The sequence below is a fragment of the Sarcophilus harrisii genome, chromosome 1 (assembly GCF_902635505.1).
Source record: "Sarcophilus harrisii chromosome 1, mSarHar1.11, whole genome shotgun sequence".
NCBI classification, from domain to species: domain Eukaryota; kingdom Metazoa; phylum Chordata; class Mammalia; order Dasyuromorphia; family Dasyuridae; genus Sarcophilus; species Sarcophilus harrisii.
This window is the reverse complement of record NC_045426.1, coordinates 652,041,829-652,618,544: the sequence shown is the minus strand read 5'-3', so window position 1 is coordinate 652,618,544 and position 576,716 is coordinate 652,041,829. Positions and strand designations below refer to the sequence as shown.

The 576,716-nt window shown below is 40.9% G+C and overlaps 11 protein-coding genes, 4 long non-coding RNA genes and 4 pseudogenes across 37 annotated transcripts in view; 11 read left to right on the top strand and 8 right to left on the bottom strand.

Moving 5' to 3' along the window:
* CATSPERD (cation channel sperm associated auxiliary subunit delta) overlaps positions 1 to 42,464 on the top strand; it is a 110,358-nt gene extending 67,894 nt beyond the window's left edge. For both annotated transcript variants that reach the window (XM_031947786.1, XM_031947785.1), the window contains 11 exons: positions 5,248 to 5,424; positions 20,442 to 20,555; positions 21,888 to 21,977; positions 23,309 to 23,367; positions 26,614 to 26,692; positions 30,092 to 30,144; positions 31,493 to 31,567; positions 37,692 to 37,826; positions 40,075 to 40,258; positions 41,376 to 41,533; positions 42,159 to 42,464. In XM_031947786.1, the coding sequence (XP_031803646.1) occupies positions 5,248 to 5,424; positions 20,442 to 20,555; positions 21,888 to 21,977; positions 23,309 to 23,367; positions 26,614 to 26,692; positions 30,092 to 30,144; positions 31,493 to 31,567; positions 37,692 to 37,826; positions 40,075 to 40,258; positions 41,376 to 41,533; positions 42,159 to 42,405 (1,371 nt within the window). In that variant the 3' untranslated portion in view covers positions 42,406 to 42,464. The remainder of the gene's footprint in view (positions 1 to 5,247; positions 5,425 to 20,441; positions 20,556 to 21,887; positions 21,978 to 23,308; positions 23,368 to 26,613; positions 26,693 to 30,091; positions 30,145 to 31,492; positions 31,568 to 37,691; positions 37,827 to 40,074; positions 40,259 to 41,375; positions 41,534 to 42,158) is intronic.
* A 5,215-nt stretch (positions 42,465 to 47,679) lies between these two features.
* Positions 47,680 to 52,110, top strand: LOC111719171 (annotated as a pseudogene).
* A 1,667-nt stretch (positions 52,111 to 53,777) lies between these two features.
* PRR22 (proline rich 22) lies at positions 53,778 to 56,341 on the bottom strand. The gene is made up of 3 exons (XM_012542039.3): positions 56,109 to 56,341; positions 55,619 to 55,681; positions 53,778 to 55,105 (listed from the first exon to the last, which is right to left on the bottom strand). Exons 1-3 carry the CDS (start codon positions 56,230 to 56,232, stop codon positions 53,886 to 53,888), a joined length of 1,407 nt encoding a protein of 468 aa, XP_012397493.1. The 5' UTR covers positions 56,233 to 56,341; the 3' UTR covers positions 53,778 to 53,885.
* Positions 56,342 to 56,366: 25 nt separating this feature from the next.
* On the top strand, positions 56,367 to 61,466 carry LOC116420775. The gene is made up of 2 exons (XR_004231211.1): positions 56,367 to 56,543; positions 60,914 to 61,466. It is a non-coding gene; the product is annotated as an uncharacterized LOC116420775 (long non-coding RNA).
* Positions 58,293 to 73,881, bottom strand: DUS3L (dihydrouridine synthase 3 like). The gene is made up of 13 exons (XM_003760610.4): positions 73,626 to 73,881; positions 71,960 to 72,269; positions 70,474 to 71,067; positions 69,149 to 69,190; positions 67,323 to 67,475; positions 66,416 to 66,532; positions 65,324 to 65,389; positions 65,131 to 65,241; positions 64,190 to 64,286; positions 60,968 to 61,043; positions 59,354 to 59,542; positions 59,084 to 59,212; positions 58,293 to 58,464 (listed from the first exon to the last, which is right to left on the bottom strand). The coding sequence occupies exons 1-13, from the start codon at positions 73,706 to 73,708 to the stop codon at positions 58,392 to 58,394; spliced, it is 2,040 nt and encodes a 679-aa protein (XP_003760658.1). The 5' UTR covers positions 73,709 to 73,881; the 3' UTR covers positions 58,293 to 58,391.
* Positions 73,882 to 116,518: 42,637 nt separating this feature from the next.
* Positions 116,519 to 135,636, bottom strand: LOC116420777 (collagen alpha-1(I) chain-like). Its single transcript, XM_031947846.1, has 9 exons — positions 135,576 to 135,636; positions 135,373 to 135,428; positions 133,880 to 133,978; positions 133,620 to 133,715; positions 119,231 to 119,333; positions 118,935 to 119,046; positions 118,060 to 118,624; positions 117,738 to 117,967; positions 116,519 to 117,650 (listed from the first exon to the last, which is right to left on the bottom strand). Exons 1-9 carry the CDS (start codon positions 135,634 to 135,636, stop codon positions 116,519 to 116,521), a joined length of 2,454 nt encoding a protein of 817 aa, XP_031803706.1.
* Positions 117,602 to 151,430, top strand: NRTN (neurturin). The gene is made up of 3 exons (XM_031947784.1): positions 117,602 to 117,678; positions 143,660 to 143,858; positions 150,619 to 151,430. Exons 2-3 carry the CDS (start codon positions 143,687 to 143,689, stop codon positions 151,065 to 151,067), a joined length of 621 nt encoding a protein of 206 aa, XP_031803644.1. The 5' UTR covers positions 117,602 to 117,678; positions 143,660 to 143,686; the 3' UTR covers positions 151,068 to 151,430.
* A 3,752-nt stretch (positions 151,431 to 155,182) lies between these two features.
* On the bottom strand, positions 155,183 to 158,993 carry FUT6 (fucosyltransferase 6). The gene has a single exon (XM_031947783.1). It carries the CDS (start codon positions 158,984 to 158,986, stop codon positions 157,898 to 157,900), a length of 1,089 nt encoding a protein of 362 aa, XP_031803643.1. The 5' UTR covers positions 158,987 to 158,993; the 3' UTR covers positions 155,183 to 157,897.
* Positions 158,994 to 186,671: 27,678 nt separating this feature from the next.
* LOC111719177 lies at positions 186,672 to 186,776 on the bottom strand (annotated as a pseudogene).
* Positions 186,777 to 231,298: 44,522 nt separating this feature from the next.
* NDUFA11 (NADH:ubiquinone oxidoreductase subunit A11) lies at positions 231,299 to 244,335 on the bottom strand. Its single transcript, XM_003760622.2, has 4 exons — positions 244,121 to 244,335; positions 235,072 to 235,164; positions 231,862 to 231,984; positions 231,299 to 231,539 (listed from the first exon to the last, which is right to left on the bottom strand). The coding sequence occupies exons 1-4, from the start codon at positions 244,215 to 244,217 to the stop codon at positions 231,427 to 231,429; spliced, it is 426 nt and encodes a 141-aa protein (XP_003760670.1). The 5' UTR covers positions 244,218 to 244,335; the 3' UTR covers positions 231,299 to 231,426.
* A 381-nt stretch (positions 244,336 to 244,716) lies between these two features.
* VMAC (vimentin type intermediate filament associated coiled-coil protein) lies at positions 244,717 to 251,399 on the top strand. Its single transcript, XM_003760632.4, has 2 exons — positions 244,717 to 244,958; positions 249,603 to 251,399. The coding sequence occupies exons 1-2, from the start codon at positions 244,768 to 244,770 to the stop codon at positions 249,964 to 249,966; spliced, it is 555 nt and encodes a 184-aa protein (XP_003760680.1). The 5' UTR covers positions 244,717 to 244,767; the 3' UTR covers positions 249,967 to 251,399.
* Positions 251,400 to 253,086: 1,687 nt separating this feature from the next.
* CAPS (calcyphosine) lies at positions 253,087 to 256,368 on the top strand. Of its 2 annotated transcripts, none has more exons than XM_012542052.3 (5): positions 253,087 to 253,318; positions 253,876 to 253,965; positions 254,058 to 254,235; positions 255,421 to 255,627; positions 256,180 to 256,368. In XM_012542052.3, exons 2-5 carry the CDS (start codon positions 253,886 to 253,888, stop codon positions 256,279 to 256,281), a joined length of 567 nt encoding a protein of 188 aa, XP_012397506.1. In that variant the 5' UTR covers positions 253,087 to 253,318; positions 253,876 to 253,885; the 3' UTR covers positions 256,282 to 256,368. The 2 variants fall into 2 exon arrangements, with proteins under 2 accessions (XP_012397506.1, XP_003760671.1); XM_003760623.4 differs by lacking the exon at positions 253,087 to 253,318 and adding an exon at positions 253,617 to 253,675.
* On the bottom strand, positions 255,824 to 333,136 carry RANBP3 (RAN binding protein 3). Of its 17 annotated transcripts, none has more exons than XM_023496722.2 (19): positions 332,853 to 333,136; positions 314,536 to 314,591; positions 308,260 to 308,463; positions 304,563 to 304,730; positions 294,453 to 294,489; positions 294,230 to 294,316; positions 289,972 to 290,043; positions 288,250 to 288,315; positions 284,680 to 284,772; positions 279,674 to 279,786; positions 277,702 to 277,821; positions 276,125 to 276,228; positions 268,209 to 268,287; positions 266,710 to 266,812; positions 265,626 to 265,750; positions 265,179 to 265,299; positions 264,695 to 264,837; positions 263,129 to 263,309; positions 255,824 to 256,225 (listed from the first exon to the last, which is right to left on the bottom strand). In XM_023496722.2, exons 1-19 carry the CDS (start codon positions 332,872 to 332,874, stop codon positions 256,206 to 256,208), a joined length of 1,914 nt encoding a protein of 637 aa, XP_023352490.1. In that variant the 5' UTR covers positions 332,875 to 333,136; the 3' UTR covers positions 255,824 to 256,205. The 17 variants fall into 17 exon arrangements, with proteins under 17 accessions (XP_023352490.1, XP_023352489.1, XP_012397494.1 ...); XM_023496721.2 differs by lacking the exon at positions 255,824 to 256,225 and adding an exon at positions 260,522 to 261,286 and having other exon boundaries at positions 265,626 to 265,735; positions 332,853 to 333,135; XM_012542040.3 differs by lacking the exon at positions 255,824 to 256,225 and adding an exon at positions 260,522 to 261,286 and having other exon boundaries at positions 332,853 to 333,134.
* Positions 333,137 to 333,151: 15 nt separating this feature from the next.
* Positions 333,152 to 392,425, top strand: LOC111719174. Its single transcript, XR_004231210.1, has 3 exons — positions 333,152 to 333,447; positions 360,510 to 360,659; positions 392,345 to 392,425. It is a non-coding gene; the product is annotated as an uncharacterized LOC111719174 (long non-coding RNA).
* RFX2 (regulatory factor X2) lies at positions 352,648 to 498,775 on the bottom strand. 4 transcript variants are annotated; one of them, XM_031947773.1, is made up of 17 exons: positions 498,702 to 498,775; positions 429,804 to 429,916; positions 414,853 to 414,932; positions 413,762 to 414,026; positions 400,779 to 400,853; positions 392,319 to 392,500; positions 390,285 to 390,404; positions 379,368 to 379,483; positions 377,555 to 377,673; positions 375,499 to 375,611; positions 374,322 to 374,476; positions 372,357 to 372,454; positions 368,645 to 368,794; positions 364,450 to 364,658; positions 357,571 to 357,724; positions 356,600 to 356,642; positions 352,648 to 354,998 (listed from the first exon to the last, which is right to left on the bottom strand). In XM_031947773.1, the coding sequence occupies exons 2-17, from the start codon at positions 429,906 to 429,908 to the stop codon at positions 354,889 to 354,891; spliced, it is 2,094 nt and encodes a 697-aa protein (XP_031803633.1). In that variant the 5' UTR covers positions 429,909 to 429,916; positions 498,702 to 498,775; the 3' UTR covers positions 352,648 to 354,888. The 4 variants fall into 4 exon arrangements, with proteins under 4 accessions (XP_031803633.1, XP_031803635.1, XP_031803634.1 ...); XM_031947775.1 differs by having other exon boundaries at positions 413,936 to 414,026; XM_031947774.1 differs by lacking the exon at positions 400,779 to 400,853.
* LOC116420774 lies at positions 498,752 to 522,836 on the top strand. Of its 2 annotated transcripts, none has more exons than XR_004231209.1 (3): positions 498,752 to 498,815; positions 509,701 to 509,815; positions 522,278 to 522,836. It is a non-coding gene; the product is annotated as an uncharacterized LOC116420774 (long non-coding RNA). The 2 variants fall into 2 exon arrangements; XR_004231208.1 differs by lacking the exon at positions 498,752 to 498,815 and adding an exon at positions 499,089 to 499,321.
* A 5,894-nt stretch (positions 522,837 to 528,730) lies between these two features.
* On the top strand, positions 528,731 to 529,303 carry LOC111719175 (annotated as a pseudogene).
* On the top strand, positions 529,295 to 530,019 carry LOC116419013 (annotated as a pseudogene).
* A 16,799-nt stretch (positions 530,020 to 546,818) lies between these two features.
* Positions 546,819 to 553,750, top strand: LOC116420773. The gene is made up of 3 exons (XR_004231207.1): positions 546,819 to 546,924; positions 551,388 to 551,895; positions 553,110 to 553,750. It is a non-coding gene; the product is annotated as an uncharacterized LOC116420773 (long non-coding RNA).
* The last annotated feature ends 22,966 nt before the right edge of the window (positions 553,751 to 576,716 follow it).

Below are 576,716 nucleotides of genomic sequence, written 5' to 3'. Positions count from 1 at the left end.
TCTCTGGATGTAGATGACTCTATCACAAGTCTATTGGAACTGCTGTGAATTACCTCATTGCTGAGGAGAGCCAGTCTACTCACTTCCCTTACCATCAGTTCAATAAGTCTTTCCAGACTTTTTTGAAATCAACCTGCTTGTCATTTTTTAGATAACTTTATATTTTCAAAATATATGCAAAGATAGTTTTCCCTCATTTCTTATAGAACAATAATATTCCATTATATTCATATACCATAACTTATTCAATCTTTTTCTAAATGAGGGGCATCCACTTAATTTCCAGTTCCTCTCCACTACAAAAAGGGCTGCTACAGACATTTGCACCTGTGGGTCCTTTCCCTTTTTTCAGTGACCTCTTTGGTTTAGAGACCCAGTAGGGACACTGCTGGACAAAAAGGTATACACAGTTTTATAGCCCTTTGGGCATAGTTCTAAATTGCTCTCCAGAATGGTTGAGTCAGTTCACAACTCCACCAGCAATGTATTAGTATCCCAGTTTTCCCACATCCCCTCCAACATTTATCATTATTTAAAAGTTATCTTTTTTTTATAATAACTTTTTGACAGAACCCATGCCAGAGTAATTTTTTTTACAACATTATCCCTTGCACTCACTTCTGTTCCGATTTTTCCCTGCCACCCTCCACCCCCTCCCCTAGATGGCAAGCAGTCCTATATATGTTGAATATGTCGCAGTATATTCTAGATACAATATATGTTGTGCAGAACCAAACAGTTCTCTTGTTGCACAGGGAGAATTTGATTCAGAAGGCAAAAATAACCTGGGAAGAAAAACAAAAATGCAAACAGTTTACTTTCATTTCCCAGTGTTCTTTCTTTGGGTGTAGCTGCTTCTGTGCATCATTGATCAATTGAAACTGAATTAGGTCTCTTTGTCAAGGAAATCTACTTCCATCAGAATACATCCTCATACAGTATCATTGTTGACGTATATAATGATCTCTTGGTTCTGCTTATTTCACTTAGCATCAGTTCATGTAATTCTCTCCAAGCTTCTCTGTATTCATCCTGCTGGTCATTTCTTACAGAACAATAATATTCCATAAAGTTCATATACCACAATTTACCCAACCATTCTCCAATTGATGGGCATCCATTCATTTTCCAGCTTCTAGCCACTACAAACAGGGCTGCCACAAACATTTTGGCACATACAGGTCCCTTTCCTTCTTTACTGTCTTTTTGGGGTATAAGCCCAGTAGTAACACTGCTGAATCAAAGGCTATGAACAGTTTGATAACTTTTGGGGCATAATTCCAGATTGCTCTCCAGAATGGTTGGATTCGTTCACAACTCCACCAACAAAGCATCAGTGTCCCAGTTTTCCCGCATCCCCTCCAACATTCATCATTATTTTTTCCTGTCATCTTAGCCAATCTGACAGGTGTGTAGTAGTATCTCAGAGTTGTCTTAATTTGCATTTCTCTGATTAATAGTGATTTGGAACACTCTTTCATATGAGTGGTAATAGTTTCAGTTTCATCATCTGAAAATTGTTCACATCCTTTGACCATTTGTCAATTGGAGAATGGCTTGATTTCTTATAAATTAGAGCCAATTCTCTATATACTTTGGAAATGAGGCCTTTATCAGAACCTTTAATTGTGAAGATGTTTTCCCAGTTTAGCAACCCATATTTCTTATCTGAAAAACAGGTCACATACTGATCAATTAAGTACTATTTCTGTATTCTTTTGATTTATACTGACACTTGGGGGCGCAGGAGAGTGTGAGTCTTATTCTGATTTCAGGAAATTACACTGGTTTATTCTTCCTTCCCAGCTCAGAAAGCCCTTAATCTTTCCTCCAATTAGAAATCAGATTATTTAATTTTGTATCCTAGTTAATATTATATTGTTTTCTTTTAATACATAAAATGTCTTCCCATGTTTTTGGAGTTCAACCCTAACATGAGGAAGTCTAGACCTGATTTGTTATGCGAGTGGCATGCATTGCTTAAATATACTCAAATATGTTCAAAAGCTTGAATCTTTTTCACCTGTCCCGATAACCTTCATATCCCAGTGACTCTGAACTCCTATAGATCATCATCCAGACACCATTCCTCCCTACCATTTTCACATCCTCCACCAATACTCAATTCTCTCAGACTAAAGTTTCGTTTTAACTCCTCACCCTTTCACTGAGCCCTCTGGAAAGCCTGTCCTAGTTCTTTCATCTTAAATATATTCCTTTTCCACTCCTCCCATCTACTAGCTCTTATCGAAGCCTGACTTTTCTCCTGGTGACTCAGCCTCCTTGGCCACCCTGTCCATGCTGCACTTTCCCTCATTCTCTTCAGGTCGTTGGTCAAGGCAGTTGCAAGACTCCTTTTTTCCCATTGCTACTTCTAGATTCCCTCCTTTCCTCCTTCATTCAATAACCTCAATTCCTTTGAGATTCATGCTCTTCATATTTTATTCCCAATCAAGATCTTAGTAACCCTAGATCATTTCTCTTCCTTTCTCATTGAGTTTGACAACTGGTTTACAAATTTTCTCTCTTCCAACTTTTGCCCTCATACTAGACTTCAACATAATATATTGGTTCACTTTCAAATACTCTTAACTATTCAGTTTTCAATCTACTTTCCTCATAAGCTATTCCTCCAACCCATCTTAACCACAAACTAACCCTCAGTCTTGACTAAACCCTCAATCTTGCCATCATTTACAAATATACCACCCTTATGTTCAAGAAATCTGAAATTCTCTATCTTCTTTATGTAACTGTGCTGTTCATCTTCACCATGACCTGCAATCCCTTCATCCCTCAATTCTCCTCTACACTAGTCTCTCTCTCCTCTTCTGCCTGCCTTGACTTCTTGGTAAATTAATTCAATTCCATGCTATCCTCCTCTTTTCAATCTCTAACCCCTTTATCATACTGCCAATTATGTCCAGTCAAGTCTCATCCTTGGATCATCCCCACTGTTTATGGTCTCTGCTCCTCCTCATTTTCTCCACTGACAACCTGGCATTATATTTTATGGAGAAAAAAAAATTTTTTGAGACTATTTGCTGCAACTTTTTCTTTCTTCTTCTTCATCACCTATCACTCAAGTACCTTCTGCCACTTTCTCCTCCACTCCAGTTTCACATGATGAAGTAGTCTTACTCCTTATCATGGCTAATCTCCTATGTACCCAAGTGATCCTATTCAATTCTATCTCTTCCAACAGATTACTCCTTTAATCCCCCTTTCAATTATTTTCCATTTTTCTCTCTTTACTGGCTTATTTACTACTATCTACAAACATATCTGCATCTCCCCCATCCTCAAAAAAAAACCCTCACTTGATCCCTCCATCTCTACTAATCATTGTCTTCTTTCTCTTTTTTTCTCTATTTCTCTTAGTGCCTTTTGCACTAAACTCAACAAGGTCATCTGCAATAGGTACCTTTTCTCTTTTTTCCCTTTTCACTGTCATCTTAATCCCTCACAATCTGGCTTCCTATGTTATTGTTCCACCAAAACTTTCTCCAGTTAGCAGTGATCTGTTAATTACCAAGTCCAGTGGCAGCCCTCATTGTCTTTAATCGCTCTGCAAAGTTTGGTGTTATTTAGGTCACATTTTCTCCTCCTTGATACTTTGCTTTCTGGGTTTTTGGGACCCCACCTCCTACCTATCTGACAATTCCTCTGCCTCTTGGCAAATCCACCTCCAAATCCCACCCTTCTTTTAGGCATCCCTCAGGGTTATGTCCTGGATCATCTTTTCTTTTCCTTCTAAACTACTTCACTTAGTTGATCTCATCAGCTTCCATGGATTCAATTATCATCTTTATACTGATAATTCTCAGTATGCCCTAATCTCTCTGCTGACCTCCCATTTCACATCTCCAACTGCCTTTCAGGAATCTTTTGGATGTCACGAAGACATCTTGCACTCAATATGTCTGAAACAGAGCTCCTTCCCTTCCCCCTGAATCCTCCCACTCTCCTACCTTTCCTATTACTGTAAAGGACACCACCACAATCCCAGTCCCTTAAGCCCACAACCTGGAAGTCATCTTGGGTTCCTCACTATTTCTCATCCCTCATATCCTACCTATTGCAAAGGCCTGTCCACCTCACCTTTGCAACATCTCTCTTATGTGCCCCCTGCTTCCCACTGACACTGCTATCCCTGTAGTGCAGACAGTTTCTCCCCACCTCACATCTGGACACTTAGTTTACTGGTGTATCAGCCTACCTCAAGTCTCTCCCCACTCTGGTCCAACTCTCTTCAGCCACTAAAATGATTTTATTAAAACAAGGTCTGATCAACTCCATTGGCTTCCTCTTGCCTCCTGGAGCAAATACAAAATGCTATTTGGTATTCAAAACCCTTCATAACCCAGCTCATTCCCCTCCTCTTATAGTTTATTTCTTGATCCATACTCTGATCTGGTAATATTATTAGCTTTCTGGCTATTGTTCCATGAACAACACTCCATCTCTCAGTTTGGGACATTATTCTTTCTGGCTCATGCTTAAAATGCTCTCCTCCTTCCTGGCTTCCTTTACTTCCCAACTAAAATGTCTACAGGAAACCTTATCCCGATTTTCCTATTTATTTTATATGTCGCTTACCCTGTATATGTTTGTTTGCATGTTGTCTTTCCCTATCGACTGTAAGCTGCTTGAGGTCAGGGACTACCTCCAGCACTTAGCACAGTGCCTGACACATGGTGGGTACTTAATGTTTGTTATTTTTAACAAATATTTATTGGATTGATGAATTAATTATAGAGTTATAATGATAATGATAAAATTCTCATATGGAATATAATAATAAAAGTGAATAAGAGAGATAATAACTTTTGTGAAAACTCAGATAAAAGTTATCACTTTCTTTTTTCTCCCTATATGGCGAACCCTTAGGGGTTTAAACTTTCCAGAAACAAAAGAGAACAAAGACTTAGCCTTTCAAATAGACCATTCCCTTTCCCTAAATTACTGTTGTAAATTAGTCACCTTGGGAAGCTGGGGCTTAGTTTGCAGAAAGTTTTAGAATTTATTCCCAAAGCATTCTCACCCACAGTGAATGAAATACTTAATCTTATGGCATTTGGATTTTTAAAGCATTAGCTGAGAATTGTATTCAATTGAAAAAGAATCAATTTATTAATGACATTTCTAAGTCCTATTATATCATTTAACCCTCACCTCCAACCTGACATCTTAATTTTCAAATGTGAAATGGAATTCATTTAATCTTAGCAACTGTTTTCCCCTTAGATTGAAGATGATGGCATTGGGCTCCAAAATGCAGCAATAATGTTTGAAAGTGTTGGAAATATTCTTATAGTAGTTCCAGAACACTTCCAACAATCCCCAGCCTTTGATTTCACTATATGTCCAGTGAATGTCCAGCATTTGCTCATGGATCTTGAGATTGGCTTAAAAACTTGCAAGGTATGGAATAATGTAGTTTGTATTGTTTTAAAAGATGTATCCTTAGGTTCTTTATTCCTGATATGGCTGATATAGATACTAAATTAATGTGGCTGATTTAGCCAAATGTTGTTATTTAGGTACTAGAATATGTGCTTTAGGAGAAGCACCAAAAATTGGGGCTTGGTCATGTGAAGAATTCACAATGGCTATTCTCTCTGGCAAAAGGTAGGTTTATTTAGAAGAGGAGATTATAAACAAAAGAAGTGCAATAGACATCAAGTTATGGTAAATATGAAATAGAATTGAAAGAGCATAGAAAGCAGTTTTAACAATTAATGGTAAAAAGGGGAAATTCATTCCTTAGTGGAACTTGCCATTTACCAGGAGAAAGGAAATGCCCTATGAGGTTGGAGCGTGCCCTTAGCTGGCAGGCTAAATCCTGAAAGGGACTTAGCATCCCAAAAAAATTAGTTATAAAAAAGAGAAATGAGGTCAGGAACCTTGTGGGATTAGGAGAAAGACCACATGGCATAGGGGAGGTGGGAAGGGGAAAGACACTGAGACATAGGGGAGAAAACTGACCCAAAGAAGGGCAGTAGTAGTCATGGGCCATAAGTTGATTTATTGGGAAAATACAGCTTCAGGGACTTGACATAACTTGGATTTCTAACTGGATTCCCTCCATAAGGTGGTTCCCACTGAGAACTAAACTGATCTCAAGTATCAGAGCCTTCTTCCTGCCTGCCCCAGGAAATGGTTTTTTATCAATTCTTCAGTTTCTCTCTGCCTACCACACCCACTGTACAGGACCTCACCATTCCTATTTATCAACAATGATTTTATCTCTTTTTATCACGTGTGAATTCAAATTGGCCATTGGGAAATGTAAGTTTGTCCCTAATATGATGAAAAATGACATAAGGCAACATATGTTACATTCCATAAACTCTCAGATGGTTTCTTAATAGAGAGACTATTGAGGTTGGAAAAGAACCCCAAAAGGTTGGAGGTCACAGATAGGTGGAGCAAGATGTCTCAAAAATTTTGCAGGCTTGAACCCATGTCCAAGTCAAGGGGCAAAATTTGTTGTAATTGTAATGCCAATTGAAGTGGACTAAAGTCCAAAAGATTTAGCAAAGAAATAGAAGCAAGGAGACTTATTTATCTAGTTGTCCATTGTTACTGATATATTAATATTACGGCCTAGAGGTAGAATCAAGGAATGGTCTCAAGAATTTGGTTGTCACTGACCAACAGACATTAATGTTTGTAGGACTATTCTAAGGCCAGAAGATTTGAAATCATTGAAAGACACTGTTAGAACAATAGTCTCAGGATCACTAATATATCTTCCCTAAGGTCTAAAGGAAGAAATATTATTTTCCTAGGCCAGAGAACTTTTATAATCATTGACAGAACAATAACATTCTTAGATCAGAGGGCCTCAGGATCAGATTCCAAAGCCAGAAGATTTAGAATCACTGACATTGTTAGATCAGAAGTCCTCTAAAGCCAGGGGACCTTAAAATTATTGTTGTTTCCCCTAGAAGCTATATCACATCAGGGCTAGTAGAATTTATTTTTTTAAAAATGTAATAGATTTTATTTTCTCCAATTACATTTAATAAAATTTTTAGTTGGGAATTTTGCTCCCTTCCTCCCATCTCTTCTTCCTAAGATGGTATTTTGATAAAGGTTATAAAGATGCAATCATATAAAACCTATTTTCATATTAGTCATGTTGTGAAAGAAGAGACAGTTTATAAAATAACTATAGTTTGCAAAAGAAAAAAAAAAACACAAAACAAAGAAAGTAAAAATAGTATGTATTATCCTGCATTCAGACTCATTTATTTCTTTCAGTTCTTTCTTGGGAAATGGATAGTATTTTCCATCATTAGTCTATTTAGTATTGGATCACTGTATTGCTGAGAATTAAGTTAGTCGAACAATGTTCCTGTTACTGGGTAGGGTGATAACTTGGCCCTGTGTGGTTCAGACAGCATTTAATAAAAAAAAGCTGGAGAAGTATCTAGGAGCAAAGGGAAGTTTATTATATGTTCTAGAGAATCGGGCGTCCCACCCATCGAGCAGACAATCGAAGGGAGGAAGCAACGTAGGGAGCAGGGTCAACACTTTTTATCCCTAACGCAAATACCCCCTCCCACCACTGACCCTCATCCTTATTGGCTGAGGATCTTGCATTCTAAACTCGGGAATTACCCAAGAAATTGAACTTGACCAATAAGTACATAGTTGCCCATAACAAGGGGACTTCAGTATGCCCTTAGGGGATAGCAGGGAGGGGACTTAAGTATGCCCTTGACTTTAAGCATCAAGTCCTTCAGGCCTACTCCAACTCTGAAATAGATGAAGCCTTACTCAATTGTCACAACTGTCTTGAAAGATCTCACCTCATCTCGTTCAGCCCTACTTATTGAACTTTACATTAATTCACATGTTTTTCATGAAAGCTGCCTGTAAGAAACAAAATATCTTACTAAGAACCCCACTGACTCGCTGATGAATAAAAGAAAGATTTATTTTACATTCTTGCAAGAATGGGGGCTTAGGTTAGTAGATACACCTTTAAAATTCCAAAGGCAGCATTTTATTTCCTATCCTGAAGTGCAAATTCCTCCCCTCCCCAGATTTCCTATAAATCGGATGTTATAGAAATTACAGGACATGAATCTCCATCCCTCATTACATAGTCAGTCCCTGCCCCAAAGGAGCTTCCATTCTAGAAGGGAAAGAGGAGAACTGGGGCAAAGAACAAAAGATCCGCTTCCCTAGATTACAAAAGCCAATTCCTGCCCCTAAAGAGGTTACATTTTTTGGGTGGGGAGATAATCCTCACCCTTGATTATTTTTTTATGTCCTTGTGGATTTCAGTTTTTTAATTTTTTTCATTCCTCCAATTTAATTTTCATAACTGTGGAAACCAAATAAATGTCCATCCATTTCTCACAATTTCCCCTTTACTTTTTTATTAATTTGTTTTTCACATCCTTTTCTAACTCCTCAAATTTGGCAACTATTTTTTCACACCCCACTTCATAAAAGTCTATTAACCCCTGCACAGATCTCCTTCCACAGGATGGATAATTAATCTCTGAATTCTCTGCTAATTCTTCTGACGGCAGTACTAAGAGTGAAATTCTTCAGTTACTATCCTTGACTTGTTTCTTCAAATGCCAGGGTAAAAGGAATAGCCAAATGGGTCAGTGCACGGGTACCCACTCAGTTCCCAGACAAAGCAGGTTTGAGAGTGCTGCTTCCTTAAAGGGCAAGACCCCCTTCCCAACTAACTAATCAGAGACATCTTCAGGTCCAAAGAGGAAGCATTGATTTAATCCCTGCAGGGAGAGACCCAGACACACCTGGGGGCCATCCCAACTCCACCATGTGCTTCTGGAACCTGGCCAGCTTCTGGCTTGTCCAGGACTTAAAAGCAAAAGACCTGAGCCTTCTCATTGGATAGACTAAAAGGATGTAACCATCTTGACCAATGGTCACCAATGTTGGCTGCCTCCCACAGGTCACATCACTTCCTGCAACTTCCTGCAGCCCAGGGGTTCAAAGTTCATCCACCAGCTCCCACTATTTGTCTTGGAAACCCAGTCCTCAACAGAACAGATTGGCTCCTGGCAGCCACAGGACTCCAGCACTGTGGAGGCCCAAGGCCTTGGTGCCGTTGTCCCATCATTCCCACCTCAAGCAGTCCAGACCCAGGGAACAACGGTCTCATCTTCTGGAGATGCTTCAGGCTGACAAGAGGCATGGAGCCGGCCCTGCTCAAAGGGTCCAGGCTGAGGAGGGGAGACCAGTGAGTTGTAGGTAGCAGCAGCAGCAGCAGCGCTCTGGGCTGAGTGTCAGAATCAGGGATCAGATGATTTCAGGTTGACCAAGAGGTTGCAATTTCATGGCTCAGAGTCTGGAAGAAGTAACTCTCACAAATATATTAAAATGCATGGACTAAATATGAGTAAAAGAGAAAGAACAAACAAAGAGTTAATAAAGAGGTTCCTAGGAACAGTAACCAGGAACCCCGTCCAGAAGAAGGGTGGGGGGGAGATGAGGCTATCAAAAATGCCTCTGATGCAAACAGCTTTCCTAGGATAGATACCAGCCATGTTACTCCCAAATCCTTGCTTTTGTTTCCTCTAAGGAGTAGGTGCAATGGGCAGAACATGTGCCCTTCAGTCACTATGATCTCTCCCAGCAAAAACCCTAGAGCCTTACAGGAAGATTTTTACCCAATTAGTACAGGTGTAAACAAAACTGAAAGCAGCTTGAAGTGAGTATAGATCTTTGATAAGTAAATCAGGGATCTAGAATTGAGATTCCAGAGATTCCAAATATCTAGCTCCACCTTCCATCAGGCTAAAAGGTTCTAGGCAGATTAGTTTGACTTTCAGGGTCCTCAAAAAAAGGATGCCTAATCAGTGCCTGATAAGATTGTCTGCTTTCTCTCAATGAACAAAAGGGAAAGTGGGAATGGCCCCAAATTCTTGGGTGAAGTAGGCCTTTAGATAAAGAAACTCTAGCCCCAGGAAGCAAAAGAGTTAAAAGATATACTAGCAGCAACCAGAAGGTCCTCCAGGGCTGGGCTGCAAATTAAAATATCTAGATACTTGTATTGTGTTTTATAACTTCCACTGACCACCTGCTCTGATTACAGACATTTGCTATAAGAGGAAAAATCAGGGACTTGATTTCCTTAAAGCAGTTTTACTTCAGGCAACTGTCCTAATTTTTAATTTTCCACCTTAAGCAAGACTCTGGAATAATCAGGTGGGTTCTCATTTAAAAGAACACCACTGGAACATTGAGTCAGAAGGATCCTACCTTCAGCAGAGGCCAAGGTTGTGCTTCTAATTCGTTCTCAGATACTAACTTCCACCTATAATAACTTCTTCTGAGTAGCTTAAGGCATATTCCTTTCAGATGATGGAGCACTGGATTGATAACCTATCCAGACAGTCATACCTGAATTTAAAACTCCAAATAAATATCAGCTGTAGTCCCAAAAGATTTAATTCACTACAGCAATTATCAAAGCTTCAGATGAATCTAGTTCTCAAGGACCACAGTAAGAGATTCATCCTAGAAAGTTTACAGCTTATACAGCTTATCTTTAATATATAAGTGGATGGTTCTAAGTTCAACATAACACAGATCACTTTGCTTTTAAAATACCCAATGCATAGAAAAATTCTAAATTGCATAAATTCCATAAAAGAAACATTTTCAAAGGGACAAAGGCAAAAACTATTATTCTCAGTCTCTTTAAATAATGGTACAACTTTAAGATGACCTAATACAATTAAAACTCACACAGAATATCCTATTTCTACATAAAAGAACCTTTTAGATTTAACATAATAGCCTTCATTCTTTTTTTTTTCTTTTTTTTAATAGCTTTTTATTTACAAATTATATGTATGAGTAGTTTTACAGCATTGACAAATGCCAAACCTTTTGTTCCAATTTTTCCCCTTCTTCCTCCTACCCCCTCCCCCAGATGGCAGGATGACCAGTAGATGTTAAATATATTAAAGTATAAATTAGATACACAACAAGTATACATGACCAAACCATTATTTTGCTGTACAAAAAGAATCGGACTCTGAAATATTGTACAATTAGCCTGTGAAGGAAATCCAAAATGCAGGCAGGCAAAAATATAGGGATTGGGAATTCAATGTAGTGGTTCTTAGTCATCTCCCAGAGTTCTTTCGCTGGGTGTAGCTGGTTCAGTTCAATACTGCTCCATTGGAACTGATTTGGTTCCTCTCATTGCTGAGGATGGCCAGGGTCCATCGGAATTGATCATCATATATACTCTTCATTCTTAAAAAAAAAAAAAAAAAAATTAAACTTTTGGAAATAACCCTATAAAATTATCATATAAGATTAAAATTCTGCTCTAGGTTTTTTTTTTTTTAAATCATATTCTTTAAACAAGAAGAATAAACATTAAATAATTTGCTGAAGACAAATGGGATACCTTAGTAGAAATAAATTGCTTTCAGAAAATTTACAGTTCCAACAAATTTCTTAGAGCAGCTATAGACTTGAAAAATAAAAAGAAAACATTCAATTATTAACACTATGTAAATGTAGGCTATTCCTTTAAGCAGTATAAGCTGAACCAGCAAGGAGCTGAACCACACTTGATGGGATTGTCACCTGACAAGGCCCTTTCCATGTGGCTACCCTTCCCCCACTCCATATGGCATTTCTCCCAACTCCACCAAGCTTCCCAAACCATACTTCTCACAGCTAACCTTTTTAGGGTGCCAAATCCCCCAGAATCCAATCTGCCAGCTAAAGACAACCCCCAACCTCATGGAGTATCTCCTTTCCCATGGAAAATTCACTAGGGGTTTGTGCCTTTTTGTCCCCTATTTCTGGCAAACCATTTTCCTCTCTCTTTCTTCTTCCTCCTCTACACCAGCTCTTTCCGTCCCATCTCTTAATCTCATCCCGATGCCTACATGGTCAAACCTCCAAAATACTTCCACACACTCCCAAACCAATAACTCTTCTAACTAGATGCTCCATTTAAACTATTAATTGCTTTTGCAAATCAATCTATTTTGTCCCTTTAAATCACTTTAAAAAAAAAAAAAAACTTTAAAATTTAAGATTCACAATTAAATAACTTTGAACCAAATTTCATAAAATTTATACATATCTAGCAGAGCTGACAGAGTTTAAAGGCATAACTCATAGCTTACAAATTACCCAATACTTCTAGAAAGCAACATACCGTCTTAAGTAGGTAGATACAACCATGACCTCCCGTAAGGTAAGCTATTGGCATTTTGTTTTAATAACCTATATTTTAACTTAAAATTCAATCAAATAAAGCTTTAAATTCCCAATAATATAAAACTGCTTTTGTATCATTTTTAAAATAATGAATTTTACTAAAGAGCATAGGTTATCTCCCTCTGGCCCCATGTGGCCCTGCTGCAGACAGGGAACAAGGAAGGAAAAGAAAGAAACTACTATCTTCACTCTCCGTACAATGCTCCCCCAATTTAATTGAATTGCTTTGGAATTTTGAAATGATCAATTGCCAAATTCCCAACCATTATTCCCAATGGACTTCTGCTAAAACTCCAACTTTGGCCAGAGTTGGCGCCTACAGGCTCTCTTTCTCTTTTTTCTGCCTAACAAATTCTAGCTCACAGAACAAACATGACAAAGACATTCTGCACAATGTGCATTCTGCACAAAGACAAACCCAGACAAAAATTACATGGAAGAGACCATTCTTCACAGAGAAGGAAGCTGAGAGTGTGATCTCAAGGTTGATTGGAGAACCCAACCTGGCACCTACCTTGAATCAGGATCCCAACCATCTCTCTGGGAAGCCACAGATCCCGGACGAGACCTCCAAAACTGTGTGGGACAGGTCAGGTGCAAGACCCTCTTTCCCCATTTAATTAATCAGACACATCATCAGGTACAAAGAGAAATCATTTATTTAATCCCTGCAGGGAGAAGCCCAAACATACCTGGGAGCCATCCCAACTCTACCATGTGTTCCTGGAACCTGGGCAGCTTCTGCCTTGTCCAGGACTTAAAAGCAAAAGACCCAAGGCTTCTCATTGGATAGACTAAAAGGATGTAACCACCATCTTTGACAATGGTCAACAAACAGTAAACACCATATTGACAGTTCCTCAGTTCCTTCTGAAGCCACACTAGCTCTCAGGTAGCTGACCTTTTTCTAGGTATAGGGTCAGCCTAATAAGGATTCTGGCAAGAATCTTCCAGTAATGACTGAGAGACACCCCCCCCCAAACTATGATTGTCACAGGACAATCTATTCCCTATATGTTCATAAAGATAGATCATGGAGGCATCCTTGAATTCCTGAGACATAGCTTCTTCTTGTCTTATAATCTGGAAATTTTCAGTCGGCTTCTGTCTAAGCAAAGGTATCTGGTAAATCTCAGCTGGAATAGAATACACACCCGCATGAAAGTAGCCTAACAGTATTCAAAACCCCCTTTTCCATTGGAACTTCAGTCAGGGAGTGATTGATTTCAACTTGAGGTAAATGGTCAAGAGCTTCAGCATTGATTAATGATGGTCTGTTGAGAATTATGGAAGTGTTCAGCCCATCTCTCCAGGATCATGTCCTTATCACTAATACATGTGGTCCCATCAGCACTGAGTAATTGAGATGCATCACAGGTCTTTAGCCCATAAATAGCTTTCAATGCATCATAAAAACACTTTGGATTGTTATTATCAACATAAAACTGAATTTCATCTGCCTTTTTACTGAGTCAAGAATCCTGCATCTTAATAAGTTTCTATTGTACTTTATTTTTGATGGAATTGAATGCTACCTAGATATGGATGAATTATTCTACTGGCACAGCCTGTGGAGTTCTTATTTTTCATTTAGCAGCTTCTGAATTTCCCCACCATTTTCATCAAACCAGTTTTGATGTTTGTGAGTGTTATGACCCAGATGAGCAAATGCAGTGCTATATACCAAATCTCTGAAAGCTGTCCACTTTTTCTCTGCTCCATTGTTGCCAAATATGTGTTGGCTCAACTTACTCTCCAAGCTGGCAACAAACTCTAATTTGTTGATATTAATTCTAGTAGTCTTTTTGCTTTGGGGCCGCCTCTTTGTTGACTGTGAATATTGAGCTTTGAGAGGATAAGTCAATGATCAGTCCAGCAACTCTGTCTCTTCTTCTTACAATCACAGTCCATTAAATGCCAGTGTTTCTGTCGGGGTGCATCGATAGAATAGACTGTTGGTGATAAGGTCAGAGATGCACAAGTTCAATAATAAATGACCATTGTTGTTGCTGTTTCCAATTCCATTCCTCCCAAGAACTCCTTGCTATGTCTGCTACTCTGAGCCTACTCTAGCATCAACTTCATCCAGAATTATAAGCTTGTTCTCTTTTGGCACATTGATGATGAGGGTTTTTGGGGCTTCATAAAATTTTTCTTTGTCCTCATTGGATTTATTGTGGTGGGAGCATAGGTACTAATAATGGTGATAATACATTTTCTTGTTAAGTGGCAATCACATTATCATGAGCCTGTCATTCACTCCCTTTGGAAGACAAGTGAGTTTGTTTACTAGATCCATTTTGATTGCAAAACCTACAAATTCTCCTTTCACTGCAGCCATTCCAGAAGTGTGTATCCTCCACCTCCTTCAGTAAGCTGGCCTTCATTTGCCAGCCTTGTTTCACTCAGGGCTGCTATTTGGATTTGATACCTGGTGAATTCTCTCACAACAAAAGCTGTTGTTCTTTTAGGTCTCCTAGCTTTTGTGTTGTCTATAAGTGTCTGCACATTCCACATACCAGTGGTGAGAGGAATCAGTTTTTCAGAAGCTTTTGTACATTTTTTAGTGTCTTAACCATAGAATAGGATCCCTGCTTGCTGCAGTAACCAGGCCAGCGTTGGGTAAGCAGGCATTTTAGGACATTTTTTCTAGCCCCTTTCTAGCTCACTTGGAGATGAGCAGTGCGATTCTTAAAGGGCTGCCCAGATACCCAGGAGAAAGCAGGGAGAGTGGGGAGAGGGTGCTGTTGAATCTCACTGCTGCTTCCAGTGAGGAGATAACCTTATGACTGTGATCATACCTCCCAGGGCATCCACACCTGCTGCTTCATCACTCTCCCATCGCCACAGGGCTTTGAGGTGGGTAGAAATGGTAAATTGGTAATGGTGTTATCTTTTGATTCCTGCATAAAATAGATTTAAGTGAGGTAGAGTTGCATGAAGTCTAAAGCCACCACTATCCAGAGGCAGAACAGAGTCAAGACTAGTAAAGATGGTTCCAGATGCAGTGGATGACCTTGAAGTCTTCAGTGTCTACCCAAGCTCCAAGTGCTCCACAACACCTGCTTCACCTGCCTTCATGCCCATTGGAACAAATTGTTCTCATCTGCCCATTCCACCAGGAGAAGGCTTTACATGTTTGAAGTAGACACTCCCCTAACTCACTGTAGGCTTTGAGACTCCTTGTTATCCTCAGCCTGGTTGAACCCATCTGCCAAAACAGTCTACCAGGTATGTGGCTGCTGTGCATGCTTCCAGCTACTTGGAGCCACAGGTGAGAGTAAGGTGGACAAAAAGATGGAAAGCCCCTGTAAAGGATTTGGCAGCCTTCACACCAGCGGTACTAGTCTTCCCTGCACACACCCTACACTCCTTAGGCACTTAGCACAATGCCTACCACATAGTAGATACTTAATAAATACTTATTTAGTGACTGAGTGACTGAATATTAGGAAGAAATTTTTTAATTGTTCAACAGTGGAACTATTGAAACAATGGAATACACTTGAAATGTAATGATTTTTCCATTATTGTAAGTGTTCAAGCATCATCTTTAGGAAAGAAAGAGGAGATTCTTATCTTTGTAGAGATGGACTAAATGATCTTTAAAGTTCCTTCTTGCTCTAAAATTTACCATTCTACTATTATCTTATATCACTGATTTATTTCTGTTAATGTAGAGGGGAGAATAACCCTAATGTAATGGCTTACTCAGTTGACTTTAGGTATCTGGCTTATACTTTAAGAAAAGAGAAAATACAAGGTAAATTTACATTTTTAAGGGGAGATAGGTGGTGTAGTAGATAATAGCATTGGGCCTGGAATCAGAAATCTTCTCCCTGAGTTCAAATCTGGCCTCAGACACTTACTAGCTGTGTGACTCTAAGCAAGTCACTTAACACTGTTTACCTCATTTCCTCATCTGCAAAATGAGTTGGTGAAGGAAATGGCAAACCACTCCAGTATCTTTGCCAATAAAACTCCAAGAATTAGACAAAACTGAAATTTCTGAAGAAAAACAAATGTACACTTATATTTACATAAATTTAAAATGTAAATTGACTTACCCTCCATCTCATCCCAGAGTCTGTAGTACATTAGAACTTCTAGTGTACATCTGCACTAGAAAATCACCAATCAATTAATTAGCAACTATTCACATTTCTAGGTACTGGGGATACAGACAACAAAGGAAAACCATTGCTGCCTTTAAGTAGCTTACAGTCTAATGTAGTAGGGGAGAAAAAATTACATATATAAACATATAAGGACAGACAAAATTAAATATAAGGTTTCCTTCAGAAAGAAAGGGATGGACACTAACAGCTAAGAGTGAATGGAAAAGAAAGGCCTCATGTAGGAGATAGCATCTGAGATAAACCTTGAAAAAAATATGGCATCTCAGAGGCACAAGGTCAGGAGGTAGAGATGATAAAGATGAGTGGAGTATATGAAGAATTGCAAGGTGGTCAATAGAGCTGTATAATAAGTAATACGCAGTGGAAGATGGGGAAGTGACAGCAAATAATGCTTAATAATCTGGAAAGTTATATTGGGGCCAGGTTAGGGAGGGCTTGAAATGCTTGATGCTAGAGTTTAAATTTAATTCTAGAGATTATAAGGAGTTTATTAAGTAAAGTGACAAAATCAGATGTGTATTTTAAGAAACTCCCTGGGACAGAGATGTGCAGTAGGAATAGCAGTGGGGAGAGATGGGAGGCAAGGAGATCAACTAGGTGATGAGGTATTGAATAAGGGAATAGGGGAGAAAATTCCTTATTAAATTCCTTATTACTATATAGAATTCCACCATTCACACCCTGCACACAACCTAGAAGCCATTTTAGATTTTTTAGTCTCTCTTACTTTCTCTCTTCATCTCCTCACCCCGTCCAATACTCAATCTATTGATAAATTCTGTAACTATCACCTTTTCTCCTCTGACACTGCCTTCCCTCTAGAACAGGCCTGGGTTATATTTGGTGGTTCTTTCTGTCTCAAGTCTATTCCTCTCCTACCCAATTCTAATCTATCCTCTATTCAACCACTAAAGCAACTAACCTAAAGCACAGGTCTGACCATGTCAGCCCTTTACTCACTAAACTTTAGAGGTTCCCTGTTATCTCCAGAACTAAATATAAAATGGTTCTATTTGGCATCCAAAGCCCTTTGTAATATAGTCTCCTACTTTTTCCATTCTTCTTATACCCTACTCTCCAATATTACTCTTTGATCCATTGGCAATGGCTCCTGGCTGCTCCACAAATGTTACATTCTATGACACTTCTGAACTTGAAGCATTATCTCTGCCCCATGTCTGGAATATTATGCCTCCTCTGTTCTGATTACTGTTCTTGACTTCCTTTAAGACTCAAATAAAATTCCACCTTCTACAGGAAGCTTCCTCTTAAGTCCTCTTAATTCCAATGCCTTTCCTCTATTAATTATATTCTATTTATCCTGTATATACTTTGCTTTATGTTTGTTTGCATATTGTTTCCCCATTAGACTGGGAACTCCACGAGGGTAGGAACTATCTTTTGCCTCTTTGTATCCCAAGCATTTAGCACATAGTAGTCACTTAATAAATGCTTATTGACTGACTGGTACCCTCAATAGAAATAGAGAAGTTAAGAGTGATGGGTTTTAGGGCAAAAGATAATGAGTTCTTTGGGGGGGCATGTTGAGTTTGAGATGCCTAAGGGGCATCTAGTTTGAAAAATCCAATAAGCATTTTGTGATAGGTTGCTGACCTTGAGTCTAGGGCTGACTATACAGAGCTGAGAGTAGTCTCTGTAGAAATGATAATTCCAACCTTAAGAGTTGATGAAGTCACCATGAGAGAGAATGTAAAGAAAGATTAAAAGGTGGCTCAGGACAGACACTTAGGGTCAATCCACATTTAGAAGGTGGAAAATGCATAATGATGAAGCAAAAGAAATTGAGAGGAAACAGAACAAATAGAGAAGAGTATCATGGAAGTCCTAAGGAAAAGGAAGAATGACAACTGGGAAACAACTGTAAGATTTGGTGGTTAGTCAAACAGTCAACAAGCATGCATTTATGAAATTCATTTCATTTCCACCTACTCTGATAAGTATGAAGAATGCAAAGGGAAAATCAGTGTTTTTGAGACATTCTGGTTGGGGGGAAAATATATCAATAAGGCATGTAGAGAGAGTAGAAAGTAATATGAAAAAGGAGACATTAACAGCAAGGGGTAGGAGAAGAGGGGACCTAAAAAGGCTGCCTACAGAAAGTAGGTTTTGATCTGAATTTGGAAGAAAGCCAGGGAAACTAAAAGGTAAAAGTGAAAGGGATAGGTCATTCCAGGAATGGGAACAAACTATTCAAAGACACAGAGATGGCAGTGGAGTCTTGTGTTTGAGAAAATGCAAGTAGGTCAATGTGTAGTTGAATAGAGATAAAATATAAGATTAGAAGTGTAGCAAGGGGCCAGATATGAAAGGCTTTTAAATGTCAAACAGAAGAATTTCCATCTGATCCTGGACATTGTAGGGAACCATTGGAGCTCACTGTCAAATGCCTTTGGCAGATAAGCGAAGGAGGCTATTGCAATAATCCAGGCAAGAGACGAGGAAGGCCCAGACTAGGTTTGTAGAGAGAAGGGGATTCTCCTAAAGAGGTAAGGTCAAAACGGATTGCCCAGAGTTGAAAAATGAAAATAGGAAAAGGAAATACTGAAAATGGGAGTAAACAGCTTTTCCTCCCTAAGTATTTGATTGTGAAAGGGAGGAAAGATGCAGGATGCTGGCTTAGTGAGGGAGGGGAGGGCAGATAGTAGTAGGGCATGATAAAACTTTTTGTTTTTTTAAAAAAGATGAGGGACACTTGAGCCAGGGAAAAAAACTATAGATTAAAGAGAATAGGGCAATGATGTCACAGTATGGATCAAAGTAAAAGAAGTGCTTTACCATCAGAAACTAGAGTTAAAGAGATATGGAGGAATGATGTCAAAGGACTTTGAGAGATGTAGAGAATGGGAAAGGAGGATGGTCTCCATTTGGTGGCCAGTTTCACCTTTTGTAATGATAATCCCTGTTGTATAGTCATATCCTATGCTAAAAACTTTTTGGAACGAGTGAGATATAGAGAACTACTATATGTTGAGCTTTTTGCTAAAGCCCATCTCCTCCCTGTTGAAGGGATGGTCATGAGAAGGGAGAGATACTATCTTCTTGTTTGCTTATGTGCTATTTCATCTTTGAATAAAAAAAAAGCTCCTCTTAGGCCCTTACACAGGGGATGCAAATACAAGTAAAAAAAAAATATCTCTGCTTTCAAGGAGTTTGTTTTAATGGACAAAGGTAATAGTAAAAGGAGAGAGAGAATGGAGGAGGGTAAGGAAAGACTTCTGGGGTATAGGTAGAAAGTAGGAGTGCGTTGTAGAACCAATATGAAATGAAAACTTCAGGAAATTGTGGTCCAGACCAGAGCTCACCAATCAGAAGAGAGGGCCTCAGAGTAGCAGCATCTCCAGGCTCAGAAGAAAGTAGGGAGGAGATGGAAAAGTCTAGAGTGGGAGGAGTGAAGCTGAGTACTTTGATTTTTTATCACTAAAGTCCCTGTGCTTGCCCTTGGGAATTCAGGGATGAAATAGGTCATCATCCTGAGCTTCAAGGAGCTCACAACCTACTAAGGAGGTTCTGATATGCATTAATAAACACAATATGGCGGCAAGGTGATACAGCAGATAAGTATAAGTATATATGGAATCAGGAATTGGAATCGGGAATACCCGAATTCAAATCCTGCATCAGATACTTAAACTAGGTGTGTGATGCTAGTGGACTTCACTTAATCTCTTTAATCTTACAAAAGGTGAATAATAACAATTACTGGCCCCCCAGATTATGGTGAGAATCAAATGGAAAGTATTTTGTAATCTTCAAAGAGCTATTGAAACATTAGTTATAATTATTAGATATTATTACATAGTAGGGAGAATGGGCTAATTATGAGTGTAAATTGCAATGTAAAAGAGAGATCCAGATAATATGGATCCCATCTGTGCCTTTTCATCTAAAGGAGCAAGGGCAAGCTTCATGGGGTGGGGGGAGAGGGAGGAAGGTGGCGTATGAACTGATTTTGAAAGAAGAAAAGGATTTCATTCATTATACTTTTTTACTTACCAAATCTTTCCTTTTTGGTCTTATGATTACATTTCTAAATAGGCAGAAATTTTGCGTGGAAATTTTAATAAAAAACTGTTTGTCCTAGACATGAATGAAACCTTGAAATTGTCTGCTACATTGGTGCCCCAACCATCCCAATCACCAGTTCCAGTGGTGAGTATGCAAATGTTTCCCTTTCCTCAGCCCAGCCTTTTCAATGGATCTGCCTGCTCCTTCTCCGGAGCAGCATTTGAGCTCCCTGGCATGCCTACTAAAGGATTTCCTAGGACGAGGGCTCCAAAACAATTCATTTTCCAACCCTTGAAAAAGTTACTGCCTTGTAACTATGCCTTATTGCCCCCAGGTGATCAGGCCTGGAATTGCACTGGACAGGATGGTTCCAGACAGGCATTAATTAGCACACTAGGAAGTCTTGTTTTTGCTTCCCCAAAAGACAACAAACATAAATTGCTACTTTTATTATATCAGAAAGCTTCTAATCTCTTGTTCCTCAACCATCCCCCTTAGCCACCTCTTCCTCTTCCTCCTCCTCCTCCTTTCCTTTTCCTCTTCTTCCTCCTCCTCCTCTTCTTTCTCTCTCAGTCTCTCTGTCTCTGTCTCTCTTTCTCTGTCTGTCTCTGTGTCTCTTTCTGTATCTCTGTCTCTCTCTCTCTCTCTGTCTCTGTTTCTCTGTCTGTCTGTCTCTCTCTCTATCTCTCTGTCTCTGTCTCTCTTTCTGTCTCTCTGTCTCTGCCTCTCTTTCTCTGTCTCTCTGATTCTCTTTCTCTCTCTGTCTATCTCTGTGTCTCTCTGTGTGAATCTGTCTCTATGTGTCTACGTGTCTCTGTCTCTCTGTGTCTCTGACTCTCTCTTTGTGTCTCTGTCTCTCTCTGTCTCTCTATCTCTATTTCTCTGTCTCTCTCTGTCTCTGTCTCTGTTTCTCTTTCTCTGTTTCTCTGTGTCTCTATCTCTCTGTCTCTCTGTGTCTCTGTCTCTCTCTCTCTGGGTCTCTTTCTCTGTCTCTCTCTATCTCTATCTCTCTGTGTGTCTCTGTCTCTGTCTTTCTGTGTCTCTGTCTCTCTCTGACTCTCTCTTTGTGTGTCTGTCTCTGTTTCTCTGTCTCTCTCTCTCTCCTCCCTTCTCTCCCCCCTTCCCCACTGGCATGCTTTAACAGTCTCTCTGCCAACCTGGACTCGGCCTCGGCCCCCATGCCCCTTTTCCCAGCCCATGCTCAGGCCTTGCTCCTGCTGGCCAGACTGAGCCCCTGCCAACCTGGGTCCCTACCAGTGCTTTTCTTCTCTGGCCAAGGCTCAGGAAAACATACCTTGCTTTCAGAAGTCCTTGGGACTTTTGCTTCCTTCTTCTCCAATGGGATGCGTACATAGCCCCAGGAAGTAAGGGAGAGAGACGGGATGAAGGGAGCTCTTAGGCCTTGGTGAGGTGATGTTCCTTAGACCAGTTTGTTTCACAAAGTGTGTTATTTTGTTTTCTTCTCTTTTTCCAAAGATAACTGTCAGTAATCCTCACTCTCTTGGGTTCAAAGTAAAAATGTACGAAGATGGCTATACCTATGATGGAAACACAATATTTACTCTAGTAAGCTGAATTCCCACAATGGTACTATATAAACCCAGCTATAGTTAGAAAATGGGTAGTGAGGTGGTACCTTAGGTGGGGCACTGGACTTGGAGTCAGGAGTTCAAATCCAGCCTCAAACACTTAACTGGCTGTGTGACTCTGGCAAATCACTTCACCCTGTTTGCCTCAGATTGGGGATGAAAAAGGCAAACCATTCTGCCAAGAAAACCCCAATTAGGGTCACGAAGAGTCAGACATGACTGAAATGATTGTCACAATTAGAAGTCACCCCTAAAAATTATGTTTAATGGAACCCTCAGATCCAGGTTGTTTGCCAAAGCCTATGGATAAATTTACCTTGGCAGCATCTCTCATATGTGCCCCCTCTCTTATCTGACAGCGTCAGAGGGTACCGCAACATTGGTTTTGTCTGCCTCGTGTCTCTCGATCCTCATTCAGCCACTAAAGTGATTTTCTGAAAATGCAGGTCCAGTCTCATCATCCCCACCCCATTCAGTAAGCTCTGTAGGTCCCTAGTCCCTCTAGGAGAAATACAATATTCTCTGCTGGACAATCACAGCCCTTCCAAACCTGTCCCTTCCTACTTTTCTAGTCTTCTTAAATCTTTCTCCACCACATACATCTACATGTTCTTTGATCCAGGGACACTGGCCTCCCAGCTATTCCACAAACAAGGGACTCCATCTCTTGACATTTTTTCTGGCCATCTCCCATCCACAGAATAACCTTTTCTCCTCCCCTCTCACTACTGACCTCCCCTCGGTTTCCTTTAAATCACAATTAAAATCACATCTTCTACAGGAAGATTTCCCCAGTCCCTTTTAATTTCAGTGTTTCCTCTCTATTAATCACTTCCTATTTTACCTGTATGCAGCTTGCATGTTATATATATGCAAATAAAATTTTTTGCATGTTAGCCCAGAACCTTCATTGGTTTATAAACTCCTTAAGTCCCCAGTGCTTAGAGCAGTGCTTGACACATTTGTTGTTCAGTCATTTTCAGTCATTTCTGACTCTGTACATGGCATTTGTACATGTACATTTGTTGATTGCTTGTCTGTAATTCTGTACTGCATAATATATAAAGGGTGTGTAACACTTTCTAATTAGAATATTCTCTCTTTCTCTCCCTCCCTCCCTTCTTCCCTTTCTCTTTCTTTCTCTCTCTGTCTCTCTCTTCTCTCTCTCTCTCTCTCTTCTTTTCTCTCTCTCTCTCTCTCTTCTTTTCTCCCTCTCCATCCCTCCCTCCCTCTCTCTTTTCATCTTTCTCTCTTTTCTTATATCTCTCCCTCTCCTCCTTCCCCCGTTTCCCTTCCTCTCTTCCACAGAACATTTTCCTGATGCAGCAGCATGTCTCAGGCCGGGCTCATGGGAGCTTCGTTTCCAAGTATGCTCTCTCTTCAAATCCTTTTGTTTTTGTAGAATTGGGATCGGGCTTGTGGTGTCATTGCTGAAGAGGGACTCACTTGACAGTAGCCCCCTGATTGGCAACTTAGTCTTAGACAGATGCTAAGGGACTGAAAGGCTCAGCAATTGCCCACAGCCTCACAGACAATATTTGTCAGAGATCTCAGTTCTTAAATACCCCCTTTTTCATCCCCCTCCAAAAGGGTTGTGAGTGAGGACTTGAGTTCCTCTTCTGACAGTATCTGGAACACCTGGGTCTAGACACTTGGTATTATCCTTAACTTTTGCTCTCATTCACTGCACATATTCAAATCTTCTTTAGGATAAACATTTCCAGTTCCTTCAACTTGGCTCCTTAAATTCAATCAGTCAATAAGCATTTATTAAAAGTTTTTAGTATGTATTAAGCACTGGGGATCCAAATAAGTTGAGGGATCCAGTTCTTGCCCTTACAGCGCATATATTTTCGATACTTAAAAGATATTTACGGAGAATATGAAAATAACCTGAGAGGGCAAGTCACCAGCATTTGGCGGACTGGAAAAGGAGGTCTGCTGAAGGCAGAACTTGGGCTGAGCCTTGGAGAAAACCATGGAAGTCCAGAATTGGAGTGAGAAGAGAGGATGGAGCATTTCTGCATGGAGGGATAGCCAGTGCAGAGGTTTGGGTGCTGTGTTTAAGGAACTGCAGGATCTTGAGACTATTAAAAAATCCTATCTTGCTCTGAGGCTCATTGACTCATTGATGTCTTTAGAAGGTAATGCCTAGAATTAGATGTGGTACTCCAGGGATGGAATTGAGAATCATGGAAGTCTTTGACTTGCCAGGACCTTTGAGTCAGTGCTGCTCCTGAATATTCCTGCTGCTTCTTAGGTTGGAAGACCTTCTTTGGGTCCAGGTGTTCCAAGGAGCAGGGACTTCTCAGACTGAAATATCATTCCACCCTTGTGGCTGTATGTCTCTGAAAGATTACTCTGTCCCTTCAGCTTCTTCCTTTGACTGGTCATTTCCTCCTAGAAGTTCCATCTTAGGGAAAGTGCCCTGGCCAGTCTCTTCATTCCTTTTTTTTTTTTCCTGAGACAATTGGGGCTAAGTGACTTACCCAGGGTCACACAGCCAGGAAGTGTTAAGTGTCTGAGACCAGATTTGAACTCAGGTCCTCCTGATTTCAAGGCTGGTGTTCTATCCACTGTATCACCTAGTTGCCGCTCTCTTCATTCCTTTTTAAGTTCCTCTCTTGACTCTGAGATCTTTCACCACCATTTCTCCACTCAATATTTTCTCTCTCCTCTTCTGTCAATTGCCTCCCATTTTTCAGCTTCCTTATATGTGTGTCTTCATCCATTAGAATGTAATTTTTTGAGACCAAGTATTCCGAGTGCTTAGCACCTAGCAGTGCTTAATAAATGCTTGTTGATTTGTTGACCCCCATGAGATATGTCACACAGCTGCAATGAAACCAGGGTACTTATATACACTTAGTTAGGCAGTTAGGGGGATCTGATCAAGGTGATCAAGACTGATTACTCATCTATCAAATGAAAGGGTTGGGTTAAATGACATACCATCTGAGGTCTCTTCTACTTCTGTAGCCTTGGTCTTTTAAAGTAGAGAGACTAAAAACAACAACAAAAAGTAGAAAGACTAGAGGAATGTGTTTCCATATCTAGACAAGAAAAAAAAAGTGTTCTTTTAAAAATGGAAAGGGAGTTTTTATATGAATCTAAGGTAGAGGGGAATCCTGAGTAAGATGGACAGATGAAAGATCACATTGAGGAAAACAGAAAGATTGAGCAATTTGAGCCAAGAAACAAAAATAAGCCTCATCTTGAAGAAGAAACAAAACCCAAAGATGGACCAGTTATTTAGATTTTAAAGGATGATGATATAGATCCAAAGCTTTGGCCAGTCAGGAGACTGTGAATCAGAAGGAGAGCAGATAAGAGAGAGGGCTTGAGTGGACAAAGGCAGCACTTGGTCCAGCTGACTTCCTTGAGAGTCTATCCAAGACATGACAGAAAATATCCCAAACAGATTGACTAAACCTTCCCACTCATCCATCCCCACTTCTGGTGATCCTGTTGGGTACCAAAGGTTCTGCCAAAGGAACTAAGAAAACATGGCCAAAGACATTAGTCCTACACAGAAAAATGAAGGCCTTGGGTGATGTTTTCAGCACTACTAACCGTGGAAAGCAAGGGGTTCAAAAGTGAAAAACATACTTGGTAAATGAGCAACTGATAAGGAAGTGACCAAGAATGGTATTTGACTCATTTACTCCTTTGAAAAATAAGATGAAAAAGCCTTTTATTTTCTTCCAATTCCAAATCTATAATGTTCTGATATATTAAAAAATAAATGTAATTTAAGGGAAGAATGCTAGCAGGATATTTTAGTAAAAGCTTCCTGGAAAAAGAGATATTTAAGATGAGTCTTGAAATGGGATGTAATATGCTAAATGTCTAGTGAGTTTATTAATTCTAAACTTTTGCCAAGACTAACTTTGCTCATTTCAAAGCATGGTAAGGGGAGACAGCCTTGCAAAAGTATAGAGGGAAGATATGTTGCTTGGGGGAAAGCAAACAAGTTCATTTGACACAGAATATTCCTTCACCTCTTCCATACTATGATTCTGCAAATATAATTTACACAGTCAAGCGTGCAGGAAAACTAAACAGGACTTTAGAAACTTTGCCAGCTAATTCATAGCCAAGCAGTAACCTTCATTCCAATACCTCTAACCAGTAGTCTTGTAGTTTTTTCTTTTTTTTTTTTTTTTTTTTTTTTTAAATGAAAGATGGGAGGAATAAGAGAAATTAGGCAGTACCTTAGTATTTCAGGTAGCATAAAACTCACCAAGGATAAAACCATCTTGGGGGGGAAAGGAGGCATATTTCTATGATCCTCTTTTAAAGAAGACAGAAAATCTGGGTCCTAAGCTAGCTCCTGCCTTCAACTAACTGTAACTGGACAAGTCATCTCTGTTCTCTGGACTATGAAATACAAAGGTGCTCTCTGATGTTGAATTTGCAGAGACAATATGATTTCCCTTAGTATCCTAGTCCCACATTCCCCAATCTCTCTACTCCTACTCTTCCCTCTCACACACACTTTGGAATATAATGATTTATCAATGTCTTTTGTAAAATGTGGTACAGCAAAGTAAATCAAACATGCTCTCTGGTTTTGTTCACTTTATTAGCTAAAGCTTTCTTTCCCATTGTAGCATAAAGACTGCCACTTTATCCACTATTACTCTGGATTTAATTGACAGAGGAATGTCCTGTATTGACTTACAACCTCAGGTATGTATTGGCAGACTTCATTCCTCATTTGTATTAAGGATTAAAATCAGAAGAGAAATGGACATTTTCTCTTGGAAAACCAATGAATCAGGACACCTAATGTACAGTGGCACAGTGATAGTGCACCAGCTCAGGAGTCAGGAGGACTTGGGTTCAAATGTGAACTTAGATGCTTACTAGCTAGCTCGTGATCCTAAGGCAAGTTACTTAAATAAAATTGTCAAAGAGACAGACAAACAGACAGACACAGAGACAGAGAGAATAGACAGATAAATTAACAGATAATAGAATATTTTAAGTACTTATGTCAGACACTGTGCCAAATGTTAGGGATACAAATACAAGTAAAAAGACAGTCCCTGGCCTCAAGGAGCTTACATTCTGATGAAGACCACTGTAGAAAGGAAGCTAACAAGGGGTGAGAAAAGTGCCTTCACATTTGGGAAGTCAAGAACTGAAGTGAGCATGATAAATTGCTCAAATGGAATTCTATAAAGAAACTGAACTAAGTGGAGGAGGGAGTCATACTGTAATGCTAGACTGGGGTCTCTGGGGAAGAGGGTTAGAGAAAAGCTATTTTAACAGTCCAGAGGACAGTGGAGAGGGGACAGAATCAGACGGCTCAGCTCAGTAGAGAGAATAATGAGGTGTGTTCTCCTTTCGAATGAAATGAGGACAAATAGGATTCATCTCACCTAGAGGAAGGATGAACATTTGTGCCTCAGACTGCTGTCAGTGGAGAGTTATACATGTCTCTGGCCCCTGTTGGAACGAATTTAAATTGGTAGCAAAATTGGTTTTGGTGAAAATTTAGACATTTAGAAGCCATTCAATTAAATTCACCAGACATTCAGTAAGTATTTATTGTTGTATGTTATTTCATAGGTCAGGGAGAAGGTACTATATTGAGGTACAAAAGCTATCAATAATACTGAAGCACTTAAAGGTTTACAGAATATTTTACATATGTCATCTTATTTGATCTTTATAGTAGTAGGTACTATTTACAGATGAGGAATTGAGGCTGAGAGAGTTGAAATCACTTGACCAGCAAGGATCACACAAATCAATCCTTAGAATTTCAAATATAAAAGCATTTTTCTTTTTCTCTTTCTCTCTGAAGCAGAATTCAAATTCAGGTCTTCCTGTCTCTAAATTCAATGCTAAAATAAAAAGAGAGCTCTTTTCCACTTTCTGGACAATTATAGTGTCCACAATTATGCACTACACATTAGTGTGTGGTTTCTTGATCAAGTTACAACCTTCAGGTTCTGAGTGCTGGAGTGTCTATCATCTGTGTCCCAGAAGTGATAATATGGTAAATCTTAAAAACCCTATATCAAGCATGATTTATTATTATTACTTTGCCTTCTTTTATGGTGTTCAAATAGTAAGGAGCTGAAGACAGATCACTATTATGCTTTTATATTTGAAATTCTACAGATTGATTATAACACAGATGGATAAATTGGCTGGTCTTAATATTTGAATAAAAATATCAGGACTAAATTAAATGTTAGTATAGATCATTCTTTACATTCTCTGGAAGCATGTTTGGGCCAAGTCCTGTTGCAGGAAAGACAAGAGAGATGACCTGGCTCTCCCTAGCCTGTTTTTACATGGCTCTAATTTCCTCCATTAGCTCTCCTTATTTTGAAAGCTTCTCATTCCATGTGGGGTAGGGAGATTGAATGCCCAGGATAGTTCTTAAATTTTATGGATTTTTTATCACAAATATCTATATGGATTAGTATTAAAACCTTAATGTGTTAAATTTATATAATTGTGGACAACAATTCCATTTATTATAATATTCCTAGTACAGCTTATTCATTGAATTCTTCAGAATATTTTATGGTTTGCATTTGCAATATGAAGGATTGTCATTTGTTCATTTAGAAAGGCTAATGAACTTTTGGTGTATTACATATATCTAACCACCTGATCACGTCTTTCTATGAATCAATGGATGCTAAATGACTAAAAATCATAACACATTCATATATAGTCCAGTTTTCCACCCCTTCATTTGCATTGATCCATAAATCTGGATCCCTTAAGAGTAACTTTTCTGTCATTTCTGATACCAGTAACATGATCCTTAAATGCTGTCACATATCTCTCTATACCTAGGAACACAGAGCTAGAAAATATCTAATCCAGCCCCCTCATTTTACAGATGAGAAAATAAGACATAGGGAGGTTAAAATCACACAGTTACCAAGAAGGCTTTTGACTACAAGTCATCTGCCTATAGAGCTAATATTTTTGCTGAGCTATGCATTGTCCATTACAGATTTACAAGACTTGGTCATTTGTTTTACTGTTTTTTGTTTTATCATACTGTTAGTTGAGTTCATGTGGATGTTGATTTTCATTTCATTTTTAGCCATTTTATAGATTCACTCCAAAGATAAACAAAAATTTTTTTAAAGAAATTAAATTATTTTTCAATTAACAAAAATTCATTTTCATTATCTATCCTGCCTACTATGAATAAAGGGAGAGAGGAAGAGGGAGACAGAGAGAGTCAGGGACAGGGACAGGGACAGAAAGAGAAATAGGTAGAGACAGAGACAGACAGAGAAACCCTTATAGCAAATATTGTCAAGCAAAATTAATTGCAGCTTCAGTCATGTCAAAAAATCTCAATCTGAATTCTGATCAGGTCCGTCACTTCCCTATCTCAAGCAAATAGATAGTATGTTTTATTGTGGCTCCTCTGGGATAATATGAAAGACTACTTTCAGCTACATTTGACTAATCTTATGGGTTCTACCCATTTTGTGAAGTGAAGTCTGGTTCCAAAAATATTTCCACAAGTTTTATACCTGTATATCATGTCCCCTGAAAATCTCAGTCCTCTTCCTCTTTTTCACTGAAGAATTATTCTCTTTATCATTTTATTATCATCATCACCTCCATAATAATTTGTTGTATTAGGGACTAAGGAATTCATCAGTGTAGATATAACCTTGACCCAGAGTCAACTTTTAAAATCTTGAAAAAGTTGAATTCCTTGGCCATGGGTCCAAACCAAATATGTATCTAAAGTAGGGCCTGGAATTTATTTTTCCCCATTCCAAGGCTGGTTTTCTATTCTCTTGCATCATCCTGCCTCCAAGTATGATGATAATTATGAATATTCCAATAATAGGGTGAAGCCTGTTGATAAAGTGGTCATCAATTAAAACCATGGCAATCCTCTTTGTCAGGCAACATTTAGAACTGCCTTTCAGAACTCTATAAGCTTAATGGAACCATTTAAAAACCATTGCTTTTGGCAGAAGACGACAGAATTTGGTAATCTTTTCCATCTTTTCCATCTTCCAAAAGAGCTAGCTTGGGATAGTTCCATCCAGGAGTGTGTTAATAACTTCATCTTTCTTTTGTCTATAGATAGGTCTCATTTCCATTGGTTGTAACTGGAACAAAAGAATCATCATTCGTAGGTAGGTTTGTATTTCGTGTTATTATGTGATTGTTCTTCCATTAACTTTTAACTAACTTCACAGAGTAGTAGAATTTAATTGTTGAAAAGAACTGCAAAGGCATTTTTGGCTCTGTAACTCTTGCAGCTTACTAGAAATGCTTGTTAATTGAGTTAAATCAGAACAAAAATTCCCCCTCAAACATTTCCCACCAAAGATCCTCCAGTCTGTGCTGGAAGACCTCCAGAGAAGAAAAGCTTCCTTTCCTTTCCCAAAACTATCTCTTTTAAAAGTAACTCATTCTACATGTGGATAGTCTCATCCTGAAGAAATATTCCCAGCCCTCCATTCACTTTACCCATCATTTCCATATCTGCCTTCTTCAGCCAAACATATCAAATTTAATTGCTTTCTTCTGTGACAGGAGTTTCAGAAACTTGATGACACTCTTATAGCAACATCTCTGTAACAGGATAACTGTGAGGATAAAATGAGCTCTTATTTGTGGAGTGCTTTGTAAACCTTAAAAACCATTGTGTAAAATATATTATTGTTGTCCTTATCAGTTTTTTTTAAAAGGGGAGAGTGAAGTTAATGAATTGCAAACCCAATACACATTAATTGAGCTAAATCCTCTTTTCTTCAAACTTATCCAGAGTTACTTCAATCCAAGTCAGAACCTAAGTCCTTTCACACTCTCTTGCCTTCTTCTGTCAACTCTACATTTCTCACCCCCTTATTACTGTTTCTTGAGTCTAGCACTCAACTATACTCCATCCAGCAAGGGAAGGATCACATCACCTCCATTGCTTGGTTGCCCTGCTTCAGTTTTGGTTGCCCTATCACACTATTGATGTGAGATTTTTTTTCAAATACTTTACTAAAATTTAGGTGAACCATATCAACTTCATATTCCCAGGGCCGTGTTCCTGGTGATACTCCCAGGACCACAACCCTGGTGAACCACGTCTCAGCCTCCAACTGTTTTCACAAGTTGTACCCATAGTTGTGACTATCCCTGCCTGTGAACACCACATGTACTGCCTAGTGATCTCTCTGTTTAGCAAACCTTTCTGGAGGGGTCGGTCCTCAGCAGCACTCTCTCTGCTGGGCTAGGTTCTCCAGGTCCCCGTGGCTCTTTTCTGCCATCCACTGGCCCTCTATTGGATAGTAACTGCTGTGGGGGAGTCTTCCCTCCAGGTTAGGAAGAACTCTTAATCATTAACTTTGTGAGCAGCCAGAAGAAGCTCTCAGGATCACAAGGACATATATTAGAATGGATCTATATTTTCATAAAGGTTATATTAATCACCTTTGAGACCTCTTCCAACTCTGAAATGTTGTGTTTCTCCCACTTCAATCTCCACAGGGATCTAACTGCATGTATGAAAAATTTCCTGAATCCTGAAGAGCTAGAGAATAATTATACCTATATCCTTGAAAAGTAAGTAGAAGGCTATTCAGATTAACCTTATTTGCTTTCTGTTGTTTTTCTTTATTATCCTCATATATCCAGGACTCCATGATCTAACTTTATCAGAAGCTTGAGGCTTCTTCCTGAGATAGTGTCTATTTCTAAATCAACCAGAATTTATTAAGGGCCTGCTGTATGCCAGATACAGAAAGAAATCCTACTTATGGAGTCTTTGTCTTATAGGTTAGAATTCTGACAAAGAATTAGTTGTCCACTCCCAGAAATTCCTTGACTATTAGGGTATTAGAGTATAGAAGAACTAAGATGTCAGAAAACTTGCTATTAACATAGGCAGCTAGATTTTAAGCCTGGAGTCAGGAAGACTTGAATTAAAATCCTACTTCAGATATTTATTAAATATGTGACCCTGAGCACCCTCCACTTCTTTCTGCTTCAGTTTCCTCATCTGTAAAATGGAGATAATAGCACCAAACTCAAAGCATTTGTATGAGGTTCAAGTGAGATAAATATGCATAAGGCTCTTAGGACAATGCCTGACAGTTGGTGCCTGATAAAGGCTAACTGTTGTTGCTACTAATTTGGATAAGTAATTTCAACTTCTCCCAGCCCCATGAGATACTGATCTCTCAAGTTCCTTCCCAGTTTAATATTTTGCGTTTCCATTATAATAAATTCCTAAGGGATCTCCCAGACTCACTCTCCCCAGCTCCCAGATTAATCTCTTTGAAACACAGCTTTTATTATGTCATTCTTTTGTTCCAAGTCATAAATGATTCTCTACTGCCTTCAAAATAAAGTCCAAATCCTGTCATTCCTAGCTTGTTACAACAGCCTAGTTTCATCCCAACCTAATCTTCCAGTCTTCTCTAATATGGCTTCTGTGCTCCACCCACACTGATCTACTTGGAATCTATCAAAGGATTCCTGATTTCCTGCTTCCATATTTTTTGCTCACACTGTTTTCTATCCCCTCAACCTCTCAAACTCTTTCCCCACTTACATGAATCTTTCAGATAGTCCAGTCCCCTTTCTTTCAAGGAGGAATTCAGAATTGAGTAGATGGGGGTTTCCCCTCTCCCCAACAACCCTTCTCATAAAGCTCTCTCCTGTAATCAAGTCACAGGCATTAAATGCTTCCTATATACTAATCCCTCTGTCAAGTACTGGAGATAAAAAGAAAGGTGCTCTCAAAGATCTCCTGATCTAATGCTCTAAGCAACTTGGAAACTGTTATATGCAGATAGATATAGCCTCTAGGAGATTAGAGGGAAGAAAGAAGAAAGAAGAGAAGGGATTTAGCTGAGGGAGTTAATTGGGGCCTGCATTGATTTGTATTCTGCATTGATATTGGATTCTTATATGGTTGTTCTTTCTTGATGTATTTATTTACCATTTCTCCAGAAGAAACAGGAAACCAGGGGTAGGATAGTGGGGGGGAAGGGGAGAGGGGAATCAAGAAACTGGGGCTTTGGTCCTAAATCTACCAGTGACCAGCTTTGCGCCATTGGGTAAATCATCTAACCGCTTTTAATCTCACCTTCCTCTTGTGAGAGATGTAGAAGACCTTTACCCAAAATGCCTACTCAGAGATCACTCAGTAGAAGGCAGAAAAGTTGTTTATTGAAAACCTCCGGAGGACGAGCTGTCCCATCGCAAGATAAGAAAGAGAAAGCTTGTGGTGGGAGGGCTAAAGAAGTAGTAAAGATACATAGCTTTTATACAAGAAATTACATCACAAGTAAGAGAGCATTGAGAAGGGGAGGGAGAGGGATCTTCTTGGTTGTTGCTATTTGGGGAGATTGGAATGGAAGGTTTCTGTTTCCCTGAAATCTCCTGATTTCAAGGAAACAGAAAGTCAGGCCTTCAGGCTTAATCAAGCAGATAGTGGTTCAGCTAATAGACTAAATATCGATAAATGTCAAATACCAATAAATGTCATCAGCTCAGGTTAATTAAATATGTTTCTAGCTGGCCAAGGCTCAAGTAAACATGAGCCTGCACATATTATACAGGTCATAGGGGAAACACAGAAATAATAAAATACAGAAAAAGAATTCTTACATTCCTGTGAGTTCTTCACCTTATCTATTCCCCACACTCATTTGTAAAATGAAAATACCTACCATTGTATTGCCTACCTCCCAGAAGTATTATTTGAAGATTAAAGTGAGGGCATTGAGGAGATTAGGATAGGAATTGGTTAAGTGTGGGAATTGAGTGAACCACATTGACTTCATTTTGTGACTTAATTCTGGAGCAAGTTCAGTGCCCTTTCTAATCAATTATGGGACTAGTCCAACTTCTATCTTGTGAGAAAACTTTATTCAATTGTGGGAATTGGAAGAAAACCTTATTGCATTGTTTGAATATAGCCCTATGTGATTGGGAAGCTGGACCACCTCTACCTATTTAGAGACCTAGATTATGCTGACTAGAAACTCAGTCAAATGCAAAAATTGATAAAAAGAATTTTCTTACAATTGTACATCTCAGGTAAGCCATATGTCTTATCTGAAAACTGGGCCCATATCAATCATTTATGGTTTTCATGTTACCTTGATTTCATAACTTGGGAAGAATGGGACACCTCTTTTCTTGAATAAGGGAATTGCACCTGTGTGGTATGAACCCATCAATAAATTTCAGAGATCTCTCAAGGTGTAAAGAAAAAGTTTTATTCGTTTCTCAGGAGGAGCAGGTGTCACTTTCACCATATAAGGGGTGAAAGTGAGGTCCCAAGCATAAGTATCATAAGCAATATATATGTTTCCTAATGCAGTATTAACCATCCCTCCTTGAAGGCTCATCTCGTTGGATGAGAATGTGGCCTTCTAAGCACAAAAGCTATTTTTTTAAAAAACTATATTAGAAAGCATCAATCATTAAAACAATCTAATTCTGGCTGGGAAAACAGGTGCTAGATCAGTGGGAAACAGGGAAACAACACATAAATTCAAATTTAAACAAATACATGTCTTTTGTTGACCCTGAGATATTTGTTCTCAGTGTACAGGCTGGGTAACTAAGGGCTAGATCAGCCTGATCTATATATATTCCCAAAATTGTTCTGTCCACCCAAATCCACCCAAGGAATTGTTGTCAGAAGGAAAGGCAGGAGAAAATGGGAACTTGATCTATAGCTTGGTTAATTTATAGTTTTATTTTGAAGAAATATCAAACTTTTCCCACTCACACCTGTATGCTTCTTTCTCCCAACATGGAAAGTGATAGTCTTTTATTCAATTAGAAATTAGATTACTTAATATTGTATTACTCCTTTTAATTAATTGTCCTTATTTGTTTCATTAGTTTTAATGTCTAAAAGTCTGTCTTCCTTAGCATTCAGGGGCTTGCTCCAAACTGAGGAAGGGGACTGGTCCTGGTTTGTGGGGCAGTTCCTATGTATTGCTTTGTAAATTGATGTGTCATTTCATCTTTCATCTACCAAAAAAGGAAATGAGATATATAAAGTCCTGGGAAAACCTGAAAGTGATAGGTTTGTGGCAGTCAGAAAGTTGTTAAAATCCCCTTATGGACGGTGTACAGTTTTTTCATGAAAGAATTCATGAAACCCAAAATATTAATTGGAAAAAATGTAAGTTTATTGTTGACAGGAAGCCAGTTCTGCTAAGAGACTGACTTCTTTAGTGGCAAAGTGCTATTAGGGAAATGGAGGCCGACACTGAGAAGAGAATACCTTCTCAGCAGGCAGGATCCTAGAAGCAGAGCAAGCGCTCAGGATCTTCTGCAAGGAGTGAGTTTAGAAACTGCCCTTTAAAAGGAGTCTTAAGGCTTCGGGTTGAAAAGGAAGCCAAAGTTTCCAGGCCTAGATACTTATTGGTATCCAGCCCAGATCTCCATTTGGAATTAACAACACTTCAAAGGGGAGCTTTTTGACCAAGATTTCTAATTGAACCAAAGGCTCTGACATCCCCAAAAGGGAACTTATCTGGGGGGATATGCCTTCCCCAGGAGGGGCTGAGACTCCAAAAGGGATCACATCTCAAAAGGGAACACAATTTCACAGTGATAATCTTACAGGGAACACAGTTTCAGTAAAGGGAACAGTTTCCCCTCCCCCTTCAGAATCACCATGTAAATTCTTTCCTAGTGTTTTTATTCTGCCTCACCACCATTGTAAGCCCTTGGAGCACAAGGACCTCATATTTCAGGAAACTTTTAATTGGCGGTGCCCTGCCCCAGATTGTGGGTCATAAAGGCATGTCCAAGAGGGCCAGGAGAACTTGTCCAATTAACTCATGTCTCTTCAGTGCATCCCAGGGACAATCTCAAGATAGAAAACTCTCCCTAGAGCTACATCTCTTGGAAGAGGAGAGGAAGCATTTTGTGTGCTGGATTCCACATGACCTGACCACTTATGTTTTACATCTCACTAGTTCTTCTTTAAAATGGTTTTTTTGTTTGTTTGTTTTTTTGTTTTTTTGCCACAAAGATTGGTGCTGAAAGACCTCTAGCAGTAAATGAAAACACTTGTTCCAGAGGCATTGGGATGTTGCCTTTCAGTCCTGCCAGGATCTAGGGCTTCTTGAGTTTATTTTTAAAAGCCTTACCTGAAAAGGGCCTCAGATTAATTTTTTGGGTGATTAATATTAAGGTTTTTCTAGATCACCATAGAGCAGGGGTCCTCAAACTTTTTAAATAGGGGGCCAGTTCACTGTCCCTCAGACTGTTGGAGAGCCAGACTATAGTAAAAACAAAAACTTTGTTTTGTGGGCCTTTAAATAAAGAAACTTCATAGCCCTGGATGAGGGGGATAAACGTCCTCAGCTGCCACATCTGGCCGTAGGGCCATAATTTGAGGACCCCTAACTCTATGGCATAGAGTTAACCAGGAACCTGATGAGTTCTCCCAAAGTCCTCTGCTACATATCTTTCCTTGCTGTTGAGAACAGATACTTTTTACCTTTCTTTGTATCCCCCGCCCTTAAACATAGGGCCTAGCATATAGAAGATAGTATAAATGAATGAATCAACCAAATGAATGGCTTGTCTATCCTTCCTATGAAACCATTCAGAAAAACTAACCAAAGTAACAAGTCCAACATCATAACAATGTTCTACTCCCTAAAAAAGGGAATGGAGAAGGGAGAAGGGAGAGAGGTATGTGTCTTCTTCAGGACCAGATGGAATCATTATAATTACCCAGCATTCAGTTTCCAATTTTTTGTTATTATCTTTGCCATTTTCACTGTTGTCATTGTGAAAGTTGTTTTCCTGGTTCTGTTTACATCACTTTGCAGCCGTTTGTTTATGTCCTCTCATGCTCTGTATTTAGCATGTTCCTCTATATTCATCAATCTAATCTCTGGTATAAAAGAAAAGGAAGGAAAGGGGAAAGAAAGAATAAAAAAGGGTTTAGACATCACTTACTCTCCTCAATACTATGTTCCCACTCTTGCCTTAACAAATGTACAGCCAACGAGCATTCCTGGATTTAAGCAGTTCTTTATACATAATAACATATATATAACACCCTGTTGGCTAATGCCCTAAAAGATAGCCTCGTGCCTCAAAGAAGGTGTGTGTGCAGAGTATGATGTGATTGTGAATTCCATCGGTATAATTATATATTTAGATAGCTCCACTCCAGGCATGTATCTTTTTTCCCCCAATTTATTTATTTTTAATTTTTTTTTCAATTTTGATTTCCAAATTTGTTCCCTTCCTCTACTCCTTCCCCTCCCCACTGAGATGTCAAGTTCTATGATGTCAATTATAAATATTTCCATATTAGTCATGTCACACACACACACACACACAAAAAAAAAAAAAGGAGCAAGAAAAACAAAGTGAAAAAATTCATTTTGTATTGAGAGTTTATCAGTTTTCTCTGGGGAGGTGGATAACATTTTTCATCACAAGTCAGAATTGTCTTAGATGATTGTATTGATCAAAGTAGTGAAGTCTTTAATAGTTGATTATCTTTACAACAAGACATTGAAATGTGCAAATTTAGAAAAATCTCCTTCTCAAATGGTCATGTGAACTTTTTGTGTCCAACCCGTGGAAGAGTCTTCCTAGATCATATTGGTATGACTAGCCTCTCAAAATAACAATAGAGCAATTCATTACACACTACCGACAAAGTATTATTCTTGTTTTCCTCGTATAGGACATCATATGATGGTAGCTTTCATTCCCGAAAACAGCCAGATAATAAGGACCTTATTGTGGATTATGATTATGAGAGACTGGGATGTCCACTCCTGGTATATTATAACAGTCCATGGAAACCAGTGATTGAACTGTAAGATATTATTACATCATTTTATAATAAGCCACACTCATATTCCCTTCCCCATTTTGCTTTTGTGGTGTTCTTTAGTCTGTTAGAGATCCTTATCAGGAAATAGATAATTGGGAGCTAGTTTAGAAACTCAGGCTTATGAAAATATCATAGGATTTAATTCATAATAGGGGAATAAGAGTCTCAGAATGTCACCTAGGAAGAATGAGCAGGAAGAATTATATCAGGCTACTCTGTAAAGGACATTTATCTTCCTCTCCTCTATAATCAGGACAACTCACTATCTAAAAAATCTTGTTTCATGTTTGTGCTCAAAAGAAGCAAAATGTGAAATAGCTAATTAACAGAATTATTAAACTGTACTATGTCTTAACGAAACTTACTACTGGCTTCTCAACAGATTATGATCTGACCATAATATAAATTGAGTTTCTAAATTGTTTAAATAAGTCTGTTAATGCACAGAGGGATTTTTTTTTTTTTGTTTTGTTTATCATTGCTTTAAGTATACAAATAAGATGGAATTTCTGCCCCTTTCCCCCACCTACTTCCCCCCCCCAAAAAAAAAAAAAACATAGAAAAGCAAACCTAGAGGCAACAGGCAATAGTGAGTGAGATCTTGCCTTACTAGTTGTGTGATTCTGGACAAGCCTTTCAATTTTTAAGTGCTCTAGACCAGTCTTTTAGGACAGGTTCTAGGCTCCATGAACTTGTTTTTAAAAAAATATTTTGATAACTATATATAAACAGGGGCAACTACAGTACAGTGGGTAGAATATGGGACCTAAAGTGAGATGTCCTTTCTGAGTTCAAGTCAGGCCTATGTGCCTTGGACAAGTCACTTAACTCTGTGTGCCTCAGTCTCCTCATTTGTAAAATGAACTGGAGAAGAAAATGACAACTCCAGTATCTTTCCAAGAAAACCCCAAATAGGGTAAAAAAAGGTCAGACACAGCTGAAAACACTGAAAAATGATGATTTCAAGAGAATTACTTTTCCTTGTAATCTCATGCATTTTATTTTATGTATTTAATAACATTTTTCTGGGGAGGAGTCAATAGACTTCACCAGGATGCCATGATTCATGATCCCCTAAAAAGTTAGACCCCTGCTTTCAAAGTATGTTTTGTAGAAAAGATGATGACCTACATTGATAGAGATAATTTCTTCACTTGAATGCCAATGAAATCACAAATGCAATCCTTTGTCCCTATCCTTCCTGTAAAATGGAATTCCTCATATTAAGGAGCTAATACTTTGAGCAGAAGGAAAGTGATTCTTTTCATTTTCAAGTAGGACTTTAAACCTAAATGGAGTACCCAAGATATCAAAGAACATAATTGTGAATCACAGCAGCTAAGTAAGATATGTTAGAATTGGGAAAAAAGGGGAACCAGGTCAAAGAAGGAAGATCAAGCCCTCACTTAGAATCCCTTCAACTATTTAAATAATTGAGTTCTTCCAATCCTCAACAGTACCACTTTAGGATCTGGGAATTCCTTAAGCAATAATGGCCAGGGGCATAGGGACTGATCTTCACCTCCCATTCTCAATAATGGGTGAAAGGAGGAAATCTTATTGTCTAAAGGATTGATTAGTTGAAAATCGAACAATTATGGACCTATTTCTTTGCAGTAGTGGGAAGTCCACAAGATGGAACATTACACATATTTTCAGACTTTTTCCGATGTACTGATGGTTTTGCTAATTTTTTTTCTCTTCTTCCTTTGTCCTTTTTCTTTGAAACAAATATTCTTTGCTATATAGGATCGCTCTCTGAGATGGGGGAGAGCAAAGATGCTGAGAGAAATTTGAATGCAAAAATCTTAAGTTATCACTAAAAATTATATCTTAAAAGTATTATGGAAATCCCCTTTGGCATTCAAAAAAAGCTACCGGTGTCGTCTTCTTGTTGTTGTTAATACCATCTGATTTGGAACCAACATTAATTTCACCTTTTTGTCCTTTCCCCACAAATTCATTGTTTGGTCTAATTGGTACCAGAAAGAAATTAATGGAGAAAAAAAGAAAAACAATTCCTTCGGGAATGGCTAAAAGAAAAATTCTAATTGACTTATTAGACTTTTTAGAATTTGACCCTGGTCACTAGTTGTAATTTCACCAGAATTTCTTCTTTGAAGCCACAGACTCACATTTTGGGATTATATCCCAATTCCTGCACCTAACACTGCATTTACAATATTCCACTAATGTACACACATTTTTTCTTTGTGTATATATGACACAGGTGGAAAGAATCAGATTTTGTGGAAGTTGTTAAAACAGAATTTATTCTAATAGAACGAAATGGATTATTTACTTACAACTATTCCCTGACCGTTGGCAAGGCTTTGTGCAAATCACAAGCTCAGAGTTGGTCTTCTATGATAGATGCTTCTTCTACAAAAGATTTGAATGCATGGAATAGAGAGGTAATGTTTATCCTAACTGCTTTAAAAAGAAAGTGGGAAAGGGTAATCAAGGGTCTTTTAAATGGGATAGTAAAAACTTCAGGCAGCAAGGTGATGCAGTAGATAGAGTCAGGAAGACCTAAGTTCAAATGTGGCCTCGGACATTTACTAGTTATGTGATCCTGGGCAAGTCACTTAATCCTGTTTGTCCCAGTTTCCTCATTTGTAAAATGAGCTAGAGAAATACCTTTGCCAAAAAAACTCTAAATGGGATCACTGTCCCATATATGGAAAAAAAAAAAAACAACCAGCTAAACAATGTTAAAAGCTTATTCATTCAAAAAAATATTTGACTTGCACTCATTTTGCATGCTTCTTTTCCAGAGCTCAATTACTACTTGATGAGATAAAGAACACAGAATGTATTTATATCTCTATTACCTCGACATTTAAAGGATATTGGACTTTGAGCCAGGAGAAGCAGGTTCTAGTCTTGGCTGTACCCTCAATTAGTTCTGGGATTTCCCTTCTCTGGCTCATAGTCTCATCAGTAAAATAAGGAAATTAAACTGGGCAGGGAGAGGTTTCCACAGGATAGGAAGTCATGGTACAAATGAAGAGTAGGGTTTTAAAAGGTAAGGCAAGTGAAGTGAAAAGTCAATAAATGGTGGTCAGCTAAGGAAATTTCCTAATTCTTGAACATGCTGGTATGTTTGTGGATGATGCTAATATCTAAGGTACTTTTTTGAGTCCTACTACAAAGTACAACTTTGGTGGAGTTGTGACTCATGAGAAATGAGTAAGTTAAGAAAGAAGACGCCTGCCGAAGGCATTTGAGGGAGAGTCTACATATATGTATCCCCTAATATGAGGGCAGTAGTTTCAGAGAAGGAAAAAATTAGGAGTCTTTTTTTTTTTTTTTGAGGAAAGGAGGAAAGTTACCTGAGGGTCTGTTAGACAACAGCTACCAGGGCGGGAACTTCAAAGGTGGAGAGCTTATGGAATGGTAAAGATAGGGAGGGAACCATTTTGGTAGCAGGGGAAACAAGGAATATTCCAACTCTCCAGCCTCAACAAGTGAGCCTAGGAGAATGATGGGTCTCTTAACCTAATTCAAGACTTTTCTCGTCTTTCTTAGAATTATGTCAACTGCCATGAACACAATGAAAATGTTCCATTGCTATCGCCTCAAGCTGAATACCAGATTCTTGGGGGCTCGTCATCTAATAGTATTATTTTTAATCAAAGAAATGGGATTTATATTTTTCTCCTGCGTATTGTGGATCCCTATTATAGGTCAGCTAAAGTGCAAAAGAGTTCTTTGGGGAAATTCCTTTTTCTAGAGGAACAGTGTTAGGATTGTATTGTGATGTCCAGTCATCCCCTTCATTCTTCACGTGGAGTGTTAGGTTAAAAACCATAAGCTTTCCAGGCTGGAAACACCCCTAATATTGGGGTGGCAAGCAGTGGGAACCTTATCCACATCATCTCATTTCTCCTCTCTCTCTGTCTCTCTGTCTCTCTCTCTCTTCCTCCCTCCCTCCCTCCCTCCCTCCTCTCCCCCTTGGGGTAATGGAGGAGTCCAGCTTGAAAATTTTCCCTTCTTTACATCTTCCCTTAATTCTGCAGTTAATTGTAGTCTGAGATCATGGGTGGGGGTGAGGATGCCATTTAGGAAAGAAACAAGGGTTATGATTCTCTTAATTCTTATAGCATCTTGAACCTTTCCTTTCTAGAGTTATCCCTGCTGACTTGGGTTTCCTGACAATAGGAAAAGTTGTGATACATCCATTATTCCATTATTCCCATCCCATATCACTCTCCCATCTTAGAAAGGGAGAAAAAAAATTTTCAAATAGGGTCTTAGAGATCAAACTGTGAATCTTTTGGGCTCACCAACACTCTTCCTTTTCTCTTGCAGCTACTGTGATTTGACTACTGTCTTCAGTGTATATGTCTATGGTGCTTTCCCAAAACGGACTTTACCCGAATATGTAGTTGCCCTGTTGATAATATGTTTCATGGTCTTTTTACTCTGGTTTGGATATGTCATTCCAAAACTGACAAAATCAAATTATGGAAACAGAGTTAAATTATTTTGCCAGAATTTATGCCCCAAGAGTAAGAAAAAAGCAGTGAAATTTCATATAGATAAGTTAAAGAAATAAGGCATTCAAATACATGATTGTTATTTTTATTAAAATATTATAGGGAAATGTTATTACAATAAAATAAATTTGACTTTTCTTAAATTTTCTCTTGATTCCAGTTTACAAATAACCTTTTCTCTCCCTCCCACCTCCTTTCCCCAGTGAGAGGGAAAAAACAAGAAAAACAAAACCTCTGCTAGAAAGATGTAGAATCAAGAGAAATTTTTAAATCCCTACAACCATGTCCTAAAACATATGACTCATTGTACCCATTTAATCATCTCTTTGTCAAGTGGTGGATAGAGTTCTAAATCATTAATCTTCTGGAATCATGGTCAGTCTCTGTAAGGATCATAGTCTTTCAAAACTGTTCATTTTTGCAATATTATAGCATAGATTATATCATAAATTGTTCCCCTAGTTCTACTCATTTCATTAGCATTAGTTCAAAGCAAGGTTCAAATGACATTGCTTCCTCCACCTATTCCTTATTTGAATAGACTTCTAATTGTATCCCGATTTTGTGACCTAAGTTCCCTCCATATTTCTCCTGCTTTCTTTCTGTCTTCTCCCCTTTCTACTAACATAAATAGGCAGTTTTAAGAGCTAATAAAGCAAAGTTGCCAAGAGTCACATGGAAAAAAATACCCTTAAATTACTAATAATTAGAGAAATGCATATTAAAACAACTCAGGAACTTCTCTACCTGCATCAGTTTGGCTAAAATAACAAAAAGGAAAATGAGAAATGCTGGAGAACACTAACACACTGATGGTGGAGCTGTGAACTAGTCCAATCATTTTGAAATATAGTTTGGAACTATTCCCAAAAAGCTATTAAACTGCATGTGTCCTTTGACCTAGCTATGTCTATACCTCAAAGAGATCAAAGAAAGAGAAAAAGCACCCATGTGTACAAAAATAGTTTTATCATCAGCCCTTCTTTGTATTGGCTAAAAATTGAAAACTCGTGGGACTTCAGAATAGGGAACACAAAACTGAAAAACTTCTGCAGAGGTAACATTAATGCATCGAGGATAAGAGAGCAGTAGTTGACTGAGGGGGATGGGAGGGGGAATCATCAAATTTCTCTGATAAAAGTTTGGTATCCAAGATACATGTACAAACATATATTTATAAATGCATAAACATCTACATGTACACACATGGTTACCTGCAAATACACGTGTAAGACTAAAACTCATTCCTCAACAGATGAATAGTCAAAAGATATGAACAATTTTCAAAAGAGGAATGGATAAGTGTTCATAATCACATAAAACAATGTTCCAAATCACTAATAAGAGAAATGCACACCAAAACAATCCTGATGTTTTATATCACAACTTGCAAATGGACAAAAATAAGAAAAAAATCCCCACAATGTTGGAGAGGTCATAGAAGGATAAGCGCACTAATACATATGAAATGATGCAACCATTTTGAAAAGCAGAGATCTTATTTTTATAATATTAGAAGAGAAATATATACCTCTATATGGCTATGTGGCTATGGCTAGGAGATAAATCCTCAACCAAATAAGAGAAACAATTCTTAAGATAAAAACATAACGTTGATTACTTGAAACTGAAAAGTTTCATCAGAAATCAAATTAATGCATCCAGGATAAGGGAAGTGATTGAATGGGGGAAAAAAATCTATCACATTTCTTGATAGTGACCATACTCCAAGTGACATACAATCCAAGACAAATAAATCAACAAATATAAAATATTCCCCAATAGATATGGTTAAAAGGATATGAACAAACAGTTCTCAGAAGAATTATGAAGTATTTACAATCATATGAAACAATGTTCTAAATTACTAATAAGAAAAATAAAAAATAAAACAACCCCAAAGCTTTTTTTCCACTTCCTGCAAATTGGCAAAAATGAACAAAAACAGTGTTAGGGGAATTATGGAAGGATAAACACACTAATTGCTGACAGAGCTATGAAATGGTGTCATCATTTTGGAAAACAATTTGGAATTATGTAAATAAGCTAAAATATCCATACCTTTTAAACTGGAGTATCCAGGAAATCATCAATGAAATTAAAAAAAAAAAAGTGTCTGTCTCATTCTCTCTCTCTCTCTCTCTCTATATATATATATATATACACACATATGTATATGTATATATACACATATAAAAAGTCCATATATATAAAAATAATTTTAGCAGCACTTTATATAATAGTTAAGAACTGGAAACAAAATAGATTTCTATTAATTGGGAATTAGCTTAATCAAATTGTGGTACGTGAATGTCATGGAATAATTACTGTGAGATAAATAATGTGTGTGATGAATACAGAGAAGTCCCTGTTCTCTCAGTGCTCTAGGAAACTCTATGTAGACTATAAGTTAAAATGTCATCTTGTTTGGGAGATCTCTATAGAAATGAAATGAGTTCCTATCCCTATCCTTAACAAAGGTTATTAGTCAGAGCATGGGGAAGGTGTGGGTGTGTATGTATATATATTTATATACATATATATATATATTTGGAAATAAAGTTTATATATTTATCAATTTGAAAAGTTCAATGCTTTGTATTTATCTGGGCAGTTAAGTGATACAGTAAACAGAGTGCAGGGACTAAAGTCAGGAAGACTTATCATGAATTCAAACCCTGCACAAGTCACTTAATTCTGTTTGATTTCTTCATCTGTAAAATGATCCGGAGAAGGAAATGGCAAACCATTCCAGAATCTTTGCCAAAAAATTTACTTATTTTTTTCTATATTGTATCTTCACTTCCTCCTCCAGGAAAATTCAGCTTTTTGGTTTCTGGAGCTATTTTTTACTTTATTTTATTTTGATTTTGTGAATTCCTTAAGAGCAGAGACTTTTACTTTTCTTTGTGACCCTAGAACTTAACACTGTACCTGGCACATAGTAGCTGGGTAATGTTTATTGACTATTGATAATAATCACAAAAAAGAAACTGAGAGGGGAGAGGAGAAAGGTTATAGTTTGAGAGATGATTTCATCCTACAGAATGATGAGTTTTTGGAGATGCTGAAATTTAGACCGTCGAGTTTTGTTTTGGTTTTTGGTTTTGGAATGTGGTGACAAAACCATTGAAAAAGTAGGGAACAGCAAGATAGGTGAACATAATCTCACTGGGATGTGATAAATATGGAGAAACATGGGAAGACAAATGAGTTGATGCAGAATGAAGTAAACAGTTACAACAAAATAACCTGTGTGATGATCTCAACCATGTAAACACCAAGAACGATGTATGATTTTAATGACTGAGTTTGGTCCCAGAAAAGAACTAAGAAAAATACACCTTCCTTCCTTCCTTTGCCTAAGTGAGGGAATATGGCGAGTGCAATCATACATATGGTGGGTGAGTTGGTTTTATTTAACTCCTTTTTGTTGTCTCTGTTTTAAGGGATCTCGTTTGGGAAGAAACAAGAGGGAGAGATATATTTGGAGATGGAGGTGTTAGAAAAATAAAAAGTATCAAGAAAAATACAAGAATAAAGAAACCAAGCATTAAGTGCTAGGGCAACTGTAGTGTCTCCAGCATTCAAATCGTCCTCAGATTCTGGGCAAGTCAATGAATCCTGTCGGTCTCAGTTCCTTCTCTAGAAAACAAACTGGAGTAAGAAATGACAAGCCACTCCAATAGATTTGCCAAGAAAACACTTGATAGGGTCACAACAAATTAGACATAACTGAAATGACTGAACAACAACTAGAGATATATTGATAAAAAATATATATACAACCCCCTCCCAAAAAAAATTCAAACAATATTAACAAAAACCAAAAACAGCCTATATTCTCAAGGAGCTAGTATTCTACTGGGAAAATAACAACCTTGACATTCTTGATTCCACATTCAGTAGAATTCCTTGAATGGAGAGACTGTTTGCTTTCTGTCTTTACAGTACCTGGTATGAAATATTTTTTGAATATTGAATTTGTCGTCCATTAAAACCCCTTGATCTTTTCCAGAAAAATTATTTTCTAGGATCACGTTGCCCATCTTGTCCCTATGAAATTGATAAATTTATCTGATAGATTTGCTTCCCCATCCCCATTTTAGAGATTGGTAAACTACCAGGTGACTTTTCTCAGCTCCACACAGCGAAACATTCTCGGAGCCCTCTGGGGTGGGCAACGTGAAGAACCTTTTTGCAGGAGTTTGGGATAAGCTGAAAGATTCCCTGGAGATCCATGGAGATTCCATGGATCTGAGAACAAGAACAAAGTCGAGCTCCCAGGTCCTGTCACCCTCTCTCTACCTGGTGGGAAGTTCTTGAAAGGCCATCCGGAAAAAGTCTCCCTGAGCAATTCCTGGGTTCCCACCGCCTCCTTAAAATGAGCCAGATCATACAAGAAAACCAAGCCCCTCCATCCATGTCTTGAAAAGATGAGAATTCGGACCCAGGCACAGAGAAAGGGAGGTTCTGGTTCTGGTTCTGGTTCTGGCCTGATCCTGCCTTAGAATCAGTCTTCCAGTCTCTACAATGGAAGAACCTGGATTTATGTTAATCGCACACTCCTTTTGAGTTTCTATATTTGGGCTGTCCCGGTGAGATTCGGTCTGGATTTGGAGGTGGGCAGTCGCCCTCTGCTCTGTGTCCCCTTCCCCTCCCCACCACTGGCCGGGCCTGCCTGGCTGAGGAAACTGTTGGAAGAGGAAGAGGAGGAAAATGCCAGCTTCCCCCCCTTCCCCAGCTATACCTCCCCCATGAGCCACAGCCCCGGGGTGGGGGGAGCAGTGAGATGGGGCAGCCAGGGAGCTACCGCTGTGCCCCGGGGATTATTACAGAACGTCAGAAAAGGGTCTCGGAAACCGGCCGGTTGGAAACTAAATGAGAAAAGGAAAACCCATGGACGGGAAGGTCTTGGGGTAACACTGAAGTACAGCTCTCCGGGCTCCCGTGCTGGGCTCTCTGGGCTCTCTCCCATCTGTTCCTTCTCCAGGTCCCCTCCCAGGCGGAGCAGCAGGGCCTCTTCAGGGCCCAGTTATGTCCCTCCCGATGCCTCAAAGGCTGTGGCCCTGGGGCCCAGAGCACTCACTGGGGCCCCCACAGAACCCCGGGCCCGGGGACAGGGAGTTAGTCCTGAGGAGAGGACTGCAGGGGACAGTGTCCCTCCCCCCCCACCGTCCCCCTCCCCCTGCCCACCCTGGCTCCTCTCCCCCTGCCTCCCTTCTCTCTGCCCATGTTTCCACCTCTCCAAGAACTGTAAGCTGGCAGACTTCCTGGTGGCAAAGGCCCCGGTCTGGCCCGCTGGGTGCCCTGAGCCCCGGCTGGTTGGGAACATGGCAGCCCGAGTGGAATCCCACTTCTCCCGTGAGAATCACTTCTCCCATGACAATCTGGCTCAGAATGCCTTCCTCCTGAAGCACGTGCAGCAAAACAAGCGGCCTTGGTCAGCATCAAGCTGCTCACTTCCTTCAAAAGGTCCCTCTTTCTTCCTCCCCATTATTTCCCCTGGGCCGGGCTGGTGGCCTCTGGGGTAACTGTTCCTTAGGTAAGTGCCCCTGCACACTCGCTCTCTGCTAAGGGCCGGGGAGACCAAAACACTGCAAGGCTCTGCCCGCAAGGAGCCTCCATAGTATCAAGGGGGAACCCCCCCCCAATAAGTAAATATAAACTCTGTGTGAGTAATTGGAGATAGGAAGGGACTGACAAAATGGGGAGAGAAAAGGAGAATTAAAATTGGCTTTAGGAACCTTGAGTTGACCTTTAAAGAATTAAGGATTCTAATAATTTGAGGGGAAAGCAAGAGATGCAGTCTTGTTATGGGGGGCACAGCAAGCTGGCAGACAGGAGGAGGAGCAGTGATGGTCTAAAGTCTAAGCAGAGGAGCTGGGATCTTAGCTAGGGGCAAAGGTTAAGTGCTTCTTGTTGGCTTTGGGAATGTGGCAGCCGGTTAGGGCTTCTGCCCCTTCCCCAGCCCTCCATGCTCTGGTTCTGCTCATTCCCACGCAGGGGTTCCCACCTGAGTTCAGCCCTTCCACCTCAGTTTCCCTGATTAGGCCCTGAATCAATTACAGCCTCACTCCTTTGTTCCTCGACACTAGGCCTGGAAATCCTGAAATACCACTGAGGCACCTTCTCTCCAAAGCTTGCTGGCATAATTCCCCCTCCCTTTGAGCATTGCCCCTCGCCTCGCCGAATCCTGCCCGCCACCTTCTTCTCTTGACCCTCATCCTGTCAGAACAAAGTTATGATCCTTTCCTGGAACTAGGGCTTGTCCCCACCCAGTATTCTGGCCCCCTTTGGCTGCCTTTGTTTCCCGGAGCTATAAAAGTCTCTGCATTAGTTGCTGGTTGCTGAATGCTCTGAGTCGAGTCCCATGCAGGCGGCTAGTCTAAGTTCTCCACAATTAAAATATTAAAAAACAATCTCTGTCTTGCCTCAGTTTCTCCACATTACAACGGGGGCCCCCCTCCATCATAGTGTGCTTAGGTGCCAGGGAAGGGCTGGGGGGAGGGGTTGGAATGGCTTCGAGAGCCTTTTATTTTAACTTCAAAGCACCTGCTAGTGGAAAGTGCCCCACCAGTCTGGGAAGCGCCCTGCCAGTCTGGAAAGTGTCCCACCAGTCTGGGAATCGCCCTGACAGTCTGGGAAGTGCCCTGCCCTGGAGGAGGATAGGGAAAAGGGCCTTCTCTTTCCCTTGGTCCCATCTCGGGGTCTCAGCCTGGGTTTGGGCCTGTGGGCCTGGGTCTTTGTCCTGTGCTTCCCCAGGTAAAGTACCCATAGATACCTGACCCATGATGCCCTTCACCCCTCTGCCCTACTGGAGGTGAATGAGGAGGGCACCAAAGTGTGTTGAAGAATCCCCATCCCCGACTGGCTCTTTCAAGCTACTTCTGGTGTGGGAGAAGCCAGAAAAAACATCTCCAAGGGGTCTAATGTGCCAGGACCCTCCCTGACGGCGGCTCTGCCTACAGGCTTCCTGGCAGCTGTTCCCAATCTCTTTGCCCTGTGGGGCCCTCCCCTCCATCCTGGTCCTGCAGGCAGGCAAGAAGCTCCCGCCACATGTGCTGGCCCACAGAACCCACTGTCCTGAGCTGTTCCATGATTCCTGGCCCAGTTTGAGAGTACGGAGGCTGCTGGCTGGGCCTTCCCCACTTTGCAGGAGGACCCAGGTGGTGAGCCATCACTGGAATAGTTCTGGGGTGGGGGAGGCAGCATCCCTCCTGCCCCCGGTGCCAGCCCAGAGGCTGAGGGGCCCAGACTGTATTGTTCACCTCCCCACCTGCTGGACCCCTTACCCACTATGGCACCCTCCCGGAGCTTCCTTGGAGCCCCAGCCTGTTCTGCCCCTGCCAAGGTTCAGTGTGAGCTGGTTACCTCATGGCTAATGGTACAAGAGGCTTTCACCAGTGCCCTGGATGTGGGCTCGTAGCCCTGAGCTCCCAAAGCAGACCCGTGAGTTCATGGACAAGGAACATGGGGGAAAGGAGTGTTAGTGGTAGGGAAAGGGCTGTGCAACTTGCTCATTTTTGTGACTCTCCGATAAATGTCTCAGTTTCTGACTCGGGCCCTGTCCCTGTATTTAGGGAGCTGGATGTGCTTGCACCTCTCTGTGCTCCCATCAGAACCCTGCCTTGGGCTCGGTATCTTTGACTAGGAGGGGAAGGAGGATGAAAGCTAGAACCAGTAGCTGATTCCTCTCTTCTCTGTCAGATCCAGAATCATGGCTTTGGGGAAATGATCTGGAGGGCTAAAAATCCAGCATACTTGGGATCAGTCCCAGTGCTCCAATAAAACTAAGGGAGCTCCATCTGGGATTACACATCCTTCCCTTTCCCTAGGGTTCCCATCACCTGCTCTTGAGAGCTGGTTCTGTTTCTGAGTATTTACAGGAGCAGGGATTTCTCTTCTCCCTTCTTGGAACTTGCTGGAATTTAATAATTGCTTGTTGACTTAAAACTACGCCAGGAAGGATGCCTCCAAGTAGAACCTCCCTTGGTTCCTTTCCCCTGCTAGCTCTCCTATTCTTAGTCCTATTTCATTTCTCTCCAGCTTCTCCCTTCTAGCGCCTTCAGTTAAAATTACCTTTAACTAAAGCATTGAGTTACCACTTTCATTTTTGTTATTCTTTCTGGTTCTGATGGTTTCTTTCATCTTTCTTCCTTCCATCAGATTAAGAAAACTAAGCATCGTCCCTTCAAAAACTTTCCACTTTACCCCACTGCCCCCACTTTGAGATTCACTTCATCTGTTGGTATGATACACACCTGGATCAAAGATCAGTACCTCCCTCGTCATCTTTTCAACCCCAACCCTGTTCTCGTCCTTCGTGATCTTGGTCTCATCATTTCTGATGCCCTGGCGTTCCAGTTCATGGACCCCCACTCCCACAGCCACACTCTGAGGTGGTCCCGTTTTAGATCTATCATTCTACTGCTCCTGTTCCCTCACTCCTCCTTAAACCTTTGTTTTCCAGAGCAAAGCTCTTGAGAAGAGAGAAGAATTAGGAACAAGGATTACAGAGAGGCAGATTTAGGTTCAATAGCAGGAAAATTTCCTAAGGCACAGTCATCTAAATATGGAATGAACCCTCCCAGTAGAAAACAAGCTATCCCTTAAGTAACAAGAGCAGATGACCGCTTTCAGGGAATATTGAGGGGGATTCTTGGTTAGGTGTGGATTGCACTAGAGGAACCCTAGCACTTCCGTCCCTCCAAGATAACTCAATAGTTAGCTAGTATCCACTGGTTTCTTATTCTGGCCATAGCCAGCTAATCTTTAGTGCTATGACATCTGTCTTCTCCCATCTTGTGCTACAGTCGGGACATCACAGAATTGGGCTTATTGGAACCCACTATAAATTCACATTATCTAAGTGGGCTCACTCGGTGCACATCATCAATTCATTCAACAAGAATTATCTTGATAGAACAGTTCCTATCCCAATAGTTCTCTCACTTGAAGCCTTGTAATTCCACCTTAATTTCTTCTCTGGCTGAAATTTTGAGATCCCAAGTTCCCTTCTCTTCCCTCTCCTTCAAAATCTCCTTGGAAGTAGAGGTGGTCCTTTGCGTCAAAGTTAGCCCTCCATTTATGTACTTAGAATTCATCCTTTCCTAACTCTGAGGTCACTCCATCAATTTTACTCTCCATCTTGATACTTCCCTCCATTTTCCTTGCCTACAAATAAGCCCAGTTTCCCACCACCACCATAAAATACCTTTGATTTTTGCCATCTCATCAAAATTTAAAAAACAAAACAAAACCTAATACTCTGCCTCTACTTCATTCCCTTCAATTCCTTGTAATATAGTTTATGGCCCCACTATTCTCAATCTTTTCTCAGATCTCTTAGTTTCTAAATCTAATGGCCTTTTCTCAGACTTCATTTTCCTTGACACCTTACACTTTCAACACTTGTCCCTCCGTCATCCTAGCCTCCATTTTCATGTTTGACTCTTCCTTCTAAGACTTCCACTACCACATCTTCAGCATGGCTATCTCCCAATTGTCTCTTTCCCTAATCTCTGTCACTCTAACTCTGTCTCCCCCACCCTCCATCTGTTTATCTGTATCTCTCTCCACCTCCCTCCCTTCTTCTGTCTTTCTCTGTCTCTATGTATCTCTGCCTGTCTCTCTTTCCTCTGTGTGTGTGTGTGTTTCTTTGTCTCTCTCCCCTCTCTCCCTCTTTCCCTCTTTTTCCTTCTCCTCAGAAACTCTGGACCGCTGTGATTGCTTTCTATTCTCCTTCCCTGCAGAGCCTCTAGAAGCATTGTTCCCAGAGCTGTCAAATAATTCCCTTGCCAAGAGCTGTAAATCCCACTCGATGGGCTCTCTTGTTTCCCCCCCTTCTCACTCCATGGCAGCAAGCCCCGCTCACACCGTCTCTCCCTGGGCTGATCAGCCTCCTAACTGGCGTCTCAGACTCTGGTCTCTCCCCCTTCAATGGCTCCTTCCCTTGGCTGCCAAAGTGACATCCCTCATGCAAAGGGCCCAGCCAGCTCCCAGCTAAATAAATTCCAGGAGCCCTGTTATCTCCGAGATCAAACAAACTTCTCACTTTGGCCTTTGAAACTCTTCACAACTGGCTCCAATCAACTTTTCTAAGCTTATTATAAATCCCCTTTTATACACCACAGCCAGCCAAGTTGTAAGCACGTGTCTCTCGCCACCCACCGTCTTTGGGTAGGCCGGCCCCCAAGGCTGGACCTTAACTCGTCTCCCAGACCCCTCCACGTTTCCTTAAAAGCTCAGTTGGAGGCTTTTCCTCATTCCTCAGCCCTCATGAAACCGCCTTGGGTTTGGGGGTTTTTATACCTCCTCATACATTCACGCCTCAGTTCTCCCAATACAACACTCTTGAGGGTAAGGAGGGGGGACTCGCGTGCCCAGGGCCTGGCACAGAGGGCATTTAATGCTGGTCACTTAAGATTTTTCACTTCCTTCTCAACAATCATCAATGGCTCCTTTCCTCTAAGAACAGAACTCTTCAGCCTTGCACTTGAGGCACTTGGCGATCAGTGCCAACCCCCTTTTAGAGCCACTTTGTGGCACTTTCCACTCGGTTTGGCCACTGATTATTCCTAGAACTCTGGGCAGGCTCCCACTGCTGTCCACGGTGTTCCTCTGTCAGGAACGCCCCCCCTCCCTTCTCACCCCATCCTTTTCCTGACTTCGAGGCCCCCCCCCCAGCTTCCTTCCCCTTCCCAGAGGGCCTTGTCTGGCTGGCCCCATCACCTTGAGGACCCCTTGAGGGCCAGGGCCATGGGCAGGGACTTGCCCACAAGCACCGCCTTTGCCAGTCTGCCGACTCCTGCCCCTGCCCGCTTGCTCTGTGCTGACCTCCCGCGTGTGTTCTTTCTGCCCAGGGGAACCTAAGGTTCTCAGGATCAGGGATTCCTGCCTTTCTTGCCCAGCTGGTCCCCATCGCCCAGCCCGGTGTCTGGCACAGATTAGGTGCTTAATGCTGGTTGAATTGAATCCATCTTTAAAACAAAGGGGGTCGGTGTAGACAGTAGTGTCAGTAGGTGACATTCTATGATATAAGATGTTCTCTTCTCCAAAGGCTTAGAGCATTCTCAGTTTATAGGAAGTTCTTTCCCTTTCTGTTAGGGGCATTCCACGGGGGGGGGGGGGGGGGGGGGGGGGGGGGGGGGGGGGGGGGGGGGGGGGGCCGCCAGGCAGAGCCCGGGAGTTAGAGACACCAGTTCTAGCTCCAGCCCACTGTATCACCCTGCGCCAGTCTGGGCCCCTTCCCTAGTCTGCAACATGATGGAGGGTTTGGGGTTAGAGCATCTTTGAGGTCCTTTCCATCTCAGGGATTCTGTGAGCCGGTCCGTCCCTGCCCCAGGACTCATGGGGCTCTGGTCCCTCCTGCCCCCGGGAGCCCCCATCCTCAGGTCTTGTGTATGGGCCAGGGAGGATGGGCCAGAGCTATATCAGATACACTTTAATAGAATTTTGGGGACGGACTGGCCGTCCACATGCACTAGGCTCCCCCCACCCCCCGGGTCCCCTCTACTTCCTTAGCCCAAGGGGCTTGTCAAGGGTCTGGCCTGGGCCCCAGGCCCTTCTGTCCCCCCTCAACTGGGCCCGTGGCCAGCTTGGACTTGACTCCAGGCTTTGCCTTCTTGGAGGAAGCGCCCGATTTCTTCTTTCCCGGGGGGTCAAGCCGTGGAGTCGGGGGGGTTCCCCCACCTGGACAAGGTTTGGGGGCCGGTGGGACAACAGCCAAGTCCCACTTGATCTCCTCATCCAAGGCTTTGAAGTTGTAGAAATAGTCCATGTTAGAGACGGTGTCGAGGATCTCCGGAACGCTGTAGTCAAAGGACAGCAGCTCGTCGGGAAGGTTGAGGGAGCGGATGTCGGAGGATGAATCGTCGCAGGCCCCCGCCGGGGGTGGAGGGCCGGGGCCCTCCCGGAGCAGGCCCAGGCCCCCCAGGCCCTCCCGAGGAGACCCCTCGGGCTCCGTGTTGGCGGGCGAGCAATCGAATAGCTTCATGGCATCCTCCAGGAGCACCTTCTCGGGCAGCACGAAGGGCTTGGGCGCCTCCAGGGACTTGTTTTCCTCCAGCAGGGGGGACTCCTCGGGGTCCTGGGGGAGCTGGGCTGGCACTGACTCCATGGCTGCGGGGGGAGGCTGCTCCCCGGGGCAGCAAGGAGTGGGTGGGAAGATAAGGCTGGCCACAGCCCCTCCTCCACCACCCTCCTTCAGCTCCTTGGGCTTGTCGGCGTAGGCTGGGAAGCCCAGGGGCTCGGGGCCTTGCAGCTGGCTCAGGCGGCCCTTGAGGTGACCGTAGGCCCCGGGCTGAAGCAGTGGTTCACCGGGCAACGTGATGAGCAGCTGAGGAAGCTTGTTCTCCTTGGCAGCGGAGGCCCCCAGTCCGTCCTTCTGTAGGTGAGGGGGCAGCTCCAGGAAAGAAGGGGGCACCTCATTCAGCGGCCCCGCCACGAAGCCCAAGGGCTCAGGGGCTGGGGCCGGGGCGGGCCCCTCGGGCGAGAAGTAGGGCACCAGGTACTGGGGCGTGCCGGGCACAGACTGGTAGTGGGGGTATGGCGTGGGCTGCACCGGCGCCTTGAGGTAGCGCTGAGGGTCCAGGAGGTAGCTGCCCGGGGACCCAGCCCCGTTGCCCCCGCCGCCCGCCGCACTGCCCCCGCCCGCAGCCAGCTTGTACAGGGACGACTGGCCGAAGTCTGTGGTGGCCCACTCGATTCGGTAGATGCGAGGGTCAAAGAAACAGCCGCAGGGCGCCATCTGGAAACCTGGGGCCGCAGGACACAGGGTTGTGGGCAGGGAGACCCCCACTCCAGCTCTCAGGAGTCTCCCTCACCTCTTCTAACATCCCCGAGGCAGGGCTCCCACCGGGGATCTCCTCTGCCCCCCGGGTCCCCTGGGGCTAGGGCCCAGGCCGGCTGTCCCATGGGCAAGGGGAGGCAAAGGCCCCCACCAGCCGCAGCTGTGGGTGGTCCCTCAGGCCTCCCCTGAGCTCAGGCTCAGCCCCGTGGGGTGGGAGTCACGGACCGCTCCCTCCCTAGCACGGCTGGGCCCCCAAGAGGAAGCCGGGCCCGGTCTCTCCCCTGCCGGGGGCCACCCAAGCCCCCTCGGCCTCCCAGGAGGAGCCAGGACAGCAGCACCTGCCATTGGCAGCGAGGCTCACTGGCCTTCGAGTGGCTGGGACAAGGCCGACGGTGACCACACGTGGGGGGAAGCAAACAGGGGCAGGAGCCCTAGCCTCGACTCCCTCCAAGCCACCGGACCCCGGGAACAGAAGGTACCTGCCGGCGGAGACGGGAACACTTCTTTCTCTTGATTTTGGGGATGGTATAGGTTGGATGATCCTGAGAGGCGAGAGCAGGAGGGGGAAGCATCAGGAATAGCTCCAGTCCCTGGCACTTTCCTTCAGCAGAGGCTGGTAATCATTTCCTGGGGGTCCCACCAAGGACGGGTCCAGGCCTGAGTCTCCAAGGGCCACCCGGAGCCCTCATGCCCTGGTGCTTATCTGGGACCAGGGTCCCCGGCAGCAACAGGGAGCAGGAAGGAAAGAGCAGCACGATCCGGGATTCTCCCCATCCTGGAATCCAAATTCCAGGACCCCGGCTGGGGAGGATCTGCTCTCCCTCTCCATTCCCTCTGGGGTTCTCTCAGGTCCCCAGTCAACTCCGGGGTCCGCCTCAGCTCGAAGCGTCTGCGAGCCCGCCGGGCCCCTGCTTGTGGCCGGGCTTGCTGGACGCGGATGATTGATGGGGATGGGAAAAGGGCTCTTACCGACAGAAGGGAGGGGCTCAGGGAAGGCCTGGACAGGCCGGCTAGCTGGGCTCTCTGGCTTGTCTAGGGGCCGGGGGCTGTAGGTCTCATGGGCTGCTGCGTAGAAGGCTTTTGAGTGCTGCATGACTGAGGTGCCTCCTGGGCAGGAGGCCGAGCCCTCGCCCAGCCCGCGGGCGAGGTGGGTGGGGAGAATGGGATCGGAGTGTTACAGGGGGCAGGCAGGTTCTGTTTGCATGGTTACTCCAGAGGGGGTTCCGGGAGGCGCCTGGGAGTTCCGAGAGGCTCAGTCTGGCCCTGGGGAGGGGGGAGTGGAGGTCTTGGATCGGTCCCAGCCCGCGGCCCGGCCATCTCTTCACGGCGGCTGGAGCCAAGAGGTGCCTTCCCTTAAGCATAGGGGAGAGCCCTGAGATCAGCTGAGGGGGACTGAGGAAAAAGGTAGTCGTCCCTGTTCCCGAGGCGGAGAGGGAAGGTAGGGGAGGCTCGGGGGACAGCCCGCCCCGCGTCTGGGAAGAGCGGGGATGATGAGAAAGGGGATGACAAGAAAGGGGAAGAGTGGAGCTGGGAGAGGGCGACAGCCGTGTGTCCCCTGTGGGAGACTAGGAACAAGTGCGGAAAGGAGACTTGGGACTGGGCTCCATCAGTGTCATCTGAGTCTCAGGCTCCTCATATGTAAAGTGGGGCAGTCTTATCTTCATTTTATAGATATGGAAACTAAAAGAATTTATTAACTTGTCCCTGGTCACTCAATTAGTAAGAGTTGGAGGCAAGATCTGAATCCCAGACTCCCGGACTCCAAGTCCAGCCAAGTTAGGGAGAGGAAATAGAGAGGAAAAGATAACTGAGGGAGTTTATAACAAAAGGGGCCTCCAATGTCCTGGGCTCTCCTGGGACCCAGGGCCTGGCAGGCAGGCAGACACTGACTGTGCATCTGACTCGGGCACAGCCTCCTTATGTACGGATGTTAGTGAAAAAATGACAGCATTTCGGGGCTTCTCTGGTCCGACCCTCACCCAGGCAGAAATCACCCAGTCTGACAGAGAGGTCACCGTCTCCAAATCGGCTCCCCCTTTGAAACAGCGGGGACGGTTGGGTTTTTCTAAAATCCAGCCAGTCCCTCTGACCCGGAGCTAGCTGAGTGGCCAGGCAGGTGAGGGGAAGAGGATGGCGGGGGCGGGAGTGGGGAGCGCCCTCGGACCCAGGGCAAATCCACGACGGCCGCAGGCGGCCGATTCTGATCCTCACTTTGCCGTGGGGCTTAACGGGGTCACTTCCAGAAGTCACAGACTTCATCTGTCAAATGGAAAAACCCATCTTTACCTGCTGAGGCCCAAATGAGAACATCTGAGGGCTTTGGGAAGGGAAAAGGCCTCCACAACACTGGGAAGGATGCGACCTGCTCTCCAGCCCAGAGTCCCAGAATGTCAGGGTCGGGAGGGCCCCGAGAGGCCCTATGGGCCAGCTCTCCCTTTTGTAGATGGGGAAAAATAAGGCCCATGGGACAAATGTCACTCCCTAAGCACGGGGCTAGTAAAGGACTAGCTGGGGTTCAAAACCAGAACATCCAGGAAACTTAAATCCAGCACACGACTATCTTCCTTCACACTGGAGGCCCCATGAGGCTCAGCAACTCTCAGACCCACCGTAACACCCCCAACCCTCCCCTGCCATGCCCAGTGCGACAGTGCCAGTGAGCGCGCCTGTCTCGGGGCTCTCTATCCCACTGTCGCCCACCGGCTGCCAGGATGATCCTCCCAAACTGAAGGGCTTCCATGAGCCCTGCCCCCATCAAGGAGCCCCAGTTACTCCTTAAGGCTCCAGGATCAAACACTCCTCTGCCTGGCATTCAAAGCCCTCCAGGATTGGGCCCCTCCCCCCTTTCCAGGCTCCTTACATTTTGGCCCCCTCCCCCTCTCCAGGAAGCCTGGGAAGGCTTGGGCCTTCTCCCTGGTGTTTACATGTGCAAACCTCCCCCTTCCCTTGAGATCTCTAGGGCACGGGCGGTCCTGGTCCTTCCTGGTAGCCAGGGCCCGGTAACCAGCAAGCACTCTGACCCAGTGCCTCTGTCCCGCGCCTCCCGCAACGAGAGGACGGGGGCTAGCTGCGCGACAGCCAGAGAAGCCGGGGCGAGAAGGGGGGAGCCGGCTCCTGGTTACCCAGGGGGCTCAGGCAGACACAAGTACGCGCTTTACAAAAGGTGACAGTTTATTTCTCAAGGGCTGCTGCGCCCTGGCGGGCAAGGTGGGGGCAGGCACGGGGCCGCCACTCTGGCTCCACTGCAGACCGCTACCTGTAGGAGTTGGCTTTGTGCTTGGGCAGGAAGGTGAAGGCCGGGGGGACGGGCCCCAGGAGCATCTCACTGCAAAGAAGCCAGGCAAGAGGATGAGAGGCTCTGGCCGCTGCCGGACCCCCCCAGCCTCGGCCCAGGGGCCCCCAGCACCCGCACGGGCTGGACTTCAGATATCGCTTCATCCATTCCCCTGCCTTGCAGGGAAGGAAACTGCATCCCAGAGAAGCACGGAGGGACAGAGACAGGGCCAGGGCTCGCCTCCGATCCTGGGCTACTGGAGCTGGGCGAAAGGCCAGAGCTCGCCAGACCCTTCCCCAGCTGGGATGAGGAGGCCGTCTGGGTTCTCTCACAGAGCTTATCCTCAAGGGATGCCCACCCGAAGGGACAGCCAGGCACTCAATGGACAGTTTCAATCGGTAATGAGAGCCCAGCTCAGGCATCCACAACAGACGAGGTGGGAAGCTGCTCTTCCTCAGCGAGCTTCGGGGTCCTTCTCTACGAGATGGGGTGATGGGCCCTGCCTGAGATCTGAGGGCTCATGGGCAAAACGGCAGTTCTCGGGGGCATGGGCCCCCGACTGACCACAGAGAAGAGATTTCCTTCCCTCCTTTCTCCTGGAGGCTCCAGAGAGCCACAAGCAGAACGGGGCTGAGGGGCTGAAGGGCATGGAGCAGCCTCGGGGACAAACCTGATGGAGATCCAGTCGTCCACATTCTGGCTGGCCATCAGGGTCTCCAGGTGATCCCGCCCCAAGTAATAGGGAGGTCGCTCATTGATTTTCTGAGGCAGGTGTTCCAGCAAGCCCACCGGGATGTACCTGTCCGTGCCAGAAACAAAACGCAGAGGAGGCTGGGGGGGGAAAGCCCTGCTCAGCACACCACGGGACGGGTGGGGAAGAGGGTCAGAACTTAAGGGAGGGGAACCTCAGTGCTGCCCTGCCCCGCCCCCGGATGTGTACCTGCACAAGAAGGACAGCCACTCAAGAAGGAACTTGCGGGTTTTCTCCACCCCCTGTGTGTCGGAGCCCCAGTGCTCCAGGCCATAGTTCGTGAAGTCCCGTAAGATGTCCAGTCGCTCCCCAGAGGAGATGTCCCAGTGCCGCTGCTCCTTGATCTCAGTGAAGAGCCACGGTTTGATGAGAGCACCTCTGCAGGGCACATGCAAGCACGTCAATCAGCAATCCGGCCATCACCAAGTGTTTCCCAGCGCCCGGCCGGGAGGGCCGGGTCCTGAGCTGGATACGGACCAATGAAGCCGGTCCTGCCCTCCAGCACACACCTGGTAGGGGCCGGTGGCCAGAGAAGGGATCTTTGGCCTAGATACTCACATAGAGCAGGAATTAAGCCCCAGAGCCAGAGGCTAGGCTCTTTGTGGAAGCGATGGAGAGTCAGCTCAGCCCTGGCTTCCAGACCAGCTGCCCGTTCTCTACAACAAAATGCCTGACATCTCACAGATCTGTGGCTAGGAAGTTTCACAGCACTCTTAACTATCTCACAGGATAAGGAACATTACAATCATTATCCCTATTTTACAGAGAGGGGCACCAAGGCAAAGTGATTTGTTTGGGGTCAGCTAGGAGGTAATCAGGGTGGAAAAGAAGCCCGGATGACTCTCTTTGCCCTGCACCATGCTGCTTCTCCCAAGCCACTAATGACAAAATTAGACCTTCACCTTAAAATGGCAGCCACCTAAAAGCACCCAAAAGGAGAACAAATCACTGGACTCCTAAACCATAAACTAGACTTTCAGCCCAAATACTACAGTGTCAGAAACTCCAAAGCAGCAACCTAGAATCCAGAACAGAGACTCTGGCCTGGCCACCAAAGCCAAGGGCCAGCTGCCAATCTCTGAGCTGCTCCGGCTTTCTGGGGAAGCACACAAGGTCCAATTCTGCTCCCAGGAGCCCCCAGCAGAATGCCCAGTTCTGGAAAAGTGAGCTCCCGGGCTGCTCAGCCTGACTTCTGGGAAGCAGCGTTTTCATCAAGGGGTCCCCCCTTCAGCAGCAAGACCCTCAGAGATCCTGCCATTCTGCCAGGACCTCAGCACATCCCCCACAAATGACCTCTGATGCAGGGTAGCTACCATATCCTAGGCAGCCCCTAACCATGGATAGCTCCCCCTCCAAGGATGTCCCCTTAAGCCAAAATCTGCCTGCCCCAATGATGCAGACATTTCGGGGCTTAGGAGACATCTTCAGTTGTTGGGGTCTGGTGAGGTGCTTTTCTGAGCCTGGCTGGCCCAAACCTGAAGCCTGAAAAGCCAGGTAAGAAAGGCTCACGCTCCTTTGGCCCAGCGCCCCTTCACATTAAGGTCACAGAGGATGGAGGGCCAAGGGTGGTCTGGTCAAACATGGGCAAGAGAGCAGAGGCCCACGAAGGTGCCAGGAAACACTCGTCTGGCCCATGGGTACCAGCTGGGGGAGCTCAAGGCCTGTGCTGCAGGCTCTGGGGCGGCAGCCAGAAGGTGCCAGCACTGAGACACTGAACCCTTTTTCTAACTCTTTTCCCCTTGCTCCCAGGAGCTTCCACCAGGCACAGAACAAGTTTCAGAAGCAAAGATCCCACTTACTTACCGAGCAATCATAACGCCAGAAACTCCCGTCTCCAAGGCACGGTTGGCGTCTTCATAAGACAAAATGTCCCCATTTCCTGTAGTGGAGAAAACGCGGGACTAAGCACTGAGTGCCCTGAGACCCTCCGATCAGAGGCCCTAAGCCTGCTCCTGCAGCCTGAGCACCGCAGCCCAGCTCCTGGGAGCCCGAGCACGGCATGGGGCCCTGCCAAGGGTGCTGGAGCCATCCACTTCGGGGCTGGCCAGGAAGCCGAGCATGCCTCTGAAACCTTGAGCCCTTCTCCTTGAATTAAAGATGTTGTGGGGCTCTCTGCCTCCCGACGTGACCTTTGTTCAGAGGGAAAATGCTCCTTGCTGCCCTCTGCCCTGAGCCGCCTGCTTCTCCTAGACATGAAGTGTCTTCTGCAGGCTCATGAGCTGCTTCTGCGGGGCAGCCTTCCAAGGCGGTATAGAGGCTCTTAATCTGGGGCAGGCTGAGGAAGATGGATGGGAAAAATGATGCCCTTATTAAAAACTAGTTTCCTCTGCAATCCTACATGTTACTTTGCACACTTACTGTTACTGAACGGGGGTCTATGGGTTGTAGCAGACACTAGGGGAGTCCATAACCCAGAGGTTAGATCCTTGGTATGGAACCGTCTTGGGGTAGGCACTCTATGGTAGGGGCAGGCTAGAAGGTCTAACGGAAGGATCATTGAACATGAGTCAGAAAAGGCTTGTCATTTACTAACTGCTCAGCCTTGAGAAAATCAATCCACCTCTCTGGACCTCTTTCCTCATCTGCAAAATGAAAGGGTTGGACTAATCATCTCTAAGGTCTTCTAGGTCCAAAAGGGAAAGAGGTCAGTATTCTCCTTGAGGGCAGCTGGGTGGTTCTGTGGAGAGAGCACCAGCCCTGAAGTCAGGAGGACCCGAGTTCAAATCTGGCCTCAGACACTTAACACTTCCTGGCTGTGTGACCCTGGGCAAGTCACTTAACTCCAATTGCCGCAGGGGGAAAAAAAGAGACCATCCTTGTATCGCTTGCTCTGTGCTCCATGTGAGCACTTGCCATTTGGGGTTCTCACTAACAGACTTTTAAGCAAGCATGTGTCTGGCATTCAGACACGTAGCCGGCCCAGAGCAGCTGCACTCCGGAGTCTGAATGCTCGGCAATCCAGCTGGAGAAAGGACCCCCATGTCCGGAGCCTGTCCTGCCCGGTGAGCCCTCCTGAGACAGTGCAGACGGAGGCGGTTCTGTTTGCCCGGCGTGGCACTGGCAGACTGCCGGGAAGCTGCGGGCACACAACGGCTTTGCAGACCTTCGGGTGGTGGTCGGCCCAGTCCCTCTCCTCTCCGGCTTTTCCTTTGAGCCTCCCAAATGCCAAGCTTGCTCTGGCAAGGAGTGCGCCGACCCCTCCGCCGAGGTGAGCGTCCCCGGTCTCCATCTGCTGTACAGTCCTGCACAGGGCAGGCGGCGGTGCTGAGTGTTGGGCAGCACAAGTGGCAGAGAATCCGTCCCTGCTCGGCCACGTTGAATTATCACCTGCAACAAACCGCCTGCACCCGCTCTCCCTCCACTTGTGCCCTGGCTCAGAGTCTTCTTGAGGTACGTGATTTGCTCCCACGGCAGGGCAGCGGCCCACAACGGTTTCTGCCCTCCTGGAGGGCATCCTGAACACGCTGCCAGAAACATGCTCAAAAGCACAAGGAGACACACCCAGCGCGCTTCCCTCCACTGGTGACTGGGAAAGCCCAGGAGACCAGCACATGGCTGGGAAAACGGGCTTGTTGGGGAGAGCCCCGGCCCCGAAGTCAGGAGGACCCAAGTTCAGATCCAGCCTCAGACATTTACGTCTATCTGTGTGACCCCGGGCAAGTCACTTACCCCCAACTGCCTCAGAGGGGAAAAAAAAGAAAGGCAAGAAAGAAAACGGGCTTGTTTGCTCACCTGCACGGCAGACAAACTTCCAGCCCAGCTCCAGCTTCCTCCAAGGGCTCAAAGAAAACACCCAGAGCTGGGAAAGCACTCAGAGCTCATGGAGAGATGAGGAGATGAAACCTCGGCCTTCTGGCTTTAAGAGTTCTGATCCATTCTGTCCAAGGCCACTGAGAGGTAACTCGCCTCTTCTGATAGTCTTGGGCCTTATGCACTTACACTATAATCCTATAAGAGTTCATAGCTCATACTTGGTGTTTTTTTGGGAAATGTCTGATATCTTTTTTCCAATTAAATGTAAAAACAATGTTCAACTTTTTTTTAATATTGAGTTACAAATTTCTCCCTTTTCACTTCCTTGAGAAGGCAAGCACAGTCACACAAAAACATATCTCCATACCATTACACAACACTTTAAGGTTTACAAGGGGCTTTACCCCATTATTCCTCACTACCCAGTGAATTAAATGGTGTTACTACTGTCCCCTTTTCACAGATGAGAAAACTGAAGAGAGAGATCAATTGACCCGCCCAGGGTCACACAGCTAAGTATCCGAGGCAGGATTTGAACTCATTTTTTGGCTCTCTCCTCTGTGCCTCTCCTGTGGGGAGTGGAGATCCACGCACAGAAGCTCCTGAGATTGCAGGTGGTGGTAGGTGGTCAGGACTGAAGTCTGAGCCATTTGTACAAGAGAAGGGGGAGAGAGGAGGAGGAGGAGGAGGAGGAAGAGGCCCGGGATCTGGAAGGAGACACTGGCATGCAGGGCATTTGGACTTGGGGACCTGGGTTCAAATCCCATTCTACTAGCCATGTAACCACTGGCAAGCCAGTTTTGTATCTCCAGCACTTAACAAAGCACCTGGAAGACAGCAGGTGCTTAATAAATGCCCACCGAAAGATATGATGATCAATTCTGATGGACGTGGCTCTTTTCAACGAGATGATTCAGCCCAGTTCCAATGGCCTTGTGATAGAGAGAGCCATCTGCACTCAGAGAGAAAACTGTGGGGACTGAGGGTGGATCACATCATAGTATTTTTACTTCTTTTTGTTTGCTTGCATTTAATTTTCTCATTTTTTCCCTTTTTGATCTCATTTTTCTTGTGCAGCAGATAATTGTATAAAAAGAAAGCATCTATTGGATTTAACATATTTTTACCATGTTTAACAGAAAATTTCTTTAAATGCCTGCTGACTTGACTTGCCCCAGCTGAAAAATGGAGAGTTTGAACTAGTCTTCCAGTGATTTAAAGTCCTACCAGCCTCGGAGAGCCAAGGACAGGTCGGATCCAGGGCGTACGTACCAAACAGGGGCATGGGGCTGGCCACGTTGACGCAATGCTGAATGTATGTCCAGTCGGCACCCTTGGTGTAGCGCTGCTCCCGGGAGCGGCCATGGAGCTAAGCACAAGAGGGAAGGGAGAGGAGGAAGAGACCGTCAGCAATCTCCTGTGGCCAACAGAAAAGGAGGAGGGGGAGCACCACGGGGGCTCTGCACAGCAGGCCAGAGTGGAGGGGCCTCCCAGGTGGGCAAACAGCCTCGAGAGCAGGGGGAAGCTTCAGGGAGACGTGCGGAGCATTCGGGGGTCAGTCTCCTGGAATTCCTTGGCCCTCGACTCCTGATCTGACATCGATCTCTCAGAAGCTGGGAGCTCTTTGTACAGTGGAGCAAACCAAGGGCAGAGGCCCAGGGCCCTGACCCAAAGGCAGCTTGGGGGTCTAAGGTCGGGCAGGAGTGGCAGGGACTCCCAAGAGCTGCCCGCCTTGTGCCCCCGCCCGCCTCCCCAACACCTGACGCTTCCCTGCGCGGAGACCCTGGGGTGAGGGGCCCAGCAGGCGGCATCTGATGGTGAGGAGCTCCAAGCCATGAAAGAAGCCTGGATTTGGGGCCCTGTCCCCCACCCTCCAGGACCTGCCTCGCCAGCTGCTTCCTCAGGGCGCCAAGGGAGATGCTCTCAGAGGTGCTGTCCAGCTCCAAGTTCAGGGCTGCTTTTAGCCCCTCCCTGCACCCTGGCCCACTCCATCTCCTCTTCCACCCCACCCCACTTCAAGGAAGGGATCCACGCCCTTGTCATGGGTCTGTACCTCAGCTGAGAGAGGCCCTGGGGCATGAGACAAAGGGGGAAAGCGCCTACTCCTCCTGGGAGCTGGGAGTCATTCCGGCCTGTCCCACCGGGCCCAGTGCATGCCCACCTGCCCCTGCCCGCCCCGCTGCACCCTGCCCGCCCCAGAGTCCCCCCCTCACCGTCGTGAGCGCCACTCCCCACTCCCGAAGTTCAGGTAAGAGCCGGTGGGCCAAGTTGACCTTCTCTTGTACTCCGGTCCTGATCTTCACGGTCAGAGGCACATCCAGCACCTGGAGGAGAGCAGAGCAAACTGTGGCCAGGCTACCCAGGCCACACTCCCAGGGTCTGGCCCGAGAAAGTGGCCGCACTTACCTGGTCCATCCCCCGGACTATCTGCTCAAACTTGTTGAAGCGGCTCATTAAGGCACAGCCCCCGCCCTGTGGAGGAAGCGCAGGGAATGCTGGGCCAGCCCCGGACCCCCGGGCCCCACCTCATTCTGGGCATGTCTTTGGGTGAGGGGCAGCGTGAGCGCCAGCGTGCGGATCCGTGCCCAAGAACGTCACAAGGCCGACAGACAGGCCGAGGCCAAGATGACCGAGCCCTGTCAGGCCCCCGGCTGAGGGAGAGACGAGGCAAAGGCACCTCTGGGAAGCCCATTTTGGCACCCATGTGGAGCATGGGGGGGAGGGAGCTGGGCCAGGACCAGCCAGGGATCAGGGGAGGAGTCTGAGGGAGGGGGCCGTGAGCTGACTGAGGGAGGACAGAAGCTGGAGGACTGAGCCGACGTGCAGGAGGGGGGAGCACCACACCAGTTCTGAATGGGGCTGTGGGTGCCCAGGACGGCACCAGGGGAGGCCCAAAGAGGGAAGACTGGGTAGAAAAGACAAAACAGTGAGGTCCGTGTCTCGCTCCTCCTGTGTGACTCCCAGGGAAGCAGGAGGGGAGACGTGGAGGCCCAGGCCTTTACATCACTCTGAGGGCCCACCTCCTGCTCGGGGGTAACAAGCGGGGGGCCTGCCGAGCAGGGCACGGAGGCCAGGAGGAGTGGGGGCTGGCAGGGAAAGGGCAGGGGCGGTGTTCTGGAGACATCCATCCCAGGGGCGGGGGGTGACCTGGGACCCGTCTTCCCACCTTCTGGGGGGCTGATCACTCACCCCGGGGGCTTCTGTGCCTTGTGCCAAAGGTGCAGGCCCCAGCAATAACAGGACCTTCACCTCTCCCCTCACTGAAGGGGGCGGCTGGGAGGAGGCAAGGACAGAAGGGGAGGGGGCAGCTGGCCTGGGTGACTCAAAGGGCCCTTCTCTCTCTACACTTCAGTGACGCCTCCATTTACCCCACTCATCCGAGGCTGTCACTGGCCAGGGATAAGCAGAGGCTATGGGGGAGAGCTTGGCCGGGACACCCCCAGTGCGGTGGGAAAGGGCCCAGAGCTGTGGGAGCCTCCGCGGCTGAGGGTGCCCTACCTTCTTGTACACAAGGTCGATGGGGCAGCCGACGTTGATGTCCACAAAGTCGACCTCCACGGTCCGGTTCAGCAGCTCGGCACACTTGGTCATGGTGTCCGGAAAGGCTCCCTCCAGCTGTGGGAGAGAGGCCGGGGCAGTTCCCTCCCATCACACCCCCTGACCCGCAGGCCCCACTTTCGCCCTGGCCAGGAAGGAGCCAGACCTCAGAGTCCCACAGCAGAGAGTCCTCGGGGGAGCAGCCCCGGGCCTGAGGTCAGTGGGCTTGAGTTCCGGCTCCCCCAATCCTGTGCCGCCTCTGCACAGAGCGAGCAGGCCTAAATGCAGCGGCCCTGGGAAAGCTCTTCTGGAAAGGACCCTCTCCTACAGCTGCCTAGCTGGGGTCCCGTCGGGCCCAGGGAACACAAGAGCCAGTGTCCTGCCCAGCACGCCAGGCAGACCTGTGTAGCAGGACCAGCTGCCCAGCACTGTCGGGCCCCCATGTCCTCAGGGAATCCTGTCCCAGAGGCTCCAGGGCACACAGGGCCACAGCTGGGCACCTGACTGGGCCCTCACCCTGCTGCCTGACAGTGGTGAGAAACGGACCCAGAGTGTTTATGAACAGTGGCTTTGGGTACGTTTAAGCACTTCAGTCATGTCCTGCTGCCCAACCCTGCAGAGACCCCGGAGCCGTTTGCCTTTCCTGCTCCAGCTTATTTTACCAAAGAGACTTGCCCAGGGTCACACGGCGGGTAAATGCTCAAGGCCAGATCTGAACTTGGGAAGGAGAATCATGGCCCCAAACCTAACAATCCAGCACTGGGTTAGTGGCAGCAGGGCTCCGGTCCGTCCCAGCCCCCGCAGGCTCACCGAGTCTAGAGCGGGACAGGCCCCTCGAGCGCCCTCGGGAGGGAGGGCGGGCACTGACCTGGACGCCAAAGAGGTCCTCCGTGTGGTGCCGCTTGAGCAGGGCCCACTCGGATGACTGGCCCTGGAGCAGGTTGGTGCACACGGCCATCTCCCCGCAGGTCACGTCGGCTCCAAATCGCTTGCAGATCCTTCGGAAGGGCAGGTTCCCGCACTGAAACCCCCAACACAGAAACCCCGTGGCTGCATCAGAGCCAGGCTGCCGGAGCTCCCCCAGCAGAGCCCAGGCCCCCGCCCCTTCTCCCTCATGGAACAGCAGAGGGCAGGTGGTCACTCAGCACTTGCCGAAGTCGGCCCTGCTCTCAGGCCCCCCAGGTATAAAAAGCAGTCTGGAGAACACGGGAGAGCCGAGGAGAACCTCAGAACGAAGGCGTCTAAGGAGAGCTCCACGGGGAACTGCGGCTCTAAGCATTCCCCAAAAGGCCAGTCCTTCTCCCAGGGGAAGGGGCCTGCCCCACAGACAGCAGGAGCCCCCTCTGTGGGGGTTTGGTCCCCTCCTCTGCCCAATGTGGAGGCCAGGCCACGCTAGTAAGAACCCCGAGCCGCAACGTGACAGCCCCTCTGTGGGTGCCAGGGACAGGTCGGAGGAACTCAGTGCAGGATGAAGCACTCAGAGAAAGATGAACTCGGAGAGAGGAAAAACCACCACCTAACGCTCTAGAGGTGACAGAGCCCCCTCCTGGTAGAGGAGACTAGGACAAATACATCTCCTTGAAACAAAGAAGTATTTAGACTTGAAAAGGAGCAGTAAATGAACTAGGATGCAAAGACAAGTGGAGTTGTTAAAACAGATTTTAAAGCAAATAAATCGTTTAATTCTAAGATATAATGTGCAGGGGAAGGAAGGACTCAGAGGAGCCTGGCAAAGAACCAACTTGAGAAACCCCAAGGAGCGTTCCTTACCGAGCAGCTGTGGGCAGAGAGGGGGGACAAGCTCTCCCACCCTCACTCCCTGCCTGTCTGCAGACCCACTGGTAACCATCTCCTGAGCCAGGGCCCGCCAGCCTTGGCCCAACGGCTCAATGAAATAAATCCAGCTTGCTTAGGCTGACAGGTTCCCAGAACAAGCAGCCCCTATATGGCATTACCCTAGAAGAGGGGCACAGAAACCCAAACAAATAAGCAAGGAGGAGCAACAACTGCCAGCAGGATAGTCGGGAGCAGAAAGAACAAGGGATTCTAAGGACCCACGTAGAAATGAAGTCTGGATGGAGCAGAGGGAGCCTGACTTTCACATCGCTTCGGGACCAAAGCATTAACTTGTGCCTTAACTACAGCTCTCCCACCATGCCAGGGGAAGGCTCCTACCCTGGCACACGGACACACACGCCACTCCTTTAAAATGGTTCAAGAATCCTCAGGAAAAGCAGCTCACTCCTCACCCTGCCAGGGCTATCCCCATTTCATAAATGGGTAAACTAAGGCCTGGGGGAGAGACTGAGGGCCTTTTCTTCCAAAGGGATCCTGGGTTGTGGTTGTGTCTGGGGATGATTCTAAAGTTATACTGAGACCAGGAATCAAAGAAAGGAACAAAAGGCATAAATTACACCAACCCAGAGCAGACAAACTGGTTTCCTAAAGAAGCATCGCAGAAAAATGGTAAAAGCAACAGTGGCTGAAGGAAAAGCCTCAGCTTCTCCGGTTCCCCCTCTGGGGCCCCCCCGACCTGGGCTGTAGCATGAGGGGGCTCACAGCACACTCCTGGAGTTTCCAGGAGCCCCACTGCCCTTCTGAACCAGGGTTTGTGCCTCTATAAAAATGGGCTTTGGACAGATGGTCTCGGAGGGGCCCTCTGATACGAGAGAGCCAGAGGGGACAGGGACTTACCGTGGTGAGCGGGGCCAGATAGAGCTTGTGCTGGATGTTTAGCTAGAAAAGGAGAGGAATCACCAATGTGAGCAACCACGGCCGAGAACTTGCCAGGAGAAGGGCCAGCCTGTCCTGAGCCACAGGCACTGCCCCCCTCCCACCGGCCCCCTCCATGGGGGCCGAGGAAAGCTTCATGTTCACCACCCCCAGTGCGCTGGAGCGTCCTGGGGAAAAGGAGACGCGCGAGGGTCTGGAGGCCGGCCCCAGCCTTCCAGGACGCCACCTTCTCCCCCGCCTTTGCCCTCCCCGAAAGCTCCATTCTTCAAACTCGGTTAAAGGCCAACACATCCTCTGGATACCTTTCTGACCATGCCAGCACACGCCGAGCCCCCCAAGCCTCTACTGACAAGCACCCTCAGGACCTCTCATGCACAAGCATTGCTACTTAACCCTTTAACTGCTGTTCCACTTTAGCTGGGCCTCCACTCAAGCAGTGGGAGCTGGAGCTAAAACACATTTGGGAAACTGTGCCTGACTTTCAACAATTCCAGCTGCACGCTGTTGTTTAATTCTATTCTTTTAATATTAATTTTTTAAAATTCAATTTTATTTTTAGGTCCAAATTCTCTCCTTTCTCCTTCCCTACCTTGACCTGCTTTCTCAAATAAGCAAGAAAAACAAAGCCCATCACAAACACACCCAATTAAAACAAACAGGACTACATTGTTCAGAGCCCCAAACTACCATCTTCTACCTGCTCCCTGCTGCCTCCTTAGCAAGAGGCTTCCTCCCGAGCCCTCTGCAGCTCCCCAGGAATACGTGGGGCGGAGGCAGCTGCACCACAACCTCTCCCGGCTCCCTCTGTCCCTCTGTAGAGCCAAGGCTTGAAGGTCCCACCCAGCTTGAGAGCCACAGTCCCCGGCTGAGAATCCCGGACACCACTTTCCCAAACCTCTCCCAACATGACCAGCGATCCAAGAGGGGCGAGACAAGGAGGGGGAACCTGGCTCTAAATCCACCCTCTCCCCACCAGATCATGCAAACTCGGCTTTCTCAGGGTGTGTGGCTTGCCTTCCCTAGGGCTGTCAGTTTTCCATGGAGCAGGGAATGTCTTCCTTTGGGTACTAGCTAGTGCAGGGCCGAGCCCCCAGGGGGGGTCAGCTCAGACTTGCCAAACGGAAGATACAAAATCCATTTTAAGTTACACTGGCCTTTTTGGTGACTACAGTCTCAAGGCACAGCTGGCTCCCATCGCAGGAACAAGGTTTTCTAGGTGGGAAGTGAGGCCCAGGCGGCCAAAGAAGAAGAGACTGAGAAGAAAACCTGGCCCCCGTCATACATACCCTTTTCTTCTCACAGGGCCGGAGTCTGATAAGGTCCTCGTCAGTCAGGTGCCCTGAGGAACAGACGGCACTTCTCTGGGGGGTGGCTCCTTGTTCTGGGGTCCCTGAGGCAGTTTCTGACTGTGGTAACCCTGATTCAACACTTGCTAGAGACTCATGGGCTTCACCACTGGTAGAATTGGGGGCCATGTGTCCCAGGGAGTCGAGGGAGGCCTCTGGTCCGGCGGCAGGCACCGGAGTCTGGCCCTTCCCAGTCCCTACCCTTCCTGACTTAGACAGCTGCTTCAGGTACTTCTCTGAGAGATCAAACTGGACTTTCTTCTTTCGAAGCTGATGCTGGAGGTCTTTGCTGAGACCATTGCTTGTGAGTTTCTGGCCCTCCCATTGTTTCACCAGCTCCTCCTTCACCAGGTTCTGGTGCTGGGGACCCAGGTGGGCCCCGGCAAAACGGCACGTCACACCATAGATGCATTTCCCAAAGGTCTCAAACAGGACACACTTGTCCCCAAGGTCTGGGAGTTTGGAGGCCAAGTAAGTGTCCACGTCATGCAGAAAGCGGCAGCGCTCGCCAAAGAAGCATTTTTCAGCTGACTCCTTGACAGAGGAGATAGAGGGGGTAAACTATGGTTATAAATGGCCGCATGAGCAGCCACTGCGTCAGCTCGTTTTGAGAGGATCCTATGGGGGAAGGAAGAAGGGAGTACTGGGAAGTGACAGAAGCGTAAAAAGCCATCAATAAAACGTTATTCTTTGTTCATGAAGCTCTAAAAAGAAGCATGAGAGAAGGGGGGGGGGGGGGGGGGAGAGAGAGAGAGAGAGAGAGAGAGAGAGAGAGAGAGGCTTTTCAGAAGCAGGAGTTTTGTCAGGCAGTCTGCTGGGTGCCCAGGGGTATGTGCTCTTGCCTAACCCTCTCTGACCTTGGGCCCACTCCAGAAAGCAGCAGGACACCTGGCTGTAGGTTGGCCATAAAGCAAAACACAGGGTCCACAGCTCCAGACACCAGACCTTTCTCTACAATGAACTCCCTTCGCAACTTGAATGGGTTTCTTCACTGGTCTAGCGTTCAAGATTCCTCATTTAGTGATAATCTATCTCTAGTCCAGTCTGCCTCCCCGGGGTGTGGGGGGCTCAGAGCAAGGGAACAATGGTGTTGGCATTTAAGGGACTTTCCAAATGGACTTAACACCTGCTACCTCACTTTAAGGCTGGGATGTGACTATAGGACATCTAATCAAATTCAAGGCCTGTAAGGAACTAAATACAATAGAGTTTCATGAGCTCTGAGGCCAGGACACTAGACAAGGACATTCCTGGAAAAATCACTGACACTCCAATCGTGCTACTCTACCCCACACTCCCCAGCAATACCCACGGAAGGGGACGAAGCTCTAGGCAAAGCCCGAGGCCTGGACTGATGGAGACCTTAGACCAGAGGCTGCAAACCAAGGATTCTGCTCCCCATCCACAGCAGCTGAGGTGGGCTCACCTGGATCAGGGATGGACATAACCTCTGGTCATCATAGCGAGTTGGTTTCATGTGGGGTCTGCTCTTGTTCTGGCCCCGGGCCTTCCTCTTCTGCTGGGTCTCCCCCTCTCCCTCTCCTGGAGACTGCCTTTCCAGACCCTCCGCTTTTCCATCATCAAGCTTGAGTCTCTTGGCTCCAGGCTCAGATGAGTCACAAACAGATGATTCGGTCTCGGCTCTGTCGCCGTCTGGCTCTCCCACAGCTTGGTCACCTGAGCTTTTCCCTCTGCTTTCGAGGAATGTATGGAACTGTTCCTTTGTAGCGAGGTATCTACAGTGGGGGAAATGTGGTCTTGTTAGCCGAACCAGAATCTCGGAGGCAGAAAAGCCTTCAAAGAGTATCTAGTTAATTCTGGACCTGGACAGGAATAATACCTCTCACAACATTCCCTAACTACTCAGACTCCAATTAAAGATCCCCTGTGTGGGCAAATCCACTCCCTCCTATTAAGTGCAAAGCATGGAACTTCTGCTTCAAGAGAATCTTTTAGGTCCTAGGATTTAGAGAAATCATCGGGATGTATCCCCTCCTTTTAGAAGCAGAAAGAGAAGCACAGAGAAGATTTCTTGCTCACAGGCCATAAGTAGCAAACTAGGATGAGCTGCGTGTGTTCTGATTCTAGGGTCGGAGCACTTTTTGCTGCACAGGGCTGCAGACATAAGGTCTCACAAAAAATGGTTCTTTTAGAAGTTTAACTTCTAATTTTTAAAACTGTTTTCACATAGCATTCTAGGCCCTTCAACTTGTGATCCTACTCCTCTGACTACAATGGCCTGTGTAACTGGCCCTATAAAGCGGCAGCTAGGCCCACCCACAGGAATCGACGTTCCAGGTGGGGTCTGGCTCATAAATTACAGAAAGTCTATTACTTTTTTCAAGCAGTCAACTCAAATGGCCAGATCCTTTCTTCATAAGGTGCTGAGCCAGGCAACGAGGACGTCCTAAATGAGCTCTCCAAGCCCTCCTGGTCCCGCGGTTGCAGACTCGTGCTGCCAGCAATTTCAGAAGAGCCGATGCTTCTTCCACTTTGGTGTATGCTTGGCTTTATGAACGTAAATGCAAGGCTTAATGTGTCTTCTCAAATTCACCTCTTACCTGGCATTTATATGCATGTATATGCAGGGTCCAGTCATTAAAAAAGTAAAATAAAATACAACGTCTCTGTCCCATCCCAGGAAAGGAGACATTAACTTATAGGTAGGAAGCATCTATAGATGCAGGATCCAGTCATTAAAAAAAAATAATAAATTCAATGTCTCCATACCATCCCAGGAAAGGAAATTATACAGAGTAAGCTTTGATTTGTATTGGGATTAACCAGGGAAAAAAGGGATTATGCGTTCTACATTGGGCAGACTACAAATCCCAGCATGCAGCAGTACCTGTCAAGGCACCACGTGCCACTCTGGCTGCCAGACACTCAGCCCGGCGTACAATAGCGGTCCCTGGGGCACTCCAAATCCCGGCATGCATCTCGGCCCGCCAAAAGCTAAATCCCAGAATGCAGCGTCCTTTAAGTCAGTCACTAAACTCCGGCATGCAACGCGGCCCCGGCCAGAGACCAAGTCTCTTGCACGGCGTAACTCTGCTCAAGCCCTCACGTTTCCCCTCAGCTTTGTTACTCACTGAGGTTTGATGGGGGCCACGCCTCTCTCGGAAGGGCCGGTTCCCACAACACCGCTTCTTTGATCGAGTGTCTCCTCCGCCATTGCCGGGCCACGGACCCAGGCGAGAAAGATTTTCCCTTGCGGCGCCTGCGTAGAAAGGAGCTGGCACACGTGCGTTGAAGCGCTTGGTCTGCGTGGGCGTCCTGCGTCCTACGGGGGTTTGTGTGCGTGCCCGTACGTTCTCTCTGCCGGGATTTCCTATACGCCTGCAACCTCAGCCCTTTCCCTTTGGCTGAAGGCGCCTGCGCAATGTCTCCCGGCACCGCCTCCCTCCCCTGATTGGCTTTTTTTTAGGGAAGGGGCGGAGCTACGGAGAAGACGGAACTCAGGTGTAGTGACGCGAATGATGCGATTTCTCTGGTAGTCTTGTAAGGGCTCTCAAGAGGCGGTAACATTCTCCATTCTCCTTTCTCTGGGAGGGGGGCTCTAAAAATAGACTGAAAGCGTCACCACCCCCGAGGGCGGAGCCAAGATGGCGGAGAGGACGCACGTTTCATTCTGAGCTTCTGTCCTCACTACTAATTACCAGATTCAGCCTCTGAAATGGTGCTTAACTGGTAAAATCCCCGAACATTGGGAGCACAACAGATTGCCAGCGGGAGATAATCTGGAAGATCGCCAGAAAAGGTTTGTCCTGAGAGGGCGGGAGGCAGAACAGAGCCCACTGAGCGGACCAGGGGCAGGGGTGCCTCCCCATGGGGAGAACTTGCAGGGAGGACTCTACCACTGCTGGCTGCCCTGCTGGGTTGCAAAGTAGTAAATCAGCAGAGAAGTTACACAAACGCCAAAGGTAGAGGGAACCCCCCAGAACACCAGAATCGGGACCTGGCTGCAGGCACCCAGCAAAAGAAGTGACTCAGCACAGACTCCGGCGCAGCTGTGCAGCCCATTCTGCAGCTTTTCCCCAGAGCAGTCTGCACACCAGGGGGGCTCTGCTCAGGGCAGCCACACTTCCGCACACCACGGGGCTCTGACCAGCCACACTTCTGGAAAAGGTTGTGGGGGCTAGGGCTCTACCCAGGGCAGTGTAACTTCCACCGCTTCTCCCAGTGCAGTGACACTTCCGCCGCAGGGCTCTTCACAGGTTACTTCCGCAGCTCAGCTGTTCTTTGCAACCCATTTGCAGGACAGCTACTGTCCATCTATCTATCCCTGTTCTGTAGAGGAAGCTGGTAACCTCCTTGCCCTGAAAGCAGACCCTGAGGACTTTTCTTAAAAATGAGTAAAAAGAAACAAGCAAACTCTATTGATAGCTTCAATCCAGAAAAAGAGCAGGTTTCCAACCCTGAAGAGACTAATAGCAGACAGTCTCCAGATAAAACCCCAAAGGAAGTTTTAACCTGGTCCCCATCAGACAAGGCTCTTCTAGAAGATAGGATAAAAGATTTTAAAAAAGAGCTAGAAGAAAAATGGAGAAAGGAAAGAGAAGATCTGCTATGTGAATTGGAAATGGTAAAGAACACCCAGGAAGTGCATGAAAACAAAATTTGTGAATTGGAAAAGGCATATAACTCCTTTGAAAGTAGGATTTGTGAATTGGGGAAAAACAAAAAATACAAAAAAAAAAAAAAAATTAGGAAAATGGAAAAAAGTTCCATAAAGTAAAACAACTCATTTAAAAACTCAATTGGACATATACAAAAAGAAGTAAAAAAAAAGCTAATGACGAAAAGAACTCATTAAAAATCAGATTTGAACAAATAGAAATGACTGATTCATTGAGACATCAAGAGTCAGTCAAGCAAAACAGAAAAAATGTTAAATATCTACGTGGGAAAATAACAGATCTGGAAAATAGAACTAGGAGAGATAATCTGAGGATTATTGGACTTACTAAAAATTATGATGAAAAAAAGAGCCTGGACACTATTTTCCAGGAAATTATCAAAGAGAACTGCCTAGATGTTATAGAAACAGAGGATAAAATAGACATTGGAAGAATTCATCGAACACCTTCTGAAAGAGACCCTAAAGTAAAAACTCCAAGGAATATTGTGGCTAAATTTCAGAACTATCAGACTAAGGAAAAAATATTACAAGCAGCCCGAAAAAAATATAAAAAAAAAAATTCAAATCCCAAGGAGCCACATAAGGATCACTCAGAATCTAGCTGCTTCCACATTAAGTGATCGAAGGGCCTGGAATCTGATATTCTGAAAGGCAACAAAATTTGGAATGCAGCCAAGAATAAACTACCCAGCTAAGCTGAGCATTTTCTTCCAGAGAAGAAGATGGACATTCAATGAAACTGGTGAATTCCATTTATTCCTAATGAAAAAACCAGAACTAAACAAAAAATTTGACCTCCAAATATAGGACTTAAGAGAAGAATAAAAGATAAAAAGAACTCTTAAGAAGTGTATTTCTCTTATGGGCATACATAAAGAGTGCGTGTATAATTTGATTTTACTATTACGGTACAGAAAAAAGGGAAGTAGAAGTGGAAAGGGGATAGTATCAGGAAAAGGGGAAATAAAAAGAGAGAAATTGCATCCCACAAAGAGGCAAGGGAAACCTATCATATCTGAGAGAATTTAGGGAGGGGGAGGAACATTGTGTGAATCTTACTCTCAACAGATTTGCTTCAAAGAGAAAATATTAGACATATTTGGTTTACAGAGAAACTTCTCTCACCTCATTAAAAAGAGGAAGAGGAAAAGGAAAAGAGTAATAAGGGAAAGATATGAGAAAGGAGAAGGGACTCAAAGGAGGTGGGAGGGATTCTAAAGAGGGAGAGCTGCGTGAGGCAAATGGTGTCCATAAGTTTAATACTGGGGAGGGGGGTAAGGAGGAAAAGAAAAAGAAAAGCATAATTTGGGGATAATAAGATGGGAGGAAACACAGAATTAGTAGTTTTAACCATAAATGTGAATGGGATAAACTCTCCCATAAAGTGGAGGCAGATAGCAGACTGGATCAATAGCCAGACTCCTACAATATGTTGTTTACAGGAAACACATTTAAAGCAGGGTGATACATAGAGTAAAGGTAAAAGGCTGGAGCAGAATCTATTATGCTTCAAGTGAAGTCAAAAAAGCTGGGGTAGCCATCCTGATCTCAGATCAAGCAAAAGCAAAAATTGATCTAATCAAAAGAGATAAGGAAGGAAACTATCTCTTGCTAAAGGGAAACATAGACAATGAAGCAATATCAACAGTAAATATATATGCAGCAAGTAGTATAGCATCTAACTTCCTAAAGGAGAAGTTAAGAGAGTTTCAAGAAGAATTAGACAGCAAAATATAATAGTGGGAGATCTCAGCCTTACACTCTCAGAGTTAGATAAATCAAACCACAAAACAAATAAGAAAGAAGTTAAAGAGGTAAATAGAATATTAGAAAAGTTAGGTATGATAGATCTTTGGGGAAAACTGAATGGAGACAGAAAGCAATACACTTTCTTCTTAGCAGGTCATGGAACCTATACAAAAACTGACCAAAAATTAGGACATAAAGACCTCAAAATTAAATGGAGAAAGGCAGAACTAGTAAATGCATTCTTTTCAGATCATGATGCAATAAAAATTACAACAAAAAGCTAGGGGTAAATAGACCAAAAAGTAATTAGAAACTAAATAATTTCATCCTAAAGAATGAATGGGTGAAACAGCAAATCATAGATACAATTAATAATTTTACCCAAGAGAATGACAACAATGAGACAACATGCCATAATTTGTGGGATGCAGCCAAAGCAGTAATAAAGGGAAATTTTATATCTTTAGAAACTTACTTGAATAAAATGGAGAAAGAGAAAATCAATGAATTGGGCTTGCAATTTAAAAAGCTAGAAAAAGAGCAAATTAAAAACCCCCAATCAAATGCTAAACTTGAAATTCTAAAATTAAAAGGAGAAATTGATAAAATTGAAATTAAAAAAACTATTGAATTAATAAATAAAACTAAGAGTTGGTTTTTATGAAAAAACCAACAAAATAGATAAACCTTTGGTATATCTGATTAGAAAAAGGAAAGGAAAATCAAATTGTTAGTCTTAAAAATGAAAAGGGAGAACTTTCCACTAATGAGGAGGAAATTAGAGCAATAATTAGGAGTTACTTTGCCCAACTTTATGCCAATAAATTTGGTAACCTAAGTGAAATGGATAACTATTTTCAAAAATACAGGCTTCCCAGATTAACAGAGGAGAAAGTAAATTGTTTAAATAGTCCCATTTCAGAAAAAGAAATAGACACAAGCTATTAAACAACTCCCTAAGAAAAAATCCCCAGGACCAGATGTGTTTACATGTGAATTCTACTAAACATTTAAAGAACAATTAACTCCAATGTTATATAAACTTTGAAAAAATAGGGAATGAAAGATTCCTACCAAATTCCTTTTATGACACAGACATGGTACTGATACTTAAACCAGGTAGGTTAAAAACAGAAAAAAAATTATTAACCAATCTCCCTAATGAATATTGATGCTAAAATTTTAAATAAAATATTAGCAAAAAGATTACAGAAAATCATCCCTAGGATAATATACCATGACCAAGTAGGATTTATACCAGGAATGCAGGGCTGGTTTAATATTAGGAAAACTATTAACATAATTGACTCAATAACCAAATTAACAAAAACCATATGATCATCTCAATAGATGCAGAAAAAGCATTTGATAAAATCCAACATCCATTCCTATTAACACTTGAGAGTATAGGAATAAATGGACTTTTCCTTAAAATAGTCAGTAGCATCTATTTAAAACCATCAGTAAGCATTATATGTAATGGGGATAGATTGGAACCATTCCCAATAAGATCAGGAGTGAAACAAGATTGCCCACTATCACCATTACTATTCAATATTGTATTAGAAATGCTAGCTTTGGCAATAAGAGTTGAGGAAGAGATTAAAGGAATTAGACTAGGTAATGAGGAAACCAAATTATCAGTCTTTGCAGATGAAATGATGGTATACTTAGAGAACCCCAGAGATTCTACTAAAAAACTATTAGAAATAATCCACAACTTTAGCAAAGTTGCAGGATACAAAATAAACCCACATAAATCATCAGCATTCTTATATATCGCTAACAAAATCCAACAGTTAGAGATACAAAGAGAAATTCCATTTAAAATAACTGCCAATAGTATAAAATATTTGGGAATCTATCTGCCAAGGGAAAGTCAAGAACTATATGAGCAAAACTATAAAACACTTTCCACACAAATAAAGTCAGATCTAACCAATTGGAAAAATATTAAGTGCCCTTGGATAGGTCAAGCGAATATAATAAAGATGACAATACTACCTAAACTAATCTATTTATTTAGTGCTATATTGTGATGTTCTCTAAAATATATTGTTCTCTGGGAGCAGGTTTCTTGGGGGGCTTCTGAAGGCAACCTTAGTTTCCGTTCAGAGTAATAATCACCTCAAACGCAGCCAGGAGTTAAAGTCCAAATCCTTTATTTTCTCTTTCCTTCACTTGGAGCTCGGTTAGCTTTCTGGAGGTCTTCCAGATCTTGGTTTCAGTGTTCTCCACAGGATAACCTGCCACCTCTTCTCTATCTTCATTCTGCCCAACTGAATCCTGGCTTCTCAATCTCCCAGAGTGCTGTTTGGCCCTGAGAGCTTCTTGCTTATATGCTGCACACTGAGTATACTCCAATCATTATATCACTAGGAAACCATTATTTGTTGTAGGATTAAATCAATGCTAAATTAGATTTAACCATTGTCTCTTCAATTCCGCTGACTTTACACCTTGTAAGAATTCTAACACTATACCAATCAGACTTCCAAAAAACTATTGTAATGACTTAGAAAAAAATAACAAAATTCATCTGTAAGAACAAAAGATCAAAACTTTCAAGGGAACTAATGAAAGAAAAATCAAATGAAGGTGGCCTAGCTATGCCAGATCTAAAACTATATTATAAAGCAGCAGTCATCAAAACCATTTGGTATTGGCTAAGAAATAGACTAGTTGATCAGTGGCATAGGTTAGGTTCACAGGACAAAATAGTCAATAACTATTAAAGTTTATTATTTATTAAAGATTATTAAAATCTAGTGTTTGACAAACCCAAAAACCCCAGCTTTTGGAATAAGAATTCACTGTTTGACAAAAACTGCTGGGACAATTGGAAATTAGTATGGCAGAAACTAGGCATTAACCCACACTTAACACTGTTCACCAAGGTAAGGTCAAAATAGGTACATGAGCTAGGCATAAAGAATGAGATTATAAATAAATTACAGGAACATAGAATAGTTTCCCTCTCAGACTGTGGAGGAGGAAGGAATTTGTGACCAAAGAAGAACTAGAGATCACTATTGATGACAAAATAGAAAATTTTTATTATATCAAATTAAAAAGCTTTTGTACAAACAAAATTAATGCAGATAAGATTAGAAGAGAAACAATAAACTGGGAAAACATTTTTACAATAAAAGGTTCTGATAAAGAACTCATTTCCAAAATATAGAGAGAATTGACTGTAAGAAATCAAGCCATTCTCCAATTGATAAATGGTCAAAGGATATGAACAGACAATTTTCAGATCAAGAAATTGAAACTATTTCTAGCCATATGAAAAGATGCTCCAAGTCATTATTAGAGAAATGCACATTAAGACAACTCTGAGATACCAACCCACACCTCTTAGATTGGCTAGGATGACAGGAAAAGATACTGCTGAATGTTGGAGGGGATGTGGGAAAAACTAGGACATTGATACATTGTTGGTGGAATTGTGAATACATCCAAGCCATTTTGGAGAGCAATTTGGAACTAGGCTCAAAAAGTTATCACACTGTGCATACCCTTTGACCCAGCAGTATTACTACTACGCTTATATCCCAAAGAGATCTTAAAAAAGGGAAAGGGACCTGTATGTGGAAGAATGTTTGTGGCAGGTCTCTTTGTAGTAGCTAGAAACTGGAAACTGAGTGGATACCCATCAATTGGAGAATGGCCGAACAAATTGTGGTATATGAATGTTATGGAATATTATTTTTCTGTAAGAAATGACCAGCAGGAAGATTTCAGAAAGGCCTGGAGAGACTTACATGAACTGATGCTGACTGAAATGATTAGGACCAGGAGATCATTATATACTTCAACAACAATACTATGATGATCAATTCTGATAAATGTGGCTTTCTTCAACAATGAGAGTTCCATTCGTTCATTAATGAATAGAACCAGCTACACTCAGTGGAAGAACTCTGGGAAATGAGTGTGAACCACTACATAGCATTTCTAATCCCTCTGTTTTTGTCCGCTTGCATTTTTAATTTCCTTCACAGGTTAAGTATACATTATTTTAAAATCCAATTCTTTTTATACAGCAAAATAACTATGGACATGTACATATATTGTATTTAACATATACTTTAACATATTTAGCATGTATTGATCTACCTGCTGTGAAGAGCAAGTTAGCACCCTGGATACCTTAGAATCAGCTGGAATCAGGATAAGCAAAAGTCATTGGTCTTTATTCTTGGTCTTTAGGGGTTGAAGGGGAATGGACACAGGAATCTCCACGACCTCTCCTCTTCCTTTCCCACCCAAAAGTAACTCTGGCTTGTCTTACAGCTCAAGGGGAGGGGGGGGAGGGTAAGGAGGGAAAGAGGGGAAAAGTTGGAACAGAAGGTTTTGCAAGGGTCAGTGCTGAAAAATTACCCATGCATATATCTTGTAAATAGAAAGCTATAATGAAAAAAAGAAATTGAAATCATTTCTAGTCATATGAAAAAGTGTTTTAAATCACTATTGATCAGAGAAATGCAAATTAAGACAACTCTGAGATGTGCTGAGATTGGCTAAGATGATAAGAAAAGATAATGATGAATGGGGGGGGGATGTGGGAAAACTGGGACAGTAATACATTGTTGGTGAAGTTGTGAATTGATTCAATCATTCTGGAGAGCAATTTGGAACTATGTTCAAAGTGTGGGGGGGGGGGGAAGGGAAGGAAAAATCAGAGCACAATATTTTGAAAGGGTGAATGTTGAAAATTATCCACACATATTTTTTGAAAATAAAAAGTTTTAATAAAAATTAAAAAAAAAAAAAGAATCATCACCCCCACATATAGTCCGAAGCCCTCAGCCCTAACTTACTATTATCCCTTGTCCTAACACTGCCCACCCCCTCCATGATCGTCCCAAACTCTGGTATCCTAAGGACCCCTCTAGCTGTGACTGTGACCTAAGCCCCTTCCCCCGATTCTGATGTCCTGTGCCCTAAAGCCCCCTCCCAGCTCTGATATTCTGTCTTAAGGGTCTCCCTCCCCACCCCATCCCCAACCAAGTCTGTCATATTTGCAAAGTGCCTGGCACATGCTTATTACCTTGTCTTTTCTAAACCCACTCTCATCTCTGACCCCGTCCTGAGCCCCACCCCCAACTCTGAATTTCTGAAGCACCCTAACCCTACCCAGTATTCTGTTCCCTGAGGGCTACCCCAGCCTACCCTGACATTCCGAATCCTAAATTCCATCTCGGATGCCGTATTTCGTCCTAAATTCCTTCCTATTTCTAATACTCTAAGCTCCAAGCATCCTTTTTCCAGTCACCCAACTTTAATATTCAGGAGTCTGTGATTCTGCTGGAGTCTGTGATTCTGCTTTTAAGTAGGAAGAGTTTGGGGAGTAGATCACAAACTAGCCATAAAGGCATGCTATGTAGAAATGATGGAGGACTTCAATTATTCGCATACTGAATAGAGTTCCACCAAGATAAAGTGAAATGAGCTTTCATCCAGAATGAAGTCCAAGGTTAGCAGTTGGGAGAGAACGGGGGCCCTGGGGATGGGGTCAGAGAGTGAAATGAAGTTGATACAGGCAGCATTGTGAGACCACCACAACAACGTAAACTGAAAGAACAACAGAAACACAAAAATCCAAACACCATATCTCCACCAAGCTTGACTAAAGAAAATATAAGAACATTTTTCTGCTTCCCCTTGCAAAGGTGGGGAATTATGGGTATGCGGCATTGCAAATAGTGTCAGTCTTGAGCATGGTAGTTTCATGGAGCTGTTGTTTTCTGTTTTGGTCTTTTTTAAAGAGAATATTTATGGATAAGAGGGATATATCTGGGAAATGATGGTTATACAAAAATATCAAAAAAGTTTCAAAATAGAGTGGTTTAACTGAAAGAATATTAAACTTAGGTTCTAGTTCTGGCTCTAATCATTCAACCTTATTAAATATCCATTTTCCCCATCTGTGAAATGGGTCCATCAGCCAAGATAATCCATGAAGTTTTGTCTAAATTTATATATGGGGGAGTTCATCTGCCCTATAGATAAAATCATAAAAGGATGATTCCTTCTATGTGAAAACCATCCATGTCACATTGTATCTTTCTGAAATTTGAAGAAGTTTTCATTTGTAAAATGAGCATAGTCACAGCACCGACCTCCCAGGGCTTTATGAGACTCAAAGGAGATCATCTTTGTAAAAAATGCATAGCATGGTGTCTGGCACACTTTGGGCATTATATAAATATTCTCTTTTCCCTTTCCCTTCTCTCTGATGAAAATAGAAAATTGGAAATGACTGGTAAAATATAGGCCACATTTCTGGTGGCCTTAAAAAAATTACGACACAAGGGCAGAGCCAAGATGGCAGAATAAGCAGGAAGCAGTAAAAGAAGCAACTCCTACTCCTACCCGTTACTTTTCCGAAACCTAGGGAAAATTCATCACACTGAGTCCTGATGAGGAAATCTAAGGAAAAAATATCATTGAGTTGGCATAAGAAAACAGAGGGCCCTAGGGACGCAATGCCTATTGGAGGATTGTATTTTTTTTTTAATAATAGTTTTTAATTTTCAAAATACACACAGATAGTTTTCAAAATTCACCCTTGCAAAACCTTGTGTTCTACATTTTTCTCCCTCCTTCCCCTTCTCCCCTTTCTCTTAGACAATAAGTAATCCAATTCAGATTAAACATGTGCAATTCTTCTAAACATATTTCTACATTTACCATGCTGCACAAGAAAAAATAGATCAAAAAAGGGGGAAAATGAGAAAAAAAATAAGTAAGCAAACAACAAAAAAGCTGAAAATAACATGTTGTGATCCCCATTTAGTCCCCATAGTCTTCTTTCTGGATCATATATTTTGGAACTGGCCTGAATCACTTCATTATTGAAAAGAGCCAAGTCCATCACAGTTGATCATCACATGATCTTTTTTTCCCCCATTTTTAGAGACTTTTTATTTTTTTTATTAAAGCTTTTTATTTTCAAAACATATGCACAGATAATTTTTCAACATTGACTCTTGCATAGCCTTGTGTTTCAGATTTTCCCCTCCTTACCCTAACCCGTTCTCCTAGATGACAAGCAATCCAATATATATTATACCTATTAAAATATGTTAAATCTAATATGGATCATTCTTGTTGTACATAATGTTCTCTTGGTTCTACCTGCTTTACTTAGCATCAGTTCATGTAAGTCTCTCCAGACCTTTCTGAAATCATCTTGCTGATCGTATCTTATAAAACAATAATATTCCATTACATTCATAGATCATAACCTGTTCAGCTATTCCCCAACTGAAGTTTCTAGATTCTTGCCACTACATAAAGGGCTGCTACAAACATTTTTGCACATGTGGGTCCCTTTCCCTTTTTTATGATCTCTTTAGAATGCAGACCCAGTAGAGATAATGCTGGATCAAAGGGTGTGCACAGTTTGATGGTCCTTTGGGCATAGTTTCAAATTGCTCTCCAGAATGGTTCACAACTCCACCAACAATGTATTAGTATCCCAGTTTTCCCACATCCCTTCTAGTATATCATTATCTTTTCTTATCTTCTTAACCAATCTGAGAATTGATGAAGTGGCACCTCAGAATTGTCTTAATTTGCATTTCTCTAATTAATAGTGATTTAAAGCATTTTTTCACATACTAGAAATGGCTTTAATTTCTTCCAAAAATTATCTGTTCATATTCTTTGACCATTTATCATTTGGAAAATAATGTGCCCCAGTTTTAAGGGGTAATGTTTTGTAGCTACTGTCCTTACTTTGACTTCAATTAATTGTATTATGTGGGAAATGGACAACAGTATATAAAACAATTTTATAGAACATTAATGAATATAAACTAATTTATTCAATAAGGAGATAAAGAGCCTAGAAAATTCTTTAGTTAGCAAACATTGGACTTATTTGTCAAATGGAGAGAGATAACTACAAAAGCAAAACAAATTTTGAGATATAAATTCATAATCTTACAAGGAAGGACAATGTATAATAATGATCACCATCATTTAAAAAAACAGAGAGAAATAGGGAAGGATAAAATCAGTTTAAAGAAAGTTTGACAAGACATCCCAAGGGCAGTAAATAAAAAAAATGTAAAAAGGACAATAAGTAGAAGAATATTGGAAAAGACGTATAACTGTTATTATTATTATTATTTTTCTCCATCAAGAACAATGGAATAGTGTATTTGGAGCATAATCCTAGACTATAAGGATGTAGAAGCAGGAGCATAATGGTAAATGTTTAGCAACAGGCTCTCCCAAAAATATGTACAATATGCTTTTATTTTTATTTATTTTTGGTAAGACAATTGGGGTTAAGTAAGTTACCTAGGATCACATATCTATTAAGTGTCTGAAACTGGATTTGAACTCAGATCCTCCTAACTCCAGGGCCAGTGATCTAACATGCCATCTAGCTTACAACATTCTTTTAAATTTGATCTGCATTATTAACATTTTCCCCATCACTTAAGTCTAGACAATCAACAAAACAATAAAACAAAGCCTTATATGTAGCATTTGTCTATTTCCAAGTTTTATATGCTCATGCTGAAATTTTTATCACTTTGTATAAGTCCATAGGGCTTCTCATGTTTCTCCAAACGGCATTCTCCAAATGGGCATCATTTCTTTCAGTACAGTAATGTCCCTGTATTTATATACTACAACTTGTTTAGCTTTTAGTCTCTCATTGGGCTTTTATAAAACAGTTGAATCTCATCACTTATAGTAGTTATGTTCTATAAAGTTGCCTGAACACTCATTAGTGAATACCAAATCATTGCTCCTACAGGTTCCTCCAAGTCTCTAGTCACAACATTTACTTTAACACTTTCCAGAGCAGCCCCATGTACAAACCAGTGAGTTCCCTTTTCCTTTTTCTGGATGTACGGTATTGTTGATTCATTAGCATCCAACTCAGCCAACAGCACTATAACTCATGCTGGAACAAAGATATCTAGCAAACATTTTCTAGGCACCTCGCAGCCTCCTTATGCTAAGGAACACCAAACAGCACTTAGCACTAGGTTTGGGGCCATTTTAAACAGCAAAATCACCCACAAAAAAGTGCAAAAATGTAACAATGAATAGACCAAAAAGAACACTTGTTTACTACATGAGCTAAAACAATAAGGCAAGAGTCACCTTGTTCGATGTCAGCTGGGAACATACTTCTTGAGTGACTCAAATTTTCTTGCTGCTCTGTCTACAAATGTGGGGTGAGTATTGACTACAGAGTTATAAATAAATGTTAGCAAATAGAATTCTCAAATACAAAATCTGCAAATCGTGAGGACTGATTATATTTTGTTTCCAGTTCTTTGTAACTACAAATATTTTATGTAGGGCCTTTCTTTTTATTTGAATGTAAACTTCTGGTAAGTAGGGATTGTTCTTGTATCTCTGCTGCTTAGCATAGTGACTGGCACATAGAAAGCACTTATCTAAATGCTTTTTGATTAATTGACCTCTTTGGGGTATATATAATAAGCAGTAGGCTTTCTGGTTCAAATGGCATGGACATTTTTCATCACCTTCTTAGAATAATTTCAAATTGCTTTGCAGAATGGCCGAACTATTCCACAACTCCATCCCCCAATTGGATGACTATTCCTAGAGTCTCCATTTAAGGAAGAGCAGCGATTTCTTTATTTCTCAGCAAGTTGCAATCTGAACTCCTTCTTTATGTTCCCATATTTTGTACTCTTCCCCCCTTAGCTTTTCAACTTATTTTATGTATTGTCTCTCCTTAGAATGTAAGCTCCTTGAGGGTTGGAACCGTCTTTTCTATTTGCTTGTATTTGTATTTCCAGCATTTAGCACAGTGCTAACACATAATAAGTGCTTAATAAATGCTTATTGACTGATTGACTAAAGAGTGTTTGTCTCAGTTGCCCCCTGCATCTAGTCCTGGCCTTAGCCACTCTTCAATTCACTTCCTGGTCATCTCCCTCAATGCCATACTGGCACATGTGTTCTTGTCCACTCCCCTTTTTCAGTTCTGGAATCATAATCAAGTCAACTCGTCTCTCCTAGAAACTGTGTAAATCTTCAGGCAGGCTTTTTTCATATTCTGTTCCATCCTGGAATTCCAGGAGAAATCTCTAAACAGAATTTAGATAGACTTATTTCTTTTTTGTTGTTGAGTTGTTTTAGTCAGATCTGATCCTCTGTGACCTCCTTTGGTGTTTGCTTGGCAAAGATACTGGCATAATTCATTGTTTCCTTCTCCAACTCATTTTACAGATAGGAAACTGAGGCAAACAGGGTTGAGTGATTTGCTCAAGGTCACACAGCTAGTAAATGTCTGAGGCCAAATTTGAACTCAATTCTTCTGACTCCAGGGACTGCATCACCAAATTGCCAAACTTATTTCTAGCATCTCACAAAAAAGCAAATATCCCTTTTCAGAAATGATATTCAGCATACAAAATGGGTAATTGGAATAAGATAACTACCTCATTTGCTACAACATAATTGTTGTACATAAGACATAAAAGGTATATAAATATCAATATATATGTATGTGTGTGTGTATATATTATTTGTTTGTTTGTTTGTTTTTGCTGAGGCAATTGAGTGATTTGCCCAGCATCTGGGCAGTGTTAAGTGTCTGAGATCCTGACTTCAGAGCTGGTGCTCTATCCACTGCACCAACTAGCCACCCCTCAATCTATATTTAAAACCCAATAATGGCTACATTTATGTCAGGCTTCATGGTTTGCACAGCACTATGAGAAAAAGAGAGTAGGATGGGAGAGAAAGACAGAGACAGAGAAGGAGAGAGAGAGGGAGAGAGAAGAGACAGAGAGATAAAAAGAAACAGAGACAGAGAGACAGAGGAGAGAGAGGGAGAGAGAGAGACTCTGCAAGCCCTCTTGTAGCCCACTGAATGGGCAGCTCCTCCTGGCTCAGTCTCTGATTTTTTTTGATAAAACTTTGTATGACCCCAGTGCCTGGAAACTAATTAGGAATTGTTGTGTCATATAAGTATATATCCCAAAGAAAGGGATCACAACACATACCTAATTCTGTGAGATGTACTCTAATCCATCACAAACATAATTACAATAATCCATAATAACAAAAATGGTTAGAGTTTGCACGGATGTGTTGATTTTTTTTTAGCTACAAAGATTTTTGCACCTGTGGGTCCTTTTCTCTTTTTTTATGATCTCTTTGGGATACAGACCCAATAGTGATGCTGCTAGATCAAAGGATATACATAGTCTGATAGCCCTTTGGGCAGAGTTCCAAATTTCTCTCCAGAATGGTTGGATCAGGTCACAGTTCCACCAACAATGTATCAGTGTCACAGTTTTCCCACATCCCTTCAAACATTCCTTGCTACTTTCCTGTCATCTTATCCAATCTGAGAGGTATGTAGTAGTACCCCAGAGTTGTTTTAATTTGCATTTCTCTAATCAATAGTGATTTGGATCATTTTTTCACATGACTAGAAATGGTTTTAGTTTCTTAGTCTGAAAACTGTCTGTTCATATCCTTTGACCATTTATCATCTGTAAAATGGCTTGTATTCTTATAAATTTGAGTCAATTCTCTCTATATTTTAGAAATGAATCCTTTATCAGAACCCTTGGATGCAATTTTTTTTCTCAGTTTTCTGTTTTACTTCTAATCTTACCTGTATTGGTTTTGTTTGTACAAAAACTTTTAAATTTAATATAATCAAAATTATCCATTTTGCATTTCATAATGTTCTCTAGTTCTCCTTTGGCTATAAATTCCTTTCTTCTCCACAGATCTGAGAAATAGATTATCCCTTGTTTGAGAACACATTATTAGAAAAATGGTTAATAAATATATAGAAGAGAAAGCAGTAATCAGAAGTCAGTATATCTTCTGCCAGAAGAAGTCATACCAGAATAACCATTTCCTTTTTCAACAGAGTTACTAAACTATTGAAAAGGCATGCAACATAATGGATAAAAATGCAGAACTTGGAGCAAGACATAGATTTGAATTCTTCCTCAAACGCTTATTAACAATGTGACTGGACATGTCACTAAGATATCAATTACAGGTGAGTAGCAAATCTGTATTGGAGAAAGTCTCCAAATTGAGTGTTTCCCACATCAGTGAAATTACAGGTTGGGAACCAAAACAACTGAACTGGCAATGTACATTGCCTGGTTATGGCTGAGCTTTCAAAGATGAGGTTTTAGTAAATATGTTGATTAATAACAATTAGAATAAAGCACAAAGTGCTAGATCCAGCTTTCACCCGTATTCTCTACCCATTTACATCACTCCGACCACACTTTAAGCTTGTGTGTGCTCTTCTTAGGGATGCTGTATGATTTTAAGGGAAAGTGCACCTAAGTTTTAAGGAGTGCATTTTACATAAACATTGTCCTCGCTTTTCTTTTTGAGTAAATGGTTTTGTTAAAATTGAGTCAGCCAGCTAGTGTATAATGGGAACACACTGGTAGGGACTTAGAAGTGAGTGTTAGAAGTATTCACAGTGGTCACCCTTAAAATTCTGAAAGGGATAGCAGCCATTTCGATGAGGGCCCAGATTCTGAGTGCAGGAGAGGGAGATAGAAGAAGTGCAAGGAATAGAGCATCTGCTCACTAAGAATCACAGAAATCCAAAGAGCACTCTCCTATGAAGACACATATAGGGAATACTGTAAGTGCTTGATAAATGTTTATTGACTTGACTTGGTATTAATTATTTAATCTCCACTGCATACTACTGCGCTGTTGAAATTCTTGACAAAGATAATGCCATGATTTTTTTTTTTTTTTAGTTTAGTCTATTAAGGGGGAAGGGAGGAAAGTATGCATTTATATGCTGCTTACTATGTGTCAAGTACTTTACAGATATTATATCATTTAATTCTCATAGCGTCCATATGAGGTAGGTGCTATTATTATTTTCATTTTATAGCTGAGGAAATTGAGGCAAACAGACTTGCCCAGGATCACACAACTAGTAACTAATCTGATACCATATTTGAGCTGAGGTCTTTCGGACTTCAGGCCTAGAGCTCTATCCACTGAGCAACTCAGTAGGAAGAAGGAAGAGGGGGAGGAGGAAGAAGAGGAAGAAGAGAAGAAGAGGAGGAGGAAAATGAGGAAGAGGAGGAGGAAGAGGAGGAGTGTCTTCCTGGCTCCAAGCCCAGTCTCTATTTCCTGCTCCATGATGTACAAGAGTGCCCAATAAAATCCTCCAAAAATTTGAATTTAGATTATATATAATGTCTAATTTTGGTTCCCAAGAACTGATGGTGAAATATTCTTCATCGCTCTCAAAAGCAATGTGGTTAAGCAAGCATGCAGGTTATTGCATTTATAGTCACATTTCTTTTATCAATGTCCTATTGTTCTTTAAGAAAATTATATGGGGATAGAAGGAGAGGAGAGTATAGAGTGGAGATTGTTAGGAACTAATGGGTAAAGAATAAAAAACATGAATAAGAACTTTTAAAAAAGATAATTCAGTAGCATCTAGTGGGATGTGAATGTGGCTTCATGCCATATCACCTTAGGATTTGATTACTCCCAAATTTCAAGCATGTTTCTGTCTTGGAATATTGATAAGCTCAGTTCAAATCCCATTTTCTGTGTGAAGGCTTTCTTGATAGTCCTTCCTTTCTCTACCCCATTGATTTTAGTTATTTTCTATGTAGTTACATTTCAGTTTTTCCCATCACAGTTTCAATCTATCACAAGTTGGCATAAGAAATTAAATGGGAATTTGGGGGGAGTTTTGCAGAAATCACAGATGAAATGCAATGGCCAGAGGAAAATACAGAAAAATTTAGAAACTCAGAAATGCATAAAGTTTTATATATATATATATATATATATATATATATATATATATATACATACATATATATATTATTGTATAATAGCAATGTATTTTATCTTTTAATACCATAATAATTCAGATTCCTTTCTTACAAAGAAAGATGGATTTTCCAGATCATGGCAACACCACACCCTAACCCTTGTGATGTAGAGTCTTAATATAAGGTCTTGATGTCTCAGACTTTCATTTTTATATGTGTATCCTCAGCACTTAGCATAGTGCTTGGCACTGTGATGAATAAATGTGTTGTTGTTTTTTTTAATTTCCTGGTTCATGGTTCCAGAACTGAGAACTGGAGACAGAAGGAAAGGGTGCCCACATGGGTTGGATGACATCTGAGGAGACAAAGGTAGCGATGGCCAGAGAACTGGAAACAAAGAAAAAAGGCTTTTCCTAAAATAGTAGTTGGGGAGAGGCAGTCATTGATCAGGAGAGTCAGAAACTCCAGGGTGGAAGCTTCTCCAGATGAGAAAGGTGGCCAGTGAGGAGGATTGATTGGAGGACAGGTGAGAAAGAAGAGAGGATGATGCAGGAAGATCAATTAGGAGGCTATTGGAACAGTCCGGGCCTGAATTGGCATAGTGGCTGTGTGAGTGAAGGGAATGGGATGGATATTGTGAGCATAGAAGCAATAAGGTAGCAACTGAGTGGGTGTTAGGGACAATGAGGGAAAGAGAAGAGTTATTGGAAACATGGTAGTATCCTCAATTAAAATTGTGGTACAATGGAAAGGACACTGAACTCTGAGTCTGCTGCTGACACTGAACTGAGCTAGAATCTTCACTCTGTCACTTCCTACCTGTGTGAGCAAATCATTTAACTCTAGACCTCCAATTCCTTATCAAATGAGTTGGGAATGGCATCTGCTCTTCTAGCTCTAAATAAATGATCTTATGAAATGACTAAGTCTGGGCAAGAGTGATATATTAGGAGGAAGAATAATGAATTTGAGCTGTACTAGATCTAGAACTATTTTATAAGTCAACAGTCATCAAAACCATTTGGTACTTGTAAAGAAATAGAGCAGTGAATCACTGGTATAGGTTAGGTTCACAAGATACAGTAGTCAATGATATAATCATTAGTGTTTGATAAACCCAAAGACTCCAGCTTCTGGGATAAGAACTCATTATTTGATAAAAATTGCTGGGAAAATTGGAAAGTAGTCTGGCAAAAACTAGATCAATATCTAACACCCTGTACCAAGATAAGGTCGAAATGGGCTCATGATTTAGATATAAAGGGTCATACTATAAGCAAATCAGGAGAACAAGGGATAGTCTACTTCTCAGATCTGTGGAGAAAGAAGGAATTTATGGCCAAAGAAGAACTCGAGTACATTATGAAATGCAAAATGGATAGTTTTGATTATATTAAATTAAAAAGTTTCTGTACAACAAAACCAACACAGGCAATATTAGAAAGGAAGCAAAAAATTGGGAAAAAAATTTTTACATCCAAGATATCTAATAAATGTCTTATTTCTAAAAAATATAAAAAATCGACACAAATGTATAAGAATACAAGCTATTCTCCAATTGATAAATGGTCAAAGGATATGAATAGACACTTTTCAGAAGAAATTAAAGCCATTTCTAGTTATATGAAAAAATGATCTAAATGACTATTAATTAGAGAAAATGCAAATTAAGTCCTCTGAGATAGTTTCACACCTCTCAGATTGGTCACAAGAAAAGATAATGATGATTGTTGGAGGGGATGCGGGGACTGGGACACTGATACATTGCGGGTGGAGCTGGGAACCATTCTGTAGAGCAATTTGGAATTATGCCCAAATGGGGTTTCAAACTGTGCATATCTTCTGATCCAGCAGTGTCTCTACTCACGCTCTTTCTACTCTCCTGTCGGGCAAATGGAGCTCCCGCTGTAGACTCCTCTGAGCCCGAAGGAGGCGCCCCTCTGGGAAACCCTACGTGACTGGAGGTGAATAATGTGAGGGCACCCCCTGGAAAACTCTCAGCCTTTCCCTAATCTCCCCTAGATTTAGTTGTGGTCTCGCCTGTGACGCCGCCGAGGTGGGAAACAGGCTACTTTGTATAACTTAGAATCTCAGCCATCCGCCTTGGTCATATGACAAAGAAGGGCTTGAGTTAGCATTCACATCCGGGCCCTAGCCCAGGCTCGCGTTCTTTCCCACCGCCCCACGCGGCTTTCTGCGAGTTTAATCTCCCCGCCAAAAAAGAAGTCCGTCAATCCGCGTCATGTAATGACCATGTGTAATCATAATGGGCTACGCCGGGGCTTGGCGTTTCACACGTTAGCCGGCTGGCTGAAGTTTAAGGTGCGCTTGGGGACTTTCTGCGCTAAGTGCTTCCCTGCGGTAGAGGAAATAAGAGCCGTCCCGCTCCTCATCTCCTTATTTCATGGAGAACCTTTCTCTTCCCGACTTTGGGGAGAACTGGGCGCGCGCTGAATCTAAGCTTGGGTTCACTCTCCTCGGGCCTGCCCCACCCCCACGTCTCGCGGCGTTTCTCCAGTTTTCCCGAACCTTCGCAAAAACGCGGCGCCCAGAGAGCGCCCCCGGCTCGAGCGCGCAGTTCCCCGAGGGCAGAGGAGCGCGTGCTGAGATCCGTCCCGGGAGGGGGGGAGGGGGGAGCGCCGGGCGGCCTCGCAGCGGAGCACCTCCCGCCCGCCAGCGGGCCTCCAGCCGGAGCCGAGCAGCGCCGTCCCAGAGGGCCGGGGAGTGCGTGGGGCGGCGCCCGCCCAGGAGAGCGCCGCCCGCTGCGGCCACCCCCCTGCCCGCCCGGGGAGTCCCCACTGACAGCCTCGTTTGGGGGAGCCCTGGCTGGGGAAGAGCTGGTCTGCCCTCGTGTGGACAGATCCGGTGGGGCGCCTCGGGCCCAGACCAGCTTTTCCAGAAAAGGAGGAGAGAAGAGAGGCGCGGGGACCCCCATTTCGCAGAGAAGGAAACTGAGGCACAGAGGGAACGCTTTTCACAAGAGTCCAGAGCTGAGCGGGGGTCTGAAGGAATTTCAGAGCCCGTCTTGTCCCATATACATATAGATATTTCATACACAGGGTCCCGCAGCCGGGGAGTGTTGGGTGTCTGAGGCCGCATTTGAACTCGCGTCCTCCTGACTTCAGGGCTCTGCCCACGGCGCCGCCAGCTGCCCCCAACCCATGTCTGACCCGTGATCCTCCAGGAGCTCTAGTCCTCAACTAGCCCGGAAGACGGGGTAAAAACCCAGTCACTCAGACAGCCAAGTTCTACTTGGGGCTAGCTCCAGTTTTTTAGGCTCCACATCAAGTCCGAGGGTCCGCCCTTGAAACTTGGGCCCGGGGCCCTGAATTCTGCGCCCACCCCCCAGCTTCCTCCTCCAGGCCCGTCCCCCTGCTTCCCCAGCCAGGATGGGCACACCACGGCTCATCAAAGCCGCCGCTGCCGCCGCCTCCCTGTTCCCCCGCTTCCCTCCGATACGGCTTTCTTGTTGTTGTGTTTCGCTGGGACTTACCTAAAGTCCCTTCTTAAAGAAACGTGTGTGTGATCCCAAGGCACAGACCGCAGCCATGCAGAGAAGTAGGTAGAATGCCGGGCAGAAAGCTGCTCTAGGAGTCCAGAAGCCTTGAATTCAAACCCAGCCGTAGGCTCCTACTGACCGTGGGACCCCCCCAGCCTCAGTTTCCTCATCTGTAAAATGAGACTGATAACAGTACCAACTTCCCGTTGTTGTGAGGACCGAATGGCACGACGGTTGTGAAGCACTTTGTAAACCTTAACGGGAGCTAGGCCCATGATTATCAAGGCACTTTCTTGATATGAATCGATAGTACCACCTGGCATCTGGAAAAGCGAATGGAATCTTGGACCACATTAAAAGAGGCCCACTGGGAGGATGGAGGGGAAGAAGGAAAGAATAGCTTTATTATACATTTAAAAGGAATAACAAGTCATACATAACGGATTTGCAATTTCATGCGCAATCATCTTTTCATTATGTTATGTTACAGAGATGCTTGTTTTGTTCAACAAGTTAAAAATGGCATAAATGTGGGGGCAATAGAGGAAGAGAAGTGTCTGGAATACATAGGCAGAAATGGAAGGGACCAGTCATATAGCAAGAGGAAGAGTAGCGAGTTGCCCCAATGGTACCCCCAAAACATTCAACTGAAGGTCTCCAGCATTAGAAAATATGGACAAATGAGGATGGGGGCAAGGTGAGGATGGGGGGAAGGTGTGGGTGGTTTGGATTCTGAACCACTGGAGGGAGGGCCTCCATCCATGAGGTCATTATTTTTTTTTTTATATATAGTAACTTTTTATTGACAGAATCCATGTCAGGGTAATTTTTTTTTTACAACATTATCCCTTGCACTCACTTCTGTTCCGATTTTTCCCTCCCACCCTCCACCCCCTCCCCTAGATGGCAAGCAGTTCTATATATGTTGAATATGTTGTAGTATATACTAAATACAATGTATATGTGCAGATCCAAACAGTTCTCTTGTTGCACAGGGAGAATTGGATTCAGAAGGTAAAAATAACCTGGGAAGAAAAACAAAAATGCAAACAGTTTACATTCATTTCCCAGTGTTTTCTTTCTTTGGGTGTAGCTGCTTCTGTCCATCATTGATCAATTGAAACTGAATTAGGTCTCTTTGTCAAAGAAATCCGCTTCCATCAGATTACATCTTCATACAGTATCGTTGTTGACGTATATAACGATCTCTTGGTTCTGCTCATTTCACTCAGCATCAGTCATGAGGTCATTATTGAAGTGAGAGTATCCACCACTTGGGAGTTAGAGTCCCACCGGATTTGGCCCTGAGCACGTATGGAGAATCACGTTCAGTTTTATGTGACATGTTTTAGAAAGGACATTGACAGGCTATTAAGTATCCAGTTTGTAGATGATGTTGAGACCATGCCATACAAGGACAGGTGCACCTGGGACTGTTTAGTCTAGAGAAGAAAAGATTTAGGGGGGAGTTGTGGCTGTTGTTCAGTTGTTTCCCAGTTGTGTCCGACTCTTCATGACTTCACTGGGGGTTTTCTTGACAAAGATACTGCAGGGGTTTGCCATTTCCTTCTCCAGTTCATTTTACAAATGAGGAAACTGAGGCAAGCAGGGTTACATGGCTTGCCCGGGGTCACATGTCTGAGGCGATTTGACCTCCCCTCTCCCTGATTCCGGGCCCAGCACTCTGTCCACCCTGCCTTTAGCTGCCTATTTGAAGGGGTCCTCTGTAGAAGAAGAAAAGACTTATTTTCCTTGGCCCAAAAAATCAGAACTAGGAACAATGGGTGGAACAAAGCTAGGGACAAGTAAATCTGTGTTGGACATGTTTTTTCAAAATATTACAAGAAAGCCAACCCTTCCTGACATGACTATCCAGAAATTGAATGTACTGCCTCAGTGGTAATAGGTCTTCAAGGACTGCATGACCACGTGTCAGGGATGTTTTAGAGAGGATTAGGGGTCTGAGTTGGATTATACAGCCTCTGAGGTCCCTAAGATCCTCTAAGAAATAGGAATAGGCTCAGCTCACATTACAGGTAGTCCAGGCCTCTCTCCAAATGGGGGCTCCTAGAAGCTATCCCAGATTGAAGACACCCTTTGGGTCAGCACCCTTTCAAAGCTGTTGCTTTTGAGCCCTCCCTGATACTATTTTTATTGCCTCAACTAGAAAAGTGATCTCCACATTTTGATTACTCACTCCTAACAGTAAAATGTGGTTGAGTGCATATCCCCAAAATAGTTATTAAATTATAAATTGTATATGCTTTTGCTCTGATTTTTCTCTCCCTACATGATTCATAAAGCAATGTGTATTAAAAATAAATAAACTTACTCCAATAAAAAATTATATATGCTACTGTATTGATATATTATTATAAACCTTCCAAAAATACACAAAAATAAAATTTTTAAAGGATGAGATAAAAATGAGATAATGTTTTTAAAATAATTTGGCATTTTGTTCCATCTTATAAAAAATCTTTTAAGCTGGGTCAGGCAACTTAAGAAGTAGGCACTGCTGCAATGGTTGAGGATGGGGAGTAAGGAGGGATATTTAGGGCTGAGGTCACTTAGGGTTAGGGCAATATGGAGATGAATTGAGATGGATTGCCTGACTGTCTGGGGAGCAGTGAATGGCTGTCACCATCTGCACTGGGCGTGGTGAGGAGAAGGAAAGCATCAGAGACAAGGGTGGCAGCAAGCAGGAAGAATAGTTCTGTTCCTCCCCTTAATTAGAATATTTCCTCAATGGATCATCATAAGCCTCGGGGGTCTGTGCCCAGCTTTGAAGAACACTGAATGAGGGAGGACACCAATTCCAAACAACAAAAAAACAAACTTGATGATAAACAAAATAAATCATAAGAAAAAATCTGTATCCCCGATATACACCCACCCTCCCCCATCCATCCCCCCAGCCTCACATGCACAGCATTCCATCTTCCCACAGATGTCCGTTCCATGAGCAGAGAAAACACACAGAAAGAACACATGTGGCCAAGTCAGCACTCCTAAGGCAGTGTCCCCTTTGCCTCCAGTGCAGATGTTGGCTTCTCCCCTAAGGGACTGATATCATCAGCTGCTTTCTCCACAGCTGCAAACTTCTGGGGTCCTCCACCGGGTCTCTGCTGCTGTTGCTGCACATGCTAGCATCCACACTCTGAGTTTCTCCATGCTGAATCTCAGCTGTGTCACAATTCCCGGCCACCCTGCCTGCCCCTTACCACCCATCCATCTAGGACAGCCCAAACCTTCTCGATGTGTTGTCTCCCTGTTCTGTTAGAATGTGAGTTCCTGAAAAGCAGACGGTCTGAGCTCTCATTTCTTGTATCCCTAGCACTTAGCACATATAGTGAGCTTTAATAAATGCTTTTTTATTCATTTGCTCATTCACTCATTCTTTTATTTACTCGTTCATTCATTTATTCATGTATGTGACCTTTCCCCTGTTAAGGAGACTCTGTTCTTTAAAGTTCTAATCCCAGTTCTTTGTAATTCAGATCAACAGTCAATCAATCAGCTGTAAAAGGCTCTAGTCATGTTGTGCTTATTTTAAAATGATTTTTGTCTGTTTCAGCTAATATCCCTTGAATTTACTCTGATTTAAGTTGAAAAGGCCTCTTTCAATCCCCATCATGCTCAAACCCGAGCAAGACTAAGTGAAGCTGGGTTAAAATTAGATACTCAGACACGCCATAGCTATGGGACCCTTAAGCTCTTCCATATCTCTGATTTCCTCATCCAAAGAGGAAGGCATAGGACTCCGCTTCCAAGATTCCTCCTGCCTTGAAATCTGTGATCCTTTAGAGTCAGTAGAGACTCAAGTTCAAAGTTACCAGCTATATAAATACTAGTTATTATTATCATCATATTTATGCAGATGATTTCTATGGCTAGCCTTTATCTCTCCTTTGAACTTCCATCCCAGAACACCGATGGCTCATTGGACATTTCACGCTGGATGTCTCCTAAAAAAAATCATGGTGAAATTCAACATATCTAACGTTGAATTCATTATTTCTCCCAAAGCCTCCCCTCTTCTGCACTTCCCATTTCCAAAGTCTCAAGTCTGTCCTACGGGCATTCTGCTGAAATCCTGACGCTCCTCCCTCCATGCAGCTGAGCTCTCGCTGTTCCTACCTCCAGGAAAGTTCTCATTTCCTTCTCTCCACTCATCACTTCTTGCCTAGATTATTGCAACAGCTTCCTAATTGATCTCCCTGCCTTGGGTCTCTCAGCACACCCCTCCATCCCGCCCACGCTGCCAAAGCGATTTTCCTTAAACTCACCTCTCACCACATGACTCCCTGAGTCTTCCTACCTCAGGGTAGAAACTCCTGGGTTTAGCTGTTCAAGCCCTGCACAACCTGGCCCCCACCTGGCTCCAGCTCCGCTGGACATTCCTCCCCTTCCCCTGTCTGCATCCCCTGCCCGGGATGCCCTCTTTTCTTACCTCCTCCTCTTCAAAGTTCCTCTAGAGAGCAGCCTTCTGCTGGAAGTCATTCTGCACTCTTCCCCCACCCTAATTACTTTGTATTTGTATGCGTGTGTATAAATAGCATTCATTAACTTTATGCTGTCGATATTGTTCCATGTATATCTTTTTTTTATTATAGCTTTTTATTTACAAGATATATGCATGGGTTATTTTTCAGCACTGACAATTACAAAACCTTTTGTTCCAACTTTTCCCTTCCTTTCCCCGACCCCCCTCCCCCAGATGGCAGGTTGACCAATATATGTTAAATATGTTAAAGTATAAATTAAATACAATATAAGTATACATGTCCTAACAGTTATTTTGCTGTACAAAAAGAATCAGACTCTGAAATAGTGTACAATTAGCCTGTGAAGGAAATCCAAAATGCAGGCGGGCAAAAATAGAGGGATTGGGAATTCAATGTAATGGTTTTTAGTCATCTCCCAGAGTTCTTTTGCTGGGCATAGCTGGTTCAGTTCATTACTGCTCCATTGGAACTGATTTGGTTTATCTCATTGCTGATGATGGCCAGGTCCATCAGAATTGATCATCATATAGTATTGTTGAAGTATACAATGATCTCCTGGTCCTGCTCATTTCACTCAGCATCAGTTCGTGTAAGTCTCTCCAGGCCTTTCTGAAATCATCCTGTTGGTCATTTCTTACAGAACAATAATATTCCACCACATTCATACTGTGAGGGACGTAGAAGACCTTTCTTCCCCTTTTCTCTCTCTATTCCACCCAATACCACGTATGTTTTTCTGTCATTTCTTCATTAGAACGTGAGCTCTTTCTGAAGAAGGGATGTTTCATTCTCTGCACTGGTATCCCCAGAGCCTGTGCACAAGTACTTGGAGGGGTTAATTTGTTTTTGAGGCAATTGGGGTTAAGTGACTTGTCCAGGATCACGGATCTTGTAAGTACCTGAAGCTGAATTTGAACTCAGTTTTCTCCTGACTCTCCTGAGAGTAAGTGTTTAAGGAAAATTGTTGATTGATTAGTTGATGCTTGTGTGATTTTGGACAAGTCACTCCTTCCTTGGACCTGTAGCTGTTATAAACTTATCCTAACTAAGCAAAGCTACAATCTTCCCCACGGGATTCCAGGGGTACCCTGAGGGACACTGAGCTGTCCTTCTAACACTACCAACTTTCTGGTATATTCTTCCCATTGTCAACTACCATTTATTTATTAGGGTCCCAGGATCAGGAGGTGAGGGAAGGCAATGAATGGATCCGATATTTACTAAGAGCGTTATCTCACACAAGCCATTTAACCTTGTTTGCTTTAATGCCCTGGAGAAGGAAATGGCAAAAACACTGGTACTTCTGCCAAGAAAACCCCCGGAAATTGTGGCCCCCAGGTTCATGAAGAGTCGGGCTGACTGAACATGCAGAAGCAGCTGGAACCCTAGGCCCCGAAGCATTTCGGCCCTGGCTGAGAAAGGTCTGGATCCCAGTCCCAGATCCCAGCCCACAACCTGCACCCCGACAAGTCACCGGGTGTGGGGTCTTGGAAAAGTCCCTCCTGGAAGTTGCTTTCTCGGTCGGTGAGCCCTGGGGTCCCCAAGTGGGAGGAGCCTGTGACTGATCACTCAGGAGCTGGGTGCTCCCACAGGAAATGTTGTGGTGGCCCCTATGGGCACCGGGGGAAGGGGAAGCCTCTGGGGCTGGTGTGGGCCGGGCAGGCTGCCCTGGAAGGCTCCCGCAGGGAGACCACAGACCGAGCCTGCGGCCCCCAGCAGGGGTGTATGGGGCTCTTGGCCCTGGTCCTGCTGCAGATGCCTTTGATCTGCCAGCATCCTTCCTAGGAGAGGCAGGAAGCGGCTCCTTAAGCCAGATTGGCAGCTGGGATTCGAGGGGCCCTTGGCTCAGCCCCTACCCAGGAGAGGCTGCGGGGACAAGGACCAGGCCGGCAGGCCCACTGTCAGGGCTTCCTGGGGGACAATAGGGCTCAGGTGTGGGGAGAACCTTCCATAACGTTTAGCCTTTTCTCATTTTACAGAAACTCCACTTTCATTACTGGAAAGTAGCAGAGAAAGCCCTCTGGGCCCAGGCCTGGTCTGCTCCTACACGCCCCGTTCTAACCAGAGAGAGGCTGACTCCCAGCCTCCAGGGCAGAGGCCCAGAACCCGGTGCTTGGGGCTCCATCCCCAACCTCCCACCAGGCAAGGGCAGGGAAGATCATCCCAACCTCGGCCACAGCCATCCTCCGGTCTCTGGCCCTTCCGCACTGCTTTCTCCTGTCTCTGAACCTCTCGCTTTATCTCCCCTGGTCTCCAGGCCTTTGTATGGGTCGGTGCTTCGGTCTCTGGGTCTGAGGCTGTCTCTGCAGCCCCTCCAGGGGTCCTGACTGCCATTGGAGGGTCTCTCTCTGACTTTATTGATCCCTCGTCTGCTCCTACTTCTGTGACCTCTTCTCTGTCACCGAGTCCCTCTGGGTCTCTGCCCAGCCCCCATGCTGGAGAAGAGCCAGGGCTGGGCCCAGGGGAAGAGTGTGTGTGAGTGAGTGTGTATGTGTGTGTGTGTGTGTGTGTGTGAGTGTGAGTGTGTGTATATGTATGTGTGTGAGTGTGTGTCTCGGGAGGGCTGCAGGTGCAGGACAGCTTCAGGAGGCAGGAGCCCAGGAAAGGGGGGGAGAGGAGGGGAAGGGGGAGGGGAGAGTACAGGGACCGAGCCAGAGCCTGAGCTGGGAGCTGGCCCCACTCTCCATTTCACCTTTATCTTCTTCCCCAGCTGCCTCTTATCTCCCGACTTGGGCAGCAGCACGAGGACCGGATTAAGGCAGCGCCAAAGCGAGCTAGGAGGTGGGGGTGGGGGTGTTGGGCAGGGATGTTGGCCCAGCGAGGGGGTGGGGCAGTGATTGGGGAAACAAGAATGGAGAATCACTTAGGGGGGCAGGGAATAGGATAAGGGACGGGATCTCTGGAGAGATGATGCCCTGGAGGAGGGGAGGGTTAGGAACTGTGGGAATGGGGGCTTTAAGGACAGTCTTCAGATCAGAAGGTGGATGAGTCAGCTCGGTCCAAGCCCTTGTTTCCCCTTCCCTTTCTCCCTCCTGACCTCCCTTCTCCCAGTAACACTGAGCTTTCAGCATTGGGGGCATCCCCTAACCCCCTCCTCATCACCCCCCCCTTATTCATCAGGAACCCTAAATGCTGTCAGAGCTCTCCCCCTCCTAACCCTTCTGCCCCCACCAGAGGCACGTCTGAAGGAACTTCCTCCCCCATCACCATCTCTCAGAAATCGGGGATGTTCTGCTCTGTGCCAAATGCTCCACCTCTGCGCCAAAAGCTGCCCATTCACACCAGAAAGGCCCCTCTCTTCTTCCTGGTCACTGCCTCAGGCCATACATAACACGCTTCCCTGACTGCCCAGGATAAAGATCGTCAACCATAGTCAAGTCAGCTCCTCCTTGTTCCTGGGGGGCTCTATCAGGTTACTCCACTGTGGCCCAGCTCTGGTAACTCTCCAGACCAAAGCGCCCTCCTGGCTGGCCACTTACTCATGGGTCTCCTGCCACGTTAGGCTGGAAAAGGCACAAACCACCCGGTGGCTCTGGCAAGAAAACTGTTCAGGGCCAGCAAGGCAGGCAGGGCTGAAGGCCTGAACAACTTCTGCAAGAAGGGAAGTTTCTTGAGGGCAGGGATTGTCTTACTTTTATTCCTTGTATTTAGCCCAGTCCTAGGCACATAGTAAACCCCTTAAACACACTTTTCCCAAGCATCTTATCACTTACCAGCTAAACGGCTAGGTAACTCAGTGGGCAATCTTTTCACTTACCAGCTAAACAGCTAAGTAACCCAGTAGGCAATCTTATACCAGCTAAACGGCTAGGTAACCCAGGCGGCAATCTTATCACTTACCAACCAAACAGCTAAGTAACCCAGTAGGCAATCTTAATATTTACCAACTAAATATAAACAGCTAAGTAACTCAGTGGGCAATCTTAGTATTTGCCAGCCAAACAGCTAAGTAACCCAGTGGGCAATCTTTTCACTTACCAGCTAAATGGCTAGGTAACTCAGGCGGCAATCTTATCACTTACCAACTAAACAGCTAAGTAACCCAGTGGGCAATCTTAGTATTTACCAGCTAAACAGCTAAGTAACCCAGTGGGCAATCTTTTCACTTACCAGCTAAACGGCTAGGTAACTCAGGCGGCAATCTTATCACTTACCAACTAAACAGCTAAGTAACCCAGTAGGCAATCTTATACCAGCTAAACGGCTAGGTAACTCAGTGGGCAATCTTATCACTTACCAGCTAAACAGCTAAGTAACCAGTGGCAATCTTTTACCAGCTAAATGGCTAGGTAACTCAGGCGGCAATCTTATCACTTACCAACTAAACAGCTTAGTAACCCAGTAGGCAATCTTATACCAGCTAAACAGCTAAGTAACCCAGTGGGCAATCTTAGTATTTACCAGCTAAACAGCTAAGTAACCCAGTGGGCAATCTTTTCACTTACCAGCTAAATGGCTAGGTAACTCAGGCGGCAATCTTATCACTTACCAACTAAACAGCTTAGTAACCCAGTAGGCAATCTTATACCAGCTAAACAGCTAAGTAACCCAGTGGGCAATCTTAGTATTTACCAGCTAAACAGCTAAGTAACCCAGTGGGCAATCTTTTCACTTACTAGCTAAACGGCTAGGTAACTCAGGCGTCAATCTTATCACTTACCAACTAAACAGCTAAGTAATCCAGTGGGCAATCTTATACCAGCTAAACGGCTAGGTAACTCAGTGGGCAATCTTATCACTTACCAACCAAACAGCTAAGTAACCCAGTAGGCAATCTTAATATTTACCAACTAAACAGCTAAGTAACTCAGTGGGCAATCTTATACCAGCTAAACAGCTAAGTAACTCAGTGGGCAATCTTAGTATTTAACAGCTAAACAGCTAAGTAACTCAGTGGGTAATCTTAGTATTTACCAGCTAAACAGCTAAGTAACCCAGTGGGCAATCTTAGTATTTACCAGCTAAACAGCTAAGTAACTCAGTGGGCAATCTTATACCAGCTAAACAGCTAAGTAACTCAGTGGGCAATCTTAGTATTTAACAGCTAAACAGCTAAGTAACTCAGTGGGTAATCTTAGTATTTACCAACTAAACAGCTAAGTAACCCAGTAGGCAATCTTAGTATTTACCAGCTAAACAGCTAAGTAACTCAGTGGGCAATCTTATCACTTACCAGCTAAACAGCTAAGTAACCCAGTGGGCAATCTTATCACTTACCAGCTAAACAGCTAAGTAACCCAGTGGGCAATCTTATCACTTACCAGCTAAACAGCTAAGTAACCCAGTGGGCAATCTTATCACTTACCAGCTAAACAGCTAAGTAACCCAGTGGGCAATCTTAGTATTTACCAGCTAAACAGCTAAGTAACCCAGTGGGCAATCTTATCACTTACCAGCTAAACAGCTAGGTAACTCAGGCGGCAATCTTATCACTTACCAACTAAACAGCTAAGTAACCCAGTGGGCAATCTTATACCAGCTAAACAGCTAAGTAACCCAGTGGGCAATCTTATCACTTACCAACTAAACAGCTAAGTAACCCAGTGGGCAATCTTAGTATTTACCAACTAAACAGCTAAGTAACCCAGTGGGCAATCTTATACCAGCTAAACAGCTAAGTAACTCAGTGGGCAATCTTAGTATTTACCAGCTAAACAGCTAAGTAACCCAGTGGGCAATCTTAGTATTTACCAGCTAAACAGCTAAGTAACTCAGTGGGCAATCTTATCACTTACCAACTAAACAGCTAAGTAACCCAGTGGGCAATCTTATCACTTACCAGCTAAACAGATAGGTAACCCAGTGGGCAATCTTAGTATTTACCAGCTAAACAGCTAAGTAACCCAGCGGGCAATCTTATCACTTACCAACTAAACAGCTAAGTAACCCAGTGGGCAATCTTATCACTTACCAGCTAAACAGATAGGTAACCCAGTGGGCAATCTTAGTATTTACCAGCTAAACAGCTAAGTAACCCAGCGGGCAATCTTATCACTTACCAACTAAACAGCTAAGTAACTCAGTGGGCAATCTTATCACTTACCAATTAAACAGCTAAGTAATCCAGTGGGCAATCTTATATCAGCTAAACAGCTAGGTAACTCAGTGGGCAATCTTAGTATTTACCAGCTAAACAGCTATGTAACCCAGTGGGCAATCTTAATATTTACCAGCTAAACGGCTAAGTAACTCAGTGGATGCAGTACCGAGTCCAGTGTTGGGAAGAAGTTCAAATATGGTCTGTTATTTTAGTAAGCTGTGTGATCTCTCCGTGTCTGTGTCAGTGTCTCTAAAAGTGACTGATTATCTGGTCTCTATGTTCTAATCTTTGTCCTCTGGCTCTTCTCTGCCCTTGAACATTTCTCTCTGTTCCTGAAGCCGCCAGGTGGTCCAGTGGATAGACTGGTACACTTGGAATTAGAAAAATCTCAGTTCCAATCATGTCTCATTAGATCTGTCTTATTAGATCTGTCTGTGTCTGGGAAGCAATTCAGCCTCTTTGTGCTCATGTGTAAAATGGGATAATAACAGCACTTATCTCACGGGGTTGTGGTGAGGGTCAAATTAAATAATGCAGGTACAGGAAGATTATTGCCCAAATCTTCTGACACTGTGCAAATGCTAGCTAGCTCTGTGTGTGTGTGTGTGTGTGTGTGTGTGTGTGTGTGTGTCCTTTGTGAGCAAATTGAGGCAGCTTTTCATCTGCTCTGAATCTATGACTCTAACTCTTGGCTTGTTGTCTCTGTGGTGATCTCTGAATTATTTTCCTAGAGTGAGGGGCTTGGAGGCAGGAAGCACAGATGAATTCTTTCTCAGCTCTCACCCCTCTGAGACCTAAAGCCACCCTAGAGCCTTGGCAGTGGTCAAAAAGCCTGAAGGTTATTTGCAATTGAAATAAAAGTCTCACATGTGAAGTCAAATGGGCTGAATCCTCCATCTTCCCCAACTCCTGCCAGCCTGCCACCACCACCTCACCCCATCCCTCCTGTAACCCTGGTTTCCAGGGTCCTGATTAATCTCTCCTGTGCACACACACGCGTGCACACACACACACACACACACACACACAGAATCAGCCTCACTTTTCCTGCTGCACTCATGAATGATGGCTTTTCCAAATGGCACCACATTTTGTCCTGAGGGGGCTAATGGAGCTGCTTCCTGGCTCCAGGAATTCTAAGTCATCTTGCCCAGGTCATGGCGTCCCCCTAGGCTCCAGATCCTAGGCTCTGCCTTTCCCACAAGTTAGCATCTGGACCCCAGTCTCTGACTTGACCCTTCCCTTCCCTTCTCTTCCCCAATGGGCCCAGTCTGGTCTGCTTTTCCAATTCACTCCCCAGGAAACTTTATAGCTTCTTCCTCCCCTCTGCCCCCTCCTCCCACTCTTCCCCTCCTCTCCAAATCCTCCCTGGCCCTCAACACCCATCTCCAGACCCACCTGAGGGGTCAGGGGATCACAGGATTTAGAGATGAGAGGGGACTTAGAGACCAGCTGGTCCAGAGGTTCATTCCCTTTTTGTGTGTCTTGGACCCCTTCTCAGAATAAGTTTGGTGCCTGTATTCATTATTGAAATAAAAATATAATGTTTTTGCCTGTTCCAGAAATCAATTTATAAACCACCCTTTAATTCATCCAATCCCCTCATTTTATAGATAGGCAAACTGAGTCCCAGAAAGAGAAGTCATTTGCTCGAGGTCACACAGTCAGTAAGTTCCCCTTATTTTCATTGTACTTTAAGGTTTATAAGTTTTCCTCATAGTAAGTGTTTAATAAACTCTAGCTGTTGACTCTCAACACCCTGAGAAGTAATTAGTTCAGGCCTTACACCCTGTTTCCCAGATAAAGAGACTGAGGGGCCACTTATTCAGGCACACAGGAAGACTCTGAAAGGGGATCCATGAGCCCGGACTCCAGGCCCTTCACCATACCACCGTCCATCGGCCTTCTCAGTCACCCCTATGGCTCTGACTGAATAACCCCCCCCAGCCCCATCTCTGACTCTGTCTTCTCTGTTAATGGTTCTAGGATGAGTCTTGTTTCCTCAACAATCAGAATCATCCATGTTGTGAATAAGAGTCTGGGGTCCTGGGAGAGGACGGGGGTCCTGAGTCCTGAGCAGCCGTGTGCCAGGGGACGGAAAAGGAGAAAGCGTGGGGTCACAGTAGACCCTGCTCCTGCCTCAGAGAGTTCCAGAGATGGAGATTCATAGGCTGGCCTGCTCATTCCCTTCTGGGGGTTACGGCTGGGGTCAGTGGCAGCACTTCATCCCCCTCCCTTTTCTCCCCATGGTCCCCGGCCCCCCACTGGGCTAGGTCCCCAGGGGGGTAATGGGAGCTGGGCTCCACAGCCTGGCCTGGCCCTGATCCTCCACTAAGATGGAAATTTCTCCCTCCGCCAGAGGAGTCTTGGCCAGCAGCCGCCTCAACCTAGAAGGACCTCCCAGCCTCCCCCATCCCTTACTCGGCTCCTTCGGGTGGGTAGTGGGAACAAGGCTCCACGTGGTCTGAACTGAGCAAAGGAGTCTTCGCTATCCAGGGTCCCTCCCTGCCCTTCTCCTCCCATTGTCCCCATCCTGTCCCAGCCCTAAACTCAGCCCTCAGGGGGAGTGCTAACATGCAAGCGATTATTACCTTTTTCACAGATGGGAAAACTGAGGCTGGGAGAGGTTGTCCAAGCTGGTGTGGCAAGAAAGCTCCTGTTTCTTTTTGTTCTAATGCTAAATCCCAGAGCCCTGGGATTTCAGCTAGGAGGGGATATGTGGTATAGGGGCTAGAAGACCAAGCTCTGAGTTGGGAAGACCCGGCTTAAGTCAGGTCCTCCACTTAAAATCCTGTTGTTTCAGGCTTCCAAAACTATGACAGACATGTTATTGATTTGCAGAAGTGGAAGGAGTGTCTGTACCAGAAGTTCACTAAGCAGATAAAATCCCAAGCCTTTTCAACCCCCCACACCCAGCCCCCAGTCCCCACCAAATGCTTCTAGGATGCTACAAGTCTAGAGTTTTGAGATGCTGGTGTTTTAGGTCTGAGACATTTCAAGGGTTTAAGAGTTTAGGATTTCCCTGTGCAACAAGAGAACTGTTCGGTTCTGCACACATATATTGTATCTAGGATATACTGTAACCTATTTAACATGTATAGGACTGCTTGCCATCTGGGGGAGAGGGTGGAGGGTGGGAGGGAAGAATCAGAACAGAAGTGAGTGCAAGGGATAATGTTGTAAAAAAATTACCCTGGCATGGGTTCTGTCAATAAAAAGTTATTATATTAAAAAAAAAAAAAAAAAAGAGTTTAGGATTCTAGGTTCTCCTCTATCCCCCCTCCCCACCCTCCAGCTATATACCCCCATTCTGAGAACAAAAATCATTCCTAGGGTCCCCCTTGAAATGTCACCAGCCCCACAAGGTAAAGTGTCCCAAGGAAATGTCTGTCCTATAAATATACCCCAGTGCACTAGGAGAGGAGGAGAGGAAGAATAAATTATCCGCAGGCAATCTGTTGCTTGCTGTGTGATGCTGGGAAAGACATGGTTCTCTCTGGGCCTGGGATTAGTCCTAGTACTTATCCCTCAGCATTGAGGGGCCCATTGCCTTAAGAAACAGCCTGAGATTTAAAATCAGGAGAAGGCCTGGCTCCAAATCGTATTCTGGCTCCTGAGGGGAGCATAATTGGGTGGTTGGAGAGGGATAGCTGGGTAGGGGGGGAAGCAGGTGAGAAGGAAGGTTGGTTTGTCCTTAAGGGACTAGGATGTGGAGAGGGGGGAAGGGGAGATGTTCAAACTTGAAAATAAAGAAAATCCATAAATCTATTGAGTCCCTAATTAGACATACACACTGCCTCCCTCCCTCTCTTCTTCCCTCCTTCTCTCTGTCTCTGTCTCTGTCTCTCTTTCTCTCTCTCTCTCTCTCTCTCTCTCTTTCTCTCTCTCTCTCCCTCTCTCCTTCCCTCCTTCTCTGTCTCTCTCTGTCTGTCTCTCTCTTTCTCTTTCTCTTTCTCTCCCTGCTCTGCCAAGGGTTGGGAACAGAAAGATTAAGCTTCATACTCCACATATGGAAGAAAGGGTGATCCTGGGACTGGGACTTTGGCTAGAGTTTAGCCCAAGGGGTCTGCCCTATGATATGGACACTTTCATCACCACACCCTGAACTCTCAGCCTGTTGCAGGGTAGTTGGTCCAGTACCTGAGAGATTTGTGATAAGGCACTAAACTCCCTAAATTTTACAGATGGGGAAACAGCTTTCCTGAAGTCTCATGGGTAAAGTTTCCCACACTCTCTCTGGAAAGGACGGAGGAAGAAGATGAAGGAAGAAGATGAAGGCATTTCTGGTTTGTTGGAAGTAGCCAGGAAGTCGGAGGCCCTGGATTCTAATTCCAGATCCGCCATTTCCTTCTCGCTGTGACCCTGGACAAGCCACCCAGCATCCCTCAGGGTTCCCGTTTGTAACCCAATAACATCTTCTAGCTCTGGATCTGAGAGCCTATGAAAAGCCTCTGTAAGCAGAGAACAGACAACCTCATCGGAGACAGGAAAGAGCCAGAGGGAAGCCCGAGAGCCTGGTTCCAGGCCCAGGCCTAGAATTTAAATGTATTCGCTGAGTCACCTTAAGCAACCGCTTCCCTTTTTCTAAGCCTCAGTTTCTCTTTCTGTAAAACGGAGATAGAAATCCTTGCACTACCCACCTCTTCTGCTGGTGTGAAAAACCCTGGAAGGGTTCTGGAAACGGGAGTTATTATTATCTGGCTGTTTCCCATTATTCATCTCTGTTATTGTTAATGGGAGTCTCTCTCCCCCTCCAGGCCCCAAGCCTCGCACCTCTCCCGGAGCTACTGAGTCGGAGCCGCTCTGACTGTCTCTCCCTTCTCTGCCCGCCCCCCGCAGTCCCCGGGCTGGAGAGGTTTAAAAATAAAACATGTAAATACATTTCTTTAATACAATCAGCCCGGGCTAATGTATCCCCCTCAGGAGTTTGCCCCTCCTTCTCTGGGCTGGGCTGAGAGGCGCCTTCTGGGGATGGGGGCAGGGAGGATGAAGGTCACGGTCCGGTCCGTCCCTTTCCCTCCCACCTTCCCTACCCTGTCCTTCCCTCCTGTCCCAGCCTCCCCGTCCCCCGCTGGACCTTGGCCAGCCCGAGGCGCTCCGACCTAGCTCCTGGACCCGCAGGGTCCTGCATTTCCCCATCTGTGGAACGAGGGCATTGGACTAGAGCCTCCCTGAAGCCCCATTCGGCTCTGAAGCCCATTCAAAGAAATGAGTTTTCCGGCTGCTTTTTCCACATTGATGTGAATTTTCAGGGCCGCTCCCCGGCCCGCGCCCCCCCCCCCCCCCCCCCCGAAGCCTCCCTGGTTACAGAACCACAGTTAAGCCAAACAAACGTGCTCATTGGCCACGTCATGGCTCACCTGCATGTCCATCATCTCCTGGCTGACAGGAGGGGGTATGTTCCGGGCTCTTGGGCTTCCCCTGGAGATGGCCCGTGGTGAGGGGCAGGGGAACTGGGCCTGGAGGATGCAGAACAGAAACGCTTCTGGAGCGGCTCTGGGCAGCTAACTTTGCTCTGCTCTCCTCGGTTTTCTCCTCTGTAACACAGGGATCATAACGACGCCTTCTTCCATCAAGGTTGTCGTGAGAATACATGAGATCATATTTGTAAAGCTCTTAGACTGGTATGTAGTGGGAGCTTAATAAATGCTTATTCCCTTCTTCCCTTTCCTCGCATTAACTGCGTTGTAGGAACCAAAGGGAAGCCCAGGGCCTCCATGGGAAAGCAGAAAGAGCTACTACCCCAGCCCCTCTCCACCCCCCTCCCGCTCCCACCTCCATACCAGGTGTCTGGCAATGTGGAAAATGACCTCATTTCTCTCATTTCTTACCTAGCCAAGTCAACCTGAGGCCTGTTAAAGGCCAAGGTCTCCCTCTGCATCCAGAGCCACCTCCGGTCGTCCCCATCTGTGTCTGGCTCCGGGGGGGGGGGGGGGGGGGGGCAGTGAGGCAGGTGACCCTCCCTCATTAAATACAACTCACTTGCATGTCCCAGCATCATCCCCCCGACGTCAATGAAGGGCAAACAAAAACATGTAGTGGGTGCCCGTAAATGCTTACGGATTGATCCATCAGCTGATTGATACCTGATCTCTGACCCTCTCTGAATTCAGGATCCCTTAGGGTGTCTAATCTGCACCAGGAAAAGGGATCTCAGCTCAGCAGGTAGAGAGACACCTGCAAGGTACCTGAGGGCGATGGAAAGAGGGAGAGGTGAAAAGATGGAGGGGGGGCTTCATTTTGGGAGGGAGGCTGGAACCCTCCCATCTGCCCCTTTCCCATGGGACTGCAGGAGAGGGTGTAGGCAGGGAAGGAGAAGGAGAAGGAGGAGGAGGATACAACTCATGTGTGACTGTGTGTGAGGGTGTTTGATCTCCTGCCTGCCCCCCCTTCCTCTCCCGGCTCGGCCCCAGTTCCCAGGCCATCCCAGAGGAAGAAATAGAGACTTTCAAGTCCCTGTTGCCAGGGGCAACTGTTTTATTAGAATCCACATGTTGGCCACATGTATCCCACTCCACATCTGTCTGGGAGGCAGGCAGCCTCGGGGCTCTGAGCCCCAGCCACCCCCTCCCCACAGCCTTGTCACTGCCAGACTCTGGGGACCCCAAGGGGAAAGGGAGGACCAGGGAGGGAGGGAGAAAGCCCAGGCTCATGGTGCCGCCTGGAAAGCCCTGGATTTGTAGCCACAGATTTATGTCATGTTCTTAAAAGTCTAGCTCTGCTACTTACTATCCAGTGATCTCAGGCAATCATTTCCTCTGTGAGTCTCAATTTCCTTAGTTGTAAAACGAGGGGAATTGGATCAGATAATCTTAAGGTCCTTCTCCCTCTCAGTTCAATGATCTAGTGAGTTTATAATTGATGGGGGGGGAGGGTTATGAGAAAGAAGAAAGGGGAGAAAGAAGGGAAAGAAGTGGAGCAGAGGAAGAGGAGGGGAGAGGAGCCCAAAAGGAGGAGGGGAAAAGGGGAGCAGAGGAAGAGGAGGGAAAAGGAGCAGGGCAAAAGGAGGAGGGGAAAAGGGGAGCAGAGGAAGAGGAGGGAAAAGGAGCAGGGCAAAAGGAGGAGGGGGAAAGGGGAAAAGAGGAAGAGGAGCAGGGCAAAAGGAGGAGGGAGAAAGGGGAGCAGAGTGAGGAGGGGAGAGGAGCAGGGCAAAAGGAGGAGTGAAAAGGGAGAAGGGGGAAAGGGAGCAAAGGAAGAGGAGAAGGAAAGAGAAAGAGGAAGAAGATGGTGGTATTAATGGTGACAGATTAGGGATGATTGATGATGGCTTGAGACAGAGTTGGCAAGACAGCTTTTCCCTCTGGGGTGAGGGTGATATTGCATATGAATTTGAGTGTACAAGTATGTCTATCTGAGAGGAGGTCAGGGCTCACCAACCCTTCCTACTCCCTTCCTTGGTTGGTGGCCCAGCCTGAGGAGACCCCTTTGAAGTCTTCCCTCCCCAATTCTGGAAACCAACCTCCCACCTTCCCTCCTGCCACCCCAGGTGGTATGCGTAGGCCTCTGTCTTTCTGAGGAAGAGGGGAGTGTTAATGTGCAAAGAGCTGGTTGTTTTTTGCATGCACATGTAAGTGTGTGAATGTATTTATGTGGGAAGAGAGGGAGAGAAAGACAGATAAGAGACAGATACACAGATAGAGACAGAAAAACAGACAGAGACAGAGAAAGAGAGGGGGAGGGAAGGAGAGAGGGAGAAGAGAGAAAAAAAGAGATAGAAACAGAAAGAGAGAGAGAGAGAGAGAGAGAGAGAGAGAGAGAGAGAGAGAGAGAGAGAGAGAGAGAACCAATGTGTTTTCTTGCCTATATAAGTCTTTTCTTCTGGGTGAGGTTTGAGGGAGCACACACTCATCATTCCTACTGCACTGCGGCCTTGCCTCACCACAAGTGGGGCAGGGAGCACCGGCACCGTTGCCCCCATTGCCCACAGAGGCTCCCTCTAAGAGAAGCGCCTTGGGCAGGGTCACAGCTGACAGGACCCCTCTGACACTCAGACTCTGACAGTCCTGTGGCTCTTGAGCCACCGCACAAGCAGCACCTTCCTTAGCAGGGCCAAGTGGGTGGGAAGCAGGGCCTGTGGGCTTGTGTGCCTGTATGCCTGAGAGCCAGTTTGGATGTCAGACGGAAGGGCTGGGACAGGGCCTGGAAGGGTGTGGAGCCAGGGCCTGGACCAGCCCTTCTGCCTGACCCTCACTGACCCCCCCCCCCCCCGACCCTGGCCAACCTCCCAGGGCCGGGAGGGGAAGGTGGCAGGAAGGGCCCCTTGTCCAGGCCTGGCCCCTGGCCTCCAGCTCCCCCAGTCTGTGACATCTGTGTCTGTGTGGAGCGGGATCCGCGTGCCGGCTCCTGAGTGGGGACGTCTGTGCCACTGAGTGCTGTGGGGGGCACACAAAGGGGTGACTGCTCCCGTGTCCCTGTGAGCGTGTCTCTACGTGTTCTGTGCCCCGTGTCACAGTGTGTGTGTGCGCCCCCCAACAGAGCCTTTTTCATCTTCCCTGACATCTCCCCTCCTCTTGGATGACAATGAGAGTGAGTGGGAGGATCTGGGAAGGGGGGGGAGCAGGGGCAGCAATTACTCTGTCAGTGATGGGAGGAGGGCGGGCGGGAGCCATGTCAGGTTTCCTCTGACTCTGTTCCCCCAGATCCCCCTGAAACTTAACCCGTCCTGAAGATGCCATGGATTCCATGCCCAGACAGACAGGGGCGCACTTACTCACCCAAGGACCCCCGTGGACATACTGCCCTGACACATTCTCCTGCACAATCACCCTCACACCTAGTTACACCTACTTGAGAAGCGCCCACACGTCCCCCTCAGAGCTAGAGGGGCCCAGGAGGCTTCCCGGGTGAGAGGTGACCCATGGGGGGCTCCTGCCACAACCTGAGAAGCCCTGGCCCTCCCCGCTAGGGGAGACACCCAGTCTCCTTCCCTCTCAGCCTGTAGCTTCTGGTTCAGCCTTCTGAGGCTGAGGGGGCCACATCCAATCCCTCCCCCCAGGAGGGCTCTCTCAGGCGGCCATGACAGTCCCCCCCATCTTCTCCCACTGAAACATTCCCTTTCCCTGTATCCGACTGTCTCCTGTTTCTGGTTTGCTCCCTGTTTAGCTTCCTAGAGTGTGGACAGACAGAGTCCTCTCGATGTGGTCAGAGCTGGGCAAAAGGCACCGGGCTGTCCAGGAGCTAGTCCAGGGCTTCCTTCAAGACAGTCTTTGAGGGGATTTTCTGGCTGCCACATCACACACAAGGATATTTCTTTACCAGACTCGGTTGCCAAGGAGCCTTCAGCCTGCCACTTAGGTCCGAGGAGAACAGGAAGGTTTACATTTCAAAAGCCCAGAGAAAAGGAGGATCTCAGGTACTGGTGAGGGGAAAACTCCAACTTTACCTTAGCCTAGGGCAGGCTGAGGCTGCAAGTCCTGAGTAGGAAGGAGAAATGAAGGAAACAAGCTTTTGTTAAGGGCTTATTATGTGCCAGGAGTACGTGCTGAGTGCTTTATCTCATCCCTTCACAACAGCCTAGGGGTGGTAGGAGTTATTATTTTCTGCATTTTACATATAGGGAAACTGAGGCAGACAGAGGTTACCTGAGGCTTTGGGAGCAGCTAGATGTCGCTGTGAGTCATGTCAGACCTGAATTGGGGGAGATTCATCGTTCATCTGGCTTCAGACCCTTACTAGCTGTGTGACCCTGGGCAAGCCACTTAACCCTGTTTGCCTCAGTTTACTCATCTGTAAAATAAACTGGAGAAGGAATGACCAAGAACACTCCAAATAGGGGTCACAAGGAATCAGCCTCAACTTAAAACGATGGAATAAGCACAATGATTGGAACTGACCTTCCTGACTGCAAGCCCAGTGTTCTGTCCAGGTTCCCCCTAGCTTGCCTGGGTTTGAGCCACTTCCCACATCCGAAGGATTGGACAATGCTAATCCCTATTGTAACATCATCCAATTCCCAGCACTGATCCCGGGCTGTCTAGATTGTTACTTCAGAATATTCCCTCCTTCATGAACAGGCTTCTTTTCCTGCTTCCTTCCAATCCCTGTCCTGGACCGACCGACTGAGTTCCAGAGATTGGAGATGGGGAGGAAGGATTGTTACAAACTTGCAGGTTGCTTGGGTATGATGACATAGAGAGCTCTGGGAGTGGCAAGACTAGTGTTCAAATCCAGGTTGTTACAAACTTACTGACATTGATTATATCACTTTTCTTTCATGGGCTCACTTTTCCTCTCTGAAAAATGGGTCTGCATGACATAGTGAATGAATCAGGAAGCTTTCTCTCTTGACTCATGCTGACAGCGCCATCACAAGCAAGCCCTTTTACTTCTCTGCCTCCTGGCCAGATTTCTGAAACCAGGGCTCAAGCACACTGACAAAAATCTCAGATCGAGACCTTTTAAAACGGAGGCAATAACTCCCACCGTCCAGGACTAGGCTAAGGGGAACAGGATTGACTTATTGACTTGATGGTAGAATGATGATGTTCATGGAGATAGTGAACTAGGAAATAATGTCCTCCTCCTAGTCTGTTTCCTTCTTTTAATAATAACTCACATTTCTATAGCATCTTAAGACTTACAAAGGGTTTTTTTCACCGTCTTGTGGGGGTGGGGAGCACCCTGTTTTATAGATTGAAACTGAGAGTCAGGGAAGGAGATTTTACCTTGAAAACTAGAAGACTGGAGATCATTCAGTCCTCATTTTATAGAAGCTGAGACTCAGGTAGAGAAAAGGTCTCTCTCTCTCTCTCTCTCTCTCTCTCTCTCTCTCTCTCTCTCTTCTAATCAAGTTTAATTATTAAGAGACTAACTCAGATCCCTCCTGACTCCAGGCCCTCTAACCACTGCACCACCAGCTTCTCAGAAAGGTTTCTTTCAAGGTCAGCAGCTAGAATTAGATTGGGCTCTTCAGGCCTGGAGCCCCCTGGGGAAGGTGAAGTCTCTCTCCTAATTTCGCTTGAGAATAATTTTCCTCTTCATGGCCTCGCTCTGGGTATTCTGCAGGTATTCTGTGATTTCCATTACCCAGGGCTACCAAAGAGGATCAGTGACAGCAAAGATGGCGTGTCCCCCTCCCCCCCCCCAGATCCAGGGGGAGCCTTCTGGCCCTGGCTTTAGGGCCTTCTGGCCCTGGCCCAGCCCCGCTTTGCGCCCAGGCTGCATAAAGTCTCGGATTTGGGAGCTGGGTTCTCAACGCCTTCTCTGCCTAGAGTTCAGTGCGCCTAAAATACAAGGGACAGGCCTCAAGGCAGCGGGGCAGCCGGCCGGGCGGAAGAAGTCATCCCTGGAGAAATCGGGCCACCGGGCCCCGGAGAAGCCAGGCAGCCAGGGCCCCGGAGAAGCCGGGCCGCCGGGTCCCGGGAGAAGCCAGCCCCGGAGAAGCCGGGCCGCCGGGCAGCCAGGGCCCCGGAGAAGCCAGCCCAGGAGAAGCCGGGCCGCCAGGGCCCCGGAGAAGCCGGGCCACCTGGCCCTGGGAGAAGCCAGCCCCGGAGAAGCCGGGCCGCCGGGCAGCCAGGGCCCCGGAGAAGCCAGCCCGGGAGAAGCCGGGCAGCCAGGGCCCCGGAGAAGCCGGGCCACCTGGCCCTGGGAGAAGCCGGGCCGCTAGCCCCGGACAGCCTGGCGGGCCCAGGGAATACAGATTGACCTTAGTGTCCCAATGACTGCAACAGTGGCTCCTGCCAGGTTCCTGGGGATGGGGGGGGGAGGGGGTGGCCAGAGACAAGTGTTTCTGTGTCACCTGGTGATGTGCCCAGAGGAAGAGGGAGGGAGGGAGGGAGGGGCAGGGCCGCTGGGGAATGAGGTGTAGCCGGGAGAGTCCTCGCTGAGTCCCGCTGGTGTTGTCTGCGGGCCCCCTCCCAGGCGCGCGCGCGCACAGGCCCCCCCTACACCCAGTCGTGTCCGCCCCACCAGCTGGAGATCCTGGAGGACCAGCCGGGGTTGGGGCCCGTGGGGGCGCCGTCCAGGCTGTGCCCTGGGAAGGACGGGGCGCTCTCCCTGGCTCCGGACCGCCTGGGACCCCGCCAGCAGAGTGGGCGAGGGGCGCCCTCCCAGAGCTGCTTGGGGGTGGAGGGCGGGGCGCTGTCCGGCCCGGGCGGGGGATGGGACCGGGCGGGAGCTGGCGGCTCGGACCTTGGCAAGGGGCGGCGTGCCGGCTCCTTTCCCTCCCCAGACCCCCGAGTCACCTGCTCCCCAGGCTGCCAGCGGCCTCAGCCCGGCCGCGCCTCTGGCCCCTGAAGGCAGACGGTCGGGGGCGGGCAGAAGGAAGGCGGAGCGGGGCGAGGCGGGGCCGCGGGAAACCCGACCCTCCCGGCCCCCAGCAGCCCGGGCCGCCCCCTGCTCCGCCCCCCGCGCGCTCGGAGCCTCCTGCGGCGGAGCCCTGCCGCCCCGGGGGAGCCGCAGAGCCGGGAGAGCGGGAGGGTGGGCGAGTCGGGCTACTGGGATCCCGAGTCGGAGCCGGCTGGCGGGGCAAGCCCTCGGCACCGAGCCCACGGGCCGCCGCCGCCGGGACCCAACACAGTCCCCCGGTCGCCCTCGGGATCCCCAGCCCAAGCCCCTGCCCCGCCGTCGGGGAGCGGGCTCCTCCAGCTGCCCCGCTAGCAGAGCGCTCGGAGATCGCCCGCCGTCCAGGACTTCTGAGGCCCCAGCCGTGTCCGCCGCCGCCCCCCGGGCCCGGGATGACCGGGGCTCGGGGCTGAGGCCGGCGCCGGCGCCGGGACTGGACGGGGCGGCCCCCCGGCCCCATGGGCCAGCCGGCCCAGCCCCCCCGCGGCCGCCCCCTTCGGGCTGGGCCGGCTGGGATGGAGCCACGGCGCTGCCCAGGGGTCCCCGGGGCTCGGCCGGGCTCGGGAGGCCGGGGCCGGCGCCTCTGAGGGACAGCGCGGCCCGGGAGCCAGGTAAGGACGCGCCCTCTCCGCCGGTCCTCCCGCGGCCCTGGGGGACTGAGAGCCCTCACGGGCAGAGCTGGTCTGGGCCGCCGTCCCTGGGAAGCGACCCATCCGCCAGGTCCCGCCGGGGAGGGATGACCAGGAGGGGCAAGCAGGAGGGGGAGGATTCCCCGAGGATGGGGGCTGTGGGACACTGGGGGTGAGGTCCCCGTGTGGCCAGAGGGACTTCCGCGGGTGGGAACGGGGGGACCGGCGGGAGGGGGCTGGGAATGTGGGGAAGCCCGTGGGCTGAGGAGGACTGACGGGAAGGTCAGGGCGGGAAGGGGCATTTCGGGGTCTGGATTAGTGGGAGGGGGTCCCGGGGAGAGGCTCAGCGCGCTAGGAGGGGGCCTGTTTGCGCGGTGAGGGGATGTGAAAGGTTAGCGGGGCGCCCCGGCGGAGGGGGGCTTCCCGGGTCTCAGCTCCCCGAGGGGCGAGGGTCCCCGTCCTCCTCCGCCCCTCATTTTCACCAGCACCTCCCGTCCTTGCTGAGCGGCGAACGCGCCGAGTTCCCGGGGCTTCCCCTCCCGGCTTAGCCCGGGCCCCTCCGCCTCCACCTTGCCCACCCTCACTGCCGCCAGCCCGCCCCGCCCCCACCTCCTGGTCCCTGGGTCGCCCCTCCCCGGGTGAGAAGGGCTTGAGCCGGGGCCCCTTTGGGGGGGGGGGGGGCGGCCGCCCGTTCCCCTTCCCAGCGCGGCGGCGGCGAAGTAAACATCTGTCAGCCGCCCGCTCCCCGCCACCGGCCTGCTCACCCGGGGACACGGTGTCCTCCCCCAGGGCGAGGCCCTCCCCCTCTCGGGGCGCTGCCGCCGGAGGCCACAGGGGGGCACCAGCGAGCAGGAGAAGCCAACTCCGGTGGGTCTGGGGGCGGCGGGGGTGCGGAGGGGCCCGGAGTCGGCCCGGAGGGGGGCCGTCCCTGGGAACGGAGGGGAGCCCGGGGGGGAGTGCGGGGCCGTCTTTCCGAGTCCCCGGGACCTCCCTTTTAGGGACTGTTTAGGCTTCCCGAGTCCTCGAGACCCCCCCCTCCCAGCCGGTTGTGTGACACCGGGGGAAACTGAGGCCCTGAGGGGGGAGACTTCTCCAACGGAGCTGGGGAAGTGAGGGAGAACTCTCCGGGGGGAGCCGGGATTATAGAAGGGGCCCCACAGTTTCCCTTAACAATCCTGTTTTCGGCTAAGGAGGAGTAAGGCAGAACGTCCCAAAGAGGGGGAAACCCAGGGATGCACCGGTGAGGGGACATGCCCCTGCTCGGCGTGTTCCGGAGGGAGCAGCGAGCGCGAACCTCGGGCTCAGAATCCCGGGCCAGTCCGCACGCTCCGGCCGGGTCTGTGTGCAAGGCTGGGGAGAGAGCCGGGGCGCAGCCGGTGGTCCTGCCCCCTCCCGCCTTTTCCCTGGTCTCGGGGCCCTCCTAAGCCGCATTGTGGTACCCTGCCTCTCACGTGTCCCCGCGGGGAGCTGGGGTATAACAAGAGAAACGGCGGAGAAACCTGGCCTTCAGTCCCAGACTCTGCCTGGCGCTTACCTCTCCCCACTGTCTTCCCCTGAGAGTCCCCTCGGCACAGACGCCAGGTCTGGAGGGGCTGGCACACGAAGTCTCCGAGCCGGGCAGGCTGCAGGGAGCGGGCCTTTATGCGACAGATGAAGTTAGAAAAATACCCAGATCTCGACTTCTGGAAACTGCGCCTTTTCCACCCGTTCTGCCCCTTCCCTAGGACAGATTTGGAGGGGCCTCAAACCCCAAACCCACTCCTCATTCCCAAATAAAATAGCTATTCTGCAAGCAATGTAGATGTATATACACATACATATATTTATTTATGTCTGTGTGCACACACTAAATATATACATATAGTCTTACCTACTCCTCTTCACAACAAGCCTGTGAATTAGATGATGAGATTATCCCCATTTTGTAGATGAGAAAATTGAGGGTCAGAGAGCTTAATTCTGGCCCCAAGTGACCCTATCCAGTAAGAGTCTATGGAAGGGTTGGAACTCAGGTTCTGGTGACCCGGGGCCCAGTACTGCCTCCCTTATGCCATATAGTCATCCGCTCTCTACAAAATAGCTTAGAAATGGGCTTTCCGGCCTCCAGTGAGGGGCAGCCCACCAGCTCTTGAGGAAATGTATCCCTCTCTTAGCGAGTTCTGATTAGTCAAAAGTCTTTCCTGTGTAGTCACTTCCTAACAAAAACCCAACAGAGGAGAAAACCGTGACTCCCAGAGGAGAAAAGTCGTGTTGAAAGTCACAGGAAGCAAAATGCAGAACTAGGGATTCGAACACAAGTCTTTGGGCTTGAAAACCAAAGCTCTTTCTCTACAGGGCAAGTCTCTGATTCCACCCTGCGACCTCTGGCTGTGAATCCCGGACTCACAGAGGGGCGGCTGGAGACACGCTCGCCCTTTGCCGCTGCAAGGCTGAGAGTCCGGGATTCTAGGCCAGACTCAGAGACACTTCGTTTCTGTATCTGTATCTTTAGCCCTTGGCACCATCCTTGGCACATAATGAGTGCTTAGTAAATGCTTGTGGCTTAAAGTCTCAGTATCTTCCTCTGTAAAATGGGCATTTGAGGTGCCTTCCGCCTCAAAAGTGCTCTGTAAAGTTTAATAGGCTTTATATAGAGCCGGGAGAGGTCTTAGAATTAATAGCATTTAGAGAAACTGGAGCCCAATGGGGAAAGTTCCCTGCTCGAGGTCACACAGCTAGCAGAGAGAAGAGCAGACATTATATAATGCAAGTCACTGGGACTAGTGGGAGGCCTTGGGAGCTGGTGTTGGAAAGTCTGAGAACAATGGTGGGGGGAGGCACAACAAGCTAGCGGTTGTGTTGGGGAGGAGCCCCGAGGAGGAAGAGTAGTGTAGTCATGGACGGGGTCGCCCTCTGCAAACTCCAAGGTGTTTTTGCGGCCATGGTGGCCACGTTTATTATTCCTGTGGGACCGAGGCCATCGGAGAGGGCTTCCTGGGATACGTGGGTCTTGGAGGATGGGGGAGATTCAGACAGTGGGAGGGGACAGGTCTGAGAGCGACGTTAGGAGGAGAGCTGATGGGAGGAAGCAGGGTCTGGAAGTGGGAGACCCCATGGGATCGGGAGCCCGAGGGGAGAGTAAAGGTTGTGTGATCCAGCCCCCTTGTTTTACTGGGAGGAAAAAGACCCAGAGAGTGCAAGATGCCTGATCACAGTCACACAGGCAGCACCAGTAAGTACCCAGTTAGGATTTGAACCCAGTCCTCTGACCAAGGTTCTTTCACTCCACAAACTGTCCTGAGGTCGCTGCCATCTTTGGAGTAAAAGACCTAGATGCTCTTTCTCGTGGGCTGCAGAACCCCCTGGTTCTGGGGGACTGAGAGACGAGATGAGGTGGGGTACAGGACTAGAGAGTTCCTCTAGGGCCAAGATCAGGGGAGAGCTTCCTCCTACTCACTGCTCCTGGGCCTCCTGCAATACAGCCTAATCCCAGAGAGCCAGCTGCTCCTGGGGGAGGTGGGGAGGAGGTCATTCCGTGTCACTAAGGGAGGCAAAGGATAGGGCCTGTAGGGTCTTTGAGGAGTTGGATTCTGGGTTCCTCAGAGGGACAGGGCCACAGAACGCCAGAGCTGGGAGGGAGCTTGGAATATAGTGTCAGAGCTGGGAGGGACTTTAGAACTGATAATGTCCTAACTGAAGAGACCTTAGAATATAGAATTGGGACAGGGACCATGGAACGTGAAACATCAGAACTAAAGAGGTCTTGGGACAGGGAGTATGAGAGCTGAAGAGATGTTGGAGTGTTAGAACCGAAGGGACATTGGAGCCTGGAACGTTAGTGCTCGGAGGGACTTTAGAACGTGAAATGTCAGAGCTGAGAGTGACCTTAGAACCCAGGATCAGAGCTAGGAGGGCCCTTAGAACCCAGGAGGTCAGAGCTGGGAGGGCCCTTAGAACCTGGGAGGTCAGAGCTGGGAGGGTCCTTAGAACCCAGGATGTCAGAGCTGGGAGGGCCCTTAGAACCCAGGAGGTCAGAGCTGGGAGGGCCCTTAGAACCTGGGAGGTCAGAGCTGGGAGGGTCCTTAGAACCCAGGAGATCAGAACTGGGAGGGCCCTTAGAACCCAGGAGATCAGAACTGGGAGGGCCCTTAGAACCTGGGAGGTCAGAGCTGGGAGGGTCCTTAGAACCCAGGATGTCAGAGCTGGGAGGGCCCTTAGAGAGCATCTTCCAGATGAGGGCGCAGAGAGGGGCAGTCCCTTCCTGGCCTGAGGTCACACAGCCTGTGAGTGGGCGCTTGGGCCTTGGAGTCAGGTCTTCCTGCCTTCTCACAGCTGGGGGTCCCAACTGTCGTGGGCTCAGGGCCCAATAAAAGTCAGCTTTAAGCACAGAATCTTGGTCTTGAGACTTGACCTCTGGACTATCCCCTGCATGAAGGCTCGGGGGAAGATGGGACTCCCGAAGGCTTCAGAGGGCCACAGATGTGGGTTCTTTGAGTGGCAGGTGCAGGAGGTAGAAGCTGCGGCGGGGTCCACGGTAAAAAGCTCTAGGGGCCAGGAGCATTGGGTCCTTGTTTCAGCTCCACCACGGATTCCTTGTGTCAGTTTAAGGGAATCTCTTCCCCCCCGGGCCTCAGTTTCTCTGTCTGAGAAATGGAGGAGTTGGACTAGAAAGTAGGGAAGCTCCTTTCCCCCTTTGGCATCTTAAGAACCCCAAGCCCCCTTCCCCGACTCAGATTTCTAGGAAATCCTCATCGGATTTAGAACTGGAAGGAACCCCATGACCCTGAAACCCCACCCCCCTGAAACCCCCCCCCCCCCCCCCTTTTACGAGGGCAGTGTCCAGGTTGGGAAGTGACTTGACTCAGGCAGCAGGTCTCCCAGTTCCAGGTCGGATACCCCTCCCACTGGCTTGGTCTGACTGTCCGCCGGAGGAGCGACTCCCTGGAGCCCTGTTGTGAGGGGAGAGGGGCCGGGATCCCGCTTCCCCACCCTGGCCCTCGGGATCCTGCCCAACCGGGCCTGGGCCAGGCGGCTCAGCAGTGCCAGCCCCAATTAGGCTGATCCTGTCACCTCCCCTCCCCCGCCCCAGATGCTGCCCTGGGCGGGTGCCAGGCCCAGGCAGTGTGGTCAAGGTGGGAACTTTATGGGGAGGCCCCGAGGAAATAAGTGGGGATCCAGCCTAACTCCTCCCCTCCCCCCACACGTCTTACCCCATGCCAGGGACCCACTAGGTTTTTTCCACTCCCCATCAGTCTACCTAACTCCTTCCACTCCCACCCCCTCAGATTCCACCCTCTCCAACCCCATTGTGTTTGTGTCGGTTGGGACTGAGACAGTGACTGTTGGGGATCCTCAGCGCAGGCACTCAGTTCTCAGAGCAGAGCCGGCCCTTAGAGACCTTCTAGAGCAACTCGCCCATTTTACAGATGAGGAAACTGAGGCTGAGAAAAAGGGAAGGGTCCCGTAGTCACATCTCCTCTGACTTCCAATCCAGGCTCTTTCCCGTGAGGGAAGGCTGGAGAGCTGCCAAGGGACTTTAGAGGCTACCGAATCCACCCTTCTTCCTCGTTGTTCAGAAGGGGAAACTGAGGCTCTCAGATAATCACCTGACTCGGTGACAAAACTTGGACAAGAGCCCAAGTTTGAGGCTCTCTCATCACTTCTGGTATTTGGGAACGCTGGTCTCACAATCACAAGAACTGGATTCCCTTCCCAGCCCTCCTCTTTCTAACCCTGGACAAAAATAATTTTCCTTTTCTGGGTATTTTTTTTCTTCATCTTTTAAAGAAAAGAGTAGGATTAAATGATTTCTAAGACACTTTCCTCTCTAAATCTCAAGAATCAGCGGCCTCCTCAGTCCCATTTGTGATCATGGAGAAATCACCCTCTGTCTGACTCTAACTCCCTCCCACCCCACAATACCTAACACTAGGAATGGCAGTCCCAAGTTATCCCACCCGAGGGGCTCCTGACCCCACTATTGAGTGCCAAAGAATACACTTCTAAGAGTAGTGAGCGCCTGTCACTGGTAACATCCTTGTTGGTTTAAGACAGATGCCCTCAGACGTCTCTGACATCTCAGTAACTCTGATTACTGTCCTAACTCCCAGTGCCCAGCTCACAGCGAGACTCTGACGTCTGAATTCCAATAAAGGAAAGAAATTCAAGTCTACAGATCAATACTAAACTTGCCCCCCTTTGTGCCTAGCCAAGCGTTGATCAGTTCCCTGAGAGATGGAGGAGGAGCCGAGGAGCTTCCAGCCGAAGGCAAAGAGAGAAGGAATAGGGAACAAATGAGAATAAAAAAGGAGGGAAACACGTGAGTTTGAGCAAATCCTGAGATTTATGATTTAGACTAGAAGGAAGGATTCTGAGAGCCTCCAGGAGAAGGTGGGCTTTGAGCATGTCTGCCTTGGAACGGCCCTAGAAGCTTTGCCAAAGAGAAACATGCTTTATGTCTCATCTGGTCCAACTATCTTATCTTATCCATGGGGAGCGAAAAGCCATGTTGCTGATTAAGACTGAATGGGCTTAGAAAGATAGGGAAGAGCTGGCCGGGAGGGGGAAGGCAGACCAGGAGGACCACTCTGGAGCTAAGTTTTCTGGCTGAAGCTGGAGGGGAGGGGCAGGAGAAAAAATGATGGGGAAGGGCAGGCGGAATAGGAGATGGCAGCAAGGGCTAGACTCAGGCTCTAAAATATCAGACTGAGTTTGGACTTGACCAGGTTGGCAACTGGGAGTCACTGAACTTTCTTGAACAGGGGAGGGGACTGAATCAGATTTGGGTTCCGAGTATAGAAGGGAGAGATGGATGGTGGGAAAAGAAGGTAAGATGCTGGCTCTCTTGGGGTGGTGGGCTGGCACCTTTCGGGGCAGCATAGATCAAGTCATTTCCCCGGGGTCTCGGTTTCCTGATGTGTACAAGGAGGAATTTAAGAGAGATGCCTTCTAAAGTTTGTGGAAGTCCCAGATTCTCTGGTTCTGTGGTTCCCTCTCTCCACCTTTTCTCACCACCCATAATCTCCCATCCTCCTCCCCCACCCCAGTTCATACAGACTGTCAGGTTTTGTCCCCAGCTTCATCTGAGGTAAGCCAGATCTCTGCCGTCTGGCCAGATCCCCCTCCTCCCCTGCAGAGTGGCCCCCATGTGCCCAGCCCCAACAGACAGAGCATCGGAAACAGCTGGCTGTCCAGATGTTGTTGGTTTTCTCCCCGAGTACTTGCATGTTGCTTGCCTAGGTTACCCCTTTCCTTCCTCGCTTCCCTTCTGCCCACCCCCAGCTGGCTCGGAGATCCCTGCCCAAGCGAGTTCCCTCTGAGGGGCTGAGGGAAGGGGGCAGGGGACTCCAGGGCTCAGGAGAAAGGGAGGGCGAAGGACCATGGCAGGGATGAAGAGCAGAGAGGCCTTTTTTGTGGGCTAAGAAATTTGTTTCTGGTTGGTGAGACTCAGAGCAGCCGAGGGTCCCCCGCTAGTGAGACTGAGCAGATGTATCGGGTGGGAGGGACCCGAAAGCCCTGGTTCAAGGTGGACAAATCTCTCTGGATCTTTTCTCAGCCAGATCGGGATAATCCTCCTGGCAATACCTGGCTCTGAAGCTTTTTATGAGGCTGAAATGAGATAACAGAGGCAAGGGCTCGGAAAACCCAGCAGAAATATGGGCTCGTGACCCTGCTCCTTCAGGAGTCTGGGAGCTGGGAAAGGCAGACTCTTGAGATGCGAGGGCCAGAGGCTTTGGGGAATGCCCCGGGCCCTTGTACCATGGCCCTGACAGGGGTTTGTCCAGCCTTCGATGGAACAGGCCGGACTCGGGCAGCTCACTCCACTTTGGGAGAACTCGGACGCTTGGAAGTTTTTCCTTACATGGAGCCTGAACGGACTTCTTGGCCACTCCCCTTATTCCCTCCATCAGGCAGACCACAGCCCCTTCGTGACTTTTGCCTCTTGTCTGTGTCTATTGCTTTTATTATTTTTGGACAGGGACCTGGGATTTCATTGCTCAAAGAGGGGAGGGGGGCAGCTCCTCTGCGGATTTGGGTCAGCACCTCTCCACAAGCATCTTAGTTGTCCCAGGGACGTAGGGAGGTTGCTAAATGACTTGTCCAAGATCACCCAGCAGGCAAATGTCCGGGGCAGCACCCGAACCTCGAGGCTGGTGGTCTGCTTTCTACCATGTCTCGTTACCCTTTATACGTCATGGAACTTGGCAGTTCTGACTTGCCTCCCCCCGCCCCAAACAACTTATTTCTTCAAGCCTCTCTTTGCCTCCCTATAAAATGAGGATGCAAAGGTGACCCATGTCTCTAGGTGGGGACTTAGACCCTGGGGACTGAAGTTTTAGTTCATCCATTAACAAGGTGAGAACTCCTCCTGCCCCCCCAAATCTGGAGTCAATAGCAGGGCCAACACTGGGCCCAAAGACCTGGAGGGAGCTCCGGAGACCAAGGAGTGAAGGTTTTCATTTTTCAGACTGGAGAAGTTGGGTCTCGTAGGGACAGGATGCTCCAGAACCCTGTGGTGCCCTACAGGATCACTCCTTCTGGAGCTATTTTGTCCTTATCCGTCCAAATAAGGGACAATAATGGGACCTTTCCTCAAACCCTCCCGGCTGGAAATCTCATTATCCACTAGTCCCAGGTGGAACTCACCCCCAGCAGCGTAGACGGTGTGTGGAGTCATTTGATTTGGAATCCAAGGAGCAAGGACCAGTTCTCGGCTTTGTGTAACTTTGGGCTAGCTAACTTCCTTCCCATGGGCCCTTAAGGACGGGACAAGGAGAAGAACTGATTTCTCAATACAATGAGTCAATGGCTGAGCTGAGACTCAGACCCAGGCAGGAGTTTGCTGATAAATATTTAACAACAGGCTTTCAAAAAAAAAAAAGTATCCCTCTCTCTTTGAAGTTTAATCTACATGAATGTTTTCCTATCTTATTCTTTATCTTATCTCTATTAGTAAATATAGACAATCAACAAAAACAAATCACGCCCTGATTTATAGGAATTGATGGTTTCCCAAGTTGTCAGTGCCCAGACTGAAACTTTAATCATCGGCTCTCAAAAGCTAGTAGGAGTCGGTTTCAGGATGGCCCTGAGCCCGGGACGCCTACCTGCCAGACTGGGGTTATCTCCCATTCTGATGGACTATCGCTTATGGCAGAACATCTCTGGAGCCCGTATGCTCAGAAAGCAAGATCACAGCCCCGGTGAGCTGGAAGGGGGTCTGGGCAAGGAGAAAAGGAACGCCGAGTCTGGGGGCTTTTGTTCAGCTGTTTTCGGTCCTGTTCTACTACGGGGCCTGCAGAATATGCTGTTGAGGAGGTAGTGGGGGCTCCGAAGCAATGGTGAGAATGCTTTAAAATCAGCGAGGCAGGAGACATGAGCCTCGGACCCGGGTCCGTGGCTTCCTCATAAAATGTAGATGCTGGACGAGAAGATACAGTCTAAAGGCTGGCCCTGAATGACAGGTCACCTTGTTCTTGGAACCATTTCCCAGAAAAAACTAAAAAAGGAAGAGGCTAACCAAGAAGGGGCAGCACGGGGCCCCTTGAAATCAGAAAAATCTGGTTCTACATACTGCCCAGCACGTCTTTTACTCTCTGAGCTCAACTTTTCCCTGTGTAAAATGGGCACAATAACCATACCCGCTCCCTTCACCCACCTCTCAGGTAGTTCATGGATGCCATTCTGTAAGGGAAGGGGATGCTCCACAGCCAATAAAAAGCATCAAAGAGCAAAACCAGGCCGTTAGGGACCCCCAGTTCCGTCTGGAAGGCTAGAAGCCCTCAGCAGGGGGAGAGGTCCGCCTGGCCAGGGGAGCCTCCCTGGGGAAGGGAGATAGAGCAGCGGGGCCTTGAGGAATGATCCCCGGAGGCTCTCCTGGGGCTCTGAAGGAGCGAGGCTGGGACGAGAGCCAGGCCATGAGGATGCTGGAGCCAGGAGGCCCAGGTGCCAACCCAGGCTATATATATATAACGGGAGGTAGCCACTGAGAGGGCTTTCAGCTGCTGTGCCATGGTGTTATGGCCCAGGCTCCTCCTGTTCGGCCCCCCTAAGTCAGCCCCCTGCGGGCAGGGCACACATTGGCCCCCCCTCCCCTTCCCTGGCTGGCAAAGCCCAAGCCGGGCACACAGAGGCCTTGGGGACAGATGTGCACAGAGGCGTTAAGGGCACAGGGCCCTGGGACCGGCCGCTCCTGGGGGTGCCCCGCTGTTCCAGCATAGTTGACTCCCCTGCTTTGAAGGCAAGAAAGTAAGCGCGGGGCAGGAACGCACTTGGCTGAAACTGGCTGGGATGGCTCCGTGTGGGAGCGGCGCTTCCTGGCGGTCCCGGGCTCAGCCCTGGGGTGGGGCTGCCAGAGCACTGCCCCCAACTGCCGCCCGTCTCACCCAGGCGCTCCCGGCCAAACCGCGGCAGCCCTGGCCCTTTGGGTACGGCAGGTGCCCACTGACAGCCTTTCCGGGCAGGGCTGGGGGAGTGCCATCTCATGGCCGCCGTTCCTCAGGCCGGCTGCAGGAGGCCGGAGTGAGTCCCCCAGACTCAGAGCCTCCCCTCCCTCACTGAGGGGCTGGGGGTTGCCAGGGGAGGGGGCGCTGGCTCTGGGGCCCCGACTTCTCCCAGGCTGCCGGGGCTGTTTTTGGTATTTGTTGGGCACCTTTCCATGGGGCTAATGAGGCCCGCAGGTGCTGGCAAGGGAGGTAATTAGCAGTTTCTGGCGGCCCCTGCCCGCCTGCTCGCAGCCTGCCTGACTCACAGAGGGGACTCCCACAGGCTCGTTCCCCTCGTTCTGGGGATGGAGTCAGCACCCAACAGAGCCCCGCTTCCCTCCTCTCCCGCCAGTCAGTCAGTCAGTCAGCGCGCATGCACTAAGCGCCTACTATGTGCCAGCCTGTCCTAGGGACACAAACACTTCCCTTCCATCAAGGGAAACAACCCTGCCCATGGAAGCCGTTGCGGCACACTGACAAATGAAGTAATTGGAGGAGCAGCTGGAGAGGGCTGAGCTTCCCTGGCGGTTCTAGGATTTTTAAGAGGAAAGGTGAAGAAGGAAGGTGTTCTAGGCAGAGGACCGTGCAAAGGCACGGAGGTCAGAGACCAGGAGGTGGAGACCAGCAGAAGGCCCGGTGGCCAGAGCAGGGTCTGTGCAAAAGACTGGGCCAGGTGTGAAGGGAGGGAGTTTGCTGCTGGCACCCGAGGCCATCTAGGAAGCACTGGAGTTTATTGGGGGTGGGGGGGGGGGGGGGCCTAGTCACACATGCTCAGGGAAAATGACTTTGATAGCTGGGAAGAGGATGGACTTGGGAAGGGAAAGAGAGCTTGGAGGCAGCTCAGCCAGCTAAGGCTGGTGTAGGGCCTGGCTGTGAGGTGAAGGGTGAGAGAGAGGAAGGAAAAGGGAGGAGGGAAGGAAGGAGAGAGGAAAGAAGGGAAGGAAGGAAAGAGAGAGGGGGGAGAGATGAAGGAAGGAAGAAGAGAGGAGGAGAAGGGAGAAAGCAAAAGGGAGAGATGAAGGAAAGATGGAAGGAAGGAAAGAGGGAGAGGAGGGAGAAAGCAAAAAGGAGAGATAAAGGAAAGAAGGAAAGGAAGGAGGGAAGAAGAAAGGAAAGAAGGGAAGGAAGGAGGGAGAAAGGGAAAGGGAGAGGTATAGGAAGGAAGAAGGAAAGGAGGGAACAAATGGAGGAAAGAGGAGAAATGGAGGAAGGAAGGAAAGAGAAAAGGAGAAAGGAAGGGAGAGAAGGAAACAAGGAAGGGAGGGAGAAAAGCTGCATTAAGTACTTATTTCTGTTGAGTATTATGCTAAACATACTATGGAAAGTGCTTTGCAAATATATGAAAACTAGGTGAGGGAGGCAGACTTGTGCATGGTCACAAAGCTAGTAGATGTCTATGATGCAATTTGAACAAGGTCTTCCTGATTCCAGGCCCAGTAAAAATATATATATATATATATATATATTTTTACATATATAATATATATATATATATATATATATATATATATCTATAGCTGTTTAAAAAGGGAAGGATGCTGAAAAAATGACAAGCAGTTGGTTGGATCTCTGGGGTGAAGAGGCAAGGATTACTCTAAGACTGAGAACTTGGACGACTAGAGGCCCTCTGCAGAAATAGTTCAATCAGCAAGGAGGGTGGGCTTGATAATGCATTTGTTTTGGACATACTGAGTATGAGGTGTCCAAAGGACGTCCAGTGGGACACGTACCAAGAGAAAAAAGAAAGCTGGGACAGAGCCTGAGGGTAGAGTCCCCCATCCTGAGCCAAGCCTGGTATTTATCAATGTCCCAGCTCACTTTGTGGTGGGGCAGAAGGGTTTGACTTGCCCAGAAAGTCTGCTCACAAAGGGGATGGGGTGATTCTGGGCTGAAAGTCAAGAGAACTGGATTCCAGTCCAAGGGATCATGGGATTTTCAAGCAGGAAAAGACCATAAAGGTTACTTAGTCTCACCTCCCCCCCCCTTAATTTTTCACATGGGGAAACTGAGATCCAGAGAGGGTAACTCACTCCCAAAGAGCCAAGATTTACCTTCATCCAGCGCCCTCCTAGTAAACTTCCAGTCCCGACACCTTCTGTAAAACGGTTTTCCTCTCTGTGAAAAGAAAAATCTTGACTGAATAATCTTTCCGGCTCCATGCGCTGCTGCAGCAGCCAGGAGCGTCTTTCTGGTATTTCTCCCAGATCATATCTTAAAAATGTAGTTCAGCCCTATATACAGGCTGTCCCAAAAGTCTGAATACGAGTTTCAGCTAGTAAAACTTAAAACCGCAATTAGATTTTGGGGACGTCCTGTACTTTAAACAGGCCGTTGCTTGGTTCCCCGGGGTCTCCATTGTTTATAACAGTGTCTTGGACCCTAGAAAGGGGCTGAAGGGCCAGAGGGAAATGGGTATCAAAAACCAAGGGCATAACCTGAGGCCCATCCTCTGAGACTCTGGGCCAGCTGGGTCCCAAGGACTCGTGGTTCCTCTGATTCTAAGAAACCATTCCCATAAATCCCTCCAACTTCTCTGCGTCTTCCCTTTCCACAGGGGCCATCTCTTTCCCTTCCCATTCACCTGTCACTGAACCCCCGCCTCGTCCCAGAATCCTTCCCAGATTCTCGCAGAACCAGACCTGTGTCTGTGCCCCTGCCAATCTCTGCTGGGAGTCCCCGTACATAAATGTACATTGGGGCACGGTGCTGTAAGGGGCCGTATGTCCCTGTGCCTTAGGAGTAGTAACAGGATGTATGAGGCAGTTAACCGGCCCAGCCCAGAGCCAAGAAGATCGGAGTGAGTTCAAATGTAGCCTCGGAAACTTCTTGTCTCAGTTTCTTCTTCATCTGCAAAATAGGGACACTGATAGTACCTGTGTCCTAGGGCTCTTGTGAGGGTCAAATGAGATAATATTTGTTTTAGTTTATTTATTTTTAATACATATTATTTTATGAATTATGTTAGGAGAGAAAAATCAGAGCAAATGGGAAAATTATGGGAGAGATAAAAAAAAGAAAAAAGAAGTGAACATAGCATGTATTGATATACATTCAGTCTTCTTAGTTCTTTCTCTGGTTTAAGATGACATTTTCTGTCCAAAATCTATGGGATTCCTTTGGATCCTGAACCACTGAGAAGAACCAAATCTTTCATAATTGATCATCTCATATTCTTGCTGTTATTGTGCATAATGTATTCCTGGTTCTGTGAGTGCTTAGCGCGGTGTCTGGCACATAGTAGGTGCTTGTTGCTGTTGTTGCTCAGTCCCATCCGACCCCTTGACTCCATTGGGGGTTTTCTTGTCAAAGATACTGGGGATCCTTGGGGGATTCACCATTTCCTTCTCTAGCTCATTTTACAGATGAGGAAACCGAGACAAACAGTGACCGGTCCACACAGCTAGTCAGGGTCTGAGGCTGGATTTTTCTGACACCAGAGTCGGCTCTCTATCCGCAGCATTACCTAAATGCTTCTACCCATCTAAGTGGTATTTGATGGTTTCTTAAGTGCTTTATATTTATCATTCCATTTGAGTCTCCCCATGGCCTGAGAGAAAGGTAATAACAATGATAATTGACATTTATAGAGTGTGTTAAAGTTTCGTGAAGTGTTCTGTATACATTACCTCGGTCAGAGCTTTGCAACAACTCTGTGAGGGAAGAAACTACAGGTGTCTGTATGCCCGTTTCACAGGTAGTAAAACTAAAGCTTTGATGGGTAGTGATTTGCCCAGAGTTACACAGCACGTATGGTCTTTCTGACTCCATGTCCAACCCTCTATCCATTGCTCTATTACTTTGGAAACTGATAATTCTTTCCACCAATGAGATGATTCAGGACAACAGATTTGTGATAGAGAAAGCCATCTGCATCCAGAGAGAGGACTACAGGGGCTAAATGTGGATCACAATGTAGTATTTTCACTTTTGTTGCTGCGGTTGTTTGCATGCTTGTTTTTTTTTTTTCCTTTTTGATCTGATTTTTCTTGATAAAGGTGGAAATATGTTTAGAAGAATTGCACCTTTGACCTATATGGATTATTTGCTGTCTATGAGAGGGGCAAGAGAGGGAGGGAGGGAGAAAAATTATAAGGTCTTGCAAGGGTGAATGTTGAAAACTATCTTTGGATGTATTTTGAAAAATAAAAAATCAATTATTATATAAAAAACAGATAAAGAAGTTGAGTCTTGGAGAAATCATACATATCTTGGGTTCTCAGACAGTAAGTAGCTGAGCTGGAATTCAGATCTTAGGGAGTAGCTCACATTAGGCTCACCCAAATTCTTAGGCTACATTTGCTTCTTATATAATTACGGGACATTTGCACGCACTTCCGTGTGCCCATGTCTGCATACCCATGTACAAATCTGTTCACACCCACGGAAGTTTATATATATATTATTTTTATATATATATATATTATATTTTTATATATATATATATTTAGTTGCACAAATATATATATATATATATAGTTTTTATATATATTATATTTATATTTATGTTTATATATATATATGTGGCCACTTATCCAGGAGCAGGCTGATGCCAAAAGTACCAGACAGATATGATTTTGACTTAGAGCTGTGAGGGTCCCCACACATCCCAGTCCAGCCCCAGCCCCTCCTTTTGCATGCCAGAAAGGGGAAGGGGTCTTTGCAGGTTACGTAACTGGTAAGTAGCCCAGCCACAGGATCCAGACTCAGGTCTTTTGACTCTCGCCCACTGCTTGTTTTGTGCTTAGAGGAAATAAGGATGGGGACCCCATGCCCCTGAAGTGGGGGCCCTAAAAGGTCGGGATAGTGGGGACAGCCCTGGGCGGGGAGCCAGGCGACTCAGGACCAGGACCCAGCTCAGCCTCTGACCATAAGGGCCTCAGTTTTACTCTAGGGCAAAATTGGGTGGACGTCTCTCAGGGTCCGGTTGGCTCTGATTTTCTAGGATTCCGGAGGACACCTTTGGGACTTCCCCACGTGTCCTTGTCTTGCCTTGACAGCAGGGTCCAGTCCCTCTCCCAGGATCCCTTCCCTAGTGGGAGAGGGTAGGGAGAAGAGGCAGGAATCCTAAGCCCAAGGCAGCAGCCACTTCCTCTAAGTCCAATGCAACTTAGGGTTCACAGGGCCCCTAAAAGAGGGAGGGGCGTAGAGGGGGAGAGACTGAGCTTGGACGAGGAGGAGGGGCTCGCCTGCGGTCACACAGGCAGGCTTTGACTCTATCCCACACCGGCTCCTTGGGATGGGGGAGAGGGAAGGCAGCCCTCGCCCCGAATTCCTGCTTTATAGCCTGAGCCCAGCCTTCCAAACGGCTGCTCTCACAATGGGCGGGCAGGCAGGGAGGCTGTGCCAGGGAGAAACCTGTTGGGTGACCCCCCGAGGAGAAAGGCCCCATTGTTACCAGAGCCTTATCAGGGCCTGGCGCTCCTACCCCCTCCCAACAATTCCTTCCCCTTACCCCCAGACCTGAGGCCGAAAGCTGGTTCCTGGTGGGGGACGGGCATTCCAGGCCCGGGCCGGGGGTCCCAGGCTCTCAGCCTCTCCAGCCCCACTCCGGGGCCTCTGGGTGCAGTGGGGGATGGGAACAGTGGCAGCTTCCCCTCGCCCCCCCTTCTGCTCCTCCATCTCTTCTCCTCCTCAGAGACTATCCATCACGCAGACAGAGGCAGGGGTTAGAAGGCTGGAGGTCAGGGAGTCACGTCTCTGGTGGGGATCGCCTCTCCCACCTGCACGCCCAACTCGCCCGCTTCTTCCTCTTCCTCACCATCATCCTTATAGACCAACCAGCCCACCATGGGCAGGGGCACCCTCTGTGCTGGAGTGTGCTGTTAATTCCAGAAGGAGAGGGGACACTGGCTGCCCGGGATCAGGGAATCCGAGGTGACCAGGGAGGGAGCATTCCCAGGCCTCCTCTCCGGACCAGGACAGCGTCCTTGGGCCGATGCTGCCGGAACACAGGTGTGTCTCACCTGGAGAGCAGCGCCCGCCAAAGATAACAGCACAGGTACAAGCCGCGAGCTCGGGCCCAAGGAGCCGGGCCAATGTCCGGTTCCCCCTCCCCGACTCCCAGCCAGTCCCTAACTCCTCCCTGCTCCCCATCCCGTGGGAACAGCCCGTTCCCGCTCAGAGCCAGGCAGAGTACCAGCCCAGGTAGAGCTTCCCTTTCCCAAACCAGGAATGGCTGGCTGCCGCCGAACTTCCTTGCTGGGGAGAGTCCAGCTCTTACTAGAGCACGTCCTGAAGAGATGGACTTCCAGGGCCTCGGCTCCTTCTCCCGGGCCAGCCCCAGGGGCTTCTCTGAGTCTCCTCCTTGTACCTCCTTTTAGTTTTTAGCTCCAGGCCCGGCCTGCTCATCCCTCGGGCAGCTTCTTTCTTCCCAAGTCCTGTGTTATCGCCTCTTGCACCCTGTGCCTCGGGCCTTTCTTTGGCTGCCAGATCTAGCTATAAACACATACATGTGTGTTTATATACATATACACACACAAACACATAAATAGACACACAAATACGTTATTGAGACTGGGACATGGCAGTTTTGTCTGACTCCGAACTCATTTGGGATTTATCTGGCAAAAATTTTGGAGTGATTTGTTATTATTTTTTTCACTTCATTTTACAGTTTAGGAAACAGATTCTGGGCAAGTTCCTTACCTGGGCCTGCCTCAGTTTCCACAACTGTAAAATGGGGATAATAATAATAGCACCTCTCTCTCATTTATTGTGAGGGTCAAATGAGATCACATTTGTAATTATACCAAGCACAATGCCTGTTACATAGGAAGTGCTGAACTATACAAATATTGTTAGAATTATTAGGAAGAGTAATGATTTACTTCTATAACTGAATCTTATAATCAGTTCTCAAGAAGCAAGATATTATGTGGTCATTCTGTCTTCTGTCCTTCAATAATAGAGTTGAAAGGAACCTTTAATGATCACTGAGTACTATTCTTTTAGTTTCCAGATAGAGAAACTCCGGGTGCCATTGGGAATAAGCATTCTTTAATGCTCTGATCTGACTCTGAATCCAGTGTTTTTCTTATATTTTCTATTACATACTCAGTCCAACCCTCATTAAACAGAATTATTATCTCTCACTTGCACATCACCTTCATTTCCAAATATATACACCACCAGCAGCTCTGTCAGCACACAGAGAGCCGTCTCCTCTAACAGAGAATTAAAAATGAGGGGAGAAAAGCAGGTCAGCCAAACTAACCAGTGTGTCAGCAGCTTCTCTGGCTGATGGCACGGGCTGCACCTCTAGTTCCCCATCTGTGTAAAAGAAAAACAAAAGCAAAAAGAAAAAAAACCCCACAAACTACCAATCGATCCCTTTATTTTATATAGATGGGAAAACTAAAATCCAGAGAGCCAGAGAAAGATTCCAAGTCAGGTCCAGATCCCAACTTTGCAACTTACTGCTTGTACCAGCTTCCTCATCTGCACAATGAGGAGTTGAAGTCTTCTCCAGCTTGCCCATGGTTCTAGGGAAAGGATTCGCCCAGTGCCGTGTCCTCAAGGGCAGATCTCCTGCCTCTGGGCTCCCTCTTTCTACTGCATCTCAGTGGATTATTTTCTACCCAAGTTTTAATCTTAGGAAGAAGCTGGCTGAGCACGGGGAGCTGGAGAAGGAGGGGAGGGATAGTGCCAGACATTCTTCAGATCTCAGACACTTAGGGCTTTGAATCTGAAATCATGTGGCCCCGGGCTCTTGGGACCTTAGAGCTAGAAAGGACTTCAGAGGTTCTTCAGGCTAACATCTTTCTCTTCCTTGTTCTGGTGCAGGAGAATATCCTCTCCAGAAGTTCTTAACCTATGTGTATGTTTGTATTCTGGACCCTTGTGGTAGTCAGTCTGATGATTTCTGGACCCCTTTTTCAAAACAGTGTTTTTAAATGCATAAAATAAAAGCCATTAGATTAAAAAAGAAACAGTATATTGAAATGCAGTTATCACAGTATTAAGATTAATACAGGTTAGGAAACCTGATGCGGTTATCTCCGAGGTGGTCATCCACTAAGCTTGAAGACCTCCAAGGACGGGGAGTTGAGGCTGCTCATTTTCTCTGATGGGTAAGAAGCCTTTCCTTGCCCTGAGCCCAAATTTGCCTCCCCTGGGCCTCTCTGTCGGGAAGGGGGTCGCTATCATGGTGCAGTAGAGAGTCTACTGGGTTCTGAGTTGGAAGAATTAGATTTGAGTCCCAGCTGTGTGGTCTTGGGCAAGTTGTTCCATCTCCATTTTTCCATCTGTAAAATGGGAAGGAAGCAAGATGATCTCTCTAAGGACCTGTCCAGGTCTGACATTCTATTTTCTATGTCCTCAGATCCCTTTCTTCATCTCTGAAATTCTGTGTTCTGAGTTCCCTTCCATTTCTGGCATTTTTCCATTGTAGAATTCTTCCCATGTCAAATGTTCTTTGTCCTAGGAGATGCTGTCTAATATTAGCCTTGGTCCTGGCTGATAGGGCACAGGACAAATTTGCTCCTTTAGCTGAACAAACAATGGATTAGGACAGCAGTTATAGCTAAGCCTTCTACTTGCTCCCCAGATCCCTCTTCTTTCCTGGCCTCAAGAAGGGATTCCCTCCTTCCCTTTTTCCCTTCCAGCAGGGAAGTTTTCTTTTCTATTTTTTTGTAAGTTAAATATGTACAATTCGTTTAAACATATTTCCATATTTGTCATGTTGTGCAAGAAAAATCAGACCAAAAGGGAAAAAAACTATGACAAAACAAATAAACAAAAAGTGAAATACATTCAATTCATATTCAGCCTCTGTAGTTCTCCCTCTGGATGTGATTAGAATTTTCCATCCCTAGTCTATTGGAAATGTCTGTTGAACAGACATTGTTGAACAGAACCAATCCAGCACAGTTGATCCTCACATAATCTTGCTGCTCTGTACAATATTTCCTTGGTTCTGCTCACTTCACTCAGCATCAGTTCATGTAAGTCTCTCCAGGCCTTTCTAAAATCAGCCTGCTCATCATTTCTTATAGAACAACAATATTCCATACCATTCATATATCATAACTTCCTCAGCTGTTCCCCACTTGATGGGCATCCACTCAGTTCCCAGTTTCTAGCCACTACAAAAAGAGCCGCCACAAATATTTTTGCACATGTGGATCCTTTTCCCTCTTTTATGATCACTTTCTAGTATCAAAAGGTATACGCTTCTATAGTCCTTTGGGCATAGTTCCAAATTGCTCTCCAGATTGGTTGAATCATTTCCCAATTCCACCAGTAATGCATCAGTGTCCCAGTTTTTCAGGGGACGGTTTCCAAAACCACTTGAGAATTCGTGACAATGGGAAGATTTAGTTTAGATGAGCCCAAAGTCTGGGATGTCACAATGGAAAGACAAACAAAACACTGGACACAAACCTGGGTCCAAATTCAGCCTCGGAAACTTAGGAGTCTTTGCTGGTCTGAGCTTTAGTTTTCCCAACGATCATAGTGGTTTTTGTCATTGTGACACTTACAGGAGTATTATGAAAAAATTCCTGTGTAAACCTAGGCTATAAAAATATGGCTGCCCTCCTTTGCCTAGCCCTGGGAGACCTGGTCTCCCAGATGCTCCCTTCCCAGACCTTTGGGCACTATCTGAGACAAAGCCCTGGGAAGGGGCTGTAAGACTGAGGAGCCAGGCAGGGACCTTCTCCCTCTTCCCATCCACTTTTTTCTTCACACAACTCATCTGGTCCCCCCAGGTCCCGGCTCTGTGGAGATGATGAGAAGAAAGGAGAAAAATATAGCAGGAAAAAAATTATTTCTTAACCCAACCTTTCAAATACTGGAATTCAAGCAGTCTTCTAGAAGACAGACCCCTGTTCTTACTTGTTCAGTCAAGCATTTACTAAACGCCTACTCTGTGTCAGACATAATCCTAGGCTCTAGGGACGTAAAGACAAAAATGAAACAATTTTTGTTCTAAAAAGGCTTGCCTTCTATTAGGGGAGATGACAAGTACTATTGCCTATCAACGTATCTGCATAATCAATATAAGCTGATAATAACTAGCTAATAGAATTGTAAGGTTTGCAAAGAGCTTTACAAATATTGGGGGCAGATGAAGTGCTGGGTCTAGAGTCGAGAAGACTTATCTTTTTGAGTTCAAATTTACCCTCAGACACTTATTAGCTGTGTGAGCCCGGGCCAGTCACTTCACCCTAATTGTTTTTAAAAAAAATATCAAGAACAATAGTCAAGTTGTAAACCGAGCTGACTATATAAGCTACATAAAGAATTATCCTTTTTTCCTTTTCTCTCTAGGCCAACTATCTTTAGTGTCGGTAATGAATTGTCATGTGATCTGATCTCTAGCCCCTCCATCTTCCTCCAATTTGTCAGCATCCTACCTAAAATATGGCTCCCAGGAGGGAGGATGATCATCTCCTTGTCCCTGGCTACCAGGGTTCTCAAAGCAACCCAGATCTCATTCGCCCAAAGCAACGGCCCTTAAAGGAAATTCATCGTGAAGTCGTATTTCTAGACCTTGTGGTCTCCTCAGACCCCTGATTCAGTTCAGATTCCTACTATGGTGTGGTCGTGAGGCAGATATAATTTTCCTTACGCAAAGACCTGACGGGGTGACTCCCCTCCTCCATAAACTCCAGTGGCCGGCTCTTGCCCTAGGATCAATGAAAAACTCCCTCATTTAGCTTTGAAAGCTATTCAAAACCTGGACCCAATGGTTCTTTCTAGCCTTATTGGATGTCCCTGCACCATCCTGCCTGGTGTGATGCTGCTGAGATCTCTCTGATCCTCCTGGCAACAGTCTCCCATCTCTGTGCCTTAGTTCCCCTCGCCCTTCGTGGATCCCTCCTTTCCCCCAAACACTTCCTTCTACATGGAGACTTTGCTGGGCCCCTCAACTGCTAGTGACCTCCTCAAACTACCTTGTCTTTAGGGCCTTTAGTTTATTTGTATTTATTCTCTTTATTATTTATGTACATATGTGTATAGAATATATACATGTAATCTATATGGGTATATATAGTACACACAGCACATATATAAATATACACATATACACATAAACTGGGGAGAGAAGTTTGCATATACATTATGTATATATTTACATATGTAATATCTATAATACACACAATTTGTAGCTGGATGAAGTTCCTTGAAAATAGGGATTGTTTCATTCTTTGTAGCTCCAAGGGAATAAGCATTTTAATAGTGCCTGCTATGTGCCAGGTGCTGGGCTAAGTGCTTTTACAAATATCATCTCATTTAGTCCTCATAATAATCCAGTTGAGTGGGAATTATTATTATCCCCATTTTACAGCTGGGGAAACCGAGGTAAAGAGAAATTAGATGATTTGTCTCAGGGTCATACAACTAGTAAGTGACTGAGATGAGGTTTAAACTGAGCTGTCCCTGACTCCAAGTCCAGAGTTCTACCTTCTGTGCCACATAGTAGGTGCTTAATAAATGTTTGTTGATTGATTGATATGGGGAAGAAATGAGGTTAGAGTAAAGAGGGAGCTTTATGGATGATGTGAGAACAGCAAGATAACAGGGATGTGGAGAACAAAGGGCAGGGAAGGGGATAAATTGCTTCCACCTTGGAGTTCAGCACCGGCCCCGGCTCTGCCATCAGTAGCACTGGGGAAGCCTGGAAGGGATGTATCGAGTGGCTAAGTGTTGTTTCTGACAGCTTTGGCTTTCCCCAGGCAACGGGCTCCTGCTTTGTTCCATGTTTGTGGCTACCACACAAAGGGCCACTATACATATTTCATTATATATGGATATTTTTTTTTGGGGGGGGTCAATGACCTCCTTAAGTGCATATGCTTAGCAGTGGATTCTCAGGGTCAAAAGGTATGGGTATTTTATGTATTTATAATGTTAAACTTAATTTATTATGATTGTTATTTTTTTTTTCCTGAGGCAATTGGGGTTAAGTGACTTGCCCAGGGTCACGCAGGTAGGAAGTGTTAAGTGTCTGAGGCCAGATTTGAATTCAGGTCCTCCTGACTTTAGGGCACCACCTGGCTGCCCCGAGGTATGGATATTTTAGTGGCTTTATTTGCATCATTTCAAATAGTTCTCCCACAGATACACCAGTCCCCAGTGGAATTTGCATTCTAACCCTAGGCCACAATATTACAGAGGGCCAGGGCCAGAGAAGGCAGTTTTGATGGGGAGAGTTTCAGGGGGGGCCAGTGGGTCCCTCACACTTTCCTTGGCGTGACGGGGCATGATGTTGTGCTGTCCCTCCCAGAGCGTGGGGGTGGTGGGGGGCGTTGGGAGGATGGCTGTACACGGGACACAAGGCCGTCGGGCAAGGTGGGCGCCCTTATAGGATGGGGAGCGTTCTTGGTCTGGGGCTGGCAGAATTGAATCTGGTTCATTTACACCCATTCACCTGTCAAGACAGCTCAACTCCAATGGGGGGTTTGATGGGGGTAAGGGGGGGTTGAGAAAGGAGGCCGCCCCCGACGTCCCCCTGGTCCCCGAGAGAACTACCTACAATAAAGGGAGCCTGGGCTCTTTTGGGATACCCTTCAAGCTCTTGCCCTTAGTGCTGCTGCGTCTGCCTGTCGGCGCTGATGGGGGTGGGGGCAGAGGAGGTAAGCTCGGCCTTTCCCTGGAGCCGGTGGCCCCTCGCATTGGCCTGGGCCCAGGAGAGGGGACAGGACTCCTTACCCCTGCTCCAGAGAGAGGCAACCTGGCCTGGCCCCTTGGAGCTCGGGGAGTGGAGAGCATCCCCCACTCAGAGTCCCAACGCCCGAATTCAAATTCTGGTCCTGCTGCTGACTGGTTATGTGACACTGGCAAGTCTGTAAAATGTCTGTAAAATGAAAGGGTTTGCCCCCTCTAGGACCAGAGGCTGCACAGGATAGATAGAACCCTGGATCCCAAGGTAGGAAGCTCAATTTCAAATCCCCCCTCAGACACTCACCGGCTCAGTGCCCCAGGCAAGTCGTGGAGCTCTGCCTGCCTCAGTTTCCTCCCTGTAAAATGGGGATATTGCCCACCTTGCAGAGTTGTTGGGAGGATCAGATGAAAGAATATTGGTAAAGCTTAAACCGGTGCCTGGCAGAGCGCGGGCGTTATGTAAATGCTCCTTCCCCTTCCCCTCCTTAGTTGGGGTGTTGTCCGGGTCTGTTTCTTCCTCAGGACTAGAGCAGGGCTCCTTAATCACTTTGTGGGACGTCTGAGGGAGCCCGTGGCATGTATCCCTTCCCAGAAGAACTGTTCTTCGCCTCCATTCATAAAAAGAAACGCTAAATGTCTGTTAGAAGGTGTTTTTTAAAAAGCTGCCGTCTCCCCCATCCTCCAAGTTTCTGGGCTCCCAGAAATCCGGCCATAGAGCTCTGGGGCACTCTGGGCCTCGGGCTACAGCCCCGGCCTTGAAGGATGGTTTCCTCTCTGAGATTCTCCGGAGGGTCCTGGGGCAGCCTGGACCAAGCACGACAGGAGGGGTCTCCGTGCACGAGGCCAGCCCCCAGGCTGACCCCGCTCTGGCCCCCGCACTGTCTGCCCACCCCGCACTGGCTGGGGCCGCTGGACACCCCAGCCTGGCCCTGCGATGCTCCGTACTAGGGCCTGGGCCCGGGCCTGGCAGGCCCCGACTTCCTGTTCTGGAGAAAGTATTCGGAGCTGGGGCCCAGTGTAAATGTTTACCCGGCAGCCTGGGAATGTAAACGGAGCCCCAGCCGTCCCATCAAGCTTTCCGCTGCTGGCTCCGCCCTGGCCCCGCTTTCCTCTCCCCCCACCCCGCAGCTCAGCGCCCCCACTCCCAGCCCGGGGCCTCCCTCAGCCCTCTCCCCCAGAAGGTGGCCCGAGGGTCCTGGGACTCGGAACGGACTTAATGGCTAGTTCTACCAAAGGGGGAAACTGAGGCAGTTCCAACCTGCTCCCCCTGAGATTGGCAGCTCCTATTCCTCTAGGACTCGGCTGAGGATCGGAGATGAAGGGAAGGGAAGTGGCCGCGCCAGGTATGGAGCGGGCTCCCCGGCTGCTCCCTCGGCTTCGGAGCGAGTCCCTGGGGGGCTCTAGGACGCAGAGGGAGCCTGCTCTGACTTGGGCTGGAGCTTGAAGGCCAGGCCGGCTGTCAAGCGAGCCGGGAGCCCGGGATTTATGGCTGGAGGAGACTTTAGGTATCCTCTCGCCCCTCCTCCCTCCACCCCTCTTTTTATAGTCAACCATCCCAAGTGCCTGCCAATATCCACTGCTCCCGTGGCCTCCAGAAGGCCTTTGTTCTATAATCTTCCCTAAGTGGCTTGAGAATGGCCTTTTAACTTGGGAGGGAGCCTCTCAAGTCCAAGTCCTCTTGGAAGGATTAGGATCCCAGGCTTTGGAGCTGGAAGGAATCTCTGCAAGCATCCAGCCCAATCCCTGCTTCTATACGTGGGGGTGGGGGGGAGTGGAGACCCCGAGATGGGCTGCCTTCCTCGGGGTCCCCGGGATGTCCCACATGCCACGTGGGGCTCTCACACCCCGAAGGTCGCTAAGGGGAGGCTGCCCCCTCCCCGGCCGGGGCTCTGCCATTTCTCCACGCTGATTCGGGTGCCAAGAGTCCCCCCTGCCTGCCCCCTGTCCCCCACCCCAGACTGCAGGCATTTTTCCATGGAGCCTTGGTGAGCAAGTCCGAACAGGGCTGTGTGTTAGGGCAATTCCTGATCCCAGATCTGGCAAGGACCCGGGCCCGGGGCCAGGGGGGCCCCGTCCCAGCGCCAGGGATACCATCCGGCTCTCATCTCTCTCTCCTGGGAGCTGTCGGTCCTCTGGTCCCCGGAGCTGGCCCCCACCTCAGATCTGCTCTGAGACTCCTCTCTGCTTTGGGCCTCGGTTTCTCCATCTGAGGGGGGTGGACGGGCGAGTTCCCTTCTCATGCCTGTGAGCACTCTGCTTCCCCGGAGCTTCTCACCCAGGTTTTTGTCCTGCCTCTCTAAGTCCCTGAAGCCCGGAGTATCAGGTCTGGACTCCTCGATCTTGAACTCAAAGCCCTTCTCCTGAGTCCAGTTCAGGACTACCGGATGGGAAGGATCTCGGTGTATTTCCCAGCCCTCCAGGTTACAGATGAGGAAAGGGTTCCGAGGAGGGAAGGGCCTTGAGAGGCAGTGGCAGGGCCAAGGCAGAAGCCAGGCCGCCAGCCCAAGGCCCGGGCCTTCTCTACCCCTGCCCTCAGCCCGGGCCAGACCACGGCCACCTCCCAGTCTCGCTAAGGCTGCACCCCCAGCCTCACCGGGGGGACTGGGCCGTCTCCCCTTCCTCTTCCCTGCTGCTTCAAGGACTGGCTTACATCCCCCACCCCTCCCCCTGCCCAGTCCCTCCCTGATCATCCGAGCCTCTGGAGAGCTCCCCATGCTCCTGGCTCTCCTGCACTTAGCGGGGCTCTGAGGGCCGCCTGGGCCAAGACCGGCCTCAGACTTCCCAGGGTCTTGGGCTTTCTGGACTCGGGCTTCCCAGTCTCAGGCTTCTGGGACTCAGACTTCCCAGGGTCTCAGGCTTCCCCCACTAAGTGCTGCTGCCCACATGTCTTGCAGGAGGCCAATGTCCCGCGGCGACTGACAATGAAGCTATGGAAGGTGGCGGCCCTGATCTCGGTGCTCTGCAGCTCCATGCTCTCGGTCTGGGTGTTCAGGGAGCTGGCCGGCAGGGACCGAAGACTTGGACCTGGTGCTCGAGCCTCGCTGCGCAGGTCTCCTCGGGCCTTGGACCCCCGCTGGGCCCTCATCTCACAGTGTAAGGCTCTTCCCCTCTGGACCTGGTCCCAGCCCTCTCTCCCCTTCTCTCTCTGTCTCCCCCTCAGTTCTTCTGTCTCTTGTTCTGTCTCTGCAATCTCTCCCTTCACTCTTTCTCTCCCTGTGGCTCTTTGTCTCTCTCTCTCTGCAGTCTCTCCTCTCACTGTCTCTCTCTCTCTCCCCCTTTACTTTCTCTCTCTCCCTTTATGTCTCCTCTTTAGTCCCACAGGCACTCATCTCTTTTTCTCATGTGTCCCCCTCCTATTCCCTGCCCCCCAATCACCCAAACTGAAGCAAACAGCCCTTTACTGATCTCCCGAGCCCGGGGCCGGGAGCCTTGCAAGGATGACCAGGTGGCCGGTGGCCCCTCTCTGGGATCCCATCCCTCTGGGTTGGCGGCCCTGGCGCTGACTTCATGCGTGTCTGGGAGCCCCCCGGCCTGGGGCCCGCCCACCCTGACCCCCCCCCTTAGTCCCACTGCCGCCTAGAGCCTGTCTGCCTGCCTTAGGTCAGAGACAGCTGCCTTGAGTGTGGATGAGCTGTGACTAGATACGATCTTAAAGGTCCCTTCCAAACCCCAACCTCGAGGTTCTAACGGGCTTCCCGGCGTCTCCCTGGGGCTGGCAGAGGCCCCCATGGGGCTGGGAGGCAGCGTGGGCACTCAGGCCTGGCGGGAGCCTCACACTGTAGCCGGGCAGAGGAACGGTCCAACCCTCGCCCTCCCTCTGCCCTCCTGCCCCGGCACTTGACAAATCCAAGTCTCTGCTGTGTGAGCTCTACGCAAACTGCGCCAAGACCACATTGGCTGCTAAGCGAAAGCGAAAAATAAGCCAAAGCCCAAGATTCATGCACCCCCCTTTCCCCGGTCCCAGGAGCTGGCCTGTCCCCAAGGCCTTTCCCTCCACCTCCCCGGCACCACCACCCCGAGTCCTGACCCAATGTCAATAAACTCGCCCCCTCCCCCTGGAGCCCCTGCCCCACCCCCTCCCGGCGCCAAGCTCCGTTCCCCATAGTCCGTGGCCCCATGCCCGGTCCCTGAGCCCAAACCAGGGGAATAAAAGCATCCTGCACACTCCCACACAGAGATCCTCCCAGAGACAGGCAGCGACGCTCTCGGGGAGAATAGGAAGGTCTCAGAGCCACAGATCTCTGGCTAGGTGAGCAGCCGAACGGTCCCACGGAGGGATGGAGACGGACACACAGACAGACCCAAGACAGACACACAGAACGACCCGAGACGGACACACAGACCGACCCGAGACAGACACACAGACAGACCCGAGACAGACACACAGACCAACCCGAGACAGACACACAGACCGGAGACGGACGCACAGATAGACCCGAGACGGACGCACAGACAGACCCAAGACAGACACACAGACAGATCTGAGACAGACGGGGCTCTGCCCTCCCCGGGGTCTCCATCACACGTCTGTGCCCCCCAAGTAGCAGTCACCCCTGGGTGCCAGGAACGGGGCTGGGGCCGAAGGGAAGGAAGAGCTTACGCTCTAACCGGGCAGTAATGGGCGGGGGTGGGGTGGGGTGGGGAGGTAAGTCAATACTGGGGACAGACAGTCCCACGGGGGGCCCTCAGAGGCCTGGGGGAGGCGAGCGTCCGACTGGGTCCTGCAGGGAGCTCGGACCCCCTCAGTGCCGGGGCCTCCTCGGGGGTGTGACCTCCAGCGTGCTCCCAGCCCCGGGGCTTAGGAAGCCGACTCCTAGCCTTGGAGACCCGGAGCATGGGAAGGGCCAGGGCCGCCGGGCGTGGCCCTGCCGCTTTCTCTGTGCCCGAGGCCTTCCTGGCAGGGGGTCTGGGAAGCTTCTGGACCCCTAAAGCGCAAGGGGCTGCAAAGGGAGCCAACGGGGCTCCCTTTATTTTTTAAAAATATCTTTTATATTTTTTTAAAAAAGACACTGGGATCCAGTTAAAAAGCCCCGATCTAAGCCTGATCCCAAAGGGACCCTAGAGGCTGGGCAGGGAGGGAGTGGCCCAAGCAAGATTCGAATCTGGGCCTCTGGGCTGACTTTCTGTCCAAGGCCAACCCCCTCGGGAGGACACCGCTGGCCTGTGGCCGTTCTGGGCTCCGGACCTTGAGAAGGGGAAGGCTCCAGGTTCTGGGAGGGAACGGGGCCCCAGATACCCCAGGCTCCGGGGGTCGGCCCTCCGGGGGCCACTTCGCAAACCAGGAGGCACGGTTTCCACGCCGCGCCACGGGTGGGCGGGGGGTGCAGGGACGCACATGTGTGCTGGGACAGGCGTGTCTGCAGAGTGCATGCTCGGGAGCTTGGGGTGCAGGTGCCGTCAGTGAGCAGGACACACGCGTGTGCATCCCGGCAGGCGAGCTGCATCGAGCACACGCGTGTGCTCCCCGTGAGCACTCGCCGGGCCGGTGTAGGCGAGTGTCCGTGCTCCCGGAGGACACAACAGTGCTCCTTGTACGTGGGTGCGGTGCCATCTGCTTTGCCCGCGCTGCCCCGAGCTGCCCTTTCACATGAAACAATCAAGCTTTATTATTGCATTCACAATTGACAAACAGGAGGGAGCCGCACAGGCAGCCGCACTTCCTTCCCCGCCGCAGGCAGGAGCTTGGAAAAGCCTTCACGGGCTGCGGCTCACACAGGAACAACTTTTACTCGGCGGGCAGGGGGCCAAGGGCCGGAGGGGCCCCGGGCGGAGCCTTGGAGAGCTGCCCCAGAGACCAGGCGGGGCCCAGGGCCTGCTCCAAGCCCCATGAGGCCTCCGACTCCCTCCCCGCCCAGGACCCCCCAGCCCTTCCCCCACCCCGGGGCCCAGCCCTGTGCAGGCCAGGAAGGTGGGGACAGGCTCCCAGGACTTAAGACACAAGGCCTGCTTGGATGGCTACAGCCTGGAATGGGGGAGCCCCAGAGGCCCCCTTTCCTGCCGCAGCCACACGTCCGCTCACACATTAGGCAGTGACAGGTGTGTTTATAAACGAACAGCCGCAAATGCAGAATTCCTCCGAGAGGCCCCGGCCAGCTCCCCTGGGCCCCACGGCAGGACATGCAAGAGGAGGGAGTGGGTGCCCCCTCTGCCCCTGCCCTCGCCCCCCTAGGACAGCCAGGTACCCCCTCTGTCCTCCCCACACTGCTTCCCCTGGGGAATTAGAGAGATGTTGGCAGAGAATCTCCCAAGAGCTGAGGAGGAAGCCATTCCAGTCACGCCCCTGTCTCAGAAAGAGCTGGCATTTCCTCCCCTTGGCCAGGACACTTAGCAGTCGGCCTCCTTCCTCCCTTCTCTCCCCTGCCTCTGTTTCCTCCTAGGGAATATTTAGGGTCCTGCTCCCTGACCGGAGGCTCATTGAAGCTGCCATATGTACCAGCAGAGAGTCCCTTGTAGAGTTAAGAGGAAGGAAGAAGGGGGAAGAGAGGGAGAATAGGAAGACGTGGCGGGTTAGATGTAATGTTGGTTGAGACCACTCCCCTCTTTTAGCTTCAGTTTAAGCATCTATCAAAAGAGGACATTGAACTAGCAGCCCCAGTGGTTCCCTCTGCTCCAGGAGTCTGTGCCTATTCTGTGCTCTAAGCTTCCGGAGGTTGGCTCAATGGCTAGAACACCAGGCTTGGCGTCAAAAAGTCCACATCCACAGTGGATGGTCCCACAGTAGGAGCCCGGGCAGGACATTTAACTGAGCCTCATTTCCTCAGCTTTAAAGTGGCTATAACATTATCTGTAGCCTCATGGAGGGGGGTAAAGGGGAGAGGGACCAAGAGACTCAGGTGAGAGAGTGCCTATGAAGCATTCTGCATACCCAAATTACTATATAAATGTCAACTATCTTTCCAGCGTCTTGCATTTAACAAATATCTGGATTAAATTGGTTTTCCCTCTCGGGGACTCCGTTTCTGAGGGAAAGTTGAATTAGACTGAATTAGACATTCTGAGCTTCTTGATGCCTGAGGGGTCCGGACTAAGTACCCCATCTTGCATTAGATCCTGCCCAGGATGCCAGCCTCCATTCAGAGCCTCTGTGGGCCTTTTCTCTGTGCTTTTCCCTACCCCAGCCGTGGACCTGACAGGGTCCGGCTGCCCCAAAGACTCTCCCATCCCAGAGCAGACACCTGGGGTCCCCACTGGATTTTCTATTCCTCCCTTTGAAGTCCAGGTGTGGCCCCTGCTGCCTCTGGCGGGAGGAGAGTCTCCCTAATCCTGGGATTTCCTCTCTGAACCACAAAGGACGAACAGGGCTGTGTTCCAGCTCCTGTCCTTGTGCTCCGCTGGTAAATTTTAATTGTCTGGGATCCCTGGGTGGAAAAAGCAGGCTTGGGCAGGGCAGAATGGGAGCTCGAAGCCTGGGTGGCCCTCTGTGTGGTGAGGACTTCAGTGCAGAAACCTCCAGATACCCAGGAGGAGTAACTTACAGAGGAACCGTAACTTGTGTATCCTTAGGAAATTTGGGAAGTGAGGGGCTTGCCCTTGAGGGCTTCTAAGTTTCCTAAGGTCTCACCAATCACATCACTCCCTTAGGTCTCATTGGTGCTGAAAAGGAACTTTGATTCCATCTAGTCCAACTCTTTCATTTTACAGGTGGGGAAACTGAGGCACAGAGGATTTGCCCAGTGTCGTAAGGCCAGTCGATGGCAGGACTAGAACTAGAATCCAGCACTTAGAACTAGAACTCTTCCCATTACAGAGAAGGTTAGGGCTGCAGGGAGTCTCTGGGTTCATCTGTTCTGCCCTCCCCTACCTCCTCCCTCCTGGACTTACAGGGAAGGAAAGGGACTGCGCTTTCTGGGCCCTGGTGCAGGACTCGGCAGTGGCTAAGGGTCCCAAGGACCAGTAAGTGAGCACAGTTGTGGAACGGGGGGTGGGGGGGGTCATTATGGAGGGGGGGAGAAGAAAGGGGGGGTGCTGGCTCCTGACTGGCTGAGGTCAGTGTGTCCATGCAGCCCAGCCCTTTTCCAGCTGCCCCCGAAATCTCACCCTTGCTGAGCCATTGGGCAGTGGTTCTGCTGCCCAGTCTCTGGAAACAGGTTGCACGGGAGGAGAAACGCAGCTGATGGAGGGTCAGATGCGAACCAGCTGGGTCCCACAGATGCGAGGGCTCCAGGCCCAGAGGACATTCCTCAGGGATAGAAGTTCTGGAAATAAGGCATGTCTGGGACAGACAGCTGGCAGAGTCGGCTCCCTACGGGGCGGCAACCCCCACTGGGTCTGCCACGGCCGGTGGCCACCGTCTGGGCTTGGTCCTGGCTAGACGGGGCGCTCTACTAGGATCAGACTCAACAAGGCAGTGGAGCGAAAGAGGCCTTGGACTTGCCCCCGGACAGCCAGGGTTTGAAGGCTTTGCTAATCCGTGTCATGTTGGGAAATCCTCTTCCCAACCTCAAACCTCAGTTTCCTCATCTGTAAATGAGAGGGTGGCACTGGACAGTCTTTGTGACCCGCAAGAGGCGATGTATTAATTACCTTGGGCAAATCCAGGCTTTGCATTTACCCAAAGGACCTGGCTTCTAGTTCCTGCTCCAATCCTAGAGCTGTGACCTCGGGCAAATGTCTGGACCGCTCCAAACCTCAACATTTCCTTGTCTGTAAAATGAAGAAGGGGATAAGAGTAAATAATCAGCAAGGCTTCTTCAATTCCAAATCTGGTATTGCCCCAAAACATGTTTTTCTGTAGCATCTATGCACTATCCCAAAAAATGAGATCCAGAGAGGGAGAGGGAGGGAGGGAGGGAGGAAGGGAGAAAAGGGGGAAAAAAGGAAAAAGGGAAGGAGGAATGAAGGAAAAAGGAAGAAGGAAGGAAGGAAGAACAAAGGGAAAGGAGGGAGGGAGGAAAAAAGGAAGGTAGAATGAAGGATGGAAGAAAGGAGGGAGGAAAGATGGATGGAGGGAAGAAGGAAAAAAGGAGGAATGAAGGATGGAAGGGGGAAGAGATGCAGGAAGGAAGGAAATGAAGGAGGGAGAGATGGAGAGAGGAAAGAAGGGAAGGATGAAGGAAAGAAGGGAAAGGAGAAAGAAAAAAAGGGATGATGGGAGGAAGGAAGGAAGGAAGAAGGGAAAGAAGGAAACATTAAGTACCTACCATGTGCTAAGCACTGTGCTAAGTCCTTTACAAATAATATCTCATTTAATCCGCACAACCTTGGAGGTAGGTTCCCATTATTATTATTCCCATTTCATAGTTGAGAAAAGTGAGAGAGGCAAGGTGACTTGCCGGTCACACAGCCACTAATAAGCATCCCTCCAAACCTAGTCTCTCAACTCTATCTCCAGCAATTTTTAAAATTATTATTTTTTATTCATTTTTGCTTTATGAATCATGTTGGGAGAGAAAAATCAGAGCAAAAGGGAAAAACCATGAGAGAGATTAAAACAAGACAAAAAACAAACCCCAGAAAAAAGAAGTGGGCTCGGCGCGTGTGGCTTTCCATTGGGTCTCCTCGGTTCCCTTCTGGCTGCAGATGGCCCTTCCTGTCCGGGTTATCGGGCCGGGATGGCCGAACCCCTGGGAAGAGCCTTTCCCGGCCGCTTGTCGCTGGTACTGTGCGCTGTGTATTCCTGGTGCTGCTCGTTCTGCTGGGCTCAGTTCATGTCCATCCTTCCAGCCTTTCTGAGATGGGCTTGTTCACCATTTTTATGGAACAATGGCTCCCCTGGCTGTGCGGTCCCTTAGCCCCGCTGCCTGGGGGGACGCGCGTTAGCTCCGGCCAGGCCCGGCGCTCCTTCCCGGTCCTTGGCCTCGCGCTTTGCCTTCCCCGCGCCCGCACTAACTAACCCGTCTCCGTCTCCCCGCAGACCGAGCCCTGTTTGAGAGCTACACGGAGGGGGAGCTCCGGGAGCTGATCGCGGCGCTGGTGGAGCGCTCGGGCCCGGCGGGGCACTCGGGCGGGCACGCGCTGCCCTTTCCGGGCCCGGCGGGGGCCCGGCGCAAGCGGGCCCGGCTCCGCCACCAGCCGTGCGGCCTGCGGGAGCTGGAGGTCAGCGTCAGCGAGCTGGGCCTGGGCTACGTGTCGGACGAGACTATCCTTTTCCGCTACTGCAGCGGCACCTGCGAGGCGGCCGCCAGGATCTACGACCTGGGGCTGCGCCGCCTGCGGCAGCAGCGCCGCGTGCGCAAGGAGAAGGTCCGGGCCCGGCCCTGCTGCCGTCCCCTGGCCTACGAGGAGGAGGTCTCGTTCCTGGACTCCCGGAACCGCTACCACACGGTCAGCGAGCTCTCGGCCAAGGAGTGCGGCTGCGTGTGAGAGCCCCGGCCTGCCTTGTCTACCTCACCGGGGGCCCCCAGGGGACCTCCCTCCCTTGCCGGCCAAGCCTGCCGAAGAAGCCGTCGCTCCGCACCCAGGCCAGGGGAAGCGCCTCAGGCAGCCGGACCAGACCCTCCGGGCCCGGGGTCAGGGCGAGGCGGAAGGGCTCCGGGCCCCTGAGACAAACAGAACGAGGACGCCCGGCTCCCCATCCCAGGAGCCAAAGGACTCTGGCAATGCGCGGCGGCCCCTCCGGGCCTGATTGTATATACTTCACTGAGTAACGGACTGACCTTGTACAGGAAATTATATTCTATATATGTGAATCTCGCAATATCTATATCTCTATAAAATATCAGTGGCTACTTCTGTCCGTCTCCTTCTGGCCTCCGGAGCGCATTATACGGCTCAGGGAGACCCGCTGTTGCACAGGAGGGGAAGGTGGGCTTCCTGTTGGGTCCGGCTGGGCAGGTGGCTGTGAAACTCCGCGGGCTGCCCCAAGGACCCCAGTCTGAGCCCTCCGTCCCTTCCCCGCCGGGCTCCGTTCTTTTAAGAATTTCCCTTTCCCTTCCCGAAGCCTGGAAGCAGGGTGGCCAGGATGGAGTTTCTATGGATATAATGAGGGAATGGGATGGAAGGAGTAAGATTTCCGCTGAGTTCATAAGGAAGTGTTGTGGGTTAGGGTTAGTTTTCCTTAGTGATAAGGAGGCAGAATACTTAAGATAGAAATATCTTAGAATAGATATAGAAAGGAAGGGGGAAGTTGGAATAGGGTCCATCAGAGTGAGGAAGGGGGACGGTGGGAGTAATTTCCACTAGGTAGATAAGCGGGAGCAGTGATGGAGTTAGAGTTTCCAGTAGGGAAGTAGGAAGGGCAGGCTAAAGTTTTCATTGGGATAATAAGGTAGTGGGATGATTTCCGACCAGGTTCCTCTCCCTTCACCCACTAACTATCCACATCCTAACCAGGCTCTGGGACAAGTCCAGACCAGGGAGGCAATGACACAGCCGCTCCCAATGAGTGGTTTGGGTTGGTTAATTTGTTTCTCAGAGTCCCAGGTTACCCTGGGGCTGGAGCTGGTTCAGTGGTTTGGAGTCACCCACTCTCCCTTTGGGGCTGCCCCCCCACATTCACCTTCTGCCCCTGAACTCTCTCTGTGCCCCGAGGCCGAGGCCCCAGGGAGGGGGTACTGAGGTCCGTGTGCTCCAGCCAGAGACAAGTGCTTAGGGCGCCTGGGAGCCAAGACTCCCCTGTCATAGGAGCATGGGACTCAAAGTTGTAGGCAGCCTTCCCGCCCGTCCATCCGGTCCAGCTGCCCCTGAAGCCCAGGGAGGACCAGACGTTTGCTGCAGATCTGGGGACTGGGATGAGAACATATAGAAGCACGGGACAGTTTCCTGGCCCAGACTCTGGCACTGTCAGCCCCGTCTTGGAGCTGAAGCCTCGAGCCGGGATCCCACCTTGGGTCTCCCCAATTCCAGGTCCCAGTGGGGCGCCCGCTCTCCTGCCTCAGTGCCCAGGGAAGGTGTTGGCCAGTTGAGTCTGAGGGAGGGGCTGGGTGCCAGAGGGCGAGGATGATTTGCCCAGTTTGCACAGGCCACTGAGGGCTTTCGTTTCCCAACTTCCAGACATTTCAGTAGCACCCTGCCCCACCCTAGCACTTTCCTCCCCTCCTCTCAGCCCCCAAAGAAATTCCAAATCATCCATCTCCTTTCTTGGGATAAAAATACCTCCTTTCTCCCTGCAGGGCCTGGGGGAGATTGGGCCCCAGAGTGCCCGCCCCAGTGTGGGCCAAAGCTGGTGGTGGCGCCTGGCTGAATGGAGACCCATCCCCCGCTGGGCCCAGGCCCTGGGGCTGAGCAAGGGAGTGGAGGGGACAGGACATTTATGAGTGTTCCCAGATAGAAGGGCCCAGGTTTTATTTCTGTGCTGTTGTTGCCCCAATTCCTGACAGTCCAGGCCCCCGGGGGGTATCAGATTTCTGGACTGTTGGCAAAACCCAATCCATCTTCCCATGGCACAGGAGACGGGCCTGATCCCACGGCCCAGAGCCTGGAGTAGGAGGGAGACAGGGCCCCTGGGAGATGGGGGAGGGGGGAGACGTGCAGCCTAAGAAAGCAGGGCCCCTGGGCCCGGCAGCTGGGGACCCAACAGACCTAGAGCAAGCCTGTGCCTGGGTTGGGAGACTGCCCCCTTGGGGGGGGTGCAAGCCTCCCCTGCACTGGCATTTTCTGCCTCTGTAAAAGCTCACTTAGCTTGGAAGGGTGCTGGAGTCAGACCAGGAGAAAGGGGTTACCTGTGGGACACCGGGCCTGGCCTCCCTGGGGTCTCAGGAGTCGGGCCAGACGTCTCCCAAGCTTTCCAGCTCTCAGGCTGCAGACCCGGATCCCCCTCCTGACACCAGCTGGTGCTCTTGGGAATCTCTGCTTCCTCCTCTGTGAATTGGAGGGCCAGTCTAGATGGCCCCGACCCCTTTCTGCTCAATCTTGAGATTGTTTTTAGGTGCACTGACAGAAGCATGGCATCCAGAAGTACAGAGCCACTGAATGCAGTCCTGGCCCGGCCAAAGACTCTTTTCTTCAGTGGGGGTTGACTTTGTGATCCCAGCCCTGACATTGTGTTCTAGGGGCCCTCCCAGCCTTGACCTCCCAGGTTCTAAGGACCCTCCCAGTCCTGACATCCTGTGTTCTAAGGACCCTCCCAGCCCTGCCCTCCCAGGTTCTAAGGACCCTCCCAGCTCTGACCTCCTGGGTTCTAAGGACCCTCCCAGTTCTGACATCCTGGGTTCTAAGGGCCCTCCCAGCTCTGACCTCCTGGGTTCTAAGGGCCCTCCCAGCTCTGACATCCCGGGTTCTAAGGACCCTCCCAGCTCTGACATCCTGTGTTCTAAGGACTCTCCCAGCCCTGACAGCCAAAGTTCCATGTCCTGAGGTCCTTCGTGACTTTGTCATTCTATGTTCCAAAGGCCCTCCTAGCTCTAGCATTCTGTGTTCTAAGGGCCCTCCAAGTTCTGATATTCTGTGTTCTACTTCCAAATATCCCTTCCAATTCTGACATTCTATGACTTGTTGAACTCCTCCTGTGGGAAAAGAGGGGAAAGTCAGGGTGAACATTGCTGGCAAGGGCCAGGGAGGCAACTTCTTGGAGAGACAGTGGGAGACCCAGCCCTCAGACAGGCCCACCAGGGTGGTCTGCTGTGGGAAGCCCTCCCTGTGAGCTTGGCTGGGAAGGTCCCATTCCCACCGGTCCTCAAGCCTGAGGTCTGAATCTGCAGGGGTTGTGGTCAACCTGTGGTTTAAAACTGGGGTTCTCAGGAACCTCCTTTTGCTGATTCTGCAGAGGTCTCAGCCACTGGGGGGAGAGGAGAAGGTTCTGGGGTGAGCCCGGGAGCCCAGGCCCTGTTAGAAAAGCCCAAAGTGGGGAGTCGGATGTGTGTAGGGGTGAACAAGAGGTCCCACCATTCTGAGCCCCAGCCCACATGGCAGTCAAGGGGAAACTGTGGCCCTGGGCCAGAGCATCTCCAGAACACGGGCTGAGGGAAAGGTTTCCCTGCAGGCCCTCCCATATCCTGACTTCAGCAGGCCTAGAGGCCCCCGGATGTATGGGTGGTGAAGATGCTAGTTCATCTAACAAACCCCTGTCTCCACCCCACTCCCCCATCCCAGGCTCCTGAGAAAGCCAGAGAGGAAAGACAAAGAGAAATAGATGAAACACCCCAAGAAATGCATAAAGAAACAGATGTATTCAGTCAACAAACATTTAACAAGTCATGCTTAGACATGGATGTAGCAACACAGACATAATATATACACGTAAAGACTTACACAAATACACAGACACACCCAGAAATGCAGAAAGACATACAGACACAGACAGACAGAGATGGAGATAGAGCTATTCTTTGGTGCTCTCTGAACCTGCTCCCTAGAACTCGATCCTGGTCCCTAGAACTCGGCCCTGGTCTGCTTCCCTTCTTTCCCACTCCTGCTCCCCTCATCCCTGCTGGGGTTCCCATGTCACCCCTTTATGGGCTCTGAAGCATGACAGCAGTCTGAGCCCCAAAAGGAGCTGTTTTGAAGTGCCCATCTCCTTCCTGCTTCCAGAACACCCAAGGTTGGTCTGGAAGTCATTACCAACTTCCAGAACACCAAGAAAGGTGCCTCCCTCACCCCCTGAGCCTAGAAGTGGGCTCCCTGCTCTGCACGGACTCTTATAGTCCCCGTCTCTGTCCTATTGCTCTTTTCTCCCATGAGGTCAAATTCTAGTCGGAATTTTTCTCTCCTAGTACAACTTCAAACAGTTTGAAGCCAGGAAATGCTCATTTGTGAGCATTAGAAATGCTCAGAGGTAAGGACTGCTCTCCCCATTCCCCATCTCCTGCCTGGAGGTCTTCAGGAAGATAAAATGGCTGTTACGGGGGTGGGGGGGATGCCTTTTGGGGTATGGGGTAGACTAGATTATTTATGAATTCTCTTCCCATATTACTATTTCATGATTGACAATAATGGCTTCTGGTAGTCTTTTCTCCCAGCCAAAGGGATTTCTCCCGATACTCAGTCAAGAGATTTGGGGGACACACATTTAGAAACAGGCAGACTGGGAATAAGGAGGTTCCCTCCTCATCTTATTCAATAACCCTTTATTTAACATCTATGTGGCAGGCACTGAACCCAGACAGCCTGATTCCGGCTTAGTAAAGCAGAGAACTGAATTTGCAGTCACAGGACATGGGTTTGAATTACTTTTCTGGAACTTAGTACCTTGTCACCTTAAGCAAGTGATTTCCTCTCTCTAGGCCACAGGATCCCCTCCTGTCAAAAGATAGAGGTAGACTAGAGAATCCCCAGCATCTATGGTTTTTTCCGGGGAGTTTTCCCTGACTACAGAGGAAGGAAACTTCAGGCTCACACTTGGATCTCAGTGGGACCAATGTAAACATGGTCTTAGTTTCCTAGTTTGTAAAGTGTGGATCCCACAAGGTTAGGGGATTAATCAAGGGCCAATTCAAATCAAAAAGGATAATTAAGTGCCTACTATGGACTTTGGCACTGTGCTAGTCACTGAGGATGCAAAAGAAGGCAAAACTAATGCTGCTAATGGAGGAAACAACATGCAAACAACATGTGCAAATAAACCAGAAGCAGTCGCAAAGAGAAGAAGACTGGGAAAGACTGCTTCTAGAAGGTAGGACTTTAATAGAGGTTTGAGGAAGCCAGGAGGTAGAGATGAAGAGGGAGAATTCCAGGCATGAGAGACAGCCAGTCAATGAAAATGTTGGCAATTGGGAGAGAGACCCATGTCCCTGGGTAGGGAGTAAAGCATGAATGGACTGGAAAGTAGGAAAGTGGAAAGGGATGAGAAAGCTGAAGAGAAGGTTCTCTCGTTGGTCCTGGAGGAACAGGGAGCCATTAGAGCTTATCTAAGAGGGGAAGGACATGATCAGGCTTTTAAGAACACCGAGGCTGAGTGGAGGATAAGTTGGAGGGAGGAGAGACTAGAGGCAGAGAGATCCACCTGAAGGCTCTTGTAATGCCGGCCTCCCAAGGACCACTTGTCCTTAAGGCCCAACCTGCACTCCCCCAGTCGCTCACCACCCCCCATATCCAAGTGTTTGCCATTCTCCCGCACCTCTCGAATCCGCCCCTTCCCTTCCCGGACACTGGGGCTGGCTCTGGCTGGCTGTGGGCACTCAGCAACCTCCAGGATCAAATACAAAAGGCTGTCTGACATTCCCAGTCCTCCCTAACCTAGGCCCTCTTCTTACACCTCTTCATCTATTTTTGAGCCAGGACACTGATCTCCTGGGTTCCATAAACAAGATACTGCATCACTCAGCTCAGGCTCTTCCCCAAGCCAGGAATACTCTTCCTCCTCTTCTCTGCCTCTTGGCTTCCCTGGGGGGTCCATCTTCAATCTCTCTTAAGCCTAGTGCCTTTTCTTATCAATGATTTCCTATCAATCCTGTGTATAGTTTGTTTCTATCTATACATCTGCTTGTTAGCACTGGCACATAGTGAGTGCTTAAAAAAATGTTGATTGATTGATTGTTATCTCCCTTATTTGACTGGGAACTCCTTAAGGGCAAAGCCATCTTTTGCCCTTCTTTGTAACCCCAGCATTTAGCACAGAGACTGCCATACAGTAGAGATTCAGCAAATACGTACTTGACTAAATGATCCAATAAGGAGAGGAGAAAGACCTAGCCTGTGAACCTGGAAGGCTGGGGAAGCTGTTGGTACCCTCAAAAGCAATAGGGAAATTAGGAAGAGAGAAGAGTTTTGGGGAAAAGAAAATGAGTTCAGTTCTGGCCATGTTGAACTTGAGACGCCTACAATCTATTCAGTTCAAGATAACCAACTGACATTTGGAGATGTCTTGCTGTTCCTGTGTACAATGTATTCCTGGTTCTGCTTGTTTCGCTGGAACTCCCTTGGGATCACTGGTGGCCAAGGTCACTTGTGAGAAACAGCAAAGGTCACTTTTGATGTTTCTGAGAGTCACGGAGAGGAGAATTTCAAGTCTTGAGTGTAGGATATAGCCGCAGATCACGAGAGGCAAATGTCACCAAAGGTCATCAGTGGAAGATGTCATAGATGGAAAGATCCCTTTGGGAGACGCCTCTGAAGGTCGCGAGTGGGAGACATTACTGTGGTGGTCACCAGTGGGAATGTGACCCAACCTCGCCACTAGAAGGACATTACTAAAGGATGTCATCACTCGAAATATCCAGCGGGAGAAGAGGCCTCTAGGAAGGCAGTGTGCCATCCCGCCTCTTTTGAACATCAGCTCACTCACGCCACTAGAAGACTCTGGATAGGAGGGGTGCCCCTCAGGAGAACCACTTGGACAGTGCTGGCAGGGTCCGGTACGTGGGGGGCTCCAGGAGGATCCGGCATGCCTTGCAGAATTCCTGGAACCAGCCAGGCCTTGTTACCACCTCCAGGTGCTTCCGCCACTGGAAGTATGACAAGTAGTGCTTCTCATCTGCATCCAGCTTCATGAGGTAGGTGGCCAGTTCCCAGGGGCTCTTGAAGTCACTCACATGGATAAAGGCATCGGGCGGCAGGAAGCGCTCGTAGTTGTGCCTCGGTGGGCCGTACACTACGGGGACGGCCCAGGACTTCAGGGCATTCTGCCAAAGCTTCTCTGTGATGTAGTCCTGGTGCTGAGAGTTCTCAAAGGCCAGGTAGAACTTGTACGTGGAGAGAACTCTCTGCTGATTTTTGACTGGTAACGGCAGGTGATTTCTCCCATAGACATCCACAGGCAGATAAGGCTGTAGCCTCCGGAAGTACTTTACCCGTGTGGAGTCTTCATTCCAGTTACTCACCACCCAGGCCACCAGCTTGGTTTTGGGAAAGGGAGGTTGAGTTAAGGAGCCATTCTCCTGTTCCTGCCGTGGTCTGAGCCAGCCATAAGGGGTGAAGATGTCCGAGTCAGTGCGATAGGTCATGGTCAGGTTGAAGAGGCCATCCATAGCGGCTAGGTTATCCAAGTGGCTGGGTGACTCCAGGCTGAGCCAGACCCATCGCTGGCCAGTGGGCCGGGGCTCGGGGGGCAGTTGCTTGGAGGGCATGAGACTCACTTCCCGGTGGTGGATGATGACCGCATGCGCCCGCTCATACCAAGTGCGGTTCAGTGTGATTTGGCAGTTTGCCTCCCTGACCCAGGGGCCCAAGCAACGGAGTCCTTGAAGGGAGTAGAGGTCATTAAAAGGCCATGTCCACAGCAGGATGATGAACACGGGGGTGACGGGTGGTGCAACCTGCTTAGGGGGGCAATAGTTCTGCATGGACTGAGGGAGCAGGTACCAATAAGAAAGGAGGCTCAGGGTAAACAACAGTTGCAAAAGCAGGAACAGGAATAGCTGGAAATAGAAGTATTTTTTCTTGAAAGATGAGGTGGTCTCGGCCTTCATGGAGCAGCTAGTACTGGAAAAACGTGGGGAAGGATGGGGCTGTTAAGCCAGTCAGTGACTGAGTAAGCGCCCATGCTCCCCTTTTCTCCCCTTTTCCCTTATTCTCTTATTTCAAATTTCCTGCCAGTTCCCTCTTCCTCCAACTTCTACCTCCCATCTCTCACTATCCATCGTCTCACAAAATCTTAGACTTGTAACAGACGCTGAGGCCATGCAGCCCAATGCCTTCCCAACTGAGAATACCGTGTGTATCGGTTCAGAAAAAAATAACCATTCAGCCCTGACTTGAGATTTCCAGTGATTGGGAAATTCATCATCTCCCAAGGCCGTCCATCCACTTTTGCATAGCTCTAACTTTGTACTTCTTTTTCTTAAGCCTAGATCTGCTTCTAGGTCCCTTCCAGCCTTTGCTCCAAGTTGTCCCCTCTGAAAAAATCCAGCCCCTCCCAAAGGATAGCTCTTCACATGCTTGAAGACAGATGACTCTGCGCATTCCCAGGCTCCTCCAGCCCACGCACAGGCGGCAGGTATCCTCCTCCGGCTGGCGGACGCTGCTAGCCACGCCATGCCAGGACTTACTTACCTTCTTGCTACCCAGGTGGTCCGAGCAAATGACTCACACGGGAAGGATGCGCACCACTGTAGGTGCAGAGCCTGGATCCGGCTGTTTGCCGTCTCCAGAACGGGAAAGAGGGAAACTCAAAACTTTTTTTAAAAATGGTTAAAAAGCCGTTGTTTTAAGCAATTGGGGAAAAAATAATTGGTATATATAGAAGTGACCTGACAACTCTGAGGCATAACTACACACTTCTCCGGTCGGCTAAGATGGCAGGAGGAGATGATTGGAACCGTTGGAGGGGATGCGGGGAAGCTGGGCCGCCCGTCCAACCGTTCTGGAGAGTGACTCGGGGCTGCGCTCAAAGGTGTGAGCCAGCTTCCGACCCCACCACTGGGCCTGTGCGCCACAGAAACCACAAAACAGGGAAGCGAGCCTCCGTGCGCACATGTTCGGGCGGCCCTCTTTGTGGCGGCAGGAACAGGGACCCGAGCCCGGCGCCGCGGAGGCCGCTGGGGGAATCGCCGCACGTGAGTGGGATGGGACAGTGTCGTGTCAGAAGCGACCAGCAGGAGGACTTCAGAGAGGCCTGGGGGGGAGACCGACAGGAACCGCCGCTGGGGGAACCGAGCAGGGCCAGCGGTCGCCGGACGCGGCAACAAGCCCACACCAGGACCAGCCCTCGCGGCCGCGGCCCCCTTCCACAAGCGGCGGCTCCAGGCACTGCCCACGGACTCGGGGCGGAGCCCTCTGCGGCTTTTCCGTGCTTCCTCCTTTTCCCGTTTTTCTGCGGCTTTCCTCGGGCAGCGCCGTGAATGCGGACACACGCGCAGAAGAACGGTGCGCGGGGGCGTTTGTGCACAAGGGGTTCGGGCAGGGACCCTGTCTATCATAGTCCCGCCATCATAGACCCCCCCTCCCCCACCCAAAGCCGGGGGTCCCCTCGGGGCTGCTGAAGGGTTGCCCCTCCCCCGGCCAACAAAGCCGGCCCCCGGCCCACGCCTCTCCCCGCCCCCCCAAAAAGCACCTACTTCTGAGGAGAACGCATCCCCACGTGCGCCTCCCCCCAGAGAGAGCGTCGAGGACCCACAGGGCTGAGAGGAAGGCCTTCCTTCCCAGACAGGAAGCAGGGCCCGGCCCCGCCCCGCCCTCAGTCCCGCCCCGCCCCGCCCTCCGCCCTCCCTCTGATTGGCCGGCCCGGCTCAGCCTGCGCGGCACGGGGAGGGGCGGGGAAGAAATCCCCATCTTTGGCTCGTCCTCCCCTCTAGCCTTAGTCCCCAGGATCCCTGAGGAACTTTCCTGAAAATTCGAAGGTTCTGAGGTTCCGAGAGCCCAAAGCATCTGAGATTAAAGCTCTAAGGGGCTAAGGTTTCAAGTCTGAGAGTCTGAGGTTCTCAGTCTAAAGTTCTAAGGGTCTAAAGTTCTGAGAGTCTAAAGTTCTAAGAAGTCCCAAAGGTTCTAATGTCTAAAGTTCTAAATTAAGTTCTAAAGGGTTAAAGTTCTAAGGGTCTAAAGGTTCTAAAGGTTAAAGTTTCTAAGGGTCTAAAGTTCTAAAGGGTTCTAAGGGCCTAAAGTTCAAGGGTCCAAGTTCAGGTGTAAGGTTCTGAGAGTCTAAAGTTCTAAGTGTCTAAAGTTCTGAGTGTAAGGTTCTAAGAGTCTAAAGTTCCTAAGAGTCCCAAAGTTCAAATTATCCTAAAGTTCCAAAGTGTAAGGTTCTAAGGTCCCTAAAGTTCTAAGGTCCCAAAAGTTCTAAGGGTCTAAAGGTTCAGTGTAAGGTTCCAAAGGAGTCTAAGGTTCTAAGTGTCTAAATTTCTAGTGTAAGGTTCTAAGGGGTCTAAAGTTTCTAAGGGTCTAAAGGTTCTGGGGTCTAAAGTTCTAAAGGGTCCTAAAGTTCTAGTGTAAGGTTCTGGAAGTCTAAAGTTCTAAGTGTCTAAAGGTTCTAGTGTAAGGTTCTGAGAGTCTAAAGTTCTAAGAGTCTAAAGTTCTAAATTTAAAAGTTCCAAAGGTGTAAGGTTCTAAAAGGGTCCCAAAAGTTCTAAGGGTCTAAAGTTCTAAGGGTCTAAAGTTCTGAGTGTAAAGTTCTAAGAGTCTAAAGTTCTAAGTGTCTAAAGTTCTGAGTGTAAGGTTCTAAGGGTCTAAAGTTCTAAGTGTAAGATTCTAAGGGTCTAAAGTTCTGAGTATAAAGTTCTAAGGGTCTAAAGTTCTAAGGGTCTAAAAGTTCGGTTTAAGGTTCTAAGGGTCTAAAGTTCTAAGTGTCTAAAGTTCTGAGTGTAAGGTTCTAAGGGTCTAAAGTTCTAAGGGTCTAAAGTTCTAAGGGTCTAAAGTTCTGAGTGTAAGGTTCTGAGAGTCTAAAGTTCTAAGTGTCTAAAGTTCTGAGTGTAAGGTTCTAAGGGTCTAAAGTTCTAAGTGTAAGATTCTAAGGGTCTAAAGTTCTGAGTATAAAGTTCTAAGGGTCTAAAGTTCTAAGGGTCTAAAGTTCTGAGTGTAAGGTTCTAAGAGTCTAAAGTTCTAAGTGTAAGATTCTAAGGGTCTAAAGTTCTAAGTATAAAGTTCTAAGGGTCTAAAGTTCTAAGGGTCTAAAGTTCTAAGGGTCTAAAGTTCTGAGTGTAAAGTTCTAAGAGTCTAAAGTTCTAAGTGTCTAAAGTTCTGAGTGTAAGGTTCTAAGGGTCTAAAGTTCTAAGGGTCTAAAGTTCTAAGGGTCTAAAGTTCTAAGGGTCTAAAGTTCTGAGTGTAAGGTTCTGAGAGTCTAAAGTTCTAAGTGTCTAAAGTTCTGAGTGTAAGGTTCTGAGAGTCTAAAGTTCTAAGAGTCTAAAGTTCTAAGTGTCTAAAGTTCTGAGTGTAAGGTTCTAAGGGTCTAAAGTTCTAAGGGTCTAAAGTTCTAAGGGTCTAAAGTTCTGAGTGTAAGGTTCTGAGAGTCTAAAGTTCTAAGTGTCTAAAGTTCCTGATAAGGTTCTAAGGTCTAAAAGTTCTAATGTAAGATTCTAATGGGTCTAAAGTTCTGAAGTATAAAGCTTCTAAGGGTCTAAAGTTCTAAGGGTCTAAAGTGTCTGAAGTGTAAGGTATCTAAGGGTCTAAAAGTTCCAACTAAATAGTAGATTGCCTAAGAGGTCTAAGTTCTAGTATAAAGTTCTAAGGGTCTAAAGTTCTAAGGGTCTAAAGTTCTAGTGTAACGTTCATAAGGGTCCTAAAAGTTCAATTAAGATTCTAAGGGTCTAAAGCTTCATAGAGTATAGAAGTTCTAAGCGCCTAAGAGTTCCTAAGTGATCTAAAGTTCTAGTAATAGGTTCTGAGAGTCAAGTTCTAAGTGGTCTAAAGTAATCTAATGGCTAAGATTCTACAGGCTAAAGTTCTGAGTATAAGGTTCTAAGGGTCTAAAGTTCTAAGTGTCTAAAGTTCTGAGTGTAAGGTTCTGAGAGTCTAAAGTTCTAAGTGTCTAAAGTTCTGAGTGTAAGGTTCTAAGGGTCTAAAGTTCTAAGTGTAAGATTCTAAGGGTCTAAAGTTCTGAGTGTAAGGTTCTGAGAGTCTAAAGTTCTAAGTGTCTAAAATTCTGAGTGTAAGGTTCTAAGGGTCTAAATTTCTGAGTGTAAGGTTCTGAGAGTCTAAAGTTCTAAGTGTCTAAAGTTCTGAGTGTAAGGTTCTAAGGGTCTAAAGTTCTAAGTGTAAGGTTCTAAGGGTCTAAAGTTCTAAGTGTCTAAAGTTCTGAGTGTAAGGTTCTGAGAGTCTAAAGTTCTAAGTGTCTAAAGTTCTAAGTGTAAGGTTCTAAGGGTCTAAAGTTCTAAGTGTAAGGTTCTAAGAGTCTAAAGTTCTAAGTGTAAAGTTCTGAGAATTTAAAGTTCTGAGTAAAGTTCTGAGAATCTAAAGTTCTGAGTAAAGTTCTAAGAGTCTAAAGTTCTAAGTGTAAGGTCCTAACAGTCTAAAATTCTAAGAATCTAAAGTTCTGAGAATCTAAAGTTGTAAGAGTGTAAAGTTCTGAGAGTGTAAAGTTCTAAGTGTAAGGTTCTAAGAGTCTAAAATTCTAAGACTGTTAAGTTCTGAGAGTCTAAACTTGAGTCTAAAGATCTGATCGATCTAAGAGTCTCTGATCGTTTAAGTAAAATCCTGCTTATCTCTAAGTCTGAAGTTCTAAGAGCCTGTGAAAGTCTAAGGATCTAAAGTTTTGAGCCTATGAAAGTCTAAAGTCTGAGCATCCATGATAATGAGTCTAAAACTGTACATGTATAATATTCAATCGGTCAGTCATTGAACAGTCATTAAGACCTGCTTTGTGCTAAGCAGGGCATCTAGGTGGCACAATAGATAAAGTGCTAAATCTGGAGTCAAGAAAACTAGTGTTCCAAACCCAAACTCACTAGCTGTGCGACCCTGAGCAAGTCACTTAACTCTCTTTGCCTCAGTTTCCTATCTGTAAAATGAGCTGAAGGCTCACTTTTGCCAAGAAACCGTCAAATGTGGGTCACAAAAAAATCAGATACATCTGAAAACAACAAATGTGCCAGACACTGTGCCATCCATTAGGGACGTAAAGGAAGGCAAAGACTGCCCCTGCTCTCAAGGAGCTCCTAGGCTGATGGAAGAGCCAACATGCAAACAATTATGCAAGTGGTCAGCCAGTCAGTAAACATTTATTAGGCACCTACTATGTGCCAGGTACAGTTTTCTGTCCTGAGAATAGTAAGAAAAGCAAAAAATACTGTCTGCTGTCAAAAACTTTATTGGGAGGAGGGTGATGATAGATAGATAGATAGATAGATGATAGATAGATAGATAGAAGAATTGATGGATGATGGACAGATGGATGGATAGATGATAAATAGATAGAAAATAATGACAGCAAACATTTTTACAAAGATTTACTGTGTGCCAGCCACTGTGCTAAGCACTCTACTAACATCAAATTTTTTACAAAATTTAATTTGAGGTTTTTTGGTTATATTTTACATTTTACCCTTCCACCTTTCCTCCCTCACTCCCTTGCACTAGAGAAGGCACCAATAAATATAGATATAGATGTATATATAGATGTAAAACCATAATATGCACACTTCTATTTATCAGTTTTTTATGAGATGTTATATAGGCCCTTTGTAATCAGTCTGAATATTTATAATACTCAGAATAGCTTTTAGACTCATATATTTTCATGGATGCTTAGAACTTTAGACTCTCATAGACATTCAACACTTTAGAATCTTAAGACTCTTATAGACTCTTTTCTTGGTTCTAAGATCTCATTTGATACTGATAATGACCATGAGAGGCAGATGCCATTAATATCATATTTTACAGATGAGGAAACTGAGGCAAATAGAGGGGTTTTTTTTGTTTGTTTGTTTGTTTGTTTTTTTTAAAGCAACTTGCCCAAAGACATCTAGCTAGTAAGTATCAATCTGGATTTGAACTCAGATCTTCCTAGTTGCAAGTTTAGAGCTCTATTCTAGATGGGGGGGGAGGGTAGGGAGGAGATGAAAATCACATAGCTAGTAAAAGTTTGCAGCTGGATTTTAATTCAAATTCAGGACCTGAGACTCATAACCCTATCCCTATGCCATCTAATCTGAAAGGTTCTTTAGACCTAAGATTCTAAGATTCTAGAATCATAGATCCTTCGGGATTAAATTTGAAACCCACGATTTACTTTCTGCCTAGAAAGATGATGAATTCCAAATGTAGTAAGAGACATGTATGCATTTATTTTTATATATTTTTAATTTTTAATAGTATTTTATTTTTTCTAATTACATGTAAAGACAATGTTTAACATTCATTTAAAATTTTTTTGAGTTCCAAATTTTTTCCTTCCCCCCTCCCTGAAAAAATAAGTTTAAATAGGTTATATATGTGCAATCATGTCAACCATATTTCTAGATTACTAAGAGTTCTATAACTTTAGAATTGATTGCATGACATGGGAGACACTGGCATAAGACTGCCCAGCCTGGTGTGCCTTCCTCAGAGAAGGTGCTATGTTCTATGAGCAAAGCAGAATTGAAATAACTCAAAAAAAACATGAGATGTACAAAGTTAGAGAATCCATCCCAAACGTTCACATGTACTTTAGTGCAGAACCTGTAGTAGAGCATTCCACACTCATTTTGGTCTGATCAGCCACAGTCAGACACATTGTAACTTGATTCCAACATAGTGATGTCATTTCCATATTAGTCTTATTGTGAAAGAAGAAACAAACCAAAAGGGAAAAAAAAATGATAAAAAAAAAAATAAAGTGAAAATAGTATGTTTCAATCTGCATTCAAATTCCATCAACTCTTTTTTTGGATGTGGATAAGCATTTTCCATCTTGAGTCCTTTGGAATTGTTTCAGGTCATTGTATTGCTGAGAAAAGCTGAGTTTTTATAGTTGATCATCATTCAATATTGTTGTTACTGTATACAGTTTTCCTGGTTCTACTCACTTCACTCAGTATTAGTTCATGTCCATTTTTCTAGGTTTTTCTTAAATCCATCTGTTCATCATTTCTTCTAGCACAATAGTATTCCATTACATTAATATACCACAACTTGTTCAGTCATTCCCCAATCAATGAGCATCCTCTTAATTTCCAATTCTTTGCTACCATAAAAAGATTATGCATGCATTTTTGAAATGACCAGGGAACTTGTTTTGCTGAGCTATGAATATTTTAAGAGGGTTTTATTTTTCATCTATCGTTTGTTTTTACTAAATGTATTAAAGGAGGCTACAGTAAGAGGAAGAGATAACAAATGTGTGTAAAGATGAATAAACAAGTACATAAATATATTAATAAAAAGATAAAGATCAATAGATGAGCAGATGAACAAAGCAACTAATGAATGAATTTTTATAGTTTAGACTTATAGTTTTAGGAGCTTGGGATCTTGAACTCTTAGAACCTCTTGCTATTCCTCACATGATAGACTCCATCTCTTGATTCCAGGCATTTTCATTGGCTGTCCCCCAATCCTGGAATGCTCTCCTCCATCATTTCTGTTCTGCCTCCTGGCTTCCATGGCTTTTGTCAAGTTTCCACCAAAATCCTTCTTTTTGTAGGAGTCTTTCTTTCCCCTTAACGCTAGTACCTTCCCTCTGAGAGTACCTCTAATTTATCTAACTCATAGAGTTAGAATTATAGATGCTTAAATTCTTAAAATTCTTGGAACCTTAGGTTATACTTATAGACTTATTAGAACTTCAGCCTTGCAGACTCTTAGAACCTTTAGAATCTTACATTCTTAGAACCTTAGATTTAAGGACTCTTAGGATCTTATAATTTTACATTCCTAGCAGCTTAGACATATAGACTCTTGATACCCTAGATTTATAGATTCTTAGTCAATAAACCAATGAACATTTATTGAGTTCCTACTTTGTGTCAGGCGCTGTGCTAAGTAAGATACGAAGAGAGGCAAAAAGCAGTCCCCATCTTCAAGGAACTTTCAAGCTAATGGAGGAGAGACAACATGCAAACAAATATATATAATGCAAGTTATATACAAGATAAATAGGAAATAACAAAGAAAGGACATTAGAATTAAAAAAAAAAAAAAAGATAGGGAAAGTAAAAGATGAGATTTTAGTTGGGATTTAACTGAAGCCAGGGAAGTCAGTAGGTGGAGTTGAGGAGGCAGAACATACCACTCATGTGAGACAGCCAGAGAGATTGCCTAAAGCCTAGAAATGGAGTGTTTTGTTCCTGGAACAGTCAAGAGACCAGTGTCATTAGATTGAAGAGTATATATCAGGGAATCGGGTGTAAGACAACTGAAAAGGAAGGAGGGGTTAGATTCTGAAGGGCATTAAATGCCAAACAAAACATTTTGTATTTGATCCTGGAGGCACACGCTGGAATGTGTGGGAGTGGGGTGGGGTAGGGAAGGGAAGGAATGACATGGTCAGACCTGGGCTTTAGGAAAGTTACTTTGGCAGGTAACTAAAATTGGGAGAGACTTGTGGCAGACAGACCCACCAGCAAGCTATTGCACTGGTCCAAGGATGCAGTGTAGAGGACCTATATTAGAGGGGGGTCAGTGGCAGAGGAGGGAAGACATGTATGTGAGACATGTTGTAGAAATTAGACAGACTAGCCTTAGCAACAGCTGGGATATGGGGGGTGAAAATTTCATGAGGACCCCCTAGGCTTTGAGCCTGAGGGACTGGGAGAATGGTATTGCTCTCTATAGTAATAGGAAAACTATTGGGGAGATGGGGAAGATTGAGGGGGAAAGATAATAAATTCTATTTAGAACATAAGTTTAAGTTGTCTACTGAACATCTGATTAGAAATGTCTGAAAGACATTAGGAAGTGAGAGACTGGAAATCAACAGAGATTGGGACAATATAAATTGATTTGAGAATCTTTGGCATTGGAAATGGTAATTAAATCCATGGAAGCTGATCACCAAGGGAGGTCATATACAGGGAGAAGAAAAGAGGGCCCAGGACAGAACACTGGGAGGGAGGTTAGAAAGTGTCATCTGGAGGAGGATTCAGCAGAGAAGACAAGAGGCGTGATCAGAGAGGTAGAAGAAGAACCAGGAGAGAGGAGTTCTGTGAAAATCTAGAGAGAACAGTGTGTAGAGGAAGAGAGAATAATCAACAGTGTCAAAGGCTGCAGAGAGGTCAAGAATGAGGAGGGAGAAATGGCCTTTGGATTTGGCAACTGTGAGATCATTGCTAACTTTGGAGAGAGTAGTGTTGGTGGAAGGAGAAGGTCAGCATCTGTAGTGTAGGGGTTTAACTACAAAGGAAAGAAGAGAGAGGGGACAATCGCAGGGACAGAAGGATCCAAGTGAAGGGTTTTCTGAGGAGGAGGAAATATGGGCAAGTTTGTAGGCAGTGGGGAATGAGCCAATAGACAGGGGAAGATTGAAAATAAGGGAAAGAGTGGGAGCAATCTGTTCGGAGAAATGGGATTGAATGGGATCACTTGGACATATAGGAACTTAGACTTGGTAAATTTCCTTGGATTTAAGTCAAAGAATGGGTTTCCCCTCTTTGCACCAGAGGTTGGGAGATTAGCCTGGCAGCAGGAGGTAGAAATGGCCTTGGGCTGACACAGATGGAAGTTTGGGGCAGGGGGATGTCCTTTGGGGCAGATGGAAGATATCTAGCCTGACTCCTTCGGGGAGACTCTTAGAAATTCAGCATCTTAGTCTTTTAGAAACTTAAAATCAAAGAAACAACATGTTATACTCCATAGACTTTTAGAATCTGAGAATTTTAGGCATCTTAGTCTCTTAGAACAATAAGTACTTACAAAAAGTATTATTGATCTTTTTTTATTAATATTGAATTCATTTCCAAGAAGCCATCCACTGTAACATAAAACAGAGCCTTTAGCAAAACTGACTGATACATTAACCCAGTCTGACAGAGTACCCAGAGTTCCAATCCATTTACCTAAAGCTCAGAGCTAAGAGTATCATTTGATTGTTTGATAAACTCCAATGGCTCCTTACTAACCATTAAAGACTTCTTCATATATTAAGTGCTTACCTGCCATGTGCCAGACACTGTGCTAAATGTTAGGGGTATAAAGAAAAGTTAAAGACAGTCTGATTTTGATCTTTGATCATAATCTAAAGGAGCAACATGCAAATAATCACATACAAATAAGACATATACTGTATAAATTGGAAATAAGCAACAGAAGTAGGGCATGAGAATTAAGAAGGATAAGGAGAAGCTTCCTATAAAAAGTAAGATTTTTGAATCTTACTTGGGATTTGAAGAAAGACAGGAGCTAGGAGGAGAGATGAGAAGAAAGAGCATTCCATGCATTTCCAGGAAAAATGCTCCATTTCCAGTTGGGAAATGGAGGATTTTATTCAAGGAACATAAAGGAAGCCAGTGTCGTCAATGTACTACAGCGTAAGACATAAGGTAAAAAGGTGTGTAGGAAGGGGTAGATTATGAAGGGCTTTAAACACCAAACAGAGGACTTTATCTTTGATCATAAAGATGATCGCCAACATTAGAGTTTATTGATTGGGGGAGCAATGTGGTCAGACTTTTATTTTAGGTCCCTCATTTTGATAGTTGAGTGGAGGATGAATTGGAGGGAGAAACTTGAGACAGGTAGACTAGTTAGAAAGCGGTTGCAATAATCCAGGTGGGAAGTGATGAGGGATTGCACCAGGATGGGGGCTGTGCAATCATACAAGAGATGTTGTGAAAACACAAAAGATGTTGGAAAGATTGTGAATGGGGAGTGAGTGTGAATGAAGAATAGAACATGATGAAATCAAGATTTCAAGCCTGAGTGACAGGGAAGGTGTTAGTGCCCTCTACAGTAACAGGAAAGTTTTGAAGAGAGAAATATTTTAGGGGAAAGATAATAGATTCCATTTGGGATATGATGAGTTTGAGGTGCCCCACAGGACTGTCCAGACTGTCCAAAAGTCAGTTGTAATTTGAGTTTGAGACCAGAGCTTAGGAGAGAGAGAAGGCTGGAGATATAGACACATGTATAAATAAAAGAATAAGTGAATGTATATATGTATGTATATGACTGTGTATAAATATACATATATATATATATTATAGAGAGATAACCATATAGAGTTGAAAATTTAATCCACCAAATATCACCAAGTGAGATAACATACTATGAGATGAGAAGGGAGCCCAAAGCAGAACCCATGGTTGGTGGTCATGATCCAGATGAAGATCAGCAAAGGAGTTGAGAAAGAGTGAGGACTTATTACAGTGGCTAAGCATAGTAGTCAGTTCATAAATGCTTACTGGTGGATTGATAATTCTCCTCCATCTCTGCAAAGAAAGGAAAAGGGGAATATGTTTTCTCATCTCTTCTCTGGACCCAACATTGGTCATTATAATGAAGTTATGTATAATAATTATAAATAATATTTTATATAATATGTTTAACATATAATTGTGATAGTAAATTATATATAAAATTTTATATTACTCAATATATTTAATACACAATAATTATGATAATAAATTAATCATTTATTATATTTTTATATTTATTATTTTTAAATTTATTTTGATATATTGATTATATGTTATATTATATTTATTATATTATAAATTATATTTAATATAATTATATTCTAGTATAATTATATATTACGGTTATAAATTATATAATATATTTAATAGGCAATAATTATGATTAAATTATCTTCAGGATCCAAATCATAAAAGATTTGACAACTACTACATTTTTTAATATTCACCTGGGAATAAATGATGCTACCAGAAGGAATCTAGAAAAGATGTCTAATGATTCCTGGGCAAGAAACTGATAATCAATTAGAGACATAGATGAAGGTAATCTCTTTATTTTTTGATTGGTTGGTTTTAATCACTGCTAAAGCCTACAGATCAAAGTCAAAGGCTTCCAAAGAGAAAATCAGATCTGGGAAGTAAACATTTGGATCATAAGATAATGTCTGAGAAGAGGTTTTTCATTTATGGATCATAATTTAAAATGTTCTGTCCAGAAATTTTGTGTGTGTGTGTGTGTGTGTGTGTGTATGTAATATATATATATATATATATATATATATATATATATAAAATAAAAGCTGGGCAAATGATTCCTTTTTCCAGAGTCTTGCAAATCTAATCAGAAAAGATTTTTAAAAAGGGGGGGGAAGAGGGGGAGAAGAAGCCTCTCCACAAAACTAGCTATCATAGAGAGTAGTTACAATGTAGGGGGGCAAATAGGAGACATGCCCATAAATGATCAAGAAACAAAAGCCAAGAAAAGAGTCTTCAATAAAATCCATGTCCTTAGATGTCTATACAGAAAGCATGGTTGATGATGCAATTGAAGAAGCATTTATTATTAAGAGCTTCCTATGAGCATGCCGTGTCTAACCAGTCTGTGAGATTCCTTTCCATGCCTTCCCCCAAATTCACAAAGGGAGGCTACCTAACAAGCTGGGGACCTTCTCCAAATTCCCTTGGTATTGCAAGGATCCTAATGAAACACATGGGATCATTTCACTCGTCATCCTTTACTCCTACTACAAGATTACCCATCTTTTTGAATTAAACATTTCTTTGGTAATATCCTGCTGGCAAATGTTGAAAGACCAGTTTGGGAGGGGAGGGCAGATTATAAACAGGACAAACTTTTTTGGAGTCTAAGCAATTAGGGTTAACTGACTTGTCCAGGGTCACACAAACTAGAATGTATCTGAAACCAGATTTGAACTCTGGGCCTCCTGACTGTGGGGGTGCTCTATCCACTGCACCAAGTAGCTGCCCCTAGGACAAACTGAATCTGTATTATTGACATTTTCTTCATTTAAAGTCTAAGCCAAATGTATCAAGTTGTTGTAGGTGGCTTGATAGGGCCAGCAAAAGTCCTGAGTGAATTGAACCAGATTAAAATGTAATTGGGAAATGTTTAACAAAACAAATAAGAGCATAATACAACATAGGTAATGCTAATTTGAGGTTTCCTAAGTCAACATGGGTCCTTCAGGGATCCACTTTTTTTTGAGTTTGATACTCCTAGTCTAGACCAGGGCTTCTTAAATTTTTTCCTTTTGTGACCCATTTTCTCCTGAGAAATTTTTACATGACTCCTTGTGTACAGATATATAAAATAACCATACAAATCAAATATTTACTGATAACAAATCATAATTTCCAGACCCCCACATATAAGGTTGTGACCCATAATTTAAGAAGCTTTGGATTCTAGACAATCAAGAAAAGGATAGATTAAGCCTGGATTAAATACTCAAACTGAAAATTAACAATCTCCTGAGGGTAGGTTTGAGCTGACTCCAGCACATTCCTTGAATTGTATTATAATAAGAATACACCAGAGAATAGATTCAGTAGCAAGAGCTGGGAAAGAATGGAGAGCAGTTGGATAAAAAAAGTCAATGGAAACAGAAACAGAAGCAATATTATTGCTGAAGAATATCAGAGACCACCTGAACAGAAAGAGGAAACAGATGGGGCCTCTCAGATCATAGCTTGGCAAGCTTAATATAGCAATGATGGATGACAAACTTTCTAGATATCTTTCTGCCAATTACAAGTAGCTGCTCTTTTCTTGGCTTGGCTTAATAATAATATCAACTTCTTTAGAGGATTTGATCATTGACCATTCTTATTCCCCAGACCAGAAAGCCCAGATGGTAATTACAACATTTTAAGGAGGTGAAACAAGAGATTTTAGAAAAGATTATTATAGATAAAATGAGAACCTGATATAAATATTTGAGAAGGGAATACATAGATTAAGTATAAGAAATACAAAATCTTACCCTGACTCCTGAAGATTAGAACCCACCAGACAAAAATCATGACTCTATGAGACAACAAAAAATATGAAAAGATTGGGAAAAAATCAAAAGTATTTGACATGGAAAACAGATTGAGATGAAACAATTTAAAAATCATTGAACCAACTGAAAATCACATCAAAAGAACTCTGGATAACATATTTCAAGAATTCATAATTTAAAACTGATTAGACCTCTTAGAAGAGAGGGCAAAACAAAAAAATAGAAAGAATCACCCATTTATCGAAAAGAAATTCTTTTGGCCTAGGTTGATGACCCAAAGGGATGAGAGAAAGATGAGAGAAAAGACCCATATGTGCAAAAATGTTTGTAGAAGAAAAAAATATTTGTGGTAGCAAAGAACTAGAAAGCAAGAGGAGTCTGTCAATTGGGAAATGGCTGAATAAATCATGGAATATACAAATAATGGAATAAAAAATGATGAAAGCTAGCATTTTCAGGAAAACCTGGAAAAATTTACATGAACTGATGATGCAGAGTGATGTGAACAACAGAACTGTCTTTGTGATAACACTGCAAAAAACCAATAACAATCCCAACACTGAAAGATTTAAGACCTCTGATAAGTGCAAAGATCAACCAGAATTCCAGAGGACTAATGATGAAACAGACCACTCACCTCTTGACAGAGAGATCATAGTGTTCTTACTGATAATACAAGATAATACATTTCATTTTCATACATGGCCATTAAGCTGATTTGTTTTACTTGATTGATTATGCATATTTCTTACAAGAGTTTTTTTTTTTTTTCAATAGGAAGGGAACTTGAGAAGAGTAGAGCTAACAGTATTTTTTAAATATTCTTTTTGAAAAAGAAGTGAATAACTGAAATATTTACAAATGCTGAGAAACAAACAGAAACTAAATAATTAACATTCATTAATTGCTTACTATGTACCAGATGCTATATTAAGAACTGACCAATTGCTAGGTAGCAGTTAACAAAAATGATTGCACATTTGGCCACTGATTCACCTGCTTGTGTATTTAACAATTGATTTAGTCCACTTCCTTTAGGGAAGGAAGATTTGAGGGAGACCAATTAGAAAAGTAGTGTAATAGTTTGGACAAAACATGATGAACCTGAACTTTAATGGCTACAGGAATGAAAAGGAGAAATATTTAACATGACAAGATTTGATAATTGATTAGCTACATGGGATAAGCAAGAGAGAGAAGTCAAGGACATCAACAAGGTTGCAGATTGAGTGACTGGAAAGATGGCCGTGTCCTCAGCAATAAAAAGGAAGATCAGAAGAAGTTTGGGGAAAAGACAATGAGTTCCGTTTTAAACATTTTGTGTTTGAGAGGCTGTGCAAGACATGCTGTTCAACAGAAAGTTGTTAATGTGGGTCTGGAGCTCAGGAAAAAGACACAAGTTGGATATGGAGTTCTAGGAGCCATCTGTATTGAGATAAAAATTGAATTCATGAAAACTGATGAGATCAACAAGTGAGAGAATGTAGAGAGAAGAAAAGAGGGCCTAAGAGAAGAGAGCATTGGGGAATTCTCACAGTGAGTATGAGTAACGCAGAAAAAGAAAAGGAGACTTTTTTTGTCGTAGCAAGGAATTGGAAATTGAATGGATGCCCATCAACTGGGGAATGGCTGAATAAGTTATGGTATATGAATGTAATGGAATATTATTGTTGTATAAGAAATGATGAGCAGGCCAATTTCAGAAAAGCCTAGAAAGATTTCCATGAATTGATGCTGAGTGAAGTGAACAGAATCAGGAGAACGTTGTACATAGTAACAACAAGATTATGTGATAATCAACTGTACTAGACTTGGATCTTCTCAATTCCAATAGACTTGTGATGGAAAATGCCATCCATATCCAGAGAGAGAGCTATGCAGATTGAATGTGGATCAAAGCATGGTATTTTCACCTTTTAAATTCATTTGTTTGCTTTTTCTTTCTCATGGTTTGTATGTGTGCATCATTTTATTTTACTTTTTCTCTTTAACATTTACCTTTTTATTTTAAGCAGTATTTTTTTTTCCAATGCAATTTCCAATTGCATTCCATTTGAAAGAAAACTTTCAATGTTCATTTTTGTAAGAGTTTGAGTTTGAAATGTTTCTCTCTCTTTCCCTTTCCTTCTCTTCCCCCAAATAGCAAGCAATACAATATAGGTTATACATGTACAATCATGTATTTAAATAATAGTCATGTTGTGAAACAAGAATCAGAACATAAGGGAAAAACCATGAAAAACAAAACAAAACAAAAAACAATAAAACAAACTTAGAAAAGTAAAAATAAAAATAATATGCTTTAATCTGCACCAGACTTCATAGTTCTTTTTCTGGATGTGGATGGCATTTATCATAACAAATCTTTTGAAATTGTCTTGGATTACTGTATCACTGTGAAGAGCTAAATCTATCATGTTGCTCATCACACAATGTTGTTGTTACCACATAAAATATCTTCCTGGTTCTATTCACTTAGCATCAGTTCATGTAAGTTTTTCCAAATTTTTCTGAAATCTACCTTTTCTTATAGAACAATAATACTCCATTACATTTATATACTACAACTTGTTCAGCCATTCCCCAATTAATGGGCATCCCTTCAATTTCCAATTCTTTGCCGCCATAAAAAGAGATGACATAAATATTTTTGTACATGTCAATTTTTTCCCCTTTTTTATGATCTTTTTGGATACATACTTAGTAGTGATATTGCTGGAGCAAAGGATATGTTAAGTTCAGATTTTTAAAAATTAAGCCTATGGAGGGACACACTGAAAAAAATGCCAATGAACCAGTTTTACACTCCCAGAACTTTAAAATACATTTTTGCCACATATACTGGAGTTCCTCTCCAAACCCATTTAGAACTTGCAGGTTAAGCTTCCAGAAGGTCACTACCATATCTTCCGTCAGAATTCTAGGGTGTTGTCATTTGATAGCTCATGAGCCCCCACTGTTGTGCTTCCCTCTGTAATCATCAATCAGACTTAGTTAGCTTTTAGAAAGAGGTGTTTACAATATAGCATTCTCACTCTCTCTGTTGTTGTTTGCTTGCATTTTGTTTTCTTTCGCAGTGTTTTTTCTTCCTTCTTGATCTGATTTTTCTTGTGCAGCAAGATAACTGTATAAATATGTATACATATGTTGGATTTAACATATACTTTAACATATTTAATGTATTGGACTACCTGCCATCTAGGGGAGGAGGTGGGGGAAGGAGGGGAAAATTTGGAACAGAAGGTTTTGCAAGGGTCAGTGTTGAAAAATTACCCATGCATATGCTTTGTAAATAAAAAGCTTTAATTAAAAAAAAGAAAGAGGTGTTTATCCCTCAATTAATAAATTGTCAAAGGACATGAATAGGCACTTTTTTTTTTTTTTTTTTTTGCTGAGACAATTGGGGTTGAGTAACTTGCCCAGGGTCACTCAGCTAGTAAGTATTAAGTGTCTGAGGTCAGATTTGAACTCAGGTCCTCCTGACTTCAGGACTGATGCTTTATCCACTGTGCCACTTAGCTGCCCCTGAATAGGAAAAAATGACTACCAATATTCATATGAAAAAAATATCCATATCATAAATAATTACAGAAATGTAAGTGAAAGCCCTCTGAAATTCTCGCAAAATGAACAAAAAAAAAATCCTCGCTGTGTGACCCTGGGCAAGTCACTTAACTCCAATTGCCTCAGTAAAAAAATGAACAAAAAAGAAAAATGACTGATGTTTGGGGGACAATGGGGACTGCAGAAGAACAGGCACATTAATGCACTGTTGATGAAGCTACGAATTGGTCCAAACACTCTGGAAAGCAACGTGATTATACCTGTAAAGTTACCAACCATTGCATATTCTTTGACCCAGCAATATCATTACTCCATCCCAAAGAGACCAAAGAAAGAAGAAAAACACCCATATGTACAAGAATATTTATATCAGCTCCATTTGTGATGTCAACAAACTGGAAACTCAAGTAGTTTCCATCAATTGAAGAATGGCTGAATTATAGCATAGCACTGTCACTGTACATAAGAAAGATGAAAGAGATAATTTCAAAGAAATCTAGGAAGTCTTGTAAAATGATTGAGAATGAAGTGAGCTGAAGTAGGGTGACTCATGTAACAACAATGTTGTGAGGAAAGAACAACTTTGAAAGACTTAAATAAGGTCAGGGCAGCCAGGTGGAGCAGTGGATAGAGCCCTGAAGTCAGGAGGACCTGAGTTCAAATCTGGCCTCAGACACTTAACACTTCCTGGCTGTGTGGTCCTGGCCACCTCATTTAATTCCAGTTGCTTCAGCAAAAAAAAAGAAAAAGAAAGATTGACCTTAAGTCAATGCGATGACCAACTAGGATTCCATAAGACCAAGGATGAAGACCATTACCCACTTCCTAACAGAGAGGTGCTGGACTCATTCTGCAAGATGAGACTCATGTTCTTGGACATGGTCAATGTGGGAGTTTGTTTTGCTTTACTGGGTATATTTATCCAAGAATTTTTTTTTTAATTTTTTTCCCCTTAGTGGCAATTGAAGATAGGAGAGAAAATAAATTATTTGGCAGAAGGTGGGGATGGGGATGGGAAAAGAGGCTTCCCCTTCAACCCCTCAAAAAAGAAAAGAAAGAATATATTTACTAAAGGAGGAAAATAAGAATAGTTGGCAGAAAACATCCCCCCAAAAGTCTGGGAGACACTCTCCCACAAGTACATATGAAAGCCAGGGGAAAAGACATTCAAGTGTGGAGTACATGTGACCAAGAAAGTAGTTCCTGACTCCTTTAAAATCCTTTTGCTGGAGTTCTCAGGTTGTTCCCCTTTCACTGGTGCAGCTTTCTGTCCTTGTAGAGTGCTGACGCTGGCTGGTGTCTGTCAACCCTCACTATAGACCTTGCTGTAAGTCGTTGTTGGTCCTAGAATGCTGATGTTCATACTCCAATTGTCCAAATTCCAAGGCCATCCTCTAGCCCAGGAGGAAGAGAGAGCTGGGGGAAAGGGAGAGACTCTATTTCCTTTTTAGAGCTTGACTGGGCTTATGCTCTCCTCCAAGCAACCAAACACCACAGATTTTGGACTCAGAATTGGCTTAACCTTACAAAATGGTTATAAAATTATCTAAAATTGACCCCCAAATATGGTAACTTTTCAGTGGCATGGAATGGATAGACCAGGCATCCAATCAAGTATGTATAAAAGATTAGTATTTGATAAATTATAGGAAATAAAAATTTGGTAAGGAAACTTAAAAAAATTATCCCTGGGAAAATTGACCAGGTGTTTGGCTGGGAATATATTTAAACTCATACATACCTCTCATGGTATAAGTTAATGAATTTCAACTTATGATAGACTTAAACATTTAAAAAATGACTAGAAAAAAATGAAAGAAAATGGAATATTCCAATATCACACTTTTGGAGAAGAGGTAACCTTTCCTTTTATCAAAAAGATTGATTATTAGAGACAAGATAGATGCACTTAAATTACATTACATTTTTTTTTACTTTTTTTTAATATCTCTGTACAATCAAAGGAATATAATTTTTTTATTAAAGCTTTTTATATGTGGACAATTCTTCAGCATTAGCCCTTGCGAAACCTTGTGTTCCAATTTTCCCTTCACTTCCCCACCTTCTCTGTTAGATGGCAAATAGTCCAATATATGTTAAACATGGTAGAAATATTTGTTAAATCCAATATATGCATATATATTTATACAATTATCTTGCTACTCAAGAAAAATTAAATCAAACTAGAAAAAAAAAAAAAGAGAGGCAAAACAAAATACAAGCAAACAACAAAAAGAGTGAAAATGCTATGTTGTTCCACACTCTGTTCCCACCGTTCTCTCTCTGGGTGTAGATGGCTCTCTTCGTCACTGAACAAGTGGAACTGGTTTGAATTCTCTCATTGTTGAAGAGAGCCACATCCATCAAAACTGATCGTCATAAAGTCTTGTTGTTGCCGTGTATAATGATCTCCTGATTCTGCTCACTTCACTCAGCATCAGTTCATGGAAGTCTCTCCAGACCTCTCTGAAATCATCCTGCTGGTTATTTCTTACAAAACAATAATATTCCATAGCATTCATATAACATAACTTATTCAGCCATTCTCCAATTGATGGGCATCCACTCAGTTTCCAGTTTCTGGCCACTACAAAGAGGACTGCCACAAACTTTTTTTGTGCATGTGGGTCCCTTTTCCTCCTTTAAGATCTCTTTGGGATATAGGCCCAGTGGTAACACTGCTGGTCAAAGGGTATGCACAGTTTGATAACTCTTTGAGCACGGTTAAAGGAATATACATAAAAGAAAAATCACAAACTAAGAAAAATATTTGTGGCAAAATGACAGATAAAAACTTGATTGAAGTATATTCACAATTTTTAAAAATGTATAAAAGTAATTCCCACTTCATAATGGATAAATGGTCAAAGCATATGAACAGTTTTCAAATAGAAGAATCACAAAAATGTCATGCATTAATTTGAAAATGAAAAGATGAAAAGTCTTGTTCATCAAAGATACAAATTACAAGAACTTTGAGGTTAACTATTTTATCTGCAAAAATAATAAAAAACAATGAAATTCAGTGCTGATGAAACCATGTAGAAATAAACTTTGTTGATGGATTTAGAAACTAGAAGAATATTTTGGGACAAAAATCTAGCAATATATAGTAAACATTACAAAAATGATATTACTCATTGCTGAGAATATATCTTGAAAATGTTCTATAAAAAAAGAATTACTTATCCAAAGATTTTCATAGGACCATTATTTATAATTTTAAAAAATCCCAAACCTAGAGGCAACCCAAATGTCCAATATTAAATGTTTAAATAAATAGATGCAATCAATGTAAAAGTATTTATTAAACACCTATTATATTAGGTTTTATAAAAATGAGAGCTTCTACCCTCAAGACATTTATATTTTACTACAAACGTGTATCAATTTCACGGACAAGCAAATATACAATTTTGTTGTTCAGTCATGCCTTACTCTCTGTGACACCATTTATAAAAGATACTTGGCAGAGACACTGGGGTAATTTGCCATTTCCCTCTCTGACTCATTTTACAGATGAGGAAACTGGGGCTTGTTCAGGGTCACACAACTAATATCTGAGGATGGATTTGAACTCATGAAGATGAATTCAAATATGTTGTAAATATTTAAGACATACAAATAAATATAGAATGACATAGAGGAGGCACTCACAGGGGGATCAGGAAAGTCCCTTTGTTGAAGATGGTACTTGAATTGAACCTTGAAAGGAACCAGAGTTTCAAGAAGTGGAGGTGAGGAGGACAGACCTGCAGGCCTGGAATGCAGCTATACAAAGCAGAGTTGGAAGATGGAATATTGTGCATGAGAATGTGCATGTGAATGAGAGGAGAAGGACAGTTTGACTGGAACACATAGTGAGGTGGAATAATACTTAATTGGTCTGGAGAAGTGGGCTGGAGCCAGATTGTGAAAGACTTCAAATGCCAAACAAAAGAGTTTCCATTTTATCCTTAAGATAATAAGAGGGTGTCATTAGAGCTTCTTAAGACATACCTCTGCTTTAGGAATATGTATTTGGCAGCTCCATGGATTGATTGGAGAGGGAAGAGATGGGGTACAGGTAGACCAATTAGACCAATTAGGAGATGAATGGAATAATCAAGAAGGGAGGAGGTCCTGGAGTAAGGTAGTTGTGGTATAAATTAAGAGCAGGGGAAGGATGAAAGAGTTGGAGGAGATGAATCAACAAGCTCAAGCAATAGATTGGATGGGAGGAAGAGAGAGAGAGAGAGAAACCTCAGAGATGGGTCCTAGGTTACAAATCCTTGTGGTATAGTAATGGAAAGGAATAGTATAATGTAGTTAAAATAGACAAATGTATGGATTAATAAAAGATCTTAATGAACTAAAACCAAATGGAGAGAGAGCAGAACCAAAAATATAGACTACACATAACCAACAATTATTTAAGTAGAAAAATGAATATGAAAGACTGGATAGTGAATTCTGATCCAGGTTTAAAAGAAATGACTGAAAAAGTATCATAATGTTTTATTACTGAAATTAATATATTTATATAAATTTAGATAAACTATTTATATAAACAGTTATGAAGCCAGCTTAATTGAATTAATGATTAGTATTAAATTTACCAAAATCAATTTTTAATGACATTGGGTCACACAGAAGCAATGCTAGTACTTAAATCCAAATCAATTGGTTATTCTTCTAAGGTACCCCACTTCTCTCCTATTTCATTTGGTGGTGTTTAGAATAAGATCTCACTGTGGCTGCCTCATTTGGACATTTGGAAATCTGGCCAATGGGTTATTGCCATGGTCCATCCTCCCCAGGATTTGGCTGTCAACAATAGCTTTGGAAGGGAAAGGGTTGAGGAGAGGGAAATATTGTTAGGAGGGGGGTGATGACCTCCTTCAGGTTAAACTTAAAGATTAGGCATTTCTACACAATTCATTGTGCTCTAGAAATGCTCAAGGTTCTGACTGCCTGGTCTGCCTTGGCAGGGGAAGTGAATGTCAAGTGGTAGTTTTTCTAAAAGTCTAGAAGAAAAGAGGAGACTAAAGGAGTTAGAACTTCAGATCCTCAGGACCTAGGGCTAGCTCTAGCCAACCTCCATCTTCACAAGTAGAGTCAGCTTGCAGCTTTGGATTGCATGCACTTCTGAATCATCCTGGCCAATTTTAGATGCTACTGTTACCCAAGGCCCAGAGGACAGCCTTTCACTGTGGCTTTCAGATCAAGAGGGCTTGTATTCCTTCTGGAGAATCCTGGTTTTATGGAGGAGTTAGGTTCTGTGTTGGTTTTTTTGTTTGTTTGCTTTTTCTCTGGTTTCATTATACTTGCCACCACCATCATTGTAAAACTTCAAAGAAAATCACTAAATAAACGTTTAAGATCTCCCCAGCAATGAATAATTGTGTCCTTTTGGGAAAGATACTTAGTATACAAAGTAGATATCAGCTATAGGACAGCTACTTATTTCCTCCCCCTCTTCCCTATTGATATTTTACAAAAGACTTTTATTTTTAAAACATGAAACAATAATCCAATCACACCAATTAACATACCAATTATACTCTTCTGGGAGGTAAAGACAGCTTTGTAGGACTGCTAGACAAATATTTCACATTTATCTCAGATCTGTACTGTTTGAGCAACAGATAAGTATGATAGGAATAGCTCACTAGTTCAGAATAATTCTGTGGTCAATCTTCTTTTCCCCAGGGAAGTAGTATAGTTTCAGGAAGCATTTCCTATTGAACCACTTAGATCAACTAAGAAACCTAGAAACTCTTGAACTCCTGAGTTAACTATCAAGGTTGGAACCATCCATATGTGGCTATTGGTGGCTACTGGTTGCCCGAGCCTGAAATACAGAACAGAAGAGGCAACTGGGCACTTGTGATCCAGTCCCGTGAACATGATTTCTTGCCATTTATTCAAAATCTACCATAAGTGGTAATGGGAACAAAAGAGAGAAATCCTCCGCCCTCCCTCAATGGAAGTTCAAGAGACAACTGACAATTCCAAAATAACAAGCTCAAAAGCAAGAGGGTAGAATCTTTCTACAGCAGAGCTTCTTAAACTTTTTCCACTCAACCTCTTTTCATCCAAGATTTATCCAGTCCCAGGGATATAAAATAAATATATAAATCAAAAATTTTCTGATAATAAATCATAATGAAATTTATTTTAAAACACATCTTTGCTACAATACAATTTTATTATTTATTATAGATAAAACAAATTTGCTTACTGATGAGATGATTGCCATTTTTTTTTTTTTTGCATAAAGAATTAAATCTTGGTGGAATATTTGATGCTGTTTACAGTTGCCAAATTTTTCACAATCTCTATGTTGAGTTACATGACCCCAAATGGGGTCATAACCCACATTTTAAGAAGCTTTATTCTGTAGCATATATGTACTACTGAGTAGCAAGATCAGCTTAGTAGTCTTTGATACACTTACACACACACACACACACACACAGTGACCAATAAGGAATTGCTGCATCATCTCAGCAAATGAAGTTCACATTCCTCAGAGCAGACATGTCCCCACAGTTAGAGACCAGAGCACATGTTCAAGTCTCCTGGAAAGGGCCTGGAACCCCACTTAGATTGTAGGGTTCCCCTAATCATTCCTCCCTTTCATGCCATATTGTAATGAAACGAGGATTGGAACTCCTTGTGTAGAAGATAGGGGTACACAGTATACTCTATGTGTAAAAAAGGAGAGGTACCCCAAAGGGAAATGTGGAGTAGGGGGGATTGGATTGGTTCCTAATATGCATCAAGGACTGATGTTGTAGTTACAGATAGTTTAAGAAATTGTCTAATCCAGAAGTACCTGAATTCCCCCTTCCCCCCTTCCCTCCTTTGGCTCAAGTTCCTCTCTGCTGTCTGTGGCTTAAAAATATTTTTTTAAAAAAGACTTTGCATACAATGTGCTATATTCACAAAATTGCTTCATTTCTTTGGCCCCATCTGGATTGCCAGGAATATCTCCAAAATTAGAGTTCATGCCTCATTTCCTATTAATACCCTTATCTTTCTTCCCCATTTCACATAATCCAAGAAGAAACACACTCCTATTATTCCTTTTGTGCAAAATACCATAATTTTAAAAAGACACAGTAATGAATCTTCAAGCAGTGGCATTCAGCTAAAGAAACAGGGATCTTCACAATTAATATCAGTCTACCTGTGCCCCATTAATTGTTGAGAAGCTCAGGGGAGGGAGGGATTCCTTTTTTTCCCAGGCCCCATGTCCTCAATTCCCTTAACCAAGTGAGCTCAGATGCTTTTTGTTTGGGAAGCATTCTCTACTTCCAGAAAAGTCTCAGGGAGAAAGGACACAGGATCATGAATAAATGAAAAAGCACTTATAAGTTAATGATGTGCAAAATGCTGCATAAAGTGCTGAGGATGCAAAGCTGCGATAGTCTTTGCTCTCTAGGAGTTGCAAGTCTTCTGTTGGTCATTTAAAGGTTGTCTCAGTCTGGACCTTCCATTTCTTCCCGTCTTCCTGACATCTCTTTCCTATGTTTTGTGATCCAGGCGGGATGGGCTATTTACCTTCCCCCCCATGATGCTCCATCGGCTGTGGACCAATCTGCCTTGGCTATCCCCGATTGTCGCATTAGAATGGAAGCTCCTTGGGGGCAGGGACCATGTTTGCTTTTCCTTTGCATTCTCGGTGTCTCCGCACAGGGCTGTTACTTGTTCTTCATTTTCAGAGACGAGATTTTCAATGACATCACAAGGTGATGTCTCCATTCATGTGAATTGTATTTAAGGGAGGCAAAAAAAAAAAAAAAAAAAAAAAAATTAAGGGAGTCCCCAGCCTCATTCTCCCTCCCAGAATCCTCCAGGTCCTGGGGAAAGACAAAGTCAGGCAGGCTGGCAGTGCCCCAGGACGCAGAGGATGACCTTGGCACGTGTAATACCTGACCAGGCTTTGAGCCCTCCCCAGCACCTGCCGCAGCCGCCTTCGCGGACCGGGAACAAGGTGTTCCCATCCGCCAGTTCCTCTGGGGAGTCTCCGCTCGCTTGGGGCAGACGCCTCCCTAACTCATCAATGGGCTGGAGGTCTGACAATTACTCCCCACCTGGTTCAGCCCGTCTGCCAACATGGTTTTGCTGGGGTGTGCCTGCTGGGCGTGCTGTGGAGCCCCAGCGCAGACCTGGGTACCCAGCGGCCCCCAGAGGTGGATGCGCAGCCCCGAAAAGGGCCCTCACACCGGAGGGGCCAGTGCTCGGGGAGCACTCTCACACCCCAGCGAGGCTTTAACCAACTCCTGGTGACCCATCGTCTGAAGTCAGGAAGGACATGACAAAGCGGATCGGGGCAAGAGGAGGAGGAAGGGGCCAGAGAACTCCTACCTACAGAGCGGCTAAGGGAAGATGGAGATGCAGCCTGGGGAAGAGAAAATCCGGGGGGATTTCAGGAGGTTAACAAAACTTCTCTCATGAACCGAAGCTTCATTTTACACATATTGCAAGGGTAACCAGAGACTCAAACGTTCATCAGCATCATCATCAGACTCTCCTTATTGGTAGAGATCAATGGCTCAGTTCCCACCTGTCCAAGAGTCTCCAGAATTGTGGGGGTTTTTTGTTTTGTTTTGTTTTTTGTTTTTTAGATTTGTCAGTAGTCCGTTTTATATGGTAGGATTGTAGATTTAATTAAAGTTAGAAGGGATCTTCAGGGCCCTCTACATCAATCCCCCCATTTTACTGGACTATGGTTCAGAAAGGTTAAGGGATTAGCCAAAGGTCATCTAGACTGTAAAGGACAGAAGGAGGATTTGAACTCGGGTCCTGATACCAAATTCAACACTCTTTTAATCTTGTTGCCTACTGGTTCTTCTCAGGAGTGATTATACTAAAGAGTGTTAATTTTGGGATGTAAGTACTCCTGATTCACCCAAGGGTATGCTGGAGAAAGTGGGAGCTGATTGTTAAATTTACATTGTAAGCATTTACACTTCAGGATATCAACAAAAACTACCAAAAAAAAAAAAAAAGGGGGGGGGGCCTGATTTGTTTGTTTGTTTTGATTTGAGAAAGTGATGGAGAAAAATGTTAAACTTAAAAGGGTTTCAGCACTTCCTGATGAGTTGATTGTTAAACATTTACCAGCACAGTCCAGATATAAAACTGAAGTTTACTACTCTATAAAAAATTAAAGTATTGGAGCAAATCACCTCTAAGATTTATTTAGTGATCTTTTAAAGGAGATTGAATGTATGCTACATTTACTTTTCTTCTGTTTTTTAATCTCTCCCATTGTTTTCCCTTTTCCTCTGATTTTTCTCTCCCAACATGATTCATACAGCAATGTGTATTAAAAATAAATAAATTTGCCAAAAAAAAAAAAAAAAAAAAAGATCTTTTAAGATTCTAGTCTCAATCTTCCATTCTATGAATTCACATTTTCACTAGGTATAATCAGAGAAATCCCACCACCTTCCATCCACTCTAGCTATGAGAAAAAAGGATTATTAATAACCAATAATTTGGGGGAAATCCAGAGTTCTCCTCTTCTTCTAAAAACTTGATTTTAAAAAGTTCCAGTCTCTTAAAGGACATTGCTGGGAAGGAGATTGGACAATCTTGTTCAAGACTCCACCCTGGTGGAGTAGCCATTGTGTTCTGCTCAGGGTTGGGTGGGGCATATTCTTTGAATAGATTGCCCAAGGCTGGGGGTGGTCTGGCTGTGGAGGTAAGTCTCTCAGTCCAAGGGTGAAATGATGTCATACTCAGCACCTCATTGAACTCTTCCAAGGGAATATAAACTGGCTATTGATGAGGTCCCCAATAACTGGGCGCAGTGGGGAGAGAACTGGACAGAGTATTGATGGAATTATTCCCTGGGGCAGGCAGGGAAGGGCACTAACAGGGATCAATTTAGCCTCTGTGAAGATCTGGGAAGCCCCGCCTTGCTATGTCCAGTCAGAAATCTGAGTTATATCAAACCCCTGGAGACTGAATTTCCCCTATACATCTGTCCATGGCTCCTGCCATTTTTGCTGAACCCTTTTTTGGGGTTCCTAACATCTGCTTCATGGTGTCTTTCTCTTCACTCCTCCTCCATGCTATGTGTTGTCTCCTCACCCCAAATGCTTCATGGTGTCTTTCTCCTTTTTATAACTAACTCCTTTAGGGTGCTAAAATCTATTTTGCCATTTAACCTGCCACTAAGGGCACACTCCAACCTCATGGAGTGTTTCCTTTCTCCTGTTTAATTGTGACTTCTACTAGAGAACTTGTCTTTTCCATCATTAACTGTTAAAAACCCCTTCCTTGATAACTATATGCTCTCCCACTCTATTTCACATTTGAATGCCACAGAATAGGGAGCAATGTCTTCAGTACATATGTGTTGTAAAGACCACTAGAACAGAGTGCTAACCTTCTCTCCTTTCATACAACTCCTGGTGTCTCCATTTTATCTTTTTATTTTGTTTATAATCTCTTCTCCTAAATAAATCTTTTGCTTAAAAAAAAAGAAAAGAAAAGAAAAGAAAATGGCCATTGTGAAGGCTTCTCATGATTGAACCCCAACATTTGGGCCTATAATCTCATCATTTGGTGCCGAACCCCAAATGAATCAGTAATTGTTCTCCTAAACCACATCAGCTTTAATTGTCTCTGATTTAAGAGAATCGGTCAAAGGACCATCCTTTTATTAATAACATGCTAGTCTTATCATAAAATGATTCAATTTCCAGAGTCTATGTTATTCCAAAGTTCCCTTTTAATGGGGTGACCAGTTCCTCCAATTGTCCTATTTTGTAATTCTGCCTTAGATTATAATCGTTCCCTCTTAATGTTTGAGATAAAGGTTTTATAGACATTCCTTAATGTTTGACAAGATAAAGGTTTATCCATTTCAGATGTCACTAGAATATCAGTAATGTCATTGTTCTTGTTGTTCCATAAAAAGCTCGCTGCCTCAATACTCGGGGCTAGACTCTTTGAGAGGATAGCCTCGTCTAGCCCTGGGATCAACATGGATCCATTGGTCCCAGTATTTCTCTCCATTTAATAAATTATTGAATTGATCTCTAATCTCTGTCTTGCTCAGTTTCTTTGGCATTACATCTATAGCTTTCAAACCTTTTTAATTGTCACAGTTATGGCAAATCTGAAGAGATCAGAGGCTTGAATTCTAGATTCTTAACAAAAAACTGCCCTATATCTTGGGCCTATGTGGAGAGCTCTCTACCGAAGAGTTCTTTGTTAGGATTCTGGCTGTGATCTGACCCTCCCTTTTACCAGTAAGAAAATTTTATCTGGGTAAGTTTATAAGTTTTGTATCTGTTTTTAATGCTACATCTCCCTAATTTTTGTTCTCACTAGCAGGGGGTCCTCTTGATTGCCACAATTGGAATTTTCCTCATTCAACATGTACTTAACTTCCTTGATAACTCACCTGAGACACCTGAGCATGATCCTGAAAGATCCGGTATGAGGGATGATGTAGTAATCCTTGAAATTTCTGCTTGATATCAGCAGGGGATGGGGAGTGCCACGAGAGTCACTGCACCCTCTTGGTCTCCCATCCTGGGTCTAGGACATGAAGGAAATAACTTTGCTCCTGGGACTTTCTGTGAAGAGCTGACATGGCCAGGATGCCTACATAGCCCCTATATCAGGGCAGATTCTTCTGTCTCGTGTTTTTGTCCCCGAACATAGACCAACAAAGAGCAATTCTGAAATGAGCCTTTCTAGCTTTAGAGGCGGCCTTATGAGATTGAATAATATGGGGAGCTTCTGGTCCTTTAGCCAGGGTGGACTACACTATTAATGTGATTGAGGTTTAACATGGGATGATGAGACTGAGGAGAGCAGTTTGGAAGAATCCATAAAAGGAATAGACTATGAGGCAGGAGTACTCCACTAACTCCATAGAGGGATTTAGTCCCCTAAAAGAGAAGGGGAAAGGGCACCATGAGGCAGAACGCCAAGGTGGGGTTAACCCAAAAGGGGTTCAGCAAAGATGGCATGAGCCATGGGGAGAAGTATAGGGAAAATTTAACCTTGGGGATTTGATAACTTGGATTTCTGACTGGACTCCATCAAGGGTGGGACTATAAGACTGAACGGATCCCCATCAGTGTCCTTCCCTGCTTGCCTCAGGGAGTAATCTTAAGAGTACTCCAGTCTTTTCATCACTATGAGATTTCTTCCCCATAGCTATTCCAGGGCTTCTTGGAGGGGAAGATGTCCACCAGCACTAAGAACACCGGTCTGCCAAGCAACATGAGTCTTGGGGGAGATAGGACAGAGGAAGAGATGAAGGTGAAATTCCTATATTCCAATCCCACAAAATGCTTCACGTTTTGATATTTTAATTGTTAACCTTGTGGGAAAGGATAATAGTAGTTTTGTATCACTGTTCTTTTAAGTCTTTGTCAATCTACACTTTTATAGAGTCAAGATGGTGGAATTTGTTGGGTTGTGAGAATTGAGGTCTGAGAGATCCCCTAATAGCAATGGGATCCTCTTTGGCCAGTGGCAGGTTTTGAAAGAATGTGTAAATCCCAGTAAATACAGGCAAAGAATAGGTACATTTATGCTAAGAAAGCAGCTTTCTTAGGGGGCAAACTCCTGATTAGAAATTAGCCCAGATCAATTGACAGGCCTTAGGGTTTTATTGGGTTTGCCCGGGTCTGGAGCTGGGACTAATCTTCAACTCGGTAGAGGAGTTGACCATGCCCCAGGCTGAGATTTCCAGTTAAATGAAATTACTTCTCTGGGAGTTACCCTCATGAATGGACAAAAGGTTGGGCCCCTCCCAGAGGCCAGGAGGATTTGAGAGTCAGGAGCACCCTTCCCCCAAAGGTTCCCTTCCAACCCTTTCCCCCAAAAAGGGACCCAGTTTACATCAAAATTAGAGTAAACATTTTTTTCCCAGCTCACCCAAAATACCTCCACAACAACCTAGAGGATGTGCCTGACCAAATCCCGATTGAGAAAGCCAAGAAAAAAGTCATAGATGTTTTTCTAGCTCGGTGCACTTTAGGAAGATAGACAACAAATTCTGTGGACACTAGGGTAGGGATTGGCCAGGAAGGAGCACAGGAAAGCAGAGGCAGGAAGGAGTGACACTGCAGGAGCCATTCTAGCACCCAGGGATGGCAAGGGGCCTGAGTCTGAACAAGGGATGGAAGCACCAGGGCACAAAGAGATGCCCATTGACTCCTGGATCAGCACTGGGAACAGGAATGGGCGCCATTTAATAGCTCTGTTGCCAATTATCCAGTTCTAAGTCCCAGTTCCAGAGTGTAGTTGGGAGCAAAAGAGGGAACGAGAGTAAGGAACAAACTCACAGCTCAAGTCTAAGGAACCTACAAATTTGTGTGTTAAAAAAATAATAAGCATACAGAATTAAAATATACATTAATCATACTGGGGAAATTTTAGCTCACAGAAAATATGCAAATGATCATTCATCAAAATGAGAAATTAGCTCAATCAAATAATTGCTTCACATTATGATTGCACACACATGCCGGAGTCAAGTAGAAAAGATTCACAAGGAAGATAAACAGGGATTGGGTTTCCAGGGGGACGTACTGAAACACCCTTTGATAAAACAATTTAACCAACAGTGGGGCTTGCAACCTGCAATGAAGGTACTATGGAGATAGGAGAAAAGGAAGCAAGGTTACCTTTCTGAGAGCCCTGGTGAACCATTCTGGCTGGGATTTATTGGAGCTCCTGGTTGGATAATATATATCAAGAGAGTTTCTGAGTCCCTCAATGTGCATAAAAATCAGAGAATTCTGAGAAAAAGAGAAAGATGGTGGAGAAGGAAAGAGTGAGCTTGGAGGGGACTCCAAACTAACGCGCGCACACATACTCTCTCTCTCTCTGTCTCTCTCTATCTCTATCTCTGTCTCTGTGTCTCTCTGTGTCTCTCTCTGTCTGTCTGTCTCTCTGTCTCTCTCTGTCTCTGTCTCTCCTTTTCTCTCTGCTTGTTGCAAAAGAAAATGCAGCACCAGCAAAACCCTGTGAAGGTCCATGGTGATGGTCCATCCCTTTTATTAGGAAGATTGAGATCAGGAGTTACAAGCTGCAGAAGGGCTAAAATGATGAGTGTCCAAAGTTAGTCACAAACCAATATCGGGAGTTCTCGGCTGCAGAGAGCCACCACACCAATCAGCCCAGCTTGGAAACAGAGCAAGCCAAAGGTTCCGGCCAATCAATGGGCCTCTGAATGACCGCTGCTCTCACTCTCAGGACAAGAAGGCAACTTCCTCCCTTTCAGACCCTGCCAAAAGCAGGGAGAGGGCAAGAAGGACAAAACAGACCTGACTCTGCTCTGCGGTGTCTTTGGGATTTTTCTTTTTTTTTTTTTTTCTTTTTTTTTGGTCTTTGGGATTTTTCAAACTCTGATTCATAAAAGCATCATTGGCTCTTCCAATTTGCTGGGTCTTAAGGATGCCTATGGAAGTATTCTTTGCTCAATACATGCTGTTCCCTTTCAGTCTGTCTGGCTTTGCAAACATGAATTTCTTCTAATACTATACTAAAAATCAGTATAGAGGACTCACATATAGAATTGAGAGTATACATTCTAATTTAGTGTGTATGTGTGAGAGGGAAAAAGGGAGCTGGGAAGAGGGGTGTCTGTGAGATCTCATTGTCTCATGTGCGCGAATTAAATGAGATAACTATTGTCTCTATCAGTTCTACTGACTTAGCACCTTGTAAGAATCCTTTGTTTCAAGTTCAGAGTTCTGGCCCGTAACAGGATCTGGTTTTGTTTGTTTGCTGGAAAAAGTTGGGGTTAAGTGACTTGGTCAAGGTCACACAGCTACTAAGGGTGAAGTATCTAAAGCCAGATTTGAACTCAGACTGCAGAACCAATGTTCTAACCATTGTGCTGCTTAACCATCCTGTCTGGTTTCTTTTAAGACTGTTTGAATTCCTTCTTGTGCAGCAAGATAATTGTATTTATTGGATTTACATATATTTCTACCATGTTTAACATGTATTGGATTACTTGCTGTCTAGGAGAGGGGGTGATAATATTATTGTATTAATATTATATTAATTATTAAATATATTAATATTAACATTATATTTTTATTACTAATATATATACCACTATATGCCAGGCACAGTGTTAAGTGCTTTACAATTATGATCTCATTTTATAGATTTTATGAGGCTATTATAATAATCAAAATTATTAAAATAATTATTACTGGCCATTATTAGCTCCTATTAGCTTAATTATTAAGCTATTAAAATAATTATTATTGGCTGTCATTAGCATGAAGCTATTCTTAACCTCATTTTACAAAGGAGGAAGCTGAGGCAAACAGATTAAGTAACTTGCCCAGAATCACACAGCTATTATTATTATTATTATTATTAATCTTTAATTAGTATTAATCTTTATGTGGAGGCAGATGGCCCCTAGTCAGGATTATGGTAGAGGGGGTTCTTGCTCGGTTATGGGTTGGCTCATATGCCCTCTGGTTCCTTCCAATTCTGAGGTTCTGTGATTCTGGACACAAAAGATGGAAAAGTAGCCAGGATGAGGGCTTAAATATAAATACACACAGCCCAGTCCCCTAAAAAGAGCACCAGAGGGGACTGACCAGCATTTTTTAAAGGGCTATTATGAACAAGCTCCTTGCTAGGAGTGACATAAAGAAGAGAAAAAAGATATTAGATTAATCAAAAGATTCAGAGTTGAAACAGATGTGAGAGGCGGTGAGTTAACCCCCTCTCCCCGTCCTTAAGGAGCTTACATCCTGTGGGGAGGAATGGTGCATTAGACAGATACGAATGTTATAGAAAGGTTGAAGGCAGCTAGGTGATGCAGGGGAGAGATAAAGTGCTGGGCCTGGAGTCAGGAAGACTCATCTCCAGGAGTTCAAATGTAGCCTCCGACACTTACTAGCTCTGTGACCCTGAGCAAGTCACTTAATTCTGTTTGCCTCAGTTTCCTCATCTGTAAAATGAGCTGGGGAAGGAAATGGCAAAACCACTTCAGTATCTTTGCCAAGAAAACCCCCAAAGGATTCAGGAAGAATCATACAGGACTGAAAATGACTGGAGAATCTCGGGGTCCTGGGGGCACTGTGCTTGATTTTTCCCTAATGGGGTGTGGGGGTTATGAGTAAAGAGGGCTCCCCTTGCCCTTATCTGGGAAAGAGTCTGGCCCTTCTGTCTTAGGGAAGGGAGCTGAAATGTTCTATGTCCAAAAGGATGAGCCTGAGGGTAACAATAAGGAACAGTGTCCAGCAGAGACTACTGAAGAGCAGAATGATGGGCACAAGCCAACAATCACTCAATCAGCAGGCATTTATTGTCTGCACAGGTATAGCTGTGTTGGTCAAGCAAAACATAGCCATTAATAGGGACATATGGTTTGGGTGACCTCACATGTATAATCAATAACATATTTCTTGCCTTTTTAAGGGGTAAGGGAAAGAGGGAGAGAATTTTGAACTCAAAATTCTAAAAAATGAATGTTAATTTTTTTTACATGTAATTGGGAAATATTTAGCAAAATAAAACTGTGTGTGTTTTATTTTCTTAAATTTAATTTCTTAAAAAGGGAAACAGTCATAAAGTCACCATGTCCAAAAATGTCTGTCTTCTTCCATACCTTGAGCTCTTCACTTCTTTGATAGGAAGTGGGTTACCTGAAGGAACCTGCTGGATCTAGCTTAACCCACAAACTGATGGCTAATTTTCACTGGGAACATCTACACTTTAGAAATATGCAGGGCTACAAATCAGGTCTTGAGTTATCATTTGCTTGTATAAATTAAAGAGAATAACAGAAAAATGTTAATAATACAGATTAAGGGTTTTTTTTAAAGAGCCAGTTGTTAAACATTTACCAGAACACCATTGGCACTTACATATTTCATCACAGGTCTGCAGAAGAGATGATTGCTTGCTGCTTTAATCAGAACTCTTGAGGTTTTCAAAGTTGGGTTTTTTTTTTCTCCACATTATTGCTGTTACTCAAGTCAAGACAAGGCAATAGTCATTTATCAAATAATAACTATAGGCTAGCACCGCTGAAGCTTAAAGAAACACAAAAAACACAAAAACACAAAAATCCGAACAAACCAGTCCTTGTCCAGGGGATCAACACTCAAATAACTATGTATAAATAAGTTATATATAGGATAAAAAAGGAAATGATTAAAAGAGAGAAAGCACTAGAATTATCAGGAGCTTGGGATTGGTTGAAGAAGACTTCCAGTAAAAGATGATTTTTAGTGGGGACTTAAAGCCAAAGAAGTTAAAAGTCAAATCAGAGGAGAAATAGTGTTTCAGATACCAGGATGGCCAGAGTAAATGCCCACAGCAGAGAAAAGCAGCATCTTGTTTGTGGAACAACCAGGAGACCATGTTGAAGATTGAAAAATACACGACATAATTTTGGAAACAGGAAAGATAAGAACAGGTTCCTACTTTTGCTGCTTTCACCCTGTATTCTCTCTCTGCACTCAGGATTCTCTGAAATCATCTCTTCAATTTCTTAAGGCATAATAATATCTATTACAATTATAAAGAACAAGGGGCAGCTAGAGCTGACTCAGATAGAGCACCAGCCCTGAAGTCAGTAGGACCTGAGTTCAAATGTGACCTCAGACATTTAACATTTCCTAGCTGTGTGATCCTGGGCAAGTTACTTAACCCCAATTGCCTCAGCAAAAAATTTTAAAAAATAAATTATAGAGTACAATTTGTTCAGCCATTCCTCAGGTGATGAGCATTTCCTAATTTCTAGTTATTTGTTTTTATTTTTCTTTTAATTCCCCAGTGGAATCAATTTTCTATTTACTAATATCCCTTTCTGGGATTAGCATCTTTCTTGAGCCATCCCTTACTCCAACCTCATCCTCACCTGTTTCCATGTTGAGTTTGATATATTTCTACACCAAACTGTGTCTACTGGGGAAATGGGGGTCAACCTTTGTTTACTTCAGATAAAATTGAGGTTCATTTGATGTCCATTCCTCCTATTTCTTCCTCCATTTTTGTATATGCTTCTTCTGGATCTGAGTTAAGAGTAATGGTAGATGCCTTCCTTTTTTATTCCTCCTTTCTATACCAGTGTATTCCTTTTATCCTCTCTTTTCTTTACCAGCTTAAAAATCTCCATTCCCAACAACTCTGTTTTTCTTATTTGATTACTTCATTGACTTTTGAAGACTTTAAGATCAAGGAGGGATATTCATTACTGCTCCCTTTATTAAAATGTTAGTTCTTTATCGTCATCTTATGAGGGCTCAAATAAGTGGATTTTTCTAGGTTTCTCTTGAGTTTCTGGGTTTGGAAATGGAAGGGAATAAACATTTATATAACACCTACTATGTGTCAGACATTGTGCTAAGCCTTTTTCACAAATATTTTTTCGTTTGATCCTCATAACAACCCTGCAAGGTAGCTGCTGTTATTATCCCCAATTTACAGTTGAGGAAACTGAGGCAGACAGAGGCAGAGTGAGTTAGTAAGAATCTGATGTTGAATTTGTACGTCCTGACCCCAGCAGACCCAGAACTGTATTCACCACTTTGGATTTCAAAGTTCCTACTCCACTCTGATCTTTTATATCAGGAATGTGGAAAGTCCTCTATTCCATCAAAGTCCCACCTCTCCAATAACACCTTCCACTTCTGCCTTGTTTTCAGTCCCCATCTAGGATCATACTCAGCTTTGCGGGGTAAATTGTTTTAAGCCCCTATCTATTACCTTTTGCAGTACTGTATTTCCAAATCTTCCCTCATTCACAAGTTATCAGATCTTGGGTGATCCTAATTTTGATTCCTTGGTACCTGAATTCTTTTTTCTGGATACTTTCCATTTTTTCTGTCTCTGTCTCTGTCTCTGTCTGTGTCTCTCTGTCTCTCTCTCTCTCTCTAAATGTGAAAGCTCTAATTTTTGATTATGGCACTCCTGTGATTTTTACTTCTGAAATTTTTTTTAGGATGTAATCAATGTAGTCATGTTTTGTTTTGTTTTGTTTTTTCACTTTGTTCTATGGTACTTAACAGTTCTGAGCAATTTTCATTATAATTTATTAAAATAAAGAACACAAACTTTTTTTTAAATTAGGGTTTGAAGGTACTTTGACACATTAAATTATCTTCTCTTGAATTGTTTTCCAGGTGAGGTTTTTTAATCTTCTACTTTTCTCTCCCATCACAGTTCTTTTTAAGTCTTTTGATTTTGTTCCAATATATCTTGCTGTATCATGGAGTCATAAGTTTTTGATCAGGTTATTCTAGTTTTCAAGGAGTTAGTTACTTAGAGTAAAATTTTCCACTTTCATTTCTAAGCTACTTATTTTCTGTCCAACTCTTTCTTCTAAGACTTTCACTTCATTATTTACAGCTTGTTTCATTTCTTTTAGCATTTATACAGTCCAAATCCATTTTTTCCCTTTGAGTCCTGGCTTGTTAATGTTAGGAGTTACTAACTCCTTAAAATTTTTTATTTATTTTATTTTATTTATTTATTATTTATTATTATTATTTTTTTAATTGAGTTCTAAATTATTTTGCCTTCTTTAGACCCTTTCTCACTCATTGAGAAGGCAGTCAAAATTATGTCAATTATACATATGAAATCATGCAAACTTACTTTCATATTTACCATGCCACCAAAAAAATAAAAGAAAAATAACATGAAAAAAGTAAATATTAATTTGCACTCAGAACTCATCAGTTCTCTCTCTGGAGGTGGATAGCATCTTGAATTACTGTATTGACCAAAGGAGCTAACATTCCCTCCTTCTAGGTAGATTTTTGTATATCAGGAAAACCTGAATTCAAATTTGACCTCAGATACTCATTAGTTATGTGATCCTTAATCTCTGTATACCTCAGTTTCCCCAACTGTAAAATGAATATAATAACACCTATTTCCCTTGGTTGTTGTGAGAATCGAATCAGATCATATTTGTGAAATGCTTATCAGAGTGCCTGGCACAGAATAGCACTATGTAAATGCTATTCGTTATTATCATTGATTTAAATTTTTTGTCATGATCTGTATCTTCTTGTGGGTTAGTCACTTCCCCAGTCTTAATACTGGAAATGGGGCTGAGAATGAGCCAGTCTTTGCTCCTGTTGTCTGAGAGCCTCCTTGCTCGTTATTCATGTGTGAGTGCCAGCTTTTTTGATGGATTCCCTTTCTGTTTCCCTGGACTTCAGGCTGACTCTGTGTAGTTCTGGGGTGGAAGAAGTCACTTGACTTTTCATTGGGTTTCTTGATCATCATTCAGTCTATAATTTTAAGTTTGGGGGGAGCTGGGCTGTTTGCCTCTTCTCGAGCAGGTAGCTTGTCCAGAAATCCCCTGTGAGTTATGTCTTAAAGGAAGTTAGGAGCCTGAAGGGGTGGAAGGGAGGGAGGAGAGCATTCCAGGTATGGAACCAGGAGATGGGGCACCAAATTCAGGGAACAGCTAACAGGTGATTAGACTAATATATAAAGAAGAAAAAAAAGATCATAGACCTGAGAGAGCAGCCAATTCAGGGGTCAGCAAACTGGAGAGCTGGCCAAATCCAGCCTGCTGCCTGTTTTGTATCTAAGCATGGTTTTTACATTTGTAAATAAAGTTATTTTATATATTTTAAAATTTTAAATTTTAAAACATTCTTAGCTAGCAGCCTGACAGAAACAGGCTTTCTGAAACTGTTTCAGAAATTGCCTTTGTGGAGGCAGAATCAACCAAAGGAAAAAATAATGATTTGGCTCAAAATGAGCTGGACTGGTAAGAAAAATTAAAGACACAAAAAGATTTGTTTTTGGATTTTTAAACCATATTGAAGAAAAAAAAAAAAGGATCAAAGAAGGGACATGAACACTGGTAGAGCGACAAAGGATAATAAAATAAGACAATGAAGAGAGAAAGCAGAGTTGTTTAAATTTTATTTTTTATATTTTTTAAATTAATTTTTTTGGTGAGGGGGAGAAGTGAATTAATTCTCATTTTTGGAAGCATCTGGTGGCTCAGTGGATAGAACACTGAGCTTGGAGTCAGGAAGATTTGAGATAAAATCTGACCTCAAGCACATATTAGCTGTGTGACCTTGGGCCAGTCACTTCATCTGGTTTGCCTCAGTTTCCTTATCTGTAAAATGAGCTGGAGAAGAAAATGGCAAACCGTTCCAGTGTCTCTGCCAAGAAAACCCCAAGTGGGATCACAAAGGATCAGAAACAGCTGAGATGACTGAACAGCAAATCTTTATTTCTTATTCTGTCCCAAGGAGTGTGATCTTTGGGCTAGGAAGGACAGACCTATCATGATTAATAAGGAGCTGAAACTCAAGATAAACAGTTATGTTGAAAAAGATCTGGAGGTTTTGGTGAACTCAACCCAAGTCGCAAGATTATGTAATAATCAAAAAATTCATTTGAGTTTGGGCTTTCCTGAAAGGCACAGCTTCTAAGAATGGGGGAACGAGAGTCCCCTTTAGTCTGCTCTCCTCAGATGTCATCTGGAGGACAATTCTGTTGCTAAACATTATACTTTTTTTTTTTTTTTTTTTTAATTTGAAGCTCTTTCTAATCATCTTCAGCCTGGGTTGGAGACTTCCAAGGTTTATTGCCTATTGTTCTCCTATATATACTCTCAAGTTCAACAAAAGCAGCCAATTTGTCATTCCCTGAGACTTACCATAACATCTGTTGCCTCCTGCTTTTTCTTTTTATTTGGTATTTTATTTTCCCCCAGTTACATGTAAAAGCAATTTTTAACATTTGTTTTTAAAACTTTGAGTTTCAAATTCTCTCCCTTCCTCCATCTCACCCCCTCTCATTGAAAAGGCAAGCAATTTGATATAGATTATACATGTGTAGTCATGCAAAACATTTCCAAATTAGCCATGTGGTGAAAGAAAACAAGCCAAAAAACCTCACAAAAAAACAAACCTCAAGAAAAATAAAGTAAAAAAAAAAAAGCTTCAATCTGTATTCAGACATTGTCAGTTTCTCTGGGAATGATCAGCATTTTTTATCTTAAGTGCTTCAGAGTTGCCTTGGATGATTATTGCTGAGAAAAGCTAAGTTTTTCACAGCTGATCATCTTACAACATTGCTGTTACTTCGTACACAGTACATTTCTCTTTGCATCAGATCATGTATAAGCTTTGCCAGATTTTTCTGAGAGCATCTTGCTCATCATTTTTAATAGCACAATAATATTTCATCATAATTACATTTATTTGTTCAGCCATTACTCAATTGATGGGCATCCCCTCAATTTCTAATTGTCACCAGAAAAGAGCTGATACAAATGTTTTTGTACAAAAAAGTCTTCTCTCTCTCTCTCTCTCTCTCTCTCTCTCTCTCTTTCTCTCTTTCTCTCTCTCTATCTCTTTCTCTCTCTCTTTTAAACCTTTTTGATACAGAGATTGAATAGTGGTATTGCTAGGTCAAAGATATATATGGTTTTGTAGTTCTTTGGGCATAGGTTCAAATTTCTCTACAGAATGGTTGAATGAGTTTGCAGCTTCATCAACAATGTATTAATCTCTTATTTTTCCCACATCCCCTCCAACATTTCTCATTTTCCTTTTCTGTTCTATTAGCCAATCTGATGGGTAGGAGGCAGTACCTCAAACTAGTTTTAATTTGCGTTTCTCCAGCCAATAGAGCATTTTTTCATATGGTTATAGATAGCTTTGACTACTCTTCATCTGAAAACTGTTCATATCTTTTGATCATTGATCAATTGAATAATAGATTTTATTTTTGGAAATTTGACTCAATTCTCTATATTTGAGAATGAGGGCCATTATCAGAGAAACATTCCTCTCTCACTTCTTAATTTAATTTTTTTAGCTATCATCCCTTTATATTCAATTCACACATTCAATTCTCTGTTTCTATATACTCCTAACTTCCCTAATAATGAGAAAGTTCTTATGAATTATGAGTTACTTATGACTTATCTTCCCATGTAGGAATGTAAACAGTTCAACCTTATTAAACTCCTTACGATTTCCCTTTCTTATTTACCTTTTTATGCTTCTCTTGAGTCTTGTATTTGAAAGTCAAGTTTTCTATTCAGCTCTGGTCTGAATGCTTGAAAACATTTCAAGAAAGATTTCAAGACAAGAGGTTTGGCAATTGTCAATGCTGTAAACTTACCTATACATATAACCTATAAATAAAAAGCTATTTAAAGAAAGAAAGAAAGAAAGAAAGAAAGAAAGATTTCAAGAATGCTTGAAAGTCTTCCATTTCATTGAATATCCATTTTCTCCCCTGAAGAATTATATTCAATTTTACTGAGTAGGTGATTCTTGGTTATAATTTAGTTTTCTTGCTCTCTGGAATATCATATTCCAAGCACTTAGATCTTTAACGTAGGAGCTGCTAAATCTTGTGTTTGCCTGACTGTGGTTCCATGAGACTTGAATTGTTTCTTTCTGGTTGCATGCAATATTTTCTCCTTAATCTTGGAGTTTGGAATTTGGCTATAATATTCCTAGGAATTTTTATTTGGAGTTTCTTTCAGCAGGCAACCAAAGGATTCTTTCAAATTTTATTTTATCCTCTAGTTCTAGAATATCAGGGAAGTTTTTCTTGATAATTTCTTGAAAGATGATAACTGGGTTCTTTTTTTTTTTTTTTTTTTTTTTTTTTTTTTTTTTTTTTTTTTTTTTTTTTTTTTTTTTTTTTTTTTTTTTTTTTTTTTTTTTTTTTTTTTTTTTTTTTTTTTTTTTTTTTTTTTTTTTTTTTGATCATGACTTCTAGGTGACTTTTAATTTTTAAATTATTTCTCCTGGATTTATTTTCTAAGTCAGTTTTTTTTTTTCCAATGAGCTATTTCACAATGTCTTCTACTTCTTCATTCTTTTGTTTTTATTTTATTGTTTCTTAATTTATCATAAAAACCATTAGTTTCCATATACTCAATTCTAATTTTTAAGTAATTATTTTCTTCAGGGAACTTTTGTACATCCTTTTTCATTTGGTCAGTCCTGCTTTTCAAGACATTCTTCTCCTCATTAGCTTTTTATTCTCTTTTGCCTTTTGGCCCAGTCTGTTTTTTAAAGTATTATTTTCTTCAGTGTTTTTTGGTGTTGCCTTTTTTAACCAAGCTGTTGTTTCATTTTTCAAGATTTTCTTGTATCATTCTCATTTCTCTTCCCGGTTTTTTCTCTTCCACTCCTTTTTATTTTCAAAACCCTTTTTGAGCTCTTCTATAGATTGAAACCAATTCATATTTTTCTTGAACGTTTTAGATGTAGGAACTTTCATTTTATTATCATCTTCTGCGTATGTATTTGTCACCATATTAACTTTCTATGGTTAGATTTTTTTTTTCATTTTTTCAGCCCATTTCTTGACTTTAAACTTTTTGTTAAAGAAGGGCTTTGTTTCCAGGGTGGATGACGCACTGCCCCAAGTTTCAGGGCTTTTGTGCAGCTGTTTCAGAGATTCTCCCAGGGACCTATAAGTTTTCAGTTCTTCCAGGGTGAGATGCTAAGAAAGGTGTGTTTAGTACCTCTCCTGGCCTGTGGTCTGGTCTGTGAGTGACCACAAGCACTCTTATCTGACCTGGAACTGTGATGAGGGTTCCTGCTGCACTAGGGCCCAGGAGGAGCACTGGCACACCAGAACTTGGGCCTTTTCTCTGTCATCTTGGCTCTGCAACCCAGACAGAAATTTAAGAAAGATAGTAATAAGCTTCATGGCCCAGAGAGTAGCCAGGATAAAGAAGGGCTTTGCTAGAGTCCAAGACACAGGAGGATGAGTTGAAGAAAGTGGAAATGCTTCATCTGGGGAAGAAAAGGCCAGGTGTGTGAGGAGTGGGGTGGGGGAAAGGGTGGGATTTCATAGCTGTCTTCCAGGATTTGAAAAAAGAAGGATTGGATTCTTTCTGCCAGACTCCAGAGGGAAGAACCAGTAGTTAGGGATGGCAGCCACACAGGGCAGAAACAGGAAAGCATTTCCCAATAACTAGAGTTGTGGAATGGCTGCTGCAGAAGGTAGGGGAAAGCTCTCTCCTTGGAGATGTTTGGGGCTTTTTATGTTTATCCATAATTTATTTCATGTTGTAATATAAACGTGTGATGAGCTTGTTTGAACTGTAAGTTAACATGCCCAGGAATGGAAGTCCTATAGGAGGGCACCAGCCTTTTCTCCTCACTGACAGCGTAAATCAAATCTGTTGGCAACTCAGTCTGCCCTGCTGGGAACAATCTCTTAACTTCAGCATGGTTCAGGGAGTTTTTGCAAGAGGGCTATTCTCAATATAGACTATATTCTATATTTTAGTGGTTCCCCCAGCCATCCCACCCAGATGCCAGGACACCTGAACATTCCAGTGGGACTGGTGGTCCCTCTCTGACTGCCTTCTCTCAGTCTCGTATTATATCATTAAGAATCTCAAGGGAATGGGATTAGGACTGTAAAACAGTGGAAGCAGTATAAATGGAGAGAGACTTCCTTGTTTGCCTAAACTGGGTGAGTGTATTAACAAAGATTCAGAGATGGATTGTAAGTACCAAAAGAAATATAAAATATTCAGGGAGCTTTCTGACATGCTAATTCATCTTCTGGGAGATTTTTAAAAAAAGTTAAAGAGGAAGGTGGAAAAACTAATTTATCTGAATGAATACATTAATCAAATATTGTTGTCTCCCCGGCTGGTAGAAGGCCAAAATTCAAGTCTACTTCTATGCTTTGTTGTGACCTGGTTTTAAGGACAAGGAAAAGGGAATGCTCAGGTCACTGATTTGGGCAAGTTTCTTAACTCTCTTTACCTCAGTTTCCTCATCTGTAAAATGATTGGGAAAAAGAAATGTCAAACTATCTTTGCCAAGAAAACCCCAAATGAGGTCATGAAAAGTCAGTCATTGACTTTGTCACTGACTTTGACAGCGAATCAAAGATTAACCATAAAACCAAAACTTGATTTTTTTCTCCTCCTGCTATTACTTCCAGTTCCCTTGTCATAGGTTAACATTCTCAAATCACTCTCATTTATATCTAAATTCCCTCACCATCATCCTCATTCCTCACCAACCGGTTTCAAAACATCTCATAAAAACCTTATTACTTAGAAATGTCTCCTTGAAGTTCAGCTGTCCAATAATTCCCCCTTGGGGCTAACTTGATTAGCTGATGCTGTGCTCTTTTCAACTCAGGTGTTTGTTCTAGGAGACAATCCTTACTCTAGAGCTGAAGAAGTGTCTTCTCTGACTCCCTTAGACCCTCAGCCCTGAGATGGTTTGTAAACTCCCAAGCAAAAGATGGGAGAACCTTTCTGAATCAGAAGTCCCTTTCCTCCACAAGCCACTTCATGTGCCTTAGGATGACAAGTTTCAGCTCATTATAATACCCTTATCCCTGTTCCTTTGAGAGTCTTTAAGTAGATGAGGAGCTAGGGTACGAATGCAGCCTACATCTGTGACAAGTTCTTTGCTTAATACGCCACTTAGATATTTGTTTCCTACCCCTTCTAGGAAGGGGAGCATCTATTTCTCATCTGCTGGCGTTCATCTTTATATTTTTATAACTCTGTCTTTTAGCCACTTCACCTCATCACCTTTTGTCTCACCGGGGCATCGCTCTCACATCCTCAAACTATAGAGTAAAAGCTATTTCTAGTCATTAGAGCAGCTATCATTTTCACAGCACGTTTAGGTCCAGAACTCACTTTACAGCTATTATCCCTCTTGATCCTCAGCAACCCTGAAAAGTAGACACTCTGGGTATTACTGCCCTGATTTTATAGCTGATTAAACCAGGACTCACAGAGATTGTGACTTATCTATGGTCCCATGGTCAAGAAATATCAGAGGTAAGGTTTGAATTCAGGTTTCCTTATTCTTTGAAAAGTCTTTAAGGGAGTTAGGCAGCCAAAGGATAGAGCACTGAGACCTGAGTTCAAGTCTAATTTCAGATACTTATTGGCTATGTCACTAAATCCTGGACAAGTCCCTAAATCTCTGTCACAAATTTCTCATCTATAGAATGGATATAACTGCCTCCCAGAACTGTTGTAAGGATCAGATAAAATAACAATTGTAAAGTACTTGGCACATGGTGTATAAACAAGCACTATATAGATGTTACATTTTATTATTATTAAGTAAAGACTGGATGACCACTTGTAATATGTTAAAGTGAAGATTCCTGTCATGTATAAGTTGAACCAGATGGTCCCTTCCAGCTCCCAGAATCTGTAATAATAATGATAATACAAACTGTCATCCTTTCATTTTTAATTCTTGCAGCAGCCTTCAGAGGTGGTGCCATTATTATTCCCATTTTACAGCTAAGGAAGCTGAGACAGAGATTGTATGACTTGCTCAAGATCACATAGTAAGTATCTGAGGTTAGATTTTAAATCCGTTTTTCCTGACTCCAAACTCAGCTCTTTATTCACCTAGCTGTTTGATAGAAATAATAAATAGAGAGATATATAGTTGACAATGATGATGATGATAAGATTGTAAGAGAATATCTCACTGTACACTATATCACAGAGTCCTGAAGGAATCGGTGTTTGGGATCTTTATGGTCAGATTGTGACATATGGAAGAGGTATCTGGAAATGAAGAAGAGAAAAAGTTCCAATTTTTAAAAAAAGATAATAAAGGAGAGCCTAAAAACTACAAGCCAGTGAACTTGACTTCATTTCCTAGCAAAGTTATAGAATCTACCATCAAAACTGTGGCAAACTTCCAGCCAAAGAAGTGTTGTTAACAAAAGTCATCACGGCACCATCAAGAAAGATTGTGGAAGGCAAATCCTATTTCCATTTTTGTCAGATTTCCCAGATTACTCTATCTATAACGTGTCGTACAATGAGTTTGCCTGGCAAATTATCAGCATTTCTTATACTCTTCTTGCGGACAAGAAAGAGAAATATGGTCAGAGAATAGGGCCTCAGGAGGATTTGGAACTGGCCAGTGATTGGACTTCCACCCAAGTGGAGGGTCAGTGGCAGAGGGCACAGGGATGAATTCTTGAACCCATGTTACTTCACCTTGGCTTGGATCAAGTTATAGAAGGATGTTCATCCTCTCTGCAGGTAACACAAGATAGAAAGATAAGAGTCAGGAGCCAAAAAGCCCTTGACAGGCTGGAGCCTTAAGCTGAATGAATCCAAACACATTTATTAAGTGCCTCCTACAGCCAGGCTCTGTGCTGAGACCCTTCAGGGCATCCTCCCGACACTACCTGGATGTGAATCCCTTCCCTGATCTCCCTACTCTAGACACTCCAGATTACCAAAGTCCCTTCTAAAACGTGGGGTCCAGAACTGGATACGATTCATCTCACAAGATGAAAAGCAGCAGGTGTGCGTTTTCCTGGAGCCGGGTCTGCCACCTGCCCCTCAGACATCCGTGGGACCCTCACTTGGTGATTGTTTTCTTCTGCTACTACTCCCTTGAGAGCCATTGTTCAGGGACCCCACTTACATTGAATCACTTGACTTGGGAAGTTTGTGCAAAGGGATATTTATTTCACAGATCTATATAGCATCCCCCCAATATCTGAGACAGTCTTCTCTGCACCACCCCGATCCCTAGGGGGTCCTTAGCTTCTCCTACACAGCCTCGGTCCCACCAAGTTTGTGTTCAAAGATGGAATCACTGCCACTTGAGTCCTTGAATTGATCTGGGGTCCAAAGACCCCTCCCCAACTTGTGATTCCCCAACTCACAGATTCCTGTGACTCATCCTGTCATAGTTTAAGAATTTATCCCTAGCACCAACAGTCCAAGGGACCCAGTGGGAAGACCAAGGACCCAGGTGGGTCTCTCCAGGGCCGGACGGCTTCGGGGGGATGGGGGTCTCAAAGCTCGGCTCCTTCCGACAGAGTCTCTCCCAGATGCCAGGCACCAGGGCGCAGCTGAAGACGGGAGAAAATAGAGGAAGCTGACTCAATCCTTTTTGATGTCGCCAGCTATGGGGCCAATCGTGGGGAGCTTACTGGAATCAGTTACAGCATGTCTACACATGCTCCACAGTTTCTCCAAAGCATTTTCCTTACACATCATCACTGTTCTCTCAGAAGCCATCCCCTTAGCATCCTCCATATGGAGGCGGCGTTTGATGTGCTCTGCGTACCTGCCAGGCATAAAATGTAAAGGCTTATATTTGGGTTCACAAAAACAGCTTACTGAGTTCAAGAACAAGGAGGAGGGGCTAGATAGCATTTGGTGTTAAAAAAAAGAAAAAAAGGACCCCCAGGGGAGAAAAATACACTGGAGAAAAAATAATCTGGAGTAAATGTATCCAATCAAGGTCTGATATCTAGAATCTGTAAAAACTATTATCTGACTTTAAAACTTTAAAATTAAATATTATATATATAAATGAATAGCTGATTTACTAAGAAGGAAAAATATCGATGAACCATTATGAATTACATCTGCTTCTCTGCAACTTGCCTCTATCAGTCGTGGATGGAGCATTGGACAGAACACTGAGCCAGAATCAGGAAGATCTGAGTTCAAATGTGTCCCCAGATACTTACTAGCTAGGTAATTCACAAGTCACTGAACTGCTGTTTACCTCAGTTTCCTCAACTGTAAAATGGGAATAATAACATCACCCACCTTAATAGGGTTGTTGTAAGGATCAGATAGGTATGGGTGGGAGGGGAGGTTTGTTATATGTGTATTTTTTTTTTTTTACATATTTCCTTATGAATAATGTTGGGAGAGAAAAAATCAGAACAAAAAGGAAAAACCACAAGTTGCAAAATTATCAACAGAATGGAACAAAATAATGAAAAATGATCATATCTGATTTGGGCAGTGCTGCATGTGGCGAAGTGAGTTCTATGTTATATTGGGCCAAAATCTGCCTCCCCCACTATTGCCTGCTCTGCCCTCAGGGGTTGGGTTGAACAAGCCTCATGACAGTCCTTCTGACATTTGAAGACAGCAATTATTTCCCCTCCCCTTGCATGCTCCCACCCTCCTAAATCTCCTTTTCTCCTTTTCCTAGATTAAATAATGGTTTCCTTTATGGTCAGATTGTGACATATGGAAGAGGTATCTGGAAATGAAGAAGAGAAAAAGTTCCAATTTTTAAGGTTCCTTCCATGGATTCTGCTTCACTATCCTGATCTCCCTACTCTAGACACTCTCCAGATTATCAAAGTTCCTAAAAAGTTTCCAGAGCTGGATACAAGATGGGAGCTGGCTGGGGTGCAGGGCGGCAGAACCACCATTTTTCTTGTTCTGTCCGCTATTCTCATGTGAGATACACACACACACATGGGTTGTCTAAGTAGAGACATCTGAATTGTGGATGTCACGGATGGATATCTTTGGAATCTGGACCATTTCTTTCTAATTGATGGTCAGTTTTTTCCAATGTGTGTGTGTGTGGGGGGGAGGGTTGTTATGCATGTACATTCATTTTTTTTTTCACATATTTCCTTATAAATAATGTTGGGAGAGAAAAATCAGAACAAAAGGGAAAAGTATAAGAGGAAAAAAAACAGAAAAAAAAAGACCAAAATAAAAAAAGTGAACATAGCACAGGTTGATTTAAATCAGTCTCCATAGTTCTCTCTCTGGAAATGGATGATAGGGATCAAATATTTGTAAAGCACAGTACCCAGCCAACAGTAAGTGTTCTGGAGATGCTTTCCCCCCTCCTTTGCCATCTGGAATTGATCTGAACAAGTGTGATCCCTCTTCCTCAGGCCAGTCCTTCAGATATTTGAAGACCTCCTCCTTCCCCCTCGCCCCTTTAGCCCGCCCTCATGGGCTATCTCAAGGACTACCCTGGCTGTCCTCCTTGGGTCACTGTCCAGCTCATCCTTTTCCTCATCCCCATCCTTGTCAATGTCCTTCTGACGAGGAGATCTCCAGAACCTTGCCCCAGGTTCTGATGGGATCTGCCCGGGACAGAACCTAGAAGGAACACCCCCCCATCCACCCACCGGGGATCAGACCCCACTGGCTCTCTTAATGTAGCCTAGGATCTCATTAGCTTTCTCACCTGCCATATCCTATTGTTGACTCACATGGAGCCTTGTGTTCTTTTTTTTTTAAACCCAATTACTATAAACTTAATAACTGCCAACAAAAACAATCCGAGAAAGACACACACACAGTGAGGAGTAAACTCTTACTCAACAGTCTCAGGCTTGAACGGGGCAGAACCAAAGGAATTGGCAAACAACAAAGCAAAGAAAACGCTTTTGTTCTGGGTCCCCATCTGGTTTCCCCACTTGTGTTTCTGTTTTCCTTTCTTTTCTTTTCTTTCTTATATGGTTTTCTACAAGGGCGTAGACGGTCCTGGTTCTGAGGATTTCATGGTGCATCACAGGACTGTAGAATTACAGATTTCATGCTGGAGGAGACCAAAGAAGCCATCAAGCCCAATTCCCTTTTTATAAATGAGAAAACTGAAACCCAGAGAGATTAAGTGGAGTGCCCATGATACGGCAGCGATCAACCATCCAACCTCCTTACTCTTTATAGGTATTTCCATATTTCCTTGTGTGCTTCAAGCTGATAGTTTTTCTTAAAAAGCACTATGATATTTCACTATATCAACATTCGACATTGTTCAACCATTCTCTGATTCTTGGGCACTTAGGTTATTCCTAATTGTTTGCTATTACAAATAGAACATCAATGAATATTTTTATACAGAGAGGTTCTTTCCCCCATAACAGGCTGTTTGGAGGACAAACTGACGGCAATAGAACCAAAAGATATTGCTCTCTGGGATAATTGCGCCCACCTACAGTTAGACCTGTAATGGAGGAAGGACAGTGTGAGACGAAGGTCCAGAAGACTGAGACCAGGAAAGCAAAGGGTCTGGGGATCATTCCATCTGAGACACAATGAAAGAAACTGGAGGAGAGCTCCAGAATAGGGAAGACCTGGTTGTTTCCCTCAGGGGTCCGGAGGCAGGTCACGGGGAGGAGGGGTGAGTTTTGTTCAGCCCCAGAGGACAGTGAAGGGGAGGAGTGATGGATAGACACAGCAGGGAGAAACTTGTAGGCTGAATGTAATGAGACACTCTCTCATAATTAAAGCTATTAAAAAAGTGGAATGTGGTGCCTTGGGAGGTAATGGCTTCTCCCCATGAGAGGATTTCAAATAATCATAATAATGTGCCACATTTACAGAGCACTTTAAAGTTCACAGTGAGTTTCGGCACATTCATAATTGAGACTCACAGGAACTTTCTGAGGGTGGGATCTTTGTCTGGAATTTAGATTTGCAGAGAGGTTTTAACCGCCCCCCCCTCAAATTAGCAAAGCTATCAGGTGAGTCAAACCAAGACCTCCCCACAGACCCTGTGCAGATGATCCAGGACCCCCGGGGCCCTGGTGGTGCTCCCCAGATTATCAACTCTGCTTCTAGTCTGGCCCAGACAAGAGGGAGGGAAGAAGAATAAATATTAAGCACCTACTATGTGCTAAGCACTTTACTAATATTATCTCATATAGTCATCACAATCACCCTGGGAGGTATCTCTATCTTATTATCTCTGCTTTAATTACCCCTGTTTTACATGGAAGGAAACTGAGGCAAAGTGATTAAATGATATAAATCACACAGCTTTGAAGGCAGATCTTCCTGATTCCAGGCTGAAACTCCCTAGGACAGATCTCCCATTCCCAAACTTTCTAGTTTAGCCTTTGCAGACCCTGTATCAACATGGCCTGGCACCTGCCTCTGTTGGGGATACAGCTCCCATAGACCAGCAGCCTCATCTACTGAAGACCTGGGGGGGAAGTTCTCATCCCCAAAGGCCTTCTCACTGGAAACTGGGTCAGCATCAAAAACAAAGATGCATTATCAGTGGATTTGCCACTGCATTCCTGGGGACCATGGGGCCTTTCTATCTGGACTTGCAGCTGAAACACAAGCTTCCTCCCCCCATTACAGAGTGAGCTCCTTGAGAGTCAAGACTGTCTTACTATTCTGTTTGTGTCCCCAACACTTAGCATAGCACTTTGCACACAGTAGACACTTTGTGAATGTGGGATCCTTCATTTAGTCGTTCAAAAGATGGAAATAATCCACTTTGGAGGGATGGAGGAAGGACTCTAAATTCCATATTTAGCCCATTGGGAAGGGCTAGATGAACTGCAGAACAGGAATGTAATGAATCACTACTATGTTTTAGGAAACAATGAATAGGAGGAATTCAGAGAAGATGGGAAGACATACGAATAGCTTAATGATTATATATATGTTTATAATAATGGTAAATATTGTTGTTCTGTTGTGACTTACTCTTCATGACCTCATTTGGAGTTTTTTTTGTAAGATAGGGAGTAGCTTGCCATTTCCTTCTTTGGTATGTTTTACAGATGGGGAAACTGAGGCAAATAAGATTAAGTGATTTACCCAGGATCACACAGCTAGTAAATATCTAAGGTCAGATTTGAACTTGGGCTTCCTAACTCTAGGCCCAGCAGTCTATCCACTGAGTCACCTACCTGCATTGTAAATATAAAAATCCACAAAAACTGAATGCTGGAAAAATATAATAATACATACATTTAAATTTATTTATTATAATTTTGTTTAAAATTATAAATCCCCAAAGACAATAAATGTATCTCCCTCCCTTTTTTTGCAGAAGTGGGGGACACCAGTGTAAAACAGTGCATATGATGTCAGACTAAACTGGTGGATGAGTTAATTTTGTTAAACTGTAGGGTTTTCTTCCTTTTTATAAAAAGAAATGGAAAGGGGGAAGGATAAAGTGGGAAATGAAGGTGATGCAAAAACAAAAGAGAGCAATCATAATTAAGTTTTTTTTAATTTAAAAAAATTAATTAACCAAAAATATTTTCTTCCTTACCACATACCATGAGGGCAGGGATGGATGTCCTTGTAACAAATATTCATAATCAAGCAAAACAAAATTCTGCATTACTCTCAGTTAAGTCAGTCAAGTCACAAGCCGTTACGTGCTTACTATATCCTGGTAAATCATCTTATACATGAAGGGAAAAAATAATCCCTGCCCTCAAAGAGCTTCCCTGCTAATGGGGAAATATAAAAGGAAACAGTGGAAAATAGTTGAAGTGATGAGAGAAGGGAACCAGAGTCAGCAGCAGAACCCTGAGAGAAATGAAGAATGAACACGGCCATGAAGGGGCCCTTCCTGAATTTTAAAATGAAGGTTCTGGGTAAAATAGAATAATCAGAGGAAAGCCCTGGGACGGAGGTGAAATCTATCTGGATAAAACAGGTAGAGACAGAGAAAGAGATAGAAATAGCTATAGGTAAAATATTTATACATATAAATATAGATATGGGTTCAGATATACATATGAATATGGGTATGGGTATAGATATACATGTAAAGATGAATATTGATTTAGATATAGATTTACACAAAAATATAAGGATATATAGAGATATAGCTATAGGTATAGAGATACAAATAAGATAGGTGTATATATATAGAAATAAGTAGGGGTATAGATATAAATATAAATATAGGTAGGGACACAGATCCAGATGGAGATACATAAGTAGAGTTGGGGATGGACATTCATCTCCCACTTTCTCTCCACAGCTGCCGTCCTGGATCTTGGCTAAGGGCCCTGCCCTGGCCCCGGCCCGACCGCTCCTGGACCACTACTCTGCCCCCCGGACTCCTGTCCCATAGGCCCCGGCCCTTTGCTCTGGTGAATAGGCCGTCCCACGCCTGTACCCAAGCAGAGCCAGGAGCCGGGCTCAGGCTGGATGCTCAGGAGCACTGCAGAAGCTGCCCAGACAGGCCGGGGAGCTGCCAACCCCCCAGACGACAGCCAGGACTGAGCTCTGAGCGATCTCTGAGCTGGCCACCAAGCCCCGAAAGGGGGGATTAAGGAAAGAGGATTAGGATGGATTTGGAGCTGCTGCTCAGGCGGGCAAGCTAAAGCCAAAGCAGGGAGCAGACAGGTGGGATGAGCCTCCGGCTGCTTCTCCGGGGCCAGACTCTGAGCCACAGGCTCCCATGAATCCCCTCAGAGAACACTCAGCCCCAGCCCGAACTGCCAGAGAGGCCCCCCTGGCTCCGGTTTGGTAGCTGGGCCTGAAGCCCGCAGGGGCTTGTTTTGTGACCTACTCGTTTCTCTATGGGGCAACAGGTGTCTCATCTGTAAAGGGAGGGGAGGGTCAGAGGGGCTCTGGGGGCCCTCCCAGCCCTGACCTCCTGGGTTCTAAGGACCCCCCATCTCTGACCTCCTGGGTTCTAAGCCCTCCCAGATTTGACACTTTACATTCTAGAATCCATCTCATTTTAGTGCTATTTGAGGAGAAGGACATTGAGGCAGCAGACCTGCCTGACTAGAAGGAGACAGACTTTTACCAGCTCCTCCTGAAGCCCCCTCTGCCTCCGGTCCTTCTGGCCCAGCCCCCGTTCCTGAGCCTCTGCCACGGCTGAGACCTAGAGGCCAGACCAGGCTCTGGCAGTCTGACCCCCACCCAGCTTGGGGCTGTAACACGTGTCTGTGCACTTGTATCTATCAGTAGATTGGATGTGCCCCCATGTGCAGGTACGAGCTCGTACCTCCGTCCGCACCCATGTACATGATATGTATGGAGGATGTATGTATAGATGCCCATGTAGAGACAAACACGGACACACATTTCTGCAATGTTTACCGTCAGGCACTGGCTAAGAACGTTACAAATATTATCTCATTTGAACCTCAAAACTCTCTCCCAAGGGAGGTGCTGTTATTTTCTTCCTTTTACAGCTGAGGAAACTGAGGCAGAAGAGATTAAGTGACTTGCCCAGGATGACTCCGAAGCCAGATTTGAATGCAGAGCTTCCCGCTGCCGCCCCAGCCTTCTCTCCACTTGGTCACTTAGCTGCCTTGTTTAAAAATTTTAATTAAAAAATTCATATTTTAAATTAATTTGTTATTTTTGTTTTATTTTTTTCCAGCGCAATCTGGAGATCTCAGAGATGAGAGATGGAGATGCTTTTGGAGCAAGAAAGGTCCTTTTTCCAAGACCATCGTGCCAAATCCCTTCATTGGAAAGATGAGGAAATAATGGATCGGGATTTTTCCAATGACAGCAAACGGTTCAAACGCTGGTTGACTGGCTCCAGACTTCTCACTCTCTCTCCTGGGTGCTGTCAAGGTGCTTCCCCTCCCGGCTCTGGGCCCGGTGCGGGAGGGGCAGAGGGTCTGGGGTCTGGGGGAAGGAGAGGTAGGGGAGGGGGCGAGGGGAAGGGGAGGGGGGAGGCTTCCAGCAGAGGAGTTGAGCTAGTGGGTGCTGTGGGCTGGGGACATGCTGGGGCCAGTGTGCTGGGGGCCTGGGGCAGGTACAGGGAGCCTCCTAATTAGTGAGGCAGCTGGTTGAAGGCCCTCCTGGGCCGGGTTGGGCTGAAGTCAGGGTCTGAGGCCCCCACCGACCCCCCACTAGGCCTGTGACGCAGCCACTGCCCCTGGTGGAAATACCCTCTGGGGGCCCAGCTTTCCCTCTCCCCAACCGCTAACTAAGTGGGAGGGGGCATCCTGGCAGCCTTCCCTGTTCTTTGTCCCTGTCAGCGCCAGGGGCCCAAGTTGGCAAACAGAGGCAGCGGGAAGTGTCCTCAGGGGCCCACCCCGAGGGGCGTAGGCGGGGCTCAAGGAGAGGTGGGGAGAGACACGGGGGCTCTGCAGGAAGGGAGATGGGGACTGCAGGAGGTCAGTCCAGGGTGAACTCAGGCTCCACTCACAGGAGCTCAGGATTTAGAGCTAGAAGAAAAATCTATAGATTATAGAGATCAGAGGGTCCGTGAAGGTAGATAGAAGGGAAAAAAAGTAAATCTTATTTTCACTAATCCTTGGTTTTCTTTATAATCCCACACACTGTGTTTTCTGCATTTGGACAAGTCCCTGCACTGGGGTTCCTCTCCTGTAAGTGCTCCATCCTCTGACTCTAGTGGGGCTCCAGCTCCTCCCTCTGAGAAAAGCGTCCTCGAGCACCCAAGGGTCCCTTTCCGCTGAGCATCCTGCAGCATCTCGGACGGGGATTTTTGGCTCTGGCCCATCCTGTCCTTCCCCCACTGGGCAGCTCACATTGTTACCATGTTCTTAATCTGCTGAGCAGCCCCGAGGAGCTCACCAGATAGGCCAGCTGAGGGCTGGGAGGGACCCTAGAAATAACCTGGAGCTGGGGCTGAGAGACAGGAGGCTCCTCTCAAGGATCAATAGACACTCTGATCCTTCTGACTTCAGATCTCTTCCTCTTTCCACTACAATCAATCATTGAACATTTATTATTCATCAAGGGGAGGAAAGGAATAAGCATTTATTAAGCACCTACACTTAGGGTGTGTGTGTGAAACACTACAAATATCACAACAATTCTGGGAGGGAGGAAGGGAGGAAATATCCCCTTTTTACAGGTGAGAAAACTGAGGCAAACGGAGATTTAAGCTACTTGCCCAGTAAGACTGGATTTGAACTGAGGTCTCTCTGGCTCCCAGCCAGCTCTTAAGTTAGACACCAATTATATAAAGACAAAAGAGAAGATCTCCCTGCCTTCATGGGCTTCCATTCCGTGAGGGAATCAGTAAGGACATGCATAATTTCATGCATGCACATGCAAATTTAATATGTGTATAGGAGTGCAGGTAAGTGTAGACAGGGAGAGGCTCCCTGTAGAAGGTGATTCTCAGGCTGAGTCTTGAGGGAAGCCAGGATTTCAAGAGGCAAAGGCAAGGAGGGAGCACATTCTAGGGATGGGAGACCGTCAATGCCCAGGATGGCTGGACTGAAATGTGCACAGAAAGAAGTAATATATTAGAAGCTGGAATGGTGGGAAGGGGCCACGTAGTGCAGGGTTTTACGTGCCAAATAGTGGAGTTTATAGAATTGATACTGGAGGGAATAGGGAGCTATTGAAGTTTATTGAGCAGGGGAGTAACAATCAGATCTGCACTTTAGAAAAACCACTTTGGAAGTTGGATTGGAATCGAGAATCTTAGATTTTTTCAGGGCTTCAGACCTGAAGTAGGGAGGGTGAGGTCTGAGTGGAGAGGAGGTTGCCATCCGAGGTGTAAAGAATCATCCAAGTCCAGGGCATCGGGCTCCCCAAGACCGTGGGTCTTAGTGGCTGGCCAAGCTCTAGCCTCCCTCACGGCTGTGGGATCGGATTGTTCTCATCTGTCCGCTGCACAGGTGAAGCTTCACCCCCTGCTTCACCGATGGGTTTCCCTCAATCTGGTTTAGCTTGTCTGCAGGGATGGCTTTCCCGGGTGTGGTTGCTGCGAATGCTCCACCTTCCTGGAGCCACAGGTGAGAGCGGCACAAAGGTGGACACCCAAGGGGGATGAGCACTCATCTACCTCAAGGGGAGGGGGCAGAGACCTGGAGATGACTGAAGCTGGGAGGGAGAAGTCTAGAACGGCAATGTTGCTGCAAACCTCATTGAGGAAAGACAGGGAGGTCTGGAAGAAGGGGAAAGATAATGAGTTCTACATGTGTTGAGTTTGAGGGGTCCATGGGAGCTGAAGTTTGAATAAGCAGATGATGAGTTTGGAAGAGAGATCACTAAGAATCATCTGCAGGGAGCTGGTAATTAAGCCCAAAGGAGATGATCAGGTCATCTAAGAAGGGAGTGGAGTTAGAAAGGAGAAGAGCATCCAAATGAAACCTCAGGGTTCTCCACAGTTAGTGTCCATAGCACAGGAGGCTCTGAGGAAATAGTTATGGAGATAATAGAAAAAGCAGGAGAGAGAAGAGAAAGGGGGCTTAGAAGGAGCAGCTGGCCAACATCACCCCATGCCAGAGGGAGGTCAAGAAGAATGAGCATGGAGGAGAGTCCATTAGACGTGGCGACTTTGGAGAGAATAAGTTGAATAAGGAGGTTAGAAGTCAGATAATAAAAGGTTAAGAAGAGAAAAGGAGGAGAGGAAATGGAAGTATTGACTCTAGAGTTTAGCTGGGAAGAGAAGACATACGTAGAAGCTAGCAAAGTTTTTTTTTTTTTAAGATTGAGGAGAATGAGCATTTTTGTAGGGAATAGGGAAAGAATGAGTAAATAGGAAAAGGTCAAAGAATAAAGTAAAAAAGGATGATAGGGAGGCCTGAAGATAAAAGGGATGGGATGGAATCAAAGGTTCATGTAGAAGGATTGGTCTTGGCCAAGAGAAGGACCACCTTTTCATCAGGGACTGGATTAAAGGAAAAGATGGTGGGGGAGGGCATCAAGGAGCCATAAAGTAAAAAGGAGAGAAGAGAAGTCCTCTGAGAATGGATTTGCTTTCGTCAGCAAAGGTCACCTCAGCTAAGAGGCTGAAAGGGGAACAGGGCTGGCTTTAAGATGTTGGGAACAGTTATAGAAAGTGGAATAGGATAGTTTCTTAAACTTTTTCCACTTAAGATCCCTTTTTGCCAGAGAAATGTTGATGCAACCTTAAGTATATAAAATAGGTATATGAATCAAACATTTATTGATAAATAATAATTTCCCAATCCACACTTTCAGTTATGAGCCTCCATATGAGGTCACAATCCACAGGTTAAGAAGCTCTGGATAGAGAATAGGGAAGAGTAAAAGGATTTCCTTGATTCAGGGAGGGCCCAGTTGAGATTGAATAACAAATTGTAGTGAAATCAGGTAGCACATTGTGGGTCTTATCCAGCTCTGTCTTACCCAGCACAGGAGCAGGAGCCTCCAGGATCCTCATCTGAAGGATGGAACCTTTCTCATGGGGTTGTGAGAATCACTGAGATTGTACAAGATGTCTAGATTTTTGTCCACATACAGCATTATGCAAACTTTCAAAGCCTCACGTAAATGTTAGCTTATTACAAACAACGGCACCAGTTACTTCATCAACATCTCACAATCTTGGGAAAATTGCTCCTAGACTCAAACCCTGCTTGGCTCAGCTCTTCATGGATGATCCGAACAGGAAATTTTCCTGCAGAGGCAAAAGCTCTGGACTAGGAGGCAGGAGAATGGAGTTTTGTGTCATCTTATATATGTCACTGTTCTCTTAAAAAGGAGATTATTGGATTCTAGGATTATTTCTAGTTCTGACATTCAGTGTCCTATGGTTTCTCCCAGCTCTGATGTTCTAGATTCCTAGAACTGGAGAGCCGGAAGGGACCTCAGCAGCCATATAGTCCAAGCCATAGTGAAAGAATCCCCACTATAATGTACTCCACAAATGGTCATCCAGCCTTGAAGACCTTCAAGGAGGAAGAATCCATTTAAAACAAGCCAGAGTCCTTTGGAAGAACTCTCTGTTGATGTCAAGATTACATCTGCTTCTTTGCAATTTCCACTCAGGGCTCCTCAATCTTCTGGGACCAAACAGAAAAATCTAATCCTTTTCCCCCAATATCCCTTCAGATACTTGAGGGTACTTGGCAAGTACTCTCACCCCCACCCTAATCTTTTCTCTGAGAAAAGTTTACCTGAGTTCCTTCAATTCTTAGGTGTTAAACGCAAAAACTTTTATCATCTTGGATGTTCTTCCCTGGACACTCCCCAGCTTATCAGTCTCTTTCTTAAAACATGAAGCCCAGAATGGCTAAAATACTCCAGCTGAGGTCTGAAGAGGGTAAAATTTAGGGGGGATTTCTGGGAGCTGTATCTTGGAAAATAGTCAGGATTCAGGTCACCACACAGGTTTTATGTTTGGAGACCTTGGGAGAAGGGCCAGTGCTGGGGGCTGCACTTTGTGGTGGAGATTGGGAAAAGAGAGTGAATTATACCCAGATGTGACATCAGAATTTAGGGAGGAAAGGGCCTAGATCTGAAGGCAGAAAACACAGCTTAAAGTCCCAATTTTGACCTTAGCACCATGTGGAAGGAAACTTTCCCTGTCTGGAGATTCCTCGTCTGCAATGTTCTCATCCTTCTTCTTTAATGTTCCTATTATGACTGTAGTGTAGGGATTCTTTATCTGGACTCCATGAAATTTTAAAAATATGTACATATCATGGCGACATCAATATTGTACAACTGAATATGACTCTTTGCAACAGTGAGATAGATGATTGAAGTTATTTCCAATTGTTTAGTGATGAAGAGAGCCATCTACACCCAGTGGCGACTGAGTGTGGACCACAATATAGCATTTTCACTCTTTTTGTTGTTGTTCACTTGTATTTTGTTTTCTTACTCATTTTCTTTCCTCTCTGATCTGATTTTTCTTGTGCAACAAGAAAATTGTATAAATATGCTTACACATATTGGATTTAACCTATATTTTAACATGTATAACATCTATTGGATTACTTGCCATCTAAGGGAGGGGATGGAGGGAAGGAAGGGAAAATCTGAAACATAAGGCTATGCAAGCGTCAATGTTGAAAAATTATCTGCATGTTTTGAAAATAAAAAGCTTTAAAAATTCATAAAAAATGCTAAAGAAAAATAATAACATATGTTCATATATTTCACAATTGCATTTCTGTATCGTTTATTTCCTTTGCAAGCCTATGTATTTTATTCTACGCATTTAAAACATGACAAAAAGGGATTCACAGGTTTCACAAGACTGTCAAATCCTTGACACCCAAAAAGTTAAGAATTGACAGTAAAAATCTCTCATTTTACAAGTAAGAAGTCAATAAGAGTTTATTAGGCTCTCACTTTACACCAAGCACTGTGTGAAGCACTAGGATTACGAAGAAAGGGAATAAAAATCACAGTACTTGCTCTTGAGAGATTTACATTCTAATCAGGGGAAAAATGCAGAAACAGAATATAAGCAAAGGGAATGGAAATTATATACAAATACATAGGAAGGAAAGCAGAAGGCTCTAAGAGCTGCGGGAAAGGGAAAGACCTCTTGGCGTAGGTGACGTTTGAGCTAAATTGGTGAAGGAAAAGCAAAAACTGTGAGCGAGAAAAAGGCTGGCCCAGGCCCCAGGTGTCTGGACTTGGCCATCGCTGACCCACTTTCGGGCCTGCCCCGTACTTGTTTGTTGCGGCCCTCGGGGTCACGCAGCCAGCAGGTGCCCGAGGCTTCATTTGAGCTCGGGGCCTCCTGGGGTCGGTCTCTTGCCGAGCCCGGGAGAGGGCAGAAGGCGGGGAGCCCGGGAGAGGGCGGGAAGGCGGGGAGCCCGGGAGAGGGCGGGAAGGCGGGGAGCCCGGGAGAGGGCGGGAAGGCGGGGAGCCCGGGAGAGGGCGGAAGGCGGGAGCCCGGGAGAGGGGGGAAGGCGGGGAGCCCGGGAGAGGGCGGGAAGGCGGGAGCCCGGGAGAGAGGGCGGAAGGGAGCCCGGGAGAGGGCGGGAAGCGGGAGCCCGGAGAGGGCGGAAGGCGGGAGCCCGGGAGAGGGGGAGCCCGGGAGGGAAGGCGGGAGCCCGGGAGGGCGGAAGGGGAGCCCGGGAGAGGGCAGGAAGGCGGGAGCCCGGGAGAGGGCGGGAGCCCGGGAGAGGCGGGAGCCGGAGAGGGCGGGAAGGCGGGGAGCCCGGGAGAGGGCGGGAAGGCGGGGAGCCCGGGAGAGGGCGGGAAGGCGGGGAGCCCGGGAGAGGGCGGAAGGCGGGAGCCCGGGAGAGGGCGGAGAGCCGAGAGGCGAAGGGAGCCCGGGAGAGGGCGGGAAGAGCCCGGGAGAGGGCAGGGAAGGCGGGGAGCCCGGGAGAGGGCGGGAAGGCGGGGAGCCCGGGAGAGGGCAGGGAAGGCGGGGAGCCCGGGAGAGGGCAGAAGGCGGGGAGCCCGGGAGAGGGCGGGAAGGCGGGGAGCCGCGGCGCTGTGCGGCCCTCACCACTTTGGTAGCGCGCCGTCATGTTTGCCTCTGGCTGGGGCTCCGGGCTGGGAATCCGGGCGGAAGGAGGGGCAGAAAGGGAGAGGCCCCTGAGAGGCTCCTTCCCACTGCTCCCGGCTGGTCAAGCCCCGCTGGGAGCCGGCCCACGCCGCCGCGGTCCCGCACGGGCACGGTTCCCACGGCTTAAGTTTCAGCCCCTTCCCGGGCAAAGGCGCATGGGAGGCCCGGGGCTGACACGCTCAATTTCCAATTTGCCGGAGACAAAGGCCCGGCCTGGCCGCTTCCTCCTCCTGTCCCAGGGGCCGGGCCTCCCCCCACTGTCCCGGGGGCGTTTGGCCGCCCAGCCAGAAAATGCCCCGGGGGCAGGGGCGCGCGCTCCCTGCCCTTCCCCTCCCCTTCCAGGCTTTCAGCTTCATGAACCCGAGCAGGAGGCAGCCGGGGGCGGCCCGTCCGAGGCTGGCGGACGCGAGGCCAGTCGCGCTGCCCCCACCGGGAGCCCCGACTCCGGGGCCGGGAGAGAGCCGGGCAGGCCGCGGCTCCGGCCCTGCCCACCAGGCTCGCCGTTAGGGGCAGAAGGCGTCCCCCCGCTCCGGGGCCCCCGGAAGGCTGGGATCGCTCCTGGCCTGGGACACACTGATGGAGGCCAAAACCTCCCGCGTTCCCTCAGCCTCTCCTAGGCCCAGAAACGGCCCCAGCCCGCCCTGGGAGCCCGGCGCTGGCCGCGGGCCCTCTCCCGTGGGCGGAAAGCGGCTCCCCGCCCCCCGGTCCCCGCCCCCCGGGCTGACAGCCCCCCGGAGCCCTCCCGGCCTCCCCTCGAGGCGCGCGGGAGCAGGGGAGAGGGGCGGGAAGGCTCTCGGCCCTTCCGGGCCGCGCTTTCTCCGCTCCTCCGCCGCCCGCCGGGGCCCGAGGGGTCGGGGTCCGGACCGATCTTCCCGCCTTTTCCTTTTACAGATGGTGAAATGGAGCCTTGGGAAGCGAAGCGACGGCCCAAGTAGCGACTGGCAAGTAGCAAAGCCCGGAGCCCAGTCCCTCCTTCTTCTGACCTCCCTCCCTCAGGGCTCTCCCGTCCCACACCGTCGATCCTAACTTTTCCCGCCACTTCCCCTCCCCCTCCCCATCCCCCGCCCCCCTCCCCCATCCCCATCCTCCCCCCGCCCCCCTTCCCATCCTCCCCCTCGCCGTCCCCATCCCCCCCGCCCGCTGCCTCTCTCCCGAGGGGGCCCAGCTCGGTGCTTTGAGATCTCTTCTTGCCGGATTTGAATCGAAACAAGTGACTCTTCAGCAAAAAAATCCGGCCCTGCAGGAATTAATAAACGGGCCCTTGTGAGGCGGCTCAGCCGGGCCGGTCGGGAAGGAGGGAGGGGGGGGTTTTAACGAAGAGGGTGTTTAAAACAAAAGAGAGGGGGCCCGGCCGGGCCGGGGCGCCAACCCAAATTAGCTTCCCGGCCCCCCATCCGTCCCTCTGCCCTTCCCCGCCGCCCCCTTCAGTCCCAGGCCGGGCGGCCCCTTTGGTTCCTCCGCCTGCCAGGGAGGTGTCACCTGCACACCGGTGGGACCCCGGCGCCCCGAGGCCACCGAGAGATGAAGCTTCCCCGGGCCCCCGGGGCCCAGAAAAAGTGCCCGCCGTTAGGGGGCTGGAGCGCGGGCGCTGGGCCGGGAGGCCCCGAGTTCGAATCCAGCCTCAGAAAGGGGGGCCAGCCCCACCCTGGAAGCCCCCTCCCCTCCCCGGGCCCTCACCGCTAGGGCTCCCCCGGGGCCCGGGAGCCGGACGGGCCCTGTCTGAAGGCCGAGCCGGGCGGCTGGGGCGGGCCCGACTGTGCGGGCGGCCGGGGCAGGGCTGGGGGCAGCCTCCTGCGGGGACCGGGCCGGGGGGACGCGCTGCAGTCATGGGGAAATTGAATGAAGAGGAAAAAAAATGCTCAACTGGAGAAAGAAGCTGATTTATTTGGGAGCCTAATGAGCTCTCAGAGCAACGATAGGGCTGACTGAGGGGGAGAAGGGAGCCTGAGGCTAAGCCAGGGATGGGGGTGAAATAAGGCCAGGGGGTTCCTGCCCTGTTTAAAGCCCCGCCTGCCGGAGCTGCAAGGGGTTGGGGCTGGGAGGGGTTTTCCTTCCCTGGGGCCTGGACCTCCCACCCTGGGCTAGGGGGCGATTCCCAGTGAGGGGCCATTCTGCTGTTCCCGGGGATGGGGTATTTGCCGGTCCGGCTGCCCCGCAGCCTTCCCAGCCTCCCTGGCTCTGGGCGCCGTCCCCGGGCCCCTCCCACCCCCACCCCGCACAATGGTGTCTCTTTATTCCAGCCTCTTTTGGTTTATGGAACAGTTGTCTCCCAACCTAAAGTAAACTCCCCGGGGCGGAAAGGCTCAGCCTCCTCCTGTCTGCCCCGGGCCGAGGGAGCCGGCACACAAGGGGTGCCGGGAAGTGTGGATGGGGGAGTGCGAGAGAGGGGACAGAAACCAGCCTGGGACCTGGGGTTTTTTACTTTTGGGGACTAGTTTTCTTTGAAAATGAGGGACCTGAGGAACCAGAGGCCTTAAGACCTTTTCCACCTTGGATTGATTTCAAGGGCCCTCCCAGCTCTGGAATTCCGGTTCTAAGGGCCCTCCCAGCTTATTTCCAGGCTCTAAGGGCCCTCCCAGCCCTGACTTTGGTCTAAGGGCCTCCCAGCCCAATCCCCGGGTTCTAAGGGCCCCTCCCAGTCCTGGCTCTAAGGGTCCCGTTGACATCCCGGCCAAGGGCCCTCCCCCTTTGTTGGGCCTGGGCCCTCCCCCTGCCCTGGGAAGGGCCCTCCCGCCTGACATCCCGGGTTCTAAGGGCCCTCTCAGCTCTGACATCCCAGGTTCTAAGGGCCCTCCCAGCTCTGACATCCTGGGTTCTAAGGGCCCTCCCAGCCCTGACCTCCTGGGCTCTAAGGGCCCTCCCAGCCCTGACATTCTGTATTATATAAAGGCTGAACAGAACAGAGAGGATGAAGAACTGCCTCAGAAGGGAACTTCCACTCCCCCGGCCCCCTCATAGGCACCTGTGCCCTTTGTCCCTTTTGCCCCTTCACCCAGAATTTCTCCAGAGGTCACACTAAGTCACCTCCATCTATTGATGGGTTGGGGGAGGATTTCCCAGGTGTGTCTCACACACGCCCTCTCAGCCCCGGAGATGGGGGCTGGGAAGCAGCCAGAGCATCTGGGTGCTGGAGCCTTGCTTAGGCCGGGAGCCCCGTGGGGGAGGGGATGACATGGAGCCGGCCCGTTCTCCTGGCTACAGGACCGGGGGCCTCCTCCTCCTCCAGGTGTCCCTGGACGCTCCAGTCCTGTGGGCAGGTGGGAGGGCTGGGCCAGGCAGGGTCCAAAGTCCAGCCAGGGCTTCCTGGCTCAAGTTGGGCCCTCGCTCGGTGCAAACATGGGGCCTGCATTTCCTCCTTGATGAGAAAAAGCAAGCTTTCCCTGTCAGGCGGGCGCAGGGGCAGCCGCCACATCTGGCTGTGTTTGCCCTCTGCCCCCGAAGTGTGATCTGCCGCTGTCCAGCAGCTCGGGCGGGGGATGAGTGGGAGGGGCGAGCGGGAATGGCACCCCAGAGGCCGGGGGGAGGGTGATCCTGAGGGGGAGAGGCAGGCACTAAGGGTCTCCCTGCTCTAGGGGGAGCGGCGGGGGGGCCGCCACCAGCCTGGCCACATCGTAGTGGACTCAAACTACAGCCGCCACCCAGGCAGAAAATGGGCCCAGAGCCTCCCAGAGAGGCCGGGCTCTGCCCTACAGGCCTGCCCTGAAGGGGACGCAGGGGTTTGGCCCCCAAGGCAGCTCACAGGGCACCAGGTACCCCAGGCTTGGGGAAGGCTTGGAACACAACCTCAGGACTGGGGGGGTCTTTAAGTCACAGGAAATGAGAGCGGGCCCAGGCCTGCACAGAAGGCTCAGTTATAGGGGAAGGACAGAGACTGTCCCAGCTGGGAGGCTCTTAGGAAGATGGGTGTGAAATATCAGCCTCAGAACGAACACGGAACATGAGAGCGAGGGGGGTCTGAGAGCGAGATGGAAACCGAGAGCCAGACTGACCGTAGAAACCGTTCAGAGGCATCTGGGGCCCGAGTCCAAATCCGACCTCAGACATTTAACACTAGCTGTGTGACTCTGTGGGAGTCACTTACCCCAATTGCCTAACCAGAAAAAAAGAAATAGAAAAAGAAACCATTTATCACAACCCTTCCTTTAGGAGAATAAAGGGCAGAGAAAGAAAACGACCCTTAGTAGGTAGGAGGGAGCTGGATGGGTACCAGGGCTTCCAAGCCGACTGTTCCCAGAAGAGCTTTGTAGCTTGTACCGATTCTTCCCCACTCTGACCCCGCTGATGTGGCTGCAATGATGGGAGACTAATTAAGGCTTGAAGGCCTTTCCAATGGGGCCCCTTCCTGCCTGACTGCACAGATGAGCTACCTCCATCCCACCCCTCCACACTTCCTTTGGCTACATTCCCTTCCCTTCCCTGGTTCATCATGGATTCAGGGCAAATGGCCGTTCCCATTGGGCCAATACGCTCAACTTCCCCCTCCTTCTCGCTCCCCCTCACCCAAGGATTCTGTGAGACCGAAGAGGAAGGAGGTTGGGGGGCTTTGGAGGAGGAGCTGAGAAGGACCCAGGCTCGGGGTCCATAAAAGCCAGATTTGGGTGCGAATGGCGCTGGGGCCGCGGGAGCAGGGCGCCGCTGGGGGGTCCCTGGGGGCAAAGGCCGTGCCCCCACAGGGCTGGGGAGGTTCCAGAGTCTGCTCACGCTCCAATCACCGAGGCTGAAAACCAGGAGTAAATGCAGACCACACAGCCCTTCCGAAGGAGCCCGCTGGGAGGGGAGGCTTGGCGGCAGGACGCAAAGTCAATAAAATGAGAGGAGCCCCTCTGGAATAAGGCCCTGGATGAACACCAAGCTCTCACCGCAGCCTGAGCTGGAGGAGAGGGGGAACGGGATGGGCAGGATGGTGCAGTGGGGAGGACTCCCAAATGTCCAGGATTTGTTCTGTGTGTGTGTTGGTCCAATTCTCTGCTAGACGAAGGGGCTGGACATTTAATCCAGCTCTCAGATTCTGGCCCTGTAAAGTACAAGGCTTTGGAGAGGGGGGGCCCAGGAATGGAGAGGAGAAGCGCAAAGGGAGGAGGCAGGGGAATGTCTGAGATGACCTCTGGAGAGCCCTCTGAGGTCATCTCGTATTTGGTGAGACAGAGCCTTGCTTTGTATCCATGGAGAGGGGGGGAGGCAGTGCTTGTGAAGGCTTCTTTCCCCACCCCCCTCCAACCCTGTTAGAGCCCCCTCAAGCTGTGACTAATTGTCATTCTGGCAGAGCAGGGGCCGGGGGCCTCCTCCTGACTCACAAAGAGGTGACTCACAGGAAGGTGAGACCCGCAGATAAAGGTCCTGAAATAGCTTCCCTGGGTCCCACCCACTAGGCAGAGGCAGCTCCAGGGAATCCGAGGCTCCCAATCCGGCTCCTGATCCAGATGCTAAGATCTGAATTCAAATCCCACCTCTCCCCCTCACCAGCAGTGTGGCTTGGGATACATTCCACCTCCCCTCTGGAAGTCTCTTTTTTCCTCTGTAAAAACAAAGTTAGACTAGATGGTGAATCTGGAGCCTCCTGAATCTAAAACCTGTAACGCTCCTCCAGGGGATGGATGCTCCCCTCAATTCAGTGCTTACATTGGGAAGGGTCCCTCCGAAGAGCAGAGAGTCCGCCTCTCACCCCCCTGAGCAGCTGGAGCCGATCCCAAGGCTCTCAGAAAGCAGGGAGAGGTGACCACTGGCCCAGGCGCTCCTGCAGGGCCCCACCCCGGTCACTCTAGAACGGTGGGAAGGGACCGGTCCGGTCTGCTGCTGGAGCCGGGAGAGATCTCGGCTCACAGGATGCAGCCTCTCTGAGCTAGAGGTCACCTTAGCCGACGGAATCCCACACTGTTCTCCTCCTCCCCTTGCAACCCCTGCCGATTCCAAGTGCCCCTTCCCCCAGGCCCGGCCGCCCAGGGATGGCAGATGGGCTCAGGGAGTGGAGGAACTGGATGGCTTCCTGGAACTGTTTTTTTGTGGGCATCGTGCCCAGGCCCCGTGCAGCCCCAGGCAAACAGACCTCTGAGACTAGCCAGGAGCAGAGGGTTCGGGGGGCCGGGGAGCCTGGAATCCTACACTTAGCCCATGGGAAAGTCAAATTCTCCCTTTGCCTGCTCTGTCCTTCCTCTCTCCCACAAAAGAGATTACACAAATAGACATATATATACATGTGTGTATATTATATATGTATATATAATACATAGACATCATACACAAAAGCAAGTGTAGTGCTTTGTAGAAGCCAGGCTGAGAATAAGGTGACCTAGGTTTTCTGCGCTTAAATCTGCCTCTGGTTCTTCTTAGAGTCACTTTGGTCCGGTTACTTCCTTGAACCTCAGTTTCCCTATCTGTAAGACAGGAGAAATAATGCTAATTTCCCTGCTTTCCATCCAGGACTGCTGGAACAATCAAAGGAGCTGATCCATGAGAGAGACCTTTGAAAAGCACCTCAGTGACGTGAGGGGCAATCTCCCTAGAGTCCTAGTGCTGACCCCTTTTCCTAAAGAGTTGAAAAGAAAACCCTCAGAATTTTAGTCCCAGAAAATCAGACTGGGAAGAGGAGCCTTTGAATATTGAGCTTAGACAGAGCTCCCTCGGGTGCTCTATTGGACCAAGCCTTTCCTTTTATAAATGAGAATACCAGGACCCAGAGAGGGGCAGTCATTTGATGACGATTGCACAGTATCAGAGAACTATAGAACACAGAACTGAGAGAACAAGAACTAAGGGTTTCCTCTTCTCCCAAGTTTGGTCCAGATTTGAGGGAGGGAGGAGCTGTTCTTTCTCTCTCACACTCTAGGAAGAGTTGATGAGTCAGGGGATCTGTTTTAGGACCCCTGAGAACTCAGAAGCCACACCTTCCGTCTGGGGCCAAGGGAAGGGGATGGGGGATGGAGCCACACCATTGGGTGATGGTCATGGGAGCTCCTTGGGAAGCCCCAGAGGTCAGATGGCAAGTTAGTGGCAGGAGAGCGAGCAGAAAGCTGGCCTCCTGAATCCCAGTCTGTGGCAAAGCCAGATTCCTTCTCTGGGACTCAGTTTCCCCATCTGAAAAAGGAAAAGGCAGCATGGTGTCCGGGAATGTCAGAAGACCTAAATCCAGCCTCAGCCTTGACGCTTGCTAGCCTGGTGACCTTCTTCTGTAGAATACAAGGCTGCTCCCGTCTCAAGGGGTCTATCTTCCAGTTCTCCCCAGGATGGGGGGGTCGGCTGACCTGGGACCCAATGATAGGTCTTTGGGAAGTTCTTTACTTCCTCAGCTTCTTCCTTGCCGGCCCAGGGCCCACTCCCTGCCCCCCAGCTGGACATTGGGGAAGATAGAGACTAGGGACCTACTCAGGGGGGGAGACCTGTAACCCTGTGGGTAGGACCAATTCCACCTCTCCACAGATGAGAAACCTGAGGTCCAGGAAGGCCTGAGAGGCAGGATGATGGGCGCGGACTCCGGGGTCTCCTCCTCCGTAACAGGGACATGAATGCTCTTCCTACCCATTACTGGATTAGGACAGGGAAGGCTTTTTGGACATTGTAAAGCGATCGTGATGTTGACCTCCACTCTCGGAGGCCCGACCTCAGTGATTTCTCCTCCAAAGGGGGGCTTCCCGCCCTCCCCCCATCTCCCCCAGCTTTTCGGCTTTCCCGGGGCCAGGGGCTCTGCGGTGGGGCCGGCCGCCCCTGGGAACCTTAGTGGACACTGCTCCCTGGTGGTCACTGGAGAGAAAGCAACTTCATGGCCCAGAGAGAAGGCTCCCCAAGGTGGCCGGTGGGGTGGGCCTGCCTCCCTGTTCTCCCCCGAGGTTTCCAGGACACCTTGAGTCAGAACTCCGGCGCCTAGCGCTGGTTTGAGGTAAATACCCTGGGAAAAGTCACTCTTAGAGTCTCACTTTCCTAATCTGTTAAATGGGTGTAATACCCATTGCAATAGCAGAAAAAAAGGGTGGATTTTTCATCAAAGGACCCGGGATTGTACCGTTATTTTCCATGTCTGGTATGTGAACACGTCCCTTTATTTCCCCTGGGTCTCTATAATGCGGGGACTTCCTAGGGGTGCCTCTGTACTTTGGCTGCCTCTGGGGGCTTTTGAAGGCTCAGGACAGAGCCGGACCGGGGCTTCCCCAGGAGGGATTGGGGGTTTTTAGGCCCCTCCTAGACTTCAGCCAGCTGCCCATCTGGACAAACCCCCTTTGTGCCCTTCCCTGCCCTGAGGAAGTGACTTCTCCAAGGTCCCCAGGCAGGACAGAGCCAGGGGCTGCCCGGAAGGAGCGAGCCGCCCCGCGCGGGATCCAGGCCAGAGGCTGAGGCAGACAGGAGGCAGCCCGGGGAGCCCATCAGACACTCCCTCCCGGCGCCCCTGGACCTCTGCCCGTTCCTGGCTCCAGGTCAGAGCCAGGAATGGGGCCGTCTCCCCCAACAACCCGGCCGGCAGAGAAACAGAGCTAAACACAGCTACCTGATGGTGCCTTGGGGACTGAGCCGGGTGGGGTAGGGAGAGCCTGAACTCGCTAATTTATGGCCTGCTCAAAGCGGGTCAAAGCCCATAAGAGTCCGGGCTTCCAAGAGGCAGGTGATTCATCTCTGGCAAGTGGGCCTTGGAGGGGGATCTTCTGCAGAGCGCAGACGCCAGAGACCGGGCCTTCAGCATATGGTCACCTCGTCATCCAGACGCTTCACTCTCATTCCACTCTTCCCGACCCGTTTGGGGTTTCCTTGGCCAGGATTCAGGAATGGATTCCTGTTTTACAGATCAGGAAACTGAGGCAAACAAGGTTTGCTGATTTGCTCAGGATCACCCAGCTAGTAAATGTCTTGGGTTAAGATTTGAACTCGGGAAGATGAGCTTCCTGCCTCCAGACCTGGTGCTCTACCTACTGCCCCCCTCGCTCAGACCTAACATAATATACAAAGTTGTTTCCTGTTGACTCTTTCCCATTTGATATGCTTGCCCCATTGGAATGCCAGTGGGCTGGGGTTTAGCATCCCCATTTCATGGTGGAACAGACTGAGGTTCGGGGGGGATTAACTTATCCACTGTTGCCAGTGAATAAGGAACTTGGGTCCAGTCTGTCCAGATTGTTGTGAGGGTAAAAATGAAATAAGTCCTATATAAATGTGATTATTGTTTGTTGCTGTTATTATAATTTGGGGCTAAAACACAGTAAGGGATTATTTTTTTGTGCCTCCTTGAAAAACTACCTTCCTCTTGGACCGGTACGATACCGCCTGCTCCAGTGGGTCACGGCCGGTGAAGGGTTAAGGTGCCGTGAGCTTGGGGGAGCATCCCTCCGTGTCGGGCCATGTTCCAGCGTGTTCATGGCCCAACAGCGGGCCAGATGTGGCTCCGGCTGCAGGCGCCCATCACTCTCTCCCCCCACCTGCCGCAGGGCAGTGTGGTCACAACCAGGGCTCCAGTCATGGACTCTTGGTGACCCCACTTGGGGTTTTCTTGGCAAAGAACTTGATAAAATGAGCTAGAAATGGCAAACCATTCCAACACGTTTGCCAAGAAACCCCCGGTGGGCTCGTGGAGGGGACCCTTCTCATCTAACAGATGAGGGTGGGGTAGCGAGGCCGGGATTACCCAGGCACTGAGCGTCTGAGGCTGGGTTTGAAGTCCCAAAGAAGCGGTTTCCCGACTCCTGGCCCTAAGCTGCCCCCGGCACCCCGAGATCAAGGCCGACCTCATACGGAAGGCTGGCTCTGGCTTCGGGCACTGGCTGGGAGGTCCGTCACCTCAAGGCTCCTGTCCCACCACAGCCCCCATCAAGCTGCTTCCCCTTCTCCATCTCCATTCACTGTCTGCAACGTACAATATGGATGGGGAAAACAAGACAAAGCAAAATAAAACAAAAGCAGTCTTCTCTGAGACTGTACTTCTCTCTTCTCCAGCCTGGACTTTCAAGCCCCTGCTGACAAAGATCTAGATCTGACCAGTTTTCAAAGGAATCCCTTAGTGAAGCTGGATATGTTATCTAATCTCACCAGGCCTTAATTTATTCTATGGAATGGGGTTACTTCCCCTTTTTGGTCTCTGAGATCTCCTCTGTCTAACCAGCCTAAAAGCCCTCTGAGAATATGGTCTCCCCCCATCCCCTTTCCTTATTCCTCTACATCTCAGCAGCTTCCCAGCTCCAGCCCACTCACTATAGGCAGGCACAGTGCTGGACAAATGAGTTGAGACATCATTCTGACTCCTGTTTCAATTTTCAGCCAACTTTGGCTGAAAAGCACATGGAAATATCACTTCAGGGCTGTTCCCCCTTGTCTGCATGGTTCTAAGATTTAGTTGGGAGGATTGCCAGTGATAATTGGGTTCATCGATTCTAACCTCAGAGTTCATAAAGTTGTTTCTTAATATTTTCATAACTATTTCAGTATAAGTGGTTTCCTTTATAATCCTATAAATTTTATTTCACAAATTTAAAAATATTCTCAAAAGTTGGTGAAAAAAATAGCCAATTGCAAAGTATACATACATGTACACATATCACTTCCCATCAAATGGAAAATATGACCCTAAATAGGTTTTTTAAAAAAAAGGAGAGGGAAGAAAGAGAAGTCATTGCATGTCTAGAAAAAGGCAGTCGAGATCCAAACAGCTGTCAGTGATTTATACAAAATGACTTCACTGGGAAGCTTCCTATGGGTATCCTTCCCTTTCTCAACTGACTGGAAATCAAATGCATAAGAAAATGAGTCACCTTCTCCCAGTGTTATGTGCAGGATTGATGGATTCTGGAGAAAGAAAGAACACTACTGGAGGCTGCTTTCTCCCTCCACCCAAGGTTTCCTTCTTCCATTAGCAAGTTCCTCCCAAGAGCTCATTTTAAGGACGGGCCACCCTTCATTCCCAGGACTCCGCCACGATCCCCTGTCCCTGCCACATTCCTCCCCCCTTGCCATCCTCCTTGGTTTTCAGCTCTTGAAGGTGCCGCCTTCCTGCAGATTGCAAACTCGTTAAAGGATTCTGTCCTGCTTCTATTTGCATTTCTAGCGCTTGGCCCATGGCTCAGCCTTTAACTGCAAGTGGACTGGAGAAGCGGAACTCAGACTCTACTAGATTCCCACAGAGGTCCATGCAGGAAATAGCCCCAGAGAGGGAGAGGTCTTGCATAAAGTCACAAAGGGGTAGACCCAGTCCCCTCACCCCAGATTCGATGCTTCCGCTCATACTCATGATTTTAGGGGCTTTAGAAATTGAGTCCAAACCCATTTCATTCATAAACTGAGGCTTACTGAATAATTTAGCTAGTCACGTGTTTGTTGAGTCCCACTGGAACTCAGATCCCAACCGTAAATTCCATATGGTCTGATTCACTCCATCATGATACCTGACCTGATGACCTTTACCTAATGTCACCTGTAAGCCAATGGGTGCCAAAAACAGCATAAATCCCTATAAAATGGCATTTTTCAGCCAGTCAACAAGCATTTATTAAGTGCCTGCTATATGCTAAGTCCTGTGCTAATTACTAGGAAAATTTTAAAAGGCAAAAGATAGTCCCAGAAATCAAATGGCTCAGTGTAATGGGGAAAACAAACAAATGTGGACAAGCTATATAGAGAACAAATGAAATATAACAAACAGAGGAAAGGCATTCAAATTAAGAGGGAATGGGGAAGACTTCTTGTGGGAGACAGGCTTTTAGACGAGATGCAAGGGAAGCCAGGGAGGCCATAGTCAGAGGTGGTGGGGGAACATGGGGTGCCCCGTTTGTGGAATAGTGGCAGAAAGTAAGGCGCAGGAGGGGCCTGGTCATGGAGGGTTCTGAAGGCCCAACAGAGCCTTCTGTGCTGTATCTTAGAGGCCACAGGGAACCACGGGAGTTTATCGAACAGGGAGGTGGGCTGGTGGAACCTCTACTTGAAGAAAATCATTTTGGAGGCTGAGAGAGGACAGGCCAGAGGCGGGTAGACGCCCCGTCGCTTCTGTGCCAATCCAGGCTTTCAGCGAGGAGGGCCCGCCCCAGGGGGCGGCAGTGTCGGAGCAGTAGCTTGGACATGGGGGGCAGGCCTGGAGGGGAAGAGGAGGACGGAGCTCACTTTGGGGTGTGTTAAGTTTAGGGTGTTTAGTGAACATCAAGTTCTGTCTGGAAGGCGGCTGGGGAAAGTTAGGGGGAGTCTGGAGGTCCTTTTCAAAGCTCTCGCCCAAGCACTACCTCGGCCTGAGGCGGGACAGGGCTCCTGGGACTGAAGAAGACCACTCCCACAGGGCATCAGCTTGTTTCAGGTTTTATTTGACAGGAGAGTGAGGACACTGTTTGGGGAAATGCTGAGTGGGGTTCCTATATATATATTTTTCTATCCTTCCTTTATACAAAACATGTGACAAAGGCGCGCTGGCTCAGATTCGGGGCCCGCTGGCCATCCTCCAGCCTTCCAGTTTGCCCGCCTTCAGAAGGGCGGCGGCGGCACCCATGTACACACACGCCGCTGCGCCGGTGGTGTAGTTGTGCACTGAAAGAGAGGGAGAGTCAGGTAGTGGGCAGCACCGGCCTGCAGCCCCCGTGCCCACCCCTGCAAGAGGCCCACTCCAGCCCCTCCCAGTTATCAGACCAAGGGCCCGAGAGGTCACTTGGTTGTGAGGGGACACAGAAGCAATCTGGTGGAATGCAAAGATGGGGGGGTCAGAGGTCTGGGATCCGAATTCTGCTCCCCACCGATTTCCTGTGAGAGCTACTGGGGCTCTCTCATCCTCAGTTTCCTTGGGTGGAAAATGAGGGGGCTGAATGACTGTGAACGCCCTGACGGGGCAACCAAGCCTCTGCCTGGGACTTACTCCGGGCTCCGAGGGTCAGGCCGGCCGCGCAGCCTCCAAAGAAGTAGTTCATTGGGTCATCAGGCTTTTCCCTCACTTGAGCACTGATACAGGAAGCAATCCCAAATATGGCACCCACTGCAGCTGTAATGAGAGGAGGAGAACAGGAGAGAAAGCATGAGCACATGAGACAACTAGACTCTCCAGCTCAAGAGACAAAGGTTTCTGAGACCAAGAAAGCATCAGAATCTGGAGAAGGTACCAAATCAGCCCAGAACCCCAGAACCGGCTGGGACCCAGCTGAAGCCCAAACCGAGGACTCGCTCTAACATTTCTCACCAAGTGGTGAAGCCGCCTTCGCCAGGACCACCCCAGGGTCCCCAAGGTGGCCCATTTCCCTTCTCAAACGCTTGAATGATTAACTCTTCCCACTGTTGAGCCTCTCCCTTCTCAGCATCCACCAGTCCTAGTGCTTCCTTCTGGGACTCGCCAGACCCCTCCCCAAATTCTGGAAGTCGCCACCACATCCCCTCTAAGTCTTCTCTTCTACAACTTAAGGTGGCTCAGTTGATTCTAGAACGTTTGTTATGGCTGCCAGCCTCCTCCACACCCGCTCTGGGGACTCCCAGCTGTTCCTCCAGCATGGCAGCCGGCCCGAAGCCTGTATTTGAGAGGCAGTGGGAGCAGGGCAGCGTGGGATGGCCCTCGCCCCCTTCATGCGGGCACTCTGCCCAGCAGGCCTCCACCTCTCCCCCCCACATCTAGCTGTTCTTCTCCACTTTTTACATGGGAGAGGGAGCACATGAACTGAAACTGAGCCAGGATGTGTCAGGAAGGCCCGTGCTGGGGCCCTGCTCTGCCCCATGGGCCCAGGAGTCCTTGGACACGTCAGACGGCCCTCCAGTGCTTCCCAACCTGTGACTGTGCTTCTGCAGCAGGAGGCCAGAGTTGAGGGAGGAGAGGACAGGCCAGCTCCTGCTGTTCACTTGCTGCAATGCCCCTTGGTCAAGGGTACCCATGCGCCAGGCTCTCAAGGGCACAGAGTGGGGCTTCTGGCTGAGATTACGGGGTCTGCCATTGGAGGGGCCTTTGGAGGGCATCCAGTACCTGCCCTCTCTGCTGGAGAGCTACATCAAGATGAAGGGCAAAGCCCGGCCTATGACACCGCCTCCTGCTCCCCCTGGGAGGGGCCCCAAGGGGTCTCCAGCTGCTCCGGTCCCTCTTATGGACCAAAGACTGATGCTCCCGGGAATGTCGAGATGCCACGGCCAGGGTGGCTCCAGTCTCTTGGAGATGTGGGGATCCTGCTCCCCACAACCTCATTGGGGTCCCCAGCAGGAGGAAGAACGAGCTGCATTCTGGGGCCCTCCCTGGAGCACCCCTCATCTGCTAGGCCTTGTCATTCCTTCTCCCAGGGACCAGCCTTCCCTCCCTCCCGGCAACTGCCAGGGCCTTGGTACCTGCTCCAAGCGGCCCCTCCAGAGAAGCTGTCGCTAAGTCGTTTTCCTTGGTGGCAGAAACGGTGCCGAACGTGGGTTGAGGAGCCTGGTCTGGGTACCGGCTCTGACACCCTCCCTGATCCCAGTAGGCCCTCAGCCTCAGCCTCCTGCCCGGGGGGGCCCAGGAGTTTCTCTTAAGACTTTAAATTAAAGAGATGCTATTTTGGGCGTGCGCCCCAGGCAGGCTCAGCAAGCTCGGCTGAGCCATCAGCAGGCGGTCCTCGGGGCCCAACCTGGCCACCTCAACTCCCCAGCCCTTCAGGGACACTGAACTTCAGAATACCTCGGTAAGGGCTTGGGAGCCCAGGGATCTGGGCTGCTGTCCCCCCTCGCTCCCTCTGTGGAAGCCAGAGTGCAGACAAGCAAGGAGAGCGCAATAAGGGTTTCAATAAAAAAGTGGCCCGGTCAGAGCAGTGCTTAGGACGATCCCTGAGGCCGCCAGAGCGGGAGGCAAGGAGGCCGATCAGGAGGCTGCTAGAATAGCCCAACTGAGGTGTGGGAAAGGGCTTACGCTTGGTCACACTGGGAGTGAAGGACGGGCAGATGTTGGGTATCACAGAGTAAGATGGTAGGGGGTGAGAAAGGAGGAATCAAAGATGGCTCCCAGACAGCCAAGTTGGGACTGCAAGAAGTCAGTCACCTCATTAACTCAGAGAAACAGAGGGAGTCGGGGCTGCTTGTTTTGGGGGATGAGGGTGGGGAATGACGGAGTCTGAGGCGGCCACAGGAAATTCAGGTGGAAACACAGATTTGGTATTTGTGAGACCGTCAGCTGAGCACAGGGAGGAGCGTGGGGCCCAGGGCCGGCCCTCAGAGAGCCCCGCAGGCGCTCCGCTCCTTGGGTTAAGGGGCCCCACGCTCCCAAGCAGAGAGGAGCTGCGGCAGGCTCCGCCACGTACAGGAGAAAGCGGCTTTCACCGAGGAGGGCCGAGGCAGGCGAGAGCCTGACGGCTCGGAGGGAGGCGGTGTCATGAGCCTCCCCACTAGGCCCGACGCCGCTCCAGCCGCAGCTCTTCCACTCGGGCCGAGTCATTCTGTGTGACTACAAAGGGGGCGAGGGCCATCTTCCTGTGGGAAGCTGAAGCACCCGGGCTCCAGTCACAAGCCCCCGGCCTGGCGGGATGACTCCTGTCTGGATTTTAGGCCGGACGCTGCCAGGTCACCTATGACTAAAATGTGGCCCAGAGCTTGGGGCTTTGGGAGGTGCTGCCCGCTGGGGGCAGGGGGGAATGCTAAGGCTGGAGGCGCCCCGGCTCCCGGCTCCTTCCTCATGGTGACTACGCAGAAGGCATCTCAGGTCATGTGGCAATGGCACATTGCCTACGGAGGGACAGTTCTGACCTGCGTCACGCTCCACATCCCACACTGGGGAGGGAAGCTCTGTGGCAAACTCTGCTTCAGGCTGTCCTGGCGGGACACGCCGCCTTTCTACCTTTGAGGAGTTCATGGGAAGCGCTGGGGAGTCACTCCCTTGTGCACTTAACCCCCTCTGCTTGGGCCCTGCCCTGGGTGCGAGGGGGGAGATGGAAAGAGTAGAAATCCCTTGTCCTCAAGGCAGCTCAAAGGTTCCCAAACGCTTCATCCCACAGCAGGGAAAGCTCCTGGCCTGGGGCGGGGGCGAGGTTAAGCCGAGTAAGGCTAGCTGGCCCACTGGGTAACCCAGGAAGCAGGAAGAAGGAGGACCGGAGCCGGAGCTGGGACCCCCTGTCATGGGGCGCGCGTGGCCTCTTACCCATGGAGAATGTGAACTTCCCAGCCCTCATCACCGCCTCAGAAGTGGACTCAGGGGGCACAAACACCAGGTGGTAGGCAGAGGCTGCCAGGCCTGAAAAAAGAAAACGGACTCGTCAATGTTCATGAGCAGACAAGGGGTCTCTGACCTCCCCGAGCCCTCCACCCCCAGCTCCATCATGAGCCCCTCGCACCCTCCCGGCCAGCACCTCTAGAGTCCCTGGGAGAGGAGCCCCCACGGTGGGAGGCCTTGCCATCGGCACGGTCACTTCCTGGGGAGAAAAGCCGCGGCCACCCCTGCCCCCGTTGGCTCTGCTCTTACCTCCCAGGTCACCCTGACACCCATGATTCTCCTTGTGCTATACTGTATGCACGGCGATGACCTGCTTGCGCCACTGTGCGGCTCTCAAATGACTGTGGGGTCACTGGGACCCCCAGAAACTGTCCATCCCAAGATATGCAAACGCAAACACGCCCAAAGAATTCTGGCATCCAAAGCCAGAGATCACCATGGCTCCCGAGTCTTTCTTACTGCCCCTGCAGAGGCCGCCTGACCCAACTGTGACACGGCTGCGGCGCCTTATCATTAGCCAAGAGACTTTTCCCGTATGAATGGCTGGGCTGGCGGGTTCTCAAGGATTGTCTGCCATTCTGGAGTGCGGTGCAACAGGGATAGTCCCCACCAGGAGGACCTCGCGCTTACCCCAGCAGGCTGGCCACAAGAACCTAACTTAACCCCACAAGAGTACTGTCCCGGAGCTGGCCCCCTTGCTGACCTCCTCAGGACGGACCTGGGCTAATCAGGGGCCCTCTATTATTACGTCTCCACCCCCCATCTCCTCTGCGAGGTTCTAAACTCTGAGTAAAGCCTGCCACACAGGGTGTAAATGTCCCCTAAACACCCAATCACCATTTTAGAGGAAAGGAAATGAGACCTAGACAAGAACCAAGGTCACTGCCCCTGCCTGCTCCCCCTTGCTCTACCCCATTCTACCCACCCACCAGGCAAATTCACTGACACAACCCACCCCAGGGGGAGGAAACTCCAGAGAAAGACAGGCAAGGCTTGTGATATTTACGGGAGCCCCAAGGCAATCCCTCATTTGGTAGCAAAGGGAACTAAGGCAGGGATGACAAAGGTTGCACTGCTTGCCTTTCCTACTAACTGACCTAAGTGCCAACTCGCACCCAGGACTCTAGAGAGGCGGGCGGGAGAGAGGACTGGGAGCCTGCCTCTGACACTTCCTAGCTTTGGGATGCATGTGAGCCATTCACTTTTTTCACCTGGAAAAATGGTCATTTCTTATGTGCTAAGATTTCTGCAAGAATAAAATGCACGGTGCTTTGGAAGCCTTAAAGCACCATATAAATATCGATCACCACACTCTTCCCTACATGGCACTCAAAGCTGATACCTCACAGACTCATGAAGCCCTTTTCAGGAAATTACAGTTGGGGGTGGGTGGGTGGGTGAGGGTCTTTAGCAACTGCTGGCCCAACCCTGCACTCTGCAGGTGGGACCCTGAGGGCCAAGCGTTTTGCCCTGCATCACAGCCCCTAGAGCTCCGGTTTCCTGCCGCCCAGCACCGACTTCCCGACCCTAGTTTTTCATCTCCCGGGCTTTTTGACATGTGGTATGCACAGAACGTCTCTGCGTGGCTGTGCCCCAAATGCTGAAAGATTCATGTCACAAATGGAGGCCCCCTGAGCCGTTACCTCTCCTTGACCTCCCGTCGGCATCAATGGCACCATTCTGCTCAGGGCCCATCCCTGGCCCGGCCTGACAACTGCCCCCCCAGGAAGCTCTGCCAACTCCTCTCCTCCCTTGCTCACACCCGGCCCATGGCCGCCACCCTTCCAGCTGCACTCACTCCCCACCTGGCGGCCGCTGCCCCTTCAAGGGGGCCTCCCTGCCTTGGCCGCCAACGTTTCCACCGGGGTCACATTTTCCAGCTCTTGATCCCCTCCGCAGGGCGGAGCCCTGCCCTGGCCCGGACTGGAGTTTGGGTCTGGCTGGCGCTGAGTGGAGTGGATTCATTCCTGGCTCTGACGGGTTATCCTAGTGTTTAGACAGATCCCCAGGGAACACTAAACACACGGCCTCTCTGCGAGCCGGCCTGTCTGCACAGCCCCTGCGTGGGGGCTCTGTCTGTGAGGTGAGGGCCGGGGCAGCTCAGAAAGGAGCCCCCTCCCCGCCGACGCCCGGGAAACCAAGGCTTTGATGTGCAGCCCTTCTCTCCGAGCCGGACAAGGGAAAGGGCCTGGAGTCCTCTAGCCCAGCCCCCGGCCTGCAGAGGAAGACCCGGGCTCAGAGAAGCAACGCCTTGTTCAGGGCAGCAGCTCACGCCCTTACAAGGAGGTGGAAAGGTTCCGGCCCCAGGTCACGGTTAAAGCAGCGCCCGTAGCACAAATCACATTGTCAGGGCCACTGGAGCTTCTGTTCCCAACTCGGCCCACTCCCACCCAGAATCTGAAACCTTCAAGGAGCGCGACGCTTAAAGAGTTGCCGCTCAGCTGCTCGCTGCCTCGCCCCAAAGGAGCAGGCGGGCGAGCCGACAGTCAAGAAGACTCGGGGGTTTCCCACTGTGTCGGCCTGGACAAGTCACTTCACCCTGTCTGCCTCAGTTTCCTCATCTGTCAATGGAGAGGGAAGGGGCAGCCTGCTGTGTCTCTGCCAGAAAACCTCCACGGGGGCCACAGCGAGCACAACACCGGCCGCTCCCAGGGCCGTCTGCAGCCTGCCCCTCCAAGGAAACGCTGTGCCTGGGCGGAGAGCTCAGGGAAGGACCCAGAGGCAGGAGACTGGCTCTGCCATCTCTGCCCCTTAAGATGCTCCAAATTCGGGCACATTTTATTACTTTCTAAACACGCATTATCACACTCAGGGAGGCCCAGAGTCCCGGCTCCACAAGCTCTGCTTTTGCTCACATTATCCCCTATGTCTGGGAGGGCCAGAGCTACAGGGGCTGAAAGGGCTCATCCAGCCATCTAAGGCATTTCCTCAAGCACTCAGCCCATGCCAGGCTCTGAAGACAAACACAAACACAAATGTTCTCTACCCTCCAGAACCCCACATCCTGACAGAGAAGGATTACACGGAAAGGGGGGCTAGAGAGCGGGGGGAGGGAAGGAGTGCTGGGGAAGAGGCTAAGAAAGCCAGACAGCGAGTCAAGCCTGGAGGGAAAGGAGCACGGTGGTCCAGGTCCAGGACTCACCGACCAGAGGAGGGCTATCCCTAAGGTAGAAAGCCCCCTGTGGAGGAGGCGAGGAAATCCAGAGCCAAGGGCCCCGGGGGCAGGGGGGAGTGCTGTGCCTCCCTGGGAAAGAAGCAAGATTTGGGGACTTCTCCATAGCGACCCCACCCGCCTCGAGAAGGACTCGGAAGGCAAGCGACCCAATTTCTAACTCGACAGGAATCACCTGGAACACTGCCCACAGGGGCACTCTGGCCTCCTCTAGTCAAGGGGAAGTCCCCGCTGTGCAGGGCCACCCACTCTACTTTTAGGCAACCATTAATGGGAAGTCTCCCTTTACACGGAGCCTTTACTTGCCTCCCTGCAACGCCTACCCACCTTTCCTAATGCTGCCCTAGCGAGAACCGATCACCATAGTCCGTTCTGGAACTTTCAAGACTTAAAGGGAGTTTTGTTTTGTTTTTAAACAGGAGTCACACAGGACTCCAATGCATAAAGCAATAGGCTTAACTACGGAACATTTTAAATGACATAAGGGAAGACCTTAAAATGAGACACCTGGGATCCAAGGCTAACCATACAGTGGGGCTGCAATCCTCAGAGGGGGATGGACTGCATAGAACCAGTTTTCCACTGCTAGACCCCAGCAGGGAGAGAGATGGGATTTCCTTTGGGGAGACTGTCCGCTTCTCTTCCTAAGTGACGTCTCCTCCACACCTAGGATTTCACTAAGACAGGTAAGGACTAAAGTATGGAAGTTTCCCCAGAGGCATGGAAGTCTCCAGAGAAGGGCACGAGTGAGTCAGTGGCAGAAATGACCCGTGGTTAGTGAGCCTTTTCTGTCAGCTTCCCCCCTACTCAGAGAAGCAGCTTTCAAGCTGGAAGGAGCCTTAGTCTAGCCTCATGTTCCGAGGAGCAAACCAAGCCTCTGATAAGTCAAGTGAGCTGTTCTAAGTCCCACAAACCACAGAGCAGAGCCAGGGCTTCAGGCCCAGACCAGCATGCTTTCTATTAGACCACAAGGCCTCCAGGATGTCATCAGCGCCTTCCTGATGGATAAAGAAATCTTCTAAGAGGATTCCAGGAAACTCAGAGACTGCTCAGCTAGGAGGTTGGTGTTCCAGTAATCCCTGCCTCTCAGGGCTGGACAGGCCCTTGGAGGGCAGCCAGGCGAACCCTTAGGGGAGCAAAAGGCCTCTCTATAACCTCCCTAAGAAGGGATCGATTCAGTCTCCTCTTAGAGAGCTCCAATTAGGAGAGAATTCAAACCATGCCATTGAAGGATAGTTTTAATAGTTTTTAGGCAGTTCCTTCTCCTAACAACCTACCCCTATCGCTCCAAGTTCTGCCTTCTGAAGCCAAGTTCTATTTCCTGCACAACAATAATTTAAAAACATGAGCATGGTAGAGTGTGTGCACGTATGGAGGGAAAGGGTGTATATGTTTGTGACGGCGTGCAAATACGTGTAAGAGCATTACTCTGTGTCAATGCAGACGTAAACATGTATTAAGTACCTATTCTATGTCACACACTATGCAAAGTGGTGGAACTGAAAAAGAGGCAAAATATAGATCTTGTCCTTAAGGAGCTCAAAGTCTGGAGGAGACAATATGCAAACAAAAGTTCACAAAAGAAGCCACATACAGGACAAACAGAAAATGAGTAATAAAAGAAAACCACAAAAAGTATGGGGTAAAAAGTTGGATTTTAGTTGAGACTTAAAAGAAGCCAGAAAGATCAGTAGGCACAGCAGAAGAAAAGCATTCCAGGCAAAGGGAACAGCCAGAGAGGATGCCTGGAGCTGAGATGGGGGTCAGTCAGTGGGTACTGAGCATGCCGGGAAATGCGGTGTAAAAGGACCAGAAAAGTGGCCAGTGGCCAGGTTGGGAAGGGCTTTCAATGCTAAGGGGAGCCTGGGCACTTAACCCTGCAGGGGTGGAGAAGCCAGTGTCCAGGGTGGGAGGTGATGAGGGTGTGTCCCGGAGTGGGGCCTGTGGCACAGGAAAGAGCCCTGACAGAGCCAGAGACTAGACAGAGCCCAGGGGCAGAGAGGAGTCCAGGATGACTCTGGGAGGATGGTGCTATCCCCTCCATGACAGAGAAGGTGGGGAGAGGGCAGGCTTGGGCAAAGATAACGAAATCTGGTCTGGACACACTGGGCTTAAGGTACAGAAGCCGATGGGAAATGAGGAGATCACCCAGGAAGGCAGTACAGAGGGAGCAGCCAGGACAGAACCCCAAGGACTGGACTGAAAACATGGACTCAAAAATAAATCCAATCAATAAACAGAAGCCAAAGCAGCACGTCAGTTAGAGGGCTTGGTCTGGAAGAGAATGCAGCCAAGGAGAGATGAAACGGGGGATGGGAGAGATCAGAGAGCCTCAGCCTCAAAGGCCGCGGAGCAGTCCAGAGGACTCCCTGTCACAAGGATGGCATCTAGGGTTTGCAAAGTGCTTCACCGTTATTACTCATCTGGGAAGCACAAGCCTGGGAGGAAGAGGACTCCAGGCCACACCGGTGCCCCCCTAGCACCAGCCCCTCTCACTGCAGCTCCAGCCCCTTCAATCTTTTGTGCCAGCTGTGAACCCTGTTCATTCACATTGAGTTACTAGAACCCCTCCATCAGATCACACCCTAGGCTCCCAAGGGGGTCCCTCATCACTGGATTTCAAAGGTTCATCAACTTTTGTGGCAGGAAAATTACATCTTGACTTTCACCAACCTTTGGTTTTCTTGGTAATCCTATATACTTTATATTCTGCATTTAAAAACATCTTGAGGTCCATAGGCTTTATCAGACTGCCAATAAGGGCCAGGACATACACACCCTATCCTAGACCTTTTTCATACAATTGTTGTCTAGCCACAATCCAAGCCCATTTTGAAATTGTTTGAATCTTATACCTGGGGAGGGGAAAATCAAATTTACACTTAAATTTCATTTTGTAAGATTCAGCACACTGATCTAGCTGTATTTTTTGGAGATACTTTCTTTTCTGAAATATTATCATCCAAAATATTTATGAGCTACACACACACACACACACACACACACTATATATATATATATATATATATATATATATATATATATATATAGAACAGCACTGGGGCAAAGCTTGATCCTCGGGATACTATAGTATAAAAGACTTTGAGCCATTAATGACTATTTTGGGGTATACATGATCATTCAATGAAGTCCAAATCCATTTATCTCTATTATATAGTCTACATCTTTTTATCTTTTCCACAAGGACAGCAAAGGAATGCTGGATGCTTTCCAGAAATCAAAGTAATCATGTCTATACTGACCCACTGAGCTAATAACAGAAATAAGTTGTTTGAGACCGTTTGTTCAAAACAAAGTCCTACTGTCTCTTACTGATTTCTTTTTCTGTTAAGTGCTCACAAACCATTCCTTTAATAATAGCCTACAATTTTGCCAGGATTTCATAAGACTAAAATTTATAGATTATCCCCCTTAAAAAAAAAAAAAAAAAAAAAAAAAAAAGTAAAGACTTGCCTTTTTTCAATCCTGTGTTATTTTCTTCTATTTTTCAAAATCTTTCAAAAATCTCTTCTGGGAATTCAGCAGTCACACATGCCTACTGTTCTCTCAGTGCCCAGGGATGTAGTTTATTTTAAGCCTCACTCTGATCTCACTGATTGAAAGGAAGAGTAGGATCTTGGTCTCAATGCTCTATTATCACTAGTTTTATTCTAGCTTTCCGAGTTCAAAGATCATTCTCTTTGGCAGGAAAAAAAAAAAAAAAAACCCTGAAGCAAAATAAAAATTTCACAGTTTTGCTTTCTTTTATCTGCTGTCATTATTCAATCCATTCTAACCACACGCAATGTCTTGATTGCCCTTTTGCTTCCAAACTTAAGTAAAGACTGTTTTGCTATCTTCACTACCCACTACCAGAATGACTTGGGCTTAAGTTTACACAGTTCTGATCACTTTTTCCACATTCTTTCCCTCTTCCCAGTCCTTCCCCATGCAATGAAAAGCTTCATAACTTTTGTTTTTCAGTACTTGTTCTTGATTCCATCACGTATTTCAGCCATATCCAACTCTTTGTAATCCCATTTGAGGCTTTTCTGACAAAGATACTGGAGTGGTTTGCCATTTCCTTCTTCAGCCTATTTTATACATGAGGAAACTAAAGCAAACAAGGTCTCATCCAAGGTCACACAGCTAGTAAGTAACTGAGGCCAAATCTGAACTCTAGTCCTCCTGATTCCAGGCTTGGCACTCTATTCATCTCAGCACCCACATTTCCCATCACTTATACAAACTCTTTTTAAAAAAATCTGAATTATAGGGGCAACTAGATGGTGTAGTGGATAGAGCACCAGCCCTTAAGTCAGGAAGACCCGAGTTCAAATTTGGTCTCACACACTTAATACTTTCTGGCTGTGTGATCCTGGGCAAGTCACTTAACCCCAATTGCCTCAGGGAAAAAAAATCTGAATTGGTCAATAATTCCCCTCTATCAGCCTCCTCAAGCCGTTTTCTTCCTTATTGGAATAATTTTTGTTTCTTTCTATCTCTCTTGCAGATTTGTTCAGACCAGAGGGTGCTACTTATCAATCCTCTCTGAAGTACGTGCTTCTAAGTGTTTAGTTCAGGTCACTCTATGCCAGATTTTCCTTTTCTCCACTAGCACAAATTTTAACATGGATCACTGGCCTTTTCTGAACCCTAAGGTCACAGAACTGGATTTGGAAAAAAAGATCCCTTGGTTATTTCCACCAGCTTCTGAAGAATTAAGTCATTAGCTTAATATAGATTGAATTACTAGATGGTCTAAGAGAGAATAGGAAGGAGGGAGGAAAAAAAAATTGGAATGCAAAGTTCTGCAAAGGTGAATATTTTAAAAATGCAAATATTTTGAAAATAAAAAGCTAAAAGGAATTAAATCACTACATCACTAATTTCTTGGTAACTGCCTTAAAAAAAAAAGCAAATCTAGCAAATGTTTGGACAATGGATCCATTATGTCTCCATGACGGTTTTGTGGCCAGAAATCCTCTAGCTTTTCCTTTGACCCACATGATCCCGCTAACTGTTCTTCTAATTCTGCCTTGGATGGGCCTCATTTTCCCCAACTAGCCCCCCTTCTCTGCTTCTGATTTTTTCCAGGGAGTGTATAGTTGTTAATGCACCGTCCTATTCCGTTTCTCCACTTACGTTTAGGGGAGGCTTAGCCTTCCAGAGCCCTGTGAACCCTGACACAAGATTCACCTCTCCAAGGAGATCTCTTTCCTTTTACTGGCTGAACAATCGTGGTAGCTCGTGCATGTCTCTCCAGGTAACTGTCAGGTGACTCCCTGTAGCTGCAGGGAATTACTCATCCTCCCTCCCGCCGGTCTCTATTCCAGAAATTCCCCTCACATACCCGTATGTAGGAGGTCTGGATGCTATAGGCCGGAGGGGGCCTCTGACTCTCAGCAATTCCCACGCAGCGTCACCCCAAAGAAAGCCCTCGTTCTGAGAGACTTCACTCCCAAGAACCCCCCCTGGGGGGTCCCCCTTCCGCTGGCTCAGAGGCGGGTGGACGGGGACCCTCATGCCCGCTAACTTAGATGCACTCTCACTCTCAATGGGGGGGGGGGGGTGTGTGCCTCATTTCTATTAAAACAGATGCAGTGACCCCTCCCCCCCTTCCTTGTCCCGGGGAAGCCAGTTGATTTCCCAAGGGAAAGTTCATCGCCCCCTTCCCCGTGACCCCGGGGTCACTCCTCAACCCGGATGCAGTACCTCCGGAGCATTCCTGACCCTCTCCCCAGGGGGTCCCCTTTCTCCCGTGACCCTTAAACCAAGGCGCTCGTGTTCCCTCCCAGGCCTCACCGACAGCGGCACCCATCTTGCTAGTGATATAGGTCTTGCGGTGGCAATCTGTGCCATCGGGGACGTCCCAGTATTCCTTAATCAGCATCGACGCCATGATCACCCCCTCGTCCCGCCCCAAGGGCAGCTACTCCGAGTCCGACGAGAAGTACGCATGTGTCGACGCCAGGCGTGGGGGGCGGGAAGCGAATCCGTTTAACTTTATTGAAGGCCGCTGCGCGGACACTGACAGCCTAGTTGGGGGCGGGGCTTGCACTAAAGAAGAGGACGAAGTTGGTCCCGGGGGGCGGGGGGAGCATTTTACGAGGCTGCGGATTGGCTGAAGTGGGAGGGGCGTAAACGAGTGGGTGGCCTTGAATTGATCGAAGAAGATGCCTGGTGAGCGCGGATTGGCTAAGTTAGAGGGACGGAATTGCCTGAAATAGACTAGGTAGGCCGGGCATGGTACAAATGGATGAGCAGGGATTGGCCGGTGTTCGTGGAAAAGGATTGGCCGAGATCATAGGCGGGGCTTGTCGAGGTGGGTAGCTGTGGATTGGCTCCAACTGGTAGAGTTGTGATCAGTGATTGGCCTTTAAGAGGGAGCGGGGCGGAGTCTTTGGGTCCGGCGGCGGTTTCCGGAGAGAGTCCAGGGGCCTGGAGGGGCCATGTCGGGCCCGTCCCCCGTGCAGATCCGGGAGGCGAACGCTCACCTGGCAGCCGTGCACCGGAGGGCGGCGGAGCTGGAGGCGCGCCTCGGGGCGGCGGAGCGCACGGTGCGGGAGCAAGCGGAAAGTCTCATCCGCAAAGACGAGCAGCTGCGCGGGGCGCTCCGCGAGCTGGGCCGGGCCAAGGACCGGTGAGAGCCGGGGGCCGGGCCCGCGGGGATGGCGAGGGCGCTGGGAGAGAGTGGGGGCGCAGAAGCGGGAAGGCGGGGAGCTTGGGGCCTCCGGTGCGATCGGGAGCGAGCACTGGGCGCGTTTGGGGAAGACTAGGGACTGTAGGGGGTTGGGACTATTGGGGGAGGAGGAGCGACGGCGGGGCTGGGACAGGGGTCTAGAGGAATCACGGAGGATTGGGGAGTATTAAACCGCGCGGTCAGCAGGGGCTTGCGAGGGGCCCTGGGAGTGAGGGCAGGCTGGAGGAGCCTAGGGGACCACAGGGGACTCGGAAGGGGCCAGAGGTGGGAAAAGCAAGTCGGGGGGAGGGAGAAGTGATGGAGGATGGGGGCGTGTGGGAACCAGGGGATTCTGTGCAAGAGCAAGGGGAGCCAGGCCCGAGCAGTGCCGGGGGGTGAAAGGGGCGGGGAGGCACTAAGAGGCCTTGAGAGAAAGGGCAGGGGGTGAGGAGACCGAAGGAGGCTTAGGGGAGGCTGGAGGAACAGAGAGGCAGAGGAAAGACGCCCAGGGGGCTAAGGAAGGATGCTCCGATCAGGGTGAGAACTTGTGCATCCCAAGAAGCCGCTGTCGGATCGCATGGGGGGCTGGCGCGCTCCCCCACTTGTTAAGCGATTTCTTCACGAGCGGACAGAGGGCCGGCCTCGCCGGGGTCTGATCCTGCCTCTGACACCTACTAGCCGAGCCTCTCCGGGCTCGCGGTCACTCTCTGAGGCCATATCGGTCAAGGGAGTCGCCTCCCCTGAAACTTGTTACTCCCATGAACTCCTGTCTGGTCTCCTTGTCCCACGTGCAGCATGCTGGGGGCAATGGCATAACCCAAAAGAGCGGTCTGGGCAGAGCAGCCTGAGAAATCTGAGGAGGGGGCTCTGCGGGCAGGGAGGGAGGGTGTGTGGTCAAAGAAAGTTTAGTGGAAGCAGTGGTCCTTAAAGTGGTGGCCAATGGAGGGGCAACAGGCTGGGCTGGGAGGGGGGGAGGGAAGCCCGGGCGTAATAATACCGTCTTGCAGACAAGAGAACTAGGAATAGGGATGGGAGTGTTCAACTTGGCTGTATCACATTGTGAAAAGGAGAAGCCTGCCACAAGGAAGAAGCTAGTAGGGGGAAGGATAGGTAGTGCTGGAACTTTACTTTCATGGGGAAATGGGTTAAAGAGGAAGAACACAGAGAAGGGTACAAGACTTCTATGAGAGGGCAAGGGGACAGTGTAGGAGGAGCCACTCTTATTGGGGTGGGTAGGTCAAGAAATAGGAGGGCAAAGGTAGCAGATGGAAATAAAGCAGAGAAGTGAAGAGGGATTATGTAAATAGGGAGGAAAGAATAGTGTGGAAAGATTGGAAGGAGAAAAATGTACAAGTAATTATAGCTTAGAATGTGAATAGGATGAATTTGCCCATAGAATGGAAACTGATAGATTAAAAATTTGAATTCAGCAATGTGTTATTTTCAGGAAATGCTATAAAAATGAGATACACACAATAAAGATGAAGAATAGAATTCATTATATATTAAAAAAGCAAGGATAATAATCATGATTTCAGACAAAGTTAAAGCTAAAATAGATTTAATCAAAAGAGGAAAAATAGGGAAACTGTACTTTGTGTCAGCAATATTATTTAATATTGTTTAAAATAACTAGACAATATAAAATACCTGAGAGTATACCCGCCCAAACATACAGGAGCTATAAGAATATAAACATAAAACACTTTTTTATACAAATAAATTTAGATCTAAATAATTGAAGTAATATTTATTTTTCATGGGTATGTAAAACCAATATAATAAAAAAGGCAATTTTACCTAAGAAGTCTTTTTATTTAATGCCTTCCCAATTAAATTACTAAAAAATTATCTTACTGAGTTAGAAAACAATGATAACGTAATTCATTGAGAAGAACAAAAAGTCAGAAACTTCAAAGAAACCAGAGGAAAAACAGTGTAAAGGAAGCAGATTCAGTAGTACCAGACTTTAAACCATATTACAAAGTGAGAGCACTGTTGAAATGTAAAATGAATAATTTTGCTTATTTTAAATCGGAATTTCCTTGTATAAATGAAACCCATGCAGCCAAGAATAGAAGGAATGCAGAAAATTGGGGGGGGAACTTTCATAGACAATCTCTCAGATAGAATATGATTGGGTAGGGTAGGGAATGAGTTGGTTGATTTAGAAAAACATGAAAAGCCTTGGACTTATGAAGGAAGATGTTATCCACCTTCACAGACACAGATGATAGGATGAAATAAACATAATACAATCTTATATGTATATATATATATATGTGCAAGACTGGATATTCGCACCTATGTGTGTGTATGCGTAGATAGCTTTACTTAATTGTAGGCTTCTTTGGGGAGGGGGGGAAAAGAAGGAATAAAAAGTGCACCAAGAACAAAAGAAAAACAACAAGGAAGTAAAAAGGAAAAAGCTGGGCAGCTTTGAAAACAACCTGTAATATTTATTATATAGATTTTCTTGAAATAGAAATTTATTGCTTTCTATTGAGGCCTCTCTTATGGTCTGCTGTATACGTGGCAATGTTTTTTCTTTTTTTATTTTGTACTTAAGTTTGAAATAAATTTTAAAATTTGGGGAAAAAAAGTCCAGTGAGGTAAAGTTGAAAAGGTTGATGGGATCAAGATAGAGAGAATCTCAAATGCAAGGATATAATATTTATGCTTTTATTCAATGTGCATTTATTAAGATACAAAGGGGAGGGAGCACCTGAAGGTATTTTTTTAAAAAACAAAAGATTAAGTTTTAGGAAGCTCATTCAAACAGTAATCCATAAAGGATGACTTGGAGTGAGAAGTGAACCCTATGGAGGCCAGTTAAGAGTAGAAGGCTATTCTTCTAGTCTAGAACAGAGCTGTCAGAAGCATGGTCCGGTGGCTACACTAAGCCACAGACCAGGGTGAGCCCTAGATGCCCTGGATTGTTCTTGATTTGAGGGGGCCCTCATCTCCACAGCCCCAGGGATACGTTTCACCAGGACAGGTTGCTTTCTAACTAGGATTTGTTGGGAGGACATAAAGCAGCATATGAGTAGTCTCCAGTATCAGAAGAGCAGTTGTGAAGTAACAAGAAAAGTGCTGGACTTGGGTCCAAGCCCTGGATCTTTCACTTATTAGCTCTGTGACTTTGGCCAAGTGACTGCATGTCAGCTTCCATTCCCTCATCTGTAAAATGGAGAGGCTACTTGTGTCACCTATCTCACAGAGTTATTCCTAGGAAGGCACTTTGCAAACCTTGAATCGGTAGAGAAATGCGAGTTGTACCATTTCTACTGGGTAAACAAGGAGCAGGGGCAGGGTTCCCAGTGGAATGGGATGAATTGTAACCTGCTTGAAAGTGTGCAGAGTCCTCATATACATTTTTTGATGGGAAAATTTGCAGGTTTAGTATCTAGCTTCTCTCCTTTCAACATGGATGTCTTCTAGGATTTTATCCTGGGTCCTCATTTCTCCTTTTCATTCTCCTTAGTGATTGAATCCACTCGGTCCAGTTATCATCCCCGTGCAGGTAGATGAGCCTTAGATTTGTATATCTAGTTCTAATTGGTCCCGAGTCAGCGCTGTCTGTTGCACGTTTCTGCCTCTGGACCTACCTTCCAGATCCCGTACTCACCATGTCCAAAACAAAACTTGTGGTCTTGCCTCTGACTGCACCTTTCTCCACCCTCTTTCTTTTTATTGAAAGTATCTCTCTTCCAGCTGAGTCACCTTTGGTACTTCCTCACTTTCTATTTATAAAATCTGTCCTATCATTTCTGCCTTCATCACATTTCTCACATGGTTTCTCTTCTCTTCTCTATACTTACGCAACTAGAACTCTAGTTTGGGCCTGCATCATCTCTCACTTGCACTAGGAAGGGAGGAAATAAGCATTCCTTAAGCACCATAAGTGCCAGTGTCAACCACTGTATAAATAGCTCATTTGATCCTCACAACAACCTGTGGGTGAGGAGCCATTTGACAGTTGAGGAAAAAGAGGCAGGTAGGGAAGGGTTAATCACCTTCCCAGGGCCCCTTGGCTGAGGCTGGGTTTAACTCTCGCCTTCCTGACTTCTCATTATTCTGTCTGCTTCCAGCTTCTTTTTTCTCCAGGTCATTTTGCACCCAGCTACTGAAGTGATATTCCTGAGTCACAAGTCTGACCATAAAGATTAGTCCCTTGTGATATTCAGTGACTCTATTGCTTTTGGGAAAAAATAGCTTCCTCATTTCACACTGAAAGCCAGTCACCTCCCACCTACCATTTCAGACCGTTTCTCACTATTCACCTTCACATGCTTTACCTTCAGGCCATACGCCAAATACTAAGTCCCATCTCTGTGCCCTTGCATCCTATGGGCCACTCATCCTCCTGCTCATCCTTTAGGGCTTAGTAAGCTAAGTCAGCTTTTCCTGTTGGGGTTGATACTTTCTCCTCCAGGGACCTTGCATTTACTATTTTGGGTGGGTAGAATGTAAGCTCCCTGAGGGCAGGAAAGGTGCATGACCCCGTGTCTGACACGAGGTAGAATCTTAATCGATGCTTGTTGAATTGATTGAAACCAAAAGTTCTTTTTTTTCTTCCTGGTATGTGTCTCTACTCCTGCAAAGAGAGATCGCAGATCTTCAGGAAAAGCTCTTTTCTTCAGAGGGGACTGTCCAGAAGCTTCTGACTGTGATTCAGGAGAAAGACGCCTTGATCGTGCAGCTGAAGCACCGCAGTGAGCTCTTGCACAAAATCTGCCAGCGCCGGCCTCTGCTGGACAGCCTGTTGGCCTACATGGCTGAAGGGGAGCAACTGGGCCCTTTGGCCAGGTCAGGGTCCCCGAGTGCCAGCAGTTCCCCACTCCCCGATGGGACACCTGGGACTGGTGGGCCCTCCTGCCCACTCTCCAACAGCCAGGCCTTCTCTCTCAGTGAAGATGATGTAGATGACAAGGATTTGGACCAGACTATGTTTGGAACCACAGTGTGAGCTGTCCTGTCTGGTAGCCTCTCTCTTCCTCCAGAGGCTTCTTTCCAGTCCTTCTCCTTGTGGTGGTAGCCATGAAAACCTGGGGCGATCAGGATCCTCCCGGGCCTCTCCCAGAGAAGCAATTCTGGGTCTGTTCCTAGCCCTGCGCCACTGAGACAGGGGTCCTTGTAAACCCACTTGTCTTTCAGGAGAGGAGCCACAGGTATAAGGACTCTAGATTCAGGGACATGGTTTCTTCCTTTACCCCCAATCTCTTCTCCCCTTAAAAAGATTTCTCTCTGCAGGATCTTCAAACTCAGGATGAACATAGGCTTGCATCTCAACGAGGGAGACAATGTCTTAGAGAAAAGTTTAAAGAAAAAACACAGGGGCAGTTTCTCTAAATTTCCATTTGGGTTTGGAAGCCAGGTCCTATTTGATAGTAGAAGGGTTTCTGGGTGCAATAATGCAGTGAGGTTATTGATAGGGAACCTGACTTCTTCGGGGAACTGAGTCTCCAGGCAAAAGTAACACCGTCCTGAAAAAACCCCAGACTTAGAAAAGGGAAAATCAGCATGTAGTTGGAAAGGGCAGATCGATTGGCCTTTCTGAAGATCAAGGTTATTACAGATTGAGGCTTTAAAAAGCCCAGTAAAACCTGTGTCTTTTTTCCTACCCCATTCCTTCTGCTAGCTTCCTGTTTCTGTTAGCAGCCTCGACAGTGATCCGTATTTTGAGAATAGTGCCATCCCTAGAGGTAGCAGAGGAATTCCTCGAGGAATTAGAATTATTCTTATTTTGAATAATACAGTAGTGATCTAGAACACAAAGGTTTGTTCACTTAATATGTAGCCTGTGTTCTAAGCCACTCACACTTTTGTATCAGCTTTAATAAGTTTGAGTGTATTTTAAAATGCTCTTTTTCAAATTCTACATTTTTTTATTTTTTAAAAATTCAAGGGGGAGTTGATTTCCCAAGTCGCCCAACTAACCTCCATTCATATCAAATGGTTGGAAGGTTTAGCCAGGGCTTATACTTCTCTACCTACTAATATTGAGCCAACTGGTTTCTACAAGGCCTGTTACAGGGGAAACTACTGGATTAAAAAACCAGTGGTTTCCATGCTCTGGTGAATAATTCTGATGTCAGGTGATACTCAGTGGAGCTGAATTCCAGCCTAAAAGAATTCGAACCTTCATTTGAAGTCTGTGATACCAGGGTTTGACCTGGACATCTCTTTAGAAGAGCTCAGACTACGGGAATACAGACTGGGGGGCAGCTCTATGTAGCCAACTAGAAATCCTTTTTTATATCTAATAGATGTCTATATTTTACATGTCTGTTTTCTATGGGGGTCATTCTCAAGCTGAGCTATTAAATGGGAAGTTCACCGTTTGAGGATAAATATTTCACTTTTTTATAAAAGCAAATAAAAGAACATTTTGCCACTTCATTTCCCTAATTCTCTGATCGAATCACACAGGGTCTCCTCACATCTGTCCTGGCTTTGCACACAAAAGACTGGGAGAGGTTCACATTGGGCTGTCAGGGGCCGGCTAACTAACTCGGGAAATTTCATTTCTGTTCTCCAGAGCCTCCATCCAACACATGGGTGGAAGGAAAGGCCCGTGCATGCTGTTTCTGCCTCCACATGTCCTGCACAGGGCTCTGCCTGTTGTACTAGTGGGTAGCAAGGCTTCAGTTTGGAGCTGGCAGAGACCTTAGAGACCACCTAGTATAACCCTTCTATTAGATACAGAAAGAAGTGGGTCTAAAGCCGTACAGCTAGCAAGGGACAAACAAGAACTTGAACCCACGGAGCCTGTCTGCCTGCCTGCCTTCCTGCTAAAAGTCCAGTGTTTCTCCTGGGACGGTTTCTCAGTGGTCCGATCTCTTCCTACCCCTCCCAAGCTGCCTTTGTGAAGGGTGCCGTGACAGTGCCTTTGTAGCTAACAATACTAGCTCTGTAAGAGAAGAATGTCCCTATTTTCTATTCTAGAAGAATGGGAGGGAGGTGGGGATCGCTAATTTTGTTCAGGTTTTCAGTACCTGTCCTCTGGCACTTGCAACAAAGGGAGGCAGGACTCTTGAGAATAAACCAAAGGCCATGACTCCCTTGCCGTGAATGAGGAGAAAGCAGGCATGGGATATGGACCTGGGCTATCCTATTCCTCTTGTCAGCTGAGTGTGGGGCCCAAAGTGGGAGCCAATGCTCAGGCACCCATCCTCAACTTGCCTAAATCCCTGGTGGGTAGGGGGATGGAGAGGGATCTGGGCTAAGTTGCTAATGGGTGGTGTGCCAGGATGGGGAGGGCACCTCTTTAGCCCAGAAAACTGTCCTCAATCTCCCTTTGCCTCCTTGGGGGATTCAGAAGCCTGGACCATTACTGACATACTTGTTATTTCAGTGCTATTGTCCAGTCTTTCTTTAATAGTTTGAGAAATGAAGTCCAGTTCTAATAGCCATTATAGCAATGTGGTCCTTGGCCCCAGATACTCCTGACTCTACATTCAGCATTCTTTTAACTAAACCATATTTCAGTTGACTGAATCCTAAGCACCAGGAGGATGGTGCCCACCACACACACACACACACACACACTCACTCTCTCTCTTCCTGGTCTCATAATCATAACCACTTGCCTGCAGTCACAAGATATCTGTCCTTCGTCCCTTTAGATTGAGGGTTCCAATTGCAATGGTTCAGAGTCTGAGATTTAGACCCCACAGGGAGCTTTTAAACAGGATTTCGGCAAATGTCCCCATTTTACAGACGAGCAAACTGAGACCCAAGGAACAGAAGTCTCTTCTAGATCAGGCAGTTTAGGAGCCAAGTTCCTACAACTAATTTGGGACTCAAACCTAGGTCTCTGAATTCCTCTATCTCTCCCCCAGGCCATCCCTACCTGGCACTGAGGCACTGATCACAAGGCAAGCCAAATAAACGATGTGACACTTTCAGGGAAAAGGCAGGGCTGCTGATGGCATTTTTGCAGGGGCCTGGACTGTGGCCATCTTGTGCTTCCTAGAACCTGGGGTCAATGATATCTGGCCCCCTACAGAGGCCAGTCCCCATCGATGGCCTCAGGGCCATCAAAGTGCCAAAATCCCTGTAAGATCTGAAAGGAAATGAAAACTACTAAGTCAGATTCAACTGTTTATCATCCCAAGGGCAGTAGGCTTGGCTATTGCTGACTCTAGGTAGTGAAAGGGTTACAGCTGGGAGGGTTATAACTCCTCCCAGCCCCAGTGGACACTTGGTCCCTTAGCAACGTGCAGTGCCAGGACGCTGACTTCTGGAGCTGGGGCAGAACTCCCTAGAAGCCCAGAAGAAACATCTAGACCAGCATAGTCTCTGAAGAAACACCGCAGGTGAGTGGGAGTTCTGGGGGGGGGAGGGGGGAGAGAGAACGCGGGGCAAGGGGAACGACTTTGGCCCCTAGTTGACCAAAGGACGCATCAGAGTTTGCATTTCTTGGAATTCTCAGCTTTTTGAAAGCAGTCTTTGTATTGCCCTCTTAGGGCAGCCCACCCCTTCTCAGGAGTCCTGGCACTTACCCAGGCTCTCTGAGAGCCAACTCAATACACTTAAAGGATACCTGGAACTGAGGTCATCCATTCTGCCCCTCCCAGCCTAGTCGCATCCCAAGCAGTAAGCTTTGCACTCAGGTTACAGAGAGGCAGGCTCAGAAAGCATCTGTCTCCCAGGATTATAGGTGCGGAAACAAGGTAAGGACTAGGGTTGGAGGGGAGGATGACTCCGTTTCCCTGGTTTACAAGGTTATGTTTAAAAACCCAAGCTCTGAAAGAGGCAAGGGAAGGGTGGATTACAAAATGATGTCATGACCACAGAAAGTGGCATGGGGGGGGGGAGGGGGAGGTAGTGTGAGGGGCCCCACTCCATTCACAGGAGTCATTCTTTCTTGCAGTTCACAAACTATGGAGGCCACCAATGCCATTGAGAAACTTCGAGCCAAGTGCCTGGAGCGGGGGGCATCTGGTATCAAAGGCCTGGCCAGGTAAATCTCCCCCCCTTCCCCCTGAAGCTTCTGGTTTAGGTCCCTTCTGCCCAGCAGCCAGCTACCTCCCTCTCCATTTCCCAACCCACCAGATTTTTTCGCCGACTGGATGCCAACAGAAGTCGGGCCTTAGATGCAGAAGAGCTGCATCGGGGACTGGAAGAGCTGGGGCTGGCCCTGGAGGCTGGTGAGGCTGAGCACATCTGCAAGCAGTGGGACCGGGATGGCAGTGGGACCTTAGACCTGGAGGAGTTTCTCCGTGCCTTACGGGTAAGAATTCTCCTTCCCCTTAGAAAGAGCCTGTGAAAGGGTGCATACTGGCAGCCTGGTGAGCCAGCCAACTGCAGACTGCAACAGGCATGTATTGTGCCTACCAGGCCAAGCAAGCACTGGGCTCAGCTCAAAAAGTCCCTGCTCTCAAGGGGCTTCCCTTCTATTAAGGGAAACATCCACAGAAGTTGGTACAAAGTCTGTACACATTAGATGCCTGCTCATTCGGGTGAGCTGGGGAACATCATTAACAGCAGGAAAGACCTGGAGAGGTGACCTTGAAACTAATGTTTGCAGAGAAGGAAACCAACCAGGTCTTCTGGGAGGAGGTGGTGAGGGAGCACCTTCCCAGAATGGAGCTTAGCTCACAGAAAGGCATGGAGATGGAATGCCATGAGGAATGGCATACTGGCAGGCTTGGCTTTGGGGAGGACGTGAAGGGGAGGAACTTGAAATAGGAAAGGAAGGTTGGTCCAAGTTGTGAAATGCTTTAAATGCTAAACAGGGGAATCCGTTTCACCCTGACGGCAATAAGGGACTTGAATGGCACTGTTTAAGGATGGGAAGGCCCTAGATCTGGCATCTGTGAGAAAGAAGCAGGCAGCTAACAAACATAGCTGATGTAGGGAGAGGTGAGGAGGTTTTGAATCAGAGGAAAGGGGGCAGGTGCAAACTGAGGGAGATTGTCTCTGAGGTCGAGACCTGAAAGAATAAATAGTGTCACCCTGAACAGAAGTAGAGAAATTTAGGATAGAATTGAGGAGGAAAATTGATATGCTTGGGACATGCAGATTTGGAGGTGCCCATAGGTTATCGAGATACATCTAATGGGCCAAGTACATCTTAATGTGGGACTAGAGGATGCCATTCTTACTATCTTTTATGGGGGATTCAACCCCAAAGAAGGGGCTTTCCCCTCCACCAATACTTGGACATTCCCCCTCCCCACCTTCCCCAGTCCTTTACATAAAAAAATGACACACATGGAAGGGAAGTAGTTTGCCCAGATCACAAAGAGGTAAAGAAAGGCCTAATACCAGATCTGATTCACAACGTTCAATCATGGACCATCTTCTACACGAACCTACAAGTTCCCAGGCAATAACAGATCTTTCTACAGGTTCTGGCTTTCCCTCCCACCAGGAGGGATTCTTCTATTACCATGATCTTTTCCCTCACCCCCAGCCACCCATGTCTCAGGCACGGAAGGATGTCATTGCGGCTGCCTTCGCCAAGTTGGACAAAAGTGGAGATGGCGTAGTGACTGTGGATGACCTTCGGGGCGTCTACAGTGGCCGAGAAAACCCCAAATTTCAGAGTGGCGAGTGGACAGAAGATGACGTATTCCGGCATTTCTTGGACAACTTTGATGCTGGTGACAAGGATGGACAGGTAGCCCCTTGGCTTCATGCACATATGCTTAGTTCATCAAGTTTCTCTGATCCCTAAGAGTTAGAAGATGATCATCTAGTCCAGGGATTTTTTTTTTTTTTTTTACCTGGGGTTAGGACTTTTTTTTTTGTTAATTTTGAATTCTGAAAGTTGTATTTCAACACAACTGGTTTCCTTTGTAATCCTATGCATTTTATTTTTTTATTCATTTAAAAACATTTTTCTGAGGGGTCCCTAGGCTTCACCGAGCTGCCAAGGGGGTCCATCACGGCAAAAGGAAAAAAAAAAGTTTAAGATGCCCCAATTCTATTCCAACTCCCTCTTTTTACAAAGAGGATTTATTCAAGGGTGTGCAGCTAGTAAGCAGGGCCAGGATTCCAAACCAGTCTTCCTGACCCCAAAGCCAGTACTCTTTTCACCACACTGCATGGCCTTGCTTCTTGGTACCTGGAACACCTTCCCCTTCCCCACTAAAGGGAACACAGCAGGGCATGGAGATGGGCAAGGAACAGGTCAGGCTAGGGATGGCAGACTCCTTCTGTTCCCCTGCAGGTCACTGCGGCAGAGTTCCTGGATTATTACAGTGGTGTGAGTGCTTCTGTGGACACAGATGAAGAGTTTGTGGCTATGATGACTAGTGCCTGGCAACTGTGACCAATGCTTCTCAGAACCCAAGGGAAGGAACCGGAGGGCCAGCCCTAGAAGCGCCCTCCTCCCCTTCCTTCCCTCACCCCAAGCCAGTTCGTCTTTTTCTGCCTTAGCCAAACCACTTCTGCCCTCAGCCAACTGCTTGATAGGATATTTGGGAAAGCTTCAGTATCACTGAATTTGGAGTCAGAGGAAATGAATTCAAATCCTAACTCTACCTCCTTTGACCCATTTAACTGTGGGTAAAGTCCCTTCCCTTCCTTCTCTAGGCTTCATCTTCCTTTTTCAAATGTGGGGTCCAAAAGGTAGAATGAAACTAAGAGGCCATCTAGTCCAGGCCCTTCATCCCACAATGAAAGGACCGAAATGTGGTGGCCATTCTGACCTTCACCACCACATAGCTTCTCTAAGGCCTCTTCCTCCTCTAAATTCTAGTGCTCCTAAAGGTACTCAAGTAGATGGGGCGGGCTAGAGGCTGCTCCTTTCTCAATTTGCCCTGAGAATGTTATCACTAGTCCCCTAACTTCATGGGCTTCCCTCTTATGCTTCTCTCTCCAGGATCCTAGGCATGCACGAGACACCCATCTAACCTTCCTGCTTGTCACTGGCCCTCCTGTCCCTGCCCCCACCTCACCAGGAAGGAGGCATGGGCTGTGACCCTTTAGACAGCTTGGCCAATTTAGTCTGAGAAATGCTACCCTCCCCCTCTCCAAATCTGCTCTCCTGTACCTGTGCTTTTCAAATGAAATCCATGATCCCTGGATGGCCTCTCACTTTGTTGCCTTGTCGTTCATTATTAAACAGATGGGAGGCAGGGACTGTGGGTAGGGGAAGTATATGAACCTATTTTCAAGTATTTGGAGAGGTGTTCTAAGGAAGAGGTAAAATTGGCTTTGCTTGGTCGCAAAGGACACAATTAGGTGTAACAACAAATGCAAGGTAAAGGAAGGCAGCTCTCAGCTTGATAAAAATAAAAAAAAAATTCCTCCTACCAGTGGTTCCAAAGTGGAATGCCTTCTCCCATTCTCCCATGCTAATTTTAAGGAGATGTCTGGTTGGAGACATTGGTGGGGGTACCAAAGGAATTCCTGTTTAGACAGGAGTTGGATGAAATGAATTCCTTCCTTGTTCTGGAGTTGAGATATGGCATCCTCCCCCTCTGGCTCCCACCTTTCTACCACTTTCACAAGAAGCTGGGGAAAGGGTAAAGTAGGATATAGGAGATGGGTTGGAATCCCTTATTGTCTATCACCACCTTTATGTTTACGGACAAGACACCTTTATTCATTTTCTCTATCTTTAATGAGAGAGGACCTATAGTTCTGACTCTGCTCAAAGGTACTTGTTAGGAGTGCAATGGCAAGGGTGTTGGATGGATAGATACTAGAAGACACTAGAGAGAAGATGTTCAGCATTCACTCTGCTCAGGTAGAAGCTTGGGGAGGGGTCCAGGAAAAAGCACCACTTGAACAATGACAAGACTTTGAATGTCCAGTCCTAGTTCTGTTTGTTATTGGCTGTGTGAAGCCTGAGGTACACAGAGGGAAAAGCCTTCTCTCTGGAGTTGAGGAACAGGGCTCAGAGGGCACCCCTGAAGTTCATGCACTGCGCAGGTACCTCTGGCCAAGTGAGGTGACCTCCCTGGTGTTCAGTTAGCTCTTCTCCACGATGAAGGGCGTGGCCTAGTTGGCCCTTCAGACTTCTTCTGGCTCTTGACTAGGGCTGCTAAGTCACAATCTCTTGGGAGCTACTTTTCCTCCGGTTAAGATGTGCCTGGACCCAAATCAACTCCAAGGGCTTTTCCAAAGCCCTTCTAGGATTGTGTCGAGTAAGAAACTAAGCCTACATTTGCCGGGAGGGAAAGACTCTATAGACACTCTGCTTGAACTAGGCAAGGTTGTCAGGTTACCCGGACCTCCCTGAGAGGGAGCATTGAGATGAGGAATGGTTGAGGGATCAGGATTTAAAAGGCAGCATAACTTTCTGCTAAGAGGAATTTCTATTACTCAGCGGTCTCTGATTCTGGACCAACAGGTAGAAGAGAGATGGCCCTGCTTCTGTGAAGATTTTTTAGTTCAAGAATGATGATCATTCCCTGAATAATCCAAGAAACAGTGTCAGAGCCGAAAGGGAGCCCCTTCCCGCATTTCACTTTATAGAGGGGAAGACAGAGGTAGGAAGTACAGGTTTCAGTCCAAGGATGACTCAAAGTTGAAAGTTTTCCTCCTACTGGGGACGAGTGAGCACAACAGAGCCAAACTCTAGCCTCGTAAGACAGAAAAGAACAGAGGAGAGACTACAGGTCTGGGAATCGATGACCAGGTTATTCCTGGCCCATCTACCCTGGAGCAAGCTCTTTCCTGGGCATTGATGCCCTTCATTTGGCAGATTCAGACTGTTAGAGATGGAAGTTGATCTTGTCTGCTCTCTTTGTTTTGTTGTTGAATAGTACCTACAAAGTTGAGAATCCCTAACAAGGTCTCTGAACCAGTTGAGAATGCTAGTTTAGCTTCCCTCAGAAAAAGTGACTTCTAATCTTGTGTGGCAAAGAGCACAAGGCAGCAGACCCAAGTTTTTGTTAAAAGTTTTAATGTAATTCCCAAATACATTTCATATGACAATCTTACATAAATCTTCCAAAACACATGGGCTTTATCTGGTTTTACCTGTCACTAGTTTTCTAAGGCTGAAAGCAGGAAGTGTAATAAAGTTTAGCTCTGGCCTCTGTCTCTCATTGGATGGGGCTTCAAGATAATCTGGGTCAAATTTTCAAAAAGTTTCTTGTATGATGAGCTAAAGCAGAATCTGTCCCTCTTCACAGTGCAGAAAGAACTCTGCAAGGCCTTCACACAAAGCTGCCCTTTCCAACTTAGCAGCTGACAAGTCTGAAGAATGACCCCAATAGTGGGTGAGATTTGTGTGGAAGTACGGCTGGATCTTTCCAACACGACCCAAGACTTGCTGGTCCCATCTTCTCTCTGGGTTTTGGCCAAATCAGTGTGAGACCACCTGGGTTGGGGAGGGTGAGGAAACAGCACCAAGCTCACCTGCAGAGCCTGAGGACTCTGGAACTGTGAGTTTTGTCATCCAAGAGGGACTTTAACTAAGTTGAAAATGTGTTTAAATGTCCTGATATCAAGGCAGCACTGGGAGACATAAGGGGAGGAAAGAAGTCCAGAAGATAATGACAAAGTTATTTTGTCAGCAGCCCAGGTCTGATGGCACCGCTGGGATGTTAACCCTCCCAGAGAAACTGCTAATAGTCCCAGGATGAAAGTAGTCAAAAGCAAAAGAAATTCCTAAATGGAAAGGATTTCAGTTCCCACTACCATGGGAAGGACCAAGAAGAGTGTCCTATTTGTGGTGGGCACCAAGAGCTCAAGTCAAATCCAGTTGTGTTAAAAGGAATCACAGATTTACTTATATATAACTATCCCTAAACTCTAGAGATAAATCAGGGTTATGTCCTGAAAGCCTAACTCTTTCTTGACACTGATCAATGGGGTAGCTGTTCTCTCCCTGACATGGTGGACATAGGGCTGGGGATTACACTACCGGCTGGAAGGACATGTGAACTTGATATGGCATGGGGTGAAGTGAACAGGCCAGGGAAGAACAATTCCCCACCCTTTAACCTGCCCATATCGGAAGACTAAGCTGGAGAAACAGTCCCCTTTCCCTCTAGTTGGTGAGGTGGGAGGGAGCCCCACCTCTTTAGCATCCTAACCTCAGCTGCTCCCATGGTGGTGTGTTCATGCAAATAGGAATTATCAGGGAAAAGAAGGAATCATTGTATCAAAATATCAAAGGAAGGGGAGAAAGAAAAAAAAATTCAAACAACTCCAAAGACCTAGCTCCATGACTGGCTCCACTGGTGCAAAGACCCATTATTTTCAGGAGTAACTAACTTGGAAGTTAGTTTCAGGGAGGCTAACAGGTGTTCCCCACTAGCTGTTGTTACTGGGCCACTGAGGGACATCTATCTGTGAGCTTGCACCTGGCCAGAAAAAAAACTGACTAAGCAAATGGTATATAACACCTATTATATAGAGTGGCTTAGCTCTCCCTTAAATAGTAACAGAAAAGTACAAAACAATAGAGCTTTGCTTTCTCAACACACAAGCCATCTTATTAAAAACTAAAAAAAAAAAAAAAAAAAACAACCAAAAAAAAAAAAAAAAAACCTTTTTAAAAAAGGATCAGCACAATAGAAATCCCCCCCCCCCCCCCCCCCCCCCCCCCCCCCCCAAACAATATTGGACACAGGAGAGGAAGGAGTTAGTGAAACACCCACTGGGCCCTTCAATGCTGCCTGGAGGCTTGGACCTGGGCAACAGGGGCCAGTGGAAAAAAGAATGGGGCCCTGAGCCTGGCCAGACTGCCCTTGTGGTGAAATGGACAAGATGAAAATACTCAAGCTGTCCATTCTCCAAGGAGCCCAAACCTGGGAGGTGGAGCAGATTGAGGGTGATGATTTAAGGGAACAGAAATTGCTCAGTGTTGCTTCCCTGCAGTTGGACAGGGGCTCCAAGAGTCAGATGGTAACAAGGGGAGGAGGACAGACAGACCCAAGAGCTATGGCTAAAGCCCTGGGAGGGGCTGCAAAATGATTTTCCGGAGGCCGGTGCCACATGAGCTACTGAAGAAACAGAATCCTCAGGTCCCAAGGAGGGGTTGTGTGTGACAAGTCAATGTGCCATTTCAATGAAAAGAGGGGAAAGGAAGGTTATTTTTCTGCTCATCAATATGATGAGCTTTCATGTCCCAAACCACATTCAGGCAGTTTTCTGAGTCTGCTTTGTGTGGAATCTACTGATCCAGACCAAAGAAACGAACAAACAGAACAGGGATGCATGGTTCCTAAGTCCTGGAGCCGCCAACACTGCCTGGAACGATCGCGGCGCCTGCCGGGGGAAGGGGGGAGAGTGGACAAGCAGCAGCCTTGCAAGCAGATGAGCTTCCAGCTGCTATGTGCTCCCGACTGTCTGCCCATCCCCTTCATCACCGGTGCCTGAAAACAAAGCACAGGGAGGCACCTCACTCACCCTCCAAGAACAAAGTCCCACAAGTCCCTTCCCATAGGTTATTTGAGAGTAGAACCGGGACAAGGACCCATTCATCTCAGAACAAAAAGCCTCCGGGAAAAAAATTTTTTTTAAAAAACCATATGCATATTTAGCTATCTTTTTAGAGACTCCATCTTGTATTTGGGAAAGAAGCCAGCGACTGCAGATCTAAGCAGCAGCTCCCTCTGGGTCAAATAATCCTGAGGGTCATGGCTGGAGCTAAATATGCATAATTAAGGGCTTTGGCAATTTTAATGGAGCTATATAAATCAGTTATTCATATCATTATGATGACATTCACAAATGACTGATTAGTAATGAGTTGGTTATTAGGGATGTCTGGCAATGATTCTAATTAAAATGCTTATGTCTGAGAAGGGGGAGAGTGAGGGATTGAAAACAGGAGTGAGAAACTAATCCATTCAGCATGGAGGTTAGTTCTAAGAATGTGGTATGACAGGAAGAAAAGGACAGGAGGATAAAAAGTGAGTGAAGACAAGTATCTACAAGTTACTGACATTCAACTTCACTGCCAGGGATCAGCTTGACCTGTTTCTACCTCTCCCAATAGGTTACACCAGATTACTAGAGTGGTCCTGGACATAAAAACACTTGAAGCCTTGCACTAGACGTATGAATGCCAAGAGGACAGGGACACAGTCCCAGCTACATTTAAGGCCTCCATCAATGCACACCACAGGGTACTATGGCCTCTTCTCAATCTTCTTTCTTCTTGGTCTCTCTGCAACTTTTCACATTGTCCATCACACTTCTCTCTAGGTTTTCATAACCCTGTTCTCTCCTGGTTCTCCTATCATTCCTTTTCAGTCTCATTTGCTGGATATACACCTCATTAACTGAAGGAGTTTCCCAAGGCTCTGGCCTAGGCCCTTTTTTTTTTTCTCCCACTACATTGTGCTTAGTGATCTAAGCAGCTCCCTTGGATTCAATTAATACTTCTATGCATGATTCCAGACTCTTAGGCTCACAGTTCCAGTAAGATAATAGCTCATAGATATTTTAAACTCAACATGGCCAAAACTGAACTCATTATCTCTCCCCCCAACCCCAATTCTCTTCTGAGTGTCCCTATTGCTCTACAGGGTACCATCTTCCTGATCACCTCGGTACAGGACTTAGGTGTCATTCTCAGTCCTTCACTCTTACTACACCATTCCCCCCCACCCCCCTTCCCATCCTCTGCCTTGCCAAGTCCTGTCCTTGACACTTTTGCTACATTTTTCCTGTCTCTTTCACTCCTCTGAAACCAGCACAAGCCCTTATTACCTTAAGCCTCAATTACTTTAACATTTCAGTTCATTTTCCTGTCTCTATGGTCTCATCCAAGTCTATCCTCCACTTAGTTGCCAAAATGATCTTCCCAAAGCATGATTCTGATCATGTTACCACCGTATCTCTCCTTCACAAATCTATCCTACTGGCTCCCTATTACCTACTTCCAGATTCAAATTTAAAATCTGCCATCTGGCTTTTAAATCTCTTCATGACTTGTTCCATTTATAACTTTGTTTTACATTTTCCTCTCTCCATCTCTTCTACTGGGCAATGACAGTGCTTCCCTGTTATTCCCTGAACATGACTACCATCTCCCAGCTGTCCCTCCATGGCTGCTGCTCCGCTGTTCCTTCTCTTCCTCAGCTAAAATGCTCCAAGGGGCCCTTTCCAATCCCCCAATGTCAATGGCTTCCCTATGAGACATCTGCATCTGCACTTGTGCATCTGCACTCTCAGTCACAGTCAGGATGGCCTGGGGCCAGACTCCTCACCCCCTCCGGTGGATGCAGAAGGAGCCAGAACATCATCATCGCTGTCCTCCTCATTTGACTGTGTCACTTCAGGCTCTGGAGCTGGGATCTTGGTCTCCTGTTCTTGCTCTATCCTGCTGCGCAATGCTAAGATCCGGTGATGCAGTGCTGCAAACAGCTGCCCAGTATCTTTGGAGCTGGCCTAGAAAGGAAAAGGGTAGTTGCAGAAAGAGAAAAGATTAGGACTAGAAAAGATTAGGAAAAGATTAGGACTAGAAGGCAAGGGGGAGGGGGACAATAGATCCAGGTCCAAGGTTCAAGTGCCGTTACAAACTTTCTTTCTGTTTCAGGATTCTCCAAATGGAGGGAGCAATATTATAAAGTTTAAAGAGACTAAAACCACTCTGACATAAGAGGCAGCAAAGACTGAGGGGCCAGTAATGTGTTTGAAAAAAAGACAAATGACCAGTCCAGGGAAGGAATCATAAAGTTCATCTTTCTAGGAAAAAGGAAATAAATGCAGATGTGAAAAAAAAAAAACCTGGCTGAGAACCAGAAAAACCTGGATTCAGCCAAACCTGCCAAATAAAAACCAGCCAAGTTACCTTCCCTGTTTGGATCTCTACTTCCTTATATATAAAAGAAGGGAGTTCCTTCTGGCTCTAAACCCAAAGATTCCAATCACCTAAGGGCTTTGCTCACCAAGGTCAGCACAAGAGAGGTCCCTCACTTACTGAGTCTGGACAGTGATTGCTCCTCCATCTGCACTCTGTTACCTGCTAGCAAGAGCCAAGGAAATGTGAAAGCACACTCTACTTAGCCCCATCTATCCAAGAGATGCTCCAATGCTACCAAAGGCACTGTCCATCTTAGGAATGCCTCATGCAATTACTCATTCTTATTTCCTCTTGTAAAAAATGAAGATTCTTCTGCTTAGTTTATAAGGGCTTCGGAAAGGTGTCCTACACTCATTTTCTAATTTGCTCCCCAGCCAGCCCTCTTCTACTTTGGTCAGGCTGGTTTTCCTTGCTATCCTCAACACCAGTCCAACATCATTTGTTGTCTTGATTCAGATCATTGCCCTTGATTAGGATGTACACATCACCCCGATCCCCTACTCTTGACTGCTAAACTTGGAGACATGGATATAAATTCCATCTATACACAAATGTGAGCATTTACCATTTAAATTCTAGCTATTATTTGAGGCTCAGTTCAACACCCTAGTTTCTCTGTGCTACCCCGACTAGTCAAAGCCTTGCTGATCTCTCTAACAACCCGTACAGCTGCTGTTATTAAATCTAAATGCAACCCTGAATTTTATTGTGTCTTGTACCCTATCTGGTGTCCCTTTAGGATCTTTACAGGTAGGAGTGAGCCTCCGTCCTTGGGTCTTACTGCTCCTATTCCTTCCCATTCCTCCACCTGCCGTGCCTGGTACAGGCTAAGCACACAGGAGGTGCTGGGCTTGTACAACTCAAACCCCACCCCAAGTGTGGTCAGAGGCCATGTGAAAAACGGACCTTGTCTAAGACAAGAATGAACTGCAAGCTCCTTCATGAGGAGGATCCTGTTCCCAGAACTTACCGAGATCAAGAACACTTTGACTCCCTGATCCTCAGTGTCCATGGCTGTGATTCGGATGCTCTTCTCACTGGCTTTGTCAATCTGCATCTGTGCCCATAGCTTGGTGTTGAGGATAAGCCGCAAGCTCCCTTGGGTCCGCATTACTGAAAGCCACAAAAGCCGGCAGGTCAGTCAGAAAAGAGCTAAGCTGCAATCCTGCTGTCCCAAGAGGGCAGACACACAAGGGGCATGCACTAGTCCTACTAGTTCTTCCCAAGTTCTGCAGCTAACATTTCCCGATTAAGCTAATCAAGGAGGGAAGCTATTTGGTTTTCTACTTGCAAAAACAATGACCCTCCAGAGGCTGGGAGAGTAGACAGAGGAGGTGGTAGAGGACACAGACTCATTTTTCTCCTGGACAAGACAGGGCTTAGGAGCGGGCAGAACATTCAGGACATTAGGAGGGGAAAGGGAAAGCTTAGGCTTGCCTTGGAGCTCTCCTTACCCAGTCGAGATTGTAACGTCCCATCATCTGTTGAAGCCATGTCATTAAGTCTGAGTAGTCCTCTGCCTCTTTCCACCCAAGACTGTGATGTTTTGTCAAACACAAACAACTTGCATTGGATCTGTAACACAAGAGAAATCCTTATTCACTGAAGGTGGCAGAGATAACTGGCTATAGGGTCTCCCAGGGATCAGATCAGGCTTCTCTATCATCTGAGAGAACTTGAGGACTTTTAGGGTAGGGCCTGGGAGCCATTTGCTCCCCAGGCATGTAGTCCAATTATATAAAACATACCACATGGCCAAACTGCTTTCTGAAGTCCTGGGAGTGCCACTTATTATCAAGCCCAATCAGGATGCTTTGGGCAACTACTCCTATCGCCAAGAACCCCTTAAGATGGGACACGCTGACTGGTCAAAGCTGCTTTTTGTTCAGTTTCCACCTTACCTGTAATACGTTGCTCTCTGCCTCTTCGCCGGTGATCACTTCCACCTTTTCTAGTAAACACTTCCTGGCTGTGGCCTTGGTGTAGGCAGCTGCTGATTCTGCCAGTGACTCTGAAACATTATTAGCTAAACAACATTTTCCATGTTTGTTGGGAAAGGGGAAGAATTTATCCATCACAAAAACACACACAAAAGATAATTAGCCTGATCATCTAGCCCCAGTATGGCAAGATAGTGGACAGTCAGAAGAAGTGCCCCCATGAACAAATCTGAGATTAGGTACTACAAGAAAAACTTCTTATACACATATATTTTTATTTTATACAAAATATATTTTTGATATCATAAATCCTTATTAAGAAACCTCTAAACATATACCTCTACAAAGTGCATCCCTGGAAAGTTTTATTGATTATTAATAAGGAGGATGTACCAATTACTTATGATGGGCAGCACTAATAACAGCCAGTGTATTTGGTAACAGGAGTTTTCCTTTTTGTTAAGTGGGAGGCAAGTATTAGATTAGAAAAAATTGGAAGAAACTGGAGATTATCCATTCAAATGGCCTGATTTCACAGAGAAAGAAACTGAGGTTAAGAGACCATAAAATGGCCTGAGGTCAGATAGCTAACAAGTATTAGTAGAAGAGACCTCAATAAAAAGATTCCTGAAATCTTTAGATTTTCTTTAGACTTTCTTTAACTAATGAAAAATAATGCTTCCAATAAAAAAAGAGTGTGAACTATCACTAACTCTCGCTAGAGATCAGCTACACGGCTGACCCTGGGACCAGCTCTTCAGGCTATATATGACTAACTCACTTTGAACACAGTAAGTATGATGTTTATTGCCCAATAAGTCATGACAGATTTGTTATTTTCAGAAATGGTTCCAAAGTCTATCTTGCAAAGTTGCACGACTTCTGACTTGGAAGATTCAGGCATTTAGGCTTTCTGAACAATCTATAAGAGGTCTCTCTCTTTTTTTTTTGTCCTGAATCACCAAGACTCCTTAAGTAATTTTAAATGCTGTCTGCAAAACCAGCCAATCCCTAACTGTTCTCACATAGGATGTTCATGGTTTACCTTTCTCAGGGGTGGCTTCTAGGGAGGAGGATTCTGAGCCAGATTCAGCAGCAGTATTGTCCTTGCTGGCATCTATACTAGATTCACTAGATTTTGGTGGACTCTGCAGGGGACAAGAAATACGTGAGATGAAATCACTGTAAAGAAGAAAACTTCTAGGTGAGAATGATAGCCACTCATGACCTACAAATCTTATTTCCCCTTCCTTCTTACTTTTTTCATAAAGGACTGGCATATCTGTCAGTGTCTGGTTAAACTGGGGACATCTGATACTGTACAGACTGGCTTTCCTGGATTCAACCTATCCACGCACATTTCACCCCAGAAGCTGTCCTTAAGATGTCTTGTGGGAAGTGGGAATCAAGCTCTGTTATTTTCCACTGCCAGAGGCATCAGAAAGCCAGGTTTCAGCAGGAGATAGAAACTATTTCACTATTTCTGTTGTTCTCTCCTTCCCTTTTTTCCCCCAACTTCCTGGGTTTTATGCAAATATCTTTTCTAGTTAGCAGTTTAATCTTCAGAGATTAATTTTTGTGGAAAGAAAAACAGGAATTAAAAGGAACATACTTTCTTCTCAGCAGTATACAGTATCTACACAAAATTTGACCATATATTAGGATATAAACCACCACCAACTGCAGAAAAGCAGAAATAGTAAATACATCCTTTTCAGATCAAAACGCAATAAAAATTACATTCAGTAATGCATGATAGATTAAAATTTAAATGGAAACTAAATAATCCTAAAAAATAAGTGCGTCAAAGAACAAATAATAGAAACAATTGATAAGGATGCTAAAAATGGTGACTTCATCTGTACCTCAGAGTATACACGCTGACAATGAGAAGTCTGTATTCTCAAGTCACAAGGTCCAAGCCACTTAAACTTTATTTTTGTTTGTTTTTTTACCTTACTCTGTTCCCATGCCTTTATGTGATAAATAAGATTGTCCTTTTAATAAGTTGAGACTTTATATATTTGATCTACTAGCATGCTTAACAAAGCCTCAGAGCATCATAAAGTTCTAGGACTAGAAAGGACTACAAAGTCACCTAGTATAATTTCTTAATTTTATACCGAAAGCAACCAGGTCTTATGCTGAAGAATACTTGCCCAAAGACACACAAGTGGAAATTAAGTTTCATACAATGATAATTCTACTATGCCATTATCCCCCATTAATACAATATGTTTGTAATTACAAATGAAGAGAACCTGTTTAAAGAATAATTTTTTCCATGTCATAAAAAGCCTCTCTTGTTCTGTCTTCCCCAGGAAAAGACCTGTCATCTGTAACTTAACAATTCTTTAATGTTTACACAATGATTTATTCACAAGAGTCAAAAGAAGTAAAGAATGCTAGTACTATCATCTCTATTTTCAGGGAGGAAGGGAGAGGAAGCAAATCTGAAGATTGCGAAAGAGCAATAAGTGGCAAGTTAGAACAGCGAGGGTATTTGTTCAAGGTAACACAGTTGAGCAAATGTGAGAAACTCACCAGCACTCTTTCACTCATGTTCTGTCCAAATACAAATTTGTTGCTGGAGGCATCAGCATTATTTGTTGAGTTCTCTAAACTGAAGAGAAAGGCTATCATTAATAAGGCTAAATGAAATACTAAACTATTAATCTGATGCATTCTCAGGTAACATATGAGCATGGCAGAGGATACACATGAAAGCTGACATTAACATGTCACTTAGGGTTTACAAAGTACATTCATTACATAAAATATCCCATTTGATCTTATCAACATCTTATGAGGTTATGATTATTCCTATTTTCAGATGAGGAAAGAAGCTCAAAAAGGTTAAGACATTGTTAAGAATCAAACAAGTCATTTCCTCTATGCTGTTCACCACCAACCTCCTCCCCCAAATGCCATTAGTTGGCATAGGAGCCTATAAATTACAGGCAATACCTAAATTTCCTAAAATTAGCCTCCTTGTCATTTTGTAAAGCAAATAATTTTCTAATACAATCTATATACCACAGCTTGTTTAGTCTTTCCCCAAGTGAAGGGGCATCTTCCCCTTTGCCATCACAAAAAGAGCTGTCAAATATTTTTGAACAGATAGGTTCTTTTCCCTTTTTTGGGATATTGACCTAGCAGCAAAATACTGCTGATCAAAGGACATGCAGTTTTATATCCCTTTAGGCATAGTTTCAAATTACTTTCCAGAATGATGGAATAGTTTACAACTCCAACTAGTGCCCCAGTTTGCCCACATTCCCTCAAACATCTAACATTTTCCTTTTGTCATTATTAGTCAATCTGATAGGTGAGGTAGGTTGTTTTAGTTTCCATTTCTCTAAGTAAGTGATTTAGAGCATTTTTTCGTAAGTACAGGTAACTTTTTGTCTGAAAATTGCCTTTGATAATTTATCAACTGTTATATTTTTATAAATTTGACTCAGTCCTCTATATATTTAAGAAATTAAGCCTCTATCAGAAACTTGTTTCCAAAATTTTTTCTATATTGTTTAATTAATTAATTTCTTATAATTGTGGCTGCACTGGCTTTGCATAAAAAATATAATTTCACATTTTGTAAAGCTCTTTATATTTTGGTCCCAAATTCTTCTCTTGTCCATAAATAACAGTTATCACCCATTAGGTGTAAATACCCATTTTGACCTTATTCTGATAGAGAACACGAGATTTTTTTTGATATTTTTTTGATCCAATTTCCCCACCCCAGCAATTTTTGTCAAATGAGCTTTTATTCCAAAAACTTCCACCTCTGGGTTTATCACACATCAAGACTACCATGGTCATTTATTATAATGTAATTTGTACCTAATCTATTCCAATGATCCATTTTTTATTACCACTTTATAATATAACCTGAGATCTGATATGACTAGATCACTTATTTTTTTATAATCAATTGATTCCCTTGATGTCCTTGAAATTTTCCCTTCCAGATGAATTGTTTTTCCCAGCTCTTTAAAATAATTTTTTGAGTTTGATTGGAATAGCATTGAATAGATTCATTTAGGGAAAACTGTCATTGCTATTATATTGGACTTGGCCTATCCATGAACAATTAACATTTTCCCAATTGTTTAGATCTGATTTTAGTGTGAAGTGTTTTATAACTGTGTTTACATAGTTCCTGGATTTGTCATGGCAAATAGACGAGTATTTTATATTGTCTAACGTTGTTTTAAATGGAATTTCTTTCCATCTCCCACTTTGGGGCTTTGTTGGTAATGTCTAGAAATTCTGATGATTATGCCAAGTTGTTACTTCAACTAAGTTTTTTTTTGGGGGGATAGATTTTTAAAGTATACTACCATATTATCTACAAAGAATGATAGTTTTGTTTCCTCATCACCAATTATTTTAATTCTTTTCTTTTAATTTCTTTCTTCTTTTACTGCTATAGCTTATTTCTATAGCTAATATTTCTAGCACAATATTAAACAGGTGATAATGGGCCTCTATTAAAATACACCATCTAACTGCACCCTCTCTATAGTGTTTTTAATAGAAATTGGGTACTGTATTTTATCAAAGGTTTTTTTCTGGGTCTATTCAGGCCCAGAATTCTGGTGGTTTTTGGTGATGTTTTCCTAATACATAATTGACAATATATTGGTATTTCCTAATATTGAACCAGTCAAATATTCCTAGTATAAATCCCACCTGATCACAGTGTATGATACATGTTGCTATAATCTCTTTGCTAGTAGTTCATTTAAAATTTTTGCAATGATATTCATTAGGTGTTAATGATTACGCCTAAGTGAAGGGGCAGATCAATTCTCCAAGATCCTCCACAGCTGTAGATCATAACACTTGAAGGAGTTGCAAAGCAGCCTTTACAAATGCAGATGTTCCTTGTGGATTGGGAATGAAATAAATTGGAGGCAAGAAAGAAGAGGAAAGATGTCAGAATGCAATTGCCTCTCAGTCTCCTTGTATCATCATCATCTTCTCACATGAAGAGATCCATTCTACAGGTCTGTTAAGACCTCCAGCAGCCACTGGGTGGCTCCCATATCACAACAATAAGGGAAATTTATCTACAATTTTCTATTTTGGCTTTTCCTGGTTTAGGTATCAGCACTATATTTGTATTATAAAAGGAATTTAATAGGACTCTGAAATTTTTTTCAAGTAGTATAGGGATTGTTCTTTAAATGTTTGGCAGAATTCATTTGTGAATCCATTTGGTCCTGGGAGATTTTTTCTTTTTTGATGGCTTGCTCAATTTCTTTTTCTCAGACTGGGTTAAGTATTTTTTTCTCCTCAACCTGAGCAATTCAAATTTTTATATATATCCATCCATTTCTTTTCAGATATAATTAGGTAAGAAAGCTCCTAACAATTGTCTTAATTTTCTCTTCATTGGTGTTGAATTAAACCCCTTTCACTTTTGAACTCATAATCTGGTTTTCTTTCCTTTTTAAAAAATCAAATTAACTAATAGTTTATATACTTTGTTTTGTTTAGAAAACCAGCATTTAGTTTTACTTATTAGTTCAATGGTATTTTTACTTTCAACTTTATTAATCTCTTTAATTTGGGGGATTTTCAATTTGTTTAATTGGGAATATTTTGATTTCATCTCTACTTGTTGCTGCCCCAATTGATCTACTTTGTCTTTATTTTACTTATGTTAAGGAATCAGATATATACATTTTACTGTATCACTTTGGTTGCCCCCCAAGAAACTTTGATTATGTCGTCTCACTGTCATTTTAATAAAATTATCAATTGTTTCTATTATTCTTTGATGCACTTATTTTTTAGGATTATTTAGTTTCCATTTAAATTATAATCTATCATGCATTACTGAATGTAATTTTATTGTGTTTTGATCTGAAAAGTATGTATTTACTATTTCTGCATTTGGTGGCAGTTTATATCCTAATATAGGGTCAAATTTTGTGTAGATATACTGCTGAGAAGAAAGTATATTCCTTTCTATACCCATTCAGTTTTTTCCAAGAGAGCTATCATCTCCAGAATTTTATTCACACTTTTATCTTCTTTCTTGCTTTTTGTTAAGATTTATCTAACAAAGTTAGTTAAGTTCTGAGAAGGGAACACTGAGACATTCTAGTAGTATAGTTTTATTATCCATTTCCTGCTGTACCTCATTCAACTTCTTCAAAATTTTTAGATACCATAGCAAATGGAATGATATATACCATATGGTATATATGTAAACATATTTGATACATATATGTTTAGTACTGATAGGACTTTATTGTCTATAGTACCCTTCACTAAGAGCTTCTCTCATTATCTTTTAAATTTTTCTTTTTGCTGAGATCATGATTACTACCCTTCCTTTGCTTCAGTTGAAGCATAATAAATTTCGCTCCAGACCCTTATGCGTCTATCCCCTTCTCTCTCTCCTCCCCCTTTCCTTCCTTACCAGTGTTTTTTTATCACTGTCTTCCCCAATCTACCCTACTTTTTTTCAGTGTCCCTTGTTGATGAATATTTTCTGTTTTTCTTTTTTATATTTCTCTTGAGTCATATTTGGAGGTAGTTTTTTACTGAGCTCCAATCTATTTCATTCAATGTTCATCAATCCCCTCACCTCCTTCTCCCCATATTTTTGGTTGTAATCCTTTGCCTTCCAATATATATTATATTCCAAGCTCTTTGGTTCTTTCAAATCCTGTGTAATCCTGACCATAGCAGTACATTCTCCTCGATTTGTGAGCTGTAGAATATGGATATTCCTGGGAGTTTTCATTTTGGGATCTCTTTCAGGAAGCAACTGGTAGATTCTTTCCATTTCTATTTTGTCCTCTGGTTCTAATTAAGGAATTATTTTCTTTAATGAACTTTTGTGTTTGACCAATTCTGTTTTTAGGGAGTTATTTTCCTTGGTAAATTTTTATATTTCTTTTTCCATGCTGTCAACTTTTGTGTGTATATAGGAGGCAATTGAGATTGACTTAGCAGGGTCATACACACCTAGAACAGTCAAGTGTCTAAGGCTGGATTTGAACTCTTGTCCTCCTGACTCAACTCCTGAATGGAGTTGATGCTCCATTCATTTTGCCACCTAGCTCCATCTACTGATTCATGACTCCTTTGCATTACTCTCATTCCTTTTCCCAAATTTTCTTCTACTTTTCTAAATTGCTTTTTAAGAGACTTTTAAAGCTCCTCCAGAGTTTCTTTTTGGGTCTAAGACCAAATTATATTTTTCTTAGAGACTCCCTATATACCCATTTTGACCCTATTGTTTTTGCCTAGATCCTCCTTAGCAACTTTCTATAATCAAATTCATTTTTTTGTTTTTTGTTTTTTTCTATCTTTTTGTTGTTGTTGTTGGAGGGACATGGTGTTTTTATTTTAGAGTTGGGTTCTGGCCTGCACTGTCCTAAACTTTTTGTGCTGGGTCTCAGAGTCACTGGGTTTTAAGGATTAGTGTTTTCAAAATTACATATATATGTTATAACAGTGGAAGTTATCCTCTTGTCTTATACTGGGATGGGGGAGGAGTAGGATGCATGGAGCTTCCTTGTTGATCCCCTTCTGGGTGTAGGATTTAACTGCTGGCCTGCCCCAGAAGTGGGGGATATTTCTGCTGGGTTGCTTTGTAACAGTTTTTTTGGTGGCTGACCCTGAGGGAGGTATCTTGTTATTGCTTGGTCTCAGAGGCTGGGCCCTATAGCTAGGTTGTTATGGAAACAGAGCTTCTCTGAAAGCAAGCTCTGGAGGAGTAATCTGGTCTCTGAAGGAGGACAGAGTGGCTATGGAAATGGAATCTCTCTGCTGGCTGGCCCCAGGGGCGAAGGTCTCACTAGTGCTGGTCAGTAATGAAGTTAAGGCCCAGCTAGTAGCTTGTGCTAAAAATGGGGTGGCTGGGATGAAGAGCTGGGCTGGAGCTTTGCCCTGCTGAACAGACTGCTCCTGTACCGGAGGGCTGCTGGCTCGCAGCAGAGCAGGGGGCCTCCTGAGTGCTCACAGACCATACTTTACTCTTTCTTGCTGTGTTGGTAAGCTGCTTCCCTGCTCCCAGATCAATTCTGAGGTGGTTTGGAGAATTTGGAAGGGCTTTTTAGGGTGGGTTCTTTCTTCACTCTGCCATCACGACACATTTCTACCCTCATTTGAGAGATGAGGAAACTGAGGCCAAGGAAGATAAAACCAATGTCAGGCAGGACTGGGGCTCCAAACAGCTATGTATGATGCCACCTGTCTTCTGGAGCTTTTTTTTTTTTTGGTAAGGCAATTGGGGTTAATTGACTTGCCCAGGATCATACACTTATAGGAAGAATTTATTAAGTGTCTGAGGCTAGATTCAGATCCTCCTGAATCCAGGGCCAGTGCTCTATCCACTGCCCCATCTAGCTGCCCTCACCTACCTGTCAAAGAAAACTAATTCTCTACCTATAAAGTTTCCATTCTATTTGAAGAATATAACCTACAGAGATCACTCAACAGAAAATAATAAGTAATTGAGAGAGGCACAAAAAGCCTGTAGCAATCAAGGAAAGGCTCTAAGAAATGACTCTGGATCTGAGGCTCAAAGGGAACTGGGGATCCCCAATTTAGGGGGTAAGGAGGAACAACATTCCAATCACAGTGTATGTAGAGGTAGAAGACATGCTGCTATGGATGAGGATTAGAAAGGAGAGTTTGTTTCAGAATGGAAAGAAATGTGGAGGACTTTAAATGCCAAAGTTAAGTTTCAATTTTATGCCAGAGGCAATAAGGACCCAAAAATCATCTATGGTTTTGTTAACAGCAATCTCAGCAGAATTGTGCTGAGAGAGACCATACTCCAACGGGTTGAGGAAAGACTAGGTGGTGAAGTATAGACACAGGGATAATTTTCAACAAATTTAGCAAGAAAAAAAAAAAAAGAAAAAAGATTAGCATGCCCTGAGGATGTATATTACAGGTTAGTAGAAAGATGCCAATAGTGAAGGAGAGATAACTATTCAGAATCAATCAGAAGATACAAAGCAATACAGTAGAGAAGATTTCCAATCAGATTCCCCATTTATAGTAATTGGAGAGATCATGGCCTTTACCTCAAGGTTTTCAAGAGGTTTCCTTCAGAAAGAAATAAAATTCTTTTGTTTCCCAAGTTTTAGGTTGCTTTTGTCCATAGACCTTTGCAAAGAGCTAAACTGACCAATGTAAGCTGAATAGACTCCATATCCATCAAAGTACTCAAGAAGATCAGTCTAAAAAGGAGCATAAAGGCATATACCCCAAAACTAACTTGTTTCAAATGTTTTAGTACATAAGAGAAGTAGAGATAAAATACTATGAGAGTTTTGGAAGGAGTAATAACTTCTGAGATGTGAAACTAACATATTAGCAGAGGAATATGTTTCATTTGACAGGGACTTCATTTAGATGCTTTGCAACAATGAAATTTTCCAACTCATTTTTATAGTCTTGCCATTATCAAATAAAAGAATACCCTCAAGAATACCCTCCTTCTAGCCCCAAGAGGAACAAAGCTTACCAACTTTTTTAATCTATCACAATAGATAGGTTGGAAGATATTACTATAAATCTTGATCAGTTCTTACAGAATTGCTAACCTTTCTATCACTGCCAAATATCTGGCCCCCAAGGATGGGGATTAAACAGGATCAAAATGCAAATGGGAAACATTTATCAAGATAAATACAAATAAGACATAATGTGGTTTTATAAATCTGTGAATGGTTTAGTGGCATTTTTGTTTGAGTATGAGTTTGATGCTCCTTGTGTAGAGCACTTGAAGACGTTAGCTCCATGATGGTCATAGGATTATTGATTCAGAGCCAGAGTGTGCCACCCAATGCACACTCTTCATTTTATAGATAAGGAAAACTGAGGCCCAGAATAGTTAATTGAGTAGCCAAAGGTGATATCGTAGACTCTTTGCTGCACTCCAATCCCAATATTACTGCTCTTTATCCTTTACTTATATACTGTATCCCCCAGGAAATAATAAATTCCTTAATAGTAGGGACTGTTTCTCCAATTTTGTCGTTGTATCTCTTTAGCTAGTGAATATTTTGTACCCAGCAGACATTTAATAAATCTTTACTGACCAGATTGAATTACAGTGGTCACCTTGATCACAACAGCACCAAATTAGAGGTGCCTTACCCTGTCCTGCATTCCTAGCAAAGTATTAGTAAAGAACATCACAGAAATCATGGATCTTTGGAGAATAGCTAGTAGTACAACCTCCCTTCACAGATCAGAAGGTGCAATCCAGAGAGATGAACAGTCTTGCTTTGGAGCAAGAGTTGGCTGCAATATCCTACCCTGTGAGAATTCAGTACATTATACCATACTATAGAGACAAGTCTCTGTTCATTAATATTATTTACCCACTTCCAAGGATACTAATTTGGCTAATTATTGCTAATGAAACAGAATTTATCTCCAGTTATAAAAGCATCACAGACAAATCAACTGCTCACCTGGAGCTGATGTATTGTAGAAAATAGTTGGTTGCAGATGGTGTTTCAGAGCTCGAATGCCCTGCATTCTGTAACTCACTTGTTTCAGCATTTTCATGTCCTAGCTAAGAAACAAAACACACATTTCAGACTAAGTAAAGACAAGCCAAAAAAAAAAAAAAAAAAAAAAGTCCAACCCAAATCCCTACATTCTTTGGCCCACAATTATCATTTTATTATACAACCCTGGGAAGTAAATCTCTTATTTTAGTCACTGGGATGAGAATTAGGGAAGGGGTGATCTTTACCATTTCTATTCCATATATCTTTTCTTCCTTAAATAAAAATGTGAAAAAGTGTGGGAGATATAAAACCTCAAAAGATCTGAGCTTGCAAAAAAGTTACAATTAAACTGGGATCAAGATTTCATTTCCAACTTTCATAATAACAAAAATGAGATGACAGCAGTGACCTTTAGTAACAAAATTTATCTTCAGGGAGCTAAAAATACCTCATCCATTTTTACTTTAGTTTCTTTTTTAATCCCAATGCAATCTTACAACTCTCCTGAATTGATGGCGTAACTAGGGCTCCTCCCCCTCAAAATGTTCAGGTAACAGTGGGAAAGACATGTTCAAAACTTCCTTCTCATTTTCAATTCAGAAATCTATTAACCCAGACGATACTTGTACAATCACCACCAGCACCTCTACTAACACCCTGTCCCCAAACCCATCTGTCTTTGTGCCAAGAATAGCCCAAGAAGAATCAATTACCTTAGCTTGAAGCCATGGCAACAAGTACATGTAATCTCAAAGTCACAGATGGCATAGAATGAAGGTAATAACAAATGGTGCCAATTCTTCAAACATCTAACCTGCCATCACCATCCTTTTGACTCCTGGGCTTTTGAGAAAATACTTCCTTGGCCCACAAATTGTCAGCAAATCCATAGAATTCATTTTTCCATTAATAGGGAAGGATTACAATGTTTTGACATAGTCATTTCACAATTTCCCTTATGACTAAAATGTTCCAACTACAGCAAACGAAACCTTGGGAAGGAAATTCCTTGTCTGTCTCAGTGAGAAGAAAGCAATGTTAGCATTCTTCTTATCTAGACACCAAGACTCCACTTTCTAGTTCCTAACCCCCACCTACCTCATTTTACTAGAAGCTGGCCATGATAATAAAAACAAAGTCTGTGTCTCCCTAGACAGGTTTATTAGGACAAAGTATTCCAAAATAACTAAGCTCACTTTGGCATATGTCTCCTAGAGGACACTGAGTCAATTGGACTCACAGGAGCTAAAAGGAAAGGTTTGTTGTGCCCTTGGTTTAATAAAACATACTGTGGAAAGAAACAGATCTAATGTGAATAACAAAGTCTGTTCCCAGAGCTCAGATCTTAATACCCAAGATGTAAGCAAAGGAATGGACTGTACACAATACGATTCCCATGATCACCTGAATGAGAAGATAGGACTTAAAAGAAATTCATGATAAACAACTATCTCCCCTGTTGTTGAACTTTGAGTAGAGGAATAATCTCAGTACTTCATCAACATCATGCAAGTGCCGTTGCTCTGGTTAGATACCTTAACTCTGTCCCTCAAGTTTTGCCCAAATACAAATGCTTGCTGTGCAATTTGCTTTTTTCTCTCACAGGTCTCATCCTCGGAAGTATTGCTAGACTCATTTTTCTGGGGCTCTTTCTCCTAAAAAAAGGAAGTGACATTTAGCAGAGACGAACGAGATTAGCCATTAACACTATCTCATTTAAAACTGCACTTCTTTTGATCATGAGGGCATGTGGGTAAGCTGTAGTCACAGCCCAGCTTCAAAGGACCAGGAAGTAGCATGTCAATGGGTTGGGGTGGGGGTAAGAGAAATAGTTCAGCAAGTCCCTCAAAAGTTCTGAAAAAGTTAACATTTTAGAATTGCCAAAAGCCACTGTATTGAGAACAAGGAAGAGTAGTCCGGCTGTATTTGTCTGCTCTGGTCGAAACACCTTTGGAATGTTTAAGTATAGGTGCCACATTATGGAAGACTTGGAATCAACAACAATTAGGAGATGGAAGTCCATCACAAATAATGAATGGCCTAATGAACAGAGACTATTTAACCTGGAGAAGAGAAGGTATGAGGGGCTATAATAGCGCTAAGTATCTAAAACACTGTAATATTGAAGGAAATTTAGGCTTGTTTTATTTGATCTCGAAAGACAAAAGAATACTCAATGGAAGTTCCCAAGAAGTAAATTTAGGTTCCATAAGGCAAAACTCACTAACTCCCCCAAGAGAACACTACTTTTGTAGGCAATGAATCCCCCTCACTGGAGGGTGGAAGTACAGGCTGGATAATAATTTTTCACAGGGGTGACTGCTGTTCAAGTACAGGACATGGGCCAAAAGTTCTTCCGTGAGATCCCTGTAATCGCTGAAACTGCATCTCAGTCACTTCATTAAAAGGAATAGCAAAAAAGACTGATACTTTTACTGACAAACAAGAAACCCTTTCCTGAAATAAGATGCAAACTTATAAGCTGGCTCAAATATTTTGGATTTAAATCACAAATGGCTGACTCAGAAATTCCAATTTTAAGAAGGATATGCCAAGCTACAGCTCTGAATTTCCTATCTTAAAATGAACAAGTGGCGATGGGCCTGAAATGTTAGGCTATTTGCCACTCTATGATCTCTATATACCAACAGTATTCCACCTTTCTCATCCTTGGTTTTAATAGTTCCTACTTTGTTGTGTAGAATCTCAGTCTAGGAACTTAAAGGCCACTTCTTACATTACATGTATGTGCGTGCAGACACACACTAGTGGCAACAAAACAGAAACAACTAAATATAGTGGAAAGAAAAATGCTGCCTATCAAAAATTCTTTCTAATAACACTGCTGCCCAAGTCAGTAGCAAAAACAAAATCTTTGGGCCCAAAGTTTTAACATTGTATCACCTATGTAGGTAATAATAAATTAAACTTTAGAATTACTTTTTTAGAATTTAATGGAAAGCACATTCAATGGAAGAAAAATAAGATACTACTTTTTAACCTAAGGACAGAAAAAGGGAAACACATTTAATCCAGGTATTAAGTTTTAAATGTTGCATTGGTACATTGCAGACTATTAGATTTTGTCAGTCTAAACATAGGCAGCAACAGTTATGGAGAATTAACTGCAAATGACAAGGTCCTCTAGGTATTTCTGTTTCTGAATGATGATGTGGCGATTGCAAGGAGCCCTAGAACACCATCAGGGCCTTTGGAGCTAAATTTCAATATCCTTGTTGCCACTTCGTTTGTCCCCAACCCTATGTGACCCTCTATGAACGAAGGAAAAAACATTTTAAGTTTTACATGATTAATGCTGTCATGACCACTTTTCACAGATGACTGATTAATTCAGAACATGAAAACTCAACAGACCAAAACAACAACAGACCAGAGTTTGAAAATACTAAAACTCCCTAATATTTTAAGGAATTAACAATTGTTCAGAAAATCCTTCAGTCTGGGCCTCTTCTCCTACCTGGGCTGTAAGAAACAAAGCCAGCTTACCTTGTCAGCAGACTCAGAAGGATTCCTCAATGCACTATTATTTATTGATTCAGATGTAGCTGCTCCTAGACATTCTGAAGGTACATTAACACCATTAGTGCCACTGTTAGGAACTGCAAAAAAAAGGGAACAACCAAAGGATTAGAGTAATTTTTATCTACAACCAATTTTTCTAGTTAATATTAAAAATTGCGAGAAAGTTAAGTCTCTCCTCACTTAAGATGTGTTTTTAACTTCTAAATACTGAAGAACACAAATCTATATGTTCTTATAATGACTCTGTCCTTCTTGGGAGGAAAAAACAATCTCAATGTTGCATTCAAATTATTCTCAGAAACCAAAAATCAACCCCCCCCCCCCAATTACATCAATTAATAAGTTTACATACACTATGTAAAAATGCCATTTAAAGGCAAAACTCACTAAACTTTCACATTCTTTATCCTCAGATTTGCTAACAGATAAATACTAAAGGTCATGTGAAATGGGAATGAATGAATCAAAAAGCCATGTGTCAAGGTTCCAAAAGAAAAAAGCAGTAATAAGCTATTTACTCTAAAACTACCAATAATATCTCTGATTATTAGAAACACACAATGGAATGTTAAGGAAAAGGGAAAAGAGGGAGGAAAAATAGAGAAGAAAAGGACGAAAAGGTAAAAATACATATTATGCCACTGGACATCTTGCAGACCCCTTAATCTGTCCTTGCTAGAACTTCAAAACACAAAATTCTGTGTTTAATATGTGAGATAGAAGAAACCATATTTTGTTTTTTAATTTGTTTCAGCTTTTTTTTCCTTAAAGATAGAATAAATAATTTAGGAAGAAAAAATATCTAGCTCCCAAACTCCAAGATATCTTACAAGGTTTAAGCAATCAAAATTTTATTCCTTTTGGCAGAGCACCCACATCAGGTAAAGATATGTTTCTCCAAGTGAATAGAGGGAGAGGATGATGGGAAGAAGGAAGGAAAGAGGGAAGAGTGGACCACATTGTCCAACTAACCAGTTGGGTCCCCAGTGAGTCAAGTATTACTACTCACAGATTGTTTTTTGTTCTTCTTTCTTGAGGTTCTTGGCTAATACTAAGCTTGAATAAATAAATGAGTACAATATTTGACTCATAGTAAATACTTTTGTTAAATCCTTCCCCCACCCCCAACCCTTATCAGTAGTAGCCAAGTACTGGATATACAAATACGAAATGTTTTGGGTAAGGAGAGGTATTTTGATTCAGAAAATCACAAGAGTAAGTACAGCAAGAGGAGAGCAATAGCAACAATATTACTGATTATGGAGAAAGCACACTTCTATCACTGATACAATACAATTCAGGGCAAGATGGCAATCACTCCACTCCACTTAGCTCTTTAGCTAAGCTTGATCAGTGCCAATATATATAATAGGGAATTTTTTTCAATGATATATTTCTAGATTTCACTAAAGAAAAAGCTTATACTAGAAAAAAAAAAACCCTAGACTCATCTTGCTATGTCCCTTCTAATATTAATAATTCTTGTTTTTTTATCAGGACAGCAAGAGAAAAAAGAAAAAAAAGGAAAAGAAAATCAGTGAGGATTCTTAAAAGATGGTGGAATAGGTCAGAAAACTCCAAGCTCTCCAGATTTTCCCCACAAACTAACAAATGTAGACTGGTGAAAAACAAAACTTGAGGCAGAACAGGAGTGTTCTTGAAATAACCAAAGAAAGACCCAAGACCAGGTGTGAAATGCAAACATCTTGAAGCTAGTTCCACAGAAACAGCAAGCAGGAAGCCCTGGGCTAACTGGGTGCAGAGGTAACCTGAGCTCAAAACCACAGGAACTTTCGTCTTCCCGTCAGGGAAGATTGAGGGAGCCTCTGCTCCTAAGGAAGGCAAGGATACAGCTGGGTTTTGCTGGGCAATAAGGAACCAGCACACCAAGTGCAGAAGCAGTAGGCCAAAAAACTGCTGGCTATGGGTACTTACAGGAGGATGGATTCTTGGTTTTGGGTTCCAGGCCTCAGGAGAGAACTGAAATGAACCCAGAGGCTACCCCCAATCTCCTCAGTGTAGGCAAAGGAGAAAGAACCTGACCACAGAAAGTTATAATGGGAATAGGGAAGACCAGCCTTCTTCAGAGGAGCAAATTGAAAGGAAAATAACCCCAAAGAGTAATTTCAGTTCAATGACTATCTGCACAGAAAGAATTTATTGAATAACTCAAAAAAAATTTAAATGAGATAGTAAAGTTTTGAAAAATGATTCTTTGAAAAAGAAGTCGGTGAAGCTCTAAGAGACCAAAAAATAACAAAACAAAATATAAAAAATGAAAAAATAGAAAAGAATGTGAAGCATCTTGTAAGAAAAACAGATCTTGAGAAGAGATCAAGAAGATCAGGGAAGCTAGGTGGTTCAGTGGAAAGAGTACAGGTCCTAATATCAGGAAGACTCCTCTTATTGAGTTCAAATCTGGCCTCAGACACTGATCAGCTGTGTCATTCTGGGTAAATCACTGAGGGCAAATCCTGTTTGCCTCAGTTCATCTTCTGTATAATAATCTGGAAAAGGATATGGCAAATTACTCCAATACCTTTACCAAGAAAATCCCAAATTGGGTCACAAAGAGTCAGACACAACTATAACTACTTGTTCTCATGTTTGTCAATTTGTGGACTATGAGATAAAATTTCAGATTTAAAAAAAAAATTATTTCTCAGTCATTTTGAGCATTTTCCCATGTGGTTGCTAATACATTGCAATAATTTTGAGAACTATTCACATCTCTATTGAGAAATAGCTTTTGGTTTTCTGTGAATGGACTATAATTCTTAGATATTCTTTTTCAATTGTTTCGCTGCTTTATCCTCATTGCAAGAATTTTATTTGTGCAAAAGCTTTTCCATTTCACATAATTTCAAATTCACCTTATCCAAAAGTGAATTCATTATTATTTCTTCACAAACTCTCTTTACTCTGAAATTCTCCATAACTGTCAAAGGTATCATCATATTCTCAGGCATGAAACCCTGATTATAAAATCAATGCCAGTCTTGTACTTCGTGTATTCATTGAGTTGTCAAAATTATTATTATATTATATATATATAAATATATATTATATATATATATATTTTTTTGCAAATGTCACATCTGCATTTGTCTCTTTTGCACCACACAGACACAACTATGGGATACTTCCTCAACAACACTTACATGGACTATTTAAATAGGCTTATGGTCTTCCCATTCTAAATCTCTTCTTTTTCTATCTACCCTCGACTCTGTTTCCAAAGTGATTTTCCCCAAAAGAAGATATGATCATAACTTCTATAAACTCAAAAAACTCCACTGGTACTCTATTAATTCCAGGACCAAGTATAAAATGCTATGGCTTTTAAGGGAGAAAGGTAAGAAGGCTTTATATAATACCAAGCACTTTGCTAATATGGGTTTTACAAACATTTTATTTGATCCTCATAATAACTCTGAGAGGTAGGAATTTTATTATCCCCATTTTACAGTTGAGGAAACTGAGACAAATTGGATTAAGTAAAATATCCAAAATCAGAGTTAAGTGTTTGAGTTCAGCTGTGAACTTGGTTCTTCCTGAATCCAAGGTAAGGTCAGGTTCTCTATCCACTGAGCCACCAGCTACCTCTAAAAAAAAAAAAAAAAAAAAAAAAAAAAAAAAAAAAAAAATTCCCAGCATAGTGGATAGAGTACCATACCTGAAATTAGGAGAACCTGAGTTCTAACCTCAAATACTTAACATTGCCTAGCTGTGTGACCCTGGGCAAGTCACTTAATCCCAATTAAAAAAAAAAATCCCTTCATATCTTTTCAGTAATTTTGCACTTTACTCTCTACAATGTACTTCATGATCTAGTAACACGTGTCTTCTTGCTGATTCTCACACATGATACTCCAATTCCAATTTCAGACTCCACACCTTGTCCTTAGCTATTTGCCATGCCTGGAATACATGATTTCTGCCTAAGACACACCTCTAATCCAAACTACTGCAGGGAGACTTTTCTGCCTTATTCTTCTCCCTCTTCTCACTTGTTCTTCTGCTAACTCTATATTTATCCTATATATCTATCTCCCCTTTATTAAAATGTAAGGTCCTCGAAGGCAGGGGTACCTCTAATTTTCTAATATTTTAATGATGTTTTTAATAATATTACATCTTTTCTAGTTTACTACTACTACTAGTTTGCAATTTGTCAAATACTAAGTTCCAGAGTTAAATTATTTCTGATTCTTCCTAAAGGTCAGATATCTAAGACAGAGATGAAACTATATTATATGCCCAATAAGTGATTAAGGGAGATGAACAAATAGCTCTTAAAGAAAAAAATGCAAACTTAAAATTACATGCAAGAAAATCCCAAAATATAAAAAAATGAAAATCAAAACAATTGAGATTTCATCTCAATCACAGGAAATTTAAACGGTCTATGTAAATAAAAGCAAAATAATCAAAATTGAATGCTGTGAAATTATAATGATCAAGTTTAGTCCCAAACAAATGATATAAGAAAGCATTTGTTCCACTACCTTTCTTTAGAGGCAGGGGGTCCTTGAATGTGATGCATTGTATATACTATTTTTCCAATGTGTTGGTTGGTTATGATATAACCACAATGTTTTCACTAATTTATTCGATATTATAGAGACATAAAAAACAGAAGTCATCATTAAAAATTGATTTAGAACCGATTTAGAGGGGGCAGCTATGTGACACAGTGGATAGAGTACAAGCCCTGAAGTCAGAACAGCCTGTGTTTAAATCTGGCCTCAGACACTTCATACTTCCTATGTGACCCTGGGCAAGTCACTTAACCCCAATTACTTCAGGGGGTAAGAGCGCGAAAGAAAAATGATAAAAAAAAAAAAACTAATTTAGAAAAGAATAAATAAAAATGGCTACATGAAAAAGCCCATGAAGAAATTCGCGCCTTGCAGCTTCAATTATTTAAAAACCACTTTATATAATACAATCAAGACCAAAATACTGACCTGTTTGCGTAAGTGCCTTTGGCTGGGGAGCTTGTAATACTGCTGGGCGTAGCACACTTCGCTGCTGTTCCTTAGGTTTCTGGCTTGGTAGACCTAAAAACAGAAGCAAACTTCCGGGATTCAAGATTACAAATGCAAACTTCACCATCTCAAAATCCAAGAATTCCTATAATATTTGATGGATTCTATATTTGGGAGATGAGTCACAATCTTCCTTTCCACTGATCTCAGCTAATTTCTCACTTTTTGTTTTTATGTTTTTTTAGCACAAGGAAACAAATTTCCCATATACTTAATCTAGTCTTGCTTGAAATTAGTCAAAGATTCCAATAAGGACAGCTAAGATATTAAATGAACTATTAAGAAAGTAACTCAAACCATCTACACCCAGAAAGAGAACCATGGGGAACAGAGTGTGGATGGAACACAACATAGCATTCTCTCTCACTATTATTATTTGTTTGCATTTTGTTTTCTTTCTCAGTTTTTCTTTCTTTCTTCTTGATCTGATTTTTCTTGTGCAACAACTGTATAAAATTCAATATTAGAAAAATTATATATGCATATGCTTTGTTAATAAAAAGTTTAATAAAATAAGAAAATAACCCAAAACACCAAACTCTAAAAATAAACTACCCAAGTTAATCTGACTGTACTTTAAAGATTCATGGAAAGCCAAAAACCATCTAACTTAATTCTCGGCTCATAACATAGATGAAGAAACTGATCTCCACTGAAATAAAACAACTTGTTTAAAGAAATATATGGCTTTTGGAAAAGCTGGGGGGTTAAAGAGGCAATGTTAAAACGTAGTTTTAACATAGTAGTTTTTAACTACAACAACCCCCTCCCCCATGGCACACTAAATTTAGAGTCTGAGAACCTCTGTTCAAATTCTAGTGCTGTACTTATTACTTGTATGACCTTGGGCATCATTTCCTCTCACTAGGCCTCACTAGGTCTCAACCTATAAAAATTTACTACATAATCTTTAGGGTCCTTCCCATCTCTAAGTCCACAAATCTAGGTCTACTAATCTCTAGTGTAGTAGTTTTCAACTTTTTAAAATTTAGTTTTCAAAACACCCTAACTTTAATCCTTCAAAAATCTGTAGCTGTAGCAATATTGGGGCTTCTTCCATCAACACAGATAATAACCTATTCACACCTTAACAGACAACTCTGAGTTGCTAAAAAGGGGGAAAAATAATGTGGACAAAGTTCTCTGGACTCTGAATGGGTGGGTACAGGGGTGAAGGAGGAATAGAAGTGGAGGTAATATTTGAATTATTGCAGATGTCACATCTGCACACAAAAAGCCACAAAGCAATGCCTAAAATTACTGGATATTTGAGTACAACATCCATATATTAATTTTTGATTCCAATAAAAACAAAATTCAAAGCAAAGCCAACTAAATGAATAAAATAAATGTATAACAATTTAATATGATTTGCATAAATGAAGTCAAATTTGAATCAGCACTTCACATCTCAACATAGATGGATACAACATGACCATGTCAATTGGCAGTTCATAATAAGCATTGCTACATTTATGAATTACAAGTTGAATAATCTTTGTAAGGAACTTAAAAGAACCAGAATAATTATTACACAGTGGTTGGCATATGGCAATTGCTTAACAAGTGTTTGTAGACTGAGTCTTATATTTCTCAACTTAATTTTCATAAGCATAATAAACTAGATCATTTAAAATGAATTAGAATTAGAATTGTTTGAAATGTTTTTATTAACTCAAATTTTTAAAAATGTTAAACAATATTCAGTTGTGAGACATAAAACATTTGAAAAATAAATTCACTGAATAGCTGAAATAAGTAAAAGCAAAGAGAAACAGTTTAAGTAATGGAAATATAGAAACAAAGTAAAGAACCTCAAATCTAGACATGATCCACTATATTGTGGATATCCACTATATCACTACTATATCACTATATCCACTAGATCCACTATATCAGTGGGATTCACAAGTCCTAACAAAAACCCAAAACCTGGAAAGAGTAAACAGAAAAGCAAAAGAATTTTTCAAGGGAAAAAATAACATGCTTTTAAAACAATAACAAACTTAAAAATAAATGTTTATGGTATCAAAATGATAACAAATGATAACATTTGCTTACAGAACTGCCTAGTATCAAAGTCTCATTTGATGGAAGAAAGGTTGATTACAATTGTAGCTATTGATATAATATATATCAATATATATATATATAAATGAGTAACAAATATAGCTGAAAATACTCCATTCCTATTTAGAAGCATTAAAATCTTATTTTTACTTTCTTATATAGGGTAACCCAAAAGTCTTAGTGTAGTTTTAAGCTTTAGTCATAAGACCTTAAGAACTACTAGGAAATTTAATCTATCTGCCGAGCAAAACAAGTAGAACCAGGAATACATTGTACATAATAACAGCAAGAATATGCAATGATCAACTATGAAAGACTTGGTTCTTCTCAACAGTTCAGTGATCCAAAGCAATCCAATAGATTTTGGATTGATAATGCCAGCTGCATGCAGAAAAAAAACTGAGGACTGAATGTGAATGAACACATGTTCACTTATTTTTTCTGGGTTTTTTTTTCTCTTATGATTTTTCCCTTTTGCTCTGATTTTTCTCTCAACATGATTCATAAAACAATGTGTATTAAATAAAATAATTTAAATAAATTAAATAAAAAATTAAAATAATAAATTTTAATAAATTAAAATAAATTAAATAAAATAATTTAAAAAAACTTAATCTATCATTTCAAGCAACTAAATGGGTGCAAATTTTTTATGCACTACTGAGTTTCAAAGGCTAGGGAGCTTCAGTGGACAAGTGGTATTGGCAATTTAGATACAATTTATCAAGGTCCCAGAATTTCATTGATATATATGGCCCAGACACTGTCACATATAACATTCCCCCCACCTCTTCAGAAGGTGTCAAGGCCAAAGAAAAAAAAAAAGCAAACAAGCAAACAAACAAATCATTGCCCTGGCTTCCCTGGCTTTCAGGACCATCAGAGCTTTTACTTGCACCACCTTTAAAATCTCAATGCCACATGGAGGTAGTGAATGTAAACTTAAAAGAACAGTCAAATGTTAAAAATTAATATTTTGTTTTCCAGCACCATTGTCCTTTGAAAGAGGGAATATTAAATGTATTTTGGACCACAACTCCCTTTCCCAACCGGCTTCCCCTGACCCCATTCTGAAGCACTATAATCTCAATAAAGCACCTAACAATGAGACAGACACATATGACCTTAATGAAAATGTTGTTCTACCTCTTGAAGTAGAATGGAAAGCTAGAGCAATCAACAGCATTATCTATCTCATTTTGTGCCTATATTTTATGCAACTTCTTTTCTTCAAAACAACTTTTCCAGCGCGAATTTTCATTTTCAAATAAGGATGATTTAAAAAGCGGAGGACATTTCCTGTTTGTTTTTTTCCTTTTTTTTAAAGCAACTTCTCTGTGGAGGAAGGCCCTGAAAAACTATCACTTACCTTTCTTTGCCCGAAGGGGAAAAAAAAAATGAATAAAAGATTGAACATACCTGCACTGGGTGCCTGACCATGGATAAGTGTGGGAGGCTTCAGTCGGAATCCACTGCTCTTTTCCTCTAGAAGTACAATACAAAAGGTAAGAAAGCAGGCCTTCGGCTGATGTCTATGCCAGAGATGCAGCAGGGCAAAGAAAATGAGGGCTGCTGGTCCCAGCAGTCAATGAGGAAGGCCCAAAGAAGTAAGGAAAAGACCTCAAAGGACCTGAATTAAAACAAAATGGAAGAATCCCCACCCCCACCCCCCCAAGTAAGAGCTACAGAGCTGCTGAAATGAGTATGTTTTATAGACATTACTAATGAGTGGTACAGATTCATTCAATGGCTCTGTAAGTGAGTGGGAGTTGACAACGAAACAGTAAACTGGATAATGATTAAGAGAAGTAGAAGCAGGAAAAGTTACAGCACAAAAAGATACTTTCAAAGGAGCAGTATTACAGTGGTTACAGTATTTACAGTGGTTAGCTACTAAAAGTCTACAATGTACAGACACCCCTGAAGCTGGAAATTAGAATGTTTTAAAATTTAAAACAAACAAAAAAGAAGGCTCTTATCACAGACATGCTTTCACTGTGGAAAAGGATAGATTGATAACCAAGAATTGTAAAAAAACACTTAATCCTGATCTAGACCTTGATGACTTTACCACCTAAGATGGGATAGTAATTCATATTACAGTAACTCCTAAAGTATTATATTGAAGGACTAAGAGTCATCATAAGGAATATGTTAAATGTGATCATCCTAAATGGAAAAAAAAAAATCTACTTCCAAAATCTAGTAGAAATTCTCTATAAGTAGGAAATGTTCCTAAACACCTTAAAAGGTCCAATTGACTATTCAATGAATAGTAGCATCCTAGGAGAGTAAAATTCTCTATAAGTAGGAAATGTTCCTAAACACCTTAAAAGGTCCAATTGACTATTCAATGAATAGTAGCATCCTAGGAGAGTAAAACTATATACCAGAACAGATAGATACCATAATTCTAAAAGGCAAAACTAGGAAAATTCAGCTACAATTTGACATTTAAAAAATTAATCCTACCAGGATAACTCATTTCACTCATAAACCAATGTTTTAGAAAATGAATTTCATGAATTTCATTAGCTAATTCATATTCTTTATTCTATCCCTAGAATAATCCTGGACTCTAAGATGAAGACCCAGGTCTTTCAGACCAGCATTTCCATAGTAGCATATTTCCATTCCCAATCTCTGCCTGCCAGCTCCCTCTACTTGTAAATTCCTACAGGACAGTAACTATTTCACTTGTACTTGTATACTCATAGTAAGTGCTTAATAAATGCTTTATCAAGGACTTTTTTTTTGGGGGGGGGGGGGGGGGAGGAAGGAGAGATTGTGATTATGGACCTCCTTTGGAAGTCTTGATGAAACTAGACTCCATAGAATGTTTTTAAATAACTAATATAAAGGCTAAATTAGTCAGATTAGTAAAAAAAAAAAAAAAACCTAAAAAAAAACCTAAAGATGCAATTTCTTCCCTATTAAAGTTCATATATTCCATGGGTCCATATACCCAAGAATAAGAATACCTGGTTTCATTTTTAAGTCCTTTCCTGCCTTCTCCTCCCCTTTCACTCATGGGATTAAAGAAAATCCAGAAATCATCTGATTTCTTAACAAGAAAGCTCTATAACATCCTACATAAATTGTCTCCATGTAATGGGAAAAATCCCTAAGCACAAAGCTCACCTGGTTCTGAGTCAGAATTGCCTGCAGATGGTTCACAGAAGGTTGATGGCATAAAAACATTGTTTTTTGATACTGTCATCAAGGTGATATGGGGGAAGGAAAAGGAAAAGAGTGGGAGGAAATAAAAAAGCATGAGTAAAAGGGAAGACACATGAGATCACTTCTCTGTCAAGTATCAACTTAAAAATACAAATGTGTGGCTTATAGCCATGAAATGACATTCATAATGGACAAAAGAGTTAAAATGTTACAAAAAAAACCCAAAAAACAAAAAACAAAAAAAACCAAAACACCTTTGTTTTGTTTCAGTGCTGTATTCATGTAGCTATCTCTTTACAGTGAAAATCAGGGACACGATTAATGCTAATCTTACATCCCATAGTAAATTCCCTCTACAACATTAACAATTGACCAATTAATAAATGACTCTACCTCCAGTAAAGTTTACTGTACTATCCAAAGTTCTGAATAGTGAGAAGCTTTTCCTTTCAATAATACCAAATTAGTTTCATTGCAATTTGTAATCACTGGTTCTTTTTCTGACCTTTGAAGGTACCCAGATCAAATCTAATCCCTCTTACTTTTGATAGTCCTTCAGTAAGATGAAGACAGCTATCAAGAGCCTTCCTTTGTGATTCCAAAATCACATCTTTTCCGGTTTAAAATGGCCATTTTCCCCAACTACCTCACTGGATAGTTTCATGTTCCCACATTTAATCGAATGGCCTCATTCAGTAATCATCCTTGAAATGTCTGTTCAGAGATGAACATGAATATAGTGGAATTGCTTATTTTAACCATTAGATTCTTTTTGAGTTCACAGTTTTAACTGTTTAAATATTCATTCAAGGTTATAGAATGAACAGAAAAGGCCAAAATCAAGATTTAAAATTATACTCAGTTCTTAATTGTTCTTGCATCACAAATTTTTACTCTCAGATTGTCAACCACCAATCTTCCAGATACCTCCTACCATAATTAACTGAGGTACTCTTTGGGAAAAGAAACCAATTCTAACATTAGTGTAAACAAAACACAGCTTATCTGTTACCAAAGGGCTGCTATTATCAGCTTCTGCATGGAGAATTCGCAATATGGGAATTCCTTACATCAAATAATGATTGCAAAGAATTATAAATTTAGGGTTGGAAGGTTCTCAATAAACAGGTCCCAAAGGGGCTGCATGAGGTAGTGGTTAAATGACTTGATCAAGGTCACAGATGTAGGAAATACCAAAGTTAAGGTTTAAATATCTCCCTCATCTCCCACTCTTTTGCAAAGGACATGGGTAGAAGAGTAAGAAAGGGAGTCCACAAGTGTAGAATACTACATATATTGTAAATTTTAAAAATATATATTAAGTGTATTTAATATACTGTATGTGTATACAATGTGTATACAATTACAGTATATACAGCATTTGATATACTGATTTCTGCCCTGTTCATCTTCCTCTTTTTAAAGAATAATGTTTGTTATAAGTAAAGGCTCTCTGAGGAAAAAGTGGTCAAAGGAAATGGAAAAATGTAAATATAAAAACAAAAGATAAAAAAAAATAAGAATGTGTATATGTGAAACACACACACACAGTGTCTTTTTGATTCTAAGTTTAGGATTCTATCTACTACATACACCACAATGCATCTTCATCTACATGCCCAATATCTCACCTGTTCTCAGAAGAATCTCTAAGCAAGATTAGATCTGGTTAAGTGTCTGGATGGAGTACTCCCAATAAAAGTTTCAATGCATTTCAAATCTGAAATATTTTTAATTATCCATACCATTACTCTTTTCCTTTTCTACAGATAAGAGATGAATGTCTTTTTAAAAAGTTACCCCAAGGTCTAAGGAAAGAGCGATATTTAGTATAAGATGATACAGGATTTCGAAGTGGAAAGGATCTTAGAAATCATCTAATTCATCCTCTATTTTAGATGAGGAAGCTGAAAATCAGATCATAAAGGTAATGAAGCTAGGATGTGAATCCAAATCCTGGACTAAGTTTTACGGTTTAGATCCTTCTTCCAAGGAAATAGTTAAAATCCAGAGCTCTTCTTTTGTGCTACACTGCCCTGGTAAAGATGTCTGATGGGCCTCAACCTGCTCGACCTTCCCCTGAATTCAGAATGCCTTTATTTTGTGGTAGCAGTGGCACTGGATGAATAAAAAGAAACTGAATAATTATATCCTTAAAACTAATGATATGGTTTATATATGAAATTTGTTTTTAAGCATGAATAAATCTTCACATAAGTAACATACAAATTCCAAGAATTCCAAATATTTCTAATTCTAAAAATTGCTAAATAGTTCATAAGTTACAGATGGAGAGCACAGAATAATGGTGACAGACATAATGGTATTAAAAATGAATTGGTGGAGGGGAGGAAAAAGAAATCGAAACCAAACCATTTGACCTAATTTAATTCTAATCTTCAATGGCTGCCCTCTTGCTACAGGATAAAGTCCAAACTTTTATTAATTCAAGGCCCTCTCCAAGATAATCTCAAACCTGACTTTTCAGTTAATCACATCACCTGCCACTTTCCCACATGATCTCTATTCCAACTAGATATTGATCCTCTCTCCTGTGCCTTTGCTTTGCACATAATATGTCCTGTCCTCTACCTAGCAATGCCCTCTTTTTGTCTATATATATATATATATGTCTATATATATCCCCCATCCCTAAGATTCAGCTCATTTATATCCCTCATTAAGACAGTTCTTTCTCCTTGCAAAAGAACCCCTAAAATAACTGAGAGTGCAGCATTTTATATACTGAACTATGATCTTTCCTGTAATATTTAATATTTTATGTTAACTCTAAGGTCAAGGATAGGGACCTTATTCTCAAATGGTTTTTCTGCATCTATTAAGATAATCATATGTTGGCTACTGATATAATCAATTATACTAATAGTTTTCCTAATACTGAACCAGACCTGCATTCTTGATATATAAATCCTACTTGATCAGGGTATATTATCCTGGGGATAATTTGGGGATAAATGGGGATAATCTCTTTGCTAATATTTTATTTAAGATTTTTGTATCAATGTTCACTAGGGAGATTGGTCTAAAATTTTGTTTTCATCCTACCTGGTTTAGATATCAGTACCATGTCTGTGTCATAAAAGGAATTTGGTAGGAGTCCTTCATTCCCTATTTTTATACAGTATTGGAGTTAGTTGTTCTTCAAATGTTTGATAGAATTCACATATAAATCCATCTGATCTTGGGAATTTTTTCTTAGGAAGCTGATTAATAGCTTGTTCTATTTCTTTTTCTAAAACGAGACTAAGTAATTTATTTCTTCTGTTAATCTTGGCAATCTCTATTTTTCTAGGTATTCCTCCATTTCATTTAGGTTATCAAATTTACTGGCATAAAGTTGGGCAAAGTAACTCCTAATTATTGCTCTAATTTCCTCTTCATTGGTGGAAAGTTCTTATTCTCATGCTTTGCTTATTGCTATCTTTGTTTCACAGTGGGCTCAAAAAATACTATTGACAAGATCACAGGATTTGAAGTTGGATAGTTCATTTTGAAGATCATCAACACTTGTGGAGGAGAAAGTCAGAGCTCCTTAAAGGTAGATTGTCCTTAAAGGTAGATTGTCCAAAGTCACATAGGTAGTAGTAAGTAGTAGATCTGGGAGCTGAATACACATTTCAAAACTCCAAATGCAGTGTTCTCTGCATTACAAAGTGCACTACCTTTTATGTGCCGGTAACCTTGAGCCTATAACCAAATAATCAGTCTTTAATTTAAAACTGTAAGATAAGACTGTATGACTTAGTGTGACCAATAAAGCAATCCCATAGGGAATGGATAACCTTTTCTCAACCCACCTTCTCTAATGTAGAACAACCATTCATAAGAGGGTACCTTCTTAGTTTCTAAGAGAGACTTTAGGAAAATCACCCTGTTTCATGTCCATTTATTTAATTACACTCCAGGTAAATGATATTTAGCCTTATATTTAAGGAAGAACTAAAATAACTTTCTAGCTTCATTTGATGGAAATTAGGTTTTAGATTCATTTTTTACTGATTACAGCTATTACATATATATATATATATATGTATGCAATACATATATATAAATACATGTAATACAATACAATGTAATACACACATATATAAATCACAGCTATTACATTGAAGCGGTTGAAGGGTTAAAAGGGAACAGGTAACACAAGAATAAATATATCCTCTCTTCTCATTTTCTGGGATAATGATACATTTTTTACCTGACTGTGATGGAGGAAATTGAGTTAATGAAGAAGTTCTTTCCCGTTTTATAGGAGGACAGTAATTTCCATCTTCTCGGTCAGAATCTGCAAAGGGTAATTAGAATTAGAAAAGGAAAACATTTATACGTTTGTGTGTGTGTGTGTGTGTGTGTGTGTGTGTGTGTGTGTGTGATCCCTTTAACAGATACTAACACATCCAATATCTGGCAGATTTCCTCACCTTCTCCATCTTCTGGACTTGAACCATCAGCGGATCTCTGAAACAAAAACATAACAATTGTAAAACAGATTTGCCCTAATAATCCATGTAAGTCCTAAAAAATGAATTATAACCTATTGCTCTACTAAGATCTATACATACACAATTATTAAAATTACATTCAGAATTTCAACTAGCAGTTTAAAGGATGATCATCACAATGAAACATTTCTGTCTGGCTTATAAACACACATAGACATTTTTTTATTAACCTCCCTAGATAATATTAACAAAATAAAGATTAGTCACCATTATTTTCATAATTTATAATGTTTTTGCTAACTGCAGTATTACCTTAAGAGGCCAAAAATATGAAAGAGTCTATTTTCAAAATCACTATGCCTATCCCTGAAATACCTACTAATCTCTGCAGAAGAGCCCAGCAGGCTGTATAAAAGGCATGGAATACTAACTCATGGCGCATTCCTAACAAAATAGTCTGAATCAAGCCATGAAAATTCACTCAGGTGAGAATTATGGGTTGTTGTTTTTTTGCCTTAGGCACAAAGCATTAAATTACAGAACCAAAAATCAAATTTATCAAATATATTCCAAGTAGATTACTTTTTACAATCTAATTAATTGCCAGAAGACATTAAATGAGAGCAAGATAAGAATTTCTTTATTCTGACTCCAGATCTTGAATTAAATCACTAAGTCAGCAATGAAATTGGCCTAATACTATTTTAAAATCCCTAACAAAACAAACTTTTCTCAAACAAGCCTAAGTGCTCAAGCACAAGGTCCTCTAGCTAGTCCTTTTTTGATACTAAAGCTAACTAAAATGCCATCTATCAAATTATGACCTAAAATTTAATTTAGGAGCAATAAGAATGTTGAGCTTTGAAATATTCAAGCAAATTACCAGGACTAAAAACCAGGTTTGGTTCAGCTAAACCAAGAGTAGTTTATAAGGAATGATATGATACTGTAGACATACAACCTTGAATTACAGCAACTTTCCCATCTGATTGCAACACCCACTCTGAATAACATGTTCTCTAATGGAACATCAGGCATCTTAATCCGACAGAATTCCAAACCATATTCTAGCATGATGAATATATAATACTGAACAAAATGACACAAATCACTGATGGCTAACTAACCCTATAGGAAAAATCTTTTTAAAAACTACTTCAACAACTCCCTGATCTCACTAATATCAGAGATACTTTCAATAGTACAGATTAAAGCCCATTCGTGTTTTGGGGTATTTCTTAATTTACATTTCTAATTTCTAATGTGCAGGAAACCTTCCTGAAGCCTTTAAAATATACTAGATATCAATACAGGTTATCAACTCCATTATCTCTCATTCATATTATGACTGTCCCAACTTTTTCCCCTCTCTTAACTGCCCATGTATATGACAAAAAAAAAAAATCACCATAAAATACATTTCAAACAGATTTTTATGCAACACTGGTCAACTGGGGCTATTAATGTACAGCATGAGAAAAGGCTGTCATATTAATCCCATTATTATCAGCAATAAAAGTCTGAGCTGCCAAACAAAAACATTGGTTACTTCTTGAAGGATACAAAGTACTGCCCTTTACAGAATCACAATCTCAGAGCTAGAGGAGTTCTCAGAAGTCATCTAGCCAACCTATAACTAACTAATCAAAGAAGTACTCTATAATTTATATCAAAGAAGCAGTTTCTATCAAGATATCAAATGAAGACTAAAGTCATTATCTCCTCTCAAGCAATCCATTCCACCTTTGACCTGCTAGGAAATATTTCTTTACCGTAAACTGAAATCTAAGTCTTCTCTCCTGTTATTATTTGTTCTGACTTTAGAGATCAAATCTAATCTTTCCTTCCCCATGAAAGCTCAAATACTTTTAGATAATTAAGTATTCTCTAATTTTTTTCTTTTTCAGGTTAAAAATCCTCAGTCCCTTAATTGTTCTTCCTATTAATGCTGCCTCGTACCTTTACCATCTGAGTCAATCTTATCTGGATATATGCCATTCTGTCAACATTCTTCCTAAAATGTGGCCCCATGATAGGATCTTAGAAATTAAAGCTAAAGAGGATCTAAAATGATCATTCCTCAACCCCTCATTCTGCAGATGAGTAAACAGGTCCAGAGAAAAGGGATTGGTCCAAGCTCACAGTTATAGAAAACAGAGGAGTTGGGGTTTGAACTCAGATTCTCTTGGCTGAAACCTTGGTTTGTTTTCAATATAATCTGTTGCCCTGGCTAAGATTTCTGGTGGTTCTTTCCTTTTTCAAACTAACCCATAGCTCTACATAAGTATCCTTCACTTCTTCTAGATACCTGACCAGGATAGAATCAATGTAGCCTCATATAGAATTAAGCTTCTTTGAGGGCCATATTTCACTCATTAACTCATTGAATTTTCAGTCCATCAAAACTCCCAGATATTTTCACATATCCAATCATTTGAACACTTGAAAGTTTTTTAACCTTGTGTCCCTATATTTGTCCCTTTTAAATTTTATATTCTTTTGACCCATTCTGAAGGAATGGAAAAATGACAGTATTCATCAGTAAAAGTGATCTTCCTTAAAAGTTCAGGTCTACTATTACCTCTCTACCTCTTTAAGTTCCAGTAGCTCCCCATTGCCTTCACGATTAAATTTAAAATCTTCTGTTTGGCATTCAAATTCCCTTGCCACACTTCTACTTTTCCATTTTTCTTATACTTAACCCCTACCCACAACTCTTAACCCCATGAACACACTATTTTGGCTTTCAGTATCTTCCACAGTATAGGTCCAGCAAATTTAAATTAATTAATTCCTACTATTTTTGTTCAAGTCAAAATGCATTGTGTTCATATTTTATTTTGTAAGGCAATGGAGAACACTGCCTTAATCTTAGATTTGGCTTGAATAGGGAATTATATAATTATATACTATATATTAATAATTACATATTAATTATTAATTACATAATTAATTACATAATTATATAATAGGAAGAGTATTAAGGCTTTGACATAAAAATGGATAGGAAAGAGTCAATATCATAATCATTAGGCAGCTATTTCAGTAATTCAGGTGAAGGCTGATAATGGTCTGCAGTGAGAATAGAGATATTATGGCCTGTGGAATACAATTTGCCAACAGGTTAACTATAGAGAATGAAAATTATATCTAGAATTGAAGATGATATCAAAATTAAGATCCCAGTAAATTGAAATTTACCAACAAAACTCAGCAATAATGTATATACTGGGGGAAGGCCAAGGTTAGTTGGGAAAGAAGAATTCTACTTTGGATAAACTAAGTTTGAGAAGTCAATGAGAAGTCAAACTTATAGGTGCAGCTGTCCAGGTCCAAAAGAGGAGGAATGACAAGGCATTTCTAATAAGACTTGTGATGGAGAGAGCTATCCACATCCAGAGAGAGGACCATGGGGACTGAATGTGGATCACATTTTCACATTTGTTGTTGTTTGCTAGTTTGCTTTCTCATTTTTTCTCTTATCTGATTTTTCTTGTGTAGAATGATAAATGTGGGAATATGTTAGAAGAATTGCACTTTAAATTGGATTTCTTGCTGTTTAAGAGAGGGGGAAGGGGGGGGAGAAAAATTTGAAACACAAGGATTTGCAAGGGTGATTGATGAAAATTTTTGCATGTATCTGGAAAAATTAAAAAGCTATTGATGGGATACAGTTTCTAGGGGAAATGTGGCAACAGCCCTCAGGCCACTGGGCTTTGGCAGTGCCATAGTTCCACAGCTAATGCTGGCTGTCAGATACTAAGGTTTCCAAGACAAATGGTGGGGTACTCTTCCACCTCCAAACCATAAAATTCAATTTTGAGGGGCATAATAAAAAAATTAGCATACCAGTGACATGAAGCACATCTCTCTATCCTTTTCTTATAAATTTATCTTCTCGCTCCTGGTTCTTTGCTAAATCCTTTTGGAAATTAGTCTGCTTCAATTGGCATTTTAAAAAAAAACTTTGCCCCTTGACTTGGATATGGGTTCAAGCCTGAAAATTCTTTTGAGACATCTTATGACACCAGTCTGTAACCCCAACCTTTTAGGATCTCCTTCTGAATCTCAACATTATTTTTATTTGGAAGGAAGGGAGGAAAGAAAGGAGGAAAGAAAGGAGGGAAAAAGGGAAGGAGGAAGGAAGGGAGAGAGGGCGGAGAGGAGGAGAGGAAGGGAGAAAGAAGGAAGGATGTAAATCAAATAAGGCTAGAATTATTATGCAGTGTGGATCACAGAATGACAATGATATAGAGCTTTTCATTTCCTATTATAACTTCCGTTTCTCTGCCATGGAGAATGATCTTCAAGCTAGGAAGGTTAGAACAAAAACAGCTAAAAGAATTCATGCTAAATATTAGAAATTAAGTCACCAGGTCCAAATGAAACTGCTGAGCCCATTGTCACTAATCTAAGATTGTAAAAAAAAAATTTTTTTTGGAGATATAAAACAAGAAGAAAAATGTTATCTTGATTGTTTTTAAAAAGCGTTGTCAAGAGGGTCAGAAGCTGCAAATTATAGACTAGTGGGAGTTAGGGTTAAATTAGGGTTAAATTTCTTTTAAAAAAATATATTTTTTATTAAAGCTTTTTAATTTTCAAAACATATGCATGGATAATTTTCCAACATTAACTTTTACAAAACCTGGTGTTCCAATTTTTCCCTGCCTTCCTCCCACCCCCTCCCGTCAATGGCAAGTAATCCAATATATGTTAAATGTTTTAAACGTTAAAAAATATATGTTAATGTATCTTAACTACTTAATGTATTGGACTACCTGCCAGCTACGTGTGGGGGTGTGGGTGTGGGAAAAGAGGGGAAAATTTGCAACAGAAGGTAAAATGCATGAGTCAATGTTGGAAAAATTACCCATGCATATGCTTTGTAAATAAAAAGCTTTAATAAATATATATATGTTAAATCTAATATGCATTATCTTTCAGTTAAGTCTATAGGACATCAATGGTACTGAAGCTACGAGTACACTGATTATGAGGATTTATCCTTTGACTCGTATATGGTACCAACTCAAGACTTAAACCCTGGGCAACTGCGACTGCTAGAAGTTGGAACTTCATATTTATACAATTATCTTGCTACACAAGAAAAACCAAATCAAAAAGGTAAAAAAATTAGAGTAAAAGTATTATATTGTAATCCACATCGAGTTTCTTTCTTTTTTTTGGCTGCAGCAATTGGGTTTAAGTGACTTGCCCAGGGTCACACAACTAGGAAGTGTTAAATGTCTGAGGCCACATTTGAACTCGTTCCTCCTGACTTCAGGGCTAGTGCTCTCTCCGCTGCAACACCTAGCTGCCTGGCATTGAATTTAATTTCTAAGCAAAACTCTAGAATATGCTAATACTATCTAGTATTTACATAGAGAACTTTTTTGCAAAGTCTTTGCAATTATCTCGCAATTTTCACAACAATAACCCAGAGAGGTAGAAGCTATTAGTATTTTATAGAAGAAACTGAGGCTAAAATTAAATAATTTGCCTATGGGAATGTGACAGAATTTGAACTCAGGGCTTCCTGACTCCAGACTCCAGTTACTTTATCCCCTGCAGCCATTTAGAGATTTTTATTTTTTTAATAAAGGAATAGTCTGTAAATATCTAGAAAAGGAAGCAATAATGAAATGAACAGATAAGGCTAAATTTGAAGATCGGTACAAGGTTGTAGATGTAAATTAGCAAGAGTTTGGCTTTTTCAAAGTCCCTCATGTTATGAAAAAGAGGGGAAACAAGAACTACTAGATCAGCAGTTCTCCACCACAGTTTGCCCACTGCTGGGCTAAATGTTATTACAACTAAGCCGATTCAGAACTGGTTGACTGGTCAGTTAAATCCAGAAAGTTTTCAGTGTGTCCAAGGATCTGTACTTGGCCCTAGGCTATTTGACATTTTTATTAATGACTTGGTTTTAAAAGTAAAGATGGCATACTGATCAAATCTGGAGATCACACAAAACTGGAAATAGTAGGTAAACAATCAATGATAGTCAGGACTGAAAAAAGATCAAGAAGCTAAAAGAACGGAGCAAATCAAATTAGATTTTTAAATTCTGTTCTGTATCTGTGTTTTTATCACTGTAGGAAACTCTTGATGAAGAAACTTCTACTTTCCAAGAAAATAAACAGTTGCAATTGATTTGTCCATGGCATTACTAATTCCAACATGAGTTCTCTATCTACTTATGCTAAGCTGCCAGCAATATAACAAAGAAATGTTTAAAAAAAAAAAAAAATCAATTTCACAAGCACAAAATGAGAGAGGCCTGTCTTAAAAACAATCTGAAAAATGTGGAGATTGTAGTGGACTGAAAGCTTGATGCATATACTAGGATATGGCATCTAAGAAAACTAATCAATTGGGAAAGCAGCTGGGAAGCAATGAGAGCAGCAAAACCATCCAGAACAGGGCATTCAATTATGGATGCATTTTGGAAGGACACAGTGATTATTGAAGAATCATGGAGGGCCTTGAATTTAAACCATAAACATTAGTTGAAGGAGGAGCTGTTCAGCCTAGATAAGTCAAGATTTGGAGAAGAGGTAAGGATGAGAAGGGAGAAATGAAACATGATAATTGTCTTTTAGATATTTAGGGCCCTTATCTAGAAGAGAGATTAGAGACTTCTGTTTGCTCCCTGAGTACAAAATCAGAAGCAATTGGGTAAAAGCTGAAAAGAATCTAGAATAATAAAAGACTAGACAGAAATAAATTTTCTAACAATGAGCACTTTTCCAAAAGTGTTCCTTCAAGGTTTGGGTTCCTATTCACAAGAGAACTCCCAAGTAAAAAGCTAGATGACCATTTGTCAGGTATATAGTAGGAGGATTCAGATATAGGTTGATCTGAATTTATCTCAGAGTTCACTTCCAAAGTGTGTACTTATGTACTTATTATTGTGATAGAATCACAAAAGGAGAGCAAAATTAAGGGAAATACTTAAGCACAGTGAGAAGAAGGATTAGTCAGAGGAATAACAGAACTATATAAATGTTAAATGCCATGGCAAGGTTGGAGTGATGCTTTTTATCCCATCCCTTCTTGATTTGTAATGAACATCTTTAGTACACCTAAAACTTCCTTCTCTAGCAATTTCAACATTTTCTTTGGCTTCAACTTCAAGACTTGGAAAACCTGTACTCATTCTAGCTACCTTCCCATTGCATCCTGCTATCTACACAGCATTTCCATTTCATCACTATTTATTCACAATGCTATAATTTCACTTCTTTGCTCTACATAACTAGTAAAGTTTCTCTCTTGAAAGTAATGACCTTTTTACTGCAAAAAAAGAAATGCCTTTTTCATTTACTGCTCTCATTTCTAATGAAATCAGAAAACCTGAATTTGAGTCCTGCTTCTATAACTCAACAACGTGATGCAAATTACTTCACCTTTTGAGATTTCAGTTTCCTCATCTGTAAAATGAAAGAATAAACAATCTTCTTTAAAATCTCTGCTCTGCTAATGCATAACAATCTAGATGCAACATTCTAACTCTTCAAACTTCTTAGAAGGTCTTGCCATCCCTTCAATGTAGCAATTCTCCCAGTTTCATTCTTCAGTTTTTGACCTCTAAACTGGGTAGGGGAATTCATCTATTTTCCCTAACTCAAACAAACAGTTCTACACTTCTAAATCTTTATAGTCAGTTTTCTCAACTTAGATTTTGGACTCACCCCCAGTAGCCTCTTAAGTTCTACTGACTAACTCAAACTCCCGAGTTTCTCTCCAGCATTGCTGGTTTCATTTTAATTCATTTAGATTTCATAAAATAAAATATGCACATGGGACAGAAAGCTGATTGTTAAACATTTACCAGCACACCCCGGTGCAGAGATGAATCTGAATAGCACTCCATCAGAGCCCAAAGTAAATTTATAGCAAGGTGAAAAAGGTACCCAAGTGATAACATTGTCTCAGCCCAGTCCAGATAATTAAGTTTGGAAAAGTTAAGCACAGAAAGATCTCACTCCAGGTAATAGCAATTGCCATAGCAATTAACAAAACTAAGGCATGAAGAGATTTGATCTGTGAAGGTAGTACATATATTGATAAAAATGCAAATCTTAAAGTATTGAAATATACTGTCTTCAACAGTTCATTAATTATCTCATATGTGTCTGCTTAGTTTCTCTAACTAAATGAGTAGTTTCCTAATGAAGAAATCATATTCTTTTTATATTCCCTCCACAATCTCACAGGAAGTATTCAGTATAGATTTGTCAAATTATCTGAACCAAAGTGATTGCTGACATCAATCATTTCATAAGCCTAGATTGCAATGAGGTAACTGAAATTAAAAGCAGTTTAAATAGCTCTTGATCTACAACAAAATGCTATTACACCTCTGTGCTTCTTGAAAATATCTGAGCTCTTCCGTGAAACAAACCGAAGGCTAAAATCAACTGAAATCTACAAATAACTATCTCCATCACTAAAGCAAGACCATGACAAAGAAACAGAGGGAAGCTATTGGTCCAGCAAACTGGACCAATAGATTCCCTATGGGGAGAAACTCTTCAATTTCTGTATCCCTAACTTCTAACACACAGTGCCCTGTACATAATTCATGCTTAATAAACGCTTGTTGAATTATTAACTACTTGGTACCTGAAGAAGGCTGAGTTGACAGTGAATGGACAAGAAAAACAGCTTCTACAATCAATAATGGGGAACAACTCTAGTAAAAACTATATGCTAATATATGCTAATACACATAAAAATTATCTAAAATTATTCAGCTGAAAGAGAACATTAAAGCTATTAAACTCTCCATTACATATAATAATAGGAGAGGGGAAGTGGGGCAGATAAAATGAAAAAAGGTCCAATTTTGTTCAACTTGTCGCTCTATATTCTATTTCTTTTCTACTCAGATTTCTCCTATCTTTTCCAATTCTCAATCTATGAGCTTATGTCCAATAATAAGTTTGAGGATAGACAGCATCACTTAATGCCCACCGTTTCTATCGAAAATTGAGTTATTTTAAGTTCACTTGCATCAAAGGAAGGTTTAGTAATATCATACCTTATATTTACGTAGTGCTTTGCTATTTTCAAAGAAACTTTTACATAGATCATCACATCTGAATACCACAATCAGTAGAAGCTAAAAATGGGGATTTTACAAATGAGAACACTAAGGCTCATAAAGGAAGTGACTTGCCCAGCATCACATAGCTTGACAGTGACAGAGCCAGAATTTAATTCCAGGGCTTCAGACTCAAAGGTCAATGCTTGGGAGAAAAGCAAGGTCTTTTCCCCTTTCAAGTTTTCTCTGGACACAAATAAATTAAGATACTCAACTACACAAGAGATTTTTTTCCCATTTAAATACTGGTAATTAAGTTGGTTCCCCTCCCCCTTTTTGGCTGAGGCAATTGGGGTTAAGTGACTTGCCCAAGGTCACACAAAACTAAGAAGTGGTGTCTGAGACCAGATTTGAATTCAGGTCCTCCTGACTTTGGGGCTGGTGCTCTATCCACTGCATCACCTAACTGCCCGTTAGTATATTTTTAAAAACAATTTTAGGAAGGAGGGAAAGAGGGGCTGTGTAATTTTAATATATGTGTGTAAATAAGTCCCTATGAAAATAACTTGCAATGCACCCTACCTATTCATTCCCCCCATCCCCAGCCCAACTATTACCTCCTAGTACCATTACTAAACTTTTCTTTCCCTCCTGAATTAGTCCAAAACCCCAGAGGAAGTTACTCTACCCCACTCTAGACTTAAAGAAACCAAAATGTAGTTAATTTATGTAAAAAGTACTTAATTTAAAATCAGTTAATAAATAAAAGAATAGTTCACCCAGATAATCACCCCTCTAACACTATCCTGGAAGATGGAGCATTATTAGCTTTCTAATTAGTTCAAAATTGAGAAATACCACTTCTTAGACAAATCATTATAACAACATTTGGGAAATAGTACTAACATAAAATCACGATATAAGAAAAAGACTCTTGAGAAATAATCATTTCTTTTAAGATGACACTATGGAATGCCCTTTCACTACTGCTAAGTTTTATCAGTCCTGAAAACTTAGGGAAAATATGCAGCGGTAGCCACCTTACAAGTTTCTTCAGTTGGAGTCAGAGCTTTCTCTGCCCAGGAACCAGTCGTAGCCCTGGGTGAATGAGGCCAGATTCTCTGAGATGGATTAGTTCCTGTAGCCGAATATGACTCAGATGTAACCTCTAATCCAGCATGAGATTGTAGACTTGGAAGGCTTCTGTCCTTTGTATAAAGGATGAAATGGCATAAAAGTAGTTTTATTTATTTAAAGAAAAACAACATCATCCTCCCTCCCTCCCACAGCACATGATGCCTTCTACTTGCTTAAGCTTGGGATAGAAAAGGCACTTGCCAATGGAAAGCCAAATTATCATGTCAGAATGTTACTCTTCAGCCTTGGTAGTTCATAATATCTAGGGCTACAAGAGTATTAGGAGTGGAACTGGCACAGCCCCCTATTCCCCAATAGGTCTCTAGGTTTTAAATGAAACAGAAATAAGAGTACCCAGTTGTTAAATGCTATGGAAATAAAGATGAGAGTATAAAAATACAACTTTCCACTCAACTGCCCAGAAGAAAGAAAAGGGCAACGATTTCAAATCAAACCCTTACAGAGGATCCTGAAAAATCAGTACTATTTGTAAAGAGAGTATCACTGTTAAGTTTGGACTCAAAAGACCTCAGCTCATGTCCTAGTTCCACCACTTATTAGCTGTATGACCTTGGGCAAGTCCCCTGTCCCCTCTGGGTCTTTGTAAAGTAAAGGGATTAGTTAGGGTCAGGTGTTCTTAACCTGGGACAGATTTCAGCAGATCCATTAGCTTGGATAGGGGAAAAAAAAGTGCATCCTTATTTTCACTAGCCTATACCTGAAATTTCTTTCAATTACTTAAAAACATTATTCTAAGAAGTGTGTATGTATCCCTGGATTGCTAGGAGGGTCCAGGACATACACATAGTTTAATACTCCCCATAATGGGTGATCTCTAGGGTCTCTTTTACATTTAATATTCAGTAAATCTGTGACCACACTTAGGAGATATCTAAAATGAATTATGAGCATTTTGTGTTTTTATTCTGCCACTATTTATTCTGACAATCACTGTCCACTGAAATGTGGACAGAAATGTCTTTTTATCTGCTATTTTATAAAAGAGGACTTACTAAAGACATTTCTGTTTTTTGGAATGAGGGAACTGGTTCAGAACACAGACACATTAACTATTAAGTTAAAAGCTGTGAAGGTTTGAATTAGCATCCTTTAATAAGGTAAAACTCCATAAAATCCATTGTTTGAGAGCTAAGGAAGTATTTGCATTTCAACTTCTGTTACAGGAATCAGAAAGTAAAAGATGCTTTATCTATCAAAAGTGTCAATCTAAAATATTTCAAGGTTTTTACATATCCCTAGATTTAGTCCTGGTCGATTTTCTCAATCTAATAAATATGATGAATTTTTGAATTTATCTTACTTCTTATGAGGTAGATAATGACAAGTCTTGACAACCAGGCAGCTGGAAAAAAGTTTTACTTAGTATTAGACCCTTACTGCCTAGTGGTCTGATTCACATGAACAATAATAATCATTTATATTTAGCAATATATAATAAAAATTCTATTTCCTCTGGTTTTGAAATATTCCCAATGTCAGGAAATAGAGAGCAAAATAAAGCATAGCCCAAGATGTCAGGACAAATATGTTATTTTCTGAACTCTATTCCATTAAAGAACTAAGATCTATCTTAATTAGAAGGATAAGTATCTAATCTGTGAATGCTTCAAAGTATCTGTAATGCCAACATGTCAAATGTAGAGAAGTTGTGTGATATGAACTCATGTAAGCAGTGGCCATAAGATCATAGGTTCTCCTGAGCAGATGGTCTTTTAAGCTGAGTGCTTTGAAATTCAAGTCTATTTAATATTGTCACCTACTTCATCTGGTATTTTAAAAGTTTAGGGTTTTTTTTCATGTGCAGTGAGGGGAGCCAGCTGGCCTGAAAACTGTGATGCAATCACTACTGACTGTATGCAGATACTACGACAATACCATTAAAGGGGGAAAGGAACACTTTTTTCTCACAACTCAGAAATGACCTTCAATCAACAGCTTCTCACATACAGGTTTCTTCACATGTTGATGCATCTTAGGATTCTGTCTCAGAATGTTTTAAAATAAAGTCTAACTTTGTTTATCAATGTTTATCAATGTTAACAGCTGACTGGATTTCTAAGAATCAGAATTTTTAATAACAGGTTCACAAGTTTCAGGTTTAATCTTATGTAATAATAGACATTCTCACATATAAGATTTTGAGGAAAGGGTCACTCTTTGGTGGGAGTGTCTAACAGGAGAAATAAACTTTGAAATATAAAAATTGTACAAAAATTATCTTGAAGATTAGCTGAAGTACCAACATTTCCAAAAATTAAACAATTTTTTAACTTTAATTTCAAAATTCTGATTGTTTAAATTATTTACATCTTGAGTCTTACCTATCCTATTCTTCTTGAGAACCAGGATGCTAGTGAAGTGTATCAAGATCCTGTTGGATGGATACATCTGTTGGACAAATATTATCTGTTCTTGGGAGAACAAGAAGATGCTAGAAAACTTGTAATTTATTTTTTTGTATACACTAAAGCCAAAGATGGAATCATGAACAATATGAAACCTAGAATAACTGCTTAGGAGTTCCTTGGCAAAAAAAACCAAATTTCTCCTGTTCATGGTGGTTCTCATAAAGTCTGTACTAGCATAGCAATCCTGTAAGAAGACTTGTCTAATGATGAAGCTAGTTTTTTAGGATTAGCATAAATTCACTTCGCTGACTAAAATACTCATTCTTAAAAAACTAGGTTTTGTTATGGGTCTTGGCATAGGATGATGATGATGATGATAATGATAATTTCTTTAGCTTCTTTCAAAATGCTGCTTCTATGTAAACATAACTATCTTCTCATCTTGAAAGTCCAAGTATTTGACAGTTATAGGTAATTTAACAATCTCCTTAGAAAACTATGTCTTTTGCACTGAATAAAATGTATAAAAGATAGCTTAGGTCAAGAAAGATATTGAGGAAAAATTCATTTTCTCCATTGAATCATATGAACAAGATATGAAAAAAGTTTCTACAGAAAAACTATTCGATTTTCCTCATGTAGAACTGTGCCCAACAAACTTCACAAACTTATGTTTTGGTTTAATTGGCTCTCTTCATCTATAATATAATCCCCAAAAGTCTTTATAAAAATGACAAAATTCATGTACATTCAGAGGACTCCTTTCCTTTTCTTGATCTGACTTTAAGTCAGCAATCTACCTAATCTATCTTGAATCAATCTTGTTTAAACTGGGTTAGAAAATTCCCCTTCTATCTCAAAGGAAGACCTGCTTTTTGGATTTATAAGGTATTCAAGAATAATGTTCAAGTACAGAACAAAAGACAAATGATAAAGAAAGTGTCTTAATTTTATTTTGCTACCTATTTCTTTCACGATTCATTGATGAAACAAGTTTCTATGGATATACTCCATTAGAGAAGTCTGAATTTAAAGGAAAATTAATTTCTGCTGGCTTTTTATTTAAATAAACTAGAAGGAGCTGAATAATCTTCTGTTATTTTCCTCCGTTGGCATAACTATTAATTATTCTAGGACTTGGATCCAAGAGAACACAGGAAAGGGGCCAGGGAGTATACTCTAGGTTGGGATATCCTGAGCAGTAGTAGTACTTGGGTAGATTTGAACTTACCCCTGCCAGTTCTTGTTGAATAGAAGTAGGCTGGGCTTCAGAAGCGGGAGTCGGAGAAGCTCTGGCTGAGGCACTAGCGGGAGTGGAAAGCTCTAAGACATGCTCACCAGCTGACTCTGTGTGACCCACACCATGGTGGGGGGACTCAGCCTTCCCCTGAGGCTCCTCTCCCGAATCCGACAAGCCTTTTTGCTCTGCAGAGGACTGGGAGCAAAAAAGACAATTTTCCTTCAATGCACAAGCTGCAACATGGGGGAGCAGTTGTCATAGTGCCAGGATATCTAAACCTTTTTAATAATTTCTGCCGATTACTGGGAGGAGCTGCTCCAGGCAGAAGTACCAATGAGCAAAAGCACAGAACAGGTTTAAGAACCTGTTTAAACAAATAAGATTTTCCAAATCAATAGCAGAGAAAATAAACCAATTTGGATCTGCTGCCAATTTGACTCTGCTAAAAGTTCTCAGATGGGATCTAGTTAATTTGGGTTGATTTTCAAAATTTCCAACAAAATCCTCATACCTGACAGATATCTTGACAGTTTTCTATAACTAAGGTAGTGGTAACAGAGTGGATAAAGCATTGGATTTGGAGTCAGAACCTGGTTTCAATTCTCTACTAGCTCAGGTGGACAAAATTATATCTATAAAGTCTTTTCCAGCTTTTTTTCCCTTCGGTTTGTGGCATTCAAAAACAAAAATACAGGTGTTTCCTCCCCTCATTCTTGATTTTGTGTGACTATTGATAGAATCTAAGTGAAATGAAAATGTGTATATATTGTAGGTATAGAGAAAGCTATTGAATTTAGGAAAACAGACCAGTAAAGTTCAGCAAACCAATACAACCAAATCAAGTTGGACAAAGGGTTTAACCTAAGAACCTGTAAGCCCTCTTTCCTATGCTTTTATCATGCTTTGAAGTAGGGCACCTGGATTCCCAAGGAATACCTTTAAACTGATAATACCACCAGTAGGGAATAACAATTTCATGGACCTTTATCCCAGACTTGTTTTGCAGGAGTTCTGTACACAATTTTCTGACTGAATTTAGACTTGTTTTCAAATATCATTAAATCTAAGAATCTCAAAATTTGCAAAAACACCCTCAATGTACACAGTCCAACCTATACTTAAGCAGAAGTCTCATCAACAATATTCCTAATATGTCTCAATTGGTCATGCAATTTCCCTTGACATACTACCAGTGAGAGTGAAATGAATGATTATAGCTCTCATTATCCGCTTTTTACTTTAAGATAATTCTAATTGTTCTTTCTTACATTTATTTGAAATGTACTAGTTTTACCCTTTGAGGCCAAGAAGAACAAGTCTTATCCTTCTACTTCATGATAGCCCTTTAAATACATGAAGAGAGCTCTCAAATATCCCTAATTCCTTCCAGAGAGCTTTTTATTTACATGGTTCTGAGATGTCACAAAATGGTGTAATTGTTAAATGAGTGATACAGATAGTAAATCCTGATAGGAGTATTGTTCTATACTTCCTAAGTTTATCCAGCACACAAGACTACAACGAACCTGCTACCACAAAAAGTCCCATTTGATCCTGTGGAATTAAAGTAGTAACATAAAATATAAAGGGGACTGATCCACATCACTAACTATTGAACATTTCAATAGTAATCTGAATAGGTAATTGGACAGAAATAACCTGAGAAAGAAATATAGCTATATTTATGTATGAAATCACTTTTTCCCCAAACAGAATCATCTGAATTATGGATATAAATGATTAAATCCCATCACAGCAGGTAAATGCTCAAAATCTAGGCCAAGAAATTAATAATAGAGGCCTAACAAAATTCATCACCTTTGGTTAAAGAGTTTTACTACAGGTCACTAATATTAAAGTAGTTCTGTGCGACACAGCAAACTAATTCACTCAACAACAATCTTAAGGTTTTTACAATGAATTAATCAAATGATTAACATGCAAAGCACAATATAAAATGTTACCTATTATTGTTACAAATAACCAGAAAAGTCCGTCTTCCTTAAAGTTTTCCAATATTACATTTGTATAAATCAAACACCTAGAACTCATTAGCTTCTGCTTTCACCTAAAAATACAGCTTTTATGCTTTTTTTTGTTTTATCAAACATACTTAATTCTATATGGTCAGTACCTTCAGAGTTTTGAAATTGTTTTAAACACATGAAACTTAACATGCACCATCTTTTACATCAAATCAGTATTTTAAAAATCTACAATAATCTCCACTATTCTAATATTTGAAAGTGATACTAGCTCTTTCAGGAATCCAGCTTATTAAATCAAGGAAAAGTGATTAAATCAATGGAAATAACCAACACTAATGAGATCACTGCATTGCACTACCTTTTAAATGATTTTAAAGTTTTTTTTTTTAAACCAAACGGCCAGTTATCTTGTTTAAGCTTCAAAATCACCCCTTATTTCTAAAATGCTCATAATAATGCAAAAAGACAGTGAATTTAAAGTGGCTGAATGCTCCACCTCCCAACTATTCTATTCAATCCACCCTCCTATTTTCACTTTCTGGCTTTGTCATTTATCTTTCAAGTCTCAGCTTAAATTGTACTTTCTCAAAGAAGCCTTTCCAAGTCCTACTAAATCTTAGTGCCTTCCTTCTAAAATTACCTCCAAGATGTTCTGTATATATCATTTGTACAAATTTTCACCTTTTTAACCTCCACCACACCCACTACTAAAGTTCAGACTCTCCTAATGTCAGGCCTAGACTACAACAGACATTGACCTCAAATCTCCCTTTAGAGCATGGGCTCATCCTCCACCCTGGCTCTCAAACTAATCTTCCTAAATGCAGATCTCTGACTATGTCACCTGAGGGGGAAGGGGGATTTTCCTGGTTTATTGTGGCTATAAAGGTAAAATCCTCTGGCATTCATAGTTTTTTATACTCACTCCCATCCTTCCAGTCTTCTTATACTTTAATACTTCACTACACTCTTTTCCCAAATACTATGCAATCCAGTCATACTGGCTTCCACCTAGCTGCTCACCACTCCCACACCTCTCCCTACTCCCCATGTCCCAAGCATTTTCATTAGCCTTATCTTCATCTGCTAGCTTCCTTCAAGTTCTAACTAAAAGCCAACTTTCTACGAAGCTTTTCCTTTATGCTAGTGTCTTCCCTCTGTGTTCCTCTCTAATTTAACTCATATATAGATCTTGCCAAATCTTTGTTATTGTTTTCATATCGTCTCTTCCATCAGAATATGAGCTTCTTAAAACAGGGAATGTCATTTGCCTTTTTTGTTATCTTCAGTGCTTAACAATGCACAAGCACATAGCAGACACTTAATACATTGCTTAGTGAATATATACGTTGTTTGCATTTTATTTCTCCCATTGGACTGGCTGTAAACTTGCTCCCTAAAAAGTGGGTCTAGCTTTTGTTTGACTTTTTTTAGCCTTTCTTTGGATCATCTGCACTTAGCATAGTACCTAGCACATAGAAAGCACTTAATTGTTGAATGAAACATTTAGCTAACATAAGCAAATGGGAGAATGGGTTTCTTTTAACCCAGATAAAATGATGGTCTATTCATCTATGGTTCTTTCATTGGTATTTTTTTCAACTCCTGATCCAACACTCCTCCCTCCCCTACTACTGTCTATCTCAGCTCTTTCAAAGTACTAGAACTGTGCTGCAAATGTGCCACTTAAATAAACCAATCTTAGGAGTTTGTGCTGAACATGCAAAAGAAATTGAATTAGCCAGTAGCTAAATACAAGGCTTCATTCTTCTTTTCTGTCAATGTAACAGTGCAGCAATTGCAAAAGTTCTGTGAACTGCTTTTGGTAAGCACTAAATAAAATGTGCATTTAACAGAGTTCGTTAAAGTTAAACTGTTAAGGAGATGGTCTAGCATTCCATGGGCAATCCTATTGCAACTCCTTGCATAAATAATAAATAATAAATTCCCTCCTTGCATAAGAGAAATTTATTTTCTCAATAAACAAATATTTGTATTTATATACACGTGTGTGTACACACACAACTAATGTTCTGATAGTTTGTTTTTAAACATCAATTTTTATTTAAATCAAGATTCAGTAAACAGAATTTGAATGAAGCTATTTTCCTAAACCAAGGTTGTCTTATTTGAAAAGGTGGGGAGGAAGAAGGATGGCTTTTTCCTGTCCCAATCATGTGTTATATTTAATAGGTAATTATGATTAACAATAAAGGAAGCTTAGATAATACTTCAAGTAACAAAAAAAAAAATCTACTAAGCACTATCTTAAGAAATTATAGTCGTTTTTTGCAAGCTTGCCTTCACATTTAATCTTGTTTGCAATAGCAAAAAAAAAAAACAAAAACAAAAAGCAGACATTTAATAGACATTCTGATGCACTGCACTAATTTTATTCCTCATGAAGGAATACAAGCACTATGTTCATTTCAATATTCAGTAGCATCATAAACATACTACCCGATCAGAAGATACTTCAAAATGGGCAACAACTGGAATCATTGAAATTTCATATGACTAATTTTTAGGGCTTTTGTGAAAAACCACAATGATCTTATGACAAAAGTGTTGCTCATTTAGCTCAGTACAAGATATCAAGATACTCTACACACCAAGGCACCAGGCACTTAAGTGCAATCTTTCATATAGAAAATTATCAGGGAGTTTTCTTCTAGCCATTCACATCTGTTTACATTTAACCACTGTATTTATTTAATATTCTATGGTGTCTTTCATCTCACAATGAAACCAAACATACCAAAATTCCTTTATTAGTTTCCCCAAGGAAGCCATTTTTCATGTTAGCTGCAACTTCTTAATGTCTTCTATGTTTGCTGATGTCAATACAAATGTGGCTCATTTCTTTTAGTAACAAGTATTTACAGTCTCTGAATAAGAATCTCATATTGAAGTTAATAATTAAATTCACATAAGCTGATTCTTAGACAAAAGGCAGCTTGTTTGCCAAGGACTCCTGAATTTGTGTTCCACTGTCAGAGATTTTGAGAATCCAGAGTTATCTTATGATGAGGCATTTAAGTTGGACTTTTGTTGAACCATTAACCATTATTCTGATTTAAGGGGAAAAAAAAAAACAAAAAAAAGGGAGTAAAAGCCCTTCTCATATGTTTTCCACACAATTTCATCACAAATTATGTGATTTATAAGTGCCTCCTCTGGGTCACACAGCAATGGAACTGCAACTCCTATATCAAAGGACCAGAATCACTAGTAACTGTAAAAGCGGTGGTTTATCAGCAAGCAACAAATAGTTCTTTAAACGCCACACACACACACACACACACACACAACACACAGAAAATTTCTGATTTTCTTAGCTTAACACATAGCTTAAGTCAATTTCTATTGTGAATATTAAACTAAAATAGATGGTTTAAAGGATTAAGAAAATTCTCAAAATTTGCAATTTATTGAACATACAGGGTAATTAAATGTAATACAACCATAACCCTAAAACATAATCATAAGTTCATCTCGCAAAGCCTACATACTCATTTAACAACTTAGGAGCTCATCTAGAAACTCTTTACATAGAATATTTAAAGCACAAAGAACAAGATCCATAAATAAATTAGTCTAGAGAAGAAGGCATCTTTATTCAGAATGGAACATGAAAAATCACTTGGATTATCAAACTCTGGATATTTTTCATGTCTTTCTTTAGCAAATGAATCAATAATGGAAGTTTAAGTCACTATTTGATAAAAAATACAAAATTTTAAAAGTGTCATAAACCAGGTGAGGAATCGTATTATTTGATCCCTTTAAAGTTCATATTAATACAGTAGGTATTAATATAATACGTGAGCAAACCTAAAACTCATTTAGAAAAAAAAGCCTTCATGGGTAAAGATGCCCATTAATTATAAAACAAATGAATTTGTAATAATTCTAAGTTGTATTATCAACAGTAACAACGCAAAACAGGCATATTCCAAAGAGACAAAGTGCTAAGATAGATGTGACAGAAAATATTCCTAAAGGTATGAACAGTATTATTTTTTTCTGTTTTAATATCCACTTCTATCTCACATCACTTTCTGAAAACAGAATTCTCTCATCCCATAACAAAACAATTTGATCATCAATCTCAAAATAACCTTATGGCCTCCCTCATTCTACTTTCAAAATTTCAGCTGACACTCTTTCTAGGTTTCCACAAGTTTAGAACAGCCTTTTGCGATCTTATTCATCCATATAGGTGAAAATCAGGATAAAGAAACCAACGTATAGAAGATATAATTTACTGGCCCCTTACCTTTTGTCCTTTATCCTTCTGAAACACAAAGACGGGTGGTGCAATGGCAGGCTTTTCTGCAAAAAGAAAAATTGGTTTTTTTCCCCCCAACACTTAAAAACAGAACACAAAAATACCATCATCTCCAAAGAACATCATATTAGGCAAAACAAAATAGCACTGAAAAAGTGAAACCACCACATTGCATATACTCTCTGGGAGCTTGTCCCCCTTTTCCCCCCCCCCCCCCCCCCCCCCCCCCCCCCCCCCCCCCCCACGCCCCCCCAGCAAGACCACTTGGCCAATAGCAAACTTGTATTCTAAATTGACATACTAATTTAGAAGATCAAAACAGGGTTTTGTCAGTTTTGGAGTTTATTTTAAGAAATATTGCCAAAGGAATGAAATGGTTATCACAGGATAATGGGCACAATGCAGGAGTAGCACCAATGTGGAACAAACAAATGAGACAAGTTGGATGGTATTTGAAATTTTTCTCATTCACTATTTTGATGCACAGATATCTGCCCAGGAACTTGGAATGAATGATGATAAAGTGCCTTCCATACCCACTAAGAGTGGCTAGAATGTCCCATCCCTTTCTCTTTTCTGCCCACTTCTGCCAGAAGTTATGATTATGCCAAGATAGGTTCAAGAAACCCAAAGGTGTCTCTTGATCCAGCAGGTTCTAAGTAACTTCAACGAAAATATAAGGTAGGGGTCTCTTGGGAACCTTTCCTGTTCCCAATCCCACAGCTAAGTTATGGTAGTTAACAGTCAACCCACTCTGTTGTCTTGGTCCCTAAGCCATCTTGGTTCCAACTCAGCTTCTGAGATATTTATGATAGGTCCCAGCTCATCTCCAAAGTTCAGGGTTCAAGTATATTCCCCAAAGCAACCCAAAGGCAGGCAAGCAGTAAGAGCTAAGTGGTGATTGCTTGTGACAAGCTAGCAAGTTCCCATAATGTTATTATAACAAATATTTTCAAGTATATGTGTGGAGGAAAAGCAGAACATAATTCCTATAGTAAAATTCTATAGGGCAGACTCATCCAACCCAGAATGCAACTCGGCAAAATCACAGCATCTCTGGCATATTCTTTTGATGTTTAGTAAAATTCAGTTACTATGTTCCAAGAAGCCCTTTTCACATTCCATGTGCCAAACACAGGGTCTTCGCAAGATTTTTCACTCATACCTCCCACAGTACAAATCCCAGTTACTTTTCTAACAATGTATGATACAATCTAGGAATATGATGCAGTTGTAGAAAAGTCAAAACTAGTCAGCTCTTCACAGAAGTTCTCGCCCATACTACTATGTTCCAAGAGCTAGATGCTCTGGAACACTGGAGATGTCATTACTCCATTTACCTCATTTGGTTTCTGAAAATAAGCCTCCCTAAAGAAACCCTTTTCATTAAGAGGCAATTTCATTAATAGCAATTTATGCCTAATGCTGAGTTAGACAAAGAGCTCTAATGAGATGTTCACAACTTAATGGGAAGGAGTGGTCCCAGGGAGGAAATGGGGTAGGGGACTATAGTAAAGGGAGCATGGTCAGTTGACAGAATGAGGTGCCAGGTTTTAGAGAATGTGACACATGAGATGGTGTTAAAAGAAGCATTTGGATAACAGTAGGGGGGTCTTCCTGGTAGTGAAATAATTTAAGTTGTGTTGGAAGAGATGTAGGCATTCCCCAAGAACAACCATGCAGACAACTCTAGAGGAAGTTTAAACTCCTTCTGGAAGTCTAAGAGCAAAAAAATATTAAAAAGCCAAGTGAACACACCAAATGAAACAAGAAAGGGTTATAGACAATTCTGCTTGCTTTACCACAATTCAAAAATTCTGCGGAGCTGCTTAGATATCTTTTTTGTTGTTGTTGTTGAGGCAATTGGGATTAAGTAACTTGCCCAAGGTCACACGGCTAGGAAGTGTTGTGTCCGAGACCAAATTTGAACTCAGGCCCGCCTGACTTCAGGATTGGTATTCTATCCACTGTGCCACCTAGCCGCCCCTGCTTAGCTACCTTATAAAAGTTCTCCTGTATTGTTGCTTAGACTTTTAATAAGGATGTCAGGTTAATTCTGGTGAGCAATTTGGAACTATGCTCAAAAAGTTATCAAACTGTGCATACCCTTTGATCCAGCAGTGTTACTACTGGGCTTATATCCCAAAAGAGATATTAAAGAAGGGAAAGGGGCCTGTATGTGCACGAATGTTTGTGGCAGCCCTCTTTGTAGTGGCTAGAAACTGGAAACTGAGTGGATGCCTATCAATTGGAGAATGGCTGAATAAATTGTGGTATATGAATATTATGGAATATTACTGTTCTGTAAGAAATGACCAACAGGATGATTTCAGAAAGGCCTGGAGAGACTTACACGAACTGATGCTGAGTGAAATGAGCAGGACCAGGAGATCATTATACTTCAACAACAATACTAGATGATGACCAGTTCTGATGGATCAGGCCATCCTCAGCAACGAGATCAACCAAATCATTTCTAATGGAGCAGTAATGAACTGAACTAGCTATGCCCAGAAAAAGAACTCTGGGAGATGACTAAAAACCATTACATTGAATTCCCAATCCCTATATTTATGCACACCTGCATTTTTGATTTCCTTCACAGACTAATTGTACAATATTTCAGAGTCTGATTCTTTTTGTCCAGCAAAATAACGGTTTGGTCATGTATACTTATTGTATATCTAATTTATATTTTAATATATTTAACATCTACTGGTTATCTGCCATCTGGGGGAGAGGGTAAGGGGAAGGAGAGGAAAAATTGGAACAAGAGGTTTGGCAATTGTCAATGCTGTAAAGTTACCCATACACATAACCTGTAAAAGGCTATTAAAATTAAAAAAAAAAAAAAAAAAAAAAAAAAAAAAAAGGATGTCAGGTTAGAAAAACTTTTGAATTAAAAAAAATTTTTTCCCCTGTGAAACCTACACTGTGATCCTTAGATCTCTTGGGAATTTTATAAGTTGAGAATTAAAAAAAAAAAAAAAAAAAAAAAGCAAACAACCGCAGTAGGATGAGAAAAGGAAATACAGGCCAAGATAATGGGAGAGAGGAGCAGTATAATCACAGAGATGGAGGATGAATGGTATCAGCATATATTTAAGCTTACCAACAAAGACTAAGCTTCTTGCTGCAAATGCTTGGGACCAAATCCCTATCTTCCAATACCATATTAAAAGTAAATAACTTCTAAACACTATCAAAGACAGAAACAAATCAAAGCATAAAATACAGAAATCAATGATAAATCACAGTATGACAAACCATCTTAAGGATATAGTCAATTCCATTCTGCTAAGGTCAGGGAGTCTATGACTAGCAAATAATACTGGTAATACACAACTATACACCTATATAAATAACCTATATAAAATACTCCAGCAGCTAAAATAACTTTTTAAAATATTTTTTTAATGGACAAAAGTCCATTTTTCCAAATACATGCAAAGGTAGTTTTTTCAACATTTATCTTTGCAAAACCTTGAGTTCCAACTTTTTCTCCCTTCCCTTTCCTCCCTTAAACAGGAAGTAATTCAACATAGGTTAAACCACCTGCTGTTTCTCCTAAATGCATTTCTTAAAACAAAAAACAAAACAGCAACTCAAGTTACCTACAATCATATAAATAGACAACCATCACCTACAACAATCCCTTAGTTATTATAAGACAAAAGCAAATAATTTGACAATCAAAACTTATGGAAATCTTACTATGTATATGGCCTTGTAGTAAACACTAAGAAAATAAAAAATGAAAAAAAAAAGACTATTTCCAATGTCCAATGAATATGATTAAGTATGACTCAGGGTAAAATATGGCAAAAGAGAGGCTCGGAAAAAGTGCTTGAGGAAAACATCCAGATCAATGTGGGGGACTAGGAAGAGGGAAGATAAAGAAAAGTTTCACAAATGAAGCGAGAACAAAATTAGGTCTCAACAGAATGAAAGATTCAACAGGTAGAGATGAAGTATGTTCCAGAAATGGGAGGCTACCAAATGTACAAAGACAGGAGAGGGCAGACTATTAGTCCAGTGTGGGTAGAATACTAGGTATCTGTAAAAGGAAGCAGGGTAAAATAAGGCTATGGCCAATATTTTGGACTTAAAAAGACAAGCTGAAGAGTCTACGTTTTTTAAGGGAACAGAGAATTATTACAGAATATAAAATGTGTAATTTTGATTATGTAAAATTAAAAACTTCTTACAGAAAACAAAATACGGCTAAAATTAAGACAACAGGGAAATTTTTGTTTCCCACAAAATTAAGAAATTAAGACAACTGGGAAAAATCGAGTTTTTCTAATAAGTCTCATTTTCCCCATATATAATGAAATGATTCAAATGTATAAGAGCCACTTCCCAAGTGTTCAAATTCAAACTATCAATAGCCACATGAAAAAAAAAACATTCCAAATCATTACTAACTAGAAAAATGCAAATTATAATCCTTATATTCTGCCTCATAGCTGAGGCATCTGGGCAAAGATGACAACAGGAAAATAAAAGCTGGAGGGACTACAAGAAAACAGTTACATTCATGTACTCTTGGGGAATTGTGAATTGATAGTCATTCAAGAAAATAATTTGGAACTCTATCCCCAAAAGTACATAAATTGGGCATACTCTTTACCCCAAAAGAAACAAGGAGGCAAAATATTTATACTAACAAAAATATAACAACTCTTTGTAGTAGCAAAGAACTGAAAAACCAAGGGTGTGTCAAAAATTGGGGAATAATAGCTAAACAATGATATATAAATCTAATGGAAAGCTATTGTGCCATAAAAAATGAAGGGGACAGTTTCAGTGAAGTCTGGGAAGCAGAATGAATTGAGCAGAACAAGAACAATTTATATACAATAACAAACATTGTAAAAACAAGCTTGAAAGAAATGAAAACTATCAATGCAATGATTGGACAGGTGACAGCATGAGAAATGTTAAGAAATTGTTGTTTGATTATGTATATTTGTCACTAGGGTTTTGTTTTTATTTTCAGTGGAGTGGGAGAGAGGAAATCTATGTTCTTTGGAAAAAATAAAATTTAATTTTAAAAGATTATATGTTTTGTACTATGGGCAACAAACAAGGGGCCACTAAGTTTTTGAGCACAGAAGTCACTAAAAGTAGATGCAATACAAATGCTTAAGTACAAACCCCTCTATATAGACAAATCAGCAAATCAGGTATTTACAAGTAAAAGGAAACGGCCCCTTCCAAACAATTTCAATTAGATTACTTTACATGAGTTTTGTGTAAGTCAACACTGAATTCCATCCCTCTTCCAAACACACCTCCTAAAATTTCTTCCTGATGAGCTAAATAAATGCTGTTTCTAGTTTTACTGCAGTTACTGAACAAACTTGATCAATACCAGAATCCTGAATTTCTCATCCAAGATCTTTCATCACAGTGCCCTGAACTTCATTCTTGTCATTATCCCTTCTTGGAGCCTCTAATCCAAAGGCCTCCAGCCAGCCCCTTATTCTCAAAGCTTTTTAAGAGCTCTGGAAATAACATCTCTTCTGTGAGGCATTCCTGGATCAACCAAGGGATTATCAACTTCCATAACACTCAATCAGGACCCCAGAGCCACATCTCCTTTGTCCCCAAACGCACTTTTATTTGATTCAAGATAAACACCAAGTTTTGGTTTTTTTTAGCTTTTTTTTTTTTTTTTTTTTTTTACTTTTTGTTAAAGTATGCTTTAGTTATAAGGAAATGAGATACTTTCAAAAATATTCAGAATGAAATGATTCTATATTCACCCCTTCAGACGAAGATTTATGGGAAAGTATGGTCTAGCAATTAAAGACTAGTGGTGAGTAGGGCTAATGTGAAATTTCCACTCTGGCAACCCTGCTATTATGCTGGACAAGAAATATCAATAAGAATGAAATCATTTATCAATTCTGATGAACCTGGCCCTCTTCAACAATGAGATGAACCAAATCAGCTCCAATAGAGCAGTAATGAATTGAACCAGCTACACCCAGCGAAAGAACTCTGGGAGATAACTATGAACCACTACACAGAATTCCCAATCCCTCTACCTTGGTCTGCCTGCATTTTTTGATTTCCTTCACAGGCTAATTTTACACTATTTCAAAGTCCGATTCTTTTTGAACAGCAAAATAACTGTTTGGATACGTATATTAATATTGTATTTAATTTCTACTTTAACATATTTAACATGTATTGGTCAACCTGCCATCTGGGGGAGGGTGTGGGGGGGGGGGGGAAGGAGGGGAAAAATTGGAACAAAAAGTTTGGCAATTGTCAATGCTGTAAAATTACCCATGCATATAACTTGTAAATAAAAAGCTATAATTTAAAAAAAAGCTATAAAAAAAGACTTCAAAGGAAAAAAACAAAATCATTAAATTATCAGACAAAGAACCAGACACGCCAGACACATTCCAAGGTTAGCACCTCAATGTTGAAACAAATGTGTACTGTGTCTTTGGTCAAATGTTTTAACCATGTAGCACTTTACATATGAATGTCAAAGCTTAAATGGAATAATAGTTGTTTTCACAAAAATGCCTTCCCAAAATATGAAATGTGATTCAAGTAAACAACACTTCAGTGGCTCCCTATTAGCTCTAGAATCAAATAAATTCTGTTTAGTTTTTAAAGGCCAGTACATACTATTTTTCTAGCTTCTAGAATAATACTCTTCTCTAACACTCTCGATCCAGTCAAACTGGCAGCATCTCTGTGGCTTGCACATACCAACATCCTCCAACCTTCATGCTTTTCCACTGGCCATTTTCCAAGTCTGAAATGCACTTATATCATAACCCATTAAAAGCCTTTACAGATTTCCTCAACTGCTAGTGCCCTACCCTCTCAAACTACCTGATATTTACCCGCTCTGTTTTTTATCACTTTGTATTTATTATACATATATTTATATATTAGCTGTTTCCCATGAATAAGCCCCTTGAAGGTAGGGATTGTTTCTTTTAAAAAAAAATGTACATCTCCATTATCTAGTTCAAGACACTTATTAATTGTTCATTTTTAATTGGTAATTTCAGGACCTGCTTGGTATACAAAGCAGCAAAATATGAAACCTATGAAACAACAAAAAATTGCTTTTATCTTAGTAAGCCTTATAACAAATAGGTCCAGATGAAGAATGAGAAATTTCTATGTTATTTAATCAAATGAGACAATATTTATAAAAATGCTTAGGACAGGGCCAGGCACATAGTAGGCCCCAAATAAAGGCTTATTTACTTGCTCCCTCTCCCAAAACATAGGTGAGGAGTAGAAGAGTCAATGACAAGGAAGGCTTCAAAAAGAGGGTGGCACAAGAATGGAGCCTTAAAAGAGAAAAGAGTTCAATAATGGAAATGGAAGGAAGAGAAATCCACTCTAGTTAAGAGAATGACCTAATAAAAATGGAAAGACAAAAGGCAGGCAAGGAGTCGTGGGGTGGGGAGTGGGGGGGTAGAGAGAAGGGGGTGATTGTTTGACTGTTCAAACCATGAAACCAGGCAGAAAGATTGGAGACAGATCTTAGTGAAGCTTGAATATCAGGATCCAGTATTAATTTAAATAGAAATAAAGCAGCCAAAGTCCCTCGGATTCCCAAACTCCTTTCAATTTGTTTGCCTCCTATCATGATGACCCTTCTCCTCTCTAACAGAATACAAAAAGAGGAAACAAAAGCTGAGAATTATTTATATTTTTTAATATATCTTTCTCATATGTCTTATTAATTGAAGGATCACAGTAACATCAAGTATCAGCTCTCATGAAATGCCACTAAAAGTGAACCAAAAAATGCAGTCAAGATATCCAGAGAAATCAGGCTTAATCCCAGTTAGTTGATGTTTCTTAATCTTCTTATCTACTAAAACATGGAAAGCATCATCATACCAAAAATAACAGCTCATTAATATGATATCAGCCTTAATCCCTGTACCTGCTTAAATTACCAACAGCTCTGAAATGAAAATTAAGGATAAAACAATTGCTAAGTGAACCATAAATTCATTATTTTAGGGTCAAAGCAAAGTTTTATGTACGCCAACAATGAATTCAGCTCCCTTCCCAAATATATCTCACAATTTTAATTTAAATTAAAATTTAAAAATTAAATTTAATTTAAACAAAATGAAAACACAAATGGAAAGAACTACAAAAACAACCAAAAGTGAATGATGCAAAATCATAAAGAACAAGGATAACAACAAAGAAAAGGTATTAGAAGACACTTCCATTCCATTCCTTTGCAAAGGTGGGAGGTCTATAGGAAGGAAATAACTTAGATAAACTGATCAGTTTTACTACTGTTCTTTTTTCCTACTGTTCTTTTAAAATTTTATCATAAGATGTCTCTGGGGAAACTGGAAGGGATATTAAGATTATTTTTGTCAATTAAAAAAACAAAAATTATCAATAAAATTTTATAAAAAGAAATGTGGCATATACACACCTCAAAACTAATCTCAAGACAATAGCATCATTAAGCGGAGTCATTCAATAATTTGAGATAATAAGTCAAAATACTACAAAATAATTTCTGGTACAAAAAATTTTTTACAGTGCCAATTACTTGTTATAGGTAGATTATAAAGGGGAATCCTAACGTACTGAAAATGCTATCATCATTCCTAAAAATTAGTTGTAAACTTGCTGTACTTAATTCAGATATACATCAACCACATGTAGATAAGATTCATCCCCCCACAGAACCATAAACGACTACCAACTTCACTCCCAACTGGTAGCAACATTTTCATGTTAAGAGCAACATAGTCCAAAATCTTTTCTACTGTACTGGTTCCTTACACCTTTCCAGACAAAAAAGAAAAGGAAGAAAGTATTTTGGTTTAAAGATCTCAGAGATTCAGTTCATTAAATTTTTACTAAGTGCCTTCTGGGGAAGATGTATACAAGACAAAATTCCTACCCTCTAGTAGTTCAGAGTCTAATAAGAAAATATGACAACCATACAAAGAACTTGGAACATGAAATACAGTTTATATATGTGAGGTAGGTAGAAAATGCTCTATGTAAAGCCTAAAATTGAAGAATCAAAAAGAATTCTGGGAGGAGGTAGTAGTATCTGGACTGGAATTTAAAAACTGGGAAGGAATTCAACAGGTAAAATTCTATTTTTCTATTATTTCTAATTTCTATTTTTGTCAATTAAAAAAACAAGAGTTATCAATAATTTATTGATTTATTTATTGATTTATTAATTTATTGAAATTTTATAAAAAGAAATGTGTGGCATATACACACCTCAAAACTAATCTCAGACAATAGCATCATTAAGCTGAGTCATTCAATATAAAAGGGAAGCTTTAAAAAAAATCAAAAAATGGTTATGGCCACTTTAAAGGTCTCAAACCAAATTAACATGCAGAATAGTCCCCCCACCCCCCTGGCAATGAGCAGCCTAGTTTAACAGAGGCCTAGAATATTGCATAGTTAGATAGTATAAAGGCTAAATGGTTGGCTCAAAATTTTGAAGAACTTTAAATGCCAGGTTTCCTCTGCAGGCAATCGAGTCTTTTTGTGAAATTCTCAACAGAGAAGTGACGTTACCTATGCATGCGGATTAATCTGAAATGTGTTGACTAGAATGAAAGATTAGAGAAAAGCGTGTTAGGATGTTATTATAACAGCCCAAAAGCAGAGGATAAGGGTCTATCAGAAGCAATTGCAGGTTTAGGAGAGGGAAAACAGGAGGAAAGAAAGTAAAGATGACAAACTCTGGATAAGTTTAGGATGGTAGCAGGAGATCATATTTGGATCACCAATCCAATCTCTTCATTCTATTCCTGAGGATGCCCAGAGGGGGAGTGACTTGCCCAAGACATTCAATGGCAGAGCTGGGTTCCAAATAAAATCAACTCCTCTAACTCTGAAGGTAGTGCTCTTGGCACATGTTACTGACCTGTACCCAGCTCAGGATAGAAGCTAGAATTGGATAAACAGATTAGGGAATCATCTGCACAGACCAGTTAGTAGAATCAGTAAGTGATAGGAGGAAAGACTGGAGAAAAGAAAAAATAGGGGCAAAATCGTAGAGATGTTAGGAGAAGCTGGGACCTAACTCACATCTGGAAGGAATGAGCTTTAGCAAGGTGTACTCTATGTAACTATACAGAGAAGAGAAAAAAGGCTGGTAATACCAAGATATTTCAAGGAGTGAAGCAAGGTGTTCTTAATATTTTCAGTGAAATAGAAGGTTACTTTATTAATTCTCAGTAGGGGGATGGGTGTGTTGTTGGAGAAGAAAAGAAAAGTTTGAACACTGTCAGTGGGAAAGGAGATTGGGAGTCAGGAATTTGGCTGGTATGTGAGAGATAGCTAGCATTTTAAAATGACTTCATAAATAACTCCGTTTAATCATCTCTACAAACAGCATAACTTGTGAAAAGGGAATAGCAAATGAGAGAGGGGGTTCAGACCTTAGCTCTCATACTGGGCAGCTCCTTAACCACAGAAAAGGCATCACATCACTTTGAGAAAAGACTTTCCTCATTAATGTAATGATGATAATAGCATTTATATTTCCTATCCTAGATCATGAGACAACTGCTCTGTGAACCTTGAAGTACTACAGAAATGAGAATTCTGATTACTTTTGATAAGTATATTTAACTTCTCCAGAGCTGATCAGTTTTTTATTCTCACACTAGTAAGCAAGAAATAAAATCCAATTGTACAAGTTTTTTGCTACACAAAAAGAGTTGCAATTTTGGGAAATGTCCTGGTCTTATCCAATTTAAATACGCCTTACATGAAGAAAAACTTATATGGATGGAATTTATGCTATACAGTACTTTTGTCTGGGCTGTCAATCAAAATCAAAGATCCTTTTTTGTAAAGGCCATTCATAACAAAGCCTGCACGTATGTCTCTGTAATTTGGATTTTAAGACAGGTGGTAGCACCCAAAAGTTCCAGTAATAGCAGAGATATTTGAAATAGCCACTTCAAGTGCTGAATAAGAGACCATATGCTGTTTGGGAACAGAAGTAATCTTTATATAATGGACCACAGGGGTTAGGGTTAGGGCTGGAAAAAACTTCAGAGATCATTTCAATATCCTCATTTTATATAGGATGAAACCTGAGGATAAGGACTGCCTTTTGCTTTACTTGCATCACCAGGCCCTGATCACCGTGTCTCTGGCACATCTAAACAAGCATTTAATAATTGTTAATATGTTGAGGCCCAGAATAAGGGACTGATGAATAAAAATGACCCAAGTAGATAGAAGGCTAGGATTTTACTTTAGGATTCCAAATTCACTGCTCTTTTTACTTACAAAAGCACTTAGGTTCTAGGAATTTCTTAAAGTTTCCTGTGTCTAAAAGAAACGGTGATCATCTATCACTGGCAGGCAGGTGCAGAGACCCTCTCTCAAGTGATGAGAATAAAGGAAGGAAAAGAACTTTTACCTGCAGTTCTCTTGCCACATAGCAATTTAAATAATGATGAACTGTGTTGATGATAAGAACCTATCAGAATGAGAGGTACTGATGGTAAGAACTCAGTGCTCATCTCTTGGTTGGAGTTGCTGCTTCAACAATGTTACAGCCTTAACTCCCAATTGTACTTTGCTAAAATGTATGCTTGCCCTGGATCCCAGCCAGTCAAGTCATCCCTAAACACTGCCTTGAGAACATATTCACATCTTCACTTTAACTGATAAAATTCAGGTCTAGCAAAGCTCCAAGTACATACAATAAAAGGTGTTTTAATCTCGTTGCTTTACATTAATTTAAGAGGTTACATGCTCTTGGTCAACTTGGTTTATGTAGAAACTTCATTTGTAATCAATTTGACATAGTACCACAATTTTCTTCATTGGTTTCAAACATATCATTTTCTTATTAGTTACTAAACTTAAGTACCAGGCTTTTGACTTGGGGGATTTCCCTTAGACATTCCTTCATGGTACAGTGAAAAAAGTAACAAGTCAGGAGATCTGGGATTTACTCCCAGATCAATCAGTAGCTTGCTATCATCCCGGAAGTTACTTAATTGGAGGTCCCAGTTTCTCTAGCCATAAAATAAGGGATGAAAGAAATACTTAACCTGGAAACCACTAATTTAAACACACATATTTTTTCTATAAATATATTTCAATAAAATTGGCTTTCTATAATCTTATACATTTTACTTTATGCATCAATTTCAGAAGTCCATAGACTTTTCTAAAATGCCAAAGGAGTTCATGATACATACACACACACACACACACACACACACACACGTTAAGAACCTTTAGATTTCATGACCTAAGAAAAGGAGATTCTTAAACTAATTAAACATCTATGGACCTTTTCTCAGAAAGTTTTTTTTTTTAAATAGAAGAAAATGCTAAATTCCCCTTGCTAAGTTAGTGAAAATAAAAGTTCACGGACCCCCTGAAATCTATACATTGTCCAGTTAGAATTCCCAATTCTAAATCCTATGATCGCTTAAGGTTTGTTCCAGTTCTAAAATTCTGTAAGTTTATGATCTCACTTTGAGACACTAGGTAACGGTAAATTAAGATGCAAAGGGCAGGGAAAACTTAAATTCCCTCAATATTGAAAGGAAGTCTTCTAATGCTTACTTTACTGCCAATAGGATCTAAGGTATGAAAATTAATTAGTAATTTTTAAGTCAACAGTAAACAAACCACAGCTCTGCTACTTACTAGTTGTGTGACCACATTGGCAAATTACTTAACTTTTTTGGATCTCAGTATCCTCATCTGAAAAAGGAAGATTGTTATATCCTCATCTGAAAAAGGAAGATTGTTAAACTAAATTCTCCATCTGGCTTGAGTATTCAATGATTAACTCATTTTGGGACCACAAGAAATCATTTACTTGAGTCTACCGCCCACTATAAGCATGAAAACCTTTCAAAATAACATCATACCTGAACTTCAACTAAGAATATAATGGCTTAATAGCACATAAGTTAGCTCATAAGCAGCTAATTACAAGCTTTAGGCACATCAATTCTTAGCCCTGACAAAAACTATAGAGCTCATTATCTTTATATGAGCTATTGAAAATATCTCAGTTCTTTATACTAAGCTGCACAACAATTATATTAGTGTACACACTTCAATACTTTAAAAATGAAAAAAAATCAAGTCTATCTGAAGAGGAAAAATCCCTTTAAGCAAACATACATCACAACTAATATTTCTTGAGTTAAAAGTACCATGGAGAGCTACTCAAAAAGAATTGACATTTTTTTCCCCAAGAGTGGTCTTCTCTCACAAGTGATTTTGATCATAACTCCCTTTCCCAGAATTTTTCAATTGTTCCAATTTCAAATTTCTCAACCAAATGACCCTAAAGCCACATCTGCTTGCTTCATAGCCTATATAGCCCTTTCTCTACTTACCTAGGCAAATTAGATCAAGTTTCTGATTCCATGCTAACTCCAAATCACTCTCAGGTTTTTTGCCAAACCAAGTCCTCCCCACCTTTCAAAAGTGCAAGACCTATGTTCAGTTGACTTCATCTTCCAATCACTCTAGCAAGCCTCCTTAGAGGTCCAGCACTGTGATTAACCAAAATACTTGGGAGAAATGAAAGATTAATTCAGTTTTCCAGTGAAGTAAAAAACTCTGGTTGAAAACTGTCCTAAAATCTGCCCTTTCTTTAGTATATGGAAGACAATTTCTGCTTTGGCAACTAAAGATTCTGAAGTGCTTCAAGATCAAGGAATATCACTATGCAATCCTCTGGATGTAGGAGGCATTAAGATATGCTAAAAACATATTGAACCCAGGACATAATCTAGATGGTTTAATTGGGGGGGGGGGGGGGGGGGGGGGGGGGGGGGGGGGGGGGGGGAGAGAACAGGGCGGAGATAATGAATTCTTTTTAGGATTTGTTTGAAAGGCAATTCAATAATTATTTTCAATTTCCTAATGATTTAGTGCAAGGAGAAAAATGACTAGTGGGAGGTTTTTAAAGCTGGGTTCCAGCTAACCATCGTGTTGCCAATTACATTTTTATTTTGAACACACATGGAGGTATTCACTTTACCTCTCAGTCAACCATGTGACAGTGTATAGCATGCTATAGAAAACAATCTGTGAAAGCTTGTTCCTTTCTTATTTGCATCTAGGACAGCTGTGTCAAACTTGAACAGAAACTGATCCCCTAGAGTCGCAAACTGATTTGGAAAATTACAAATTGACATCATCTATGTTGTACTGTATTTTTATCTTATTAAACATTTCCCAATTTATATTTTAATCTCGTGGACTGCACTTAATAGTTGTGCAGGCATTTGACACATTCACAGAGGCCAGTTTGGTCGATAATAAAAAAGAGAAAGTTGTATATGCAATATTAGGTGATATCTTCTCAGTTGCAGGATCATAAGTTTAGAGGTAAAAGGTAAAATGCACCTTAAAAGATGTCTATTCTATCCCTTACATTTTAAAGATAAAGAAATTGATACCAACAGAGGTGAAGTGAAATGCCTAAGGTCATACTGATTAAGTGGCAAAACTAAATCTAAAAAAAGATTTAAAGCAGGAGTCTATTAACTCCAAATCTAACAAGATCCATTGTACTGCACTTCATCTTTTAGAAAATATTGCCTTGTCTTCTTATATTTTTATTTCCTTAGTTCCTTTCTCTTTAGGTTATAATTCCTCAAGAACAGATCCAGTCTTCTTTCCTACATATAGCGGGTTATATTACTTGACTAGCTGGTGACCTGATATTGGAATCACTTTCTTCCTCTTTCCTCTCATCTCCAATTGTTCAACAATTACCCAAAGAGACTTTCTTTCCATATCTCATTAGTACCACATTGCCTACTACACTGCAATTGGAAAGGAATTTTAACCCTCGAGTTCAGGGACTTCTATCAATCATCTTTGTGACACCTCCACAAAAACAAGGTAGTGAGTACTCAATGTCTGCTGGACATTGAAACAAAGTAATTGTATTGTACCTTAGGAAAATGTTTGGTAGATCTTAAACTTAACCAAAGGTTTTTCTAAATTTGTAGATTTGATTTATATTTCTTCTATTCCAACAGACTCCTAATTTTTAATTAAAATGGGTTGCAAACAGTAAAATTTCAGTTACGTAAAATCCATGAAACATGGTGATTCTTCTAGGTATTAGCATTCAATTCATGATTAGTTCTTGATAATTGTTCTCATTCTTAACTTAGAATCATTTCTGCATGTCCCATCTCATTCTCAAGAAATGAACCTTAAAAGACTTGTAAAGTCCTTTAAAAGAACCTTAAAGGAAATGTACTTTAAAGTGTACTCCAAAAAGTGTTTTGGAGACAAAGCAACATCTTATATATAACTCACCGTGGTGAAAGGATTTAGAGCTGGAATGACTCTTAGAAGTCATTGTTGGAAGAAGTTCTAGTATAAACCCATCATTTTATACATCTGGAAACTAAAGCTCAGAGAGACGAAATTAAAGTTGCCCGTTTAATGTTACAGAAAGAGGCTAGGATTCAAACAAGCACTGTGATTTTAAATCTACTGGGTATTACACCACACTATTTCCTAAATTCCATAAGTATTAACTAATAAACTGACTTGATCAAGTATCATGGGGAAATATTAATTTCAGGATCCCAAACCCAGGAAAGAATTCAAATCCATATTCTTGCTCATTTCTCACTTTTCTTTCACATTTGCAATGACAATTATACCCCAACAATCAATTTTTAAATCAAAATAGGTAGTCTGAGATAGGTAAATAGAGTTTAGGCTTAAATGTGAATTACTGAAGTACTATAGTAAAAAAGTATGAAGATAACAATCAAGCTGTGTAAGTGAACAGAAAAATAGCAGATGAGCCACTATATACAAATATAAGAAATAGTATTTAGAGAAAAATAATCTGAACTCTACTTAGGATCAATTAGAGCTTGAAAGGACTTTAGCTGTCATGTTATCCCATCTCATTTTCTAGATGAGGAAACTTGAGGTCCTGAGAAATTTAAGTATTTTGACTAAGGTTAAGTGGAACAACTGGCAATCTAGAATTGAACCCAGTGATCTACTGTACTATAATGCTTCTCCAAAGAGGAGCTATGAGTTATCAGTAAACAACCAAGTTACTACAGGTTATTCCCTGAAGACAACATCCCTGAAGACAAGTGTGCCATGATTGCTGTATAAATCAGAAAAATGCTAGGCATCAGCAACTGAACAATTATTAGATGCTTTTTTTCCTGTTAGGTATCCTGCCTGGTGCTAGATGGCGCAGGAAATATACCAGAATGCATTATTCCACTCTTTTGGAATGAAGAATTATGGTGCAGATGCACCCAAATTTGCTGGATTGTTACTGGGGTCATAACTACAGAAATACCAGAAAAGGGGAACTGAAATTATCAAAAGAATAAAGGCTAAGATATGATTTCATATAAGAAATGATCAAAGTTTATAAAATTATATAGATAAGTATGGCTTTGTTGGGGTTCATGGATAAATTAAATGTGAAATTGTTAATTAACTCCTAAATTAGAGTGTCCCCATCCTCAGAATTTCACATAGAAAAGAAATTTAGGTCACAAAATATGATGCCCCATTTTCCATTGAGGGTAATAAACCTATGTAATTCATCCCAAGAGCAAAAAGACTGAAAAAACAAATGGATGAAAAAGGAGTTTTGGTAAATTCATGAAAAGTATCTAAACTGAGTTATCAGGGCAAATTAGGAATCAATTTAGTGCAAACCCTCCATAATTATTCCCTCTGGGAAAAAATATGTCCTTCGGTGTCACCTTCAGAGATTAAGAGAGGTTGAGTATGAATTCTGGGCTGGATGGAATACTAGAGGTTGACTAAAGACAGCATTTTCTTAACTTCCTATTACTTAAAAGAGATGATTATATTTACCCAATTTATACCTACCCGTTTTGTATTCAGTCAACAATTCATTAAATATTCATTATCAATTTTATGACCTGTGATGTTTAAAGTCTTCTCTTTGTCTATTTCTATCCCCACTTAAAGGCCAACTTTTTCTCCAGTGTTCAGATGTCCCTTAAACCTCTATTACCTCTCATTAACATTTTCAGAAACTTTTTTCTATGCTTAACCTTGTTTTGGCCAATCTTTTTGTAATGCTTGCTTGGCCTCTTCTCCGTCAGCATTTGTCACCTTAGCACGGTAAGCTATTCATCCTGGAGGGTGGAGTAAAGCAAGTCTGATGGCCCGTGCAGGATCCTATGCTAAAAAATACGACTCCCTCCATCCCTTATAGCTGTTTAAGTAGACGCCGGTCCTACCACACCGGGAGCCTCCTCTGCCCATCTCAGGACCGTACTCTCCAGGAGTACGAGAATGGACAAGTGGCTATTTCCGAGCATCTGGGACCCAAGTCATTGAGTGTCGCCTCACTCCAAAATGCGGAGGAGCCCAGTCACTGCGCGTTTCTGGCTCGCCAGCCTCCCTCGAGGTCCAGCAGGCGTGAAGACGCCGCCCGCTGAGGCCCGGCCAGAGGGAACCGCCGGCCGGCTACAGGACACAGCCAGGGGAGGAGGGGGGAGGGAGAAAGGAGGGGGAGGGCCGAGCGAGCCACCAGGAGGCTCAAGGGAAGAGAGCGAGGGCGGCAACACATGAAGGCTGTCCCGGAACACGCCTCGGCGGCCGCGAGGGGTAAAACCCGAGGGGCCCGGCCGGCAAACGCCGCTCCCTCGCCGCTCTTGCCCTGAGAGAGGAACTGAAAGAGGCGGTGACAGGCGCGCCAAGGCCGGGGCCGAGCAGGGCAGGGAGGGACGGCGGCAGGGACGATGGGGGTCGCAGGAGCGCGCCTCGGCCAGCGAAGGGCACCCCCCGAAGCAACAAAGTTTAGGGGGGCGGGCCTCCGTGGCCGGGCCGCTGAGACCCGAGAGCGGCTGGGCTGCCCGGGACGTGTTTACTTTGGAACCCGGGGTGCCCCGGGGCCGCGCCTCTGCCCAACGGACCGAGCCTCTCCCGAGGACATGGGACCGGGGGATGTGGAGCGGGGAGATGTGCTCCAACAAGGACGGGGGGGGGGGGGGAGGAGGGGGGGGGCTCCAACTGGGGAATCGAAGAGGCGAGGCCCGGCCTCAGGGCCCAGGACAGAGGAGTGGGGGCTGCCCGGGCCGCGGCCGTGGGGCCAGGACGAGGGGGAGGGGGAGGCCCGCGACGCCCTCCGCCGAGGCCAGCTGGCCTGCTGGGAGCCCCGGGGCCACTTTCCTTTGGCGGAAGGAGCCCCTGCACCCGGGGTTTCCATTCCTCGGGCCAACGGCCCTCGGGCCTCCCTCCCCACCAGCTGCCCCGGACGGCGCTTCTCCTACCTTCGTTCGCCAGGTCCGCCATTTTGCTCTCTTAAGCCCTCCCACAAGGCACCGCGCCGGCCCCAGCTCCCCTGCTTTCAACCGGGGAGTCCCGCGCCTGCGCGCCCGCCACTCGTCCAGGAACCGAGCCAACAGCAGCCGAATCCTGGTTTCCGAAAGTAGCCGAAAGCGAGGGTCTTTTCTAAGCGAGATGAGACGCCCCCACCCTGGGGGCGTGGACTTCGCGCCTGCGCTCAAGATGACTAAACCTTTTTTTACCTCTTTTCCCAGAGGAGGGATGCAAGAGGGGGAGGGGAAACACGAGGACGCGCGTGCGCGCGCGTCAAGTCTTGCGCGCGGGCAGACGTGCGCTGCGCTCACGGTTGGGCGGGAAAGGCCGAGCTGCGACCGCCCTCCGGGTTGCTCTGGCGAGCTCGGCTGCGCGCGGCACCGCCCCCTATGACGGTGGCCGAGCGGCCCTAGCCGAGGGGCCCGACCGGGCTTGGGGGAGCTCTGAGGCCATCTCAATTCCTTCCGAGGCCCGACCCACGTGTTACCTTCTGCCGAGGCTGGGGTCCGGTCCCTGCTCGCATCTCTCTGCGAAGCCCGGAGCCAGGTAACTAGCGGCGAGGAAGGCGGGAGCTCGGCTGGGCGGCTTCGTGTGCGGTCCCCCCTCCCCAAGCCCCGGCACCCGAAGGGAGGGGAAGCCGCCGCGCGTTGCAGCACGGCGGGGCCGGGGGCACCCTCGTGGGGGGCCGGTAAGTTCCCCAGCCGAGCCCCCTCCCCCACTGCCTCCTCCCCTTGTGCCCCTCCGCCTCTCCCGGGAGCCCCGCTTTCCCCGCCCCCATCCCACTACTTGGGATTATGTACCTCGTAAAACGCCTAGGCCTCGAAGGCACGGACTGTTATATTCTTGCAGCCTCGTTTTTTACTACGTGTGTGCGACTGGATAGAGAGCGAGCAGCTCGGCCCAGAGCCTGAGCTAGGGGTGCGAAAGCTCTGGGAGCGTGGGGGCCGAGGGGGCGGCTTTCCCCGCCGCAGAGGGCGCAGAGTCCGGGGCAGCCGCGGGCCAGTCCTGCCCCAATAGTTGGTAGCTGTGTGACCCCCCCAAGTAACTGAGAGTCAGAAACGCCTCCTCGGCATTAAATTTGGCAAAGCGTTTTACACGTGTTAACTCACTGGTGCAGGGAGTGGAACGCCAATCGCCATAGGGAGCCTCTAAAGGAGGCAAGGGAAGTCAGGGTCTTAGTTCAGGAAGCTCTCTTCTTCCTCTCCCTCTGGGAGGCTGCGATTGGGGCGGGGGTGGGGCTCGACGTGGCCCCATTTGGGGTTTTCTTGGTCAAAGATATTCGAGCGGTGATCCGGGCAAGAACTAATACGTCTAAACAGAGAAAGCAAGATGCCCTCGCTGCCTGCTGGGCTACCTGCGTGGCCGTCCATGGGCACAAGTCTCCTGTGCGGTCCAGTCAGACTTTTCCCATAGCAAGCCACCAAGTGGTGGAATGCAAGGGAAGTACCTCGAAAGTGTGGGCTGAAGGGCCAGCGTCTTGTTGTCTCAGAAGAATTTGTAGACCTCCAAATCGAGGGACAAAGATTTTATTGTGCTTCTGAGAGGGGTCTGAATTCTAAAAGAACTTAGTAAGGGAAGGGGCTTTTAGCAACGAGTTTCCTCGTGGAACTCAAATGGGAGGAACATGCCATGAAAGCGGGGGGTTATGAGGATAACCCCAAATAGGAGTTTAGGGTCCTCATATGTGTTATATTGTGATGCTTAGCAAGTGAACTGATCCCAAAAAGGAGTTAGCTGTAACAAAGAAAAGAAGCTGTAATATGGTGGGCTAGGTGAAAGGAGTTAGCAAGTTGGGGAGATACAGTTAGGACCTTTTATAGGGGAAATAAAACCGGGGATGTTTGATAGAATGATTTGGCTCTCTAATTGGATGCAGTAACAGTGGGGTTACAGGACAAATCCAAGTAGGGTGGGATCACAAATCAAAACTCCACTTAAGGCTGAGATGATTTTATCAGAGCCTCAGGAAGTAGCTAAACTTTCAGATTATTTTTCGAAAATCAGGCTTTCTTTGCTAAAGCCCACCTGGATGCCCAAGACTTATAGGCAGACTTTTTCTTTGTATATATGCTTTGCATATAAATGTTGAACCAGCTGCTTTAACATGTAACTAAGCCTTAGGTTTGCCACTTACAAAATAAAGTGGGGGAAGATCTTTTAAGATTACTTCCAGCTTCAGATCCTGTTTTTTTTAAATGGTTGCCAAGAACAGGGGAAGCATCAAAGAGATATTATGGAGGTAGAAGCAACAAGTATTTGCAACTGGTTAATCTAAGTGAAGTGAAAGGGAGGAGCCAGGGATGACAAGGACCATAGGATGATAGAATGATTGTGTCTTGGACAATGATTAGGAATTTGGAAGGGGCGGAGAGCAAGATAATGTGATTTCTGTTTTGGATTTGAGATTGTGATTCATAGAAGCGATCTAAGAAATGGCTGGTAATGTGGAACTGAAACTCAAGAAAAAGGCTAAAACTGAATATATGGATGTGAGAGTCATTGGCATAAATTATTGAACTTATAAGAGCTGATGAGTCATAGAATAAAGTAGAAAGAAAAGAAGATCTAATATACTTCCTTGAAGTACAACCATAATTTGTAGGTGTAACACAGAAGACCTTCTTTGTAAAGATTATCTTAGTTTATTGGAGTTAAAGAAAAAAAGAAACAAAGGTGGTGTCACCAGAGAATAAAGCTTGCCCATATGCTACAGACATCAAAAAGGACACAAGTTGAGAAAAGGCTATTAGGAGTTATCAATTTAAAAATCATTGGTAATGTTAAGAGAGCAATTGCATAACAATAGAGCCCAGATTTCAGAGAGAAGAGAAAGTCAAAGCTGCTAACATAGATGACTTTTTCAAAGAGATGGGCTGAGAAAAGATTTAAGATCATGGATACTGAAAAGGATAGTTGGATCTAGTGAAAGATTTTTAAAGACTGGAGTGACCAGTAATCTGTTGCTACTTTTGGGTGGACTTTAATCCAGTCTTTATTCTTCTTGACTTCTGTAGAGTCTTTAGCTATTGACAACTCTGTGAATAGAGCTGCCCCATGGGGACCCAAATGGAACTGGATGCTTGGGCAATACAGCTCTTCTTTTCTTCCTTCCCATATGGGTGTCATATCCTTACCTGTGGATGCTCTGCCCAAATTTCTTTTGTAAGGACCTTGTCTTAAACCCAAATCACTCTGGTTCTCATTGATTAGCCACCAATAGGTCCCATGTCAAGCCCTTGTCAGTCTTTGTGTGGGCCCTGATTAACTCAGTGATTATAAATAGCAATTGTTTTTCTTTTAGTTGGAAACTGAGTATTTCTCCCTCTCAAATAGTATTTTTTTTTTTGACTAGATGAAAGAGGGCATTCTTACTTAGCCTTAATCACTGAATGAATGTTGCCTTACACAAACTGAGATCTGTTAAAGACCTTAGTTTAAAAAGGCCAAAGTCTCTTTAAGATGGCAGAGTAAAGGCGAGAACTCGCCCAACCTCTCCCCCAGATTGCTCCAAATTCCTCTAAATAATTAATAAATTGTAGAGCATCAGAATATTCAAAAGGATGGAGTAGAACATTTTCCAGCTAAAGGCAGTTTAGGAGATCAGCACAGTTGTCTGACAACAGTGTGGGAATCCGATGTGCAATCCCAAGTGTAATCCCAATGCAGGCAACACCAGTGCAGTCCCATCTCAACACCAGCAAAGCAGGACCTCTGAATCATTGGTAGTAATGGCAATTTCCTGACTTCTGGGTCCAGAGACACCAAAGACCACTTGCCAGCTTGGCAAAAAAGGTCCCTCAGTAGGGCAAGAGGGTCTTGGTAAACCAGCAAACCAAGAGTGGTGTGAGCAATGCAGTAGCAGCTTTTGGGGTTTCAGCTCACAGGAGGTCTCTTTATTAATAGTGAGGAAGGTCTTTGTTGCTTTAGCACACTAGATCTTACAGCTATAGTGGGATGGGGACATTACTAACAGTTCTAGGCCAGAAAAGAAGGTTTGTGTTGGGTCCCTACAAGGATCTCTGAAAAAGGCTGCACAAAACCCTTGAAGCTTGGGTCAGTGTACCCTGTGTCCTAGAAACAAGAGCCCTACTTAACAGAGTTAAAAGCCAAGTAATAGGCTAGGAACATGAGTAAACAACCAAAAAGTTTCTGACCAAAGAAAGTTACTATATGGTATCAAGGAAGCTCAAAACACACCTCAGAAGATGATAATAAAGTCAAAGATCCTACATCCAAAGCCTCCAAGAAAAATAATAACTGGGCTCAGGCCATGGAAAAGCTCAAAAGGGACTTTGAAAATAAAGTAAGAGAAATAGAGAAAAGATTAAAGAAAAAAATGAATGTGTTAAAGAAAATACAAAAAGCTAATGAGAAGAGTATCTTAAAAAGCAAAATTGGACAAATGGGAAAGGATGCACAAAAGTTCAGTGAGGAAAATAATAACTTAAAAATTAGAATTGAGCAATTGGAAACTGATGACTTTATGAGAAATCAAAATATAAAGCAAAACCCCAAAATTGAAAAAATAGAAGAAAAAAAAACACCTGGAAAATAGGTCCAGAAGAGATAATTTTAAAATTATTGGTCTAATATATACATATATTGTATTTAACATATACTGTAACATATTTAAGATATATTGGTCATATGGGAGAGGGGGTGGGGGGAGGGAGGGGGAAAATGGGAACAAAAGGTTTTGCAATTGTCAATGCTGAAAAATTACCCATGCATATATCTTGTAAATAAAAAGCTATAATAAGAAAAAATATTTTTCTGCCTAAATGCCATGATGAAAAAAAAGAGCCTGGACATCGTGTTTCAAAAAATTATCAAGAAAAATTGTCCTGATGTTCTAGAACCAGAGGGTAAAATAGAAATTGAAAGAATCCATCAATCATCTCCTGAAAGAGATCCTGAAAGGAATATTATAACCAAATTCTAAAACTTCCAGGTGAAGGAGAAAATATTGCAAGCATCCAGAAAGGAATAATTAAGATATAATGGAGTCACATAGTCAGGATAAAAGATTTAAAGGACCAGAGGGCGTGTAATATGATAATCCAGAGAGTAATCCAGAGAGCAGTGAATCTAAGATTATAATCAAGAATAACCTACCCATCAAATCCTTTAGGGGAAAAAGTGGACATTGAATTAAAAAAAGGCTAACCTCCTCAGACTGCCTATTGCCACACTCAAATACCTCCTCTGCTACTCCCAGCAGAGGAAGTTGCATGCATGTTGTCATTGGGATGGACCCTACTGCTTCCCAAGTTCTTAGATCCCACCTTTATTCCCTGCCCTTCTTCTCTCTGAACCTTTAAAAAGCATTGTGCTTAATCATTCTGATTAATGTCAGCCTTTATAAGACAAGAAAAGGCATCCTTTGTGATCATGATAAATTGCAGTGTAAATTATTCCCATTCCAAACCACTCTCCCATTACCTAGTACTGATTCTTACCCCATACTTCACAGATCACTGCCAAATCTATATACATAGCACTAATCAATTTCTTAGCCTTGATTCCTATGTGTTTGTTTTCTAGACTCCTTCCTAACTACCACTGGCATCTCAAACTTAGCCTATCTAAAACAGAACTCATTATCTTGCTTAAACCCCTAGACTTACTATTTCCAAGGAGGGCATTTTCTAGGCACCTGAATCACTCCCTGCTTATTTCACATCTAATCAGTTGCCAAATCCTGTCCTTTCTCTATTAACTGTCTCGGACAGCTATTTCTTTCTCTTTGTGGCATCATTTAAATTCTAATTGCTTGTCTCGTGAACTACTGTAAAAACTTTCCTAACTGATCCTTGGCTCTCTTCGGGTTTGTTTGTTTTTTCCCCTCACACAAGAATCTCACTCATGTTGGAATCTTTACAAAGTGTTAAGCCATTAGAGTTGATAGAAACAATAATTATCTAATTTAGCATGGTTCAATATGATTGATTTGATCTTAGAAGGAGATATTTTGGGCCAGAACTTGAAACAAGATACTAAGTACAACTGATAGAAATGATGCTTGTGTTCACACCTTTAGAGAGCTCATAGAAGCAAGAAATATTTAAGTACTCATTGGAGTTCACACACTCACTCTTGTGATTTCAAAAGTTACCCCTATGTAGATAATAGATCTTTCCATATTTCCAATAGGCTGCTATGTATGCTCTTACTTCAAACATATATAAAACTGAACTCATGTTGAACTCCACAATATTACCTTCTCAGGGTTACTTTAACTTTTCTAGGTCACCATTTATTTAGAAATTTCTCAATCCTTTCTATTTGCCTATAATTGCTCATCCTTGTTCATATTCAAATGGGTCAAAGAGTTATTTTCCACCAAATTGAGCACCTTGTTGTGAACACTTACCATAATGTATAGAACATTGTAGGTTCTTAGTCAATTTTTACTGATTTGACTGCAGATAACTACAAGAATACAAGAATGTCTGCCCAATTGTGGGCCCCATTAACCAGAGGGAGCATCTATATCCTTGATCCCCATTCCTCCCAAGTTAGAAAAACTTGATTATTCTAAGGCCTGTTTCCCTTTCTGCACAATAAAGTGGGTGCATGCATGGTTAATGGGTAAAGGGGAAGCTTCCTATGCAAGAAAACAAACAAGCTGGAAGCTAGGGGATACAGAGGCCAAAAGACAAGTTCAAATGTGACATTTCCTAGCTGTGTGTAACCTTAGGGCAAGTCACTTGATTTCTTTGATTTAGTTTCCACTATAGTAAGGATCAAATGAGTTTGATAATTATTAAGCTAAGCACTTAGTTTAGCACAATGCCTAGCCTAGTAGGCAATTAATGCTAACTCTTTTCTCCAAAAAACCTGCCACTCCCCCCAAATATTCTGATTCTGTTATAGTATCATTGTTCTCCCATTCCCTTCCCCTTTTCTTAACACTGCTGGTACAGTTGCTTAAGTGGCATAACTCTTTGAAGACCTGAGTTTGAATTCTGCCCCAGGCATTTACTTAGCTTCTTTGAGGCTACATTTCAGCCACATGGAGTAGTGTACAGAACAGAAGAGTTCTTTTAGATACTTACTAGCTGTGCAATCTTGGACAAGTTACTCAACTCCATTTGCCTCAGTTCCCTCATTTGTCAAATGATCTGGAAAAGGAAATGGCAAACCACTCCAGTATCTTTGCCAGGAAACTTCAAATAGGGTTGTGAAGAATCTTGATGTCACTGAATGACTACAGCAAAATGAGGATAATGGTACCTATTTCACAGTATTTTTGGGAGGGTCATATGAGATAATGCCTGTAAAGCATTTTGCAAAAGATAAATGTCAGCTATTACTACTTTCTGCTTAAGAATCTTCCCTAGCTCCTCATGGCTTCTGAGGTTAAAATAAAAACTCAGCTTAACATTTAAAGCCCTTCATTTTAGTTCTAAACTATCTTTCCTGGCTTGACTTGAGTTGCCAAATTGAATTACAAGTTTTTAGTTCATTTGAAAATATAAAGAAAAAAAAATCTCATCTAAAACCCTTTACTGATTTAACTAAAGAAGACTATCAGTACTCAATAAAATTTCTCAGTAATGAATGAGTATCTTCCAATAAAATCCTTTTCCCCATTCTCTTGGGAAGATTTGTAAAAGGCCAAGAACTAAAAAACTAAGTCCTTGAAAAATGGATTTAGGGAATCCAACATAAAATGAAAAGTAATTCCTAGCTAGCTAGGTTCATTCTTTTTTTTCTCTTTCCTGAAGGGATAAAGGTATTTACCCTCTGATTGAAAATAAGGGTTTATGTGACTTTTGAGGGGTGTGATATGGCTTTAGGAAACCTCAGCCTCTGTCTGAAAGTGATTACTGTTCTGGAATCAAAAGTACTAACTTTGATCTTATCCTACATTGTAACTACATTATTTTTCCTTGTCTAGGATTCTTAAGAATTTAGAGATATTCAAGGGCTTGAGGAGACATTGTCAGTGAAGTTGTTTCTCCAAGCAGAAAAATCCTTAGATTAGAATGATAAATTAAGAAAATTTTCTCTAGAAGACTAGTGTCTAAAATTTAGAGTACACTATTGATACTTTTTTTTTTTTGGCCACATACTTTCCTAGAGTTCAGCATATCAATTCCTGTGCTTTAGCCCAGGCTATCCTCTTGACTGAAATGTACTCCTTAATGGATCAACTCAAGTGCCCCTTCCTCAATTTTCCTGGCTTTATCAATATTGAGTGTTATCATTTCAGTAGAACAAGCTCCCTGATGGCAGGGGCTTGGCAGTTTTGTTTTCATATCTTCATAAACAAGGCCCTTAAAAATATTTGTTAAATTGTAGGTACTATGTGAAGAAATATAAATAGACAAACAAATAAAGTAATTTGTGTAGGTCGAGCACATTAGCATCTAGGGGAACTAGGAAAGTGAAGCTGCTCAGCAAAGGTTCTGAAAAAGAAAATCCAGTTTGGCAAATAAAAAAGCAAATTTTGCAGAAATGGTACATAAATTGAAAATTTAAAGGCCAGCCAAAAAGGCAGGCTGCAGTAAGAATGTGAAACACTTTAAATGTGTGGGTGAAAAAGGTGTTTGTTCTCCTAGACTCTTGGAAGCTGCTGGATCTTTTTGAGTAGGGAACTAATGAGTCCCAATTCTTTAGGAATATTAATTTCAATAATAATAAGTCTGGAACCTCTCAAGAGGCTGTGGCAATAGGTGGGGAAAAGAACTTGGCCATGTGAGCAAGGACGGATATGAGTGAGATGGGAGTGGGAGGACCATGTACTGACCAACAAGACTTATGGATTCCTGAAGTTCAAACCTGGGCTCCTGAAAAGATGGTGGCACTTTGAACAGAGAGAGGGAAGTTTGGAGCAGGTGCAGGTTTGAGGGGAAGCTGAATTTAGTTTGGCTGAGATTGAAAATATGTTAAAGAAGATCCAGATAAAAGTAGTGATAGGAAAAACATCAGGAGATAACTGGAAACAGAGGCTTGGGAGATGTCTCCCATGGAGAAGACAATTGAATTCATGGGAGGTCAGCCCCACTTTGGTCACCAGAGAGAAAAAGAGAGCCCAGGATGGAGCAGGGGCAATGAGGTGATGTTCGTTGGAACAAAAGCCCTCACCCCTTGCTGTATACACGATGCTGATGTTTGCCATTTCTTGGATGGGATAAGCTCTTCAGACTCCATGCCTTTACACTGCTGTTGCCTACACCTGGAATGCTCTCCCTCTTCACCTTTGCCTTTTAGCTTCCTTCAAGATTCCAATTTCCCCTTTTTTATAGGAGGCTTGTACTGGGCCTCTGAGATTGCTTGTAATTTACAGTCTGCATCTTATGAGGACGTTTCCATGTTGTCTCCTCTGTTAGACTGTAAAACTCCTTGAGAGCAAGGACCATGGTTTTTACTCTGTAGCCCTAGCACAAATCCAAGCACACAGTCAAGACTGTATAAATTGTGTTAATGTGTTTGGATGACAGGGCAGCAAATAAAACTGAGGGAGCAGTCCAATAAGGAGGAATAGATTTAAAGTTGCAAAGTACCCAACAGAGCATTTAGTCTAACCTCTCATTTTACACTTGAGCACTTGAGCGCCATCAGATGCTTCCTGTGCCCCTGCCAGTGTCAGTACCCTAGAGACTTTGGGCAGGCTCTGGCCAGCAGCCTCTTCACTGTACTGTGCCACCTTCCAAGTGAATGTCATGTGGGAGAGAAGGGAAGAATTATCAAGGAAAGAGTGGCAGTTGACATGTTAGAGATGAAAAGCAGCGGAGAGGATGGGAAGGACGAGGCCTGAGAAAATGCCGTGAGATCTAGTCACCAGGAGATCACTGGTAACCTTGGAGAGGATTTTCCAGCCAAGTCGTGGTTTCAGGAGGCAGGTTGAAAATTGAGATGGAGAAGCCAGTTGAAGATAAAATGGATATGAGAGTATGGACAGTTTTTCTAGGAGTTTGAACAAAGGGAATAGAGAGCGGATAACAACGGGGTAATAGCTTGAAGTGAAGCCTTTTCAGTGCTGGTGGAAGTACAAAATGCAGACCACAAAGAAAATTAACGTGGATAATCGGAGCGGGCTCCTGAGATGATGGGAGGGGACAGAATCCAGGCAACAAGTAGAGGCAAAGAGACTAGAACAAAGGCCTCTGGAGGAGGAGGAGGGCTTTGGGGGGTGGAGCAGGGAGAAGAGGGCATGAGATTTAGAGTCAAGTACAATGCTGCATTATAGTCAGGGCTAACTTGAGGTTGAGTAACAGATTTCTATGACTTGTCCCTGGCATTCAACAGAATGTGAATTGTTTGGTAGAAGAGGTATCTTATGGTAGGTTTGGTACGGTGTAAGCAGTGTTAGAACAAGGAAGCAAGGGATTCTGGGGTAGAGGTCAACAGGTAACTTGAACTGAAATGGTTAAATAGAGAGTTCAAGACTATGAAGGGGGAAAAATTTGGCCACACCCCAGATGGTGGTCTGGCTTCATTGAGAGGAATTGAAGAATCAGAGAAAATAGCAGCAAATGATTAAGAGGAACAGAGTTTATGATGATGAAGGTAGAAAAATCATGGGTTATTATGGAGTGATCAAAAATGTACAGGTCTGGGCAGTTAGGTGGTGTAGTGATAGAACACCGCCCTGAAGTCAGGAGGACCTGAGTTCAAATGTGACCTCAAACACTTAACACTTCCTAGCTGTGTGACCCTGAACAAGCCACTTTACTCCAATGCCTCAGCCAAAAAAAAAAGTGTAGGTCATAGAAGTTTAGGAGGTTAATGAAATGCAAGACTAATTGAATAGTAGGGCAAAGGGAAAATGTTTTTGTTTTAGGAAAGAGAAAATCTGAGTGTTTGTAAACTTAGAAGGAAAAGTCAGCAGAACAGAAACTGTTAAAGCATGAAAGGAAGATGATGATTAATGAAGTCAATATGCATATCTGTCTTGAGAGGTATTGGGTTCCTCCTACAGCTTCAAAGGAACCTTCAAAGAGTTGCTGATTGGGTACTAGAAAGTTTCAAGATGAATTAAATGGCCTCAGAAATTCTTTGTAGTTCTAGGTGAAAAGGTGTGAAAGGTGTGCCAGGAGTGGAAGTATACAGCACCTCTTTTGACCCATGATTGGGGGAATCATCATCTAGATCTTTTTTTTTCCCTCTTGTCCCATTCCTGGCTGGAAGTGCATGTGTGCGTGTCTGTCTGTGTCCGTGTGTTTATAATGAGGGGAAGAGGGAACGGAAGGAGAGAGGAATAAAAATTCCTCTAACCTGTACGTTTAACCTGTGCCAGACATTGGGCATTGAGACTCCGAATTTCAAGACCTCTTCTCCCTGCTCCACACCTCAAGAGTACTGAAGACGTAACAATCTAATGGAGGAGACCGTGTGGAAGGGTGTTGGAAGCATGGCAGGTCCTGGCTGTCAGTGTGGTGAAGCCGATTTGGGGAGGCTTGTCGGCTTTTCTCAACAAGTAGCACACTTTTTCAGGGCGAAACAGACTGGGTCTGGCTTCTATACTTCGTGTTTTCCCTTATCATGACCTCTGATAGGCAGTTCACTAAAAAAAGACACTCATGCTCAGAAAAAAAACCCAATGTAACTTCCTAGAGTATCTTCAGAGAGAACCCTTTGAAGACCCAGAAATGGAAGGCAGCTATGTTAGGCAGTGGCCACTGGAGGACAGCAGATCATCAGAAAGACAACACATCTGGAAATCCTAAGGCCTGGAGAATCGTTATGGGAACACTCTTTGTCCAACACTTTGATTTTTACAGGTGGGGAGACTGAAGCCCATTGAGAAGCATCAGCTTGGCCAAGATCACAAGGACTTCAGCACAACCTTGGAGGGTTTGGGAAGCTAGTGGTCATTTCTTGGGGGGAACTGGATGAGGGTCCAACTATTTGTGTCATGTTTCTTTAATTCTGTGTGGAACTTCTTCTTGCTCTGCACTGACTGTCACACAGGCAGAGAGACAGGTAATCCAAAAGAGTGCCTATTGCACCCAAAGAATAGCGTTAAACACAATAGGGGGAGATGAAATGGAAAGAGTTGGTCTTAGAGGCACTTTATAGTCTGAAGGGGGAAAAAATGAAAAACACAAGGAGAACTTGAGGCTGAACTGAGTGAGGCATCAGAGTATAATAGGAATGATCATGGAAATATTTCTGGAGGTGAATTTTGAGCTAGTTTGGAGAATTATCAAGAAATGGGACAAGCTTTCTTCTTTGCACAGGACCCAGTGGTTCCTGACAAATCTCTCCCTTTCCATTTTGTCTTCCCTCTAACTCTTACAGTGCCAGATGAATCTGCATTATACATAAATCTAGCCATGTTACTCCTCTGGTCAAAATTCTTCAGTGGCTCCCTATCAATCATAAAGTTGAATCTGGTACTGAGACTCCCAATCTGGGGCCACTTTGCTTTTCTACACTTCCACATTTGTGTTCTGAGTAATTTGAACCATTCTTTGGCCCTTATGCTTTCTGACCTGTTTTTGCTCTTTGTTCTCAGTACTTGAAACGTTCTTTGTTTTCCATCTCTGTTGAGTTACTAACAATCTTTAAAGTCCAAATAAAGTAGTTTCTCCTCCCTAAAGGCTTGTTGATTTTCCCAGTCATACTGACTTTCCCTTTAGACGGTGTTGTGTATCTCTGATACATTCATTTATATATTATAGTTATCTATGTCCTATTCCTTTACTATTAAATAATAAGCTCCATAAGAACAAGAATATGTCTTGCTCAACTTTTACATCTTATTTAACTTTTCTACATTCTCTGTATACAGGTACTTAATGGTTTTCTAATTAAAATTTGGCTAGTTGAATTTCAGGGTTGCCTCCTTAGTCTGAAAAGCTCCTGTTTCTTCAAACTTTCCTAGAGAAACATTTCTAGAGAAAGAAATTGCATGACTATGATCCCAGTGATTTTTGTTCAAAGCCAGAAGGTTCTCTTCGAGATCTCAATGCCTAGCATACTCTGTAACTGTATTACAGGTAGTTTTCTTTGTAAACCACCATACAAGACACCCATTGGTTCCTTTGCTTGGAAACCTTCAGTAGCTTGAACTTACCTTTAGAAATGAAGTCCAGTTATGCCCAAAGGGGTGTTAAATTGTGCATACCATCTCTGATCCAGCAGTGTTTCTACAGGTCTGTATTCCAGAGAGATTATAAAAGAGGGAAAAGGACCCACATGAGCAAAAATGTTTGTAGCAATTTTAATAATGGTGTTTTAATAGTAATGTTTTAATAGTGGTGAGGAACTGGAAACTGAATAGATGCTCATTAATTGGGGAATGGCTGATTATGGTATATGAATGTTATGGAATATTATTGTTCTATAAGAAATAATCAGGAAGAGGATTTCAGAGAAGCCTGGAGAGACTTACCATGAACTGATGAAGTGAAATGAGTAGAAACAGAAAATCACTGTACACGGCAACAAAAAAATTATGCAATTAATTCTGATGGCTCTCTTCAACAATGACATGATTCAGGCCAACTTCAGTAGACTTATGATGGCGTCATCTACATCCAGAGAGAGGACTGTTGGGACTGAATGGATCACAACATAGTATTTTCACCTTTTTTGTTGTTTTTTGATTTGATTTTTCTTGTATAGCATAAGTGTGGAAATTTGTTTAGAAGAATTGCACATGTTTAACCTATATTGGATTACTTGCAGTCTAGGGGAGGGAGTAGAAAAAAGAAAAATGTGGAACACAAGATTTTGAGAGGGTGAATGTTGAAAACTATCTTAGCATGTATTTTAAAAATAAAAAACTATTTTTTTTCCCACAAAAAAACTCATTTTTTAATTATTTCAGTATTGTCTGACTTTTTCTTCATTTTTTATTATAGCTTTTTAGAAAAATAAAAAGCTATTATTTAAATAAAAAAAAAGAAATGGATGATGCATTGTTGGTGGAGTTGTGAACGAATCCAACCATTTTGGAGAGTAGTTTGGAACTATGCTCAAAAAGTTATCAAACTGTGCATACCCTTTGATCCAGCAGTGTTACTACTGGGATTATATCCCAAAGAGATTATAAAGAAGGGAAAGGGACCTGTATGTGCACGAATGTTTCTGGCAGCCCTTTTTGTAGTGGCTAGAAACTGGAAACTGAATGGATGTCCATCAGTTGGAGAATGGCTGAATAAATTGTGGTATATGAATATTATGGAATATTACTGTTCTGTAAGAAATGACCAACAGGATGATTTCAGAAAGGCCTGGAGAGACTTACACGAACTGATGCTGAGTGAAATGAGCAGGACCAGGAGATCATTATATACTTCAACAACAATACTAGATGATGACCAGTTCTGATGGATCAGGCCATCCTCAGCAACGAGATCAACCAAATCATTTCTAATGGAGCAGTAATGAACTGAACTAGCTATGCCCAGAAAAAGAACTCTGGGAGATGACTAAAAACCATTACATTGAATTCCCAATCCCTATATTTATGCACACCTGCATTTTTGATTTCCTTCACAAGCTAATTGTACAATATTTCAGAGTCTGATTCTTTTTGTACAGCAAAATAATGTTTTGGTCATGTATACTTATTGTGTATCTAATTTATATTTTAATGTGTTTAACATCTACTGGTCATCCTGCCATCTAGGGGAGGGGGTGGGGGGGTAAGAGGTGAAAAATTGGAACAAGAGGTTTGGCAATTGTTAATGCTGTAAAGTTACCCATGTATATATCCTGTAAATAAAAGGCTATTAAATAAAAAAAAAAAAAGAAATGGAGTTCAGATTTATTACCTATCAAGTAATAAACAGTAAGCACCCCCTATGTGCCAGGAAGTATGCTAAGCTTTAAGGATACACTAGAGTTATTCTCAAGGAATTTACAATCTAATGGGGAAATAAATAGCATGCAAACAAATATATTACAAAGCAAGCTGCCCACATAAGTAGGGAATTAACAGAGGGAAGATACCAGAATTAAGAGAGCATAGGGAAGGGCTTGTGGTAAAAGAAGAGACTTTAAAGTTGGGATTTAAGCCAGAGAAAATTCCTGGAGCTAAAAGATGAAATTTTTTATCCCTGGAATAGCAAGAAAGCCCAGTATCGTTGGATTAAAGAGTATGTGAGCTGTAAGAAGACTGGAAAGATAGAAGGATCCATAAGATCAATGCTTAGGGAAAATCACTTTGGAGCTACTGCCTACAGGTATGAAGTGATGAGGGGCCCACACCAGAATGGTATTAGTATCAGAGGAAAGAAGAGGAACATATTTAAGAGATGTAAAAGAGATGTATTTAAGAGAATATGTCTTGCTCAACTTTTACATCTTATTTAACTTTTCTACATTCTCTGTATACAGGTACTTAATGGTTTTCTAATTAAAACTTGGCTAGTTGAATTTCAGGGTTGCCTCCTTAGTCTGAAAAGCTCCTGTTTCTTCAAACTTTCCTAGAGAAACATTCCTAGAGAAAGAAATTGCAAAGAGATGCAAAGGTGAGAAAAGCCTAAAATTCAACACTTCACACATCTTCACAAAAGTCAGCATAAACCTAAGGCTCAAAGGACTGATTGATTAATGCAAGTGTACAAGATTAGAATTTTGTAGGTACAAGGAAAACTCATCAAATTGAACCCCTTCATCTTGCAGATGAGGCAACTGAGACCAGAAAATGTAAGCTCAATTTCTTGGGCAAGAGCCTGAATATCTTTGAAGTACAGGTTCTTTTTCCACCATGACAGTTGTTAACCATTTCTGGACCATGGTTTAAAATATAGAAGTGTGTAACTAGCCTGTAACTAGCCAGACTTGTAACTAGGGCTAATAAAACTACATTGCTTTGAGTTATGCAAATCTAATTTTAAAAGTCTTTAAGCTGAAAAAGAATTGGGGGTGGGAAACCATCTGCATCTAACCACCAAATTAAATACCTTAACAGAGTAGCAAGAGAGTAAGAAGAATAGCAATAGAGAAACAGAAATTCACAGGAGACAAAAAAATCTAAGAAAGGAGCCAACTATAAATAAAATCCATGGTCTCAGATGTCTGTATGTAAAATATGGGCAACACATGAGGTAAACCAGAAATCTTTGAGGATGCAGTTCACAGACATCCCTGAGGCGAATTGGGATTGGAGAAAGATAAGGCACCCCAACGACGTTTGGGGATCCTCAGATTGGTGTCACAAGTTGGCAAAAAAATTTGCAGACCCAGTCTCCAAGTTAAGTGAGTAGAGTTTATTACTCTGACAACAGTGGGCTAAGTTTCAGGAGGGGATTTTAGCAAGGAATCAAGGGAAGGGAGATAGATTTATATAAAGTTGGATCAGAGTTCATATTACTTATTTGCTAATTTTATGGTTTACAAGTAGGTTTGAGGATATTCACTATTATCTGAGGAACTTGGAAATTACTGATGAAGAAGAGACTTTAAATTTGAGACTCTTGTTTTGGTTTTCTCTGTCTGAAGGCTGCAAAAGGTGGGACAAAATGAATGGCCAACGTTCATATCCAAGATAAGTAGGAGAGCAGCAAACTGCTAAGGATGGGTTAAATCACCAGACAGATGAACTTTCTGTCTATTGGAGAACAGAAGAGGTGCCACAGGATTGGAGGACAGTAAATGGATTTTTTTTTTTTTAAATCTTTATTTTTAAAAGATAGAACTTCCCTATTTTGACCAGATTGTTTTTTGGTTCTACTCTGATTGCCCTTATCATGGCTCGTTAGGGAACTTGGTGGTTTCCTGTTCCTGGGGACTCATCATTGGAGGGTAGACATTCAGATACCCAATAGTTTAGCATACTACAAATCAATCCTCCTGAACTTAGGAGATTTGCCACTATTGGTATCCCTAGTAACCTTATTACAAGCATGTGTACAAGTTATATATTTGGCAAGTTAGCAGACATTCAGGTAAGCAAGAGGTTTCATCAGGAAAAATGACTAACATTGAAAAACTTGGGTTTTTACAAAACTGTCATTCTGTTGTTATGGAAAATAGATGGCCCAGATGATAGTATAGTAAATTTTTATAGTAAGTAATTCAGAATTGATTAATTGAAGCTAAAGAATATTCACTGTTTGATGCCAACTGGTCTTATGAGTTATCTGCTCCATTTAACATTTTTAGCAACTAAAAACATTTGTGATAGGGAATGTTTTATCAAGTTTATGGATGCTACAAAAATCTTGGTAAGCTAGGATGGACTAAATCTAATAATTTTTAAACTCATATTAAGACTTCATACTTACCCCTATTAAGTTCCATCTTATTAGATTTATGCCCTGAGCTCAGTTAAGAGGGCCACTTGTCAGGAAAGGCATTGGTAAGTTGGAATGTGTTCACAGGAGAATAAACTGGATGGTGAAAGGAGTTCTAGGAAATTGGGTGAAGGCACTTAGGCTGTCATCTACCTAGAAGAACTTACTTCTGAATATTTGAGAAGCTGTCACATTCAAGACACTTTGAGATTTGTAGTTCTTGACCCATCTAAAAGGCATAACTGGAAGAATTTTTGTAACAAGGAAGCTATGGAGAATGACAAAAAACTTCCAAGAGGCCCATCTACTCAGGGAATACTCTGTATTCTAAAATACTCTTATCTAAAAATAAACTGGGCTGCCTTGAAGGATAGTGATTTCTCCCCCCCATCCCCCCCTTGGAAGTTCAAGCAAAGTCTAGATGCTCTATGGTAGAAGGGCTTCTTGAGTGAGGGGAATGGGTTGGACTAAATGGCCACTGTGAAACCTCTTGTTGTGAGGTTCTGGGTTCACACTTAGAAAGGTTTCTTCCCTTTTTTTTTTTTTTTTTTTTTTTTTTTTTACTAAAGCAATTTGGGGTTGTTGCATGCCTAGGGTGTCACACATAGGAAGTGTTAAATGTATGAGGCCAGATTTGAATTCGGGTCCTCCTGACTTCAGGATTGGTACTCTATCCACTGCGTTAGAATGATTTCTTATAGGCTTTTCTCCCAGGGTTATGAGCAAAGTCCTTTTAAACCTTAAAAAGCATTGTGTATATAATGTTTATTTGCTGGGAGGTGGAGATAATACATAACTAAATTCATGTCTTAAATGATGATCTGTGGTCTATACTGAAGGGTAGATCCTATCATCAAAAATTGATGTCCTCTTGTTTCTACCTTTCTAACATCTCTTCTATAGAGCCCCTTCTGCCGCAACACCCTTTCTATTCTAAGTTAGCCTGCTAAATGGTTTCCTTGTTTTAAGACTCCATCCTCTACTGCCAAACTCATCTTCCTATAAAGCATGTCTGACCATGTCACCCACTTCCTAGCTAGCAAACACTAGTCACTCTCTACTACCTCTAGAAATACAAAATCCTCTTGGTTGGCTTGGAGGTTCTAAAGAATGTAGGTTTGGCGATCTTTTGGTAACACTGAATAAACTCTGAAATTCACTTCTCCATTCCTCCAGGCCCTGAGACCCCCTCTGTGCTTGGAGAAGTTGGGAGCTCTCCATGTGAGAAGAAGGTCCAGTGCAACGAACTCATCATATCCTCTCTGGTTCTGGATCATCATAGTTTGCTTCCCTGCCCTTGCCACCTACCATTTCCTCTCTCCTTTTGAGGGCAGGGGTTTTGCCTTCTTTTTTTTCATAATAGAGTTTTATTTTCAGAATATATACAAAGCTTTCCATATTCACCCTTGCAAATTTTTTTTATGTATTCCCAACACTTAGCACACTGCCCAGCATCTAATAGGTACTTTTTTACTATTTGAACTGTTTATTACTTTAAACTGGACTCAAACTCCATAAGAGACTTTTAATCCAATCTCCTGCCTGGATGGGTAGTTTAAGCACTAGTTTCTAGGAGATAACTGCTTTCAATGTCCTCTTTATCAAAATGATGCTTTTTGATTTAGTAGATGAACATCTCTGTGAACTAGAAACTCTAGGCTTCTGGTTACCTGAAGTAGTGGTCTCTGGATTCCTCAGCTTGTAAACAAAATAATAATAGATAAACAGGACCAGCCTGAATAGCCACCACATGAACATGGGCCCGTGGGTAATCAAAACCACATGTTGGCAATCAAGAAGCCCAAGTCTGAATTCCAATTCTGACATTTCCTAGTTGTGAGATGCTTGAGCATATCACTTAGTCTCTTCAGGCCCCAGTTTTGTTACTGATAATAAGAGAATATTAAAATTCAGCCTCACAGAATTGCATGGAAAGTGCTTTTTAAACCTTAAAGTGCTACAAAAACACCAATTGTCTCTGCCTTTTTTTGCTCTTTCTAAATTGTTTTCTTCCCAAAACAATTCTTTCATAGCTTCTCTTGAGTCCAAGGAACAGTTTTTCCTGATGTGGTTTTCATCATCATCTCAGAAGTTAGTTTCTAGAGCCACATTTGAGGATTTCTCAAAAGTGTTAAAGCAAACAATACTAGATGAGTGTGATGAGTGTGTGAACACTGGTAAAACTGATTAATTTTCATAGTGGGTGGATATGATCAAAGATGATAAGGAGCTGGAATAAGGATCGGATGTTTGAAATGATCCAAAAATCTTTTTAACACATCAGTAAATCCAAGAACAAAAGTTCAGGAGTTTGTGCTTCCTGTATCTTGCCAAGGCAAAGATTCAGTCCTTGAGCACCATGAGGGCTGCACACTGGCTATAAAATCCCACCATGCTCTTATTTCCATTTACTTTCTACTTCAACACTAATCCCCGTTTAGCTTTATCATGAAAACCACCAGGAGTGAGAGGTCTGCCCATGAGCACCAGGGAGCCAAAATAAATAAATAATGAAAGAAAAAGTCACAGTCCAAAGCATGGAAAGTTATTTCCAAGATGGGCACATTCAATGTTTATTGCTATTAAAAATGAAAGTGTCAATGAGATTTTTGTGCACATCAGTTTTGGCATTTATCAAAAGGGCAAATCAAATATAGTCACTGTGGTATACACCTGCACTTAACTTTTAACTTTGCTTGTTGGAATTCTTGCAAAGGAAGAGATGTATCATGAGGCAGAAGTTCATTTTTGTTGTATTACCACACATGAAAGAAAAACCAATTCATCACATTCCATAAAAAAATTAGCATAAATTTCTTCTAGGAAAAGGGATTTCTTTAAAAAAAAAAAAAAAAAAAAAAAAAAAAACCATTCTTTTGGCCTTGCTTCATTATAGATCCTGAAGCATTCAACCAGACAAACCCTGTAACTATTACAGATTTTCTGAAATAAAAATGTGTTTTCTTTACCCCCTACTCTTCCTGTATAAGCCCACATAGACTTAGGAATGTAAAGAGCCCTGTCAACATACACATCTTTCACTTCTCATGAAGTCATTTTTAAAAGGCCATCTGACTTTCGTTAGTACCTTCTGCATTAATAGAATATTTGGGACAGAATATATTCAAATATACACATTTATAAGAAAATCCTGAAAATCATCAGAGCACAAAACTATCAGTATAAACATTTCCAGAAGAAAACCTATTACCTTTCATAATGTAATGCTAAACCAGATTTGACCTTTTTTTTCTTTTCTTTTTTTTTTTTTTTGTTTTTTTTTTTTTTGTTTGTTTGTTTGCAATTTGGTTTTTGGCACAAAATTGTTACCTTGGAGCTAACCAATAATGCAAATGTTAATGTTTTACAAATATCTGAAGTTCAAGACCACAAAGGCATTTGTGTTCTTCCACAGAGGAGAACATTTATGTACTGAGACAATACAAGGATGGTTGTTCCCCCACATCAGATTGCTACAGTGTCATTAGCTCAAAGCAGTCCTTGGCAATTAATGAGGGGGAAAGGAGATAGATTCAGATTTTGTATTATGAGTAACAGGCACATCTATTTGAATATCAACTAGAAACGGAAAATAAAATAGGCTAGTTGGTCCTCACTAAGGCACTGCCCTATAACACTGATAATCCTCCCCTACCCACTACCCCTTAGCTCATAAGATTTGGTAAAAATTTCATTGCAGACACTGAGCAATTTGGCATGAAGGTAAATATGACCTTTAACAAATTTCAGAGGGGAAAAAAAAGTCACTCTTTCCAATAAAATAAAACCAACATTTGAAGCTTGGGGACTGTTTTTTTTCTCTATACCAGAAAAATCTATGTGCTCTAATTCTTTAATTTTTTCTTTGTGCCATCTGGCTTGAGAGCTGCTGAAGCTGAAGTACAGGGACTTGGGGGGTTAGCTGCTACTTCTAGAAAATCCTTTGGTATCTAGAGTCAAACAGAAACCCCTCTGTACATATTTTGAGGCTATCTGAATTCTACAGCAAAATAACTGCCCAGTATTTAAAAAAAAAAAAGAAAAAGAAAGACTGCCAGATAGGCAGATTAATTCTTCCCATAAAACACCACTCAACGAGGAAGCAGAGAGGCCAGGACCCCTTTTTAGCCCACAATAAAATGTATGCTTCTGCTCCCCAAATGTGGACCAGAAAACCTCTTCTTACACTTGTAGGGAAACCAGAAAATCTGTCACTTCTCACACTAAGCCTGAGCTGCTTCTACCACAGTGAAAATTAATCAAGGCTGCAGCCGAGATGTGTGCACAGAGGAATAAAAACTGTTAGAAGGCGCTAACCAATTCACCGTGCCTCAGGCTTCAAAGAATCAGCCTAAAGTAACTGTCACTCTAGCTGGGACTGGCCACCGATATTTCAGAATGCCAACAGAGGAAGCAATTTATTCACAGTGATGGAAAACATTACCTGAAGTAACAGAAGTACAAACTACTTAACTTAGAATCCATTTTCTCTCCTTCTCTCTCTTTCTCCAATGTACTACATGTACATTTTTACCCAATGGGAAGGAAGCACCTTCCCAATCTGAATTTCTAAAATATTTAAAAACTGCTTTCCCTCTTAAAAAATACTGCATCCTTTATACACAGACCCCTTTTCAGAAGCCCTTCCTTGAGTAGAAGTAAACATTTACGTAATCTAAGAGGCACTAATAGAGTGGAGTTCTATCAAATCCAGGTTTCAGGAATTCCAAACCCAGATCCTTTGAAATCCTGTGAAATTTCTTCTGCTCAAAAACAAATCAAAGTGCTAGATGTCCTGTAAGGAGTGATTGGGATCACCACGTTCCCGCTTCACCAGAGGCTCACCCAGACCACGGGCATCTGTGTCTGTTTCACTGCTGAGATCACTGATGTCATCTGCAGACAACAATTGATACAGTAGGTTGGCATAAGGGAAGAAAAGAGAAAAGGACAATTTGTATTGAAGGATTCTGCTAAAAGATCATAATTAACTATCCCAGTCTCTTAAAGTTGGAAGGAACTTTAGAGGCCATCTAAGTCCAATCAATACCTGTACAAGGATCCCCTCTAATATAGGCCACAAGAAGTCATCAGTGCCTAACACACAGTAGAACACCCAATAAATAAATGCTTATTGACTTGACTAGCCTTTACCTTCCAAATTAACCCATAACTTGTTGGGGTAGCTAATTATTAGGAATGTTTCCCTTCCATTACTTTAGATTTGTCCTTTGGCAACTCCCACCCACTGTTATTAAGCAGAACAAATCTAGTGCCTCTTCTACAAGACAATCCTTCAAATACTTGAAAATAATTATGATTCCTCCAATCCTAACTTCCCCACCCTCACCCTCCAAGTCTTCTCTCCAGGCTTAGTTCTCATAGAGTACAGTCTAAAGACATTTCACTACCATAGTGATTTTGCTCTGGAGGCACTTCGCCACTCATTTTTATGATCACAACCTTATTAATGTCTGGATGTTCACCACTGATTTCTTTAATTATATGGGCTGGAGTTTGGTCAGGTCAAATTTACTGGCTTATAGTTTACTTTATTTGAAAATTGGGACACTGCCATTCTTGAATCCTGTGACACTTTTTCAATTTTCTACAATCTTTCCAAGATTACTGACAATGGTTTAGTCCTCATAACTCACTAGTTCTTCTGATTTTGAGAACTTCATGAATAGCTAATTGGCTAAGGCTCATTTCTATGTATGTATTCTGTACCATCTTCACATAAGCTTATTTTTTTCTTCCTTCCCTCCCTTCTCATTAGAATAGAAGGGAGAGTGGCAAGTTATCATCTATCAAAGCTCTCTGGCCTCCCCTGACAGCTTTCCTTAGACCAAGAATGGGTCTTCAGCATACCCATTCCAAATGACTGCATAAGGAGCCTTGAACTGACCAACGATTTGGTATGTGGAGGCCTAGGAATCAAATAAATGACCTGAAAGTTCAGCATCAAAATCTGCATATTTGGACTTCCCAGTCCAAACCAGTGGTGAAAAGTTTTTCCTTCTGTCACAGTTGGGTCTGAACAGGTGGGGATCATCTTTTTGAATGTCACCCTATTTACTACTGGACTAGATTCCCATCATCTGTTGGCCCTGAATTCCTAGAAGCTACTAGGAGATATAGTAGACAGTATTGGACTAGAAGACCTAAGTTCAAATGTTGCCTCAGTTTTTTACTAGGACATTTGGACAAAACATTTACCCTTGCTCAGCCTCAGTTTCCTTGTTTATAAGATGGGGTAGTATTTAGGACCTACCCTCTGTGGGTTATTGTAAAAACTAAATGACGTAACATGCAATGCAAATATTGTCATTTTATTCCTAAACCTAGTTCCTGTTTCTACTTATTGTTAATAGACAGGATAAAAAGTAAAACACTAAATTAACAAAAAATCTTAAACCCCCCTCTACAACAGGATGGATCTGAGAGCTTTCCTCTCTTCCACAAAAAAAAAACAAGCATATGATATCAACACATACCTTTATCTAGCAGTGTCAGTGACAGGGAGGCAAGGTCATTGAACTGAAAGAGAAAATTCAACATTTGTAATGAAAAAAGGAATTCAAATTGATGTCAATGAAATTCATGACAGAATACTTTAAACATTTCTTAAGGACCTATTTCATTTAAGATACTGTGTTAAGGACTAAGGAATATAGAAAGCTCAGACTAGACACAGCTCAGCCATCAAGGAGCTTATTCAACGGAGGCAAAGCTCTGTTTTGTTTTTTTCATGTCCTACAAACTGTTTTATGTCCATTGTTATTACTTCATAAAAGTAATATTTTCAGATCTTTGATTATGTCTGCCTCTACTTTTATTTTGCCAAATACACCAGGATCTTTACTCAGGACTTACTCAGGTTTAAAAGGAAGAGTGAATTCTATAGTGAAAAACCAAAATGACCTACATGTTAAAGCTAGAAACAGATCCCTCTCCAATAGGTAATTATGACAATTCACATAATCTCATATGGTATGCATGGGACAAGTAGCAAAATAAACTAATACAAATGAATTCCATTTGGGTTTCAGTATTGCTGTCATTGTGAAAGAAGTAGCATTTAGATAAAAAAAAAATGTACATTATTAATGTGAACCCCAGTAAAAATATTTCAGGTATCTTCCCTGATATTTTTACACTGAAGGTTTGGTTTCTAATCAAGTAGACACAAGCCATTTGCAGCCCTGTGGATTTTCTGAAAATTAATTTATGGCTTACATGAACCATTTCTTTATCCAAGAGTGATTTGCTTAGAGTGCATTTACAACCTCTACCCAAGAATATTTCTTTTAGAAGTTAAAATAGGCTTTCATAACTTATTCTTCAAAGTCTTAATGAAACAAACATTCCATCAAGCACTAATCACAGGAGTAAGAGCAATGACACACTAGTCCTTTGTATTTATTATGTTCAAGGTTATTAGCACCTTGATGGAAAGAGCTCCCACCTCGCCCATTACAGCAATTGGTGTCTCTCCTGTTGCTTCAGCAACTCGATGTTCAACCAGGTAAAACATGTATTCATCATACAGCAGGCGAATCAGGTGAAAGGAACCAAAACTGGCTGCACTCCGCAGGGTGAGATCACGAATCACCATGGAGCTAGAAAAGTTTTGAAAATAAAAAGCTATTTAAAATGTTCTAGAATATGTTAAAACATATTTCTCTATATTAAATAATAGGATTTATTATCAAATTTTCACTTGTTTCCTTTGACCCTCAAATGCCCTTGTGACCCTTAGGATCTATCTACTTGGTTGAGCCCTAAAATAGAAGTGCCTTCCCCAGCCACATCCACCATATAAGTTATTTGGTCCTGGACAGTCGGAGCACAGAGATGATAGTAACATTCACGTGGTAGGAGCCTTGAGCAGTACAGCTGGAGTTTCTTGAGATCAGGGACTGTCTCATTTTGGTATCTATATCAGCTGATATTATACAGTGCTCAGCACAATCATTTTTATTCATTCCTTCAGTATGAAATACTTTAACTTTTTAGAGTCAGTGGGCAAAATGCAAAAATGATTTTTAAGGTTTTTTTTAAATGAAGAGATATTAAGTCACACTGATTTACTTATTAGAGTAAGACCAGATACCCAATGCTAATCTCCTATTTTCAGTAAATTAAGCAAACTAATTCAGTAGGACTTTGGGGAAAAATACAGTCCCACATCTACTCCACCAAAACCTAAAACTCTTAATCCAACTAAATGATTAATTAAAAATTAAAAAAAAAAAAAAAAAACTACAGCAAGTGTCTTCTACCCCAGAACTATACCAAGTCAACCAAAAGCCCCACAAGTATAGAAAAGGGGGCTTCCAGCGTCAAGTGAAAAAGACTATACTATTCCAAAAGAACCAGAGCAAGTAGGACTGTATGTCCTTAGGCACTAAAAGCAAACGGCTCTCCCTTGAAAGTCCCAGGGATGGGAAACCCACACTCATCCCATTGGAAGATCCCATGTTAGGAATGTCAGATCCAGGAAAGCCATCAGGAAGGGGGAGAGGAGGGGAGATGAGATGGAGGTTAGCCTAAGAACCTAAATAACCAAAAGTGAAACCAAGCAAGGGCAATTAGCCACTCCAAAATTGCAGCTGAGAGTGAATACTGACCTTGTCATAAAGCCCCAGTTAAGGACTTAAAGCTAGAGAAATGAATGAAGCAAAAAAGATGCTGAAAAGTATTAAAAATTATTGCAAATTTAGAGAACCTGTCAAAAATAAGGCAGTAACTTCAAGCAGGAACTTGAAGAATTTTCTACAAAGACTAAATGAATACCTAGAAGAAATGAAGCAAGGATGAAAAAAAAGAAACAAAGAAAAGCTCCCATAGAAAGAATTGATTAGCAGCTTAGAAGAAAAAAAGATAAACCTTACTCAAGAAACAGGCTCTCTCAGAAAGCTAGGGAAAAAAATTTTTACAGGCAATGTTTCCGAGAGAAAAAGCTTATTTCTAAAATATATAGAGAACAGGGCAGCACAATGGAGAGAGCACCAGTCTTGAGTCAGGAGGACCTGAGTTCAAATCTGGTCTCAGACACTTAACACTTCCTAGCTGGGTGGTCTTAGGCAAGTCATTTAACCCCAATTGCTTAGCCTCCCCCTCCCCCCCCCAAAAAAAGAAGAAAATAAAACATATAGAGAAGTGAGTCAAATTTCTAAGAAAACAAGACAATTTTCAGATAAAGAAATTAAAGCCCTTTCTATATGAAAAAATGCTCTAAATCAATACTTGTTGGAATCTTTATAAACTGTTAAGCCATTAGAGTTGATAGAGACAATAATTATCTAATTTAGCATTGTTCAATATGATTGATTTGATCTTAGAAGGAGATATTTTGGGCCAGAACTTGAAACAAGGTACTAAGTACAACTGATAGAAACGATACTTGTGTTCACACCTTTAGAGAGCTCATAAGTATTTAAGTACTCAATGGAGTTCACACGTTTGGAAGATTTCAGGTTTAGTATGAGATATCCAAATTTACACCTCCCTTAAGCCCTGCCTCCAGAAGGAGGAGTTAACCTTTGGGAGATCATATATATAGAGGAAGCTCTTAGAGCTTGAAAGAATTATTCCGGAACATTGACTGGGTTTGGAGAGGAGCACTCCGGGAGGAAGCGCACAAGCCCTCTCTTCAAGGCAAGAGAGATTCATTGCATCTTCCACCTTGGTGTTGGCTGGAGGCTGAAAAAAGCAGAGGCAGAAGCTAAGGACAAAGCTGCAAGAGCTCTTGGAACCAAGCAGAGAGATAGGCCTCAACTAACTGGGCTATTTTGGAAGTAGAAAATAAACGTTTGCATTTTTACCAGCTGGCTGCGATTTTGGGTGATTATTTACTTGTAACTGAAACTAAAGCTGCCTCCAGAAAACCATAACTTATTCAGCCATTCTCCAAGTGATGGGCATCCAGTTTCCGGTTCCTTGCCACTACAAAAGGGTTGTTGCAAACATTTTTGTACACATGAGTCCTTTTCCCGCTTGTGGGATATAAACACTGCTGGATCAAACAATAAGCACAGTTTCATTGCCCTTTGGACATAGTTCTAAATTGCTCTCTCCAGAATGATAGGATCATTTCACAATGACTCAAACAATACATTAATGTCCCAGTTTTCGATATTCCCTTTTATCATTATCTTTTCCTGTCACCTTAGCCAATATGAGAAGTGTGAAGTGCTATCTCAAAGTTGTCTTAATTTGTATTTCTCTTCTTTAAAATAATAAAGGTTCTTTCTGGGGGAGAGGGTTTCTCGGGGAGGTTTTCTGGAGACAGCCTTAGTTTCAGTTGAAGTAAATAATCACAAGTAAATAATGATCATGATAAGAAAATTTGTAAAGCTCTTAGCATGGTGCATTACTCATTCAGTATTCTCTGTATTGCAGGTTGGAGTAGTGAGTGCCTTTGCACAGACTCTGCGGAGATACACATCGCTGAATCACCTTGCTCAAGAGGCCCGGGCAGTTCTCCAGGACACTTCCCAGATAAATCAGATACTCAGTGACCTAAATCGAGCGGACTTTGCCAATGTGCAGGTGACTTCCTAATGTTTTTTCTTCCAAAAGAAATAGAGATGAATTTTAATGTCATTTTGCAGTATATCACTTAGTGTCTAAAATTCCTGAATTCTATGGAGTAAATGGTTGGTGAGGGGGAAAAAAATAGAAAAATAAAATTACTATTGAAAATTGAAAAAAAAAGAAAAGAAATAGGCTCCTTGAAAAAAACAATATATCAAACAAATGAGTGACTCCATGAAACAGAAAGAAACTTGAGGATAAAATGTAAAATATCTGCTTTCAAAAACAAGGAATGTAAATGGAATATTATGGTTCTATAAAAAAAATAACGAACACGCTGATTTCAAAAAAGCCTGGAAAGACTTACATGAATTAATGCTCAGTGAAGTGAGCAGAATCAAGAGAATACTGTACATAGTAACAGGAATATTACATGATGAGCAACTGTGATGGACTTGGCTCTTCTCAGGTGATGAAACAAAACAATTCCAATAGATGGAAAATGCAATTCACAGCCAGAGAGGGAATTATGGATACTGAATATGGATCACCTTTTTGTTGTTTTTTCCTTCTTATGGATTTTCCTCTTTTGGCTTAATTTTTCTTGCACAGCATGATAAATATGGAAATATGTTTAGAAGAATTGCATATACTTAACCTATGTCAGATTACCTGCTGTCTTGAGAAAAAGGAGGGAGGGAGAAAAATTTGGAACACAAAAGTTTTACAAAAATGAATGTTGAAAACTATCCTAACATGTATTTAGAAAATAACAGGACAAAGAGACATAATTTAAAAATCTCTGGACTCCCTGAAAACCATGATTTAGAAAAAAGCATGCAGATTATAGTTCAAAAAATGATTGAAAACTGCCTCGATCTATTAGAGCCAAAGAATTAAGTGAAGACAGAAAGAATCCACCAATCAACTCCTGAAAGAAACCCCAAAAGGACAAGTCTAAGGAATGATTATCATAACTAAAATCTAGAACCAAATTCAAAGAAAAAAACCTTTTTTTTAGAAACTAAAAAGCATTAGAAAGAAGCATTCAAGTTCCAAGGGATGAACCAGAGTTAGAATCATATAAGATTCTACTATGAACAAGAGGAGATTTTAGAATGATCTTCCAAAAGGAAAAAGGCTTACAACACAAAACAGCTTACCCAATAATCCAATTGGGGAGTAGGTTTGGGTAGGAATTTATCCCAAGCATTTCTGATGGGGGCAAAAAAAAAAAAAAAAAAGCTGAAACTCTGAAATATAATCACTACTTAAGAAAAAGTTAAAAAAATAAATGGAAAATTAGTTCTCTTCTGAGGTTTGTAAGAAGGGAGAGTTAAAGAAGGAATATATTACTGAAAAAAAAAAAAACCGGGAAGTGAAACTTGCTATATCTGATTATTGAACTGAGTGAAAAGAAGAATATGAAACAAAACTAGGAAGAAGGGGTGGAAGGGGCATCACACTACTGCATGAACATTTTGCATGACTGCTTATCTGTTATACAATTGTTTGTTTTTTTTTAACCCTCTCACTTTCTCAGCTGTGGAAAAGGTTAAGAGAGGGGATGGTAGTAATATTAAGGGGGAAAACAGTCCCATTGAAACTTTAAAAAATATATACAAAACAGAAGGATGCACAAATAAGAAAGTTTTGAAAGTAATGTGGAATTTCAGATATAGCTATATTATACACAAAGATAAATATATATTATAAATAAACTATTTTACATACACTCAAAATGTATGTATAGATAGACATATACATATATATCCCATGTAATATGAACTGAAGATTCACAATTTCATATTTTTGTCCTATTTTTGTGTTCTGTCATGTATATGGCAATAGTCTCTTTTTTGTTGTTTAAATTTTAAAAAATTTAATTCAATAAATATTTATTGAAGACCTACTCTGTTCAAAGATTGAACTATATCTTTTAAGTGTTAAGGAAAAAGAATAAGATAAATTTCCTGTACTTGGAGTTTACAGTGGAATACTTCATTTTCTAATCTCAATATTTCAGGTTACTTAATCATATCATGCAAGTCTTTTAAACTAATGTTATTATTAACCACTGTAAAGTTAGATATTTTTGGTAGGGGAATCTATTCTTTCCAACCTAAAGTGAGGAAGGTTTCCTAGTGATACACACTAGGCACATTTCCCAAAAAAACAGACATAATGCAACCAAACACAACAGAGTGCCATATTGAACACTCAGATACCTCTCTCCAATAATCTAGTGAGTATTATAATAAGCAAAAGAACAAAAAGTAAAGGGAGACAGATAGTCATTTGTTTTGGGTGACTATCAATAAAATAAAGTTATATAGAGAACTGAGTTATCCAGTAAGAAAAGGGGATAACTAACTATATTTACTAATTTCAAACCTGTTTTTTCTAACTTAATACCGTATCCATAGAAACTGCTAGAAGCAAGTGGTTTTGTTCAGAAAAGAAAAAAAAAATCTGGACTTAAAATAAGTGTGTATTTGAAATTTCCTAGAGGCCAAGAAATTAAGGAAATTGATGTTGCTATGAAACCATTTGTTATCACCTATTTCCATCACCCATTTCTATTTTTTTGTTTGTTTTGGGGTAAGGCAACTGGATTAAGTGTTCTGCTCAGGATCACACAGCTAGTAAGGGTAAAGTGTCTAAAGCTACATTTTAACTCAGGTCTTCCTAACTTCAGGGCTGGTGCTCTATCCACTTCGACATCTAGCTGCCCCAACATCATTCATTTCCAATCAGGCAATTAAAGGGGAAAAAAAGCAATTTTTAAAATGTCCAACAACATGAAAGCCACAATAAAAAGGGAAAATATGGAATAGTCTAGGATTTTTCTATTTAGGAGCTATTTTTTAAAAAATCTATAATGTCACTCTGCTAACATCTCCAAGGGATAATTCAATAAATCTGAGAGGGAACCATGTAAATGTGAATCAACACCACCTCATGGCAGGGCAGCAACATTTAATTTCTCAAACACCATGTCAACAAATTTTTTTCCATGTGTAAATTTAGCTACAAAAATGTACAGTGGTGGAAAAAAAGCCATAGCTAAGACATTACAACTCTGAAACCATTAAGAAGAGAGAGAGAGAGAGAGAGAGAGAGAGAGAGAGAGAGAGAGAGAGAGAGAGAGAGAAAGAGTGTGTGTGTGTGTGTGTTTAAAGCAAAAAATTGTTGGCTTTGCTCACTTAAAAGCCAAAAAAAACCTTTCTTTATTCTGTTTTTATATGTTGTACTTTTCAGCCTTTTGGCTCTTCATTTTATTGACAATACCATATCAAGCTGAGGACAGAGAAATGCTATTTTCATCAAGCCTGTCCATAATTCTCTCCTCTGAAGCTATTCATCAATGAATGACTATCCCAATTCAGCTACAAATTCCCCTCTCACTGAAAGGGAATTAATTCTATATTGGGAAAATCACTGATTCAGTAAATATTGATAATGGGGTTTTATGCTAGCCATATCAGAAGATATTAAGCTGAAAGAATATCATCCTTTGATCTCAAGAAATTCAATATAGCTCCATACCAGAAGAGGCCTTCTGAGCCTGTCTGGAATAGCTTAAGGAACCTTAGGGATATGTAAGCAATTAGAAGCACAAGTTACAAGCAGCTCATAGGTGTGAATTGGCAGAAATGTGTCTGTCAGTTTTAGCCATCCCTCTAATTCAGACCTTCCCTTACCCTCTATTGTATACCCACTAGTATAAATATCAGAATGTTTCAGAACCATAGAAGCTGAGGCTGATTACATAACCCCTAAGAAGACAATGTCTGGGACTTACCTGTAAAAGGACCATTTAAGCAGGAATTGCCGCGCTGCTTTAGGGAAACTAGGGCTGCCAGCATGGTGTTTCAAAACCTGGGTGACAACATTATCGAGCCATGTGGCCCATTGATCCAATGAGCTTTGCTGTTGCAAAGTCAGCTTGAAATCTTGCTCCAGCTTCTGTACCATGCTCTCTTCACACTGGCACACCCATGAGGCTTGTTCCTGGGAGTGAGCGAAAAAGAAAATCAGAAAAGAATTTAATGACAGATTTGAAACTAGTAGCCCTAAAGTTCCTTTCAACAATAAGGCATATGAAAACACGAATGTGACTGATAATTTTTTCACTTTCATCTCTAATAATACTTTCTATAATAATGGTATAAAATTTTGGACAGTATGGAGGTTTTTCATAAAATACAAAATTCAGTAAACATTTATATTCTTATGTTCAATACTATGTTAACATTAGGAATATAATTTTTAAATGACGTCTTTGCCTTCAAGGAATTTACATTTCACGTAGGAGAGAAGCAGGATGGAAATACAGTTATGTTCAAGGAAAACTATAAAACAAAAGGAGTGATCAGCAAGGGGAAAAGAGACATAAACTATCCTAGGAAATTTTGGGAAAAGAGATCTAATAGGAGAGACTTATTTGAAAAATTATAAAGGAATTAGTATGTGGAAATATACTTAACATGATTGCACAAGTATAACCTATATCAGATTATTTGCTGTCTTGGGAAGAGGGGAGAGAAAGGAAAGAGGGAGAAAAATTTGGACTCATAGTCTCATAAAAGATGAATGTTTGAAATTATTTTTATGTATAATTGAAAAAAATAAAATACTATTTTTTTTAAAGAAAGGAGTTGAAGGAAAATAATTCTAAAAGGCAGAGATAAAGAAGGAATAATTGAATGATTCTCTGAATGGGTTTTAGCTTATGTTGTGAAAACTGGATGAGGATTTAGTTTCCACAGAGTTACACAATTTAAAAAAAAATCAGAGTAATAAAACATAAGAAATGAAACTGAAAGTTTAGGCAGATGTGAAACAAAGGAAACAAAACTTAGAGAGAAAAGTCATAAAGTAGAATAAGAAACATGCTTTGGTAGATGCAGAAGGGATATATATATACATATACACTCAAATCAGGGGAAAAGAAAGTAAGGTTTAAGGTCCCTGAAATGTGGAGAATGGGAGTTGAAATTAGAGGAGGGACCACCAATACAGACATTCACATATGACCAACTAAGACAGCCACCAATGGGAGATGTAATCAGGAATAGGGACTTAGACTCCTGTAGGAAAATTAGGTTCTTCAAATACACTATGTAACCTCTATAAGTACTTAGCAAACAGAAGAAACAGAAGGGATTTGCGTTTGGGGACAAAGAACAAAAGGCTGTGCTTTTGAGCTTCAAGGATGTGCCATACTAGCTGGACAGTCCCTCTTACAAGAACATAAATAAACATCTTTTCCTAGATTTATCAGTGAGTAAGTTGGCAAAGTTCATTTCTCATAATGTGAACACATAAAGGCAGAAGATGGAATATCAAGTTCAACTAAAATATAGACAACACAAAGGAGAATAGAATAAGGTAAGCATAGAAAGTTTGGAATTAGATTTTGCAGGGTCTTAAAATGATAGTTTATATTTTGTCCTTGAGGCAATAAACAACCAAAGTTTTTGAGGTCATTATATTAAGAACTTCATAAAAGGGTAGAGAAAGCTGAAGTATGTTCTGCAGAGCCTTATGATAGTGAAGAAACATTGTAAATAAAATATAATACCTCATAGAGCTACGAATATATATAATATAATACACAAAATCTCATAAGCTGAGGACGAACCGGGATGCCATCTAGTCTGATCCTCTTTCTACTACGTAGGTAGTAAGTAAACATCTTTTTGAAAATCTATTATGAAGAATTCTCCACTTCCAGAGACAGTCCTTACCATTTCAGAAATTTCGAATTATTATAAAATATTACAAGAGATTCAAGGGAGAAAGTTCTTAATAGAATGGAGTGAAAGAAGGATAGGGAAGGCTTTCTGGTACTTGTGATTTGGCTTCAAAGGATGGATAGTAATTCAGTGAAAATTAAAGAATGGACGGTTTCAAATATAAGTAACAATGTAAAACTTCAGCATTGAGTGAAGAAAGCATTTGAAGAACAGAGAAGAATACAGTTTAACCAGAACAAAAAACCATTGCAAACAAATGGAATACAATATTAATTGTTTTCCATTAATACAAAGAGGAATATTAATTACATATACTTGGAAAGGTAGAATGCCATAGTGGAAGGCTCTAAGTGACAGGCAGAAGAACTTAAACTTTACTCTGAACAATAAAGAACCACTGAAGATTTTTGAGAAGTATAACATAACCAAATTCTAAAACACATAAAACAGATTATTATAGGAGCAATATAAAGGGGATGGGGGGAAGGTCAAAGAAAAAGAAGAGAAAAGAATGAGTTGGTAAGTATTGTTGGTAGACATTTATAGTACTTCAGATGGGTGACAATGAAAACTTTGTGTTAGGATGGTGGCAATGAGGGATAAAGAAGAGAGAATAAATTTTAAAAAGGGTGGCAGAGAAGGAATTGAGAGGATTTAATAAATTAGCTTGTATTTACTTATATTTGTGGATTTCATATCCCTGGGTAGAATTCATTCATTCATTAAGTACTTATTAAAGAATGCAAATTCCTTGGGAGCAGGAATTTTTGTTTTTGTCAAAATAGGTCATATATAGATTTACATCAAGTTTTGCTTGATGTGCTTAATCAAGTTTTGTTGAATAGACAATCTCTTGCTTATGAGAGGATTTCGCATTACATGAGTAACAAGGTGGAGAGCTAGACATTTTCTCTGATCCTATGATCTCTGAAACCTCTCCAAAATAGAAATTGTGTGTCAAAGATAACAGCAATTTCAATTGTCTCCATGATCTAGGACATCTAGAATCCCAAATAAAGTTAAAAAAAAAAAATCAAACCCAAGAAATGTTGCTTATTGACTCTGAAATCACTTAGCACTTCTTCCCTACCTATTGTAGTATAACTGGCAGACTCAAAGACATGAAATAGGTTAACAACAAAATCCACCATTATACCCCAGTACTCTTCCACTAATACCCCCTCCTTTCCAGTGTTAGTGGAGACCCTGAGTCCAGTTGTCAAAAGTTGTCTTATGCCATGACAGCCAGCTTGGTTACAGTCCTTTAGTTTCTAAGACTACAACCCTATAGGATAAGCACTGCAAAGTTCTTAACTGCCAGTGCTGGACCAGGGAATTGAGAACAGAGGAAGTGGAACAAGTCACCCTGATAGGACATGCAGATGGGTAGCTGGGTAGCACTCCTAACTATAATGGAAAAAAAAAAAGCACAGCATCCAGCTCAGACCAGTTCTAACCACCCAAAATTCAGATGGGGCAGAGAACGAGGCTGGTGAGTCAAATTCTCCATTGTAGGAGGAAACTAAGACAAATTGAGATCCGATCCTTAAAGGGAGGGGACACCAAGGGAACAGAGAAGAGTATGGGATATACACAAATGGACAAGTCTTTTTACTGACTCTTTAGTTAATGTTTTCTTTAAGGTTTGGTGCCCAGAACCAATTACAGGATTCCAGTTGAAGTTTGATGAGGGCAGAGTACAGAGGAACAATCATCTAATTCTTTCTAAAATCTATTCCTTTCTTAATGTAGTCCAAAATTACATTAACTATTTTGGCTACAGAATCAAACTGCTAACTCTTGTCAAACTTGTGGTCTGAAATCCCAAGATCTTTTTTCAGACAAACTCACAGCTTCCTCATCTTGTACTTGTACAATTGATTTTTTGAAACCAAGTATAAGACTATCTTATTGGAGTCACCTTAATGACTAAAATTATATTATATTAAAATTATACAATTTTTTAAAACTGTGTTTCCAAGCTAAACAGCCAAGACCTACAATTTTGAAGCAATATCTCCAATTTCAGCATAAAATAGAGAATTTAGTATCAATGAACATGACATGAGCTGGCCAATACCCACCAAATGTTTCAAGTTACTCACAAACTATTTTTTTCCCCCTCACCAACCATTTACTCCATAGAATCCAGGAATTTTAGACACTAAGTGATGTACTGCAAAATGACATTAAAATTCATCTCTATTTCTTTTGGAAGAAAAAACATTAGGAAGTCACCTGCACATTGGCAAAGTCCACTCGATTTAGGTCACTGAGCATCTGATTTATCTGGGAAGTGTTCTGGAGAACTGCCCGGGCTGCCTGAGCAAGATGATTCAGGGATGTGTATCTCCGCAGAGTCTGTGCAAAGGCACTCACTACTCCAACCTGCAACACAGAGGATACTGAATGAGTAATGCACATAATGCACCATGCTAAGAGCTTTACAAATTTCCTTATTATGATCTGTTATCATTTAACCTCTCCCCTCTTGCTTTGCAACTTCAAAACTTGTTCTTTGTCCTCAACAAAACCTCTAGTCACTTTACTTCTCAGTTCTTTCCCAGGCTATTAGTGCTATACTGGTTACATTCATCTCTATTCATAACCTGACCTCCACTTACTTTTCCTGTCTTCTTATACCTTACTCTGTTTCTCCTTTCCTAACATGTCCAGTGATCCAGTGACATTAACCTGCCCAGTGCTGTTCCTCACATAAGACAATCTTATTTCCTAATATTAGGCATTTTCATGCCGTTCCCCACATCCCATGAATTTTCTCCCTCTTCATTTCCATCCTCTGACTTAGCTGGTTTCCTTCAAGTCTAAGTTAAAATCCCATCTTCCACATGAAATCTTTCTTAATCTTCCTTAATGCTAGTACACTCTGATGAATATTTCCAGTTAATCTTAGTATATGGCCTGGTACATAGTAGCTTGATAAATGCTTGTTGACTTTATGACATATTTATAATGCACTTAAGACAAATATGAAGAATATGAATATATCTGGAAAGACTTTTACTGAATAATACAAAGTAAAAAAAAAAAAAAACTCGAAGAATACATACTGTGATTATGTGACTCTATTCTACCTCTATACCAAAAGCATGTTTACTCTGCTGATGCTTGTATGGACTTTCCTAGCGTGTCCCTCTTCCTGACCTCTCTGCTTTCAGTTCCCTTTTATGTATTGTCTCCTTCCATTAGAATATAAGCTTCTTGACTCAGGTAGGGATTATCTTTTTTTTTTTTTTTTGTCTCACATTGTATCCCCAAAATTTAGCAGAATATTTAGCATAGTAAGCACTTAATAAATGCTTTACTTATCTATATGAGAAGAAAAGGGAATGAGGAAAGATTAAAGAATTAAAGAGCTAAGGAGTGACTAAAGTTATGATATTTAGCACATTAAAATTAAATGTGAATCATTACTAAGCAAATTTAATTTGTTGTGCTAGTACCCAGTTTATATATATTGGTAGAACTGTAAAGTAGTCCAGCCATTCTGGATTTCAATTTGAAATTATGCAAAAATAAGTGCCTAAATTATCTATAACCATTGCCCCAATCATCGTACCACTGGGCCTATATCCTGAATAAGTCTGACCGTAACAAAGGTTTATTATGTAACAAAATATTCTAGCAGCACTTTTCTGAGGTAGCAAAGAATTGAAAACAGAGTAGATGGTCACTGACTGAATAAAGTTTGGAAAAACTATGGTACATAGATATAATAGAATGTTACTCTGTAGTTAAGAAATGACACTTATGTGGAATTTACAGCCTTTAACAGTTCTGATCAGCTTCTCTTTGATGCTCTTTACTAAGTTTCCATCACATTATTTTACCTTGGTCCTCCCACCTATCTGACTACATCTTCTGTCTCATTTCCTATATCTTTGTCTAGGTTATATTCATGAACAATGTGGGTATCTTCTAGGCCTCTTCTCTCTCTCTCTCTCTGCGATTTTGCTTGATGATCTCATCAGCTCCTATGGATTCACTTATCATTTCCATGCTAATGATTCTCAAATCTTTTGGTATAGTCTGAACCTTTCTCTTAAGTCTTTTTTTTTCTTTTTCTTTTTTTTTATTATAGCTTTTTATTTACAAGATATATGTATGACTAATTTTTCAGCATTGACCCTTGCAAAACCTTCTGTTTCAACTTTTCCCCTCTTTCCCCCCACCTCCCCCTACCCTAGATGGCAGGTAGAGCAATACATGTTAAATACGTTAAAGTACATGTTAAATGCAATATATGTATATATATTTATACAGTTATCTTGCAGCACAAGAAAAATCAGACTTAGAAATAAGGTAAAAATAACCTGAGAAGGAAAACAAAAATGCAAACGAACCTAACTTATAGTCTTACATTTCTAACTGCCTACTGGATACCTCCTGGGAACAGGATATCCCATAGCTACCTTACATTTGACATGTCCAAATTTGACTATCTCTTCCCCACAATCTGCCCAGTTAACTATCCAGGTTTGCAGTTAGATGTCATTCTCTATTCTATTTCTCATATCCAATCTGTTGCTAATTTTTGTCAATTTTACTTTAATGACAGCTCTCTTATGTGCTCTCTTCTCTCCTCTGATATTATCACCACTTGTATAAGCCTTTATTTATCACTTCATGTCTGAAGTATTGAAAAAGACTTCTGCTTGGTTTCCTTGCCTCGGCTCTCCTCATTCCAGTATATCTTCTGCTTGGTTATCAAACTAATCTCCCTTAAAACACAGGCTTAATTATGTTACCCCTTATCCCTTCTCCCTCTACTCAGTAAACTTCAATGGCTTCTTAACACCGCCAGGATCAAATATAAAATCCTCTGTTTGACATTAAAAATCCTTCATTCTGGTCTCCGCGCCTAATTTACTAGTCTTCTTATACCTTACTCCATATGTATGTGGGCCTCCCTGACCTTTCCAAAACCCACACATACCCTGAGATCCAATGACCCTATCCTTCTTACTCTTCCTCCCATCTAACAACTCAGAATTTTCACTTACTGTCTCCCATGCCTGGAATGCTTTCCCTACTCATTTCTACTTCCTCACTTCCCTGGTTTCCTTCAAGTTCCATTTAAAAATCCCACTTTCTACAAAAGCCTTTCCCCTAACATCTTTAATGCTAGTCCCTTCTCTCTATTGATTATCTCCAATTTATCCTGCATCTATCTTGTATATACATAGTTATTTGCATATTGTCTCGCCATTAAACCACAAACTCCTTGAGAACAGGGTCCCTCTTTGCCTTTCTTTGTATCCAGAGCATTTAGCACAGTTCCTGACATATAGAAGGTGTGTAATAAATACTGAATGCCTGAGAAACATGGGAAGAGCTTCATAGAGCAAAATAAGCAGAACCAAGAGAACAACATATACACAAAGATTACAACAATATTTTAAAGATTACTAAAAAGAGATTGAATTTTGAGTAACTGAAAAGCCAATGAAATTCTAAGAGAACAATGAAACATACTATCTTTATGGCCAAGAAATGGGGGACTACACAGTACTTCAGATGTACTCCTCATATACCTCCCTCATTCTCAAATTCTGCCTCTATCAATGAAGCCTGAGAATAATTCTTCTAATTATATGAAAGAGGGAATTTCACTATCTGATGCAAAGAACTATTCATACTTTCGAAGAAAAGAGAACAACAGATTCATCATCTTCACATTACTTTCATTCTCTGATTTTGGTACAGTAAATTAGCACAGTATACATCCATACTTGGTTTTGTAGTTTAATCATTACCTCTTACTCAATAGTCAATCCAGAATAATTCATTCAGTGATTATTTGCTGAGGGATAAATCCCTTGGAACAGAGAATTTGACTAGATTTGAGTGCTCCAATCAAGATTTACCAATTGTAATTTAATTTACCAGTAATTAGCTATTACTGACTCTTTTCCCCCAAGCTAATTACCTTTGTTTGAATGACCTGCTGGGGAAAATCACTCATAGCATTTGTCAACCAGCCTTCTAAGCTCTTTGCAAAATTTCGGATTGCCTGTGTCAAAGTACCTATAAAAAAAATCAGAATATTAACAAAGAAGATTTTCTTATGCAAGTAAATTTTATTACAATTAATTATTTCTCATATCACTTACTTTTCTTCTCATTTGTACTGCATTTTTGCCCAGTCTTTTTTGATATCTCACTTTAACCTACTTACCCTACCTGACCCAGCAATCCTCCTCCCAGCATCTTCCCTTTTCAATTCATTCTGAACAATGCCACCAAATCAGCCTTCCTAAAACACAATTTTATTTGTTCAAAAACCTTAATTCCCTATTTCCTACCAAATAAATCCATAATCCTACACTTAGCATCCAAGGCTTTTTACCATCTAACCCACCTTATCCCATATTTTATCCATACATACAAAGTACATTCTGGCAAACTAGACAATTCAATAATTCCTGAGTAGAACTAGAACTTCCCTATCTCCATATCCTTATTCAAATTACTTACTCAACCATCCACTATCACTGCCTAACAAAATCTTACCCATCTTTCAAGATCTAGCTTGAATATTTGTCTTCCTCATGAAGTTTTCCCTTATTCGTTCGGCCAGAAATGATCTCTTCCTCCCTGAACTCCCTTAATGCTTTGTGTTTTTTTGGATGGCACATCACATTTTACATTGTGTGTTAGCTATTTAACAACTAATTTTTTTTAATGATATGGTAAAACTATAAAATCCAGAAATAATATAACAAAGAATGGTTAAGAAATAAAGATGATAATCTGGCCTTCAGAAGTGAAGACTAAATGAAGAATAATATATAAAATAGAGGAAAGTTATTATTCCTTCTCTCTACTGAGAACAAAATTAAGAGGAAAATATATTTCATTTATATCAACAAAGATATAAATTAGAAGAATTTATCTAAATTCCTGTTACTTATTAGCATACCATTTAGTACTTAATCATGTAATGTCTCACATTATATTTTATGTATACATGTCCTATTCCAATGTCTAGCAGCACAGTTGCCTTGGATACAGTTAAGACAAATATTTGCTGAATGACTGAATTAATGTATTTTACTCAAAAAAGCCTTCTTTTACAGCATCTAATATTGTGTATAGCACATAGTAGTGAGTATATACCTGTGAATCCCATGACTGATATACCCTTTAATACTCTTAAGAATGCAGCCACTCAACGTTTGGTCAGCAGGAGGTTTAGTTCTCCTGACACAGTCTTATAAAACCCAACGTCATCTCCATTCCATCAGTAGGTTTTGGAGCACAGGATGATTAGATATTATAACAGGTTACCAAGGAAAGGTGCACAATATGCCACCAGATATTTATGAAGAGTTTCCAGCAGGCATCTGCTGTTTCAGACAATCTGAATGAAGAGAAGGCCAGATGTACTACCTCTAAAAAGTCCATTCTAATTAACTCTACTCCAACCAACAAATAGTGAATGATCTTTCCCGTGAGGTTTGACACAAACATGTCTGTTTGGATTTCATAATGAAGGTCACAAAAACTAATTTAGTTGTCAACATGGCCAATTTACAGACATATCCCAACCAAGACACTTGGGAAAGATTAACTTCAGTTAAATGTAAAACAAAACAACAACAACAATAACAAAAAACCCTAAATGCCTTTTTTCTATAGTAAACCTCTTTTTGCCAGCACAGGAATTCATAGCCTCAGACAATAATGACATTTTTTTTTTCTTGGTTTGGTAATAAGGAAAAACATCTAGACAAGAGAAAATATCTTAGGCACTAATTGTATTAAGATGTTGTTGTTTTAAGTTATATTTTGTACTATGTACCTAAATTTACATAAGGGCACAAAGACATGTTTCTATCATCAAAAGACTAGAGCTGAGTTAGAATAAGAATATGGAACAGAATTTGCTTACTGGGCACCGGTCTCAGCACATCAGGGATGAGAATCTCCACCAGAGCCTGATACAATATGTGATCACAATTTCTCATCCACTTTAATATAGGGTCATATTTACATAGTGTAATAAGCTTGTCCTTTGGGATGACAGCAACTTCATGTTCTTCTTCACTGTATGGAAATAGCAAAATAACATCACTTGCATTCAGAGTAGCTATTTTAAGCCATTCCATTCTGCAGATATTTAATGCAAGGGGAGGTTGCCTAGTGAAAATCTATTGAAAAGAAATAATGACTAGAAACAAGCAGAAAATATTAACAACATAACCAAGGAATCTGGAAAAAGTCATGCTTTTTAGGTTTTTCTTTTTATCACCAGGCCCCTATTACTCCTCTGTTCTTTTTCCTGTTTAGATGCTCTATTAGAATATTGCTGCTTACCCTCTTTATAAATGTCTTTTCATCCTCTACTTTGCAGGAAGCTACATACTTTTTAGAGAGTATATTTTATCTAAACTCACTAAGTAGCAAATTACATATAAAAATTATTTGTAGTTTTTTCTAATACACAAAGATATCTGAAATCTCTTTTTTTTTTTGTAATTTAAGTTGAAAATTTGAGGATCAGCAACCTGAACCCCTTCTTATATATTATGACAACTAAATAGAAAAACTATCTGTTCTTTCTGAGGTTCTTTCTAGGTATCTAGGTAGTACAGTAGATAAGAGGCAGCAAGACCTAAGTTTAAGACCAGTTTCAATTATTTACTAGTTGTGTGATCCTGGGCACATCACATAACCTCTGTTTGCCTCAGCATCCTCAACTGCAAAGTGGGAATAAGTAACAGCACCTCCCTGTTATAGACTCAAATGAGACACTATTTGTAAAGCCCATTTGTAAAAGATATAACAGGTACTTAATAAACATTCATTTCCTCCCTTCCCAAGGAGGTATCATTTGTATCTTTGATATCATTTGACTACTTAAAAGTAGTCAGTAACCTTTCGCTTACAAGGTAAATTTGGAATAAAAATCATTTTCTATGAAGCAGGCACAGGCAGCCCGGACTTGGATAGAGCAGATGTTTCTCAAAAGCTATCCCTAGAGGTTACTGGGGCAAAATCCAGTTTGAAGGTGAAGCTTGCATAGGTTTCCATTTCCTGAATTGGATGATCAAAGTTTAGTCACTCACGTGGAAGGTAGAGCAGTGGAGCCATCACCTGAAGGTGGTTTTGAACTCCAGAATGACAGCCACAGCTTCTCAATGTAGTGAAACTGAAGATTCATTACAACATCCAAAGTTGCCTAAACAACAAATCATGATAAGGTATATCCAACATGTAAAATAAGACTCTATTGGTTTATAAGCATTTTAAAGAAAGTTACTTTTTTCATTAAGAGGAAGAATGTGCTTCACTGATTCCTTCCTGATGTCTTTGGAATAGATTGAGTTTTAAGTACCTGGTTGAGGATTTTGCTGTAATGTTTTCCAGAACATCTTCCTTGGCCATCTTGGATTATAAAGAAAAACTACAGAACCCAAAATGATTGTGGTAGATAGGGAAACACATAATTCTTATTACTAATGACAATGAAAAAGCAGTAGCTCATCAAAGACTCATTTAAGCTTTAAGTGACAACTTTTCCATAACAGCAGTTGGCAAAAGACATGCCTATTTCCAATCACTGAATTAAAGCAAAGTGCAATACTCGCAGGTAGAAAAGGCAGATTCCCAGTATGGCCAGCTTTATTCCCTTTAACTTTCATTTACATAAGAAGTTGACACTGACCAAAATGCATGCACTGTTTACTTTCCTGCTTAATTTTCTATAATGCAAAGCAAATGATTCTGAAAAAATAGTGGTAAAAATCTTCTACTTCTAAGTTCCTTGTGAGTATTGCCATTATGATATAACTGAGACTTTTGGCTTGGTTAAAAGGAAAAATGCCATGGGCTGCAGTCCTCTTCCAGGATTCTGTCTTACCAGTTCTAGTAATATATTTATAACACTAGTGTCAGTTATATTACTTAATAATGCTTATGATATCTGTATTTTGTTTGCAATCCAATTTTATTCTAATATGCATATAAAATGCAAACCTGAAATAAATGTAATTACTAATTTTTAAAAAAAGGTGCCTGAAAATAAAGATGACTTTTTAAAATAGTCCTTATCACATTAAGTTTCGCTTTGTTATCAGCGAAGAATTTGTGACCTGGACTGACATTATGCCCTGCAGCAGTAAAGGGAGCTGCATTTATCTTTTTCAGAAAGTTTCTGTAAGCAAAGTACTTTGCAAAATCCTAAGAGCATTAAAGAAATGTGAGCTATTATTGTTATCAAAAAGGGCACACGGTGTCTAGGACATACACAGTACTACTCAACTAAATGGAGAGCAAGTTGATCAAAAGGCACAAGAGGTGTCTTCAACTGCCTGCCCAGAGATTCAGAATCCATTACATAAGCCAGAATCAGGCCCTTATATTTCCTATGCACAGAAGCAGGCACATTATTCATATTGGTACTCCATTAATACTTATATCTCCTCCATACACTACATTCCTCACTGGTCTACCTAGTCTCTATCATTTTTTTTTCTTTAGTCTCTATCCTTATATTTGCAATATTCATCACCCTTCATTCCTGAAAGATCCTCCCCCTTTACCTGCTGAAATCTTTTTTATCCTTTAAAGCTAACCTCACATGCTAAAGGAAGCCTTCCCTGATCCTATTTATTGATAAGGACATTTCCCATCACAGAGAATTTTGTTTGTAACTCTCAAATCAATTTATCATTTTTCATATTTGTCTGGATGGATGCTGTAACTTCATGCCCAAATAATATGGAAGGTCCTTGAAAGGAGGACATTTTATTTAAACTCTGTAAATGAAACTAGCACAAGAATCACACAACTGTCATTTAATATATATTTCTTTGCTTATTGATTACTATAAGATGTTCACAAGAAAAATATCTCGTGCTATTGAAAGCATACTAAATCTATTCCATGCTTCCCCAGAGATAACACAAACTCCTTTCCCCCCCTAAATTTTGTATCACTAGTATTTATATCACAATACTTTGCACATATTAGGGTCTTAATAAATGTTTGTTAAATTGGATAACCCATTAATAATAAATACAAGAATACTTAGGCAATGAAATTCCCAAATACAAACTTATTCCTTTTTAGAAATAAAGCATAATTAACAAAACAAAACCACACAAAAGGTAATACAGTCACCTCACAGTGTCTTCTGTAAAGAAGTTGTAGGGTCTTTATGTCATTCACAGTGATCCCCTCCTGTAAGAATACACTGCCTAGATCAGGAGCTGGGAATTCTGGAAAGACATGGGAAACATCTAGAGGGTAGAAAAGGACAAAAATAATAGCAAAGCAAATATTAGGAAAAGGAATGATAAACCAAAAATCAGATCAGACTACACAGAGAAAGAAAGCAACACAGGCCTAGTCAAAGCATATAACCAAAAATAGTACTTGGAAATCATAGTTGCCTAGTACTGCTGGCAAACAGGATAGAAATTTGGCAGCTAGATCTAAGATCTTTATTAAGCTCACCATATCCAAAGGAATGCAGAAAATGTTATGGTCAGATCAAAAGATGCCAATGAAAATATGCCTATTTTTAGTAAAGAAAGTCCTCCCTACAATGGCAGAGAAGTATGTGGGGATGGAGAGGAAGTCCTAAAGGCTAATCTTATTCACTTCCATCCTTAAGGGCTCTTTGTAACCTGACAGAAAGGGTTCAGAGTATAATAGCTAGATAGTAGTAATAAAATAAGAATAGTTAGCCAATCTGTAGTCAGGTATCTCCTTTAGATTTCAGTGAGAAAATTCTATTATTCTATTAAGAAGATGGGACAAATTTCCAATGAGTGACACAGTTTTCAGGAAGGAAGGCCACTACTTAAAGCTCACATGCCTAGAAGATAACCACATTGCTTTCTGGAGGCCATCTGAAGCTGTCCCTCTCTCTCAGCTCCCACAAAAGGTATATTTGGGGAATGTTTAAAAAGATAGATGTGTTTGTGTTTATGCATATGTATTCACATATTGAAAATTCAAGAATCTGGAATTTTGAGAATATGAATAATTTTTTTTATTGACACTGATGGCAGCTCCTCTATAATTCAATGTATGGTCTTCTTGAGTTGCTGTGGCTAAAAAAACTCATCACCCTCTGGTCAGCCTGGGCGATGAACCATTTTAAACTCAACCAGGTTAAGTCCCTGTATAAAAGAAGTGTCTTCTACTAGGCCTATACTTGAAGCATTTGCAGCTTCAGTAAGGGCTTCCAATGTTTGTGATCAACTAATATAGACTATGAAAATTCTGAATCATTTCCACATCATGATTAATTATTAACAGAAGTCTTTGCTGGAAGAAATATATAGGCAGACAGATAGACAGAGAGATAGACAGATATCTAACTTTAAAAAGTATCACTATTTAGCTGATTAAACTAATTATCACTAATTTATGAGTTATTAGTAATTGGAGTGTCCCCTCTTCCTTACTAAGTCCTGAACAGATGAAGTAGGTGAAGCTGCTGCTAGATATAACAATAATTTTAGGAATTACATTGCCTATAATGGAAGAAAGAAAGGTTTCTATGAATGTCTAAATATGATACTAAAATGTGTCAGGCAGATAAGAGTTGAAATTCAGAAAATGACAAACCTAGATATCCACTATTGACATCTGTTTGCTTTAAGGTTTACCTCAAAATTCTGGTAGTTTTCTTATGGTCATTTTACAAATTAATTATGTTGATGTATATTTATACTAGCAGCATAAACTGATAAATCAGAGAAAGAAATATTCCAAAACTACTTAAGAACTAAGTGAAATCCAAAAAAAGCTACCAACTGCTTATTTTTGGTACAATTAAGCAGTGAAACAGATGAGAATAAAGTATAGCAACCCTGGACTCCCAGGAGACAAAGTGAAAGTCATCCGACTCAGAAAATCAATAATACATTATGAAACCAAGGGAAACAGAAACAGTCAAGATCACAGGGTTGTATTTCATCACCTATGAACTGTTGGTGGTGTTGGCTCTGAGCAGCTACTGACTGCTCAGGCGTGGCATGCAAATTGCTGTTAGAGCCACTTTCCCCAAGGCCATCCATCTTCTGTGCTGGCCTGTATCTTAAAGGAGGAAAAAGAAAAACCATAGAAATTTAATATTCATTTCATCATGTTAATTCAAGTCAAAGAAACATATTAAAATGTGCAAGGCACTGAGCTAGACTGTGAAAGTTATTTGGCCAACTAGTAAACCTAAGAAACAATCCCTGCCCTGGTAGAGACTGTAATTCAGTAGTGCGGCAACACATATCCAAATAATAAAGAAGATAAAGTAGTCAATGCTTATGAAAAGTACAAAGCATAATTTGCACTCAGAGAAAAGATTATTTACAACTGGAAAAAACTGTGATTTTCTTTGAAGAGATAGCATTTGAAAGGGGCTTGATATGTTGATGTTACAAACTTGATGGGTCCAATATAATACTCCTTGCATGTCTTTTTTACTAAATGAGCTCAAAGACTAAATTTTAAAAAAATTGTGTGCTTCTTACCCAAAACAAATTTCTAAAAAAAAAAAAAGGAAATTAACATGACATACCAAACTACTATGAATATGGATGTACTAGTTTCTGGGGAACCTGTGAAAGTTGTAGACACATCAGCCTTGATTTCTCAAAGGTTTACTTGATTAGAGCTGGAAAAGAAGGAACTTTCACTTTGAGAGGTGGAGTCACTTGCTCAAGACCTCACAAACAAGATGTTTTCTTACACCAGAATAAAACTGATAGGATGAAGACAACTAGGAGGAAAATCACATCACTAAAGATGGTTTTCGAACTGACAGGCGTTAGTACTCAGACCAACAATAGACACTCGATTCCTTGAAAAAAAGATTTGTTCAACTGCTGGGACAGATCTTTATTGAAATTTACTGATAAAAAACTTATTACTTTTGATTTGTTCTACAAGAGCTTATCCTTCAAAAAGAGGTTGTAGAGATTCTACTATAATACTTTATATTTCTGAAGCCATGACTTAAAAGAAAAGGTAAAATAGAGAACTTTGTACACAGCAACAAGGCTATGTGATGATAAATTCTGATACTCATTTCAACAATGAGGTGATTCTGGCCAATTCCAATAGATTTGGGATGAAGAAAGCCATCTGTATCCAGAAAGTACTACAAGGACTGAATGTGGATCACAATATAATGTTTTCACCTTTTTTGTTGTCTGCTTGCTTTTTTTTCTCTCTCATTTTTTTTCTTTTTTGATCTAATTTTTCTTGTGCAACATGATAAATGTGGAAATATGTTAAGAAGAATTGCATATGTTTAACCTATATTAGATTACTTGCTATCTAGGGGAAGGGAAAAGGAGAGAGAAAAATTTGGAACACTAAGTTTTGCAAGGGTGAATGTTGAAAATTATCTTTGTATGTATTTTAAAACTAAACAGCTATTTAAAAAAATTATACCAAAAAAAAAAAAAAAAAGAAAAGGAAAAGTCATTTGTACAGAAGAACAAAATGAAAAACATGTTGTTGATGCTGTTATCTGCTCACTAAGAAGAAAAAGCAAGATTTTTTTACAATGTTATTTCAATCAGCATAATTAACCACATGGTCATAAATTTTAGTTACTGGAACACAGTAAACAAATTACAAAAAATATTCATTACTGCACTTATCTTCATAATAGTGTTGACTAACTAGTGCTTCTCTTTATCTTCTACATGAATTAGAAACAGTTCTATAAACTGCTATAAATAGGAGGTGTGCTGCTGAAAGGTTTTTTTTTTTTAAGTTCTTCACTGAATTTAAGAGGTGAAAGGGGCCGCCTTAGAGTCCATTACATACAACTTGTATCTCACCAAGAATTCTCTCTACAACACTGTCTACTTGAACACTCCTAAGGAGAAGGAAACCTGCTAATTCCCATAGTAATCCCTTCCATATTTAGACAGTTTTAATTGTAGTCAACTTCGTCTTCCTCTGCAACTTCCACCCACTGCTCCTAATTATGACCTTTGGTAATAAATAAAACATTCCCTCTTCCAACACAGCAACCTTCCTAAGATTTGAAGGCAGCTATCAAGTGCTCTCTTCTCCAGGCTAAACATCCAAAGCTGTTTCTATAACAAATCCTGACATGGCATGTTCTCCAGGCCTTTCACTTGTCCTAGTTCCTTTCTTCTCAAGCATATATCAGTTTGTGTATATCTTTCTTAAAATGCAGTAGCAAGAACTGAACAAAGGCCCAAAGTTTTAGCTTGACCAGGGCAAAACCATAGGAAACATACTGCTTCTTGGTTCTATGTCCCATATATGCATACATACATACATACACACATATGTATATATAAGATAGCTAGATAGATTTGTATATGTGTATGTATGTGTGTTTATATATTATATATATGTGTGTATATATTTGCATATATATACACATAATCTATTCTGAACTTAAACACCAATAAATATAAGAATTTTCAAATGACATAGAACATAAAAAGATTGTATATAAAACATGTTTGTACACCATTCTGAATACTTTCCTCTGAATTTGTTTTAAAAATGCTTCAATGACTCTCTTTTTGTCCTTTTGTTTCTGGATCACTAAGTTTTCTCTCCCCATCCTGATATTATAAAATAATACATGCCCTTATAACAAACAAGCATAATTATGTAAAATCTAACCACATTTTGACCATTGCTGAAAATATATATATTTCACTCTAGGCTTCAAATCTCCCATCTCTCTATAAAAACGTAGATAGCATGCATTTTAATATATTTTTCTGAAGCTAAGATTGGTCATAGAATTAATCAGAATTAGCAAGTCTTTCAAAAATTTTTTAAAATAATGTCACAGTTACCGTACAAATTGTTCACCTAGTTTTGCTCACTTCACTCTTCATAATTATCTAAGTTCCTTCAAGCTGAATCCATGTTGATTGCTTGCCTTTTTTTCTTTTCCTATTCATGTGCTTTAACTATCTATTAAGAAATGATTCTCGTTTTTATATATTTGAACCACTTCTTTATCTCTTTTGGATATCACACCTTTATCAAAGAAATGCTGGAAAGATTTTACTTAAATCATTTGTTTCCCTTATAATTTAAAATTTATAAGTAATCAAAAATGTCCATTTCATCTTTTCTGGTTCTATCTTTAGCCATGAACTTTCTCTGAATCCATAACATAGAAAACATCTCCTTCCTTGCTCCTCTGACTTGTTTGTATGACATTTTATATGCAGATGATGTATTTATGCATTTCGAATTTTTGTTGAGATATAAAATGTTCTAAATTTAATTTCTGCCAGGCTAATTTCCAATTTTCCTAACAGTTTTTGTCAAAAATGGAGTCCTTATCCCAGCACTTGAAGATCTTTAGTTTTGTAAAATACTGTGCTTCTTTGTTTACTTTGTTTTATGTATTCTGTTCCTAATGTTTTACTGATTAACTTTTTTGTTTGTGAATCAGTATAAAATAATTTTGATGATTACTGCTGTGAAATAGTTTGAGATCTGAGACAAGGCTACCTTTTTTATAATTCCTCCCCCACTTTTTTAGATTCTTGAACTTTTGTTCCTTCATCTGAATTGGTTTGTGTTTTTTTTCCCCCTAGCTCTACAAGGTAATCTTTTGGTAGTCTAACTGATATGGCACTGATTCTAAATTAAATAAATTTTTAGTAAATTGGCATGGCTCAACCAAGGACAATTACTATTTCCTAGTTAGATCTGCCTTTATTTCTATTAAAGTATTGTTATCATTATTACATTTACATTATATATGTGACATTAACTATATTCTGTAAAATTATTTTGAGACTTCCTGATTGGTTTTGGTAAAGTAGCAAAAGAACCCCCCAAAAATAGCTGATGATATTTATGTGGTTTTATTTTATATACTACTATTATGGACAAATATAAATATTTACAATTAATTTTTAGTTGAATCTGTTGCGTTCATATCATTTGCATAAAAGTAATGATTTTGTTATTTTTTTTTAGCAACGTTTATTTCTTCACTTACTTATTGTTCATGGGTTGCTGGGGATTTTTTTTAGCTATAGCTAGAATTTCTAATATTATATGGCAAAGAGGATTTAAAATATGTTCTTGCTTTAATCCTAATCATATTCGAAAATTTTCTAGTATTCCCACATTACATATCATGTTAGCTCTTGATTTTTGATAGATACTCATACTTTTGGAAAGATATTCTCTTGATTTTAGATTAATATTATTTACCATAATAAGGAAATGTCCATCTGTTCCCATGCTTTTTAGAGCTTTTAATGTTAAATGAGTATTGTATTTTATAGGGCAGTTATAGTGCCAGTCCTGAAGTTAGAAAGACTCATCTCCCTGAATTCAAATCTGGCATTAGTCACTTACTAGCTGTGTGACTTAATCCTGTTTGCCTCAGTGCCTCATCTATAAAATAAGCAAGAGAAGGAAATGACAAACTACTCCAATATCTCTGCCAAGAAAAAACAAAAAAAACAAATGGAGTATAAAGAATCAGATATCATTGAATTGACTGAACAACAACAAAAATAATATTTTATGAAATGCCCTTTCTGTATCTTTTGATATAATCAGACACTTAGGTGGTGCACTGGATAAAGTGATGGAACTAGAGTCAGGAAGACCTGAGTTACATACTGGCCTCACACAGGGACAAAGTGCATGCTCCTGGGCAAGTTATTTAACATTTGTCTCCCTCAGTTTCCTCATTGGTAAAATAGGGGGAAAAAAATAGGGCTGTTGTGAAGATTAAATGAGATAGTACTTGTAATGCACTTTACAAATCTTGAAGAGTTAAAAATGCTAATAATTATTATCAGCAATAATAATAATAATATGATTTTATTGTTACCATTACTAATATGATGTTACTTTTATAATGTTCCTAATACTGAACCAACTCTTTTTATAACGTTCCTGATACTGAACCAATTTTTCATTCCTAGTTTAAATCTAGTCTTGACATAGTTCATCTCTCTAATTAATGTTTATGGGGTCTCTTTGCTAATATTTATTATTTTTTGCTTTAGTGTTCATCAGGGATTTTGATCTATAGCATTCATTCTCTGCTCTGTCTTTCCCTGGTTTAGGTATTAAGATCATATTTGTATCATCTTCAGAATTAGGCAAGATACTTCCTTTTCCCATTTTAGCAAAATGAAATATCATTGTTCAATAAATAATTGATAAAATTTACTCATAAATTAATCTGGTGCTGGTGAGGTTTTTTTGGAAGCTTATGACTTGTTCAGTTTCTTTTTCTGAGGATGAATTCTCCTTTTTAATGTTGGCATTTCCCTCCCCCTTTCCCTTTAAAATCAAAGTAGCTCATGGTTTATCTATTATGTTCCCCCACCTCCCAAAAAACCTGACTTCTAATTATGTTTGTCACTACAATTTTTTTTACCTACATATCCAATTCATTGACTTGTTCTCTCCCTCCCTCCCTCTCCTTCTTCTCCCTTGACCACTTCCTCTCCCTCTCTCTTTCTGTATCTGTGTCTATGTCTGTCTCTCTCTCTCTTTCTCAATCTTTCCCCTGTCTTTCTCTCTGTCTCAATCTTTGTCTATTTATGTCTCTTTTTGTCTCTCTGAAGGTTTTATGCTCTAGAACATGTTTTTTTTTTTTTTTTAAAGGTACCATGGGCAGCTAAAAAATATCTTTCAATACCCATTAAATAATTATCAAACATCTACCAGAGCAAACTTTTAAAAATTCTATTTAGATCATTAATTTCTTTCCTCTTTCATGGTAGCCTAAAATAGACTTTAACTATTAAATTTTGTTTTGGCTTCAATTTCACATTGTTGACTCACAGAATTTGTATTCTTCTAAAATCTCAACAGCTTTTTTCATAGTAACTGTTGTCTAGCCATGTCTCCACCACCCATTTGGTATCCTGAGGTGCCAGTTGTTAGGTTTGTTTTTTTAACTCAAGGGTATTACCTTACATTTATCTGTACTAAACTTTGCCATATTTGATTTGGTTCATACATTAACATGTGATTTGTTTGGAGGTTCCATCTTTCAACTGTGTTCACATCTGTTGCGCTAGACATTATTCTCCAGTCCTAGGGATGTCTCTTACTCTCTAAGGCCCAAGAAAAAAGAGCAAAAGGAGGAAACATACAAGGGGAAATTTTCAGCACATTAATTGCACATAAATCCACTAATGGTAAAGCTGCAAGGAAATAGCTTATTAGAAAAGTCATTTATAATAAGAGTGTACCCTTTATTAGAAGTATCAATAAACTTCCATCACTACAGGCCAGATATTGTTCCCTGCTATTAAATAAAATAATATCAAAAGTTCATTGAACTCTCGACATAAATTTCCTTTTCAATATGAACATACATTAAATTTTAAAACTTTTTTTAGACCCAGATTCTGTGATTATAAAATGTTAATTATTCCTGCTAACTTCAGCAAATTTTAAGCATGCTATCCATACTTTCATCTAAGTAATAGATAAAAATGTTGAATATCATATAGCTAAGCAGCAAACAGATCTCTGAAGCAATCCATCAGAGAATCTTTATGTTGAATATGATTGATGTCATTTAACCAAATTTAATCAGCCTAAACATACTAAAGTACAGCTCACTTCCCTCTATGTCATCCAAAATCAGGCATAAAAGATTGTATGGAAGGTGCAGCTAGATGGCACAGTGCTGAGGACACCAGAGACACTGAACATTTCCTGGCTCTCTGACCCTGGGCAAAGCTTTTTTTTTGCCTCTCCAGACAAACAAGTAGGAACTTAGGCATTTTCCTGATCTAGTAGGTCAGTTATCCTATCAAAATTAGGAATAAAATTAAGTCTGGCATAACCTATTATAAATGAAACCCTGCTGACCTTTCGTGTTCACTGATTTCCTTCTATATGTTATTGACTGACATTTCTTTAAAATACACTCTATAATTCTGACAAGGTTAAAAATCAAAAAAGAATAACCTATAAGGACACACAAAAAGATGAACATTCATGAATATAATGTCTTCTATTATTATATATGTGCTTTTTTGAAATGGAAATTTATTGTTACATATTTTGAAATCTCCATGATATTCTGCTGGACATATAACAATGTATGGTTTTTGTTTTTGTTTTCCTTTTTCTGGCTTTCTTTTTTCTTATTTTGTATTTGGTTTCAATTAAATTAAATTTTTTTTAAAAGTCAAATTCATTTTTCTATAATGTTCAGGCTTTATCATCTTCCTCTTTCTCCAAGCCTGTTATACTTCTCCCTGATGCTAGTAAACACCTCTGATAGTTTTTTCAGTACTCTACTTCTGTATTTCATCCAGGCTTGATAAAAGGAACTCTTTGAGGGACTGCTTGCCTTCTTACTAATCTTGGGCTTCCACTTCCTGATAGTCATTTTTGTTTTATCCTACTCCAAAGATCATTCTCTTTAGGAGAAAAAAATAGATGTGCAAAATGAGTTAAGTAGGTCAACCTCACCATCCACCTATTATTCCAATCTAAGCAGTAATACTGTCCCTTCACTAATCTTCCTTTTGCTTCCAACATAACAAACAAAAACTTTTTTTTTTTTACTATCTTTTGACATTTATCACTGGCCCCAACTTATTATTCTGAGCTTTAGTGCCCCTGAAACAATTTATCAAAATTATGTCGATGTTTTCAATTACTTGCCCCTTATTTCCATTTTCTTTACATGTCATTAAAAAAAAATCTGAGTTTCTGAATGAATCTACAGTGATTCTTTTAGTCAAGTTTCCCTTTTTCCTACTCAATAAAAAGATGAAGGATGAAGACAACTGCAGATATCTTCAGAATTTCATTCCTGAAAGTTTCCTATTTGTTTAGACCTGACTTCCCTTTCAAAATATAAGGCCATTTGAACCTACATATCTTTTCTGAACACTTTTGAAATCTGCTCTCCAAAAATCTAGGGTGCATTTCCTCTACTTTTCAAATATATCAGCTGGTCTGCTTTTAGTAGACAGAGCTAACAGAGATCTGATAGTCCTCTGTCATTGTATTATATGCTGTGCAAAGTTTGTGATATTTTCCAAGTTCCTTATTCAATTTTTCCTCCTTTTTAATTGGTCCATAGTACTGCTTACAACAATATTACTTTTCTTTCTTAATCTACTGATTTTTTCTCAATGCTCTCAACCATGTAACTCCTTACATAAGTACAGATTGTTAATATGTGATGCTTTCCCAAGCATTTTAATCTATTCAGCTTCAGCTAAATAAGGTATATCCCTTAAAAATCCAAGTCTAGTCATGACCAAGTGTTGATATCAATTTTTTAAAATAAGTATTTTATGATGTCTTTTGTTTTAACATCATCATAGTTTACTCGTGTCTCTCCTCTTCTCCCTCCAAGAGAGCCATGCCATGCCACAAATAGTATTTCTAAGGCAAAAATAAATAAAAATAATTTAAAAATTAGTACACCCAAACAATACATTGGAAAAAGTCTACAAACATGCATAGTACACCACCACTTTAAAGCTCCAACCTATACTAAACAGTGAATTTGGAATGTCATCTTATGTGTCTTCTTTCAAGCCATACTTATTTTTTTTGTTCCACACTTATTCTTTAAAGTTTTTCAATATTTCACTTTTGATTCTGTGTATATGGTTCTTTATATTTACATTGTTGCCATGAGGTCTATTATTTTCTCGGTTCTGCTGACTTTACTCTGCATCAGTTCACATAGACATTTCTCTATATTTCTCACATGCATCATTTCTTACAGCACAGTCCCTTTACATTTAAGTATTACAACTTGTTTAGCTATTCCCAACCTGATGGGCATCTAAATTTGTTTTCAATTCTTTGCTATCAAAAAAGTGCTGTCATAAATATTTTTGTGTACATTAGAGATTTTCCTTTTATCAGTGGCTTTCTTGGAGTGAAAACCAGGTTTCAAAGAGTATGAACAGTCTTTATTTGAATAATTCCATACTGCTTTCCAAAATGGCTATAACCAATTCATAGTTCCACCAATCAATCTTCCCACAAATTCTCCTACATTGACACCTTTGCTAATTTTCAGGGTGTGACATAAAACATTTCTTTTATTAGTAGTAATATGGAACATTTTTTTATGTGGTTATTAAAAGTTTGCAATTTTTATTTTCAGGATTATTCATATCCTTTGACTTCTTATGTGTTGGGAAATGGCTACTGCTCTTAATATCTTAGATATTAAACTCTTATCAGAAAAATTTGATACAAAGATTTTTTTTATTTGACTATTTCCTTTCTTATCATAAGTATATTAATTTTGTCTGTGCAGCTTTTCAGTTCCATGTAATTTATCTTTTTGAATTGCTTCTATCTCTTGTTAATTTTTAAAAATTGAGATTATATTTTTAAATCTGACAACTTATCCATACACAAAACTTTGCAGAATTCTCTTGTACTGATTATTACAATAGACTTCTAATTAGTCTTCATCTTCCAATTAATTGATACTACATTAATTTTCCCAAAGTACTAATTAGCCCTCTCCCATTCAAAAATTTCATTGGCTTCCTATTGTCTGCAAAAAAGTTTAAAACAATGGCAATTACAACTCCCCTCCCCAACAAGGATACCCTGACTTCTCTTTTAAACCCAATTCTCCACTATTCCCTATATGTGTATCACATAGCAACCAAATTAGATTACTTTTCCATGTCCTTGCTTTTAGGTTTTTTTTCTTTACATCTCTAACTTTTCTCAAGCAGTTTCCTACAACTGGAATGCTTTCCTGCTAAAGTTCCATCTGTCAAAATCCAATGCTTCCTAAAGGACTCATAGCAATTGCCCCTTTCCTTTATAAAGTTATTTTCTTTAATCACCTTAGTTAATCTCTACTCTAAGCCCCTTTAAAATTTGTGCAGTCCCTTCCTGCTCCAAATCTATGATCCTTTAAAAAAAAAATATGAGCCATAGATTTTAGACTTAAAAGAGACCTTTTTTCAAGGTCATCTAGTAGAATGTCTTCATTTTATAAAGATGAAAACTGAGGCTCAGAAAGGTTATGTTACTAGTTGAGGTCACACAGAGAGGTTAAGTGATTTACTAGTAAATGGCAGAGTGGCAAGAAAGGTTTAAATTCTCTGGGCTCCAAATCTGGAATTCTTTTCACTACACCACAATACACAGAGACAGTTACCTTATCTTACCTTGTTAATTGTGGACTAACTCCTATTCCCTCACTAGACTATAAATTGTTTGGAGAATTGGGTAAGAATAAAATACAACTTCTCTATCACCCAAAGAGGCTGACATAGGGCTGTGCACTAAGTATATTCTCAACACATATTTGTTGAACTAATTGATACCAAAATTTTTGATGTGTGTCAATTTCCCAATTACATTGTAAGCTTTTTTGAGGGCAACAACTGTCCTCAAAGTCCTCTTAACTTTTTTATATTGGTGTTCCCTGATAAATCTGTTTTATATGAATATGATTTTAGGAAAATTCAGTTAATCACATCTTTGTAAAATGGGTTTTCTAAAGAATCTTACTTGTTAGCAATAAAAATGTTGAAGGACCTGTGTTTGTTTTGGTGCTATAGCTTTGTCTATGTGTAATCTGCCTTATACTCTGTTTCTGAACTGTCAATTTTGATTCTCATTAATCTGGTAAAAACCCGGAGTCTAAGCAACAACAACAACAACAAAGAATGTATCCTTTTCTGTATTCCCTTAGGGCCTAGCAAAATACCTTGTACAAAAAAGATCTTCAATAAATATTCAATTCTAAATATTTTTGTCTCCTGGCCAATTTTCCAAGAGAGCAACAAAATCTTTGGAGTTTCTGTAAAAAGACATGTCTAAGTAAAGCTAAATTGGAACTAGTTCATGGTCTTGGCTAGCAGAATAAAAAGGAATGGCCACTTACCTTTGCTTCTGGTGTATTGGCTGTTGCCTCATTGCCATGTACTGTGTGTCTTCCTGTAATCGATTCAGTGGTGAGTCCGGCTTTAGACGAATCCCATAATAATGATATTTGGAATTCCCCCTAGGAAGAAAACATTTACTACCCAGATATCTTTACTGTTTAAATAAATTGTCTGTTCAATAATAGATAATTGATAAATAATACTACTAATAATAACTTTTTATATATAAAGCTTAAAAGTTTGCAAAGCACTTTACTTAAAATCACAGAAAAAATTAGGAAGGGAGTGATATCTAGGTCTCTTCTCCATCCCTCTTTCCTCCAATCAGGCTTCAAAGAAGCTATTTTAGATAGGCTACACCTGCTATTTCTCCTATGGTTAAAATTACCTAAGGAATTCTACAACCTTTCCCAGCAATGCATTGCTTATTCAATTCCCTATCAATTGAAGATAATGTCAAGGACATTTTAAATTATTTGACAAGTCAATTTAAGTCAAAATTATCAACATAAGAGATAAGGTGCATAAGAAGGAAAAAAAATCAAAATAAAGAGTTAAACTTTTGAATACAGCAAGATACATACATGAATACATCAGTGTCTTAGGAGTCCTGTCCCCAGTTCCCTTCCCAAATGGGGCCCACTCTGAAAGCCAAGAGCAATGGAAAACAGGCCGAGCCTGGGATCTCCTTGCTGCCAAAAATCCCCTTTGCATCATGGTGAATCAAGTATGTGTCCAATAGAATACTGGAAAAAAGGAAGAAAAAAAGGGAACCAAAGCAAAACCCTAAAGTGTCACCTGGGAAGATTGGAGACAGGACACCCTTAAAAGACCCTGTGGCACAGCTACAGGAGAAAGTGGGAGAGATGGAGAGGAGTGATATTATCATAGTGTGGGCCTCAGGTCCAATGGTTGTAGTGTCTTCTGAAGACTTCAATTTGACCACCTTTGTTATCTTTGTATAACACTTTGCTTTTCTATTTCCTCCTTTTCCTGTATCTTCTATGTTCCAGAGAAATTAATTGCAGCAAGTTTAAAATGACAGCTACGTAAAGAAAGCTATGCTTTTCCTCTTCAGGGATCTGATATCATAAGTGTATTCTTTTTTCTACTGATGCAGATAATAGTCACTCGAAATCTCACAAAGTTATTAAGAGCTACTGTGGTTGAAAAAAATTCCTCCCACAGTAATTAACTACTAGGATGATTTAGCCAGGGCTGAGAGAATGCCAAAGCTGCTGCTGGAACTGTGCCCCAAGCCCCGAACTGTCTTCATGCCATTCTGAGGCATCCAAAGAGGACTTCAGTGGAGAGGTTTGTGATTGACAATAAAAACCATTCCCTGACCTATTGTGACAATTCAAAGAAAACCACAGATGTTTAAAACATAATTCATTTTGGCTGTAGTTCAGATAATAAGCAGATATAAAAGATACCAATGATACTGAACCATGAGAGCACAGGTAGAAGTAAAAAACAAAAACAAAACTGTACCACCACAGTAATTAGGCTTGGCAGCAATATTTATTTTATCTCAAAGAAATGCTTATCTTTTCCAGGTAAGAAGAACTTGTGGATGGGTAATAAGCATTAATAAAAAGTTCCTGGTACAATATGACATTTATGACAATGAAGACAAAGACAAAGTCCAGTAAACCAGCCTGTCCCAAGAAGAATCAAGAAGCATTAAAACCAAACATAGAGAAGAAGCAAAGGATGATCCCCAAAATAAAAAAGGACAGAGTTTTAAAAGTTGAAGTTTAAATTACCTTTTTGAAATTGATTCCTGCAGTACAAAGAGGTCTATAGTTGCTAAACGATACCTCAATCCTACAACAGGGCTAAATACCATCACAGTTCTTAACCCCAATGTGCTAATAAGCTTAATCAAGTTGGTGTTAGTTCTAATTTGGGAAGAATATCTATGCAAGGTTTAGAAACTGCATAACTCCTAAGATATATGTCTAGATAAGGGAAAAAAGGAGTTGACAGAAGTCAGATATATATATTCAATCAAACTCCTTTGTACTAACCTTGTCCCCAACCTTCTTGTTCTCAGCCCCACAAACACAGACCGAATCAGTTTTCCAAAGGAAGCAGCATTCACAGGATCTAGTTTGTGTTCCTGGCAGTGCCGAAGATAATGGTTATAAAGAGAACTTCTTGGGAGGCTCACACCTTCAGCAGTTTCATAATTATCAAGGAGCCACTGGAGCTAAAGGGAAAAAAATGTATTATATATACATATATATTGTAAAAAAAAATACTGGAAATAACATTTAAGTGGGATTAGTTTTTAATATTATTTTGTTATTTGCTTCATTCCTAATAAAACTTAATCAGGAGATCCAACTGTGATATGATCTATATTCAAAACACTCTAAAAAGGATAATTTACCTGAATTTTTGTTTTCCTTTAGTATATAAAATCTGAATTTGAATAGGAAGCTAAATGCCAGGGTCTGTTCTTCAGTCAATTACTTAAAAGAAAATTAAAATCATAATTTTTTGAAAACCATCACTTCTAATTGTATTGGAATGAGATAAGTTCCAATACTAAAAAAATATAAAATATACATAAGCAGAAGAAAATAATATTAACAAGAACCTAATTATTTTGTTTACTCTTAAATTCTCATTACTTTTCCCAGTCTCCCTCAATGCTAGTGCCTTCCTTCAGATTATCTCCAATTTATACTGTATGTAACTTGCTTTCACATAGTTGTTTGGATTGTCTCTTAATAGAGCTACTTGGAGGGATCCTTTTGCCTTTTTATCTGTACATAGCAGGTACTTAATAAAAATGTTTGTAAACATGGCATGCCCAAACCTCTCCAATCTTAAAAAGTTTATGTTTGATCCTACCAACTATCTCTTCTCCTTTTCACAGCCAAATTCTTAGAAAAAGCTGTCTCCACCTAGTTGTTGTCACATTCTCACATCTCAATCAGCTAAGTGGCACAGTAGATAAAATGCTGACCATGGAGTCAAAAAAATTTGAGTCCAGATCCAGCCCCAGACTACTAGCTATGTGACCCTAGGCAATCACTTAATATGTCTTTTAGTTTCCTCAACTCTAATCCAGGGATCATAAATAGCACCTATTTCCTATGGTTATTGTTAGGATCAAGAGACATGATATTTGTAAAGTGCTTGGCACATAATAGGTACTTAATAAATGTTTGTTCCCTCCACTCTCCCCTTTCCCAGTAACTTCGCAATCACTAGCAATCTAGCTTCTGACACCATCACTTGACTCAAATTGTTCTCTCCAAGGTCACTAATAACCTCTTGATTATGAAATCTAATGATCTTTTCTTGGTTGTCACTATTCTGGACCTCTACTGATTGCCCTTCTCTATGTTCTCTTGGTTTTATAATTTAGGTCCCTCGTGATTTTCTCTTTATCTAAGAGATGCTTTCTTGGTCTTCTTTTCAGGTTCATAATTCATGTTCCACCTCTTGCATGCATGTATATCTCTCCTGATCCCTATCCTCTTCTATGTCTTGGTGATCTTATCTTTCATGAATTTACCTATTATTGCTATGATTTCTAAATCTAGCTATCTAGCCCTCATGTTTCCTGAATTCCAATCTCACATCCCCATCTACTACTGAAGATCACCATCGGGATTTCCCATACCTATTTTCACTCAATAGACCCCAAACATAATTATTTTGTCTCCTAAACACAACCTTCATCCTAACTATCCTTCTCTGTTTAGGGTATCGCCATTCCTTCAGTCACCTCAATCTATAATCTAAGAGTCATCCCTGACTTTTCACTCTCTCCCCTTAACCCGATCAGTTACCAAGTTGTGTTAAGTTTATTTCTTTAATATCTCTCACATCAACATCCATAAACACCATAATCAATCAAGACCCTTATCACTTAGACTACTGCAGCTGCTTTCTAATAAGTCTTCTCTGCAATCTATCTTCTATACAGATCCCTAAATTGTAGACCTGCCCATCAGGAGCATACTCTCTTCAAGCCTGGTTCAAGAAAATTCAGTGGCTCCCCTCTGTCCTTGGTATAAAATATAAGTTTCTCTGGCTTAGACTTCTCTGACTTCAACCTATCTTTCTAGGTTAATTATATTACTTCCCCTTATGTCTTGTCTCCTAGATTCCATTCCATCTCCCACCTCTGGGCCTTTGCACAAATTATTACCCAAAACTGGAACCCCTTCCTTCCTTATCTTTCAAGGCCTACCTCAAGTGGCCTTTCTGGATTCCTCCACTTGTTAATCCCCACCACTCTTCATTATGTATTTATTTTGTGTATATCCTAAATGTACTTCTCTGGGAACATGGATTATCTTGTTTTTGTTTTTGTATCCCCAGTATTTAACAGAAGGCATGGCACATGATAAGTATTTAATAAATTCTTGTTGACTGATTATTGCTTTACAATTTTCAAATCTTCACATTTATTATCTCATTGAGGCTTTCACACCATTCATAATGAGATAGATTAGGAAGACAGATGTTACTATCTCCATTTTACAGGTAAGAAACTGAATTTTAAAGGTAAAGTGACTTCTCCAAGGCCCCATAACTAATAAAAATGGTAGAGTTCCTGTGAGAACCTAGGCCTTATGATTCTAAGTCTTGTACTGTTTCCAAAAGGGTTGGAGCATTTTTTTTTGAGCAATGACATAATTAGGTCAAAGAAATATTTTAGGCATATTATTCGTTCTGGCAGTAATGTCTAAGATGGAGTAGAAGAAAAGAAATCATTGGAACATAAGATGGAGGGAAATTTTCAACCAAGTTCCTCCAAGTTGGGCTTGATACAGAGTATATCATAACATGGCAGATCAACCAGACAAGTCCTAGAAAAGTTTTCCATAAGAACTTCTCACTGACAGAATTAATACATACTTGCTCAATGTTGCTCTCATGCCTATCTTGACAGGTTTTTCAAAACCTGTACCTAAGTATTATAGAATATCCACCAATGCAGGATGCTACTGATTTCAATCTTCTCCCTCATTTGTTTCAGTAGTTGAACATTATGTAACCTGAAAGTTGTTTTTTTTTTAATTTTTAAAGGCATCAAGTGCTTTAGTTAAAATTAAGTTACTGGTTAAATTTCCCCTAAGAAATAAGAGAATACCCACCACCATACCAACTCCATTAACACAAAACCAATCATAGTGGGGTTTAAAATTGATTCCTACCTTTGTTAAATGTAATAATTCTAATACATACTGCTTTAAGGTTTGGTAAAGCATTATATACATTATTTTCTTTGGGTCTCTCAACAATACTGCCTTATCCCCAGTTAACTAAAGCTCAAAGATTAAATAATTTGCCCAAGTCAAAATTAGTTGAATGTCAGAGACGAGATTCGAATATGGGTCTTCCTGACTCCAAGTCCAACACTCCTTCAGGTTGAGATGGCCTCCACAAAGTAATCAAGTCGGATTCTTTGGATGGTAAGCTTCTGAGAATCTCCAAAGAAAGGAGGAGATAGAAATGAAGATGTGAATGTGGATGGGAGACCATCTGTGATTTTATCAACATAGAAAACTCCTAGAAGATGAAACTCATTCTACTAGTACAAGCTAGCAATTTCTCTCCAACTTATAGTCTAAAGAGCTGCCCAGAGCACGGCAAAGGGCAGATGTTTTGCTTAAGGGCTATACAGAAAGTGTGGACCAGAGGCAGGACATGAACTGAGAATATCAAGATTTTGAAGCCAAATTTCCGGCTATACACACACACACACACACACACACACACACACACGCACACGCACACCCCATACACCATGCCTCTTAAGGATAAGAAAGAGTACAAAAGGTAATGTTTATCTAACAAGCTGAGTGCCTGACAATTTTTTGAAGTTCCTACCTCCAAATTTCACCAGGCAACCCTGATGATAACTCCTATAACTATCTAGGAAATGGAATAGAAGAAAGCCTTATAAACCAAGAAGAGAGTAAGAATTTATCTGGTTTTGTTCTCACCACATCCTGGGCATCTCTACTTATCATAAAGAATAGTAATAAGTCTAATATTTAAATTTTTAAAAAGCAATTCCCCCTAAATTTTAAAAAGCACATTTCATGTTATTCTGCACTAAAATCTTACTCTATAGTCACTTCCTAACATGGAGTGGCTTTGGATTCTCAGTATTCACACTAGCAGAGCAGACTCTAGAAATGCCTAGCGTATGGGAACTCCAAGCCATAGATTTTGTCATCTAAAGACAAAATCGATTAGGTGTGGGCAGGCTGATTACTAGCAGGTTGGCCACTAAGCAGTACATTTTTCTCTATATACAGCAATTAGGGAAAGTATCCCCCTATGATTTGGAGCATCAGTGGATATCATGAAATCATAGATTTTTTAAAGTATTTTAATAAAGATGAGGCCCATTTATTTATATGCACATAAACTATAAAATGCCAGAATTCTGTTGTATAAAGTGATGAATGTTCAATAGGTAATATCCAAATTTGCAGAAACCAGTAAGTTTTATACATGCTTGTCTCTGTTAAATCTGATCTATCTTGGATTGCAAGATCCTAGATCTTCGACCAAATATTGGCCTAAATTACTCTGAAAAGAGCCTCAAACAGTATTCATACATAAACAGATGCTTGATCAATTCTTTTTGATGATGGCAATAGTCATTTGCTACAAACATGGGCACTAGTGTGAAAAATAGAAAGCATAAAAATCATAGAAAGCAGAGAAGGGCTTGAAAACAAAGGAAAACTAAACAACGCTGCCAAAGTATTAAAAAAAAAATGTTGTGAAACCTATCACCAAAAGCTATGTGAATTATCACTTAAGTAACTGATCCAGAAACAAGAATTCAGCATCTTTGAGAGAAGGTGAAAAGAAATAGCATTATTTAACCTGTAAAAGGAAGACTAAGGGAAGTCACTTAAATATGCATCTCATGAAAGCCCCATGCCTATCAATAACTGACTCCTGGAGTAACTGTTGGTTTGCCCCACAACAAGTGAGAAAAGTGTTGGTTTAGTAACAGAATTCCCTTTCTAGCTAGGTAGATACTGGCCACTGAGCCTGACATGGACACTCCCCTACTTCAGGCCCTTCTAACTTCTCATTCAGATTACTGCAGTAGTTTTCTAACTGGTCTTCCTGTCTCAAGTCTCTTTCTTCTCTAAACTATGCTCCACTCAACTGTCAAAGCTCTTTTTTTAAACATAGTTCTACCCTGCTCAATAAACTCCAATGACTCCTTATTATCTCCAAAACAAAATAAAAACTTCTGTGGGGTTTTTAAAGCCCTTTTACCACCTGGCTCTAACCTACTTCCAGCTTTATTATCCATTATTCCCTCTGGCATACTCTGCAGTCTGGCCAAACTTATCTCACTATTCTTCTTTACACAAAACAGTCTATCTCCCATTTTTGTGCCTTTACATAGGCTGTCTTTCATGCCTACCATGCAGTCTGCAGAGGTGACACTGTCTCTTGGAATCCATTTCCTTAAAAACTCAGTTCAAATACCTCATTCTACATGACCCTCTCTCCCAGTTGTCAACACTTTCCTCTAAAATTATCTTGTATTTATTATGAATATATTTTTGGTATCTTTAAATGTCGTCTCCCCCCTCTCTCCCCCATCCATCCCTAGAATATAAATTATTTGAGATCAGAAACTGTTTAAAAATTTGTCTTTCTATCCCTGGTGCCTGGCATTTATAGTAAGTCCTCCATAAATTCTTACTGATTAATTGAGCCAGCACTAATCAACACAGCAACCCATTTTCTAAAACCCTCAAGCTTAAGTACTTTAGAAATATATACAATATAAAGCTACAACATGGGTTAGTTATGTCTATATCTGTGTGTTTGTTACCTGTGTTTTCATACTTTTCATAATGTTCTCTTTCCCATTAAGTTGGCTCTATAAAAAATGGTCATAGACGTCTTGGTTTTTCTTCCTATATACATATATACACAGCATACCTATATATAGCACACACATACCTAATTCCAGATTCTAATGGACTGACAGAAATATATAATCAGCAAACATTTAGTAGGTGATTCCTCTACACCAGCCATCAGGCATGGTACTCCGTGCCAGGAAAACAAATACAAAGGTGAGAGAACCCCACTCTTAAGAAGTTGATATTCTAATGGAGAAAACAATACATACATATATAAGCAATACAGATTATCTACCAAATGAGTACCAGGTAATGTGAAGATGGAGGGTCCTGGCAGGGGAAGGAAGGTTGGAGAATAGAAAAGGCTTCATGGACAATGTGTACCTCAGCTCAGTTTTGAAGAGAGTCTATAGACCAGCCACTTTTTATTATTATTCTGAATAGAAATTTTTGAGAGAGCAAATGTATTTTCTGTCTTTCACCAACCTTTCATGGTAGTTGGCTCTTCCCTGATATCTCTATTTTGAAAGTTCTTTCTTAACTTGCACAGAGTAGACATTTAAGAAACGTTTGTTGAACTCGATTGAATTTAGAGGGGAGAGATAAGAAGACAGACAGACTGACATAAGCCCAACTTACTTCACCTGCTCTGGTTGCATTCTTTGTGCCTGAAGAATCTGTAGTGTTCAGGAGTATGGGAGGAGCAAGGGAGCTGGGATGGAGATCTAGCTATAGCACCTAATTTCCCATATTTATGAATGAGCTTTATTCACCACACTAAGGCAAGATACGAAGACTAGCAGGTTAGTATTAATAGCTAAAGAACTTGGGCTCTGGAAATTGAACCTAAGTGTCAAACATTTAAAAACATGGGTATGAAAGCACCAGACAAGGTGCTAACAATTATATTGCACTTTATGACATACTCTTCCACTGTAGACATTTTTTCACTTAAAAAAAAAAATCAAAGTTTATTTAGTAGTGATGTTTTTTAAACCTCTCTACTTCTGTTACTTCTTTTTACTTTTAAGTCATGAAAATAAACACAAAACTCCTAATCCCTATTCAATAGACTGAAGGAGTAAAGAAAAATCTATAACAAAATATTGGCAAGAAAATAGCAAATTTAAGCTAAAAACAAGGAGGTAAATTTGTAGAGAAGTAATCAAAGAAAGTTTTGTTTCAAAAGAAATTGGTTAGACAATTTTAAGCATTATTTGTATTCAGAGAGATGAGAGAAAATGTATTTTGTCATAGACACTTTAATTTTTAGTGGACATACCTGGTCTGGTCTATCTTAGTTTTCAAGATGCTACTAAATAACTTTGCTAGTTCTTCCCAAAACAATTATGCTATGCAAGCATCATACTTGGATAATTACCAAAATGATATAATAAAGTGCTACTGGAACAATTTCAGTTAGAGAAATCTATAGCATATCTATTCCATGTTTCACAATATAATTTGATTTTCTTTTCTGAATTAAGACTTCAAGACTAACACTGAGAAAAAACACCTTTTTTCTCCTTGGAGGGTGATTTATAATGACCACATAGCTCTCTATTATATAACTAAGGTGATAGGGCCAGGTCAAATACAGCTTAGAAGGTGGGGAATGAATCAGAGCCAGGAGCTTTCTGACCCAGAACTACCTGTGATGTACAGTGGCTTGATTTGGGGCTGAAACCTGTGAAGGCCAGGCAGGCAATGACATTGGACTTCCAACTCTCAAGGATCTAGTACTTCTATGAATGACTGCAAGAGTACATAAACACTTACCCTCCCGAATAGTTATATTCTAGGACCTTGTATCCAAATTTATATTCAGGCCACTGACCCCACACACTCCCTAATTTGTCAGGTATCACTTAATTTCAAATCAAATAGGATCCTTTTATATCTCTAGCAACGACAACAAATAGTGTGTGGTATTCTGCCCAGGACAACAGATTCAAGCTAAAGTCTGGATCTAAATGAAGACTGAGGATGATTATTTTTGTTTTACAGGACAGAAAAAAATGATCGGTTATTCCTCAGGAAGGAATCATTTTCCCACAAAGCAACAAATCAGAATCCATTATGCCCTCAATGGTCTGTCTGCTAAAAATGAATTTCGAACCACATACACATGATTTAGTTCAGAAGACCTGGTAGAACCAGAGACTAATGTGATGGGGAATAAATAATTCCCCAACTTAAACTTAAAAAGGAAGTCTTCTATTAAGTTATCTATTCCAGTAATATCTAATCCACATGTTCTTACTGAGCTAAAGACAATTAAAATGCACTTGACAGTGTTTTCTGAAAGCACTTCTAAAAATAATACAAGAATGTCAAAAATGAGAGAATCTAGCCAAGTTTTTCCAACATACTTAACAAGAAATGTGCAATAGTCCCCTGCAAGGTTTGGAAAATAATAGCAGAGTGAAAAATATTCTCATAGTTTTTTTTAATAAAAACTATTTTGTGAAATAAATTTCTTTTAAAAAGTTGTCTCAGAAAAATGAGCTACAGCAACTAAGGTTGTTGCTCATCTAGTGTCATTTTTAAAGTGTCTATGAATGCTACTTGCAAAGTAGGGACAGATTGTAAAGTTAGACATTAACTTACATGGCTGTTGAGTAAACTGCTTTTGTGTGATGTAATCCCTTCATTTTTTTGTAGGTTTTCAATCGCCATTTCAAGCTAAAGAAAATGTGTGCAGGAAAACAAAATAAAATGGAAAAAAAAAAGGAAATCAGAGAGTTAGCATCAGCCAAGATTTGTTTTTATTAATATCCAAATTATGATTAATGCTTCCTATCAAAAAAGACTTGTGACATAAGGCAGGTAAATGAGGCACAGTATTTATGAAATGAAGCTGTAGCAAAGAAATGTTATTTCATTACATGCAAGGAACCAAAGAGCCTTTCAAACATAAAGGAGCCCAGTGAGGTCCAGTGCTTTAGCCTTGCTGGGTTTGATTGTTATGAGCCATGCACAGTGTGCACAAGCGTTCACTCCCTTCAGCACAACTTCCCTCTACAGAAGGAAAAAAAAAAAAAAAAAAAAAGCTTTATTGTCACCTACTCCCAAGGGGCTTGGCTCTCTGTCCAAAAGCACTGTTCACCCACAACATTCAAGCATTGTTCTAGGGACCATAAAAAGATACACAAGAAATAAAACTGTCTCCCAACTTTCCAGACTTCTGTGAACTCACAAGGGACTCTATAGTAGATTAATGTAATGATGCCCAAAACATGACACCAATGGCATGCAAACATTATTGAACACAGAACAGAAATGTGGGAGGGCATAGGGTGATGGGGAAACCCTGGTGGAGCTAGTAAGCTATGAGCTGGGTCGTATAACCAAACTGAGGGATGAAAGGAGTGATATGACAAGCTAGCAGACCAGGAAAAGGTAAGGGAACGTAGCACTGTAGACAGTACTGGAACACTTCCTTTACCCTAACTGAAGGGCTATCTTTAAAAAGGAAATCCCAACAAACTTGTAAATCCATCTCCAACAGTATTCACTTATAGCCTGCAGAATAATTTGGAGCACAAAGTCAGTTGTACAGAGTGGTCTATTAGATATTAAGAGAAATAAAAAGTTTAGATAAAATGTGATCCCTTAACTTCTCATAGTTTATAATAGGAAACAAGGTAGATGGGTAGCACTAAATCATGAAAACTCGAGTTCAACTCTCAGGCATCTGTGGCCATTTTTGCCTCTGTTTGCCTCATTTTCCTCCTTAGTAAAATGAGTATTATAATAATAGCACCTACCTCACAGGGTTGTTGTGAGAATAAGAATCAGATAATTTTCATCAAACACTTTGCAAATCTTAAGGCATTATCTAAATATAAGCTATTTTCACTTTTATACTATGAAAAATACAAAAACAAGTGTTGCCCACGAGGGAATGAGGAATCTGTAAAGATTTGGTAAAGGAGGTGGCATTTGGGTAGAAATTTGAGGGACCAAGTTAAATTATTTTCCCTCTACCTTGTATATATAGAATTATTTACATGTTTGTGGCCTCCCCCATTAGAATGTTACAGAGTTTTTGTTTTTCTTTGTATCCCCAATGTTTAGTATAGCGTCTTAGCATACAATAACCACTTAATAAATGCTTTCTGACTGATTAACTAAGAAGTTACTTTACTTTTGTTTTTGCATCCTTTGTGCCTATAACAATGCGCTTGGCACACAGTATGTATTCAGTAAAAAACAAACAAACAAACAAACAAACTTAGGATGTAGTGCTAAACCTGAAGTCAGAAAGACCTGAGTTCAAATTCTGTCTCATACACTTACTACTTGTATGACTCTGCTGGGGCAAGCCATTTAACCTGTTTTCTTGAGTTTTCTCAACTGTGAAATAGGTGTCACAATAGCATTTACCTGCCAGGGTTGTTGTGAGGACCAAATGGCATCATATTTGTAAATTGCTTAGCCAAGCACCTAGCAAGGAGTAGCAAGAGCTTAATAAATGCCCCCTTGATATCTTATTTAGGAGACAATGAGAAATCTCCTTTAGGTTAGATAAGTGGGCAGCATATCACCCAATTCTGATTTGGATGTCTTGGAGAAAAAAGTAGTGATCTTTCCCTAACCAGTTGCCATTGATTCTAGATATTGAAAAGGAGAGTAGGGGTTGGGGGAGAAATGTGGCTAAAGGCAGTACCCTCAAGATAAATAAAAATAAAAAGATAATTTTCATTATTTCAGTAATTTTGTTAAGTTCTGATCTGTAAACTCTAGCCAATGAAATAGGTATTGATTTTGGTCCTACAACCCTTAACAATACATTGGTAATCCCAAATTCCTCTTGAGCACTAATCATCCCCAAATGAGCCCAGAATATGCTCCAGTAACTTTGAGGAGCCCCATGAAAGACTCAGGAAACAAGCATCCCCAGTTTAGAGAGCTTAAACTTGGGCTCAACTAAATGCTGCTTTGACCTTTGAATAGGGCAGATCACAAGTGGGCACTTCCTCTGGTGTATATTACCGAAATATCCTAGAAGAATGTTATGGAGCGATTTTAGGAGAGCATTCCATGTAAAGAAAGAAGCCAAAATAATTCATGAAATAATTAAAAGTAGAATTTAAGTAATGCAAAACCCTGGAACATGGTAAATGTAAATAATAGCCAACATACATATAAATGTTTTAAGGTTTAAAAAGTATTTTACATTTGTATATTATATATTTTATTTGATCCTCAAAATAAATTATTAGGTATGCACTGTTATTACACCCAAACATTTATGTAATATCTACTACTGTATGCAGAATGTTATATTAGGTATATCAGGAGATTAAAAAGTTTTTGACTTTGTCTCACCCAAGTGACTGGTAGAGGGAGAAAAAAATACACATAAAATATTATAAAGGCTCATATATCTATTTTTACCAATATTAGGTGATAAAATAAAGTGAGGGTCTAAACAGGAAAGGTATTACCAATGAAGTGGGAGGACATAACAAGCCTTTTTGAAGGAAGCAGCATTAAGTTTTAGAGTTTACAGTTTAATATGGAGATATGAGCTAAAAGTGAGTGGGGGGGAGGTAAAACAGGCAACACTGAGACTAAAATGATCACACGTTTGTATTGTAGCCAATAAAATTTCAAATTCCCCATACAGAAATTAAGTACTGTTCAAGGCACAGGATCACAAAGAGAACAGCTGCTCCACTGGATTAAATGGTAGTAGAGTGTACAATTAGGACAGATCCAAAGGCAAATTTAAAATAAACAATCTCCTATTTAAGAAGTGACTACCATTCCAGAGCCCAGTAGAGGGAGCTTAAGCTCCACTATATAACAATCATTGTACAACTATCTCAAACCCTAACAGTTTGAAATAACTAGGGAGCCTGGAGGGTCCATCTTTGACTCTTGGATGATACTCTGATCATTCCCACTTCATAATAGCTCCTATTTATCAAAATTATAATGAGTAATTAAAAGCTCTTCTGAAGAACTAACTAGCTTGAGTTTATGATCTTAAAATGATTCTTATAATGGACTATAATATACAAAACACTTGTAAATGAACTGATTACTTTTGTATTTTATGTCATTTTGGATTCAAGTTAACTAGTTGCTGCAAATAGCCATATGACAAAGGTAACAAATTTGGGAAAACAAATGTCTTAGTAGCTTTGAATTTGGCCACGTGATCCATATAGACTAATAACCTGTATCAGATTGCTTGCTGTCTTAGGGAGAAGAGGAAATGGAAATAAAAATCTTATAAAAGTAAATGCTGAAAATGAAATGGCAAAATAAGGGGGGGGGGGGAGAAGAGTATTCTAAAAGGTACAGTAATAATTTGGATAAGTGAAAGAACCTTATATATTAGTACTAGCAAAAAACAATATTAGAAACAAGAAACAAATAAAAATATTGTAAGCAAAAAAAAAAAATTAAGGGAATATGTTGGATTCACTTAGATCTACTATGTTGTTAACAAAACTTTTATAAAATGCTTGTCTAGACTCTAATGGCATTCAAAATTGCTGAATATGACAAAAAGAAATTTTAGAAGATACAAAAGTAGAGAACTCCATTAAATGAAGTTTTATGAACCTCATAAGATCAATTAAAACAATAAATCACTTGAGAAGGCAAAGCAGCAAAAGCAATATAGCCAAGTTCTCCCAAAAGACCTAGAAAACACAGGAGACTAAATTCTGATGGGGAAATCTAGAAAAAGGTCACAGTGAGTCATTTATTCACCAGCCCACGTTATTTGAAGAGGTCTGCTGTCACTGAATGGGTTGGGTCAGAACAAACTCCAGGAGCACTCCAGCACCCAGGGAGAGACTATGGATTAGGTCAAAGGGAGATTCCAAATTCATATCAGGGCACTCCAGTGCAGAAAAGTGCAAAGTAACAGCTTTGTTGACTAATGCCCAGTTCTGGATGACAAAACCAAGGTGAACTTAGAAAAAGACCAGCACAAAGAATAGTATACTCAGATAGGGACACCCTGGGCAGTATACTGATAAAGAAGGAAACGGCAACAAGGCAACAGAGCCTCCTCTCTCAGTTCCAACATCTGTCCCAGGCCAAAATGGGGTTTACTACAATTCTGTAACAAATCAACAAAACTTTCAAGCTGGCTAATAACAGGGGCTGAATCCAACAGCATTCTAATATTGCTCAGAAGAAAACACAGGTCAGGAAACTTGCAAAGCTCAGACTAGGAGCAGCAATCAAACTTTACTCTAGATCAAATGATTTTGGGAACAATGAAAGCTTGAAGGTCCCCACTCTGAGCTATTCTTGAGAGCCCCGAATAACATAATATTCAATGATCCAAGAAAGTACCAATAGGACTAGCCTAGACCTTCCCTTCAAAAGTATGGAAGAACTCAGCCCTAACTCCAAGTCCAAAGTCAAGTGCTCTTTAAGATTTATTAAGCAGGGACATAATAGATGTTTGCTGATTTCATTAAACTAGGTATTTTCTTATTCATTTGCTAATAACTGGGCCAGAAATTTACTTTCAAAATCTGAGATTTTAAGGGAAGAGTGAGTGATTAGTCTGATGGTGACTCCAGAACTGATCTTTGACAATAACATCCTCCTGACCTTTCAAAAAAGACCTTCTTTTAGGCCCTAACAACATTACATAAAGCAGAAGGCTCAGTCACTTTTGTATCCTACATGTCTCATGCATCCTAGAATGGTGTGCTTTTTATGCTGGCTTTTTAAAATCATACCTACTACACTGATCAAACATGTTCAACTGTCAGCTCCCTATGATCCTTGTGTCCTCTGGTTATCTTATTTGTATGTCACTATCCTAATTCCCCAGAGTCTACCACCTAAACTGGCATTAACCTTGTTGATCTATTTCTTTCTGTTCTGCACTGCGTAAGTCTAATTTAAGTCTCTTATATTGTCATGAAATAGAAGAGAATGGGAGAGGTTGGGAGACTAAACTTAATATACATTATAAAATCTCACACAAATGGCTAATAAAAATTTGGACCAGAAATTAGCCATTCAGTTTTTAACTTAAATCAAATTACAGCTGAACATACCATCTCTAATACATATTGGCTAATGACTTAAGTCACTTAACTCTGGGGCAACTTGAAGACTATAAATTGTAGAGAAGATACTTTCCTACATTAGTAGAAGTTTCCTCACCTAGGAGTTCCCTAAAGCAATGAAATAATAAATTTACTCCCTAAAATATTCACTTAAACAAACTGGGACATTTTAGAAGATATGAGAGCATGTGTGCTTAATTTTCTCTGACAAAGGCTTTTATTTCCTTGAAGCTAACTTCATAGTGAGGGATACATACCAATATGGGGGGCAAATAAACTTCTAATAAACAATTCAACCCATTTAAATCTAAGTTCTTTAACACTTTCCTTTAAATGGACACCAGGAAAAATTTTTTTCAATGCAAATCTTATAGAAATAACAATAAAGCTATTTACCAAAAACAGTTGTTTTTTTTAAAATAGCATTCAGAATTTCATTCTTAAATTTTAGTCTCAACATACAAATGATTATGTGAACTCCCCAACTATTGGATTTAAGTGATCATTTATGTTCTTGGTGATCTAAGACTATATTAGATACCATGCAGAACGTACAGCCTTCTTTTCTTAAGGCAAAGAAATGTGTTTCCTGGTGTCTCTTAGAAGAAGGCTTTACCACTCTGAGGTAAGCTTTGACATCTATCTGAAATGACAAATGCTAGATGGAAGGAATGAAGGGAAAAACAGATACACTAATGAACTGTTGGTAGAGTAGTGAACTGGTCCAACCATCCTGGAAAACAATGGGTAACTGTGCATACCCTTTGATCCAACAATATCACTAATAGGTAGGTCTAGCTCACAAAAAGATCAAAGAATAAGGATATTTAAAGCAGTTCTTTTTTGTGGTAGCAAATAATTGGAAATTGAGATGACGATCACCAATTGGAGAATGGCTGACTAACTTGTGGAATATGGTCATAATGAAATATAATTGTGCTATAAGAAATAACAAGGAGATTTCAGAAAAATATGATGAGATATATAAACTAATAAAAAGTGAAATGAAAAGAACTAGATGATCATTGTACACAGTAACAATGGTGTTGTAATGATGAAAATTTAATGATGTTTAAAGACTTGGCTTATTCTGATCAATACAACGATCCAAGACAACTCCAAAGCACTCATGATGAAAAAAAAACTCCTCCCCTAGAGAGAGAACTGAAGAATCCTGAGTGCAAACTGAAGTATAATTTTCTCACTTTATTTTTCTTGCTTTTTAAAAAATACAGCTGATATGGAAATATGTTTTACATGATTTCACATGTATAAATGGTATCATATTGTCTGCCTTCTCAGAGAATGGGAAAGAGTGGGAGGGAAAGAGAATTTGCAATACAAAATTTAAACATAAAAGAATGTTAAAATAAATAGTAAAGCAGGAGCACAAAAAAAAAGTGAAGGGCTTTAAAGCATACATACATGTATGTATACACTTATATACATGCACACTTTTGAAGAATCTAATTTAGTAACATGATATCCAGATTTCTCAAGCATCTTTTTTCATGTAAATATCACAGAGCATACTATTATCATGAATATATTCACATAAACCAAATATTGAAAACTCATTTCTTTTCCATTTTTCATTTTCATAACAAGCAGTTATGACTTAAGGAAGCCTTCACATGCCTTAAAAAACACTTTAGCTTTTATTAGATAGCAAACTGGTTATTACTGCAAAGGGAATAGTAGAGGTCATTAGCAAAACTTTCATCATACAATAATTTATACTAACTTCATTTTTTAATAAAACAGCCAAAACATGACATCAGAAACAAGTGAGAAGACATGCAGATGTCCCACCTGTGATCCATCCCAGATAGTCCCCACTAACAATATTTTACTTAACAACATATATCAAGTTTTGAGATCACAGACTTTTAAAAATGAAAATCATTTACAGGTCACTGCATGATAGGGTGGAAGCAGATTTCATTCCCTATGAAGAGGAAAGCTGAGATCTTATTAGAACCCAATGGAGCTAGTCTTGGATTCCTAGGTAAGCTATTTCATCCCCTCAGGATCCTCCTCATTTCCTGATCAGAGAGAATGTGACAATAATAACTGCACTCTCTAGCCTCACAGGTTGTGATCTAGCCTCACAGGTTGTGATTGGCAAAGTACTTTGTAAACCATCAAACACTTTATATATATGAATATAGATGAGAGGATTCAAAAAAGCATCAGAGATATGCTAGCCAAAGTGTTGATTCTATGTGTCATTCAACCATCAATCTGGGGAAGCACCTAGAAGAGCCCTTTGCACAATTGTTAACAAAATAAATTAAACTAATTCTGTTGAAATATCAAAATCATTGCAAAGTTATTAAAATATTTTAAAAATAAATTTGCAAATCCTGATCCCTAGGTTAAGAATACCTAACTCAATCCAATCCCTTCATTTTACAGATAAAGAAACTGAGGCCCTAAGAAGTTAAGTCCCTTTCCAAAGTTCATTTATGGAGTATTAAAAAGTAAGAATTAGAAAGTAGATCCACTATTTTCTTTTACTACATCATGCTGCCTCTTCCTTCCTGAAACATTGGCATTATGTTACCATGTACTATACAATTGGTTGGAGTCGACTACTTTTAAGGAATCTGAATTTTAAAAATTCTTGTTCGTAATGAAACAAGACAACCAATAAGACAGCTAATGTTGAGCTTTTTCTGACTTTTGTTTTTATTGAGTCTCCCCAACTGGGCAGAGCTCAAACTTGTCAACCCTTTGCAGCTGCTGATACAGCAATGAGGAAATAACTGAAAATATCAGAAGAAAGCACCACTATCTAAAGTTATTCATAATACAAATAAAAGGAAAAAATGTAAATCCATAAAGGTTAAATTTGCCTTAAAATCTCCAAATGATAATGTCTGAATGCCATGACACTACAAAATTGTTCCTAGTTTAGTGAATTTTTTAAGATATAAATTGACAAGACCATAGAACTTGGAGGCCATTTTACAGATGAGGGAACTGAGATCCATGGAGGCTAAATGGATTATCCAAAGTCATTGAAGTAGGAAACATCAGAGATGGGCCTTGAACCCTGCCCCTCTGATTCCTGAGCCATGGCTCTTTCCACTGTACCACTCTCTTCATAAGCTGCTTGCTTTTGAAATTGAAACTCATTCATCTTTGAAGATGTTGGTGGGATTTGAGTTGAGAGAGGCAATTTCCATGTCCTCAAATGACTAATAAGTCTTTAATGGTGCAATTTTAATGAGAATAATATTTAAGTTTTTGTTTAACATCAGATTTGAATCCCTTAGAAGTGGAATTGGAATATGTACATATAAAAGTAGGAAGGGTAAGAGTGTATGGGAAGATGGGATGCAGAAAATAAAACAGGAAAGGGACTCCCACTCCTAAAGCCACCTGCACCTCCAACTTGAGCTCCTGTCCTGGGGGAAGGCACTCAGCTCCTCTCTACTAAGGCTTGATCTAAAGCATTATTTATATTGCTTATATTATACAAGAAAAGTATGAAATAAAAAATGTTTAAACAACCATTTTTAGGTCTCATAAAATGCATCTTAATACAAAAGATTGATGATGCCAAAGTAGGAAACCAGAATAACATTTCTAAACCTAAAGGACTCCATCCTTATAGAATGGACACAAGCTAGAATAAGCCTGCAGAATATAACTTTATTGGGAAAATACCTTAACATGCCTTTCATAAATGTGTCTGCTGCTTCATGCATTTTAAAATTGGAAGGAACTTCAGGAGTCATTTGTAGATCTCTCTCTCTCTCTCTCTCTCTCTCTGTATATATACAGAGAGAGAGATAGACAGACAGATATAGATATATGTTATTCAGCTATTTCTGACTTTTCATAACTTCATTTGGGTTTTCTTGGCAGAGATACTGGGATGGTTCTCCATTTTCTATTCCAGCTCTTTTTACAAATAAGGAATTGAGGCAAACAGGGTTAAGTGACCACAACTAGTAAATGTCTGAGGCCAGATTTGAACTCAGGAATATGAGTCTTCCTGATTCCAGGCCTGGCACTTCATCCGCTAGGTCATCTAGCTACTCCTACAATATGTGAATACTTTCTGTAATATCCCTGACAGGTGAGCATTCAGTTAAGTATTTCCACTGATTGAATGATTTCTACAGAAAATGATTTGAAAATTATCTGCATTTGGACTAGTGATGAAGAATATCAGCCTGGGATAGTACACAGACAAACATCACAGGAGCATTCTTTCATTCCATGTACTTTTTAAAAAATAAAAATGTTCAGAAAGCTACTATATTCCTATTTTAGTTATAAATTTCACCAGTATCATTTTAAAATTTATTCAGCTTTAAAAAGAAATAGGGGATTGGAGAACAGAAAATAGAAGCTAACGAAACCAGTGATTTTACTGGTATAGGAAACTGCAATAAAGACACTCTAGTTCCCAGGACATTATTTTCTCTGCAAATCAGAGACTTAAGAGAGTTGCTTGGACCAGGGCATTAAATTCAAATAGAAACATATACAAGGATTCTTGTTAGCCACCTACTGACTTAAGAAAACCACATATTAATATTATTTATGTTTTATTTTATTAAATATTTCCCAGTTATGTTTTAATTTGGTTTAGGCTGCACTCAGGAGTGTTGTGGTCTGTTTGCCACATATCTGATCTCTCTAGCAGCCTAGAGTCCTAACCGTTAAATGATTTGTCCAGGGTCAACACAAACAGCATACGTCAGAGAAGGGACTTGAAACCTAAGCCTTCCTGCCTCAGAGACCTGCTCACCATCTACCACGCTATGTCTCCTCTCAAGCAGTGATAGCTAGTGTGCATTTTCAAGTATGATTAAGTGATTTCATTATTTAAAGATAAGTAAATAAACATTTTAAAAGCATATAAATATGCAAAACAGAAAAAGTATTAAAACTTTAAAAAAAAGTAATTAGTTTCCTCCAGTAAAATCTCTAAAGCTTCCTGGTGAAGTAGAAGTAATCTTTGTCTTCTCAAAGGCTAGGCCACTGTTATGTTTACCTCTAACAGAAACTACCAAAATGGAATGGACCTTCAAGTATGAGTCCAGAAATGAGCTATGTTTATGGTCCACAGATCTAAGTTCAGGGAAGTTCCTTTACCAGGCTAGCCATGGAATATAAATTTTTTCAGCCATGGCCCTCAAACTAAATCACTAATCAACTAAGATTTGTGTTATCAGCCTGTATCAATGAAAATCCCAAGTCATTGGCATATTTTAAGTATTGTTTAAAATAAACTGATATGTACTTGTTTACTATAGAGGTATTTTGTAGAATTACTACTTTAAAGTATCCTAAAATAACATTTTTCTATTGCTTATTTTTTGGTGTAAATATAAAAATCACAAAAAATATGGGTAGAGACAATAATCTGTAAATGATATTTGTCAAATACTGGCATCCCTTTCCTCTTAAAAATTCAGGGCAATTCCCCCTTTTTATTCTTAGAAAGAGGACTTGGCTCTTATGACACCTCCCTTAGTGAATAGATCCCAAAACTAAGCACCAACAAAGCAGAGTCCTGTTGTAAAAGTTAAGAATTTAAGCCACATCAGAAATAATCCTTTTTTTGATGATCCCAAAAACTTTGGTCAGTTGCAATCTTGTGAAACAAATTTAGAAATATTACATATAGATAGCCACACATTTCCCACAAATCTATGAACATAGTTGTCAAATCTCATCGGCATATCAAAAAGATTCATCTATTGCTACTATTTTAAGGTTTTGATATAACTTACACATAAAACATTAGTGGCATTTGGTGAATTCATTCTGGTGAGTGTCAGATTAGATTCTAATTCTAATGCATAATGCAAATTAAAATTAAGGTACTGTGCTAAAAACATGAGCCTACAAGACTAATAGTGATTTAATTTGGACTGTAGGAAGCTTCCTAGTCACCAGCTATTATTTTCCAAAGAAAATCAAAGGAAGCAGAGACAGATATGCTTTAGGATAAGGGCCAATAACCTTGGCTATAGAGGACTCTGATTTTAGTCAGTGCCAACAAGGAAAGAGACCAAGTTCTGACTAATCCACAATTCTAAGTTGGGCCCAGGACATGGATAATAAGCACAGCTGTGATTATACCAGCAAATGCTGCCCTTGAGAGGATCAGAAAATTCCCTTCAGACAAGAAACAGAGGAAAAGAAAGAGCGTAAGATTTTTTTTTCTTTCTGTTTCCCTACCTCTGGAATTCTACTCTGGAATTCTACTCTGGACTCAGCAGGGGTGAAAAGATTATGGTGGAAGACAGTCTTTGATGTATGTGATACCTAAATGTGACCTTTAGGAATGAAGAGTAATTAGGATGGAGTCTGCCAAGAATAGTAAAATGTTAATCTCTGTTTTGAGAGAATTTTCAGTACATGCTGAGAAACAAGTAATTAACTTAAAGAAAGCACTTGCTTTCAGAAATAGTGTGCATAGCTAAAGAATTTATTTTCTAACCTATAATTACACAAAAATGTTCTAGCTTTAATATCCATTGGATAAAATATTTTTACTAGTAAAAGCTAGAAATGCCAGCATGCTCACTTAACCAAAGAGTTTGATCCATGATTATTTTTTTCATTAATGGACCTTTAGAGAATGCTATCTTCCAAGTGACTTTCAATAAAAAAATTGCAAATTTTAGAACTGGGTTCATGACATTTTTCAAAGGGTTAATTAGTTTACCAATATTAAGGTGACCTCAAGATATGCCTTACAACTATCCTTATAAACATACAAAAAATTAACTATTAAATGCTCTTATGTGATTATACTATGATCAACAGACATCAGTGTTACCCAAAAAAACTTTTTTAAAAAACTGAAATGAAACATGATATGTATTCCCAAAGTCATAATTCCAAATCCAGCTGAGATCTTAAACCATCTGAATACCCTTAATATTATAATAGTTTAAAGGTTCATTAAAAGACTGTATGTTTTGCCAACTTCATGGTGCCTTATTTGTTTGCAATGGCTAACAGAGGAGTTCATACAAAGTGAGTTGGCCACATTCTTGAAATAGGCCCTGTTAATTACTCTTCAGGAAATACAAATGGTAAGCTCCTATTTTAAAAAAGGAGGAAATTGAGGGGAGGAAAAATCCATCATTACACTAAATTGTTAGTATATTAGGGAAATTTAAGATCTTTCTATAGGAGAAGAATCTGAAGCAGTTTATTTCACTATTATCCTAACTTTTTAGAATTATAATTAACATGAGCAAGTAAGAAAATCTTGTTTTGAACAGCACTTAATAAAAATATATAAAAGAGAAAATAAAATCTGGAACTTAAAAACATTTGGAAGGTTAGAGCTTTAAAGCAAGTAATAACTTGCTCTATAAATAAAAAAGTAGGTTTATTTCTTAAAGGAATAAAGTCTACCTGTAATAACCTAATTCCTACTCCAATCCAGCTTTAAATAACTCAAAACGCTATCATCTCCACTGAGCAGTGTAGGCCAGAACATAACTATTTCTAGTGACTTAGGAATACCTGGTCTCATCAAGCTAAAGTACATACCGTTGCTGGAGATGAACGTGAAGTATGGGACAAAGAATGTCTAGTGTTATCCATCCCCCCATGAATGAGATAGGCTCCTGAGCTGGAGATGATCTGACTCCCCCCAACGTCCATGGTGATGCCCACCATACTGTGAGAAGGAATGGCTGATGGAGAGGATGCCACAGTAGTCACCTGAGCTCCACCTCCTGGTGACTCAAAGTAGGAAGCAGCACTGCTAGGGGCATAGATCTGAGCTTCAGTATTGTAGGAATAGGCAGTTCGTCTGTTAAAGGAATTAGAATTTATTAATTAAAGGAATTAGAATTTATATACAAACGATTATCTAATCTCAGCTACAAAAGAATTTTAGTAAAATTTCCTTAATGCCTGTCCATTAAGACATACCTAAACATAGTGTAATATATGAACGTAAAAAATAATTTATAGTAAGAATTCTAAGAAGCATAGCATTTAATTCAAAACATAGTAGACAGAACCAAGAAAACAATATATACAACTACTACCACAATGTAAATGGAAAGAGCAACAATCAAAACTGAACATCATGTAATTATGAAGACTCAGGCCCTAAAAGAAGAGATATTAGAATACAACTTCCTCTTTCTTCTTTACTGTGGTGTAGCACTATGAGTGTGAAATAGTGCACATACTGTCAGACTTGGATGATGCATTGGTGAGTTTGGCAATATTCTTTTTTACTCTTTCCTTTGAAATCTATGATAGATGAAATGTCTGTCTGGGTAGGGCTGAGGAGGAATATATTAGGAAGGTGATACAAAGACAAAAGCTATCAATAATAGATTGGGAGTTATTGCTAGCTTTGGCATATAGATCTTTAATATAATCTCATAAAATCATACTTTTTGAAATGTCACCAACAATGCCATGAGGTATCATGGTGTGTCTTAGGAGTTGCTACCAAAGCTATAGCGTGCCTACATGAAAGACATCTTTTCTGAGCTATGGCTTTAGTTTTGCTGCTCCATCACTGTCATGTTATTCAATATCACCATGGTCATAAATACTTACTAACAAACCTCATGCAAGAACACAGACAAGAGGTTTTTGAAAAGGAAAGATTCACTTACATGGCTCCATTAGTGTAGACAGTGTCTCCTCCTTCCACATACTGAACTTGGGTTGGATAGACATGCTGAACAGGTTGTACCTGGAATGAATATTAAATATATTTGTATTATGGACACCATAATTTTGTTTCTAAAAATTTCTGACTTTTTAAGTTAAAATTTAACAAGTTTTAAGATATAATTATCTAATCTAATACCACCAATGATAAAGAGGTCTACTATAATAGAGCTACTTCCTTCAAACAACAAGTTGCTTACTTATCCTGCCATGTACAGGGAAAGCAAGTTGTCACAAGTTTTTCAAATATGCATAGGAAGAGATGAGAAACATATACATGAAAAACATGCTCCCTGTATATCTACTGGATCTACCCATATTTAAAACTCAGTAGAAAATAAAGTCAAAAAAAGAATTGTATATACAGCAAAGTAATACTGCCTAATAACCGCTGGAGAAAGTAAGGATTAATTGCTTTCAAGAAAGCTCTGATGAAACCTTTGATTATCCCTACTGGTATCTCCTCTGTAAGGACCAAGTTACAATCATTTCAAAATAACTACCTTTCTCTGTTGCAATAATTAGAGCTAAGAGTCCATAGGATACTACTACTGTCTAACATTCTCTTCTCTACCCAAACATTAGCCCAGGGAGAGGGAAAAATATAAAGAGTTTGAAAGGTGGTGTCCTTTTGGGCTGAAGAAAAAATAATAAATCCCAAGGTTGTACAACAGAAATATGACCTCATGGTGCTGATCCCTTAATGGCAAAAAGGGAAGAAAGAGAAGGCAGGAAAAGATGGCTGCTATCAGAAATGATTAATCTGACTGGCATGGCTGTGTGACTTTGACCATGTCATTTAACCTCTATAGTCCTGTTTTCTTATTTTTAAAATGAAAGCACTAGCTTAAATAATTTGTACGATTCCTTTCAGCACTACCATCTTGTCTGATTCAAGCAACACTTTACACAATGTTAAATAACAAGGAAACACTTTGAATCTTTCTTGCTCTTCTTCCACCCCTCAATGCCACTTTTAGGAAGTCTAACGGTACCACCACCAGAGTTGTAAATTAACCACACACAAGAATTATTATTAAGTGTAGGAATATGAAAAGGATGAGCGCAAAGAAGGAGGGGAGAAGAGAAAGAGAATGTTGGTGGTGGTAAGAAAGAGAATGGGAAATGATACTTAACATCCTGGCTAGGCTAGTGTTTTCCTTTTTCCTTTTTTTTTTTTTTTTTTGGCTGAGGCAATTGGGGTTAAGTGACTTGCCCAGGGTCACACAGCCAGGAAGTGTTAAGTGTCTGAGATTTGAACTCAGGTCCTCCTGACTTCAGGGCTGGTACTCTATAAACTGTACCACCTAGCTGCCCCTATTGTTTTCCTTCTACTGGGGCTTTAATCAAACTATGTGCATGCCCTACCCTAGGTGAGCTGGAGAAGCCCAGCCCACTGCATCACAGAAAGGGAGAAATTGCAAGAGACTTAGACATCAGGCTCTTCCTTTTACTGATAAACAAACTGAGATACAGAGAGTAGAGATGACTTGTCCCAGTGATCACAAGCTAGGTAGTGAAAGAAGTACAAAATGGAACTCAGGCTTCCTAATTCCCAGTCCAAGTCTCTCTCTCCAGGATATAACACTTCACAAATCAATCTCAAAGGTTTTTCCAATGACAGAATAATTCCTTTAAAGCTGTTCTTGGGAAGGTAAAAGGATAATACAATACAAGAGAATAGTGTTCTAATAAGCTTTTAGAGTATTCCTACTTCCTAATTTCCACATACCTCAACCCTGCCCTCACTCCAATGTCCATCTTTCCCACTATTCCCCCTGGAACTGTTAAAGTATAATTAAGAAACTTCCTCCCTGGAAGTTATTAGACTAGACAGGAATGCTTCAAGTAGTATGGCTCTGATGACAGTGTCATCCAGTGACTAGTTTAGCTAAGTTTTGAGAAGCTAGATTTTGAAAGCCATAAAACTGGCTACTAGATGATGAATTTTGGACAATAGCATTACAATTGTCAGTAGATGTGGGTTTGCAAATTGCATCAATGGAAAAAAGTATCCTAACTAATGAAATCAAAGATCTTTTAAAGTATTAGAGTATATTCTCAATCTCATTATAAAACATACCAGATTAGCAACAATGCCAAGGCTAATGTAAAGCCATTTTCTTTTGGTTTTTCTCCACGCTTTCCTGAGAAACCGAACAGAAACTTTTAAAAATGTATCTGTAGCTTCCAGAACAATTTTTTGGGTAAAAAATTTGGATATGCTATCAAGGAAAGAAAACATTTAGATAAAAGTCAAAGTTTAATCCTGAAGTTCAGATCAAAGTTAAAAAAAAAAAAATACCAGTGTGCTAAATATTGATCCAGGAAGACCTGGGTTTGAATTTCACATTAGGCACTTCCTGCCTAATGTTGGTAAAATCATTTAACCATTCTGAGCTTCCACTTCCTCAAGTGTAAAATGAGACAGGGCATGATGACCAACCTTTAAGATCTCTCCCTTCTAGCTGCAAATATCTGGTCCTATTATCTCACTAATATATGTACCAGGAAAATGTGACTTTCTGCTGAGCAATGCTTTTACATTTAACTTCTCCAAGTTGTACATGTAAAAAGAAGCTTGCAAAGTATGAGAAGACACCTGCATTTCCCTGCTTTAAACTCAGAGTTTATGAATGAGAGAAAGAAAAAAGGAGAACAGACAAATGAGTATGTGCAGATTCAAACAGACAGGGAAAACCATCTGCTCAAAGTGATACCTCTGATAAGAGAGAATGTTATCTCTGAAAGGTGAACCCCATGAGTAAGGAGATGAACTGAATCCTAAGTCGAATATTCAGTGTGTCTTCAATATTTTGTATTGAGTACTCCAAATTCCCAATCAGCCAAACACATAGTCAAAATACCAAAGCCAAGTACAAATGATTTTTGCAACTCTCTTTACTCATCTGGATTAAATGTATTAAAGTTCCTTAGTCTCACCCCAATTCAATAATCCAAACAATTGCAAGATGTTTATATATTCTAAGGTAATGAATCCATCTGAAAATACTAAAAGCCATAACATCATTTTAAAATACATATATACAGAGAAGTCAATATCTCAAACTCAACATGTTCTAATCAGAATTTTAACATCCTTCTCTAAAAATCAATTCTTTGACTTATGTTTCTGTCAAGGACACATCATCTTGTCCCCAACACTCAAAATTTTATTAAAGGTTTTTGTTTTTTTGTTTTTAATAGCTTTTTACTTACAAGTTATATGCATGGGTAATTTTACAGCATTGACAATTGCCAAATCTTTTGTTCCAATTTTTCCCCTCCCCCCGCCCAGATGGCAGGATGACCAATACCTGTTAAATATATTAAAGTATAAATTAAATACAAAATAAGTATACATGACCAAACCGTTATTTTGCTGTACAAAAAGAATCGAATTCTGAAATAGTGTACAATTAGCCTGTGAAGGAAATCAAAAATGCAGGTGGGCAAAAATATAGGGAATGGGAATTCAATGTAATGGTTCTTAGTCATCTCCCAGAGTTCTTTCGCTGGGTGTAGCTGGTTCAGTTCATTACTGCTCTATTGGAACTGATTTGGTTCATCTCATTGCTGAGGATGGCCAGGTCCATCAGAATTGATCATCATATAGTATTGTTGTTGAAGTATATAATGATCTCCTGGCCCTGCTCATTTCACTCAACATCAGTTTGTGTAAATCTCTCCAGGTCTTTCTGAAATCCTCCTGTTGGTCATTTCTTACCAAATAATAATATTCCATAATATTCATATACCACATTTTATTCAGCCATTCTCCAATTGATGGGCATCCACAAAGTTTCCCCAGTTTCTAGCCACTACTAACAGGGCTGCCACAAACATTCGTGCACATACAGGTCCCTTTCCCTTCTTTAAGATCTCTTTGGGGTATAAGACCAATAGTAACAATGCTGGATCAAAGGGTAGGCACAGTTTGATAACTTTTTGAGCGTAGTTCCAAATTGCTCTCCAGAATGGTTGGATCACAGTTCCACCAACAATGTATCAGTGTCCCTGTTTTCCCATATCCCCTCAAACATTCCGCATTATCTTTCCCTGTCATTTTAGCCAGTCTGACAGGTGTGTAGTGGTATCTCAGAGTTGTCTTAATTTGCATTTCTCTGATTAATAATGACTTGGAGTATTAAGAGGTTTTTTTTAAGCTCCTTTTCTCTTCTCCATATCCCATATCCAAATCAGTTAACAAATCATACTATACCTTCAGTAGATCTCCTAAAGGGACCATTCCTGCTGCCAGTGAGCTCTGAAATTAACATCAAGGCAAAAGCTTCCTAACAAATCTTACTATCACACTTTCTCTGCCCACTCCAACCCATTCTCTATTGCTGTCAAACCAATTTTCTTCTTAATTGCTCTCTAGTTAAAGTTGCTTTCCCCATATGTTTCTTTTTAGCTCAAAATCCTGTTTCTTTTTAGCTCAAAATCCTGCAATGGTTTCCCTCTGCTGAACAGAGTTCAAACTCTTTACTCTACCCTGACTTCAATGCTCTTCATATCTTTCTGGCATTATTTCCTACTACTTCCTTCTACATATGTTCCAGACAAAATGGATCACTTTCTTGTCTTGTGTCTTCGTTAATGACATTCCCTAAGCTTGCATGCAACAAGCATTTATATGATAGGGATTCTGTTAGCTATTGGAGTTACTAGGGATACAAAAACAAAAGTGAAATGGTTTCTGCTCTCAAGTAGCTTGTATTCTTATCAAAGAGATTACACGTACAAATAAATACAAGGTAATCTGCAGGAAGGAAAGGCACAAGCAGCTGCAGTGATCAGGAATAACTTCTAGTAGGAGGGAACACTTGAGACGAGTCTTGAAGGAAGTTAGAAGTATAGAAAAAACCCATTTCAGGTATGGAGGACAGACAGTGAAAAGTCAGAGAGACTCGAGATGTAGTGGACATGTATGAAGAAGGGGAAGGACAATTTGGCTGGACCTTAGGGCAAGTACATGAAAGATAATAATTTGTAACTGGAAAGGGAGAGAGATTGGGGCTTAGTCCTTCTGAAAGTCTTCAAGTTGAGACTGAACTTTTTGGATATGGAATAATGAAGATTTTTTTTTTGTATATGGGCTGGATTATATGACTGGTAATATCTCTTCTAACACTAAAATTCTGTGACTTTGTGAAGTTGTAAAAGACTTAACATGCCAAAAGAGTTTACATTGGATCTTAAAGGTTAAAATAAGTAATTGAAGTTTACCAAGGAAAATGGCATGGATATACTTATATATACTTTAAGAAAATTATTTTGGCAGCTATGTGAAAGATGTGGGGCAGCTAAATGGCACAGTAGATAGATTTTCAGGTCTGGAGGTGGGAAGCACAATCTTCCTAACATCTCTCATAAATGCATTTTCTTTTCTCTGATATTAACACCACTCTGGTACAGGCCCTCATTTCCTCACATATGGACAGTTACAATAGCTTTCTAGCTTTCTGGTTGATCTCCCTGCCTCAAGAATCTCCCCAGTGCAGCCTATCTTCTACCCTGCTGACAAACTGTTTTTCCTAAATAGCAGGTTTGAATACATCACTCCCTTATTCAATAAATTCCCTGTTACCTTTAGAATCAAACATCAAATCCTCTATTTGGCTTACAAAGCCTTCATAACTTAGCCCCCTCACATAAATGTGTATATGTGTGAATGTACATATATATATATATGTATTAAATAATCATTATTTTTCATTCACTATATTATTATATTATTATATGACACAGTTGTGTATATGTTCTCTCATGTTAATATTATAAACTTCATAAAAGTATACAACTAGCACATACAACGCACTTTGCATATTAATAAGTAATTGTTGAATGAATTAAAGGAAGGACAGATGGACGAAAGGAAAAAAGATAAAATTGTATCACAAAATGCAGAATTAATTGACATAGTGAATGCTCTATAAGATTTTGGAGCCTAAGATAATACCAAAGTGGAAAAATCTAAATTCCTTTTTCAATTGTAGCAACTATATATGAGTAAAACATTTAATATATTCATACTTGCATAATGTAATCAGATAAATGGAGAATGAATCATGGGAATTACATAGATAGGGATTTCCTCTACAGGAAAATTAGTCAATAACTTTAATGGAATTATCATATGCACTGTGTGCAAAGCTCTAAACTAAGCCTACAACAGTGGTGGTGTCAAATGCAATGAAAATTCCCTGCATGCTATATATTGACTTAGAAAACTACAAATTAACAAATACTATCTGGAATTTTGCAGTTGAATCTGACCCAGAAGGCTATAAATGTCAAAGACTTACTGATAGATCAAGATGAAAGATAAAACAAAAAATAAATAGAACACAATAGTACTTCACATCTAATTAGTTGGGAAAATAAGATTTCAGGGAATCATTTTGAATGATAGAAAGAAGAAACTATGAAAAAGATTCAGCCATGGAAAAAGGATAACATAATACATACTTAAGGAGTGAACACTTGGAACAAGATTTGAGATGCATGTAAGGGAGAGGCTGTGAGAAAAATAATGTAGTTTTGGCATCTGAGAAATGTCAATGAAAGAGAGAATGAGAACACTGGCCATGTTTTGCAAAGGAGAAGAGAAGGCCCTGCAGGATCTTAAAAACGATTACTCAAGGGTATAATGGGCTGCTTCGAGAAGTAGCATGACTTATGATCAAAGTCAGGAATAAAAGAGATGATCCTGGCATCTGAGGAAAAGATCAGCCAAAAGACAGCTGAATGGTAGAATAAATGAAAGGAAATTATGTACCAGGAGAATATAGTGAAGGACTAGGCAAGACAACATCCCACAGAATCTGAGATACAACTATAGCAGGATGCAGAAATCATTCAGTCCAACTCCTTTCATTTTATGGGTGAAGAAACAGAAGCTGAGAGAATTGTCATTCAAGCTGCACAGCTAGAAAGTGGCAGAAACAAGCCTTAAACATGAATCATTAAAATCCAAATCCAGTGATCTTGTGATTACACCAGACTGACAAATGCCTCATAAAAAATGCCTCACTGATAAAATTGAGACCACGGACAAAGGGTTCCCTTTTCCCTTTTGTTTCCCATCTCATATCAACAAGATGCTTACTGCCCTCATCTCTTCCTTGACCCATTTCCCATGAAGAGGTGATCTTTTTCTCCACGTCAAGCCTAATTCCTCTACATGCCCAAGTGATCCCATTCCAGTCTATCTCCCCAAGAAATGCTCCCTATGTCATCCCTACTCTCTCACAAATCTTCAGTCTCTTTTTGTCTGCTGACTGTTTCCCTGTTGCCTACAAAATACCCACCATGTCTTCCTCAGTCCTCAAAAAAACTCTTTACTTGATCCATCCATCCTCATTAATTAGCACCTAATATCTCTTCTTCATTTTATGGCTAAATTCTATGAGAAATTCATAATACATCTACTTCTTTTCCTCATACTCTTTTCTTATATCTTTGTAGCCTTGTTTTTGACTTTATCCCTCAACTGAAACTGCTCTCCAAAGTTTCTAGTGATATCTTAGTTGCCAACTCTAATGGTATTTTCTCAATCCACATTCTTCTTTACCTCCCTGAAACCTCTGACATTGTTATCAAGTGCTTCTCCTTCTTTTTTTCCTGGATGTGCCTAACACTATTCTCTCCTGGTCTCCTACCTATCTGACCATATCTTTCCTATCTTTTCCTGATCTTCATTCACATCAAGTCCATTAACAGTGAAGATCCTACAAGATTTTGTCCTGACCCCTGCTCTCCCTTCTCTATCATTCCATTGGTGATCACATTCACTCCCATGATTTTAATTATCATCTCTGTGCAGATGACTCTCAGATCTACATGTCCTAATATCGCTTCTAAACTCTAGTCTCATATCTTCAAGTGTCTTTTACACATCATAAATTGAATGTCCTAAAGATATCTTAAATTCAACATGTCCAAACTGAATTCATTGTCTTAACTCCTCCCCTCTCCTCCCCTGCAAATCTTTTCCTCTTCCTAATTTCACTATATAGTTAAGGATACCATCATCCTCCTAGTCATCTGAACTTGCAACCTAAGCATCATCCTCAATATTCACACTCACTTCCTCCCATGAAATCAGTGGTCAAGTCTTGTCATTTCTATCTTTATAACATCTCTTATATAAGCTGCCTTTCCTCTGACACTGCTACCACTATGATCTGGCACAGTTTCTCAGAGCCTCACACCTGAAGGACTGAAATAGATTTCTGGTTAGTCTCTTTATATCTACATTTCTATCATCAAATCTCTCATCATTTCAATCTATTCTCTACTCAGATGTCAAACTGATCTTCCTAAAATGCAGGTCTGACCATATTATTCCCTTATTTGATAAACTCATTGATCTCATTGTGGCTCCTCATTACTTCCAGTAATAAATAAAAAATCCTTTGCTTGGCTTTCAAAACAAATAGAACCTGCTTCTTTCCTACTTTTCCAGTTTTCTTACACTTTATTCCTTATGGACTTTATCATTACCCATCCAAACACAAAGTAACTGCTCCACTCACATCCTTCCATTTTCTACTTACCATTTTCTTTTTTTGTGTAGTCTTCTCCGATTAGATTGTGAATTCCTGGAGGAAGGGACATATCTTTTATCTTTCTTTGTATCCTTAGATCTCAGCATAGTACTTAACACTGAGTAAATGTTTACTGACTTTCCTCCATGTATTCTGCAATTCAATGACTCTGGTCCTCTTGCTGTCTCTTGACAATGACAGCTCACCTCCCAATTCCCAATGCTCTCCTTCTCAGTCTAATGAGGAATACCTTGCAAACAATTTTGTACAAACAAGATATATAAGGATTAGCTGAAGATAATCTTATAGGGAAGGCACCCAGATTAAGGAGAATAAACTCTAGTAGATCCTCCAGGATACCTCTCCAGGATACCACTCCATAGTTAAAAGACTTGAAGGAAACTAAAAGGTGGAGATAAGGAAAGAGAATTCCTGACATAAGAGGCAGTCTGAGAAAATGTTCAGTTAGAAGAGAAAATGTCTTGTTTGAGATACAGCAATGAGATCAGTGTTACTGGCTTCCAGAGTATTTGGAGGGAAGTAAAGTATAAGAAGATTAGAAAGGTAAGAGAGAGCCAAATTGTGAAGGGCTTTGAAAGACATAGAATTTTATATTTGATCACATGTTGCTGTAGCTTGTAGAACCTTAAGCATAACCTTACTTGCATGAGAAATGAATGCAACTTTTCAGTAATTTGTACATTCTTTGGCATTTTTAGGACTGGGATGTAAACTGATCTTTTCTCATCCAATGATCCCTATTGAATTCTCCAAATTCTCTGGCATATTGAAAATAGCACTTTAACAACATCATTTTTTAGGATTATAAATAGCTCAACTGGAATCTCATCACTTTTTGTATAGTTCTATGGGGTATTGTTGCCATCTCTTCTTCTAATACCATTTTTGTCTTTTATCATATCAATTTTTGCATGAAACATTCCCTTAATATCTTTAATTTTTTTTTAAAGAGATTTGTCCTTTCCATTGTATTTTCTTCTATTTGCATTGCTCATTTGAGAAAACCTTATCTTTCTGCTCTCTGGAATTCTACATTCAGTTAGATAAATCTTTTCCTTTCTTTCTTTGCTCAGCTATTTGCAAATCCTAATCAGACAGTCATTTTTAATTTTTAATTTGTTTTGTAATTTGAAATGTTTTTTCTTACTACTTCCTATACAATATCAAGAGCCTTTATCTATGGTTCTCTAGGCATTCTATCTACCAGACCTAATCCCTCAAATTTATTCATTATTTTCATGCCATATTCATAAAAAATGCTATTTAGGTCATACCTACACAATTTCTTAAATTTAAGTCTAAATTTTGCAATAAGAAGTTCATGATCTGAGATATAATTAGTCTCAGGGCTTTGTTTTAATTTTTGGATGCAAACTATATAATCAATATGATTTTGATATTGACCATCTGATCATGTCCATGTGTAGAGTCACCTTTTGAGTTGTTGAAAAAGAATATCTGCAATGTCTAGCAAGTCACCTTGACAAAATCCTATTAGTGTCTGTGCTGCTTCATCTTGTACTCCAAGACCAAACCTGCCTGTTATTTTAGTTATCTTTTGATTTTCTACTTTAGCATTCCAGTCCCCACCATGATGAATATGACATTTTTTGGGAGGTGTTGTTTCTAGAAAATGTTGTAGGTCTTCATAGAACTAATAGAACTTTGGCCTCTTCAGAATTAGTAGGTAGAGCACAAATTCGCATTGTTGTGATGTTAAATGGTTTATCTTAGTTAAAAACGATATCATTGCCATTTTTGAGATTACACTTCTGTCCTGCTTTTCTTAGCCTTTTATTTATTATAAGGACTACTCCATTTCTTCTAAAGGATTCTTGCCCACAATAGTATATATAATGGTTACCCACTGACCCTCATGATGTTGATATTTAATCTCCTGTTTGACCACATCCAGCTTATTTTGGCTCATATTTCTTACATTTTAATTTTAGGTCCTGTGCAATTTTGATCTTTACAGTACTGAGTATTCCTTTTGTCATCAGACATATCCACAGCTGAGCTTCCTTTTGTATTTGAGCCAGTCACTTTATTAGTATTGGAAATCCTTGTAGTTGTCCTTCACTCTTCCCCAGTAGCATATTGAACACCTTCCAGCCTAGGAGGCTCCTTCTTCTGATGCCACCCTTCTTTTATCAGTTTAGTTTTGTCCATGGATTTTTCTTGGCAAAAATACTGGAGTGACAGCAGTGTTACTACTGGGTTTATATCCCAAAGAGATCTTAAAGAAGGGAAAAGGATCTGTATGTGCAAGAATGTTTATGGAAGCCTTCTTTGTAGTGGCCAGAAACCGGAAACTGAGTAGATGCCCATCAACTGGAGAATAGTTGAATAAATTGTGGTATATGAATATTATGGACTATTATTGTTCTTTAAGAAATGACCAACAGGATGATTTCAGAAAAGCCTGGAGAGACTTATATGAACTGATGCTGAGTGAAATGAGCAGGACCATAAGATCATTATATACTTCAACAATAATACTATATGATGATGAATTCTGATGGACCTGGCCATCTTCAGCAATGAAATGAAACAAATCAGTTTTAATGGAGCAGTAATGAAGTGAATCAACTACACCCAGAGAAAGAACTCTGGGAGATAGACTAAGAACCATTACATAGAATTCCCAATCCCTATATTTTTGCCTGCCTGCATTTTTTATTTCCTTCACAGGCTAATTGTACAATATTTCAGAGTCCAATTCTTTTTGTACAGCAAAATAACGATTTGGACATGTATACTTATTTTGTATTTAATTTATACTTTAACATATTTAACATGTATTGGTCATCCTGCCATCTAGGGGAGGGGGTGGGGGAAGGAAGGGAAAAATTGGAACAAAAGGTTTGGCAATTGTCAATGCTGTAAAATTACCCATGCATATAACTTGTAAATAAAAAGCTATTAAAATTTTTTAAAAAATAACAGAGTGATTTGCTATTTCCTTCTCCGATGGATCACCTTTTGTCAGAATTTATCCATCTTGGGTAACTCTACACAGCATGACTCATAATTTCACTGAGCTATGTAAGACAAGGCATTGAACCTAAACCAGTGGTATTAAACTCAAAAAGAAACAGAACCCTGTTGCATGCAGCATACTGATTTAGAAAATCACAAATTATCTATATTGTATTGCATTTTTATTTATTTTGTCAAACATTTCTCAATTATATTTACTCTGGTTTGAATCATACTAGGAAAGTTTGTGGGCCTATGGGCCCTGAGTTTGACACCTCTGATTTCCAGGCAGTATAATCCATAGAATTGTATGACTGAAAAGGATCCTACCAATCAATTTATTTAACCCTCTCAGTTTGAGGAAGGCTCAAAATACTGAAATGTGCAATGTTTTCTTCTCTAAAATATAATGTTCTCCGGGAGCAGGCTTCTTGGAGGGCTTCTAGAGGCAGCTTTCCTTTCAGTTCAGTATAATAATCACCTTAAATGCAGCCAGCTGTTTAAGTTCAGATCCTTTATTGTCTCCTTCAAAATAGCCAGGTTAGTTTTCTTAGAGGCCTATCTCTCTCCTTGGTTCTGAGAGCTCTTGCTGCTTGTCCTTTGCCTCTGCCAACTTCAGCCTCTAGCTCCCTCCGAATGCAAAGCCTCCAGCCAGCATAAAGGTGGAAAAATGGAATGAATCTGTCTCCTCCTTTGAGAGTGGGATTGTGGGTTCTCTGTGACTTGTGAAGCTCCCAAAGTGAATCCTGACTTGTTAATTTCCCAGAGTTTCTTCTAGTTGAGGCTCCTAGCTTATATATGCTTTCTAAAGATGTGAACTCTAATGTGTGAACTCTATTAAAGGTGTGAACTAAGTATATAAGCATTGTCTCTATCAATTGGACTTAGTACCTTGTTTCAAGTTCTGGTCCATAACAGAAATGATTTGCACAAAATCACAAAACTTCTATTGTGACAAGAGCTCACATTAGAAGAAAAAGAAAGAGAATAAACATTTATAGTAGACTATAAATGTGCCAGGCACTATGCTAAGTGATTTTTAAAAAATAAATATTACCTCATTTGTTTCTCACAACAAACAAAACTATAAGGTAAGTGTTGTTATTATCCCCATTTTATAGCTGAGTAAGCTGACTTCCTCAAATGAATACAGACTCAGACTTGTCCAGTTTCATGCAACTGGTATCTGAGACCAGATCTGAACTCAAACCCTCCTGATTCCAGGATCAGCAATTTATCTACTAACCCTTCAGCTGTCCCAGGTCCAGAATCTACATCTCTTGAGAATATAGCAAGCAGTCTTTTTACTAAATCACAGATGCTCAGAGTTGGAAGGGGCACTGAGTCATCTAGTACATCATCACAAATGAGTAAGAAACCCCTCCACAATAACCTCCAGTGAGCAACGAGATTAGAAGTCCTCAAAGGAAGAGGATCCTAGCACATACAGAGGCAGTTATGATAGCTCACATGCTAGGAAGTTCATTCTTACATTAAATCTAAATTTGCCTCTTTGTTTTCATTTCTTTTATTTGTTCCTGGTTTTGCACAATGAGAAAAAAAAATCTACTCTCTCTTCCACATGGCAATGCCTTCAATATTTAGCTTTTCATAGGAATAAGGAAAGGAGATAAACTTATGAATCCATAAACATAGGGAACTCTGGAGTGAATAGACTCCCTCTGGCAATGCAGGTCTGTATCTTTTCTGCAACAAACGACTGCAACATTTTAATGACTTAAATAAGCTAATTTATTATACTTAAAAGAAATTAAAAACAGAAATGCATGAACACATTTTGAATTTGTCATGTTTTATTTTCACCTTGATTTTGAGATTAGGGGATATTTTTATGGTCTCATCTCTTTTTTTTCCCCCAAATACAACAGGCTCAGATAATTGACCCTGCTGTCACCAAAAGAGTATGTCTGTTCCTTTCCTACTGCTGTTGGGCAACTATGTGGCACAGTGGATAGAATGACAGGCCCTAAGTCAGAAAGATCTGAGTTCAAATCTGGCCTGACACTTATTAGCCATGTGATTCTCAGCAAATCACTTTATACTGCCCTCATCTGTAAAGTGACCTAGAGATGGAAATGGCAAACCACTCCCAATTCTTTGCCAAGAAAACCCAAAAAGAGGCCATGGAGAGTCAGTCTCAATTGAAAACAGCTAAACAAAAACCTTTTGAAAGTACAACACAACAAGGTTAAATAATTGACCCTGCTACATCACTGGAAGCATAGGACTTTCATAACTGGGTTTCTGTTGTCATATAATTCTAATTTGCCAATATAAATTTCTAAATGACTCAATTCTGCAAAACAAATCTAATTTTAGTTTTAATTCTTCCCATTATTTCAAAGTGATTCTTAATTTGAAATTATTCCCATCAAACTTCCTTCCCCAATTTTGTAATTTTCAATTTAGACCAATAATTTCTAAGGATATTGTTCCATTTGTAACTGAATGAAAAGGACAAAAATGACAAAGGAAGATGAATTGTTCTTATAATTCAGCCTCTGGAAAATCACTTCTAAAGTTGTTTATTTACTATTTTCCCTTTTTATCTTAATAATGAAATTTAGGGTTACAAAGTAAGATAATGAAAACAAAAAATTATAGTTATTCCAATGATTTAAACTAATGCATTGTCCTAAATATTATAAGTTTATTCCTTAAGCTAATATTTCTTTGGAAGGAATTATATATAAAATTTTCAAGGGCTACCCTTCATTCCTTGAATGTTCTCCTTCCTCATCTCTCTGCTTCTTGGCTTCCTTCAAATCCTCACTTGAAATCTCATCTTCTATATAAAGTCTTTCTCAATCTTCCTTAATACTAGTGCTTTCCTTCTGTGATATCTCCTTATTTGTCCTATATATAGCTTGTCTGTAGGTAATTATTTGCATGCGATCTCTCCCAGAGATTATGGGTTTCTAGAGAGAAGGTACTGTCATATGTATTAATATACAGGTATCCCCAGGTTTAGGCACATTACCTAGATTCTTAATAAACATTTACAGACTGAAAAAAAATATTTATTCTGAAACTCTTTATGTAAATTAAAGATAAGGTATATTCATTCTTTTCATAGTTGTTTTCTTCATGTCAACTTTAGTTTGCATTCTCTCTAAAAGCACTATAAGTTACATTTGGAAAGAATGCAGAGAAAAAATAATGGGCTATGTATACACAGACCAAGAATAAGTCAATTCAAAAAAATTTAGACACTTTTTCCATTGTTCAAAAATTTTAAGCACTTAAAAAAACCAATGAGCCAAAATCAATTGTGGTTTCACTTTCAAAGTTGAAAACAGTAGTGATTAGGTTACCTGCTGGGAGGCTGCCACAGGCTGAACAACTGGGGCCTGAGCAGATGCTGATGTACGTAGTGCCACAGAGGTTGCTGAATCTGATCCACCCTCTGGATTCTGCATGCTCAGTTCTAAAGAAAGGAAAGGAAAGATCAGAATTGGGTAGGAAAGTATTTCTTACTTTAGTCAGAAATCCTAAAGTAGAAAATTATTAAAAGCACAAAATTAGAAGACTACCACAGAGGAGTTATTCTTCCAGACTAAATACAGAAATCATGCTATTACTGTTCCAGAAAGAATAAAAGTTGCACAATTGTTCCATAGAAAGAGAAAGAAGAGGGAACTGAGAATGTGTTTCTAAATATAAAATTTTAAAAAGCTTTAGGAAATTTCTGTGTCATAGCACAACTGCAGTTATTCTTCAATAGAAAAGCAATTTCACTTGAGGGGCCAAGAAAAATTGTCTCTTTCTTTACAGATTGAATGAGTTCAAAGCATTAATAATAGTAATATTAATAACACATTAGCATTTACAAAGCGCCTTAATGTTTCCAAAGAACAAATATTACCTAATTTGATCTCCCCAGAAACCCTCAAAGGTTATTATCTCCATTTATAAATGAGAAAACTGAGGCTGACAGAAGTTAAGTGACTTGTCCAAGATCATAATTTTAATAAATATTTGATACAAGATTTGAATGTAAGTTGTCCTGACTCCAAAAGCTGCCCACTGACTATCTAGTTATTTATGCAACACATGAAAAAGCATTTTGGATTGTTCTCTAATGAGAAAAGGAGATGAATTTGTGACTTGGGATGCCTCTGACACAGAAACATCACAAAAAAGGAGAAATTTTCATAGGTTGCCCAGACAATTCTAATCAAAACCATAGACATATTAATAGTAGTGCTGAGAACATAAACATAACCAAAAGTATAAGCCACCCCCCCCAATTTTTTTAAAAAAGAAAATAAGATCACAGATTTAGGACTTGAAAAGAAATCAAAAATCTTATCTAATCTAACTCCTTCATTTTACAGATAAAGGAGATGAAGCCTGGGAAGATGAAGTGATTTGCCCAATGTTACAAAAGTATATAATAGAGCTGAGGATCAAATCAAAGTCGCTTTGACCCTAAACCTAGTGGTCTTTCCACCATACCAAGCTTGCTCAACAATAGGAGATCAAACACACTAAGATTACACCACAACAGAAGGATAACCACAATAGTGAAATATTACCTTTACAAATTAAATGATTAATTATTTCCTGATCTCATCCTACTATCTCTGTACATTAGTGAAGAACATCTTCCAAGCCTGGAATACACACTCTCCCCATAATTATCTATTGAAATCCTTCTCCTTCAAAGCCCAGAACATATATAGTCTTCCTCCACAAAAATTTTCCTGATCCCCACTCCTTACCCCAATTTGATCTCTTTCTCATTTCAAATTTTCCAAGAACATTTTATCTCTGCCCTTCTTTTGTCCCTAACACATTCTATCTGGTTAGGATTATTCATATACATATTGTATCCCCTCTCTACTATCTGCCTCCAGAATACTTAATAACAGAGATTGTTATTTTCATTCTCTCTCCTCCCTTCCAGAATCCAAATATGTGAAGTTGAATACAAAGGGATTAGCAATGCCTACCTCTGTTCATACAGTTGTCTTTTTTTTCTTCAAAAGAATGCTAAAAGTTATATCTCTTTTATGTTTGACAAATAGAACTTTTATTTTCAGTGAGGCAATTGGGATTAAGTGACTTGCTTAGGGTCATACAGTTAGTAAGTATCAACTGTCCGTGGCTGGATTTGAACTCAGATACTACTGAGGCCAGTAGTTACAATGTAGTTAGCCCAGCTAAAGTACTTTCTAATGTGTAATTCAAAAAGTTCTACTTTATAAGTCAATGCAGGAATATCAAAATAGAAGAGAAGGGATTTGATCTATCCAAATACCATCAAATATTTAAGCTATCTTTATTTGCAAATAAGCAAAACTCATCTGCTTAATTAAGAATTCTGAAGAATATTCCATACCCTACAATCTTTCCTGAAAGCAAAGAAAGCGGGAAAGTTCACTTAAATAGTGGTCACTATTTCACCTCTTACATGCAAATTGCTTAATTAATAAAAAAAAAAAAATCCTGCAAAATGGCAATCAGTGTTGGAGAAGTTATGAAATGTTGGACACATTACCTTTTTGGAGAAGCTGTAAACAGTATCAACCATTTTGAAAAGCAACTTGGAATTATGTAAATAAAGTAACTAAAATGTCCAAACATTTATTGGACAAGTAGCACAAGGAAGCCATTGGTAAGAAGAAAATCCCCATATATATAGAAATATTTATGGGTGCACTTTATGTAATAGCTAAGAATCTGAAACAAAATAGATGTCTACTTACTGGGGGAATGACTAATTAAAGTGTGCTACATAAATGTAATAGAATATTCCTACATTATAATAACTAATTTAAAAAACAAAAACAAAATAAAACAAAAGCCCCACCTCTGCTTTCAAGGCCCCTTGTAGCTATTTTATATTTAATAATCTTAGCTTAGAAGTTTTACAAGATTATTTTTAAAGCTGGAAATTTGCATAGTTTTTATGTACCTTCAAGAGACTCTGCCCCTTCAGGAAGAAAAGAATATTATAAAAGGGCAAGATTAGGGAGGAGGCCTGAGGGAATAGGACATTTCCAATAACAGACAGAGTTTTAAAATATGTATATATGTACTGGCACAGTTAGTGGAGGATGGGGTAAATAATCTCAATATTTATTTATACACATCCCGCGGTGTCACCGTCAGAGCCTTAGAATACACAGTTGGATGGACTGATCTGACCATAACGAAGACAGGGTCCCCTGAATACCAAGGGTACTTAGAGCCTCCAGGGGTAAGGTTGGAATGGAGTCTGGGTCTTGGCTCAACCCAAGTATCTGAGTTCAAATCCAAACCCTGCTTCTAATATGGTCTTGAGTAAGACAATTAGATTTTTTTTTCTCTATGTCCCAGGTTTCTCATCTGGAAAATGAGAATACTACTTACATTCCTTGCCTCACTGGGGATGTTTTGAGGAAAGCATTTGATGAAAGGGCTATAAATATGAGCTATTGTTAGGTATTGTGACATCTCTCGAATTCTTTTCTACTTAAACCACATACTTTCTAGCTGCCGGGCTTACTATCTGTTGAATTTTCTGAAAATCAGTGTTATCCTCTGGATTTTTTTTTTTCATCCTCCTGCTTCATAAAAGTATTCCTAGGAATGTTAGAAGGTGGTCATCGTGGGGTTACAATCTAATAGCCTCATCATCTATCAACTACTGATATTCAATGATTTGGTTTAGAGTATTACAACAGGAAACAATGAAGCGAAAGGAAGATAGACTCAAGTGAAGGTCACAATACACTAATGATAGAAGCAGAGAGCTGACCTGCTGAGATCAATTCCACTCACAGAAATAATTTGCTTTGGCCACAGTTTGCCTACTTAATGCTGGAAACAACCCTTAAGACTCTGTAGTTACCACTCCCCTCACTATTTGCCCTGCACAAAAAGCTTCCCAACACATGGCACATTTCTCATTTTGCGTTCCTTACTTGTTTATCCTTTTAAATCCCAACTCAAACAGGATCCCTTCCATGAAGCTTTTCTTGTAAGAACAAAATTTGCATTTAATAAGATTTTAAGGTTGACAAGTATTTTATAACAGTCCTATGAGGTAAGTAGTAAAAGCATTATTATACTGTTTTATAGATAAAGAAACTGAGGCTCAAAGAAGTTAAATGACTTAGCCACACTCACAAAGAGAAGTATAAATGTGAACTACTGTACATAGCAACAAGATTTCGTAATGATCAACTCTGATGGACATGCCTCTTTTCAACAATGAAGTAATTCAGGCCAATTCCTATAGACTTGTGATGAAGAGAGCCATATGCACTCAAAGAGAGGACCATGGGAACTGAATGTGGATCACAATAGTATTTCACCTTTTTTGTTGTTGTTTGCTTCCTTTTTTCCCTCCCTTTTTTACTTTTTGATGTTTTTTTTTTTTCTTGTGCAGCAGGATAAATGTGGAAATATGTATAGAAGAATTGTACATGTTTAACATATATTGGATTGCTTGCTTTTTGTGGAGTAGGAGGAAAGGAGGAAGAAGAATTTGGAACACAAAGTTTTGCAAGGATGAACGTTGAAAACTATCTTCACAACTATTATGAAAATAGAAAGCTATTATTTTAAAAAGTGATGTTCAATTAAATTTCGGTCTAATGTGTTCAGTGAGAAGGGCAATGAATATACATACATGTAATTTAAGAGGTAGTTTTCTTATGACCAGAAGGATGATTTCAGAAGGGCTTGGAGAGACTTACATGAACTGATGCTGAGTGAAATGAGCAGGACCAGGAGATCATTGTATACTTCAACAACAATACTATATGATGATCAATTCTGATGGCCGTGGCCCTCTTCAACAATGAGATGAAATAAATCATTTCCAATAGAGCAGTAATGAATTGAACCAGCTACACCCAGCAAAAGAACTCAGGGAAATGAGTGTGAACCACTACATAGAATTCCCAATCCCTCTATTTTTGTCCATCTGCATTTTTGATTTCCTTCACAGGTTAATTGTACACTATTTCTAAGTCTGATTCTTCTTATGCAGCAAAATAACTGTATGGACATGTATACATATATTGTATTTAACATATATTTTTAACATATTTAACATGTATTGGTCTACCTGCCATCTAGGGGTGGGGGGAAGGAGGGGAAAAATTGGAACAAAAGGTTTTGCAACTATCAATGCTGAAAAATTAACCATGCATATATCTTGTAAATAAAAAGCTATAATTAAAAAAAAAAAAGAAAGAAAAGAAGTAGTTTTCTTGATTATTATTTCTTGAAGTTAAATGTTATCAACTTTCATGAATTCTAAGAGACTAGGCAATTTGCTAACAAATGAATCAGGAAGCTATTAAAATAAATACTTTCATTTCAAGAAAAAATAAATTTAACTGTGAGCTTCTACATATTAGATTCAAACCTTACTTTTTAAAGAAATTTCTCTATTCTAAATTATAGCATAGTATATTGTTATCATCCCCTTGCATCCTATTCTCCTAATAGACCATGACATCCAGGAAGGACGTATCTTTCACAGCACTGGCACAATTTAATTTGTGTCTGGGGAATGAACTAAATAAATAATTGAAAAGTTTTTATATATTACCAACAAAGTCCAGCAGCAAAAGATAAAGAGAAATTCCATTTACAATAACTGTAGATAATGTAAAATATTTGGGAGTCTACCTGCCAAGACAAAATCAGGTACTATATGAACACAAGTATAAAACACTTTCCACACAAAGTCAGATCTACTCAAATGGAAAAATATCAAGTACAGGGTTTGCAATACTACCTAAATTAATCTACTTATTAAGTGCCATACCAATCAAACTCCCAATAAATTACTTTACAAAAGCTAGAAAAAATAATAAAGTTCATCTGGAAGAACAAAAGGTCAAGCAAGAATTTCAAGGGAATTAATGAAAAAAATGCAAATGAATTGTTGGTGGAGTTGTGAACGAATCCAACCATTTTGGAGAGTAGTTTGGAACTATGCTCAAAAAGTTATCAAACTGTGCATACCCTTTGATCCAGCAGTGTTACTACTGGGATTATATCCCAAAGAGATTATAAAGAAGGGAAAGGGACCTGTATGTGCACGAATGTTTGTGGCAGCCCTTTTTGTAGTGGCTAAAAACTGGAAACTGAATGGATGTCCATCAGTTGGAGAATGGCTGAATAAATTGTGGTATATGAATATTATGGAATATTACTGTTCTGTAAGAAATGACCAACAGGATAATTTCAGAAAGGCCTGGAGAGACTTACACGAACTGATGCTGAGTGAAATGAGCAGGACCAGGAGATCATTATATACTTCAACAACAATACTATATGATGACCAGTTCTGATGGACCAGGCCATCCTCAGCAGAGATCAACCAAATCATTTCTAATGGAGCAGTAATGAACTGAACTAGCTATGCCCAGAAAAAGAACTCTGGGAGATGACTAAAAACCATTACATTGAATTCCCAATCCCTATATTTATGCACACCTGCATTTTTGATTTCCTTCACAAGCTAATTGTACAATATTTCAGAGTCTGATTATTTTTGTACAGCAAAATAACGTTTTGGTCATGTATACTTATTGTGTATCTAATTTATATTTTAATATATTTAACATCTACTGGTCATCCTGCCATCTAGGGGAGGGGGTGGGGGGGGTAAGAGGTGAAAAATTGGAACAAGAGGTTTGGCAATTGTTAATGCTGTAAAGTTACCCATGCATATATCCTGTAAATAAAAGGCTATTAAATAAAAAAAAAAGAAAAGAAAAGAAAAAAATGCAAATGAAGGTGGCCCAGCTATTCTAGATTTAAAACTATATTATAAAGCAGTGGTCATCAAAACCATTTGGTACTGGCTAAGAAATACAGTAGTCAATCAGTATAATAATTTAGGTTCCAAGATACAATAGACAATTGACTATAGTAATCTAGTGTTCGACAAACCCAAGACCTCAGCTTTTGGGATAAAAACTCACTATTGACAAAAACTCCTGGGAAATTTGGAAATTAGTATGAAAGAAACTAGGCACTGACCCGCATCTAACACCCTATACCAAAATAAGGACAAAATGGGTTCACGATTTAGACATAAAGAATAATATAAGCAAATTAGAAGAAGAAATTAGGAGAAGAAAGGAATTTGTGGCCTTAGAAGAAATGAAGTACATTATTGAATACAAATTAAAAAGTTTTTGTACTAACAAAACCAATGCAGACAAGATTAAAAGGGAAGCAATAAACTGGGAAAATTTTTTTACATTCAAGGGTTCTGATAAAGGCCTCATTTCTGAAATATAGAGAGAACTGACTCAAATTTATAAGAATTCAAGCCATTCTCCAATTGATAAATGGTCAAAAGATATGAATAAACAATTTTCAGATGAAGAAATTAAAACCATTTCTAGTCATATGAAAGGTGCTCTAAATCATTGTTGATCAGAGAAAGACAAATTAAGGCAACTCTGAGATACCACTACACAACTCTCAAACTGACTAAGATGACAGGAAAAGATAATGGTGAATGTCATCTTAGCCAATCTGAGAAGTATGTAATGGTACCTCAAAGTTGTCTTGATTTGCATTTCTCTGATCAACAGTGATTTAGAGCAACTTTTCATATGACTAGAAATGGTTTTAATTTTTTTTAACTTTTATTGTTTTTTATTAAAGCTTTTTGTTTTCATTTTCCCTGGGTGTAGCTAGTTCAGTTCATTACTGGTCTACTGGAACTGATTTGGTTCATCTCATTGTTGAAGATGGCCAGGTCCATCAGAATTAATCATCACATAGTATTGTTGTTGAAGTATATAATGATCTCCTGGTCCTGCTCATTTCACTCATCAGCTCATGCAAGTCCTTAGTCTAAGACAGAGGAATAGCCTTTAATCCATGCCACAACTCTAAGCAGGATTCAAGAATTGAGCAACCAAGGAAAGCTCAAGACTAAATATTCCCAGACTATACAGTAACCCATAAAGTTTTGGCTCTTATCACAAAGTAGCCCTGGATGAAGCTTCATAAGAGCTAAGGGAGCCATCAAGAAATATGATAATGTTTTGAAAGCAATAATGTTCCAAATGCCATCTTATCCATAAAGTTTTTTTTGATAACCCCCTATCCCAAAACTGTAACTATCTCTCTCCGTCCAGATTCACAAGGTATCTAACTTTTGTACCTTACAGGGCATTTACTGGGTATTATTTTACTTTATAATTATGTATTTATCTTGCTGAATGAATGAAAATTCACTTATTAAGCATGTATTTTGTGTCAAGCACTGTGCTAAACTAGACAGATTTAACTGAATATCTCTAATGCAATTTGTTTTCTTCTAAAGCACCTAAGTGACAAACAAATGTGGTGCCTAGAAAGCTGAACAAAAAATTGCACCACCTTCCTTCTTTATCCTTTAACAAAACAACAGGGTATCATATACCTAGAATCCTATTTGTGTAATATTGGTTGCTGTTCTTCAAAAATTCAAGGGAACCAGGTTTTCCAAAATCTACTGCATCTCCTCTAAATCATCTTTCACATCACTGTCAAAATAATCTTCCTTTTATATGTATATGTAGCCTCTCCTCTGTTCAAACCTCCTGAAAACCTTCCTTCTTATCTAGTGAAAAAAGTTCAAATTGCTCCCATTTTCCCATTGGCATGCCTTTGTCCACATAGTTTTCTGTTTCTGAAATGGACTACACTTTTCCCTATTGAATACTTACTCATCTTTTAAAGTAGGAGTTCTTATCATCCCTGCCCATACCTCCAAACTCCTTTGGCAGTTTGGTGAAACCTATGGATCATGTTTCAGAATAATGGAAAATTCAACGTATAAAGCACATTGGATCATACAAAGGAAATCAACGATACTAAAATACAATTAACAGCTTTTTTTTAAAAGAACAAATTCACAGACCCTCCAGATTAAGAATTCCTGCTTTAAAGCCTAATGCCAGGACTGCCACCCCCATAAAGTCTGGCCTAATCACTTCTGGTACATAGTCCTTTCTTAGCATTTCTGATTGAAAATGCTATGCCATTCTGATTGAAATCTCACACAGCATACCCCTGTACCAGACAGTAATAAGCATTCCCCACAAAGACAAGCACATATCAAAGAGAATATTCTCTACTTCATACATGTCTATTTAGCAGATTAATTGAGAAGCATGAATGCAGTGACTAATGCTAAGGTCCAGAGCAACCTCTTTATTTTTCACCAGCAGAGGGCAATGAAACAGAATACAAGGAAAAAGAAATAAGACAGTTTTCAAGAGAGATTAAGTAAATGAGTTTATAGGAGACTCAAATTTTACATATTTTAGGGGACAACTGGTACCTGGGTTAGCAGGAGGAGGAAGGGGAAGAAGAGCAAAGCACCTAGAATGGATACATTGGAAATTCCGATTACACAGAGTTTACAAAGGAAGAGACCAGAAAATTAAAAGTATCGTGATTTACGATCAAAGAACAAGCTGATAGGTAAGAGAAAAAAAAATATTTTTGGAAAGGGGCGCAAAAATGAAATGTTAAAAACTAATGAATAGGACTACTTAAAGGGAAAGTGAAAGAAGGAGGAATCTACTTGACTGAGAGAAAAAAGGAGGGACAAATTATATAACCATATGAAAGCAGAAGAGAAAAAGGAACTTAATAAGCAGACATTTAAGGAAGGGATCAAAGGTGCAAGGAAGACATTCAGTGGACATGGGACACTTAAAAAGATTAAGTAACTAAAGAAACATAACAGTACTTCTTTTACAACAAAAGAAAGGCAGATGAGGGGAATCATAATTAGGAAAAAAAAATCTAGAGGCAAATAGGAGGAAAAAAATCTAAGCCTAAGTCTTAATACTTTACAAGTGAATGAATTAAGCCAATAAAACAAAAAGGAGTTCCAGATTCAATAGCAAAATAAAACCAAACCTTACAATGTGTGGCTTACAAGAAACACATTAAAAAAAAAAAGATACACAAAATAAAACTGAGGGATGCCAGTATCATTAATAAACATTAATGAATCGGACTCAAAAAATTTTAACAAAATCCTGTCCAAAAATATCCAAATCTCCATAATCATCTCAATAAATACAGAAAAAGTCTATAAAGGAACTTGTAAAAAAAATTATAAAAAGTACCTATCTAAAATTGTTTCCAGTAAATATGAAAGTAAAGAAACTCACTTTCTTCATTATTGTTTGATATAGTTATAGAAATGCTAGCATTAGTAATAATATATGAGAAAAAAATTTAAGGCATAAAGATAAATAAAGAGGAGATAAAATTATCCCTTTTTGCTGATGATATGACTTGGAAAATTGTAGGGGGATCAACAAAGTTACCAATTAAGACAATAGCATCAGCAAAATTACAGCTATAAAATAAATCTGCAAAAAGCAACAGCACTCCTATATAATAATAATAATTCAAGAAACCACAATAGAAAGGGAAATTTCATTTCAAATAAGTACAAAATGCATAAAATGTTAAGTAAAGCACACAAAAGATTCATATAGATTCAATTACAAAGTGCTCATTAAAGAAGAAATAAATTACAAGAGTAATTTATCAGTGCTCACAACTTAATGGTGCCAATATAACAAAAAATGACAATACTACTAAAGTTAATTTACACTTCAACGCTATACCAATTAAATTAGCAAGAGACTACCAAGAGACTACCTTATAGAACTTGAAAAAATTATAAAATTCATTTGAAAAAACAAATAGAATATCAAGGGAAATGATAAAAAGAAATAGGGACAGAGAAGAGAATAGCACTTCCAGACCTCAAGTTGTATCAAAAAGAAACAATCATCAAAATCATCTGGTATTGGTTAAAAAATAGAAAGAGAAATCACTGGAATAGATTAAATAAGGGAAAATCAGAAAAAAATAGAACTCAAAAACCTATTGTTTGATAAAATGAAAAAGACAAATTACTTAGAAAAAACTTTATTTCAGAAAAAAATGCTGGAAAAACTGGGCAGAAATTAGGCTTACCCAACATTTTACACTGTATTCTACAATAAATTCTAAAATGAATAGATGACCCTAACATTAATGATCATACTATTTAAAAATTAGAAGAAAATCATATCTCATTACTCATATAGTTTTGGTCGTGTACCTTTCTCTATATCTAATTTCTCTAATAAGGGTTTGGTGTCTAAGATATAGAAATAATACATACATACATATACATGTGTATATGTATGTACATATATATATATTACTAATATTCACCAATAGTCTCAAAAGAATTGCAAAGTATTCACAAGCTGAAAAAAGAATACTCCAAATCATTAATAATGAGCAATGCAAATCAAAATAATCCTGAGATTTTACCTCATATTCTGCAAGTTAGCAAAAATGACCAAAATTAGCAATAGTCAATGTTGGAGGAGTGGGATGGACCGAAAAAACAATAGCCATAGCAACTAGAACAATGTAAATGGAAAGACTAACTATACAGCAAAAAATCAAAAGCAAATGTAATAAAATCATAAAGATCAAGTAGAACTTAATGGAATAAGAGATAGCTATCTCCAACCCACCCTTCTATAAAGGTAGGAGGGGTCCCACAGGTGTTACATTTTTGGACTTTTTCTATATATTGATCAGTTGTGCTGATTTCTTTTTCCCCCTCTAAAAAATACAATTATTACATAGAATGGAGTTTCTGGAAAGGGAAGGGGAAGGGGAAAGAGAAAGAACACTTAAGAACAATGATGAAGGGGTAGCTAGGTGGCCCAGTGGATAGAGTACCAGCCCTGAAGTCAAGAGAACCTGAGTTCAAAACTGACCTCAGATACTTAACACTTCCGATCTCTGGCAATCACTGGGCAAATCACTTAACCCCAATTGTCTCAGCAAAAAAAAATAAAAAAAAAAAATCAAACAATGATGATATAAGAAAAAGATTAATCAATAGAATTTATTTTTATAAAATAAACACCTTGAGGACAAATGACTTTATTTTCGCTTGCATTTATAGCCTCAATGTTAACAGAGTCTGGCCCAGAATAAGGGCTTAATAAATGTTTATTGTTTATCTATGTGTCTTCTTTTCTCCCTTCTCAAACCTTCCACTCACAACAGGTGTCATAAAGAGATGTTATTGGTCAACCAACTAACCTGCTGATTTTATACAGAAGAATTGGTTCCTTACTAGCTTCCTTTCTCAAATTTTTGGTTCCCTGCCCCTATATCTAAATTTCTTAAACTATGGTTCGTGACCCTATAAGAGGTCTCATAACTGATGTGGGTAGATCACAAAATTATGATTTATTATCAGTAAATGTTTGATTTGTATATCTATTTTTATATACCTATATATTCAGGATCATGTAAAAATTTTCAAGCAAAAAGGAGTCATGAATGAAAAAATTTAAGAAGCTGTGCCTTCCTACACAAAAGAGAAATATTCAAGTGAAAGCTCAGATTCATTTATTTGCAGGTGGTAAATAAAGAGGATGTAGCTGGCATCAGAAATCTTAATAATTAAGGAGGAATGGTGGGGGGCAACAGAATAGTAAAAACTAGACCTTGGCTTTTGCCCAGTGATCAAAAGAATCAGCCTCCTACTTTTTATGTAAAAAATGTTAAGTCAAGCAGATTTTGTTTGCCTAATAAAGGTTTAATTATCAAATTTGGTCAAGAGAATTGTAAAAAGGTGAGACAGGAATCATGGAATTGTTTATACTCAGGTGTGTTTTGGCTCTAACTAAGAAAATAAGCATAAAATACAAATGTCCTTTTGGAGGGCTTCAGAAGAAACTAAAACACAAGGAGCTCTCTGCTCTGGTGTTTAAGAGAAGACAAGGAATTTTTAAAAAGGAATTGTAGCCAAGTCCAGATTAAAGCATCAATGAATGAATCTGGCTGGATATAAAGGGAAGAAGCTTCTGTTTACATGAAAATATTCTGGTAACCAAGTAACTAGTAATGACAGGAAAGAAATGCAGAAAAAGATGAGGATAATTTTTGGGTTGCATTCTTCACTCACCTATTACCCTCACCTTGACCTTAAGCAATCTTTTTATTTTGTCTTTTTGCTTGTTTCCCCACATGTTAATAAGAGGAATAATAGTGATAATTATCATCTATCTTACACAAAAAGAACTAATATTAACAAACTATTTAACATCTTGGATAGTAGTTTTAGTAAGAGCCAGAAAAGTACTGAGTCACTTTAATTACAGATGAATACACGGCTTACTTTGAAGAGACAAATTCTTTTTAAAAATTATTATATCTTTTTATTTACAAGATATGTACATGGGTAATTTTTCAGCACTGACCCTTGCAAAACCTTCTGTTCCAACTTTTCCCCTCCTTCTCCCCACCCCCTTCCCCAGATGGCAGAACCCCCCAATACATGTTAAATATGTTAAAGTATATGTTAAATACATGTGTACATATCCATACAGTTAATTTGCTGCACAAGAAAAATCGGACTGAGAAATAAGATAAAATTAACCTGAGAAGGAAATAAAAAATGCAAGTGGACAAAAACAGAGGGATTGGAAATGCTATGTAATGGTTCACACTCATTTCCCAGAGGAAACAAATAAATTCTATTTGGCCACCCTGATAACATTTAAATCATACTTCCCAGGTATTCAGGGGTACCTTTGTGGCGCAAAAAGTTCAGTTCCCAAAGAATAATTTCTCCCTAAAAAATAACTGTTTGGAACTAAACTAGAGTGACACTTATGAATACTAGTTTAGTCTGTATACTAGTTTATAGTAATTCTCTACTAAGGTCCTACTCCAATGTCTCATTGTTTATGGAAATAACCCTGGACTTTTGATGGTTATGACACTAGTACACAAACTCTTGACAAATGCCCCTAATCCGGAAAAAGCTGTTACGATATGTCCCTTGCCTTAGAACCAGCCTATCAAAAGAAAGGGAAGCTCATCATGACAAGACTGAAAAAGTGGTTGATAATTTTTCTTTTGGCCATAATAATTTAATCTATGTCAATGGTAGTAGTATCCTCACCAAAGCAAATATCCTATCACCAATCATATCTTGCCAAACTTCAACCTTTTATTACTCCCACCATCTGCCTCCTTTAATCCAATTTAAGTGCTGCTAAACAAAGAGGAGGAAATCAGAAAACAGCTGACTGGGTCTACTACAAAATTAGATGACATAATTTCACCTTTACAGCAGCAAGTAAATAAAACCTTTTGTATCTATCAATTTACTATTTCACATACAACAGTAGCTGTTCTAAACATACACTTTCAGTTGAGGAACCTGTCTTATACATAAATCAATGAAAAAAATTGAGACCATTCATCAAGAGCCCCTTCTTCTCCCTACCTTCACAAGAGGTCTAATGATATGCCTTAAACCCAAATTACTCTGGCTCTCATTGACTGCCTAGCAATAGATCTCAGGCAAAGTCCCACTTGGTCATTGTTTGGGCCCTGATTCTTAAGAGTAAAAGGAAATAGCAATTGTTTGTTTTGGCCAGAAGCAGTCTTCTCCTCCCAGACTGATTTTTTTTTTTTTGGAGGGGGGAACTAAGTAAAATAGGCCCATCTTTGCCTCATTTCTTACCTCACCTTAATCATTGATTGGACATAGCCTCAGTCAAACTGAGACCCGTTAAAGACCTTTAGCGTTAAAAACCTCTATCATTGCATCCAGGTCATTTCCAGTCAAGTTTCTGTATGTTGCCACCGGAAGCTGATAGCTCTGGAGGAGAAAGTAAGGTTGTTGCCTTTGCACAGCACTCACTCCCTCACCTTAAATCCAATTCATTTGTATGTCAAGGCATCACCTCCCTGATGTCATGGTCCTCTTTTAGAATGAAGGACAAACAACAACAATCTCATCTCTTAACACTCGATGTCTTCTTCCATCATTTCCTCTTTTATCCTGTCCCACATGAAAAAGTAGCCCTCTCTTCTATAAGGCAAACCATTCTTCATACCCTTAATCTCATCGCATCCATTGAGTTTGGTTTGGTTTTAACAAATTTCCCCCTTTATCATCCCTACTTCTAATCTCCAGTCACTTCCCATCTAGTGACTCTCCATAACATACCCATGTAAAGATTATCACTTGATCTGACCATTCCTGACAGGTATTGTCCTATAACTCTCCTCCCCTTTTAAAATACTAAAACTGTCAAAATTTGTAAGTACTTCCACTTTTTCTCCTTTCACTTGCTTTTAAACCTTCTGCAATCTGGCTTCCAATTCTATCACTAAACTAAAAACCACCCCCTTCCAAAGTTACTAATAAGCCCTTAATTACCAAAAGGAACGGTCTCTTCTTAAGCTCCATTCTTCTTGGCCTATCTATACAGCCTTTAATACTACTAATGATCACCCAAATCTTCTGGATACTCTCTCTTCTCCAGATTTTTATGATATTGCTCTATATTGGTTCTCTTCCTATCTACCTTAGTTCTTTATCTCTTTTGCTGGGCCTTCATCCAGGGCATTCTCTCTAACCATAGGTCTCCCCCAATGGTCTATACTAGACCTTCTTCCTTTCTCTGTCTCAAGGGTTCTTGACTTTCTTTTGTGTCATGGAAGCATTTAAGAATCTTTTTAAAGAGTGTGGACCCATTTTCAGAATGTCTTTAAATATATAAAATCTAAAAGATTACAAAGAAAATCAATTATCAAATTGATAATATTATTGACCTCCAAATCAGGAATTGATGGACTAAGAGTACAGATTTGTACATTTTTTTTCCTTTCTTTCTTTAAAAAAAATATATATATCTAATGCAAAAATTTGTTTTACTCAACTTTGTATTTGTGATGGGTTTTGTATTTCTTGATTTTTCAGTGGGTAGAGGAACAGTAAAGGAAGGGGAAAGTATCTTTAACCTACCACAAGGAAAAAAAGTTAATTAAAAATCTTTTTTTTCCCTTTTTTTTTTTTTAAGACTATTCTTATGGGGGGGGGGGGCAGTATAGGAATTAGTGTGGGGATCTTCCACTGAGCAACTTCCTTTACCTTCCCTGCAGTATAGTCTTAAAAGAGTTGCTTACCTAAAAGAAGCAATCTGGTAAAAAGCATAGAAACCTAGAAAGCAATAGCCTGCCACCTCACTCATTGATCTCCTTTTCTTGTACCTCACTAATTCATCTCACATACAACTGCCAAAGTAATATTTCTACTTGACAACTCTAACCATATTACTCCCCTGCCCAAGAGGTTCCAGAAGTTCCCAGTTGTTTATAGGAGAAAAGATAAATTTCCCTATAGGACAATTAAAGCCCTTCTCAGTCAGCTATGGTGCTCTACTTCCAGAACTATTGCATATATAACCCTTTATAAGATCCTGTATTCTAGTCAAACTGTGCTACTTGCTATTGTTGTTCATCATCTATGACTTTCCATATCTTCTGTCTGTGCCTCTTGAATTTACTCAAGGTTCTTCCACATGCCTAGAAAATATTCCTGTGTTAACCTCCATAGAATTTCTTCAAATTCTACCTCTCATAAGGCTTATCCTGATCCCTATCTTTAAATGTGGTATGTCCCTCTCCCCAGGAAATTACTTAGTAATTTTGAATATATATTGTATTTGAAAAATAGTATTACAAAGTAGATAAAAAAATGGCCTCAAAGCTAAGAAAAACTTGGGTTAAATTTCCATCTCATTAGAGGTCTCTAATAATGTGATCCAGGATAAAGTCATATAACCTCTCACTACCTTCACACAGCTCTCTTAGCTATCAATAAGATTTTTAAAAAACATTTTAAAATTATTATTTTCATAATATAGTATGATATTAATTGCCACTTGAAAATTTTAATAAATTCAAAGCAAGCCTTTACAAAAACTATTTAGTGTTTATAAAAAAATTTTATCTCGCATATATCATTTTGTTCAATAATTAAAGGTTAACTATTTATCAGAATTTAAAAAGACAAATATTTGGTTTCCTAGAAGAAACTGATAGGTACTGGTGACCACAAATAAACCATTCACATTATAGAATCCTATATATGGCAGGAGTTTATATTCACCATTCACATTATAGAATCCTATATATGGCAGGAGTTTATATTCACCATTCACATTATAGAATCCTATATATGGCAGGAGTTTGAAGATCATGAAGAAAAAAGATTAATTCATTTATAATCTACAGATCAAAGCAAGAAAAATGACTGAGAACATTTTAGACAGTAGATTTATTTTACACCAGATGTTTTTTTTCCATTAAATTGAAACTGTATTAAGAAAACAGTGCCAAATCATCATTTTCAACCTAAAGATATCAGCTGGAGGGTAAAAGTAATTCCAAGATTAGTTTTAGGGATCTCTAATGTCATTGGGGTAGATAACTGCCTCTTATCAATGTAGATTATTATCTCTGCATAAATTAGTAGATGGTCTATACTACAAGAATTCCTACACCTGAAAAATTTATCACCTCTCCAAAAAGTTAAATTCACCCTTGGCCAGCAGTTCATTCCTGGGTCTTTAACCAAAGCTTCTCCAGTTTGGGAGGACCTGCCAGCACTTATACCCTACTGGCAGAGAAAACATTAATTACCATGAAGAAGATAATTCATAAATAGAAGTTACTGTTAAGTTTTGAAGAAGACAACTGATCTTTTAGAGGATGGCATTAGTTTACTAGGCCCCCTTTTCACATAAAGTTTAATAGGAATGACTTGGATGACTTCAGTTACAGATATTAAGACTATATATTATTTTTAAAAACAGATAATGTGGAGTGAGTTCAAAGAAATGAAATTAAAATAACAAAAGGGTTTAGAATAATGTGATTCTAAAATTTACAGTGGTATGCCCTTCACAATCAGGATCCAGTCAGTCTTTCCTAGCTTATTATGTGTCACTCCCTTCTGTATCCAGTGTTAGTCAAATTGATGTTGTTCTTCCTCACATATGATATTCTGTCTTTGTTTTGCACAGGCTGTCTAACATGTTTGAAAAACATGTCCCTCATCATCTTCATCTTTTACAATCTCTACTTCCCTTCAAAGCTCAATTCAAAGAATATCTCCTATAAGGACCCTTCTCTGATTTCTCCAGGTATTAGTGCCTTCTAAGGGAATATGGGGGTGGTGTATCATCTTGTATAATTATGTGTTTTTTGTTGTATCCAAGTAGAATATAAACTCTTTGAGGACAGAGGCTATTTCATGCCTACTTTTTTATCTCAATGTCTAGCACATTACCTAGTAATAATAGTAATCGTATCTAGTAATAAAGAAAAACTTAAATTTTTTTTCTTAAGAATATAAATATATGCCCCTTTAATAGGAAAAAAAAAAGCTGTTTTTTGATACAGTGAAGATTTCACTTCCCTTCTCTCATATCTTGTCAATATATTCTAAAAAACACTTTTTTCTACCTGAAATGAAAAAGGGATGATGGTAGCTGAGAGAAGTGACTCCAGAGTACAGAATGACAATACAAATTCCCTTTAATATTGCCTCAGGGCAATTCACAAATGAGGCATTATTTTATTTTAAGATTCATTCATTTTTTATTTTTGACCTTTTAAAAAACAATATTTTGTTTTTTTCAAATACATATAAAGATGGTTTTCAATATTCACTTTTGTAAGACTTTCTGTTCTAAATATTTCTCTCTCCCTTCTATATCTCCCCACTCCCCACGACAGCAAGCAATCTCATATAAGTTAAACATGTGCAATGGTTTTAAACAAATTTTCTATTTTGTCGCATTATGAAAGAAAAATCAGACCAAAAGGGGAAAAAAATTAAGAGAAAGAAAAAACAAGCAAAAAAAAAAAAAGGTGAAAATACTATGCTTTGATCCACATTCAGTCTTTACAGTTCTCTTTAGATATAGATGGCATTTTCCATTCCAAGTCTATTAGAATTGTCTTGAATCACCACATTGCTGAGAAGAGCCAAATTCATCACAGTTGATCATCACATAATCTTGTTAATGGCTGTGTACAATTTTTTCCTGGTTCTACTTGTTTCTCTCGCCCTTAATTCATGTAAACCTTTCCAGGTCTTTCTAAAATCAGCCTATTCATCATTTTTTATTCCAATAAAATATTCCTTACTTTAATATACCGTACTTATTCAGTTATTCCCTAACTGATGGGCATCTACTCGTCACACAGCTAGGATGTGTTAAGTGTCTGAGGCCAAATTTGAACTCAGGTCCTCCTGACTTCAGGGCTAGTGCTCTAGTCACTGCACCACCTAGCTGCTCCTACTCTACTCATTTTTCAATTCTTTGTCACCACAAAAAGAACTGCTACAAACATTTTTGCCCATGTGGGTCCTTTCCCTCTTTTATAGATTTCTTTAGGATACAAACCTAATAGTGAGACTGCTAGATCAAAGAGTATGCACAATTTTATAACCCTTTGGGCACTAGGGGAACAAATTGCTCCCCATCATTTCATAACTCCACCAACAATTTGTTCCAGTTTTCCCTCATCCCAAACAATATCTATCATTATCTTTTCCTGTCATTTTAGCCAATCTGAGAGAGATGAGGTGGTAAGAGAGGCATTATTTTAAAAGATAACAACATTCTCAACTCCAAGTTACTATGAGAAAATTCATCTAATTTGAGATAATTCAGGAAGTAAGATACATTTAAGTCATGGACAATAGGTTCCTTATCCCCACCAAATTTTATAATCTTGTTGGTGAGTTAGAATATACCCAAATGGAAAAGATTTCAAAACATTTCCAAAGTTAGAGTAAGACATGTTATTTAAGTACTATATGTGCCACAAATGTCTAATTTCTAACAGGATATGAAGGTAAATGCTAAATAAGGTTTTCAAAGCTAGAACAGACAGAGATTAGTGAAGAGAAGAAGAATAGAGCAGGACAAGTGTGAAAACAGAGAGAAAGGTAAGGATGAAAAGCTGCTTTTGCTTCTAGTTAACGCCTCTAGTTGAAGAAAAAGCCAAGCTTCTTATTCATTTACTTATGTTTCACTCACATTTGTCTGCATTTTACAATACAATAAAGCATCTAATGTTTTCACTCAACAGTAATTAAACTATTTTTTGCTTTCCAAAGCAAAATTTGAAATACCATAGCCATGTGTTATTTTATGAATTTAGAAATTAATGGAACTTAGTTCGCCATCTGAATGTAAAAATTAATAAATGGTATGAATAATTATCTAATTTTTGCTTTTTGTCCATTCTTTGCCCCTTCTTTTTGTAGGGATAACAGACATCACAATTAATATCAATTATAGAATCTTACAAACAGTTATTATGGAGAAAATATAAAAATAGCCAACACATATAGTACTTGCTATATGCCAGTCATATGCTAAGCACATAACAATTATTAACTTATTTGATCCTCAGAACAACTTTGTGAGGTAGATGCTATTTTGATTCCCTTTTATAGATGAGAAAACTGAGGCAAACCAGTTAAGTGATTTGCCCTGGGTCACACTGATGGTAACCATCAGAGGTTAAGATTTGAACTCAGGTTTTCTGGTATTTTACAACTCCACCACCTAGCTGTACCCTTTTAAATTTCAATGTATTTCCCTGTAGAGTTCAAGAATTAATATTATTTTATTATATCACTAATCAAATGTTCATATTCACTAGAATTCTCTTTTCTCTTCTCTATCCCCATTACTATAAACCTATTCATCTACTCTTTTGGGGTCCTCTTCCTCACTCTTTCCACTATTTACTCACCTTTCTTTTCTATCAAACAATTTCCTATCCATAAACATTCCCCTACTTCATTCTATCCTCCCACATGCAATCATCATTTTCTCTCTCATTCAAAATCACACTAATTTCTTTTCAATTTCACAAGCCTTCCACTTCATCCATGATCTCTAATCATCCTTCTACTAAAGGAAACACCTGTTCTGCTTCTAATCTCCTTAGGGATGGGGATAGATAACACGGTCCCAAGTGAAAATGTAGGAGCACGACCAAAGCATTAAGAAAAAAAAGTAGAGCGTGTAAGGAGTTGCAAATAGACAGGCATGGTAAAATTTAGCACTGTTGAGTATAGGTGGCTAGCAGCCTCACAAAGGAATGAAGAAAATATGGAAGCATGAGAATACTGAGAATCTAAATGACAGTATCTCAGAGCTGGATGACACCTCAGAAGCTAGTCAACAAGCATTTATTAATAAGTAGCTAATATCAGGCTACCTGCTAATTCTTAGAGATATAAAGCAAGACACAGAAACCATCCCTGCCTTATATATTAGTCATACTGTAAAAAGAAAAATCAGAACAAAAGGGGAAAAAACACAAGAGAAGAAAAAGCAAATAAAAAAAGAGGTGAAAATAGTACGTTTCAATCCACATATAGTCTCCATAGTTCTCTGGATGAAGAATTTTATAGACCTTTGGGCACAGTTCCAAATTACTCTCCAGAATGGCTGAATTACTTCAGTGTTTCAGTTTTCCCACATCCCCTCCAACATTTGTCATTATCTTTTCTTGTTATCTTAGCTAATCTGAGAGGTATGAGGTGCTATACCTCAGAGTTGCTTTAATTTGCATTTCTCTATCAATAATTTAGATATTTTTCCTATAACTGTAGATGGCTTTGATTTCTTCTGTAAATTGTTCATATTCTTTGACTTATATTCTTGTATTCTTATAAATGACTCAATTTTCTACATATTTCAGAAATGAGGCCTTTATCAAAAATATTGGTTGTAAAAATTGTTTCCCCAGTTTTCTACTTCCTTTCTAATATTGGCTGCATTGGTTTTGTTGTGCTAGAACTTTTTTTTTTAGTTTATTTATTTTTAATAATTATGTTGGGAGAGAAAAATCAGAGCAAATAGGAAAAACCATGGTAGGGATTAAAAAAACAGAAAAAAGAAGTGAACATAGCATGTGTTATTTACATTCAGTCTTCTTCATTTTCCATCCAAAGTCTATTGGGATTCCTTTGGATTACTGAACTACTAAGAACCAAACCTTTAATAGTTGATCATCACACATTCTTGCTGTTATTATATACAATGTATTCTTGGTTCTGCTTGTTTTGCTCAGCATCAGCTCGTGTAAATCTTAACAAGCCTTTCTATAATCACCTTCTTCATCATTTTTTGTAGAACAATAATATTCCATTACCTTCATGTACCACAACTTGTTCAGCCATTCCCTAATTGATGGGCAGTCATTGCTTTTCCAATTCTTTGCTACCACTAAAAGAGTTGCTACAAACATGTTTGCACATATGGGTCCTTTTCCCTCTTTTTTTATTTCCTTGGGATACAGACTCAGTAATGGCACTGCTGGGTCAAAGGGTATTGTGCAAGAACTTTTTAGTTTAATGTAATCAAAATTATCCATTTTGCATTTCATAATGATCTCTAGTTCTTCTTTAATTATAAATTCCTCCGTTCTCCAAAGATCTGACAGATAAATTACCCAGAAGACACTAATATTAAGAAAGGATGGAAAAAGCAGAAGTGGGACTTTAGCTAAGACTTGAAGGATGCCAAGGAAGCCAAGAAACCGAGATGAATAAGGAAAGAATTCCAGATATGGGAGAATCCACTCCAAGTCTAAATTGACCAAGTAATCAGCCAACTTTTCCCTAATCTCTAGTGAGATAGATCCCATTACCTTCCAGAGTTATCTGATGCTATTTAAAATGGTTGACTGCCAGGTAAAATGATATGACTGTCTAAAGAAGTCTAGCCCTACCATCAAATACTTCTAGCTCAGAACTTAAAGGTCATAAGAGAGTTGATAAATGTTCAAGAAATCTAAAAAGAAACACCATAAGCTCCTCTAAGTAGTTAGAACTAAGTAAGAATATAGCAGAAGCTTGGGGATACTTGGAGAGGGGACATGGGGAGAATAAGGTCCATAAATGGGACCTAAAGCTAGTGGGGTCTCATTTAGCCTATCAGAACAGCAATAGGCAACAGAGCCAGCCCTAAATTGAAGATGAGAAAAGGTGAGGCATTGCATGCATGCCTCAGGGACCTTCGGGGGAAAAAAAAAAAAAAAAAAAAAACTAAAGCCTAGATCCTGTAGAGTGGAAGGACCCTCAAGAGACTTAGCCACTACAATCTCAAATTTTTCATTAAAACCTATCAGGACCACATCAGAAGACAGTCAACTGCTTGTTAGGGAGGGTAAGAGAAAGACCTAAGGCCAGCGCTTAAATTAGGCCACTCAAAGAGATAAAACAGAGGTTACAGATTGTTGCAAAGAACAGGTATTAGTCAAAAAACCACATCCAGTAATGCAGTGGCAGTGCATCCAGACTACAGAGGAGAGTTTGTCTAAGTAAGAATTGCTTACTTAATTAATACAAGAGTGTGGGAAGGGGCAGGGTCTGGCTCTAGAACAAAATTCCAATTTGGTAACTGAAATGGAAGATATGAGTCAACAGAAGAAAACTACAACTGCAAAAGAAATACCATGGGCTAAGAGAAGCCGAAGAGGTAAACTCAGAAGAAAAAGAAAACTTTTAACCTGTTGAAAAGGCCAAAGCAAGGCAGAATTTTTGAAAAGCAAATGCAAGGGACAAAAGAAACCAAAAAAAGTGAATGCATTTGAACAACCGAAAGGAGTTAAACAATAACAGAATAATAGGCACATGAATCTTCTAGTCCAATGTGGATGAGGGTAGAAGTAAGGCTAGCTGTTCCTCAGCTTTTCTCTATGTTGTAATAACCACACAAGGATAATAATAATCTACATTATACAATATAGTTTACAAAGTAGTTTCTACACATTATCTCATTTGACTCTACAAGGCAAAAGATGCAGAATAGAAAAGCTGAAATTGAAATGAATATGTGGCCTAGAAGATGATATCTGAACATAAAATTTGGATTTCTAGATATGACAGTTCAAAAACTAAGAATGATAGGTACATTTAGCCAGGGAAGTATATAAAGGGCTAGTAAGAATGTAAGTAAGTAAGTAAGTAAGTAAGCTAGCAAGAACCTGGTGTGCTGCAAAAGTAATCAAAATGGCTTTAAAATGAAAAGAGGAGGGGGAAAAACTATATCAAAAGCTATGTATTATAAAGAGTGGATTTAGTCCCACAGAATAATACAGAAGAATAGCAACAGCAATGGAGATACCTAGAAATTTAAAAGAAATAAAATCCAAGAAAGGAACTAGTTGTAAAAGCCATGCTCTTAAATGTACAATATGTGTCCCTTGAGGATATGGACTGATTCACATTTGTCTTTGTATCCAGAGAACTTGATATGTTTACCTGGCACTTAATGAATGTCTGATTGATTGATTTACACAAAATGCATTAAGTATATAGGCAATAAGCAAACTAGAAGTCCTAATGCCAGGAAGGAAAACTGACCTTATAGGCATCTCTGAGATGGAATATGTCTCTGGAATAGTATACTCCATCCAAAAGAAAATGAATATGAAAATGAGAGGTTAAGTAACACTGCATATTAAAAAGATATAGAGGCAAAGTGGAGATGACAGCACAGCAGGAAGAAATCCAGTAAATTTACCCTTCCCCCACAACTCCTCCAAACAAATGTAAAAAATGCACCAGGCTGAATCCTGATTGAGAAATCCAAGAAAAGATCATGAGTCATTTTTCCAACATAGGTTGACAGAGAGAGACAGAGAGAAGTCTATGGATATTCAGGGCAGGGTCTGGCCAGAAACAGACCACGGGGAGCATTCCAACACAGGGTGAGGCTATGTACCATGGTAAAAAGAGGCCTCAGATTTAGCAAAGAGGAGCCTAAATTTATATAGGGTGCACTAACAGATGCCAATTGGTAGCTCTGTTGTTCACTACCCAGTTCTAGGTCACAGTTCCAGGGCAGACTGAAGAAGGGACCTGGCCCTAGGGGTGGTGGCATTCCATATTGAGGAGTGCTTATAGGCTCTATCCTACAAGTTCAGAAGTGAATAGTACCTATGGAGCTCCAATTCCCACAGTAAAAGCAGGGTCTAAATCTCATACTTCAGAGGAATACCCAAGGCAAGAATCCCAAAACAAAAGAAGAACTATAATTCTGTCACTGAACCAGATAGTGACTGATTCTAGTAGCAAACTCCTGAAACTCCAAATGTGACAAACCCATATGCTTAATGTTCAGATTGGAACCTAGGTCAGAAACTTGTAGAGTTGAGATCAGGAGGGCAGCAACCAGAATTTACCCTGGATCACTTATGAAGCGCTGAAAATTTACAGATCTCAAACTGAGTTGTCCCTGATTGCTAAAAGTTGTCCCTGTTCTTCCACAACAAAATTTAATATCCTAAGAAAGCGGCAACAAGATCAGCCCAGACACTCCCTCCCAAGACAAGAAGTAGGATGTAACAATAAACAAAATAATAATAATAATAACAACCCAACCACAAAAAGGTGCATAGCAAACAGAGTACAGTACTTGTAGTAAGACCTAAATTTGTATCCAGTCTTAGATACTTACTATCTGTGTGATCCTGGGTAAACCATTTAATCTGTCTGCCTGAGGTAAACTAGAATAATAATAATACCTGCATTCCTCAACCTCCCAAATTGTTGGAAAGATAAAATAAGATAATATTTGTAAAATGCTTTGTAAACTTTAAAGCACTATATAAATGTTAGCCATTGTTTTTATTATTACTAGGGATGATCAAGACAAACATAGAAGAGGAGGATAATTTTAAAATATCTAAAAACAAAGCTTCAAAGAAAAATACTTTGGCACAAAACCAACAGAATTCCTAAAAAAATTAAAACAAGATTTTTTTTTAAAGTTTACAATGTAAAATCAAAAGAGAGTGCTAGAGGAAAAAACTGAAAAAGAATTGAGGCAAAAATTTGGAAAGGGAATTAATAGACTGGCACAAGATGTTAAAAACCTTACCTAAGCTAAGAAAACTCTTTGAAAAATTGGAATGTAGCAAATAGAAGTCAATGAATTGACTCCATGAGATAAGAAATAGTAAAACAACGTGCAAAGTCTGAAAAAAAAAAGATCAAAAATTAAGTATTTTTTGGTGAAAACAACTGACCTAAAATATAGTTTGAGAAGAGATCATTTCAGAATCACTGGATTACCTAAAAGCCATGGATCCCACGCACCACTCCCTAAAAAGAATCTAGACTTCATGTTCCAAGAAATCATAAAAATAACCCTATCATCCTCAAGGATCATGGCAGAAATCTAGTTAGATAGAAGGCCTGAGAATGGTTGCATTATGTCTTGATGAATAAAAATACAAAGAAAAAGGTAGTGGAATACACTCAGGGGGAAAATGAGGAAGAAAGGAAGGGTAGAGAAAACTATCTCACACAATCAGGATGTAGAAAATAAACAGAAATTTATTCAAACAATGAGGAAGAAGTCAAGAGGAGCAACTGGTAGCTGAACCTTAATTCTCTTCTAAAGTAGTTAATAAAAGGAAGAATAGACACACATACACAAAGTTGGATATAAAAATATAGTTCATTTAACAGGAAAGGAGCAGAGAGAAGGGAATTAAAGAGAGGTTATTTTAAGGGAGAGATTAGTCCTAAACAAAACAAATTCTAACTTATAAAGTGCAAGAATATTTATAGTAATTCTTTTTGACATGGCAAACAATGAAAACCCAAAGAGTTTTTCATTATGATATATAAATGTGATACTTTTATGCTGAAGAAATGATAGGATCTTTTCCGAGAAAATTGGGAAGACTTATATGAGCAAAGTAAGCAAACCAAAAGAACAATTTATACAGTGAAAACGATATTATAAAGATAAATAACTTTGAAAGACTTAAGAATTCCGATCAATGTAAGGCCAATCACAACTCTAGAAGTCTCCTGATGAAATATGCTACTCACTTCCTGATAAAGTAAAGGACTCAGAGTGAAGTGAGACAATTTTTTTGACATTATGATACTTGTCCATTTAGCTTGTATATACAAATATACTGTGTATATGCCTTTACTAGGGGTTTTGTTTTTCTTTTCTCAGGCAGGGAATTTCAAGAATTGAGGTTAGGAAGATACAGATATGTTGAAGAACATTTGAGTGAAGATCAAGAGAGACAGCAATATTATCATTGTACACTAATGACTACATAGATAGTATTACAATCATAGAATCACAAAGAAGGATCTAAGTAACCATTTTGTCCCAATCTCGATTACAAAATACCTAACAAATGGTTGTTGAAAAGCTAAGGAATTTAGAAAACAGCCAGCATATATGGCATGGAGACATGGTAATAGGAACATCTGCTATAGCACTTTCTTGACCAAAAGCAGACCAAAAGCATTTACTAACTTCTTGACAAATCATAAAAATAATGCTTTATGAAAGGCAGATGAACCTACAAGAAAAATTTTTATTCTGGATCCAATTCTCACTAATGAGGAAGAACTATAGAAAAGATAGGAACCTCAAGGGTGGGGGAAGATGGACCATTCTATCTTACAGTTTAGTGATAAAGGATAGTTGATTTCAGAGGGTTCAAAGGAAGGACAAAGAGGATGCCACAGATTGAAAGAAAACGTTCAAGAAATTCTGAAGACACAGATAAACAAGAGACGAGAGGTAAATCCATTAAGGAAGAAAAAGGAGAATAGTCTCAAGAGACTGCTATGGATGCAAATCACTAGCCAATTTTGATTTTTAAAAGATGGCAGATTAAATGACAATGAATATGCATTGGAAACATGATACTTTAAGAATAGTGTCAAGACAGGTTCCTGAATATTCTCTTTTCTTGTCTGTGGACAGCCTTCAGTTAGTGGCAGAAAAATAAATCCTAGAAATCAAAACTAACAGAAAAACTCTGATATCAGAAATGAATAAAATTCTGGTACTCTGAATTAAGGCCACTCATTATAGCAATGTGAAGGAGAAATGTAGTAATTCAGTTATTAGGAAAGAGTAAAGGAAATCCATATGATTTCCTTAATAATGATTGTTAAATCATTCAAATAAAATTTATTAAGGAATTAAAAAAAAAAAAGAATGTTGTCAAGAGTTCTAAAGCTCAGAATGAGCAAGCAAAACTAATAAAAAGAGAATGTTATTGAGGTGTTTTTTTGTTTTTTTTAAAAGCCATATTAGGGGAAAGGAGAAGAACAAGAAGGAATAGGACTGCTCCTCAGGCTGGACAGAATTATGATAATTCACAAAAGAGGGAAGACTGAGCCACTCAAATTGTATTTTGTTTCTATATTATTAAGGAGAATGATCTTTAAATGGGAAAGGACAGAAAAATTGCCAATAATGAACTGGATACCTAAGAGAAATAAGTGAGAATAAGCGAGTACTTAATTAACCTTGAAAAATTTAACATTGTATAATGGAAAGAGCCTGAGTTTTCCCACTCTTCTTGGAGCCTGGGATCTTAGTTTGAATCCTAGTTCAGTGACTTATCACTCAAGGGGATGTAAACTTAACTTCTTTGGGCCTGGCTGAGTTTTCTCATTTGTAAAATGAATGAGTTTGACTGATGACCTCAGAGGTCTATATCTATAATCTATCATCCTATATCTAGAAAACTATGATTTTAAGAACTTAAGTCACCTTCTCCTAGATGGCTACAAGTACTTAAAGCTCTAAATGTCAGGTGTGATGACAAGGATGTCATAGATTCCACCGTCAAGGATATATAAAGGACCATAGAAGTTGGGAGAGGTTTGACAAAGTTACAGAAAGGAAAATCCTCTTGATTTTCAACAAAGGGAAGAGAACAGAATCTACAAACTATGGGCAAGTAAGCTTGATTTCAATCTCTGGCAAAATTTCAGAGTTTGATATTAAAGAAATTCTCCTCTCACAAGCCACTGCCCTATTCCAGACTCTCTCATCACTTTTCACTTATATTATTGCAATTACCTCCTATTGATCTCCCTGCCACAAATCTCTTCCCATTCCAATCCAAACTCAAATAAAGTGACTAAAAGATGTGTCTGCCCTTGTCATTCCCATACTCAATGAATTCCAGTGACTCTGTTAACCTCGAAAATAAATTGCAAACTCCTACACTTAAGATTTTTATATCCTATTCCTTTTCTACCTTCTACACATTAATTCCTTGTAGCTTCTTTGGTCCAACCATACTGGCCTATGTCTAGTTCTTCATACAAGACAGACCCTTTCCCATCTCCGTGTCTTTGCATTGAATGTCTTCTATGCCTGAAAGCCTCTCCCTTTGGAAATAACTGGTTTCTTTTTAGGTTCAATTCAAGTAGAATGCCTCTCCTAGTCCTCTGCTCCACTTCTTCTCAGTTGCCAGGGGATTCTCTTCCAAGATTACCTTATATTTGATTTATGTATGAATTGTTTCAATCAATCAACCAACAAACATTTACCAAATGCTATGTGCCAGGGCACTTTACTAAGTACTGTGGAAATAAAAAGGAGCAAAAACAAAAACAAAAATCAGTCCCTTACCCTCAAGGTGTTTACAATCTAATGGGGAACACAATATGAAGACAAATATATACAAAGCAAGCTACATACATACACAGAAAATAATTAAAAGAGGGAAGGCACTGGAATTTAAGAGATTGGGAAAGACTTTCTGGAGAAAGTGGAATTTTAGTTGAAGCTTTAAGGAAGCCAGGATGATTAGTAGTTGGAGCTATATAAAATCCTACTCTGTTCTCCACAAAGTCCCATTCTGATGCTTTTTTGTGTGGAGTTGACTCTAGATATGTGAAGGATATTCTAGCATTAATACAAAGCATGCTAGAAAGGCTTTGAATAATGATTCTAATAACAGATCAAGTCTATTCTGCAAGAACCAACTTCACTTATTATGAAGAAAAACGGCTACCTGGTGATAACTAGGGAAGGGTGGAGATAAGGAAGACAATTCCAGGAATAGGGACAGCCAGTGAAAATTCATGGCATTCAACAGCCAGGAAGCCAGAGTCACTGGGTCTCAGAGAACACAGCAGAGTAAGGTATAAGAAGACTTTAAAAGGTTGGAAGGGACCAAGTTATGAACCAACAAGAATTGTTCAGTGTAGCTCTTGTTCGTCTTTTATTTACCATGGAATTATGTTTGTCTTATATCACTGAGTAATTCAGTGAGACACTGACCTCTTTGATGTTCTCTGAAAAAGATCCTCTATTACCCAATGCTGTGCATTTTGACTTGCTTTTCCTCATGTCTGGAACTCTCTTCCTTTTGGTTTTCCCTGGATTCCTTCAAGTCCCAGTGAAAAATTCTATCTTCTAAAAAGAGAACATCTGTTGACTATTTCTATTCTCTCTTGTACATAGGTTATATATACACGATTACTTGCATATTCTCTCCTCCATCAGACTGTGAACTTGGAGGCAGGAATTATTCTTTATACCAAGACAAAGAAGGCACTTGGCTGATTGCTAGTATTTTCTTTCCACTAATCATCTCCAATTTATTCTATGTCTTGCCTATTCATAGTTGTTTGTATGTTTTCTCCCCAATTGTGTGATCCTTAAAAGCAGAAACTGTTTTCTTGTTTTGCCTTTCTATGTATCTCCAGTACCTGACACACAATAAATAGGTTTTTAATAAGTGCTTGTGGACTTGAATTGATAACCAGTAGACCAGAAACTCTCTTTCTTTCCACTATCATCTTCTGAGCACTAAATTTCACAGCCTGCCAATTAAAAGGTAATGGCCTGATAAGTAGTGATACTGAGCAGAGGGTGTCTTGTGACTAGGTCTGCCTTCTACTCTAGGCAGTCAGAAAGTTACTTTTCTTCTTCCTGTTATTGGTAGTGCTGATGATCTCCCAATTCCTAGTTTTCTGTCACAACTTTACCATGACATGAAAAATTTGCAAAAGTTCCAAAATGATTCTACCCCAAACCTGGAAATTTAAGGACTACTCAGAATCAACCTTGGAAATTATGCACAGTAGATAATTTTAAAAGGCTGAATTTAGTTCATACCCCAACTCTGAAAATTAGAAAACCAAATTCAAAGAATTAAAGAAGCTTTCCTCAAGTCAAATAATTTGATAAGACAGAAATATTTCTATATTAAATAAAAACAGCAGAAGGTTCAAACTAAAAAATTTAAAGAACTAAAATGATTTTTAAAAAACCCACCCCACCCAAGTATAATCCTGAGCTGAAGAAGAGGCTCAAAATATCTTTTTGAGAGAATGACTATTCTTAAAAAAAAAAAGTATTTTAAAATATATGATGATCTTTCAACAATAAAGTAACACATTTTATTAATCTTATCTAAAAGTGCCATTTAAGTTAAGGAATGATCAATTTGATTCTAATAGACCTGTTGTAAAGACTCTTAATTATTAGATCTTAATAGATCCTACCTTAACTTGGCTAACTCAGCCCAGATCTAGTTCCAGGATATGATTCTACTATGAAAGAAAAGAGAACTAGGAAATCTTTTCAGCTGCCTCTATTTTGTTTTCACAACACTGTTTGCAATTCTGGTACAGAAGTGAAATGACAGACATTTCTTCTGACATTTAATTACAAAGACATGACTCAAAATAAAATAAAAAAAAAAAAAGCACCAAGTATAAGGACTATTTTACTACAAACACCTGTGGGCTAATATAACGTAGAAGACAGATTTTTGGTTATTTTCACATCAAAAGGTAGACTATATTCTAGCTGATTAAAAAAGATTCCACCAAAAACCTGGATTCATACTTAATTTACAGCTCTGAAGTCTACCCAGAGAAAGAAATGTGTCACTGCCTTTGAATGAAATATTGTTGTAATGTTTACTCAGCAACAAACCCTTGTAAACAATCAGTATTTTTGGCTCTCTGACAAGGTGGAGAGGTGGGGGAAGGGAATGAGAGTATTTTGATCTAAGGCCATCCTGTGGTTGCAAACTGGCCACAGAGTGATACAAGTTTCTACTATTCCCTCAAAAGCAATAGCTATTTCTCTAATGCAGTAATAGCAACATGCAGATTATGCTAACAAACTTATCAGTAGCACCGTAATCAGCAGAAAACAAGATATGATTTTAAATTTGAGTATTAGGGTTAAAAGATTTTGTGAGTTTATCTCCCAGCTTTTGCCCACTGCGAAAGTGAATAGCTGTAAAATGTCACTGAAAGCTCACACCCCTGGCTTTGTTTTCCTCTAGAAACAGCAATAACAGCATTACTATGAAAAATGTTTGGGAATTTTGTAATATATATAATTATTTATACCATAAAAGGCTAGCTAAATAAGGATAATATACACACTAGTCTTGATGTGGACACTGAGAAAAAAATTTCTACTTAAACCACCAGGACTAAAATAAGTCGTCTCTCTTGAGAATAGTTTCAGTTCTATAGAACTTAAGGAAAAACGCACACTTTTTGTCCAACTGAAATACTAAATTATAGTCATATACCTTCTGGTAAATGATTCCCTCAGTAGACCTATGTATATCTATTTTGGCAAATCAATCTCAAACATTATTTAATCAGAGGAAAACACATGCAGATGTTCAATTAAAAACCGGGAGTCCACAGTCTTGGCTCTGTTTGCCTAGGCCTTCATTGTTTGCTAAGTAACAACGGTTGCTAAGGGTAACTCAGTCCACTCCCGTTTCCAAGAGCTAGTTGCTCAGCGACCAACTGAATACTTCCCAAACCAAACAATGTCATCTCCTAAGCAATCCTTCCTCCCCCCATTAACCAGATCTAAAAAACACAAAATATGTAATCTATTCTTTTCAGAAGCTGTAAGAGAACCCTCCAATAATTTTTCCTCTATAGTTACTGAGGAGGAAAAAGGGTTTACTCTATTTGTCCTGAATAATATAAGCAAAAGACCAACCATCTTCATTATAAGCTATGGGTATTGAAATAGATTTTTCTAAATCCTTCTCATTTAAAAACAAAACAAATTGCCCTTTCCTCTGAGCATAATAAATATGAAGCATGTTTTCCTGAAAGCAATGCAAACAATTACAGAATGGCCTGAAACCTCACAAGTGCTGCCTAGAGTGCAAAATATTATGCAAAATAAAACTATATAATTAAGGATTAACTTTTTCAAAATATATGTAAAATGAGAGGCTATCACAATTTAAGTCTTTGTGAGATCCTCTGTGTATATGAATCAATTTCAAATTGTTTTATAGCAGTGAGATTTAAAAATTATCTTTAAAAATTTTTATTAAAAGGAACCTATTAACAATTAAACTATATTGAGTCTGATCCACTCAATATATTGATTGTTGATATAATGGGATCATTACAACAAATGGCAAAGTTGTATTATTTGCCCTCATAAATAAATGCCTTCTTCAGGAACAGCCCAGAAAGGGGAACAAGTCATCCACATCTTAGGCAAAGCTGTGCCACTGGATGCTTCTTAAAGGATCCTAAATGCTTACTCTAAAATTACCAAGGTTTGTTTTTGTTTGTTTGTTTGTTTTAAATACTCTTAAGGGTAAAGCATAAAGTGTATGTAATATATTGCTGCTGGGAGAGATCCAAACTAGAAGGTAGAAAACATTTGGCAAGTAACCATGATGGAAGGATGAGGATGAGGAGTAAGTTTCTAGGAGGAAAGAATGGAGTCCTATAGAGAGAGTTTTTGTATTTTGGGAGTCAATAAAATGAGAATATTTTCTGGCATTATAGAATGGGAATCATTTGGACAGTACAAAAGGCTAATTACTTAAGTTTATAAATATACACAGTTAATACTCATAACCATAATGATTCATTTCAGTAGAATTTTGCACTTTACAAAGTACCTTCCTTACCTCAATTGTGAGGTAATGGAAAATTATTAACCCTATTTTACAAATAAAAAAAAGTAAGGCATGAAGATGATTAAGTGACTAGCATATGATCATACACTAGTATGGGCCTGCTCATGTACTCAAACTCAGGATTTCCAACTCCAAATACAGGATTTCTCCCTACTACAAACACATGCTACTAATATACATGTATACTAACATATAATATCCTTTAATTGTAATCAGAACTCTCAACTAACTTAAGTTTTACCCCTGATGAAACATAGCTTTTTTTTTTCTCTAACAGAACAAGAATCTGTTTTCTTTTTTAAAAATCTAATTATCAAGATGTTCCTAGAATAAACATTTATCTATCCATAACCCATTTATCTATCTCCAAATAATGAAAGACTAAATCTATATGCTTCAAGTTTATGGTTCCACCAAGTCTAAGAATTTGAAACCAGAGACTGGGGCCCCTCCTTAATGCACTGCTGAGTGGTAAAAGTTCATTAGTTAGTTAGTTATCTCTGTGCCTGGATATAAACTAGAACCAATTGAAAAGGTCAATAAAAATGAACAGTCAAAAACTGTAATTGGATAATTATAAAGGATTATCATACACCAAGGCAAGAAATCTGGTTCCAAATGTTGTAAACCGGCATTTGGAAGAAAAAGGAATCTTCTCTTATTAAAACCTTATTATTAACCTCACCTGCAGTGAGACTGAATCATTATAACTAACCACAGAAAACCCATTCCCAAATCAAAGGATTCTAAGTGTGCGCCTGGAGGTTCATGAGTAAAATAAAAACTCTGAATCATTAGGGAGTGCAACTTTCTCATTTTTTTTGGAAGTTTGTTAGGCCTTTGTAATGTGAGGCCTCAGATTCCACATTATATTATATAGCTTCCTTATAGCTAGGAATGGGGGAGTATGACCAAGAATAATCCTATGCATCTTCTCTGCTTCAGGGTTCAAAAATTTCTATCAAATCATTAATCTTCCCAAGGTTCCAACTGGGAGACACTGAATTAGAATCAGAAAAGCACTGGAATTAAAGCTGAGATTTTTAACCTTTTCTGTATCATGGATCCCCCTTTGGCAATCTAGTAAAACTTATTCTAGCTCCAATTAGATAAAATTTTATGTAATAGGGCAGATTGCAAAAATGATATAGATTAAATATGTGCAGTCCTTTTAAACATATTTTCATATTTATGGTACAAAGTAGGATTTAATAAGAGAGATGAGACTGATGACAGCTTTTGTTGAGGAAGGCTTTCTGGAGGAAGTATTATCCCAAAGTTCTTCATGTAGTACAACACAGAGAATGAATCACCTCCATTTTATAGATGAGAAAACAGATTTTAAAAGACTGAGCGATATGCTCTCATGTTTGAGAAAAGCAGAGCAAGGAATGGAATTTAGATGTTGCAAGGATGTTTCCAAATCCAAAGTCCTTTCATATTCTGTAATCAGGGATATAAGATTATGTTCCCTAGTTTTGACAATCTACATACCCACTTAAGCCTTTTTAACCTTATTCTTCAGTTTTTATTTCTTATTTTGAAAATCACAGAGCTCTGATCTTTAACACATTAAAGTATTATTAAAACTGAATTTAATAAATCTAGATATATTTCTTTCTACATATTCAATTTATCACATAGCAAGATAATAACTTTTCAGATTCAGAGGAATTACAATTAAACTGAATTATAATACTATAGTAACATAAGTCATAAAATAAAGCTAGTACTTGCCAATTCAATGGCTTAGTTTTCTAGAAAAAAATCCAGAAACTATTTCTGTTTTGCAGATCTTTCATGCTGTAACTATGCAAGATTTCCAAGAAACTAAATGCAATACAAATGAGCAAGGCCAGGAATTCAACTGTGATTAAGTCTGAGGTGGAAATCTCAGAGTCCTGGAATAGTAAATTTAAGTGGCACTAATAGATCCCCTTCTTTGAATCTTTAAAGAACAGAATCTTGCAGTGCCCTTAAGTGACTTTTACTAGCTAATATTTAGATTGGCTTCAACAGCCCTGGGAGCAAGAGAACCAAAAGTTGACCATCGGCCTTCAAGTTCTTCTCTGAAGAACTAAAAGAAACAAGAAACAAAATATTGAAATATTTCTTTCAACTACCTGACAATTCATCAACTCAATCTTCAGATATATTCCAAATGGAACAACAAAAAGCATATTCTATTTCTTTTTCCATATAAGTATCTATCTAAAAACAAAGCCTCCAAATAGTCTGCCAAAATATGGAAAACAGATATTAGGAATTTCCCATTCTAATTTAGAGAAGCTCATCACTAAATTGACCACAAAGGGAAGTGTTTTTCGGCCTAACAATTTTCAAAGAACAAATACTAAGACTTAAAGAGTTGTTAACTGCCTAATAGGAATGCCAACATTTAGAAGTCAATGGTATAGACAAGGTCTAATTAAACCCAAAAAGAAACCCTGGGACAATAAAAGTTGTTAGCAAATTTTTTCTTATACTCAGGTAAAATCAGGATTGGAAAAGGGCAAATGTTCCAGTTCTGAAGGGAGAAAAAGGAAGAAAAGGGCTGGAAGGTAGCACAATAAATAAATAAACAAGGGCTGGAAGGTAGCACAATAAATAAATAAACAGGCTCTGGAGTTAGAGAATTTGTGTTCAAATCCCAACTCAGAGGTTTTTTTATTGTACTACTTAAAGTAAATCATTAAAATTTACTAAGCCTGAGTTTTTTCATCTGTAAAATAAAGGAGATGGACTAGCTGGTTTCTAAAGTCTCTTTTAACTATTGATTCATAGGCCTAAAGGATAGTCTGCAAACTATGGTCTATTGTCCTTCAAGTATCCAAAAAGATCCTCAACTCATTAAAAGTGACAGCCTGTAAATATTTTTAATAGAAATAGTGACCAACAAAATTCATCATGGTTTTCATCAAGAACAGGGTGGAGAAAAGCGCATAGACCAAAAAAAAAAAAACAAAACAAAAAAAAAAACTTTGCTCTTTAAATTCCTCAAAAGGATGTTCAAATGAAAGTACAGATAAGCAGAACAGCTTTGAAAATAACATGTGAAAGATTATTTTTTTAAGACCTAAAAAATTATGTGTTAAAGAGTTGACAAACTTTAGTGTTTTATTTTATTTTTGCTTTATGATATAGGTTAAACTTATATAAAGCTTTTAAACAAATTTCATATCTGTTATATTATGCAAGAAAAATCTGACCAAAAGGGAAAAACTATGAGAAAGAAGCAAACAAGCAAAAAAAAAAAATACAATGCTATGATTCACATTCAATCTCTGCTCTCTGGATGCAAATGATATTTTCCATCCCAAATCTATTGAAATTGTCTTAGATCATCACATTACTAAGAAGAGCCACATCCATCACATAATCTTGCTGTTACTATATATAATGTTCTCCTGGTTCTACTCATTTTATTCAACATGCATAAGCCTTTTCATGTAAGTCTTTACAAGTTTTTCTGAAATCACTCTGCTCATCATTTGTTATAGAACAATAATATTCCATTATATTCATCTACCATAACTTATTCAGCCAATCCCCAACTAATGGGCATCCACTCAATTTCCAGTTCCTTGCCACCACAAAAAGAGCTGTTTCAAACATTTTTGGACATGTGAGTCCTTTTGCATCTTTTGTGGTGCTTTGCTGGATGGATATCAGGTATGCACAGTTTTTATATAGCCCTTGGGGTACAGTCCCAAATTGCTCTCCACAATAGGTGGATTAACACTACCAACAATGCATTAGTGTCCCAGTTTTCCTCCATCCCCTCCAGTATTTATTATTAATTTTTCCTTTCATCTTAGACAATCTGAAAGGTGTGAAATGGTAAACCTCTATTCTTTGTGGTAAAAAATACCTTTTTCTATCTAAGACCTGACCCGCTCTACTTAAAACAGCTTGGTAAGAAGCACATTTCCTCTTTGGTCACTCTTTCCCTGCACAGTAGCTCAATATGCCAGCAAATTTGGAAAATTCAACAGTGGTCCCTAGTGAAATGTCTGGATTTTCTTGTGCATCTTGGAGGGTCCAGGAAGGGGAAGAAGAGAGGATAGAGGGGTAGAGAGTAGGAAGGTCATTACATTAGTCTCTATTTACTGTTTTCATGAAATATAATACATAATTAAATATGTATAGCTATATAATACAGACTTTGAGGTAAGAATATTTAAATGCAAATGAGATTAAAATATTTAAGGTAAATTAAAGAACATATTCTGGGAACGTTAGTGATGTAAAGAAAGCAAAACACTAATATCTGAAGCTTTAATAAATTTGGGGGAGTCATCTGTAACTACTCAATATCTATGGACAAACATTTTAATTTATTTTCAGAAGGCATATATAAGAAGCATACATTGGCATAAAGAGAGAAAGCCATAGTATAATTTTTATTGTAAGTATATGAAGAAAAAGTATATAAAACTATATGAGAAATGGAAAAAGAAGAAAATTTAAAAACTCAAGTATTTTTAGCCTGATGTTATCTAATAAGGGTTTTTGTATCTATGAGACTAGAAGAGAAAAATATAACAACAGATAAATCTTCATTAGAGTATAAAATTATATCAGAAGGCAGTCGGTTTTCAAATGTCAGCAAAGCCCCACATTAATAAATAGCCTTCTTCCTGTTCCTTACAAGTTACTAGTCTACACCTTGTAACTGTACCATTTTCTTTGCCAGATACTATACACGACTACAACACCTACAACTTCTTAACTCTCTAGGCAAACCCAGAAGAAGGCACATAAAGTAGCATTGATCCCTCTACTATTGTCATTTGTTTCCGCTCTGGGCCTAACCTATGGAGAACACCGTGGAAGGAGGAATATACCCCAAGAAGCAAAGCAGTTTCTGGCATCTTTTCTACTTCTCCCAACAAATAGGGATCTCCTATGGAGAGAACAATGCTGTACTATTATCATTGAGACAGGAAGAAGGCCTCTTTCTTTTTCTTTTTCTTTTTTTGACGAGGCAATTGGGGCTAAGTAACTTGCCCAGTGTCACACAGATAGTAAGAATTAAGTGTCTGAAGTTACATTTGAACTCAGATCCTCCTGATTCAAGGACCAGTGCTCTGTCCACTTTGCCATCTAGCTGCCCCTCACCCTGACTCTCAACATTAGTGTCATTCTCTCCCCTAGCTTCCTCTTGAATAAGTCATGTTGCTAAAAAAAAAAAAAGTCTCAAATGTGATCTGATATACTTCATGATGCCCTATACTTAACAAAATGGCCCATATAAATAAGAAAATTCTAAATTGGAAAGACACAGTCCATTATGTGCCCTGCATTCTAGAGAAGAGAATAAAGATTGGGTTTTTTTTTCCCACAATCTTAATGAAAAGAATAAAAGCTAAGATTAATATTTCTTATATTCCTAAAATAGTTCCTTTAAAATTAATTAAATTTACAGAATTCTATTTAAAGTTCATGAAATATTTTACAAACACTAACCCAATTTGTGCTGATGGCAGTCATACAACGAAAGGCTTCAGGACTTCCTTACCATATAAAGGCAAGTAAAAGAATAATAGTGACCTGATGGTCCATGTTATAGAGATGGGCTACAACTATAATATGAAGAAGAGAAGTCAAGTTAACTTCACTATTCAATTTGTTAATGTGAAATAAATAATGGTTCCTAATTTATGTTATCTTTTATTATGCTATAAGTTTAAATAAACCACACCAAGTCCTTATGTGTTCACTGATTCGGTGTAGTTGGAACCAATTATTCACAAATTCTATTACTCAAAAACAGAGAATCTGCAGTGATTCCATTTTTAAAAATATAAATAAAAACATACAGACACAAAATGGACCAGATTTTAATACTATAGTGGTATAGGTTTTGTTAGATTGGGGTTTTTTGTGGTCATTGAGATAAATGTTTTTAATAAAATTAGAAAGAGAGTAGAGTAATAGAAAGAAAGAAAGAGTAATTTCTCATTACTCCACCATAAGGGATAAATTGGGAAATATAAATGATGTAAAAACAAGACAAGAGATAAAAATTCATTTTAAAAATTAAATCTAATATTTGTTTAAATTCTGAAAACATATGAAAGATAACTCCAAATCACTAATAGGAAAAACGCAAGTTAAAATAGCTCTGAGGTTTTTTACCAGAGCAAATTGGCATAGATGATAAAATATGGGAATAATCAATGTTGGAGTCAGTACTAAGGTATACATAAAATACACGATTGGGGAGTTGTGAATTGGTGGAATCATTATAGAAAACAATTTGGAGTTATTCTGATAAAGTAACTAAAATGTTCATACTTTTTTGACCTCCTTACTGTATATACAAGGCATATACTCTGAAAAAGTTAAAAATAGAAAGATGATATATATAACCAAAATAGTAATAGCAATTTTTTTTGTAGCAGCAAAAAATTGGAAACAAAGTAGATGTCCATTAATTGAAGAATGGCTAAATAAATTGTCTTACATAAATGTAATATAATATTACTGTACCATAAGAAGCAATAGCTATGAAGAATTCACAGAAAATAAGATGAATTACATAAAATGATACAAAATGAAGTAAGTGGAACCAAGAAAACAATACATGCAATGAAAATAATGTAACTGGAGATAAAACCTGAAGGATGCATAAACTTGTCCCTAAAAAGATTAAAAAATGTACCTGGTAATCTTCTTTTCAGGGTGAGAGAGTATGGGTATGAAAAAACTGTATATACAATCAGAATAGGTGTTAGTGAACTGTTAATTTTTTTTTTTAATTCTCTTATTTTAATTTAAAAGTGATGGAAATGAGAAGGAATACTTTCAGAAATGAAGGTGTCGTGGGGCTTTGGGTCTTGGGAGGCAAGTGAGTGTCCGAGAGGACTCAAGAAACTCTGTAATTACTGTGTCCCTCCACAGTGCCACAGCCATAGCCATCTGATACCCCAAAGCCATGGGCCTCAACAAAGGCCACAAAAAGTTACCAAAAATGTTTTGAAGCCGTGTCACTGCCACCGCTGTGAGTATCTGACCAACCATACCAAGTTTGTGAGATATTTGATCTGAGAGGTGTGTAGGTTTGCTCCCTAAAAGAGGCAGCCATGGAATTATTAAAGGTCTCCAAAGATAATCGAATCTTTAAGTTCATTTTAAAAAGGGTGGGAACTCACCTGAGTTCTACTCAGGGAACACTTGAGCCAAGAGAAAGAAAGAGGAGCCAAGCACAATGTCCTATCTGCCAAGAAGGACTAAAGTAGACCTTGCCAGTAAACTTAAGATTTGCTTCTTAGAAAAATTCTGGAATGTATTATTAAAGAGATGATGAATAAACATCTGAAAAAGGAATCAGTGATAACAAAGGAAAAAAATAAAACAAAACCGTGGTTTATCAAGAACAGGTCTCCTGGACTAAACTCAATTCCAGTTTTGTCAGTGTTATTAGATCATGAGAATATTAAAGCTATAATTAACTTAAAGTTCAGTAAAATATCTTATAAAATTCCTCATGCTATGTCTATGCAAAAGAGACAAAGATGTGGGCTAGAGGGTAGTACAAGTAGATGAATTTGGAATTATTTGAATAGTTCCCCATTCAGTCATTCATAGCTGGATGCCTACTTGGAAAGTTTTCAGAGATCTATGTGTGGCTCTGGGGTGTTCAAAATCTTTACTGATTTGAATAGATGCAAACAGGAAAGACTTAGATTTGTAGAGGACATAAAAACCAGAAGGGATAGCAATATACTGAATGACAGTCAGAGAATCTAAAAAGATTCTGGTAACCTAGAACATTAGGCAGAAAAGAATCAAATAAAATATCATGGGGATAATAAACACAGTCTGACATTGGGATTAAAAAATTCACTCTGCAAGTTTAAGATAGGGGAAACATGGGTAGACAGAAATTGACAGCTCAATGAAGAATGGATTAGAGTAGTAAGAGAGGTAATGAAGAAAAACCAACCAGCAGACTATTATAGTAGTCCTCAAGTGTAATAATGAGGGTCTGCATCAATGTGGTAGCTGTAGGAGATAAAAGAAAAGGGTATATACAAGAGACATTATGAAGGTAAACACAGTAATATTTATTGGATTGGCTAAATCAATATGAGTTCAAGTGAAGAGCTAAGGATGACAGAGGGATTTGTGAGTGTGAATGTCTAGAATATTAGGGCCCTCATTAGTAATAGAAAGGGTCTGGGAAAAGATAATAAATTTAGTTTTGGACATATTGAGTTTAAAGATATCTGCAGGACATAGTCTGAAATGTCCAAAAAACAGTTGGTGATAAGAGTGGAGATCAGGAGAGAGATTGAGGTTAGATTAAAAGATGTGGGAATCATATGTATCGTGATGATAACTGAATCCAATGGGAGTTGATAGGATCTCTGAGACAATAGAAAAGAAGGGAAGAAAGAACAGGGGGAAACCCAGAGCACTCATGATATAAATGAACATACATCAAAGGAAACTAAGAAGTTGTTGCCAAACATGTAGTTCAGAGGAGAACCAGGAGAGGAAAATGACAAAAAACAAAAAAACCTTGAGAAAAGGGTGATCAACAATGTCAAAAAAGTTAAGATCAAAGACAGAAAAATTTACTTAATTTGGCAGTTGAGAGATCACAAATAACTTTGGAAAGAACAGATTGATTTGAATGATGAAATTGGAAGCCTGATTGAAGAGAGTCAGACTTGGGGGAGGGGGGAAGGGGAGGTAGTTGGAGAGGGCAGAAGGAAATGGAAGCACCTAATGTACAGTTTTCTCAAGTTTAATCACAACAGGAAAGAAAGATATAGAATGACAACTAGTGAGAATAGTTAGATCAAATGAAAGTCTTTTAAGGATTTCTAGCTATATGTTACCTTACTAGACCTCAGATCATTCTTCTCTTATATGAGATGTGTACTAGAAGATCTTTAATCTACTTTCCCGCTAATATTCTCTCTCAGCATTGGGCTCCTCATATAGAAAATGGGAATAATACGTTCACTCAAATTATATGGGCAGAGAACTTGAGACTACTTATTAGAGACAGAAAGGGGGAGACACAGAGAGAACAAATATTACTTTCTATTTTGTGTCAGGCAAAACCTTGTGAAAATACCTTTCTTATCTTGTGAAAGTAGGTCTGTTTTGATCTGCTTGCTATTTCCCTCAGCTGAGAATGAAAAAATGGAGGGCAGAGGACTAAACTCCTCTCAAAGTTTCCCTTTTATAGAGGTCAGGAATTAAGACTTCTGACTCCACTCTCCTTCTGCAGCTCTGCTTGGTTTCAACTTCAAGGAACGAGATGATGCTCTTGCACCAAGTACTCCTTGACATCACATTGGTCCCACTATTCCTTCCTTCCTTCTGTGTGCTTTCTTTCCCCATTAGACTATAAAATCCTTGAGGGCAGGGGCCGTCTTTTTTTTTTTTTTTTTTTTTTTTTTTTTGCTCTCCCTAGCATTTAGTGCAGTACTGAAATACAGTAGATACCTAACAAATATTTACTGAATTGAATTGAATCAATATTTAGACTAAATTCAATATGCTTCTGATCCAGCTGAAAAACAAATATATTTTTTTACTCACCATGTTTTCCTAGGGTGACTAGGTAAATTCTGTTGGAATTTGAATGACAGTGGATTTCACTGAAAAGACTTTTAATGTGCCAACACTTCATGCAATTAGTATAATTGTTACTTGTGAAATAGCAATAATTAGCAAAATTCATTACAGATAAGAAATCCTTTTGTATAAGCTGCAGAGCTCATCTTCCACAAAACAGACAAATACCTTAAATAGGCATATATACTCAGCTAATCATTGAACAGATTCCTATGATGAAAACTGTACAACAATATATAACATTCCTGAAGGATACATGTTTGAGAAATCTTTAAAGAGATATTGTTTTGTTCTTACCTGTCGATTCTTTTTTTTTTTAAACAGATACAGGTATATTTTATGTTTCTCCATATCTCTCAGGTATAACCAACTAAAAAGTTTTAGAACAGAAGACAGTTGGTGAAAACCTACCAGACCTCTTTTCATATTTTCAAAGTGAGAAATGCTATTTTATATAGAATAAAGTGGGCATGTTAGTTGCTGGGGTTGATTTGTTGCCTCCTTTATTTTGGTTAAGAAAAAATTATCTGATGATTTCCATTCTTTTGGAATCTTCCACTTTAAGAAAAACCGAAAATTGATTTCTGAGGACTTTTAAAATTGTTACCAACAGCATGAATTTATTCTGTCACACCCAAAAGCTTTTCCTGACAATCTTCTGAAGTGCCATTGTTACTCCCTTTTGTATTATTTATATTAATAAAGTGCCCTTAAACTCTTTTGCAGTGATAGGATCCTTCAATTTAAGCAAAACTTTGGCAGGATTCTTATTGTAAAATTTCTAAAGTTATTATTCTTAAAGTCTATCTAAGAACTTTAGGTTCATTTAAAAATGAACCTTTCTAAAGTCTTAAAGAACATAAGGTTCATTTTTAAAAAGTAAATTTGAAGTATTTTAGAGTTACAATACAATCTGAGAAATATTACATTAATGGGACACTTTGGGGACCAAGGAAAGGACCAAATATTGTAGCCCTACAATTATAACTAAATGAGATCACTATAAAAACAAAGGCAAAATTTTGCATTTTGTAGTTGTTAAAAATTCCTTTCAGGATGATATGTCTTGTCTAAATCTCATGCCAAATTCTATAGAGTCTTAATATGAAAAACAAAAACAACTTCTTTCCTCTGTTTTTGAGGTGATACTGTTCATCAATTTCTATATTAGTCTTCTCCATACTGTTTTACAAATTATCTTGTACTCTAATCTGATCTTGTCCTTAGCTTCTGTTTCTCTGATCTAGTTGTAATCTTTTTAATCCCTACCTACTCCTACTTTAATCTACTTCATTTTGTCAGGGAAAAAAAAAACCACAAACATTTTTAGCCTAGGAGAGAAACATTAAGAATTCATTTATTCAACAAATACATTTCTGTAATGAGAAAGACCCCTGAGAATCTTAAAAAATAAGACTTCATGACATGAATTCTTGACTCATGAATTACAAGTTAATTTTATTACTATTTAACTTCATTAAAATCTATAGAAACCCTGTGGTAAGAAAATAGGAATGATCCTAAAAGCAAATAGTATATTATTGACCTACATAGTGTTATTATATCAATACCATTATATAATATCACTATCTATCCAGGAACTATATGAACACAATTTACAAAACACTTCATATAAAGATCTAAACAAACTGGAAAAACAACTGGAAAAAGATAAATTGTTTATCCTAACATTGTGCTAAGTACCAACTACAATTGACTTAGTTCTTCTTAGCAATGATAAAAGACTAAAAGATAAAAATAATGGAAAATGCTATCCATATCCAGAGAAAGAACTGATGGAATCTGAATACAGATCAAATCATACTATTTTTCACTTTATTTTTTTTTCACAGTTGTAACCTTTTGTTCTATTTTTCTTTTACAAAATGACTAATAATGGAAATACATTTTATATAATTATACATATACAACCTGTATCAAACTGCTTTCTATCTTTGGGAGGAAAGGGGACTGAGAGAGAAAAAAATTTGGAACTCAAAATATTATCTAAAAATGAAGGTAAGAAATTTTCATTACACATAAGTGAAAAAATACTATTTAAAAATATTAATTGGTCATGGAAAGTTCAAACCAATATAACAAAAAATGATAATTATACCTATAATAATTTATTTATTTTAATACCATAGCAATCAAACTACCAAAGAATTAAAGTTGAGAAAAAATAATAACATAATTCAAATGAAAGAACAAAAAGTCAAGAATATCAAGGAAATCAATGAAAAAATGTTAAAGAAAGTAGCCTAGTAATACTAGATTCTGAACTATATTTCAAAGCAAGAGTCATTAAAACAGTATAGTACTAGAATACAGTAGTTGATTAATGGATTAGGTTAGGTATACAGAGGTAAATAACCACAAAAATCTAGTGTTTGATAAACCCAAAGATCAAAGTTTTTAGAGCAAGAACTCCCTATTCAACAAAAACTGCTGCAATAACTGGAAAACAGTCTAGCAGAAACTAGATATAGACCAACGTATCAAGTTGTACATCAATACAGTAAGGTCAAAATGGATTATCTGCTTTAGGCATAATGATATCATAAGCAAATCAGAGAAGCATCAAATAAATTATTTATGAGATTTATGGGCAATGTAAGATTTTATAATCAGTCAAGAGATAGAAATAATATAGGAGATAAAATGGATAATTCTGATAACATGAAATTTAAAAGTTTCTGCTCAAACAAAACCAATACAGCCAAAAATTAAGAGAAAAAACAGGAAACTGGGGGGCAATGGATGAAAATTTACAAGTTTTTCTGATAAAGGTCTCATTTCTGAAATATAAATGGAATTGAGGCAAATTTATAAAATAAGGGCCATTACCCAATTGATAAATGGTCAAAGGATATGAACAGGTAAAAGAAAAAAAAAAGAATAGCTATCTATAGACATATGAAAAAATGCCATAAATCATAATAATTAGAGAAATACAAATTAAAACAACTCTAAGCTACCACACCTCACACCTATCAAACCGGTTAATATAATAGAAAATGAAGGTAACAAATGCTGAAGGGGATGTAGAAAAAAACAAGGTCACTACTGCACTGTTGGTGAAGCTGTGAATTGGTCCAACCATTTTAGAGAACAATTTGGAACTCTACCCAAAGAGCTACAAAATTGGACACACCCTTTGACCTAGCAATGCCATGACTAGGTCTATCTCAATGAGATAAAAGGAAAAGGACCTATATGTATAAAGATATTTATACTAGCTCTTTTTGTGGTAGCAAAAAATCAGACATTGAGAAGATGATATCAACTAGGGAATGGCTGAACAAGCTGTGGTATATGATTGGGACAGAATACTATTCTGCTCGAAGAAATGAAAAACAGGAAGGAAAAACCTGGAAAGACTTATATGAACTGAAGCAAAGTGAAGTGGCAGAACTAGTACACTGTACACATTAACAGTATATAGCAATAATAATCAATAGTGAAAGATTTAGCTTCTCTGAGCAATAATCTAAGACAACTCCATGATGAAAATGCTATCCACTTTTGGAGAAATGATAAACTCTGAGTGTAGAATGAAGCATTTTTTTTTCATTTCCTTTATTTTTCTTAGTTTGAGGTTATTGTTGTTGTTATTGCTGTTTACAATATGGCTAATAAGGAAATATGTTTCATATGACTTCACATGTATAAAAGGTATTATATTGCTTGCCTTCTCAGTGGGGGGAGTCTAGTGGCTGGTAGTTAGGAGAGAGAATTTAGAATTCAACATTTTTTAAAATTGAAAAAAAAAAGCATATCACTATCCTGGATGACATAATATATGCATATAACAGTTTGTAAAGTACTATAAGTATTATCATAATTAATGACAATTGTTAAAAATAGTTGTCAGTGAAATTTTTCTCAATGAATCTGTTACCTTTTAACTACTAGTAAAAATAGCTTTTTTTCCTCAATGAAATCTAAAGGTAACTTTCTAGATGCCCATAAATTTCAGTGTCTTTAAGTATTTCATGGGCTAACTTGTGCCACAGTAACATCTATGACCTAAAATGTTAATATTTTCCCTTGAAATTGGAAAGTTGTTTTCTCTAATGATAAAAGACACTGGAATGTTCCAAGTCAAGCATACCTGAATTGTCTAAGTGTTGTTCCTGTTGTCTTAAGACAAAATGAAGTGGAAGCAATGGAAAATGAAAAGTACTTAGAAATGATCAATTCAAGTATATAAAAATTCAATCCAATAAGTGTTTATCAAGCACTCAATATGTGCCAGATGGGGATTTTCAAATCTAGTATTGCCTAGATATACAAAGACAAAATGAATTCACAACTGTGGTTTTGTTTTTATTGTTAGAGAAAACAAGATTATAACATGGAGGTAAACAACATGTATACAGACAAGTAAATGCAAATTATATAAAAAATAATTCCTGTGTAGATGCAGGGGTGGGAATTCCAATAGGCTTCCTGTGAGAGGTGGCACTTCAATGGAGCCTCAGGAGATAGGGATTCAAGGAGATGGAGGTGAAAAGGAAGTGCATTCCAAACAGAAGGGACAGGCAGGGCCAAGTAAGGCTGGAGTCTAGGAGAAGAATGTCATGGATAGGAAACAAGTAAACCAGTCAACCAAGAATAATAAGCAATAACTCTAGAAAAGTAGGAGAGCACTAGATTGTTAAGAGCTTTAAATACTAAAAGGTGGTGACTGTATTTTACTTTAGAGGCTTAAGGGAACCACTGTAATTTGAGGAATAACATGATATGATTAGTACTTTCCAAGTATCAAAGACCGGAGGGTAGAATCCAGAAAAGAGGCTATTGTACTAGACCCAGAGACAGTCCATTCAGGTGCCCTACACCTTCAACAAAACCCTTAAGTTTCACATTAGAATAATGATAAAGAAAATAAATAAGAAACTATAGTAAGTTACTTCTTCCAACCCAAAATTTCACAAAGTCCCAGCAGACAAAGAACAATAGGAAAGGAAACTTCCGAAGCAAAGTTGGTGCCAGCAAGAGAAACAGAAAACACATAGCTTTCAAAGCTCTATAGAGGACCTGAAGGAGAGTGATGGCTATCTGAATGGAAAGAAGGTGATAGATGTGAGTTATATTCTACTGATAAATCAATAAGAGCTGAATGTAACAGGTAAGGGAGAAGGAAAAGTTGGGGTTCATTTGGAGACTGGGTAACTGGAAAGATGATGGTACTCTCAACAGAAAAAGGGAAGTTAGGAAGAGAGAAAAGTTCTTTCACAATTTCCAAAGAAAAACTAAAATATATTAAAATTATTTCAAGATCCTAAATATAAAACTATAATGTTAGTATTTGTTACTTTGGTATTTACTCATATTTCCAAACTTCTATCCAAAATTTAATGAGCTTTCTGAAAAAAAAAATAGAGCTTTCTGGTGATTTATTTTTAAGTACCAAACAGTGTAGCAGATCTGAATTTCTGAAAAACCCACCTAATTAAATGACAAATGGAAAGATAATGATGTCTAGGATGACATTTATTTTGAAATAGGAACTGGAGGGAAGCAGATATTCAAAAAGGCATAATGCTGGTTTGTGAACAAATAGTATATAGAAATTTAATATTCTATGCAAAAAGTTTTGGACTTAAAGGAAGCGTAGAGCCAATAAATATCACATTAATGTAGAGATCACTTGAGAAATGTTGAGGTTTTTTTCCATTAGAAATAGATATCAAACAATGTGAAAAGTTGCAACTGTAATAAGATCTTAATCCCAATTAAATATCAAAATCTAGATGAAAGTGAAAAAAAAAAAAAAACTGAGGATGGTAGAAAATAAAGCATGGCTACCAAAAAGAAAGGCAGGCCATTCAACTGCCCCACAACTACTCCAATAACCCTTAAGTTTGCACCAATAAGAGTAACAGTCAAGAAATTTAATAAGAAATTAGAGACTCTTCTACCGCAAAATTGTAAAAGAAATAGGCCAAAAGACAAAGGGCAATAAAGAAAGAAAGCTTCTGAAACAAAGTCAGCACCAACAAGAGAGACAGATCACATATAGCTTTAAGGCTCCATATAGCTTGTAAGGTTTTGTGTTCAGAGGCAATAAGAGCAGAGTCCAGTTAAAAAGCCCCAAAGTAGAGACCTTGAAACAGAATGTCAATAGGTACCAGAATGACTAGGAAATTGCTACAAAACTGAATTACATCACAAACCAGAAGTCACTAAAAACTCTAACATGGAAGTCAGAAGGCCATGAAGGTACACCATGGAGTATCAAAGATCCAAAGGGGCCAAACCTGAGAAATGGAAGTTGATAAAAGAATTCAGGAGTCCCTGAATTCAGAGAAAGACAAACCAGTATTGACTACCATCACACCCTAAAGTAAACCGAGGGCAAACCTTGGTTCTGACATAAAGCCCCAATTCAGGAACTAAAGGTGGAAAAATGAATAAATCAAAGTAAATATCAACAAATATTTTTTAAAAAATCTATTGCAAATCTAACTACATAGCAATTGCAAACAGAAACTCAAAAGAAATAATGGATTTTTCACAAGGACTTCTAATCCTTGAATATTTATTTAAAAGAAATGAAGCATGAGATTAAAAAGATGAAATAAAAACTGAAGGAAAGAATTGGAAGGAAGGTGAAGTAAGTAGTTTCGGAAGTGGCAAACTTTATCACAAAATGGAATCCCTGAACAATACACATCAAACAGATATCAACAAGTCCATGAAACAGCAAGAAATATCAGAACAAAAACCAAAAATATTTTTAAAATACAAGAAAATACCATGTTTTATATCAAGAACAACTAATAAGAAAAACCAGTCAAGTAAAGATAATTTAAGAATCTTTGGATTCTGAAAACCATGACCAAAAAAAAACACAAAACTTGAACACTATATTTCAAGAAATAATTAATGAAAGTTGTCCAGATTTATTAGAATCCCACAACAAAGTGAAAAAAAGATCCACTAATTATCTCTTGAAAGAATCCTCAAAAGGAAAAATTCCAGGAATGAATATTATAGCAAAAATCCAGAGCTCCCACATCAATGGAAAAAATACCAGAAGTATCCAAAAAAAAAAAAAAAAAAAAAAAGCCCAAATATCAAGGAATTACATTCAAGATCATAGAAAATTTGGTAGCTGCTACTATAAATAAGATCTCCTGGAATACTGGAATATTTCAAAAGGCAAAAGATATATGATTACAATAAGAAATAATGTATCCTGAAATTGTGGGTATAATTCTATGAGGGAAAAGAGAGAATGGACCTTTTATGGAAAAAGTCTTGAAATACTTCTGATGAAAAGAGCAGTGCTGAGTTGAAATTTTGAAATTATAATGCAAGAGTCCAGAAATATCTAGAAGGGTAAATTTATCTGTGTAATAAGAAGGAACTACATGGTGATGTAATGCTAACATTCTAATGAGGTAAAAAAGTGAACTTTTAGACTCTTAGTATCTTCAAAGGCTATTAAAGAAGTTAAATAATAAAAAGAGAAGCTTGGAGTTGATTTATTCTTTTCTGAGAGTTTTAAAGAGGAAAGAGACCATATAGAAAAAAGGAAGAAAGGAAGAGAACTCTATTTCTCATTTGATGTATATGAGAAGTATAGGATTCATCTTGTGCCACAATTCCCTTTTATTGTCCTGCCTCAGTTTCCCTAATTGTTCTGCCTCAGTTTTCCTAAATTGTTCTGCCTCAGTTCCTTGAATTGTTCTGCCTCAATCCCCCTGGTTGCAACCCCCTTCCCTGACCATTAGGACTGAAATAATTAGGACTGTAGAGATCTGGCATTCCAAAAGACAAAACACCAGTTGTCCTATTCTCAGATACCTAATTGGTATCCTCTAAGTTCCACACTTTCTGTCTCTAACTATTCCCAGTTTATCAGAATTTATGGTCCCTCTTTCAATGATCAGAACCAGATTGATAGTCTGTCCTTGCAAATTCTGTCCATTTACCAATGCTCGGATTCCACCCCCTGCCTTTGTCTACCCTGATTACTTAGAGCCACGTATATAAAACCTACTGGAATCTCACATTCAAAGCTGATGCTAATCCTGAATGCTTTGAGACATCAGCCCTGGGACCAAAATGCATCCTTTGGTCCCAGAAAATCTCTCCCTCTCAAAAATCCAAATAAAATATTAAAAACTCTCTAATCTCTCTCTTGTCTCATTTTCTTCAGCATTACAATCTGAAATGAACAAAGAAAAGTGGAACACACAAAGAGTTTGGTATAGAAGTGCATTAAAGTCATCCAGGAAACAAGTGGAAATGAAGAAGAGTATATTTAAGAGAAAGGACAAAAATGGGAGGGAATAGCTGTAAGCAAAACAAACTTCCTGATTCTACAAGGAGAATTAAAATGGGAGGGGAGGGAAAAAAGAACTAAACTCTAAGGGGTCTTAAAAGAATGCCTCTTTGACAATTGTAGAATAATTGGGCAAATAATATTATTGACTTATAAAAAATATAAAAGATGATTTCAGAGAATCCTTGGTAATGTGAACTGACAGGAGTAAAATGAGCAGACCTAGGAAGACAATTTACATAAAGGCAATACAATGAAAAACAACTTGGAAAGAATTAAGAACTCTGATCAAAACAAAGATCAACCACATTTCCAGAGCACAGCTTTCAAATACTCAGCACAGCCAAATACTCAGGTACTAAGGCATCACTTAGACTACAACGTTCCCATATGTGACAAAAATCAGATTAAAATATCATTGGGAAATATTTTTTAAAATAAAAAAAAATGTGGTTTTCTAAGTAAATATGTGACCTGCAGAGATCCTTAAGTACATATTAATGGCCCCTGTTTATCAGGGCATTTGACCCTACTGCTCTAAAAGACTTTAATGAAGCTTGAGATAGGTAAACCCAAAATGCAGAAAGATACATATTTGGACATGGCCACTATATATGGACTCATTTTGCTCACCTATGTTTATTTGTTAGAGAGTTGATTTTTTCCTCCCTTTCTCTCAGTTAATGGAGGAGAGAGGAAGAGAAAGGGGGTCAGGAAAGATTATCAATAGTCAGGATGTTTAAAAAAAGAGGTACTGTACTCTAAAAAAAAATAATGCATATAAGTAAACAAAAGGAAACAGACAAGCAGGACAGTTTAGAAAATAATGTGTAAAATGTGTTATAAACTTTTTTAAAAGCAAGCAATGCAAAAAGAGGTTCTGTTTCATGGAGAATTCTTTTTGTGTTCTTTATAATGGAAATATTCTTTCTGAAAGAGATATTTTAAGTTCAGAACAAAAAAATCCAGGAGCTCAATTTTTTCCCAGTGAAATACAAATCTGATTTTTTATAGTGGAACTCAGTAGGAGAAATGGTATTCAATTTGACAGAAATTAGCTGAAAGCAAACTTTTTTGGAACATATGTATTTTGCTCTAAAGAAGTAGCATAAAAAAAGGAGTAGGATATAGAAATGGAAAAATTGTAAATAATTTTCTTTCTGTTCTCTTTTTATTTATATTTTTCTCTTTTGTCTTTTCCTATATTTAGTTCATTTTCTTTTTCCTTCTCAGAACTGACTAGCATAATGGAGATTTCCAAATGAGGATAGAGTGGGGTTAATGGGTGGGAGGCAAAACCAATCAATCAACAAGCATTTATTAAATACTATGTCAGATATTACCTAAGAGATACTAAAAGTGAGAGTCCCTGTCCTCAAGCAACAATACATACTCATTGTATATCAAATTATTTTCCTCATGAAAACCAATATATTATAGAAATTGCTGTTTCTTAAAAAATTAAGTTTACAAAAACAAAACAATCATCAAGTACCATTGTTACTGACCAATATTTCCCTAGCAAGAGAAAGATCTGACTAAATTAGTAGACAATCCACAGAATCTTAACTGAGAAGAAACTGAAAACCTAAGCAAGAGACCCCACAAGAAGTGTGACTAAGGTGTAATCTTTTGATCTTACTCTTTACAAATATACATTTTTAATGCCAGAAAATTCTGCCCTCTATAATTAGGCACAGATATTTTATTCTGGGGTTCTTCAAGTCACATGTATTACAGTAAACGTTCAAAGGCTCCAATGGGACATTACATAGGCCATATAAATTTTAAACTCAAAGAGTAAAAAATTGTAACTCTTCCTTATGACACAAATATCTTATATCTCATTTAAGTCACAATTTCTGTTAACTATTCAGGGAAACGAAGGTGAACTATATATAATTATTCCTGTCCCCCTAACTATTCTAAAATTATGATTCTAGGTTCATAGGATAAGAATTTAGAACTAAAAGGGATGTTATATTTGGAACTTACTTCCTTAACCTGCACTTGGTCCCTTTGTATCAGGATCAACTTCTCAGCTTACAAATGAGTAAACTGAGGAGAAGAGAGATTTATTAAGTACCTTGCCCAAGGTCACAAAGTTAGTAAGTCACAGTGCTAAAATCTGAACTTAGTATATATATAACTTAGTATTCCCTCCAGATCCATTACTTTTTCCAAGTAAATTACCTCATCTTCTTAAGAATCAAGAGAAAGTATAGTTTGAGGAAAAAGTGAATGGTATTTATTTTTTAATGCTCAAAACTTGTAACATGAACAAAGTTGGACCTTAAGGAAGCCTATGAATAAAGTGTAACTCAACTTTGGTTTGTTTTTTTCTTGGTAGGAAAAATAAAATATAAGCAGAACATATATTGCCCTGATAATGACAAGCAGTTGAATGGGTAACCCTTATATAGGTTTTACCAATGAAGTCCTAGAAATAAATACAAAAATGTAATGTTCTTCTCTAAAATTTAATGTTCTCTGGGAGCAGGTTTCTTGGGGGGCTTCTGGAGGCAGCCAGTAATCACCACAAGTGCAGCCAGGGATTAAAGTCCAAATCCTTTATTGTCTCCTTCAAAATCTTATCTCCTTCACTTGGGGCTGGGCTAAGTTTTCTGGAGGCCTTCTGGATCTTGGTTTCAGTATTCTCCACAGGACAGCCTGCCACCATTTCTCTGTCTTCCTTCATTCTGCCCGACTGCTTTCTCTGGCTTGTGAATCTCCTGGACTGAATCCTGGTTAAGGCTCCTAGCTTATATATGCTCTCTTAAAGGTGTGAATCTTGTAGAACTCTAGTAAAATACTAAGTACATAATCATTGTCTCTATCAATTCCAGTGACTTAGCACCTTGTTTCAAGTTCTGGCCCATAATATCTCCTTGTAGGAGCAGATCAATCATACTGAACTATGCTAAATTAGATAATTATTGTCTCTATCAATTCCACTGTCTTAGTACCTTGTAAGAATCCTAACACAAAAAGATCCTGATGGTCTACATTTAGGCAGTTAAAATTTTTATACTGTCAGAATAGTTTGTCTTTTTAGCATCAATATTCTCCTAGTAATGCTAAGTACCTACAAAGTAAAGAACATGATAATTAGGCCTCAAGGGAGATGAAGCAGCCAAAAAGAATCAATTTTATTAAAAGAGTAAAAGAATATGGAATTTAAAGAGATTTTACACTGTTTTCTAGCCTGGTTAGACCATACCTGGTTATATTTTAGGAAAAACACTGATCAACTCAATGACTTCCACTGGTTTTAACCACAAGAATGAAGGGTCCTAAGATCATGCCATATCTCTGAAAATTGGTTAACGGAATGATAATAAGATAAAAAATGATGAGGTGGCTTAAAAGAAACATAATAGCTTTCTTCAGGTTTTTGAAGAGTCAACATTTAGAAAAAGGATGATATTTGCCTAACCCTAGAACACTTAAGTTTCAATTATGTAATCCTATAAATCTCAAAGGTTACCCAAAAAGTAAAAGGAAGATGTATGGTACATACAAGGATATTGCTGCATATTAGTAATAAAGATTTGTGCAAGATGTGATATATTTATCAAAGATATCCATGATTACAAAAAAGTGAGACATATTTACAAAAATATTTATCGCAGCTCTTTTTGCGGTGGTAAAGAACTGAAAAAAAATCCCCTTCTATCGGGAAAAGGCTGAACAAGCTATATAGTATAATATGATGGAATACTATTGTGTTATAAGAAATTAGTAAGGGAAGGGTTTCTGAAAAATTTGGGAAGACTTGTATGAAATGGTGCAAACTGAAATAAGCAAAACCAGAAAAACATACATAATGCTAATATTATAAAGATAATAAATTGTGAAGACCTCAGTATGCCTGATCAACAGAATTATCCCACCCAATTCCAAAGGACTCATGTCTAAATTTGCTATCCTTATCAAGGAGGTAGCTAGGTGGCCTGGAGTCAGAAAAACTCATCTTCATGATCCATTCTCACACTTACTAGCTGGGTGACACTTGGGCAAGACACTTAACCCTGCTTGCCTCAGTTTCCTCATCTGTAAAATGACCTGGAGAAGAAAATGGCAAACTGTGCCAATTTCTCTGCCAACAAAACCCCAAAATGAGGTCACAAAGAGTTGGTCACAACTGAAAAATAACTGAACAAAATCAACAATAGAAGTCTATCTCCAGATAGAAAAATGAAGGACTCAAAATGAAGACAAGTATTTTTTCTTTTTCTTTTCTTCTTTCTTTTTTTGAAACATGGCTAATGTAGGAATTTATTTTTATATGCTTACATATTTTTGGTTTTTTTACCTTCTCATTGGGTGGGGAATAATAATAATTATTGCTACTGTTGTTCTGTGGGGTCTAGTTCCTCATGACCCCAAAAATCACACTGTTCATGGGTTGTTGTTGTTTTTTTTTTAATTTGGCAAAGATACTGAAATGACTTGCCATTTCCTTCTCCAGTGCATTAAGGTAAAAAGAGGTTAAGTGACTTGCTAAGTGATACAACCAAAAAGAAGTACCTGAAGCTAGATTTTAACTCAGATCTTCCTGACTCCAACCATAGCACTAAGTCACCTAGCTACCTCCTAATAATTACAATAGCTAACATTTATAAAATGCCTACTATGTGCAAGGCACTGGGCTAAGTGCTTTATAATTATTATCTCAATTGATCCTCACAATAACCCTGAGAAGACTGAGAAAACTGAGGCAAACAGAGGTTAAGTAGCTTGAGGGATCACACAGCTAGTAAATGTCTGAGGCTAGATATGAACTTAAGTCTTGCTGATACTAAGTACAACATTCTATCTACTGTATTAGCTCACTGCCTCTAGTAGGAGAGGAAAAGAATTTGGAACTAAAAATAATGGATTTAAAAAGTCTTTGTGATGGGAAGGAAAGGAGAAAGGGACGGAAGGAAGAAGGAAAGGAAAGGGAGGGAAGAGGGAAAAAGAAAGGGAAGAAAGAATAGAGAAAGACTGGGAGGGAGGTGGGAAGAAAAGGAAAGGAGGGGACAGCATGGTATAATGTAGCATGCTGACTTGGTCAGGGGATAGAGGTTTGAATACTGGCTCTGACACTAATCTATACGACCACAGGCAATTCATAAACTTGTACAACCTGCTTTCTCATTAACAAAATGAGAGTGATATTTGGAGTTCTCTTTTTACATGGCTGTTGGGAAACAAGCACTTTAAAACTTTAGAAACACGATGTATCTATGATCATGATGATTATATTGTTGTATTAGCTTTTTTAGGAATGACATTCAGCCTCTTTCTGTTGCCTTTCTGGTTATTTGTAATTTCATTTCTTCAGAAGTTATGATGTGCCAAGATTTGTCACTGTGAGAACATCTGTATTTAAAAAAAAAATAGGTATTTGCAGTAGGGTTGAAAGAACTGCCCACTTATATCCCAAAGAGATCTTAAAGAAGGGAAAGGGACCTGTATGTGCAAAAATGTTTGTGGCAGCCCTTTCTGTAGTGGCTAGAAACTGTTAATTGAATGGATGCCCATCAACTGGAGAATGGCTGAATGAATTATGTATATGAGTGTTATGGAATATTATTGTTCTATAAGAAATGACCAACAGAATGATTTCAGAGAGGCCTGGAGAGACTTACATGAATTGATGCTAAGTGGAATGAGCAGAACCAGGAGATCATTATACAAGGCAACAAGATTATATAATGATCGCCTCTGATGGACGTGGTTCTCTTGAACAATGAGATGATTCAAACCAGTTCCAATTGTTCAGTAAAGAAGAGCTACACTCAGAGAAAGAACTCTGATTAAGTGTGGACAACACCATAGCATTTCCATTCTTTGTTATTGTTTGCTTGCATTTTTGTTTTTCTTCTCAGGTTTTTTTCTATCTTTATAGATCTGATTTTTCTTGTGCAGCAAGATAACTGTATAAATATGTATACATATATTGGATTTAACATATACTTTAACATATTTAACATGTATTGGACTACCAATCTAGGGGAGGAGGTAGGGGAAGGAGGGGAAAAGTTGGAACAGAAGGTTTTGCAAAGGTCAATGTTGAAAAATTATCCATGCATATGTTTAGTAAATAAAAAAAAATAAATTTTAAAATATATTTTTAAAAGGTAAAAAAAAAAAAAAAGAACTGCCCACTTCTTGATAGCAATTCAGTCCCATCTCTTCTTCCTTTAAGTTGACAACCAAGCTTAAGTGCTTATTATGTGCCAGGCATGCCAAACCTACATACAAATATATGCTGTTCTTTATTATTATTATTATTATTATTATAACTTTTTATTGACAGAACATATGCCTGGGTAATTTCTTACAACATTATACCTTGCACTCACTTCTGTTCTGACTTTTCCTTTCCCTCCCTCCACCCTCTCCCTTAGATGGCAAGAAGTCTTATACATGTTAAATATGTTATAGTATATCCTAGATACAATATATGTGTGCAGAACCGAACAGTTCTCTTGTTGCACAGGGAGAATTGGATTCAGAAGGTAAAAATAACCCGGGAAGAAAAACAAAAATGCAAACAGTTTACATTCATTTCCCAGTGTTCCTTCTCTGGGTGTAGCTGTTTCTGTCCATCATTGATCAACTGGAACTGATTTAGATGTTCTCTTTGTCAAAGATATCCACTTTCATCAGAATACATCCTCATATAGTATCGTCACTGAAGTATATGATGATCTCCTGGTTCTGCTCATTTCACTTAGCATCAGTTCATGTAAGTCTCTCCAAGCCTCTCTGTACTCATCCTGCTGGTCATTTCTTACAGAACAATAATATTCTATAACATTCATATACCACAATTTACCCAACCATTCTCCCATTGATGGACATACATTCATTTTCCAGTTTTTAGCCACTACAAACAGAGCTGCCACAAACATTTTGGCACATACATGTCCCTTTCCCTTCTTTAGTATCTCTTTGGGATATAAGCCCAGTAATAACCCTGCTGGATCAAAAGGTATGCACAGTTTGATAACTTTTGGGGCATAATTCCAGATTGCTCTCCAGAATGGAGAGAGTTCACAACTCCACCAATAATGCATCAGTGTCCCAGTTTTCCCACCTCCCCTCCTACATTCATCATTATTTTTTCCTGTCATCTTAGCCAGTCTGACAGGTGTATAAGTGGTATCTCAGAGTTGTCTTAATTTGCATTTCTCTGATCAATAGTGATTTGGAACACTTTTTCATATGAGTGAAAATAGTTTCAATTTCATCATCTGAAAATTGTTCATATCCTTTGACTATTTATCATTTGGAGAATGGCTTGATTTCTTATAGAGTCAATTTTCTATATATTTTGGAAATGAGGCCTTTATCAGAACCTTTAACTGTAAAAATGTTTTCCCAGTTTGTTGCTTCCCTTCTAATTTTGTTTGCCTTAGTTTTGTTTGTACAAAGGCTTTTTAATTTGATGTAATCAAAATTTTCTATTTTGTGATCAATAATGATCTCTAGTTCTTTTTTGGTCACAAATTCCTTCCTTCTCCACAAGTCTGAGAGGTAAACTATCCTATGTTCTTCTAATTTATTTATGATCTCGTTCTTTATGCCTAAATCATGGACCCATTTTGATCTTATCTTGGTATACGGTGTTAAGTGTGAATTCATGCCTAATTTCTGCCATACTAATTTCCAGTTTTCCCAGCAGTTTTTTGTCAAATAATGAATTCTTATCCCAAAAGTTGAGATCTTTGGGTTTATCAAACACTAGATTGCTATAGTTATTGACTTATTTTGTCTTGTGAACCTAACCTATTCCACTGATCAACTAATTTATTTCTTAGCCAATACCAAATGGTTTTGGTGACTGCTGTTTTATAATATAATTTTAGATCTGGTACAGCTAAGACACCTTCATTTGATTTTTTTTTCATTAATTCCCTTGAAATTCTTGACCTTTTGTTCTTCCATATGAATTTTGTTATTTTTTTTCTAGGTCATTAAAATAGTTTCTTGGGAGTCTGATTGGTATGGCACTAAATAAATAGATTACTTTAGGGAGTTTTGTCATCTTTATTATATTCGCTCAGCCTACTCAAGAGCACCTAATATTTTTCCAATTATTTAAATCTGACTTTATTTGTGTGGAAAGTGTTTTGTAATTTTGCTCAACTAATTCCTGACTTTCCTTCGGTAGATAGATTCCCAAATATTTTATACTATCGACACATTGTGAATGAAATTTCTCTTTTTATCCCTTGCTATTGGATTTTGTTGGTGATGTATAAAAATGCTGAGGATTTATGTGGATCTATTTTGTATCCTGCAACTTTGCTAAAGTTATGAATTATTCTCTAAGTATACCATCATATCATCTGCAAAGAGTGGTAGTTTGGTTTCCTCATTACCTACTCTAATTCCTTTAATCTCTTTCTCAACTCCTATTGCCAAGGTTGGCGTTTCTAATACAATAATGAATAATAATGGTGATAGTGGGCAACCTTGTTTTACTCCTGATCTTACTAGGAAAGATTCCAGTTTTTCTCCATTACATATGATGCTTACTGACAGTTTTAAATATATGTTCCTGACTATTTTAAGGAAAAGTCCATTTATTCCTGTCCTCTCAAATGTTTTTATTAGGAATGGATATTGGATTTTATCAAATGCTTTTTCTGCATCTATTGAGATGGTTTTTGTTTATTTGGTTATTGATATAGTCAATTATGCTAATAGTTTTCCTAATATTGAACCAGCCCTGCATGCCAGTATAAATCCTGGTATAAATTATACTTTAGTAGTATAAACACTACTAAATCATAGTGTATTATCCTAGGGATGATTTTCTGTAATCTTTTTGCTAATATTTTATTTAAGATTTTAGCATCAATATTCATTAGGGAGATTGGTCTATAATTTTCTTTCTCTGTTTTCAACCTACCTGGTTTAGATATTAGTACCATGTCTGTGTCATAAAAGGAATTTGGTAGGACTCCTTCAATCCCTATTTTTTCAAATAGTTTATATAGCATTGGAGTTCATTGTTCTTTAAATGTTTAGTAGAATTCACATGTAAATCCATCTGGTCTTAGGGATTTTTTCTTAGGGAGTTAGTTAATAGCTTGTTCTATTTCTTTTTTTAAAATGGGACTGTTTAGACTATTTATTTCTTCCTCTGTTAATCTGGTTAAGCTATATATATATTTTTAATTTAATAGCCTTTTATTTACAGGATATATACATGGGTAACTTTACAGCATTAACAATTGCCAAACCTCTTGTTCCAATTTTTCACCTCTTACCCCCCCCACCCCCTCCCCTAAATGGCAGGATGACCAGTAGATGTTAAATATATTAAAATATAACTTAGATACACAATAAATATACATGACCAAAACATTATTTTGGTTAAGCTATATTTTTGAATGTATTCTTCCATTTCATTTAAGTTATCGAATTCATTGACATAAAGTTGGGCAAAGTAACTCCTAATTATTGCTCTAATTTCCTCTTCATTAGTGGCGAATTCTCCCTTTTCATTTTTAAGACTAACAATTTGATTTTCCTCTTTCCTTTTTTTAATCAGATTTACTAAGGGTTTGTCTATTTTGTTGGTTTTTTCATAGAACCAATTCTTAGTTTTATTAATTCAATAGTTTTTTTTACTTTCAATTTTATTGATCTCTCCTTTTATTTTTAGAATTTCAAGTTTAGTGTTTGACTGGGGGTTTTTAATTTGTTCTTTTTCTAGCATTTTTAGTTGCAAACCCAATTCATTAACCTTCTCTTTCTCTATTTTATGCAAGTAGGCCTCTAGAGATATGAAATTTCCCCTTATTACCATATGACGTCTCATTATTGTCATTTTCTTGACATACATAAATTATTATGTCTATGATTTGCTGTTTGACCCAAGCATTCTTTAGTATGAGATTACTTAGTTTCCAATTATTTTTTGGTTTATTTTCCCTGGCTTTTTATTGAATGTAATTTTCATTGCATTGTGGTCTGAAAAGGATGCATTTATTATTTCTGCTTTACTGCATTTGAGTTTGAGGTTTTTATGTCCTAGTATATGGTCAATTTTTATATAGGTTCCATGAACTCTGAGAAGAAAGTATACTCCTTTCTGTCTCCATTTAGTTTTCTCCAAAGATCTATTATATGTAACTTTTCTAGCATTCTATTTACCTCTTTGACTTCTTTCTCATTTATTTTGTCGTTTGAATATATGTTCTTATAGTCTTTCCTCTCTCCCATGCATCCTTTACATAGCTACCAAATCAATCTTTCTAAACATAACTCTGAACTTCTGGGTCAGAGGACTAGCCATTTTCTCCAATCCTCATAAATTGTCAAAATTCTCCAAAATAAGAATTATGAACAAATAGTAAAGCAATTATAGCTGTTGTCTCCATGTGCTAAGGCACCAAGAACCCTGAGGAATGAACAGCACAGAAGGCTAATCCCTAACACACTTGCTCAGCACCCACTTCCCCATCAGCCCCTACATTCTGGCAAGCCCTTCAGACCTGATTTGACACAGGTTTGTGGTCTGGGTTCCACCCCTTACCACCACAGCTGCAATCTCTCTGCAAGTTAACTACATTCTCTCCCCACCCCTAATCAAAGGCTATTTTGCTTTAATCACTAAATGAGTATGGTCTCAGTCAAACTGAGAACTGTTAAAGACCTTAGCATAAAAAGGCTAAGGTCTGCCACTTGCAGCCAGGGTCATCTCTAGCCTTCATCTTTATCTGGCCACTGGTCCCTGATGGCTCCAGAGGACAAAGTGAAGCAGGTGACCTTGCACAGCTTAAATCCAATTCATAGGCATATCATGGCATCACTTTTTTGATGTCATTGTCTTCAAGAATTTAAGAACAAGCAATTCAATTCTGAGGCAACCAACAACAGAACTCAACTCTGCCTTCCTCCACTCTATGTGACAAAGTGAGAGTGCAGAAAAGCAAGCAGCTTGCTCTGCCTGAGGTAGCAGTGTCCAGCCAGAGAGCTCAGAAACTCAGGTAACTGGGGCAGGGTAGCAATAGCTAAGAGGTTGGAGGGGGGGGAGTAGCATTCTACCAGGCACAAAGGGAAGGAAACTGGTCTTTAGCTGAGGCCAGTTAAATCCCCTCAAAAATAACTTGGGACAGAGAATGAGGCCAGTGAAGAGGAAAATGAGAGATCTGAGGTCCAGTCCTGAGAATTGCTATCAAAGGAAAAGCAACCAAAGCAAGTGACCAGGAATATGAAAACCAAAAACTGGTTTTTCTAACAATTTGGCTCCAGGCTACCTTTTCTAGCTTAATTGCATATAATCTCTCTATAATTCTAGACCTGTCTATAATGCTTGGATACAATATTCTTTCTATTTCCCACAATCATACCTATATCCTTTGCCTGGAATGTACTCTCTCCTTATTGCCATCTCACAGAATCTCTAGCTTCCTTCAAAATTTATCTTAAATGCTACCTATCAAGTGTAGTCTTTGTTTGATTTCCCCCAACTCCTAGTGACTCCTCCCTTCCCCATGGCCTGGTACTTTTCTTGTATTTATAAGTGTACATGCTCTTTCTCCTCTTTGAATGTAAGCTTTGTGAACAGGAATTGTTTTGTCTTTATATCCCCAGGACCCTAGTACAGTGTCTGGCACTGTGCCTAATAAATGCTTGTTGACTACTGTATAGAAATAATAATAATAGAATTTATATAGCACACGTTATACATTTTATTTGATCTCTATAAAAACCCTGGGAGATAAGCACTATTATTTTCATTTTACAGATGAGGAAACTAAGGCAGACAGAGATTAAATACCCTGCCCAGGATAACAGAGTTAGTAAATCAGAGAGCAGATCTGAATTCAGGTCTTTTCTCCAGATTTAACAATCTTGTTCACTATGCTACCTCCATGTCTATTAAGTAATTTTAATATTCTGAATTTCATAAACACTTTTTGTTTTAAAGTCAAATTTATGTAACATACTGCGGACTCATTTATTTTATATGTGGATATTCTAGATGTGTATCTACTGATAATCTCATAGAAAAGTCAGGTCTATTTTTAGGAAATTCATTAATTCACAACTAGCAAAAATAAATAAATAAAGCAGTAGCATAAAAAGCAACAAAGACTCATAGCACAAAAGCCAAATTCATGCTCTAGGCATTAGAAATAAATTCCAGGACAAAGAATTGAGATGAACTAAAGCTGCTTCTAAGGACTGACTTCAAGTTGTGGCGTGTACCTCAGGACAGTCCTCTGCTCCAAATGGCCTATTTCCAAACTCCAACTGAGCTGGCATTCAAAAGAGAGATAAAAGAAGAGAAACTGGTTTCAAAATGTTTGCAGCAAATAACTTCTGTCTACAGTTTGGCCATTTAATATAGCCTAGCAATAAACATGATGCTCTAATACTGAGTTAGAGAGATCTACATTTGTGGTACAGAATTTGGGTCAAGATTACTTTTTTTTTTTTTTTTACTCATTCTATTACCTATGTTAGCCATTTGCCCTAAATCTGACGTTCTACCCTAAACCAACTTTCAGAAAATGAATTCAGGAGTGGAGGCAGGATGGTACAATTTGAGGAATCAAAATTTAAAATTAGAAAATGTATAGCTGAAGTCTACTATATACTTGCTGAGTTACATTAGACTTATGACTACATCTCTGGGCCAGATGAGTTGTTTAGGTTAAAGCAATGCTAAGGTCACTTACACCTTTGACTTCTGTGATGTTTATGAAAGTCTCCCCAATAAATCAAATGATTTCAAGTTCATCAACTCAACCAACCAAAAAAATGAGACTTCTTATTGTGGTCAATATATTTTTTGGGGGGGCTGGCCAGCACAGAATATTTTTTAAACCATCATTTTGAGTTGATTTTCCCTAGCTACTTAAAAATCAACCAAGTGATTCTCGTTTCAGGTATTGACTAGTCTATTAAATTAGCAGTTTGTCAAGTCTTCTACATTAAAAAACATGGCATAACACATAAATCCTCTCAAAATTTTCCATTTTCCATTCATAAAGTTTTTCTACTTAGCAAGTTCAAGTTTTTCAGTGCCATACAAATCCATATTTGTCTTTTGCTATAAAGACTTCTAAATTATGATAACTTATATCTCTACAAAATTTAACAGGGTTTAGTTTGATTTGCCTAACCAAAGTACAAGACAGTGAAAGAAGCAAATGTTGCAAAAGTTATTATCCCCACTTTACAAGAGAGGAAATTAGGATCAGAAATACTGTGTTGTGTAAAAAAGCTGCTACTAAGTGGCAAAGGTGAACCACATCATCCTCAATTCTCTCTTTGTCCTGAACTTTCAAAGGATTATTCTGTCATGGTTTTCCTTTCTATTTGATACTTCTTGTCTCTCCTAAGCCAGCCTCCATACCAATTTGGCTCTTGTCCTTATACTAACAAAAATGTTCCTTCCTTTTCCCCATGCCTACTTTCCCAGTGATCTTATGGTTCCTAATACTTTTGGAGGAAAAAAACTCAAGTATGTCTCAAGCTCCAAATTTCTGTCTTAACTAGAAATTGTGTCCTGAAGGGAAGCAACTAACCACAATCTAGTTTAAATGAGGAAAAGAGGGCATTTAAAAATTTTATACACACACACACACTATTCTACTCCTAGTTTTAAACTTCTCAGAGTAGCATGACTGCCCAATTATTATTATTAATTATTAAAGTTGATTGTTTTAACTTAAAAATTAAAAGCAGAGAATAAAATGTATATATTATTCAAAATCCAGTTAGGAAACCTTTGGGATATTAAAAAAAATAAATGTTTAAAATAATAAATATTAAGGTAAAGGATCTTAAATGTCTATGATTATATGATGAAAAGAATCAGTCAATCATTTTCTCATATTGTGAAGTCCCTTAAGGTCCTTCACAATGTTGATACTAATTCCTATGATTTCAAATGCATTAGTAATCTTTAATCTAAATCTAAAATTTAAGGGAAATGGTATATATATTGGGGTAAGCAAGTGGGTAGGAAGCCCTAAAGCACAAAAATGAGGTTCAGATAAAATTTCAATTTAACCCACACTGGTGTGTATTTACCTAAGTCACAGTTTCATAGTAAATACTGTTAAACTATAAATAATGTGGTCATCTTAAATTAAGGTGAAAGAGGTTCTTCCACAATGATAACCAAGTTCATGATCAGGAGTTAGTAATATATGAACTACCTGTAACTTGCTTTGTAACTATGGATAATTAAATTATTCATTAATTTCTCATTGAGAATTACAAATTGACAATTTGGAACTATGCTCAAAAAGTTATCAAACTGTGCATACCCTTTGATCCAGCGGTGTTACTATTGGGCTTATATCCCAAAGAGATCATAAAGAAGGGAAAGGGATCTGTATGTGCACAAATATTTGTGGCAGCCCTCTTTGTAGTGGCCAGAAATTGGAAACTGAGTGAATGCCCATCAATTGGAGAATGGCTGAATAAATTGTGGTATATGAATATTATGGAATATTATTGTTCAGTAAGAAATGACCAACAGGATGATTTCAGAAAGGCCTGGAGAGACTTACATGAACTGATGCTGGGTGAAATGAGCAGGGCCAGGAGATCATTATATACTTCAACAACAATACTATATGATGATCAATTCTGATGGACCTGGCCTTCTTCAACAATGAGATGAACCAAATCAGTTCCAATGGAGCAGTAATGAACTGAACCAGCTACGCCCAGCTAAAGAACTCTGGGAGATGACTAAGAACCATTACCCTGAATTCCCAATCCCTATATTTCTGCCCACCTGCATTTTTGATTTCCTTCACAGGCTAATTGTACAATATTTCAGAGTTCGATTCTTTTTGTCCAGCAAAATAACGGTTTGGTCATGTATACTTATTGTGTATCTAATTTATACTTTAATATATTTAACATCTACTGGTCATCCTGCCATCTAGGGAAGGGGGTGGGGGGAAGGAGGGGAAAAATTGGAACAAAAGGTTTGGCAATTGTCAATGCTATAAAATTACCCATACATATAACTGTAAATAAAAAGCTATTTAATTTAAAAAAAAATACTCTTGGGGAAAAAAAAGAGAATTACAAATTGAGAAGTAGAAAGCAAGGCTCATTCATTTATCTGGAATGGTTTTACATAAAGTGTTCAATAACTGGCTTATGAAAACATGTTGAGGTATAATTTTTACTAAAGGATCAGTTACTTGGAGCTATTATTCAACTATTATTCAGGCTCCAATCAGCTGAAACACACTATTTCCCAAAAGTCTTAATATTGCTCGAAACTGTTAAAATTTAAAACTACCCAGAATATTAAAAAACACCCAGACACTGAGTCTAAGACTCTGGGACAGTAGTTGACCAAAAAGTCTTAATACTGTTTTAAGTTTATTGTTGTTCAGTCAAGTCTAACTCTTCATAACACTGTTTGAAATTTTCTTGGCAAAGATACTACACTCCACTACAGTGGAATGCCATTTCTTTCTTCAGCTCACCTTATAGATGAGGAATCTGAGGCAAAGAGTGGTATGTGACTTGCCCAGGGTCACACAGTAAATTGTCTGAGGTCACATTTGAACTCAAGCCTTCCTGACTCCAGGCCCACCACTGTTTTTAGTTGAGTTTTACTAGTTGTGAGGTATAAAATATCCCCCAAATCTAATAACCGTTCCTAAAAAGATACTAAGACTTTTGGCCCAGACATTTTTTCTTTTACACACTTTTATAGAGTAGCCTTTTATAGACCAATAAAAGCGTTAAGAAAACTGGACAAGAACCTAAATCCATTTGACCTATCTTTTCTCATTAAGATATATAGTAAGAATAAAATGAATACAATCAGTTTCCCTTTTTTTGCAGGTTTTTGTGCTTGAGAAGGTGAGCGCTTATTTCCAAAGTTAGTTCATATCTTTTAAGACTGAGAATTAGGAAAAAGGAATGGGAAGTACATTCCAAAGGCCAGAGAGGAAATTTCCTCAAACTATAATACCTCTTTATTACAAACTTAAAAAAAAAAAAGTTTCAGTACTTCAAAGAAAAGATTGAAACTTAAAAATAAAAACCATAAAGGGAAATGGAGCAAAAGTAAGTGAAAAGAAAAGTTGAAACAGAAATCTCACTGGATAATACACAGAGAGAGGAAAGGCATTTCTGAGGCCACTATGGAGTTCAAACACCTCATTTTTGAGCTGCAGAAACTGAAACCCAGCAAAATGTAGTCACTTGCCTACATATTAGTGTCAGAGGTGGGATCTGAGCCTGGATCCTCTGAAAACAAGCTGAATCAGTGCTCTTTTCCACTATACCATGCATTTTACCCAAAAGAAATTTTTTATAAAAGGAAAAAATCAGAACTTCGGTAATCATATTGAGAAGGATTTGATAAAAATAGAACAATGTAAGTGGCAATCATTTTACAAAGAATAAAAATGGCTAGAAAACAAGAGATGGGTAAATCGAGAAAAATTTAAAATCAACTTAAATAACTATTCCATTATCTCCCACTGTCTCCTCCTCCCCCCCTTTAATTATTATTCCTGCCGTAACAAGAGTTTAAAAACTGGAAAACGAAACTTGTTTAGTCACATGAATGGCAAGAATATCATGACATTGTAAGTCTCATTTACATATCAAGTTTAAAAATGTCATTCCATCAAAGACTGTAAAGTTAGGAGAGATTCCCTTTTTGGGATCCGGGAATCTGTTTAAAAACAAACTGCAAGGGAAAAAAAAACTGCACAGATGGAGAGGAGTTTGATGTCGGCAATCGCTGTGTGAAAATCATGGAAAGAGAACAAGAAACGTAAGGAACTTAGATGAGATCGATTTTTCTAAAATGAAAATGAGGGGGGCAAGAATAGCAAAAGTACTTATTCTGTAGAGACGATGTTTTGTTTTAGTTCCGATTAGGGAGGGGGTGATGCCCAGGAGGCTTCGGGTCCAGCTCAGGAGAAACTGGCTACCGAGGGAAAACTTGGTCAAGTCCCCAATCCGTCCAAATACGGAGGCGGACAGAGAGAAGGCAGGAGCCGGGGCGGGGGCACGGCCCGACCTCGCTGAGGGGATCTCAGGCTGGAGTAGGAGCGGACGGTGGGGAGGCAGAGACTCCCCAAAGAGGGAGGAAGCTGTGGCAGCGCCTGGGCGGCGACCAAACGGGAGGGGGTTGGGGGGGGAAGAGGAGGACAGTAGGGGGAGGAGCCAACAAGTAGAGGGGGGAGGGGGCCCGGAGACTCAGTTCCAGAGGAGGGAGGAGAGAAGGAAGGAATGGGGGGCAGTCCCAAAGTCAATGTCAACTCTGCCCAACTCTGCCAAGTCCTTAAAGAAAGTGAGCCGGGTCCCATAGTAGAGGAAGGGAAAGAAAGGGGGGATGGGAGTGGGAAGGGATTAAGCCCCCCCCCCCGCCCCAGCCGGAATCGGCTGGAGTTCCGAAGCCCGGGAGGAAGAGGAGAGAGGGGCTCGGAGTGGGGTAGGGAGGGGGGGTCCTCCCGCTCTCCATGGCGCCCCCTCCCCCGCCCAGCCCGACCCCGGACTAGTGCGGGTGAGGGCGGTAGGACAGGGCGAGAGTGACAGCGAGTGCGGCGTGTGGCGTGCGGAGGGAGCGTGTGCGCGGGGCCCGGCCCGGCCCCGAGCGAGAGAGGAGGCCGGACAAACTTTCCCCTCCGGCCCGGGCCGGCCAGGTCGGGGCTCGCTCGCTCGCATCGGTCACCTGCAGCGGCGGCGGGGGCCGCGGCGGCGTTGCCTCTCGCGGGCTCGGCCTGGAGTTCGGGCTGTGGCTCTGGCGGCGGCGGTGGCGGCTCCGGCTGCGTGTTGCTCCCCGTTGGTAAGTAACAGTATCCACGGCTACTGTCTCTATGGCGGCGGCAGCGGCGGCGGCGCGGCCGCTCCCGCTCCTCCTCCTCCTCCTCCCTTCTCTAGGCTCCTCCTCCTCCTCCCTCTTCAACCCTCGCGCTCCGAGCCCGAGCGGGAGGGAGCGCGCGTGCGCGCACCCCGATCTAGCCGGAGCCTGACCGGGCGCTTCCTGCTCTCCGGGAGGGGGAAGGGCGGAGAAGAGGGAGGGAGGAGGGGAAGGTTGTTAGCGGCAACTGTTACCACGTTCCACTCAACCGTCATCCTCCCTACTCTGTGCATAACGGGCGGGGCCCAGCCTCGCCGTCTCATTGGCTCTTCCGGATGTCCATCAAAGCTCGAGTTTGGGCCCGCAGTCTGGCCAACCGCGGAGACGGTAGAGGGCGGGCCTTAAAAGTTTGGCGCTCGACTTGGAGCTTCCTGGAAAGGGGGTGGGGTGAAGGGAAGGGAAAAAGAAGGAGGACTGAGATGAGAAAGGGGGTAAGAAGATTGAAGGGTGAAAGGGAAGAGGGGGGAAAAGAAATTAAAACGAGGAGGAGCCGCGTGAGAATTGAGGGGGACTTTTCTGGGCGGGGAATGGGAGGTGTGAAACTGCGTCCCGGGCCGGAAGAAAACTATTGAGGATCTTTCTAAATGGGGGGAGGGGTCTCACGAGTGAAGCCATAGGAGGAGGAAAAGTTGTCTGATTTTACCGTACGCCGGTACCCTCCTGCCAAATGACTATGATTTCACTACTTTGCTCCGCCTTCTATTTGCGGCATACGCTATGTAATATGTGATATTTTACAGACGGCGTTGTCCATCACACAGATACTGACATTCCCAAGGTTCAAGCGAGTAAAGTTTACACCTTCACTAAAACTTTCGGATTCTCTTCTCAATCTGTGTGTAAAGTTATGTGAACTCTTAGAGGCGTTTAAAAATCCGCTTTCAACTATATATCTACAGATGTGTGTGTGTGTGTGTGGTTAAATCAACTCATCACTTAGCTCTTAAAAATCTTTCAAATATATACGGATATATGTATATACGGAGTTATGTCACTTTCAATATGACTTTTAGCTCTTAAAAATCTTTTCAATTATGTGTATTACATAGACAATATCACATGAACTGTGGAATTGACAAGGGTATATTTCATCACCCACTGATGCTGTGTGTCACACTCTCAAGTAAATAAACTGTAGTTGACATGTTTGTACACTGTGCTGTCTTGAGCAATTAACTAATAAGATGCTTATATCCTGCATATCTAATGAAGACATTGTGTATATATAAAGTTAGGAGTACATTTGTTAGAAGCCCAAACACAAAAACAAAACTGGTACTGCTTTCACGGAATTTTTTTGAGGCAGACAACATGTATGTAGTTAAATATATGCAAATGTAAGTAAATACAAAATGAAGACACCATCAGCAGAGACTAAATAGCAAGTATTAATATAAATTAATACTGTGTGATTTTTTTTCTTTTGTCTCTGACTTTTCCTGTTGTCCACATAAGGTACTGCTGGTGCTGTAACCCCCCAAAAATGTAAATTTTAATCACTAAAAACTAGCAAGATATCTTGGGGTTTGCTGGTGAGGATCTTAAACTCAAATCACTCTGGCTCTCATAGATTAGCAACAATAGATCTCTGGACAAACCCCAATTGGTCATTGTTTGGGCCCTGATTGCCTCACAGTGAAAATAAATGGGGGGGGGGAGGGAGGAAGGGGGGAAGTGGGACACTGATATATTATTGGTGAAATTGTGAACCAATCCAGCCATTCTGGAGAGCAATTTGGAACTATGCCCTAAAAGTTATCAAACTGTGCACACCCTTTGATCCAGCAGTGTTACTACTGGGCTTATATCCCAAAGAGATACTAAAGAAGGGAAAGGGGCCTGTATGTACACGAATGTTTGTGGCAGCCCTTTTTGTAGTGGCCAGAACCTGGAAAATGAGTGGATGCCCATCAGTTGGAGAATGGCTGAATAAATTGTGGTATATGAATATTATGGAATATTGTTGTTCTGTAAGAAATGACCAGCAGGATGATTTCAGAAAGGCACGGAGAGACTTAACATGAACTGATGCTGAGTGAAATGAGCAGAACCAGGAGATCATTATACACTTCAACAACGATATTATACAATGATCAATGGATGTGGCTCTCTTCAATAATGAGATGATCCAAATCAGTTCCAATTGTTCAGTAATGAAGAGAACCAGCTACACCCAGCGAAAGAACCATAACATAGCATTTTTACTCTCTTCGTTATTGTCTGCTTGCATTGTTTTCCTTCTCAGATTATTTTTACCTTCTTTCTAAATCCGATTTTTCTTGCAGCAAGATAACTGTATAAATATGTATATGTATATATATATATATATATATATATATATATATATATCATATTTAACATATACTTTAACAGATTTAACATGTATTGGACTACCTGCCATCTAGGGGAGGAGGTAGCAGAAGGAGGGGAAAAATTGGAACAGAAGGTTTTGCAAGGATCAATGTTGAAAAATTACCCATGTATATGTTTTGTAAATAAAAAGCTATAATAATTAAAAAAAAAAAAAGTAAATAGCAATTTTTTCTGTTTTGGCCTGAAATTCAGAGGGTCTTCCCCTCCCAATTTTTTTTTTTAATTAAGTAAAAAAAGCAATTCTCTGGGTCTTTTTTTCTTTTTCCTTTATGCTGAGGCAATTGACATTAAGTGACTTGTCCCACAGCTAGGGTCACACAGCTAGGAAGTGTTAAGTATCTGAGGCCAGATTTGAATTCAGATTATCCTGACTTCAGGGCTAGTGCTCTATCCATTGGACCAGCTAGCTGTCCCTTGCTTTTCTTACCTAGCTTAAATTGCTGATGGGGCCTTTCCTTAATCAAAATGAGATCTGTTAAAGAGCATAGCTTTAAAAAGTCAAGGTAGTTTGCTGCATGCAGAGTCACCTCCACTAATCCTGATATATATCTTGCCATTGAGCCTAGATGGCTCCGGAGGAGCAAGTGAGGCTAGTGACTTTGCAAAGCCCTCTCTCACTTAAATCCAATTCACTTGTTTGTCCTGAAATCATCATCCTGATGTCATGGTGATCTTCCAGAACAAAGGACAAACAACAGCAACTAGACACTAAAGTGAAACAGTCGTTCTTTTCAAGAAGCTTAAATTCTAAAAGGGGAGACAAAATCATGATGAATTTAATACACATAAAATGAATTGAAGATAAGAGAGAAGACTGACTCTAGCAACTGAACAGATCAGAATAGGCTTCATATAGAAGGTAAATGCACTTTGAAGAAAACCAGGGAATTCTATGACAAAGGTGAAGAAAATAATACATTCCAAGCATATGAGTCAGTGTGCAAGGACACAAAGACAGGATATATATATATATATATGAAGAACAGCAAGAAGAGTAGTTTGATTGGTTTGTGAAGTATACAAAGGAGAGAGAGATATACCTTAAAAGGTGATTTGGGGCTCTTCTTTCCAACTACGTAAAGCAGGCGCTATAAGATCTCTTTTTACAGAGGGGGAAACAGAGTCAAGAGAGGTGACAAAACCTAGAATAAGTAAGTGTAAGAGCCAGAATTCAAACTTGGGGCTCCTTAACTGACTTGATAAAAGTTTACACAGTGGGTTGGTAGAACCCAGGTCTTCTAATCTAAGTACCTTGTACTTTCCACTACAACAAACTTGCATTCTTGTACTTTCAATGCCCAAAATAATTTGCTGCATCACTTAAGTATAGTTCACTTAATGCACAAACAAAAGTGCTTCACACTTGGCTATAAAGTGGAAAATATTGGATCATCTCTAAAAACAGGCTCAACTCTTCTGTGAACTATATTGACAAATATTTTTCAATATAACTGGTTTTCTTTGCAGTTCTATATATTTTATTTTATGCATTTAAAAACATTCTTCTGAGAAGGCTTGGGTTTCACCAGCCTCTCAATGGGGCCAACAACAAAAAGGAATAAGGATCACTGCTAAAAAAAAAAAAAAATTAGAATTATAGTCCCATAATGATAATAGGCATCCTTCATCTACTTGTTTATTTGGATAATTAGGCCAAACTGTTTTTGCCTATAATGATTATGGGTCTCATTTAGGAGTTTTTGCTCTAGAAGTTGATGAAATTGGCATAATGTCACCCACAAACAGGAACATATGGAAAACTAAGCAGTCTAAGGAAAATTAGGACTCTGTGCTGGTCATAATGGTGGTAGCAAACACCTTTGGTAATCACACTTTTTTTTTTTTTTTGCATCTCCATTGATAATGTTAAGCAGTAGTCTTTGAACAAAGTTGCCTCATCATTTAAGGACTCATCAATTTTAACATATGTATGAGAGGCATCCTGGTGGAGGAAAGGCTTTGAGGTAGCATTTCTCTACTGAATCAAATAGTTTTTAATAACCTATAGCTTAGGCAGCTAGGTGGCACAGTGGATCAAGAACTGCACCTGAAGTCAAGAAACTTTCATCTTCCTGAATTTAAATAGGATCTCTAAATACTTACTGTGTGACCCTGAGCAAGCCACTTAACCTTGTTTGCCATAGTTCCTTATCTGTAAAGTGAGTGGAAGGAGGAAATAGAGTAGTATAGAGTAGTAGTCTTGCTTTCTCCTTCTTCCCCTTCATCATTATTGATATTTATGAATGTATACATAGGCCATTCTCCTAAATATTTTGTAGAATTAAAAAAAAATAAGCTTACATACAGATGATATAGGAAGAATGCCTTTTGTCCAGATTCTGTCATGTAATTAGATGAACAGCTCATGAAGCTGGCCCAATGAAACATATATTCCTTGGCTAGACTTAACAGTTGGATGAGAGGAGCCCAGAAATTAGCTGAAGGAAAAGAGCCAATTTGGATTGCTTTTAGGAAATTGCACAGTACTTTTTAATGACCCCAAGCTTTTCAAAGTCTGATCAATTAAAAAAAAAAATCTTCCAAAATTGTTATATAACTTGGAGTCATAGAATGCTACAGTGTCTGTGAAGTATTAAAGTTACAGGTCATCCAAAGTGTTATTGAGAGGTTCCAGTAGGTGTGAAAGGACTGTCATATGTTAGTAATGAAAAATTATTCATAAATTGTATGAAACAAAGGAATCAGATTAGAGGTCACATAGCCCACAAAACCTAAAGTAGACTACAATGTAACTGGGAGGTGCTTAACAAAATAAAATTCAGTACAAATAACAAGTAATGTAAATTTGTGATTTTCTAAGTTAACATGTAGCCAGTAGGAATCCCTTTCTGTTTAAGTTTTACACCACTGATATAAATATCAAATGACCAGGAAAGGAAGTAGGCTGGTCACATAAAGAAAACAGAGATAACCAAGGGACAGTCCCTTTATCTCCCCCATCCCCTTGGCAACTCTGTAATATCAGAAGATTTAGAGAGAGGTACCCAGCTAGGCAGGTTGATGCCTGGGGTAAGATTTATGAGAGGGTATGGATAGGAAATGCTGAGAAGAGCTAATATTCCCACTTGAAGATAGGGAATGACAGGGAGGGAAAATGGATCCATTGAATAAAAATTCAAATGAAAAACGTGGTAAATCTTTTAAAATTCCACATTTTGAAGGAAACTATATTTGCCTAGTAAATGAGTTCCTAGTAGCTCCATTTCAGGAGTGATGGACAGGGAAGGGTCCATTGCTTTTCCTATTACATTTTTTTTCTCAGCAAAGTGCTTTATACTGTCATAATATTTTAATTTTTTAAAAAACATTTTAATTTAAAATTTTTAAAAAATATTCTAATATTAATAACAAAAGTATACTACTATAAGAATATACTGCTACAAAACTAGTACAGTTTTCCTTCTCTGCTTCTTTTTTGGTAATTGGCTGCATCTAATCAACAGACCTCAGGACAATTTTGTCACCTATCTTTGGAAATATACCAATATTCATTCATCTGATTTGCTTAAGGAGTTTTAAATATAATTTGTAGAATACTTCCAGGCAAGGGAAATTAGTCTCTGTTACAAGTATTTCCATTTAGCTTCAGGCCCTGTGCATATTTGCCAATTATCTGTATTTGACTATAAATTTGTTGACTGTAGAATGGCTTAATAAATGTTTTTGATTGAATTAATGATTAAAACTTTACTTCAAGGTTCTATGACTCCACCCATCACACCCCACTATAATTTAGTAGATGGTCTGCTAGAAATGCTATGTCCAGAAGATTCATCTACTTGTGACCAACTTAATGAAAAAAGTTTGTTGAACTTACAGCTAGAAGCTCTTAGAGATCATCTAGTAGAACCACTTAATTTTATAGATAAGAAACTAGGCCTGAGAGATTGGTTGGTTTGCCTTAGGGTCACATTGGTATAAGGAGCAAAGCTATCAGTATTCTAAATTCAATGTAACTTCACCTGCACCAAACCATCTCATAGTGAGTCTCTGAATTTAGGTTAGTTCTCAGATCACAAACTCCAGACCTATACATTGAAACCTTTTCAGAAAAGATTAACCTGAAAGGAATCTGTCCTCCACAGTCCTTAGGCTTTAAGAATCATTGAAATTTATCTTTAGGGAAAGATTACAGTGTTATAGGATATTCATTTTTACCCCAACCGAGACCTATTTAATATAGAAGGGACCTCTAGGCTATAAATTGAGCTCAACACTACATCCCATCATACTTTCCTTTCTCCCAGAGTCTTAAGAGACCCATACTACAAAAATTTGTTTCATAGCGATAGCTTTCTGGTACAGGACCAGAAAACTGAAGAACAGAGGAAGAAGAACCAGATATAGAAAGAGAACACAAAGTTTATGGGGTCTGTGGGGCATTTCCCTAAATCTGAGGAAAATACATAGCATCCAACTAGGTCCAGTTCTATCCACCTAAAAGTCACTTAAGGGCAAAGAACTAGACTGATGTACAATAATTGTCCAGAGTGGAAGATAGCTAAGATGTTCTGAGATTCAGCCTCAAGGAAACCACTATGAGGGCATATGGAGTCCAAGAGTCAGAAAGTTAACAATAGGAGAAAATAAGTGGTGCATGGTTGGTGGGATTGGGGGTAGAGAGAAGTTGTTAAAGATCTCAGGAAGAAGGAAGTGACCTTTGGGTTCTTGGAAGCTATTCCAGTGAAGCACAAGCTCTGACAGGTTCTACAATGTCCTAAAGGCTTTGAGAACAGTCCTAGCAACAGCCTGTTTGTTTTCCAAGAACCAGCCTAGCTAAATATGGAAATGCTCATCACTAAACTAGCTGGTGGTGATAAAGTCTTTGACTGTAGCAACTCTTGAAACAAAAGAAATACAAAAGGTGCCTTCAGTTCTAGGGAAGAGGAGGCCTTTTACAGAGACTGTTAGAAGAAGAAAAAAAGTAGAAAATGTAAAAAATTAACACACATTTTAGATCATTTTTAAATTCTAACTTAGTTGTTGGGACTCTAAATGTAACATCTTTGTCTAGTAACCAATTAGAGTTTCAGGTTGGAAGAAATGAATCATATTCATTTTGACATTCTCACTTTAAATGAAACTGTAAACAAAAGGAAATTTTAGCTAAATGGAAGGCTGGATTATAGGTTATCCTTGGAAAGATGCAAATAAAAGAATCTGACTGACTTGGTTTTATCATACCTATTAAGGCAACAAGAACACAGTATATTTGGTCAAAAATAAAAGCTACAGGTCACCCAAAAGGCAATAGGAAGTACATGATTGTCACAAATAGACTGCAACATACCCCAAAAATAATTGGTCAGAGAAAACAGTATTAAAGATACCAAAGAGATTTGTGAGCAGAAAAGGAAGTGGGCTGCTCATACAGTGACAGTGAGAGACAATTAATGGATTCTATTAGTATACAGACAACATTATGAGATTTGGAGGAAAGTCACCAGAACTTTGAATAGACTCCATCTATGGAGAATTTATAGGAAGATTAATATAATAGGCACGCTGCATTAATTAGTATCCTTAAAAAAAAGTTATTCTTATAAATGTAAAATTTGTCAGTAGTCACTCAGTAAACATTTCTTAATTACCTACTATGAACTAGGCACTGTACTAAGTGCTAGGATTACCAAAAACAAAACAAAAACAAACAAACAAAAACAGTTCCTATGCTTAAGGAGTTCACAGTCTAATAGAAAAACCAAGAAACAAACAGATACATATAAACAAGCTAGATAAAGGATGTATCTAGGTAATAATCAAGAAAGAGAAGACAATAAAATTAAGAGGGGTTGGAAATTACTTCCTGTAGAATATGAAATTTTGGTTGGAACTTAAAGAAAGCCAGTAGGTGGAGGAGGAGAGTATTCCAGACATGGGAGATTGCTAAAGAAAAGAGATGGAGTGTCTTGTTTGAAGAACTAGAAAGATATCAGTGTCACTGAATTGATGAGTTCTGGTGGGGAGTAGTAGAGTGTAAAAAGACTAGAAAGGTAAAAGGGAGCTAATTGATGAAGGGATTTGAATGAAAGAGAATTTGTTATTGGAATTAATTCTGTAGGGAGATGAAATGGTGTGTGCTTTAAGAAAATTACTTTGTGGCTGAATGGAGGGTTGATTAGAGTGGGGAGAGACTTGAGGTAAACCAATTCACCAGCAGGTTATTGCAATAGTCTAGGCATAAATGCTGTCAGTATCAGAGGAGAGAATGAAGTGTATGGAAGACCCAGAGGTGAAATAGGCCTTGGTGATAGGTTGAATATAGAGGGGATAATGAAGTCAAGGATTATACCTAGGTTTCCTTTGTGTGAAGAATAACTCATATGATATCAACATCTTTAGATTCTGCTCCATCCCGTTCTGTAATTCTCAATTACAACATACTTATAAGAAAATAAAACAGCTACTTTCAGGTTTACAAAATGCTTTTTTTTCACAACCAAGGAATGTGGGACAAATATAATTTCTTTCATTTTACAAATGAGAATATTGAGGTTCATCTTTATAAAAATGACTTGCCTATTGTTTTTTCTACTATATCACAGCAGGCAAATTTTTTTTTCTTTCAGATTTTTGTTTAAATATCATTTTGAGGCAAATGTGTTAAAGACCACTGGAAACTTTTTCCTAAGTATTTTTTTGCTTATTTTATACTAGGTCAACATCAATTAACATAAGTATTACTATGCACAAAGAACAGAAAAAAAGCATGTATATTACAATCAACTTGCTATTTTTTAAAAATCACTTTTAAAATTGTATTACTTATCTGTATCTCCCTTTAAATATTTTCTGTTCTCTTCTATGTTTTTAAATGTGTTAATAACCTAATCTTTCTATTTTTCTTTTTTTTTTTAAGATCACTCATCTCTTTCCCTTCTCCTAAAGATATCATCCCCAGATATTTTTTATCTCATAAACAAAATAAATCCACATATTAGTTATATGTCAAAATAATATATGTCATTTTGCATCTCACATCCCTCAGTCAGTCAACTGCTATTTATTAAACATTATGTGTCAGGCACTATGCTAAGTGCTAATGATACCAAAAAGAAAAAAAGAAACAAAAATAATTCCAGTTCTCAAGATGTATACTGGAAACTGAATGGATGCCCATCAGTTGGAGAATGGCTGAATAAATTGTGGTATATGAATATTATGGAATATTATTGTTCTGTAAGAAATGACCAACAGGATGATTTAAGAGAGGCCTGAAGAGACTTACATGAACTGATGCTGAGTGAAATGAGCAGAACCAGGAGATCACTGTACATGGCAACAAGATTATGTGATGATCAACTTTGATGGCCATGGCTCTTTTCTTTTCTTTCTTTTTTTTTTTTTTTTAATTTTTAATAGCCTTTTATTTACAGGTTATATGTATGGGTGACTTTACAGCATTGACAATTGCCAAACCTCTTGTTCCAATTTTTCCCCTCCTTCCCCTCACCCTCTCCCCCAGATGGCAGGGTGACCAGTAGATATTAAATATATTAAAATATAAATTAGATACACAATAAGTATACATGACCAAACCGTTGTTTTGCTGTACAAAAAGAATTGAACTCTGAAATATTGTACAATTAGCCTGTGAAGAAAATCAAAAATGCAGGTGGGCAAAAATATAGGGATTGGGAATTCAATGCAATGGTTTTTAGTCATCCCCCAGAATTCTTTTGTTGGGCGTAGCTGGTTCAGTTCATTACTGCTCCATTGGAACTGATTTGATTCATCTCATTGCTGAGGATGGCCAGGTCCATCAGAACTGGTCATCATATAGTATTGTTGTTGAAGTATATAATGATCTCCTGGCCCTGCTCGTTTCACTCAGCATCAGTTCGTGTAAGTCTCTCCAGGCCTTTCTGAAATCATCCTGTTGGTCATTTCTTACCAAACAATAATATTCCATAATATTCATATACCACAATTTATTCAGCCATTCTCCAATTGATGGGCATTCACTCAGTTTCCAGTTTCTGGCCACTACAAAGAGGGCTGCATGGCTCTTTTCAACAATGAGATGATTCAAACCAGTTCCAATGATATGGTGATGAAGAGAGCCATCTACATCCAGAGAGAGGAGTGTGGGAACTGAGTGTAGATTACAACATAGCATTCTCACTCTTTCTGTTATTATTTGCTTGCATTTTGTTTTCTTTCTCATTTTTTTCCTTTTAAACTGATTTTTCTTGTATAGCATGATAATTGTGGAAATATGTATGGAAGAATTGCACATATTTAACATAGATTACTTGTTGTCTAGGGGAGAGTGGGGGAAAGGGAGGGAAAAATTTGGAACACAAGATTTTGTAAGGGTGAATATTGAAAATTACCCATGTATGTACTTTGAAAATAAAAAGCTTTAATTAAGAAAAGAGAGAATGAAGACATGCAATTTCAATTTTTTTTTCAGGTTTCTGAAAAAAGAGTAAGACTTGAAGAAGAAACCAACATGTAGAGGAGTTGACATCTCCATTATGTCACTATCCTTAGTTTACTACACTAAAGACTGGAGAATTTCCCCTTGGGTGAGATCTTGAATATTCTTTATATCATCTGGTACATTTCTGTTTCCATACCTTCTCAGATTTCTCTTTCCTCTCAGTTTGGATGAACTGATTCCTTTCCTTTTCATTACATGTGTTCTTTGCATAACTGGCATTTAGTGGAAAGGAATTGACTTTGGATATATAGCTTAGGGCCCTCTTCCATTAAGAGATAGCAAAGTTCACCTTGAACCTAGAAATTCCTTCCTCTGTACTAACAATATTTAGGAAGAGGAGGAAGATAGATATAAGAGGCTACCTTAGTAACCTCTCTCTAGGGAGAACAGAGTTACCAACCTCTGGCCGCACCTTCTGCTTCCTTTCCTGGCAAAAACCAGTCTCCCTTGGATAAAAGTATGTGAAGTAGAAACATCTATTCATCCCTCTCTGCAAGTCAATTTAAGACAGACCCAATATAGTCTACATGACCAATACACACCACTCCTTGAATTATAAAAAAAATAGGTCCTTATTTACTAATTTTGTATCTTTGGTTGTTGTTTTTTGTTTGTTTGTTTTTGTTTTGATTTAAATTTTATTAACCTCTGATTTGCTAGGTTTCTATTTTGGCATTTAATCAGCAATATTTAATTTCTTGGTTTCTTAGTTTTCTACATTGCCTGCCCATTTAATTTTTTTGTTTTCAAATGAGGGGATCATGGAATATTTTATCTCTTAGACCTATGTATAAAGAAAGAATTGATAATCAAACATGAAATAGCATTACAAGACATAAAATGTATAATTTGATTATATCAAATTAAAAAAGTTTTGCACTATTCAAAACCAATGCAGTCAAGCTTAAGAGGTTGCAGAAAACTGGGAAGTGGGGAAATTTATAGCCAGTTTATTTGATAAAGACCTTATTTTTCAAGAATGTAGAGAGCTAAGTCAAATGTATAAGAATACAAGTCATTCTTCACTTGATAAATGATCAAAGAATATAAATAGTAAATTTTCAGCAAAAGAAATCAAAGGTGTCTCAGGTTCCGTGAAAAATACTCTAAATCATTATAGATATAGATAAATGCAAATTAAAACAACTCTGAAGTACCATCTCACACCTATCAGATTGGCTAATGTGACAGAAAAGGGAAATGACTAATGTTGAAAGGGATGTGGGAAAAGTGGGACACTAATATACTGTTGATAGAGAAGTGAATTAATGCAAACATTCTGGAAAGCAATTTGAAACTGTGCCCAAAAAGCTATAAAATTGTGCTTACCTTTTGATCCAGCAATATCACTAATAGGTCCGTATCCAAAAGAAATTTTTTTAAAAAAAGAATAAAACCTATTTGTACAAAAATATTTATAGTAGCTCTTTTTGTGATAGTAAATTAGACATTGAGAGGATGTTCATTAATTGGGGAATGGCTGAACAAGTTGTGTCATATGATTATTATGATTATATTATTATTAATACTAATAATTTAATATATTAATATTATTAGTATAATAATATTATACTATATTATTATTAATATAGTATATTACTATATACTAGTATGCTATTAAGAAATAACCAGGATGATTTCAGAAAAACCTGGAAAAATTTTCATGAATTAATGCAAAGTGAAATGAGCAGAACCAGAAGAATTTTGTACATAATAACAACAATATTGTAAATGATCAACTATGAAAGATTTCACTATTCTCAGCAATACAAAGACTTAAGACAATTCTGAAGGACTTATGATGAAAAAATTCACTTCCAGAGAAAGAATTGATGGAATCTAAATGAAGATTGAAACACACTATTTTTCACTATTTTAATTTTTTGTGTGTTTTTTTCCTTGGTCTTTGTTTCCCCCCCCTCCCAACATGACTAATGTAGAAATACCTTTTGTATGATTGCACATCTATAGCATATGAAATTACTTGCTTTCTCAATGAAAGAAAAGATGAGATAAAATTTCAAACTCAATTTTTAAGAAAAAATGTTTAAAATTGTTTTTACATGTAATTGTAGAAAATAAAATATTATTCAAAAATTATCTAATTTTTCATTCTCTTATTGATGAAAATGCCATCAAGATACCCAAAAGATGAGGATGACTCTAAAACATCTAAAAGCAAAGAGAATAACGTAATTTGGCCACAAACTCAACTAGAATTACTAGAAGAAGAAAAACTTGTTTGTTTTTAGTTTAAAATATTTTTTAATAAATGAGAGTGCTTGAGAAAAAATTGCTAGCAATAGTAGTGAAACAAGAGAAAGATGCATACATATTGGCAAGAAAAAACAAATAAAGATATATAAACAATTTACATATATTTTAGGTTGGGTCATTTTTTACTTGTGTCCCACTTTTTTGACCCATTTGACATTTATTTGGCAAAGACATTTGAGTGGTTTGCCATATCCTTCTCCAACTCATTTTACAGATGAGAAAATAGAGACAAACAGAAGTGAATTGTCCAGGATCACACAGCTAACAAGTGTCTAAGGCCAGATTTGAACCCAAAAAGAAGAGGCTTCCAGACTCCAGGAATTCTATGTACTATACTAACTACATTCCCTTAACAGATACGTATTTATACATATATATGACCAAAAAACATTCCCCAATAAATAAGTGGTCAAAGGATTTGAATTAATAGATCTCAAAATATCTGCAAGCTATTAACAACTATATGAAAGGAAACTCCAAATCACTTATATGATAAATGCAAATAAAACAACCGTGAGGTTTTGCCTTATACCCTGCAAATTGGCAAAAATGACAAAATAAAGGAATATTGTTAGGAGGGTCATGGGAAGGTAGGCATACTAGGGTGTTATTGATAGAGGTTTAATAGGCACAATCATTTTGCAAATCAATTTGAAATTGTGCAAATAAAGTAACTAAAATGTCCATACCCTCTTATCCAGAGATTATATTACTAGGCTTATATAACAAAGTGGCCATTGTTAAGAAGACAGTCCTCATGTATAGCAAGGTATTTATAACAGCACTTTTTGTGATAGCAAAGAATGAAAAATGGAGTATATTCCTATTGACTAGGAAATAGCTAAACAAATTATAGTGCATGAATATAATGGAACATTATTGTGCTGTAATAAATGATGAAAATAATGAATTAAAGAGAAGCATGGAAAAATGTTATATGAATTGATAGAGTAAAGTAAGGAGAACCAAGAAAACAATCTACACAATAGCTACAGCAATGTAAATGGAAAGAACAACTACAGAAACTTAAAAGTTAATATTGCAAATTTATAAAAAACAAGCATGGTTTGAAAGAAAATATATGAAAAAACTCCTCTCACCCCCACAAGTGTATATTGCTCATATTTTTAGATTTTTTCAAAGTATTGGTCATTTATATTGATTTTTATCCTCTCTATTTTTCTTCTTTTTTTTTTTTACTTCAGAAAAGAGTATTTGTTACATGGAATGAATCTTGGGAAAAGGGAGAGGAATACTAAGGGAAATTACAATAATGTTTAATGATATAAAAATAAAGAAAATATTTAAGAAAAAAGCCCAAAATATATAAATACAAATAAATAATATAATTATATGGATATTATTATATAAATATGTAAATGAAACAATTATATTAATAAATATGAAAAATAAAAACAAAAAACAAAATATATAAATAAAAACTTATTTTAAAGAAAAAGTTCATGGATAATTTTTAAAAAGACAACTTCAGATTAGTGATAACACTAGAAGTCAGGAGGTAAATAAAAGGCTAAATCAAGCAATAATCATTGCTAAGATTTTAAAAATCTTTTAAAGTCAATTTTCTTTCTAGTCTGTTCTAATCACCCATCATAAATTAGAAGAGCAAGAAAGAAATTACTTGTTAGATCTACAGATAGGAAAAGAGATCATAACCAAACAAAAAGATCACAGAAGGGACAATGGATTCATTACATTAAAGTTTTTGCACAAGCAAGACCAATACAACTCAAATTGCAAAATTTACCTACTGGTAAATGGGGGGAAAAATTTCTGCATCAAGTTTTTCTGTCTCATTTCTAAGATATATAAGGAACTGATTCAAATTCATAAGAAAAAGAATTACTCCCCAATTGATAAATGATCACAGGATACAAAAAGGCTGTTTTCAGAAGAAGAAATCAAAATTATCAATTTTGTTGTTTACTCATTTTTCAATTGTGTCCAATCTTTATGACCTCTTTGGGGGTTTTCTTGGCAAAGATACTGAAATGGTTTGCCATTTCCTCTTCCAATTCATTTTACATCTGAGATGTAATTTGCCCAGGATCACATTACTAGTAAATGTTTGAGGACAGATGTGAACTCAGGAATGATTTGTCCTGTCTACAGGCTCTGCACTCTATTCACTGAGCAACTTAGATGCCAACTTAACCAAGAGCCGTATGAAAAATTCTCTAAATCGAAATAAATGAAAAAACGCTGACATTTCACCTATATACCTATCCACATCTACCTTATACCTATCAGGTTGGTAAAATTGACAAAAAAGGGAAAATAATAAAGGCTGGAAGGGATGTGGGAAAACAGGTATATTAATGCATTTTTGGTAGAGCAGAGAACAAAATGTTATGCTAAAAAAAAACATCGTTCTAGTTTTGCTCATTTATGTATCAATTCATACCCATCTTTCTAGGTTTCTTTGAATCCATCTCTTTCATAATTTCTTAGCATAATGGTATTTATTCCATTACACATACACACACACACACACACACACACACACACACACACAAAACACAACTTGTTTAGCCATTTCCCATTTGATGGAAACTTTTATTTTCTAGTTCTTGATTACATCAAAAAGTGCTGCCATAAACATTTTCTTTATGTTTGGATTCTTTCCCTTTAACTTTGATTTCTTTGGGGTATAGGCTTAGTAGCAGTATTGATTGGTGGGTCAAAGAATATGTCAAATTGCTTTCCAAAATGGCTAGACTAATTACAACTCCATCAGTATTTTGCCTCTCTCCCCATGTCTCTTCAAGGAATTTTCCTTTTCCTGTTTTTCTTCAGCATGCCCCCAGGAACCTGTGAGGAACCTTATTAACCTACAACAATAAGTTTTGCCAATCACACCTCATCAGGATTTTCTCCCCCTCTGATTGGAGGATAGAAGGAGGAGCAGCTCCCAAAATGTCCAGGCCAGACATCTCTCTTCATTTTCTACCCAACAGCATGATTTTAAACTTTTCCAACATGCACCTAATCAGATACGTTCTCTTCCCTCTTCCTTTTGTCTATTGTCTTTCCTCTTAGATCATAAACTCTTTTAGGGTAGGTACTGTTTTATATTGGTGATCCCCATGCCCAGGACATAAGAAGCACTTCCTAAATGTTTATTAACCGGCTGATGACTTTTATTTTTAGTTATCTTTCTCATATGTGTAAAGTAGAAACTTAGTTAAACCTAGCCATCATCATAATAGAATTTCTGTGCATGTGTTCAATAGTGTGTGACTTCAAGAATCTGTCTGGGTGTTCTTTCAAACAGTGCACGTTATATTCCTTGCACATGTTAGAGGAGTTGGGATTTGATGGTCCACTTTTTTGTCAGGGAGCTTCCATCACTGCAATAAGCAGACTGTCCTCAGAAGCACAACCGCACTGCTGCTCTCCAGGATGGTATTCAAAAATGTAGCAGCCTGGTAAAGTTCTATACGCTTCCCAAAGGCTACTGCAACTGTGAAGGGCCACCTAGTGGTTCTCTCTAATAGCGCCACCACTTCATTACCACAATTTAATTGCATTTTATTTTTAATGACCAATTGGAGAAAAGAGAGGGAAGAATCAGATGGGAAAAGAGAGAAGGGAGTTTGGAAAAGGTGAAGTAGAAAGAGAGCGAATGACCTAACAAGATTGGGATGAGAAGAAGCGTTAATGTATGGACAGAGATGACAAAGAATAGTTAAGACAAAGTGATAGCTTTTAGAGAATAGGGTTACATAATTACACTTAGTAGTAAGAAAAGGAAGCAACTCCTTTACAAAGTAATGAAAAATGGGTGAATAAATTATGATTTATTTCTGTCTTATTGTGTGAATCTTGGCAACCTCTACTGCCTCAGTTTCCTCATCTGTAAAATGGGTACAACATGGGTATAGCTACAAAAAGTAGCTATCTCATATAGTTGTTGTGATGGTCAAATAATATGCCACAACACTCTCTTCCCCCCATAAGAGGGATTCCCTAGTCAACTTGTTGATTATTTGTTAGCCTGTGGCAGGCATCTGAGAGGTACCTGTCTCATCCCTATCTTTGAATTTCTGCTCCTGTAGGTGGGTGTGTTTTTGCTGTTTGCCTTATTTGTCTCTAGAGGATATTGTCCCTTCTTTTATGCTGGTTTTGCCTATCTTGAAATATATAAATGTTTTCCCCTATTAAATATATCAGGGCTTAGCACTTTTGTTTGCTTTAAATAGAGTGGGAATAACTGATCAACCCACTCAATCACATACACATCCTTTATGTCAATATTGGAAGTTGCATTTTATCTGAATTGTGTCATTTTTTATTGTCGTTTGACAATTCTCTCAGTGTCAATTCCTCCAAGTCTTCTGACTTTCTTCAAATTTGTCTTACTCGTTATTCCTTATGCTATGACAATATTCCATTGCATTCAAGTCCACAGATTGTATCCCCATTTCCTTGTCAGTGAGAACACATTTTCAAATTTTTGCTTCTGAGAAGTGCTGCTATTAATATTTTGGCATTTCTGAGCCATATTTTTTCCTTGGGATATGTGACTTCATAATAGGATTGCTGGGCCAAAGTGTCTGGACAACTTAATAATTTTTCTTACAAATTTCCAAATTGTTTTCCAGATAAATCCAGATAAATAAACACATTTCTAGATACATCCCAGGATCTTTATTGCCAAATGTTTCTGTCTTTTATCATCATTTAAAATTTCTTAGTTGGGGCAGCTACATGACTCAATGGATAGAGCACCAGCCTGGTCTCAGGAGGACGGACCTGAGTTCAAATGTAACTTAAGACACTTAACCCTTACTAGTTGTGTGACCCCCCCAGCAAGTTTGCTGTCTTCAAAAGTAAAAATATATGTATTTAATTTTAAAAATTAAATTAAAATTTGATGGCTATAAGTTGAAATTTCCTATTTTTTTATAATTATCTTACTATTATTTAGAGCACATTTCCCATGTAGTGAATGATAATTTACAAATGATAATAGTTTTTAGAAATTGTTCATATCCTTGGTGCACTCAGTGAGCAGTGATTTTTAGGTTTATGAATTTGTGTCAATTCTCTATATATTTTGTATGGAAGATTTTTCTTATCAATACTTGTCATTTGTTTTGCAATTTTGTTGTTGTTAGAATTAAAAAGCACTTATTCTGTACAAGGCAAGCTTTTGATTATCTTCCTACAAACGCTTTTAAATTTTCAAAAATTTTGCCCCTTGTAATTGGTCATCTCTATCTTTTCTTTGCCTAGATTTTACCAAAGCATTTTACAAACTCAGCCTGCATTAACGTGCCACGGATTCTATTCTATTGAACACTTGTAATACTGTAACACCTAACTGCCCCTTCCCAGTGATAGAACTGCCCAAAAGTAGCTCAGTCCAAGAGGGCAGAGATTGTTATATAGCGACAGGCATTTAACTTAAACAGACACACACTGCTGTGACGTGCAGAGGAGCCTGCATTTGGAGTCAGAAAACCTCGATCCCACTACTCACTAGCTGGGTGGCGTTTCCCAGCCCCCAAACCTATCTGCACCTCGGCTGTTCGCTCTGGGGAATGAACGGCGGACCTGCGATGTAGTAGATCTCTGCCGGCTCCATTCCTCATTTACTGTAGTCGCCTCTCCGGGGGGTGGGGGGGGGAGGGGGGGGGTGGTCAACGGAGTTTGGGTCCGCGATCCTGGGTCCGCAGTCAGGAGGCGCTGCGGAACCGCAGCAGACCCGCCCGGCGCGCATCCTTCCTCGGCCCAGTCCCTAGTGGTCTCCACGGCGGGGCCACAGACGCAAACTCGGCCCACCAGAGCTGCTGCGGAGGCTGAGCGTAGGGAAGACCTTAGCTTCAAGGCCCGAACTTTGGTAGGAGACGGATGGAGGACGGAGGAAGCCCATGGAGCCGAGTGCAGCATCTCTCCTCCATTGTACAGAGTAGGAAACTGAGGTCCGCCCTCAAGATCCAGCTTACGCTCAGGAAGTCCAAATCTGAACTCATCTTTCCCTGATTCCTCCCTCCTCCAAATTTTGTTCCTGTTGAGGGGACTATCGATCTTTCAATCGGGACTGGGACATTTAACGTCACTCATTCCTCCTCACTCTCTCACCTCTCCTTTCTAATCAGTTGCCGAGCTTGTTGATTTTACCTTCTGAGCATCTCTTCAAACACCTCCTCCTCAACTCTGACTCTGCACCACCCTAAAGTGGCCCTCATCAACTCAAACCTAGAGCTGGTGGGTTGGTCTCTCGGACTTAAACCCCTCCCCACTCCAGTCTCTCCTCCATTCAGCTATCAAACTAATCTTGCAAAATTGTAGATCTGACCATGTCATCACCCCCACTCTCAACTAAAACGCTGCTTCCAGAATTAAATACACAATTCATTGGTTACTATTTAAAGCTCCTCCCCCTTCTATCTTTTTTTTTTTTTAATTTTTAAACTGCTTTTTTTTAAAAAAATTTTTTTAATTATAGCTTTTTATTTACAAGTTATATGCATGGGTAATTTTACAGCATTGACGATTGCCAAACCTTTTGTTCCAATTTTTCCCCTCCTTCCCCCCAACCTCCTTCTATCTTTCTAGTCTTCTTAATCCTTCCAGCCTCACCCTCAAAGACATGCGGTGACCCAATGTCATTGACCTCTTTTTTGTTACTCTCATAAGACTCTCCATCTCTGTTTTGTTTCATTTGCTTTCCCTTGGAGCTGGAACAGTCTCCGTGCTCTCTAGTCCTGACTTTACGGCTTCTTTCAAGTCTCTGCTATATCTCTACCTCTTGTATGAAGCCTTTCCTTAAAGCTAGTGCCTTTCCTCTTTTGATTATCTCAAATTTATTCCATCTATATCTTGTTTGGTCATAGTTGTTTGCACACTCTTTCCCATCAGACTATGAGTTCCTTGAGTATGTAGCACTGTGCCTGTAGCACTTATTAAATACTATTGATTTGATCATAGTTCTGAAGCCTTTTCCAGTCTCCTCTCCAAGCTATACACGGTTTTTCTGCCAAAATAATCTTCCTAAAGCATGTGTTTGATGCTATCTTTGCTTTACTTATAAATTTTTAGTGGCTCTTTATTGCCTTTAGGATGAAATACAAACCCCTCAGTTTGACATTTAAAATCCTTCACAGAATTTGTGTAACATTAATCTCCTCCATTCATTCTAAGTTTCAACAAAACTGTCTGTTTGATATTCCCCAGGCTCAGCTGTCCATCTATCTCCTATATCATTTGTGTTGACTGTTCCCACTTCTTTCTCTCAGAATTTTTAACACTGTTCAGGACCCAGCTTAGGTAGCCTCATGCTGTGGAAAGCTCTCCCTGACTCCCTTTCTAGTATTCTCTCTGTTTTCATAGTAAATTTATTTGTCAGATTAAATGTTGTATCTTTCAGTAGAATGTAAACACCTTGAGGGCAGGAAAAAATTTTTTCTTTTATCTTTGTAATATTTAGTACAGTGCCGTATACATCATTGTTGAATGAATATGGTATAAGATAGAAAGAAATTGGTGATCATGGTTTCTGGAACATAGCAGTGTGTATGTGTGTGTGTGTGTGTGTGTGTGTGTGTGTGTGTGTGTGTGTAAAGGGTTGGGCAAGGAGACTGCCAGATGAGACAAGGGATTGTATAAAAGAGCATTTGAGATTGAGACAAGGGATCTGGGATCAAATTCCAACTTTGCTACATCCTCTGTAATCTTGGGAGAATTATTTAATCTCTCTGAGTTTGTTTTCTCATCTATTAAGTGAAGACATTGGAGTAAATGGCTTTTAAGGACCTTCCAACTCTTAATTCTGTGATTCTAAAATTGTATGCCTAAATTGAACTAGCCTGTGATCACTTATAACTCTAAATATTATTCTCCTGACTCCCCCTACTGGGGCCTCAGTACTCTGATGAGAGAGATCTTGGACTGAGCTCTATCTCCTGGGCTGTGGATTCCTTGACCGTGGTAGTTAGGATCTTTGCAAATAAATGAGTTCATACACTGATACCTATGCTTATTTTTTCTAAAAGAGCTACAGCTCCATTCTCAACTTTTCATATAGGCTTAAAAACACAATTAAGCTGAGTTCTCTAAAGTTATTTGATTTTTCTTTGACTCCGATTGGGGCTTGATGTTTCAGCATTTTTTCTTTTAATTTTTAAATTTTTTTAATTTTTATTTTTATTTTATTTATTTATTTAATAGTCTTTTATTTACAGGTTATATGCATGGGTAACTTTACAGCATTAACAATTGCCAAACCTCTTGTTCCAATTTTTCACCTCTTACCCCCACCCCTTCCCCCAGATGGCAGGATGACCAGTAGATGTTAAATATATTAAATATAAATTAGATACACAATAAGTATACATGACCAAACCGTTATTTTGCTGTACAAAAAGAATCAGACTCTGAAATATTGTACAATTAGCTTGTGAAGGAAATCAAAAATGCAGGTGGTCAGCATTTTTTCTGAATACAGATACTGTTATTTCTATGGTTACTGTCTCTGCTGGTGTACATCACAGACAATTCACATCTGGTACAATGGGGCAGCAGAATGGTTAGAGCTACGTCCTAAGAGTCTGGGAGAACTGGGTTCAAATATTGTCCCTGATAATTACTAGCTATGTGATTGTGGCCAAGTCTGTAGCCTCATCTCTAGAATACAGATAATGCCACCTGTAGTGGATTATTGTGATCATATCTGTAGAACACTTTGAAGATTTTATTATTAATGCACATGTCTTGCCATAAACTAAACAGCTGTGATGTATTAGGCTTTAGAGACTTGCTGTTGCATATTTTAGACCCCAACTATAACTTTAGCTTAAATTAAACAGAGAGAAGCAAGTAACAAAACTGAGTAAAAAATAAATCATAGACATGCCCACCTTACTACTTTACAGAAGTGGATTTCAGGGGGTATGGTACATTGCATGTATTTTTAGACTTTTTGATGTGTTAATTAGTTTTGCTGATTTTTTCCTTATTTTTCTTTTTTTCCCTTTAAAATATTATTTATTAAAGAGAATAACTGTGAAAGGGGGAGGATGGAGGCATTCTAAAAAAGATATCAATAACAATTTTTTTTGAAGTCAAAAGAGTAGCAAAAGATAGTATCCCTAAAGGGACTCAGAGGACAAAAGGCTAAGAGGAGCAAAATAAAGCTAGCCTACAAAAAGAGTCATGAAACCATAGATATAGAACTGAAAGGGATTTAAATGTTATTTAGAACAATCTTCTTAATTTATAGATAAGGAAATAGAGACGTAGAGAGGTTAGTTAAAGGTTACATAGGTATAAATGGAAATGATAAAACTTTAACTTATGCCCTATGCTTTCTAATTCAACACCATTGCACTACATTCTAGCGAAGGATTTTGTGGGAACTGGGTTGATCATGTAGGTTAGGTATGTTCACGTAGATCTGTCTGGATGTGGGTCAAAGAGAAGCATGAGGAAGTATCTCTAGACTATCCTCTAGAAAGCACTCCCTGTTTCCAAGAGAGATTCCTGCTAGGAGGAGAGCAAGAGGTTGGAGCCAAAAACTTTCCTCAGAGCTAGGGTACCAGGCTAGGATTATATCTGTCCACTTCCTTAAATTTTGTTAGTCTAAGGGAAGTTGTTTTTAGAGTCAAGATGAATTCCTGATTGCCACTCCTTTATCAGGGAAAGAGTGCCCCAAGACAAGCTATATGTGCAAGGCTTTATTTTATTTTCATCAAATATCAATTTCAGAAAGAATACAAGTAGTGAATATCAAATAAGCACACTTATTTGAATCAATAGAAAACAGAAATGAGAGAGAGAGGGAGGATGAGAGAAAGGGAGAGAGGGAGGAAGGGAGAAAAGAGAGAAATGAGAGAGAGAGAGAGAGAGACAGAGAGACAGAGACAGAAAGAGACACACACACACACAGAGAGAGAGAGAGAGAGAGAGAGAGAGAGAGAGAGAGAGAGAGAGAGAGAGGATCAGTTTCACTTCTCACCCAAAGGGAAATTCCACCAGTGTGGGGAAAATCTTATACAAATGGGCTATGAATCATGATTATTCATTGCTGGGTGGTGACAGAGGGAGTAAACTATGCCTCTGTTGCCCTTTAGGGTTTGGTTAAAGAGTAGTTTCCCTCCCCTGCCCTGGTTGCTTACAGAATGCAAACTGAGGAATTTTGCTAGTTCTTCCAGTTTAATAGGACTGTTGCCACATTATGGTTCCCTTTTTACAAACCAGCCATTTCCCTCTAAATACAAGCTTCTTTTTTTCTTCCCACCTGCAGATTTGTTCTTCGATTACCAACTGGATTTTTTCCTGAAAGAGCCAGCTTAATTCTCATCTACCTCAACAAGGTATCATCCAGGATTTCAGAAATTCAGGTTTTCAGGGGGGAAATGGTGTGGAATGGGCGGGACATCTAACTAATACAGAAGAAATCTGCTCTAGGTAAAGATAAAGATGCAGATGAAAAGGAATGGAAGATAACAGGGACAATCTCAGGAAGAAAGAATGCAGGGGATGCTACCAGAAGAAAGGTAGCTCCCAGAGAAGATGAAGGGGAACTAAAGGCAGAAGGGAAGCTTAAGGAGAATGACCTTGACTTGTCTCAGCCCCATTTATTCCCCTCTTTTAAATGTTACCCCATAGAAGATGTCAAGAGACATGTTAACAACCAAGTGTCCTTGTACTAATTATACCTAATGTTTCAATGATAACACTAGGCTTGGAGCAGATAAACAAGATCTTAGAGTCATTTGAGAAATAAATGCTGTGTGCACGAATGTTTGTGGCAGCCCTTTTTGTAGTGGCTAAAAACTGGAAACTGAATGGATGTCCATCAGTTGGAGAATGGCTGAATAAATTGTGGTATATGAATATTATGGAATATTACTGTTCTGTAAGAAATGACCAACAGGATAATTTCAGAAAGGCCTGGAGAGACTTAACCTAACTGATGCTGGAGTGAAATGAGCAGGACAGGAGATCATTATATACTTCAATAAAATACTATATGATGACCAGTTCTGATGGACCAGGCCATTCTCAGACTAGATCAACCAAATCATTTCCAATGGAGCAGTAATGAACTGAACCAGCTTGCCCGAAAAGAACTCTGGGAGATGACTAAAACCATTACATTGAATTCTAATCCCTATATTTATGCACACCTGCATTTTTGATTTCCTTCACAAGCTAATTGTACAATATTTCAGAGTCTGATTCTTTTTCTACAGCAAAAACGTTTTGTCATGTATACTTATTTGTATCTAATTTATATTTTAATATATTTAACATCTACTGGTCATCCTGCCATCTAGGGGGTAGAGGTGAAAAAATTGGAACAAGAGGTTTTGGCAATTGTTAATGCTGTAAAGTTACCCATGCATATATCCTGTAAATAAAAGGCTATTAAATAAAAAAAAAAAAAAAAAAAAAAAGAGAAATAAATGCTGGCTTATGACACCATACTAAAAGGGCTAAGGGAAAAAGAAGTTAGAATTGTTGGGTTAGATGGAGGCTAGGAATTAGTTAATTAGGAAAATATTTTGAATATGATAGTAAGTAGGGGCAGGGACAGATATGTGTGGGAGAAATAGAGAGGGGATATCCTTATCATCTTAGTTATGAGAAATTGTTGAGCTCTTAGAATTGTCCTAGACAATTTTTTGATTTATTTTGTTTTTTTGGGGGGAGGCAATTGAGATTAATGATTTGCCCAGGGTCACACAGCTAATAAGTGTTAAGTGTCTGCAGCAGGATTTGAACTCAGGGCCTTCTGACTCCAGGGCCAGTATACCACCTAGCTACCCCCCTAGACAACTTTTGATGGGCTCCTGAAATAGATTTGGAGTTTCAAAGTTATTCTGTTTTTCATTCATTAGTTTCCTTCACCATCTGGGAACCAGGTGGCGTAATGGATAGAATATTGGATCTGGAGTCAGGAAATCCCAAGGTCAAATCTGGCCTCAGATACTTACAAGCTGTGTGATGTCTGTTTACTTCAATTTCCTCAACTATAAAATGGGATTAATAATAGTACTGCTTCCTAGGGTTGTTGTGAAGATCAAATGAGAGAATTGTAAAGTTATTGGCACAGTGCCTGGCATGTAATAGGTACTTAATAAATGTCTGTTTCGTTTCCTCCTTCCTTCCTTCCCACTCAGTACTTCATTAGTATTAACCAATGGCATAATCTAGTTCTTCTTCTATGATGGTCTAATAAGCTACCATAAGATTTCAAAGCATTATAGATGGTACAATAGCATGGATGGTAAAATTAACCTCAAGTACAAATGCATTCTAACAGTTATTGTCTTTTAGAACTAGAAGAGGCGATAGAGGAGTAAAGTCCAACCTTTCATTTATAGATGGGGAAATAAAGGTTTAGAGCAGGGGTCCTCAAACTACGGCCCACAGCCAGATGCGGTCCTCTGAGGACATTTATGTAGCCCGCTGGGTTATAGCAAAATCAGACTGGAAGTGAAGTTCGACCTAAATTTGCATTAGCAACGCACACTTCCGACACTGGGCTGAGGCGGCGGAGACAGAGTGTGAGGCGATACCAAGGTGAGGTGAGTTCCCAGGCCGGGGTGTGTGGTGTGGAGAAGGGAGAGAGATGCAGAAGATGGAGAACTGATGGCCCGCGGCCTTATACACTAATGGCAGCCACCACAACAGACAGGCATAGGGGATGTACTGTGCATGCTGTGCATGCCACGGCCGCTGCAGGGAGAATTCACTGCAGCAGTGAAGGTCAGAAGTGGGAGCACGAAGAGTGGACAGAGAGTGTGGGAAACGGAGGCATCACAGAGCAGAGGCAGCTTGGAGGAAGTTGGGCATTGCAGTCTGTATGTCTCTGTGTGGGCAAAGTTATTGCTGGTATGTTGTTTTTGTAGTGCTATATATATATATATATATATATATATATATATGCATGTATATGTATGTATTTTACTAATAGCAATTTGGAATCCCTAGGAAATGATGATGTCAAGAAAAAGAAAAATTGACTCGGAGTGTAGGATATTCAAAGAACAGTGGACTTATGGTTACTTTTTCATGTAGTACAAGGAAAGAGCTGTATGTCTGATATTCCAGATACTATATTTTGTGTTCAAAGAATATAATTTGCGTTGACACTATGAAACTCAACATAAAGACAAATATGATTGTTTGGTTGGAGAAGTGAGAAAAGATAAAATATTAAAACTGAAAAATACATTGACAACTCAGCAAAATACTTTTGTGAAGTAGAAGCAGCTAAATATTTCATCACTGCGAGCACATTTTCAAGTTGCCAAGCTAATAGCATGCACTGGCAGACAATCATTCGTGGAGGAAGAATTTGTTAAAGAATGCCTTCTTTCTGTTGCCAAAGAGATGTGTCCAGAGAAGGCCGATTTATTTAGTACAGTGAGTCTTTCAGGACCTACGATTACATGGAGGATTGAAGAAATGGGAGACAATCTGCATCAGCATTTGAAAAACTCCATAAAAAAAATTTCATATTTTTCCTTGGCACTTGACAAAAGCAATGATGTTCATGATTCTGTGCAACTTCTAATTTTTATTCATGGGACAAATGATTATTTTAAAGTCATAGAAGAGCTTGCTGCACTGCAAAGCATCAAAAGAACAACTACAGGAGAGGATATCTATGAAAAGTTTTGCCAAACTATGAATGGTTTGGAACTGGACTGGGCTAAACTAACCAGTGTGACAACTGATGGTGCTTCTAGCATGGTGGGGTCTAAGAAAGAAGTAAATGCTTGCATTAACCAAGAGATGGACAAACATAACCATTCTCATCCAATAGCCATACATTGCCTCATCCACCAACAAGCGCTGTGTAGTAAATCACTGAAGTGGGACTCTGTTATGAAAATTGTGGTATTTTGTGTTAACTTCATTAGAGTGAATGCACTAAATCATAGATAATTTCAGGAATTTCTGTCTGAGCTAAATGTTGAGTATGAAGATGTTCTATATCACACACAAGTTCATTGACTGAGTCGAGGGAGAGTTTTAAAACGTTTCTATGACTTCCACAGATTACAACTTTTCTGCTTTCAAAAAACAAAGTACCAGAGCTCAATGATGCAGAATGGAAATGGCACTTTGCCTTTCTGACAGATGTAAAAGAGCTACTCAACAATTTCAATATGCAACTTCAAGGAAAGGGGAAGCTCATCTGTGATATGCAATCACATGTCAAAGCATTTGAAGTAAAATTAGGCCTCCTTATCAAACAAGTGAAGGAGGAAAACTTCTGCCATCTCCCCACAACTCAAAATCTGTTAGCGGAAAAACCACTGATTGCATTCCCAAAAAAACATGTGGATTCACTGGAAAAATTGCAAAAGGAATTCCAATTTAGATTTAAAGAGCTTCATCTCCATGAACAGGACATACAGCTTTTCCATAACCCATTTTCTATTGACATTGAAAATGTGGATACAATTTACCAAATGGAACTGGCTAAACTGCAGAATTGTGACTCTCTGAAAGACGCATTCAAGTCAAGCAGCCTTCATAATTTCTATGCATCTCTCCCCTCTGAGATATATCCTCATCTCAGGAACCATGCACTCAAAATGGCAACCATCTTTGGCAGCACTTATGTTTGTGAACAGACTTTTTCTAGAATGAAATATTTGAAATCTCTAACTAACAAGACTAACAGATGCACACTTGCATCACTTGTTATGACTAGCAGTGACAAATATGGAACCAGACATTGACCATCTCATTAGTTCCCATTGAAATACTGGTAAGTTTGTTGATTTAATTTTACTTTATTTTAAATATTGTATTTGTTCCTGTTTTGTTTCTTTACTTCAAAATAAAATATATGCAGTGTGCATAGGAATTTGTTCATAGTTTTTGTTTTTACTATAGTCCAGCCCTCCAACAGTCTGAGGGACAGTGAACTGGCCCCCTATTTAAAAAGTTTGAGGACCCCTGATTTAGAGAGTGTAAAATGAATTGACTCCAAGTGAGACAGCAAGTTAATAGCACAACCAGAAATAAAACTCAGATGTCCAATTGTCAGCCACTTTCTGTGTCTGATACTATGGACACAGGTCTATTTTCTAGCTATAAAAAAGAGGTTCAGGTACTTCAAAGCAGTACCCAAGAAGTTATATGAATTTAAGCTCTGGATTCCCATATATGGACTGAAGAATGGGCCTTCTTGTTTTTGTTACTTGCCAATAACGATGGAGAGAAATGAATAAATGAATGACTGAGGAAGCATTTATTAAGCACTTACTATGTGTTAAGAGTTGGGGATACAAATACAAAAAAGTAAAACAGTCACTGCCCTCCAAGAGCCTATATTCAAATAGAAGATAGCAGCCAAGGAGGGGTGTTTTGTTCAGAGAAGTCACAATAATAGTTAGAAAGATGGGGAGGGGTATGAAGATGACCAGCAAGGAGCAGATTGATGGGGCTGGCTAGTTACAGAGGTCACTTCTTAGTCAGGGATCCAGAGCAGATCTAGAATGTCTGCTCAGAAGTGGAGGCTAGATCAAAAGACCATGGTCAAGAGGACTTCAGTGGCCTTCACAGGTAGCCACAGTGAGGGGTTTCTGGGGTAATATTGATGCTTCTGGATAGAGGTAAATGGAGACTGTCAACAGGTAGGCTCTCCTTGGTTTCTCTGTGCCACTCCCTGTTTTGTTTCAAATTGCCAGCCATTCACTGAAAGTGTTGCCAATCCTCCATCAGTTCCAAATTCTTTCCCTCTTTCCAGCCTCTCCCCAACACATTAAGAAGGCAAGCAATACGATAGCTATTATACTTGTGAAGTCATGCAAAGCATATTTCCATATTAGCCATTTGAAAAAAAAATCAAGAAAAAAGTAAAAAAAAAAGCTTCAATCAACATTCAAAGTTCATCAGTTCTAATTTTTTTGTTGTTGTTGATTATATAGGGTTTTCTAAATATGGCAGTATAACTTTGCAAAGAGTGGTAATTTCGTTTCCTTGTTACCTATTCTTTTCCTTCAATTTTTTTCTTATATTATTGCTATAACTAACATTTCAAGTAAAACAATAAATAATAATGGTGATAATGCACATTCTCTCTTCATCCCTGATCTTATTACGAAGGCTTTTTGTTTATCCCCATTACAGATAATACTTGCTTTTGGTTTTAGATAGATACTATTTATCAATATAATAGAAGTTCTACATGAGCAAGAATGTTCTGAGAAGTTCTAATCTCATCATGGGCTTCATAAGGCTTTCTTGAGGCTCTCCCTTGTGTGAACCTGGAGATCTACCTGACTGAAGCAGACCAGATCTGGGCCCAGTACCTGTCTTCATAGAAATCCTCTGGAAGGGAATCCTACAAAGCTGTGAATTTTGACATGGTTTGGGTTTTCATTTCTTCATCTGTAGAGGCTGCAGAGTGGATTCACATCCTTTCCAGAGGAATCATCAAGGCTCTCATCACCAGCAGGAAAATGGGCCCTGGATTAAATTCAAGAAAGGAGATTTGACAATGGAGGATTTATTTTTTATTATTTTTACAGGAGTTTGGGATGTATGCTCTGAAATGATAGTTGCTGAGGCTGGTTGACTTATTTTTTCCTATGCTGGCCAGTAGGCAAGTCAAGAAGCTGTTTTTGGTGATAACAGAAACAACAAATCGAATCTTGAGTGGAAGGCCTGAATACTGCAGTTCTTAGTAATAATTTACCAATTAACTTACTAAATTTAATAAAAATGTCTCCCCAATTCAAGAGAGCTTTTGCCTCTGGACCAGAAACAGTTTGATATAGTTGCTGAATATTGTCTAGAAGAGATCTATAAGCTGGACTCTAGTATTTGCTTACATCAGCTGCAGGTGGAGCCTGCAGAATCCATCACCTTTCTAACAACTTCAGACATAATTTAAAAATAGCTGTGCAGCTTGGCTTTCTACTTATAAAGGTTAATGATGTAGAAAATGCTTCAAAACAGTTAAAAACCTTTCTGGGTTTTCCTTTGTGGAAGATTATTTAAGCACCTGCTCTTTGAGAAAGATGATAGAAATTCCAAGAGATTTCCTAGAGAAATACCTGGAAAACCTTCCAGGAAGTCAAGCAGCAGGTTAAGTTTGTTTGGAAGTCCTGGAGTTCAGCCATGGTCGGTACAATCCAATTTACTCCATCAGGTTGGCCAATCACCATCTGGTCTTGAGGAAAGAGCCATCAGGAAAATCCCTTCCCTTTAATCATTCCATAGAGAGGGAATTTAGGATAATAAACACGGGGGACTGTGTTTGATGGTAAATTGCAACCCAGACTAAGAAATAACGAGTTCTAGCATCTGCACGATCCCAGCCATGGAATGGCTTCCACAACACCTTCCCAGGGCACAGAAGACAGCAATGGTGTATGGAGATTTCAGGCTAGACAATCCGATCTTTAATCCAGACTGGGAGCTGTCCATATCAGGAGATTCTCTCTCAGATGTTGCCTACAACTGCTTGGCTTATATTTGCCATCTGATTTTCCTGTCATAAAAGGTTTGAGTAATTTAGATGTTAATCAACTAAAAATCCCTACTGCCAAGGAGTATATCAAAATATACTGTGTCAAATAGAGATCTCTGCAGCTGAAAACTGGAGCTTTTACATGGTCTTCTCCTTCTTCTGAATAATTGCCATCCTCTGAAGAGAGTTCTTCCAAAAGTCAGTCAAACTCAGCAACTGCAGAACAAAGTGGAAAGCTGGCTAACTTCATATCTAACCTGTCATGGGACTTTGCTGTCAAGGAAGAGTTATAGCTCTTCAAAGGAGTGCCAATTACAAGATTGTTGATCCTACTGCCAGTGGACCTATCAATGGCCGCTGTTTATGCCAAATGAAACAAGACATTGGGTGATATTTTTCAAGGCATCTCAGGTTGCTGCCTCCAAAGAGGTCCTGATTATCTCTCCAGAGGCTCTCTCAGAACCACTCAGGGATCTCCATCACAGACTGGAAAGACTCAGAGAAATTCATATATATTCCATTAATTAGGAACTGAGAAATCACCAGTTATTTGAGGCCAAATAGATACCACCTGTACAAATTAAAGAGCTCAAGGAAAAAGCCATATCTCAAAGGCTGTGAACTTTTTTTTCTTTCATGTTTTTTTTAAGTTTTTTTATTTTCAAAACATATGCCTGTATAATTTTTCAACAATGACCCTTGCCATAGCCTTGTGTTTCAGATTTTCCCCTTCTTCCTCCCACTTCCTCCCCTAGATGGCAAGTAATACAATATATGTTATACATGTTAAAATATGTTAAAGCCCATATGTGTAAACATACTTATACAATTCTCTTGTTGTACAAGAAAAATCAGATCAAAAAAAAATAAAGTAAATGAATAAGAAAACAAAATGCAAGCAAACAACAACAAAAAGAGTGAAAATACTATGTTGTGGTCCACACTCAGTTCCCACAGTCCTTCCTCTGGGTGTAAATGGCTCTCCATGACAAAATCATTGGAACTGGACTGAATTATCTCATTGTTGATGGGAGCCACATCCATCAGGATTGATTATCGTATACTCTTGCTGTTCCTGTGTACAGTGATCTCCTGGTTCCACTCATTTCACTCAGCATCAGTTCATGTAAGCCTCTCCAAACCTCTCTGAAATCCTTCTGCTGATTGTTTCTTACAGAACAATAATATTCCATAATATTCATATACCACAATTTATTCAGCCATTGTCCAATTGATGGGCATCCACACAGTTTCCAGTTTCTAGCTACTACACAAAGGGCTGCCACAAACATTTTTGCACATGTGGGTCCCTTTCCCTCCTTTAAGATCTTTTTGGGATATAAGCCCAGTAGTATTACTGCTGGGTCAAAGGGTATGCATAGTTTGATAACTTTTTGAGCATATGAACTTCGTCTTACCAGTTAAGACCAGCACCGAGAGGAAGCATGGGGCAGAGCTGACCAACCTGGAATACACAATTTGTGTGAACTTATGGGCAAGTCCCTATATGCCTCTGAAATCTTCAAATCCTCTGCTCCTGACACAGGGAGACATGGAGCTGCTGGTGAGATATGGAACCAATGAGCAGAAGGCCCAGCGGTGCCTTCTTTTACTGGAGGGGAAGATCTGCTCATGCTTTGCTATGGCTGAGTCCCAGGTTACTTCAATGGATGGCACCAATATTGAATCTTCAAGAGAAGAGAACCGAGGCTACATCATAAGTGGTCACCAGTGATGGGTGCCAGGAATCCTGGATCCCCATTGCCAGCTCTATGTGTTTATGAGAAAAACAAACACAGACGTTCCATGTCACCAACAACAATCAGGACTCTCAGGGCCCACGGATACCCCAGAGGTAAAAATCCTCAGATCACTGAGCTTGTATGGACTGGAAGACCTTCCAGGTGGCCATGGGGAGTTCCTACTTGGGAATGTGCAGGTACCTAAGGACCACATGATCTTGGGCTTTGGCTGAGTCTTTAAAATCACCCAGGACCAGCTTGGCCCCAGGAAGGCTGGCTTTCATGAAAGCATGAGTGAAATCCCAAGTGGCGTTTGGGAAACTTATGGCAAAATAGGGCATATTTTAGCCAATATTGCCAAATCTCAGGCTGATGTTGTTCAGGCAAGACTGCTTGTTTTGAAAGCTGCCCACCTCATGGATGTAGCAGGAACCAAGGCAGATGTAGCCATGATCAAAATGGTAGCTTTGACCATGGGCCTATGTGTGACAGACCAAACTATTCAGGCTCTTGTAGCTACAGGACTGAACAATGATTCTCCCCTGGCCCAGCTTTTTTTTTTTTTTTTTTTTTTCCCAGAGTGAGAATACTTTAGTTAGCCAACAGACCTGCCTGACAAGGTTCCACAGGACCCTAGTGGCAAAGACATAGTTAAAACTGTAGATTGCTGAACAGCAACACACTAGGAGTGCCTTAGTGGGAGGAATTAGAAAATTTGGGGATTAATAATGATGTAATTCAAAGAGGCTTCTGTGACTTAGGGTGATACTGCTTTCAATATGTTAGATCCTAGGAATAATCATTGTGTTTTTATGTTGTTTGTTTGTCCATCTTCTGGAAGAAGATTATCAGGGAGGTGATAAAATAATATGCAAGTGAATTGTATTTAAGTGAAGAAATTCTGTACAAAGTCACCAGCCTTACTTTCTCCTTCAGAGTCATCTGGGTCCAGTGGCAAGATATACCTAGTTTAAAAAAAATCAATCTGGTATCAGAAGATCTTTAGGTTTTTTGACCAAAACAGAAACAATTGCTATTTACATTCAATCTGAACAATTCAGGGCCCAAATAATGACCAAGTGGAGCTTGTTTTGGGACCTACTATTGGTCAATCAATGAGAGTCAGAGTGAGTCAGGTTTAAGATATGGTCTAAGCTTGTAAATCTCAGGATCTCTTTGGAGGTTTCAGTGGTCAAAATTTAAATTCCTTTGCACAGAGGGAAGAGAAAGGAAAGAAAATAAAAGAGACTATCTTCTGCCTCATTTCTTACCCAGCCATCATCACTGATGTTTTGTTATTGTTTCAATTAAATTGAAACCAGTTAAAGACCTTAGCTTAATTAACTAATTTATTTGTTTTTCTTTGTGAGACAATTGAGTTTAAGTGACTTGCCCAAAATCACATAGCTAGGAAGTATTAAATGTCTGAGACCAGATGAACCGGAGTCTTCCTGATTCCAAGGCCAATGCTCTATTCTCTGTGCTATCTAGCTGCCCAAGATCTTAGCTTTAAAAGACCAAGGTTTCTAAATGCATCCAGTTACTCTGATCCACAACTGCCCATTGGACCCAGATGGCTCTGGTGACTTTGCACAGCCCTCCCTCATTTAAACCCAATTCATTTGCATGTCATGGTATCATGTTCCTGATGCTCTTCTGAGAAGGAAGGATGAATAAATTCGAATCAGGCTTTGTATAAACTTATGTCTTCCTCATTCTAGACCCAGAACACTCTCCATTGCACCATCTAGTTTTCTCAACAGAGGTAGGTTTTATTTTGTTTTTTGAAGTAGTATTTTATTTTTTTCCAATTATATATAAAGATAGTTTTCAAGATTCATTTTTTTGAGTTCCAAAATTGTTCTCCCTCCCTCTTTCATCCTCCTTACCCAAGATAGCAAGTGATGTGATATAGGTTACATATTTCCACATTAAGTCATGTTATGAAAGAAGAAACAGAACAAAAGGGAAAACTCACAAAAAAGATGAAAACAATATGCTTCAATTGCATTCAGATTCCATAGTTCTTTCTCTGAGTATGGATAACATTTTCCATCATGAATATTTTTGAATTGGCTTTTATCATTGCATTTCTGAGAAGAACTAAGTCTACCATAGTTAATTATCACACAATCTTGGTTCTGCTACTTCACTCAGCATCAGTTCATATATGTCTTTCTAGGTTTTTCTGAAGTCTACCTATTCATTATTTCTTATAGAATAATAATATTTCATTATATTCATATACTTGTTCAGCCATGTCCTAATTGATGGGTATCCCCTCAATTTCTGATTCTTTACCACCATAAAAAGAAATGCTATGAATATTTTAAGGTTTCTCTCCTTTTTTAAACGAAATCTTTGGGATACAGACCTAGTTGTGGTATTGCTGGATCAAAGGTTATGCACAGTTTGATTACCCTTTGAGCATAGTTCCGAATTGCTCTCCAGAATGGCCATATCAGTTCATGCTTCACCAACAATGGAATTAATGTCCCAATTTTCCCATTCTTTTCCAACATTTTTTCATTATCTTTTTCTGTCTTCTTGGTCAGTCTGATAAGTGTGAAGTGAAATATCTCAGAATTGACTTAATTTCTATTTCTATAACCAATAGTTTTTTTTAGAGCATTTTTTCATGTAACTATAGATAGCTTTGATTTCTTCTGAAAACTGTCTGTTCTTATCCTTTTATTATATCATGATCAACTGGGGAACGACTTGCATACTTATAAATTTGACTGAATTCTCAAAATATTTTTAAGAAAGATCCATGGCTGGGGATTAACCTCTCTGAAGTTCTTTGGTTTTCTGCTGTGCACCTTATTTACTTTATTGTTTTTTCCCTCTTTCATCCATCTCCAAACATCTCCAAGAAAGTTGCAGTTAAGAAAAGATATATTTACATTTAGATATGTAGATAAATACATACATACACATGCTCACACACATACACATACCACATATACACACATTTTTCTTATCCCTGTTCACTCTTTAATTAAATTTTGTTTCCTAGTTTGCCTTGCTATTACCCCCACACCCAAATCTCTCTCTCTTGTTTTTTCCTTCATTCTTTGCTTCCCCATCCACCCATCTCTCCACCCTTATTTCTTTATAAATTTTGAAGGGACTTATTCAATACTGAAGGTAGCTAGTAATATTTTAACACTAGCCTAAAAGGTATATAAACTCTGGCACTCAGATTAATAAATAGAGATTGCAAAGCTATTTTCCTTCTGGTCTGGGATATTCAGTCACACTCTTGGTATTCACTGGACTCCAACATAGGATTCTGATTTTTGATTCACTCTACTATTCATTTCCAGTTTATGGGAAATCTCATTCCATTCCCAATCATAGTTATGATTACTATGATTATTTATCATTCTTCCATCTCATGTTTCCTCTATTTATACTTTCTCCTCTTTCTCCTTTCAACCTGTCTCTCCTCAGCAGTGTTTGTTTCTGACTACCGTCTCCCTCAATCTGCCCTCCTCTCTATCACTTCCCCTTTTCTTTTTCTCTTCCTTCCTTCTTCCCTAGAAAGTAAGATAGATTTTTTTTAGGTTAAAGATATGGATTTCTTCTAAACACTTTTCACATTTATCATGCTACATGAGAAAAATCAGATCAAAAAGGAAAAAGAAACAAGAAGAAAACAAGCAAGTAAACAACAACAAGAAAGGTGAAAACACTATGTTGTGATCAACATTCAATCCCCATATCCCTCTCTCTGGATGTGTATGGCTCTCTCCATCACAAGTCTATTGGAATTGGACTGAGTCATCTATTTCATATTAAAAAGAGCCAAGTCCCAATTATAGAAAATCATCTCCAGGATAATATACTATGATCAAGTAGGATTTATACCAGGAATGCAGGGCTGGTTCAATATTAGGAAAACTATTAGTATAATTGACTATATCAATAACCAAATTAACAAAAACCATATGATTATCTCAATAGATACAGAAAAAGCATTTGATAAAATCCAACATCCATTCCTAATAAAAACACTTGAGTATAGGAATAAATGGACTTTTCCTTAAAATAATCAGGAGCATATATTTAAAACCATCAGTAAGCATCATATGTAATGGGGATAAACTGGAACCTTTCCCAGTAAGATCAGGAGTGAAACAAGGTTGCCCACTATCACCATTATTATTCAATATTGTATTAGAAATGCTAGCCTTGGCAATAAGAGTCGAGAAAGAGATTTAGAGTAGGTAATGAGGAAATCAAATTATCACTCTTTGCAGATGATATGATGGTATACTTAGAGAACCCCAGAGATTCTACTAAAAAGCTATTAGAAATAATTCACAACTTTAGCAAAGTTGCAGGATACAAAATAAATCCACATAAATCCTCAGCATTTTTATACATCACCAACAAAATCCAACAGCAAGAGATACAAAGAGAAATTCCATTCAAAATAACTGTCAATAGCATAAAATATTTGGGAATCTATCTACCAAAGGAAAGTCAGGAATTATATGAGCAAAATTACAAAACACTTTCCACACAAATAAAGTCAGATTTAAATAATTGGAAAAATATTAAGTGCTCTTGGATAGGCTGAGCGAATATAATAAAGATGACAATACTCCCTAAACTAATCTGTTTATTTAGTGCTCTACCAGACTCCCAAGAAACTATTTTAATGACCTAGAAAAAATAACAACAAAATTCATATGGAAGAACAAAAGGTTGAGAATTTCAAGGGAATTAAAAAAAATCAAATGAAGGTGGCCTAGCTGTACCTGATCTAAAACTATATTATAAAGCAGCAGTCACCAAAACCATTTGGTATTGGCTAAGAAATAGATTAGTTGATCAGTGGAATAGGTTAGGTTCACAAGACAAAATAATCAATAACTATAGCAATCTAGTGTTTGACAAACCCAAAGATCCAACTTTTGGGATAAGAATTCATTATTTGACAAAAACTGCTGGGAAAACTGGAAATTAATATGGCAGAAATTAGGCATGGACTCACACTTAACACCATATTCCAAGTAAAGATCAAAATGGGTCCATGATTTAGGCATAAAGAACGAGAACACAAATAAATTAGAGGAACATAGGATAGTTTACCTCTCAGACTTGTGGAGAAGGAAGGAATTTGTGACCAAAAAAGAACTAGAGATCATTATTGATCACAAAATAGAAAATTTTGATTACATCAAATTAAAAAGCCTTTGTACAAACAAAACTAAGGCAAACAAAATTAGAAGGGAAGCAACAAACTGGGAAAACATTTTTACAGTTAAAGGTTCTGATAAAGACCTCATTTCCAAAATATATAGAGAATTGACTCTATTTTATAAGAAATCAAGCCATTCTCCAATTGATAAATGTTCAAAGGATATGAACAGACAATTTTCAGATGATGAAATTGAAACTATTAACACTCATATGAAAGTGTTCCAAATCACTATTGATCAGAGAAATTCAAATTATGACAACTCTGAGATACCACTACACACCTGTCAGATTGACTAAGATGACAGGAAAAAATAATGATGAATGTTGGAGGGGATGCAGAAAAACTGGGACACTGATGTATTATTGGTGGAGTTGTGAACAAATCCAACCATTCTGAAGAGCAATTTGGAATTATGCCCCAAAAGTTATCAAACTGTGCATACTCTTTGATCCAGCAGTGTTACTACTGGACTTATATCCCAAAGAGATACTAAAGAAGGAAAAGGGATCTGTATGTGCCAAAATGTTTGTGGCAGCCCTGTTTGTAGTAGCTAGAAACTGGAAAATGAATGGATGCCCATCAATTGGAGAATGGTTGGATAAATTGTGGTATATGAATGCTAGGGAATATTATTCTTCTGTAAGAAATGACTAGCAGAATGAATACAGAGAGGCTTGGAAAGACTTACATGAACTGATGCTGTGCTGAATGAAATGAGCAGAACCAGGAAATCATTATACATTTCAACAATGATACTGTATGAGGATGTATTCTGATGGAAGTGGATATCTTTGACAAAGAGAAGATCTAATTCAGTTCCAATTAATCAGTGATGGACAGAATAAGCTACTCCTAGAGAAGGGACACTGGGAAATGAGAATAAAGCATTTTTGTTTTTCTTTCCAGGTTATTTTTACCTTCTGAATCCAATTCTTCCTGTACAACATGTATAAGATTGCCTGCCATCCTGGGGATGGGGTGGAGGGAGGGAAGGGAAAAGTCAGGACAGAAGTGAGTGCAAGGGATAATGTAAAAAATTACCGATGCATATGTATGTCAATAAAAAGTTATAATAAAAAAATTTTAAAAAAAGAAATACCAAAAAAAAAAAAAAAAAAAAAAAAGAAGAAGAAGAAGAAGAAGAAAAGAAAAGAAAAGAGCCAAGTCCATCACAATTGATCATCACGTAATCTTGTTGCTGGGTACAATGTTCTCTTGGTTCTAGTCACTTTACTTAGCATCAGTTTATGTAAATTTCTCCAGGTATTTCTGAAATCATCTTGCTGATCACTTCTTATTGAATAATAATATTCCGTAACATTCATATACTATAACATATTCAGCCATTCCCCAAGTGATGGGCATTCACTCAATTTCCAGTTCCTTGCCACTACAAAAATTCCAGATAATGATAAATATTGGAGTGGGATGTGGGATTGCTGGATCAAAGGGTATGCACAGTTTTATAGCCCTTTGATTAATGTCCCAGATCCCCCTCCAATATTTATCATTATCTGTTCCTCACTTAGCCAATCTGAGAGCTGTAAGGTGGTGCCCCAGTTGTCTAAATTTGCATGTCTTTAATCAATAGTGTTTTAGAGCATTTTTTCATATGACTAGAAATGGTTTTAATTTCTTCATCTGAAAATTGTCTCTTCATATCCTTTGACCATTTATCAGTTGGGGAATAACTTGTATTATAAATTTGAGTCAATTCTCTATTTTAGAAATGAGGGTAAGATAAATTTCTATACCCAACTGTATGTTATTCCCTCTTTGAGCCAAATCCAGTGAGAGGAAAGTTCAAACAATGTTCAGCTCTCCTTTTTTCTCTCTACTGCCTTTTCATGTGATATAATTTGCCCCATTCTGTCTTCCCCCTTTTCTCTTCTCCTAGTATAATCCTTTTTTTCACCCCTTAATAAAGTATTTATTGTAACATCAAAGTCAACTTATACCCATACCCTCTAACTGCCTTAATAAAGATAGTTCTTAAAAGTTACAAATATCATCTTCCTATCTTGGGATGTAATCAGTTTAACCTTATTGAATACCGTGTGTTTTTTTCTTTCTTTCTTTTTTTACCTTTTTATGTTTTTCTTCAGTCTTGTATTTGAAGATCAAATTTTCTATTCAGTTCTTTTTATCAGGAAAGTTTGAAAGTCCCCTGGTTCTTTGTCCATTTTTCACCCTAAAAGATTATGCTCAATTTTGCTGGATAATTGATTCTTGGTTGTAATCAAAGCTCTTTTGCCTTTTTGGAATATTACATTCCACGTCCTTCAGTCCTTTAATGTAGAAACTGCTAAATCCTGTGTAATCCTGACTGTGGCTCCTTGATATTTGAATTGTTTCTTTCTGGCTGTTTACAATATTTTCTCCTTGACCTGCAACTTGACCATAATATTCTTTCGAGTTTTTACTTTGGGATCTCTTTCAGGAGGTGATCAGTGGATCTTTTCTTTTCTTTTTTTTTTATTTTCTTTTTGTTGAGGCAATTGGGGTTAAGTCACTTGCCCAGGGTCACACAACAAGGAAGTATCAAGTGTCTGAGACCAGAATTGAACTCAGGTCCTCCTGACCTCAAGGCTGGTGCTCTATCCACTGTGCCACCTAGCTGCCCCATCAGTGGATATTTTCAATGACTATTTTACCATTTGGTTCTAGGATATCAGGATAGTTTTCCTGGATAGTTTCTTGAAAAATGTGTCCCAGGCTTTTTTTTCCTTTTGATCATGGTTTTCAGTTCATAATTCTTAAATTATATCTCTTAGATCCATTTTCCAGGTCAGTTGTTTTTTCCAAAGAGGCATTTTTATTTTATTCCAGTTTTTCATTCTTTTAAGTTTGTATGACTGATTTTTGATGTCTCATAAAGTCATTAGTTTTTAACTTTCCTAATTTTAATTTTTTAAAAAATTATTTTCCTCAATTAGCTTTTTTACCTCCTTTTCCATTTCTCCAATTCTACTTTTAAAGGAGTGGTTTTCTTCAATATATTTTTCCTTCAGTTGATCAATTCTATTTTTTAAGGAATTATTTTTTCAGTTATTTTTTGTTCTTTTCCAAGTTGTTGATTCTTTTTTCATGATTCTCTTGCATAACTCTCATTTCTTTTCCCAATTTTTCTTCTACTTCTCTTACATGATTTTAAAAATCCTTTTGGAGCTCTTTCAAGAGAACTTTTTGAGTTTGAGAACAATTCATATTCTCCTTTGAGATTTTACATATAAGTATTTTGACAGTATTCCACGTTCCATAAACTCTTCTGAGTTTATGTTTGCATCTTCTCTATTGCTATAAATACCTTTCTATGGTCAAGGCTCTTTTTTGTTTTTTTGCTCATTTTTAGCATGGGGCACTATCCCATGTTTCTTGCACTGGGGCCCGAGGTCTGGTCACTGGCCTTCTGCACTGGGGCCCCTGAGGCTGGCAGCTTGACCACTGTGCTAGGTGGGCCTAGTTATGCCTTATGTTTCCTGGCCAGTGTTGGTAGTTTGCCTTCTGTGGTAGGGCTGGAGGCCTCACAAATGGCCTATAGTGCCACAGGCCCGCTGAACCTGGATCATTGGGCCTTGGGTGCTGTTCTGTGCAGTGACTAAGAGCATTACTCTGACTTGCTCAGATACTGCCTGTACTGAGCTGTGTATCCTTTTACCCAAGTGAAACAGACTTTTTCTGAAGGCCTTCTAAGTTATCTTGGTCTGGAAAATTGTTTCACTCTTTTTTGTGGATCCTGTCACTCCAGAATTCTTTTAAAAGGTTTTAAAGGGTTGATTTAACATTGTTCCCAAAGGAAACTGGGGATAACTCATGCAACTTCCTAGCTTCTCTCTTCTATCTGGGTTCTACCCCCAGGACTATTGTTTTTGTACTTTTTCACCTTCATCACCGAGTACCAGTACTCTATCTCCTGCTGCAATTCATCCCAGTGCTGGACAAGTCGAATTAGGAAGTTTTTCATTACATCATATTTACTCTTTTGCAGGTTCTATCCATTACTACCAGTTCTACCTTCTTTCATATTCCTATTCTCTGGGATGGACATCTTCATTTTCTCATTTGGCTTGGTCTTATGGTTTTTCTCCATCCTGATTAATCATATCTGGACATTCCCTGGTTTATCAGTGTCCTCTCTCTCTCTCTCTCTCTCTCTCTCTCTCTCTCTCTCTCTCTCTTTCTCTTTCTCTTTCTCTTTCTCTCTCTTTCTCTCTTTCCTTTCTGACTGAGGCAATTGGGGTTAAGTGACTTGCCCAGGGTCACATAGCTAGGAAGTGTTAAGTATCTGAGGTCAGATTTGAACTCAGGTCCTCTTGCCTTCAGATGCTCTCTCCACTGCACTGCCTCGCTGCCCTGTTAGTGTCCTTTCTAAGTTGTGATTGAACACACTTTTGGGGCAGTTAAAGTGTCAGACCTAGAGTCTGGAAGCCCTGAATTCAAAACTGGCCTCGCTTAACTGACTGTATAATTCTGGGCAGGTCACTTAACCTTGTTTTGCCTCAGTTTCTTCATCTGTAAAATGGGGATTAAAAATAACACCTACCTACCAGGATTGTTGTGAGGATTAAATAACATAATATTTGTAAATTGCTTAGCACAGTATCTGGCACATAGTAGATGCAACATAAATGTTAGTGATTATTATTATTGCTCTACAAGTGGTCTGACCAGGGCAGAATACAATGTGGCCATTGTCAGTCTAGTCCTGGACACCATATCTTTCTGAGTTTCTCTGATTCCTAAGATTGCATTTACTCTCCTGCCCGCCCTTATCACATTTTTTAGTCCTACTCAACTTGCATCCTGTGAAAATCCTGATTATAAGTCAGAGAGTCTGAGCTTCTTTCCTGGCTCTGTCACAAATAACTTGTTAGCTTGGCAAATAAGGTAATCTCTCTGGCTTTTGGTCGTATGTCTCCTTGCGATGATCTCAAAACATAAGACACGTCGACATTTGAAGTACAGAACAAAAGCCCATAGTTCTTTTGCTTGGCTGAACTTGTCCTTCCTGAAAGAGCTTAAAAAAAGAGTTCTCTTTCAATTCCATTAAACTGGCTAGGTTCAGAACTATAGGACTTTGGAGATCATCTTGGCCAATTCTCGAATTTTATAGATTAAGAAACTGAGTCCACAGGCCATCCTCAGCAACGAGATCAACCAAATCATTTCCAATGGAGCAGTAATGAACTGAACCAGCTACGCCCAGAGAAAGAACTCTGGGAGATGACTAAAAACCATTACATTGAATTCCCAATCCCTATATTTATGCACACCTGCATTTTTGATTTCCTTCACAGGCTAATTGTACAATATTTCAGAGTCTGATTCTTTTTGTACAGCAAAATAACGTTTTGGTCATGTATACTTATTGTGTATCTAATTTATATTTTAATATATTTAACATCTACTGGTCATCCTGCCATCTAGGGGAGGGGGGGGGGTAAGAGGTAAAAAATTGGAACAAGAGGTTTGGCAATTGTTAATGCTGTAAAGTTACCCATGCATATATCCTGTAAATAAAAGGCTATTTAAAAAAAAAAAAGAAAAAAAAAAAAAAAAGAAACTGAGTCCAATAGAAGTTAGCCCTGTGTCAAGAACAGTAAGTAAAACCAAGGGTGGAACCTGTCTTCTGACAATCCAGAATTTTTCCCGGTATCCATGTTCTCTGTCCTACTGCTGACTATGTGGAGAAGGGGGAGAGAGAAGCATGATCAATAGACATTGAAACTAGGCTATATTTGTTGTCACCTAAGCAACTTCAGCAGGGTAATTAATGAATAACTGCCTGAGAGACAGCAGACCAGGCAGCTATTTGGGAGCCAAATTCTTAACTATTAGACTTCCTGGATGATAATCCCAGGGTAAACTCTTAAAATATGTAATTCTAAATTAGAAGGCTGCTCTTTATTTGTTTTTATGAACCTGATTTGTTTTGTCAGGTCTAACTTTTTATGACTCCATTTGGAGTTTTCTTGGCGAAGATACTGGAGTGGTTTGCCATTTCCTTCTCAAGATCATTCTATAGATTAAAAAAAAAATGAGGAGAACAGGCTTAAATGACTTGTCCAAAGTCACATAGCTAACTGTTTGAGGCCAAATTTGAATTCAGGAAGATAAGTCTTCTAACTTCTTGACTCTATCCACTGAGTCATCTAGCTGCCCCCATGAATCTGGTACACAATTTTAAAAAAATGATTCTTATTTTAATATCACATCCTTCCTTACCTGATATTGTACCAGAGTTCCTTTTAAAAAAATTTTTTAAGCTATGAAGCCTTTATTTTTTTTCCTACTTACTTCCCCTAATCACTGAAAGAAAGAAAGTAAGTAAGGGAGGAAGGAAGGGAGAGAGGGAGGGAAAGAGAAGGGGAGAAAGAAAAGAAGAAAGGAAGGAGTAAAGAAAGGAAGGAAGAAAAGAAAGAAGAGAAGGAAGGAAAGAGAATGAGAAAGGAAGGAAACATTATCAAGGAAAACACATTCCCCACATAGGCCACATCAAAAAATGTGTTTAGCTTATCATTTATATCATGAAGTAAGCATTCTTTGGTCCTCCATTATCATGATCAGTGATATTATTAATCAGAGTTCTAAAGTCTTTGAGAATTGTTTATTTTTACAATATTGATATTAAAGTATAAACTAATCTCCTTATTCTGTTTATTTCATTCTGCATCACTTCTAAAAGTCTCCTGAGATCTCTCTGAAACTATTCATTTCTTACACTTCAAAAGTATGGTATTTTATTTGTATTTAACTGTTCGCCAACTAATAAGCAATCCCCTAATTTTTATCATTATAAAATAGTTGCTATATTTTTGTACAAATAGGACCTTTTCTTCCTTTTTTGTATCTCTTTATGATAAAACCTTAATAGTGGTATGGTTAGGTAAAGGGGCATGTTCTATTTAGTAACTGTTGGGGCATAATTCCAAATCACTTTCCAATTCCAGATCCTATTAACAATGTATTAAAGTATCTATTTTTCCATAGTCCTTCTTCAAGCATATCTCATTTTCCTTTCTTGCTAATTTGACCAATTTAATGAGTAGAGGTAAAACCTCAAAGTTCCTTTTAAATCTCATATCTCTAATTATTAGTGGTCTGGAACAATTTTTAAAAACTTTTTATTTTCAAAACACATGTATGGATAATTTTTTAACATTGACCCGTGCAAAACCTTGTGTTCCAAATTCCACCCTTCTTCCCCCAACCTCCTCCCCTAGATGCAAGTAATCCAATGTATGCTAAATATGTGCAATTCTTCTATACATATTTATACAATTATCTTGCTGCACAAGAAAAATCAGATCAAAAAAGGAAAAAATTATAAAGAAAACAAAATGCAAACAAATAACAACAAAAAAGTGAAAATACTATGTTGTAATCCATACTCAGTTCTCAGTCTTCTCTCTAGTTGTAGATGGCTTTCTCCATCATAAGATAATTGGAACTGGCCTGAATCATTTCTGTTGAAAAAAGCCATGTCTGGAACATTTTTAATATGGCTACAAAGAGCTAAAATTTTTTCTCAAGAACTACCTTTTCATATCCTTCAATCACTTACTAACTTGGTAACTGCTCTTATTCTTATAGATTTGAATTAGTTCCTTACATATAGCTCTTTGAAATGAGGCTTTTGTCAGAGTAACTTGCTGCAAAAATTTTTCCCAGTTAATTGTTTTCCTTCTTTTACTACATTAGACTTGTTTATGCAAAAATTTCAAATTTAATATCATTAAAATGGTTCATTTTGTCTTTTAAATAAATCCACATAAATCCTATGGCACTGAATAAGTAAATTAATTTAGGTAGTATTGTCATTTTTATTATATTAGCTTGGCCTACCCATGAGCAATTAATATTTTCCAATTATCTGTATTTATTTCTGTAAATAATGTTTTGTAGTCATATTCACATGATTTTTATGTATTTATTGGTAATCTACCGATTACCAAGTATTTTATATATGTTGCAATTTCTCTCACTGCTAAATTTTATAAGTACTAGATAGAAATTCTGATGATTCATGTGGATTTATTTTATTTAGTGTAATTTTGATGAAGTTAAATTTTCAGTTAATTATTTTTTATTTTTTTATAACAAAGGTTAAAGATAAAAAAAGAAAAAAGTCTAGCAAAACCAACCATCACACTGTCCTATTCAGTTTATTCACTATACTATATCTCTAAATCCCCCACCTCTGCAATAAGAGGAGAAAAGTATATTTTCTCAACTCCTCCTCTGGCGCCAAGTTTGTTCACTATTTCATTTTGTTGTTCTTTCCAATTATATTGTAGTCACTGTTATATTATTTTCCATATTCTGTTTATTTATATCCATAATTTTTCATCTATTATCCTATGTTGTCCTGAATTCTTTATTAGTCTTCATTCCTTATTGGCTTAATAAAATTCCATCACATCCATGTGCCATGATTTGTTTAGTCATTCCCTAATTGATGGGCAACTACTTTGTTTTCTCTTCTTTGTTATCCTACAAGCAGAATGCAGCTACTTAAATCATTGATTTAAAACTTCTGGTTGAAGATTAGAGGGAAGTAAAAAACTGAGGGAAAAAAATTTATTTCCAGGGTTTCTGATAAAGGCCTCATTTCTAAAATATAGAGAGAATTAACTGACTCAAATTTATAAGAATACAAGCCATTCTTCAATTGATAAATAGTCAAAGGATTGGAACAGACAATTTTCAGACAAAGAAATTAAAGCCATTTCTAGTCATATGAAAAAATGCTCTAAACGACTACTGATTAGAGAAATGCAAATTTAGGCAAATGAAGAACCACTTCACACCTCTCAGATTGGCTAAAATGACAGGAAAAGATAGTGATAAATATTGGAGGGAATACGGGAAAACTGGGACATTAATACATTGTTGGTGGAATTGTGAACTGATTCAACCATTTTGGAGAACAACTTGGAAGTATGCCCAAAGGGCTATAAACTGTGCATATACTCTGATCCAGTAGTGTCTCTACTTGGTCTGTATCCCAAAAAGATCATAAAGGAGAGAAAGGGACTCATACATGCAAAAATGTTTGTGGCAGCCCTTTGTAGTGGCCAGAAACTGGAAACTGAGTGGATGCCCATCAATTGGAGAATGGTGGAATAAATTATGTATATGAATGTTATAGAATATTATTGTTCTATAAGAAACAACCAATAGGATGATTTCAGAGAGACCTGGAGAGACTTCCATGAACTGATGCTGAGTGAAGTGAACAGAACCAGGAGATCATTGATCACAACATGTATTCTTACCTTTCTTGTTTTCTTTTGCTTGCTTGTTTTTTTCTTTCTCCTTTTTGATCTGATTTTTCTTGTGCAGCATGATAAATATGAAATTATGTTTAGAAGAAACGTACATAGAAATTCCATAAGACTCCTACCAAGTGGATTTTTAGTTGAGAAGGGGCTTAGAGATCATCAATCTCCTAATTTCATGAAGGGAAAAATTGATTTTGATTGATTACTTAAGAGTCACCCTAGATTCTCTGACTCCCTCCCCCCCCCCTCCAGCAATTGTTCCCTCTGCTGCACTAGGTTTCCCATATGAATCTTTTGTTATTGTTGTTTTGTATTGTCTTTTTGGTTTTTAAGTGAGATGAAATGTACTGGCAACTGTGTTTATGCTGGCATTGTATCTCCTTTTTTTTTTTTTTGGATAGAGAGTTTGCAAATATATTTATGAGAAAATCTGACCCATACTGTCCCTGGAGACAGATTCTTGCAGAACTTTTTTGTTTTTGTTTGTTTGTTTATGTTGCTTGGACCTAACTTTAATATTAAGTCACATTTGTCTATATCCCCGTTTCTAATCTGCATCTTTAAATCCTTGTTTGAGATACAACCTTGGATACCAACATATTGGGTTGGATTCCGCAAACTGAACTTCTTTCTATTTCTCCTTTGATACTTCCAATTTATGTGAGTCAGTTGGAACAAATCACTGCATTTCCCCAAAATTGTTTCCTTATCTGTGAAATGAATGTGGGATTTCAGAATATCAGAGACGGCCAGAGATTAAGTAAGATAGCCTGCTGAAATTAAGTCCCTTGGGAGAGAGATGACAAGTACAATGGAAAGAGCACTACATATAAAGGTCCTGGGTTCAAATCCATCCCTGGTGCTTATCCCCTTCTTGTGTGACCTTAGACAAGTCAATCAGGCCTTAGTTCCTTTGACTGTAAAATGAAACTAGATGATTTTGTACTAGATGATGGCCGGGATCCCATCCAGTTCTGAAGCTATGGTCCTATGGTTACTCTGGGTCTCAGATTTCTTACCTGTAAAATGGGAATAGAATCATAAAATATGAGTCCTTCAAGGGGCATAAAATATCATTTCATCTCTTATTTTACAGATGAAAAAGTCAGCTCAGAGAAGGAGAGAGGCTAGCCTAAAGACACATAGCCTAGTAAGAGGCAGAGCTGAGATTCAAATCAAGGTCTTCAGAATTCTTCCCTCCTAGAGGTAAGATGAGGAAAACACTTTGTAAATGTTAAAGCTAAGACAGAAATAGGAGCTGTTATTTTTTCCAGCATGAATAACACTTGTGGGAGGAGTTCCTTGTTTGTCAGGCAGACAGCGACCAGCCAAACCAGTGTTTTCTAGGAGAATTACCAGCCACCTATTATCTGACCCCATTGTCATTGTCGGATGGATGCTATTTCCCATCTGGAAGCTGTACATTCGGATACAACTTCAACATCAAGTTGAGTATCCATTTCCTCTTCTATAAAATGATACCCATCAAAGCACAAGGCTATGGGGTTGTGCAGAGGTATTCAATCAATCTTTGAGGGCCAAGGAGGTTAAAGGAAGCAAGTCCAGGGAATCCTGGTCAGGAGATTTCCCACATTACCCTGATTTGTACTTCTCGATCAGGCAATCTTATGTGACCCTGTAGCTATTGTGGGGAACAGAACTTGGTCCTGATCCGGGATTTCATCTAAGATGAGAACCCACGCTGAGGAAATTCTTTGTCAAGGCAGGCTGGCACCTTGTTCTTCAATTTATTGTCTTAGGCTGTATCTGGGGCAGCTAAGAGGCTGGGGGACTTACCTAGGCTGTGTCACAGTGGACACTTGGACCCTGGTCTTCCTGGCTTTGAAGTCAGCCCTTTATTCACTCCACTGTGCTTTCTCTCTGGGAAGATTAACCAGAAATGAGAGAATCTTAGGTCCTAAAGGGAGCCCAGCCAACACATGGCTGAATCAGAATCCTTTCCTCAATAGACCCAAGAAGTGTGGTCCAGGTTCTCCTTGAAGGCCATCAGTGAAGAAGCCCATTCCCCTAATGATAGAAAGCTCTAACTGATAGGAAGTTTTCCCTTGCACCCAGACCTAAATCTGGCTCTCTGCTTCTAGTCTTGGCTCTGGCACTTACTAGCTGTGTGATGTTGGCTAAATCACCATGTCTCCCAGGAGCATCAGTTTCTGTATCTGCAAAGTGGGGATGAAAATATTTACACTGAACTACTGCACAGGATTTTTGTCTATAAATGCTAAATGTGCAATCAAACTGTTCTTATGATGAGCTGTTACTCATGGCTCCCTGGTTGTGTGCCTCCATTCTGGTAGATGCTCTGAAGGACTAGTGCTGCTTAATTGGTCTGTTAGATTCGATTTCTGGAGAGCCAAAGATAATAGGACTAACCCATTCAATACACATATAACTCTTGTATGTAAAAAGGCTTTACTAAAACATTAAATAAATCAATCAAATTTTCCTCTTATCTATGAATCATAGAAACTCCAATAAGAGCGATACCAAAACAAACAAATAAATAAAACACAGAATATTTGTGATCTGCTTTTGTTTTTCTAACTAATGGTTTCTTTATCTTCCTCTCATAAGCTGTCACCATTTATGGCCTCATTTGTTTCAGCCAGTAACCCGTATTTAGGGAGATCATCAGAAAAAATCATCTCCTTATAATCTTTTTGTCACTTTTACTTAGCTGAGTAAATGTTGAATCTCCTAGTGAACAGTAAATTTCTTGAGGTAGACAAATGTCTAATTTTTGTGTCCCCACCTCCTGGAACATAATGAATGCTTTATAAAAGTTGGCAAAATGAGCTGTCTGGTATTCTGCACAGAAGTTTTCTCTACAGGTATAGGTTTCCTCAGATCAGTGATTTCCAGAATGTACAAGGGAGTGTACAAGACATTGAAGTATAGGAAGACATTTTAGAACGTGTATTTCTATCTTTATTTTTAAAAAGGAAAGGAATTTAAGCTTTACTAATTTTTTGGTATCTTGACTAGACCATAAGTCAGATTGTTTTGTGTGATGAAGGTAAAATATCTTGAAGAAGGAGTTGGAATTTCATACCATGGCATATTTGACTGTGGCACCATCAATCAAGCAAACAAGCAAGCCAGTATTTATTCAACTCTTTCTATGTTCCAGACATTGCTCTAAGCACTGGAGAATACAGAAAAAGGGGAAAATATTGTCCTTCTCTCAACATGAGGGTGGCAACATGCACATGACTGTGTTAACAACCAAAAAGCATCAATAACTATCATTTATATAGAGCTTAAAGTTCATTTATAGTGCTTTGCACAGAGCCTTACAAATATCTCATTTGTTCCTCACAACTCTTGGAAGTCGGTATTACTGTCATGCTTACTTTACAGATGAGGAAAGTTAATTAGAGGTTAAGTCACTTATCTGGAATCACAAACCTAATAAGTGTGAATTCAGGTCTTCCTGACTTGGTCCAGTAATCTGTCCACTGAGGAGAGGGGCCCACAGATGAGAAGAAAGTACCTTTTAAATGCATGACCAGTTTTGGCTCAGCCAATAGTCACAGAGGCTCAAAATGTAGCCAAATATTCCACATGTGTTCATAAGGGCTAGGCTTGGTCAGAGATCCATTATATGTACAATTTAGAAATAGAATAAATATATGTAGATTGAGGGGATACACAGTTTTTTAAATTTAATGGAGCTTGTGATTAAAACAATCTGGAGACTCCTGTTCTAGATCCCAGCTTCTTAAGCTGTGGTTCATGACCTCATATAGGGTTTCATAATTGAATGTGTAGGTTGAGAGATTATGATTTATATAGGTAAATATTTGATTTGTAGGTATCTATTTTATATATCTATATATGTTTCTTGGATGAAAAGGAATTAAGAGTGGGAAAAGTTTAAGCAGCTCTGTTCTTTCTTTCTTTCTTTCTTTCTTTTTTTTTTAGCATCCAATCATTTTTTTTTTCATTTTTAATAGCTTTTTATTTACAAGTTATATGCATGGGTAATTTTACAGCATTGACAATTGCCAAACCCTTTGTTCCAATTTTTCTCCTTCTTCCCCCCACTCCCTCCCCTAGATGGCATGATGATGAATACATGTTAAATATGTTCAAGTATAAATTAAACACAAAATAAGTATACATGTCCAAACTGTTGTTTTGCTGTACAAAAAGAATTGGACTCTGAAATAGTATACAATTAGCCTGTGAAGGAAATCCAAAATGCAGGCAAGCAAAAATACAGGGATTGGGAATTCTATGTAGTGGTTCTTAGTCATCTCCCAGAGTTCTTTTCCTGGGTGTAGCTGGTTCAGTTCATTACTGCTCCATTGGAACTGATTTGGTTCATCTCATTGTTGAAGAGGGCCACATTCGTCAGAACTGATCATCATATACTATTGTTGTTGAAGTATATAATGACCTGGTCCTTAAGCAGCTCTGTTCTAAAGGACTTACCCAGTCCCTCTGAAAGTCAATGATGATGTCTTGGGCTGGGAAAGAATGATTTCCTTCGCATTATGGCCTGCTTTCTTAAAGAAATGAGCATGCTCCAAATGTGTTGGATTTTACACAATTGAAAACAGTGTAATATAAAGTATTGTTAGGCTTGTTATTATTTTGGTTTCTTTACATCTTCCAAATGAGTTTCATTTTCTGGAGTTCCAACAGATCTCATACAGAGTCCACTTGGTCCATTTGTTTGCAGCTCGGTGCCCAGGAGGCCAAGGACCGAGGGAGCAATGTCTGCATCCTGTTTAACTAGACACTGACCCCGCTTTGCCTTGGCCGGTGACTGACCTAGTGTCCCTGCACAGATGCCCGCCCAGAATCATGGAGTAAAAGAGCTAGGATGGTTCCCAAGGGGTGGGAAAGCAGTTGGAACTATGACATCCTGAGCCAAAGAAATTCCGATCTCCTTGGAAGACTGCTTCTGAAGCTCCAGGACCATTTATGAGCGCCTGTCATGAAATCAGATTGACAGACTGGGGTATATAAAAGGAGGGTGGCCAGGATTAATGGGAGGAACTGGAAATGTTTATTGTCTCTGAAAGGCTAACCCAGGGAAGGCTAACCTCGGTCCCTTGGGTCCAGATGGCAGAACTAAGGGCAGTGAAAAAGAGATGCAGAGAAGCAGGCTTTATTTTAGAACTTTCAAACAATTAGGTCCAGTCTCAAATGGAATGGACTGGAGGGAGGATATTTCCCGTCTTTGGAGGTCTTCATCTTCTTGATTTTAGAATTATGATGCCTAATAGGACTGGGTTGGAAACAAAAGACGGCCTTGGATGTACCTTCAAACTCCAAAATGATGTGATTCTATAATTTCGAGATTATAACCCTACTAACGGCCAGTCAATATATATAATGAAGCAGGTGATGCGGGGATCTGAGTGCAGTTTACTCAGAATAGTAACCTATTTACATCGCTCTTTAAAGTTCCTGAATTGTGAATAGGGGAATTATTCAGAGCCTTTCTAGCAAGGTTTGTGTTTTGCTTCCTCCAAATCACGACACACTAAAGTAGGATTTTGTAGAGTGTGTACAGCTACAATTACTGACCTCCCTGGCTTCCTTTGAGTCCCAACTAAAATCTCACTTTCTACAAGAAGTCTTCCCCAAGCCCTTTTAATTCCAGGCTTAATTTTCTAATTATTTCCTCTTTCCTGTAGCTCCAAGAAGTTGTAGCATACACAGTGGCCATACTTCTCCAGTGGATGGGCTAAACCAGCCTGAGGGTAACCTGTCAGTGAGTTGAGGGATCCTCCTCAAACGTGTGAAGACTTTCCCTTGGCAGAATGGGCTGATGAGAGCAATTTGTTCCAGTGACTACAAAGTTGGTTGAAGCAGGAGCTGAGGAGAGCTTAGAACTTGGTCAGGCACTGGACACACCAAGATCATCTACTGCAATCCAATGCAGTCCACTGCATCCTCAGAACACTTCATTGTTCCTAGCTGTGTGAACCTGGGCAAGTTACTTAACCCTAATTGCCTCAGTGAAAATAAGTAAATAAATGCTTGTTTCATTTCTTCTCCACCTGAACCTTCCTTCAACATTGCACCACCCCTTGACTTCTTTTCCTCTGTTGGTGAGTTCTTCCCAGGATGAGGCTTGGATCTGATCTCAGAACTTCCTGACTCCAGGTACATCTGTATCTCCAGCACAAGGTAAGGTACAAGGTAAGCACAAGATATCCTGGGCCAAGGTAAGCCCTTCATAAATGCCCCTTGCCTTGCCTTGCCTGGCTTCCTCCAATATTCAGTGAAGGTGCCCCCCACCTTTGTGGGGGCATTTGTGACCCCCTGAAGCTGTCAGGGTGCCATCATCCTGAAAGCCCTCAGTTCACAGTTAAGGATCTGGTCTGCATTTCTCCATGGGCCTCTCATAACCCCAGAAGAACCGATCCCCTGAGACAGGAGGCCTTTGTGAACTCAGACCTAGCCCTGGCCCTAGATCAATGTTTGTTGGCTTGAAAGAATGCTGGGAAAGTAAAGAAAGCAGGGCAAAGAACAGAGTAACAGGTGAGACAACAACCCCCCCAGCCCGACCCCACCCCGGGCAAACATGGAGAAAGTGGGGCTAACTAACAGCTGACAAACTGACTTTTCTTCCCATCCCCCACCCCACCCCACACTTTGTGTTTGCCTGGAAGCATCTTTTGTGTCAAAATAAAATAGAGCAATATGGGAGTCGTGGCAGCTGCTGGTAATCCTGGGTAACTGGGTCATCACAGTTTTGGGCTGCATTGGGCTAAGCTGATCAGATGCTAAGGTCTGCATTATAGTGATAGAGGAAGGGAGGGAGGAAAGGAGAAAGGAAGGAAGCAAGGAAGGAAAGGAAGGAAGAAAGGAAGGGAGAGAGGGAGGGAGGAAGAAAGGAAGGAAGGAAGGAAGGAAGAGAGGAAGGGAGGAAGGAAGGAAAAAAGGAAGGGAGGGAGGAAGGGAGGAAGGAAGGAAGGAAGGAGGAAGGAAGAAAGGAAAAGGGAGTAAGGAATGAAGGGAAGGAGGGAGAAAGGAAGGAAAGAAGGAAGGGAAGGAGGGAGGGAGGGAAGGAAGGAAGAAAGGAACGAAAGAAAGGAGGAAGGAAGGCAGGAAGGAAGTAATGAGCACCAGATGTGGAATCAAAGAACTTGGGTTTAAATCTGGCTCAGTTCATTAAAACCTACACATCCTTGCACATCACTTGTCTTGCCTCTCTACTGCCATTTGCCTGGCTCATTGTAAAAGGATTCTCCTTCAGAGTGGGCTGGACAGCTGGGTGCCTAGTGTTCGAGTGCTGGGCCTGGCGTCAGGAAGAATCTGACCTCCGACTCCTTCTGGCCGAGTGACACCGGGCACAGCACTTCACCCTGTTTGCCTCAGTTGCCTCTACTTGTCTATTTTTCTTCCTGCAGAAGGAAAGGGCAGACGCTCCAGGGCCATTGCCAGGAAAGCCTCAGATGGGCTGGTGGAGAGTGGGGCCCAGCAGAACAACCGAGGGCTGGACAAGGCACCCCTTGCAGTGTCGGTGCAGGGCCAGCTGGAGTCTGTGAGTGAGTCTTCCAGCAGGGAGCCTGAAGGTGGCTGGCCCCACACCCTCTTCCTGAGGACCTCCAGGGAGGAAACGTGTCACGTCTGGGAAATACGTTGACAATCCTTGTGTGACTTTGGGCAAGTCACAAGCACAGTGCTCAGCACACAACAGACACTCAAGAAATGTTTTTTGAATCAGTGGTCTGAAAAATGAAAGGATTTGGGCTCAGTGACCTTTGAGGTCTACGATCCCATGATCCTGTGACATTCTGGAGGGGAAATCTGCCCTTCTTCAACTTTTTCCCGCTGATCTAGTTCTCTCCTTCAACCCTGAGTTGAATAGTTGAATGAAAACAAAACAAAACATTAATTAAGCTCTTCCTGTGTACCAGAACTAATCCTTCCACAAGACAAGATTCAAAAACTTGACACAGTCATCCAGATTCTGGTATCATCGTGGTGGAAGGAATCTAAAGAAGTCGCACGAGTCAAAGGCTTCATTTTACAGATGAGGACTTTGAGACAAAAAATAGTGACTCACCGGAATTCACAAGGAAGTCCGGGCTGAGGTGGAACCAGAACCCAAGTCTTTTGGCTTTTATCCATATGCCTTTCCAGTTCAGGGACCTTTAGGAATTCCGCGTGCCTTGTTCCTTCATTCCCACTGGTGCGCCTGACTCTGGACTTTGCCACCCCAGGAGAGCTGCCTTCTCCAGGATGTTCTCCTGGAACATCCCTCTGCCATACCAGCCCCTTTCTCCCATGGGCAAGTTCCATTTGTTTTGCCTGTATTTGGGAGGTGGGCTCTGGGCACCTGTGTTTCATTCCCTCCTGGCTGTGCTTTAGACTTCACCTTCATGCCCCTATGAGGACCTTCTCTCCCCTCCCCACTGCATCCAATCCCTCTTTCCAATTCCCTTTTATGTATTGTCTTTCACCATTAGAATGGAAGCTTCTTGAAGGTAAGAACTATCTTTTCTTTTTGCTTTTATTTATATCTTCAGCCAACAGCTCCTGACACATAGCAAGAACTTAATGAATTCTTGCTGCCTTGAAATGAGAGGCTTAGCTTGGGTTAAATCTAATAAAATAAAGCATAATTGAGATAAATGACTTTTTATAGAGTTAAGTTTTAAAAACAGCAACAGCTTGCTAAGATCTGGATGGATAAAATATGACTAAATAACAATTTAGCTAAAAAAGGCCTGGAAGGTTTTAGTGCCTTTAATGACACTCCAACCCCCCCCCCCCCTCCCCACTTCTCCCAAAAACAAAGACCTATTTTTTATTTTTTAAATAGTAAATTTTTCAAGAATGTTAAAGTCAGGGCTTCGAAGAATTATTATGCAACAGAAGTGTCACATGGCCACCAAAAACGAGATAACTGGAGAAGAAGGTGGACTAGTCATGTGGTAAGACTAAGAGATAACTGAATAGCATGTGCTGTTCATAGACAGCCAAGAAAATTGGACAAAGTCCCCAGGATGCAGTGAAGGATTTATATACAGATTTAAGGGTTTCCTTTGCATAGGATTTATAAGGAATAAGCAAGAAGTTAGAGGGTGTGGAAAGTTTGTGATCCATATGGTGAATTCCATGAAAGTATCAAAGCAAATATGTCTTTTAAAAATTTTTTCAATATTATTATATTTTTCCAAATACATGTAAAGATAGTTTTAAAACTTCTTTTTAAAAAATAGCTTTTTATTTTCAAAACACTCTTGTAAAACCTTGAGTTCCAAATTTTTCTCCCTCCTTTCCCTCCCATCTCTTCCCCTAAACAGCAAGTAATCCAATATATGTTAGACATATGTGATTCTTCTATATCTATTTCTGTAGAGGGCTGAAACTCTTAAGTTGATGCACTGAGGTCAGGACTGCTGAGCACTTGAAGCTAACAACCGATTGGACAATACTCTATGCGCATATGCTTGGACAATGGTCCTTCCCATTATCCTGTGCTGGTTCAATGATTGATTTATACAGGATTGTAGGAGGGACTAGGGGGTGGAGTAAGACTAGCTAGAGTCATTCTTTGGTGGTAGACTAGGGAGAAGGCGGTCACAGAGATTCTGCTTCCATCCTGTTCAATCCTGCATCTAAAGACCAAGAATAAAGACTAAAGACTTTTGCTTATCCTGACTCCGGCTGATTCTGGGGTGTCCTGGGTGCTAGCGCGGTCGTCACATGTTTCCATATTTTATTGACATTTATTTATCAACATTCATTTTTGTAAGACTTTGTGTTCTAAATTTTTCTCCCTCTTTCCTCACTCTCCAAGACAGCAAGCAATCTGATATAGGTTAAATATTTGCAATTCTTTTAAGCATATTTACATTTTTATCATGTTGTGCAAGAAAAATCAGACCAAAAGGGGGGAGAAAACACAAGAAACAAAACAAACAAACAAAGGTGAAAATACTATCCTTTAATCCACATTCAGTCTTCATAGTTCTCTCTCTGGATACAGAGGGCATTTTTCATCCCAAGTCTATTGGAATTGTCACATTGTTGAGAAAAGCCAAATTCATCACAATTGATCATCACATAATCTTGTTACTCTGTACAATGTTCTCTTGGTTCTGTTCACTTCAGTGAAAATAAGTCTTCATGTAAGTCTTTTCAGGTTTTTCTAAAATCAATCTGCTCATCATTTCTTATAGAAAAATAATATCCCATTACATTCATATACCATATCTTATTCAGCCATTCCCCAACTGATGGGCAGCCACTCAGTTTCCAGTTCCTTGCCACTATATAAGGGACTGCTATAAACATTTTGCACATGTGGGTTCTTCCTACTCCTTTTTTTTATGATCTCTTCGGGATACAGACCCTGTAGAGACCTTACTGGGTCAAAGGGTATGCACAGTTTGGGCATAGTTCCAAATTGCTCTCCAGAATGGTTCCATCATTCTACAGCTCCACCAACAATGTATTAGTGTCCCATTTTTCCATATTCTTTCCAACATATAACATCTTTTCCTTCCATTTTAGCTAATCTGAAAGATGTGAAATGTACCTCAATAATACTTAAGTTCATTTTACAGATGAGGAAATTGTGCCAAATAAGTTAAGTGATTTGCCCAATGTTACCCAGTTAGTAAATGTCTGAGGTCAGATTTGAACTCAGGTTCTGTCTCAGGCCTGGCACTCTATCCACTGTGCCACCTAGCAGTCCAGCAGCTATGTGTGCCCAGCATATGTAATAGGACAAAAAACTCTGTAACCAAAGAGCACCTTAATAGAGGCATTAATGTTAATATTAATAATTAATAATAAAATCAATAGAGGCATTAATGTTAATATTAATATTGAGAGGTCCCTTATCAAATCACCCTTACTGTATTGTGAAAATTGTGGCCATCTATTATGTTCTTTCTTCTTCTCTTATTCTATACCTTACATCAAATAAAATTAAAAACTCCTTTACCATTACCCATTCTCTCTCCACTCTGCCACATTTCCTGAAGAGGTGGCCCTTCTCCCAGCCAAGGCAAACCTCACTGATTTCTTTCATAACTATTTCCTTCTGAGATTTCCATGTGGAAATCAATCATTCTCTCCCTCTCTCTCTCTCTCTCACACACACATCTTCAATCTGTTTCCTAGTTCCGTTCCAGATGTCAACAAAACATAGCTGTCTTTCTATTCCTAAAAACAAAACAAAGCAAAACCTTTAAATTTAAGAGTTCGGATCAATGCAGTGAAAAACCTGGAATCCAGTAAAGTGATGGTAGGATATGCTTCTCTCCTTTTGACAGACATCAAATACACTCAAGGTGCAGAAGACATGACTAATGTGTGGATCTCTTTTGCTTGATTATGATAGTTCTATTTTTTTTTCAATTGAAGAGTGCAGGATCAATCCATAGTGATAGAAGAAAGAGAAAAAAAAAAGAAAAAGGAGGAGGAGGAGGAGGAAGAAAGAGAAAAGGAGAAGAGGATTGAAGAATTTTTTTAAATGTCCAAAAGAATAGAAAGTAATATGTAAAGAAACATAGGCAAGAAGGACATTTTTGGAAATCATGTTGAATTTATTTTCCACTATAAAAAAAACAAGTCATATACAAATAAAATTCATAATTTTGCATGTAACTCTCTTTTTTCTGTTCACTTCTCTATATGGAAATGTTAGTGCTAGTTATGTGCAGAATTTTTAAAAAATTAAATAAAAAACTTTTCAAATGGCACTGTAACCCCATCAAGAGATTATTTTATCATCTTCTTCCCATCTCCAGCAAAAGTCTTGCCTTCATATCCTCACTAACTACAAACTTCATTTTTAATCACCAAAGACTTTGAGTTTTTTTGAGTCCTCATCTTCTCTTCAGGCTTTGACCCAGCTGACCAACCCCTTCTTGGGCATAAGTTTTCCTTGAAGATGGGATTATTTTATGTCAGCTAGGTAGCACAGTAGATAGGATTCTTTATTAAAAAAAAAAAAAAAAAAAAAAAACTTTCTCCCCTCAATATTATTTTATTTTTCCAATTAAATGTAAAAATAATTTTCAGCATTCATATTTGTAAGACTTTGAGTTTCAAATTTTTTCTCCCTCCCTTACCTCCCCTTTCTTCAAGACAGCAAACAAATGATAAAGGTTATATATGTACAATCATTTTAAACATATTTCCACATTTGTCATGTTGTGAAAGAAAAGTCAGGAAAAAAGGAAAAAAATTTGAAGAAAAGTGATCCACATTCAATCTCTCTCTCTGAATCTAGATGGCATTTTCCATCACAAGTCCATTGGAATTATCTTGAATCATTACCTTGCTGAGAAGAGCTAAGTTTATCATAGTTGATCATCACACAATTTTGTTACTGTATACAATGTTTTCTTGATTCTGCTGACTTCACTCAGCATAAATTCATGTAAGTCTCTCCAGGCCTCTCTTAAATCATCCTGCTGGTCATTTCTTACAGAACAATAATATTCCATAACATTCACATCCCATAACTTATTCAACCATTCTTCATGATGGGCATCCATTCAATTTCCAATTCCTTGCTATTACATCAAAGGGCTGCTATAAACACTTTTGCACATGTAGGTCCTTTTCCACTCTTTTATGATCTCTTTGGGATACAGACTCAGTAGAGACACTGTATGCACAGTAGTGGATAGAATTCTGGACCTAACATGAGGAAAACTAGTGCCTTCAGACACTAGTTTTGTATCCCTAAACAAGTCATTTTTGCCTCAGTTTCCTTATCTGAAAATGGGGATAATCATAGTAGAGTTGTCAGGAGGATCAAATAAAATAAAATTTGGGGGAGAGGGGCATACCAATTTGGGCATTGCTTTATTTTAGCAATTAGAGGGATCTTGAGACTCCTAAAATAACATTAATTAAGTGAGGTACCAGTTGTACAATTTCCAATCTGACCACTGTCTTTTCAGCACTTTTAGCAATTATATGACTCTTAGTCTTCTTTTTATAGAGCATCGTTGGTAGGGAAAAGTGCCTGCATCTTTCTTCTCTTCTCCCTTCCCACATAGGGTATTTTGTTTGCTTCCCTCCTCACACAATCTATGAATTATTCAGCCAGTTTAACACTATTCTTGTTTATGAGCTGCTGAGAACTGCAGGAAATTTTGCCTTAGTATTGTTGTACTCCAGTAAAGACAAAATTTTTTTTCTAGTGTATGAAGCACACACTTCTTTGAGTATAATGGCAAACAAGAGCAAAAGGTGCAAAAGGGCACACTTCCTCCTCAATCTTGCAGAAATTTATCTGGATTGACTCCCCAGGGACATTCTGTCATTGCAATAGTTCAGGTACTTGAGAGGTCTATGTTTCTCTCTCTCTTTTTTCCCCCCATATCAGCTCCTATTCTGTATTTTAAAATGGATTTATGAAAGGCTGTCATCATGGACATTAGATACCCCAACACCTGGAGTATGTCCAATTTTTTCATAGGACCAATTTTTATTTGCAGCTTGGGTTTTTATATGAAATTATGTTGTTATTGTGGAAAAACTGTCACCTTCAAAATATATATACTGGTAGTTATAGACTGACTTATTTTGGTTTGATCACTGATTGGTAAAAAGTAAACAATTGCTGCTTTAATCCTGGTATTTTGGATGAGGGTTGGAAGTTCTGTGAGCTAAAATAGTTGAAATAGTCACATTTCAAGTTCTAAAACCTGCATTTGCTGTAGAGTAAATCTGCCTTGTGCTCTAGTCATACAAAATATGTGTAACCAAGCTGTCTGTTCAAAGACAGCTTGTATGTTCATTTAAAAAAAAATTCACTTATTAAACTGAAGTTCACTTTTTGAAATTCACAAGTGTATTAAACATTTTGCCCTTTGTTTTCAACTGACAGGGCAAAGACAAAATTATCCTTTCCCACTCTAGTGGAAGTAAAAAGGGTAAAGAAAGGCTCTATAGCACATGGATTGGGGCTTCACTAGTTTGAGCTAAGGTACTTCTGGAGCCTTACGGATCATTTAAAGACAATGGCAGTAGGTTTGTGCAGGTGGTGACACTGACTTTGTCTTTAAGGGCCAGGTGCCATCCAGTAGTTGGTAGAATGTTTCTAAATGCAATTAGAGCGTGCCTTCCAAGAACCCTAGGTACCTGGAGCCTGAGTTATGTTAGAAACCTGCATCTGTCTCTCCCTGGGTCCTTCAGGGGCTTTAGGAGCAGTCAGGAAGTCTAGCAAACAATTCCCTAGTTGTGTAGTCAGGCAGTTCTCCAGGGGAAGGCTCTTCTTGCCACCGAAACTTCCTCCTGCCTGGCATCTGACGAGGCGGATTTGGTGATGGGGATGTCCCCTTTGTGGGGAACAGAAGGGGTTGGGGAAGAACACAGGAAATGATGCAATTGGTCTTGCCTTCTCAAATTCAGTTTCCCCTCCTTGTGGAAGCTTTCAATAGAACTGCTGGAAAGTACTCTTAAATCTTAATTATTAACTCTTTAATTCAGCAGCCAGCTCCACTATCAATAGCATGTAGCTTAGACTAAGAGTGTTGATTCTGCTATTTGGGATCGCTTCCTAGGTATTGGGAGATCAAGGAGAGGTAACATAGCCTAAAGCAAAAGAGTTTTAGATTTTGGCATCTTATTAAATGTTTTTTTTCTGACACCAGGGGGTCTCAACCCCCTAGCCTTCTACCCTTCTTTCAGCTTTAGTTATCTTATCTGCAGAAAGAGACAATAATACTTAAGAAATCTGGTAAGGAAAGCCTTTATAAGCCTCCCATAGTCAGTCCATCAATAAGCATTTAATGAGTGCTTACTATGCAGCAGACACTGTGTTAAGTGCTGGGGATACAAAGAAAGGCAGGGAAAAAAATCCCCGCCCTCGGGGCGTTTACATTATGTACAAAGAAGACATAGCCAGGATAACTTGGAGATTTGCGGTCCAGGGAGTAAAACACCCATCAGGAAGAAGATCTTGAGTTCAAATTCAGCCTCAGACACTGTTCGATGACTCAGGGCAAGTCACTTAAAATTCTCCAGTTTCTTTAAAATGGCAAAGGTGGTTATTTTCAAAAAACAAACCCAAATGGGGTTTGAACAACAGAAAGAAGGTTGCTTTAAGAGCTTCTTGGAGAGGAAGAGATTTTAGTTGGGAGATGAAGGAAGCCAGGAGGTTGAGATTCCTTCACTTAGGAGAAAAGGGAGAAAGCTCCCAGGCATGAGAGAGAGCCAGAGGAACTGCCGGACCTGGAGATGGCAGATCTGGTTGAAGGACAAGTCAGTGCGTCAGGTTTACCGGATCTAAGGGTAAGGGACGGTGATGATGAGGTCCTGGGTGCCTAGGTGGGGACAGCTTGAGGTAGGAACAAAATTACTCCCTGAGGGAAGCAGGGAAGGACACAGCTGGGACCTGCTCAGTTTTATAGTGCCACCCCCCTGTGGAGGTTTTGGGAGCGGAAGGTGAGCCCAGAATGACAGAAAGGGATTTGAGAGCCAGGGCTGTGTAAGGTCACCCGCCTCACTTTTCCTTGAGTCCCATGGCCAGCTTTAGATCAGGATGACTGCAACGGGAGACCCTTTTAAAGCTAAAGTCTTTTACAGGTTTCCCTTTGTCCAAGGCAACATCCATTCAGTGATTAAGACTAAGAAAGAATGGAGAATTGTTATGATAGTATATTTTAAGATCAGCACGATTCAGAAATTCAGGTTAGGGGAAAATCGCCGCTTTTTCTCAGTGGAAGGATCGGGGTGGAAGAGAATCAGTGAACAAGTTGCAGCTGAGTCAAAGTAGCTGCCAGAGCCAACCCCAGCACGGTCTCGAACCAGCCCAATCTCTCCCAGCTTGTCTTCTTCCCTCTTCTGCCTCCACCCACCAAAATGCCATCAACAACACATCGGGAAAAAGAGTGGGAGGACCATTCTTAATCCAATCATGTATAAAAGGTATTAAACTATCTAGCCTCATTACTTGGGACCTCAGTGCATCAGCCAAACCTCACCCTTACATTTCCCCTTTTTTTTTTTAGAAATGGTTCATGCCATCCCTGACTCCTCAGGGAGGCCCCAGGTGACCCCTCCCTAACTTCTCAGGGAAGGAGGTGAAAGCACCGAAAAGGAGGGTGATCACAGCCCCCTGACTTTCCGGGGCGGTGAAAGCACAAAAGGGATGATCCGCCCTCCCCTGACATCTCAGGAAGGGGAGATAAAAGCACCAAAAAATGGGGTTTGGGTTTCTGGGCTGAAGGGTCTTATTATGCACAAACCCATCAGCATGGGAGGTATTAAAAGAAACAAATAACCAAGGTAAGGGATGACCCTCCCTCACGGATCTGGGTAACAAACATGAATTGTACACAAAGTAGCAGAATAGCAAACAATATAAATCAACATGGTGTTGGAAAAGATCACCAGAAGTCCTAGAAGGTGGGATTAAACAAAAGTCCCACATACACCCTTCTTCAGCAAAGAGATATAAAACCAATCTATTGTCCATTGCAATGTCAGTAATCCAATGATCCCCTGAGTTTTTGAAGTCCTGAAAAGTCTTTTTTATGTGTTGGGAATCCAATATTCCAGCAGATTTTTAAGTGTTTAACAGTTTATCATTTCCAGAAACCAATATTCCCTGAGAGTTTTTCCTATGTCTCGAGTCCAATGATTCCTGAGGTTTTCAAGTCCTATGTCTCAAGAATAATGATTCCTGAGGGTTTTTTCCATGTCTCAGAGAACCAATGATTCCTGAGGCTTTCATGGCCGGAACCAAGTTCCTGGGGTTTTCAATCCTATGTCTCAGAAACCAATGATTCCGAGAGTTTTCGTCTATGGCTCAGAGAATCCAATGATTTAGGGTTTTGGAGTCCTATGGTAGAGAATCCAATGATTCCTGAGGGTTTTGAAGTCCCAATCTTTGATGTCCATAGTCAAAGCCATAACTGCCACCTTTCAATGGTGAGCACAATCAACAGCACCACCCGATATTTCTTGGGTCTTCCCTTTGTTTCAAAGGTCTGTTCTCTCTCGATGGACAAGGCGTATGGTTTACCCACTTCTTTCCACCTGCAGGAGATACAAGCAAACCCTTCCCCAAAAGTTCCTTTATTTCCTTTCCATTCACCACTTTCGGGTCTCTCCAATCCTGGCATTATCTAAAGATAGTGGAGTTGCGACGAACACTGACCTTCCGGGGAAAACCTGTCAGCCGGAGCCAGTGCATCTTTTGTCAAAATCAAGAAGTTAATAGTATGGTAGATTTAAAGTTCTTAGGGTTTGTTTCCCCCCTTTTGTTTTTTGGAGGACATCTTTAGGTTTCTCCTCCCACTATTGCCTGTCCTTGAGGATTAAAGGTAGCCTGTGGTGTAAATCTTATCTGTGACAAAAGGGTGCAAAATTTTCGAAGCATAAGAGGACCATTGTTGTTTTATTGCTTGTGGCACCCCTTGGCAAATGCTTGTATGAGGAATTAGTGACCACTGGGCTGTCTCTTTGCTGTGGCATTGCAAAAGTGAATCCGAAAAGGTGTCTACCACAAATGGATGAAAAGACGACCAAAAGATTTATAATGGTCAACCATTTGCCAGATTTCATTGGGTCTCAAACCACGAGGGTTCTTCCCTGGGCAGTGAGGGGTTTGGAAAGGAAGGCAAGCCTTACAGGCTTTTTACTATGCTCCTAGCTTCCTTTTTGTTATTCCAAATTGTAAATAAAGTCCAGCAGCCTGATGATATTTAGAATGAGATGCCTCTTGGAACAAAGGGGTATTGACCAACATAGTTGGGCTTCGCCTTTGTTGCCATCAAATAGGACCTGGAAGTCCACATGAGAGTGGACATTAATATAGATTTACCTGGATGTTTTTCCTTGTTTGAAGTTTTTAAAGAGCTGATATAATAAGGTGAAATTTTATTTGGGCTGTGGAATTTTGTACCACACCTACTGAATAGGCCGAATCAGATATTATATTTATTCTCCTGGATATTGAGAGCTAGAATGATTGCTAAACCATTCTGTGAGTGGATGAAAAAGGAGTTCTGCTACTTTTATATTAGACGAGGTACAGCACAAATATTATGTTTGGATGCATCCGTGAAGATTGTTGGTCCTTGAAGAGGAACTTAGAAACTTTTTCTTCAAGAGTCCATGTTTTGTAATAGTTAGTTATCTTTTGGAACCCATGTAAAATTTGGAGCCATGGCAATAAAATTTGCCACTCTGGGATGGTTTAAACCACATTAATTTGTGTATTGGTATAAAAGGGTGTATATCTTGTCAGGTCTTGTCCCAGATAAAAATGCTGCAGTGGCCTTTACTTCAGCCACAAGCACTGGGTAGGGGTGGCTTTGATCTGGTTGTGCTGGGAGGTTCACCCACTTATCACACTGTGTCCTTGATGAAGGACTGTGGGTGTTTGTGTGGCAAAAATGTTCTCAAGGGTTTTGAGTACCTTTTCAAACCAATTGGATAAAGCCAGTTCAACTTTCCAAAGCCTCTTGAGCCTTTTTTGTGTGGCGTGGTGAATTTAAAGCACTGTCTCCCCTTAAAATGTCTTAATTGTAACTGATAGGTAGTCAAGCCTAACACTGGTCGATCCATTGGATATCTCCTACAATTTCGAAAATCATTCAATGTGTTTAGCTTTTCTGTTCTTAAGAGTTTTTGAACGTAAGCACCTTAGGGTATACTTCATATCCTAAATATTGAAAAGGGATGTCTTTGAATTTTTCTGGTGCTATGTATAATTTGTAATTCCTTAGGTTTCTATGGTCTTTGTAGACATGCTCAACATTTGTTCCTGGTGCACATCCCAAAATGTCATCCATGTAATGAAAAGATAACTTTTGGGAATCTTTTCTTACTGGACCAAAGCAGCACAACATATTTGAACATAGTAGGGCTGTTTTTTTCCTGTGGCAAAACTGTCCATTCATATTTTTATAAGGCCAGTGTTAACGCTAAATTGAAAACAAACTTTTTCATATCCTCCTTACCAGAGGGATAGAATAGAAACAACTTAATATCTATGACCCAAAGAGGCCATTCTCAGGAACTGGGGAGATGGAAGTCCGGCTGAAGAGTTCCCTGTTTCCATCTGTTATTCCTTTTCAAACCTTAACATCCTCCATTTTCCAGATTTTTTTCACAAAAACATGGGGAATTCAAGGGACTTAGAGAAGGTTTTAATGTCCTTGGTGTTTTTCCTTATATATCTAATAAGGCCTCAATTTTATCTTTATTAGGGCCACTGCCTATCCACACTGGTGTACGTTTTCCATTGGATAGGAACAGGTGAAAGTGTTGGAGGTTCAACAGCAGCCCTGCTTAAAAACCAAGTACTCATTTTTAATCCTAATTGTTGAAACATCTTTCCCACAGATTGATGGGGATTTTTTTCAACTATAAAAGGGTGAAAAACTCCTGTTTTGCCTTCAAAGTCCATCTCCTAGGGGGCACAATTCAGCTGCTATTGATCCTCCACACCAGACATGGGTGTCTGCTTTAATCTTTTTGGAGTGATCCAGTGGCACCCTAATGACCGCCGATCTGCACCAGTGTTACCAATCCTTCCAATGGGGCCATTTATAAGATTTTGATAGGTGGGTCAGTTTTCACTGCTGTCCAGTAAACTGCTGGTTTTGATCTGGAATCGAACTTGACTTACCGGCTCTTATTAGTTCTGTTGAGAAACCTGATCTATTTTCCTGGGTGATGTCCCGCTGCCTGTATTGGGACTGGGATTTATCTACATTCCCCAGCCCCACATCAGATGTGGATGGAACTTTTTTGGTATCCTAGGAGGTAAAATGGTCGTCTGTGCCTGGGGCAAGGGATCCAAGGCTGGAGAGGAACAGATTTCACCTTCCAGGGGTATCTTGTCTCAGCTGAACAACTCTATTCTCCCTAATTGTAACCCTTTCTTCCATCAGGTTGCTTCCGGTATTGATTGTGTAATCCCTTTTCCCATCATATGGCTTGGCTGATTGGTCATATTGGGGTATTGGCCGCTAGGCACTCTCTGGGTGCCCTTGGGCCATCATGCCCCAAGTTTTTGCCTGGGCCCCCTCCCGTTTCCCCTGTTCATTCTGAGGCCCAATAAGCCTCTGTTGCATTTTTGGACAGGGATACGGGTCTTGTTCTCCCACCCCTCTTTCTCACTCTCCTCTATAAACATTGAGCCAGATGCCCTACTTTACCACACTGAAAGCATTGCCGTTTTTCAGAATCCCTTGCTGGAAGGGACCCTTCTACCCATGTTGGGATCTTGGGAAGTCCATTAGTCTGGCTATGGCATTTGTGCCACTGTGGCCGGGCCTTATGAACCCTCTAAAGGAGCATCCTTAGTCCTAGTATAACCTTCCAACCCTCTTGATTTTCCTTAAATTTCCTTATTAAAATCTGTTTTGGATTTTCCCATTAGTTCTTGTGATAGCAGTTTGGCGCCCCAAAGAGGAAAAGGGGCTCATCTGGCCCTTGATTATTTTTTGGGAAGGCCTCACCTTTATCATTTTTATTTGTGAATAATCCCACGCTTTGATAGCATTAGCAGCAATTTGCCTTGCCCTTCTGAATAATTAACCTGTGCTGTGACATTCAATGGACCTATACTTTGTATGGTCATAGGTGATCGCAGCATAACACATTTTGACTATTTTGTTGGGCTTTATCCTCAGAGCCACTATATTCAGAAAGCCAATGTAATTTTGTCCAGGTTCTAGGCATACCTTCATAGATTTGTCAAGGAGTCAAGACTTGAAAAGCCAAATTCTGTAACAGATCTTAACGTAAGTGTGTAGCCCCAAATTAGTGAGGTTTTAAGATTTTAATGATTTCAGTGGGTTTTTACTTTTGTTGACCTGAGGATTAGACTGGGAAATTAAGGAAACATAAGTGGTTGAGCCCCGGATGTCACCCCTTTTTTTTGGCTTTTAAAGTCTTGAAGTGCTGGTTGGTCCCCTCATGCCCCCACTGTTTCCCCCCCATCCCCAGGGTGGGTTGGTGAGGAATAATACTTGCCTTGGGGGGGGCCCAGAGGGGAAAAGGTCACCCTTTTTTATTAAGTTCCATGCCCTGTGGGGATATGGTTTAACTTTCTTGTCTTCCTCCTTAATATCATGGCTAATTTGAGGAGGGGTGGAAGGAGCGGGCTTTTTTTTCTTCTAGGACTTATGCTAACGAAATACATTGTATAAATAAAATGCCCCATGGGAATTGAATGAGGACATTTCCTGAAATTATGGACACCTTGTCCAACCCGGGACCAGTTATTAGAGACCCCCTCCCGATCCAAGGGGAGATGATTTAAATACCCACAAAACCCATTGTTCCCAAGGGTAACCCATGTATTTCTGTCGCTTAATATGCTTTATAGCACCACTCTTGGGTGGGGTTGGGGGGGATGGAGAGTCTTTAGTCCTTTTCCCATTTTTTAAAAAAAAAAAAAAAGATTATGGTTTTTTTAAGAAAAAAGTTCCTTATTTGTCTATTAAAATACTACCCAAGTTCCTGGTCACGGACCCAGTCCTTGGTTCCCGGGGCCAAATGTTTATCGATATTTTAAGATCAGCGGACAAATTGGTTAGGGAAAATCCGCTTTATTCTCAGTGAAGAAGGACAGGGTGGAAAGAATTGGCAAGTAATTGTGCAGTGAGTCAAGAAGCTAGCCCCACAGCCCACAACCAGCAGTGGTCTGAACTCGCCCAACCCTCCCAGCTTGCTTCTTCCCCCTTCTCTCCTCCCCTCACCAAAATTGTCATTTCCTATACAACAATCAGGATTTGCAAGGAGGTGGGGGACCATTCTTAATCCAATCATGTATATTAATAGAGTATAGCCCAATTACTATCTAGCCTCATGTACTTGGGACCTCAGTGCATCAGCTCAAACCTCAGCCCATTACAGAGAATTTTACCCAGTCCGATAAAAGAAAAAAAATCATCTAGGAGTAGGAGACCTTCAGGGTTTCTAAGCCCAAATAGAAACAATTGTTATTGACACTCACTCCGAGCCAATCTGGGCCCAAATACTGAGCAAGAGCGGCTGACTTGCGACCTGTAGCGGGTCAGTCAATAAGAGCCAGAGTGATTTGGGTTTAAGATGAGATGCTAATCTGATACATTCCAAGTGTTTTATCGATCAAAATTTATATTCCTTTGCCCAGAGCATCCACAGACAGGGGCATAATACCCATGTGGACAAGAAAAAGAAGTTTGTTTCCCAAAGAGCCGGTTCTGGTTGGGTCCCCAGTGGGCAGCTCCCAGCCAATTATGTGGCTCCTTCGCAGAGGACCACGACCTCGGGGAGGCGATGCCCGGGCGCGCGAGGTGGTCCCTGATTAGTACAAGGACTTGCCCCGCCAGCCCGCATTTCAAGCCAGCGCTCTGCTCCGCTGCCCCTCGGGGGCTGGGCGAGCTCCCTTCCGAGCGTGGAATGAACCTGCCATTCTCTGCCTGGTAGACAGACGGCTTAAAGGCAGAAACCGGCCCCGGAGCGCCTGCCCCGGGATTCAGACTATTATACAACAGGCGCTAATTAAAATGTTAACTCCCCTACAGGGATTTCTCAACCGGGGGTCCATGGACGTGAGACAAGGATCCGTGAAGGGAACTGGGTGGGGATCGGAAAAAGTTCTTCCCCCCTCGGGATTTGCATTTTTCCCTATTTCCCAGGTTCCGCCAGATGAGGCTGTCATCGGGGCTTCAGGGTGGGGCTGAGCCCTGTGGGTGACCCTCCCGTTTTTCGGCAAAACTGGGGACGCCTTTCCCAGGATAAGGCGGGGGATTTCCCCGGGATCCCGCCTGAGGCGATCTGAGGGACTTTTGACCCCAGGATGCCTTACCTCGGGACCCTATCCTGAAAAGCGCGGGGCCAGGGGGCTTTGTGGGCCGGCCCGGGCCCCCTGGGTTCCTCGCCCACGGGGCCCAGGGTTTTCCCCGGGCCCACCCAAGCAGGGCGGGAGACCCGCCGAGCCAAGGTCAATGACCGGGGTTTCTCCCCAGGGGGGGTGGTGGGGCCGGGGGGGGTTTCGGTCCGGCCCGGGCCCCCACTTCGGTCCCCCCGCCTCCCGAGCCCCCACCCTGCCCCAGCTGACCGCGGGCACCATCCGGGCAACTGGTCCCACCCTCCAGGGGGGGTGGGGCCCCGGGGTTGGCTGGGGGCGGGCGGCTCCGCGTGAGCCCTTCGCCCCTTTGCCCGCTACCGGGGAGCTCCGGCGGGCGGGGAGGTGCCGCCCCCCCTCGGGGGGTTTGGCTGGCGGGGCCCGGGTTTCCCCAGGCGTTTTCGCTCGCCACCCGGCGGGGGGGAGGTGTGACCTGGGAGGGCTGGGGAGCCCGCGGCCCTGGGGTTTCCCCCTGCCGGCCTGGAGACCCTGGACTCCAGGTGCCCTGCCGGCCCCGCGGACCCTGGGCCGGGTGCCTTGCCCGGCCCTGGACCCTCCTGGCCCCGCGGGGCCCCCTGCCGGCCCCGCGAGACCCCTGCCGGCCCCGCGTGCCCCCTGCCGGCCCCGGTGCCCCTGCGGCCCCGAGCCCCTGCCGGCCCGGTGCCTCTGCCGGCCCTTGAGACCCTCCGGTCGTGTTCTGCCGGCCCCGCAGACCCGGCCCTGGTGCCCCTGCCGGCCCCGGCCCCTGCCGGCCCCTGCCCCGCCCCCCGGGTGGCCTCTGGCTTTCCGCACAAGCCCTCCGCCTGCCTTCTGCGTCCCTACTCGTGCTCTCCACCTGCCTCCCGGTCCCTGTATACCCGCTCCTTCCACCTGCCTCCTGGGTCTTTCCCTGTGCCCTCCTCCTGCCCCGCTCCCCGCACTCGGCACTTGCGCCCACATTCTGCCCCTCCCTTCGGCGCCGCTCACCGCCCCCCCCCCCCCCCCCCCCCCCCCCGCCGAAGCCCCGGGACCCTTGTCATCGTGGCGCTTGGGGAAAGCCCGTCAGTCGCCTTGTCTGGGCCCTTGCTTCGGTGGCACCGCCCGCGGGGGCCGTTCCTGCCTCTCGCCCTCCAGCCCGACTGCCTTGTGGGGCACTTCGGTTGGTGGCGGCCGCGGGCGGAGAGCCAGCCCCAGCGTTATCTGCCTGCCTTCCCGGGCACCCTTGTCGGGGACGGCCTCCCAAGCCTCCAGACGGGGGGCTCCTCGGGCTTTGGGACTAGAGACGAGCTTTGAGCAGCCTGTCCCCTGTTAGCCGACTAGGGAGCCTGAGGCACGAGTCCGCCCCGGCGCGCTGCTCTCTCCTCGGGGTCCCGGTGCTGCTCCCGACCGTCTCCCATAATCCTTGTCGCTCCCAAGCCGCTGCGCTGTCCCTTCTTTTTACTGAGGGAATAGTGACGCTGAGGGAGTGCGTAGCGCTAGAAGGGGTCCTTGAATAAAAAAGGGGTGGTGAGTTAGGGACGCCTGCAGCTGAGTTCTTGGTAGGCTTGGCTTGTTCCCCCTCCCCCCCCAAGTAAAAAAGTTAGGATAGTGGGAACGCTCGGAAGTTAGTGGTACTTGAGGTCAGTAGGTCTGGGTCCCTTGTCAGTCCGAGGGATCGTTCATGGGCAATGTTTCCTCCAATCTGTAGTGGAAGTAGCCGCCGCTCAGCCTGCAAAACGGTCATGAGCTGCACCTGTTGATCTTGTGGAACAAATCTTTGGAAACCTTAGAAAGCCATCAAGATAACTCTTTTTTTCCTTAGAGGCTTTTGGGGCTTATGGGAGCTGCCTTTGTTGGATGCGCTCTTGTTATTCCATGGAGAGGGGAGCTGATGAAAGGTCTTGACAGGATGAGATTTTAAAAAAAATCTCTCACCTTGGGAACAAGAGCTAAGGAACAACAGCTCCAGCCGCTGGCAGACTCTCCCAAGAGGCACAAAGGGGAGTAGCCTGAGCCCTGCCCCTTGTTCCAGGTGTGGCGGGAAGTTAATCATAACAACATCTCATGTTTCAGTATTCCCTCTGTTAAATCGGCTCTGGCCTCCAGTGGCCCCGGGGAGTGAGTGCAGGGGGAGTGGCCGTCTCATCGTCCCCCACTTTGACAGATGAGGAAGCGGCTGTTTTGTCTGGAGGTGGGAGCCTCGCCCGCCCTGCAGCAGAGGACTGTCCGGAGCAGCTGGGGTGGTGGGGGCCACCTGGGGGCTCAGGCAGGGGTCTCCCCAGACGCAGCTCCTCCCCATTTCTAGTTGATAAGGGACTGGGCGCTCTTCCTTGCTCTGCTTTTAAAAATCTCCGTGGTTGGAGGACTTTTGAGGAAGGACAAGAATGAATTCTAAAACAGAGGCTGTCTTAGGTGGAAGGGTTAGTAGGATGTAGAGGATTTCCTGGCAAAAGGGACCTTAGAACATGGGATGTCAAAGCTAGAACACAGAACGTCAGAGCCCGAAAGGACCTTTGAGATCCCCAGAGCCTAAGAAGAGGCCAGTTCCTGGGGGGGAGGGGTCTTGTAGAGCTGGGAAACAGCAGGATGGGAGGCAAAACTGAACCCAGGATAGGAGAGGCGCCAGCTCCCCTAGCCATCTGAATGGCCTTCTCCATCTTCTGTCTAGATAAGCAATTTCTAGATAATTCCAGAAGTTTTTTGAAGTCCTAGGCTAAGAGCTCAGTATTGACTTCTCAGTGGCAAAGAATTTTACTAAAAATATAAGTTTTATTGATTGATATCTCTTGTTTTTGCTAATTGCCTGATTTCCCCTTGTAGCTTTTTCCCCATCCCAGAGTACCATCCTTTATAACAAAGAATTTTTTTAAAAAACTGAAAAAATGTCAACAAAACCAGTAGTGAAACTTTTTTTTTAATCTGACAATATATGCAGTATTTCACACTGGGGCCTCTAGCTCAGTAAAGGAGTAGAGAGAAATGTCAGTCAACTGGAATTAAGTTCCTATAACAGGGGTCCTCAAACTATGGCCCTCGGGCCAGATATTGCAGCTGAGGATGATTATCTTCCTCACCCAGGGCTATGAAATTTCTTTATTTAAAGGCCCACAAAACCAAGTTTTTGTTTTTACTATAGTCTGGCTCTCCAACAGTCTGAGGGACAGTGAACGGGCCCCCTATTTAGAAAGTTTGAGGACCCCTGACCTATAATGTTCCAGTTAAGCAGTGGGAATAGATACAGGGAAAAATGCAAAAGTTGGTCCTGGCTTTTCAGGAGTTCATAGTCTATGGTGTCTTCTCATCTCTCTGGACATTGTTAGTAATTTTGGTTGTTTGGTTTTTTTATAGTCACTGTATATCTTACTTTCTTGGCTCTTTTTCAGTTGCATCCAGTTAATGTAAGTCTTCCTATAATTCTCTGTTTTTGTCACGTTCTTTTCTTTTTGTTGTTGTTGTTCATTTCAGTTACGTCTGACTCTTCATGGCTCCATTTGGGATTTTCTTAGCAAAGATATTGGGATGGTTTGCCATTTCCTTCTCCAGTTCATTTGACAGATGAGGAGGCAAACAGAGGGAAGTGACTTGCCCAGAGTCACACAGCTAATAGGTCTCTGAGCCCGTGTTTGAACTTTATCTCCTGCCCTCTGCAACTTCTAGCAGACCAGTTAAGCTAGATTGGGCAGAAGAATAACATACTGTTACTGTAAAAAAAAAATTAGTGTAGAAAGGTGGCCACCTGCCAAACATGGGGGTTCATTATTTTATCTAAGAGACAGAAGGCAGCCAGGGGATTGATAACTTTTGTTTCTGCTAGTTGCAAAAGGAAAGGTGGAAGGTGTTCTGAGAGTCAGCTGGGCTAAGATGAGTAAGAACACTTCCAGGTAGTCAAACCTTGGAATGTAAGCTTGGAAGTGATAGATTTATCTTCAAGAAGATAAATCTTCAAAGGTTTTCAAAGGCCATAAATGGTTAAACATAATAATTACAGTGACACCAACAGACATTTTTTGTGGTACATTAAAATCAAGTGCTCTACAATAACTTTTCTCATTTGAGCCTTACAAAGTTAGAAATTACAGTATTATTATCTTTATTTTATAGATGAGGAAATCAGAGTTCAAAAAGGTAAATTAACTTGTAATTCATTGTAATTGTCAGTAAATGTAGAGGCCAGATTTGAAACCTTTCTGACTCAGTCTTCCACCTACCTTTTGGAAAGGGGGAAGCTAAATACGTCCTAGCAAAGAAGCTAGTGGCTGGGAGTGGGAGTCCCAGAATGAGAGCATTTCAGAATTAGAATACCATCTAGTCTGCCCCATTTCTAGAAGAAAGTTCTTGCATCATCTCCAGGAAGTGTCCATCCAAACAGCCTTTGCTTGGAGATCTCTCTGAACTGGCCTTTCCTCAGACCCTGGTGTTACCTCTAATTGTTCTTTAGCTTTTTCTTTTTCTTTTCTTTCTTTCTTTCTTTCTTTTTCTTTTGGTAAATTTTTTAGTTTAGACTTAAATAACAGAATGAGAAAAGACAAAAAAAAAAAAAACCTATTGCCATGTATACAGCAGACATTAAGTAAGGATTCATTATAAAATGATACATTTGCATTAAAAGAAAACTATATCATAAATACTATTCATTGTCTTCAAAGCTGCCCAGCTTTCCTTTGCTTCCTGATTGGTTTTCTTTTGTTCTCTGCTATACACTTTTTACTTTATTTTTTCCCCTTTCTCCCCCATCACTCTAAAAAAGGCTACAATTAAGTGTGGAACTAAATAGATAGATCGATACATTCACATATCTATAGCTCTAGATAGATATATACATGTATCTCTATTGATAAACATTATTCTATGTGTGTATACACACACACACACACACACACACACACGGCCGAATTATACTTATTTACTCCTATCATCTGTTTCTCTTCTTAAGTCCAAGTCTTTTCATGTTTTTTCTAAATCAACCAACTCATTTCCCACACCATAGCAGTATTCCAATTGAATCATATCCTGTCTGAAATTTGTCTTATGTGAAAGTTTTTTTTTCTATTTTCTGTATTCTTTCTTTTCTTGGCTATATAAGTTATATTCATATAAGAAATTTTTAATAAAAAAAATCAAAATGATTCTTTTTACACTCTAACAATGCTCTCATCTCATAATGTAATTTTAAGGTCTAATACTGCTGAATCTACTTCTTTTGCATCATTTTCCCCTGATCCCTTCAAAGCTCTTGACCTTTTTTCTTCCAAATGAGCTCTGGTAGTATTTTTTCTCAATAATTGAATAATTAATTTTTTTAGTAATGTAATTGAATAACTAGATTTTGTAAAATTGTCATTTTAAGAATTAGCTTTACGTTCACTCATGAGCAACAAATATGACTTCAATTATTTAGATCTGAGGTTGTATAATAAGTGTTTATGTTTATGTTCATATAATTTCTGTGTCTCTTTTGGCAGGTGTACCTTCTTGTGTTTTATAGCATCTAGATATTTTAAATTATTTAAAATAGTATTAAATAATGTTGTTGACACATAGTGTAGTTTCTGTTTTTCACTTTTGATTAAATCTATTTTAAAGTTAACTTTGAGCTCATGATTACTATTCCTGCTTTTTTTATACTAAATTTTGTTTCCCCTCTTTATTTCTATCTTTGTGTATATGTCATTTTTTTAATGTTTCCTGAAAGCAACATATTGCAGAATTCTTTTATCCACTTCATGATTAAATTTATCCTATTCCCATTCTCATTCTCATTCACTTTCTCAGCTAATTACTTGTTGTATATTTCTTCTTATTTTTCCTCCCTATTCTTCTCGCCCTATTTACTCTATTCCTCCTCACTTCCTATGCTTTACTTCTCCTTGGTACCTTGCCCTCCTTTAAGAATCTTTTCATTATTTCTTCCTATCCCTTGGTCTCATTTCTTTCTGAATTTAAAAGACTTTTATATCCTTCTAGATACATAATATTCTCTTCCTTGATCCATTCCAGATAAGAGTAAGATCCTAATATCCCCTCCATTAGCTGCTTCTACATCGGTTTTATCTTTTATGCCTCATTTGTATAATTCCTGGGTTTTTTATCTCTCCCTACAGAGTTTTATTTTATTTTTTTAGACTCACTCCATCATATTCAGCTCATGCCTTTCTTTTAAACTACCCAAATAATGGAATCTCTTTCAAGTGGTGATGAGGGAATTTTTTTTTTCCTATCTCTATTTGTCCTAGAACTAAAAGGCAATTTTCCTTGATAATTTCTTGGGAAAAGATTCTTTTTTTTCCTTGTAATTTTCAGATAGCCCAACTAATAGTATTTCTCCTTGATCTGTTTTCCAGATTGGTTATTTTACTAATGAGATGTTTTACTTTCTCTTTTTTTTTATCCTTTTGATTTTGTGTTATAATTTAGGTTTCTTAGAATGTCATTAGCTTCCCCTTGCCCAATCCTAGTTTTCAGGGAATTATTTTCCTCCTTAAGTTTTTGATTCTTTAGTTCCAACTGGTTGACTTTCTTTCCATAATTTTCTTGATTTTTCTTGAATTGCTTCTTTTTTTCCCCCTATTTTTTCTTAACCTCTTTTATTTAATTTTTAAAGTCCTTTTAAAGTTCTTCCAAGAACTTTTTTTTTTGTGCTTGGAACCATTTGGCATTTCTCATTGGAAAAAGGATTGCCTTTTTTAGTTCCATTGCCTTCCTCTGAATATGAACCCAGATCTTCTCTATTCCAATAATTAACTCTCTGTGGTTGGGTCCTTTCTACTTTGCTTTTTATTATTTATTTATTTTTAATTTTTTTTTAAAAAAAGTTTTTTATTTCTTTTGTTTATTTATTTACTTATTTATTTTTTTTAGCAGCTATTAGTGTAATCAAGTTGTTGTCTGCGATATATGGGAAATGAAGCCTTAAGTCTCAGGTTCTTTGGTTATTTTCTGAAGTCTGTCCCAGGGCCCAAACTTGGGCTCACCCCTCTATTACTAAGCCATGGCCAGGGCCCTCCAACCACACTGCCCTGAAAATGATCTTGCTCCCACAGCTTTCTTTTCTGCCCTAGAACTGAAACCAGGGACCCTGCTCCTGGGTAAGTGCCCACAGCCAAAAGGGCCCTTAGCCCTCCCTGTTGCATTAACCAGGTTTATGCAAGCTCCTTCTCCCTGCAGCTACAGCCCCAGAGGCATGTGGTCTGCATCTCTTAGTCCCGGAAGGGCCTTCCATCTGCTAATCAGCTCTCAGTCCCCAACCCTGCAAAATGAAAGTTTCTAAAGCTAAGGCTGCCTCCCAGGTCGGCTGTCCCTAGGGATAGTCGTTTTGTTCATTCTGCAGTGGACTTGGAGGGGTGTGGACTTGGAGGGGTTTGGACGTGGGCCAGATCTAGGCCCCTGGAGGTCGGGTCTTTCCTGGACTCTTTTCAGATTATTTTAGGAGAACCATTGCTTTACTTGTGTTTATTTCTGCTGCTCCCAGTCGGCGATTTTTATCCGTGTAGAGGAAATTTGGAGAAACAAAAGTTTTCTGCTTATTCTGCTATCTTCCCAGAGTCCTTTCCCTCCTTGGGTTTTTTCCCTTAAATGAACCTTCCTCTTGCCAATTTCCAGTCATTACTCCAGATTCTGACTTCTGGGGCCAGAGAGTTTCATGGATATCATCTGGGTCATTGCCTCTATGTCTGAAGCCTTTCCCAGTTTACAGAATAATTTTGAAAGGTTCGTTGCTGTGCCTCAGGCTTTTCCGTCTGAAATTCTTATTAAAAACTGGGGGGGGGGGGGAGAACTAGAAGGGAGAGGGGTGCAAGTAAGTTAGTTTTTGGAGAAAGGGGAAACTGCTTGTGTGTCTGCAGGTTTCTGTAGCTAGAGGCTTTCCCTCTTTGGGAAGGTATAGAAAGAAACGTGAAAGGTCCCTTTGGGGATGTAAAGTATAGACTGACAGAGCCAGAGAAGCAGGATGAATATATATATATATATATATATATATATATATTTAAAGACCACATATCTAGCCTAATTACACCTTTCTCTATTTCTCTATTTTACAGATTGAGAAACTCAGGCCCAAAGAGGAAAGAGACCCAAGAAATTTGACAGTGGCACTCACCTTTTTCTTGTAGCAGGAGCCTCAGCAATTTGTCCAGGAGTTTTTAGTCAGTCTTCCTTGATTAAGCAATAGAAATCCCTCTGTCTTTTTAGCCTTTTTCTGAAGCTTCTGTTATGGGGACTAGGCCACATT

Bases quoted from the DNA above. Each gene is read 5' to 3' on its own strand.
- DUS3L (XM_003760610.4), bottom strand. From the start codon at position 73,708: ATGGCGGAGGAGACACTCGATCAAAGAAGCGGTGTTGTGGGAACCGGC. The intron at 69,191-70,473 runs GTATGTATGACG...CTCCTTTTCTAG, and splicing joins GGCCCTGTGAGAAGAAAAGG to CTAAACATCCAGCACAAGCT. The intron at 61,044-64,189 runs GTACGTACGCCC...TCTCCACTACAG, and splicing joins CAGCCCCATGCCCCTGTTTG to GAAATGGGGACATTTTGTCT.
- NDUFA11 (XM_003760622.2), bottom strand. From the start codon at position 244,217: ATGGCGTCGATGCTGATTAAGGAATACTGGGACGTCCCCGATGGCACA. The intron at 235,165-244,120 runs GTGAGGCCTGGG...TTCTTTTTTCAG, and splicing joins CAAGATGGGTGCCGCTGTCG to GCCTGGCAGCCTCTGCCTAC. The intron at 231,985-235,071 runs GTAAGAGGCCAC...CTCTCATTACAG, and splicing joins GAAGTTCACATTCTCCATGG to CTGCAGTGGGTGCCATATTT.
- FUT6 (XM_031947783.1), bottom strand. From the start codon at position 158,986: ATGAAGGCCGAGACCACCTCATCTTTCAAGAAAAAATACTTCTATTTC.
- RFX2 (XM_031947773.1), bottom strand. From the start codon at position 429,908: ATGCAGAATCCAGAGGGTGGATCAGATTCAGCAACCTCTGTGGCACTA. The intron at 414,933-429,803 runs GTAACCTAATCA...TATTCATTCCAG, and splicing joins CTGTGGCAGCCTCCCAGCAG to GTACAACCTGTTCAGCATGT. The intron at 377,674-379,367 runs GTGATGAAATAC...TCTACCCTCTAG, and splicing joins ACACCACCAACAGTTCATAG to ATGTTTCCCATGTCTTTCCA.
- PRR22 (XM_012542039.3), bottom strand. From the start codon at position 56,232: ATGCAGCACTCAAAAGCCTTCTACGCAGCAGCCCATGAGACCTACAGC. The intron at 55,682-56,108 runs GTAAGAGCCCTT...CTCGCCTCTCAG, and splicing joins TGAGCCCCTCCCTTCTGTCG to GATCATCCAACCTATACCAT. The intron at 55,106-55,618 runs GTACCTTCTGTT...CTGCGGCCCCAG, and splicing joins GTTCCCGTCTCCGCCGGCAG to GTTTCCAGATGGCGCCCTGC.
- LOC116420777 (XM_031947846.1), bottom strand. From the start codon at position 135,636: ATGGGCAAGCTGGAGAAGACTTCAACTCCTCATTGTGCAGATGAGGAA. The intron at 118,625-118,934 runs GTGCATCCCTGG...CTCCGTTCCCAG, and splicing joins AGGGGCATGTCCCCTCACCG to GGACGGCCCCCCTCCGGGCC. The intron at 117,968-118,059 runs GCCCCCTCCTAG...CCTTCCCGTCAG, and splicing joins TCCCCTCACCGCGCAAACAG to TCCTCCTCAGCCCACGGGCT.
- VMAC (XM_003760632.4), top strand. From the start codon at position 244,768: ATGTCGGGCCCGTCCCCCGTGCAGATCCGGGAGGCGAACGCTCACCTG. The intron at 244,959-249,602 runs GTGAGAGCCGGG...ACTCCTGCAAAG, and splicing joins CTGGGCCGGGCCAAGGACCG to AGAGATCGCAGATCTTCAGG.
- RANBP3 (XM_012542040.3), bottom strand. From the start codon at position 332,874: ATGGCGGACCTGGCGAACGAAG. The intron at 294,317-294,452 runs GTGAGGAAATCT...TACCCTTTGCAG, and splicing joins AAGTCCAGAAGATGGAGAAG to ATTCTGACCGAGAAGATGGA. The intron at 268,288-276,124 runs GTGAGCAGTTGA...CTTTCTCTTCAG, and splicing joins CTACAATACATCAGCTCCAG to TTTAGAGAACTCAACAAATA.
- CAPS (XM_012542052.3), top strand. From the start codon at position 253,886: ATGGAGGCCACCAATGCCATTGAGAAACTTCGAGCCAAGTGCCTGGAG. The intron at 254,236-255,420 runs GTAAGAATTCTC...CCTCACCCCCAG, and splicing joins AGTTTCTCCGTGCCTTACGG to CCACCCATGTCTCAGGCACG. The intron at 255,628-256,179 runs GTAGCCCCTTGG...GTTCCCCTGCAG, and splicing joins CTGGTGACAAGGATGGACAG to GTCACTGCGGCAGAGTTCCT.
- NRTN (XM_031947784.1), top strand. From the start codon at position 143,687: ATGAAGCTATGGAAGGTGGCGGCCCTGATCTCGGTGCTCTGCAGCTCC. The intron at 143,859-150,618 runs GTAAGGCTCTTC...GTCTCCCCGCAG, and splicing joins CTGGGCCCTCATCTCACAGT to ACCGAGCCCTGTTTGAGAGC.